At 37.7% G+C, this 496869-nt stretch overlaps 2 protein-coding genes and 1 long non-coding RNA gene across 6 annotated transcripts; 1 reads left to right on the top strand and 2 right to left on the bottom strand.

The window, feature by feature from the left end:
- Nucleotides 1–43174: 43174 nt before the first annotated feature.
- On the bottom strand, nucleotides 43175–354880 carry POU6F2 (POU class 6 homeobox 2). 3 transcript variants are annotated; one of them, XM_086844510.1, is made up of 10 exons: nucleotides 354764–354880; nucleotides 293502–293673; nucleotides 219321–219412; nucleotides 218152–218380; nucleotides 137294–137610; nucleotides 96198–96344; nucleotides 67265–67471; nucleotides 55495–55663; nucleotides 46948–47116; nucleotides 43175–43739 (listed from the first exon to the last, which is right to left on the bottom strand). In XM_086844510.1, exons 1-10 carry the CDS (start codon nucleotides 354866–354868, stop codon nucleotides 43235–43237), a joined length of 2112 nt encoding a protein of 703 aa, XP_086700636.1. In that variant the 5' UTR covers nucleotides 354869–354880; the 3' UTR covers nucleotides 43175–43234. The 3 variants fall into 3 exon arrangements, with proteins under 3 accessions (XP_086700636.1, XP_023775309.2, XP_023775307.2); XM_023919541.2 differs by having other exon boundaries at nucleotides 43175–43631; XM_023919539.2 differs by lacking the exon at nucleotides 354764–354880 and adding an exon at nucleotides 354015–354100.
- Nucleotides 173980–174706, bottom strand: LOC147655766 (uncharacterized). Its single transcript, XR_015274653.1, has 2 exons — nucleotides 174507–174706; nucleotides 173980–174266 (listed from the first exon to the last, which is right to left on the bottom strand). It is a non-coding gene; the product is annotated as an uncharacterized LOC147655766 (long non-coding RNA).
- Nucleotides 354881–388608: 33728 nt separating the features above from the next.
- Nucleotides 388609–494874, top strand: VPS41 (VPS41 subunit of HOPS complex). 2 transcript variants are annotated; one of them, XM_023919542.2, is made up of 30 exons: nucleotides 389106–389181; nucleotides 393012–393050; nucleotides 396130–396175; nucleotides 408918–409025; nucleotides 412095–412172; nucleotides 431489–431563; nucleotides 437055–437117; nucleotides 438249–438314; nucleotides 447541–447660; nucleotides 451068–451214; nucleotides 452419–452485; nucleotides 459067–459164; nucleotides 461571–461700; nucleotides 463359–463474; nucleotides 464875–464931; nucleotides 467151–467212; nucleotides 468061–468142; nucleotides 472000–472092; nucleotides 472578–472705; nucleotides 473618–473762; nucleotides 475009–475050; nucleotides 475158–475208; nucleotides 476480–476617; nucleotides 479471–479525; nucleotides 480536–480676; nucleotides 482160–482296; nucleotides 489437–489536; nucleotides 490295–490339; nucleotides 491758–491837; nucleotides 493409–494874. In XM_023919542.2, exons 2-30 carry the CDS (start codon nucleotides 393025–393027, stop codon nucleotides 493487–493489), a joined length of 2577 nt encoding a protein of 858 aa, XP_023775310.1. In that variant the 5' UTR covers nucleotides 389106–389181; nucleotides 393012–393024; the 3' UTR covers nucleotides 493490–494874. The 2 variants fall into 2 exon arrangements, with proteins under 2 accessions (XP_023775311.1, XP_023775310.1); XM_023919543.2 differs by lacking the exon at nucleotides 396130–396175 and having other exon boundaries at nucleotides 388609–389181.
- The last annotated feature ends 1995 nt before the right edge of the window (nucleotides 494875–496869 follow it).

Here is a 496869-nt window from a genome sequence, read left to right as displayed (position 1 = left end):
AGCAAACAAGCAAAAAATAAAAAAAAAAAATCACCAAAGTCTACTTATGAAATTGAAACTTAAAATGGACAAGAATTAGACATTTCTTGCCTTAAAATCTGGTGAAAAATAAAAGGTAATTTTGATCTCCATGTCTCCTGCACTAACTCTTACATTCTGTATCCATGGTACATAGCAGAATAACAAATCAATCATGAAAAGTATTGCTGTTTCACCACTATTAGCACAGTCTTTATCTGCTGTCTCTTCAGGAACCTGATTTCTAGTGTAATACAAAGTATGGTTTTGCACTTTACTCAGTTTCATGAAACAGTGTAACACTGAGTTTTAATTTGTGTGACCTCATTAAAAATCAGGTTTTAATTTGCCCTTCAGAAGTCCTTATGTCAAGCTCCTCACCAAATTCCCATGGATTGAATCCCTCAGCCTTTAGATGGGGTGGAATAATGTTCTGTTACATTTTAAAAGACAGAGATTATTTCTGTGGACTACTGTGTAGAAAAACCTCAGTAATAAACAGTGCAGCTTTTAGTAATGTTAAAGATGTAATGCATAATGTAGACATGCATAAGAATAGCTTCATATACTAAAATTGGTGTACCTATAACCAAAACATTAGGATGAGGGTCTTTATAAAGACAAACAGTGGAAGAGACAAAACCACTCAGCTGTCCCCTGTTATATCATAGTAACTTAAAATAAATAAGTCAATTAAAAGTCAATAGTTTTCCTCTTCTGCTGGTAGCACCCAATAGATCATTGACATAGGCAATGACAAGGAAAGGCATGAAACCTTGTGTTTAACTTGAATAATTCAGAAATGCATTCAGTTAGTACAGCAGTTACACGGCTTTATCTTCCATTTATTTGCCTATAGGAGCAGAACTGTAAAACACAGACCGAGCTATTAACAGTGTTAATAGATTACAGTTATTTAACATCTGTAGACTCCAACAAAAGTAATCCATAGGTTGTTTTAGTGGTGATTGGGGTGGTTTTTGCCTTTTTTTAAAATCTGTATTGAAAAAGTAAATCAAAACAGAGTTACAGCAGTTTTTTCACTGCTTTTGCCCTGAGAACTATTTGTAATTCTCTTCTGAAACAAAATCACTCACAGAAATTTCAATGTCTATTTTACAAACTCAAAATTAAAAAATTCTTTCAGATAAATATTGACTTAGAGACGAAACAGAAAAGTTTGAATTTCACAAACTTCTTAACTAGAGAACAATCACACAGGGAAATCTCACAAACAAAACCTACCAATATCATTCTTTCACCAAGTTTTGCTGTTTATGATAACAGGCTGAATCAACTAATGATTTAGAGAAATATGAACAGGTTTTCTCATCAGATGAAAATTCCTGTGCCCTATGTTGATGCAACAGTATTGTATGTAATCAGTCAAATACATTCCTACATTAGAAACAAACTAGAAAATATTTATTTTGGCATTCATTGAGGTTTTTCACATGGCTTTGAAGTAAACCTCATGTAAAATTTCTTAATTGGAAGAGCAGTCTATCTGGCTGACTGCTTTTAATTACATGTCATAGGAAACTTCCTTGTAGACTCCTATTAGCAGAAAATTATGTGTTTAAATGCAGAATTCCACTGCTACTACGTGTGCTGTTATTTCTGGTTGCTCTGTAACTAAATGTTCACATGTGATATTTGAAATGAGAAGTATAATTTTCTTCCTTTCTTGCACAAGTTAATTTTATATTAACTGTTTGTGACTTCTCCCTGCTGGGCAAACACGCATCCCAGCAGGAGCCTTACACAGGACAATGTTCCAAGTAAAGTCTCTACTGTGACATCATTCCCCACTTCATTTAGGAGAAACTGTTACATATTATGTGTCTTTCCTCTCAGTGGATCTCAGCTGTTAGCATGGCTTCTGCAGATGCTGTTACATTAGGGACAGCAGCCTGCTTTCTTCCCTTTCTGTGCATGTAGAGTGAGATTTGACAGTCTCCTCTAGTGACTTCAGAATACAGTTTTGGATTTGCAAAAGTTTTCACAGAACTTCTCCTGCCTTTCTGATTGCCTTGAATAAGCCCTCTGCTAATTTGAATTTTTGTTGTATCTCAGTTCAATACATGTCATCTGGGACATGATTTAGCTGAACGTGTTTAGGACATATTCCCCTTCAATATAATGGAGGGAAAGTACAGGCCAGCCAGTCTGGCTCTGGGTCACTTAATGTGACAAGTTTAAATCTTTTTATTGAAAAAGCACAGATGAAAATTTGCATTGTATTGCTTCTGCATAGATCCAGAGTAAATAAAGTCATGTAGTAAGAGATAAAACTCTTTTCATTGACTTAACCTGTACAATTTATGCCTGTCTCATCAGGAGCTTTCGTGTTGTAAGGTTGCTCTTCTCTGCAGGGAGAGAAGAGATTTTACCTGTTGGGGAGCACCTTGACAGGAGCCAAGCCAGGAGCAATGTCTGACCCCAGAGCAGGGCAGCATCTCACTGGCAGGGTACCCTTCCACAGGATCCCAAAGGCGCAAAGCTGGAGGTTTGAAACAGGGTTTATCAACAGCCTCTGGCATAGTGAGGAAACCATGTCCAGGGTCTGACTGGAGAAGGGCTGTAAAGAAGGCTGCACTGAGGGTCCCAGTTCCATCCAGAACACGGATCTAGATGGCACCCACCTACAACCCAAATCCTAGGTTCATCCAGGAAACAAGGCCAGACTCAAGAGTAGAGACAGGCACTCCTGTGACTCAGCCTAAGCAAGAAGTGGGTGTGCTGAGCTGAACTGAACTACGACTCCTGGACCAGTGGTCAGAGGGTGTGGGGAGTGGCTGATCAGGGCTTTTAGAGCCCACAGAACCCTGCTGGTAGCAGCTGAATGTCTGGCTCTTTTGGGACTGACGAGAGCATGAACTGCAAATCGTGTCTCTCAGATAAGAGACTATCTGATGTATATGAAGCAAGAGACACCAAGACCTCTGTTTAGTGATTTGAGGGAATGTGTCAGAGCCAGGCTGAACACCTGCCCTCTCCCTTGCCCACAGAGAGCTGCCATTCCTTGCTTGCTTCCTTTCAGAGTTCACAGTAAATTTTGTCACCTCTTCCTTCATGCCAGTAGTTGTGCGTTCTTTCATGGCATATGGTAAGAGTCCTTGCTTCTTTGCTCCTCCTGTGCACAAAGCAGCTGGCAAGAGCAATCAAATAAAGCAGAGGTCTAGTGGGAATGGTAGGCTCTGAATGATTGCTGATCACCTCCTGGTCTTTGTAAAGTGGAACAAGAAAAGAGCTGGAGTGAAAGAATAAAGTAACTAAAAGCTTCATTGGAGCCAAAGCTCTCTGGAGACTTGGAAAACTCACAGGAAGTTTTAAATAGCCTGTCACGCTGTGCTTGCAAGCATCTGTATTAGGATGCCAGCAACAGAGGAAATAATTTAGAAGGTTGCCCTATTTCTAGAATAGCTGTCTTTGAAGTGCTCTATGTGCCTAATAATTCCAATATAATTCAGACAAAAGGAAAGAAATGCTGTAACAGTTAAGGAAATTTGAAGAGTGTGGTAGTACATAGCTGCAAACAATGAGAAATATAAACTGAAGATGAAACCAGAGAATAGTCTGTGACAGAACTGAGACCTAAAAGCGATTTTTAAAGACTAGATGTGTTCCCAGCAGGAGGTGAGTCTGTGAGCAGAATAAAAAATTCTCTGAGCTACTACAGAAAAAAAAAAAATCAGAATTAAATCCTCATGAAACATTTTGAGTTCACCAGGCAAAGAAAATCAACCAGTCCACAACAATACTATGGAGGATGGTCAGTGCTCTGAACTTGAAGACACAAGAAAATCCAAATCACTAAGAGCCACCTGAGGCAGAAAGTTATGCAGAGCTCAAAGTTTCAGTCCAGCAAAAACAGCAAGTGGAACTGGCATGTATTCAGCTCCCAGGGTGTTTTCTGGGAAAATTCATCAATATTTTGATGGGATGGAAGGCATGAAGGTTTAATGGAATGACGTTTTGATCTGGGAAAAACACAAGCTGAACATTGCTGGAGGCATAGAGAGAATCAGAACTAACATAAAGAAAACAAATCCTGTATGGTGGAAGAAATGTACATGTAGATCACAACAAAGCTGAAGGTATCACTAACATCTCTCTGAGAGATAAATAAGAAGGTGAAAAGATTCCTTGAAATGCTGAATAATGGAGGAAGAATTGTGTCTAATCTCCAAGATATGCAGAGCCCTAAGTAAGGGTTAGAAAAGTGAAGTCAGCAGCAGTTCATAAATAGATCCTGCAAGATGAGATTGTGACTTTCAGCACAGGGAAGCCACAGGAGTGCATTCCCAATCCATCTTGCTAGTCATAGAAGAGCTCTCAGTTGTCATCATGTCAATGGCAAACTAAAGCACATTTAATATGTGTAATGCTATCACATAACTTCATAAGCAGAAACAGAGGAGAAAGGGTAGGAAAATGGCTAGGGAACAGTTCCAGTATGTTTTTTATCAACCTCTGTATGTATAACCATAAGCATCCAGTTCAGTCCAAAGCTTCCAGATAGTCTATTTTGGTGGCTTGTCTGCTTGTTTACCACATAATCATTTTCTTTCATCATCTAGGAGAGGACTGACCTGAAGAAAACCTTGGAATTTTATTGCTTCTGATTTTCTTTGGGTCCAATTCCCTACTGACAACAGTGTTGCTTAAGGAACTACAATGTTAAATTGTGGGAATGGCAGGAAATCTCTTAAGAATTCAGTGAATAATAATAATAAATATATTTTTAGAAGTCTTGAAAAGGGCACAATTTCAAGTCTTCTTTCATCTGGCAGCCCTACAGAAAGATTCAAGAATTTGGGAAGCCATGGCACCTCTATATGTTTTGTTCCTAGCTCAACACAGAAATGGTTCATGATCTTTCAGTAGCTCTTGATAGGCTACTGGGGAAGAGGGACATGCCAATTTATGGACAGTGTTCTGATATGTCCTTAACATTGTAGAAATTATAAAGCCTTTGATTTGGAAAGTCTTAAATGTATGGAGAAATTATGATGCTTAGCAAGTTGAATCAGTTGGCTTCTGTTTCTTTTTTCATTTTTTTTGATAGAAAACTGCCTCAGAAGGAACTGGAATCTGTCAGATCCTTTCACGGCTACCAAATGAGCGGTCAGAAATCCAGCTATGCCTTAAGACCTTGTTATGAAAATTTGCATGGCACAGTTGTATATCTAGTTGGACATGACAATAATTTGCTTATTATGCTGTAATTTATTTCAATATCAAGTTTAAAAGGAAAATAAAGGTATGCTTGTATTCACTGTTCTGAATTCTATCTCATTGCTTTATTGGTACATTTTTCAAATGACTTTCCCTATCAATGACAAATTTAAACTTCTGCATTTTGCTGCTAAAAAACTTTTTTTGCCCTCTAACTTTGATTTTAAACTGCACTAGACTTACATTAGATATGAATCAATTTATATATATATTGATCAGCATTAGGTCATGATCTTTCCATTAATATGTACTCAAGAATAAAGCTGAAGTATAGAATCAGCCAAGAGTATAAATATATCAATCTTACATCATATTAAGGTGATAGTGCTCCAGTTCAAAAGAATATCTGCAATACAGTTTTAATTTTCAGTTTTTCACAAAAAATTTCACCAGATCTTGTGGGAAGTGTACTGAGAATATTCCTCTTAATGACCTGTGTTCATGTCAGGTACATTAGTCTGCTCATTTTCTATACAATGATATTTTCTGGGTTTGTTTTTTTTTTGGTTTTTTTTTTTTTGTTTTTGTTTTTTTTTTTTGTGAGAGGTGAAAAGGGGATCTTCCAGTTATAAGCTACTGAGATAGCCTATGTTTCATGAGAAGAGCTGGAAACATCCATTTATTTGCAGCACTAGTAGCCAACTTTAACTATGGATAACATGACATTAAGTGTAGCAAGCATAGACACTTGCACCCCTACATTTTTGTTTTGGTTTGAAAGACAGGAGTCTGCTAAGGAAGGCGGGCGGCTCCCTTGGAAAGGAAAATGGAAACACCCTCCCTCTGAATTATTATAATTTTAAATTATAATTTATAATTTAATTATAAATTAAAATTAAGGGGCTCTGAGGCAAAGATATGAGAATAGGAATAACGGTTCTTTACTAGTATGTATAAATAAAAAAAACTCCATAAACCTACAACTTAATAGGAAAATTACAATAAAATGCAGTAATACAAAAACCACTGATAGAGTCAGAATACAACCTGACACCTTGTTGGTCAGGGTGCTGGTAGCAGACCAATTAAATAGTGGCTGCAGTCCTGGGGTGACAGATGTGGTTCTGTTGAAGCAATGATCCTGTAGAAGGGTGTAGTTTTCCTCTGAAGATCCAGTGGTGGTGTAGATGGGTCAGGTCTTCCTCTGGGAATCCAGTGGTAAAAGAGCTGACTGTGGTGTTCTGGTCTCGTATTATATCCAAGTAGGAATGCTTGGCTCCTCCCCCTGGGTGGAGCATCTCACAATGGGATGATGTCATTTTATCAGTCATGCAGTGAGATTTGATGGCCCATTAACAGAAGATCTCCCCCTGGAGTTAAGAGGACTGGGTGATGGAAGAGATAAAGATTATCACTTACCACAAAGATTACCACTACTCCAGATGGTAATAGAATACATACTTTGGTTACATCTTGCATTGCAACCTAAGACAATTTTATTTTAAAAATGCCCCTTGCAACTTTCCCAATCAACAGGTTCTGCAAAGAACAAGTACTGATTGAACAGCTTCCCCCTTCCAATATTCTATAGCATAGGCAGAACAAACCCCACCTGATGTGATCCAGTGTGTTTCTTATTACTGCTTAATCTGCCCAGATACACAGTGTGATAGTTCAATTGAAGTCATATTGATATTCTTGTCATACTGGATATCAGTGGATGGCAAAAGTGACAGCGAGACCCTCTAATTGGGACAGTACCAGTCATTTTCCTTTTTTTTCATGAGCCAAAGTGCATTATTCTGCACAGAGAACTGAAGAATGCTGTGGGTGGTGGGTGATTTTGAAAAAATTACCTGAGTCCACTGAGGTCTTTCTGTGAACTAGAACAGCTAGGGCATCACATAATCCTGAGTTGTTTAAATTCTCCTCCAGTAATCGCAGTCCCCTCCTGTTATAATGCTGGTGTACTGCTGTGACTCTATTAGTTGTTCTCCCTGGAATTTCACTACAAATGATTACTGGAACAAGGAGCATCAGTGGGTGGGGGGCAAAGATTTATATTGTAACAAGATGATGTACTCTGTATGGCTTCTGATGCTACCAGTATCTGCTTGGAAATTAGGTGTGCAGTTTCTCCTTTTTGTGGTCAAGCAAATCCTTCTGTGGTATTCATGCAAGCCTATTTGCAAAATATATGATAGAGTGTATCATAAGTTTTAAATAATCCGCAGAAGTTTTTTTTTTCCCTTGTCATTTAACATAGAGGTGTCTATTCAATTCCACTCCTGCAAGCTCTACTTTCTTTGAGCCATAGAAGCTAGTGCTAGAAAATAAGGCAGCTGTCTCAGCAACTTTGATAAAGAAACTATCACACAAATTAATGTTTTTACCTTCCTAAAAGTATACAATGTTTTTGCAAGCCTTGTTCAGACAACTCCTCCTTTTTAATCAGTCTCTTAAATCCTTGATATTTTCCCCATTTTTCATCTCACTGATGTCTTTTTAATTGTGAGCCCAGCACTCAATAGGAGCTAGCTTTTGCTAATAGTCACTCAGGTTTCCTCATGGCCAAATCCCAGAACTTTTAGTCTATTTTTTAATCTAAAATATTTTGGCTGCTTTTGGTAGGGAGTACTGGGGTTTTCTTCTGGTCTGTCCTAATTTTCCTCTAGCTATTTCCATCATACTTGTAAGGTGTCTCTCACTGTCTGCTACATGTCTCTTATCTGTTACCAGTGTCCCTGAAGACTTTGCCTCTGGTTTTATCTTTTCCTGGATTTATTATCAAGAACTTCTGATACCTTCTAGCCTTGTCTTCTGAAATAACTTCCCTGAAATTAACAAGCTACATGCTATATTCCTAAAAGGTTGGAGACTTAATATTTTTCTATCTTGTTTATTTCCATTTTTTTTGGGCTGAGAGACTGTGGCAAGGGAAACAAGGAGTGACAATACGGTCAATACCATTTGACCTATAGCCCATGCACTGTAACAGCTGAAACCACCGCTACTAGCTCAGTTATCTACAAAACCTTAGGATAAAAGTCAGAGGAAAACAAAAATATGAAATAAAAAGTATATGCTATAACAATAAATATATAGTTGTACAGTTACCATAATGAGAAGATCCTTAGATTTTACTTTTTTTTGCCTTTTTTATTTATTTAATTTTATTTATTTATTTAAAACTAAAGTCAGGAGGATGGAGACAAAAAGAGAACCAGACTGTGCAATAATAAATTACGGACAAAAATTATTCTCCAGCATGTATATATTTCTAAAAATGCCACAAAATAGTGTATACTTTGCTTCTTAAAGTTCGAAACTGTCCTTTGGGGATGTGCAGAGTGATTGAACCAGATTACCTCCTTTCAAAGTTATGATATTGTTCTAAATGTCAAAATAAACCTACTTTTTTAGAAAAGTAGCACTGGCACTTTAATTGAAAGTCTCTTAAAAGTGTTTTACTAGTTTCCTAAATAATTTATTTGACAGAAAATTTTTACTTAGCACGTGCTTTACCTTCTTATTCAACCCAGTGTTATAAGAAACCATCTTAGACATATCTAAGTGTATCCTCACAGATACACTGCTTCCCAGACTGACAATGATCTGACATTTCTGATTTCCACCACTTACAAGATGAAATTTACACCTCAACTAGACCTATCCTGTGAAAACCAGTCTAAAGCAGACATAAAACATGACTATGATTTGATCCCCTCAGTTTAACTTCCCTTAGCAATTTTCATGAATGTACATGGAAGACAAACTTATATGCTACACATTTTACTTTCCTACAAGAAACACATCTAAGGGAATGGTTATAGTTTTTTCCATTTTTCAAACTTACTTGGTTCTCATTTCTTAGTGAATTTGACAAACATTGCCCATATACTTACCTGAGAGAGGTGGATTAGTCACAGACACCTGTAAAATATAGCACATACTTTTGGCAGTGAGCAAGACCAAATATTTTATGATGTTTTCTTTAGTAACACAGCCATACTGAAATCCTTCATTCTCAGCTTTTGTCCATATTTTTTATTTTTTTTATTTTTTTTATTTTTTTTTGCTAAAAGTGGATGCCTAACATATGTAGATGGGCAAAGTTGTTTAGTCAATGTGTAGAATTTTTCTCATGGATTCAGCTTTACCTGTTCAAATCAGGCCATTGCTGAGATTCCTGGAAATATATTTTGCCTGTGAAGAGAAAGATAATTTCCTCTCTTTGGAAAAAAAAAATCTGTAAGTGTGAAAGGTAATACCTCTTCTCCAAGAGGACCTCATAAACCCTAACAAATTCACTACTTAAAACCTCTAATTTTCTGTATTTCTTCCCCTTCCCCCCACCTCCTGGCATCCATATTGGTAAAACAAGCAAACAAAAGAAAACATTTCCCCCAAACCCAATCCTATATCAAAATGAATTCCCTGTTATAGCCACAGAATTTTTTTACAGCAGGGAAGGGTTTTGAAACATTACATGAAAATATGCCTTATTAATAAGGTAAAGACTTTTCTTAAAAAAACCCAACACATTAAAAGCAGAAGAATTAAAATTTCTTCTGACTCTGCTTAGATTTCTAAATCTTAATAATAGTTCTGACTTCTTCCTGAGAGTGTTTCATGATGATGAGTTGGTATTAGCACACTACTAAAACTGAACTCTGCTGTGACAAACATCGAGACTTAAATTAGCCTATTGGAAAAACACAAATCTAAGAAATACTGCCTCTGTCTTATCCCTGTTAAGCTGTAGAGTCACTACATATTTTAATTCTCCAGCCTATAAGGCTGAGACCACAATGTCTTATTGAAACATGGACACTCAGCTATTCCAAGTTACCAGCCAGAGGTGGAATATAAGAAAGGTTTAGAAACTGTTGTCTCAGAGATACCCTGCCGGCTTTCGCTGACTCCAGTAATCTGCTGCAAATTCTCAATTGTCTTAAAATAATGCTTTTTTTTTTTTGCAGTGGGCAATTACAGGCATCACAGATCACAGGAAAAACAGATGTGCTGCTGACCAGTTAACTTAGTCTTGCAGAAAACTGTCTAGAGCCAAACTGTAGCAGATGGCAACTTACTCTGGTTCCACTTCATTACCTCGGTAAGGTAATTTGTACCACTTAGACACTATTGTTTCTAAGCCTAGGGAACTTCTTTATTTTTTAAAAAGAAATAGTAACATCTAACACATCTTCACTTCCATGACAGTTGGTCAGAACAGCTAAAGACATGAACAGAAGAAATACAAATATGTGAGCTTTCAACAGTAGAGCTTCACAGGTTGCCTGGGTTTCCTACAGTATGTAGGGAAAGACTCCCAGCTCTTGACATGAGTAGAAAAGTAATTTCATTACTGTGTGTACTGGTTTTGGCTGGGTAGAGCTAATTTTCTTCACAGTGGCTAGTGTAACACTGCTTTGGATTTGTGCTGAAGACAAGGTTGACAATACAGGGATGTTTTTGTTATTGCTGGGAAGGGCTTACACAGAGCCAAGGCCTTTTTTGCTTCTCTTACTGCCACCCTGGTGAGGAAGCTGGGGGTGCATGGGAGGCTGGGAGGAGACACAGCTGGGGCAAGTGACCACAAATGACCAAAGTGATATTCCAGACCATATGCCATCATTCTCAGTGTATAAACTGGGAGCAAGTAGGAAGAAGGAGGAATGTTTGGAGTGATTGCATTTGTCTATGCATCTAGCTACTGCATGTGATGTGGTCCTGCTCTCCTGGAGGTGACTGAACACCTGCCTCCAGTGAATTAATTCCTTGTTTCAGTTTGCTTGTGTGCATGGCTTTTGCTTTCCCGATTACTGCCTTTATCTCAACCTATGAGTTTTCCAGCTTTTACCCTTCAAATTCTCTCCCTTATCCTAATAGTAGGAAGTGATTGAGTGGCAGTGTGGGGCTTGGCTGCTGGCTGGGGTTAAACCACAACACTGTGGTATTAAAATCAATTGCATTACAATGGAAAAAAAAAATCTGGTGAAATTGAGAGCAGGAAAGAACTGAGTTCTTGCTCTATCCTTTCCCACTCTGAGCAAGTACTAATTCTTTGAATTTCCTACTAGCGTCTCTGCAGAGTAGATAACCAGTTCTTTTCAGAGATTGCTTAGAAATAATCTCTAGGAAAATAATTAGTGTAACCAGTCAAGATCCTCAAAGGCACTTGAGTGTCAAATTTTATGAAGAAAGTTGCTCAAATATTTTTCAGTGATTGAACTTCAAGCCAGAGACTGGAAGGCTTTAGCTATGACATTAATTTCTCATCTACTGACCAGCTTCTAGTAAAACAGGTTCATTGACCAGAAAAAAAATTAAAAATCTACATGTACTAAACAAAATGAAACAGAAGATATGGAATGATGAGAATGAAAATGAATAATTTCCAAGTGAATAGTTCAATTATAGAATCATAGAATCATTTAGGCTGGGCAAAACCTTTAAGATCATGGAGTCCAGCCATTAACCCAGCACTGCCAAGTCCATCACTAAGCCCCATCTCTAAGCACCACATACACATGTCTTTTAAATAGCTCCAGGGAAGGTAAATCATCTGCACATAGTTTTCCAGCTGTATTTCCAGCTCCTGGATTTTACCCATGCTCCATGAATTGTTGTAGATACAGTCTGGTTGGGCTATTGAGCTCACTGCCTCTTTTGTGGGAGAAACTCTAACTCCTGTGTGACAACTCAGATGTGTTTCTGTGGTTTCTAATGCATCAATGACCCTTGTGACTTTGCTATTACATGAATCACCACACCCTACCTCCACTGATACAGCAGACTGAAGGACCTTGCTAGCATACCATCCTTCAAACTTTGCTGTGCTGTCCACAGGCTTATCTCTAGTGCTCCTGGATTTATCCCTTTCCCCCTTCAGATCCAGTTAAAAGCTCTTTCAAGGAGCTCTTCTAATCCTCCACAAAGATCCTTTTCCCCCATTGAGATCCATCTGTCATCAGGTGTTGTGTAGACAGAGTCATGATCTAAAATTCCAGAATTCTGTCAGTGACACTGGGCTCAGAGCCAGGTATTGATCTACTGGATCATCCCATTCCTCCCCTCATCATACCCTGAAATTGAGAATTTTACTTGTGGTCCTGATCCCCTAACCAGATGTCCCAAGGCCCTGAAACCTCTTTTGATTTCCCTTGGGCTTCTTGTGGCAACTTCACTGCTGCCTACCTGAAAAGTCAGTAATGAATAATAACCTGAGTGCTGTAACAAGCTGTGTAATTTTCTCTTTGTGTCTGTAACCCTGGGTGCCTGGGGAGGCAACAAACTCCCCTAAGAAATCTGCTCTGCATGTTGGGCATTCTCTTCCCTTCAGAAGGGCATCTACTATGATGGTGACCCAGCTGCTTTTCTTTACAGAAGCAAACTTCATGCAGGACATAGTCCAGTTTAACCCCCATGCCAGGTGAATCACTGTCCTCGTCATTGTTTGGTTGCACTTGCAGCCTCTGGGATGGTGGGGCAGTCAGAGGAGATGTGCCTGCTGTGCTGGGTAGCAGCTTGTTGCCATTGCCCCTATACCTTCCATCACCAGGTGTTTGGGCAGGTGGAAAGAGGATGGACAGGTAATGCTCTGTGTCATGCATCCTGTCTGCTGTCAAGCCTGTCTCAGGGAAGGTAAGGTGTGATTCCAGTGGTCTGTCTCTCTGTCATTCCCAGATACTCCTCACCTTACTGATTTCCTCTCAGAGCTCTTGCACTAAGTGAAGGAGTCCCTCTACCTGTCCCACAGAGGTGCTCACTGCTGCTGGCCAGTACTGCTGTCAGGGCAGCTGACACCTGGGTGGCAGCCTGTTCTCGCTGAGGTCTGTCTGGGAGGCTGGGTGTGGTGGATGCTGAGCTTAGAGAGACCATGGCTTTCTGCTGGGTGGATAGCAGGGCTCAGCTCCCTGGCTGAGCTCTGTGGAGGCTTGGCTGCCATTGTTCCTGGCCCCACTCAGGTAATTTCTGCTGCTGTCATTTAAGCTGTGGGCTCCTGGTGACTGTCTCATCTTCTCCTGAGTTTTCCCCAGTTTGGGTACATGCCCTATGCACCACATGAGAGCGTTCCATTACAGATTGTGTCAGCACCAGAGCTGCTCTTCTTGGCAGTTTTGGAGCCCATACCATATGTACTTCAGCAGCATCTCTTTCCCTGGAGGAAGAAATATAGACTTACTGGGAATCATCAACTCAGTCACAGACACCTTGGTTAAAGTCTAGTCTCTAATCCAGTTCTCTTCCTGGAGGTTTTTGCAAAAATAAGTAAGGGCAATATATCAAACATTTGTCCAACATAACTGATGAGCCTTCTGAGCAAATCTGCCTAACTCATTTACACAAGTCTTTTCACTGAAACACCTACCATTTGTGCAATTAGACAATGGTATTCAATTTCCCTTGCTGTTTGCTTAGAATGAACAGTCACCCAAAATGAAAGGAGGTGCTAATCCTTCAGTATTGTCAGTGGGACTCAGCTGAATTAATCTAAATCTTATGTTTTTCTTTCTTGAAAGAAGAACCCCACACGAACCACTCTCACTTAATTATCAGGTATTGCTTCATAATGGAATTCCTCCTTCATTTTTTTGAGAATGTGGAACTTACATTTCCATGTTACAGGTGTTTTTAATGCATACTGATACCAGTATTTCAGCTTCTTTGTCTGAAGAAGACAGGTCTATGAAACAATGTACATGTTTTTCTTATAAAGATTTTTAAAAGCATCATTTGCTGCATTATTTAAAACTGTCTTTTTCAAGCTGCTTGGAAAACTACTTTTAGCTATTTTAAACTCTTGTAATTTCTCCTTCAAATTCTAATTTTTTCAATATCTTCATAGAAATAGGCATGTAAACTTAATACATTATTATATGATGCCTGAAAATGCATACCCCCACCTGTATGAATTCTACCCACATTTCATTAATCCTCTGCATGACTCCCTCTCTATTTTTGTCAGAGAATGTTGTTAGCTATTAAAAATGAGAAGGTTGAACTATCAAGCTACGCTATTTCCTAGACTGGTAAGAACTGACATGAAAATAATTTAAAAATATAATTACTAATGCAACAAAAAGTTTTAAAAGCTGTCAGCTAATAGTATGTCCCTCAAAGTATCCCTGGAATTAAGTATTTTTGTCAATTATTTAGTAAGTGCCTAATTTGCTGCTACTGGGGAAGAAAATTACATGGTTGCTTCTAAATTATTAAACAATATTTTGATGGCATTGACAGAGCAAATAGTAAGATATTGACCACAGTCATCATGCTATAGACAAATCCTTGCAGCTTTCCTTTTTATCTTTTTATGTGAAATTGAAGAGAAGAAAAATGTCATTAACTGTTATGAACTATATGTGCAAACAGTGATTGGGAGCCATACCAAGAGTTCACCTTCCTCTAGATTTTCTTGTAAAGTGACTAATATATGGGGATTTTTCTAAGAAAGCATTTAGAACCTCACAAAGAAATTTGATTGCAACATACAGTCAATTTTTTGGCTTTACAGGTTTTTTACTTTTCTGCTGATCATTGGCATCAAGGTCTTCTTTTCAGTCTTTTGGAAGAAATGTCTGCATTTTAAACAGTATTTTAATAAGATGACACCTAGATGAGCTTAATCAAACTTTACCTCCCTGTTTAGCCATATTCATTAGAAAAGTTTAATTTCTTTCCCCCTATATTTCCTGTGATTGAAAGATCACTGTGTCACATATTCACCTGTACTTGTCCAGGGATGTCAAGATTTCATGGTCAGGCACAGGGCAGACACATGGGTGGAGGAAGATGGAAGGGCTACTCATGGTGCCTGGTGGGGATGAGTTTTTATTTTGGACTGAATGCAGGTGGTTATCACATCTCTAATACGGACAGGGATTGTCCTAAGGGAAGGTTACCCCTGTGTTGTGGAAAAGATGCCAGATCCAGGTGAGAACAAGAAACAAAGGTTCACAGTGGAAGAACAAGAGTGTTTCTTTGAATTTGTACATATCTTGATTCTGGCCAAGAGTTAATTTTTGCAGTAGCCAGGATGGGCCTGGATAGGACACAAAGGTTATTTTATACCACCTCACCATTGCCAGGGTGGGAGGAGGGGAGTCTTCCAGGGAGAAAGGGTTCTTTCTGGATGGGGTAGCTTGTTAGAGGGAGTGGTGGGGTGGTGCTGCTTCCAGTAAATTGTTCTTATCTCAGTTAATCATTTTTCACCTTTTGTGCCTCCAGTTCTCCTCTCCAGCCCTCAGGAAGGGGTCGGAGGGGAAGCGAGTGAGAGGCACATGGTTTGAAGAGTCTCAATATTGGCATTAAATTGGGAGTACCATTCCTAAAGCATGACAGTACATCACAAAATTTGGGTTGATGATCATGCTTATGAGTATATAGCTGTGGCCATATAGAGGAATGATCAGAAGATGGACCTTAAGCCATTACCAATATTTAGGGTACATGGGAAAATGAGGTAGTTCAGAGTTCTTTAGAGTATGTACTTAAATGTTGTAGGTCTAGGAGACCTACAGGGCTATATTTACAGAATTTGCTGTACTAATTAAATAATAAATCAAGGCCAATTTAGACTCATAATTTGAATGTATTTTTCCATGCTCTCAGGAACAATTTTTATTCTTAGTTTGAAGGACAAGTTCCACCAAGAGCCTTAGAATAATTTGTCAGTTTATCTCAAGTTCTAGATCCTTTAAGTCTGAAACTTGGCTAACAACAGTTGAAAATAGGAGGAGCTGCTCTGCTGACACATTAACAAGAGATGAATACAGGCAGACACAGAACTGCATAGGCAAGTCTTTTATTCCCTTCTTATTTCATGTAAAACCTAATTATGGTCCCCTTCTTGTAAGGAAAAATGAAAACCCTAGCTCATTGGGCTCAAATTATGTTTTGTCCACTGAAGAATAGTTCAAAAGAACTTGAAAATGTTTGGGCAAAGCTTCTCACTCCTGCAATCTTTCATTCACATAATAGTTTATGAAGATTAGCTGATTATCATCCTATATCAGATGTCCTTAGAGTTGAGACTGGATGCCCAAAGTGTCCAAAATACAAAAACCTTCAGGCAATACAGATGGGAAAACTGAGACGTGGAAATGAGTGAGAAAACAGGAATGGCTTCAGAGAAAAGAAGAGAATAGGAATTAAGAGCCTGGAGCATAAGCAGATGCCTGGAAATGTACATCTACAATGTAGTAACATCCTAAAAGTTATGCTTCATAACATCTGACAAGTTGTGCTACTGAAACTCGTAATCATCTTGCACACCTTCTATGCCTGCAATAATACATTTCCTGCAATGATAAATTTCTAGATGACACCCCCACTCCCCCAATGAAAAAGAGATAGTATCAAAACTGTGACAGATTTATAAAGAATCAATTCTAATTTGGAAACAAAATCATATGCATTGAAATAATTCCTGGTTGCTCAGGTAAGCTCTTATACATGGACGTCCATGTGCCTTTCCCTGAAAGTATTTTTTTCCCCACAACATCCAATCTAATCTGTTTGCTTCAGGTTAAGCCTGCTACCGAATTTTCTCCAAGCATTTTTAACCTGCATCCACTGGGCTCAAAGCACTTCATGGACTGCTCCTGTTTTCACTGAAATCAGTTTTGATACTGAGCAGAGGATGATGTCTTTATTTGGGAAAATCTCTCAATGTCTTATCTAAGAGATGGTAATTTTTGTATTTCTTTTGCAGGTGTGTGGGTACGGGCTTGAATAATGGGATTAATTTTATCTGATATTAGCTCTTTGGCATCTGGTTTAAGATAATCTTGTAAGATCCCTCCTGAAACTAATAGGTAGAGGAAGGGAACTTTGGAGAACAGTGCACTGCTCCTGTCTTAGCATGGTATGACTGTTTCTGTGAGGTTGCTATCTCTCTGAGACAAGGAAACATGACACCTTGCTGTGAAAAGAAGAAAAAGGGAGGAGAAACAGATTCTATTATTTTCTCAAATGAAATGGTGTCTGCATTGACTTTTGGATTAAAGACAAGGCTCTGCTTGTGTGATTGGGACAGATTCTAGGGGGAACAATTGGTCTTATTCTATAATATTAATGTAAGTCATTATTCTCTTCTGTTGTTTTGATGGTTTTAGATCTCCAGGGTTCCCACCAAATAGAAATAACTATTAATTCTATGTAACAGGGTCCACTATGCTTGACCAGAAGGTTACATATTAGTCTGGTGCACACTTATAATAGAAAAGTGAGGATCATCATAATCTGGGGAGAGAAATGTCTCCTGCTGATTTTAAACTCAGTTTGGGCATTTGAAATAGTTTTCTTTGAAGATGTTTAGACTGTGAAATCATTAGAGAAATAAAAATTAGTTGGGCATTACAGGTACTGTCATCCCTAGCCACTCCTGTGGCACTGCTTGGAAAGGAGTTTTCCCCCTGTAGATATCAATGGCCATGTTGAAAAGCATAGATTGGCCTCATGTAGAAGAATTACCTACTCACTAACTCCAAGTAACCACACATGGACCATCAACGACTTATCATTTATACAACATGTTGTATTCAAGGTTTGTATGAAGGAAATAACTGGAACTAGACAGAAAAATTACAGCTTTTTTAAGTACAACTCTTATTGTGAGATCTTGATGAGAAAGTTAAGAGGTACTGATTCACAATTAAAATGGAAAACAGTAGGTGCAGAATTTGGAGTCCAAAATTCTCAAAAATTACTTCAGAGACTTTTTTGGTGGGGGATTACAGACAAAGAGGGTCCATATTTTGAGAATCAGTTCTGTGGCATGTCAGCAGTTGGAAGTTTGATGAATTAGGCTGCTAATGAGTATTCAGTCGATAACATGTTTTTTAGTGGTTTTGTTTGTTGCTTCCATTCTACTCAGGCAATCATTTTCTCCTGATATATGGTTCTCCAGATTTTCAATCAAAATTCCAGATCACTTGAATCCTAGTAAAATGTACATGCTGGTAATGTTTTTTGGAGTGGTTACAAAAATAAAATTCTGGTGGTGTCTTCTTTCTGAAATAGCTCCATCTCCATGGAAATTTTGCTTTCATTAAGATGTTTGGGAGTAACTTCTCCAATCTCAGTGCACTCCAGTCAGGTCACCAAGAGGGATAGAGTGCCTCCAAGTACACGGTCTAATGATGCTACCCATAACTTCTCTCTCCACTGGAAACTCCCTGTCTATCAAGAGGTTAGATTCACCTTGACAATTCCACACAAGATAAATAAACTCAAATATCTCATGTCATGACCTTTCTGTTCCGCATATTCAGCAAGTTTCAACAGTATAAGCAGACATAGTTCAGGCTCTGAATGTATAAATACAAGGATTAAAATGCCCTTTTGTCCTAGAGCTCGGGACCTTGTGAGACAAGGAAGCACAGTGGCTGCATAGCACCAGGAAGCCAGCACAGGGGCCACAGCCCTGGCTGAATGCTGTGACTGCCACTGGGACTGCTCAAGGGGCACGAACACAGATCAGCCAGTGCAGCTCAGGCACTGGGCTTGCCTCATGAAAGTTTTCGTGGAAGAAACTGCTAGGCAAAGGAAGGGGGGTGGAATGTTACTTTCTATATGGCAAACAATTTACGCTGCCATTAATATTGTAAGCCCTTTTTTTAGAAGAAAAAAAAATCCCTGCTTTATTTTAAGATTTTTTGTATGGTTTATTCTGAGATTTAGAAAACACAAGAGAGTCAGGCCTTCCAGACAAATGCATTTACCTTGACGGAATGCATTTGCAATAGCTTTACAACAATGGCCTAGAGAATACTTGCAATTCACATTGGACTATTTTTTCTCTGGTTTTTTTTTTTACTACTTGGAAAATGGACCTGGTTTGGGGGCCTAATTCACAGCTACCACACCTACTCTCTCTGCCCAGAGAGCGGAGAGAATGAATAGGTCAATCACCTGACATATTTCCATCCAATTTCAAGGGTAGAATGTGTTCATTTTCTGACTAATGGCATGTCATTTTGCAGAAGCCTTTGGTCGCGAATTAATCCTGGAATCAAAACAGATTTTCCGGGGAGCAATCTTCCATCAAGTATTGATTTTTTTACACTCATGGAGTCTGTACTCCCTAATTTAACCTGACAATGATTCTGCACAATGGGCTGGGAGCACCTTGGCAACTCACAGAAGGAACTTTTAGTGTCTTTTCTTTCTGCAAAGTAGTGGAGGGTGGGGGGAGTGAGGAGTGGGGGAAAGAAAAGACCCAAACAACAGTTAGTCACTGGGGGAGTGTTTACTGTCTGATGTTTTATTTCTGATTATTTCAAATGGAGAAATAATGCTAACTTTAGAAGTAATGTAAGTGGAGATGTCTCTGAAAGACGCATGACTGTGAAATCCTGTTTATGGCAACAGTCCCCTGCTGCTCTCGCACCTTTTTCTCACCCCCAGCACTCTTGGATGCTAATAACACAAAAACTATAATAGCATCTCTAGTTTCACCCTATGCTTTTATGAGTTGACATTTTACTCTACAGAAAAAAAAAAAAAAAAAGAAAAGAAGAAATGCTTGCACACATAGAAGCACAAAAATGCATCCTTTTCCAAAGAGGCGTTTTTTGACTCTGGCCTCAGAAATCTAGCTGCCAATAGCTAAGCTTTGCTGTTTAGTTCTCCTACAAGACAAACTTCTTTGTATCTGCTTCTCTACATGCCCTGTACTAAACTCTTTTCTAGCTGTTTGTTCTATTTATTTGACTACTTACACCAACAAGAAAAAATGAAAAAATCTATCATTATGAAACAATAATACACAACCCAGTGAAAAGTGAGAAATCATTTAGAGACAGGAGTATTGATGGGACAAGCGGTGAAGAAGCCATAAGATGCTGTTTTTTTAACAGAAAACAAAGATGGGCCATTTTTGTTCTTGAAGGTACCACTGCAGAAGTGAAATAATGCAGTGTAATCATCGTTCTCAGGCTAAAATTTCTTTCTCAGAGATGAGAAGCAATATATATATTTAAGAGATGGTGGGTAAGAAGCCCATCCTTTTGCTTTATTCTGAAACTGAAATGAAGGGATTTTAAACATCTTGAACAGAGATCTTTACAGAAAAATAACAGCATCTCTACTGATGATTTCTCCATTAGGAATGCTTCATTACTGAACACATTGCTATATGACCTGAAGAATAATACTTTCTTTCTTTGCCATTTCAGAGACAATCACAATTTGAGAGGTATTTTGTTGGAAATACTTTTTTTCCCTTTATAAAATTGCCTTTCAGCTTTAATTTGAATAAAATAATATAAAATCCTTTCTTGGCCTAACAGGGAAAAGTTTGGAAAAAAACACATTCGTTTTTCTTTCAGTCTGGCTACCAAAACCATAATATAATAATTGCATTTTTAGACATTTCATTCCAGTAATCTGTTGCAGATCTAACTGTGCAAATTTCTGATTGATGGATCACTCTCATTGTCCGTTCTAAATTCAAAAGAGGACAAAAAGTGTAGAAGAGGAAAATGTCTTTAGAAGAGACTGTGCCTGGCTGAATCAGGACCTAAATTCCTGAAAACTGCAATTCCATAATTTCCTGCATAATCCAGGAAATGTTTTTGGAAAATAAATAAGCTGAGGTACACAGAAATAAGAGGTCCATATACAATTTCAATAATGATATTAAGTAATAAATCAGTAATAGTTGCTCCTGAACACTAACAATAGCATATTATTTCTCCATTGTACTATTTCAGGAATACCTTGGAAACCACAAGATAAGTGTTTTCTGGCCTCATCAAAAAGGTTAGGGTGAAGAACCCTTGTGTGAAAAGTTTTGAGTGATAGAATATGTTTAAATTGTTACAAATGTTTATAAAAGTGCTTCTAGGCATAAAGATGATGACTGAAATCATACACAGGAACAGGTGAAGATAGCTCTCGCATTGTTAAAGAACTCTTTTCTTGCAAGTTTTTTTTCGACTTTCATCTCATTTTCCAGAGACATTTTGAAAGAGGACTGCTTCTTTTCTTCCTTGTTTTATTAAAGTGCCTTTGTACATTAGCGAAGTGCTTTAATAACACACACTTTGTAAAAGTCAAAAGTGCTCTATTATCCATAAGTATAGAAGTAAATAGCACTTGTTTTAATTGAAAACATCAAACTTTTGTAGCTCTAAACACATCAAAGACACATCCATTTGTGCATCTCTTCCAAAAGGTGAATTCTAGTGCTTTTAGACAGACTGAAAAAGAATCAAGCTTATTAGAGCCATGAGAAATTTTCAAATTGAAATGCCTTTCAACCTTCAAGTGGTTAAAATATGGAAATGGTTAATGCACTTATCATGTGAAGCCACTTTGAAAGAGTGAGGGGTTTAACCAATTATCCCTATCAGCTGAGAAGTGCCAGCTGACCACAGACAGTCTCAGGTCAGTTTGACTTCAATGTAATACATACTTGTTTACATTTTAAAGAAACAGTTTAATCTCCAGGTTAACTAGCAAAGGGAGATTTAAGCCGTTGTATTTTACTTTACAGGAGCATGCACTCAGCCTGTTGCTGTGGCTTGATTGAAGGACAATACAATTTTGAACCACTATAACTTGACAGTTCTTCAAGTGTACTTAAACTTTATATACACAGAAAAGTGTAGTGATTTGCTTAGTGTCAGTGTAACAAAACTATTTCTAAACTAATTTATCTTTCATCCTTCAAGACAAAACTTAAATGGCTTAAGGAGTGCCATTTAGTTGGTCAGTTATTAACTTAACCTGAAAGAAGATGATGTCTCACCGTGGGGGTAAAGAACTGGCCAGAATGATTTCTGAGACAAATTGAGTTACATTAATAAAGCTTTTGAGACCAGATGAGGGCTACTGGCTCTGGTACAGACTGGGGCAAATGATGAACACAATCACACGACCGTGCCTTAACAAGTTACCATCTGTCAGCCGAGCTCTGGCAACTGACTGTGATTAGATTTCATTTTGATAAAAAGCTAATGGAAAGAGGACAAATAAAATCAAAAATCAATCATATCCCCAACCATCAAAATACTAATAGAATTTTAAATATCTGCCAGGACTTGACCTCCTTTTTTCTTCAGGTTTCTTGTCCCTTAAAGGGTGAGTCTTCTTTTTCAGAAGCCTCCTGTCCACTATTATTTATTTGTATTATCATTTGCTTAGAGACCTATGTCAGGACTCCAGCTATGTGGTACCAACATATTCTAGTTATTGTCTTGCTTTGATTGACAAGGGTAGCAATAGTGCTTGAAGCCTTCACAGAGAAACATCTTATACATGAGCTCCTGATGTAATTTCCACAGTAGGGCTGTACTGTGGCCTTAATGGTGTATGGATGCTTCCATGTGGACAAAATATGCTCCACATAAACTAGGAAGGAACTGTATGAGGGTCTGTGTCACTGACAGAGAAGGGATACTGCAGGTACAGGCAGAGATAATATAAAAATTGAAGTCTCACAGTTCTCAAAATATGACTACTGATAACGATTCCTTGACCTCTATACCATCAATGGAAAGAAAGATCTCCTCTGACTTTCTAAAATTAACAGAGCTTAACAGGAAAAATATATTTCTTGTTCAACAGAATGACTATCTCTGTAAATTTCTTAGCCTCCTGCCACTGCACTTTGAAGTGCAGGCACTATTAGGTATTATGTGAAGAGTTCTTACTTGTTTTCATATTTGAATCTAGAACTGCATCTGTGAAGAGTACAGACACTTTGAAAAAAATTCTGACACATCAGAGTCAGTAGTCTAATATTCTTTACTTCAAGCATCTGTGTGTTTATTCAGGGTATTGCACACAGCACCTAGAATGTTCAACTATCTTTATGATAAGGGGAGCAAGGTGTTGCTAAAAAAGTTAAATCACATTTAGGACCCTTACTTTAAACTAATTTAAAAGCAGGTTGAGTCCCCAACAGCTCCTCTTGAAATAGCGAAGTATCAACTGTTTTCCAGTTTCACATAGAAGCTGCAGTAAGACACCTGCATTTGGACTTCAGAGCTTAATTGAAGATACTCTGCTTGATAAACTATTATTAATTATTATCAATCACCCCTATGTAAGGATTCAAAGACCATAAGATATACCATGTGGCATATCCCATACAGTAGGCAGTTAGGGAAAAAAAGAAGAAAAAAAGAATAGAGTACACTTTTTTGTATGCATCCTTTCAATTTTCTTTCCTTGCTTTGTGTCACACTGAAAGTGAGTAATTTATTTTGAAAAATACCTATTTAATGAATTTAGGTCAACTTGCAGCTAAAAGGCAGTCTGAATTGCACTGCAGTGTTTTATTATTGCTGAAGAATTGTGGCACAGCATTATATCTGAAAGAAATAGTTGCAATGGAATAATTATGACATAACACATGTAAAGAAAATATTGTGGAAAGATGAAGTGGTCATGGCCAGTTTAGTAAAGGTGTGGTGTGGTAAAAGTCTACAATTATCTTACAATTTATCCTAACTCATAAGTACTCCAGCAATTCAAGATAACTTATTAGTAACTCTGACTGCTAATTAACATTACTAACCTGTAACTAAAGTCCTCAAAGTGTGAGCAAAACAAAGAATTTCAAAAATAGGCTGCCAAATAGCTCCAAATGTTTACTCTCCCTTCTGTCTTCTCCTGCTATTCTCTTTCTACCTTACATTTCATTCTTTTATTGGCCCAGTTAATTGTCATTCCCTTGTCTCAAGGACTCCTTTCTGCAGAGTAAGAATTACTGCTTCTCATGACTCAATACACCACAGCTGTGGGCTCAGGAGTGCAGGTACAAATCCTGGTATGTCATCAGCACTGCCGACTTGGGACTGGCATTGAGTTGGTAGCGAAGGTGGAATAAAACACATTAGTTTTATCCTAGCATGATTGAAAGGTCAGAGTACACTAAAATTCTGTGAGGTTGGTTGGGGTATTTTAATAGTTAATTGCACAAAGCTGCCAATTTTCCATCTCCTATGTTGGAGGCCCTTAGAAGTGTATAATATGAACTCACACATTAGTCATACCAGTGATAGGTCTGGCATCTTCATGTGCAATGCATTGCAGCTTATCCAGAAGTTTGCAGTAAGAAAAAGAGAGTAGTCCCATTTCCCCTGTGCTTTGTTTTGGCTGTGATACTTTGGTAGCATAGTTAGCCAAATTCAATTTACTAATTCAGTGGGAAACTGACTGAGCTACCCTTGATCCATTGTATTTTCTCCTGGATCAGTGAGCTGGGTGAGTCTGGAGTGCAGACTTAGATGAGGATCAGAGCTGGTAGCAGAGTGAAGGACTGAACAGGCGAGGAAAGGTACTGCAGGCAGTGGAGGTGGGAGCAGAAGTGAGCCCTTTTCAGAAACTATAAGCTCTCAGAGCTCAGCTTGTGTTGCTTTACCATACATTTAAACCCAGAGTCATGGGCTATGTGACTGCTGAAACACTTTTTTCTTTCCTTTGGTGGTGGTGTGGTGGGTGCAACACAAAAGAGAAAGCAACCAAAAAAGGTGGTATGAATCAGCTCTTGGGCAATCAAGATCTTAAGCTCATGCAATTCTTTCTTCTGGGGGTCTGCCCATAACCTCTACAACAGAGGGCTGTACTAATGATCTTGATTTCATATTTGCAGTAGACTGGGAATATGCACTCCAAAGTTACTGTTCTGTCAGTGTGTGGTGAGCTACTAAGCCTTCTTGCTCAGTCCCATTTCTGGGTATAACAATGCAAGCATTTTTGAGTATACAGCCATGACAAGCCTGTGAACGCAAAGGTTTCTTTTTCTGACTGTAAAATGAGGGCCTCAGAGCATTCAGGTGGTTTCAGTCTCCAAGATCCAGGTGAAACATTGGTGGACTGCTTCTCTCTAAGGGAGAGAAAAAACCAAAGCTCCCAAAGTAAAGCTAACATTGCACAGCAGCTGTCAGGGGGCAGCCACAGAAGATTTTTAAGAGCTGGAAAGGGGAATTTGCTGGCCAGGAACTGGTCCCATCATCCCTTGGAGGCATGAGCAGGGCAGGCTTGGGAGGCTGGGAAGCTGGGTTAATACCAGATTGTCTGGCAGGCTCATGATGATGATATGAGGCCATGCCAGGACATTGCCCAGCTCAGTGCCAAGGCAGCTCTGTGGGGAGCTTCATGTCAGCACTCCTGAGAGAGGGACTGATGGCTCCAGCTGGGCTGAAGTGGGCTTGTAGGCAGGGACAGGGACAGTAGGGTCTGTTGGTGCCCTTGGGGCATTAGCTATACTGGTCTTTGCACAAGTCCACATCCTTGAGAAAATAATTCCCAAATAAAACTGATCAATCCTGATTTTTCCCCCCCTTGAAGGAAGAAAGCCCAGTGAGGCCTAAACCCCACCTGTCATCTTGCCAGCCCTAGGTTTTCTCCAAGATGGTCCATCTGTGAGAAACAATTTTCACTTTAAAAAATTTTAAAGGTTTATTAAACACCTTAACAAAATAAAACAAAGGACAGAATAAGGAAAAAGGACAGTGTGCTGGGAGTTGATGACCCTGGCAGACATGAGCTCGTGTACAAAATGGATGCTGCACCTTTTATACCCCTGACCCATCCCAAAGTTTTTCGGTCAACTTCTCCTTCACCATCCATTGGTGGGGATCACTTTTTTGCAACTTGATAGGAGGCCAGGTGTTGTCCTGCCGTGCCTCCTAGTAACAAACCTTCCCCCCTCATGTCCCCAGATAAAACTGTGCAGTGGCAGCAATGCAGGGGTGAAAGGGGCTCTGGGGAGAACAGAGAACATCCTAACAATGAACCACAGTAATGTAACGATACAGCGATGAAACGTTAACTAACTTTAATTAATTATACACAATAATCAACCCGTAATTGCAACAGCCCATCATCACATGACCTATCTATAACACATCCTTGCTCCACCTCCTGAGACAGCTACTAGTTTTCAAAGCTCTTTGTTGCTCAGAAATTGTAGCAAAGTGACTTTAAAATTGGTTCTTCAGTTTTCTGTGTGTGCACACATACATGTTACTTACTGAGGCAAATGCTAATTACATTCAGAGCAATTGTCAGCAGTGTGGAACCTAATTTTCTACTATGTAGACATCTATGTTGGTTGCATATATTAGAGTTGTCATGCTTTAAATATCAGCATCATTTTAACATCTATGGAAGTCTGTAGAATTAATGATGAGAGAGATTCTTACTGTAAATGTATTGGAAATGGCAGCGTTCAGTTACCTGTAAATGTTAAAACATTGTCTACTGAGAGCTGACAAAGACAATCAGCAGATGCATGCTTTGGTTTGTCAGACATTCAGCCCCTGAAGACCGATTTCAGCTCACTTTGTGTTCACCTGAATGTTATTCATGGTGCCAAGAGGAGCCATCTGGCCCAAAATTATAGTGACTTCTGCCTTTGGGAAGAGAGGGGGGAAACTGTAAATGACTCAAGAGGATCTGAGGGGGCTGCAGTCACTGGTGCTCTGGGTGGAGATTGGTGTGAGAGTGCTGCAGAGGTGTGCCCTGTACTGCTCTGTTCAGACAGGTGGCAAGGAAGCTGTTGTAAAGGCTTTTGAGGAAAGATAACTGGTCAATCCGCCCTTCATAGAATCAAAGGCAGAGCACGTACATGAGCTTTTCTCCAGGACTGTCCTGCCCAAATGCAAACAAAAAGAGTTTTAATGCTTCTGTACAACCTCCCAAATGGCTGTTTGGATGAAAAATGTCAATGTTCCTAGAGCTAAGTAATTTATGGACTTCCATGTAAGTAGCTTTATTGTTTTAGATTGTATTGGGTAGTGGAGAATAGCCATCAGTCTGTATCATTCAGAACGAGGGCAGATTTCTTTAACTAATTTCCAGTAGTTGCAGATTGTCTTGACAGGATAATTTATGTTTGAATTTTATCCATTTCATATCATAACTTGAAGTTCACTACTGAACTGGGCTCTTCCACTACATCTGAAAGTAACCCTGACCCCTCCTGAATTCGAAGTCTGAATATGCACCTGGCTTGTTTTATATCCCAGAAAGATGCTTCCACTAATTATCTTATTTGTGCTTTATGTAACATCTTTCAAAGTAGCTAGTGAAGATAGTGCATCTGCCACTTGAAGACTTAGTGTGAGTGATTGAGTTTTAGACTTGAACAATAAAGATGGCACTGCAGCAAAAATCCCCAAATGTCCTTAGAAAGCAAACCCAGAAAGGTCACTAAACAAAATTCACTAACGAGTTCCAACACATATGGAAAGAAATATTTTTCCTAGTCTTCATTTAAGTCTCTCTCATTGTTTCCTACATTGAAGATACTTACAGTCTATTCTCACAGAACATATGAAATTTTATTAATTTAAAACTCTTCTGAATCTAGGCACCTAGGCAGGTGTACAATTGTGCACCTAGGCAGGTATACAAATATCCTATCCCTTCTCTTTCAACATCCCACACACCTCTGACAACAAATCTCTGTGATTTTTCTTCCAGGAGGATGTGTAAGAAAATGCTTTGAAAAAAGTTGTTAGACTTTTTTATGGTTATTTTATGTGTGCATTTCACTTTGCTGCAGGCAATGGCAGAAGAAAAAAAATCAATCCATATTTGTGCAGAATGAAAAGATGAAAAGGAAAAAAAAAACCTCTTCCAAAATAATTAGCTGTGTGGTATAAAGAATGGAATCATCAAAAATACTTGAATTTTTTTCCTGCTGCTGCTGCTGCTGAGCCCTTAAAATACCCAGATGCATTAAGAAAAATAGTTAGGAAGGTTTATTTTGGGGTACAGGCAGTTCTTGTTCTGAAGACAAGTAAATGGTAGCCTTTTATGAAGCCTGAAGCCTCCTCAGTTCTAATTTTGGGCCTTAAAATGCAACTGAAACCAAAAATAACATAGCAAGATATTTCTTTAGACAAAGATTAAATAGGTCAACCATTCATTCAGCAATGGCTTCAAGTGTGTCTACAATAGCTACAGATGTAAAGTTCTATGCACCTATCTCTATATCTATGGCATATGTTTGTGTGCATATATAAATACAGAAATACATATATTCACATAAACATAAGCATTTGTGTGACTATGTATTCACATGAACATACAGAGTAAATGTGGTTAATCTTGTATCTCTTCCAAAAGGCTCTAGAAGATGCAGAAAGCAAAACTACATGCATTTGGTTTGCTCAGAAAAATAGTTTATTAAAAATGTCAGGACTTCTGAATGACTTAAACATACAACCTTACTACAAAAGTGCATTAACAGTGGGTAACTCCAGCAGGAAAGATTAATATTGTTTATAAAAAGCCTGGTGTAGAATGTTTGTTGTGCTGCCAACAACACTGTATAGGAGGTGATTTTTTTGGTGCCTGGCAATGATTTTTGCACAATGTACTGTGTAATCATTGTCTACAATGCACTTTTTTCTATCATAAAACTTGTAGTAGGAATAATATGGCCCTCATTTTTTCTCTAGCTTCTAAGGAGAACTCTAAAATATATACCTCATGCCAGTAGTCCATAAACTCCAGTTGTGCTAAGGGACTGTGCAATCTGAGGCTACCAAGATCAATAAAATCATTGAACCCACAAATATTTCTACAGCTATAGTTCTGTGAAAAGTTAGGGAAGCATATATATCTATATGTAGGAAAAATAGACAAAGAGGCTGTTGTTGGTAGGAGGAGCAAAATCTGCTGGATTTAGACTGCAAGAGAGTGAACTGCAGAAATGTGTTGTTCATGGTTTCATGACAGAGCAGTATAAATTCAAGAGATGCAATACATTCAGGAAATGGATTTAAGTGGAATGGATGACTGGCTCTGGCAATTGCTAATAAGACATAGAATGTTTCCTGCCAAGGTCACTGATTTTACTCCATTTTATTATCAATTATTAAATATCTCTTCCTCTTATTATTAGTTTACAAGTTGTTTTCACATGAGGGATGCCATTTGGTGTCCTGTGTGAGGTGAATAGTTGATGATGAATCAGGCTCAAAGCAGAGTGGTATCTGTCACAGGAAAATTGTTGTTACATCAGTAGTAGCTTGCACTCTGTCCTGACGCTGTCAGGAGTCTCAAGAGGAAGGACAAGGTCTATGTAGGGGTATAGAGCTTATTATTATTTTTTTTTTCTCTCTTGTTGTATGTGATATACTGCATCAATGAGAAAGATGGGTCTAGATTTTTCCACCAGTCTGATACTTCTCACATGCAATAAACCTCTTCCCAGCATGGTAGCAGGGAGTGTACTGGGTGGTCAGCAGTTGGCTCTTTACTCAGACATGCTTGTATCTTGGACCACCTTACCTTATGAAATAAGAATTATTAATTTTAATTTTTCCTCATCATCACAATGGCAGCTTAAATTGGAATTTAAGAAATTGAGAGACAAAGAAAGGATTTGATCATGTAAAAAACAATATTAAAAAAATAAAAAGCCTAAGCTACTTCAACACCGATATGAAAAAAAACCCAAAACCAACCAAACAAACAACAAAAACAAAGAAACATGTTTCAGTTCCTCTTTTCCTCACAGAATTCCTTATCTAAGGGAAAATCTCTGAGGTTCATTAACAAAACTACAGATATTTCCATCAAGTCAGTCACCAAATGAATAGTTTTCCTTCCGAACAGACATATTCTTCATGTTGCTAAAGGAGGAAAAAAATTAAATATTACTGAGATGATGTGAGCAGGGGGAAAATTCAAAGCACAGTCATAAGGTCCCTCTCTAAAGGACCTGATGGAACTCTGAGGCAGTGAAAAGTTATCTGCTATTTGTGGATGAGGGTGGGCTGGGGGTTTGGATACACCTGTGCTCATGAATGATATTTCTGTGCTCAGCCTTTTCCTTGTTCCATTCCTCTTGCACCTTTTCCATTGGAGCAGCTTGTGTGATTGCCTTTTGACCGGTTGCAGTCATAGAGAAATGAGTTGGTTTAAAAAATTTGAAAACTAGATGTTTCTTAAGGTTGTCCCAACTAAAATGAGATAATGAATTATAAGAAGAGATTATCTGCTGGAAGATACAAAGGGACAGTTTACAGCCCTTGTGGGTAGGGAAGAGAAAGGGGCATAGCAGACAATCCTGCTGTTTGCAGAGCACACTTGTCTATGCCAAGAGAAAATTATGGATGATCATCTTCTGAAATTTGCTGCTAGTGGATCTGGATATGAGGATTTTGGGGAAGACTGTAAATTGCATGTGACAGTTATATTTATAGTTTTAAACTCTGTTTAGATTGTGATGTAAACATCAAAGGCAAAGAAAAGCAATGGTTGAAACAGTGGAAAGCCTGAAAGAAAGTTTCTAGGACTGACCAAAGAAAGGGAAAATAAACACATGTTGATTATCTGGACTATACTTAAAAATTGCTATATGTAAGAAAAGGTCTTCAGGATTACATTTTATCCCAATTAACTGCATTACTGGCTAAACTCTGTATTTCATCAGCTTTTCCATTTTGGAGACAGGTAGGTCACCTATGGTTTCCAGCTCCTCAGTGTCTGTGGCTGGGCAATGACTTCACTTCCTTATTCATATGTGCCATGGTGGCATAGTGAAGTGTTCTCAGGCCTCAGGAGCCAGGCACCACATGTCCTACCCACCCACAGCATTTATCACCAGACAGCCCCTGAAGATGCAGCCCCAGTGCAGAGAGATGGCTCTAAGCTTGGTATGGGTTAGCCTTGCAGAACTTCTGGCTTGCACAGTGCTTTGTAGTAGGATGTGTCTTTTTCTCCTTGGAGGGGTGTTTTCTGAGAGAAATAAGCCTCATTGCCAAGCATGAACAACCTTCATCCCAACAAACTGAACTGGGTATAGACTTTTCTGGGCTCCTCTAACCTATTTCATGGAACAGGTGCTGCAGTGAGTCTTGGGATTTCTTTGAAAGCAGATGAGCATTTGAAAAAGAGGTAAGTTTTGAACAAAAAAAACCAAATCGTTTACACTTCTGGAATCAACACTCCAGCAGGTAAGCAACAAAGCTACTTAAGGTAAACCTATATTCTTGTACATTTGCACGTCTGCACCCAGTTTAAATAGGCTGCTTGATGATAATAGCAACCACAAATAGCCTTAAACCTGCTGCAGATATTTTTTTGGAGTAATGAGTGAAAACTCGTGTTTATTTCTCTCCTATGTTCAGGAGTAGATTATTTTATTGTGTTTTACCCACAAGAATAGAATTTCTAATACAGTACCTCGTAACCAGTATCTACAGGGATGTTATTTTCCTTTCTCCCTTTCTTTTAATCACCTTCCCAGTACAAGAGGAATGGAGTGCTTTTTTCAGCTAGAGATTTTCTTCATCCTAAATTCTAATATTATATTTTTTTGTATTGGAAATTGAAGTGACAGACTTCTTTCTTTTAAAGACAGTACCTCTCCACAGTAAGGAACAGTTTTACAGGAAGTCAAGGCCTATATACGTGTTCTGCTGGGAAAAGCTATGTACCCATTTACTGCAATTTTAATGCACCCCCGCAAAGTTAACTTCTCTGAAAAATTTAGGAGAGGGCTTTGTGAAAGGAAGGATGTGGGACCAACACTGGTCTTATCTGGTATGCCTGTTCCAAGCCATCAGTTGCTGGTCTTGTGAATTACATGAAAATTATGAAGAACTTCAAGCACCAAGACAAATGAAATCTGCCTTCCCAGGATGGGCATCTCTTGGTGGCTTGTGAGCTCAGTGATATTTCTTCCTACAGCTGGGGTTTTTAGAAGGACTATTTTTGTCCTTGTCCAAGTTGATTCTCTCTGGTGTTCAGAAAGGTTTACTTATTCAAGTTCATAATGTGCAGAACTTTATTTGCCCAGATAGTGTTAGTGATGCTTTGATGCTGCCTTCATAGATACATTTAGTGACATGTAAGCCTTCACAGGATTGGACCTACCCTCAGCATTTGTGAATCAATATTCTTATTTATCACTTTTTCTGGCTCATTCATCAGTAAATCTTGATGTGCTCTTTATTATTTTTGAAACACAAACTCAGAAGGGACTGTATCTCAACAGGAAAGGTATGAGCATGTCTCTTCTAAAATGAATACATCTGTTTCTGACTTGTCAGTTGAGTGCCAAAAATACTACTGAAGGTAATCTGGAGGGGAGCTTACTTGCAAGTACTTACTGTGGCCTTTTTCTCACCTGGGAGTCCAATCTACCTCTTTTTTCTCTAGGCTATTTTCATTAAACCTGTAGTTATCTATCTCCCTTATGTCAGATTTGTTTGAAACTGGCCAATCTTTTAAAGCACCGAGGCTAAAACTGTATGAAACCTAAGTAGGTAAAGAAATAAGCACACAATGTGTTGTTCCTATATGATACCAAGGCAATGTGGATATGTGAACATTTAAATACATCTGGGTTGCTGAGACATGATTGGACTAAATGGGAGATGCTGGCTTTGCATATAGGCACATTCATTTTTATGTATTAAGTAATTACATATAATATTAATTAATTAAATAATATAATTAAAAAAAGAAAAAAACAAATCTGCACATAAACAATTAATAGGTACACTGTGAGATTTTTTGAAAATGTACATTACCTTCCTGCCCTCAAAAAACCAAGAATGATTACATATCAAATATTTAAAATTAACTTTAAGGAAATTATTTCTATTACTCCAGTAAAATGATCTTAGGCTTAATATTTATCTTTTAAAAAATGTAACTTTTTTAGGACAGTCAGGTTTCAATTTAAGTCTGAAATTCAACCTGTTTCCAGACATAAAAATAACTTGTAATATTCTCATCGTCAGCTGATATCTGAGGCCACCTGACTGCTTTTGATATCACACCTTTAGCCACAGCAGAGGCAAGTATGTTGTAAATAATACAGACTTCTCAGAACCTTGATGTACAGTGAGTGCGTGCTCAGCTGGTACCGAGCGATTGATCGGCTTTTACTGCAGTGTAGGGCTGCTCCAACACATCTCTAGGAAGAGATGTGGTCTGTCAGTTCTGCCTTTCAGTCTTTCAGTTTCTTTTTTTAACAAATGAATTTGTGTTTTTTTCCTGTTCAGATGTGGCCTTTATTACATATTGCCTATTGAATTATTTCTTTGAAGGTATCATGACCTGCAAAGTGCTTATGTCAATGCGGATTTTGGATCCCTGCTCTTTGTGCTCCTCACTCTGGATGAACAGACCACCTGGTGAGTTTTGATCCCCAGATGAGCTGATAAGTCTTAGGGTCAGGTTGCTGGTTCACATGCCTGAGATTAGTTATACCACAGACACAAAATGATGCTTCTGTAAATTCTTCTTATTAGTAGTCAGTATGGAAATTTGTTAGGGTACCTTCAGAAGGAAGGATCTTAAATGAAGTGAAACAATAGAGAGTATTTTAAGAATAACTAATGGCTCATGCTCTTGCATTTATTCCTCTCAATGTTTCCCTCAATATTTCCCTCATGTTGCCCTCCAGATTATCTTCAGCACTGTTTTTGACAGTCAAGTACTGAGCTAGAAAGAGCTGAATTAATTTTAGAAGAGACATGCTCATACCTTTCCTGTTGAGATGCAGTCCCTTCTGAGTTGTTTCTGTTTTAAAAATAATAAAGACCCTGTCAAGATTTACTGATGAATGAGCCAGAAAAAGTGATAAATAAGAATATTGATTCACAAATGCTGAGGGTAGGTCCAATCCCGTGAAGACTTACACATGTCACTAAATATATCTATGAAGGCAGCATCAAAGCATCACTAACACTAGCTGGGCAAATAAGGTTCTGTACATTATGAACTTGCAAGATCAGTCTCTTTAGATTCCACAGCTAGTAACTGAAAATAGCTGCTGCTTTTCAAGAGATAGCCACTTCTCTTCAGCTGCTTTCAACCTGAATGAATTGAAGGGTAATTTTGGAGAAAGTTTCATGCTTCTCTGTTTAAGAACATATAATTGAGCTGAAAATGTCAAAAGGACAGAGGCAGAATGGTAAAAAACACCATAGTGCCTTCTTTGCAAAAATAAAAGGATCTTCAGAGTTTTGTCTTCTTTTCTTTCAGTTAATAGTTAAAAGACAATATATTTTAGAGAAAGGTATCAACAGTTCACAAGGACACGAGGTGTTAAAAATTAATAGCATTACTTGGAACTGGCTGATGTAGTTCCCAAGCCATTCTCCATGATATCTCCATGATATTTGAAAAGTCATGGCAGCCAGAGAAATCCCAGGTGACTGGAAAAGGGGAAATATTGTACCCATCTTTAAAAAGGGTAGAAAGGAGGAGGCTGGGAATTATCAACATAGCAGCCTTACCTCTGGGCTTGGGAAGATCATGGAACAGGTCCAGCTGGAAGATGTGTTAAGGCACATGGAGGACAGGGAGGTGATTCAGGACAGCCAGCACAGCTTCAACAAGGGCAAGTCCTGCCTGACCAACCTAGTGACCTTCTAGGATAGAGTGACCACATCAGTAGATGAGGAAAGGTTAGAGATGTCACCTATCTGGACTTCTATAAAGCCTTTGATACTGCCACAACACCTTCTCCCTAAATTGGAGAGAGATGTTTTGATTAATGTACTATTATATAAATAAGAAATTTCTTGGATGGTCACATCCAGAGGGTAGTGGTCAATGGCTCAGAGTCCTAATGGACATCAGTGACAAGTGGTGTCATTGTGATACCCTCAGCAGGTATTGGGACTACTGTTATTTGATATCTTCATTAAAGACATGGACAAAGAGATCAAGAGCACCCTTAGCAAATTTGCAGATGACACCAATGCAGATGAGTGGTGCAGCTGCCATACCTGAAGGATAGGATGCCCTCCAGAGGGACCTGGGCAAGCTTGAGTTTAACAAGACAAAGGGCAAGGTGCTACACCTGGTTGGGACAACCCCCAGTACTGACACAGGCTGGGGGATGAACAGATGGAGAGCAGCCCTGGGAAAAGGACCTGGGGGTGCTGGTGTTTGGGAGGCTGGACATGACCCAGCCATGGGCACTCACAGCCAGAGAGACAACCATAAAAATCAGCGTGGCCAGAAGGAGGTGGACTCTGCTCCTCTCTGCTGAGACACCACCTGGAGTGCTGCATACAGCTCTGAGGTCCCTGCACAGAAAGGACATGGAACTGCTGGAACAAGTCCAGAGGAGGCCAACAGGCCAAGCTGATCAGAGGGATGGAACACCTCTCCTATGAGGAAGGGTTAAAAGGACTGAGGTTGTTCAGCCTGGAAAAGAGAAGGCTTTTGGGTGACTTAATTGCTCCCTTCCAGTACTTGAATGGAGCATAAAAACTTTGGAGAGGGATCTTTTACAAGAGCATGTGGTGACAGGACAAGGGAGGATGGATTTAGATTGAAAGAGAGTAGGGTCAAATTAGACATTAGGAAGAAACTCTTTCCTGTGAAGGTAGTAAGGTACTGGAACAAAGAGCCCAGAGAAGCTGTGGATGCCACATCCCTGGAAATGTACAAGACCCAGACTGGATGAGGCTCCGAGCAAGCTGGTCAAGTGAAATGTGTCCTTCCCATGGCAAGGAATTGGAACTAGATGAACTTTAAGGTCTCTTCCAGCCCAAACCATTCTATGATTCTATGGCTAAAATCTAACCAAAATGACTGAATGTAAGCACAAGTTCTTCAGTGAATTTTAAAAATAATTGAGGCAGAGGTTACATGCTGCCTCCAGGAAATCCATGCTTCTGGGAAAATTCTGGCTCTGACAGGATTGATTGCAAATAGCCACACAATTCAGATTTGTGCAGTGTCATCATACTGTCTTCTAAGACCATTATTCTGGGACTATTTGAAGAACTTTTCTGGAGCCATCAGTGACAGAGAACATACAGGGTTGGATACCACCAACCTAATGGTGGTACTAATGGAAAAATTGGGTGGAGCATGGTCTTCACTGAAAGCCAGGGTGTCATTAGCTGAACATCAGCATTATGTGATGTCTGAAAAGAAGGGAGTGACTCCATCCCTGACAAGGTGATTGATGCTGTGATGGTGGAGGCTGGATTTTAAGCCACACCACAAAACTATAATCTTGTGGTCTTTTGGAACTGGCCCTAAAACGGCCTTAAAACTAAAACTCATCTAGTCCCTACCACAGTTTTATTACCACCATTTTTTGCTGACCCTTGATTTGTGTATGAGCCTGTGGTCTGACCCAAGACCCACCCACACTGAGTGTGCCTGTGATCACACACACAGCTCTTGGTCTGAGAAATGTTTTGACATGAGGCCACTGATTATACAAGAAGTCCAGTGTCCAATAAAATGAAAGACTCATTATTACCTGAGCTGCTACATGCCCTCCCTGCAGCTGCTGTGGTAGATTATACAAGGATGAAGGCATTTTAGAGAAACCAGGACTATTGGGGTCTGGATTGTAAACCACAGTAATGGCTGGTGGGTTACCTGGTGACATTTCTCAGTCCAGACCACAGTTGTCTGTCCATAGTGTGGCAAAGTGCAACAGTAAACGACTGTGAGTGAGAGAAACAACAAACATCCATCTGTAGAGCAGATGGAGATAGAAGGAAAAAAAAAGCTTTTCAAGTCTTTAGTTATCAAATTTTTTCAAGATTAACAATCTGGATTCTCAGATTAAAAAACAAACTCTCTTGGAACCTTCCCTCTTGATAAGTCTGTTTTGTTTCCTGAGTGCTTCTTTGATTGAAATTTAAGCCAGTAGAAGAGAATCTTTGCTTATCAAAGCACTGCTAGTACTGAAAGGTTTTTTAACAGGTATAGATGTAGGCTGTGATCAGTCCAAAAGCAGCAACACAGGGGAAGAGAGTGTATAAAAACATATTCTACAAATTCTGTGTAGTTCTTTGACCTTACTGCCAACTTTCCTCCCATCACACCAGTCTTAAAGGACAGGACACAGACAGAGTTCCTTGTTTATCAAGAGTACCACAAATATGTTGGGGTTTTTGTGGTTTAGGGGTTTTGTTGTTCTTTTGCCTTTTCTTTTTTTTTTAAATTTTCTTTTTAATTTTTCTGTTTTTAATTTTTAAATTTTTTTTTCTGGAAGTACAAGAGAAGCATGGAAAGCAATCTGTTTCTAAAACTCCTTGTCCTTTATGATGCAGTTAAGGAGCTCTGAAGTCCTGTCATAGTCAATTTCTAGAAATCTGATTTTTGAGCAGTCAGTAAGGAGTGTGAAGTCCTATAGTCAGTATTCAATAGCTTTAAGTTGGATCTATTTTGAGATTTCAGTGATCAATAGGAACTTAATTGATTCAATTTGCAAAGTCACCATTTCTTGCAGCTTGATAGATCCAGGTTATTTGGATTGTAATGGCTAGGTAGGGTCTATGAGGCAGCTAAAATACCTACAGTATGATGGAAAGAGGAAGTTTTGCATTTTTAAATAGACGTGGGGGAAAAACACTCTAATCAATGTTTGCTTGCTGCTCTATCACAATGGAATGAAAAAAATACGTGTTCAGCTTTTAGTAGCTGAAATGAAAGCACAAAGAGCCATTCTCCACACTTTGGTATTGTGTAAGTAGATGAATGACATGTGCTTGAAGTGGCTGTTAGACCATGGTATGGAGACATGATGCCTAGAGGACCTGATGCAATCTTTGCCTTGTTTATGTAGCTTCTATCATTATGTCTACAAATAAAGCTGCTTTTTTTGTTCTCTTTCTTATGTACCTCATAAAATAGAGGAAAAAATGCATATAAAAGGGAAATTCTGGTCTGGAAAAAATTCACGATAAATAAATATACCGAATGCTCTCTGTTTTTCTATGCAAATAAAACTAAAATAGAACAAAACTTTGTTCTAGTTTTGACTATCTAACATATGATATTGGAAAAGTAAAACAATATTAAACAAAATCAAAGAAAAAATTATTTGTAAAAATTTTGTTCTCAAGACTCAAACACAATATTCTGAGACTGTCAGAACTTTGATTTCAAGGTTTGTTTTTTTTTTTCCCCCAAAAACCCTTTATAATACAACTAATTAATTTCTCAAGTATGCTGATCTTTTAGACTCCTGTATTTTAACAAAACTCAACGTGACTCAAGAGAAGTGGCCTGGAAAACAGGTATTTCTGTGACTTAATATCATAATTACAGAAATAATTGAGTAATGAACCCCATGAGCTCTGCAAAAATGCAAGAGAAATAATTGAAATGGCTGACCCAGCCTCTCTAACACACTCCTATCACTTACCAGGGCTTTGTTACGGGGCTGGGGATGGAGGCATGGGGGGATACACTGGCCTTCATGTCCATCTGTACCTTGCTCCATTTGGCCTGGGGGACAACACACACTCACCTGGGGGGTTCCAGAGTACTCCTGAGGGAGATCCTCTACTCTGCAATACCTGTAGAGAAAATAAGACATCGCCAATTCATGTACCCACTCTGGGTACAGAAACAGTGTTTAGTTTTGCAGATAAAGTCATGCTCCACGGTGCAAATGGATTTTCACTCTTTTTTTCAAGCATTTAGCTATTTTTGTATTGAACTGATGTGAAATTACATGAGCTTGGACAATGTGAATAATGCATGAGATTTAAGACAAACACATGAAAGGATCTTATTTTTCATGTCAAACAATTTTTTATTTTTTATGGTACAAATTAAAAGTGACAGATCTGAAGCTGTTAAGAAATACACAAAGTGCAGCTTTACTGACCATACAGATATTGCTCTAGATTAAGTACAGTTTTTGTCAGTTTTTTTTATTTTTTATTCTTTTTCATGTTAAGCAACCTGTGCAGATAAATCAGCTTTGGTTTCAAAGTCAGAGTAGTAAGGAGCTTTTAAATATCCAGTTTGTTTTCTTGGTCACAAGTCCACCATATCCACTCCTTTTTTATTTATTAATATTTTTTAACAACACAATACAGTCCATTTTGTACTGCCATCTTTCCCCCTGCATGCTCCATGCATGGAAAAACAGATCTCTTCGCAGTGCTTCATAAGTGACCCTGGTGACCATTCTGTAGATTATAGCACATAGGACAAAAATAATAATAATAGTAATAATAATAATTAATAATAATAATAATAATAGTAATAATATCACCTTTTAACAATAAATAAACGAATGTGCCCCACATAGTCTCAAGTTGGAAACAAGCAAACCACGTGACAAAAAGCTCATTACAAAATGTTTTCCAAACAGATTTTACAGTCAAACATTGACATGGAAATCAATTTCCTCTCTTATCTTCTTATTTGAATGTTGGTCAATAACTGGGTACAAGTAGAGTGCTGAGGTAAAACACTGATGAACAGTTTTATTTTTGTATTTTTTTAAAATAGTAACAGTTTAGTATTGCGAGATTGTCAGCAACATTTAGCCATATCTATACAATGTGCATATACCTACATACATTGAGCTTTGGTCCAGCATTGAGAAGACGAGCAAAGGCATTTTACATATTTCTTTTTGGTTATAGCTTGAGTTCTTTGATACGCCTCTACTTGTTCCTTCCTAGCTCCTTTTTGCTTCCTCGTTCTTTCTCTTTTTTCTTTTTTTTTTTTTTTTTTTTTTTTTTGGCTTTTTTCTTTTTTTTTCAGTAATAATGTAAAGAAATTGGAACCATTTGAATGCATTTGAATTCTTCAACTGTCCAAAATAGCTTTTTAGTGAAAAACATAAAAAGACAAAATCAGAAGAGTAAGTGAACCCTTGGCTCATTATTCAAATAATATTTTTTATATATATATATATATATTTAAAAAAAAATCAATTATCAACAAAGTGGCAAACCATTAAACCTTTACATATGACCAAAGAGACTTTTGTTTCATTTGCTGGTAGCAATCTATCTTTTAGTCACATGCAAAATTAAAATGTATTCAAATGTTATCAATACATAAAATTGTTTACAAATGGGAACCAGAAATGTTGCCAGTAACAGAACAAAACAAAACATTTATGGCCCTCCCAATGATGTATGACTCACACATAATTTATCTTCCTAAGAATCTGTTCAGGCACCATTTATGCCTCATAGCAAAAATTTGTGTATAAAAAAATTAATATGAGAAGCATTACAACACTTTATAAATAATTTACAAAACATAATACAAAATTAGAAAACTGTAAAAAAAATCACTGCACATGAATGATTTTAAGACCGTGGGATGAACATTATTTTTTCTTCCATGCTGGCAATTTATATTTATTTTACATTTTCACTGTCCTAGTTATATCCTTCCGATATGTACTTTGGAACAGAAGAGAGCTTATATAACTGCTGCCAGCATATTTTTAAACATTTAGCATCTTTCATACAGTGTTTAGTTAACCTTTTTTCTTGGGGGATTTTTCTTCACAGAATTTGGAGCAGTCCCTGGGAGAATTGGAAATTTAGTTTTGAGGCAAAGAATGGTTGATGGTTTTGTTCCCAGGCTGTTGATGGTGAGGATGGAGTGGGGGAGGGTATGGCCCTAAGGATGACTGAACATGTAATTGTGTATGTGGCATTAATGACTGGGCAATCAGGAGTGTTCTGGAGACATGGGCAGGATTTCAGGAGTGACTGCTTCCAAATATGATTTGTTCATTCTTACTTTCCTGTTGGCTTCTGGACGGTGGTCTGATCATTATGTAGATTGAACTGTGGCAACAACTTTAGGGCTGTTTGGTATAGACAAGGTAGATATTTCTGAGGATATAGGTATCTATGGAGAGAGAGGGTAAAAAGGAAACCCAGAGGTGCAGATGTTGCTGTGAGACTCTAATTTACATCTTGGATTAAGAGTCAGCTTGGATTAAGAGTCTTTTTTGTCCCTCACAATCTGAGGTGTTTTCCCTCCTAGCAGTTATTTATATACCAACAGCTGAAAAAGAGTCAATAACAATTTTCACTCTCCTCCTCATAAAAGCAAGACTGAAAATATCCTTAAACATGCCCTGGTAAAGCTTAAAGTCTTAAATGCATTTGCTGGACATGAGCCCATCCTGGAGTACTGGATCCTCAGTGTGCTCCAACACTGACCTTTGAGAGTGCTCACATTTAGAAGCAGCTTCTGGTCCAGATGATGGTCTCTGAAATCTTAAAGCTCCACCAACCATGCAATATATACCCCACTTTACAAGGCAAATCCCATTAATAAAATACTGAGGGCCAGATTCCAAGCCTAGTGAAATCATTGAAAGTCTATTTCTTTCACTAAGTTTTGGATATAACCTGGAGTTTTTGAAAACTCTTTAGTAAGAGAGGTGTTATTTGAAGACTCCAGCACTTCAGGAACTTCTTTCCACATCCCAAGGTAGACTACTAAAAATCCAGCACAAGCATTTTGAGGTCAAGGAATGCAATCAGGAGTTGTACCAGCAGAATTTTACCATCTCTACAGTGAGCTGAACCAATTATCTAATGCTATCCTTTGGGAAGACCTGATGAAGATGCAGCTTCTACCCTAAGGGTGAGCTTAATCCCAAAGCTTTGAGTCAAACTGAGCAGAGGATGAAGATTGCAGATGACCTTCACAGGTCAGACCACACCTCGTCAAGAACCTGCAACACCTTTCTCTGCCTCTGAGCCTTGGTCTGCTTGTAGGTCCAACGACCACAGTATTTTAGCAGATGCTTGTCCAATCAGAAAGGAAGCCACAGAGATGAACTGTCTTTAAAGAGAAATCAGTTCACCTGAATCATATTGCAGGAGACCCACCTTATATTATCGAGGGACATTCAGTGGTTTTCCCTGTGTCCCAACTGTTTAGTCTAGCCAGTGGCCACAGCAAACATCTGCAGAAGCACATCTTCCTACTAAAGAAGTCAACAGGGCAAGCATCAATATGACATAAAAAAAAAGCCAGAAGGAACAAAGCACTATCGTTCGAATTGTCCACAGTGAAGTGATGATCAAAACATCCTCATCACTTCTCAGCCTGTCCATCTGTTTTCATCAGAACCTCAAGAAATTTCTTTGGCTAGCAGACTTTGGAGAGAAATTGCTTCAAATGGAACCATAATATAGATGCAGTACTGTACCAAGTGTGCAGTTTATATTTATACTACAAAATGAGTTTTGGTAACCTCTCCAGGTTCACAGCTAAAGGACAGAGAAATCTCAAGCTACACATTCGACAAAAAGCACAATGTTCAGCGTGGGTTTGACAGTCCATCAGACATAATCCTAATCCTTCTTTGTCCTCATTGCATTTCAGCATATAAAAGTGTTCAGATTTCACTTTTCTTTTTAAAACTCTTCAAACAGTACTGGGTTTGGGGGGGCTTGAGGCAGGGGTGGAGAATGAACTGGATGGGAGGAGGCAGCAAATAGAATCAAGAAAAAAACCAGAAAAATAAATGCAAACCAAGACATACACCCTTATAAGAGAAATATCAAACCCCACAAATCACAATAAAAAGTAATTATTTTTGGCACCCAAACATTAGAAGATTGCAAAACTGTTGACTGAAAGAAAAGAAAATGAGGTGACTACTACGGAATGGCTTTGTACACACCTGCAGGGGGTACAAACAAGGATGAGAGAAATTAATCCTGTATTCCTCTTTGCAAAATACTAATGCAAAAATTCATAACACAATTTTACACTCATAAAAGAGTACACTAACAATCTAGTTTGCAATGCCATGTTTCTGACTTTGGTTAATAGTTTTCATAGTGAATCAGCACTTGATACCTGAAAGGCTACAATCACTCCTCCAGGTGGCAGGCTTGTATTCTCTTTTAAACAGATAAAAGTTTTTTTTTTTTCTTTTTTTTTTCTTTTTTTTTTCCTTTTGTTGTTTGTTTTGTTTTTCCTTAAAATGTGTTCATATTTTCATAATATACAGAAAAAATTAAGCAGTTATTTGGTTTACTTTAAGTCCATTTAAAAAAACTGGCTTTTTCGGGATTTTTTGGGAACTAATTCTACCACACACACTCTAAGTGTTGTGTATTTTTTTTTTTTTGTTTTGTTTTGTTTTTTTTTTTAAATAGGAAAACCCACGGACATTTAGAAACTGTTCTGTCCTTCTTGTAGTTTTCTCAGTCTTTTACTTACAAGGGTGATGAATAGGAATTTTCACAGAGTTCAAACGGACACGTTTCGGTTGGTGTGGGGTTTTTTTTTTTTCTGTGTGATTTGGCTTTGTTTTGTTTTGCGTTTAGGAGTTTTCTTCCAGAGAGTCTGTTAAAGGCTCCATAGGAACTGCTGTCGCGGGCTCGTGCTGTTTCAAACGTTTAATTGTGTTCTTCAGTGCTTGCCTCTTATTGCAGAACCAAACTCTAACTACTTCCCGGTCATAGTTCAGTTTCTCTGCAATCTCTGTCATTTCTTGCCCAGAGGGATGCGTGTTCTTCTCAAAGTGGGCATTCAAGATTTCAAGGGCTTGTGGCGTGAATGAGGTACGCCTCTTGCGCTTTTTGGATGGTTCGCTCCCAATAAACTCGGTAAGGTTCTGCATCCCTGCTCGATGGCGGGCCTCAGCCTCAGCCATCCACCGCTCAAGCACCGGCTTTATCTTCTGGGCACTTTTAGGGGTGATGTCCAGCTTTTCAAACCTGGCAGGATACAAAAGGCCAGGGTTCAGTTTGGCTGTCAGACTGCTAGCTATAGTGTTCTCTTGGGCTTCCTGTGGTAGGAAAAAGTGGCTTCTCAGGATGGTGTGTCTGAGGGAAAATTGAGAAAGAAGAGTCTTACACTGATGCTCTGCCAGGGTGGGACTTCCTGCCTGCCTGACTAATTGACTGGCAGAGGTAATTTACAGTAGATTATGAAAACTGTCAGGTATATCTATACATAGATATAGATATATATATATAGCTAGAGATTTAAGCTAACACAAAATGAGCACTACAACAAAATTATAAGTACACTAAATAATACAGGTTAAGAATTACATTTTCATATTTCTGATGATCTTCAAAACCCTGGAGACTAAGTCTAATTACAGGAAATGATATCAAAGGCATTGCTTTTATCATCTTGTCTTTGTGCTTAATCCTTTTGTTATCCCTCCCATCCCATGTTATCCAAACACCACAGCTTTAATAATAAAAAACAATGGCAAATACTAGCCTCTGAATATCAGGTTTCCTTTTCCATTTTTCAGCAATTTTCACTGTTTGTAAGTTAATGCTATATCCCTTTTCTGGGCTGGAAAAAAAAAATTCCCCAAACCACGGTGGTGTTCAGCTGAAACAGCTGGACACTTTACAATTATCTTGCTGTCCCCACAATGTGCAAAGACAGACTCATGTTTTCCAGATGAAAACCAGCATAACAGTCTACTAATATGCTGTGGCACCAAGCTGAGTTTATTGTGGGATTTCTGCAAACTGTACCAGAATGATATCATTTCCTGTAAATGAGGTCTTCTATATATCATTTTACCATCAAAAGTCTTTTGCCAAACCAGATTTCACAAGTATTATAAAACATCTGGAAAAGCAGCCACACAAAGCTTTAATCCTTTCAAAAACAAGCAGAAGAGCAGAGTTCATGTTTCAAGTCTTATAAGTATTTGTTTCTTTCACTTACTGAGTTTATCCTCTTTTGCTACACATTTAAAAAGTCTTAACCCAAGTCCTTTGATGCCATCCATTTGTATTTTCCCACTTTGCTCTGTCCACTCTGCACGTTGTGGTATTTAATGCTGCAGAAAGGCTACAATTACTGGATGTTGCTGCTGTGCTTTCCAGCCCAGGTGGTGCTGAAGCACCACCACCACCACTAATCACAGAGTGCTCTGGAGATGAGAGGAACTGAATCAATCCCTTTATGCAAATAAAGTTGGTGGCTGGAGCTGGCCATTTTTAGTGTCTCCATTCAGCATGTGGAGGCAGCAAAAAATATTCCAGCAAGAAACAAAGCACTTCTCACAAACAAAGAAAAAGACAAAGAATAATTTCAGATAATAATACTCCAAAGAATTTGCAACTGGTGCCTGACGTCTTAATGTGGTGTTGACTGCAAGGTTTCATTCCTTGGTGTCCAGTGATATTTCAGGCTGAATGAAATATTTTAGAATGTATTGTCTCGAGTTAAAGAAAATGCTGCTATTTGCATGCAGAACATATCAAGGTGGTATATTGCTCATATGACCTGCATAGGCCACCAGGAGATTCCACTTTTCTTTTCTAGTTGGTTGCTCAAATTGCTTTCCTTACTGCCCCTTCCATTGACCTGGAGTTTATACTGAAACTCCTTTGTTACAACTGAAAAAAACAGTTAAATCTGTTTCTGAGGAGCACATGTTTCCATTGATGCACCTTAAAAAAAGTGCACAGGCATGTAATTACACCCCAAAATAGTGCCCATCTGAGGTGGGCAAAGGAAATTAAAAAAACTATAACCTTGCATTTATTTGGGACAAGCTCTTGCACCCAATCTCATGTTCTGAGCAACTTGCCCCTCCGAGGAGCCCTCTGTAAAAGGTCTCACCATCCCCAGTGCTTTCTCAAAGTGTAAGGTAGGTGGAGGAAATGAGATGACAGCAAACTAGGCAAAAGTAAAGGAAACCACAATGTTTCCCTTTAAAGTATAGCATGATAAACAGCAACCGAAGGCTACAAAAAATTGTCAGTTGCTAAAAACTTCACCCATTTTAGGCATTCTTTACCAAATGACAACAAAGGAATAAAAAAACCCAAACCAAAACAAAAAACTAATCCTTAGCAATAGGGAACAATAGCATTCATATCATTGGCATTGTTTGTTAGTGTAGCTACTGCAGGACATGTTTGGTGTAACGACATACAAGTCTTGAAACAAATTTCCCAGCAGTAGTATCCTTGTATAGACTGAATAAAGGTTATTTTCTACAGGGAGGTATCTTATAAGAAAAAACAGTAGGGGAGACCATAGAAGTGAGAGGATCCTATGGAGCTTTTTGTATTTAACAACAATCAATGGGTTTTATGGAAAATCATTGAGCAAAATGTGAGCTGCAAGCACACTACCCCATACTGATGTTATTTATAACCTTAGTCTTTAACTGCAGGAAAAGTACGCTTCCATTCTATGGGGAATACATTAAAAGTATAAAGAGCAGATAAAAAGACAGAGAATTTCATGGATCACCAAGAACAAAATCCACTTAAATGAGCTTAGAGTTGGTTTCTTGGCTTTCACTGATGGAGAAGGACTATAAGGCATTGCCCAAGAGGAAAAAGCTGTTACCTAAGTGTGTTTGTTACTTCATGCATAAACATGGGATTACTGTAACACACATACATGCATATGAGGTGTTTGCTTCTACTTTAACTCTGTCAAGACTGTATTTTTATTTCTTATGATTAGGACAGACTTCTGCTTCTGCTTTGCATACATGGGTTTGTCTGGTTTTTCTCCATAAATATTTGTGTGATAAAAGATGAATAGCTGCTGGTTTGCAAGATAGCAGGAAGGCTATTTTTTTCCCTTCTGTGTTGCCTAGGTAAATCATCATTAACATCCTCTATGTGAAGTGCTAACCACAGTAATACAGGTTTTAACTTAGCAGGGATGCAGCCATGAAATATTTGTTCAGTAACCCTATCTGTAGAAAATGGCACAGTATGAAGAGGGTCAGCTGGTGCTTATCCAGCATCAGCAGGATCTCCAGCTCATCTACAGAATTAAATCTCTATGCCAGGAACATTGTTTCTCACTTGTTTAGAAAAGGAGAAAAAAAAAAAAACAAAACCAAAATCACTCTAAATATACACAATAAGAACAATTTATATGATAGACAACAATATTATTAGCTAATTTAAATATCAGGTTAAATAATACACTCTAAAATTATGAGACACAAACACAAGCATGCTCTTCACAATAAACTGGATCATTACTAAGGACAAAGAGAGAAGAGGAGTTTATGATGTAACTTGTTACCTGCAGATGGCAGACTGGCTATAGGCTGGGCCTTCGGTGGCGCTTAGGGCTTGGCCAACTTGAGTCTGTGTCAGGCCAAGGGACAGGCGCCGGATTTTAAAAGCTTTGGCAAATTCTCGTATTTCTTCCAGATTTACCCCATCCACTTCTCCAGTGGCTGTCTGAGGATCTGTTGAGATATTTTTTCAGTCATGTCAATTCTTTGCATCACATATCAGTGGGACAGGCTTACAGCCATTTTCATTGTCAAGACTTTCAAGTTCAAATTTTTTAATACTGACCCCTTTCTCCTCTTCCCCAAAAAGGAACAGACTTGGCTTGTCAGGTGTGCTCAGATTGCTAAGATGCTGATGGGGCTGCAGTTGTCTGCAGGTGGAAGATTTTCAAAGCTATGCCTTTGCTGAACTTTGCTAATAAAGGCCAGCTCACCTTAGAGGGAGCATGTGCCTGGGCTCTTCGCTGCCATTTATGCCTTGCAGTCTTCTCTGGACTGAGCAGTCATGTTCCCTGTTTCTCCATTTAATCACATAGCATGATGGTTGGTGTTAATGTATACGTATTTCCAGTCTGTGGGGAGGGCTCATATATGTATGAGCTACTTGGATTTTTAACTTGAAATCAAGTCTTTGTGCTTTATATAAAGTTAGTGCCAAATAAGGAGATTCACAACTGTTTCTTCCCTTTTAGACAATACTCAACCTAAACTGCTACATGAATATCCAAAATAACCTGGCAAATTAAAAAACCCCAAAAAATTCTGCCTTTAAAACCACCTTAATTTAAAAACTGTCTTTTAAAATACGCCCTTATGAGAAGCAGCCTTTAAAGCTTTTTATTCTGCCTCCCATCAGGTCGATAATCAAGGAGCAGCAACACTGGTTTTGGATGGTAATGCTGCACAGTTTTTTTTACTTTTACATTAGCCCCTCAGAAGATAATGCTTATGATGCTGTGAGAATAAATCTGTCCTTCCTCTCTATAGCAGTTTAGTGACACAGAAGCCTTTGTCCCTGAAAGGGCACATAATAAAGCATGTCTACCACAGAAAAGCTCCTTTGGAGCTGGATAACTCGGTCAATTTAGGACTTATCAAGGGAAATGACACAACAGCTGGAGAATGGAACTTCCCCCCCCCCTCTCAAGCTACTGATCCCTGACTAAATGAAAGTGTTTGCCAAGTCAGAGACAGCATGGGACTGGGATGGTAGAAGATTTCAAAGTATTGTGCAATCCTGCATGTAGTGAAGCCATTCTCCCAGTGAGACATCTCTATTGTTCTTCACCTCATTCCTCAGACTCCGAGGTGAAAAGTTTGCAGCACAATAACCCCTGAATTTCTGTAAATGCAAGCAGTTGTCCAAGGACAGTGCTAGACTACATTACCATTCTGAACCCTATATGAGAATGGCTCCTGCTAGTATGGCTCTAGTGAGGGCTTATCAGCATTACAGTAGCAAAGCTTTTATTTTCAGGGGTTTATAAGCCTAGAGTAAAATTTCCTTGTGATGGAAACATCCTATGAAAAAACTTTTTGTCCAATAATAATAAACAGAGGGAAAAGGGTTTTCTGATATAGAAATTTACTCAGTTGCTTGAGAGTAAGAAGCAGAAATGGCAATAATATTTTTAAAACTCTTGTGTATGCAACCAGGGACCACATGAACTATGCATACAAATAAACATGCACACAGGCTGAACCTTGTTTCAATGATATTCCACTCTCAGAGTCATCTCTGCTGTTCTCACTGCTGTACACAAGTACAGCACACCCACACACTCATTCAGTACAAAGCTAGGGTGCATATTGTTTGCTTTAGGAGTAAGTGCTGTGACATTGGCCACTGAGGTTTATAAAGTAATTGCGTTTAGGAGCGTGAAATTTTCCTGCTTACACCGTATAGTCTATCTAGCGTACCGATTCTGAATTTCAGAGACACAGAATGGAGCTGCAGACTTATCTGCCCTTTAGGTCTCTGTACTAAATATCAAAAATGATACTGGCCTCAAAAAGTTCCCTAAGTAAAGTGCACTAAAATGGTGACTTTCCTCACCTCTTTCCTTCTGTTACTTTAAGGCCTCTGACTAAGGCTGTTAGGAATGTAACAAAGGACAATTCAGGTTTTCCCAGAGAACTTCCAAAGTAGCAAACTATGGCACCTGGCACCTGTAATCATCCCCAACTCCTGTTAGGAATAAAAAGGGAAGTGAGAAAACTAATTGTAGAGAAATCATAGAGAAATTCTGCCAAGTTCTGCAGGATCTAGAATGATCTGGCACTGTTGCAACAGTGAGCATAGTGGAAAGATCATTCCTGCCTGGGGCACTTGGATGAGGGAAATATTAGGCTGAGCTCTCCTTGAGATGAGAAAAAACCTGTGATGCCCTTCAGTAATATGGGAGTAGAATGTAGTATACAGTGGAATATCTGTTGAGAAAAAGGCTTCATTCTTTCATAGAATCTTTGGCAACAGGGAAGTACTAACAGATGGACTGAAACACTGAAATGTCTTATCTTGAACTCCAGGGAAAATAGCATTTGTGTGAAATGGGAACCACTTCTAGTTTGGGTGTGATTCAAAGCCCTTTGAAATCCACAGATCCTGTCTTCTGTCACTTCCCTAAAACACAAATAGTGCTATGAAGACCAGTCTTTTGACATCATTGGTCTCTTTTACTCTATTGCATTAAAATGCCATCAATACAGTCTTAGACTGTGTGGTTTAAATATGCACATATATAAACATATTCAAAGAGATTATGGACTTTAACAAGTTCTGAGCTTTCAGAACAGTTGAACATATAGTGCACTTCACATTTTAGGAAGACTAGCTTATTGAAGACAGTAAATAAGCTGGTTCTTTTTCAATTAAGAGGATATCCCAGGGAAGGCCACCCAGTGCCAACAGGAAAATAGAGAATGCCAAACCGATTGCGTGTTTGGGATCTAGAGTGATGTATTTCAAGACTCCAAGTTTACATTATTGCATGAGAAAACAGTGGCTGCCTATGAAGCTACTGGGTGGTGGAGGAAGGTCAGGTGGTTTTCTGGGGCCATTTCAGAGGATATGGGTACCTATAACAAAAAGGAAGACAGCTAAAATTCCATCAGCTGTCCTGGTGGATGGTGAAGATAGATGAGTGGTGTGGAAGAAATTAAATCCACAGGCTCTCCTGCATTGAAATCTGTTTTTTCCTACTAAAGGGAATACTTCTCCCACTTTTGAATTCTTCTGAAAATCCTGTGTGAGTTTGTTGTTGAGTGAAAATATGCTGTGATTTTAATAGTTAGGGGAAAGAGCTGCTACAGAGAAATCAGTGCACCCTGAAGGAGAAACCAAATTTCTGTTGCACAGAGTTCTGCCACAGGAGGGATTACAAGGGGATGATTTCCCCAGTCAGACAGGAGGAGAAATAGCTAGCCAATGGAAAGTAAATTGGATAAGAAAGGCAGGACAAAACATTGATAATGGAAAATGGAGTGATGCTCAGGGGAAAAAACTAGAATAATTTGTTTATGGGAGGCATTTTAATTTCATAGTAACAGATGACAGTAAAATGAATTTGGGAGGAAGAAAGGAACTTCTTGGAGACACAAGTCTCAGAGCACAAGGGGAACCAGTGATTTCCACAAAGAGAACATATGGTGGAAAAGTTATAGAAATGAGCAGAGGGATGCATTTCAGAAAAGGAAAATGAAAAGGAAAAAAGGGAGGAATAAAGATGTAGAATTGAATGAAAACGAAACAAAGAAGAGAAAAGAGAATACAAATAGGGTTAGACAATACAAAGAAATCATACAGAAGAGACAGGAATAGCAGAGATGAATCTTGTAGTCCTTGCTTAGACAGAACTTACTTTAAAATATTTTTTATTTCAAAATAACTGTTATGTTTAGTCTCCAAAATAATTAGCATTTGTTGCTGGTTAGGGATGAATGGGTGATGATGAGAGAAAAAGGAAAAGCTATAAGGAAGACAACAACATAAATGAAAAAAGGACATGAAATAAAAAAAAAAAAAAAGAGAAATTAAAAACAAAAAGTAAGGAAACTTTTTTGAAATTAAGAAATGTGTTAAAGAAAAAGAAAGCAAAATCATACAGAAAATATTTCTAGGATGAAAAGTAAAAGTAATAAACCCGAGGAACAAGGAACACTACAGTTAATAGAGTTCTTATGACTTTCTCATTGTACTTTAATAATTTCTTTGATGTGAAACAACATCTTGTAAAAAGTTACTCTTTTTGCAGTCAGTGTGCAGAAGCTTGCCCCAAATAATTATTTGCTGAAGTTAGGATGCTCTGTGCAACTTGATTAACTGAACAAGTGGCTAAATGTGACTAGTTTACATGAACTTAGCTATATTTAGCAACTATTTCTAGAATATAGCAGATCTCTGCCAAGGTATTCAGCTCCAGGACCTCTGCCAGATGTCTGGAACTACAGTTTTGTAAGGAATTAGGGAAAGGAAATAATATTCCTACCTCAGGAAGACTAAAGAAATCAAAGATAGGTTCAGGAAGCCGCAAGTTGTTTCTTCCTGCCCTCATGCCAAAGGACTTCTCTTAGAAACACTGACCCATTGCCCATCTCATCCCACTAAAAGACTTTAAATGGACTTTCAGATACTGGATTTCAACTGTAGGCCTTGCATACAAAGCTCTGCAGCCAGTGTGGGAGCTGGGATGCTAAGAAGGCCATAGGCTTGAAAAAGAGGTACTCCTGCCCTTCAGGGATTTGAGTCTAGAAACAGATTCTGTAAAGAAGTGAAACAAGGATGACTTTCTGTCTACATCCTCATGTGCAGCCACAGTTTTGTGCAAACGTCTTTTCTGTCACATGAAACAATTTTCAGACTCATGAAGGTCATTTCATACTATTTGTCTGAACAGCATCACTGGTTTATCACTGAGAAGGAAAACCTATAAAGGATCCTGTCTGCTTTTTCATGTTTCATTACCCAGGTGGTTTGATCTTTCCTTACTGAACTGACCATATTTTCCTGTTTCTTGTAGAAGTAGGCTCCTTCTGCATTACTAGAAGAGAGTAAGTAGCTCTCTTGTGCCCTGCAACACCGTTCCTGATGTGGCAGCTCAAGCAGGCTTAGGCATGCAGTGTTGGTTCCAGTTTGTGGTGGCCACATTCTCTCAGAAGTATTCTGGACAGCCTTTAAGGATAATTGAGATGACTGGTTTGCTTCTATCTGTGTAAGGTTACTATGTAAATGCAGAAGTGAGTTGATCTGCCCCTCGTGCGATTCTTTCTGTTTGTCTTGAGTAGCAGAGACTGGATGAAGCTGGACTCATAAACTCAAAACAGCTCCACAAGTAATTTATTATGTTTAACATGGATTTTTTTTTCAGGAGATCCCTATCATGAACATTTTTTTTTGGTATGCTCTTAAGATCTGAATTCCAGTGAGTTAACTTCCAAGTGCAATTCCTTCATTGGTCTGATTGTGTGAAAAGTTTCCTATGCCTGTAAGCTCTTTTTGATAGGACTGCAGTAAAGACAGGGAGACCAACTTGACTCTCTTCTTTGTGATCACTTTTCACACTGAAGGCTGCTGGGGAGTGTGGGAGTGGCATCAGCAGGATTTGGATGCAGAGTCGACAAAAATTTAACCTTGAGTCTAAAGAAAAAGATATGATAGAAGAAAAATCCCAAACTTGAAGATTATTAAGGAGCAGAAATTTGGAGTGGAGGGAGAGAGGGCCTGACTGTGCAGAGTAGTACCACCCACTGTGATAGAGGAAAGAAAAAAAGGAAAAAGAGGTGGAACTAATAATAAAACAATATAAAGGAGGACAGAAACTACCTAATAAAAAGGCTGACAAAAGGGTAAATATATGGTCTGGAGACAGTGACTGAGTGGGAACTGAAATGGGAAGAGAAGTTGGGTAATGATGGACTGTGAGGAAAGGACTGCAGGGAGAAAACTAGAGGAACAAGAGCATGGAGGCAGAGTGGATTGTGTGGAGAACAATGTGAAGAATTAATGGGACTAGAACAAGACAAGTAGTGGATGGAGTCAAGCCTGACAGGATCAAGTAAAAGTTCTGTGTTCATTAATGTATATTCCACTTGTGCCCAAATTGATATTCCTGTGCTTTATACTCCTCTAATGTCAGCCAAATCCATAGGCACAACATGCTTATTTTAGAGCAGAACCAACAAGATAACAGAACTATCAGCTTTTCCACCCATTCAACACCTCTCCTATTTCCAACTACGAACATAAAGATTATCTCCCCGTATGACTGATTTATGTTAATATTCTGCTTTTGAAACAACCTTGAAATTTATCCATGGAAAAAATTAAGCTAAAAGAAGGTCCTTAGAGCTGCACAAATTAACATTCAGAAGCTACAAAATGCTGGAGTAACAGCAGCCCACAACACAATCAACCATAGTCTTTGAGCCCTGGAGTTCTTTTTCATGTGCCTCGTTCAGTGCACAGGATGAACTGTCCTTCATTACAGATGAACTGATTGAGGTATTGCCTTTTTACTTGTTCAGTGTGTGGCCCCAGACCTCTATTAAACCTCTTCACTAAAGACATCTCCTCTTGAGCTCTTCTGGTTTCTTTAAAATCTTAATTTATTTTCTTGTGTTTCTACAAGATGAGGGTCTTCCCCTTCTCATTCACAGAGAAGTGGACAGATATTAACGGAAGCAGCATTTTTGGGTACCCAGTCTAGGTCAAGTAGGAAATGATTTTTTAGACTGTCTTTAAATGGTTCTTGATATAGTTCCACAATGAAAGTGCACTTAAAATTGCAACTGTGAGTACTGGGTTCTTCTGTAAATTAAAGTCCAGAGTCTCAAGCTGGATATTGAGGGAGCACTTGTGAAAAATCTCTTTTAAGTGATTTGCCTGCCTTGCACTGGAATTACATAGCAGACAGAAGGCTTGAGCTCCTCAGTTTTCTATTGCCTTAGGGAAGACCATCCTTCACTCCTCTACAGCTTCCTACCTCAAATGTTATGCAAACTGGGGAACAGATTAGTGAATCAGGTAAACCCTGGGACAAGAGCCCACCTTTTGTGTTAGTAATTCTGATACATCCCTAGGACAATTCCACTGGGAATGCACTGAAAGGAGGATGAGAAAAAAAAAAAATCATGATTTCATGACTTTAATCACAACAATATATTGTTAAAATGAAATACATGTTCTAAGAGGACTCACATACAGTTGAACAAACAGCTATTTTTAAAGCATCTCCTAACTTTTGATGGATTTATTCTGTAAACTTAAAAGGGCTTCTTCCATGTTGAATTTATTTTAAATAAGAATATCCAAAAGAGGAGGTATCCTAGGCTAGCTATTGAAAAATAACTTACTCTGCACCAGCTATTTTACTCAATTTGCCCACATGGACTAGTGGTAGATTTTATGTATTTGTAATGTAAAACCTCTTTGTCTTCTCCTACAAGCATGGCTACATGAGAAAATTTACTACTGACAAAACAATAGCTATGTATTTATATCACTGTAATTATATCTGTATCTATATGCAGATATTTTCATTCCAGAACAAAAGTATTCCCACTGGGAGTTATATGGTACATATTACCATATGTAATTTTACCACTATAGATCTACTAGTAATTTTCCCATGTAAACAATCCCTGAAATAATCTAACCAAGATTTTTTTTTATATGTTTCCTTGCATGATGGTTTCTCCAAGCCCTTTGTAATCTTGTATCAGTCACATATTTTATGTTACCAATATGGCATAACTTAGAGTGTTTGTTTACTTAGAATATGTACATAGAGTATCACAGAACAAGATCATCCAAAGCACTTGGATTTTTGCAGTTGTGCAAAAACTGATAGTGCTTCTTATGTATACTGTCAGCCTGTGGTTTTTGCTATGTAAAGACCAAGTTAATGCTGATAAGGTAATAGCAAAGACAGAATTGTGTGATCTGGAAGAAAGTGCTCTTCAGGTCAGCTGTTATAATCCTTACATTGGAACTCAGTTATTTCAGTGCAGTGAGCTTCTTCCTTCTTCCCAACGTGTTCCAGTTCATTCTTGTTTAAACGTTGTAAGCTTTTTCTGGCAAGGAAAGTCTCTTACTCTGGATTTGTGTAGTATTAGGGTTTGTAAAATGGTTTGCTATATCAACCAAGCAAGCAAACAATCAAGCAGCTTAACCAAAAGTAGGACTACCTGTTTTTCCACCAAATTCTGAGAAATGTAATTCATTATACTGACCGATTCAAAAACTTCTAACTTCCAAAAAACAAAACTACATTTCAGTTATAACAATTGCCCTCATGAGTCAATTAATGGCTGCTAGCATTTTTATGATCATTTTCAGCATTGATTAAATTTCTCAAGGCATGTTTACCTTAAGCCCCATCCATGATAGCACTTAGTAATTCTCACTGGAGAGAGTCAACTATTTAGCAATATATAATCTACTGCATTAAAAAAAAAAAAACAAAAACAAAAGGAGGGAAAGAAGATTGGAAAACTCAGTAGTGAGGAGAACAAACAGAAGGGAGAATCAAGGAGAGCCAGGGAGCAATACTTACTGCTGACTAACTGGCCAACACTCAAAGCTGAAGAGGAGGAGGATGAGGAGGAAGAAGAGGAAGCCTGACGCACTGGGCTTTGAGACATAGATGCTTGACTGTGAGCCAAATGCAGGAGATTGGATTGTGAGGCTGCTTGTCCCACTTGCGTCTGGGAGGGCTGATGGAGCTATATGTTAAAATGTAAAAATAGGTATTTAGAAAGTGAAGCAGTAATAGGAAACTTGCAATGCACCATCTCACCCATCTATTTCTGGGGAACAAAATCACATAGGATCATTAAACACCATGGGGCTTTGCTCAGGTGACAGTGTTAGAGCAGGAGCAATCTGAGCTGTTTCGAATATTGTCTTTCCAGTTTTTACCCTGTTTAACTGAATACTTAGTCTAATTAGAAGGTAAATACTTTTTTTTGAAAAATGGGTTATAAGAGACCTATGACATTTACAGCAGGATTCTGATTTATTTAATACATATCCTTACCTGTTTTCTGACTTATGAAAGCAGACTTTTATTCCCTACATGGATTCTCACAGAAATCAGGACTGTTTCACAGAGGTCCTTTCACACTGCAGGACCAGGGCCAAGTGGCCAAGTGGCGAGTGGGAATGGGGAAGAGGACATACACCAAGCCAAAATCCCTTTCCTACAGGAAATCAATGATTTGTTTTATGACATCAGACTTGGCAAACAAACAAAAATCATGAAAATGGATAAATTGTCTTTGGCTAAAACACACATGGAAACTTCTGAGACCCATTCACATCAATATTGTATCCAGTAAGACACACCTAAAAACTCTAGTGAGTATGGTAAATGCAAATGATAAACTGTGATACATGAATTTACTTTTTAATTTTTTTTTTTAAACAAATACAAGAATGTAGTCTTTGTTTGCTTACTAGGGGAATGGAAAGAACCATCAATCCATTTTGCCTATAATATGCTTTCATGTGGGGTTGAAATCTAGGAGCATTTTCTGGTACTGATTTTCACATAAAACTCTCAGAAAAATTTGAAGGGCAGTCTCTCTACAGAATGAAGGCACACAATGCACTTTACAGTTTTGAATTGGATTTTAGTAGTCCAGCACAGTCTTTTCAGAGCATAAGAATACAGTAATACAGGTCTGATACACTCTGGTGACTGCTGCTTATTATACCTTTATTTTATGTTGATTCTTGATATTGATCAAAAAAGATCGTAAAAATATTCTAAAAAGGCTTCACTTCACTGCAGCTGTTATCTGCATTTTCTACAAGGGAAAAGATAAAGGCCTATTTGGCCTTGCTTGATGTCAGTAATTAAAATCTATTTCTTGAATGTTAAGGAGTATGAGGTTTTCTCTTTTGATATCTAACTGAAAAAATGGCTTAAGAAAAGGAGCTACATTCATTAGTAACACTCAGATTATATGTATTGTCCTCCCAGCACACATAGAAATGTCTGATGCTAAGTAGACAACAAATTGTATAAAATTGTAGATAAAGGTATCTGTTCACATTCAAGATGACACTTTCTGTGGAATGTATATGAAATATTTTAATGATGATATTCCTGTTAGAGTCTGTTAAGAATGGAAAAAAATTCAACTTCTTTTTCTACCTTCTACATAGAATAACATAACAGAAAATGAAGGAAGAAACTTTGATTTAACATTTAATAATAATGATTATTTACCTGGCCAGTTTTAGTGTATTCTGACTTCCTTGTGGATTAATAAAAAAAGCGTTTTTTTATATCTAGGATTTTTTTATTTATCAAGTACACTTAAAAAAATACAGCTGGCACTTTATCAAGGGGATAACAGTTGAGAAGTTGATTAAAGAGCTTCCAGTTTTCAGATTCATGCAAGGAGTGAGCACCTTTAAAATGTTCTGTAACGGTTGGATTTTATCTACAGAGAATTCCCAACCCAGAATGTCTAATTTTATAATATCTTCTCTCAGGGAAACATCCCGCTGTAAGGGTTGGCCTCTTCTGAACACTGCAGAAGTGGACTGCCTGCCCATGCATTATATCCACATCACATTCAGACTGCAGCTTTATGAAACAGGCAGGTATTTGGGGTCTGAGTCTGTTGTCTGAGGGAATCTCTGGCAAAACTAAAGATTCCAGCCCAGGCAAGGGAAGATAAGTACTGTATTTAGATGAGTGAGATGCTTTCACACTGTGTGGAACAGTCTAAGAGATGTTAGTGCTTATCTGTGAGGATGGAGGCACAAATGCAGCAGCTATCTTTAAAGAGAAAGATCTGAAAAATTATAGTCCAGTCAACTGAACTTCAACTGTGGAAAAGTACTGAAGAAAATAATCAAACAATTTGTAAGCACCCGCAAGAAAACAAGGTAGCGACAGACAACATGGATTGTTAGAAACAAACTGTGTCAAACCAATCTGATCTCCCTCTAAGACAGGGTAATTGGCCTTGTGGACAAGGAAAAAGCAGTAGGTGGTTTGACTTTACAAGTGTCTCGACACTCCCTCATGTGACATTCTTTATAACCTGAGGAAGCATAGTTTAGGTGAAATTGCTGCAGAATGAATGGCAAAGTATTTGGAAAGCAAAACTGAGGATGAGGTATCAGTGGAAAAAGAAGTGTGCATGCATGGTGTTTCCTCATTCTGCACAACTCAATATTTCCTTAATGACCTGGATGATGGAGCAGAGTATAGCTTCACTAAATTTACGTGCTGATGACATGCTGGGAGGAAATTTTGACAGGCTGGATTACAGGATTAGGAATCAAAATGATCCTGTGCTTTGAGCATGCTGGCTGCAAACCTGTGGTGCTGCAAAAGAGAAGTAAAAGCAGTTCCCATACCAAGCCATGTGAGTGGGAATGATATCTGCAGTGCATGTGAAGTGCATCTTCCTTTCTTCTGAGCCCTGGAAAGACCTCTGCAGAGGGGGATGTCATGTCCACAGCTAGGTGCCAGACTTCATTAAAATCTGGACCAACTAGAATTAAATAATTAGAGTGGCTGAAGCTGAGGCTTATGAAGACACCTGTAATGAACTGGTTATATTTAATCTAAAGGAGGGAAGACCAACCAGGAGGCCTTGTTTGAATATAGATATAGTTAACAAAGAGAGGAGATATTTATTCTGTCTTACATTTTATAATGGAGGCCTAGTTATCTGCAAGGTTCAGATTAGATGTTGGGAAAAGCTATCTAACTTGGCAGTGAAACACTGGCATAGATTACTGGCATAAGTGGAATCTGTGGGTTTCTGTGACAGTGGTTAGGACCAAATTAGCTAAAAACTGGAATAGCTGCTCCACCTGAGAATAACAGGTTGGACTGGATAACCTTTTGAACCTTGACCTTCCCCCCATAACTTTTTAATTTTTCTAAACTATTTCATTGTTTCTAAACTATTTCCAGTTAGTATTTCTCAGTGAAATAGCAAATCAAACATTTTCCAACGATGTTACAACATATTGTCACTGAACAGTTCAACTACTGAGCACATGCATGATAAAACTGAAGCCTCCAGGAAGCTCTAGAATGAGGGGGCGCTCTGCATTTTTCAGCTCTGCATGCAAGACATGCACACAGACAGAGTCACTACATAGCACATGCACAATATGATGGCTGAGTCTAGAAAGTGAGTCTCTGCACATGTTTTGTACTATGTGTATATTTTTAAAGTAACTGGAATACCCAGAAGCTTGGCAACTCTCTTGTTGAAGTCCAGAAATATTTAAACAAATATAAGAAATTCTCAAAATTTAGCTGGGCATAAAGGAATATGGCTAGTGAAGTTTGGATTCACATTAACCTTTGGTATAACAGCAATATATAAGGGATATTTACAGGTTGGTTCCTAAGTCTCTGCTTGTGAGGGAGAAGCGAGCAATGGGGTTGAAAAGACTGAGGAGTCACCTTAAGACCTGACCAGAGACTGAGGGAGGATTCCATCTTTAACTCCCTACATAATTTCCAGCACGCCCTCTGCTTTTCAGACATGATGGTTAAGCTGTAAATGTCCTGCTTAAAAAACAATGATAGTTATCTATGGCATGAAATTGCATTAAAATACTCTCTCTTTTCATCCACTATAATTTCCACTCCAGAAATAGCCTTAAGGAGAGGCAACGATTAGATTATGAATTAGATTCCAGATGACAGAATCAATTTGAACTTGCAATAGCTGACTTTTCCCAATTTTAGACACGTATATATGAAATGAATTATATTTATGACTGTTGTGCATTTTCCATCCAAAGACAGGAGGCACAGAAATCACACAAACAGTTGCTGTAAGTGCCATTCTGTGTAGGTGGATATAGTAGACATGCCAGAATGATGTCTGTATGCAACAGTGATCAGTATCTGGCAGGAATATGTGTATGCACACTACAGCTAGAGGGATGAAGTAAATAAGAGAAGTGAAAAGTGCATTATAATACTTTATAAGAATGAACTGAATACTGCAAAACTGCCTTATTTGTATTTCTTTTACATGAACTTTACATGTTGCTGTCAACAGTGAAGGTAGTATTGACTGATAAATGCAGAGGCAAATTAATTAGGTCTGTAAGACTGAATTTTGTTCTTAAATTATGTATGTAGGGTATTCCTATGCCTGGGATGGTTGACTGGAGCTCTGTGCTAAAGGCCTTATGAGATCAGGGATGTTCTCTGCATCCAGAAAGCTGCATATAAGTGATAGGTATTTAGCATAAAATAAGGAAAGAGAAATAAACTAGGTGGAAATCTAGAAAACTTTGACAGAATATTGCCCTGTATCATAACAGAGCTGCTACTTGGTTTTACAGACAGTCTGGACAAAGGGCAAGGCCAAAATATGGACTTAATGGAAAGGAGAAGAAAATAAAGAGCTTAAACTGCAGTAAGGGAAGGTAGGGTCAGGCATCAGGAAGACCTTTAAAATGCTAAGGAGAGGGGCCTAGGCTGCCTAGGGATGTCAGGGAACCTCCATCACTGAAGATTTTTAAGAACAAGCTAGACAAACATCTGTCAAGAATGATATAGGGACAGCTGATCCTGCCTAGGGGGAGGAGACGGACTACATGACCTCTTCAGGTCCTTTCCAGCCCTATTTTTCTACGATTCAGTGCAAAGGAAATCTGAGAGATGAGGGAACACAACAAATTAGAGAAGACAGAGGTGAAAAAGACAAGTACAACAAAAAGGGCAGAAGAGATGAAACTAAGAGGAGTGGTACAAAGAGCCAGAAATACATCTTAAGCAATCCCCCTTATGTTATAAATAAAGACTTTTAATGTTTTCTAATGTCAGCTAGTTCATCCTGGGAAATACAGACATTAGCTCTTGTAAAGACTAAAGTCCATGGAAGGTCTAAAAATTAATATCTTGATAAAGAAAACCATTCCCAAACACTTAGAAATTCCCTGATAATGCCTTACAGTAGTACTTTAAGTGTTTCATGCTTCTATCTTTCTTGAAAATGGAGTCCTCTGCTCTGTATACATTTCCTAAAATGTTTCCTAAAACACATTTGATTTTGAGAAAGAGTAATGACGTGCTGAGGACACGGCATGATTTAAGAGCACCAGGGCAGATAAAATCTGTTTTTAAACCTACTCATACTGCATGAGCAGGCATGGGCTTCAAAGATATTTCCTTAAATCTTCTAGCAAATGGAAAGAACAATTAATACACATGTCCCCATCCTTCATGCCAAATCCCTTTTAGAGTCAACTGTGCCAGAGTATTTCACAAATACTGTACCCCATCACCCTAATTTAGGCTACTCAAATAAATTCAAGTAACTGCATATATGAATCTGAATATGAAAGGTATTTGATACTTAATAAGCATCCTCTCTCTCAGTACAATGCAATGTAGTATAGTACATACAGTATAAAAGGTGTCTGCACACAGTGCTTAGACTGACAGAACAGCTACATTTGGAAGCTAACATAGGAAATGTCCTTAGGTTCACACTGGCTGTGCGCATACTCTGCCCGAAATGAAGACTGTGCTGTGGAAATAACTGGGGGCAGGACTTTGACAGCATCTGCTGAAGTTCTCTCAAGCCTTTCTATTGAATCACAACTACTTCCAAAGCATGCTGTAACTGAAGGTCTTTCAGCTTCCTAAATGAGGTTGGGAATATAGCTGAACTTCTACAGAAGACTTAATTTTATATGCAAACCAGGTGCATAAGTAATTTTTTTACCCCTATCAAGAAGGATATAATGTCAATATAACAACAATATTATTGACAATACATTAATCACTAATTATAAACTATTTATCACTTAATAGTGTTAATTATTAACACAAATATTACAATAATATTATAGTAACAGTTTTAAATGTGTGAGTGCATAATTGAAAGGTAACCCTCATATTTCTATAGTGAACAGCATTTTATGCTTTCTGTGCCTCAGTTGCTTAGAATGACAGGTAATGTAGTGACATCTTCCTATTCCCAATGGTTTGGTGAAGTTAGAGTGACTGTTCTTGAGATATCCTACTCCTGCAAGTGCTGATGGCACAATAAAAACTGGTCAGGGAAAGATGGAAGTTACAAGTCAAGTGTCATGCCGTGGCATGAAAAGTCTGATGTAGTTCCTCGTAGCAGTAAATAGTCTAGTAATCTTGACTTTCAAAATTCTAGTAATTTATCCATAGATGAAATGGAATTATGAAGTAATGATGATAAAGGAAAAGAGAAAGAAGCAGTAAAAATTGTCACCCTCATCACTGCAAGTCATATAAAAAGCAAAAGAAAAACAAAGTCAGATTGAGACAACACAGTTTAGTGACTATATTGAAACAGAGCAAGAAGAGTGGATTTCTCATAAAACAAGACAGCATCAAAGCTATAGGAGCATTGCAGAGAGGAAATGATTGAGAGCTGGTTAGATTTTAATGGGAGAGAATAACAAGGGATTGCATGGAGTTGTGATAACAAGATGGTAGGGTGTTTGTGGCAGGTTGAGACTGCAGAAAGAGAACATCTAAAGTGAAGTTTGGCAAGCAGATGTACAAGAATCACCACAGTCCCATCTGAGAGATATCTATGTCTTTTTAACAGGTAATCTGGAGCATGATAGCCAATGACAACAAAGATGGGGAACTGAAAATGTAGGAAAATGCTGCCTAGTAGCTCATTTTACTGTGTTAGAATTGACAGAAGCCCAAAGCTGGTCGTGCTCTGAGACAAGATGAAGTATGAAAAATTCTGTCAGGCATTGTAGATAAAAGAAAACTGAGGACAACTGGAACTACAGTCCTGATTTAATGAATCTAGTATGTAGAAAGAAAGAGCCAGGAAAAAGTGAGATAGGAACCTGCTTTATGTGGTACACCAGAGAACAATAAAATGTCCAGAAGTTGCTTCTGTATGGGCTAGAAAATAGTTATGAAAACACCAATTATTTTTAGGATTATTTAGGAAATTCATAGACTAGAATGTGTTTGAACCCCAGTGATCATTGACGGCTGGATTCTTCTCAGTCAATTTTTTTCACCTTGGAATTAATTGAAAATCCTAAGGTAGCTACCCTAGCTCTGTCTCATGTCAAAGGAAAAAATGTATATGTTAAGATACCTATTAGAGATTCAACCTATCCAAATTTTTTTTCTATTTTGACACCTTGAGTTTTCCACTGGACATGCATATGTCTCCTTGTCTATGTCTATACAAGAAATCCAGTTAACTAGCTTACACCAGATACCTAACTCCTCTATGACTAACTTAAGTGAGGTGAATACTTTCCTAAATTTTATAAGACTCCAGTTCATGGTTCAAATTCAGCTGTGCCGGTGTTAAGGTTGTGTTAGTGATATGAACGAACATTTTGAAACAAATTTTTCAAATCTGATAATAAAAGGCAATGCAAACAAGTTTTTACAACAAATTCATCTGTTCTCAAAAACAATGTGCCTTTAGCCATGCAATCTACATTTTGACAAAATTCGTCTTGAGAGGCATGGAGAAACTGCAGAAGTTAAAGTTACAAGGTGGTCTTCTATTATGGGACACAAAGAGCTTATAAAGCAAGAAACATAAAATTAGAGAATAATTTTATTATTTCTTTTTCAAGAAAGGAGACTACAGGTAGAGAACAAAGGATTAATGCCAAATTTTTGAATGATTTTAGCAACCAGCAAGGAAATATGGTGAATAATGGTAAATCTGTAGGACAAACTTTCATTTCTTCACTTAGTACAGAATACCATGAAAAACTTACACATCCTGTTTAGAGCATGCCAGGGGAGCATTTTGACAGGTAGTGGATCAGTGCAAAGTGATTCACAACAAAAGGAACTATTTTAGTGACACACGTGATAATAATCAGGGAAACAAAGATATATTATGGTGGATACATCTGCTTATTAAGTAAAACTGTTCCATGAACAGAGATAGAAAAAAGCAGAATGTTAGGCTGTATTGAGATAAGAGAAGAAAATAATGCTGAAAATAATATCATGTTATGTAAAACAGGAATGCAACCTCCCTGTGACCACAGCATTCAGTTCTGATCAAAAAATCTTGAAGAGATTAGTGAGGAAATGGCTGGGGGGTGAACAGCAAAAAATATTAAAGGCAAAGAAAAACTTGTTTATGAACAGAGATAAAAAAGATACAGAATAAAACAGGAGTGCAAACAGCTGCTTGCTTTAGAAAGCCATTGCAACTTTTAGGAGAATTCTTGGTGTGTGCACAGATATTCGTCAGATTAGCAAAATCTTGGAAAATAGTAGAACACTTGAAGTTTTATCTACTTGGTGTAATTTGAAGAGGAACAATCTCTACTGTGGGTAGTTTAAAGAACATAAATCAAAACCATCTATTTATACTTAAATACAGGAAGAACAGGACTACATCAGACTTGCTTGTGTACACTGAAAAGCAACCTATTTACAGTGCAGAAAAAGAAACATTGCTTTACACTGCATGTGAGTATTCTATGAACTCATTTCCATTAGGAGAGATTGAGGTTTATTCTGTCAAGTCTGAAAAAGCTGTATGAATAAATAACACATATAGTCTACCTAAGTAAAGCTGACTAACAAAATCTGAAGCATTTAAGTCTTCAGTCATCAGGGGAAAAGTAAGTACTAGCATGCATTACTTAGCAACTGGAACAGTTTACAAAGGTTCAATTATTGTGACTCAGCTAACAAGCAGCAGCTCACTATCACTGCTCTTTTTCTCCTGCCATACTTAGTTTCTGAGGAAGTGACAAGTTGAAAGTTAAACTAGGATTATCCCTAACTGGAACATTTTACTACATTATTTATTTCCTGCATTTATTTCTTCAAGACATACTAAAAACTTTCCCAAAACTTATATTGTAATCTTTTCCCCTGCTGAAACTTCCTTCATCAAGTTAGAAGACACCAAATGCTGTGTGACACCATTTTCAAAAACATTTTGAATTCCTGCTGAGCCCTCCGATTTGAAGCACTCTCTCCTTTGGAAATGATATTTTAAACTTTATGACTTAATACGCTATTATTAGCCAAATACTAAGTTAGTCTAAGTATCTACCCAGGCAATAAAATAAATACATGATCTCCTTAAACTTTGAGCAAATCTATTCACTTTCCAAATGATACAACAGTTTGTACAGTAAGTACTAGCTCAATTGTTTTTCGCTGTCCATCAGCATTATTCCTATGAGGAATCTAGCTCTCATACAACTTTCTTGCTCTCACTGAAATTCACGGCAAAATTATCTCTGACTTCTTTCAGTAAAACCAGAAGAGCCAGTAGAGGGAGCACAAATACATAGAAATAATTTTCTGTGTTTCGTATAAAAACGATAACCTGTACTATTTTTTCATATAGTATTTGCACCACATTTTTTCCTCTCCCTGATCAAAAACACTGTCTTGATTAAACTTCAAGAAAGGCTGATTCAAGGTAAGGAGACTGTGTCATTTTGCGGCCCTTCTTGCAACCCCTGGGACCTCAGCACTCCATGAAAGAGGCAGAGGCTGAACCCTGTGAAAATAGTATTGGCAAAATAATATTATCTACCTCCATAGCACTGCTGGGCATACCATCTTTGGCTCTTGGACATAACCAGTTCTCTGCAGACTGATATTTGTGCCAGCTGATCCCTGCACATGAGCACACAGGTTGGGTGAACAAGTACAGGACAGCATGGTGTGGCTAAGCAGTGTTTTCTACCTTGCACCCCTGCTCATTCAGCAAGCTGCAGCTTTCAGATTTTGTCTCTTGATGTGAGACCAGTTCCATGAGCTGTGCAGAATCTGTTACACCTCTGTGCCCTCTCTGCCCACTGACACTACTGGCAGACTTTGCCTGGAAGAGGTTGCTTTGATGCAGGACTCAGAAGGTGGGAATGTCTCAGGCAATAATACAGGTCCTTTATCCTTCTATTTACATCCTATTTAAGTCTAAATACGTAAATTTATGTTTCATGTGTTTCAAATGGGATCTCAGGATTGCTATGATTTTTGAGTGCTTCCCCCATAATGGAGGAAAAGATCTAATCCCTTCAGGGGACTGAATAAAAAAAACAAAAACAACAACAAAAAAAACCAAGCCCATCCCACGCACCCCCAGGAAACCAAATGTGAACTGCTGAGTTTCATATTTCATTGTCAGGCTTTCCCATGGTGGAGAACATGGAGCCTGCCCTCAGATCCATTCAGCTTTGTTTGAAACTGTATATATGCAAACATTGCAAAAGCATTTGCTAGTAGTGCAAGTACACTTCCATTAAAGAAAATAGAATTAGATAAATGACAAGTGCTTTGGAAAATGCCCATGCTAGATATTACAGAGGATAGGATGGGAAAAAAATCAGGTAACCAATGGGATGTGAAATGTTTTCAGAACAAACAAAAAAGTGATGTTAGAGATACATTGTCTCTCTACTTTTAAATTTGGGGGGAAAAAAAAGAAAAAAAAAAAGAAAAAAAAGAAAAATCATCATTTTGGAGTTCAGGTGGCCTGGGATACTTAGCACCGTACAAGAAGCTGCTCCCTGTGCCTGGAGGTGTCAGCAGGAGTGGCAAACTATAGCACTACTATATTGCAGCAGTAGGAATGCTAAGCTGAATATTTAAGTGAGGGATATTTTTGTGAGAATCTCTTTGGTAACCATATTTGATGCATTTTCTGTCCTCAGCTTCCCCTCTTTCAGAGAAAAAAGGTGGTCCTACAATTTCTTGCTCTACAGGTGTAGGCAAAACTAATGGATTTGACTCTAGAGTGCTATAAGAAGAGCTACAGAAGTGTTTTTGCATCTCAGTGTGGTCACCGGATCCACCCTTAAGTCTGTCAACTATCTGCAACCATACACTGGGTAATAATTTCCACAGAATACTTTCTGTCTATGCAATTATAGACAATCATATCTGATTTTCCAGTGAGGAAAAAAAAAATTCCCTTCAAGTTCTAAATCATTTCAAGCCCCAGTCTGCTAGGTGACCACTAACTAAGGAACAGAACTTTATAGACCAGATGGGCCAGATGGGTCTCCTCTGCCTCATATTCCTATTGCATTTTCACTGCAGAAAACATCTCAGTTGGTCCTATACTGACCTTGAAAAGACAAAGAAAAAATGGATAATTTTTGAATTTATAAATAAGTTATATGATATGAAATTATTAATTACTACATAATATAGTATGCAGTAATACACTATGCAGGACAGAACTAATTTTTATTATTAAAAATGGTAAAGAAGTGGGGATTTTTAGAGAGACCACGAGAGTGCCCGTGAGGAGCAGAAAATTTCTCTGTGTCTGCTTTGATAATCATTCAGGCTACAGACAATTTACCTGCTGGCCTGGTTTGAGCGGCGATAGTGTTATTCCCTGGGTATTGATCACTGGGAGTATCTGGTTGCCGATGACAGTGGCGATGATCTGGCCCTGGGCATTGGTCAGTAACTGTGGAGTTATCGGCTGCACCTGAAGTCCCTGAGCTCCACCTGCCGCCTGGCTGGACGGGACTGGATTAGGCATCAGTGGGATTGTTCCAATAATCTGGAAGACACAACACAGGGAGAATGCAGGCATGCCACATACACTTGCCACAAGTAATTCCTTGTATTCTGCATGTTGAATCAAACTTAGGTGATAAAAGCACAGAGAGACTGGTTAAGACAGGCTGAGGGTAGGAAACAGTCATTCCTTTACTGGGGTGATGAGGACTTTCCAATTCATTCGTCATGTCACATATCACCTGCACATTTTACCACTGTCCACTGTCATCTGCAGCAAATCTGCTGTAATTTAAGAGTGTATGAAAAAAATGCTGGGCCGTATATGAAAAAAGTGCTGGGCCACTCTGGGCCCTGGATCACGGTCTGTTTCCACTATTCATTTTAACACTGAGTGAAACAGATAAAATATCAGTCTTTTTATCTTGCTTTTTACATCATCCACATAATATTACTAATGGGGCTTATGTAATTTTACTTGATTTTCTGATACCTGATACTCTAGATGACCACCTATTATTCCCATGTCATCACAGGAAGACACAAAGGGGCACTGGTACCTTTCAGGGCATGCCTTATTAAGATACATTCATAAAAATGCAGCTGGTTTTGGATGACAACTATGAAGTACAACACAACAGGAGGGCTGATGTTAGATAAAATATATTAGCTAACATTTCTGGGGCAAGCAGTTGCAGAAAGAGACACTTGTGACATCTTAGACTTGAGAATACAGTGATTTCCTAAATGTGAATGTGCCTGTAAAACTAATATTAGGATGAGATGTCAAACAGATGTCGAAAGAAAGCTTGTCAGTCAGTAAGCTGCTAGGCTGGAAAAAGTTATGTTGTTGCAAGATTCTTTTTACAAGTATTAGAGAATCTGGAATAAACTTCTGAGGAAACTTGGGCTTAAACCCAAACTTTTTCTTTTTTTTTTTTTTCAAACAGCAACATATGAAGCTGGAGTCACAGGATTGTTGCAAGAGAAAAATAAAAATAAAAAAAGCATAGCACATTTCTATTTCCTTCTCCTTCTCTTCTCTTTTTATCATAGCCTCCCTGGAAACATCTACCCCATTTTAAGACTTCCAGTCTGTCCTTTCCAGAAACTTTGCTTCTTCCTCTTTATCCTCAGCATTCACCACACTGTGTTGCCAATTTTGACTCCCACTGGTATGACCCCAATTGCCCTGTGTACCTGACCACATATTGACCTACTGGGCTGCTGAGAAAGAGGGTTGATTATGACTGAGTTTTCCTTCTTTTTCCTCGGTGGAGATAGAAACGGGGTAGTTTTCCACAGTCTGTCTGCTGGTTTTCATTCCATTTGGGAGCTTAGTCATCTTTTTAGATCTCTTTGTTTCTGAGAAATTTTATAGAAATTAATCAGCTGATTCAAAGCCATTAAGTAGGTAGGGAGAGCTGAATGGACGGAAAGAGAAAGAGAAGTATACATAACACTAGACACAGAGTAGTTTCCTCATGAAAATAGGCTGAAGTGTTCCTAATGAATCTCAAAAGCAAATTTGTCCCCAAACAAATGTATAAAGTGAAACACATAACATTCCTATTGATTTCAACAATTAATTTATATTATATCAATGGAACCTATTCAATACAGTGTAAAATTAGCTCTAAAATAACTGTTTAGTGAAAACATCAGTTACCTTTTTGGGAAGACCACTAAGTTGCTTTGTGTGAGTACAAAAGTAGGACAACACTGAATCTCTTGTTACAGGTACAAAATGAATACAGGTGTGAAATGCATGGTGAAGAGTAACAGGGATATGTGAAGATCTCTGCCTACTGAAATCACCTGAGGTCACATACAACGACCCCAAAAAATCCATTCTTAAAAAAGCATCATGCAAAGATGTCCAAGTAATTCAGACATAGCTGGAGGGGCAGGTGGCTCTCCTCGCCCTCTCCTGTTATTAGGCTAAGATATGACTGCATTGAGTGACAGGGTCCTAATGAGTGACTGCTCCTTCAGCAGTCACACCCAGTGATGTGCCCCCAGGTAGGCACAACCGTGAAGTACTGGGTGACAACCTAAACTGACTCCTGGAGCAAGAGGAGCATGCTTTGCTGTCTGTGGCAGCTCAGGTAACAAGTGGTAGGTGCTGAACTCATCGTTGATTTACCAAACTTGCCCAGTTAGAAACCCTTAGATGGGAAGACCAGAAAACCGTACAGTAAAGCAGGACAGCTCCCCTGTGAGAGAACATGAAAAAATGGCAAACCCAGCTGCTAAGCTGTACTGTAAGAGCTGCATATATCAAGACTGCTCAAAAGACTGTAAAGATACAATTTAAGTTCTTAATGCATTGATAAAAGGTAGACAGATCAATAAAAATTATTACCCCCATTTTACGGAGCATGAAAGTGAAGCACGGTGAAGCATATTCAGAGTTAGCCTTCTAAGCTGAAATTTCCTGAGAGTTTCTCTTTGCAGATCACAATGCTTTTCTTTTATTTTATTTAAGGTGTCCCTAGCTGAATGGCAACTGCTCTCCTGTTCATGTGAGAAGATGGCTGTTCACTGAGGAGAGAGGCTTCTATTTCCATCATTATCGGATTTCAAATTGTTTTCTAAAATCAGACTTTCAGCATGAATGAAATACAACTGCAATGCAGTGCAACACGTAAATATCTCCCAGTTTCTGTGACCTAACTTGTTTATGGAAACAAATATATTCTTTCACTTTTAATACAATCTCACCAAACACAAGAAATAATCCTTCTTAATTTTATCAGCAGAGACATACCAAAGGCCTCCCCTTCCTTTGCCATGTCTGTAAAGGACGCAACCTTGGACTGTCATTACTCCAATGTAACTTTAACTATCAAGGTCCTAATCCCAGCAAAGCAAAAAATGCTGTGTTGGTGTTATCAGTAATAGAAATGTTTGCATTCACATTTAAAATGCATTTCTTGGACTACAGTTGGACATTTCATAGAATGACAATGCTGAAGTGGACAGTTTGTAAGGTCAGAAGCAGAAGGCTATCTATATGTATTAATGTGTGTCACAGACCATACTGTGCATGGCGTGCTGTACATGCACACAGACAGAAATGGAGCAGGAAAAACACAGATGGGAGAAGTGCTCCAGAAGGGCAAATGAGAAAATACCCTCAGGGGTGTTACCGTAGGACCCAAGGGTAAGTCTTAATGGGAAACAGAAACTTACTGGGGCTTCACAAGATTTTATTTCTTTTCTTACCAAAGTAAATTCTTGTCTGGTTAAGAAAAAGATATCCACTTGTCTCTACTTAAACAACAGGGCTACTCATTATTATGTGAAGCTTTGAGATGGCTACAATTGGATTCAGGTTTCCCCTTTCAAGTTCTCCCTTGTCTAAGTACCCTCCCCTAAATATCTTAATTGCTCACTGATTCACACATAAGAAATACAACTGGATCCCTTCCTTAAACCTTGTGTGACTGACGTGATGCTGAGCCAGATCCCTCCTCCTTCCAATTTTGGCATGAAATTTCACCCTGGGCCTTGCTAATCTGTCCTCTTAAATTATTGTAAAAGTTGAAGACAATTTATGGTTTTGATACATTTGAATTTTGTCAAGAAATAAAACAAGGCCATGCCACAGGCTTGAGGCAGTGGCGTGCCACAGTACAGACTATTTAATTGCCAGTGATTTCCCTAGTCGGGAGGCATTGCTCCTTTCTAGGAAATGCTGCTACTTCAGATTATATTCAAAGACGGTTCAGGAGTAACATGTGACAGGGACTCATCCCACAAGATACTTACAGAGTCACACAGAATGTTTTGAGTTGGAAAAGGCCGCTTAAAGACCGTCTAGTTCAATTCTCCAGCCATGGGCAGTGATGTATTTCACTAGACCACGTTGCTTAAAGCCCCATCCAGCCTGGCCTTGAACACTTCCATGGTGAGACATCCACACTGCTATGTCTTCTCTGAGACAAAGCAGAATAGGCTTCTTACTCTGTCAGTGCTTGGACTCAAATTTGTAAACAATCCTGCTTGTCAAAGACATTCTTGAAGGAAAAAAACAACCCTACATTTCTGAAAGTTCTTATGCTACAAAAATATAATTTTAAAAGTTTGGAGTTTTTTGTGTGTCTTTTACAATTCCTTTTGTACACCAAACAATTGAAAGCAAACACTATTCACAAAGGGGCTGCAAAAACAGGTGTCATATACAAAACAGCAATCAGACAGTTTTGAAAGCCCAAGGGTTAATCCAAGGGATCACCTTGTCAGTGCTTTTCTAAGGGAGTCAGGCACAGTAATCTCCATAGAATTGTCAATTAAAATAAATTACACCAGGCTGTATCTTTCTGAGGTACAGGTTCCTCATAGAGGTACAAAATGCAGTGCAAGTGGGACCTTTACCAAGATATTTAATGTAAATTCAGACTTCAACTTTTTTTTTTTTCTTTTTAGAGACAGGGTTTTCATCCTCTTCTACTAATCACAAAGACTGCAAGTCTGGCCCTCTTCAAGTGACAGGGTGTTTCCCTGAGTTCCAGAGTCCTTGGTGGAATCAGATTATCACTTCATGTATTCAGTATGTTTTTTTCTCTTTTGTTCATGGATTAATAGATACATCAATTGTATCAAGCTGCTTAGAAAGCAGTTTTTACAGAAATTAATTTAGCATTTTTCTGCTTCCCATTATTAACTAAATTTTAAAAGTCAGTTATTTGTTTCTAACTTCAAAAGAAATTTGGGGTGATTTTTTAACAGCATCTGAATATTTTCTATTGATTAATCTATTAGTGTGATTTTAGTACCCTAGGATTTCAATATATCTGATCAAAGATCTCTCAAATCTTACAACTTGAACCTACCATTGCCAGGGTGACTTCTGCAATATAATTGTAATGCTTGGCTTGCACAGGAAATTAATTGTCAACCTGCACCTTCATACCAGGTGTGGGCCCAGTGGTCTTTGACTAGATAGTCCTGCAAACTGCAAATTTATCTGTCATGAAAGAATAGCACACAATTAAAGTAAAGGTAAAATCCCAAGTAATGGAGCTGACCATGGAGGGGGAAAATTCCAAATCCTCAGTATATCAATAACTTCTGTGAATATTACTCCCAGTGCCAGGGGAATGTCCTAACACTGATTAGCTCAAATTTAGTCAGTATTGCACCTTTAAACAGATTTCAGACTTCCTCAGTAAAGGTTTATTCTTAAAAATGAAATAGAAACACATGTTCTCTTAAAAATCTAATCCTTTGAACAAATGCTCCTGAAGAAAGAATAACATAAAAAAATTCCATTCTTATCCTTTCTTCCTATTTAATTGCCTTTGTTTACTTTGTTTTACTTTGTTTACTTTGTTGTAGGACGCAGGCTGAAACCGTGGACAGAAGCTGAGTAATTGCTCGTAACTTCTCGGGATAAATGTCTAATTGAAGCTCTGCAGATACAAAACCAGATTTTGCATAATTCTGTGACAGACTAATAGATGATTTCCCAGTATTGAGTCTTTCCTTGCGGCTCCTAATAAACCCGTTGTGTCTTGACATTAGGTGAAGTTACCGTGATATTCTAAAATGAAGCATATAACTTTTTTTAAATTAAGTTCTTCTTCTCCTCTCATCAGAAACAGGGATGGTGCCCTGCTTCATTGTTTTCCCAGCACAACCAAAGGAATATTACAAACTGTGGCCAATTGGATGGTTCAACAGCTCTCTTTGTTTCTGCTCTGAAGTGTAAGTAAAATTGAAGACTATCTACACTAGTTTGTTTCTACTGTGTCAGCCAGTTTGCTGTCATAAAGCAAATGGTGACATTTAATCTGAAAAATTTCTTTGACTATAAAAAGGAAATATTAAAGATTTTTAGTAATATCATCAAAATAAACATCTCTTCAATTTGATCAATGTTACAACTCTTTAAATATTGCAAGTTAATTATTCAGTTTTGAATAACAGAAGAACATAAAAAGAAAACAGAAAAACAGGGGAAAAGTGAAAGAAGCAACAGAAAAATTTCTCACCAAAATGAGACAAATCACCATGTACACATTGACACATGAGGGTGTTGGTGGATGAGACCTGGCAACATGTTCTCACAGCCCTGAAGGCCAGCTGCATCCTGAGCTGTATTAGAAGATTTTGGGGGAAGTGGTTTCTCCCTCTACTCTGCCCCCATCACTGGAGTGCTCCCTCCAGCTTGGTAGCCTTCAGCACCAGAAAGACAGGGACCTCGCAGGTCCAGAGGAGGCCAGAAAGGTTATCAGAGGGCTGGAGCATCTCTCCTATGAAGGCATGCTGAGAGAGCTGGGGCTGTTCAGTCTGGAGAGGAGAATGTTCTGGGGAGAATTTACAGCAGCCTCCCAGTACATAAAGGGGCCCCAAACACTGGATAGGGACTGTATTACAAGGGCATGTAAGACAAGGGATCCATGACAGGAGACTGGCTGGGGAGGGGAGGTTTAGATGAGATGTTAGGAAGAAATTTTTTACTATGAGGGTGGTGAGAACAGATCACCCAGGGAATCTGGGGATGCCCCATCCCAGGAAATGTTCAAGGCAAGGCTGGATGAGGCTTTGAGACACCTGGTCTAGTGAGAGCTGTCTCTGCCCATGGCAGGGGGTTGGAACTAGATGATCTTTAAGGTCTCCTCCAAGCCAAATCATTCTATGATTTTGTACAGTTTTGCAAACTTTATTCAGAAGCTGCTTCTGTTCAGAGATATGTTGCATGGTCACTTTATCAGCATGAGTTATTTAAGGAGACAATCTAAGGAGACAATGACTGAGGAGAAGATAAACAAATGTGAATCTGCATGGGATTCTTTAGTCACTGTGAAGCTGCCCCTTTCTTAATAACATGCATGTTTATACATGTATATACAGTATCTACATAAATTATAAACACATAGACATAGATATTTTAAAAAATAAATATCATTTATTATCTACCAATATCAATAAACCCAGCTATTTGTATGCACCATACTGCATATATACAATCTGCTGCCAATCAAACACGGCCAATCAAACCCTGAAAAACTGGAATAATGAGTACAAGGAATACAATTTGCAGACTTCTTCTGAAAGTAATGCTATTCCATCTTGTTCTTTGGACTATTGAAAACATGATTCTTGAACCTCATACAGGATGAAACTAAGGTTGCCTGTGTCTTTAAAATTAGAACTGGTATTAATTCATGTAAAGCAAAGCTTGCAAATTTTCTTTGCTGCACTGTATTTCCTAATGACATCTCAAAAAGATGACACAACAAAATTCTGCTTTGAGAAGAAGGCATCAAATAGTGATACTGGAACAGGGACTTATGAAACTGTACTCCTGGGTCACCAGTTTTTGTAAGGAATTGTTATTTTCAAGGTTAAGTACTGTTCATATATCATTCAACATATTGGATAGGTTATTGTTTATGAACATCATAATGGAACATTGAGTCCAACATTCTACCTGATTTTCTCAGGGTGGTTTCTTTTAGAAAATAATGTTTGTATATTAACATCAAACTATACAGGAATTTATTTGTCACCACTATAGGAATTATGGGGTGAAATTTTTCTTAAGCAAATACAATTACATTCTGGTAGTAGAAGCATGTGTACTGTCATAAAAAAGAATGTCTTTTTTATCAAACATTCTAAATAATACAACATTCTCTCATTAGAAAAATCTAATTATATATAATTATTAGACTATAAATTATGTTGAGTGTCTGCTGAAAAGTCCCTTTTACGCAATCTGCTTATCAGATTTAACTTGCTTTTGAAAACAAGAATCAAATCAGGCATCAGGACCCTTAGAGGTCATAGCTGAGCAGGTGATTGGAGACCTTAGAGGTCTCCAAGTTGAGCAAAGAAGCTGTAGATTTTAATTAGATTTGCAGGTCCTAAGCATTTCTGAAAATCAGCTAGTGAGATTCTTATGAAAATTCTTATTATTTAAAATTATTTGACAGATGTCTAGTATAAAATATTTTAGCAATATTTTTGTGTGTTATGACAACAAATCTGAGATATGTTATGACAGGACAGCCAATACTATCATATTTGATATCAAAAACCAGCCAGAATTTCTAACAATATTTGATAATCACTAAAAGAATTCATAACTAACTGCTTTTAGCATTTTACTGCTTGTCTCCCAAGACACAAATAGTTTTCCAGATTGCTGTGCAGATCCTTGTAGGGTGTGTACAAGCAAACACACTTCTGTATGTGTGGTTTTGGGGTTTTGTTGGCAAATCCTCTTGATAACCAAAAGTAATGGTATTCATTTTCTCAGGAATTAAACACAGAACAACTGGGCCAGAAGTGTGAATTTCTAGAATTAATTAAAATGAAAATACTTAGTAAATATCCATTCACTCTTAATTTCTTTTCATGCAGGCGGCAATTTTCATAGCCACCTACAGAAGTATCACTGTTTGGCTTTTATGAAGGTTTTAATATCAACTAGGTATCAAACATCTCAGAGACAAGAAATCCCTGCTTTGAAATAAAAATTCTCAAGCTTTTCAAGCTTTGTATCTGGGCTGCAGCTGCTAACCCAAACATCAATTTGTGTCTTTAGATTACAAACTGGATATAGATTCCTTTAGAACAAGGATTGTCTCCTTTGAGCAATAACATTATTTTCTGCTACTTCTCTCTCAGAGCATAAAGAGTGGACTTGTTTCCAGCCACTTCAGAGTCTAAGATTCTGGACACACAGCACAAGAAAATGTAGGCATCCCTACTTAGTAATATGTTCCATGCTGAGCCATTCAAGGATAGCTTGGGAAACAAATTCCCATTTCTCAGCAAGCCCAACTAGGCCCAGCACAATGTGTGCCAGTGCTTCCATGCTATGGTGACATTATCAGCTTGCTTGGAACTACCTTTGTTACTTGGTGCTGTACTTTGCCTGTAATTGCACTGTACTGGCCTCCTACAGAGATGCCATCAAGAGGTGAGGAGCAGGGTTTAGTAATTGCTCTGTGATGCTGTGGTTTTTAAATAAGAGCTGCTATTGAGACATAGCCTTGCACAGATATGAACAAGGTAATGTCCTCCACTGCCAAACAGTTCTAACTGAAGTAGTATGGGTTTAAATTTTCAAATTGTAATCTTACACTTTTTTAAAAGGGATGTGGCACATGACTGGCAAGGTCTGTGTCTGGATGATTTCTGGATTATTTCTGGTATTATACTTTTATTTCTTTCCCTTGATTGTTCCTTTCAACTTGTTTTGCATAGACAGTTGAGGAGATGGCATGCTCTTCACAGAGTTCAGCAAGTGGTCACCACTGTCTCTGGTTTATCTTGTGATGCCATTCCTGAAAAATTATTCCACTAGAAGTACTATGGTCTTGCAAATGTATGCTAAATTTGGCCACTTCAAATACTTAAATTTCTTTCTAATTTTCATTGATGAAATTTTCTGAAGAAACAAAAGTATATTTTGGAAAAATGACTTTGAAAGCTTAATGATGTTTTATTCTGTCCTTGACTTGTTTGTTTAGAATACCAATGGATGTTTTCTTAGGTACTCCATGAGAAACTGGACTGAAATCACTAACCATCAAATAATCTTCAGATGCAATCTTTAGGACCAGAGTTCTTTAATTAGATTACAGGTCAAAGACTTTCTAGGCCATCAATGTATTCTAGAATAATCCTCTCACATCTTCTGACTATTAAATTACCTACACTATATAAAATATTTATCAGAGATCACCAGGTTTTTCAGTCTGTAATTCTTAAAGGTGAAATTAATTGTGCATGCTGATCTATTCCATCACTTCAGATTTAGCAAAAATTCTTTGCAGGAAGGTTAATATATATTGTAATCAATCAGTAGCAGTGATACTCAGCATTGTTGTTAGACAATCACATTTCTCCAAATACTGTTATAAATCTTGAGCTTGCTGCACAGATGCATATATGCTCATATAAGCTCATATGGTAGTTGTCCCTCAATCCATTATTTCAACAGAGCGCCTGTACAGGATGACATTTGTTTAAATGTAAAGTCATGCCCTACTTAGGTGATATTTCTACAATTTTAGATCACCTAGACTTCAGCTAAGTAAAATATAAAACTGTTGGTCTTATTAATTAATGAGTTGTAACTTTTACTGTGATAGTGTATGAAAGCTCAGGTCAAGGCTGAGATGAGTAATGTGAACCAGTGCACAAATGTACTGCTGAAACACTTTCCAGTTTTGCAGGACATGCATTTCTTCCACAACTTTCTGACTCCTGTGAACGAGGCACAGTGTGTCACAGCATGACTGATGGAACAAACCATCCTGGATTATCTGCCTACTATAGTAAATATCACTGTAGAAAACAATATTCCAGCCCATAACCTGGAATTTTGCTATAATGCACCACAATTTTGTGGGAAAAAATAATTTCACTGAAAGAAGGTGAGAAAACTTAGATTACATGTAAATTCTTGAACAGAATATAGTCACGACTCCCAGGTTTCTAGATACAAATGCCTAGGAATAAATCTCCTTCCTGAGATCAAATATAACTTCCTTTTGTCACACATTCATCACAGAGTTGATTGCTCTTTTTAGTACAATTGAAAATTTGCCAACCAAATATGACCCAGACCTTAGTTCTTCTTACCTTGCAAAATTTGCTCTGGCCCCTGTCTCAGCACACTGCTCTGCCAATCAGTTCACCTTAGAAAAGTTTGTTAAATTCCAGGCCTGCATTCAGTCACCTGTAGTATCTCCATATAAACACTTTTTACCTCCCCACCAGTACTCCTATAAGTCTTAATTTATTTTTGTAAGGCTACCTAAGAGTGATGAATAAAAGATATAAAAAAAAGTAGGGTATTTTTATGCTGAAAGTGAAAATACACTCATCTGGTTTTCTTGAATATTAGTAGTGTGCTTCAATGCTTGAAAGCATAGTGACTACATTATTGCATATTATCAAATGCATCATTAATGTTCTTCACCTGATCTGACAGAAGGAAGAGAAAGAAAGGTGCTCTGCTCACATTTTACAGCTTGGCTTAAATTTGTCCACTTTGGACACCACTCTAGAGGAATTACAGTAGCAAATTCTGTAATACAGATATTTAGTATCTACTACAAATGACTAGTTTTAACATCTCTCTCAGAACAAAACATTCTCCTGAAGCTATGGCACTTAACTCAGGAGGGTAGCTGCCTGTGGGTCTGGAGATGAATATCCAGCATTCAGTCATTGCTCCCTTTCCACTGGCCATTTGAGCCATTCTCAGGGCTATCAATTCATTTTTGTACATTCATGATGTTCCTACTGAAACAAATACTTAAAAATTACAGTTAAATCTAACTAAATGATTCTCAGATTTAGGGAAGACATTGCAAGAAACTGTGTTTATGGACCTGTGAGGAGAACATGCAGCTTAATTACCATTTTAATTCAGACATGGTCCATAGGTCTGCTTAAGGAAGAGTTAAGTAACTATGATTTTCATATTAAAAGTAGCAGTGGCCCTGAGGTAACCTCATCTTCAGCACCTACATTGCTACTGTGTGGAAGCAACGTGTGTACAGACAGGCAAACTGAAATTTGTTTATGTATTTTTATATGAATTCAAACTACTTTAAATGTCCCTTCTGCTGTTGGCAGAGCCCACACCCCTGAGGCCTGTTCTGTGGAAGGTAGATCACAGACAGCATTCTCTTCTTGCATGTTGTCTCTGTACCAGTCCTAAAGGATTTCTTTTTCAACCATGTTCTGCAGGGCACCAAAGGTGAGGGGCTCCTTTACTTTTTTTTATATTTTCAGTTATTTTGGGCAGGCCATTGATTTTTTGAATATGTTAGAATAAGACCTTAGCACAGTGTTCCAGTGTGATTATGTATTCCATTCATGATTACGGGGGTGCCGTAGACAACAAATAACAACAATTCCATTTGTCATCAAATAATTAAATTGTGATATTACATAACAGTCTCACATTTCCTTAGTTAAGATGACTGAAGACTGTGATGCACTCTATCAAGATTTTCAGGTGGGATGCTACTGCTGCACTTTCTGATAATTTTTACTGGATTACAGGATCCTGACAAAAGAACATAGGGGGTGCTACTTCATCAGTACAGAAATGCTTCTTTTGCAAAAGGAAAATACATGAATGGAATTTTAAACATGGTGTAAAATGTTGAAAACCATAACCAAAAACTGGGGAAAAAATGCAGTGATAGTCTAAAACTGATCCTTATGCTTATACTTTATTTTAAATGTTTTCCTAGAGCTATTGTTTTCTACATTACTTGCAACTATGGCAGCTGGGGTGTCAGTGAACCTCAATAACTTGCACTGAATAAAGAGGTCCTTAGCAAGTTCAGAAGACATCATTCACAGTTACAGCTACAACCCTCCTGTAGGAGCCTCAGCTGCTCCTCCACAGGATCATTCAGAGCACTTACACAGCTCCATTTTGCAAAACCACACTTGAAGTCACAGAATCATGCTGGTTGGAAAAGACTTTTTAGGATCATCAAATCCAGCCATAAACCTAACACTGCCAAGTCCACTAACCTAATTCAACCTCTCTCTCCTGGTATGTAAAGACTTGATGTGGAAAAGACTGAAATGAAACAAGAAGGTTCCTCATGGAGTGATGTACTATACTCAGTGCTTAAAAGAACCAGAGAATCTAACTGCAGGTATATTTAGCATATGACAGTGTAAGGATCATCAGATGTTACTTCCTTCATTCAAGATTTATCTTAATTTAAGTAGCCTCCCTGTTAACAACCCAAAGAGCAAGATATTAAACAGAATAAAAAAATGATGGACTCTTCTATAAGAAGAACAAAGCAGATGTGTATGAGAGGAAAAAAACAACAGCAAAATGAAACTTAGTTCTAAATATTGTCAAAATGCATATCATAGGTACAAATGTTCTTGTAATATATTTTTTAAAAAACCAACTCAGTCTCAGTAATACGAAACCTCCAAAAGCACTTCTTGTTTACTGTTGGAGCAATAGTGGAGAAGATTTCCTGGCATATGGGAATTACAGCAGAAGAATGAAGAGATGAATGAAGTGAAAATGTCATAGCATAATTCATATATGGAATATTTTAATGGCAGGTAATCACACATTTTCAAATTTATAAGTTAAGGAATTGAGCTCATTTCTGAGAGAGGATTTAATAAATTTACTGCCCTTGAAACAATATCAATACTTGTGGGTCATGTCCATCTCAGCATATTCTCTGATTCTGTGATGATAGTTGAGTTGGTGCATCTATTACCTTCTCCTTCTCCCCTTATTTCCCCCTCCCTGCCATCACCTCACTAAAAAAACAAACCAAGCCAAATCACAACAGCAACAAAAAATATCAACCAAGAAACAAAAAAACCACCCCACACCGAAAAAACCAAACCCAACCAAAAAAATCCCATCCCCTCCCACCACAAACAAAAAAAAACCACCCCAAAACCCAAAATCTGTTTTTCAGATTAAAAAGAAAGTTTATCCAGGCTAAATGTGCACAAGATTTGTCAACCAGGCTGCTTCACTCAGAAATGAAAATGTAAAGATGTGTAAACAACAAATAACCTCAAAAAAGGAATTAGCATCTCAAAAAAAAAAAAAAAAGAAAAAGAAAGTTATCAAATATGCATTTGTTTATCACAGTCAAGTTTTATGATTCAAACCTTATTCATATATATTTTATGAAGAGAATATCCATTGTGGTGGCAAAATTAAATGTATTTTGAAACTTGTATGTGACATTTATCTATCTGCTCTATCAGAAAAAAGTTGTCATATTCATTCAGACATATATTACTTTTTCAATTTCCTGTCAGTAATGTTTTTTTAATGTTCTTTAGGGGGAGACCACAGGATTTATCATTTCTCACAACAAAGACCATAATGCTTTAGAATTATGTTGATGAGTTTATACCTTAAAAGGTTACGCCACCTTTTTTTTTTTTAAGAGATGAACACTTTGTTCTTATCCATGATAACCATGGTTTTTGGGTTGTTGGGAGTTTTTGTTTTGTCTTTGTTTTTTTTTTTAAGATACAGTCAGGTAGAGAGTGGTCTGGTCTTTTTTTTTTCTTCTTTTAAAGAAGTTCCTCATACAAAACACAAACTTCTGGTGCAATTTTATGATGATTCAGGTTCTACTGCAAGCCACAAGAGATAACAAAGAAAAAAAGAAAGCACAAGTATTGAAACTCCTTATCACATATCTTCCCTTCCAAGGGGATGATTTTGATAGGAAGTTCATATAAACCAAATAAACAGTGAACAAACACTGCTGTGCAGCAGGCAAGGCCGAAAAGGTCATAGTTAGAGAAGAAACAGAAACCAATTAAGAGAGTAATTGACAAGATGCTACAGCTGTTATGCAAACCAGTGGCTGGAGAGGTGGAAACTTCCTTCTCTGAGTTTCTATTAAAGTGACACTGTAGTGAAAAACTCATTGTATCCCATAGGTTCAGTGCAAGTCCTAGGAGTGATGCTGAGGTGCAGTGGGTCAAGCCCATAGAAAAGGCACTCGTTTCTTATGGGGTTTCCTTGGTAGTAATGACCCCATCCACAATATAGAATAAGGCACACTCTTTGATGGTAACAAATCAGGAGAATTCTATAAAAAACACTCAGGTTGCATTTGTAAACAAATGCAGAATATTTGAAATCAAATCAGAAGATATGCCTCCCCTCTAAGCATACATAATATCTGGGAGTATAAACAAGTATTTGGTAAGACTGGCAATAATTATGATGGTGTAGTTTAGATTACTTTTTAGGACAGAAATCCTTACATGATAAGACTCTTTCACAGCATTTGTGACCTCTGATGTTTGGAGCTGTGCTGAAAATACATTTATATTGGTCTGTGTTCTGAAGATTTAGTGTATCCCTTTTCTGTTCTAACCAAAACAGCAGGGTTAATGGCCAGAGAAATGTAAAAAGCAATCTGTCAAAAGGAGCTATATCTTCCCCCCTTCTACACATTCAAAGGGGTTTTTTTTATACCTGGAGAACCTCAGAGATGTAAAGTCTTCATTTATGCACAACTGATTTTCAAATAACATCATCCTGCAGATGGAATACTTGATCTTACTTGAAAGAAAAGACACTCAACAGAAAGATCCTCCCCTTCACATTGCAAACCATCACTTAGTTGAAGTATCAGTAAAGTTAAGTACGCTTTAAATAATTCAGATAGATACCATTACCTTGGTCTCTATTTATTTAGGAAACACAAAGAAGCAGGCAAGCAGCACAGGAACAAAGTTTCCACACCAAAAAATGAAGAATTCCTCTAGAGTCATTCAAAAAATAAGGCAGGTCAGCCAGTACTAAGAACTGCATGCCCATCCTCAGCTGCTACCAGGATCTGAGTTAAAACTACTGACTGTGATGGTGAGCTTAAGGATAACATTACTAAAAGGACTCAAGTATCATTATCAAGTATCAAATAACCACTGTGTGATATTGTAAGCATGGAATTGATGCAATGTTAGGCATCTAGCATTAGAAATCCAGTTGTAGACTGTAATTCCTGACTCTGTTCAATGTAGAGAACAAAAAATCCCTGTAAGATAATTCATCAAAGCTTAGAATGTCTGTTTTAGATTGGTCCTATGTTTTATTTTTTGAGAGTGTCTATTTATTTCAGTGATGACAGAAAACACTAAACAACTAGCTTAGATTGGATGCAGCCTAAGTTGCCTTTCATATGGTTAAAATTAGGGAAAAATAATTCAAATCAGGAATCTAAAGAGATGTAGGACTCCGCTGAGCAGTCAATTCTAAAACTGACCTACAGTCCCTGGGTCATTTGGAAAACAAGTTACCTTTTTACTGACCATCTGAATCTCAGCTGTACATAAAAGAAGGGTAAAATAACTTAAAAAAAAAAATCCCTAAAATTAAGATAAAATCATAGAGACTTTTTCTGGTAATGAGACTCAACTTTATTTTTTCTTTTATGAGTTACTATTAAAATAAGACAAGGCTTTGAGAAGACCTCAGTGGTTGAAAAGATGTTCAACACATGCACAAAATGAAATCTGTTTGACCATTCTTGTCTATTACAAATATAAACACAGAGATAGAGATGATTCACTTAAATTCCTTCAACTTGACTGGTAATATCTTGACACATTTCACTGGGGAGGGTATAACTTACACAGCTCCTAAAAAGTAAGTTTAAAAAAAAGACACAGCAATGACTGTGGACTGAAGATTTATTAGAAAGATTCCCTAACCATCTCTTGGAAGTAAAATTTCCATTCTGTGCAAACTCAGTGAGAAATTGCTTTCTTGACATGGTACTCATTTATCTCCCCTCACTCTGTGTTCTTTGAGGTCTCCTTTTGCATCATTTGTTAGGTAGTATAAGGCCGATTTAAACATTTTTACATTTGTGCTCTTGCCAGAGACCACAGTGATTTAGTGAATCAGGAATGCATCATTCATGTTTGTTCCCTCTTTTCACTGCATATGATTTTAAGGAGAAATAAAAGGCAAGAGGGAGCCAAGGGTACAACTTTCTGCATTAAGTGCTCCTTAGGAGGGGCCCTTTCCATTGATGGATCAGGCTATGAGAATTTGAGCTCAACTTGGTAATATTTAACATATACATTTTTATTTGTATTCAGAAAATAAGTCTTTTGTTGTAGCATTTTTACTTGTGATATTTTGCTCTCAGCACACAGGGTGTAATACATTGCTTGTTAAGGACTTCCATGTAAGCATAGCTCTAAGTATCCATCATCGTACATACAGAAGTAGGAGCCTGTCTGAACAGACAAATGCTTCTTTATATTACTAACAGTATTTTTAGGGTCAGTGGTCTAATATTAAGATTTTAAATAGTTACCTTGAGAAGTTGGCAAAAAAGCTCATCAAGTTTTTGTTTTGTACTAATTTCCAAGACCCCTCTTATACTCTTACAAAAACATAGTTTGTAATTGCAATTTCAGCACATATTCAATCAGCTCTTAGACTTAACAGATGAGATTCAGGGTTTCCTATGCTGTATCTGGTGAACTGAGAATCAGTTAGTTTTGTTCTCTTTGGACCTTTATGAAGTAAAATTTAAATTTAAAATCTTATTTTTTCTAAGAAGCCATTAAATATTTAATCTCAGTCTCCAGGCAGATTTTTATCTTGGCTGTTGTGGAAAAAATTCTCAGATGTGGTAGAGAAGAATGTGGTGCTTTTTGCTAATATAAATTAAATAGTAATCTTATTCAAAGGTGATGATGACCTTATGATTTATCTAACCTATGTTTGCATTGATTTTTAAACTTTCTGCTTTAGCTAAAGGAGTATGTTTCAACAATGAAAACAAACAACAACTGTTTTCAAATTCATGTGTCTACTGGGCATCAAAGACAGGTGGCTGTCTCCTACAGGTGTCTGTACCTAAACAATAGGTGTGACAGCTGGGACATTTTGGTGCATCAGGGAAAGGAGACACATTCTCCTGGGTATAAATAGACTAGCCAAGAGAGCAACATGTACATTTAGACATACAGAGTGGTGCACTGCAGTTGCTAATAATAATTTTAAGAGACTGTAAATATAAAACCCATACATCAGGATCTGTACAATTAAAATTAAGAGATCTATAATGCAGATCCCAGAAGATGTGGTTTAAATCCTTAAAGATGGAAGCCACCTCCCAGGGCTTTGGAGGGGTCTGTAGAGGCAATGTTCATGATAGATGTCAGGAAACACGCAGACCGTGCCATCCTGTGGCCATATGTTGGGAAATATTTCCCCTGCAATTCCACTAATAAACCTCAATTTTCTTGAACTTCTAATTACTTCACTCTGATCTCCTGGGCAGAGCTATCAATTGTACCAGTCTTAATAGTACCTGCTAGTAGTGAAAGGGTAGAGTGTTAACATCCAATATCTTTTAACTCTCACGTTGCAGTTACTCAAGAGTACTTACATTTTTTGTGGGAAATCAAACCCCTAGGAAAATACAGGCCTAGTTTTCTTCCTCATATATTTATATGGGGATTAAATTAATAGAATGCAGACAATTATGGCCTGTGTACAGTCATGATTACACACATCTAAAATTACACTCGAGACATATCTGAGCTAAAACAGAGCAGCACATCATTTTCCATGCCAAGATGAGAATGTTTAGTTTATTTCCATTTGTCACCAGAATAAAAAGTCAAATGACTCCAAAGACAGAAGCATGACTCAAGAGGTAATTAAAATATTTAGAATCTTGTTTCCCTGTGGGTGCTTGTATCTGTTCTGAGGAGATATGCATGAATTTCCAGGTAAGCATACATTCACCTGAGTATGTGTGTATATCTATACATATGTGTGTTCATGTAAGTGGGAAGCAATTCAGTTGAAAAGAATGTTGATATCTTCTCCATTTGAAATGTTTGAGGATTTTGTTGGAACATGGCACTAAGACACAGAGGGAAGAACATTTTTCCAGACTGGCTATGGGATGCCTAAAGGAGTATTGTGCCATGTCTGAAATGGGACTAAAGATCTATGTTTAACTAACTGAATGCCAGATACACAAGTGAGGCAAAGAACTATTGCTACAAAAAGAAAATGGTAGAGACAGGGGAAGCAGAACAGAAACTAGAGAGCTGAGTACCTTGGGGTGTATGAGGATGTGTCACTGATGTAGACCAGACACCTGTTCACCCATACTCTTGTTTTCATGGGTTTATGCTTCCACTTATGGAAGAAATCAGAAGAGCAAAACCAGAACAAATGAGAACAAATTAAGGCTAATAAGAAGAACTGAGAAGGAAAGAAGAAGGAAATTTTAGCATGGCAAGTGGTGCTGATTCCTCCTTAAAACTAGTACATTGCAAGAGCCTGATACCATGTTTTTTCTTTGAGTCTGTCTATTTGTGCTATCAAATAAGACATAGCTAAATGAACAGCCCTCAAAGAAGGGAGTGGATTAGGCCTCTGGAGATGACAACTAACAAGTTAAAATTAAACTTCTTTTCAGTTGGGCTGCAGTGACCTATTTATACAATTTCTTTCTTGCCATCTAGCTAGCTTTTTTTAACATTACAAGGTGTACCTGGCCTCTCTCATCTCTCTCTAAACTGTCTCCCTGATGTCCTGATCACTCTCTGATCTATCTCTCTATCTGCTGGGTGAATGCTAATATGACATATCCAACCTCTAAAACAAACCATTTATTTTGAAACTTGGCTATGTCAGAGCATTTGATGCGTCAAACATGAAAATGAATGTATATTTGGATATTGGGTACATCATGTCTTGATATTAAATTATCCCCTGAAAAGAGGATTGATTTTTAAACTGGCAGGATATATGTATTGCTTCCTTGAATCTCAAGCATGAAGCCAGACATGAGGGGAGCCTAGCAAAGGTTCTCTACGAAGCAGAAACAGAGTTGCTCAAGGGCTCTGAGTGTTTTCTTTATATTAATAAATCCTTTGAGCTTACGGAAAGAGATACTGTCATTCTCTTCCATTATTATGTGACAATAATACATTAGTCTTCTATGAGAGATACTTATCCTAGAGATAATATTTAATTAATGTGCAAAGAAGGAAGTTTAAGTGAAAAAGGTACTTTTAAAATCATATATATTTAATACACTGACATAGATATTTCAAAGTCCTTTTTTTTCCCCCTTTTGATATGTGGGCCATTTGCATACATACACACTGAAGCCTACCACTGTCAGCATCTGAAAAAAAATGACAAACTGAAATATACTTCAGGAAAAATAGATCCAGTATCCATGCATGGTTAGGTGACTTTTTTTTCTGCTTGAACTTTCCCTGTCACTGTTCACAGTTCAACACATAGGAGAAGGCATAACACAATTCTTCAGAATAATCTAGATGCAAATCAGAAGACAGAGAAAACTTTCTCTTACAGGACAATTCCAGTTCATTGTGCTATTTGGAAGCTTGTGGATTTGCATGCAAAAGTCATGGGTCTGCATCTGGCTGGTTATTACTATGAATACTGCATGAATATATTTCAGTGGTTGGCTTACTACCAAATCAGTCAATCAAGTATTTCTGTAATATTCTCCTCATTATGTGAACACTACTTGGGGAAGATATATTTCTTCCTTTTCAAATTCTTCAGATATTGGTAATCTGTACTCTTCATCCTTTCAAACATATAATGATGAAACAGCAAACATTGGAGTATAAAATCTTTCCTCATTTGTTTATTTAAGGCATACAAATGTTAAAACTGAAGCACAATAAGAAAGACAACGGCCTTCATTTATGCATGAAGACTTGTAACTTTTAAGACATTCCAAACCTCACCAAAACAGCAGGAGTGCTTTATCAGTGCAAAAAGGACCAAAAATATTTAGCATTTTGGATTAAATTTCACTTTTGACAGAGCAATCTGGCTTCTTTTCATCTTTGTCCAGACAAGCACTTTTGCTTTTGTTTATTCTGATTATCAAAGCAAATTGAGCAGATTGTAAAATTCTGACACAAGGATAAGGCATATACATATACAGGATAATTTAGGTAAAATCTAAATAAGACTAAGCACCATGTTAAACGAAGAACTACAATTTGGGTTTTCTCAGAAATAATGAGGCACATTTAGAAAGATAACTCAAATTCTCAGGTTTGGTCCTCTATTGTCTCTGGTTTCCTACAGCCTCTCTATAATCCACCCTGCATAGCATTCCCTCAAAAGAAGAAATCCAAAATTAAGAATCGTCTTAGCTTCCACTCTGATGCAAGTCTCATAGAGGAGGATTTCCATCATCTCTGTTCAGACACTGATGTGACCTCAAATTTTTCTCAGCTTCGTCAACTCCTGAAGTGGTGCAATATTCCTGAGCACTTCCACTGTTTGGGAAACATCAGTAACATAGAAAGCCCTTTTCTTGGTACCACCTACATGCATCAACTCTGTTCACTACTTTGATTATGTCATGTTAAAGAGTTTTCAATGTACTTAGGTAAACTTCAGTCTTTGACCTCAAGTTCTTCTGTGATCTGCTTCCCAGGAATCTAAATGGCTAGCTAAAACTCGTGGATGAAATCTATAATTACCAAATTCAGTCTTCCAGGGTAACAACAGTCAAACCTCTGCACACAGCAAAGTTTGCTCTAAGAGGAAGGTCAAGGACTTGGAATAGATTCCAACAGCAATTAAGGAGCATTCCTGTGTTTATTATCTTTGGCTTCACCACATTCTGCTGCAAAAGCTAATACATTTCTTGTTATCTGCCTTTCTCTGATGCAAATATAAGCAATATACATCTCTAAGAAATCCCTTCATAAAGATTTTAAAATCTAAACAAAACAAAAACTTTAAAAGTCAAACAAAAAAAAATTCTAACAAAGACATACAAAGCCAAATGTCCTTATCAAACATGCAATGCGCTATTCTACAAGTTTCTGCTGAGAGGAAGACCAATTTGTGACTATCACTAGTCATGTTTCTTAATGCTTTACTGGAAGGTGATAAGATATGATGATAAGGAGAGCAGTGTAAGAACCTCTGTAGAGCAGAAAGATTTCATTGACTGTGATGTATGTCACTGGTGATAACAACGAAAATTTTTCATGCTTATAACCACCTCATGATGCTAAGATGAACAGATTATAGGAATGGTAGGTTCTTTTTTTTATTGGTTAGCTTTCATGAAAATGGTATTAAGGTTGAACTAGTAGTAAGTTTGGTTTTCTCCTCCATGCAAAAGTAATTAAGAAGGCAATGACAAAAGGACAGTTACGTCCAGTACTTCTGACTTGAAATAATTAATATAGAATAGTAACACTTTCAAAAGTGCCTAAATGCTTCAGGCTTTTAAGGGTCTCTTCAAAGTATATTTACTCCACATAATACAGTGTGTTAGCAAGACCCCAGAGCTATTAACTAATGAACTAGATCCTGTGTCACCTTGTTGAGAAGCAGAATTAATTAGTCCAGCCACAACAACGTACTGCCGAGAGTTTTGGCTTCTTCAATCCGTGCTAGTACAGCACTGAGACATGCACATATAAATGAACTGTCTCTGGCAATTTGCTTGCAATGCTGTGTTACAGTGCATAGACGTGCCTTCAAGCACTCAGACTCGTAACTCTGATCGAAGGAAACTCAGGCTTTTACAGGTATGAAAGCTGCTTTTGAAAATAAGACTTGGGCACCTCTGAAAAGATCTATGTCCAAGACACAGTACCTTAGGCAGAAATCCAGGCAAGAGGCTACAATCTGAAGTGTGAAATTTAGTACAAAAAATAGAGTTTGTTGCAAGTTAGCTAAAACACATTAGAGTGGCTCTTCTGCATAGATGTGGATCATTTCCAAGACTGATAGAAGTTTCATTACACAATTATCCTTTCCATTTTTCAGTGATCACTGCCTAAAATAGACAAAAAAGGCTAGTCAGCTCTTGGTTTAAGTTAGACTCACTCTGCCTCAGTCCATTTCCACTTCATGAAAATACAAATTTGCATGACCGGAGAGCTTGGTCCTGCATTTTTTACATTTATGCCACTGTGGATACAACTGATATTAGAGAAATAGTACAGCAAAATAAAGACACAGTCAGCAAAAAATATGTTAAAAGAATTATTTGTCTTTTGATTCAAATTCATATGGGAGGTAATTAAACAAACATCCTTCTCCATGTATAGCTGTGGGGAGAAAAACCAATTGAAAAAAAAATCATAAAAAAAAATCTTCCCTTACAACTGACCTTTTATTTTTTTGCTTTTCTTCCTGCAAACGGCAAAACCTCATGTATTCAGCACAGTGAAACTTTGAGGGGGAAAAGAGTCAGACTCCACCCAGCAGAAATCCCATACATTAATGAGGGTCTGTCAAAACAGAATCTCCTGGTAAAGGGTGTTCCAAGGAATGTTCTTAAATGCTGGTTTTATTAGATTGTTACAATCCCTCCCTCTAGCATCTCCCTCAAAATGTGTCTCTTTTAATTTCTCAGGTTTCTAATGAAATATTCTTAATATATGCCATTATGATACCACCATCTCAGATTTCTGTAGGTCTTAGCCCAAGGAAGATATTAGCAGTCACTACTTAAGCAATTATTGTTAAGAATTTTGTGAACATTTGGATGTTGTTTGGGCTAAAATATTAGCAGTTACCATATATTAAAGCTGCATAGCTGAAAAAGATATTGAAGTGATAACAAGAAAGAGAGAAGATTAAGGCTAATGGACATTGAACACCTGAAGAACAGTATGAATTGCATATATTCAGGAGGACTCTAAGAGTCTTACACATTTCAGGACTTTGAACCTCCTAGAGCTCCTGGAAGAATTAAAAAACCCCAAACAACATAAAACCCCAACAAACAATCAACATCCTCCTTTTAAGTGTGTGAGGAGTCACAACTTGCTGTCTGTCCCAGTGGTAGCTGCCAATTTTCTTGGCTAGTGTTGGAAAGAAAACTAGGTCACATAGCAGTCTCTACACATTTCTTGGTTGCTAATTCCACAGTACTAACTCTGAACTTTAAACTCCAGATATTGAAAAGTTCTTACATCTGTGGTTCTAGAGAATTGAAAGTCTTACAAGCAGCTTTGCATATACATACTCATTTGCCCACCATAGCATACTTAACCAGAAAGAAAACAGGAAAAATTTTGGAGTTGAACAAGGCCAACAGAAAAAAACTTGCAAAAATCGCCCAAAATCCCAGAAAAAACCTCAACAAAAAGAACCCAAAAAACCCAATGACAAGAAAACGCCACTCAATTATTAGTATTAGTCCCTTTGGTTTTATCTATGCACAAAATTATACCATTGTCACTTAATACATACTACAGGGATTTAAGAGAAATGGTTTAAATCCCTGTAAAGGTATACATTTCAGTATTGGAATATCATTATTTCTATTTAGTTGAAACAAAACTGAAAAAAGAAAGTCAGTAACTAACCAACTAACTAACAAATTCAGGCTTTCCACTATATTTTTTCTCACCTGTTTAAATTGCATTAAAATGTGACTTAGATTTAAAAAGAGTATTTTCTTTTGGAATGGGGATAGCCCAAACTGAACTTCATCAGACCAGAAAGAAAATGCTACAAACACTTTTCCACACCATTTTATAATTACCTCACTCCCCAAAAGAAGGTAATGCCCTTGTCTATGGGAACAATGATGTCTTAGTACTGTGGCCTATTGCATATTTTCCAGACTGTGGCCTTGGCCACTTAAACTGAGACAAGACAGCTGCTCTGCTTAGAATCATAAACTTAGTTTGCAAATAACTGTCCTCACTTCAGAAAGAAAGTAGTTACACAAAACAGTGAGAATAACAGTACCTTCATGTAGACATGTAATAGTTGGGAAGACAGAAATTTCCTTCACCAAAAAATATACTTTAGCACATTCCAAGCCAGTCCACAATGAGGACAATGTTAGTTTTTAAAATCCTCTCCCTGTTGTTATTGCACATGGCATTACATTGTACTGTACAGTGTGTGGTGATGAGAAATTCCCTGCTTATTTAATTGTGATCCTTCAATGAATTTGAAAGGGAGCACTTTATTTCCATTTCTTTAATTTACTAGTTCTTTAGCTGATGATTTTATTAACTCTTGTATTTGAGAACTGATGCTTAACAAAAAAAGGGGAAGGAAAAAAGGCCCTTGGCAGTATTGTGAAGGCCTGGAACTGAATAATGCACTTTAATAATGAGGAATAGAGCTATGGCTTTTGCTGATGGCTGTGACCGGCTCTGTGACCTGATTATGTCGCAGAGTGTCAGCAGCTGAGACACTACAAAAGGGAGCGCATCCCATCAAATCTATCTCCATTGTAATCACTCGCACTGCTGAGAGCCTTGTTAGGAGCAGGGAATCCATCAGGCCTCATTAGCACCGTTTACCATCAAGAAGCTCAAAGAGCAAATGTGTATCCTCTCATCAGAATAATGAGAACCAAAGTACTCCTATTATCTAATTGGATCAACAATGCCTCTCTCTCTAGTTTCCTGAGCTACTTGTGGACTACAACACTCAAAAATTAGTTATTTTTTTGTTAAGTACCAGGGTGGACATGTGCTTAAGATTTTTCTTATACAGGAGATTTTCATATCTAAAGAGAAAGGCATGGGCACAACGAAGCCTGAGTTTCTTCAGGAACATTCTTAGATTATAATGAAACAAACCCAATTAATTCACTGTTCAATTAAACTGTGGACAATACAATTATACCATATAAACTTAGATTTTCCTTTTAATCTCCCAGGAAACAGACTATTGCCCTCTTTATCCACAAGGCAGTTCATCATGCCAACTGTTATCATGCTACTCTTTTCTTTTATGGTAAAATGTTATTTTGCAACTGCTGAATTTAGTGCCATTTTTTTCCTGTTAGACAACTCCCATCTTTCCAAAAGAGAAACTAAACTTACTCAGTACCCACAGTTATAATGCATTTGATCCTGCTGAAGTCAAGAGACATATATGAATGCAACTGATAATTAAGAAACCATATTAATCAACCTTACTTTCATATTTCTGTGGCTTATTTCCTGACAAATATTATGACAAGAGCCAAAGCACACATTTCACATACTTGATAAACATAGTAAAAACCAACACAAAACTCCTGATTTTTTCTTTCATTTGCAAAACCAACATAAAAAAGAGATATGTTGTGTTATTACCAGAAGAATCCAAGGGCAGCAATGGCACTAGGTTCCTACTGTAAGGGCAGGCTGAAGCTGAATAGGTAGACAATCTCTTTGAAATCTACTGACAGGGTGCAATCTGGCAAACCTGCTGCCCTGGCCCTTAAATTTAAGAAATGAAAGCCCAGTGCTGCAAACACTTCCTGGAAAGTGCTGAGGGCAAACAGAATGTAAGCAGTGTTACATGGGCCAATAGCTCTTCATAATATGCCTCTGAAAATGAAAATTTGATTTAGAGTCCTCTACCTGTACTATATCAAATTAATCAGGTGATCTAATCATATTGTTTCAATGGATTAAATCTCTTGGCTTGGTCTTGGGAAGCTCTGGTATTGCAGTTCATATTGCCATCCAAAGCAAAGGAAGAAAAATAAATAAACATGCCATAACAGTGAATTCAATAATTAAGGAAATAACAAATATGTTATAAAAAAAATTGTTAATATATATGATTTTGTTACTGTAATTGTAAGAACTCCTAGACTACTGGAAATTAAGGCCATGCCATATGTCATTTAAAGGATCATTTCCCTTAAATTTGCCATAGGATCTTGGATTTGACCTAGAGCTTAATGTCTCCAGGGATTACTGATCACCATATATTTAGCTAGACAGATGGACATTTACAAGCCCTGAATTTCTGCAGCAGAAACAATGTGTCATTACAAAGATTGCACGTACCAACATTCTAGTAACTCATTCAGCTTTATGTTTTTGGGAGTGAGTTTTGGGTATCACACTTGTGATTCCTTGAAGGGGTGATTGACAAAGGTCAGATTCTTAACATATGGTGCAAATCTGGCTCTTTTGTGACTCCAAGCAGATTATTCAGAAATGGAGCATTTCAAATTACTATTCATTTATGCTCCCAATTTTGAACAAACATCTTTTCGTTCTTGGTTAGGTGCTGTAATTCTATAAATTTGAAGGGAATGTTGTTTAATTTCTGGAATGCAGATAAATTATACTGACTAGTCCTGTTTTAAGGCAGAATGTTCTCTAAGTAAGATGAGTTTATGCCAAATATTATAAAACTGTGTGTTATATTACACACTTACTATCAATATTTATCCATATCATGGCAAAGTCTGCAGTACTGATTACAAACCAAGGAACATTTGCAAAAACAAGTAATAAAATTCAACCCTTATTTAAAAGACCAAGGCAGATAGCTAGGTGCTGTAATTTTATTCCAACAACTGGGAAGATTGTTCCTTTCCTTTCTCTGCAACCTGTGGAATTATTGGACTATTCCATTATGTCTGGAATAAACAAGACTCAGCCTGAGTGAAACTTCCATCCAGCAATATCTTCTTAGTAGTATTTTTTTAAGGATACAATGGATAAGGATACACACAGATTATGTTTTCTGTGGAGAACATGTAAAGGAAAAGCTATAAAAAAATTAGTCTACATTCATAACTTCTGCTCTTACAGTGAACATCTTTGTCGAGTGCCTCATATGTGAGTGGCGAATGTGAACCATTTCTGGAGCACAGAGGAGATAAAAACAAGCAGGCTTCTAGGTTGGAGCTGATCTGACTATGAGTTATAGGTATTATAACCAACTTTTCTCCCAAACCAATACCCCATCCCTCCAGAAATCTTAATAGGCTTTTGAGAGCCTCCATTTAAAGCTGGCTGCATAAAATGATCCTTTGATGAAAAGGGATTGAAACAAGGGTTAAAGTAGACATTGAAAGGTTATTGTAGAGGGCACATTGTTCATACAATCCTCCTTTAATATGTGTGGTGTGCACCTGCGATAAGATGATTCATTAGATAAGGCCTCACTTTGACAAGCTCCATCGTTCAACCCTCGGGGTAGTGATGGAACAATTCTGCACCCACCCAGTAAATATAACAAGGTCAGCATTTTTTTTTCCTGGGACTTGGATGGTGATAGTGAAGCTCAGGAAGCATCCTTGTTTATGTGTCCTGTTAAAAAAACCGGGGGGATGTGGGGTCCTATAAAGTGTTGACTTCTATTTTTTAATGGGCCAAAATAAAAAACCTTACTCTTGTTCCAATTAACTAGCAGAAAATTACCAGGAGAAAAGCGGCTCTTCCTTTTTTTTCCCTCCTCACTAGTAAACAGTAGGAATAGAAACTAAACTTTAGATTCACATATCATCCAAGCTGCATTATTTCAATAAATATTTTTCAAGACCTAACATCCACATAAACACTGTGGATATCAGTCCATGTCCAATTTGTAGAATTTAGAATGACATGCAAATGACTCAGTCACCAGTTATATTGAGAGATTTTTTTGCAGAGAAAGAAGACATTGTGTTAATTTTAGCCTTAATAAATGCAATAAAGAATGAAAGTGGTCACAATCTGAAAGTCACTTAAATACGCTGTATCAAAGGAATTATTTTTGTATATATAGATTCAGATGTGTATCTTTCTGCATAATACTAATACTGAAACGGAAATGGTTTGAACAAATAAACAGCTTCAAAATGTAGGTAATGCGTAATCTCTCTCTTAGACACAGTAACTCTTAAACAATGCTCAAGTTAGTGTTTGGAAATTTTTTAAAAAATCAAAATAATCTTCCAAATTTGCATACAGGCTGGCATATTCATTGCAAATTGCTTAACATAGCTAATAAGCAAATGAGTAAGCCGCTCAGATAAGTCCAACCCTGATACTTCATTACAATTTATTTTCCTTTACTAGAAACATTTAATGGCTTTTAAGAAATTATGTAATACAGAAATTCCATAGAAATGCAAAAAAGTGAAACACATTACTGCTTCAGTAAAGGTGTCTACTATTAGGCATATATAAATGGAAGAAGTATGTGTGTTAAGAATCAGTCCAGATTCTGCTGGACTTTTAAAATACCATGGTATTGCACTACTGCGATATTTTTAAAGAGCTGAAACAAAATAAAAGAAACCCTTAGCCTCTTCTAGCTTGAAAACACTCTTAAAGAGTGCCTAACTTCCCTCCGTTTCTCAGACTTTCCATTTCTTACCTTGTCTGGCAAATCAATATTTATTTATCTTCAACATGTGCACTTTTAAATTGCTGTCATACAAGCGGAACTCATTTTTGTCCCAAGATCAGCCTGCCATCAGAATTCACTGTTTGCTCCATCTTCTACTCACCTGTCCTTGTGCATTAGTGACGAGCTGGCCTGTGACCCCCTGAAGACTGGAGAGGGCGTTTCCAAAGGCCTGGGAGTTTGCTATTGAGCCCATGGCTGCTGCTGCAGCTGCTGCTGCTGCTTGACTTGCTAGTGGATTATTAACCAGCTGGAAAAAAAAAAAAGGAAATATCATTATAAAACCCATGATAAACATATAATGCTAAGTGGATAATATAAAAGTGACAGCACAGTAACGTTTATATTATTTTAATATTTTTTACCCAGTTAATTGTGTGCAAAAAACCTGCCTGCTCCAAGAGCTCAAGTTGGAGAAGTTCTTACTTCTGGGGCTTTGAAAAGAAATAGTTTTAAAAAAGGAAGAGGAAATTCCATGTTGATGTTGAAGAATAAAATTCCCCTTTTTAGCCCTATATTCTCTTCCTTTTTTTTTTTTTTTTTTTAAATTGAGTTATGCTTGATGTGTTTCTTTAGGCTCAAGTTGCCTATGCCACAGGTGTAGCAGCTTAGTACTGCTGTAAAGAGCAATCAGTGAAAGATGAGCACTTGATTTGACTGGGAGTGGAATGTTTACTTGGGGATATTCAGAACAGAAACTATTTTACTGATGACCCCAAACCCAAGAAAAGTCTGCAAATCCTTTTAATTTTTACCATTAAATAATTTGTCTCCATATCTAGGTAAATCACAATAGAAGGCTCAACCTTGTGAGGTCAATAGATATCAACTAAAAATTCAAAATTCATTTGCAAAATAAGCAACATGTTGCTTCTGAAATATGAATGATTAGTCCCAGGACTCATAAATTTGAATATTTAGGATTCATAATAATAGGAAATAATTTGTATTGCCTGCTTTAGTCAATCCTACCACAATGCTCCATAGAAAGCACAGAGCATGGTCATGGCTTTCATCTTAGGAGACTAGGGGAATCCCACAGAGGAACACTCCTATCAACTCCTGTGCTTATCAAGCATACAAAATATGTGTTCCTATGTCATGGACATGGCTTTGGACATGGCTTTTCCACTGGATTATTGTGACGTTTCTTATCCTTTTCGGAGAAAGGACAAACTTTGAGCCAAACACACAGGGATGACAGTAAAAAAATAAATGTTGGGAACCATCATCACTTGGACAGCTGTCTTGAGAGCAATCAAATTGAGTTCAAGAGGCTGAAAATACATTTTAGAGTGGCTTTGCCTCCTAAGAATCATTGCATTATAGCAGAACTTGCAAAATACACATTAGCAGGGTAGAGCAGCCGGAAGTCTGAGGGACAAAACAGTCTAGGGACATTTTTTCTTAGACTGAGATGAAAATGCTAGAGATAACTTGGAAAAGCTTTATGTTTGAGCTGAAATTAGTAGGAGTTCTAAGTCCTTAGATGACAAGTGAATTATCAATCTTTTAGAAATGGAGACTCACAAGCAGCAGGAAGGGATATACTCCATAGACAGGCTCTGCTTCAAAATAGGTTATAAAAAATTAATCAGTGATTAGTAGATGTTTTAAGCATGTTACAGATATGAGTAGTGTGTATGTTATAGACGTTTAGAAGCCCATCAATAGAAGATGTCAGATATGGTTATAATCTATGCTTATAAGAAACCTACTTGTCTGTTGGACATTGCAAAATCTACAATTGATTGGTCATACATTAAAACATCTATTAATCATTCATTAGCCTCTCATGAAGTATTTATAAATGCAACCTTGATATAAAGTGTTGCTTAAAGGGGTGTCTTGAGCACATCCAATCCCTCTAGAAATTGTAAAGTAAATAAGTAAATAAAGATTAGTAGCAATGCCAGACAGAAAAGATGACATTGTTTGGAGGAAATATTTTGGTTTGGAAGAAACTGTTATATGAATCTCTAAAAGCAGTTTAGAGCATCCCATGGCAAGAAAATTAAGCAGGAATAAAACACAAAAGGGGAAAATTGCAATGCGTGCTTGATTAACAGTCTCGATGAGCTGTCAGCTCAGTACAATGACCAATGTGAAACTCAGTCCCTGAATGCAGACTGAAAGAAATTCCACTGACTGCACAAAGGTGTGAGTGCAAAAGTAGCTGATGCACTTTTCAGTGTGGTGGTGCCTGAGCACAGCAGTCTAATTCCAGAGAACAATATAAACAAACTGGCTTGTTTTCTGCTCAAAACAGTGGCATTTTTTTTTATTGTCCCAAACAGAAGTTGGCAAACCCTGTTTTTTTTAATTTCACAGAACTTTGCTGACAGTACTGGTACTTGAAGAAATTTTCTTATAGCAGTAAATACTTGGAGAAGAAAGGGGCAGCAGCATGAGTGTAAGACTTTCAGAAAAGGCCTTCTACAATTGTATTAGCAACCCACAAATTACTGTACCTCTGATCCTACAGCATCTGACTACAGGTATAAATGATAATCTTTGGACAGTTACCCAACATCAGCTAATAAACTGCACTATCTGCTATATTCAGGGCTCCAGAGGCGTACAAGAACAGCTGCTTGGGAAGCATAAATAAGCTTGTAAATCTGGAAACTACAAAGGGTTAAAACCTTCTAAAAATCAGACTATCACCTTCTAGAATCTCTTTTCCATTTTTCTTGCACCAGCTTTCAAAAAATGTACATTTTCAAATACAACAATAAAATTTAATTACAACAAACCCTGGAGACACTCAGGATTGCTTTTAGTTGCATCACAGAGATAAGCTACTTATTAAAAATGATGGCAAAGGCTGTGATATGCATAGGTACCCTGCATAGTACCATGTTCCAGGAAAAAATACAGGGAATGGGCCAAATCACAGGGTAAGAGACTTCAAAGTGCATATGAAAACACCCCTATCTATTCATAAGTCTGATTAAAAAGGAGAGGATGCATTTTATTTTGAGTGCATTGGGGAGCTGTTGACTGCAAGTTACGCTCTATTCAATTGACCCCTTTTATATTGTGTGCAAACTGGGGATGAAGAAATACATCTCATTTCATTATGTTTGGACACCAAGATAACACATTGAATCTTCCTTTTATTTAAAAAATAAGATCTTTAACTTGAGAGGTTTATGCAATTTCTCAGTGAAGGTTGGATCCCCAAGAATACATGTTGGAAATATTGGAAATATATTGTGAAAAATACCACAAAAGGCTCTACCCATTTTGTTTCTGTATTTAAACAATTTTAATTTGGAAGGCTGAAATATTTGGAGCTGTCGATTCCAGTGTCCAAATCTCTTCTCCAACTCAAAACACCAGCCATAACACTTAGTAATAGTAATCTTTGTTTAAAGTAACAAGCCAGCCCTCTCAATGATGCCTCTGCTAATGACATGGTTTTATGAGGAAGAAAATTTTATGTGGAAGAATCTTCAATAACTGAGTAGACATAGTAAATTTTTCTGAATTCCCAAAGCTGAACTTTTAAAGGTAAAGCATATGAAAATTGTCTACTTTAAGCCAGTAAAAGCAGAAGACATTCCAGTGCAGCACACAGAATTCACACAAATAAAACTTATCTGAGAAATTCAGGTGGATGAAAGAGGCACTACTTACAAGATGCAAAAACTTTGCCATGCAAAGCCAGAGTTTCTTTGGTTAAGAGATGGTCTTCAAAAAACCCAATTTGAAGAAAAGTGTGTTAGACTCAATGCTGCAAGCAGCTTTCTTGAGAGCCAAAAATAATTTTTACTTTTGGAATAATAACATCTTCCTCTTTATATTGAAAACTAACTTACTATTTCATTAAACTTGCTGTGAGAAAGTGATCTAGCATTCATATATGTGTTGTTGAATACAAGGTCAGATTTGATAACCCACACAGTAATTTTACCTTGTAAAAGGCATGTCCTACTGAACTTTCAGTCTCCTGGTCTGGAAATCAAAGAGTAAGTTTTACTCATTACAGTATCAGCCAGTCAAATACAAAGAAAAAAACCCGAAGAGTTTTACTAGTGAAAAGTCAAGACATTCCAGGATGCCAGAGCATCACAGGAAAAAATGGGCATGTAACTTGAAGGGTAAAGACACTTTACACACTGCTAGTATATAGATCTTGTGTGTTTTCTACAGCACTTGTGGGGGAGGCTGAGTAAGGACATGCTGCTATCTGAATGCAGCAATGGAGAATATGAAGGACATATTGCAGAGTAACTTCAGGCATAACTTCATTTTACAAAATAGTATTAGTGTTTTTCAGGAAGACTGTTAAAAATCACATTTCTGGATATCTCCCAGAGATGGAATTAGTGTAGAAAAGTATTACATTTGATTAGGGACCAACAGATCCTCAGTCTCTTATGTTCTCTGACAAACTCTTCTGTAGGGAGCATCACACTACTAGATTAGCTGCTGAGATTATTTGCTTAAACCAATGTTTTTCAAGGGAAAACAAATATCTCTAACAGATGAGGAGAATTCAGCAACAACTCTCTGTCCAAAACACATGACATTTTTCTTTTCTACCCATAATGAGGGAAAATTTTATTGACAGAAATTAATTTTTTATCACCATGGCATGTGCTTTTGTAGGAATTTTTAGACAAGAATCTAAAATCCGAATTTTATTGTATTTAGCTGATGAGAGAATTACAGGTTAAAATACAGTGGGATTTATTCCCAGCTTTTCTCAATGGCTTGTGAGACAGATTCTGGGTAGTAGTCACTGGACCTTAAGGAAACAGACAGTTTCATACTCAGCACAGGCTCCTGAGGATATTGATACTTTCTTTGTTACAGTGACTATCATTATCATTTTGGGTATAGATGGAAAGGTTCTGGTAGTGGAGCAGCTGCAGAGGAGGAGGATAAAAAAACCCAGAGGAAACAGCAAAACAAAGGGAGCAGCAAGGTTAGAGAAAGAAGGAGTTGTCCCACATCTGTGAAAGTGTCCCCACTCTAGTCCTTGGAGGACACTAGAGAAGGCAAATGGGTATTTCCTGATGAGAACTGTGATCTGTGGAGTGGCCATGCAGGAGCAGGGGAAAAGTGTAAAGAGAAAGGAGCAAGAGAGGGGAACTATTAAGGACTGACTGTAGCTCCACATTGAGAGTGGGTAGAGAAGTCAGGAGTGAAGGACTGAAGTCTGGGAGAGTGGGGAGAAAAGCTGTTTTAATACTTGTCTTTGTTTCTCACTTAATTGTTACTGTTTTTGAGTTAATTACACCCAAGTTGAATCTGTTTTGCCCTCAGCACTGATTGGTAAGCAGTCCATCTTGTCCCATGAGATTTCTCACCCTGCTTCCTGCCCCATCCCACCGAGGCAGTGACTGAGTGTCTGGGTGGGCATTGCTAACCCACTGCACCCCTACATGACAGTAACTGGAAACTATACCTAGCAACAGCAAGACTCAAGTGTTTTCCATACCTTGATGACACAGAATTCCAACCCAGATATCCATATACTTGGTTTCTAAACATGAGTGAATTGAGACAGAAGTGCAGTTTCCCCAAAAGTCACCATTAGCTCTTCTGGAAAATTCTTTGTATTAATGCTTATCTTCCTAATTGTTTTCTATACATATATATACCTAGTATCAGTTGATACCTCCCTGAACTTACTTAAAATCTCATGGTCCCTGAACAAATTTAAAAGAAGACACTGGAAAGACTGCTTCAATTGAATCCTGGGTAAGCACCTAGATACTACAGCAATAAGTACCAAATAAATGATCATAATAATCAGCAAGATCACCACTTAGCACTTATATAGAATTGTGGGTGACTGAGCTCTGTCAGTTTAATTTATTGTTAGGATTTTAAGTAAAATTAAGTCAAATTTTGAAAAATCCTGTGACCATGCAGATCCCAAGAGGAAATATATAGGCAACATAAACCAAAATGTTGTTAATTGCATCCAAAGAGGTGTTATGAGCAAACATTTTGGAAACCGTCTGGTTTTATGCTTCTAGTTAGTTTTGGGTTTTTTTTAATGTTAATCTTCCCCTCCCTCCCTCCTTCCTTCCCTCCCTTCTTTTTTGTTTACATAATTGGATAATTACAACATTTAACTTTTGTAAATGAACATCAGGGTAAAATGTCTAATAAAATGGCTGTCACAGAGCCTAGTCATGCATAACTATTTGAAAACATGCCCAGCAGGCAAATCTCAAATTATGGAAAAAAAAAAATTAATCTGTCAACATTTAGTTTTTGTACACTGTTGTGGTATGATCAACCTCCAAAGTGTACAATGTAGTTATAATATCCAGACCTATCCAAAAATGTCTGCTAATTTTAAAAATGGTTTTAGATGGTTAGAGTTCCAAATAGGCTGCTTAGACAGACATTTTAGTATATGCACATGTATCAGAAATTTATGTGCAGCGTACAGTGTAGAGACAAGTATATTGAAATATCTGAAAGCACCGACTTGACAGAGACACTTAAAATATCTGGTTCTCACAGATACTTAGTCCGCTCATTATATGCATTATTGTGGTTGAGCTATTTGCTGTCTAAATCTATGCTGAATTTTCTATCAGAAATAAGTACTGATAGTGGTATCACTGATGCGACATGACTTGACTCAATGCAAAGCGACGCGACCTGAGGTGATTGGAAGTACGCAGTGCTCATGTGAGCCTTGACATGACATGGATAGAAGAGGATGCACAAAATTTCTCGCAGTAGCTTTGTAAACAAGGTGCTGCTGGTCAAATTCGAACCAGTCTGAAAAACTACAATAACAATTTGCAAAATAAAAAGGGTACATTTCTTATAGAGCCATGGCAAAGCAAATAAGGAGCGGACATCACTTCCAGGTCTCTCTGACCAAACTAATGGAGACATGAATAATGAAGAATACATCAGGGCACAGGGTAAGAGGGAGCAGACACCACCCTAGCCACTATAATTTCTGCTCTGTTAGTGACAGATAGAAAAGAGAGGAGACGACACTAGAAGAAAGGGATCCTCATCGTGTCTAAACCTACAAGATAAACTAAACTGAAGGTGTCAGCATGTCTGAGGCTGGGTCTTATATGTTTATGCAAAGAGTGAATTTAAATATTTTTAGTATCTTCAAATGCAAATAACTACAAAATGTAGATGACTGACTTCTTTAGCAGCAGGTCAGTACTTAAAGACTGACCCTAGACTCCTGTCTTGTAGGTTCCTGACTGTCCACATTTATAACTTAAAAGTTTGAAATATTCCAGGTCTATTTAAGCTGCTATACACTGAACAAGATTTCAGTTAAACAGAGACATCTTGGTTTTGTCTGATTTACTTGGTTTTGTCTGATTTTTTTCTGAGCTATTTTTGTGTTTACATAGTCTTTAAAATATCTAAAACTGTTTATTTCATGCATGATGCATATGTACTGTGAACAAACAATATCTGAATTAAATTTGGAATCACTAATAATCATAAATTGTATTGATACTTAGAGGAATGTGTGCTGAAAAAATTATCTCTAATCTCTAGTTTTCTGACGTAGTTCCCATGTGTTGCAAGAATGAAAGCAAAAAAAGCACACTCTAAACTTTTTTAAAGGGGCTGCAACACACTTCATTTCACATTGATTAGTTTCTTGGTTCCTGTGTTTGTCTATTTTAAAATGATTTATCTGGCTTCTGAAAGATGCTTTCCCTACAAGAAAAATGGTTACTTCAGGGTTCCCTTGCTGCTAAAAACCCAGAATCTTATCAAAAGGAAATTGCCATCTGTCTTTTTGGATAACAGCCCAACACTTGGGTCTCAGTGATCTCTGTAGAAATTGTGTCAACGGTGAGACACACAAGATTAATCTCTTTAATCTAAAACATTTATTTGCCTTTAATTTGAATTTGTGAATGGCATGTGCACACGTAAATATGACCATTTGCATATATAAATGTTAAAAATGCAATGTGAGGTCACACCATGTTAATATGACACTTCCTGTTAAGAATTTGTGAAAAATATTTCTGAAAGTCTTGTCTTGCAATACAATATTCAGTCTTAGTATGTATGCCTGGAACTGTTTATTCAAATATTCATATTAAAAAACAAACTTCGAGGTACAGATCCTGTCTTTTGCCCTTTGAAGAATAAATCCTACTTAATACTTAGGGACACATTGTTAACTGAGAATATATATAAAGCTTCTTTTAAAATTCTGTGTCAGCTGCTCTGCAAAGATCATAATTTTTGAAGCTGGAAATAAATCGGGATACTTTGGTTTATTTGTAATGTAATAGCATCACCAAATAGTTTTGCTTTTATGTAAGCTAAGTGCTTACCTTGAATTTTGGTTGACCTGAATGTGCACAAGATCAGATCTAAAACTGTAACTGCGTGGAATATTTTTCTTTTCACTACTTTTGGCTCCAAACTGGACCTTACTCGATGCACTGATATATGATATAAAGTTGAAGGACAATACAAATTGCTCCTTAGTGCAGTAGGCAGATTGCTGTCAAAGATACAAGTCAATCCAACATCAGAATCTGGTTCTTTATACAGGTATCTAGAAAGATGGAAGGATTTAATTATCTGTGTTTGCATCAGTTCACCCCAAAGTCAAAGTGACATAAACAGCATAATTGAAATGATGTTTTTGGGAAGTACTCTGTTTTCCAGGTTTTGTGAAGAATATATGAGATACAAAATCATTTGAGACACTGATTTTTAATTAGACATTTGAGTTTTCCTGAAATCTCGGTACATAAAATGAAATTTGAGAAGTATGAATAAAGTTGAAGAAAATACTCAGTTTGAAAACCTTGATATCAAACAACATTTCCAATAAAATAAATATGAGACGTGAATGATAGCCACTGAAACAAGTAAGCTGAGTCAAGCTTACAAAAGGGAAGAAAGCATGCAAAAAAGGATGTTTGGGGTCCCTCAGCAGGATATTGTTAATATTTTCTGTGGGTACTCTTTTTTTACTTTAGTACGGTTCTGAATGCCCAGTGGTGGACTGGAAGTGTGATTTTGTTTGACTCTTTTCTGTCTGTCAATGGGAATGGTACTGCTGCTACTCCTTTTTAAAAGATAGAGCAACACTTCTGAGCCTCCTTGCACGACCACTGTGTGAGCATATTGTATTTCAGATGGTAGCAACCCTCTGCCACATTCATATTTGGATTGCTCACTTTGAGGATAAACATACTGGAAGACATTAGATTGCACAAGACTGACTACTGCAATTTGAAGCCCCTGTTTATAATACATATGTACAGCCAGTGTTGTCTTTTTCACCAGCAGTCCTGCTCTGTAGATAAAGACACATGTAAATTGGTAATAGGTGTGTATTTAACTTGCCAAAAATTGTGCCCTCAATGCAGCTTCTATAGGAGAAAGACAGAAGGGTTAATATGCAGCCATGTAGGGAACATATGTTACATTTGCAGCCACACGTGTAACTTTTCCACAGAGAACTTCTCTCCTCCCGGGCCCTCTGTCCCATTTGCTGCTATCAGGAAATGTGCTCCCAAAAATGAAGTGTAAATCCTGTCCCAGAAGCAGCACATGCCTGCAGTGTGGGGCTGGGCTGTGCTCAGCAGCAGCTGGGCAATTCCAGATTTAATTTTGTTAATGTTCTTCTAAGAGGTATAGAGAATGTTTTAAATGTACCAATGGCTTTGAAAGCCTTTTTAATTTGCTTGGTTGGCTTTTGGTTTTTGGGTTTTTTTCTTTTTTTTCATAATCCACCCACATCTCACCTTTTGTGTGATTACTTCCTGGGTTTTCCTTTTTTGGAGTGTATTTTTTTGGGTATATTTCTTTTTGCTGAGATAGAACCCCTTTCTGCTTTTACCTATTTGACTCCTTTTCTCTGATGTCTTATCTCCAGTATCAGCTACTTTTCTCATGTCACTCTGAATATGGTCACAATAGGTTTTCCATATGGGAGTTCACACTGAGCTGCAAAAGAAGCAGTAAATCTACTGTATCTGTAATGCTGCCATATTAATTCCTAATCAATTTAAAAGCTGTATTTGAAACTCATATATTTCACCTCAGCAAAATCAAAATAATGTCAAGTTGCCAACAGCAAGTGAAACTTGAAAATATAATTAAAAACATAGGCTAGGAATGTATTGTTTCTGAGGTCTTTGCAATTGTCACTGTGCTAGGCACTATAAATTGATGGCAAGAGCGTATATGAAACTGAGACCCTCTTATAACAAAAGCATAGCTCCATATTGCTTGAGGTAACAGAAGAACTCTCAGATGAATGTGAGTGATGACTTCAAGGATAAACTGTATAATTTTTTTTTTTTTCTGCAGGAATCAGCTCTAAATTTGTAAAAATCTGATGCTGAAATCCTGCAAAAACTTAGCTAGCCTGCATGTAATCCTAATGCAGTCCTGTATAAATTCAAGAGTTTGTGCTAGTGTGTTCTTGTGAAAGTAATTTTTCTGTTTCACAGATAAAGTTGCAGTGTGACCTTATACTCCATGTTATACATAAAATCACACACCAATATTAATTTATGCCTATGGTGATATTACTGCATCTTAAACAAAAGACATAGCAAAGTTTAGCTCCTACCATCCTCTCTCTTTTTTATTTTATTTTATTTTTTTTTTATGGAGACAGAATGTCAAAACTAATGCCTATGTTATTACTCAATATCTGTTACTGGCTGGATGCATAGCCTGGGGAAAGTCTAATTACCATTTACAATAAATAATTTCCTCCATATTTATTATCAATGGAAATCTACTCATAGAAATTCAGCCAAGGAATTCTGCTATACAGGCAAAAATATGTACTATCTTTCAACAGCAGCTCAGCTTACAACATGAATGTCTGTAGCTTTTTCATTAAATTCATTATTGCCTTATTGTACCTAGACTCTTGTTCTTCCATAAGGCACTGTCAATAGACAGACAGATGAATTTCTTCATGTTCTAAGTATTTTTCACTTTTATCTGTTGACCAGATTCACAAAATATTTATGGGCCCTGTAGCGATTCTTGTGCTTTACAAAACAAGGGATTATTTGGGTGCTAAAAATAACATAAGTTCCAAGTTCTTGGTCTGGTTCTGATTTCTTTCTACTAGAATATATATCTGATCAATTTTAATGAGGTCAGCAGAGTTGCAATTAGTTAAAACAGAGAAATTACTGTTAGAATCAGTCCCTTCAATTTCTTATGGGATTCAAATCTGCAATAAGGGGGAGGAAGAATGATTCTTTCACTTGAAATGCTAGAGTTAGTTAGCTAATTACACTGATATTTTGTTTACATCGAATAGTCTCACCAAAGATCTGTTTTTTTTGTTGTTTTTCTGTTGTTTGTTGTTTTGGGGTTTTTTTGTTTCCATTTATACCTCTATAAACTGTTTGTTGTTTTTGTTTTTGTTTTTGTTTTTCCATTTATGCCTCTATAAACTAGAGAAGCATTAAAGTCAGAAGTCAAAACATTGACACCTGCAGCTGTGGAACTAATGGATTTTTTTGTTTGTGGACGAAAAATTTCCTTGAAACACCCTATTCACCCCCTTAAAAACAAGCAAACAAAAATCCCAGCAACAAAAAACAGTCCAGGCAGACCTGGAGTGGGAAAAAATTGAAAATAAATAAATTTCAGGTCACTTGAAACATTCAGTTCAGACCAAAATGGTTTCTTGAAAGGAAATATAAAATGGATCACCCTCACAGATGGGTGTCATATATAAATTAAGTGGAAAAAAATAATTCTTATATGCCTTTTCTTAATTTCATCTATTTTGGGTTGGGAGCAACATATACATCTAACTATTTGCCGAAATATACCTTTGGAAATGGTGAAGTATGCAGACCTCTTTGCAGTCACTGGTATTGGAGGGTGCTGCTGGTAATTGTGTCAGTAAAAGGGATAAGCCAAGGGTCAGAAATGTTTTTGCAGACAAGCTAGTCAGACAGTGCTGCTGTTCTAATGCACCTCCAACATGTTAGAAGCTGCGATGAACTCAGCCCGAATGCAATTAAGGCAGAGTCTTTTACTGTGTCTATCACATTTGTAATACTTGTACAGGAAATAAACCTCTAAAATATGAGGTATGTTCTGTTTGCTTTCCAAACTTAAAGCTGAATATATTCCCCTGAAAAAGAAATTTCACAGAAGGCACTCACCTATTAGAAACCATGTCAGGAGAAGAAAGATGAGCAGAAAAGGGATAGCCTAGTTTTAAGTATGTATTAACTGAACACAAAACAAGGGTGCAGTTATTCTGTGTTGAATTGTGTCCTCTTTCAACAATGGGAATCAGGAGGCAGGTAACAATCCTAGTTTCACCTCAAAGAGGCAGACAAGGACTATGACCTGCAGAAGACCTGGTGATCATCAGCCAGCTAGAAGAGAAAAACAAGCTCAATAGTCTAAACTAAGCCAGAAATTGCTATTTTTGCATGGGTCAAGGAACCAGTATTTTAGTTGTATGAGCAAGAAAGCAACCTGAGTGTGCTGAAAGGGGATTTCCTTTCTTTTTCCTGAAGAGTAGGAGACTGCTGAGCATTGCAGGTTGCCAAGCCATCTGAACCAAGATCTTCACAGAGACAGAGAGAGAGACAAAGGTCCGTTTACCACGTTCACCTATACTAAAGGTTTCCCTGGCATTTCCAGTTGTGAATCCCATACTAAGGAATATCAGAAAGCTTCTTTTCCCCACTGTTCTGACAAAGACCTAATTTAAAACACATTAACCTGATATACAGCTAGAACACCAAAATATTTCCTTTGATTTCAATTACATTCCTTATTTAAATCAATGCCCATGAAATCAGACCTCTCTCTCTCTCTGTTCCTAATATTCACCAAAAAATAACATTGCTCTTTAGAGCCATCAATGCAACAGGTGGAGTCCTACAGAGGTCAGTGTAATTGCACCAGTTTAGACCAATGCAGAATTTAGTGCATTGATGCTGGCATGTGAAAAATAAATCAGAAATTTTATGGATATTAAAAACAGTGTTAAACCAGGGTGTTTTATACAGTGATTATAAGGTTATTTCTCAGTAATTCAATCTACCAAGAGCAAAAATATATCTTTTATTGCTGCCTATGATGGTAATAATTCTCCCTGGCATCTGTAAAACCAACAATAGCTTTTCATTGATTTTGCTTAAAAGGAAAGTTCAGGGTTAGAAAATAAGTATTTCATGTGGAAACAAGAAAAACTTTCCAAAGTATATGTGATGGAAATAATAATAATTATGTTTGAGAAGGAAGGAAGTCCTGTGATTAGGGTCACTGGGTAGAGATCTAAAAACCTCACCAGGGGTCCAATTCTTCCATGTATTTCCATTTCTTTAATTTCCTGTCTGAAAAATAAAATAAATAATAAAATTCTCTTTCTTTCTCATTGTTTGCTTGTTTTCTCATTAGATAATACATCTGCAAGCCCATCAAGACTGGGTTACATATGTCCACACACCAAACTACGGCAAGATCAAAGATAAAGCACATCTTCTTATTTCAGGTTAAATCTGTATATGGAATACATTTTTCTGTTTACTACAAAGTACACATTGATTTATGTATTTACCTAGTGTTTTTAGCCACTGCCATAATATATCCAGGTAATATTAATGGAGACAAAGAATTTCTCTGAGGTACAGAAATGAATGAACATCTAAGTCACTAGCAAAGCTGTTCACAAAATGTAAGTTTTTAGCTAAGAAGCAGGAAAATGGTAAAAAACAGGAGGCTTTGTCAACATGAGGACTGACTTTACATAGGGAACTGGTAAATCCAGGAGAGCCTTCTACATAAGTCTGGATTTGCTGCTGTTTTTAAATTAACTGGTTAAAGTTTGCTGGTTTACATTATCAGATCACCCTGCATTAAAGAAAGCCTTGTCTTAGCTCTGAAGTTGTAATCTGATAACGTATGCATTATTTAGCAAACACTAATTTTAATCATTAATGTTCTAGAAACTTTTCCTAAGATAAACCAATTATACAGCTTATCACTGCAGTTGTGGGAAAATTCCCAATGCTTCCTAGCATTCCTTCTGGTTTTCTATTGGTTTTCACACTCCTGCAGCAATGTCACATACGATACTTAGTTTTTATTTTTATTTATTAGTTTCTATTTTAAAATGAAGGTCAGGAACTCAAACAATGGTAATCTGATCTCTAGACCTAACAATCTATTTTATTATGCAGAAAAGATGACTTGTGTGTATAAATTACCTTCATTTGTAGCTGTTAACCAGAACAAAACTGGGGAAGAAAACTGTATGTTGAACTATGAGAGCTGTACCAGAGTACTACAGGCTCCTTGTTTATGATTAGCACTACCTGGCCCCCAGGTGGTGGATGGAGATGAGTGGCCATGGATGCAAGGCCTCATCGACTCATCTCTGCAAGTGGCTGTTGAGGAAGAGAAGGATTGATGATACGGTGAGCAGCACTATGGAGCTCTATCCCACATCTCCTTTGGGACACAAAGTTTTACCTTCAGTTGGAGCTGCCTCCATGGTAGCCAGCTCCTTAAATCACTGCCAGTGTCATGGGGATGGCTCTTGTCCCAGGAAGGATGGCCCTAATTGGCCTAATTTGTTTCTTGTTTGAGGTTTGGTTTTGGTAGGGTTTTTGTGCATCTTCTTAGCAGATACTACAATCTGCAATCCTACACCCCTTCAGGGTACTCTCACTACTCAAGATCTAGTTTTGCTTTCTTGCCACAACTCGTTCTTTGCTCAGGGAAAGAAGCTGGAGAGTCAATAGAAACTATATACTACTGCATGCTGTTCCATACTCTGAGTACAGGATGCCTTTGAATCTTCAAAATGTATTACTTAGTCAGGACCAAAACTGGAGTGGTGCCTTATTCAGGGGAACACAACAGATGATGTAAGGGCAGCTCAAGTTAAGAATCTTCTCTCACAGCTGAGATTAATGTCTAGTGCTTACTATCTATTCTTTAAAATTGTCCTGCATTGGTTGACCAAAAATAAAAGTGGTGGGAAAAATGTCCATAATCAAATTATTCTTGGGCTGCCCTACACCTCAAAAATGACATAAAAGTTTGGAAAAACCTGGCAGAGCTGGAGGTCTGGTCTTTGCTTACACCAATGTAAGAAATGTAGAAGTCAAGCACGAACGCTGCAAATTTGGACACTTAAAGTAAAAATAGATGGACAAATAATCAAATTACAACATTACAGAACAAAAATGCAGTAATAAAAAGAAAGGAATGCCAGGCAGCGTGGTACATGGAATAACTCTATTTGCCAAACCTGTATGAAAACCCTCCCTAAAGTTAAATTATGAAAGAAAACAGGCATAAAAGAAGAAAAAAAAAAAAGAAAGTACAAAAGAAATTGAAAAGTAATCACAATTATGTTGGTTGCCTTCAGTATGCTTTTCAGAGACCTGGAAGTCTGTGACTGAATGTGTGTGCATGCTGTATATATAGAAATATATGCTGCGTATAAGAAATACGCAAGAGAAAATGCATGAAACACAGGACTGCTCTGTAAATTTTAATGAACAAATAGCAGTCTATTATGGACTACTTGCTACTTAAGGTGATAGGCTATATCAAAAGAAAACCAAGAAATATGCCGTGTATATGTTCTGGAATGTTCTCATTGCCCAAGCAGAGCACTATTAAAAAAAATGTGTATAGAGGTCTCACATACAAATCTCACCAAAGATAAAGAAAATTAAGGGTCTTTAATTTTATTTATGGAAGCAAAGCGCTGTTGAGGTAATAAAAGAACTAACTAATTCTAATATATCAACATGATTCTGAAACATAAAAATTGGAATCACAAGAATGACTATAGAAATAATTATATTAAATTAGACACATGACATACAACAAATCATAAATCCACTGAATTCTAGATTAGGAATAGAAGAGAAAAGACTATAGGTAAATCAAAACACTTATGTATTTCTGTCATCTTTTCTGCATCTCATGAAGCCTATACAGCAGTCCTGCTGTGCAGAAGATCGAGGAGAAGGGATGATAGGCATATATAAGTCACTGCATGAGAGATGAGACTTTAATCTACTTGTGACGATCTTCAAAACACGCAGTCTTTTTGACTAGTGTTCTTTTTAGTTTACAAAACAGTGTGCACAACTATTCTGATATAACTTACTTTAGGAGAATGAGACTTGCAGTAATGCTCCTCTCAAGCCCATATTCTGACACAATGCTGTGAAAATAGCCTGTGCCAAAATACAGTTTGCCCATGCTCCAGCCACACTTTTGTCTTCCTGTCTGTTTGGGGAATATACAAATGCCTACAATCTGACACTGAACTTACCAAGCCTTAACCATCTCTATGGAATGGTCTTGGGGGTAATCCAGACTTTACAAGAGAAGACCCTCTTCTGAGCAGTCTTACAAGTGAAGATGCTTTTTTCACTGACCATGGGAGGCATCTAAACATAAGTGGCTTGGTTGGGTGTCATGTTCCAAAGGCAGGTAACAAAGGCATGCATCTTATATGAGGACACATTGCCAATGGAGTTTTGCAGCTTTCCTAGATTTTGGACACACTACACACCAAATCCCACTGCCTGTCGAGGTATGTGTATGCATTACTTAGTGATTTAAATTTGAGTAGAGAGAGGTGAGAAACCTCCATTAAGGTCTTTCCTCTAAATGCTGACTCTATGGGACTGTACAGTCTGGGTCCCAAGTGACACATTTAAAATAAGTGATCATTAAGTTAAATGACAGCATAACTATCTCTGAAGCAAATATATAAATATATAAATATCTGAAGCAAAATGATAGATTCAGGACCTTGCAGCTCTTATCTTTGGGTAAACCTGTGACAAGTCTCTGAGCATGTAGACTGACTTCTTGTAATGAAAGCAAACTGTGAAGAGCATCAACGTAGAAATGCTTTCCCAGGCTACAAAAACGATTGGCTGTGCTAACATTGTATTCCCCCTCTCCCTAGTTTTAATTCAGTCTAGTTATCCTGAGTACAGCCATAAGGAACACAGACCTCTGCCCAGATTCAGTACTGCCACACAATTCTGTATCACACAGGGCAAGCCCAAGAGCTAAGGTACAGAAAAACTACTGTTCTCCTTAAATTATGCTTCCCTTTAACCACATACTCACTTCACATGAACTATACAGGTGCTGTCCCAAAAGTAATGCATTTAAAGGGAAAGTGTTAGTAATTTTAACAAAATTTTAATTGTTTTTAGCAAAACAGTACACCAGCCTCTAACAAAATAATTAAAAATTTACCCTTAGATTATACCTTGGTCATTATTCTTCATTGAGTATCCCCTGTTGGTTGTGATCCTGTCTGTGAATTTTGTCTAGGGTGAAGTTAATTTCCTTTACAGTAGATAGCATGGGACTGTGTTTTGGATTTGTGCTGAAAACAGTGTTAATAACACAGGGATGTTTTAGTTTTTGCTGAGCAGTTCTTGCACAGAACCAAGCCCTTCTGTGTGTCTCATACTTCCTCACCAGGGAGGAGACTGGGGGTGCATGAGAAGTTGGGAGGGCACACAGCTGGGACTGCTATTCACCAAAGGGATATCCCAGTACCCTATGGCATCATGCTTAACAATAAAAGGTGTGGGAAAAGAGAGGAAGAAGGAATATTCAGAGTGATGATGTTTGTCTTCCCAAGACTCTCTGTTACATGTGATGGAGCCCTGCTTTCCTGGGGATGGCTGAACACCTCCCTGTCCATGGGAAGCAGTGAAATAATTGATTTCCTTTGCTGGTGCTCATAGCTTTTTGCTTTACCGATTTAAGTATCTTTATTTCAACACACAAGCTTTTTCACCTTTACTCTTCATTTATTTCCCCCATTCCACTGCGGGGTTTGAGTGAGAGGCTGTGTGGGGCTGGGGTTAAATCACAACATCTTGATTTCATCAACTGTTGTACTTTACAATACAACACTGCAAGGGAAATCACAAAAAAGTTCTGATGTGCACACCACCTAACTCACTTTGCCTTTGCTTTTAAGTTTTACTTAAAAATATATATATTAAAAAAAATATATATAACTTTAAATATATATATATATATATATATATATATATATAAAATAAACTTTTAAGTGAGGGTCAATAATCCCTCTGTGATTTGATTAAATGCTCAAAAACAAACCAACAAAATAATTCATATAAATCAGCTGATGAAGATCAAATCACCTTCCATTTCAGAGAGAATACAAAATAATCCTACAATCTTTTGAACACTGCTTTAATGTAGGCTCCTTCCAAGAACTTCATAAACTAGCATTCAATCCCTAATAGTCTGTAGAACATGGTAAACAGCTTATTTTAGACACAAATTACATCACTTCTAAAATAGTGTTCATGTACTGACCAGCAATTAAATAGAGTGAACCAACTGAGTAACACAGTGGAAGTTTTCCCCTAAGTTTTCAGCTTTTCTTAGATGATTAAGGTCCAGAAACTCAAGTTTTAAAACTAATATTATTATTATCTATAAAGGGTGGTCTCTTGCTAGTTGGCTTATCATTGTGCCAAATCCTAGCACTTTAAAGTACATCTATTTGATAGCTAGAAATTATTGGCCAGAAAAGAAGAGAAAACAACATACAACTGCAATTAATCAAAAAAGGGGATATTTTTTCCCCATCATTACTTTCTTACAAAAAAAAAAAAAAAAGAAGATTCAAATACTCTATATTAGAAAAGGAATTTGCTTTATTGTAGTGCTGTGAAAAATCCATTAATCAAACTGAAAGGTAAAGAAATTGCATTTTTACTTTTGTAATGTTTTAATATGAGATTCTTCTATTAAGAAACATAGCTTAGGACACCATTTCTCAGAGATTGATCCTTCCTTAAGAACTTAGAAAATCTTGGTCCTAGTTCTGTGCCTATCAGGCTCTCTAAGTGACCTTGGACAAGCTAGTTAATCTCTTAGTAACTCATTTCTCCATCTGTAGAGTGGAGATAATTGTAATTCCTTTGTCTTGCTTGTCTGCTAAGACAATGTGTTTGGGAATAGGAAATGTTACAAACTGTGCTCATACTTCATGCAGCCCAGTGGCCTTAGCTTGTCTTTCTAGATCGTTTCCTAACACCCACTCCTACTCTGCATCTTTTTTTATCAATTTCATCTTTGTTTTGCAGGAGCAGAGGGAGCTCTGAACTGTTCTAGGAGGGTAGAAATGAACAGCCAGTCTGACTGCTGATCATTGTGATTTGATTCTGAGACTCCAGTAAAGCACTGTGTCTTGGGGGGTAGGTAAAATTACTGTGCTAAAATACAGACTGACTAAGGTGCAAGAGAAGCCTGAATAAGGAAACATCTTTGAAAAAGATAGTTTGTAAAGCTGTGCTTTCCTTAGGTTTTTTAACCAATATTACTTGAAAGCATACTCAGCCAAGTTGGAAAAATAATTCATGCTTAATAGATTTATTTGGTGTATTTTTATTTTCAGTGTTGTTTATATTGGTAAAAAGGAGCTATGCATATTTCAAAAAGATTAAATTAATGGCAGAATGGAAAAGGCAGCAAACAATAAAGCTTTCTTGACAGCTGGAAGAGGAATAAGTGATGTTGGTTTCATTAGAGATTCAGAAATCTCCAAACACTGTTATAAGTAGAGTGGGGAACTGAGAGCAAGTCCAGCTGTTGATGAACAGTGGCAAGTAATGCTACCCCATGCTTTATACTTTACTCCTTTTCACCAAAGCTAAGGGCCCTATAAATCCCCATTTCAGCAGACTAGTATCCTGTTGTTTTCTGGAAAGACTTTCTCTCTTCTTGCTGCACAGGGCCAGTGCCTTCAGGGTCCTGAGCTCTCTGGAAGGAATTCATGAAGAAAAAGCAAGGAGAATTACTGGTATAGCAGCTAGGCCCACTATGAGAGTCCAGAGAGTGGAGGACAGGACCTCCACCCTCCTTGGGCGAGACGTAAAGGAAATTGAGGTGGAGAAAATGTACTGAGAATGGGACCCTCTTAACAAAAAGGTGAGGGGTCAGGTTTAGCTGAAGCATTCTGCTTGCAAAATTATGGCATGGGGAGGTAAGAGCTGGCCTTTACATCTATGGCGCACAGGCCTGGGCACTTCTCTGCAGCACTTACTTGTTCCACTGCTGTGTGATTAATTCTGGCCAGCAGCAGGAGGGAGAAAAACAAACTTAAAATAATTGTTATGAACATCATTTACATTTATAAGATCACATGACAAAGGCTATGCTGGGGTTTTCTGTAGACATGTAGAGCAAAAGTGATAAAGTCTTGGCTCTCCACAGTTACTGTCAGTGCTCAACTGCTTCCTGTAGGCTAGAACAGGGAATGAGCACTGTTTTCAATATTTATATAATGCTTTTATTTCTTCTATGTTTAGCTTCTAGTTATAACTTCACTAACTGCTCCTGCACAAAATTTCTAGAATTTGAATTAATTCCTGACAGCCACAGGGAGTGTGTGGACTCAGTCTGTGGGGCCTGATGGGATGCAGGATACAATACTCCTCATCCTCATTTTGGCAGCCTGGTGAGCCTTTCCAGTGGCAGACAGGACAACCACAGTCCCTTTGCGCCGTTCATGTATTTGGGACCCTACATACACACTTTTCATTACAGCCTCCCATCCATAAGCTTTTCTATTTTGAAGAAGATGGCCCCAAGTTGACCGTGACATCTATAACTAATGTACCTTAGTACCTAGTACCTGCAGGCAATTTCTCCACACATCTTAGTTGCTTTTTTCCCTTTCTTAGTAAGCTCACTGCTTTGAGACTGGTTGATCAGTTTTCACACATTTAGACTGTTACATACAGAAGTACCAATGTTCCTTCATAATACATCAGGGAGAGACATCAGGAGGTAGAATGGCTTTTATTCTTGGGTGTGTTCACCCAGTGATTTGTCACTGCTACCTAGGAGAGAAGAACAAATATAAAACTGCCACGTGTATAATCCAAGTCCCAAAGCTTGGTATGGAGACACTAATGCTATTTTTAAAGTTGGAGTGTATCTCAATTTAATACAAGCACACACTTTCCTTCTCTGGTCAAATAAGAATTGTTTTATGGAGTGCCTCTCAGTAAGTCTGCCAGTGCCAGACACTGTTTTACCAGTCATGCAAACAGACTAATGCTTTTGTGTTTCTAGGGTCAAATATTGCCTTACTCTGTGAAAGGCTTCTCAGTGTCACCTGGCAGGGAAGGCTCTGAATATGATGCTGTGCCAAGAGATCTGCTGATGTTTCTCATGTGCAGAGTGTTTAAGAGAAACTCATGGATAAAAACAAGTCACAGTCATAAAGTTCTAGTTATGCTATGAAGACAAACTTCCCAAAATTCACAGTCACTAAGATCAATCTCACACCACTTTCATACTATGTATTGCACTTGACCTCCTACAGAGTGGGATCTGATTTACCCTAGCACTTAGTGTTTGATTCTGGACTAGACAAAATCATGTCTAATGTTACCAGTAGAAAAAGGAAGATCATGTTTGCGATCACTTTGAAATGAATACTGATGAATATTGAACATATTTAATTAATGTACTGTCCTTTTTTGAGGCCTTCATGAAAGTTAGGTATAAATGGATGTATGAATCAAATACCAGGACACTACAAATAGTGAAAAAAGCAGGACATTGCTAATTATTACAAAAGGAAAGAAGTGTTTCAGACTATCAATCTATTTCCAGCAACTAATTTAAGCAAAGGCATTATCTGAGTTCTGTTTTATCAAGCACCCTGGTTTTCACCCCTGTTTTTCCCTAGCATAACACTATATAACCTCATTGTTGATCTTATAGTGTTCCTAGGATATAAAATATTTGTCTAGTCTTATATGAAGACTAAGAAAGAGGGTTTCCCGAAAATGTTAAATCCAAGTGTGCAGACAGTCTTGACACTTGCTCCTTCCTCTTCTGTGCTCTCCTTTTCTAGAAAGTAAGAGACAGCACATCTGTCTGGATCCACTCAGATTTTGCTTTAGTTCTGTTCATTTTAGGGGCCACATGAATCCAATCTTTCTTACTCATGATAATCATGTACAGAGCCAAGGGTGTACACAGAGAAAGCACCACTGGCTAAGAAATACTCTTTTGAGAGCTTCAAGAAATATCTGTCTTAAAAGAAGAGAAATGCAAGCATGAGTACCAAATAGTTTAATATAAAATTAGGAAAAAAGCATCTAAATTAAGCTTACTGTAATGCCCTGTATCAATACAAAGGAAATGTTCCTCACAATTTCAAGGATTTTCCAGCTATTGACCTGATTCATGATCGATGAACAGCAGACATACAGGTATTTCTGAGTGATGGAGAAGATCAGAAAAAAAAAAGATCCTGTTAGTATCATAGCATGCCACTAACATTGATGGCTTAAAAAAATTCAAGTGGAGGCCTTCTGGTGGCCCCACTAGTTGCAATCAATGACAAATTGCACTCATAGTGTTAAAACATGATCATGGAATTTAATATTTCTTGACTTTGCTCCCCATATTATGGGCTGTTAACAGGGAATCAAAGCAATGTCCTAACTTCATGGCTATAACACACAAATATTACCTAGGAACATGGCACTCTGGCCTAATGGAATATAGTCACCATTTCAGGCCTTTCAGATACAGTAAGAGTGGAGGAGTACAGTCAAACACTTGAAAGTTTACAGAGTATTATGTAATCCTCTTCTAGAAATACCATGAAACCATTTATTCCTCCACAGCAAAAGGAGATAAAAACCTGTCTCCTCCATGATATTTTGATATTTCCATAGCTCATTCTAGCTATAATAAAGCCAGAATTAAGGTGAAACCCTTGAAATGTATGAATTCCGAGAAACTACCCCATAGCTTTCATATGTGAGTGATTTGCAGCCAGAGATTTGATTCAATTTGTCTTTTGTTTGAAATGCTTTCACTCTGCCCATTTCCAGGAATTCTAGATATTTTACTAGCACAGTTGCCGATGGTGGAGAGGTCTACGCTGTAATCAGGAGCAGGTGTAGTCCTATCCAAGCCCATCTAGCACATGCTGATGCCACCATGAGGATGCAGCAGTATGGACTTCATTGTAAGCTCTGCCTGGGATTCTGTATGTTTATTTGAGTGACTAATTGCCCTGTCACAGTGCCTTCCCTCTTCCTGGCACTGAATCTTGTTTCATGAATCCTTGCCTCGTTATATTGTATATTATATACACCTCTGCAGTTCTACTTCTGCATCTGCAGGGCAGACTTAGCCTGGATCACCATGCATTGCTAGAGGTCTCAGATTCCACACATTCCACAGTTAGAGAACAAGGAAGCAACTCATATTTCTAGACAATTGTGCTGCTGTTAAAGACTCTTCAAATACAGCACTTACTTGCTTTGTACATAGCTGCAGAGTTTTCTTATCCCATCCCCAGGAGATGATCAGCATTGTAGTGCTATAGCACCAGACTCACAAGGAAAATACTCTGCAGATGCAGGTTCACTTTGAGAATTCCCTATCTACCTGGCTGGTAATGAATCTTAAATTTTTGCGAGATCATTGCTCATCACCTGAACAAGTACTGAAGAGTAAATGAAAATAGCCATCCATTGAAAAAAAAAAATCATTTAATGGCTGAAACAAAATGCCATCACTGCTGTGATAACAGAAGGTTTAAAGTGCATTACTGTCACTTCTCTATACACTTGAGGGCTGGCTACTGGGTCAGATGGTGCAGCAGTCCATGTAATCTCCTGAATGGAAAAAAATTAGGCTCAAAGTGCCAAATAGACGCCCACAACATAATATCAGGTAAAACAAACACATACCTCCTATCCCCCCTCACCAAATGCTAGAGAAATAGAGAGAAATTCCAGTCATTTCTCATTACTGTGAAGGTCAGCCTAGCTGGGAAAATTGTTTCTGCTTTACAATTCCCCAAACTGTAGAAAGCAGTTAGAGTTCTGGACAAAAACTAATGTTGCATTCAAAGGGAAAAGAGGCTGATATGGCATTGCTGCAGTAATAAGAGAATTTTTTACTCTTTCCACTTCCCTGTGAACCTAATCAACTGTGACATGAGAAAATATACTGGGCTCACCCAGCCAGAATCTGACTGCCACCTGAAAATGTCCTCAATATTCCACTGTTTGGGAGTTTACAATGATCCTTCCGACATCAATTTTGTACGTGTACATCAAAATGCCATTAGAAATGCTTACAAACACGTCCTGCTCACAGGCCTCCACTCAGACTCCAATCGAAGTCAGGCTGTAAAGACTCCCTAGTGGTTGACTAAAGGTTTCTTTCGATTACTCATATGAAAGCATTTGGCTATGGAAAGGCATCTTGGGGGAGCCTGGGGGATCTAAAGATCTCCCCCCTGACCTCCCTTGCAAGCGCTCTTGAATGTCATTAGAGGCAAAATATATTGAAGGTACTTTAAAACCTGCCTTTAACATTTAATTAATATCTGTTGACTCATCATGTTTCCTCATTCTCCTTGAGGTTCAACAAATAAGCCACACCTTCCAAAGGTTGCAAGTATGTGGCAGGGGGTGGGAAGGTGAGAATGAGAACCCATGGTCTGTTTTTACTCTCACACTCACTTATGTGGATGGGCACGTGCCAGCCTTCATATACATGAACTATTGCGTGCAAACACCACATGCATGATGCAGATGGAAATTAATTTAGCTTTGATAAATGCTTGGCATATTTAGCATATTATTTAGTGCCACTTTTATTATTTCTCAGTGATGAAAAGCTGAAATCTAATGCAACTGAACAAAATATTATCACGTTCTTCTTTTGTTCTAATATTTACAGGAAATATTACAAGTGTTTGACATATAAATTGAGCATCTGACTGACTTTAATAACCATGTGATCAATAAGAAGTGATATTTTTACAGCCTAAGTTCAATTTTTAAAGGGCCAGGGGTCACAGAGCTTTATCAAAACAATAAGGCTAAAACTTTATTTTTAGAATCTGTAATTCAAATTATTTTAAAATCTGTATTTATTTACCTAATATCATTAAAAGTCATATTTTGCTCATAAAGTTTAAATTGTACTGGAGCTAAGATTTTGTTATTTAGGGATTTATTTTAGGTGTATGTTCTGAAAGAATTTCAACATTTTCTTATATTAGAATTAGTACTGGGTGATAGAAAGTCACTTACTACTTACATTGATTATTCCTTTTGCTTGGACGATACCATCTACTTAAAAAAAATTCTGATCAATCTGAATCAGATATATATGATCCCTATGTATCTCATCTTTCTGAATCAATCATTTTTCCCCTTTAAAGTAGCTTAGGATATATATTTTCAGTTTTAATGGTTATAGGATGAAAATCAGCCAGATGCAGTCCAAACACCAGGCAGCCATCACAGGAAAAGTAGCGCTTATGTTATGCTAAAGTGGCAGCTCTCTCACCCAAACAACTGGTAAAATATCATGTAACCTATACAATCAGACCCTCTTCTCCCAGAGAGAACAAAGACAAACCAGTCCTAGTTTTCATCTGGAGTATTTACACAGCTCCTTGTGGGCTTGCCTAGCACTTTGAGAAATTTTTTCATTAAAATTCACAGCAGATGGTTCTCAAACAGAAAAGATGTACTTATCCATAGTAAGTTACAGTCTCCTAAAGTTTCTCTGCCGTTGTTTAGAATGGTTTCCTAAGTAAAAGTTACCATGCACACTGGGACAAATAGGAGGATAAGTTCTCTTTCTGGCCTGATGAACAGTGAACTATTTATATTTCAAGATGGAAAAATAAAAGCCCTCAAGCATGTATTATTCTGCCAAATCAGGGCATTCACAAGCATGTGGAGAAACAGGTTGAAGCCTCATATCTGAATCAGGTGCGGTGAAAAGCTTGAACCTGAGGCTAAGACACTATTTTATGAGATGATTTAACTAGATGCCATGAATAGATTTGCTTTTCAGTGGTTCTACAGTTCCGAACAAAAATTAATGAGGTCTTGAGTTGTCCAGCTGCTAAAAGAATGCTAGGAATTTTGTAAACGAACAGGTAATAGGAAAATGAGAATGGTTATTTCCCTGATGATTGTAAACCTCATCTCTTTAGGTAAATGCTCAGTTCTGGACCATTTTACTGGTATGACTGACTTTATTTCATAGTGAAAAACCCATATCTGTCAAGTGGGAAGTGTACTGACCTCTTCTTTCTCCTCTTCAGGTCATTATGCCATTTCTTGAAGTGCTGAAGCACCCCATGGAAATTTAAAAACAGCACTCTAATGTGAACTCTACGTTCTATACTTGGATTAATTTTCAATATTTTCTTACTTTTTTTAAAAATTTTTTTTCCAAACAGGCTTTAAAATATGTGGCAGAAAAATTTATTGCACTCCACTGAAATTGAAACTTTTTGGGCATTTTGATTGTGTTTAGTAAGTCTCTCCTTCCACAAGTTCACAAAGAAAATGTTTTTGTAGGGTTGCAATTTCCCAGTTTTAAGAGCTTTATTTTGAATCAAACTTCGCAAATGGCACAGGGTTCATGTGCATATGAGGAAGTAAAGTGAAGGAAATCAGATTTAACAGTTTTACTTCATCCATGCACAGTTTTGTCAGTTGCCCTGTTTTTATTGTTTTCTTTTTCTGGTTTGAAGTCAAGTATTTGTAGAGATAATGGAATATCCTTGGGTCTGATTTTTTGCCTAATCCTTGTATAAAGACTTTTTCTTGTGAAAAAATTACAAAATCAAATTGAGCATGTCCAGATAAACCATCCAAAAATTTCAGTATCTCTTGCTCAGATGAGGGGTAGATTCTCTTTGAAAAGATGGAAACTTTTTTGGACACTCCTGGGAACCAAACCAGCATCATGGTGGTTGACCTTCAAGCTTCCAAGTGAGGCTATACCCTGGACTGTGATCCTACACTTTATGGCTTGGAGTAAAGGATATTGTTAGCCTACAGAATCAGATTAAGGCTTTCAAAACCACGCACTGAAGATGAGGCTTGCTTGTCCTTATTGATTCATGGAGGTAAATGGAGATGATGTACACTAGTGTTGAGCATTTTTAAGCCTTGTTTAGGTTGATGGCTGTCCAGGAATATAAAGCCAGAGAGCTGGGAGACATGCTACATGTCACTAGGTGGTTTGAGGTTTCTTTGTAGGTTTCCCATATATATGAATGCTATATGAGTCATGGTTACAATGAAAAAAATATGTGGTACTTAGTGTAAAATGGCAGTCATAACTTTTTCATAACTAATAGCCACAATAAAGGCATTTCAAATATATATGCTGATATTTATAACCATTAACCTAATTTTTATTTTGTGAATAATTGCTCTTTCTGTATGGCACTGTTTCTCTTTCTGCAGACTCCATTCCCCTTTCAACCTGCAGAGCCCCCAGTAAATATCCCAGGAATATCCTCTCCAAGACACAAGGTAGTTTAATGATTTGTGAAAGTTTCTGTTTCAGCCTTTAAATAATTTACACCATTCTATGTTTTCTACAGAAAACTGTGGTAAATGTAGAAATATCTTCTGGAAATATCAGGTAAACTGTTCTTATAACTTGGACTTTATGCTACACTACATTTGAAAATAAACAAACAAACACAAAAGGAATTATCACTTGCTTTACATGATCACTAATCTTTGGGAGACACAGTTATTTCTGAGAAGAAACGAATCAGGCTGTTTTGCTAGCAGGCAAACTAAAACTTGCTACTATGGTTCAGTCAGCTATGTATGAAAAACAAACAAACAAACAAATATCCAAAGGCAGATTTTTCACCTGCCCACCTCTCTTAGGTATTTGGGCTGCTCTCATGACCCACAAGAAATCACATACACCAGGGTAAAGCAAATGTGCAATTGCCTTCAGAGTATTTTATTTTTCTTTTATTTGCCCACTTGGTATCTTGATAGAAACTTCCTATGGGTCAGACCTTGCTCCTAGACCATCAGTTGCATAGCTTTGATCTAAATGTGCTTTCCTACCTCTGCTACTTTCCTCGTGTTGGACCAAGACTGACTACACACAAAGTTTTCTACTTTTCCTACTATTTTCCTTAGTGTTTTTTTTTACCAACATAATCCTTTGTATCATTAAACTAATGTAAATATGAATTGCTTAGAGGACTTACAAAGTACTTATTATAAAGTTCCTTAATGCCAATATATTCATATGCCCATCTGTGAAGTTATACATTAAGAAATCGGTAATTCAGATAAACATAGAATACTGTATGGGCCAGGCTGGCTTGGGCTGACCTCAGTCTGAATTTTGGCATTTGCAAATTGTCACTTTCTTGTGATAAAACCTATAGATACAAGGAAGGCTTTTCTAAGAAATGCAGAGGTTGAAATCTGTATCTTTATTCCTTTGAAGGCTAAATAATAATTTCTACAGTTCATCTCAATTGTAGTGACTCAGCCCTTCTGAAAATTTGATCAATGCTTATTCAAGAGACTAGCATTAGACTTTTTCACAGTATTATTTAATTTTAACTTGTCTACACTCCTTTAGTCCAAAGGCAAATAGATATAATTACACTAGGATAAGGAAAATTAGATAAGGTTTTAGGCAGCCTTACATTCAAGAATCCCTTTTGTCACTTTCCCTCAATAACTCTGTCTGTGACATACTATTGTATGTCTCAGTCATAATCAAGTGAGATGAATATTATTCCAAAAAGTAAATTTGTGAGGAAACAACAGGAGGTATGCATCAACACAAAGGATGCAATGGCCCACCATGTGTATACTAAAGCGAAGGCATTCACTGTCTCACTATCATAACCACTGGGTTTTGCCTCTTTTCAGAGATTTCAAAGGATGTTTTAAATTAGCTTAAACTGTTGTATGATCAGGCTTTATTAAGAGATGGTTTCTGTTGGACCTCATCAAGCTGAGCAGTGCCAACTTTGGGAACAGTGTAATGAAAAGAAAATGAATGGGAACACATTCGATGTCCTATCATTTCCTCATTCTTCTGAACCCCTTTTGTAGCCAAACATCTTTATATCCACTTCTAAACAAGATTAAGGCTGCAATAACATAGCACAAAGGTGTATGATGAGCATATTTAACCAGTGCAATGGTTTTCCACAAACTTAAAACACCTTCCCAAGATGATACGGACCTTTAATTAAATCAGTCCTCTACAACAAAGCAGTGGTTATGTTGGGTTAATTTCTGTATATATATATATACATACAGAAAATAACATTATCCATAAATACTTTATTAAATATTTGTTTCATGCATGGATTTAAGCATCAGAAGCTTGCCTCTGTTTTTGAAAAATTAAAGAGAACATTTTGGAAAAAAGAAAAAGACTGTAAAACACACTCAGGCCACTAGAATTCTGACTATCTAGCCCCAGGAGTTGTTCTTATACATCTATAGTTAACTGTGTTAGCATCTCTTAGTCGTTTTCCATTGCCTACACATTTCTGATGCTGCTACAGATTAAGACTGAGTTTTAAAGCTGTTTCTATCACTAGTCAGTGCTTGTTATCAACATTTTAAAGTGAAGATGTGAACAAACCTTTGAAAAGTGACTGAATACTTCAATGCCAATATATTTTGCATGTAAAATATAAAAATCTCTGTGTGTTTCATTTGAAATCTGATAAATATTTATTATCAATGCTGTTTGCTTTTAATCTGTTCAGGATATCATTCCTCCAGCTCCTTAGTACTTAAACAAAAATGGCATTTACATTACAATATTGCTTGCCAACAATCTCATTTTCTGGTTTAGTCAGCAGCCTTCATGCTTGATTAGTCTTTAATTATACAAATACCTACATATTAAAAAAGTTTTCTTTTTTCCATACTTTGAGCATGTAATTATTTTCTCTTGCATGCAATAACCTTTAATTTTAGGATTAAGCAACTGATTCTCTTTAGTATGGATGGATTTTTTCAAGTGTTAAAGCAAATTTGGGTATTGTATTACGAGCAGGAAAATTAACTTTAGGAAAACCTTTCATTAGTGCATTTGACAGCACACTGAGCAGCTGACAGAAACTTCAAAATATTCAATATACTTGAAAACAAAATGGATACCAATTCTACGTACTCTGAAGTGAACAGTAATAGTCTGAATTCACCACTCTCAGCGAGAGAGTGATGGGTGCTATGTGTTTCCTCCTTTGAATATTCCTTGCTTTTGTAGTATTAGTGTGTTGCAGCAGTACTTAGAAGCCCAATGCAAGATCAAGGCCTCATTGCATGATACCAAAAACTGTAAAGGTTTTCAGTATAAAGTGGTGATCAAACAATGGTGGGAGAATCAACAAAGCAACAGAAAGGCAGAGTGACATCCCAGACAGTGGCAGACCTGGGACTGCAGTCTCATGCTCCTGACTCAAACAGCATATTTACTATTATTACTTTCCTTCCTGATGCAAATTATTTGTCAGAAGTGAATTCAGTAAGAAAAGGCATAATTTGATAATGAGATTAGAGCTAAATATGCAGATTTAATACGGCAGTAAAAGAATTCTCTCCTTCTCCTGTAGTTTTCACTCATGAGAGTGTGGACTGCCAAGTTTGGGTCTTCAGGACTGACATATGTTATCTCTATACCTGCTTTTACATTTGAAGTGCCAGTGATTTCCCCCTAGACATACTCTTTGAACGTCTATGGGGAAAACATCAAGGATTTTTAGAATGGCTTGGTTTTCTCAAGATCTGTTTATTTTTATATTTGTTTTACATGAACTGAAAATTCTGTCAGACACATTTTGATTGCATGGAGAACATGTTTCAGAGTCAGAAGACAGCTAAAAAAACCCAAACAAGGCAGCTGCAGTTCTATCAAGTTGGGGAGGGAGAAGAGCAGGAATCCTCCACAGTAGCATGTTGAGCTTGCACCTATCTCATTTGAGTGCTGTGAGAAACCTTCTGCCTTCTTCCCTCATAGTGAAGTTTGGTCTTGTTATACAAGTAAAAAGTTGCAGACACAGAGGTAGGATGGAAATGCATAAAGCATCTTATTCCAGAAGATCCATTGTGATCTGTGATAAAATTTCAGTCTTTTACAATACCAATACTGTTTTTTTGCCCTTTATCTTTCCCAGTAGAATATGCCAGTAGGAATAAAAGCACTTTGAGTAATAAAGGCATTTTTTTTCTCCCTTCTCCTCCTCCCAACATTTTCCTTTTCTTCCCTAAGATCAGGCCCTGTCCTTGAGGAATTCTACTTTGATGGAAACTGAACCCTCAGATGAATTCTGGGAATGAGACTGACTTCTCCCTACTTGCCCCTTCCTATATCTTGATCCCACTACAACCCTAGTCCTCACCTGCCTATGGAGCATCCTCACTGGCAGGTCTACTTGTCACTCCGTGAGGTATCCCCAAGTTCCTGGGAAAAGGCAGAGAGAAGACCTGCCCTGTATCATTTTCTGTCCTGTTCCAGCTGAAGCCACCAGTCCACAAGGATTGTGGACTCTTGTCCCAAACTGGGACAAAAGTAGTAAGAGACAAAGACAGCATTCCAGCTGGATTTGGCTCTCTAGAAGGCTGAAGAGTTATAGAGTTAATATGATGAAAATCATGAACACATTGAAAACTAACAATTTTTATACCACTTATTATCACATTCATTCCAAATCATCTTTTGATACCAATTTACTTGCCATCTCTAGCAAAGATCACCCTTCTGTAATGTAGCTGGGCCTATATTTTAGGGTTTTCTTTGTAGTATCAGTATTTTTACGCAAAGACTAGGATCCTCCCAAATCTGAGTGCTTCCTCAATGCTTTTTACAAGCATGTAAATATTTATTAATATACAAAGACATTTCAGAGGTGATTGCTACTTTAAAAAAATCTCATCACCTTTAAGAACCAGAATGCACCATCATGATTCCTTTAGTAAAATGATAATCCTAGCAATACATGAGGTACTGCTTCCATATGTCAAGTTTTGTCTTCTGGAAGCTCAGCTTTGCCTTCCAGTTTCTTTCACAAATATAACCTAACCTGGTTCTCCAGCTGGATTCCAAACAGGATATTAGGTCATGTCTAAGCTATCCAACATAAGTCAAGTTCCTGTCTTGTGGGAAATTATCTGAAATTTTCCTAATTTATCATGAAATTTCTGATGCAAAAATGGAGCATTGAAATGTCTCAGTAAAAAGACTTGCATTTGAAAATTATGAAGTAGTCCAGCAGATTTGAAATCATCACCATGAATTAAAATATTTTCAATTTATTTTGCTAAGACAATATTTTTTAGGCAATTAAGTATAATATTTTTTTATAAACATATTAAACTGATTTTAAACAAAAGGTATACTTAGTTATTTCAATTAACCAGGCCTAAACCAGAAAATTAAAAGGAAATTTTGGGCAAGGGAGAAACCAACTTTATAGAATTGCATCATTGTTGGAAAGAAAAAACACTTAGAAAATTCATGAGTAATCTAAGTTATGACACTATCATAATAAAAATGGTGTGCATTTCAGAGATAAGAATTTTTATTTTTTTTCTGAGACTCATAGTGCCCATCTATCCTTTCTTGCTCTCTTTCCTTTACTTCATTTCCTTTCTCAGCTGGTGGCAAACTTCTTTATTTCTTGACTTTGTCCTGAATCAGCAGCAAAAATTACAGTGGTGCTACAAGACAAGCTGTCCTAAAAACCTTTCAAACCTTGCTGGTGGAACAAGTACTAGGAGAATTGTAGAAGGTTTGTTCTCCAGATGTAAATATTATGCTGGGGCCCCTTAATACCCACAGCCCATCTCCTATCAACATGGATTCAATTGGTAATTTGTATATTAAAAACCAAAGGTTATAATACATAGTAGAATATATGATAAGTATAAAATTTAAAAATATTTTTTAGGAGCATTGTATCTACAACTTTATCAAGACTCATTTTTGATTTCCTACTTACTAAAAGGTGTGTTGGTTTTGCACAGCCTGGTGAAAACCTAGCAAAGGTAGCAAAGGGGCCCCAGAGGCGGCTTCAGTGAGAAGCTGCTGGAAGCTTCCACCATGTCTGGCTGAGCCAATCTCTGATGGGTCTGAAGATGGACATACCAATGGCCAAAACTGGGCTAGTTAAAGATGTTGGTGATGCCTCTGTGATAACATATTTAAGAAGAAAATCAAAACAAAGTGGGGCACAGTTTCAATTCCAGCCAGAGAAGGTGGTGAGAACATGTGAGAGAAACAACATGGAGACACCAAGGTCAGTGGAGAAGGAGAGGGAGGAGCTGCTCCAGGCACCAGAGCTGAGATTCCCCTGCAGGCCATGGTGATGACCATGGTGCAGCAGCTGTGCCCCTCCAGCCCATGGGGATCCATGGGGGATGCAGAGATCCACCCACAGCCCATGGGGGAGGTGCTCATGCTGGAGCAGGTGGATGCCTGGAGGAGGCTGTTATCCAGTGGGAGACCTGGTGGAGGGAGACAGGGGGTCCCTGCTTCCAGGCTGGAACAGCCTGTCCTTGGAAGACTGCAGCCCATGGAAGAGTGACCCACACTGCAGCTGGGAGGACTGTGTGCCTATGGGAGGAACTCACACTGCAGCAGTTTTGGGAGGACTGCTGCTTGTGAGATTGGAACTACACTGGAGAAGTTCACTGAGAACTATTTCCCATGGGAAGGGACCCCACAGTGTAGCAGGGGAAGAACTTCTCTCCCTGAGCATCAGAACAAAACTTCAGGCAATGAATTGAGCAAAACGCTCACCTTCTGTCTCCCTGTGCTGTCGGTAGGAAGGAGGGAGGGGCTGGGTAAAAAAGGGCTTATTTTAGTTCTCATTATCCACCTCTGACATTATTAATAACTAAAATTCACTTTGTACTTCTAAGCTGAACCAATTTTTCCCATGTAGTATTTTCTCCTGGTCCACAGCTCAACTAAACTCATTAACCCTTTGTTGATTTTTTTTTTTTTTCTCCTCTGCCCAGCTGTGGCAAGGGAGGGTGAGTGAGTGGCTTTCATGGGTGCCTGGAGTTTGGCCAGTGTCAAACCATGACAGAAGGAAATATGCTGCTAAATGCCCATTTGTTTAAATTATCCTAGTTTCCTCAAGTCCTAACCCACAAGGAGTTCTTGAACACATTTTCTGAGTCTGTCTGTGGTGGTAACCTCTGACTTACTAGTTTTCCAGTTTTCACATAATTGTTAATTACTTCTAACAAAAGTAGATGGCTGGTGGAGAAGGGCAAAAAATGGAACAAGAAAGATTTGGAAAGCTCATGTTTCCAGTCTAACCCCTTCGATAAAAGGATATTTTTTCTTTTGCCTAAATTGTTTCTAGTTGCACCTCTAAGGTCAGAATAAGCCAAGAGAATGAAAGGAACAAGCATCCTGATGGGCTGCCTGAAGCTGCCTGGTGTTACGGATCAGCGTAAAACCAGCTCTCTTTCCTCTGCCTGGGCCGATGTAACTCACTGGAGTGGCAAATTACATCAGACCTACAGCTGTAACCCGACATTATGATTAATTTGATCAGTAATTTCTCCTGTTTTTCATTTTAATCGGTGTGACTATTCTGCTGTGGCAGGTCTTTCAGATCTAATTAAGATAAATTTCAGAGTAAAAGACTTGGCAGAATTTTCGAGTCAAATCCGAGCATCAAGTGTGAAGACCTGCAGCACTAGTCAATCAATTTCCAGTAAAGACGGCAGACTGTAACTCAGCAATCAACCCATTAACACTTAAGCAAATTTCATAATCTCCAGGCCTGTGCTTAGTTACTCTCTCAAAACGTTCTGGCTACCAATAAAAAGGAGAAAGTATTACTCTTCCTAAACACCTGCATCTGCTAAAACCACAAACAGTATCCAGCAGTGGACAGTCTGATAGATCTCAGCAACACTGCCAAAAAAAAGGCTTAATTTTAAAGTTTAAAACACAGTCTAGAGTGTTTGTTTTGTTTTTTTTTCCTCCATAGCAGTATCTAGGAGCACTCTTTTAGGTGCTTTTTTGCACAATGAGCTTTAATGATATAACATCAGGGCTATACCACTTACAAAATTTTACTCCATAGATTCAGTAAGACCCAAGCCCACCAGGTTCTCAATGTTCACTCAGTCCACTTGTTTCCAAGTAGAAAATTACTTTCCTGAAAAACTAGAAACCTGTGATGACTTGCATTTTTTTAAATACAGAGAGATGGGGAATATGAAAAATAGGGGAAAATATTCTTTTGAATATTCTCTACTTTCTTTAAAATATTTTGGAAATACGAGTGAAAAAATAAATTAAGATAAATGAATGCTAGCAGAAAAGATTGATTTATGAGTATCTGAGGGGCTGTGCCAACTTTTTCTGTCCTTAAGATCCCCAAGGGCCCCACCTTCTACCTAGAGAGGCTTTGGAAATAGAAGACCTTATGGGATATGTATCCTTTTCCAAATTTGTTCTGGGAGGATGTTATTTATTTATTTATTTATTTATTTTCCCCTTTATTAAATACTTCAGTTGCTTTAGGGACTTTATTAAATGCTCCCATTTCAGAAGCCAGAGCAAGCTGTTTGCTGGGCAAACAGCTCTCCTCTCCTCTCCTTCAGAGAATTCTCTAGCAAATGATTTCCGTTATTAGCCTCAGCATCTGCCCCTTGGGTGCTAATAATGCCAGTTGTTTTGCTCAAAGATTAATTTCCTTTGCTTTAAATGTGAGTCAGACACCAGTCTTCCTTGTGCTTCCAAAATAGCAACAGCAGCAGAGTATATTTGGATGGACCAGTCAGCCAGTGCTCCACTTGAGAGGTTTCCTCAGGAAATGAGAAGATGTGCTTATAAAGTCTGTTTGAGACTGTTTGACATCTCTGCTCTGTTTAAATGCAGTACTAAACAGCTTTACAGGGGGAAGTACCAATGCCTTAAAGTCTCCAAAATGCAATGAACTACTGGGAGAAGGAAGACTGTTAATGAGAAGGACTGGAATTCTTCATACACACTGTGTGGATGGACATGAGTCTTACACACAGCTGAAATGAGCTTTTCTGTGGAAATGACACCCATGAATCTCCAGGGAGACATGAATAATAGCAGCCCTCAAACAAGCTAGCCATAACAGGAAACCATTGGCATGTCTCTGCACTGTGCACCAGAGCCAGGGTACAGCATAGTGCAGAGGCTCCCCAGTGTCCAGCCAGGATAAATTGCCATATTGTCCTACCAGAGCAGCCCAGCTGGTGGAAGACCCAGAAAGGATGAGTATGACCATGGAAGTACCAGAGGAGGTAAGAGAAAAAGAAGAAAGGAGGCCCTGGTGGCACTGAAACTCAAACCTGACAATTTCTCAAGCAAAGTTCAAGTTTGTGAACAGCAATGTCTGTGTGGTTCACGTAGCTACTGCAGTGGCAAAAAGAGCACAAAACCAAAAGGAAAGTGTTTGAATCACAACAGCATTTGCAGTGGGTAATAACCACGTTTGTGTGTGCCCAAAGCAGTGCATTTACTCACCATTTATAAAATATTTCTTTGTCAAATTGATTACTAAGCAACTTGGGAACAGATTCAATCAGTCATACATTGCACAGTATCTTATGCAGAAGAGGTTAGATAATTTTAGCAAAACAAAGCAACCCACCAAACTCAGTGGGATTACTGGTGTCATAATCAAGTTTTCTTAATCTCAGGATTCAATAAGCATGAGAAAAATATGACAAGTCTTGGATACTAACACAATCATAAAGACAGACCCCGAGCACAATCCTTGAAAATCTGGCCTTTATCAAGCTGAAAGAGACTTGGTTGTGACTTCTGTATCTTAAAGATATGTAAATATGTCCAAGTCTCAGAAAACATTGAGATTTCTTCAAAGCTGATTCTTCCTTAATGAGAAGCTAACCAGTGAATGAGGCTGGGTGGAAAGGGAAGGGGCAGTTTGTTTTGTGTGACTACTGGAGCCTCAGACATGTGTGTACATATTCTTCCTCATTTACAGCTGAGTATTTCAGCCTTTCTGCTTTTCTTTGTTCCTTTGTTATAAAAGTGTTGAGTATCCAAATACATTATTTAAGATTAGTATGAAAATTTAATCTGAAGGAGGTTTTGGTTTTGGTATCCTAGAGTTTGCTATTACTTGGAAGATTTTTGTGCTGTTGTCATCTCCTCACTTCCCTTCTTCCCTATTTTTATTGTTATTTTTTTTCTCACTCATCATCTTCCATCAGCTGCAGTTATTGTAGGTAGACTTCTGTGACAAAAGAGACTCTTCAGGAAAGAGTTCTGAAAACGGTCAGAATAATTTTACAGTAAGAAAATCTCTGGGGGATTTCCTGTTTGTCTGTTCCTATTCACACACAAACAACAGTAGAAATCATTGACAATTCGTCTATTCCTATAGTGTAGCTTTCCCTTTGCAGGTCTGGCTATGTGTACATTCATCTTCTCCCTATCTCTAAAATATACAGTGAGTGTCAGCACCAGAAGCTAACCTTTTTTTTGGAGCCAGCTAAATATATTTTTCTGGTAGAAAGTGCCTTATTCTGGTAGTCAAGCAGAATAATTAGCTACTTAGTACTATGCTCATCTGATTTTATACTGCATATAATGAAATTCTTACGACTTCAAAATTTGAATTACATGGAAACTCTGTAAGATGTGGTAACTATCCTTTCAAGTTGCAGCATGCTGACCATTCAAGAACCCATATGTGTTGCATATAATAACACAAAACATTCACAGGATAAGGATATTTGGAGAAGTATATTTTCCCAGAGGTAAAGGTTTTGAAGTCCTCAACTTGTGACACGAGACAGGTTGTTTTTCACCTCTGGATTCCTTTGTTTTAGTCAATTGAGACAATGAAAAAAAAAAAATCAGACTATGATTATCTTTATGAGAAATTTCACCATTTTTGAAGGGAGGGATGAAAGTCTTCTCTCATCTGCCTGACCCACCACTTCCTGAGAGTTTAGCTTTTAAAAATTCTTCTCTGGTTGTTGTCTCTTGCAAATCAACAGTGACCTTGGTTCTGCAGTGTTTGGCTTTTACCAGTGTAAATCTGGAGCATCTTCATTAATGTTAGCAAAAAAATTCATATCCTGGAACCAAAAGGGAGGTTTTACGTCTTTCTACACAATCATTAAAAGATCCCATAAAAAGTAGTTTTGTAACTACAATCCAGCCCACTGAATCATATAAAGAATACTGATAAAATTAAAGCAGAGTATTACAGAATAATCTGACAAGAATAATTCTGAGACTTTTAGCTGGTGTATACTGCACCAGCATTATTAATTTCCGATCAGCTAGCAAAGTACCTCACCCAGGTATACCTAAGCAAGTGACTTTCATTTAATTTGCCTTCTGAAGGACATGACAGCATCTGTACATTTTGAGATGTAATTGCTGTTATCCTTCAGTTTTTTGAAACAAACACAATCATCCTCCTGAATTACTGACTTTCCGTGACAATTTTTTGAGGTTGTGTTTTTTTAAACTAATATCTTTCAGACAGATCCTGAATAATGTAAGAGGATAAAGCCCACATGAAAAAAGTCAAGAATTCAGAAATAAAATTTTAGCTGTCAAACTTTAACTTAGTTGTTCTTTATTCCCTTAATATTCTTCAAACAAAATCCATTTCACTCTAGTTCATAAAGAACATTACCCTAGAGGACATAATACCTCTGACTTTTGTTTTAGGTTGATTTTTAAGTTGGAACATTGGACATTTAAAAAATCCACATTCTAAGCTGTTATTATGAGGAACTGCTGCCAAACATGTGCTCCCATCTTTTGTTTTGTTTTTTTTTTTAACTGCCTGTGTGAAAGGAAATAATTTCACATCCAACCCTCAGGATGGATGTACAAGGGTAAAGCAGCCTTTCTCTGTGGGATTTAGAATGGAAAGACAAGTTTCATGGAGGAGATCTTACCACTGCTCTGATTTAGAAAAGTACCCAGACAACCATATACAAAATACAGCATCAGTTCCTCTGGAAATAAATCTGTGTGTCATTTATTTGTATATAAATGTGTCTCAGAATTCCTGGTAATATGACAGAGCATGCTTCAAGATTTAATTACTTTTAGGGAAGCTTGAGCAATACTACACTTGCTGTAGAAATGCTGTAGAGATGGCTTAGAAGGCCAAAGTAATGATCCTACACACAACACTTAAGGCAAAGGCTGAAGTAGTGTGGTCAGTTCTGGCTTCTCTCCTGATTGTCAGTACATAGCATATTTCTATCTGTGAACAAGCTTTGGGATTTCATGGCAATTTAAATGGTGGGGGTCAGAGAGGAAAGACCATTAAAACTACTTATCCCACAATTTATTAGCAAGTTTTTAATGCTGAGCCAGAGTTAATACCTAATGACTTCTAATTCCTTCACTACTGTTCTGAAAGTATCCCAGTCATGCAACTGGCTGAGCTCAGCCCAGGGGAAATGCCAGACCTCTCACACTGGTGTATTTCATTGAATGTAATCCCAATTCCTAAAATGCTCAAGGGATAGTGTATGAACTAAAAACACCTCAGAGCACTTGGCTCCCTTCTGTCACTTCTGTTGAGTCTGCCACATCCAGACTGCCTTCAGATGGGTAGTTGTGAGCACAAGGATGCCAAAGAGAGAGATATGCCAAGGTATCTGTGTGGAAGTACTGTCACTGGCAGTAAAACCAGGAAAGGTTTTACTTACTATTATTGTACTTCTGAAAATTAGGGAAGCAAATAGTTGAAAGCACCTGTAGATCACAGATGAGACTGGAAATACTCACATTCATCTGATTTACTTTGGGACCAAAGGCTATATAAGAGTTAAGACCTCAGGTTCAGTGTTAGTACAACCCTCTTGAGCTATCTTGTCTGAGATAACCCCAATTCTTCCCTACTCCAACTCTAATTTTTATGTTTGCATTTCCTTTGTTTGTAGAACTTAATGACTTTTGGAGCACAATATGTAGCAGTCAGTTTTAGGAAAATATATACAGTTTGTGTGTATATATTACAGCTGTACCAAAACAATAAAATATAACAGAAGCTCCCCTGAAAATATCTGTGTCTCTGTATGTCAATAATCTGCATACAAAAAAGCCCCAAAGCACCCAAAGCATGATAGATTGGGCATTAAGTGATGCATATGTAGTCCTTAAGACAATACAGGGAAGCTTTGGAAACATTATTTTCTACTCTAAGAAAAAATTCAGCAAGCAAGGACACATCTCTTGCAGACTTTTAAATCTATTATCTAAATAATTTAAAAAATCAGATTTGATGCAATTTAGTTGAAGCTCAGATTAATGCAGGTTTAACTGACCACATGCAAGAAAAGCTTCTTATAAACCAATTCCCTTAATTGTCTAAAAAAGGATTGTTTAATTATTAAGCTAATACAGTTTTATTTCTGCATGAAATGGATCCAAATCCATCAGTGTGGGTAAAACATTTTAAGTAGTGTCTCAAAATTTAGAGACTGAAGTTGAGAGAGACTTTTCTGCTTTCTAAGTTCATTTTCACTGACTATGAGTGAATGGAGAATGAGACTTCAGTGACTCCACAGCCTACCCTGGTGTTTGGAATCGCACTACCTATGGGTACAGTCAGAGCTGTTCTTGCACAATGTGAATGTAGCATGACACATGTAGTGCAAGAATACCTAACTCTAAGAACATAGGACCACTGGACCAGAGCTCTCCTCTTTCTGCCCAGGACTTCTAAGATGGGCAGGGCTGAGCATCAGTATGGATGAGGTAGCTGTTGGTCCATTAAAAAATAACTATGTAATTGGAGGGAGCGTCTATGAACGGCATTAACTAGCATCCTTAGCTTTGGATTCTATACTAAGAAGAATTATTTGATTATTAGCAGGATAAAAATTAGGACTGTGATTTCAAGAGGAGAGGTAACTCATCCATCCCTTGCACATGTCTATCAACAGAAGCTGACAGTCAGGATCATCTCCTAATGAAATGTTAATATAGTTATCCTCTTAAGTTATGATAAAGGGTGACTGCTGGGCAATTGCAATTTGCGAATGTCACATGATGAATCTGTGGGAAAAAAATTAGAGTTTTCTATGGGTTTTACAATATTGACTTTAAAAGCAAAAGACCTTTACTCTTCAGGAAGCAGCATCCTAGAACCATCATTAGGTATGTTTTTATGGTTTATCAGGCCTTTTAGATGTTTTAAGCTGAATGCCCATAAGGATTGAGTAATACAAGGTGGAATTTCCCCGCCTGTGTGGTCAGAAGGCAAAACCTTCCCTTGGTTTCCCCTTGCAGTGAAAGAGAGAATGCACATGCTGGTTTTAGACCTTTAGGGGTTTGTATGTAGCGTCCTACCTGCAGTGGATTTGGTGAAGTAAGAGGAGATGGAAGGCCATGCCCTGGTGACTGGCTGGGTTTCTGAGGGGAGCTGGAGGACTGTGAGGCTGGAGGTGGTTGGCTCTGGCTCTGGGACTGTGTTTGGGTCTGCTGTGGTGGTGCTGATGGCTGTGGCTGTGATTGCTGAGTCTGCTGGGTTGGCTGTGGAGTCTGTGCCTGCTGAGCTTGCTGCTGCTGCTGCTGGCTTTGCTGCTGCTGCTGCTGCTGCTGTTGATGATGCTGGAGCTGCTGAAGATGCTGAAGCTGTTGAAGCTGGGAGTTCAGGGATGAGGTAGCTGTGAATTGAAGAGAGGGAAGGGAGTTATACAAGTTTCAGTAATACCTACTATGTTAAAGGTATTCTGGATAAAATTCTGGTTCTGTTACATTGAGGGGCACACTGGTTTCTGAGGACAGCCGGCCCTAGATTTCAGGATGTGGGAAGAAATTGTCTCAGTCAATAGTAGCCTGTGGTTCTGCCTGTATAATTCTGTGATAAAGAGCCAGACTTCCCTGGAGGCAATGAAAGCAAACCTTTGAAAGGGCTAGGGGATGCCCCTAGGATCCCCACAGGATGGGGCTCAGAGCTGACCAGGATTCATTGCTCAGACAAGATTACCAGTGAAGAAAATGGGAATTTTATCTGCCTAGAGAAGAGAGGAACAGATTGTCACTGTACTTGTAAGTATAGCAAGATCTCATAACATGAACCAGTGCTTTTATATAAAGGAGGAGAGAGCCATAGTCATAAAATAAAGGATACTCTGAAAAGAACTTTGTCGTGTCATTATGCAGTAGGTATCGGGAAATAAAACATTCAGCTGTGAAATTTCTTGTGCAATGCCTAGGGAGCAAAAAATACCTAATAAAATGTGTGTGTCTCTGAAATAAGAACTGCTCCTTATAATTCACATCTAAAAGCTATAAATTCCTTCTTGTAACTTGCACTGCTCACTTGCTCCTGATAGTTAAGGTCTGTTGTGTTTGCTAGCATATGCTTCAAACGTGATGTTTGGAAGTGCGTGGCTTACATCAACCTGCTGGTACAAAGGAGCAAACTTTATTTCCCAGAGACACTTTCAAACTGACTAGGACATTCATTAAATTCAGGAACACAGGAAGTGTGTCATAGGGATGTCACTAAAGAACAGCTTTAAGCAGCAGCAAGAGCATCACAGAAGACTGATGCTTTCTGTGATTATGTCCAGAATAAGTCACCTCTGTCTCCAGCCATACCCATGTTAATCAACGTCTTAGGAGTTGAATTAGTTAGCTATAAGATCCCAAGGGAAACAGCTTGTAAGGTCATTATGATATTTTTCGCTCTGTATACTGCTTTGCCAGCATCACCCTGTATTATAATTTCCATCCACAAAAGCAAAAGTAAACCGGGAATGAATTAAATTTTTTATTTTTAAAATGGCACTCAGATTTAATGGCCAGAAACTCTGTTGACCAAGTTATTTGTGGACTGGCAGATAAAGCCAAGTTATCTCCACTTTCTTTTCATGCTGATGTCCCTATTTCAGCTTTCTAGATGTCTATGCCTGAGGCTGAACCTCAGGTCTTGGTGCAACTTCTGAAATCAATGAGCCATAAACTGGAATAAGAAAAAGAAAAAGAAAAGAAAATGGAGAAAGATGAGGCAGAAAGGGTAAGCCAGAAAAGGATGTAAGAGGGAAAGTATAAGACTTGATAAGAAGAGCTGTTGGCTCTCAATTCCCATGCTCATAGCTGCTCTAAATTTTCTTTCAACAGATGCAGGAATCAAACTAGAAATACGCCTTGACAAGAATTATACCCACGTGTATGTGACTTCAACAAAGAATCCTAATAACACAAAGGAGGACTGATAACACCAATATGTTTCTATCAAGAAAGCTACTCAAAGAAATTTTGTGTTTTAACACAAAGCAGAGTAACAGTCAAATTAAGAACATACATAGTATCTCATGCACAAGAGTATCACCCTAGAGAAGTAAGGGAACACTCCCATCAGTTCCCTAATGAGAATTCGTACCTAAATGTCCCAAAGTCAACAGGGCAGTGAGTGGCAATATAATCCAAGGCATATGAGAACAAAGAAGATGTGTATACAAGAAAGCAACTGCACAGATGAATTAATGATTCATAGCATGAATCATCTCAGATGGCAAGGAAAACCATTCACCAATTCTATCTGTAGGGATGTACGTAGAGGCAGAAAGACCGGTACCATTCCCATGAGGAAAAAAGAAATCTAGACCAGCTCCTTCTATAATGTGGGCCATTTCTTCACCTGTGATAGCTTAGCAGACTGCATGATCCACTGATAACCAGAACCAAGACTTCAAACTGACCCTTACTGCATCCACAGACTCCAGTACAGAAATTAATTAAATGACATCCCACAGAAGCATAACTTCTAATCCACATGGCTCATGGGGAGGAATGAGGGACTGTTTTATGTTGTATGTACACAATTGGACAGGAGGAGACAAAACCTTCTCTAGGACTAGAAAAGCTTTGCTTTCAGTACTGCTCAGTGTCTCACTACAACTTAAATGTTGGTGAATTCAGGAAGATTGATATCTCTACCATTCACTTCTGTACTGGAAATGAAAACATTTTTTCCTGGGGTAGAAGATATTCCCTGAAGGATAATCTGATTAATGGAGAGTAGTTACTTCATGGAAAATTTTCTGAGTTTTTTGCTAGCAACTGCAGAGAATTATTCAAGTAACTTGTGTTTTCAAGTAATTCCTTTAAAAAGCCCCTCTGAAGCCCATCATCATGCTGAGCTATAAATTGCATTGAAGTGTCTTAGAGAGGTATGATTGTTTAACATGCTGTTGCTAAACAAACAGATAGGGAATTGGAAGAAGGACTGTTAGATCAGACAAGGTGTTCTGAAAACCACACAGTAGGTGTACAGTTAAGGTGGGTTTAGGGCTCAGGATCATGCCTGCAGTCTGTTGCTTGTGCTGCCAGGTTGTACTGCCTCTCAATGTGTGTACCATCCACAGCAGGGGTTGTGTCATATTATTGTTTGCAATCAAATCCAATCCAACTCCCAGAGCTTGCTTGCATAGCTCATCCATTATAAATCGTATACCTGTCTAGCATTTGTCACTTTCTGCAGAGCTCGGAGCCTGATGGAATTTCAGGTGGTACAACAGTGCTATGTCTGCATGTATAAAAGATAACATGCACTGCCTACCTCACAGGAATCTTTTTTATGATTTACTGGCTAACAGCTGGGTAAAACTTTGACATATTTTAGTAAAAAGTGCTACTTTCACAATTGCATTCAAGAATTAAAAAGGCTTGCAAAGAATTGCAGAAAGTTCTCTCTATGGTTAAAAAGGTCAACACAAAGTACATCGCTTTAAAAGAGACACACAACTTAAAATGTATGCCAGCTATGAAAAACTGAGGAAAATCCACAAAAGCTGTGTGACATTTCAACTCTCCCTAAAAAATACATGTTGAATATATGCCAGGTATCCAAGAAGATGGCAAATATAACTAATATCTATGAAGAAACAATGGCGTGAGGGGTTTTAAACCCTATGGTTCAACAGGCATCTCTTTCCATAAGATCACCCCACGGTTTATGATCCTACTTTAAGCAGATTATACTTACTCATAGTGTCAAAGCATTTACATTAGAATACAAGGCATGGAGTTAAGTGGTGCAAATCAATGGTCAAGAGGCAGTGAAAGCAAACTTTCTGATCTCCTAGGTCATCTCCTGCAATACTTGTCACAGATCTCAGGCTACTTTGTGGATTAGAGAAAGTTATGACCTAAGGTACATACTCCTCCTTGATTTTCTTTGGGGGTACCTTAGGCATAGTGTTGCCATGCATTTACAATATTCACACAAAATATGTCATTTCATATTCTATTCCTCTGCTGGTTACTTGCACAGGAAACTGAAATGAAATGAAAATGCCCTTCTGCCAAGTAGAGTGTTACAATGGGGAAAATTCACCTCTGAGGCAGCCATGCTGAAAGAAGCAGTCTGATCCATGACAGGGGGATGACTGAAGCTTTGTCATAGTGGGCAAACTGAAGAGGCTTTATTTCCCAAGCCTGATTAACAGAAAATAGTAGCAATTGTCTGATGCCCCTGACTAACATATTGTGACATAAGTAGGGGAATATCCCTGGTTATGCTTTATGTTAAAACATACATTTTAATGTTTAATCGTGATTCTCCAAAAAGCAAGGAAGATAAGTATGCTCACAAATGTTTATATAATGAAAACAATTTAAAATTAGGACTCCTTTTTCACCTTTCCTTCACAATGTAAACTCAGATTCTTAAGACCTCTACAGTGCTTGGCAGAAGATCAAATTAATATTCAGGGATTCAAATTGTATCTAGAATCTGCTCTTGTGGATAAGCTTCACATAATGTCTGATTTATTTTATTAATGTTTTGTGCATGTTTGTTTCTGTGTAAAGAGGAAGGAGGGGTAGGAGGAATAAGACACAATTTTAGCTTACAAACCATTGTGCTACTCTAGCTTCTCTCCTCCTATTTACGTAATTGCACAGTTGTTCTTCAGTGCCTTGATACAATGTACAATGGACTAAAAAGAAGAAAATCATACATTAAACCTTTTCCTATTTGACTGAGCACAGAATTTGACTCTTGCCATTTCAAGGGCTTAATGCCTTTTTCCACTTCCCCAGTAATGGAGAATGGATTTGCATTGCCTTAAACTGAAAAGTGTAACTAACTTAAGCATCTGGGCTTGAGTTTGAGCTGACATGGCTCGCTTTTTTTTCCACCCTGTTGTTTCTCTTTTAATGAGGCTTATGCCTTTCTTTTCTTTGAAACAGATTTCTAAAGATTGAATACACACACTGAACAATCTAATGCAAGCCCGTGTTTACATTCTCTCCCTCCTGGGTAATGAGGGGTAGGTTAGCCAAATACCCGTGTTTTTCCATATGCTCAGATTTTCTTTTTGAGAGTGAAATGCGAGTTCTGTTAAATATGTTAGCATCCTCTTTGTGAAAAAAAAAATCCCTGAAGGGCTGGACTTGTGGCTGAAGAGATTAGTAATGGGATACAGAGCATGTTATTTCTAAACCACTGGTTCAAACTCAGCCTAGGTCAATATAGGGAACAAAAGTCATTGCACTTTAATGGTGCTTTTGCATGTTTTCTACCATACAGAATATGTATAAATGTATAGAAGTCATATTCACACACAGATATCCACAGAGAGCCTGTCTGCATTGGAAGAAAATTGCTACACAGTCAAGGTAATAAATTGTGTAATTTAATAAGTGATGGTTTCAAAACATCTAATGAGGAAGATCAAAAAGACTATGGTCTTGGATGGTTTCAATTGACATCTTTATTTGCACTTTCAGCAGAGAGGCTAAGAATGGAAAGAGTACACATTTCAAGTCATCTCCTTGTTCCTAAAGGTGATGCCTCAAAGTTACAGCTGCAAAACACAGATGGGGTTATGGGGAGAAACTTGCATTGCCAATAGTCCTCTGCACCAATTGTCCAGATAAACAGAGGACTTCACTTTCTAGCGTTGTCACATCCAGCATCATTCATGAGCACTAAATGCACTTTAAAGAATGTAGGCAATAAAAAGGGAGTATTAAGAATAAAGCCATCATAAGTTATATGGTGCCTGTGGTGTCTACATTTTGATGAGTACTGGAGCTTCCCTGAAAAATGATCCACTGCATTAAATAAATCTGACATTTTGTTTTCCTTACCAAACTTTAAAATGTAGAATAATCCACTAAAATCTTAAGAAATAAAAAAGAAAAAAAAAAAAAAGAAAGAAGAAAAGTTCTAAGGTGGAGAGCTTGACTAAGTATCAGGATAAGTATATTTAGAATAATTCCCATTTTAAGATAACGTAGGGGCTATTTTCCTCTAGTTTATGACAACACTGTAAAGTGAATAAAGGTCCCTGAGTGTATTGTAAAAATTACATTAACCTATTTAAAATGTCCAAAGGCAAGAACATGCTGGAGAAATTAGACTTTAATAAGCCATTTGCTTTCTCAGTTCAAATGGGACCTTAGGTATCATATTGTACAAATGATTGAAATGTAACTGGAGTTGGGGTATCATCAAGACACAGGGGATCAATCAGGATGACTTGTCTTGGGATTCTCCTTCAAAGACAGGCAATTAAGCATAGCATGACAAGACTGTAATTGTTTGAATGCCAAAGTCTGTGCCAAACAAGTAATATAGATACGGTAAATTCTTAAATTTTACCAGCTTTTTTTTTTTTTTTTTTTTTTTTGCCAAACATGACTCACAGATCAAGTGTAGGACCTTACAATTACGTTTTTATGCCAGATAAAAGCAGTTTTCTGATTACAGAGTGCAGAGCCAGTCCCAGATTGTCTAAGAATAGAACAGAACATGAATTTGAGTAGCATGGTACTCCTACAGAGTGGATCTCCAAACCATATTGAGCCTACAACTATGTTGCTGTGGACCAGAATTTAAGATTACCTCCTAATTTGTGGGGAAAATTCTTCAGGACTCATTAGCAAGAAACTAATTGACAGTGAAAAGATTATCATTTAAAGGCCAACAGAACCCAGTGTAAGATTTCACAGCTGAAAGGATATGACAGGGAATGGATGAATGACACAAAGAAATTAACTTTGAAACAACAGTCTGCTGACTCAGAGAACAATGACCATGATTTATAATGGACATAAGAGAAAATCTGTGCATTCTCTGCACATACAACCTTTAATGAGAGGAACTGCAGCTTATCTTTTCTCTCCTTTACTCTTTCAGATGCTCTATCATTGATGGGGACCATAATTTCAACGTCACTTATGCAGACTGTTTGACATACTCAATGTAGCAATACTTGTAGAGAAAGCAGTGCAACGACATACAGCCCCAGAAGCCTTGGAAAAGGTTGTGCAGAATCCTGTCTTACAGTTCAGAGAGTCCCAGTCCACCAGGTATCCTGCCATTTCTCCTGACAGCCTATGTGAGGCTTTGGGGCAGAGTCTCATAGAGAGGAGCTTGTTGAACTGCTTGGTGGTTTCAGAGTGATTTTGCATTCTTTCAGATAATAGATCTGCAGCTGCATCTTCTATAACTGTTTATGTTATATGGATCTTTGGACAAAGAAATATGCATCCAGTTGTAGCTTCTGGAATTGTTCTTTGAAGATTGGGAAGTATAACTAAAAGTGAAATAACTGTAAGTGAAATGTACTGGGTATTTTGTACACGTGTGTGGTTTTGGTTTTGGTTTTTTTTTATTAATAACACAATCAAATAGCAGATCAAAATGTTTGTGGTTTAAAAGGTTGGTCTGTAGGCTGAGTTTGTGAAAGTGTCCTGGGAATGGCATAGGAAAATGTCACATTCTCCCAGCCTCAGGCTACAGTGTCCAGCAGGTGACTTTGTATGAGTGTTAGCTTTCACGTCTCAGATGCTCATTGTAACCATGTTTCTATCAATCTTCACTTCCAGTCTTTTCTGAAAGAAAAAGACTTGAAACTCTGTATTCTTTTAAGAACTCTAAGAGTCAAGCACCTGTAAATTCTGTTCTTTGTGTATGAATTCCAGCCAAAGAAGTTAGCTGAACAGCAGTGAGAAGAGGCCATGGAATGACTCAGAAAACAGCAACATATACACTGTAAGGAGAAAGGGAAAAAAAATGCAGTGCAATCCACTTCTTCTCTTTACAATCAATAAAACTACAACAGCAACTACAAGAACCAGGTGCAAAAATGGCAGTTCTACCTTGCTGCACACAAATTCTCTGCTGGAGCTGTGACTTGAGCTTCAACCTTGTTAACAGGCCCTGTTTTTCTCAATACAGCCTTGAACTTCTGCTTTTCCCTAGACATGAAAAATTAAAAATAGCAGTAACCGGATAAAAAAACATGGGGGAGAATACAAAGCAAAACAAAACACATGGCTGCAATGCTCCCAGTCCCTGAAGTAGGTAGGGACTGAATGCCCCTCCTCACCAGTGGGCACACAGATGCTGTACCATGTTGAATGTGGTATTCTTCACCAGAAGAATAAAATAGACTAAAAAGCTTTGTCTGAGTCACAAGGGGCATTGCTTTAATAGCTGTGGTCCAGAAACAATCTTGAGCACAGGTTGGTGAGGAGATGCTGTGCTAGGTACTGTAACATCACTGTGTGAGCAGAAGATAGAGGTGCTCTTTCTTTAGATGAAGGATCAGTGTTTCTCTAAACTATGCAACTACCTCCACACCAGAAATTACAGGAGAGCTGGGAGGAGAACTTTAATTTGGTGATATGTCATTTAACAAGCTATTCCTGAAGGTAAGTACCACCACCAAGGTACCCAATATTTGCCTACAGTTGACTCACAGTAGCAATATTTTGCCATCTTTAAGAATCTTCCATGATTTTTATCATATGCCCTGCATAATTAATAACACTGCATTTAGTTATGTGCATTTCAAAACATACCTTAGTATCTATAGCTGTTTTCTTTTTGCAATATTTAAGCTGACTACAGGTCAGTTTGAGGCAATCTGCCTATATCCTTTCTTCTAGTTTATTTTACTTGTGGAGAGATTCAAAACAAAGTTAAACAATAGGGAAGAAATGGTTTTAGACTGAGCAGTTGGTTTTGGCACAGATGGACTGACTGCTCAGTTTTAGTTCACAGTAAGATGAGAGTGTCTGAACATGAGATTTCTTTCCTGTCTCTACAGTTCATCAGCCAAACATCTTGCTGCTTCAGATGCAACTCCTAGTTTGGCTGTGCTTGGTATCTATCACCTTTGTTCAGCAACAGTGAATTAGCTGCTCTTTGGGTGCTGACATGCTCCCATCCTCCTAATTTCCTGCTCACCAAATAAATAAACAAACAACCTGGTTATTCACATACTGCTGCATATTCAATTGTTCATCAGTAAAGAATTTGGGTGGGAGACTTAGGGAGAAGATTTTATAGTCAGTCCTCATTCACAGGCTGTGAAGCCAGTTACATTTCTGTTAGGATGAGCCCCATGCACAGGTGAAGAGAGCCCAGAAGATCAGCTGCGTTGCACCGCCCAGTCAATGCACTGTACACTTCATGACTTCCAAAAGCACATAGAAAACCCCATGCTGTTTGTTAATTTGTACGTTTTTGTACACTGAAAAGTAGCAGTTAATAGCAGTCCTTTAAACAAACTCCATCTAGATCTTACTTTGGCTCTTAAGTTGCTTCTTCATGATTATTAATTATTTTTAATTTGAAAGGAACATACAGACATTAATAAAAGAACTCTCACTTGAATAATGTATTTATTTTCATGGACCTGGAGTACCCAGTTATAGAAAGGAGAACAAAATCCAAAGGATGTAAAGGAAGACTTTTCAATTGGCAAAAAAAATACTCAAAAATGAGTCACTATTTATGTACACATACTCATTCTGAACAGAATATTGGCAGCCTTTTGATGCAGTAACTAACTAATACCTTATTACCCTTATCAATGAAAATACTTGTTTATCCAGACCAGCTAATGGAAGAAAAGCTGAATTTGGTTGCTAATCTGTGATTCTCCAAAAAAATTAACATGAAGCTAGTCTTTGCCTTCCTTAAAACATCACTGCCCTAATTTTAACATTCAGAATAATGAAATATTTTAAATAAGAGTTTGAGTCTCATCAGCTGCATTAGCTATACCAAATATCAATAATACTACAAAACATTACCAACACATTAAGGCTGTTATACATATTAACTACACCTGCTGTTAATGGTACTCTTTTTAGAATTATAGAAGAATCCTCCAGAATTTGCTCTAAATATATAGAAAATTCATAAGAGAATGTGTCCTAACAGGTATATTTTGTTCATCCTATAAAAACATACTGGCAGTGATGTATCTGGGTTGTGTGAAGTTTCCAAGCAACAACTACAATTTTCTTTTAAAATTTCCTTCTGTTATATTTCATATTTTCATAAAATAATGCAAAAGCTACTTTAAACTGTAGAGAATTAAGAAAATTTCGATGCTAATGAAAAGACTGGTCATAATGTGAATTTGATTGCTAATGTATAGCCACAGATAATGATGTTTGGGGGTGGAGGGCAAGAGGAGAGAATTTGCTGTTCACAAATTCCCTTGTTTTTGCAATTAGTGAATTTCTCATCCTCTTGCAAAAGCCCACTGACTAGTGTAGGTAGAATTTCCATACCATTACTGGGCACTAACTTCAATACCAGTTAAATACAGATGAGCTTGTTTAAAAAAGGTGTAATTTCATGAAAAGCCTGGACCATTCAACAGCACAAAACAAAGAAATACATGTCAGTGCCTACACAAGATCTAGCTTTTTGCTTAAATTAACTTCTAATTTAAAAAGTTAGTGGAAAAGCACTGAGCAAGTGGGATGAACTTTCTGTCATGGCAACCCTGAGAACAAAAGTTGGCACAGTTAGTGCACACGGAAATCTGAAACCACTACTTTAGATTTGTTTTGCCAAGTTTTAACTAAGTAGATACAAAGACTGTTCCTTTCATTTTCAGTGCCAGGGATTTTGTCTTTACTCTGTTGATTTTAATAGCTCGCTCAGAAGCTTGGAAATGAATGTTTCTTCCATCATCAATTTAAAACTTTTCCATTTGCCAACTATGAGTGTTTTTCCTACTGTGTGTTTTCAATGAAGCTGAAATTAATATGGGTCCCTTTGATTTTCCATCCAAGTGCCAGGGAGCATGGGACAAACAATTTTTCCATCTCCATCCTTGAGGCAGAGCCAGGTCCAGCATCACATAACCACAACACTACTCCTTTTCTCCCCTCTTCCCACAGTCTTCAAAAATATGACTCATTTTGGACTCATATTTATCTAAAGTCCGCCTGGAAAGACCAGCTCTACAGAGGTCCTCCAGCCTTCTATAGGTTAGGGCAACTCCTATGGCCATCATCTCCAGTGGCTCAACCACTGTTCTTCTCATGCAGAACCTTCTCTTTGTGCACATATGGCCCCAAAATCTTCACTTCTCTACCAGATATAGACACATTTACTTCTTTAGACACATTTACTTCTTTATTGCTTATGGAATCCAGCAATCCTCACCTTTGAACAGGGAACTGAAGCAAATGCAAATCTGGCTAAACATTGTCAGAAAATAATACTATATATGTAATTGTGAAAAAAAGCTGCACAAAAGTTGTGTAAATTCTTGCATTTATTTTTTCAGGAATGTATAGGGATTTTTTTTGCCAATAGATACTTAATCATTAGAGCTTTTGAGAACTGTATGAGGAAATAGATAAAAAAGGTAAGAACCATAAGTGAAGGCTAGTGTTCTGTAAGCAATCATCCAGTACAAAAGATTTCATTAAGAGGTTTGCAGCATACACTGGTGACTGTTTTATGTATTCGAATTATGTATCACATGGATTTTCAACTCATAAAGAAACTAATGCCAGGAAAGCATCTTACGTTTCAAAGTTTTACACTGGAAAATTAAGAGTGGAAGCTAAGAACATAAAACCTCTGATATCTGTGAATCAACACCATTCCACAGACGAGTACAGACAAAACCAGAAATAATTTCCTTTCTATATTTTTAATGCAGCAGTATTCTTAAATAGATTAATTCTAGAACCTCTTAATCATCTCTCACAGTGAAATGACATCTGACCTCATGCAAAATATCTTCAGCTAAGAACTTTGCTGGTTTAACTGATGCCACAATGATTTTCAGACTTGATCACAATATATCTGCAAAATAGAAAAGCTTTAGATGTCTGCATGATTCTGTCACTTTTATTCAGCTGCAATTGGGAGTGGCCTTTCTGCTGTGTACTGTCTAATGTGTGTCTTGCAGACCTGCATGTCACTTGACTGAGAGGACTCAGAGTTCCCCCTGTCAACAGCCCTGAGAAGACCACAGGGAAAATGTGAGAGGCACCACCTGCATCTTGTGCCAGCATGGGTATGAATACAGAGCACATGCCACAGAGCAGCTCTCTCCTGCTGAAATTCAGAAGAATGCCATTGGCTTATGTACTGATATGCAACTTTAATTTTCCCACAGAACACTTTAATCAGAAACCACTTTCATAATTTGTAAACACTGCCAAATGTTTGATTCTAGGCTGTTTAAGAGATCAGACCTTTGGGTAGAAAAATAAAATAAATAACAATCATACCATCAAACAAAGAAAGCAGTTATAAATAATTAAATGTGCAGCACTGACACATACTATTCCCATCTGGATGCTGTGCTTCCACAATATAAAGCACAGCTTTCCTAATTAGGAAAAAAAAAATAATTTAAAAACATCCTGTATGACAGAACAAGTCAGATCAGAAAAATGGACTTATGACTGACTGTCATACACGTGAAAATCAGCACCTGAGAATCCACTTCCTACTTCTGAACCTATCAGACCTACACCACCTTGGGCACAGGAGTTAATCTCACTGCCTCACTTTCCTGTTCTATAAAGGAAAAAGAGGGATAATAAACTTCACTTCCCTAACCACAGGAAGCTAATTTAGTGAAACGCAGCAATGTGTGCTAAAATCCTCAAAAAGAAGGGGGTCAAAGATACACGAAATTTTATTTCCCCATGGAGAAAATTGTAACACCTACATGGTGTTAATGAGAGATAGATGATTTAAAAGCAGCCATTGTTTGGTCTTAATTTTTGATAATATCTGGGTAATGCTTTTATTCCCAGCAGCTCATAGAAGTTTTTGAGATCTGCAACAAGCAGGATGTCTTTTAAGACAAACTCTCAGCTGAAGCACATTTTAGGCCCTTATCTCACACTGGATTGAAAGGATGCCTCAGAACGAACACCAGCCCCAGATTTTCTGGAAGATTAATACTTAAATTTCACTGCACACCTCTGTGATCACCTCTATAATCAGAGACACACCAATGGACCTAGATAAACTAAACTAGGCAATGATAATAATAAAAAAAAATCCAAAAGAAAATCCCACCAACAAAGCATCAAAGAAAATAAAGTGCAGGAAGCTAGGCCACAGAAACAAGAGGTTGACAAAAGACAATAAAGAAAGGAAAACAAATTCAAGGGTGATAACTATAGGATCCCAGTGGGCTTGTTATATGAATAGTCTGCAGGCAACCACATCCTGCTGCTGCGATGCTTCATAAATTCTATCATCTTGTTAAGAAGCTGAAGACTACTGACCTCACTTCCTCTGCTAATAAGACTTTGTGCTGCTTTGTGCCTAGACTTTTATGATGCTTATGAAATTTGAGCCATTGTGTGAGCCTCCTTCATTCTTACACCAATGATCAACAAATCTTACCAATGATTAACGCCTCCAAAATTACAGAAGGACAGATGGGAAATGAAGACTCCTCTCCCTCTTTTGTGCAACATTCCCTTCTTTCCCTCTTCCTATACCCTTGCAAAATATTTTTCAGACTCTCAGGACCAGTGATGCTGAGACTTGCTTGGTTTCTGAATATAGTAAAATTAATCATACAATAAAACAAATCTGAGTAGATTTCAAGATGTTCACATATAGGGATGACATTTATACATGCCTGAAAGACCTTCATGCATTATAAAGCCTGTACAGGCAATATTCAGCCATTTTGTCCTGAGAGAACACATAACAAGTGTCGAAAGGCCAAAAAGAGAGCAGTCACAAAGGTGTTTTGGAAATACTCTCCAAACACAAAACCTACATGGGCTGTGTACGTAAAAGCTCTCCTTATTGGAGCTCAAAATAGGAGAAAACAACTACTCTTCTTAGCACTTATTTTTGAAGAGCAAAATATACAAAGACAGCTGAGACAAGGTCTGCCCCAGCTGGCTACAGCTGCTCATGATCATGAAAAATCCAGAGAAAGGCAAGCCTGAGACTTGCCCTGTTCATATTTTGTATCATTTTCTTCCCAGTCTAAAAAGGGACAAGACAAATCAAGGCAGTCCTTTTGTCTTTACACGACAGGGCAAAAATGCATTCACACCATAAAAAATAGGGAAGGCTTGTCTGTCAGCTGCCTACAGCTTTGAGAGTTCAGTAATACAAGTATGTGGCAAGGATGTGCCTTTAAAATTTTACAGAATGCAACTTAAAAAAAATGATCAGCCATTATTTCCTTCTAGTATCTCCACAGAAATCACTGGCACAGGGAAAAAGAAAAGTACCAAAACCCAAACCCTCATAGATGCCTTTTTTTCCCACAGACATCCTCTTAGCCTTAAAAGTTAAAACCCCCAATGGTCACCTCTTGCAGCTGGTGGATTACATCACAGATGTCCTTGCTGAGTAAGCTTACCTTTAGTATCTCAAAACAAAATTGCTGCAAATAAAAATATACAAATCAACACAGCTGACAAAGGCAGTAAGACCAAACTCTTCTTCAGGTTTCACAGAGCAATGAGGACAGTCATGGAATTTGCATTTCTGAAACAATGAGGAAAATACAGCCTTTAGTTACATAGTTCTAAGAGCTCTATGTCTTTTGGATATGAATTTCTCTTTGCTTCTGTTGTGCCGCTAATGTTGCTCAGTGCTTGCTTTGCCACCCTTAATAGACAACACAGCACACATCCACTGTCTAGACTTCCTGTTCTCTCCAATCAGGAAGGTATGCAAATTCTTAGTAGAGTACACCGCAATAAAACTTCAAATAAAACAGTCAAAACCAAACCAAAATTAAATACAAGTCCAAATATCTTAGTTTATTCCTGCCTTTTTCATAGCTCCTACATGGGATCAAATATCATCTTTATTGTGTTGTCACTCTTACATGTAAAAAAATATATTCAAAGTCAGCTTATATGTAACAATTTCATTATTTTCTTCTCTACAGGACATAAGATGACATTAGGAGCCTGCTGAGTGTTCTCAGACAGATCCAATCTGTTCTACCTTGCACAGACCAGTGACCAACTTGAATGACATTCCAGAATGGCCCTGTGGAGCATTAGGTGCCACCACCAGCTGTTCCACGTGTCTCTGTTCCAGGGACACTGCAGAGTGTACACAACACTTACAGTGTGGGAGGGAGGGCGGGAGGGCGGGAGGGCGGGAGGAAGGAAGGAAGGAAGGAAGGAAGGAAGGAAGGAAGGAAGGAAGGAAGGAAGGAAGGAAGGAAGGAAGGAAGGAAGGAAGGAAGGAAGGAAGGAAGGAAGGAAGGAAGGAAGGAAGGAAGGAAGGAAGGAAGGAAGGAAGGAAGGAAGGAAGGAAGGAAGGAAGGAAGGAAGGAAGGAAGGAAGGAAGGAAGGAAGGAAGGAAGGAAGGAAGGAAGGAAGGAAGGAAGGAAGGAAGGAAGGAAGGAAGGAAGGAAGGAAGGAAGGAAGGAAGGAAGGAAGGAAGGAAGGAAGGAAGGAAGGAAGGAAGGAAGGAAGGAAGGAAGGAAGGAAGGAAGGAAGGAAGGAAGGAAGGAAGGAAGGAAGGAAGGAAGGAAGGAAGGAAGGAAGGAAGGAAGGAAGGAAGGAAGGAAGGAAGGAAGGAAGGAAGGAAGGAAGGAAGGAAGGAAGGAAGGAAGGAAGGAAGGAAGGAAGGAAGGAAGGAAGTGGCGGAAGGAAGTGGCGGAAGGAAGTGGCGGAAGGAAGGAAGTGGCGGAAGGAAGGAAGTGGCGGAAGGAAGGAAGTGGCGGAAGGAAGGAAGTGGCGGAAGGAAGGAAGTGGCGGAAGGAAGGAAGTGGCGGAAGGAAGGAAGTGGCGGAAGTGGCGGAAGTGGCGGAAGTGGCGGAAGTGGCGGAAGGAAGGAAGGAAGGAAGGAAGGAAGGAAGGAAGGAAGGAAGGAAGGAAGGAAGGAAGGAAGGAAGGAAGGAAGGAAGGAAGGAAGGAAGGAAGGAAGGAAGGAAGGAAGGAAGGAAGTGGCGGAAGGAAGTGGCGGAAGGAAGTGGCGGAAGGAAGGAAGTGGCGGAAGGAAGGAAGTGGCGGAAGGAAGGAAGTGGCGGAAGGAAGGAAGTGGCGGAAGGAAGGAAGTGGCGGAAGGAAGGAAGTGGCGGAAGGAAGGAAGTGGCGGAAGGAAGGAAGTGGCGGAAGGAAGGAAGTGGCGGAAGGAAGGAAGGAAGGAAGTGGCGGAAGGAAGGAAGGAAGGAAGGAAGGAAGGAAGGAAGGAAGGAAGGAAGGAAGGAAGGAAGGAAGGAAGGAAGGAAGGAAGGAAGGAAGGAAGGAAGGAAGGAAGGAAGGAAGGAAGGAAGGAAGGAAGGAAGGAAGGAAGGAAGGAAGGAAGGAAGGAAGGAAGGAAGGAAGGAAGGAAGGAAGGAAGGAAGGAAGGAAGGAAGGAAGGAAGGAAGGATAGTAAAGATCCAGAGTCAAATGTGAGTGGCACAGCTATAATTCTTTATGAAGGAGCAGGTAAGATTGATTGTCAAGGGTCAAAAGGCTAGGTCAAACTCTGCTCATTTGTCAGCAGAATGTCATTTTTGTTTTCCCTGTCACCAGATAGCTTTAAAAAAATTGCAACTCCTTCCTCATTATCTAGGACTTGGGTCCCTTCCTGCCATCCAGTATTAATGAAATCTGCTTCAAGCCTGGCCTTCATTTTTGAGGTTCTTCTTCATGTAATTCTTCCCTTTCTTAAGTACTAGAGACTGAGGACAATTTTAAAGATTGCTTTCTCACACAGAGTAGTTGGAAAATTGCTGCTACAGTGAGAATGGTTTGAAAACATTCATGCAGTATAAATGTCTGAATGAACAAAAGTGTAACTAAATCATAGCAAGTCCAAAGCCTACACAATGATGGTATTGAATCATGGTTAGATCTCTGCAACTGATATGGAATTGTTAAAAAACAACATGATAAAATATTTTGAAATAATTTATGAAAACCCCACCACCACACTTTTTTGTTATAATTACTGGCTATGCACCACTGGAATAACATTAACACTGAAATTATCCATCAATTTACTGTGAATATGATTTATATGTGCCTGATTCAGGTAAAAATATGGCAAATAATTACCTTTAAAAAATTAAACATCTAAATTAATTGAAGTTAAATGACACCTCTATTGTAATATTTCACCTGGGTTGTAATGGGATGTCATCCAAAGGATGATTCCTTAAATAAAACCATTTTGTGTCAAAGGTAAGTTTAGGTGGAGTTATCCTCTTTTGAATTTAGATAAAGACAATACCTAGGTGTTTATTCAGTGCTTTTCACAAAGGGATCTCAGGGTAAATGACACCAATAATTAAACCTCTTATAAAGACTATCCTTATGAGAACTATCTCTGTGTTTACAGGAACAGGAACCATATGGTGACAGAATGAGATGATTTTCTAAATTAATTTTCCATAAACACATTGCTGAAAAGGGTGGCTTAAGTATGTTAACTGATTGACATAATACATCTTTTTATCTATACAAATGACCTTTTGAAATATTTATAATCGCTCTTAGGCAAAAAACATCCTGAAATTCTGTCCTAAATTGGCATAGAGTAACATTTCACACAAGTCTAATTTCCCTGCATAAGCAAATGTGATGACTTCCGTGAAACTATCTGCACTAATGGCATCTCAGACAGGAAATTCAAAATGTTTCATGGAAATGATCAGTTTTAACTGTGAAAAACAGATAAAAAGAAATGATAGCTCAATAAAAAAGGTTTCAAAATGTTTTGTTTACTCTCCATTTGCAGCTTGGGAGAGCTGTTTCCAGGCCTGGCTGCTCCAGAAACACAAGCTAGTGTCTGTTTGCTTCCAGCCACAGACAGAGAATAATACCCATTTTAAGTGTACAGAATTCAACTCACAGAGAAGTGATACACAAAATTATTTAAAATAGGCACAAGAGGCACACGGTGAAAATAATTAGTTAATCCAAACCCTGAAAGCACCTGGCTCTCCTGTGATATTCAAAAGCCAATGGTGATGTTTGAAACTGAACGATTTTTATAAACTTCTGGTATTTTCTGAGCTGACTGGGTTTTCAGGGCATACAAAATGATGTATTTTCAAAATGTTAGCCAGGAAAACTCAGTTTTGATAAAATTATAGGAAATTTCAACAAGATAAAAGAAGAACAGCGAAGGGAAATAAAGAGAAAAAAAACCATTCTTATACAAAGCTAAGTTTTCCTTCAGGATGATTTTTCACTCCAAGGTTCCAGTAGCAACAAAGTTTGACTTTTGAAGTTTGAGGTCAGATGAGAATGACAATAATTAGAATTTGAATAGAGGGCTTGTCCTTAAAATAATTTTGTTTAGAGCACTGTGTTTGACTGTACATTACTTGTCTAGCCATATGGCAATGTGGACATTCTTCTGCATGTGTGCTGCTGTGTATCAGCTTAAAACATGGAGTACTCTACATCACTAATGTGGGAAACAGAAGTAAGAGATCAGTCCCAGTATGCAGATAAAAGTAATTGTAAAACAGAGTGGGCTGTGTCTAGGAGAGCCTGTGTTTATTATGTAAAATGACTGATTATATTAAGCCAGCTGGGTTTTGCATGGGACCTTGTTTGCTGAAATATTAATAGATGACATTTAGCTAAACAGTACAACAGAACCCTGACAGTGTGCTGAGAACTGTCACCGTAAACACACTTTACTTCCTGCAATTAATATTAATTTGGTAGTTGTTACCAAACTGCCATGCTTTCACCTGAGAAGTAACAGACTTCTCTACTACCTGCAGCTCTTAGAAATTACACAATTTTTTTTTGTTTGTTTTCTTTTTGCTACATCCAGCAGAGAACCTGAGGAGGCAGCAAGTCCTTTATAACTCAGGCAGGAGCAGAGAGCATGGTTAGGTCCCTGTGGATATAACACAGGCAGCTGCTCTCTTCAATAGTCTGGAAACAACACAGATTGTCAAGCACTACTTCCAGGTGTGGTGAAACACAAAATTTCAGCTCCATAAGTGCATTGTTTCCCTCAATGAGCTGAGGAGCATTTGTTAATTGCACAGAACACAATAACAAATGCTGCATATTTTGTGAAGAAGACAAGATGTTACATGAGCCTTCACACCTGCTGAAAGTCAGTTCACCTATAACACTTTCACTTACTTTTTTCTTCATACATTAAACTTTCCCCTTTGCTCCTTCCTTTCAAAAAAAAATACCTTTTTAATTTTCTTTTATTTATATTTTTTCTCCCTCTGTTTCCTTTTATTCTAAGGTTCTTCAGGGACCCCCTGTGTGGATTTTCTGGTGGCCATCGGACAGCACCTTTACAACTCTCTTTGCATGAAACAAAACTATATAAGTGAAAAGCAGTCAAACTTCTCTCAATTTTGGCAACAGCACTTTGAAAGCTGCCCACTGAGTTGATTTTTTTAAAAATAAAAAATCTATGCTCTTTTCCATGTTATTCAATGTGTCAGTTTTATAAGGAGACAATGAGCTAAATTTTATTCTCATTTGCTTACGGACTCTTCCATGGTTTTTAGTCTTTCAGTTGTTATAGACTGAAGGAGAAAACAGTAGTAAGCTGCTCTATCCTTGTCCAGGATATTAGAAAACCTTCTCACTATTGCTTTAATCAGACACTAATGGCACTTCTCCTATGGCCTTCTCTGCCTGCCTGGTTCTTACATGTAATTTTTAATACTGATGTTCATGTAACTTAAACCCATTTCTAAGCCAACTTTTCCTCACAGAAATTTGTCCTCTCACCTCCAATTTCTTTCTTTTGCTGTTTCCTGCAGTATTATGATCATGATAACAGCTTTGCTATTGTGACATGAACAACATTTCTCTGACGGAATTCGTTCTTCTGCTTAGCTGTGTGTCAATTCTACAGTTTGCAGATCCATGTAACACAAAATATCATCACTTTTCCCTGTCATTAGAGTCTTATGCCAAGCCTGTTTCCTAAGTGGTTTGGTACATTTTCCCCCGTCTGCATATGCCATCTCATCTGATCCCCAATTCTGCTTCATATCTCACACATGATGTGGATTTCTACTTTAAGAATTTTTTGAGGTTTTGAACCTTAATATATTGACTGAACTGAACTGTATTCAGTTGCTTAAGGCTAACATTGTCTTCATGAAATTTATATTAACCTGCCACTCTGGCAATCTTATAGCTCCCTCCAATCATTACCTGGTCCTGATACTACCTCTATGTCCCCCTCTAAACTCCTATGATGAACTCCAGGTTTATGGAAAACAGATGAAATTACATATATGTTCTGGTCATGATGATTTATCTTTTTCAAACCTCCCTTCCTTCTGTGGCCGTGCTTTAGGAGTCCTCAAGATAATCCTAAAACTCTACACCATGAATTATGCAAATAAACCCCAAACTGGATTTTCTAAAGAATCAAGGAACCAACAAGCATGGACTTTGCAAGATAGAAGGGTCTAGAAGGCTATAGTGAGAGCCATTAAAATAAACATGTGCTGTGAGCAACAAGCAATATAGGGATATTATTTATTTGACATCAAAAGAGGCCAGGGTTAGGCAAACCCAGCAAAATGAAAATATTGTCCCTGAAAATGAGGTGTTTAACAATTTGTTCTAAAATTGACTTTGAAAAAACTCTATGTTTATAATCAACAACTGGTGAACTCAAGAGTTCTTCCACCTGCTTCAGAGTGAAAATCAGCATATAAAAATTAAAAGATCACAAGGGGTATTCCCACTTCAATTTATTGCTGCCCCTAGGATTTTTTTCAGTCATTAAGTGACTACTACCTATGTGTGAGAGAACAAGCAGAATGAAAGGTAGTGAACAACAGGACAAAAGACCATGAATATCGCTTAATTGCATTCTAACATAATTTCTAGCCCTGAATTTAAAGGAGAGCCAGATGATGCAATTATCACTTGAGCATAATTCCTATTCACTGAAAGAAATTTGCCTGAGTAAGGACTGTAAGAACTTAGAGGCTTCCCCTGTTACAAGATTATTCTTTATGCCTCACATGTATCATGAGTAGATGGGGCAGACAGCTACATAAAAAATCATTTAAAGAAAGATCATGGACAGATACAATTTCTTAGCATTGGGACATAGGGCTTTATAAGAACTTTAATCAGAGAGTTGTGCATTGTATGATTTTGTTGCTTTCATTTTCACACTAAATGGAGATTTAATATGACTACTTCCATTTGTCACAAATGCACATAAGCGAGGCTGAAGGATTAATATGCAGAGACCTGATATAGATTTCTTCAACAGGAAACTTTGCATTTCTGTGGCAGTAGCAATACTGCTCTTTTAAGAAATGAGGGTCAAATTAAATATTTAGTCCTGTAACAGTGTTGCCAACAATGTCAGTAAATTTATGAACAGTTTATAATTTTAACTGTCCTTTAGACAATAGGTCATATGTGCACTAAAGTGGTCATACTAACCTGTCAGTAAACATCTCCTATAGCCCATTCATAGGAAAAAAAAATGTTTTCAAGTTCAGCAACTCACTTATGTACTAGCAGAACAGTTTCTCCCGTGAAGTGGTACAGCCCACCCCTCCAGAAGACAATTTCGTTTTGACCTGATGCACTAACTGAGATTTTAAGGCTTCTTTCTTTCTTTTAATTTCCAGAATTCCTTTTCAGAATTCACCAAATACCACTCTAAACATACAGTCATTGAGTAGAAAATTGCCTGCTCTTGCCCTTAGATCTCTCCCCTAGAGAAATAAACAGCTACTCATCTTTGACATAGAAGTCTTAGTCTCCTAAGTCATAGGAGACTAAACTCAGTAGTGTGCAGAAAGTGAGAGGCTTTCCAAATACTTTTGGAGACAGGATTCAACAACCTAAAGCCTACTAGTCAGTGCATTAGCTACAACTTCTTCAGGATTTGCACATCTTCATGCTCTCTTCTCTCCTTCAGTTCTGCTCTCCCTCCTGCTGCAGTAAGCTACTTTTTGTACGATCAGGCCCACGACACTGCTCCTGCGTTTGATCTCAGCAAGCAGAATAGTTTTCAGGCCTGAGCCCTCCCATGACATCACCTAGCAGAGTATTGAAATCTCAAATATTATCCATCAGTCAGTTATTCCTAGTGCTACTTGTCCCTCCTGGCAGGGTCACAGCACCAGCAAGGTCAGCAACAATCTAAAGTACAATGTTCACTCACCAAAGCAGAGCCTTCCCCTCTTACTGGCTTAAGAAATACAGCAAATGGGAGTGAAAGCATTCAGCTTTGAACACTTTGAACGTTCTGCAGTGAGATGTCACTTGCTGAGACATTAGAAAAGAATACTTTTCTCACACACAGGCACACCAGCTAATTCATGAGACTTACGTTTACCTTTGAGAAGAAGAATTGCCTACATTTACCCAGACCATTACACAAAGTGGATTAAAACAAACACACAGCAGGTCTGCTGATGCCTTATTTCAAAGGCAGTATTCATGCTGTGGTCAAGGCAAACCCAAAGAAGGTGACCCCAGTATCCCTGCCTAACAAGCATTCTCTCTCATGCCAGCAAATTAAAGATTACTTGCTTCCAATTCAACAAAAATGAGGTGAACTTAATTTTGCCTAGGCAGTGCCTCTGCAAGCGTCGTCGAGTATTTAAACTGAACATTTAGACATTTAAGGCTGAGTGCTTTCCTTTCTTTAAAAATCCCAAACAAATCCAACTTGAAACAGCCACTGATGGAGACCCATTGAAGACAACCAGAACCAGCTAAATATGCATGGACAGTTACATAAAGCCAAGTTCAGGTGAGGATCCTTCTCTCTAACTCCAGATGGACAGTTACATAAAGCCAAGTTCAGGTGAGGATCCTTCTCTCTAACTCCAGATGGAAGTTTATAATGTTGGGGGAAAAAAAGACTGCTCTTGATTCCACTCCCCATATTTAATGCCTCCAGAATTAAGACCTGTGTTTTCTTAAGACTTCAGCTATTCAATCCACATTGGCAGTACAAATTTGTCTACTCTGTCTCTAATTTACTAAGTTTATTGGTAAAGTCATTATGCACATAGCCTGGATATAAAAACATTCAAATCCCCCACATCTCTACTACGTTTAACCAGACTACTTCTAAATTATGGATGTTAAGCAACATTCTGGATGGATCCCTAAAGACTTTGATTATGAAGAAAAAAGAACCCTTAATTCTACTGAAGCTAAACTTCATGTTCCTGTTCCTTTGGTTAAATGCTCCTTTTATTTTTTTATTTTTTTTTTCTGTAGTGTGCTTTAAGTACATATTCTTTAAGTTACCTGGGGTGATTTCTAAACATTTTCATGTTACATTTAATTTAGAACGTTTTTTCATTTGTATATGGTTTAGAGTCTTTAATCCTATTATCTTGTATTTAACTACAACAAATTTTATCCTCCAGTGAAGTGCTCAGTAATACAGTTCTGGATAGGGATGGGGAAAGGAGTAAGATAAATAATCTCTTGTAACAATTACTTGCTTTGAGTGAACTCTAAATGCAAACCTCTGTATTGTATACCTGTTATTTTTATTATTTTGTATCAATCAACTATTAATTATAAATTATTAATTATTTTTATTATAAATTATGTAAATATAAACTCCTTAGCATATTCAGTAAGACAAGAAAAACACTTGATTAAACATTAGCAAAAAATAGGTTTTAATGTAACATTTTAAAAAAATTTTAATATTGTTTAGGTTTGGTTTTTCTTTTCAGAACTGACTTATTCAATACAAAACTTTTAATTAAGGGTGCTCTCCAGCTAGATATTGTTGGCACACAGACTTCTGCACGGCATATATCTGTTGATCAGAACTATATCTATATGTGCAAGACAGCTATCAGAACAATTATAGACAGGCCATGGCAAGAGACAGTGAAATAAAATGTTTTCATAATTAAAAAGAAGAATTATCAATAGTTCCTCTATAATCAGGACAAAGTGGAGTGTTAATAATTATTCTGGGAGACTACAGAGCACTTGGTATTGATGAGCTTTCTGGCCTTCTCATGTTATAGTATTCACTGCATTGCATATCTATTATCCAAACCATAAACTCATTTACCCTGCTGCTACTCTAGACAGAATGGCAGGCATCAAACCTTCATAAAATAATTGTTTTGTTTTGCTTTTTAATTTTTTTTTGTTCTTCTTGTTGTAGCCACTGGATTAAATGGAAAGCTCACTTATCTAAACTTAGTGAAAAGAACTGCCCACTCCTGTGGCAGCTGGTGCTGGGTAGAGGGTTACAGCCCACAAAACAGTTTAAAAAGATGTTGCAAATTATTGCAAAGCAACTGATGCTTCTACTTAAACACTGGCCTTGGGGCAGCAAGGCCCCAAGCATCTGATATTGCTGTCTGCATATGGGAGCAACAGTCTTGTGTATCTCAGATGTTTATTTTTGTCTCACTTCTGTTCTTTCTGTTTATAGCACTTATTGGTTCCTGTGACTTTTCCTTGGTCTCTTCTCTGTACCCTCAGCCGGGCAACTGGCTTTGCTATGAAACCTATCCCTGATTCTGCCTTTGCAGCATTCCTCCATTATTGGATGTTCTGGGTTGTTGTTGTATATCAGCAACACAAAGAATTCACTAATAAAGATACATCTTGAAGTAAAACCTGTCCACTTATGACGACAAGACATCCTTGAGCAACTCCACTATTTTTCTCCGTTACATCCATTTACATGGTTTCATTCATTTGTACATTCTGTGTTTAGGGCCTTATCCAGCAGTCAGTTCTTGCATGAAAAATTTATCAGTGAGATTACTGTCAGACATCATTTTCTGAAGGAGGTCAGTGCTGGAGAGTGGACATTAAGGTAGATGGATTCCTGATCCAATGCAATATGGCAATTTCTGTATCCTCAGACCCACAAAATGACTCACTTTTCAGCTGGAATGGTGCCTTACTGCCAAGCAGTCTGCCTGACAGAACTTATGGAAGTTGCATTTTTGTGTGTGACTGAAATTACTTCAGCATACCACATACCTAACACTCTATGGTGTGCTCTTAAATTATGGTAGGCCTGGTCCCTGCCTCATCAGTCCCAGTCCTCATCAGGACCCTGCCTGGTCCCTGCCTCAATCAGCAGCTTGGCTGCTGGTATAAAAATGATGGCCAGGAAGGTGTCCCAGATGGGAATCTGTGACTTCTTTCTCTTTTATCCCGGAATATACCCTATGGTTCTGACAATTCAAACAATTAAGAATTATGGAGATAATATGTAGGCACAGTTATGGTATATTGACTTGGTCAGCTACATAGCCATTAAAAGGCTTTATGACTCCCTTTTCAGCACAGAACAACTTCAGGTTAAGGAGCAATCAGTTTAGTTATCCTTTTGTAGCTTAAAAGTAACAACAGTACATTTCTAGCATATTGGAAGATAGTTATATTCCAAGAAAAGCCCAGTAACATACAGTAAATAGATACTTCCTTTCCTTTTGGCATTAGTGAAAATCATTTCATGGGAAAATTATTCCCCATGTGAACACTTCCCAGTGCAGTATTGTTCTTGCTAAGAACACGATATTATATTGACAGGAATGCTTCTCAGCAAGAAAAGAGCCCAGTGATCATGCAGCTGTGATAATTCAGAGTCACCTATGGAGCTGCACCTGTAGTATTCACTTTGCTGGCAGAATATTAAGAACTGCTGCTTTTCATGTAATTTCATGGCTATGAAATCATTTCCATTTCATATAGGAAAATATTCACGGCACTATCTGAACACAAAGCAAATGATCCTAGCTCTTCAATCCAGGTGGGTGCATTCCCCCTGACCTGTCTGTACAGACTAACACAAAAGATCCATCATGTGGCTAGCACTGAGACACATTAGGTTCTTGGCAGGTGCCAACCTAGTAATGAAATAATGACTTTTGGTAGCAGTTGATACGTTAATCATGTTTTTGTGTGGTAACAGATGCTGGATGCCTGATGGCTGCTCTGTTGTGGCTCAGACTGGTATCAAAGTAAAAACGCAGAGATCTTGATCTACTACACCCACTTGACAAAGCTGCTAATTTTCTCTTTTTCCACACAACCTTCTTTGTCTTTCCATCACTTTCTGTTTCCAGTAACCTTCCTAGGCAGAAGTCAGAGATGTAGTTGGGGATCTGTGTTAATATTCCAGCATTAAAATACTGCATTCTTGCATTGTAGCACAGAGATATCTTCATTGCTTGCTGCTTTCCATACATTCTCTTTTTTTTTTTTCCTTTCTTCTCCTAACTCTTTTTTTCTTTTTTTCTTTTTAATCAAGCCCTTTCAGGTTATTTGCATTTGCTGTTATACCTTCAGCTGTATAGTCCCAAAGAAGTTTTTCCTACCTCAGTGTCCCATTCAATCTGTTTCATCTTCCCTCCTTTTTAGACTGTGTTTGCAACTAAATACTTGCTGTCCACAGAACATGATTGATTCGGAGTCATAAACATGCAAGATGTTTTGCAGAAAAATAAAATAAACAGATTTCTGCCATGAGGAATTTATATTGTAAAAATTACTTTATTCTCTTTTCTAATTCTCCTCTTTTTCTGTCAAGATTGACAATATCACCTCAATCCCTTCTCCGCTGACCTCCAAGGTAATATCTAATTGATATTTTGCTTTGGCAAGAAGACTTTGTTTATGACTGACCTTCATAATTTGCTTTGTTCCTCACTAGGCATAACCACCTTTCTCATCTTTGCCTTTCTGACTATTCATAGCTCTTTGTGGGACTGCTTCAGCCTCTTTCTTTTCCCTGCATTGCAGAAGGATGCTCCAAAATCAGCAGCTATTATTCTCCACTTACATGAATAATCTCACCTCACCTGTCTACTTCTACACCAAGAATATATTGCTCATTATTTTCCAAATCTTATTGTGCTTGTCTATAATATAAAAATTAATTTTCTCCAATATCCTCCATTCAACTCTTGCCATCTAAAAATCTCTCCTTTTTTAGCCCTTTTCCCATCCTAGTTCTGGCTTCTCATCTTCTGGTCGCCTACCCTGGTATTGGATCAGTTACCCAGTGATGTCCACCAAGTTTCCTGCTCTCAGTCTGGAACTCCTAAGTACTGCTCACTCAGATGGTCCACATCTCACTCAGGATCCTTCCTTTGATTCTTTGCAAAGGTCAACCTTTTACTGCAACTGCCATATGAATTGTACTGTACCCATTTGTGGGCTTTTTTTCTGAGGCTGCTAAAGTTGCTATGGTTTCAAAACAGTTAGGATGCTTCTTCCTTTCAGTTTATGGAATCTCAATCCCTGCTCTTTGGTGCAGTGTAAGGTTGTATAGTGTTTTACATAACAATGCAGTGTAACACAACTAATAATGACAAGCAAAAGGTAAGCAATGAACTCAGACTTGGGGAAAAAATCACTGTGGAAGCTTCATATTTAAATAGTAGCAGTCTTCATTACAACTGTGCTGTTATTAGAGAAACGCATAGTTAAATACATAGTCAAACATCAGGAAATTCTGAATTACACCAGAGGATGCAACATAAATTGTAAAATGCTTCAGACAGTCATCAATTTCAATGGCAATTTCCTTGTACCTTTAATTTCTGTAAAATGTGGATTATCTGCTGATTATAAAAGCCTGAGTAGGAGTCTGTTAAAAACTAACCAGTCAGGGCAGGATGTTTTTTTGTATTTGCATTTAACATACGGAGTTGGGGAGGGGACAGATGCAAGACGTGACAAATTATGAGATAAATTTTTATAGTTAAGTAGTGAAAAAAACCGCAATCCACAACAAAACAATCAATTGATCAGAGTTTTTAAAACATGCTGACAATTCTTTAAAACTAAAGGTATATTGTTTATAAAAAGCAGTTACCCTAATTTGGACATCCTATTAACTGGTGAAAATGAATTAACATCTGAACATTATGCTGGTGAGTGATGAGGAACCAGAGGTCATGACCAGATTAGGTTCATCAGGTTCCTGATGTCATATAAAGAACTGAACTCTTACTATAATATCTGCCTCTGAGGATCCAAAAGAGAAATTACAAAAGCTGGAATAAGAACAAAACCTGACTAAGAGAGAAAAACATATAGGAAAAAATATGAGGAGAATCATAATTTGTTAGCAAAAAGGCATAATTAAGAATTGTTCTGTAAATAAGACACTAAACAGACTTCAGTCCCAACAAAAGCAATGAAAAACATGATATTGGATTCTCTTAATTAAGAATCAGGAAAATAAACAGCGCCAATCAATGTGGCTTTATGAAAAACAGACTTAGATGGACAAATCTGACTACAGTCTGAGAGCTACCAGTTTGTTGTACAAAGAAATTGTAATGACATGAACTCCTCAGATTTCTTTTTAGAAAATCAGGCATATACCATAACAATATAGTACACGTCTGTGGATGCTAAATCTGAACCAGAGTGCCTGTAGTTATTGCAGGCCACATAGCTCTCAGGCCTGACTGAAGCCTAGCCTGGGAAATTCATGAGAAGGAATTAAAACAATTCTCAGAGATACTAAAACAGCCTTGCAGGTGTTGTTTTGCAACCTGTTGTTTCTCCTTGCAAGAGACAGTCAAGGGGGGCAGAGTGCCCCTGACCAATGATAGTGGTATAGTACTTTGTTAACCAATAAGAGTTTCCTTTCTGTACTTTTCCACGTATCTGTCTATAAGACAGAGCTGAAGCAATAAACTAGGGAATTCTCCTGTCTGACTCCCATGAGAGTCCATGGTCGTTCCTTCAAGCCGTTCCCAATCGGAGCGACATCTGGTGACCCCGACGTGATGGTACACCGACCCCTGAGGTCCGGTAACCCAAGATAAACTGCAGCCGACCCCCGAGGTCAGAAGGCAACCGACGTGATCTGCTAATCCCCTGAGGGTAAGCAGCGAGCGGGAAAAAGCCAGCCCTTCCCCCTAGAGGGGTAAGTGGAATTCTCCCGGGCTTTCCAAGAGGAAGCTGGTTCTGGAAACCAACAGGATAGTGGAGCCTGCCGGTGAGTGGGTTTGGAACGGTCGTCTTGGCGAAGCAGAGCTCAAAATCCCCGGGTCTGAGCCGTTAGCGTCTGCATTACTGCATTCGCAGAGCCGCCAAGATAAAGTCCTCATAATGAAGGACTGCACTTCAGCTGATGAACAGCTGGCCTACCTTGCATGGCAGGATGCCCTGCCCCGCATGGGACTCAGTGTTTCTGAAGATGCCATGCGTGCTTTATTCCAGTGGGTTAAAGAGCAAGGTTTTAATATAACTATGGACAATGCCTTTAATCTCGAACTTTGGCTGTCAATAGAGAACCATTTACGGTCAAAATTCATGAACGGAGATATCAGCGTGTGTAGCCTAGCAGCCACCTGGGGAGTGCTTTTTAAAGCGCTGAAACGGAGCCAGTCTGAGGACAGTGAAACCGGGAGGAAAAACTTAGATGCCGGGAGTGCCTCCTTTGTACAAGATAAGGGACCGGGAGATGAAACCGTGGATGAGCTGCATAGTGCTCTTTTAGCTCTGCCCAGACCCTCGGAGGACTTTAGCGGCGAGCGAGAGCAACCCGCAGCCCAGAGATCTCCCTCTCCAGAGCAGTCTGAGCGGCCGCCATCCGCGGAGCTGGGCGCGCGGGCTTTGCCAGCGGGAGACTGCCCGCCTCCGCCTGTGCCACCCGCAGAGCCTCCGCCGGCGCCAAAAGCGCCACCGCCGGCCGCCGCAGAACCTGCTTTCTCCAGCGCCTCCGCGCTGTCCCAGCTTCTTCCTTCTGTGCCGCGAACAAAAGCACAGACATCCCCGCTGCGGCCCGTCAGCGCGGCGGGGGAGGGAGAGAGAGTCAGCGCTTAGCTCCCCCGTGCCCGGCGCGCGGGCCGCCGCCGCCGGAGAGGCCGAGCGCAGCTCCGAAACACGGCGGGCCGCCGCCACCGAGGGAGGGGGCGGGCCTGCCCACGCAAACCCCCCGTGTACCAACGCGGCGGGGCACGCGGCTCCCCCCGGCAGAGGAGCGGCGGGGGGAGGGGAAACAGCAACCGCGTTCCCCCTGCGCCTGCCCGCCGCCACCAGCCGGAGTCCGGCCGGCCGCCGGCCGACCGCGGGCGGAGGAGCGGCGGGGAGAAGAAAAGCAGCAGCCTCGCCTTCCCCCTGTGCCTGCCCGCCGCCGCCGGCCGCGAAAACCCCGAAAAACCCGAACTCAAACCCAAATCTGGGGCCGGGGCCAGGCCCGTGGCAAAGATCGCCCCCCCCTCGCGTCCGAAACACCGGCGAGAAAGCGCAGGCGGGGGGGGGCGGCGAACCTCGCTCTCCCCGCGCGTGCGCGGGACGGCTCGCCCTCACGGTCCCCCCGCGCTCCAGCAGGGAGGTGCGGGAGGGAAAGAGAGCGCTTGCCGTGCTCCGCTCCCGACCTGAACTCTAGCAGCGGCCCCCCCGCACCCATAAAGGTGGCGGGGGGAGAGAAAGACAGCGGCGGGCCGCTCCACCGGGACTTTCTGCATCGACCCGAGGAGATGCCTCGACGAAGTCTGTCAACTCCAGCGGCCTGAGCCGTGCCAGCGTCCTGCGGGACCCAAATTTACTCACTCATTTTGTATCTTTTTGAATTTTGTGTTTACAAAACTGACAAACAGCCGTGAAGAGATAGTAACTTCAAATTCCCTAAACCTTCCTGGAATTCATGAACTACTGTTCAAACCCGATGAACAATAACAGGAACAACCATGAAAACTTTATAAATCCCTCAAAAATCCTTCAATTGTATGTGAAAAAAAAAAAAAAAAAAAAAAAAAAAAAGCGGGATAAGAAGAGGGGATCAAATTGCATATAAATTGCATTGTGCATTGTTTTTATCACTTTGGTGTTCTTTCAAACTACTCTATTGACATGTTAGACTGTCAATTCGAACAGACTAACAATGTTGTATATAGTTTTGTATAGTGTGTGTATTAATTCACTGAATTAGAAATATTAGACTCAACCATCAAATCCTTGCAAGGAGAACAAATCCTAAATACCAAAATATAAACCAAAATTCTAAATTAATTCTAAATCAGCATCCATTCCAATTTCTAGTAAAAGAAACCTCTTGTGCTGTGTTTGTTCCTTTTCTGAAGGGCCCAACAGAAAATTACAAACACAGTACATTTTTATTTTTTTTTCCTAAGCGAAAAAGGTGAATTGTGGATGCTAAATCTGAACCAGAGTGCCTGTAGTTATTGCAGGCCACATAGCTCTCAGGCCTGACTGAAGCCTAGCCTGGGAAATTCATGAGAAGGAATTAAAACAATTCTCAGAGATACTAAAACAGCCTTGCAGGTGTTGTTTTGCAACCTGTTGTTTCTCCTTGCAAGAGACAGTCAAGGGGGGCAGAGTGCCCCTGACCAATGATAGTGGTATAGTACTTTGTTAACCAATAAGAGTTTCCTTTCTGTACTTTTCCACGTATCTGTCTATAAGACAGAGCTGAAGCAATAAACTAGGGAATTCTCCTGTCTGACTCCCATGAGAGTCCATGGTCGTTCCTTCAAGCCGTTCCCAATCGGAGCGACACACGTCAAATGGCTTAAGAACTAGCCAGCTGACAGTTTGACACTTGGGCATAATTCTCTGAAAGGGGTATTTTTAACAGTCTCTGCTTGGATCAAAAGTAGACACAGAGGAATACGACCACTGCAATGCCCAAAGAGGTTTACATTTTCTCTCATAATTCATATTGTTATCTAACAAGAAAATATATAAGCACAACACCATAGGGGCAAATATTGGGCAGTAATAAAAGGTGACCTGACTCACCAGTAAGCTAGGTCTAAATGCATTTTAACATGGCACAAAATATACAGTGATATACCAATGAACAAGAGGGCCTGTCTCCAAAAGAACAACTGCCCCTTGCAGGCTAAAGCTGCTTATTATGCTGCATCACAGAGCTTCCAGGGTGTTGCAGATAGGTAAAACTTAACAAAATGAAGGCCTTGGTACCCTTGTAAATTCATGGCTCACTTCTGTTACTTTGTCTAAGTAGGAAAGGACTCTGGGAATGACTCTGCCAAATTAGAGGTAGGAAAAACAAGTTACATAACCATTGCATGCTCATGTTGTGTTGTATGGTGGTTGGTTATGTTTGTTGTATTTTAAAAGCATGTAGCTGATAAAAGCCTAACTGCTTAAAAAGGCCAGGTTTTTGCAATAAAGGAGCTCTCTTTTGCACCTGTCTGGGGAGTCAGCATTGCTCTGCTTCAGAGCAAAGCTTCCCAAAGAACTGCTGGAAGCAGAAACATCGTGTGCAAGAGGAGAAGGGTAACATTTTTGTTGTGTTGAAGCCACTGATGAGACAGGTACTGGAGCACTGTATTTAAAGTTCCAGCGACCAAAGAAAAGAAGTTTAAAAAAAGTTCTTGAAAATTTAAAGAAATGTGAGAAAGAACTTTTAAAATTGTTAGAGAAAGCGCACTTTGATTTTAGTATGAAGCAAAACCATGTAAATAGTGAGTGTGGTCATTGTACTTCACTAAAAAAATTCCTTGAAGTAGGCATAATTCTATGTATAGTAGGCCAAATTCTATGTATATGCAGACAGGAAATAAAGAAGATTGTAAGTAATGAAGTTACTCCAACGCCCTTCAAAATATCACTGAAAAACAGTGGGTTTTCCATTGTTCTGGATTCAAGTGCATGATTTTCCACCTTTCTGGAAGAAATATGCCACCTTAAGTCCAGAGTCTGCTAGATGAGAAATAATAGTTTGGACAAAAAAATGGCTCAACTGTTCTAAACAGCTGAAATTATAAAACAAACCAGAGTATAAATACACTTTGTGGATAAGAAATATATGTTGTACAGACAATGACAAAATGCAATACAAGCAAAACTTTAGAGTAGAAAAAACAAATATCCCCAAACTCTAACCTTAGGTATTTTCTCTTTGCTGCATAGATTTTGTGGAAGAAGTTGAATACAAGGGGAGAATATTTATGTCAGTCTGTGAAATTCAAGGTGTTGAGGCTGTTTTGCAGTTCTTGTTGCTGAATCACTGTATTCACTTCATAGGAAAGAGGTTTTTCTAGTGATTTCAGAGTAACCATCATGTTATCATATGCCTAATTTGCCATGCTTATAAAGTGCTTTGAAAATTGCTGAAACCTAGCACATCACTTCTTTTTCTCTGAACTCCTAGAGTTGCAGTTATTGGATAGAGGAAGAAAGGACTGCTTGTATTGCTTATTCCTATTCTAAACACTGCTAAACAGTTTAGGAGCTGTTTAGCATCTTCCCTTCTTTGTGAAGATATCTTCTTCTCTATAGGCTCATGATAATTATGTGTTCTTTTGCATTCCTTGCTCTCCTGCTTGACAGCACCCCCATTACCCTCCTAATGTACTGTAAAGGTGAAAGCATTGCAGGATTTTATTGTTGCAGTTTTGTGGGGGAAAAAACCCCAAGAATGGAGTAGTCACTGAAGATAAAAACAAGGAGCATACTCTTTAAAGCTTTGAGTAATACAAAAGCATGGAGAGAGAATGAATTTAATTCAGGCAGTTACCATTACAGTCTGCTAATGTGGTTCACAGGCTGGAGGCATGTCTTTATGCTGTCTGGTCCAAATATGTGTGCATTTCTAAAAGAACCAGTCTCTTTCCAGCTGTACATGTCTACTCAGCCTCGGCAGAGAAACCTAAGAGAAGTGTTCCAAGGGGCTGGATTCAGCAGAGGGCAAGCCAGATGTTTGGGGGACTGGAGCATCTCTCTCACAAGGACAGGCTGGGGAAGCTGAGGCTGCTCAGGCTTGAGAAGAGTCAGCTGAGAGGGGACCTCATCAATACCTATAAGTTTCTGAAAGGAGGGTGCCAAGAGGATGTTTCCAGGCTCTTAGTGGTGCCTAGCAGCAGAAAAAGAGGCAATGTGCAGAGAATGGTGCACAGGATATTCCACCTGAATATGAGGAAGAAGCTGATCACCGTGCAGGTGACTGAGCACTAGAACAGATTGCCAAGACATGGTCGCAGTCTCCCTCACCGCAGATAATCAAGATAATCTGGATGCAATTCTGTGGAATGTGCTCTAGGATGACCCTGCTTGAGCAGGCAGGCTGGACCAGGTGCCTTCCAACCTCATCATTCTGTGATTTTGTGAATCCAGTGCCCTGGCCAGCTCTGGTGACACTTTGGGCTTGTCTGCCCCTCACAAAGAGTGCTGACTTTACAGGTCTACAAAGTGACATGTTTGCTGTACCTGGTGTGAGGATAAGAAGTGAAAGGAGATTGTCTCTGAGAAGATGGAAGTTTTGATCAATGCCCATACACACTTCTTCAGTTATGACTTGCTTTTTTTTTTTTTTTTTTTTAATAACTTTGTTATCTATTTTCTCAGAACTTTATCAGTTTATTTTGTCACAAACTAGTGTGACTTCCTGGCCTCATAAGTGTACCAGGATAGCCTTGTATTAAACCACTAGTTTTATTCTTAATCTGCTTATCACTTAATTCAGTAATCACATCTTCTTTGGCATTATAAGATCAAATAAAATTATGTAGAAAATAATAGGAGGAGGAGGAGGAGGAATAGTATATAGTATAGTAGTATATAACATATATATACTAATATATAGTAGTAGTATATAACAATAATAAGTGCAAAAAATCAGAGGGAACTTAGTGGCCTAATCTTAGATTTTTATCCAAAATATGAACCTATCATCTCAAAAGTTTCTATATTAGCATGCAGAGAAAATGCTATGTAATAACTTTGTTATAATCACAGTATGATATTAGCATTCATCTTTCATTAAAATTTCCTCAATTAAACAGTGAGTTAAAAAAATAAAATTGGGATTTGCAGGAAAATTGAGCACTGTCACTTCTTGCAGTAGTTGCATGCCACCTGAGAAATGCCAAGCTGACTCACTCCATTGTCTTATTAGGAATTAGCAAATAACTTGTAGAAAATCTCTATTTGGTACCTGAAGAGTTAATCAAACCTTAGCTGATATGAGGGACTTCTTCCCTGCACGTCCTCAGAGACAGTTGTAATTAATTTGATCTTCTCCAGTCATTAACTCAGATTCATAGTGAGCTCTCCACACACTGCTCTATTAATTCACTGGAGATCAGTTCTCAGGATTCATTTAGTTAAGCAGCACTGCTGGATTACATTTTAAAACCCTTTAAACTGGTTGTAATTGATGTCTGTTTATAGAAGCTTACTTTAATGGAGTCAACGTGAGATGAAAATCTACCATACTAGTCTAAGATAGTGCCTTGCTTTTTAAAGCACGTCTCCAGAGGCATCCAGTTAAATAAGAGACACTGCAAAATAATATAAATTCCTCATTAATCACCAACCTAGTCTTGGCATTTTAAAAATAGTTTGCGGTCCTCCTGACTGCCGGGGCCCTGGAAACAAATCTAAAGTAGATTTCACTATGCAGAAACACACATATTTTTTAGGTGTTAGGACTTGATCCTGAATTCAGTCAACAAATCTCCTGTTGGCTTCAATGTCAAGTCAACAAGAATGAATGCAAAGAGCAATGCTTTCCTCCATTAAAATCTCGATGCAGCCAGCACAGTAGCTGTACTTCTCATTGTCAAAGGGCAATATACTCGCTAGAAGGTAGTCCCAAAATACTGGAGCAGCTGGATATGGACTGCATTCTTCAATTGCTGTTCAGCAATTAAAGCATCAGTAAGATAATGGTGTTACTGCTGCTTAAATAGCATGACTTTTATGTCTGTCTTCTGCATACAAACTGTTATAATAATGACATTTAAAACAAAATACAGTCTGGTCAAAAATATACAGCTTGGAAGCCATGTAAGAGGAAAGAGTGCTATTTATTATATTTCCAGCAGAAGACTGGAAATTCAACCAATCCTCTGCAGGCCATTTAACTTTATCCATTCTGCTTCCACACTTGGACTGTCTCATACCTGGTCACTTTGAAGCAAAAACAGAGGAGCTTGAGTCTGTCTTATCTATGTAGCTAGACACAAAATGTGTACATGAGACAAAATACCTCAGGTAATGTTTTCTGAAGCAGCTCATTGACCACAGAGTCCCTGTTTATGGGAAAATAATTTGAGACTACACAGACTTGACTTTCTCTCTCTAAGCACTCAGAATTTTAGCTGAAATGAAGAGCAATTTCAGAAGTTCACTTTCTCTGAACATGAAACCTAAAGTCTCTTAGTTTGCCATTCAAAAACCACAAGCATAACAAACTAATATTCATATAGAACATAAAACAGGGCTTTGTGTTGGTCTCTGTGACCACAGAAGAAAGATAAACCTATTATTAAGTTATCTACTATTACATCTACTGTTATCTACTGTTCATTTGTAACTTCTTTACAGGGATGTTGTGAGGCTAAATTAATAGCTTTAAAAACTTGCAAGATCTTGGGTGAAAGATGTTATTTAAATGCAAAATCAAACCACTGCATGCCATGGGGAAGAGATTCCTATCTTGCAGCACCCTTTTCTATGTGTTTCAGACCTCCCTGTGCTGTGCACAAAATACAAAGAAAAATGAGTTTTACTAGGTTACTTTAGAAATGACAGTCTTAATATTTACAAGGCCAGATTCTCTTTTGTTTTACAGGCAGCAGTTGCTCTGCAGGTAAACAGTACAGGAAACAGCTCTCAAGATGATAAAATTTTCCAGGCTATTTTATCTGCTAAATACTGTGGGTATAGGGGAAAGATCGTGTATATCTTTTATACACAAATGGTAAAGGAGTGGAAAATACTGGATGCACCTTTTTTTTTTTTTTGTTCTCAAACCCTAATTGCAGCAACATATTTACTCAGCATTCCTTAGGTCCACTCAATCATTCATACTTAAAGTATGGCTTGAGTGCATAGGGACAGCATGTGCTTTCACAAGATGAGACAAATTGCAACAATCTTCTTTAATGTGATCTCATACCACATGAGCTGAACAATACTAGAGGAAGCCAATGACAAACTCGACTGTTTGCTGCCAAATAAAAGTGAGGTGGAAATGGAGGTCGGTGATTTTCTTGGTGATGGTGTTCTTGTCAGGAGTGAAAAGGAACTGGGGTGCTGCTCACAGAAAATGCAGTGTGTAATTTTGTTAAGTATATGTTATTCACTGCAGCTTATAATGCACAAAAAAAAACCTCTCAAGAAAGCTGTTTGATTCTCCAAGACAGGAAAGAATCTACAAGAAAGACACAAACAAGAAGTTGCAAAATGTAGGAAGGACATCACTTGCACTTTCTATATTTACCTTTTTTATATTTGTAAGATATGCCACCATATCTAATATTTATATCAGGAACTTGATCCATATTTTCATCTGCTGACATGAAATGGAAATTCCTCAGAAGGTCAAACAGGTGTCTGGACAGTTGCTTATTGATAATTTTCTCTGCTTGTTGAATTTGGTGTAATTACTCACTGTGCTCTACTGGCAACACTGAAGATCACACAACTTCTGTCCGATCCATTTGGGGCTTTACCGTAACCAGCAGGCTTCTCTTCCACTGGTGTGGAACTATTTTAAGGATGCATGAACATTTTGAATATCAAAACCGATTTGAATTCCAAGAAAAGAGACAGTTTTAGTGGCCCCAGTTTCCATCATGTCAGATGATTGGTGCAGTTTCCCCCTGCTCTATTCCCCTGTACTGTGGGCAATGCCAATGCAGTTCCCACATTGTTGCATCACAGGACCAGGGCGAGATGCTGGAAAATCCAAGCCTCTGTGAGGAAGGAGCTTTCAAAGGCAGCAGATGGCACATGGACCTTAGCCCATCTTGCAGCAGGACCACTGAGGGAGCATTGATATCTTCTGTTTATGAAGCACTCCAAGAGCTCCACATTCACCTGGCCATTGGTTGGCTCCCAGGGTCACAAACATTTTCTGCCAGCCTGTACCAAAGAACACTCTGAGACTGAAGTTTTTCATAACCTTTCAGTAAACAATATATTGTTGCATTCAGTTACTGTACACATGCTCCCCTCAAAGGACTCCTATTGGAAGCATTCCAGGTACACACATCCATGTTCAGGATAAAAAGTCTATTTCTCTACATTGATCAGTGTTACCAGTGTGTCCAGTTTGCATCTATACTGGAAATTTGTTCCTAAATTCTGAGATCCCTGAATGTCTGGTCTGGCAGCTCTAAGCATATTAGCTAAGTGAAATCCCTGCTTGTCATCCTCAGGACACTTGTAAGAAAATAGAAAAGCTGCTAACTTCAGTGAATTAACCTGCATTTATTTAGGGAGTCTTTTGGGATTGAATCCTGTTGTATCACACTCTCACTCTATTTCTGTATCTGTATTTGTGCTGAATATGTTAGTTTATATCCAAATTTACTCAGAGAACTTACATTCATGTGAAATAAGGTGACATTTTTTGCATGAGAGTGAAAGCCACTGATACCTAATAGAAAATGTACTTCTTCTTCCCAATGTGACAGGTTTGTGATACAATGCAAGCTCCAGTTATAACTACAGAGAGGCCATCCCATCACTGAAATAAGTGCAAAAAATCTTTATTTTTTATTTCAGAGAACAAGGGGAGTTATGGACTGCAAGAGAGTTTCCCTTTTCAGAAGATGTAACAGTGTTATATTGAAGTGAATATATCTTTTATGTTTCAAATGTGAAAAGCAGTGGCATTTACTGCCCACAAGCCAGAAAGCTCAGTGAGTGATACCAAATAGCTCTGTCTTCATCAATCCATAGTCTTCTCAACAATCCTGCTCAAAGCTCCTTGTGGGTGATCATCAGATTTTGATAAAGTGATTATTAGATAATGGTATCAAATAACTATGATGATTAAAAAACCTTCATGAGTCTTGAAGCACTTTATGTGAGGAATGTTTCCCCTTCAACACAATGAAAATATATAAAACAAATTGGGGTTTGACAGCATGTTGGAATTAGGTCAAGAAGAAATTAGTTTGCATTTTCTGAATAGCTACAAATACTACAAATTACTTTCCTATGAATAATGATATTGTTTTAAGTGGCAGAACTGTTTTTCTTTGGTATGTTTTTTCATGATGTGCGTGAAATCCATAGCAAAGTTGTTACACCTGTCCCTGTGGCTTTCAGCACACCTGGGCTATTTTATGACAATAAAGATTTCTTCTTCTCTACCCAAAGTAGAGAAGACAACATCTACACAAATCATCTAGGAAAAAAATGTACAGCTATTCATGACTTTTACATCCAAAATGTCAAAAGCTATTAAACATAATTTGAGCTCAGGGCCTCCTTGTAATCCTAAAGTTGAGATGAAAAAATTAACAATCAGTCAGAGTGCTACTGATTCGGATTATGTGGGAATTCAGAGTGGCCTATGATACAAAACACTTCCAGCAGCTGAAAGGACCACTAAATAAATTGATGGTGGTGCTTATGATGTACAATTCATAAATGGAAGGCAAAATATTTACTCTAGTACAAGCATGATTATTCTGGAGAGAGGAAGTACTTGAAATAAATTCAGACAACCAAGATCCCAGGTCATCAAGGAAATCATAAATATAAATTTTTGATGGCTAGTCCCTCTCCAGCTATCTCTTGATACTATTCATATGAGGCTATTTAAGATCTTTTTTGTCAACTTCCTCTACAAAACAGATTAAAGATTGGGAATCTTCTACCAGGAGAGACTTGTTCTTGCCTTCTCCTGTTGGACACGAAATGATTCACACAGACACAGCTCAATGTGTGATAGGAAAAAGAGTGTGATTTATTCTGTGTTTTCAGTATTTATAGATTCTCAACAATGACCAGGGATTGGATAGTCAGGTTAGCACCTTCCCAACCACACTGGTCATGAGAAACGTCCATCAAATGACATTTCTTTAATGGAATGTATAAACACCTATGTTTATAGCTACTTTCCTGGGAAAGTGGCTAGAAACTATGAAAACAAGATCAGAAGGTTTACTTCTCAGGGCAACATTCTCCTCTCCACTGAATTTAGCAATTTGTGGTTCTCTCATGCTTGTTTCAAGTTTAAGCAAGTTCCTTCACTTTCAGGTTCTGTATAATTTGTCCATGAGGCAATTCACATCTTAATTCTTGTTACTCTGTGGCACTTTGTCCTTTTAATCCTCTGACTTCTGCTCCCTAACTTTCTACATCCTGTCCCCAACACGTCATCTGTTGTTCAAGCCTCAGTTACCTCATCTTCATCCCAGCCCATTCCCCAGATCCATGCTCTTGGACTCAAGCATCAAAATATTCCTGAAACAGTAATGCACTATTTCTGAACAACAGCCAGTACCAACACCCAAGCTATTACTCCTTTCTTCCTTCCACACAGTAAGTCCTACCAGGCATGGACTCCCTTTATATTTATGTCTTGTACAGCCCCAAGCACACTGTAAGCATTTAATGCATAAAATAAATAACAAGAGACATGCAGCTCTGCTGGAGACAAGAGGAAACATTGAAGAAGCTAATCAAACTTGTACTGTGCGAGGTGGGGCCTCAACTTGCAAAACACAAAAGATAACTTGGGCAGGGAGGAGAAGACATACAGCTCTTAATATTTACCCAGCAAATATCCTGACATGTCTTTAATTGAAAGGCCTTAAATAACTTGTGAGAACAAAGGCACTACCCATATGTACACAACAGGCATTTTGTTACTCACCTCTAGCAGCCCAATTTCCAGATGCATGAGATAACCCTTTAAGTGTCAGAGTATTTTTTTAAAAGACTTCAGAGAAGTTTACCATTCAATGGTTATTGATCATTCAGTGGTTAATTTCCATGGCCTTTATCTAAATGCATCTTTTCACCACGTAACCTCAGCTATGCGTCATCCAAAGCTATAGGTGTGTCTGTTAGACTGATTTACTGTAAGCACAAAATTTTTCCTCATTAGGCAGTTCTAGGCTGTGGTAAAATTTCCCTTTTTACAGCTAGGAACTTTCAGACTTTTAAAGTTTCCAGATGTAAAGCAAACTTTTCAGCTCTCCATCGATTTTTCAACCACTTTCCCACATATTTTCCAATGAAACCATTTCTGATGATGTCTACCAGAAGTGTGAAACTGTTTTTGTAAGGATCCTAGTAGTGCTACAAACAATGATACAAACTCTCTTCTTCTGTCTGCACATAGAAATAATTCCACTCATCAGTTTTAAGGCAGTAAAAATGGTTTACATTAATTTAGCAGTTCCCAGTAAGCTTTTAGGTCACTTTTCACCATTCAGTATGACACATGCTCAGCTTTAATCTTGGGCAATATTAATCATTTAAACATTAATGTTGCACAATGAAGACTTAAATGCTACAACACAAATGTGAAACTGTTGTTTTGTTCTTAGGTATTTTGTTCTGGGTTTTTTGGGATGGGGGATGTTGTTTATTAATTTGTTTGTGTGTTTCTTTTACTGTTAGAGCACTAGCTCTAACAGTATTAGCAACTCCATTTTTGTGCAGACAGGGGAAGACAGCCTTTATTGTGCTGACAGCAAGTCAGCCCAGTATTCCCAGCCATGTATGACCTGGCTTAGGGAGGTGACATAACACACAGAGTCTGTGTCCACCAGGACACTGCAGAGCATCAGCCTCTGCATCTTTGTGGTCTCACTAATGAAAATGCACCTTTTCCAGCAAGACATCAAAACCACACCTATGCCACTGACATATTCTTTCTGTTGACTAAAGTTCATTAAAAGTACCAGAGATTTATCTTCCGCTAAAAAAGTGCTGGCTAAAAAAAAAAGTAGTTCTTGTGCTTCAATTGTTTACAGTATTGACTTTCTATTATTTTATCTATGATAACATCTGATGGATAAATAGGACAATTTAGTCCCACAGTAAGCCTCAGGCTCTGGAGTTTTCCCAAAGACATCAATTATTATGTCTTAAAATCCAAACAAATTTTAAAAAATCCCCCAAAACCAAGCAAAATCAAGCCCCAACAAAATATTACTGTTTATTCATGTATGTATCTTTTTTTACACAAAGTTACCAGAAATCCAAGTAAGAGATATGCTTTATTAATCAAAAAGTTCTTTCTTAGATCTATTTTTACACCTTTCCCATTTGAATAATGTGCCTCAGCTTTTTTTTTTTTTTTTTTATAATTATTACTTATACATCATCACAGGTGAACCTGGTGCTTTACAGAGACTTAGAATGACAAAACCCTGCCCTGAGGTGCTTGTAGTCTAAATTAAATGTACACATATTTATATCACTATAGCTGATACAAAATTGCCTCTCTAAGATGTGGAACTGAACCTGGGTCCCTCCAGAAATTCATGTAAGGAATAAACCCTGTGTGGATGGGGGTCAGGAAAAAGCAGTTAGGGTCTTTGTTTCACAGGAACTCAAGTTTTACTGTATGGCATCAGACCTATTAAACATGCCATACAGTCTCCAACTGTGGCTCTTGCCAGACTTTTGCAATGCTTAAAGGCACTGTTAGAGTGATCCTTCCCTCAGTGCATCATCCCAGGATTCAGAAATCAGCAGACGAGAGACTCCCTCAGCCTGAGGTCCCATGTAAACCACTGAATTTAATTATTATTAAATAATTCTAAGCCAATTCTTAAATTAATTTGTCTAGTCCTGTTTTGAACTCATTTATGCTTTTTGCTTCCAAGCTCCCCTGTGGCTACAAGTTTTTGGAATTACAAGTTAAATAACACACTATGAGAAAAAGTATGTTCTTTTGCTTGTTTTGAACCTATTCTCTAACAATTTCAAGGGCAAGTCTATGTAACTTGTTTTGTTGCTCTGTGCAATTCATGACTTACAAACTTCAACATCATACTCTTTGTTCTTTTAAAAACAAAAAAGACTTATCTGTTATATTTGTCCTTGTCTAAAGCCTGACATTCATTTGTGAATATCTTGATCACATTTTGCTGAGTCTTCCTAGTTCTATTACATCCTGTGTCTGCATTAGTAACCAAAACTGGGGAAGCCCAGCCTGTGAGCAAGCTACATATGTGAAAAGTAGCAACATGATGCTTTTTGCTTTTTCTCTCTTCATTTCTTTGTAATAATTGATAACATTTTAATGGTCATTCCCAACAAACTGATTCTGATGTCCCATCTCACTGCAAAACTCATCTTGGCCATAGCAAATCTTCTCTTCTACTTATTTGACTTTTACATGCCCTGGGATGTGGTGAGATGAAGGACTACTTGAGCCATTGAGGTAATTCTGGATGTCTTTGTCATCTCCAAAAATGCTATGAACAGATAATCATGGTTCCTACTCAGGGCTGAAACCTATAAATCTCTTTCCTGAGATTTCTTCTTGCTCCTCACATGATAGTGGCTTCATGACAGAGAAATGAAGGAGTAAAATAAGGAAAAAATAAAGTTGTGTTTGCAGATACTGTGCTCTTGTCTACTTTTTTTTTTTTCTGTTAGTGCTACAGCAGCATAATATGTTTTCTTTCTCCTTTCTTTTTTTTTTTTTACCAACAAAGTAACAGATTCAGAACCAAACATGACCTATTCTTCAGTACAAATTGCTGTCTTAATCTGATGAGCTGAATCTTTAATTTCACAAACAAAAATTGAGTTCAGTAAATTTCTTCAAAGCTTACTTTTGATATATTAAGTTCTGTGATGCTTACTAAAGTTATGTAGTTTCTTATCCTGAAAATACTTCATTGATAGCAATGAATTTAGAAAGTAAAAATTGTTCAAGATAGGTAACTATGCAAGAAATAAACTTGGAGTCTTTGAGAAGTGTATCTACTTTACATTAGATCCTTCTTCCTGAGAATATTCTCAATTTTCAAACTTGAATTAAAAATAATCAAACACCTACCTTTCTGAGAACAAAGTTGTAAGAAATGTTTAGCAAGCCCACACACATTCAATTATTTTAATCTTCAGTCATAAGTCAATACTTGTAGCACTTAATCATTTTTGATTCCCTTCCCTGAACTGCCTTCAATTTATCAATGCCTTTTTAAATACAGATTCTGTAAGATGTAGTGGAGTAATTTTTTATGAAAAAAATGAGTGGTCATTAACAACGTGCTCAAGTGAAAATAAATGTTAAAGATTAAACATACTTTTGAATAAAGAATAACTATTATTTCATGCTGATGAAAATCATCTTTTCCCCCTTCCTGAAAACCAAATAAATTTTTCATTAAAATTGCTAGACTTCTTGAGGCATTCATATGCATGTGAGATTGGGCTTTTTTCCATGTATGTGGCTGGATATATTTTAATCAGATGATCAGATTTCAATTATGTTACACCTCTGCTGAAGAGTCAAAAAACCCCAGTATCAACAGGCTTTTGGATGGTGTATGATTTTCTGCATTATTTACAGGCTGGCTGGTGATCAAATTAAGTATGAGAAATTAAAAGATTGGAAGCAGTCAAGGAAATTATTGTTGTACCTACTGGTCTATGCACATTAAGGCAGTCCTGTACCATTCATTTTCTGCTTAGGGATATCTTGCTATTTTGGTGTGTGAAACAGTGATGTTTTTCCTCTCCAAGAAGACACATTGAACAAAGCTAACTCATGGATACTGCTGTGAAGCAGCAGGTGGCTGAGGTAAGCAGGAGATAAAAATAAGAATCAGCAATAAGTACAGACACCTCTGCACAGTTGCCCAAAGTGACACTGACAAAAACCAAGCCTTAGTTAAGATCTGTGAAGGCAGCTCAGTACCTTTGTCGAGGAGACACAAACTTATGGTGCTACAGGACCCTATACAGCAACATCTAATTCCTTGAGAAGTCAGGCTCCAGTGGTGAAACTAACCCAATCACATTACTGCTTATGGGATGACTATTCTTCTGGGCTTCCAAGCACTCAGAAAGATATATGTGTAAATACATACACAGTTCACTTGTATAGCTCTCCATGCTGCTTACTTAGAATAGTAAAATAAAATAAGTACCAGTGGTTCAGACTAGTGCACAGAATTTGGAACTGAAATTATACTCTCAAGGAGAGTTTACATCTATGACCGCAGATATTTTAGATGAACTTTCAAATTGAGGCACATCAAAGACTGGTCACCTAAACTGGACACATTTGGAACCAGTGACTTTCACTTCAGCATCTTTGTTTTCCTATATCCAAAGACCTCTGAGAGTTCTGGGAGGAAAATCTTTTGCATGAAAGGAGTGGCCATCTTTATACTCAGTAAAAGCATTTCTAAAATATATGTTGACACTTGAAGCCAAATTCACCCATCTAAATCTCTGCACCTCAATTCATCTTAGACACCATTGGTAGCCAGTGGGAAATGACAGGCACTTCTTGCAAGAGGCTCACACCTCAGTCAGCTTACGCTGTTGCTGTGGGTGTCTCTCCTTGTGTACTAGCTCCAAATGGCACTGGCACTTAGGAGAACTGTGTTCCCAAAGTAAATGTCTCAGGTAAGTTAATTGGGAAGAACTGAGGTGTTGTGTCCTGTAAACTCACTTGGAAATTCCACCTCTTTTTCAACACACAATTCAAGGCTGCTACACTTTTCAACCCAGGAGCTGGCTGCAGTGACGCCAGCTTGGGGCTGTGAGTCTTTCTGGAGGAGCTGTCTCCAGGAATCCTGAGTTAAGGTTTTACTAGAGACCAAACGTAATGCTCACCTCCAGTTTTAGATCTGGCATTTCCCTGTCCTGAGAACTCCTAACAAATGAGAAAAGCTCCACGAGAATTCACCCTTGCACCTCAGTCAGGCATTCCCCCTCATGTGAGGTGAGAAGATGAATTTTAAACCTGGCACAAGGGAAAGAGGCTCTGTCTGAGCATATAACTACTCACCCAGATATTGCTAAAGCCACTCATGCTTTCTGGAAAAGACTTATTTCTTTGAAGGTAGACTATGCTGATCTGAAATTGGACATGTCTATATTACTTCCTGCAAAACTGCATATCCTTTCTGAGGGGCATAAATTTCTTTTTTATGACTATGACGATGCAAAGCAATTTTAAATGCCCGGAGGAGAGAACAAGAAAAGACGAATGAAAGGAATTGAATGATTCATTAGACTCAGAAGAAGATTTGATGAGGAATTCTATAATTCTAGACTTTTAATTTAATTGCATCTCTCTCTATTACTTTTTACCCTTCTTTACTTTCATAGAGCTTCATAAAAAACATAATTCTAGAGAGGTCCTTATCTTACAGCACCTAGTAAGAAATATAACACTGTTTATTCTGTTTTGACAGTACATTTGAGTTTTGAGGTTGGTGATTTATTAGACTTCTCAGGTACTAGCCATACCTGGAATGTCCTGATTCCTGTTTCGGTAAAATTATGCCTTTGACATAAATTCCTGACTATTTGTGAACTTTATAACATTTTCTGTGGCTAGGAGATGAGTGCTATGACCTCTCTACTTATTTGCTCAGGTATTGGCTAAAATCTCTCATTCACATTGCTCCAAGGCACAGCAGTGCTGCTGAAATCAATGGAGCTGCTGAGGATTTACATTCTTGAGCACAGTTGTGCCTATATCTGTATATAGGTATTCTTGAGGATATTGTTATGGTTTGGATCAAACTATGAAATTCATCATACATAAATTAATCTATAGACTTTTCTTCATACTAAATATCTACATATGAGACTTTCAGTTGTTATAAAGAAACAATTTATATAGATGAGGTTCTACCCTCCAAATTACAAATCTGATTTAATTTATCTTTGATTCAATAAGCTCTGATTCAGTCCTACTGCATTCCTCCAACCTACCTTTTCTGAAACCTGTTTCCTCTACTCTTGTTTCAAAGATTTGGTTGCTTTCTGTGTTCACCACCATTCTAAGGATCACCTTTAAACTAGCTATTCAAACAGAAGCAGCCAAATGTTAAAAGAGACTTTTTTAGCATTGGACAAAATGAATTAATAAATTAGGTATCCTAATTTCATGTTTCTAAACTGCAAACAGTTGAGCAGAAGTACAAATTATTCACATGTTCAAACATATGCATAAATTATACCAAAGTACTCTGCCATATCTGCCACCACTTCCGTGGAGCAAGATTGGAAAGATCTTTCTTCAGAGAAATGCAGAGCGGGATAATGGTATATATAGGTGCACTTCAACTTGAACTACTTCCTTAAAAGTGATTTTTGCTGCTCCATGCTGTGTCTAAAACACGTAACAATTGTGTTTTTTTCCTCATTGCCATCTTACCCCTACACATTTTTCCTTCATTATTTCTCAAGCAGCTTTTCATTTCATATGGAGTATTTTACTGACAAAATTTATTACTGAAAATCATTAGATTTTTTTTTCACAAGTCCTATCACCTATATTTTCAGAGAACCCATGCCACTTGTTACTCCTCAGAGGGACAATTTTACATGGTATTTTTTTTTTTTTTCCGTTTTACAAGTAGTATGGCCAAGATTTAATTTCCAAGAATCATCTCCTTTGAGGGCTGCAGCCTACTTCCACTACATCAAAATGAAAAGTTTATAAAAATTAATAATGCCCAAAATCACACGGCACATATAAAGTTCCTGTAAATTCATTAGTAATATCATATCAGGAGAATAAAAGGCACAAATAATTACAATACTTCAACAATGACCTTTTGTTTCTGAAACAGTTCAATAGACTTGGGGTTTTCTGACTATTCTAATGTCAATCATTAATATGTAATTCTCTGTCCTCCAATTACTACTTAACTGTATTTAGGTAATTCAGAAAACCATTGCCTTGACAATTTTATCCCAGAACCTGTAAATATGTTTTCTCAGCATGACTCAATAGAAATGTCTCTGTCATTATTATTAGGTATACTTGTGGAAGTGTATGCATCATTAAGAGTGCATGAGGACATCTATGCAGAGAGACATAACTCTCTGAGTAAAGGTATAGGAATAGATGTAGCTATAAATATTATTAAATCATTCAAATATTTGTGTGGAATGAGGAAGTTGCTCTTATGTTTACCTATTTTAGCTAGTGATTAATGTTACAAATTTAAAAATGTATCTGCAGTTGCTCACTACTTTGCAGCAGATGAATTTTTATTGCTGATGTCTGTAGTGAAGTCTATGTATGCAAGTGTCATTGCCTTTCTAGAAAAAAAACTCATTTCAAAGAAAAAAAAAATTGCTGTGGTACTGTAACTCCTCTGATTGAGAAACAAACAAACTAACTAAAAAACAAAAACCCAAACCAATACACAACCCAAGACAAAAGCTCTTGCCTCCCTCTTATTCTAAGTTATGCTCAACTTGGAATAAAATTTCACAACTCTGTGAGGGAAAGGTAGCACTTAGACAGTCACTGCATTCAGATCAATACATTATTATATCCTCAAGAGAGGAGACAGGCAAATTTGGGTGAGGAAGAAGAAAACAAATCTAAAATTCTCCCTTGACCAGGAAGGTCAGAGCTCTTTTATCCTCAGCAGAGCATTTTCAAATGAAAAAATGCAAGTCTCTTCTCTTAATGCACTGAACACCAACCTCCCTGTACAACAGACTAGCTCCTTCTATATAAACGTTAAACATTTATTTGTAGCCTGCATAAATAGAAACAGAAGCAGTGCTTCTAACATCTGTCATTGCTGGAATAATCTTGCTGCTGTTTGCTGATTTGCTTGCTGCAATTATGATGTTGGGATTCTTTTACAAAATGAAAACAGCATTCATTCGCAATTATTCATTACAGTAAGGGTTGCTCTCTTCCTGTGATTGTTATTTAAGACAAAACAGCTCTCTTGTTTTCACTTACTAAAACTGGCTTATCAGTGAGCTTTTTGCTTACAGATACATTTTCCTCTGGGTCAGTCCAACTTAATTTTAAGAGGTTGCATTGCATTATATTATAAATAAATTACATCAACTGCCTGCAGTTTAATGCACTTTAAGGAATAGTTAATGCACTGCTGCAGGTCTTAGTGACAAATTACTCCTTGTGCTATTATTTCAGATTCACATGGGTTAGGAATACTCCTCTGTCTCCTCCCATTGACATGATCCCATAACAGCATGAATGCATTTTACACTAAACATTTAAACAATAAACGGAGAGGGAGAGAGAGAGAGAGAGAGAGAAAGAAAGAGAGAGAAAGTGTGTGGGAATATTAATGAGCAGAGGAACTTCACGAGGACTGCAATGAGATGAAAGCAGCGCTGCTATTAAGGAATGTTTTCACTCCTGCCTGTCTATCACAAGGCCAAATCTTTAGATAAGGGTTTTTCAGCATGATACAAGATGTTATCAAAGGCTGTTGTACAATATTTAGTCTCAAGGGCTGACTTAAAAGAAATGGCATCAACTATAAAACAACACACCGCCACCAAAGAAAAGTGGAAAGCAAGTGCAGCAAAGGGTTCAAGTTTGATGCACAGTTATTATCACAGCTCTGCTTTCCCATAGAGCTGATTGTTATCTGTACTGGATATCACTGATAAGTATACTTTATGTCTATACATGTTTGTGTGTGAGTGTGCATTTCCTCCATAAAAGGGGACTGTGGAAGTGTGGGGGGGTGGAGGGTGGGGAGAGAGGGTATAAGATTGAATGCAGACTGCCAAGATGGAAATGATATTTGTTTTCTATCACACCAGAGATGCACCATTCCAGCTTTTGTCCTTCAAAGCTGTGAGAGACCACGCTTTAATGCCTGCAGGTTGACCATGCATTGTTATTATACAGTCTTCATGTTCACATCATGTGTCATCTGACCAAAGGAGAGTCTACAAAGTGAAAGCCTCATGCAAAATTTATGCTTATATGGCTGTTTCAGTCAGTGGAAAAATCAATACTGCAGGCTTGATGCACAGAAATGACTGAGTGCTCTCTGACTGACACTAAAAGCACTGGGAGATTGAGGGGCTGCATTTGCTGTTCAAGGAATTGAGTGTATTAGAGCTCTTATAATAGTCTGCTCACCTTATATTAGCCTTTCCTTGGGATTATTTTTTGATAACAATTATGATTGTGGGGTTTAAGGCAATTACACTATTACAAAGAAAAAGCTGCTTTTTATGTCCTGTAAAGCTGTCATATATTTCACACCACAACTGCCTTCCAATTATTTTGTTACAATGCACTTTGGAAGCAAAATGTCCTAACTGATATATATTAGTCCTTTATGTTTTATAAATAAAAATCAAAGCTGTAATGTAATCCTTCAAAAGAAGCTTCACAGTTTCCCTGATGTTATTTTAAAAAGAGTAAAATGCAATGTGTGTTGTAAGTCTTAAAAAAGACATACACAGGAGCTGTTTTTATATGGAAGAGCAACACAAACCAGGGATATCGCACAGATTGTGCAGACTGTTGTAGCTCAAAATGCTAATACTGCCTATTAAACAAAGATGTAGTATGATAAAAGAAAAGAAACAAAATCTATCCACTCAGAGGCTTTTCAGAAAATTATTTTCAAGATGTAGTTTAGTGTTAGAGTGAGCATCCTACATAATGACTCAAGGAATTAGACACAGAAGTGAGTATCAGAAAATGGACAAAATTGATGTTTGAAATAAAAAACAAACTCTTGAAATCTACTTAAATTATATTTGTTCCCCCAGTAAAAATTACCTCTGGTCAGAACAGGACAGAACTACAATTTTATTACTGTAAACACACAGAAGTATTTTATTAGATGGCATTACAATCTGGTCAGCAATGTCTTCTACTTTTATTGTAACTCATAAATAATGAGCAAAATTATTAATACAGATTATAATAAAGGATTAAGAAATACATTGCTAGTAGGTTTAGAAATCCCTGAGTTCCATAGCAATGGCAATTATATTATTACAAAATACACCACTCCCATATTAAGCTTTTTGACATCTGTGCACAGAGGTGGGTAAAAAATATGGCCCTTTGTGGTAATAAACAAAAGAAAAATTGATGAAAATAAAACAAGCCAGCTGTCTTGCAATGCACTGGTGTTTTTATGCTATAGAAATACAGTTTATAGTATCTAGATGAATTCTTCCAAATTGAAAATTACTACCTCTGCAGCTCCTGTAGCAGAGATAATGCCAGTTGCAAGCATCTAAGTACAGACTATATCCACCCCAAAAAGTTTCCCAAAGTTGTGTCTAATAGCTAAACAGTGCCATTTATCCTGATTACCCCTCTTCTAAAGCAAAAATTTCTGCTACTAGAGCTTGTGAATTTAATATAAAAGTTGCCATCAAGTTCTGCATTTTTGTCTGGGTATGTGGTTAGAGTACATGACCCTTTTGAGTTCAGAAGCCCTAAGAAACATCCTAAGAACCCATCCAAAGGAGCTGGACTGGCACAGCTATAAACCAGTTCTGAAACCCCACTCAATATGTGCCATCCAGGCACCACTTCCAGGACATGAGGCAATCTTCTTTCAGTGACTTCATTAAAAATGCTGAAGTGGCCAGCTTCCATCAGATCAAGGTTCCCCCATTCTGTTTTCTTGGTCACTAATTCTCTACCTGAAATGAGCAGAAGGTTTGTCTGTGGAATGACTGCACTGATTTGGGCCCTCCTGGAGCACAGAAGGGACAGGTACTGGCCTGATCATGTAACTGCAATAAACCTACATAGGCACTGGAGAGGAGAGTCATTTTGGTGAGAGGATGAATTTTCCTCTGCTTGCTGTGAGAAGATGGAAGGAAGAAGGAAGGCTGACTCCGAGGGTAGATAGCTGATTGACACCTGGTAGGAATTAGTCAGCGTAGAGTCACATTGTAGCTCTATGGGAGACTGTCAAGCCTACAGTGTCTCTGAACAAATGCTGTAACCAACTTCTTCCTGCTGACGGGGGAAAAAACCCATACAGGGAACACAGACACTGACAATACACCTTAGAGTATGGATGTTGTCATATAAATCCCTAGCTTGCCCATTTTTTCTACCACCATGAGAAGAGGTTATGTACACACCTAGCAGGACAGAAATATGTGGGGCAATGCTTTTCCTACCTACAAAAGTTGTAACCAACAGTACAGAAAAAAGGCCACAGAAGGTGAACGTGTCCCACCATCAGACAGATGCTGAGATGAAAATCAACAGCTCTGTTTTCACCCTCTCCTATAGAAACTACTCCTCTGGCTGAAGTTTCTTCACCTATAGACTCCTTAACAATTTACAAGATTTAAATTAAGAAAGATAACAAAACCGAACTAGCAAAAAGTCCCCTAGAGGGAGTCCAAACTTCTGGGTCCAAGGTAACTGAGGAGAAGACATGGCTGGCTGTTTCTACAGCATGGTCATTTCTTCACTTGTCCCATATTAAAACCCATTCACTATACCCATCAAAGAAACAGCTACGATTATCTCTGCTCAAACCCAGAAGTCCTCTCGCCTAGACTTTCTCTTCCCAAAATAAATGATCTTACAAAAAATGACACATTAAAAACATATTACAATAAATGTTTTAGCACTTGAATACTGAAAAGTAACAGAAACTAGGTAAAGGTTACTTTTTAAGTACTAATGTTTTGAATACATCGCAAGATACATTTTTCTTCAAGCATCTTACAGTTAACTAAGAAACTATCCATGGACACGGAAGACGTCTTTGTCATCCACAAACCTATTCTGTTATCCTCACATTTATAATGTTTTGCTTGCAAACTTTGACCATGTAGACAGTGAACTGAGAACTTGGCTTATTACACAGCAGCTTGCTTTTCTTCCATTGTGAGCTGCTCTCATGCACACAGCTAGAGCTGGGAGCTGCCCAAGACAAGAACAATTGTTTTAATGTGCATTTGTGAAGGTTCTAGCATGTGAGGTCTTTGATCAGTGCCAGTAAGTGCTAGTGGGGTACAAATAAACCCTAGTGCTATCAGATCTACTCAAACAGCTAAACATTGCCTAATGTAAAAAGTACTATAAAAATGCAGAGAAAAAATCAAAACCTATAAGCTGTGGAAGTGTGGAACTACAGCAGGAAGACAGCATATAGAAACAAAACAAGAAATAACATACATTTACGTAACAGCTGTATTTCAGCCTGTTAAATCAAAACCTTTAAAATTTTGCAAAATATTTAAATGTATGCATATACACCCAAGAAATTTAAAGATAGCTGAGGGTAATATGTATATCTGCCACTATCAATAATCATTGCTAATAGGCCCCTAGAATAGATATGAGTGGGTGACCTGAGAGTGAGGGCAAGAATAGTACATCCATGCATAAGTGACTGCTAATTCAGAAGATGCTCAATACTTTATTTTTCATGTTTGTGACTACTTTGCCTGGTAAATAGACAGGTCTTTTTCCACTTCTCTTGAAGATTTTTCTCCCAAACAGGTTGGGGGATGGACAGCTTAAATTTGTTTTCTAGAGGAGACCACTTCAGAAGGTTTCCTCCCAAAGTTTGCCCTAAACCAGGACACTATGTCAAAGATATGTTGAAGTCAGCACAGCTTTCAAATAAATAAATAAATAAATAAATAAATAAATAAATAAATTGGAGTATTTTGTGTTATCTGTGTAAGAACAATAGTTCTCATTACCTCAAAGAAGCACAGTTTTAGTGCTTGATATTTTTCCCAGAAAAAAAAATGTAGTATATTTACTGTTTATAACATCAGGCTTGAAGGAAATTCAGTGAGAAACAGTTGAACAGGCCACGGCACTATAAGTAAAAACTAATTTTGCACAGTTAAAAAGGGATGTGTATGGGGGGAAGGACTAATCAGAGATGTGAAAGAGGTCTCCTTATAAGTTTTTCATCTATTTACCTATTCCCTATGCTATAATTCTGTTTCTATGAAGTGAATGCAACCACCTTATTATTCTGCATGAGTTTAACCATGGGTTTATTTTGTCTTGTTCTCCTGCTTAAGAACTTCATTGAAAAAAAAGGTTATTTGACAATAGCCACTGACAAAGTACTCAGCTGGAAAATATATCTTCCAATGTGGTTCCCTCACGTAAATTTCTTGTGTGGAGTCCTATTAGACTGGCAGCCTTAATTATGCTGAGCAGTACCACACAAAATCAAGGGGATAATAATATTATACACTGAAATACAACTTGGTAAATACAATGTATTCTAGAGCAGGAATACTCAACAGGCATTAAAAGCCTCCCTACATCAATACCTGTGAACTAATATAATCTAATATGCTACCCCATGACACAAGGTTAACTAAAAAAGGACAAAAACATACTGTTTATACTGTTATAAAGAATCTTGCAGCTAGAGGATAAGTTGGATCCCCCCCTAATTTAAGGACATCAACTTCTGAATGATCCACCCATGCATCTGAAAACATTGTAGAACATTCACAAAACAAATGGCATTTTTTCTGTTAAATACATAATTCTGAAGTATGATACACATATTTACAGGGATATCTATTCATTGATCTAATGGATTGAGCATGAACAAATGGAAACAAGTTTGAATGGCTGTACAATAAAATGCACTGATAATTAGTTGAATCAAGAATTTAAATAAGTCAAGAGATGTGAAAAGTCATTATCCCTGTAACTTTCATTTATTTTGTAGTTGGAAAGAGACAGAGGCAGCAGAATTGAGCTACTGTGATACTCCTGAAAATCCGTTTGCTTTTGAAAATCAATATATCTCAACAAGTTTGAAAGACTTCTAGAGATAAGTTACAAATAAGAGGGAGGGTGGCAAAAAACCCTAAAGCTATATATATTTTTTTTTTCAGATTTGCATTCAGCAGTACAGTAATTTCTTAATTTAATGCTGAGCATTTCTTCAGAGGCATAATTCTAAGTACAACATTTCAGAGAGAAAATTAAAGTGATTATTATCTTTGCCCTCCCCTCTTCAACACTTTCTGGAATATATAGGGCATTTCTGAGGTGATCAGAAGGATTTGTGATTTGTTGGAATTTGGGTGCTGCTGTACTACTGCCACTTTGAAAACTATCCCACATGGAAGTCTCTCCTATCCCATTACTGCCTAACTCAATTTTGCTTATGAGCAAAACAGGGTACTTCAAATCACTGCACCATTTTTAGCTCGTGCTTTTCCTTTCAACAGCCCTGTATCTTAGTCTTCTCTCCCTTCTACTGTACTGTTGATGTATCACACTATCCCAAATACTTCTTTATGAGGAAGCTGCCAACTTCCTCTTCATATTTCTCTTTCTTGGCTCCTTTTTACACATAGTATTGCTCTGGTGTACTCCAAGGGAAAGCTGACAAAATATAATACAGTTACAATTTTCTCTCTTTCTAACCATCAGTTTCTCATTTGTTGTGCCACTTGTTCCATTAGCTCGATCTCCTCTCCTCATTGCAGATATCTTCATTGCCATTTGTTCATCACTTTTCATGTTCTGATAGCTTTTCATCTCTAAAATACTCATTTGCTTTATTTTTAGAAAAATAAACATAGATATAGATATATCAGCCTTAACTTAATCTTTGTCCTCACATGGCACTATAGTTACTGCTCCAGCTGTCTTCTTCAGTTAATTAAACACATACTCACAATCACAGTCTAAAGTTGTTTACTAATTCACCATATACCTTTACAACCCATCATTTGCATTCAACAGAATTTGCTCAGATTCAGCGCTCAGATCCCACAAGCACTTCAAGTCTAACATTTCTAAATGCTTCATTGACATGCCTTGCAGAAGATCCTCCTAATTCCTCTTCCAGCTTTCTGTAACAGTTTCTTCAGATCCCATTCCTGGCCCTCATAATATTTTATCTGATTAATCTCAAAGACATCAATTCTCTCTATATGCTGACAGCAAACAAATCTGCATGTCAGTCAGTTTCTTTACACATAGCCTATTTTAAGATTCTCCCTAATTACTTTCACAACCAAAATGCTTGTCCAGACTCTTATGACAACATCCTTTATTTTGCCCACAAGAAAAGAACTTGCTCTTCTTTTATTCTTTTGGAGTTGTTGCTGGTTCTCCAAGGCTATTTGAGATATCTCTTCATATCATTTAATTCACTTATCCTTTTTTTCATCACATCAAATAGAAGCGACTTCTTTTCACTTTCAAGGATTTGTATTGCCCACCTCTGCCCTTCCTCTTCTCCCATTATTTCTCATTTACTCTTCAAGGACAGACAGCATATATTAAGGCTACACTGACCACTACTGCTTTACTGGTTTTTGTATTCCCTATCTGACCACATTAATCTTTGGTCTTCTGCATTACAAGCAGCTTTGGGAAGCCTTCTAGCTCTGCATTTTTTGTGAACAATGGGATGGGATACCAAGAATGATGGGATCTCAGTTTGTTCATTAGGCATCGATAAAACAAATTATAAATGAACAAGCAAACAAAAATAACCATATTTTTTTTGCAGAGATGCTCCTATCTAGGAAGTCTACTTTGACTAAGGACAAGTTGAGGGCAAGCTCTGCCTCACTGCTTTGTGGAAACAGAATAATAAAGAGATTAATAGCTACCTTTTAAGACAGTTTCTTAACAAGAAAGTTTAATACCTCTGCTCTGCTTTTGCCAGGGAGCTCTGCAGTAAGAGTATGACAGAGTACTTTCTGTCCTCCTCCCTGTTTAGAACTTCACCTGAACTTTAAGTACTTCAAATCTAGGGCATCAACACATAACATTCATCTCCATAAACATAAATCAAGGGTACAGCAACTACAATTAAGGTGGTGCTAAGGAATATGTGACACAGAATGAGAGGTCCATGTCTTCTTTAATGGATGTTTATTTTTTTTAAGAAACAACTGCTGATCCTATTATCTCTATTCTTTCTCAAGAGGTTTCCTTTCTTTGAGTGTTTTTAGACTCTGAGTGTGAAAGAAAATATTGTGTGGAAAGGTAGGGGATCACTTCAGAGGCAAAGGTTTGGAGGCAGACCTTGCTCCCTGACTTCTCAGCATCTTAATTTCTTCAGTATTGAAATACATATAACATTATGTAATACTAATATTATTGGTGTTAGTGCATGTTTAGATAACAAGACACAAATCTTGGCCATTATTTCTACACAATAAAGCCATGGTTGCCTGGTTTCTTTTGCTTTTTTTTTTTTTTTCTTAATGCAGCTATGCACAGATTTTCTTCAAGGATTATCTTTAAATCTACAGACCCACCAAAATAAAATCAACTGCTCTATTAACTAGGCTTGGATATCCTTCAGGAGAACATCAGTAACTAAAGTATCTCACCAGTCCTTCCCTATAAAACATGGATTTCTTTCTGTCTTCTATATCCATACTAAATATGATGTGTTTTATCAGCAACTTGAAAAAAGCAAAGTAAATGAACATCTTTTTCCACTCTAACAGTATATGAAAAAATCTGGCAAGGCAAAGAAAGTGAGGCATGCTCAACGTGAGCAGAAATTATTTCTATTCCCTGTTGATCCCTCACTGTGCCGAGCTCATCTGTTCGGTATTGGAAAAGCCATGGCAGTTTCCATTTCACATAATCCTAAAGCAGCACATATGTCCTTCACTGTAGTTGGTTGCAGCATGAACTTTTTTTATTAATCACTTTGCATCACATGTCTTCCTGAAAACTAAATGCAGTGAATACTTGTCTTCTTGCATTGACCTGCAAGCACTTGGTCATGAAGAAACCCAAGTGATATTTTTTAATTGTGAAACTATCTTTTCTTGTGCAAAGCTCTTGTATATTATGGATTCCACCTCAAAATTCCAGAATTAAAACACTAGAGAAGTACATCATAAAACTCTAGAGACATACAACCAATATATAATGACCCCTTTATCCAGCATTTTTTTCATCCGTGAGCTGAAATAAAATGTAATCATAAACAACAGCTAACATAGTATATGCAGCCTGCTTATAGAGATAAGCATAAACTACTTAAAAAGTTTTGATTCCAGCATTCCATTGAAGCTCAGCAAATCATCCAGTTCTATACCAGAAACTTCAGTGTCTGCCCCCGCAGTATCCTGGCAAGTGTAAATGGTTCTAAATGTACAATTCTAAAGAGCAAATTGCAAGTCCTAGCTCTGAGTTTCAATCTCTTTATCACTGAGTTTTAAATAGGAAAAAAACCTGGTATGTTTTTAAATAAACATTGCAAACTTCTTAAAAACCAATCACAGCTATTAGTTTCAAAAGTAGAGCTGGTGGGTCATACTGAAATTGTGACCTATTTGCTCCTTGGAAGAGATATAGATGTAAATGACAGTACAAACCATCTTGACATGAAGTTTTTGAGCAGCTACATCATTTGTGCAGCACCAGTTTTACGTACTTCCTTTTCCATCCGTTGTTTACAGTATGTGCTGACTATATGAGGAAATTGGTTTCAGAAGTTTTAATTCTCATCACCTAGGTGAATTATGAGTGCAACACAAACACACATTTTCTATTCAGATCACTTATGTATCAACATTTTGTATTTCATACACCATGATGAAGAGTTCACATGGGGACTCTCAGTTGAAGGAAACCTGTTTTGGACATTCCATTCTATCACTTTTCCTGGCATCTTTTCTAAAGATGATGTTCTCAAAAGTACAAAATACCCTAACCCTCTATGCAGATTTCCTCCCTAGCCCCAAGAGATGGTATGACATCTGGGTTTCCTCTACTTTTTCATTCTTCTCCAGCTCCCTCCTCTGTTCTCCCCAGACAGATCTCTCTCAGCTCTGGTGATCTAGTCAAATTACAGATTATGTAATTAAACTCTGTTTAACAAATCCTTCTTCAGTTGTAATTCATAGATAGAACACAATGTCACTGTGAGCCATTAAATGCTTCTACCCCTCCCTAGAAATGTATATACATGACAGGTGGTTGAAGTGACTCTTCTATGTCCACTTGTTAAAAGACATAAAAGGTTCTATATAAATGTAAGATATATTTTTTCATAGTCCGATATTTTAGTGAAAGGTTGTAATTAGCGTAAGCATGGCTTAACATAAAAAAGAGCTTTCATTCAACATTTTACATGCAACATTTTGACAAGATGCAGATTATTTTATGTTGAAATAAAAAGATGCTTGTAGTGAAATATTGTGATGGTGGTTTGAAGAAGCTTTGAAATCAATAGCTGACACATTACTAAAATTAGGGAGGCTTGACGTGCTCTTCTAGGAACAGTTAATACATCAGATAGACTTGGTTTTATTTGACCTTAAAATTCTTGTAATTGTTTTCTTTCTGGTAATTTCTAAATTCCTTAAATGTTAGAGGATTTTATTGGTGCTGCTGTTCTGGTTGTTTTTTAAATCGAATTTTGTTTTATACAAGATATGATGAAAGTTTAAAACGGAGAGAATTGTTAGAAGAGCAGAAGGTTCTTAACAATGCTGGATCTTTCAAGCCTATGATTTATTTGCAGTGTAATGCAATTATTAAAAATAGACAGTATTTTTATATCTTTCAATTCTGCAATACACAAAATCACAAAAGCCAGATATTTTCTATTAGTGTTTGATAGCATGTGGTTACTGAGGCCATAAAAAAAAATAAAGGGCACTTACAGTCTTAGTATAAACTGTGATTAATTTTTATTAGGATGATACATTTATATATTATAAACTGATGATTTATTTGTAGATTTTTTTTTCCCTGCAAGTTTAGTATTTTCCCTTGGTGCAGAATGCAGAATTGTATATGAGATATTTGAGTGTCTAAAACGATGTATGATAAATGAAGTAGCATGCTACTTATACGCTTATCATGTTCCTTGACTAGCAACAGGTTCAGCAAAGGGCACAGCCAGTAAATGAAATTTTCCACCAGGACAATATATCATCACAAGAAATGTATGCGCTGGAAACTTACAAGCTTGCTCCAGATGCGGACAAGGTGTGAAATGGCAAAAAATGAAAAGCAGAAACAGCATATAGTAAATTTCAAATTCAGCTGTATTTCCATATTGGCTGAGCATGGGGCTTTAACTGTTTGAAGTCATGTATTTTAGAAAATAATAAAAACATACATGTAAACTTAGCTCATTTTTAAGGCTAGGATAAATTTCCTTCATTAGATATCCTATAACTTCTTTTGAGAAAAGAAACTGTAAAGAGAGTAATCTACTGAGAGTATTTTTTTAATCCCCTTCAGAGTCAAAATATAAAACAACATCTTTAAATGCATATTTCTTCCTCAGAGTTACAGGCTGAAAATATGCTCCAGGAAACGTTTATCATAACCTTCAACACTCTGTGGAGAGCACTAATTAAAAATAATAATAAAAAACCCAGGAAAAAAGCACAACAATGTCTGTATATTTCCCAGTGGAATTTAGTTTGTTTACAAAAACATTTCATAATAAGAATTTCTGACATATAACCATTGAATCCTAACAAACTATAAATACCCCTGTCTTCTTGCAAAAAGGTACACCAAATACTGAGGAGAAACTTCTTGGCATTCAGGTGGTAGGTGGAAACATGGCTAAAAATATATTGAAAGTGTCTGTTTTTATGGTTACCAGATGTACAGCCTCACTGAAGAGAGATGAGCCTTGGAAAATGTGGTCAGGTTCTGCAGTTCTGTCTTAAAGAGGCTTCTGAAATGTCTTGAAATGTAATTGCTGCACTGCAAGAAATCTAGCATAATGACATTGCTTGTGTCTATGTATTATGGTAGTGGCTGTATTTATATGCTGAAACAATTTTGTAAACTGAGTTGTAGATCCCGCTCTTTATGCCCTTACCAGATAAAGAACACCTCTGGAGAGATTTGGCTGATTTAGTTTTACTGTGCACCATAATTTTAAAACCAGCAGAACATAGTTTGGGCCATAATGTCTTTCTATTGCTCTTTTTTTTTAACCAGGAAAGTCCCTCTCTCTTTTATCTTTCTCCATCTTGCTTCCAATTAGCAACCATTCTCCAGCACCCCACTGAAAACAATAGTAAAATACATTTATAGTTACACTAAAATATTTATTTCATAAATATTCTATTCCTTGACAATTCATTTTGGGGTGGATGTCTTGTTTCCACAAGTTGAACTATCCCCACCCTATTCCAAAGATGTTAGTGACGAAAAGTCACAAAGAGAAACACAAAAAGAAATTATATTTCTTTAACAAACAGGAATTATCCCCTCTTCTGGACATAAATTTTCTGTGTTCAGTCTCTAAGCTATACAGCCTTTCCTAGTGGCAGACTGATGCCATTTAACCACGGATTTTAACTGGAGAACAAAACACACTCTATGATACACCATGCCTCCAGAGACAATATGTCTCACATTCCCAGACTGGCTTCATTTTTCACTCCCTGTGTTTAGCCCTTCTGTTTTATCACCATAATGGCAAAATTTTGGCCAGACTATCAAAGGAAAGGTATCAAAGGAAATTCTATTCTATTCAACAGGTCCAGGACAGGTCTTCACATTTTTGCTTAATTCGAGCCTTTAATCATTTATGTTCTTTGTCTTTATGATTAATATTTTTTGTGCCTCACTGACTATTGAGCCTCAGACCCTATTGGATTTCATGTTTCTCTGTTCATCTCAAATCCAGATTTAGTTTTCCTTTTGTGATTTTTCTCTAACCTTTTATCTTTATAATACTAACTCAGAATCAAAATTTTCCTGCTTAGACAGACTGCTATTTTGTGAAGCACAGTGAATCAGTCTGAAAACACACATATAAAAGGCCATGAGAGCTATTTGTGGTTTAAATAGGCAGAATTCAATGAAGTCCATGCTCTTTCTAGTATAGAAGACTAAAGTCTGTCTAGCCATAGACCTCTGGAAATGTAGCACCAAATTACCAGTTTCATCAACAGCAGTCTAAATCTCAAAGTAAAATTAATTAGTTTTGCAACTCAGACAAAAATGAGACCACTTGCTGCCTCCAGTTTGTATCCTTTGCTCTGTCTCACAGGTCTCATGATCTTTGCAATGTCTGGAACAAAAGACCTAATTTGCATGGTTGATATCAAATGACAAGGGTTTATGCACTGTCTGGTTAACTTTGTAAGTAGACAATGACTGTTGTCTTCCAGGGGCAGGCTCATTGTCATCACTGACACAGGGAGACCCCATGGGCTCTGTGACTATTTTCAGAGTGATGATATTCCCTGTGCCAGCTGGTTTTGCCACCATCCAAGTTAAAAAACTGAGACACTGTAGTGCCTGAAAGCCACTCTCTAGATCTGAAAGCCAGGTCCTCACATTTATTCAAAGAGTAGTTTCTTTACCATTATTTCTCTGTTCATTTCTTGCTGTATCTGGTATCTGCTTTTTGGACAACTGGCATATTTTCAGTGCCATTTGTTTCTCCTTGCCTTGTTGGATGGATTGCAGCTTCCGTGAATGCAATCTTCCATGCGATTTCTGTTCTTTACTCCTTTTCTCATTATTTTTTTCTTGTTCCATAACATTCTGGTATTTGGTTTAACTTACAAAATTGACGTTAGCATCCTTGATATATTCTGTATTAATATAGGAAAATATAGATCTCATTCACTTTCTTTTTGTTTTACAGAGCATAAGCAGACCAGCAGTTAACCTAATATCTCTCTACTTGCCACCCTTCTCAGGTGTGTGAATGAAAATAAAGACAATTGAACTTCATTGGTGAGCCATGGCAAAACGCAACATGAACTACTTAAAATATTTCAATTTCTTTAACATAATTTCAGGTATCAAGTCTTTTGTAAGAATTGTAAGGTCTGTTGAGGATAGTTGACAAACTTTGTTTCATACCATTTTGCTCTGCTACTTCAAGGCCTTTCTAACAAATTGTTCCTTCTGAGACAAATAATATACTTATCACTATAAAACATACTATTTCATAAATGGTCATGTGGAGAAAGAAAGGATCTTAATTAAGGGAGATAGCAATGATTTAACTTCTATATCTGGTTTCAAAAGCTTGGGGACACTTTCCTCTTAGTCTACATGGCACCGTGGTCTCTAAAGGAGACACTTAGTACTTATGTGGCTCCTAAAATTCCTACTGTATTCTTCCTTAAAAACATCACCATTCTTATCTCACTTCGGGACTACGTACACTTATCTTATGGGCATAACCAGTAAAAAACCCAAGCAAATAAAAAATGCCACATGCATATAAGTGCTGAAGAACAAGTTAACAAAACAATTCTCTGTTGCAGACTAGAAATTAATAAACTGCCCATACAACTGCCATATTTAATCCTGCTTCTACATGCTGTACAGATACTAGGTTTATATTCTAGGTTCTATGTTCAAACTGAAGCACCAACATTTCCAACTTTTTTAAACTTTCATAGATTTTTTCTATAAGCAGTTCTTCTCTTCTACAGAACAAAAGATGGCCAGGATCTTTGTCAACTAGCAGCTTTATGACTCAGGACAGGACAACTCACACTGACCCTAAGGAGCTCTCTTGTCTGTGTGTAGAGACATGGGAAAACATCAGAAGCAGCAAATGCAGTTAAGAAAAGATCTATTTTTATGATACCTTCTAACTCCCTGAAGATGTTACGAGGAATCATCAACTAAGTACTACTGTAAGTAACCTGGACTTATGATATTGTAGTATTACACAGTTGTTTCTTTGTTTAAACCAAAACAGGCTCCAACATGGGGCAGCACTCAATCTCCTTTATCATTCCATCTGATCAAAGACCATGGACTATTTTCCAAAAGTATATTAATAACCCTTTCATTCACAGACTGTGAGACCAAGATAAATATAACGCTCTACATTTTCCCTTGTGTTTGATGAACATACTCTTTATTTTACTGGAATTCTTGTCTTGCCATCGTGACATCAGTCAACCATTGATTTTAACAATACAAAATTATCCCTAATATTCACCCTTAGAAGACAGCTAGATTATATGTCCCAATGGATATAACAGGACTTGTATAGTTATTTGTTGAGGAATAGGAGAGATGAAAGAAAGGGAGAAAGAGAACAGAATAGTAAAAGGATTTAGACACACTTGCCTCTGTAAAATAAGCTTCCCAGTCTTTAAAAGCCTACAGAAATTAAATTTTGGCAATAAAGATTTGGTAGCACTTTAAATTAATTTCAGGAGAAATAGAGTCCACATAAATAGGGTCAAGAGGAAAGATAATGGAAAAAATTGGGGTTTGTGGTTTATTTAAACACAGCCTCAAAAGTAAAGCCTTCTGATGTCAAGAGCTATGGATCTGAGGTTACATGAACTTAATATTAACTTTACAAATCAGGAACTTTATAATGAAATGGATCTATTCATTAGACAATCTCCAACTACTTTGTGGTCTGTGGAGATGCTATCTGATCATTCAGAGATGTACTTGTGGTTTGTAAAAATGGGAACCCTAAAGATCATCAGAGTCAGTCTCTCCCCTGGGGCCTTTTTACTCTACTGACACTTAGTGAAAATCTACCAGCAATACAGTCTCAAAAGTAGAAATCATTAACTCATTCAAAGTCACAGACACAAGGGTCTGGGGTTAGCAACTATTAATTAGTGTAATTATTCCCAGGATGACAATTACCAGCTGCAGAATACACTTAATATCTATTTCTCAGAATTTGTCATTTTGCAATGCTAATATTTCTAATAGGTTCATTTGCCTCCATTAACTGATTACATTCACTATGGTATATTGTTTCAGATGGATAGGATGGAAAGCCAATACCTAATATTGACCTCCATGGTATCCTGTGATTAGAAAGTCTGCTACTACCATGATTAACCACATCATTCTCTTGAAAATATATACTATTTGCGAAGGATTTGTGATATTTCTCCTCTTTAGAATATGCTCATAAAATAAATTTCCTGGAGAAATAACATTTCAAATTATACTCTTCCATAATGCAAGTGTTTGAGCTAAAAACACTGCATATATTAGTTGTACAATCTGACTTTATTTCTACTTCAGCCAACAGTAGTATGGACTTGGTATAATTTCAAGCCTGTCCCTCCAGAGGGACAAGTTTACAGCCTGTGTTTGCTCAAGAGTGTCCAAACCCTACATGCTGCTGAAATATGTTGAAAACCTGTGCAGTGCAAAGAAATTAGAATGCTTAGTATGCATTCTAATGACACCTGTGTATTTCTCAAAGGAATTAAGAGAAAGAAGTGGCATAAAGGTATTTTCACCTCTCTTATGAAAAGGAAGATTAGATGCCCTCAACAAACCTTGGATGGGACACAGAAATAATTCATTTAATAACAGAAGGAAGCAAGCCTTTGATGGGAAGATTTTTCTCTAGATTTTGAAAATTTGAGAATTTTGACAGAGGCATTAATCTTACTAATTCCTAAGAATATTAATCTTCTGCCAAGTTAGAGTCCTATATTTCAAAGTGCAAAAAGTATGATAAACTAGTGGTTGCCATACATGGAATCTATAGGAGAAGATTATCTGGTAGAAAGTAGTACAAGAGTTCTTATTTCCATTACCAGTTAAGTCTGGATTGTTGAAGCAGGAGAAAGGTTTTCTAGTACAAAAGCAGGAGAAGAATGCAGCAAGTATGGCATCATGTTATTCTGACATGTCTCTCTTTCTTCATTCTCCAAGAAACTGACAGCAAGAGCAATCAAGGATGTCATACAGTGAATAACTGAGTTCAAAATGAAGAGAGGAACAGAAGTAGGGCAGTATGTTTTCTGGAAAAGCTTTAATTCTTTACTCTTGCTATGCTGATGAATCATAAATTGAAAGAGAATGTATTTTTAAATCTGTGTTAATAGCCTGTGTTTAAGCGTGATAAAGTGCAATTTTAGCATATATTTTAAAGGGTCTCCTAGATAGTGCCTCAACTATGCAGGAGTAGTGGAAGCAGCCGTGTTGATTTTTAATGTGCTGCTAGATTGTTTTTGTGTGCATTTGATGTTCTTCTTTAATAACCTCAAGTAAAAGGCTGAATGAATTCAACAACAGTAGCTGAAAAAAGTGCAATGAGTCATATTACAGGAAAATGGAGAAAAGGATACAGGACTCTCCACTGAACACAATCCTATATTGTAGGCAATCTGTGATAACACCCTTTTCATTTCAGTTCAGTCCCATAAAATTACCACTAACATTACAACTCATGCAGAACACAGATAAATGTAAAAATGTCACAGAATTCTTCCAGATGGGACTTTTAGTTCCACTAGATCACCATCTACTTTTTTTACTTGTCTAATATTTCATTACAACCTTCCATAAGTTAATTTTCTTTCCACTGACCATGTAAATCACAAATCAATTTTCATTTAAAATGCCTGACTACAGATTGCTCCTGAAAGCTCAAAGTATATGCTTCAGTGAGCTCTCCAACATTCTTAATACACATTAGAAAAATGTTGTGGTTTTTTTAAAATCTTTTTAAAGGAATTAATTTTACATTAAAGTCTGGCATGAAACTCAAGTAGTGGTATTCCTCCCTTCCCTCTCCTCCTCTCCGCCTCTAAAATACAGGTATATTTTTGAAACGTAACTGTATGTAGAGAAAAAAGTCTTTCATGACAATGACATTTGATCTTAAAATAAAAACTTAGACAAAACCATCAACTGCTCTAGATTTGCAGAAAGCAGAGATGATTACTTAATCCCAAACCATTACTGTGTACTTCTCTAGGGGAAAGAAGAGAGAAAAGGATGAAACCATCCACAGTGCAGATATTGGCTGTATTTTATTCGAGCCATTCTTTTTTCTCTTTTTTCTCTTTGTTCAGACTAAAATATGCAACTCAATGCTGTTAATTTTACTCGTGGAAGCAGCCACCCTAAAACCAATGGGATATACCTGTGAGACAACCAGGATTCAGCCTTTAAAATAATCTATATAAAAATGTTTAATTGGAACACCCAGAAAATATCATGTAACAGTATTCTGTTTAAATACTCTCTTCTTACACTAATTTAAAATTACAAATTTGTAAATATACATTTGCTGACTGGACTTTAGAAACATGCTTTCTATGGCTGGTTTTTCTATTGCTCTGCTGAGAAACACTGGGCAGTCGCTTCATTACTCTGTGCCTTAGTTTCAGAAGTAAGAGAGGATCATTAAAATTACTTTCTTTTTCCATATTAAACAGGACCACTTCAGTGAGCTGGCACATGCATTAGCATTTGCTTAATATTAGAAAACAGGAGTGATCTAGCAGCCACTTAACTCTTTTTTTTACAGATAGACAATATTTCCTCTGGAGGAACAGAGCCTGAGTATTTCCACACTTAACGTTCCATGCTTAATGTTCCAATCCATGTTTAATCTCAGATTGTTTACACATGCTCTTGGTACTTGAGCAACCTGCTGTGGTGGGAGAAGGAAGCTCTTGGAACACAAAGGAAGTGTAACCCTTTCTAATGCATGACCCCAGAAATTTAATGAATTGAGTAAGAGCAAAGGACCAGAGAAGTGTGGGTCCTCCAGGTCTCTTTCCTGATCTGAACCCACAGGCAAGCCTTACATTCACTCTCCTTTCCTTTGCTTACCTAGCATATCCACATTTACCATGTCTCCCTTCACCTTTGGGATAATCCTTCCATCTCAGAAGTTCACTTCTTTGCAGTTTTGAACCACTCTATCACAGCTCTTTGCCAGACAGTATGGCTTTGAATCTGAAGTTCTTGAAGCACTCTGACATTGGGATTCTAGCTTGGGGGTGATGGAGAGGGTGTCAGTTTAAATAAGGCTGAGTACTCATGACAATTGAAAGTAGTTCTGTGTAAAGTGGGGCTTTCTCATAATGGAGTATGTCAGTGCTGACCACTCAAATGGGGGAAGGGAGAGGCTCTTGAGCAGTCTCTGTAAATAGGGTCCTGTCAAACCATTTGCGGGTTATAGTCAACCAAACCTTGAGGGTTTTCATATAGGGTTTTTTAAAACCCAAATCCCCAAATGTCAACAGGGCCTCAAGCATCACATCTAAAATGAATCTGCCTCACTAAAACTGAGAGTTGAAGGCCTCTGAATTTGGCTCTGTGCTGTCATATCACAATTACCACTTAGAGCTGACCACTTACTTGTAACAATGATGGGGAATCACTTCAGAAGAAGAGATGAGAGGGAAAATGTTTACTTCCTGATTAGCAAAAACCCATCACCTAAGAAGGAAACTTCACAATGCTGAAGTCTGCAAAATCCCATTTATTAACAGTCATTGGAATCGTTGTGGAGTAGGGATTACTACGAAGATAACCTGTCTGGTCGTTTAACTTTCAAAGCTAACTACTTTACCTTCAACTAAATAAACAAGCAGTTGTTTGGGTTGTGTGACCAATGAGTAAAAGGTCCACAAAAACATGTGGGAAATGCTTGCATGTTTGGATCATTTGGGTGGTTAGCTTACTTTTTTTTCTCTTTTCCATTTCCCTGGCCAGCCAAGGGCCAGAAGGATGTGCTTTTAGTGTTTAACCTCACTTGTCTCTTTTTTTTGCATTTTTCACTCCTGTTTCCATCAGTGACTTCTTGCTCCACCAGCAACGGATTGGCAAATGCCTCCAATAGTCAAGATGTGAACAACCAAAGAAGAACCCCAATTACAGTGACCAAGAAACAAGCAGACACTTGAGGATCTTTCTATTAACTAGGTCTTCTACCTCTATACACTGCTTTGTGATCTTAGGAAGAATTTGTACTCCCCAACCTAATGCACAGAGGCTCCTGGATGAAGGAGCTAGATGAAGCCTGAAAGGAAAGGTAGAATATATATATATACTCATTCGTACAAGCTGGTCATGGAAAAGAAAATATTTGAAGAGGCGGGGCAAGGCAAGGCAAGGCAAGGCTAAGGAGACTTTTCATAAGTACTGTGCACTCTCCTGACAGTCTTTTTACCCATCCATGTTTTTATGTAGTCCTGTAGTACTTCTGGATGAGGAGACTAATATCTGCACAGAAAATATGCCACTTGGAAAACCTATGCTTTCATTGTTCCCATTTCAATGCCTATCAATAGATTTATGCACACACAAACATTCAGGCATTCCACATTCAGCGTTCTGTCTTCAGTTACTGAAGAGAACATTATAGCAGCTGCTGGCTAAAATCAGATTTACCAAGCTAATTTTAACTGCAGGTACTGATGGCAGAGATCTAGTTATTACATAAGCCACACAGTCCTGCAACCCGGGCACTCAGTACTCTAAGAGAAGCCTCTACCTAAGTTACATTGCTCTGAATCATAAGCAATGAGGATTTGTTTTCATTGTATGTCTACATGAATGTTAGCAAGTAATTTCCTGCAGTATGAGAAGATGACTAGATGGAAGCAGTTGGTTCTAGGTCACTCTCACTCCTTTAACTTGCAATTCAGAGTTTCTTCTTTGGACAGAATTTACTCTGGTTTGCACTGAATGTATGGGTCTTGAAGCTGTCCTAAGGGCCAGCTGTTGGTTTGGTCATTTGTATCTCCACTTGGTTCTGGAATGTAGTAGGTATGAAATTGTAGTGGAATTTTGAGTTTAGTTTTCTCCAGAAGAAATCTTGCCTGCACAGATCATACATGAGGAAAATGGTGAAAACACAGGGGTTAATTTAAAGTCTGCGGTACCTGTTTTAAACAAAATACTTCAGTATATACTGCCGGCTCTACAGTAAGATGTATTTTATATCTTTTTATAGATATAAAATATTTCCTGACTTCCTATACCACTTCAATGAAAGCTTTTCCTGTATTAATAACAGTAGGTCTAGGTTTCTCAGCCTTGGGTTCTAATCTCCACCATGCCATTTATGGAATTACCAGATCAGGAGACAGAAAGAATACAAGTGGAATAGGACTGTGTATAAATTGATCTGTATTGGAAATCTCATCCCATTCTGTTATTTACTTTTTTTCAAGTAAAATAATTATATTTGTATAGGTATAGGTATAGATATAGATTAGATGTTACATTACAAAGCCACAAGGGTTCCTGATCTTGTTAACATGATGGTTGTCATAGTTTGTTTTGTTTTGCATGAGCAACAGCTCATTACTGAGAACCCTTGTCATTCACATCAGATTGTGTCTTCTTAATGGAGCATTTCTGAAATGAAGGGCAGGGTATATAAGTTTCAATTCAGACTGTACCTTGGAGCCTGGCTCCCACTGAAATCAATTGCACTTCAGGAAAAAGAAAACTTTACAGCTTGGGTTTTTACAAGCATGCCGTAGACTCTTGTTCTATGTCCTTTTAAGAAAGCCCAAAAGTGATTTTCACTTTCAAAAGTGATTCTCCACTTGGTTCTGGAATGTAGTAGGCATGTACTTTTAGTGGAATTTTGAGGGTTTTTTTAATGCAACGTGTTCAGGCATTATTTCAGCTGGTCTATTTGGCTACCTTCTATGATAGGTTACTTGTACACTTGCAATCTCCTAGACTCCAAAGATGCATATGATTCTTTGTACTCCTTGCAGTGCAGTTGGATGCCATGATGCAAACATACAAGCCATACCCTGTCTCAGTCAGCCAGAAAGTGTATAGTTGTACAATCTGAGGTGCAGAAGAGGTGAACTAAAACAAAGTTTCACTGGGGAGGGTAATGGCATCACTATTTTTGCAGCAATCCCCTGCCAGGCAATCCACAGACTGGCTGGTCTGGAGGGAATCACTTACCCTCCAAGCTAGATCTAAGATGCCAGATAAGCAGTAGCCTGCAAAAAGTGCTTAAAAGAAGAGAGGAAACTAGTGGGAATTATTAAAATAATTTACTCTTGTATATTGTATCCATCATAAATCCCATTGTCAGTATCTATTGCTCAAGTACCTGACAAACTTCTGTTCCTATCCTCTCCATAAAAGCCTCCATCATGCGTAAAGTTGCGTACCTTTCATGGTTTTATAATAAGCTGGAAGTGAGTAACAGTGCGATATCAAAGGAAATAAAAATCCAGTTGCTATTGCTGCTGGGGTTGCCTTCTGAATGTGGCTTATACAATATTTCATCTGTGCTGACACCTTTCACTCTCAATTATTTGGCTGCTGTCAAAACAAATCAATCATATTATAGCACTGTGTCTTATGTTACCATTCCACTGAAAGTAAGCTGCATTAGCTTTGAGATATATGGAAGTATAAAATTTATCTGTATTATTTATTTAATACAACTTTCTCCCTTGTGAAACACAATCTTACAAACACAGGAAACTCAAATTATCTGATGTTAAACATTGAATATATATAAATATCACCAAAAAAAAATTTAAATAATGCCACTCATGGGAATATAAATGCATAAAGATACACGTAATAAGTCTTACACTTAGAACCAATTATATTATTTTTATAAATTGAGAAAATAGTATAGGTTTGTAATTTTGTTTACAACTGGCCAAGGTGCTCAGATAAATGTAACATGAACAACCACTCTTGCTGAAGCAGAGTAAAACAAATATTCAAAGAACTGATTTGGTTACCAGTAAAATGAAAGGTGTGGGGTTGGGGAACTGAATATTTTTTTAAAATGCTGCAGTGCTGGGGTGGGGGGTGGGGAAGCGGGGACCACAGTCTTTTTTTTATAATTCACAAGCACTGCTTTGGGAAAAGAAAAGCTAGAATCTTGAACAAAGATTCTGAAAGTGATTGTTCTGTTCAGATGTTAGACTTAACAGTTTTCAGAAAACAGGTTCAAAATTTGTTATTGAGAGTTTTTATCCTTTTAAAAATAAGAAAGATAAAAGAAACAACTTTTATGGTGACAAAGAGTGAATTTCCTCAAAATGTTCTACTATAATTTCTTTGCTTTTTAGACAGGATTCATGTCCTGTTACAACCACATCTTCTAAAATACAGGAGCCAAATATAACGGTAAAATTACAACAGTTTTATCACCTCTTCTGCAGTTATTACTGCTGACGCAATAGGAAATCAGCTACACAGCACAGAATACATTCAGGAATACTTGGGCTGTGAATAGCTTAAGAAACCCAGCTGAAACATAAAGCATGGACAGAGCCAGCTCTGGATGAGGTAAGGCACAAGAGACTGAAATGGGATCTGAGAAACAGAAAGGAAAAGACATTGTAAATCTGAAGCATCACCGTTTAGTTGAATAGAATAAATAATTGGAAATTATTTATTCTATTCTTTACGATGAAGATTTCTTTTTAACCTTGCATGATTTATCATATTATAACACAATTAAGTTAAAAATTAGCTTCTAAGATATGTCAAATCTACAGATTATTAAGTTTAAAAGCAATATTTTTGTAAAAACAAACAAAGAAAAAACAAACAAAAAACCCCTAAAAACCCAGACAAACAAACAACAAACAAACAAAAAACCCAGAAAAAACACCCTATAGCAGGCAATCATCTAAGAGCCCGTATAGTGCTGGAGCTTATTGACCTTGGTGGAAATCTCCAGTCCTTCTGTGAGCTGGAAAACATGACTGTAGATCCAAAAAAATGAGGAAAATTAGCCTTATTTTTACAGCTACTGAAAAAAGAGCTTTTATATCTATGGACCAAGACTTAGAAGTTGGAACAAGACTTAGGAGTTCGGAACATTTAGATCTAGCTCTGTGTGAGGAACTCCAGGCACCAGACAGCAGTGATTTAAGCCACTCTGTAGGAAGGCATAACCACTAACTGTCTACACATTTGTTTACAGGTGGGAGGACTTGCAAAAAATGTGTATGAATTGTCCTTCATCACATGGAACCGGTGGGCCAAAGTGCAGAGCAAGGATACAGATCTCAGGTCTGTGCTTTCTGCTACATCTGTCAGAGTAACAAGCTCGCAAAGATGGAATATTCAAGGAATAAAGGCAGCTCCAGGAAAATGAAATGGAGGCCTGAAGATTTCCATGAGTACAACCTTGGATGTAAAGGACATAAGATTGCATAGAAGTCTGGGGATGAGAAAACTGAAGGAAGTTTCACTTTTATAATTTCTGATGTTATCAGGCTGATTCTGTTCCCATTTATGAGGCAATCTCAGTGGCAGACAGATTCCACCCCCCCCCAACCCCAAAAAAGCGAAAAGAAAAAAGAATAAAAAAAAAGAAAAAAGAAAAAAAAAGTGTAAAATGCTTCAAGATGCATGAACTTTAAGATTTAATGAGAAAGTCATAAGATACCCTCAGAACTTTCCATGACAAAAAAATAATCGGAGGTCGCCATAAAGAGGAAGTCCCACAGAACCATACAGACATTAAAGGAATTTCATTTTAAAAAATTGGCTCTCAGGCATTTAATTTGTATGCTCCATGCATTCAAAATTCACACTACCCAGTTGGTCAATAAAGACTTTGTTGTTTTTATGAGTCCTTAAATATATATGTCCTTGATTAGAATCTCACTGGTGAATCAGGAACACAAACCTGTGTCCAGGGAGTTTCTAAAACATGAATCATAGGGATTTTATTAATATAAAACCGTGGAAAAACAAAGGAAATTAAACCACAAGTACTATAAATGTCTGACTTAAATCCACTAAGGCAAGGAAATTAAGAGTGAAGGCTGAAAATCCATCCTGGTAATCCTTCTACAACTCTCTTTCTATTGAAGTAGAGAGTCTTGGACCAGCATGAGAATCATATGTGCATAGATCATATAGATATGCCCACCTGTTTTTATGCGATCTAGATGTACCTACCTATTTGCATGTGATCCACTACTGCATATACAAGTGCAAAAATGCAAAGGTGACAAACATTAGCTAGGTTTTTCACTAGCATTTGAAATTTCTTGACTTTTGTAGGATTACAGTAAATTGAGTGCTTCATATTATTGGAATGAGTTTTTTCTACATTAATTTAAATTGTCACGGTCTAAATTCAAGAAGAAGATTAAAAGCTTCTCAAAACAGGTGCAAAGATATACTTTAGACGCAGCATTAAAATGCACACATGTTCTGGTTGATGGAAATTTCATTTATAATCCTGCATGCAGAATATTCCTGCCAGGAGTATCAGTCTGAGTCAGGGCTCAGTAAGGGTGTACATTCCCCAGAATGACCAGGTCTTGCATACGAATCACACCACAGCTCCTGGCTTAGTGGTCATGCCTGCCAAAGGATAGTTAACCAACAGCTTTTTGCTGGAAACTTCAGGGAGGTTGGGGAGGTGCAGACTACTTCCATCTTTCTCATCTGCTTCTTGCCTTAAAAGTCTGGAAATTTAGACTTTTCCAGTACTTGGCCTGCAATGTTTTAGCAGGTGCGAACACTTTGATTTCAGAATTTGATCTACGTCACATCATTACTTCTCACCAATGTTCCACAGCCTTCAGTAGCAGAACACAAAAGGAATGTCTGTGATCTCTTTTGGGTGGAGGTCACCAATGGAGTACAGAAGCATTAAGACTACTGCATTTTAATGCCTCTAGTGGTAGGCCTTTAACTTGTGGGGCAGAGAAACCAAACAACAAATAGCTAACACTCTAGGACTGATCAATAAACACTAGTAACTAATAAAGACCTGAACCTTTCACATTCCCTTTGTGAAGGTAGCAATTTGCCACTGAACAAGATAAGCAATTAACATGGGGGCAATGCATTCGCACAGGAAAAGCCTTGTACTATGGGGAAAAACCCCAAACAAATAAACAATCAACCCAGCGAGATTCTTGCTATACTACCTTCAGAAAAGCAGATTTTTCCCTTTCTTCCAAAAGCAAATATTAGGCCTTCTAAAACAAGTATATTTCCTGAGAGACCCGACAGAGACAACTCATCCCATCTTCAGGGATCTCTGCATATTAGTTCAGTTATCCTACAACAGTTTGGATGGGATACAGCTGATAGCCTGAGGAAACCTGCTGTAGCAGCTGCTAATCCACAGACCCTCTGTGCATGCCACAGTGTGCTTACGGATGCTCACATCTCACTTATTTCTTTCCATGTACTAAACTGGGGAGGTTTGTCTTGAGGGTTGGCTATCCCCTTCTTTGTGTAAGTGAGCCCTTCACAGTGACTGCATTTTGTGCAGCATTTTATACAGTGATAGGGGAGTATATTTGGTTTGAGGGCTTCACAGAAATTGCTATGAGTGCAGCACTTCTTCCTGGTTTCTTGTCATTCTTGTTCTGGTTATGTTAGTACACTGCAAAAGTACCTGGGAATAAACTATTCCTCTAAGTGAAACATCATTTTGATTATTACTGACATTGGTGCTCATTAAAATACATAAGTGAAACACTGCCTTTCTGTAGACTCTGAAAGCTATTTCATGTTACTTGAAGGGGAATACAAATGAATAGGGACTGCATCACTTTAGTTAAAAGGGAAAAATGTTCTAAGAAACTGGAATTTGGACTCTAGATCAGTAAGCAATTGAGGTTTGTAGTTTATTTCTTTTCTGTCTCTTTTTTTCATCTCTCTCTGATTTCTGATTTTTAAGGTGTGTATACATGGAGGAATGGAGACAGAACATGTTTACTTTATCTGTTATACAATTAATAATACAAATCTCTGTTCAGAGGAAACAAGATCTAATAAATGTAAACAATAGAGTTTTTTCTTTTTTGGTACTGTTGTCTTCACCTAACATTCTTTTTGACTGATCTCCATATTAAAAAGCTGCCTTTTTTTTTTTTTAACATTATCTGTGTCAACTGTAACCCATATCAGTGCATCTTAATGGCTGCCTCCTATCTCTCAAGGTGTTTAATACATTTCCCCTTCCATTGTGCTGCTGCTAAAATATGACCTCCTGCTGTTTAAATAATGTAATTTAATGATTTCACATTTTCAGCTATGTGAGACTTCCTTTCAGCACTGAAGCCTTTCACTAGTGATTTAGAGAGATAGTTTGTTCTCATTTATTTCATGACTCAAGACTGAGAAAGTTTGACTTGTAAATAAATTATTGACATCCACTTAAGGAGCAGTACAATGGGTAGTGGAAATAAAATACACAAAGTTTCAGTGCCATGAGGCTACAGTCTCCAGCTTGTTGATTTCTTTCAAGGTTCCAGGGTCATTCTCTCTCCATATTGGCACATATATCTAAAGCACTGGTGTGCCATTGCTATGTGATAAAATATATTTGGACCAACCCTTCTCAGAGACACTCCCAGGTTGTTATCCATGGTGAGTGAGTGTCCAGCAGTGAGCTGACAGAAAACACTGTCATTTTCTAATTTCAAACACATATGCTATACTAAAAGAATAGCTAAAATACGTTAACTTTCTAGTTAAAACTGCTTTGGTTGTCATGGAAAAGAGGCTAAAAAGAGAGGACAGCTGTTAACAACTCCCCAGGACTGGAATGCCTTCTCATTTTTTAGTTATTTCAACAGGAAATTCACAGGGTTAAAATAACATAAAGAAAACATGTCAGAACAAACTCAGCCCCCCACCCAAAAGGTTTCTTGGTCAGCTAGACAGAAATATTACAACGAGACATAAAAATCAGATGGGCTTAAGGAAAGAATGTCTTTTCATGAATATCAGCTCCCAGGCATTACTAAATATTCTGAGATTAAGCAACTACTAGTTTCTTCGAGAGTCTCTTGAGAAGGATAACTAAATTTACAAAAAAGAGCATAGTCCTCCCAAAACTGAAAGAAATCTGACCTGGCAAAAGGGATGCAAAACTGAAACTATTCAGCCCATAGAAAAGTTTCCTAAAGGCAGAAAGATGAGTACTTACAATCACCAGTTTGGATGATTAAGAGGGAGCTGTCAGGCTACTTTTTGCATTTAGTCAATAAAGAGAGGCCAGGAAGCAATGGACTAAGAGCAGAAGACAGAAAACACACTCTATTGTAGGGTACCTCCCTCACTTTGTCCCTTTTCACAAACTCACCATTGTTATTGTGACACCTGCAAAAGTTTAGGAAAGCATGGCGGTGTTCCACCTGTATTTCTATGAACGGGTGAGGGGAAAACAGGAGTGTAAGTTTCTTGGGACAACATCTTCCATGGATATTTTTTAAACTTTTATCTGCAGTGCTTTTAGCTGGTTACACTGAAAAGTTATTGTTGCTGATTTTACTGTTTTCTTCAAAGAACTGTTGGTGGAAAGTTAAAATTCCACAGGTGTTATGTTCAGGGATTTCTGTTTTCACTAAGGTAGATAGTTTTATTCTGCCACTTTCTTCCATCTCAGAAAACTGTATTATTTGCAAACTAGTTGTGCATATGAAATTTGCTTACTTGAAGCGAGGGAAAACATATTTCCCTAAGTTTCACAGCAAGAACTTAAACATTCACCTCCATTCCTTCTGTTTGCATACATTTGATGTATTTGCTCAGGGAACAGATACAGTATAGCAGTGTATATGGCAAATGACAGGGTGCAACGAACAGAAAATAATCATGTGTGAAGAAAAGATGTTTTGGAAGAAGTTTGGTCTAAACCTCTTTTTTACTTACAGCAATGAAATTCCTATCAACTTAGTGGTGGATCTGGACCATATAACAACTGAACAATTTAACACAAACACATTTGGGGGAAAAAAATTTTCTGTATAGGTAATTGGCAAGTGAAGAATAGGCAATATCACTAAGTTATACTGTGTGAGCAATCAATTGCTCCATTTTAAAATAAATTATTGTTTTCTCCTTTTATGTACTTAATGAATCTCTTTTGTGATTCCTATCACTGAGTGCTCTTTTCTCTTTTCATGCACAAGAATTTTCATTATTTTATCTAGACACTCTGAGGTCTCATCACCCTGAACCAGACCTGAAAATTCCTGAGAAGAAAATAATTTAAACATGTATGTGGAGCACAAAAAAGATAGTGGAATTACTCCCTTGATCAACATTCAGTAAGAATGTATTCAAGTACTCTGTCAGATCAGAACTTTTCTGAATTCATACATTATTAAAAAAAATTTCGGGGTGTCTTTTGGGTTACATAGCTGGGGAAGTTTGCAATGAAGAGTTTTAGAAGCTCACTTAGAAGAGAGGAAAGAAAGGAGAAGACCCAACTCACAGGAGCTGTGGACATCTATGCTTGATCTCACTGAAGATTCAGGGACAGCAGATGTGACAATGGGAATATTAAGAAAGGTTGGAAAACAGCATGAAAACATATCATCCCATTATCTAAGCTGACCATGCTACAGTGAGGTTAAGAGATGGAAGCTGATGATTATGGTCTGATTTCACCAAAAGAGCAGGAATTACCAAACTGTGTTCAAGCATGGGCTTTTATGAGCATACCTATAAAAATGTTGCCTACGGAAGAGGACGCACATTGTATAATTATTTTTAACCAGCCACAAAATAAATACCAGGGACCAGAAGTCGTTCAGGTTCAATGGAACTGATGATTCCACACCACACACTCTCACCTGATTCCTATCTTCATTCACACACACATTGGAGAGTGGGCTAGAGAGCAAGCAATGGCAGTTTACAGCTGTGATTCAGGATGGTAGGAGCTAAATTGACCAGGTTACTTTGCTGCCTTGTGTGTCAGTTTCACTTCCAAAACCTGAGGGCAGGCAGCAGCGCTTGCTTAGAAGATCAGGAAGGAAGGGTAGAGAAGACAACAAACAGCAACACAACTAAATAAATTCATGAGATCTGTTCCTTTCAGATACATTATGGAAGGTGTGATTGTGTTCACAGACAGGGAACTGAACCTGCTGCTCCTGCAAGTCCCTATTTGATCCCAGGCTCCTATCTACCAGTAAAGATTATAAAGGAAACCTTTTCATCTCGTAAGGTCATTGCTTGCAAAATTTATTTGGCAGCAAAGTTACGTCTTTTAGCTAGCAATTAGACATCCATGGCTAAACTAAAGAGCAAAGGTTGCCTGGCTTAATCCCTACCCTCCAGCTTTGCAACACGGGGTGAATAAATGACGTAAGAACTGCACAAGCTTATGTTTATTTATAATACTACATACCCAGCAACTCTAACCTGGAGCACTCCGGAGTGGAAGGATACGTTTTTATAATGCCTGTTTCTTCATTAAGATTTCATCATCCACCTACGCTAAAAAGCTACTTCCCCTTCACTTTGTTATATCTGCTTTTACCCACTCCTGTTCTTGCATTATTTTTTTAATCTCCCGTTCCTACTTTACATGCACTCTCAAATTTTAAACAAGCAAAATTTGTGCATTAGTGTGTCCTTTTCATCTATCATTTATGAATGACAGGTTCTTTGGTGCAGCTTAATGGTATGAGAGAGACATTATTTTAAACATTAAAGTGAAAACCATTTACAACTATGATAAGAGACGTCTGTTGACATTAAACTTTAAAACATGCACAAGGTAAAGGCAAGTAGTTGCTCCAACAGGTGAGAGTACTGTGCATGCACTTTGTAAAGGAGTTTGTTCAACACAAAAGCTGTCTTTTTGTTTTCTCTATTTGACAACCTGTAGGATCTGGTGCTTCAAACAATGCATCCGGTAATCAGAAGCCACCACTGTTTGATGACTAAAAGATATTTAGGGCACAGTGCAGAGGATCAATTTTTTTAAAATTACCATTTTGTTGGAGGAAAATATTTCATACCATTTACATTGGAAAGAGATAACAATAAATAAATAAATAAATAAATCTAAAGAGTTAAAGGTTTTTTTTTACACTTCCTGCTCACACCTTTATCACTTTTCACACTGGAAGTGATAACTTCCTTTAATGTCCTCTTCCATTAAAACAATGCTCTTCTGTTGTAAGATATTGGCTAACACTTGTCCTGCTATATTTTGTTCTGTTCAGCAGCAACTGCATTCTGAGAAGCATCAACATAGTTAGGAATAGTAAATAAATACATCTGTAATAATACTTTATATGTAATAACATGTAAATAAATACATTTCATATAATATGTACTTGGATCGAGTACTGTTCTTAACAGCGTTAGGCACATTGATTGAACAGGGAATAAAAGGGATCTTGCTCTCAGTCTGATTTTAGACCACAAGGAAAATGTAGCAGATCCTCAGGGTAGAACCCTTGCAAACATGATACAGCTCAGACATCCCTCAGAGAGGATACATACAGAGATTAATTTTTTGCTAGTTACTTTGGTGTCATGCAACTCTCAACAACTTGAAAGGGGATGGCAGAACCTTATTGATAAAGCAGACCTCCCACAGCAAGAAGGAAAACATGTATCTGGGGCATGAATGACAGATAAGAAAACTCTGATTTTATTGTAAATTTTTTTTAAAAAATGTTATTTTCATGCAGTACTGTATTTTTAGTTTTCTCTATTTATACAGCTGCTTTAATCAGCAGCGATGAAACAAGTTGTATGTTAGCCAAATTGTTAGGAGAGAAGGGATAGTGGCATCCAGAGGAACCTTGACAGACTTGAGATGTGGGCTGAAGGAAAACTCATGAAGTTCAACAAGGCAAAGCACAACGTCCTACACCTCAGTCACTGCAATCCCAGACACACCAATGGGTTGGGCAGAGACGTGATTGAGAGTAGCTCTGCTAAGAAAGACTTGGAGGTGACAGGTGATGAAAAACGCCACATGAGCCAGCTGTGTGTGCTCACAGCCCAGAAAGCAAATCAAATCCTGGGCTGCATGGAATGTGGCCAGAGGGTCAAGGGAGGTGATTCTGCCCCAACACTCTGCTCATGTGAGATCCCACCCAGAGTGCTGTGTGGAGTTCTAGTGTCCCCAACATGAGAAGGACATGAAACTGTTGGAGCAAGTCCAGAGGAGGGCCATGAAGTTTGTAAGAGGACTGGAGCACCTTCCCTAAAACACAGGCTGAGAAAGTGGGGGCTTTCTGGAGAGGAGATCGCATGGAGACCTGATGGCAAACTTCCAGTATCTGAAGGGATTCTACAGGAAAGCTGGAGAGGGACTCTCATCAGAAGCTATAGTGATAGGACAAGGAATAATAGGTACAAATTGAAAGAGGGAACATTTAGGTTAGATATCGGGAAGAAATTATATACTGTGAGTGTGGTGAGACACTGAACAGGTTTCCAGGGAGGTTGGGGATGTCCCAACCTTGGCAGGTAATTGAGTAACCTGGTCTAGGGGTAGGGTCTCTGCCCATAGCAGATGGGGTTGGGACTAGATGATCTTTAAAGTCCATTCCAAATCCTTGATATTCTATGATTCTATTATTCTATGGTTTGAAATTTTAAAGTGATCTGTGAGTAGAGAATATTGATCAGTGATGACAGAAAAACCTAACTAGACATTCAAGTGGTTTATATTACTGACCCATAGAATGTAAGAGCCAACCTCCAATATGTTTTTATAAGATGGTAAATAGCTCTTAAGTATCACTCAAGCATTCAAAAACAATACAGGCATTACTTTTCAATATCTATGGAGAGCAACATTTAATTTGAAAAAGAGACCTCTCCGTTTAAAAGAAAGCAATTAAAAGGCATAAAACAGGTGAAAAACCCTGTTAGAAAAATTATGAACATGACTTACCTTGTAGATTTTGCAATGGCAAAGTCATGATGCCTCCTGCTGCAGCTGCTGCTACCAGTCCTTGGATGTTGGTGAGATTTGCTGTAGGTAGAGTTAGGACGAGTCCTTGTTGGCCCCCCAGCTGCCCAGCCATGTTGAAAGGAATAAGGATTGGCTGATTCAGGGCTGGAGTGCCTCCTGGCATCACCCCTGCTACTGCTGAGGCTAACTGTTGGGCTGTCAGTAGTGGCTGCAAGAAACCACAGACACAAACCTATTTTACTGTGTACAGTTCAGCATTACACACTTACAACCCTTCTGGCTTGAGATGTTTTCATGTTCCATTACAGACATGCACTGCTTCCAGTATCTTAAAGCATACATTTTCACCAACACCCAAAAGTTTGATAAACATGACAGTCTGAAACTGTAAGCCTCTGTAAGTCAAACAGCATAGTAGCAATCCCAGCTGAATCTAGAGTGGAAAATTCATTACATATACACAAAAAATGAAAAAAAGACCTAACTCAACTTAGTCTGCAAGTACCTAAATGCCAACATTTCCCAAAAATTCTTGGCTGTATATGGATTGATAACAGCAGAAAATACTTCAGTGAAAACTATCAGAAGCTTTGTGGACTAAGACTGTCCTGGGAAGTAGAAGAATATTGAGTATTTTCTTTGAGTATAGCTGACCTTGGATAAAATTGTCAAGTGAGATGGGATATATTTTAAAATCCTATGAAGTGCCCTATTACTGTGTCTACACTCTGCTCAAAAGAAAATAAATATCTGGCATAAAAGATAATGAAATACCTTTACTAATTCAGGAGCTCTGTGTGACAGATGTAACTGTCAGAGACAATAATTCTGCATTAAAATTGCACAAGCTTTTTAATATTAAATTATTATATTAACTTCAGAAGTAATTTACATAAGAAATTAAAATATTTTAACTTCCTGAATATGTAAAACTTCTTAGGTTTTATTTTAGAAAAGCATGCAAATCTAATCTTGCCAAACTTGACTTTTAAAATGTACACGATACATACATGCTCCCTTTTTGTAACACTGAATTCAGCCAAAGAGAATCTAATTTTCTACATTACACAGATCAAAGATGATCAATCACAGTTATTTATTTTTCATCAAATTGCACATCTTGATTAGTTAAAAGGAAAGATACTGACCTGAGGCCCAACAGGGAATGCAGGATGGGACTGACTGGGTTGGTGCTGGTCTGCTGGGCTTGTATCAGGCAGCACTGTGTTTCCTCTGGCCTCTGAAATCCAGAGAACAGATTGACTTTAATATCAAGCCTGGGGACTGCCACATTACCTTCTACTCTGATGTCACATAACATGAAGCTGAAAATGATATGTTAAAGTGCTTTATCAATAACTCAAGCACTCAAATCGCTTATCAGCTGCATAAATTATGCTAACGTTCATTCAGACCAGCCAACTCATTCAAAGAGTTACAGAAATCTGACAGCAGTGAAACTGAAGCTATCATCAACCCAGCTAATGTGGGTTGCATTATACATCAATTTACATACAGTACATGAGCACTCCGTGTGTGTGGGAACTGAATTTTTTTACGCTTAGGTGAGCATCAGCCAATGCAATTTCTGAAAGCAGAAATTATCTGAAAAACAATCAAGTCACATCTACTTTCTATCTTAATAAAATATTTTCTTTTGTCAGTTACTGAGGCAGCAAAGGCTCTACTATGCACAATAAAAAGGCACTGTGAAAACTGAAAACTGGTATGCTTCCATATGACAGATTGTTTTTTAAATTGAGTGTGGAGGATGAGCAAAATTCTGCAAAACCAAGGATTTCCAGCATTTATTGAGATAATCAATACCCAACAATCAAACTATATGCTGGGCACTAATGACTTGCTAAGCATAGAACACAGTCCAGCCCTACTAGATTTTGCTGAAGTCTGCAATAGAGATTTGAAAGGGATGAAGAAAATAAGAGCATCCTATCAGTTGTAAGAAAGTACCAAGATGTTTTCAAAACTACATCCCAATCCTCCATTTCCTCTGGGTGAAGGGCTCAACTCATTCCCAGTTTTTTAGTGCTGATGGCATGATCAGGCCCACATTGATTTTTGAGGTTGTAAGAATGACAGCAAGTATCAAATGTAGCTGCAAGAGTACTGTGGTGTCTTATAAAGAAAATCCTGGAAATGGCACCAGGTTTCCTGGCTGGCATGATATCTCCTGTTTTGATATTTTTTTTCTGATGAGTGTTTGAAATTCCATTCTAAGTAAAACTTAACAAGATGCTCTTTTCTAATGTTTGTCCTGTGAATTGCAAGATAATTCAGAAACAGTTTCTTGGCAAACCCTGGTGCTGTAAGGAAAAAGGATATGATTCTGTCATAAATTTTAAAGAGGGTATTATCAGCTCATTTAAAACAAATTCTTTTATATATTCTCCAAGGGGAACAACTTATAAATAATGGAAATGTGAAAAAAAACCTCCTTCACCACATTAAGGTTCAAATAAAATTGACTGCTACATATTATTCAATTGACTTCCATCTCTACAGCAAGTTGTCAATCATAACAGCATTTTAGAATTGGATTAAACAATAAATGTGCAGAGTTATTACGCAGAAATCTGAAAATCTGATTAATTTGTAATATCTTTGTGTGGTCTCAAAAATTCAGAAATGGACATTGCTCTGGGAATACTTACAAATGGTCTATTGAAATATCTGATTTGGAACTAATAAAAACAAACAAATTTGCTGACATTTTATAAAGTGAATTCTACAGAAATATGTTTGCCATTTTAATGACCATTGTCATTTAATAATGAGAATAAGCTGACCTACTATAATCAGTGAGGATTCCAACAATTGACTAGTAACATGCAAAAAGAGACGCAGTCACTACATTTTTTATCTGAAATTTACTCATTGAAGTTAAATGAAAAGAGAAAAACGTATCTAGATATACAAGATTCAGTGAAAGCTGTTTCTTTCAAATGCATAACAATCCTAGTGTTGATGCCATCCCTAAGACCAAATACAGGGTTTTCCCAGTATGATTTCCTCCTATGCAGAATAAAGCACTATGTTACTAAACGTAATTTTTCCTTTGATAATTTCCACATACTGTTGTGGTCTTTTTTATTTAATCTTCACGGCTGTATGTATAAAGTGATATTGGATCAAAGGTTCAATACTAATGAAGATATCACTCCTCATTAAGATCAAATCTTATAAGTCAATTTTGTTTATGTAATTTTAAGGGCTGTGAATTTTGTCTTTGTGTGTGATGTAATCAATATTAAAACAAGCTCCTGATAATCTGTCATATCATTAAATCATCCTATGAAACCTTTGGGAAAAGAAAAAAAACAAAGCCATTAGAATTAGATTTTATTGCAATTTTTATATCTTGAGGTCTCAGAAAATATGTAAGAAGTTCTGAAGTAATATGCCTGTGTTTTAGTATTCTTTTTTCCATAGTGCCCATCCAAAGAACTACTGATTTCCATTACCTGTACTGTAAAAATTTTTCAATATTTGATCAAACAATATTTATGTAAGACAAGTTAGTTATATCAGACCATCAAGCCAAAATTAATTATACTGCTTTTCTTTTTCATTGTACTAAGTGGAATCACTTAGGATTACATTCCTGTCACAGAATTACTCACCACAGATGATTTTTTTTTTTTTTTTTTAATTTCAGGACTTAAATGCTCTGTCTGCTGCCTCTAATTTAGTTCCCATAGGATGCAGTCATCTCAGGAAAACAGAACCCACTTTCATGTGGTCTTACATGGCATCTTATATGAAATTATCAATCCTGTATTCTCTGACTGAAATTCTCAGATCTCTCCTGCCCCTTCAAGTCTACCTGCTCTAACAGACATTCAAGAGTCAAGAAAATGTACAGGAAAATCTGCCTGCTGGGCTGGCACTAAATACAGTGAAGCAAGAATTTCAGGGTTAAGGTTTGTTGCATCACACAGTGACAGCATTTCTTTCTTGCTGTACACTGACACACATAGGTCAACACTCTGAAGAAGGCAAGCCAGAACACAAAACATTGCTAGAAGGCTTCTTTTTCTTTTCTGCCTTATAATAATATATTTCTGGCTGGGGGGGATTCCTCTGATTTCAGAGGAGTCAGGGAGCTCTGTCTATTTCTGATTTCTCTACTATTTTTGCTTCAGAGATTCATTGCCAGGAATTTGGAAAAATGCCTTCATTAAGACCAACTGCCCTAAACTGGCAGCACACACAGTGTTCCCCTACACTGTTTCTCGCTCTGTTTTACTGGGCTTATTTGGGAAGTTGATTAGTTCCAGATGCTGGAATGACCTCTGCAGATAAATTATTCCCTTGTCCAAATTCCAGTCCTCACTAATAAAAATGGACTGTCAAAATCCAGCCTAGATTTTCCACTTGTTCAGATCCAGGCCTCCTGTTAGGTTATTCTCCAACTCCACTCAGTGCTCTTTCAGAGAGGGGTCTGTCAGCAAGGAACCAGGACTTAAAACAATCCCTATGGAGTTGAAGGTACCAAGCAGTACCTTCTCTGTTTGCAACTGCGTTTTGCAGTGATTCTACTCTTGTTACAGCCCCAAGTGCCGGTGCACAAGGGGCAGGGGGAAGGCAGTAGCAGGGCTACTACTCTGAAAAGAGACCCAATTCTCCCTAACACTGTTTGCCTACGCAGGGCACTTATAACTGAGTGCTGACAACACAGCCTAAGTCAATGAGTTTGCTCAATAGTACCATATGAAGAGACAGGAGTGCCACTGCCATAATACTGCCACGACTGTAGACGAGGCTTTAATATTTAATAAGCAGTATTCATCATATGTGGTTCATCATAAATTAATTATAAATTATATAATACATACGTTCACCTCTCATCCCACCAAGGGACTGGAAGGGCATGACACAATAAAAAATTGAAGTGCACTGTAAACACTGTAAAATAGCCTTCTTAAAATAAAATATTATTTTAAATAAAGCTAAATAAAACAAAGGCAACCTTTTTCTCTCCTTATCAAAAAGAGAAAAAAAAAATTACACAAACCAAGTAAAAAGCCATACAGCACAGAATCTGGTTTAGAAAAGAGAAAACAGCAAGAGAAACATCAGAAGAAAAAAAGAAATTCCACATCTCAAGGCCACCAAGCTTCATACAAAATTACAACTGTAAATATACTCGCTATAAAAGGCTTTCCATAGTTTGCTTCCATTTTGTTTCTTACACATTTTCAGCTACACAACAGCTGAGGTGACTCAGTTCTTAGTGTCTCCCAGTGCCCTGTGAAGGTGAGAATGCTCCAATCCCCAGCTTTAGAGCTCATGGGGCAAAGAGACTCCAATATGGATTCTCACATAAGCATGATTTACCTGATCTCCCCAGCTCTAGATCCACTGTTCAGGAAGGCGTGGGTCAAAACACAAAACTGCTCTGGGACTCCTGGGCTGCTGCAGGGGCACAGCAGTTCTGACAAGGTGGACCTGCACATGCCTCCCAGCACCCTCACTTGGTGAATTGCCTGTCCCAGCTGCCCTCGTCCCACCTGCTCTGATGCTTGTGAGGAACCTGCAGCTAAGAGGGAAATGGCACAGAACAGCATCACAGGATGGAGTGCACTAAACTTGTACCCTTCTGTGTGTGCTTGTGCCTGACATCTCAAACTCTGCACCAAAGCTCACTCAAAGCCAATGCTCAAACCAAAGCATAGGACTAATCTCAGCAGATGACCTGGATGTGAACAACTTCCTCATGGTCTTCATAAATGAATTCAATATATCTCACATTTGTATCAAAACCAGGGAGATGCTGGACCACCTCTCCTTAGCACTCAATGCTTTGAAAAATAAGCTGGATCAAATTCAGTAACAATAACTGAAATCAATAGATTTTCAGTAATCAAAAGAATATATAAGTACTCCTGAGATTTAAGAAAATATTTCAAATGCATTAACATTAATGCAACAGTTCATATTAAATCTTTAGCTATTTCCACAATGTGACATTAAATTACTTGTATTTATCTCTCAGTAACCATAATAATAAGAAATCAAAAGTAGACTTTTTTTCTTACATTCTTATTCACACAGAGACAACTCACATTAAAGGTACAGCTTTGAGAATTAAATCATTAAAGTAAAAATACTGCCTGTGAGAAAAAAGTGTTAAATTTTTAAACTAATAAACTAAACAATCTGAGCAAAATATAGTTACATTTAGATCATAATCAAGAGGAAAAAAAACTTTTTAAGGAAATTAAATAGGCCAGCTAATAATATTCAAATTATCAGGTATGGTATGTGAAAGTCCATCATCTCTGATTAAAGTAACTCAGCTCTTCACTAAATGAATCCTTAAGTCTCAGCAATTTTACCAAGAGCAACCTTTCTGAACAAAATTTAATATCTGAAAGAAAAATATTCAACTAACAATGAAAAAAATATAACGTTCCCTCCAAACAATCTTCATTCTGCCATAAACCACCACATTTTGGCTCTTAATGTCACCATTTACATTTCCCTATTGGATCAGAGTTTGGACATGTCAGGATGAAGCATGCATAAATTACCACATTGTAAAACCTTAGTAATCAGATTGTTACACAAAATTTCACAAACACACCTAAATGTTACAATACTTTCAGGGGACAAAACTGAGATTTTATGCTGATTTCATTTTACATTGGTATTGTCCTATAGTTATCAGAGGAGATATTCCTGTTACCTCAGCAAAGAAAAATCAATCTCATAAATTATATTAGAATAATGGATACTGAAAGGTACGAATTTAAGCTTAGACCTTCCATATTTAGTTTGTTAGACAGTTCCTTCCAGACCATGACTAAGATGTGGCACACAATTCACTCCTTTGGATTGTATACAGTTTCCCTAGGTATCAGGTTATCACACAGATGATTAAGCAATTCACCCTTTTCTGCTGACCTGTACTTCAGATTTTAAGTTTTTATTTTTAGGCAGTAATTGCACCCTCACGAAGAGCCACAAACAAGTGTGTAGAATTCTGGATGTCTGCAGAATTACTACTAGCACCTGTTAACTCTGAAACCTAATAAAATTGCAATGTTGATGCTATGATTTTACTGTTCAATCATTTCAGCACAATATACAAATGCTGTGCACATCTTCTACAGTGTCAGATTGTGTCATCTTACATAGCTCTCATTCTTAATTTTCTCCTACCTATGTACAAAGCCCTTCTAGTCTACTTTTGAAAATGTTTGTGGTGTGATAAGGAAATGGTATATTGATTCACCATATTGACATACATGTCAATGCAATATCCTATACAGAAGAGCCAAAAATCCTGCATTGAAAATGCATTGAATTAGACAGCAGTATGAATAGAGCAGATTTGCTTTACTGAGTGTATCATTCAGTACTTAAGTAAGTAAAACATCACAGTTTTATACTTATCTGAAATTGCCTCACAGTTGCTACTGCAAAGCTACTAAAATCATCTGGAGAGCCCAAAGTCATTCTGCCAACAGAGTATAGAATGTTGTCTTTGCCTGGTCCCAGGGGATATTTCCTCCTAAAGAATCTTTTCCCACAAGGCACATGCAGTAGCAGAAATCACTGTCCTCATTACCCCATGCACAGAGCTTGGTTTGTATTTATGCACCTGGATCCTTCTGGATTAGGATTGGATTAGAACATTAAAACTCCTTCACCCTTTATAATGAAAATCAGACTATTAAAGTGCTTCATGTTACATGGGACTTCTTCTGGGCAACCATGAGTTATAATTACCACCTAACAAAAATCTACCATACCAAGGCACAAAATCACAAATAACTCCCAAAGGCCTTAAATTTTCTTCTTTCTCTTCTTTATTTTTGCTCCTCTTTCATTGTCTCATCTTTTCCTTTTTCCCTTTTCCATAAGTGAAATTTTCTTCTTGTTGGTGCCTATATGAATATTCTTCCACTTCAAATACCTCATGTGAGAAAAGAAGTGTTGCTACTGCAGAAAAGGTGAAGGGATATAATTGCAAAAGTATGTTCTTTATTCAAAATAGACTCATTCTACTTTTCTTCACCCACTAAGTACAGTGCATAAAAATCCCTTGTTAGTGGTACATACATTTTTTATGAGATAGGCCCTTCATATTGAGAGTTCTAGTTCCTTTTGTACTGTATGCATTAACACAAATATTAAGGCCACAAAGACCCTATCAGTCTCCTCTGAATTCACACAACATTTCATACTCATTGTTTGCTGTTAGTGCTGGTGAATGCAATGAGGATAAAGGTTACTTACCAGAAGATGGACAGTTGAATGCATTATTATTTCGTGTTGTTGGGCAACTGATCCCTAGCTAAGAAGGGTAGGAGGCCTCTCAAACTTTCCTTTCTTTCCATCCCTGGAAGTTTACTAGATGCCAAAGAGTAATCACATTAAAGAACATCTATTTTGGAACAACTGTTGCAGTTTGCCATCTTTAAAGCTCAGTTTTCTTTAGGATTTTTTACAGTGTTTACCTATGCATATTGATTTCATTCCTGATAGGGAAGAGGGCAAGCTTTCCATCAAAAGCCCAACTTGCCAACACTCACCCTCCCCACCCAGCTTCTGTACCCTCCCCCCAAATAAGCCAGACTATGAAGATATCTTGTAATGATAAATACTGCTGTTTGTCTGGGGAGCCCTGCACAGTTACTTAATATGTGTTTGGCTGCTGGCACTACAGTGTACTGAAGCCAGGTAATACATGTGGATGATGCCTGGTGCACAGCCATTGAGGCTGCTGGGTGGAAGGAAAGTGTAGTATGTCTGACATATTTGGCTTTTACAGCTTATGTTGGTAGACTAATTTCAACAGAGAGGACACAGGTAGGTGGCCAGTGACAGAAATTTAACTCACAACTTTGACAAGGGATTGGAAAGAAAAAGCTGTATGGTGGGAAGCAGATGAACCTAGTATTCTATCAGTCCTAAGAGAGCCTGTTTAAAAATTCAAATCACCTAGTTTGGTGAGTGGAGAATATCAAGTTAAGGAAGGAAGTATTCAATTAAAGCTAGTTAAAATCATCTCACAGCAAAGTCAGTGCTCAGCAAAGTGCACCCCATAATAAATGCTGACTCTTACAGGAGCAATCTGACCAGCAAGTATGGTAAAGCAACAGTGGTTTAATCACTGTTGCTACTGAGTTCACTGGTTTCATCCCTGCAGTGTTTTTAACAATTTTACACTCTCTGCTGTGGTCTTTACACAGCCCTGTGGGGCAGCTCTATAAAGCGTCTCATTATAGGTAGTTCAGCTGTTCAGACTTTATTGAGATTCTTGAAAGAGCTGTCCCACAGAGTGGGATAGTGTAGGAGTCCAGTTGAGATCTAGGAGGAAACCTTAACAGTGCCAGCAACTCTGTACGCAGGAGATCACACTCCTAAATCCAACTACATCACAAAACTGGTAAGTCTTCATTATAAATCTATCTAGCTGCACATGAATCTTCAGAAAGATTCCCAGCTACAATAATACAACAGCCTTTCAAGAACAACTGGTGCCATTTGATATCTGCAGCAAGTTCTGCTGATGTGGCTCAGCAGGGTGAGACATTATTTCAAATCAAAGTGATGGCTGCAGAAACTTGTGGTTTGCATGCCTCCAGATCTCATAAATCCCAAACTGAATTAACTTCCTTCTCTTTATTATTGTCTGAAATTTGTTGTAGTGGCTGTTTGCAATTTTGCCAGGAGCTTTTGCCACCTCATATTTATATTTTTAAAGAACATTCAGTCTTACAACCAGGTCTTCCAAAGTATGTCAAGCCTTACCATCACTTAAACAAGTTCAAACCACACACCAAGAGCTTTTGGCTTGCATTCCTCCCCACCCCTTCAATCCTTCAATCCTCCAATCCTTCCCTCCTCCATAGATCAAAAGCTAAAAATACAAAAAGTAGCAAAAAGACTAGTAGCCAACATCATCATAGTGTCTGCTTTTGAGGAGCTATTTGCCAGTCAATGATAATAAACCACTCTGCAGCAGCCACTAAAATAGCTTCTTCTACACAGAAAATACCCCAAAATAGATCTCCATAGAAATAACCAATTGGTTGACAAACAGTTGGACACTGTCACTATTACATGTTTATCTTGCTTTTATGTGAGTCAAACTCCCACAGGATTATAAATGTGTTGGATTAGTTTCCTAGGAAGGGTTTAAGAATGCAGTACAGGTTAAAAAAGCTTTACATGTAAGATGCATACATTCCAGCACAGCTGAACTTCATGAAAGGTTCTCTTGGTTAGAAATCTCTTGTCATGGCAAGACCTCTTTGTAACAACATGCCATGAAGGAAGCAAAAAAGCAAAAAGAAGCCATACGACTTAGCTTTGCCAAAATAGCACAAGCAAGTGGAAGGCAACTTGCTTCAAATAGAGCACTGAGATACATCCTAACAGGATTAAATCTTCTGGAATAAAATGCTTCTAATCCACACAAATGGTTGTCTTCATATATGTACATATGCCTCTCTGCATGTAGATAGATAATTTAAACAAATCAGTTTCCTCCATTACTTTCATTTCTATATTACTGTTCTGTTTATTTTCTTCAGCATTACAGTAACTGAAAAATAACTACTGGTAAAAGATGCTATTAATTTAAGTGCATTCATAGTGTGTTATGTCATTAATAGACTTGGGTAACACTATTTCTTTATCCTTTTTAAAAGGATTATTTTATTGTCCTCCTAATTTCCATGATTTTACTTCCACTTAAAGTCGAGTGAGGGCTTTGCAGAATTCTATTATATTATTGTCCTGTCATTATTCTAACTCCATTACACAACAACACAAAACCAGCATCAGCTTCCATTTGTCATATTACTTACTTTGAGGATTATGTCAGATCTCACATTATGTGTTCATGCCTACTAAATGTAATTTGGAGTTGGGCAAAAAGTAATCATTGATTGCTTCTAAAAATGCTTTTAAAGGAAATATTCTGTAAGAGCTCTGACATCTGACTTAGACCCACCCAGCCCTCTAGAAGAACCTAACTATATTTACAAAATATAAAGATAACATTTAAAGGTGCCTATAGACAAACAGATTTGAACTTCTTTATCCGTGCTCCCAACTGAGCTGACAGAAGCCAGTCTTGGTGTGAAAGCCACAAGTTATGCTCACACGGTGCTCTACAAGTGCACGCCATGCACCTCTCTAACACAGCTGTGTTCCTTCTCTGCCCAGAGAAGCTGTCTTATGTCTGGCTACAAATGGAGCACAGAGAAGCTGGAGCAAAGAGAACCCTGGGTCTACCTTTCCTACAAGTCAGATCCTTCAGTAGCCAAAAGATTGTTTAGCACACCTGATGTGCTTTATGAATTGGATTGCTGTTGCCTTCCTAATATCTTTTAGTGTGCCCAGCTTTGAGGGTATGCAAAAAATAGCCAGGGCTGATTTGAAATAGCCAACATATCCACTGTCTGTTCCTTACAGCTGTCATAAAGGGAAAAAAAAATCAGGTGTTAATCTGGCAAAATGAAGACTTAGGCTCATGCCCAACCATGAAGGTCCCTATGGGACCTTCACCAGCTCTTTTCATCTCACATGCAGAGTGTTGTTGGGCTGTCAGAGCATAGAGAAATCCTGGACCAAAGGAACATATCAATTGGAGTGGCAAGTATTGCCAACATGCTGCTTCCTCCAATCACAGAAAGCAGGATGCAATAATTTATATTTCAGTCATGGTGAAGAACACAGCTTGTATGCACTGACGTGTACCTTGGACATGTATTGTTACAATGGCAGGGTTTTACTTAACGTTATTCTAATGACTTTCCTCCAAAGAGCATTTGTGGATACCACAACTCCCTAAGTGGTAACAATGAATAAACATTGTCTTGAGAAATGCAGGTGTATATTATTTATGAAACTGCAATTCTCCTGTAAATAACTCAGTTGTTTAAATAATATGTATCTGTGTAATTGAGTCTTCTGTATACAAATAAATAAGGCTTTATTGCAATGTCAAAAGTTAACAAACCAGTCAATAAAATCAATGACTCACTTTTTCTTGCTTATATATCTAACTTTTCTCCACGTTTCCTATGTTCTCTGTTTGTTCTGGTTACATATTAACACTGAAGGATATATAGCTCTTGTGATACTGTTCAGTAAATAGTGATCGGAAGGCTGAAGAAACACCACATTAGTGATTTGATATTCTTCCTATTTATTGTGTACTGTAACATATATCTGGTATAAATCAGGGAGAAAGAAACTGTCTTGATCTGTACATCAGAGTACTATAGATTTTTAATGTGAATGATTATATTTATGTCCAAGTAAATTAGGTTCATATTGATACATTTAGCTAAAAGTTCTCCAGGCCTGGATTACATTATCTTATAACCATTTCCAAAATAGCACTGCCAGATTACAACACTGAGCTGCTTATGCCTGTGTGGTTAAGGTTCTGTCAGCATTTCCATTATGCTTCAAATTTTTCAAATATTTATAACTTGGCAGTAAAATTTGCTTTGGCCTGAAACTTGGTGAACCAGAAGTACAATTCTACAAATCTTTACTCAAGAAAGTTGTCCATTCTATTTCAGTCAGTGTTTCCATTAGCTGGGTTCTGCCAGATTACAAGTCAAGGTCAAGGTTTATGCGTCTGGTTGTTTTATGTTCTTAATGAAAAGCAGATTGGGTCCTTTAAAAAAAAAAACTCTTTAAAGAAAAAAATTATACAGAAGGAGTGCTAAACAAGGCTTGATTTTGTAATGTGATTAGGCCCTCAACTCAAAAATCCCTTGTTTTTAGTACTTCAAAGAAGAAGAAAAATTAACAGCAAAAACTGCTGCAATGTAAAAAGTAGCCATGGGGCAAATGCACTAAATTTTGTTCCACTAATTACATTTTCTTGTGGGTTTTCATCTGGGATCTAGCACATCTACTAAACAGTGTAAAATTGGGAGGGCTCCAAATGAGCCATTCTCATCTATCAGGAATACAAACATGCTCACAAAAGTTATCTTATTGTGTATGCTCCATACAGGCTCCTTATTCAAAAATATTTTAACAGATGTCATGCTGGATAAATATAATGGCTCATCTGAGGCTTAGAAACACTTTACACACAGTAGAAACAAATTTGGGCAGCATTTTTCAAATTGAGTTAAGTCCTTAATGCACACCCACAGGCTTACTTAGACTTATAGATACAATATCTTTTTCTTTCATTCTCCTTAGCTAGCTGAGCACATGATCTGTTATCAACAAAAATTTTCCTGGTCTGATGCTGCTCTCTTGGTTCACTGCTGAAATATATCCTAACTCTTCATTTGGCTTCTGGATGAGATCTCTGTGAAGCACAGAATGCAGGACAAATACAAACCCTTTCTGCACAGCTCCAGCAGCCGATGGACTACCTGCAGAGGAGCACAGGAGGTGCATGTTTTACAACAGCATCCTCTGAATCCTTTTTGAAAAATGAACACAGACAAGGTTTGCCCAAAACAGCAGAGAGTAGCAATACATTCCTACTCTTTGTTAACCTACACTTGTGAGCAGTCTACTGAAGTAAACTTGAGCATGAAGCAGTCATGATGCTTCTTTATGCTCCTGGGTAAGACACCCCTGTGGATAGTCTTGTGGTACTCCTCAGGTCTTAGAGAGGTTACAAGACTTTGCAAGGCTTTTCAAGGCTTCATAAGAATTTAAATATTTTCTTTCAGTTTACACAATTTTGTTTGGTATTGAGAAACCCAGCTTGGCAGCTGCACAGGTGCAAGTAGATAGTTGTATCTATAGTGAACAGCATGAAAATTCCTTCCATGGAAGTTACTTTGTTCTCCATAAGTTTCATTTGATGTCATATAGCAACACTGAGACAAATTGTGGCAGTAAGATTGTGGCCTGCTGCTTTGTATTAAAGAAGGCTTTCTTAAAGTATGCTGACTTTTACAAAGTTAGAGATCTTAAGCACTGGGTTATATGACAATGCATGTGTCCTGACCTTTCAGAATGGCAGCTGGGGCTGGAGGTTATCTCAGTTGTCTGCTGGCAGGAATGCTGTGCCTTCTCAGGGGAGCCTGCACTGCAGCTGGGGTCTCAAAGCACAGTCCTTACCTATACTTCCATGCTGGGACACCTTAGCAGCAGCTCTGGCAGTTCAGCTGTTCTGAAATACCAGTGAGCTAAGCAGGAGAGTGCTGCAGTGCTGCTCTGCAGCTGCAAAGTGCCAGGCGAGGGATCAAGCAGCACAAATATCAGCTCTCCTAAGCCGCAAGCAGCAGACTTACAAGTCAGGTGGAGAACAGCATGGTGAATGTGAGTTCAATCTTGCAGCTTGTCAGTCAGTGCTTGCTGGTTTTAGTAGGCATTGATGATTCTGCATCAAGCTTTCTGGGGATAGCTCCCAAAAATATTAGGCCACCATCAAGTAAGGCAGAGTCACTGATGACTTGCTTGGGCACTGTACCCGCAGAAGCAGGGCTCACCCTTCAGAGAGTGAAGGCATGGCACAGGCAGCCTACAACATCGGGCAGCATGAGGAGTGTGGCCCTCTTCTAGAGCTCCAGGCATTGAAATAATTTCATTTCAGAACTTCAGGCTGACCCACTATGGGAGACACAACTCAGGGAGTAAAAAAAAGAAGTGGTTTAGTCACTGCAAAGAATATTGACACTTGTGTCTCTTATCTAGGTAAAGGGGGTGCTGTTTTAACTTCCATTCATTTCCTTTTGAAGTACAGAGTTCTAAAGGGTTAGCTTCTCTTTTCTGCTGTTTCTCCATTTTCTGTGCTGTTTTCCTCCTCTTTGGGAGGATCCTTGGACAAAACCCTTGAAACAGCGGCTTCAAGAATATTAAAATATATGGGTTAATTGTTTATGTTTTTAAAGGCAGGGTGGCTCTTAGGAAAAAAATCTCAAATGCAGAATATAAGACAATTTAAAACATGAATTTTTTCTGATAATTACTTTGTGTTTGGAATAAAAAAATATTTTGCATTAAAATGGGAACAATGGAGGAAGTCAGAATAGATGGTGACACATCCTGCTAATAACCCAAGGGGTTAAAACACGTCAGCCTTTATCCTGCAGGCTGAAGGCCCTATACAATTCAACCTCTCTTGCTGGAACAGCAAGTAGAATTTCCCCATTAGGAGCAGCTCATCTTCCATGAGTCCTTTCCTACCCTGCAAAGCCAAATATTTTCAAACCCAGTATCATTTTCATACTCTACTCTTCTACTAACCAATGACATTAATACCTAAATATTTCAGAACTACAATATAATGCAATAAGATTCAGCATAATCACATCCATCAGAAAGGATAACTTAAAAGAAAAGTATTGCATTTACTGTATGAAAAGATATATAATGATCATTGCCGAGGAATGGATCAATCTTGCTCCAGTGGAGCAACTGCATAAGCATTCAAAACAACAATAACTACAAGCTCTGGTAAGGTACTTTTCTTCCCAGTGTCATCTCATTTTATTGCCTCTGAGCAAGGCTGAAAGTCATGCTAAAAAAAAAATTCCAGAGACAGCTTTCTCTCTGCCCCAATCCCTGAAATTTTTGATTTTACTAACAGTTCTCTATCGACTAGCAAATTTCATTTGTAACACATTGAGTCCAATTACAACCAATAAAAATCCTGGGTTTTATGGGTTTACAGTGTTTGGGGATTAGGCGCAAACCCTGGGACAAAACAAGTACATAATTTGTATTTTAAAAGAAAAGCTTTTTGTGTCAAAATCCTTTTGCCATTTAAATTTTATACAATTGATGTGAATAATGCAGATAATTAAAAGGAGAAGAGAAGAGAAGAGAAGAGAAGAGAAGAGAAGAGAAGAGAAGAGAAGAGAAGAGAAGAGAAGAGAAGAGAAGAGAAGAGAAGAGAAGAGAAGAGAAGAGAAGAGAAGAGAAGAGAAGAGAAGAGAAGAGAAGAGAAGAGAAGAGAAGAGAAGAGAAGAGAAGAGAAGAGAAGAGAAGAGAAGAGGACAAAACTGAGGGCTCGTATTTGGAAGCCAGAGCTCACTGAATTGTTCTCCACCAAGAACCAAATAGAGTTTTCCACCATATTTCTACCCCACAGTTTAACAGACAATTTGATTCCAAACCAATACCTGAATTCAAACAACTCTCTGTTTCTTTAATATGTATCAGTTTGGTGCTATTCTCAAGGGGTATGTTTGAAAGTGGCAAAACTTCAGGACAGCAGTGCCATATACCAAGACATATATCAAAGCCTGCTTAATCAGCTATCAGTCCTCATGTACCACAGGCTCTTAGTTTCTGAATCCCCAGACTTTTCTGGAGCAGATGTGGATTAATTTATAGAATCTCAGGCTAAGTATAATGACTTGTTTTTCATGGGTCCTCAGACTCACAAATTAGAGGCTAACACCCCTTTCCTATCTCCTTTAGAAAATTCACAGGTTCTGGATCTATCCATTTTCCTGAACTTATTTGATAGATTTTACTGGAACACAAAACCACAGAGCATTACTACTGTAATTCCAATGAACATCAAGAAATCATCACTCTCTTTTAATAAATGACAAGAAATACTAATGATGTGGTAATAGCGACTGACAGCATTATTAGCATGAATTTTTTTCTTCTCTATTACCTTGAGGAACAATTTCCCAGAGATGATAATGGCCAGGAGTGAATTCACATCCCAAACTAAGTAGTCAAATACAACCCACATTCTGGATTTTTTAAGAGGACTCATTTATCTGACAGACCTTTACAGTCTTCTCCTTCCCATGTGCTACTGCAAACACCTGAGAACACCCCAGAAAGTGACAGCCATCATCTTTCCATCTAACAAGGACTGTTTTAAACAACCCAGCTCCTCAGCCAATTTTGTATCAAACTCCTATCCTCTACAGATTAGACAAGAGCAGTGAGTACTGAACAGGGGGATGCACCACAGCAAGCCTTCTGGCAAGGATATTCCACAGTCCACGCCCTCATCTGGCAGGGCTGTAGCAATGCTCCCAGGTGATACTGGGACTTTTTAGATCTCATTGTCATCACAGTAAGTACACTTCAACAGTGCAAAATGCTTAGGCATCACTGCCATCCCTCAGGCTCAAAAGCTTCTACAAAACTACTTTGCATGGCCTTTTCCCTAAATTCATTTCTTTGGCATCCACTACTATTTATACAGATTCACAACTGTTTCAGCCAATCCCCGTGTCACCAGGCACCCATCTACTTTTACCAGGAAGTTCATTGCTTTGTCAAACTTTAAGGGCCCATTTGCACAGCAGACCCAAGACTGTGTGGGTCTGGCTACCTTTAGAGTTATTGGTTTGAATTATTTTCTGCCCAATAAGCCATGAATTAAAATGACAAAACCCAGCATTTATTAGAACAAATATGGTAAGGAAAATATGATTATAGCTGTTAGTCATTTCAGCAGCAAAGATGGTGCTCAGCAAAGACTTTCCAGTCATTTACTTACTATGATCTAAATTCTTGGAGAACTTTATGTTGCTGTTTCATTTGTGAACAATACATAATTATTACCTGACTATATTAACCTGTATTATAAAATAGGCAAAAACCCCTGCAACTGGTTTTTCTCTCATTGAAGTTCTCAATAGATATTTGGAGTTTTAATTTTTTTTTACTTTTTACAGACCAAGTCCAGGGATAGTAGATTTCTTTCCAAATTTACAACCACATGGCCAGATTCTGCCCTCTGACATTCATGAAGTTCAGCTGAATACAAGAGAGTTCCAGTGGATCACTCAAAAATATGAGTCCTTTGAAGATCTAGCTGTCCTCCAGCCCTGCTGGGAGTTTATAGATGTCATCTTGACATGTTATATCAGGCAGGCATGAATCAACATCTTTTAGATCAATTTTAAGCGTTCACATTTCTGTTTAATTTCAGTAGAACCTGTCACACTGCCAACATGTATAGGAACAGGGATTAAGCTAACAAAACCCTTTCTACATGCAGATTTTGTGCTTAAACATCATGTTCTCTGCAAAGAGCATGAAGATACAACAGTATATATTTCTGCATGTGTTTGTGCATCTACTACATCGTGATGTGCTGGCATCCCTTTCATTGCACCTGTGCAATTAAATGCCTCAGATGGGGTGAGCATTAACAACTGGTAGGAAGAACACAAGAAAAATATTCTTATAAGCAGGACGGGCACCCTGATTTGGGTTACCAGATGAGTTCAGTGCAAAGGGCAGAGCAGGGTCAGTGTAGAGTGAGGGGAGATTAAACAGCTCAACTTCAGCTTGAACTGAAGGTGTTAATGGCTGCTTCAGAAAGCATTTATCTTTGGGCATCTACTCCTGTGAACGGTTCAAACACATAAAGTAACTTCTGGTATATTGGACCAGTCATTCCTATGGTCCTGACCCCAAAACTCAATCCTATGAGACTGTGCCTGGTAGAAAAAACTGGAAAAAATGTCAAGCAGCAAACCATATTGAAGACATTGTTTTCAAATTTTTGGACAGGCACAATATAATACAGTTGAAACACCATTGTCCAAAACCTTTGGTTTTTCATATATTTATTCCAGAAAGTAGGACAGCTTGACAGCATATGTGTTACACAAAAACACCTTTTCTCATGGACGATTGTTTGCTTCCAAATCACACAGCAATTTGTGCAGAGGGGTTGTCTGGCTTCTCACACAGAGGAAAGCGTGCCTTGCACCAACAGCAAGCAGAGCTGGTATATCCAGACACACAAAAATATGGATTACTCAGGCTGGCAGCATGAAACAGTGAGCTTGGAAATTAACCTGGCAGCAGGCCAGGAGATAAGATCCAGGGCAGCACTTTGTATACTAAAATATGTCTGAATCAATGTTGAAAATCACAGACTCCCTGCAGTACTTCCTGGCCCTCTGTTTGTTGACATGTTGCTCAACTCCATGTTGGCCAACACATTCATTGTTCTCAGTGGGGATTCTCAGGGGAGTTTTCCTGATTCAGAGAGCTTAACAATTTTTAGACTCTTCAAACTGGACTCTGCTGATAAAAAATGAATGAATGAATGAATGAATGAATGAATGAATTAATTAATTAATTAATTAATACAAAAGTATCTAGATGATTGAATGCACGCCTGTTTGGTCAAAATGCAGTTTTGATCCTGAATTAGATACATCTATTCTGCAAAGGGAAATTGCCCTCTCTAGAGATTTGCTTTATCCTGGTAGCCAGTGATACTCTATATGGGCAGTGAGCTTTACTTTTGCATGGTAAAAAGAAATCAATTGATTTCTGTAGGTTTGATACAGCATGTCAGTATCATGACACCTCCTAATAAAGACCAGGAGGAACATTTGAAAACACTGCTGTTTGCCAAGATCCCAGAAAATGCTGAATCTTCCCTTTGTTTCCCTCAAGAGGAATCCCACATCAGACTTAAATATTTCTTTAGGCATGGTCTCACCATCTTTGGAACCCAGAAAATCCCTCTTATCATAAATTTATCATGGATTTAAAAGTGTCTTTTTTGTCAGATCTGTACCAGGCACTAGCAGACAATTCAAACGAGAGACACCACCACAGTTTACATGCAATCAACCTAACATGAAGAAGATAATGAATGTAATTCCCCACCACCATTAGCTACAGTGATAATCACTCAACAAAGTAACTCAAGTGATTTGCATTATCAAACTATACATATACCTTTTGCTATGCTGGCATATGTACAACAACATTCTGTTACATTCTGTTTGGAAAATTTATTGTGATTTCTGTTGCATGTCTGAGCTGGTGGGAGTTGGTACTTATGTCTTCTGAAGGCAAAAATCAATGTCTGTCTTTCTCCCTCTCTGTCTTCTTCCCCAAATCTCCCTCAAGAGTCTTGCTAACAGGAGGGGGCATTTGTTGTTTGTGAAGTTTTCAGGGACACTTAATCTCGCAAATCTAGTTAATCACTGAAAACCCAATTCCTGAATGTTGAAAGTCTTCCTGTTAGATAGTAATAACCCAATGCTAGCTATGATCAGGGAAAGAAAAGGACACAAAACCTTATTTATTTTTTTTTTGTCTGTGTAAGAACTGTGGAAATTCCTCGTGGATCTCTAGTGGCCCTCATATTTAAACTCATCCATTTGTCTTATTCCCAAGAGAAGCCAGGTAAATTTTGAACAGAAAAAAAGTTAAGAACATATAGCAGAACTATTTCCTCTCTTTTATCTTTCATATATATGTTTCTCCCACCCTGTAATCTACATTAAAAAAAGAGGGAAAAAAAGAAAGCAAGAAAAGGGGGTTCACAAAAATTTTGGAAGTCTAGAAGTTCTGCAGCCAGGCAGAGTAAGATACAGTTCATATCCAACTTATTTTCCAAAAACTTAGTTCTAGCAACCCGAAACAACAGAAAAATTTCTCTCCCTGCATCTAATTGTTTAGACCAGTAAAAATGAGAAGAAAAGATGTCCACCACATACTTCCATGATGGAGAAACTCAGGAACAGGTAGTAGATTGACAGTGATCTTACCCAGGATAGACCTGTCCAAGATGATACTACGAATCCATGCTAGAATTGGAACTGACCTTTCCCCTGGAGCTGTTTTGTGCCCAGACCTGGGCTCAAATGAAAGGATATATCAACCACAAAACAACAATAAATGTATTTGGTGTCTGGACAGGTAGAAAACTATGGGGACAAAAAGCTGCACATGAGATAAATGCAAGCATTCTTCCCAAGAACCTAAAGAATTTCAAGCTGCAAAAACTCAAACATTCCACAGAAAACGATGAGAAACTGTAAACAAGATATTTTTAGGCTTTTCAAAAGAGATTATTTTAATAGTGTATTCCAAAAGGGCTAAGTGTAACCTGTAGTAAAAGACAGCAATCTTCAGAAGTTTTTGAATCCTCCCTGTGTTGCCCCTGTTTCTCTCCTCAGAAGATGTGAGATGCCTCTCTTCTTGAGCCAAAGAGCATTGATTGGATTCACACTCTTTTCACTTTATCCTCTCTCTGTCTCATCCAGTGAAGTACATGAAGCACTCTGATCAGTATACAAGATCATTCTATCATCCAAGGTATTTTTTAAGGTTCTGTATTTAAATGTGCATTGTTTGAAACAAAGAAATAAAGCAATGAGAGGTTACTAGAAAATTAAATGCAGCTATAAATTAATTTCTGCAATTACTATTCATTAATATTTAATATATTTATATAAAGGATAAATCTTCTTGATTCCCAAGGCATTCTGCATTTAATAATGTGGAAACAGCTTATCTCCTTCCTGTTGTTGAAACTGGAGTTGCAATAACTGGTAATGTTAAATGTATTTTTTAGATCAATAATAAATAAATACATAAACACTTCCCTCCAGAATGCTCCTGATGTTATTCACAAAATTAAAAAAAAATAACTACAGAATGCCAAGGGACTTCATAACCATTTCATTACTACCATCCTAATTGCATGTGGTGGAACTGCATAATCAGTTTATTGAAATTGAAATCTTTGGAACTGATTCTCCCTACAGACACTAACAATAAGCATCCTGTGCAATAACACAGTACTTAATGTAATATAAACATTATATGCACCAAGCTTTAAACATCCCTTGGCTTCACCTGCTGGAATTGGACATTTTTAACACTCTTGTGTTCTGCCACTGCATTGAATCAAATATCTAATTTACAGACTGCAAAATACAATATTCCCATATTACAATAAAGAAAGCAAGATACATTCAGAAAACAGACACACACACACACAATTGGTATAAGGATAAGCAAGACTACATTTAATAAAGTGGAAATAAAGCAGACCCTTCTAGAAATCTGAATGGATTTTCATACACAATATAAAAGAAATTGCTTCTGCTTCCCACTGTGCCTCTGCAAATAACTAGGTTGATACCACAGCCCCCATCCAACCTACTCCTACTTTACAAGGGGACATTACTCTTGTGAGTAGGTTCATTCATACAAACAAAAGTATTTTTCATCCAGTGCATACCCAGATATCAATAGGATTTCTCTCTAAAAAAGAGGTTCATATTTTAGTTTGCAGGATTAACATGGTAGCAATTAATGATATGATTAATAAATATTCGCCTGCACATTTTCAAGTCAATATTCCATCAACCCAAAGAAATCAAAACCAAGAAAAACGTGCATCTTTATTTGCTTTCATTTTCAACAACAAATCTAAAAAATTGTAAGGTATTATTATTAACAATAAATTTTTATTAATAGTATTTCAAAGTTTTTTGTCCTTTTTAAAAATCAAGAAAAGTTTGGGGTGGTGGGAGAGGGGAAACCCTGGTTGAAGGGTTTTGAAAAGATCTTTGTTTAGGGGCTTCAAACAGCATATTTGCTGATGGAAAAGTCTTTACCAAACATGAGTTCAGTATCTCAATTAAAGAGGACTTGAAATAATTTCTAGTATCAAAAAAGGAATGGAGAAATTGGAGGAAATGTTTCTTCTTCTCTATAATTCTATCACCATGTGCCAGCAATGGTATATTCATGTCTTAAAAAGTGGCTCTCAGTCACCTCGTCTTCATAAAGCTTCATAAGACACCGAAAACAAAAATTAAGACTAGGGCTATTAGATATTGGGATTTTTCAGTTCCCTTGTAGCCTTCCCCTACATTCAGCACTGATGGTGCATAATACTGTGGTGTCAAACCTATTACAGGACCTCCCAGCCAAAGCCAGCCGTCAGAAGTACCAGCTCTGCTTCAGGAGAGGGGACTCCAGAGTTGAGCACAGCATTTTGCAACATTGATTTAAACTTTTAAAGAACATAACAGCTTGGCCAAGGTGTGCTAAGCATCAAAGACGTCATCTGGAGTCAGCTTCATCCTTGAACAAAGCCTCACAGTAACACTTCTACCAAGAGGACATCCCATCAAAGGCCAAGAAGTCTGATTAGTATCCTAAGTACTGCAATGACAGAATAAATTGAAGATAATTTCAAACATAGGAAGACAAATCCTACATCATTCAGTATTTTCTGGTGTCAGCACAACCCATGAGATATAGCATGATAATTATGGGAAGATCAGGAGGAGACAAACTTGGCAAGAGTGGCTGCAGAGGGCGAGAGATGGCACAATGTCTTGCCCTTGGTGTGCTTCTTTGATTGCTTCAACCTCAGACCAGCAAAGCACTGGGAACACAGAAACCCCCCAATGGCAGAAGAGCTTGGCATGGAGAGCAGAAAGACTCCCATTGGTTTGAAAGATGATTTCTGGACAAGGACCTTTTGGTTATATGTGAAGTACTGGTTCATAACAGAAATATTTACCTGCCACCTCTAAAACTTTAGCATGTTAAAAAAATAATCAGAAATGGAAAATAAGGGGAAAATGCAGTCAACCGAATTTAACTATACTTTCTCCTCAATAGGTACATACCCAGCTGAAAAATGAGCAGTGGGGAAGCCCTGCACATTTGCACCAGCTGAAAGCCCACTCAAAACAACCAGAGAAAGAAGCAAACTAAAATGGATGTGACAATCAAAATTTCAGAAGAAAACAACACATTAATGCAATCTTAATGCAAAAGGAATACGATTTATTTTGTTGCTCAATACTGTCTTTCTGTATATAGCACAAACCATTGGAAGAAGTTGTGTGCTTTTAACAAGTCTTAATAAATATTTTATTATTCAATATTTTTTAAAAATAACTTATTGCACTACATATGTGAGTATACATATATATTTACCCCCTCCTTTTTGTGTAGAACTATCCTCAGATCACCTCACATAAATACAAGCAGTCTGATGCCTACACAAGTAAAAATACAATTTCCCCCCTTCTTCCTTTAGTGTTATTCTTAAGCATCATTCTGAATGATAAAGAACTACCAAATAAATATTCCTCTGAAAGTCAGTCCCCTCTGCTCTCTCATCTTTAAGCAAAAATTTGCATCTGAAATTTGCAGTAGTTATACATACCAGGAGTAAAGGTAAGTTGAAGAACTTAAAATACATAAATAGTTTGTCTTAAATACCTATTTACATTCTTTTTACATTCATTTACATCAATCACCTCAAGAATATGAAACATTTGCAGGATCAAAACAGATTCAAGAAATAAATTGATGATGGAGTTGCAGGTATATTACATGAATGATTTTTTTCTACCATCTGATAAATATGGAAAAGGCCTGAGTAGCAACTCTGCCTCCTTTTATTTTAGTGTATCCATCATTTTCCACCCCATCTTTAAAATCTGATACTAAAATAGATCTGTATCTGGGGTGGGAAGAGAAAAGATTTTCAGAATTTTACCACAAATCAATATATTTTCAATATACATGTTCTGGATGGATGAGGTGCAGAGAAAGAATATTTAGGATAAGAGGCATCACATCTATCACTAACATAAAGAGGTGAAATGCACATAGGTTGATTTTGCCATGGCATGGAAAGCCTGTAAAAAAAATTAAATTCTTGTCAAATAGGGCTGCATTCTCTTTTGTCGTTGAAAAATTAGCATTTAGTATTATACACAGCTTTCAGGAGAGCTTCTACAATATTTTTCTGCACATATGTAATACACCCTGGTTGCAAGTATGGGCTCACAGAGCTTGGGGAAGAGGCCAGCAAGCAGACACATAGCCCTGGTTCAGGGCCATGATGAGTTGTGTATTCAGCTGCAGACTGAAAGCACACAAACCTGAGCCTGAAAAAGAAAGTCTTTGACCTATTTGCTATGAAACAAACAAGCAATTGGCTCCTGTTGAGGAATACCAGCTTGTCATGGAGGCAGCCACAGAAGGAAGTCACCCTCAAAAGAGTATCTGTTCAGCTGATGGAAGAAAATCAAATCAGAACCCAATACAAAAAGGCAAAAGAGCTTCTTCTCTTCAGCTCCTCTTTTCCCAGGAGCACAATGAAGCAGGTAGTAATGCTTTCTGACTCACCACAGATTCAGTAAATGCAACTCCCAAGGGAAGCTTGAACTAGATTGGGTTTGGAGCTTGGCAGCAGAGTTGCTAAATAGAACCAACAGCATGCTTTAAATAAAAGCAGTGGTGTGTTAAAAATCCCTGTGCAAAGCCTGTTTACCTGTCTGATTTCTTCATATTTCTTTCTCTCTCACTTCCTCCTACCTCCAAATAAAGAAAAAAGGATATTTGAAGGTAGAAGGCAAACCTGAGACTACTTCAGGATCTCATAAAACATGTAAGGGTTCTGTGGCTACTTTGACTTACAATAGCATAAATTTCTATCAAGGCTTGTTCAAGCCCCATGCTAGCACAGACCTGGGTCTTTAGTGATGGATCAGTACCCAAAAATGGTAATTAGCAGGGCAAGTGGGCTATTCATAATACCATAAGAAGATTTTAAGTGAGAATACAAAAGCAAACAGGTCCTTCCCATTACTACCATGCTTGAACTAATTTCCAGGTAAGAGAAGCTCTAACGTCACTAGGAACAGTATCAAACCCCATATCCTATAAATTTAAAAGCATACTTTACTTGAGAAGCACTTTCTTGACACTAATGTAGTCCAGACATGACAAGGAAAACTATAGCTTTTCAGAGCTGTAAAGCAAAGCTGGTTCACAAAACATTTTCCTCTGGAAGACTCTAATCTAAATTTCTTTCAGTATGGTACACTCTGTATTTCCTTTGTACAGGCTCAGTTCTCCTTTGCATCTTTCTTAGTCAGCATGCCCAAATTATCAGAGAGAGTGCCAGCACTAAGGCAGGAAAGGCCACTAAAACTTCTTGCTATTATCTATTGTCATGACATGCAGCTACAAGTCTTGTTTTTCCTATCACTCTCTCTGCTACAGAAAACACAAGGAAGGAGAGAGGAAACTTGGAGCAGGACTTGATACTTGGGAAACACCATTTTCCTAAGGAACTGATTCCTTCTATTATTATTTCCATTACTGTCTTCAATAAGATACATCACCAGAAGTGTCTCTCAGATCTCTGAGATGCAGAGACGCACAGCAAGCTCTGAATGAGAGGGCACTCACTTGGCAGAGAGGAAGAGGGCACAAGGCTGGCTGCCTCGGTGAGGAGAAGGAGGCATAAGGGGTCTGGGGATGTGACAGGAGCCACCTGCAAACAGTGGCACCTAGGCCCAATGTGCAGAGCAGACACCACAGGCACTGGTGCCTGTGACATCCTTATGCAGTGTCTGAAACAACGCTCAGCTTTGGCCTCCAGCTACCACAATGGTACAAATACTACAAAGCAAAAAAAAATGTGACAATCTGAAAGGGATACTCATGGACCAGAATAACAGGGACAGCAGATTTTTTTGCACATACAGAATTTTAAAACCACTCAAATTGTCCAGTAAGTACATGACATCAAATGTGTAATACGGGTAAAGTACAAAGTATCTCTCTGGTTACAGGATCAGGTAGGGAAAGCAAGAAAAGAAAGTCAGGAGTGCTTTGTCCATCTCTTGAATCGGGATTTCTGACTACCAGTCCCTATGCTCCAATCACTAATCCTTGCATCCAATAGCTAAGGAAGCTCCATGCATGTAACACTAATCTTATCTTGATGTTAGAAGAAAAACAGATCGATACAGTACCCCTAAGCTGATGTATGACTAAAATATTGATACAATATTTCTCATGTATATCAATGCCTTGCTATTTCTATTTTGTTTTTCTATGTATGCAAAACACATGCTGTGTTTCTTGCTGATTTATACTCTGCTTTTTTCTTTTTATTTATTCTTATAGAAATGAGAAAAGGATTCAACAACTCTTCTGCTCATCCATATGAGGGTTGCTTCAGCATTCTAGGGTTCCATCCCACCAGACACAGAGCTATATTGCAGCTTATGAAAATTGGGAGCATTTTGGTACATCTTGGAATTAATTAGGGTCTAGTGGAAACAATGCCCAAAATTCTTTACATTTAATTTCCACTTTTTAATTTAATATTCTCAGCTTCCTTATATTTTCCCTATTTTCCAAAAATTCTCTAATTTCTGGGCATAGCTCCATCCTTTTGTCCTGTATTTTTACAGCACCTAATGCCATGAAATCCCTTGAACAAAACATGGAATTACAAAGAGATAATACAACAATCAACATTCCAATTTGGCTAAAAGGAGTAAACTAGCAGTATGTAATTGTTTTTCTATTAAAGAAAAAAGTCACCCTTTTATGTTATTTAATTCCCAATACTGTATAAATTAATTAAATTTACAAATTTATTTACTTTTTTAAGACAACAGAATTTTGCTTATTTAATTTTCCCCACTTGGCAAAAGGGACTGCTGAAAAGCCTGTGTCTCAAGATGGGAATAATTTTATCTGTAGACCCAGGTAGAAAGCTTCTGATTCTATGCTATTCTGTTTGTTAGAAAAACAAAAATATCAAACTAGCTAAAACCAGTTAATTGAATTTCACCAAAATTCTGTTTTCTGAAGAGTACACCTAATTTATAGCAGAACACTCATTCTTCATTTCTAACATCAGGAATAGAGTTTCAGACTGCAACCAGAACTGGAGGTAGAAAGAAAGGGACCAGGCTTCCTAAGAACAGACAGCACCCCGGTGCTTTCCACACTTGATTGAGTCTGGGGGCAGTAAGATCTGATTCAGGACACAAAGCTGAGTCTCTCCCAAGATAACATCCCATGGCACTGCACCCCTGTGCTCTCTAAGACACGTGTTTCTCTCCATCTTGTTTTAGTGAAATAGCTCCGTTGCTTTTCCACAACTGGAAAAAAAGCCAGGCACAAACATTTGTTGTTTTAGTGAAGCAGGATTCACATCTGGGTCAGCCAGTAGCCTTCAGCCCTCCCAGAGCCTAGTGCCAGCCCATACAGGCTTGATCTCTCTATGCTTCAGCATCTTGAATACAGTGTCAGTGCACAAGGCATGTACTTGCAGAACTCAGAAATTCAGATCCAGTTTTCAGCTGCAATGGAAAGGAGTGGCTTGCTAGGTCTCTTGTGAGGCTAGATGTGGTTCACATGCAGACAAAACAGGAGCAGGATGAACCAGGACCACCTTCTTATATTTACTTCTATTTAAAAAAAATCCACCCAAGCAATAAAAACTTAGCATCTAATTGTGAAAATTAATTGATGTTAGTTTTACTCAGAAAATGCAAGAAATTGAGAAATATGTGTGTTTTCAACACTGTTAATATTGTCAAACAATACTAGGAACATGGTAGTTCTTCAAAACTGATTGATTTCATACCATGCATAAAAAAAAATGAGTAGATGTGTAACTATTTTAGAGACATATAATTTTTACATAAGGTAATTTCTTTCATCATCAGTTATCTAGTTCTGTGAAATTTTTATTTCAAGAAAGGGATCTTTCCCGTGTCTTCAGCAGAAGGAAACCTAATTCTTTGTCCACTGCCTCACAAGCTCTGCAGAGAGGGCAGCACAGAGATGCCTGATCATGTGGCCTCTAGGACTGACCCAGTGGCATCATCCCTGCTCTTAAAACTGGACATAAGTGCCTTGCTGGTACACAGCCAGGGAACACTGTATTGTGTAGGGTTCTGAACATTTTCTGGAGGAACAGTGTACTGTGGTTACCTATTTGATTAAACCTTGGAACTTGGGTAACAGTTCCTCTGTATGTTAGCAAAATTAATAATTTGATGCTGAAGGTTGCCTTCCCCTCCAAAGAGATTTCAACCAAAAGGAAAGACTAGCACTAATATTAATCACGGGGCAGACTGACTCCTGGACATACACCAAAATATCTTTATTCAGGACATGAATTCTCTCTTTAAGGCTGCATGTGCAGACATAGCTGCTGCCACTCCTATTTGAAGTCACACATGTCTCATGGATAGACCATGCACAACATATCACCTGCCAACAAACATTTCCCTAAGTTTGCTTTCCTTACTCTTTCCTCGGATTTATTAAAGTCATTGTGATACATATTTTCTTCACTCTTCTGACCAGATTTCCAGTGCTTATAAACACACTGTAAAACAACAAGCCATCCTTCTTGAGTTTTTTAGAAAACATTTCATTGGAAATAATACAGAACTACAAAATCTAGGTGGATACTTTATCTGTATGATATTGCAAGGCATGACATGCATCTGTCATTCAAACCTTACCATGCCACATAGAAATATCTCATTAATGCATCTCACATGGATTTTTTTTAACCTTTACTTCCCTGATTAGCTGACTGACTCAATGGGTAATTATTTGATTCCAGTCTCTCAGCTGCAGCAACATGTTCTGTTTTATCACTCTGCAAAACATGAAGCTTCTATCAGAAGTTAAATTAGCTCAGGATATAGAAATGAGTATCTTGATTTAATGGTAGGCTTAAGGTGAAAGCCTTTCACCACACTCTTATATAAAAAATTATAAAATGTTACTCCAAGAGGGAAAGTCTTGGCTTCCCAAAGCAGCACATTTTCTACACTAGAAATTCTCCACTGAAAACACTTCAATGTCATTACAATTTTATGTAGTGAAAAGATATTTTAAGTGGCTTTCTTATTTTTTTCCAGAAGATTTTATGGATCTCTCTAAGCCTTGTTCAGTTCAGCTTGATCCGAATACACCTGATAATCAAAAAAACAACTGCAGCAAAACAAATGCTGAGTAGCCACCAGTTCTGATTCTGCAGGTACGTTTGCATGTACTCTCTTTTATCCTGGAACTGATACAGTGGATGGAGGCATTGCACAGTGGTAAGGAGGCACCAGGCCCAATTAGGGATTGGTCACACCTTACATGATGCAAGTGCCAGGAAAACCTCACTTCCCACGTCCACTCTGTCCCTGCACTTCCATGAACCAGGGAAGGGGAGCTCTCTTCCTGTCAGTGAATCACATCAGTAAGGTTATGGACACACAGAAATATTTATCAAACCAAGAAGCCATGGCACAAACATGCATATTCACTGTACAAACACTGTGGCACATGGATAATTAAAAGTTGCCCAGTCGAACTGGGCCATCCATATTTCACCATGTCAATAGATTTAAAGACAGGTTGGACAAAGAACAATATGAGTGAGATATACAGCCGAGGCCATTAAGTACAATATTTCTAAATTAGTCTTGGCAGATCATCACAGCTTTATCTTATACAGTCTGTCATGCCAAGTTCCTCAGACTTCCACTTGAAGGATTAAGACTTTTCCCTTAGACACGTCAAGCTAGGCTCCCATGAATTCCAATTGCATGCTAGGGTCTGTATTGGACTTAGCTTAATTTATTATGAAACTGGCTTCACAGGTCTTTGATAATTTATTACAGACACCTCAGCCCCACTTAAAGAGCTGTCCTTGACCAGCCACTTGTCTAAGTTAAGGGAAAAAAATTCAATCCTAGGTTGCATAAGTAAGCTGTAATAAGAGCTGAACACTTCATGGACACAAAGAGATAAAGACAGCACAGAAACCTCATGCAGCTGGCTGCACTGTTTAAAATGTCTCCAGTGACCACAAAACATCACTGCAATTCTATTGAGGATACTTAGTTTTGATGCTCTGTTAAAGTGTTAAACAATAATGAAAGTCGTGAATTAATGTGAAGGTTACATGTAGTTATTTAACTAGCTCCTCATTTAAAATTAAGTACTATGTTCAGGTGAATAGGAACACATTCAGGGTATAGTTTGCCATTGTTTCTGCATCCTATGAAGCCTAAACAAAGTTAATTGACACAAATTTTGGGCAGCTGTTAGAGAGAATTTCTATTTACTGATGATTAAAATTTCAAAGTGAAGCACGGCAAATAAAGACTTGTGGTTCTAAGGGCTAGATCTGGGGATTTCAACAAAAATCTCTGCTCCTTTGGAATTTAGAAGATAAAAGATAACTGGAGCCCTTAAACTTTGTCTTCTAAACACAAAGGAGTGTAAAGCAAACATGAAGAGATTCATACTTTTTTATCCACTTTACTTGCAATGAATGATGAAATAACATAAGCATTTCTGAGTTTTCTCTAATAAGGCAGTTTGAAAATTATACTGAGACGAATACATATGGATGCTAACTGTGAAGCAGGGAGCACGGTGCCTGTGGAATAGCAGGCCACATAACTTTCTCAGGCAAGACTGAGAAAGTGGCCTGGGAAATCATAAGGAGGAATTAAAACAATCCTCAGAGATAGAAAACAGCCTTGCAGGTGCTGTTTGTCTGTTCCTTGTTTTCTTGCAAGAGAAGGTCGAGGGGTGGTGTACCCCACTGACCAATGATGGTGATGAGTTAGTTTACTAACCAATAAGAGTTTTCTTTTCTGTACTTTTCACATATCTGTCTATAAAAAAGATCTGAGGGAGATCTGCAATAAACCAGGAGAAATTCTCCAGTTCGACTCCACGAGAGAGTCTGTATCGTTCTTCTGGCCATTCCCAATAGAGCGACAAATACATGTAGTCTACTCACCTTAAATAGTTTTTAATTTCTTTTGGTTACAAATCATATTAGAGGTAAGACTTCTTAAAAAAAAAATGCAACTCAATGTCTGATAAAAACACCTCAAATTCCCTACTTTGAGTAAATACAGTCTCTCCAAAATGATGGGCACTATTCAGATGTGGATCCAGTCTGAAATGACGGAAATTCGTTTCACATACTTTATTCTTGTTTCAACAGATTTTGAAGGCCCTATAAGCATCCAAACCAACTATGCACAATTGCTGAAGAACTTTTATAAAAGTTATTCAAACCACTGCCTAGAAAGATGAGAGGAAGAAAGCCTTTGTGTGTGCACTCTCTTTATGCTGCCATCATAGTGCAGTATGATGTTTGACATTGACACATTCTTTACATCCTTCATCATGGCTTTTCATGAAACTATCACCAAACCGTAGGTCTTTTACATTGCTTTTAAGAAAAGGGAAGGGGTACAACTTACAGAGAAGGATGAAGACAGCGTTTGTATGAAGGAAGGCCACATCACATTGCTGCCTTCTTGGTAGTGTGATCTTTCTTGATAGAGTTCAAAGATCTAGCCACAGCTATTTCTTTCAAGATGCAGGAGCTGTGTCCTATTCTTTTCCCAAGATGTACAGGTTACCACTTCTGTAGTGCAATTATGTCTCCCTCCTGACATCCCATCTGTCAGTAGGGTTCTTTAACCCCTGGAATGAGCTTTTAGTGTTCACACCAAGACTTCAAATGTATGAGTCTAATAGGAATTGTCATGATGGGCAATTAGCTTTCGACTTCAGTACAGGGTAATATTTTCCAAGCATTTCACATTTCCAGTTCCAATGTGTGTACTACTGATATATGCACTAGTGCTTCATGATTAGGATGTGGAGAAGGTCGGCTAGCACCACCACCACATTTCACAGAGCTTCAGACTGCGAGAATGCAAATCCTGTGCACAAGTATCTTTGCTTCTTTTCTTCTGGGGGGAATATCTTTCTCCTAATAATCTTGGAAAAAATTGCATTCTGCTCAGAAGAAACCTGTCTGCTTCTGTAATGCTGCAAGAAGTGCAAGTAAGCGGCCCAAGTCCTTTCTGACTCTCTCCCCGCTGTGACTATGTTACTGTGTACATTAAAGTTTTTTCCCCCTCCCTCCCTCACTACATCTTTGTAAGGCTTGTGAATTAAAGGAAGGAGCCGTGGAGGTGTGATAACCTGCCTCAGAGTCCCTAGGCTGCATACAGCACAGCAAATCTTGCCATCGCAGCTGCCACAGGCAACAACAATCCACCAGCAATATCTACACCGAACTTGGCTGGAAAGCTTTATTATACAATTGTAACATCAGAAAAAAAAGGGAACAAAAGCCCAACAAAAACAGCTACTCCTTCCTCTCCTCCAGAATCGAGATGTGAGGCAGCCTTTTGCTGCTGGTCACCCTGGGGTGCTTGGGCTGTCCAGGAACACTGCACACCAGGACGGTGTGTGCAGGAGCGCAGCCTGCCAACACCATTGCCAGCGAAACATGGGCTCAGCAGCCGCCAGATAAACAAAGAAGCAATACCCACTATCAAAGTGTCAAGTATCTATAACCTCTAGCACAGCACAAAGATTACAGCAAAAAAAAAAACAACCCAGACGTCTGAGAGGCAAGGAGCTGTAGGAGAGGAGGAGAGAAGTGATTGTGAGAATGGAGCAGGTGAGAATGCCTATCCTGACACTGCGAATGGTGCAGAAACACAGGGCTGACATGTTGTGACTACGAGTTACCATTAAGACATGCTTTTTACAAAGCCAGGCTCCTTCCTCTTGAGGTACTTTAGAAAACATTATCAGGTTTGCAATCAGCCTAAAAGCAAAGCATGACTGTGGGTCAGATCGGAGAACTGGGGAGCATTATAAGAACATATTTCCCCTGCAAATATTCTGGAGCAATTTGCTCAGATCTTTCAGGCACTCATTAGAAATTTGTTTCCAGCATATATGGCAATTATTCCAGCTAGCTGAAGATTTCCTAATGCAAAATCTTCTGGTTTCTGACACACCAAGAAAAGGCCAACAGCTAAACTACAGATGCAAACTTGAGCTAAATAAAACTGATTCCTGAAATGCAGACTAGTTCCAAGTGATTTTAGCAAAAAACCTCCTCTTAATTGCTGTCTTTATTGGTATTTTTACCCTCTGAACCACTACCCGGATACAGGTTATACCCTGCACAATCCAGATATGTTGTTCACCAGAAGAGATGGATCTAATTCTGCTTTCCAGATACATGCCCTGTTTTAAAAGCAGTAATGTTCTGTATTCCACCATTTGTGTCTGCCTGCTGGCAACACTGCCTGCAGCTGATCCAGATGACCATGTCCCCGACCTGTGGAAGCTTCCCAGTTCTTGGGGTAACTTTTGTAAACATTCCCTTGTGTACAGATTGGAAAAAGAGACTCAGTGGTCTGATCCAAGAGAGAATTGTCATGGTGGGTGAGGCTATGTGTGTGTCTATGTGTCAGGTTTCTGACAATGAAGAGGTTAAAGTTCTGCAAGTGTTTTGTAGAGTGAAGAGTATTGTGAGCAAAAATAAAAAAAATAAAAAATGTTAGAAGCAGATGGAGCGAAAAATTTCCCAACCTTTGCTATGTAAACACACTCAAAAGGCTTCAGGCGACTTTTACCCCGGACTCTGTTTTTGTCAGATCAATGACAAGTCACGTTAACAGCGGTGTTTAATTCTATCAATATGTGACCAATTGTGTTAGATTGTTTGGCCATTGATTTCACTCAGTGCTACAGTTGAGCTCTGAAAGGAACTGCTTTCCCCTGCATTACCACACACGGTGACAAATGCCCAGTGCTGACTTTCAGTACGGCATGCACAGAAGCTCTGACCACTTAAATGCTGGGGGAATACAGCAGGATAGGCATATAAGTGTTATTCTTTATTTATTTTCCAAATTGCCAGGCCATGCCATGCAATTCTATTTAGATTTGAAAGAGGTTGTTTACAGAAACAGCTGAGTAGACAATAAGACAGATGACAATTTGTCCACACGAAAATGATAAGGCAGACCTGGAAAGCTGCACAGTGAAGGAAAATAAAACTGAAAAGACTAATTCCTTTCATATTTACTGTGACTGGGCCACACCCTGAAATGCCTGCCTCAGTTTCTAGAAATATTTGCAAAGGCAAATGCACACCATGCATGAGAGTTTTGAACAGCAGTGATCTAACAACAGTGGTCTTCAGTGTACCATGCTTGCAATGAAAACCCTCTGCACCAAATTTCTAGCAGGGATTTTATACAGGGTTCATACATCCACAACAGATGCAGCTGTCAGACTGTGGTTTAAAGAAGAAATTCAGGATTGGCTATCCTTTCTCTTGACAATGAATAAGTTATTTATAAAATACTCATTAAGCTAAGTTTATTTGCAAAAAAAAAATATAAAAATCACTAAAAATCATAAAAATCTCATATTTTGAAGTGTTATTTGAAGTCGTATTTTGAAATGTCTGAAACTACAGAGATTTCAAATGACAAATAACCCAGAAATCCTCAGGTTCTCACTAGCAACAGGGTAAACCACTACATGTAAGGTAAGACAATTCCTAAGTTATTTTGATAAACCCCTATTATTTAAAGCAAATGACATAATAGAAAAATTATATTCCACATGATTAATGTTTATGCTTCTTAAACAAATATTCCTCCTTTCAAGAAAAAGTGATGTTGCCTCTAGGTACTCAGGCTATAATTTCATGGCAGCCTACCCAAACCTGTTCCTGTGATCAGCACGCTTTTAAGAAGGAACTGTGTAAGAGAAAGCCTTGCCCTTCATAGGAACATAGTGACAATGCTTAATTTTAAACAATCCCATCTGCAACACTCTCCTGAGTTATCTTAGTGATTAACAAAACTGCTTTGAACACATAAACCCTAATACCTATATTTTTATTTAACCATTTTTCTTTTTTCATCTAGAGATAAAATAATTTAAATGGCTTTTATAACTTCCACATGCCCATTCACCATCCTCAGAGGTATTCCTGGTACAAGGAATGCAAGTGATGGGACATGCTGAGGCTCCCTGAGGAGCTCACAGGGCTTTGCACAGGGATTTCAGCCAGGCAGGGTGCTGGGCTGAGGGCTGCTCTGTAACTGCTGACCGTGTTTTGATGGTATTCTGCTTAGGGAATGCCGCCAAGTGTGTGATATACAAATCCATTAACTGTTCTCTTGATTTACAGCTTTGCACGCGCCTGGCGCATCTTAGAGCTGCCACCAAGACGGTTGAAACAGATGTTCCCAAAGACCAGGAGTTAGGTTGGAAGTCTTGGAGAGATAAAAAATTACACAGTTTACATGAAAATACTAAGAGTTCAATTCTTTTATTTTTTTTCACGTAATTTAGTCACTGTTTTCTGTCATGTCTCCCCAGAAATAGAAACATACTGTAATATTCCTTGTGAAATTCATTCTGAGGAATGCTGCTACACAGCAAAAACAAAAGGAAAGCAAACCCCAGTTAAGATCTGCAATAATGTCTCTCATATCACTCTAAGTACTGTATCTTGCTCTGTCTAAAACTGTGCTACGGAACACTTATATGGCATTTACTGGCCACCTTGAGGAAGAAATATTTGCCTGGATAACAGTAACTGTGCCAGAAAAATCAACACAATAGAAATTCATCGGGGTTTTGGGCTCTGGGCTTAGGTTTGTATATTTTTGGTTTGTGCAGAACAAACTAAAATTATTTATTTCAATCATCTATTATTTGTTGCAGTCCTGCTCCAAATAAGATTATGCCAAACACTCTAAAAACTGAAGCTGAAGATAGAGTAGATTTATAAACCACAGAAGTCACATAGAGAGGTTTTTCACTTATCTCAGAACTCCAGGATCAATCCCAAAGAACAGGCATGCACTTAAAACACAGTGCAGGTGCCTTAATTGAAAACAAAATACAAATACATATGATTCCAAAAGGGCTCTGCTCTCTCACTGACCTGCATGCTATTGTTAACAGCAGGGCAAACAGCCCTCCAACCTTACCCTCCTTACTCCAATGAGTTGGCAGGGAAAGTTTTCATTTATTTTAACCTTGTTTAACAAGTTTCTGATGTAACAGTGTCTGTTTTTAAATCTAAAAGGGAAAAAAAGTGCACTTATTCACATCCATTGCACCACTGCCATGAGAGAGATACATTGGGGAGTTTGAGTGTGTTTCCCATCCTCTCCCTCCTCCTGAACCACTCTGTTAAAGGAGGCTGGAGGACAGCACCTACTGTCCACTCTTAATTAAGATGGTCAAGAGGTGTGTGCATATTAAAATAGCACAGTCAGTGGGCTGTTTTGAGCAGCTTCCTAAAGCCTTTAGCCCTTGTGCGCCTTTACAGCATTCAACTTATCAATTTACTTGCAAATGGCTCCCTGAAGTATTAACCCGGGTTAATTATTCGTCAAATATGATTATGCAGTGGTAATGTAAAAAATCGGAAATGCAGGATGGAATTTTTCACTCCAGCGGTTTGGCAATTGTGGCAGCTGGTGGAGAAGCCGGAGTAATTACCAGCCCATTCCAGCTGGTGGATCAGCACTCTGGTTCAGGGCGGGTGGGGGGAAGAAAAAAGCAATAAAGAACCAGAGGAGCGGGAATATGAGCCGTGCCAATCGACGTGGGGAAAATTTCACAGCTGCTGGTGGTGATAAATGAGAGACTGTGGCCCTACTTCTAATCAATACATGTAAATGCTACTCATTACAGCTTTTATACACACTTCTCAATTAGCCTTTCCTCCCACTGGTAACAAGGAATGTCATGCTTTCTGGACTGTGAAAGTGGTTCGGCAGTAAGTTCACCTGCATCGGTGAGACGCAGGAACAACGCTTGCATCTCAGCCTGGCAGCAGGTGGTAGCAGTGGAAGTCTAAATTCCTCCTGTAATGTGAATTAAATGAAATCCCAAGTGCTGTCATTTAATTAAATGGGTTTTTTAAATACCATTTCCTCTTTCTTCCAGCTAGAATAACCTGTTCCCAGACACACGCACTCCGTTGCCTATACCCAAGTTCTTCAAATATGGGGTGGGGGATACCTGCTGAGCTAAAGATTTAGACTTGTAAAACCAACTAAGTTCACCCTCTGAAAAACAGACAAATGTAAAGAGGAAAAAGCAGCACCTTAATAAAGAAATTATCCTTCTATTCAGAGTTGAAATGCTCTCTGTTTCATTTACTCTCTGTCAAAAAAGGTTTTTTACCCCCGTTCCCCTGTGCTGTTTCTAAAAGGAAACCAAGTAGGATGAGCCCATGCAGCAACACCTCCTTTCTTTGCAGGGTTAAAAATTGTCACCATCCACTATTTCCTGGGAGTCCTGCCCAGCAGAAGCACATTCACTCCACAGGTTCACCACAGGCTTCCTCCTGCAGTTCCTGGTGCCAGGCTAAATAACTCGCCAAAGCTCACCTTGTATCTGTATTGGCTGCCAGGACAGCAAAGAACTCAACTCTAAATGGAAATACACCACTATGTCCCATTCCAGGATACACCTTTCATCACAAGCCTTACACTTTTTGAAGACTCACAAAGTCTGCTTCTTTATTAATCCTAGTTAAAGCCCCAATAACAAAAAAGGAACCAACACATCTGAAAATCTTTTGCAAGGTCCTCTGTTTAGCATGTAGTCACTTTGTTTGTCTGAGGCTTTAGGTATTTAATGCTTTTCTAAAGGTCTGGTTGTGGGAGCCAAGTGAATACAGACTGTTTTTCTCTCTTCCCCAACCTTCATCCACACCAAACAAAAAGAAAAAAAAAGCCAAAAAACAAACCTTATCTTTTCATGGTTTTCAAGAACAGAAACAGGAATACAAGGACCATGAAGTCTCAAAACCCAACCAATGCACCAAGAAGCAGGAAAATACAGTTTTAAAAAACCAAAATTATTTTTATATTCATTATTTTGGGAGCCGATGTTCCCAAAGTGATTCAACTGTAAACACCCTGCTCATGAGAATGAATACAGTTATTTCAGAATATTTTCTTAAGGGTGTGTCGTCACTATGCATCTCTGAAAATGTGGCCACACATTTTCTAGTTCAGCTTAAGGAGCAAAATACCCCAATTTCACCACCTAAGGCCTGATTCATTTATCATCATCAACTGGATTCTTCATGCACATCCAAAAGCAGTATCTGATCCTGCAATTTAACTCATACATGTAACCTTTCCACTTGAAAAACTACCATTACACTTCAGGGGGAAAATATAGAAAAAAAGGTTACAGGACAGGGGTTTTGATAGGTTCTTAGTAGTCAGTTAATTTTTCCACTTTACAGAGAAGCTGGAGGTGAAAATAAAATTTTCTAAGCATTATTAAATAATATAAACCCATAGTTTTAATTAATTTTGAGACATCTGATTTGTAGATTTTTTTCTGAGGGGCACAGACAGCATAACGTGATGTTCAGAGCTTAAGTACTCAGGCTGCCTATGCACTCCATCAGAGATGCAAGACACGTGGCTGAGTGCTTTCTTGCCTTACCTTTGAGCACAACGTACTGTATAAACACCATGCAGCTGTGTAAAACCGAGTTTTTCCAACCAAACAGTGGAAAATTATGATTAGAGGTATATCACAAAATACAGTGCTTGTGTGCTTCTACTACTAGAGATGTGCCTGATTGAATCAACATGTGATGGGTGGGGAGTATATGTGATACCAGCTGCATTTTAAAATGCATACAAATGCACTCTGCATACTTATATAATTCCAACTTCTTTAATCATAACTGACTCAGCTGTCTTATTTAAATTTAGTTTACATTTTCCTCCTTTGCTGATGGGTGAATACGGTCAAATAATGCTGAATTACCCCTTCTCAAAGGGTTAATTTGGCCCTTTGCACTAGTTCAGCTACAGAGACTTTTCAAAGCTGTGCTAGAAGTGGGACATGCACAGCCCTGCACTCAGGCAAGCCCTGAGGCAACTTGCTATTAGGAGGCAGCAGCTCCCTGGCAAGAGGTCAGTGACTGCAATGAGGACACTTTCTCAAAGCAGGGAGTCTCGATAAGCCATCGGTGTCAAGTTGTTATCTAGAGAAGGTGCTAGCTACTCTGGAGCTCTGTAAAATAGCTGCCTCAGCTAATGCTGAGCCCTTCTCCTACTCCACCCATTACTGTTTTCAGAGGGATCATTATGTTTAGTGTAACATTTTTACAAGGTGAAGACACTAATTCTTTCTGGCAAAGCTTAATCCAAATCTATGTACTCACACTAGCAGCTTGCCCCCTTTAGAAACACACACTTTTACTAAGATTCAGCCTTTCAAAGTGTTTGGATTGATGAGGATCCACCATAACTTCTGTCCATTGAATGCATCAATATTTACCTACTAGTATTCCATCTTAACATATTTCTGGTACACACACATTTAATGAAATTATACACACATTTGATGCAAAATTCTTCTTAAACCACACTGTTACTGATACTCTAGTTTATATGTAGTCAATAATTTTTTTACATAATTACAAATGTGATCATATTTATAATTATATATAATATTATCTGTTTCCCTAAGCATATTATCATGGACCTATATCCACTTATCCACCTTAGTTCTATAAACAATGCTCCCATTATTTGTTAAATATATATATTTGTACTCTTTTTACATGTTGATATGTTCCATAATGATAGAAAAATCAGTGAGGAGCAAGAGATGTCAAAAGAGCACTGCAAATAGAAACAACAAGGTGTTTTGCATAATGTTTTACATGTTTCTAAATACAGTTTTCTTCTAAAATACATTGCTATATTGACAATATATTGGCTCTTCTTACTGAACACTAAACCATATATTTGCTATGTGAATAGGAGAACCCCCACACAGTTCAACATTTCCTCAGTGATTCCATTCTGTACTGCTCTAAACCCACAAAGTCCTGTGTTTGTCTCTGCCTACTATACACTACTTCTTGTCACTACAAGTCACCCAGCTTTGTGCTGCTAAACTGTCAGTGACATTGATTCAACTCATCTACTTTAAAGGCACAGGATTTGCACTCAACTTCCATATTAAAAAGAGAAAAAAAAGTAAAAAGTTCATCAAAATTGAAGCCTGCATCTTAAAATAACTGTGTTACATCTTGTAGCTTTTCATTAACACATGCACTTAGACTGGAAGCTTCTAAAAATAAATTTATCACAGTTTTTCTCATTATGTCACCCATATCTGATGCTATTTCCTTCATGCACTAATAAGAACTTCTCATGGCAATTGCACTCCAATGAGTCTCACAAATAGTCAGAAGCAAAATTAGGGAAAGAATGTAAATGACAACTACTTGCAACTTAGCTGCCTTTACTGTGAAAGGCACACTTAACACTCCATCTCTGAGGTTTTGATTCTTTCAGAATCGGGACTTTATACTGAAGGGAAATCTGTTTCCTATTGGACTTTCCAAACTTTTCATTCTGCCTACAGCAAATAGCCACAGAATATAAAGAAATATATATATAATATATAATAATATATATTATATCATTAATATATATGTAATATATTTTTAATATATATTATATATTTTATATAAATATATATTTAATAATATATATTCTTTATATTAATATATAATATAAAGAAAGCCTCTTCTTTATAACCACTGAAGGTGTTGAATAGTTTCAGTTTCACTGAGCTAAAGGGGGGTGGATAAGACCACCCCTACAAATTACTCAGGGCCTACTGTTACAGTGTCATTCTGTTAGTCTTTGAACCTGCCCTGATATGCTGAAATCCAAGATGAAAGATATGGAAGAGATGGAAGCACCACAGATATGTTCCCATGAACTCATCACAACACAGACATCAGCATTGCTTCTGATTTGGGACACCCTTCCAGGTTCGTCAACTATGTTAGACTTACTAGACCACACTTGGACAGTTCTGGTTCTTGCCCCTCTCAAAGGTTTGAGTGATGAGAAACACATGCAGATGCTCTGGACCTCTTCTACTATTCTGCTATTCAACACAAAAAAAAATGCTCCATCTCGAAATGGAAAATCCATGCTTTTCTTTCTTTTTCAGTGGATTTGTTTTTATAACAAAAATAACTAAAAAAAAAAGAAAAAAAAAAAAAGTCCGGCTTTCAGGACAGCTGTAAATAAATACACCTGTAAAAATTAAAGGAAGACTGTTCCACTGATTTTGAGGATACCACAGCTGGCTACAATTTACTAGTGTTTACAAAACTACATATACACAAACCCAACCTAACACAACTAAAGTTATTCTAGTTTTGTTGCCTGTGTTTGATAGACATAACTGTTCTTGTTGTTCCATCTGTTTTAAAGAAGTTGAGAACTTTCCCTTAATTTTCCAACTATTTTCTTGAATTGTCACCTTTCTGTTCCTCCCCCATTAGCAATCCTGATATTTCCTAAATTTCCTGGGAAACTTTCCTTGTTATGTGCTTCCTGCTCTTGAATAAATTATTGCTGGACTTTCACAAAGCAAATAAATCCTTGAGTTTTCTCAAGTTATTCTGAAATATGGACATGAATCATCCTGCCCCAAGGTAAGTTTAAATATACTGTCTGTTTTCCCCAGGTATCTAAGACACTGCATTTATTATGCCTGCAACTATTTTATTTTATAACTTCTCCAAAGGCTGAATTCTAGCTAGCATGAACACAGATTGTGGCAATATAGCAGACGTGAAGCCATGGTGCATGCTGGCTCTTGCACAAGCTGTTAATGAGCTGTACCAAAATGGTAGCTGTCACTTTGCATTGGATCAGGGCAATCTGTACAATGTAAGGAAATTAAAAGCTCCCAGTGGCAATGGATCCTGTTTCAGTCATTAGCTACTAGGGAGTGACAGAGACCATTCAGAGGACCAGCCCCCTGTGAGGTTCTTTGGTCCTCAGGGGATTCTCTGCTAATGCTGTTTTATGCCCCACTTCTTTGTGATGCAGAGTGAGCACAAATGAATTACTATTTAATTTATTTATTTAGGTGCAGCTAACATTGCAGGGGAAACAAAAAAACATTGAGGGGAGGAAAAGCCCACAAAACATGGATGCATTGATCTAACAATCAAGATGACCACACAAATGATTTGGTGGAGGCCTATAGAGTATCTATGTAGATGTGTATGCAGTAGATACATTATAATACAATGAATACCAAATATGTATTTCCCAGTCCTTTACTATTTTCCTTTGAAGTAGGTCCACTGAGACTAAATTAGAAAAGCAAAACCTCCATTAAGTCTTATTTCAGTATAAGACATAGGAGAGAAATATCTATCCAGCTATCTATCTATATTTTAACAGAGTCTGAGAATATTTGCTTCAATCTTTGTGTTTCAAAAGAGAACGAATCAGGCAGAAGGACAGAAGGTTACAGATTAGTCCTGGTCATTGCTCAAAGAGTGTGGGTTATAAATAATAAAGGAGAAAAGGGTGAAGGACACTAAAATATAACTTGAGACCCACAATGGAATAATCAAAGCAATGAATCTAATTTCAGCTTAAAAATACCAAGCAACTTCTGATTGAATGTCTCTGTGGTACTCTCTTCTGAAATACAGGAATTGATACACTAACACACATTTTTAACAAGTTCCATCAGGAGAACAAACTCAAATTTCTTGCTTTTTAATGCACCATAGATAATGGGAATGTTTGTGAGCATGCATCTATAAGTATGCATGCATGTCTGAATATATACTTACAGTCTGTATGCATTCTTTGAAAGTTTCATGCTAAGCAGAAAACAGTAAATTGTATTGCTATCTAATATAAAATAGATGGCAGTCAGCCTGCACATACCTGGCTTGTGTTTATGTATGTATATATGCATATATTACCTACATACACATGACATGTGTATATATGCAAATATATGTGTATAGATATAAATATTACATATATACACACCTATGCATACATGCACAAACTGCTGTCATTGCTAGAGAACTGGTTTTAAAGTGCAAAAGTTGGGGCTAATCCTGCACACATGCTTCATGACAGTGACAGATCTGACATACTTGCAAGATGGGGCATATTAGGTGAAATTCAGTAAGGTGCTGAGAGGCAAATATCTTCAATACACAACCCTTTTCCCTGATGGTGAGAGCACTCTGCACTGCCCAAGAAGCAGATACCCTCTGGCAGGATCACCATTGGAAGGGTCTTTTCCAAGACTGGTTTTTAGCCAGATAACTCAGTGCCAAAATGAGGTAAGGAAGAAGTGAATCATTCAGTAAGCACCTTTAAAATTATGAAAAGGTCTGAAAGACAATTTTCTCCAGTCTCTTACCTCAGATGTTTCTAGACCTGTCCCCTGTGTCTCAGTAATGGAAAATTCCACTATTCCATCAGAGACAGGATCAGGCCATCTGTTTATCCAAAGTATAGACTTTCCTAAAGACAACCACTGACTACCAGAGATGAAATGATGAAATTTACAGACAACCCCATGGCTAAGGTGATTTTCCCTCTTCATACATCTCATGAAAATATGTTTAGTGTTTCATGTGCTCAAGCAATGTGAAGAGCCACAATCTCACTCAGATCACTAGGTCAAAAGAAAAATGAGATTGTAGTCAAGCATATGGAAAATAAGGGCTTAATAACATTAAGTTTTTCTCGGTCTTAGGGGTGCCACCTCATAACCTTGAAATGATCAAAGCTGGAATTTTAATGTCCTAACACAAAAAACCCAACTAAAATAGACTAAGGTAGTGGAGTTGAAGTCACACAGCACAGCCATGGCTCCCAAAAGGGCCCAAAAGTGAGACTGGGACTTCTTACACATGCAGGGAAAGGGAGAAGGCAGCAGGGATCCTCTGAGCAGACAGTCATTACCATGTGGGTATGATATATTTTCACAGTGGATTTTGAAATTCTTTATTCCTCAGAGTAGTTCCTGAACCGAAAGAAGTCATTTTGTTCAGTGGTGTCCTGGGAGCGGGGAAAGGGCGAAGGGAAGGGGCAGAGCTTAGAGACACATGGGCATGGTTACGCTGCTATTCCAAAGCACTGGTGGCTTTGGCAGCAAGAGGAGGGGAGTACATCCAAAAAGTGTGCCATTTTTTGTTTCCCTCTCTTCCACTGAGAGGCTGCAGGGGCCGTGCCTTCTTTTGCTTCTGCTTATCCCTTCTCATCCCTTGGGACAGCGTGGCTCTGGGCAGAGAACAGAGCTGAACGCAGTGGAGGGGAGTGGACTGGTCAAAAGGAGTGACTCTGTAGGGAACCAAGCCCCAGTGCAGTGGACTGGTCACCAGCAGCAGCACCAGTGCAGGAAGCAGACATGGGGAACAAAGTGGCAGCATGCACAACACTGACAATCCAGCTTTTGGGAGTTGTTCCATCATTGTCTCGGGCTTGGGGACAGGGAGAGCACTGTGGGGAGCACCTGCCATCTTGTCTTTATCCCAGTGGCCACACAGAACTAAGTTAAGGTGGTGAACACATTTTTGTGTCTAAAGCACCTTCTCTTTTTATATACCCTGGTTATTATTATTGCTGCTGTTACTGCGCGTTTCTTTTTCTGTTACTTTTGGTTCAGTAACTTCTTGTCTCAACCCATATTGCTCTCCAAACTTGCTCTTTAGACACAGCACTTTTTTACAAAAGACTAGTTCCAGAATCGTGGGTGAGCAGTGCCAATTGTCCTGTTCAATTTTGGTACATCTGAAATGAGTCCCACGAGTTGGTACAAGCTGGACTCCTCCACTAATTTAGCTGCCAGCAATTAACAAGGCTAAGCGTGAAAAAGGTGATTTTTTAATAATGATAGAAGACCCGCATTTGGAGGCTTTGAAAAACATCACCCTGTCAAATTTTGTTCCAGTATATGCAAGACAAAGCATAAATAAAATAATAATGCTGGGCAATAAGTATTTCCCTACTGTTACTTCAGGAAATCATTGAGTCATCACTGTTGCAGGCAAAACTTACCCTCAGAAATCATATAGCACAAAAAAATTTTAGTTTGAAGTTTAAAAACCTAAGACTGGAGCTTAATAAAATCATGCATTTATGCAAACACACTGGAAAATATGAGGCAAGCCTAGTAATATGACTTTCTTCCAGCTCTTATGACATAAAAAATGTTTCAGGATGTATCTTAGGAAATTTTTTTAGATCAAATGCAAGGGTACCTCTACATCCATTACTTTAACAATAAGAATTTTGTATTCATGCTGCAACTTCTAATTGCATGCCATAGTAGTTAACAGGAGGCTAATTTCATATATGCACCCGCACTCACAATTTAAAACAAAGTCTGAAAGAGAAAATTGTCAGATTTCTGTCTTTGACAAATGTGAAATTGTACAAATGTCAGTACATGTAACTGTAAATAAAATAGAGAAGAAGAAAGCTCAAAATAAAGGTCAGGGAAAGCTGAAAGTCTCCCTTCTAGACATAATACAGAATATAAAGTTATTACCAGGCCTTCCAGGCCTTGCACAACTTTGTCCCCTTCTACATCTCATCTCTAGTTGCTCATGATCTCTGCTTTGCCACTTCAACTTCCCTTTTGACTATCTAAGATGTTTATATAACCCCCATTACATTACTGGGAAAAAATCCTACAATCTTTTAATGTTTTTATCACTCTGAGACAGGGACAAGGTATTATCCCTACTCTATACAGAGAGAACCTGGGTGAAGAAAAGGTAAGGCAGATTTTTTAGGTGCTTAGAGTCTAGCATTAAGTTAAGGTGCTTGGAAACTCTTAGGAGAAAGTCCATATAAACACATCAAACTGCGTTAATTTATGTCCTTCCTCTTTTATTTGATCCTCCTGATCTATTTTGAGAGTCCCTTGTTCTATATCCATTTGAAAAAGTCACTACCATAGACAGTGCCTGTAAGAGTGGAAATTAAGGCAGGCTAATCTTTAAAATTCCATGGACCAGATTTTTAAAGATGTTTAAATGCCTAGCTCTCATCCTTAAATAAGAATAATAATAAGACCTAAGGCACTCCCAAAAAAACACCTGAGATCTTACCATGCCCAAAAGGTCACTCTTTTAATAACTTTAAAATTTGGGCTGTACCCAGTGGTGTCACAAGAAATATGAAAAATGAGGAGAAGCTGCAGCTTGAACCACCCTTTCTTGAATCCTTCACAAAGACCTTCTTTGAGGTACCATCTCTTTTCTGTTATCTGACACAAATTAATTCTCTTCACCAAAGCAACTCCCAAAATCTAGGAGCTCACACATTCATTCCTCTGCCAAAACCACCCTATATACTAATTTCTGGTTAGCTGACTCCTACTGTCTCAGGAACTTTCACATTCAAGTGAAGTCATTATTTTTTCCTATATTAAAAATTGGAGGATGTATGCTAATTAGTAACTTATATCTTGTCTATGTAAAGAACTTGCTGTTTTACCATAGATAATATGGCTTCCTCCCTAGCTGAGCCTGCTTGGTCCAAGTTCTGAATCAGGAGTCTCAACTCTGCTGTAATCCCAAGGAAATGCCAAAAATCCCCAAAAATATTCTTGCTGGTTCTATTGTAATTTCAGTATCATCATCAAGATTTGAAGATTATCTAAAAGTGAGCCAATTCCACAGCCTCTAGTTGAGGCTATGCAGATTCACAGACCTGAGGTAGATGTCAGTGCATTGCTTTATTCTCTGTTTAGATTAAAGGTTTGCTTTGTGTATAGAAGAGGTTAAGGTCTTTCACTTTTTAATATTTTATAGAAGCTCAGACCTGTTATTTACTGAGAAAAACACTAATAGGAGGCCAAATGCTCCTAACAACATGGCAGGTTTAGTAGTAAGTATTAAAAGTCAAGAAAAAAACCCTAAGCCCCTCCTCAGTGCTTACTGTAGCATTTGCAAATGTAAAAGCACAGAATTTTACATGTAAATTTTCCATTAGTTTCTTAACATAGGGAAGAAATAATGCTTTTCTTTCTAATGACAGAACAAGGAAATGTGATAAGAAAATTTTCCTTGTATTTACAGTTTCAACTAAAATCCCTTTCCACTTTTAACTAACCATGATGATTTTCAGTCCTTGTCCTGAGCTAGTTTCTAAAATTGTAAGCTTCTGAGCACAGTGAGTGTTGCAGATGTAAATCAGGCAAGAAAAGTGTTCAGCCTACATGAATGTTGCACATGTATAGCAATTGTACTTCATGGTGAAAAATTCGATGTCTGTAAAATATGACGGATATTGAAAATATGAAACACTAAATTAAGATCTCACTTTATGCTTATATGGCTTGCAAATTTTAAAGTAAAACATTCTGCACACAATTCATATATTAATGAAATTGAGATTAAATGAGGAGGCAGCAATAAAAGGATATAAAAAAGGTTGCTTTTAGGATGCTCCTAGAATGCTGTCTCAAAACAAAATGCCTTCTGGTTAGCCTGTTAAGAATATCTAGTTCCCAATAAAGGATTTAAATGAAATATTGCCATTAATCTATTCTGTATCAAAGTCCACATCACTCCAAACGTATGGGAGATGTTATGCCTGAAACACAGCTGATTAGGAAATGTAGCCTGCTGCTTGGTTTATTTTTATAAAAAAGAAGCATGAAATACTAATACAGTATATTGTGTGTAGAGAGGCTTTATTAGAATAATCTCTCCCTAAAGATGCTTTAAGACTAACCCATCCACTGACCCATGAAGGGTAAATGCTAAATTCTTACAGTCAAATATATTCATTGTAACTCTTAGAAAAAGATGGATGAGCTGTGACTCCTCTTTAAATTACTGTGAGATGGATAAGTACTCACGATCACCTGGAAGGTGATCACCATCACTAGAAGCATCACCTCCTAGCTGTTAAAGATGACTGAATTCTGACAAAGGTGGTTTGTTTACATAGCCATAAAGCTGCTGTAGTATTTCACTTTCTCTGTGTCTCCCTGCACATTTTTATAACATTGCTCTCATAGGAAGGTAAATTTCAGATGCTGCAAAGGCAACTGGAAAGTAGGCTTTTATTAAATAGTCTCATTTTCTAAGAAGGCAGCATAATCTAATAATTAATTTACAAACCCTTAATCTTAAATCAGAAAATAATTTATTAAAGCAGCAAGTGTGCACAGTTTGCAGCATGAGGCTTTTTGCAGACTCACTGAAGGCTAAACAGTGAGTTTCTGTAAGCTCAGCCAGTGACAGTTCTGTAGCACGTGGTATCATCACTTGGCCCCAGCAGCATGTGGCTAAATATCTGTAGGTATCACAGAACACCAGCGAGAATTTTGATCTCAGGACCTAGCCCAGGGACTTGAACTCCACAAACTGAGAGTCCTCACAACACTTGGAGTTTCATTTGAACCTGAAGGAGTTCAGAGACTAATCCTTATTGCATTGTAACTTTGCCATAGGGGTTATCAGTGTTTAGGATACAGAACCCACCAGGACAGAGGAAAACACAGGGTCCAGTTCTCCTGCATTCATGCTCAGAGGGAAACTGGGAGCCAAAAGCTAATTCCTCTCAGAAGCACAAGATCCAGGCAAAATTGCATGTTAGCCTCTGGCTCCATCTGCCAGCTGTCTACAAAAAGGTCAGATGCTGAAACTGAATTTGACTGGAACCAAGAATCATGTGTCTACCCTATCTGAAAAAAATAAAAATATATTACCTTCTTACCATGGCTTCCTAAGAAGCACAGAATAGAGCAGAATAGAGTTACTTGATGAATATTTACCAAACTTGTGGGTTATAGTCCATGAGCTGTACTGCTCTGGCCCAACACTGCATTCATTCTTGGAGGCTTGGAACCGCACATGCTCTCTGAACCAATGACAACACTAGGTACAAAGGATCTTCCTCAGACATGGGAGAAGTATCCCACAGAAAACTTATCTAAACAAATGTACTCTTGCTCCAGAGGCTATCATTTCCTAAGTCTATCATTTCAGTGTGATTGGTACTGTGGAGTGCACTAGTCATAGGACTCTCCCTCTCTTGCTGCCTTGAACACTAGGCATCTTTCAGGGGTTGACAGCCTCAAATTTCTAGCTCCTGGGACCACTGCTTCAACAGGCTGCCCTGACATCATGGACCACATTTCTCTAGTAAGGCATCCTGCATCTTAAAAAACTGGGAAACTATGATGGTTTGGATTGGAGAGGGGTGTGGGGGATGTTTGTGGGTTTGTGTGCATTGTGGTTTTGTTTGGTTGGATTTTTAAGGTTTTGAGACAGATTTAAACCATACAACTGTGGTGCTTAAGTGTCCGTATTAAAAGTTGATACCCTATTAGAAATATAGGCCATATCATGCTTCTACTGTGGTACACCAAAAAATTATCAACTACATTAATGATAGACAGTTGTCTTTAATGGATGAGCACATGAACACAAGAACCAGAATGAAAACCACAGTTGTTTGATAAATCCATGCCTGCTCCTGGTACATATTCCAAAGGAACCAAGTTCATAAACAGCATAAAGAAGAAACTATAATCTAATGAGTCAGAGCAGGCAACTCCCAGACACATCCTTTTTCAAGTCCTGCCTGCTCTCTGCAAGGCATGCAATATCTCCCAAAGTCACCAAAATGGTTTAAATCTAGCTTAATTAGAGCAAGTAATACTAGGAGAATTGCTTGTAAAGTATGATAAAAATAATCAGAGTAATTAAATCTCATACTCAAGCAACAGGGGTATGAACATACTCAAGCAATGTGTGAAAACCTTTTACTAGTTTTCTTGGTCTTCAAGGCCCATCTGTCTAACTATGTAAAGTAAAATGATACTCAGTGATGTTCTGAAGCTTATTTTTTAAAAAGAACTTCAAAATTTCAAAATAGGATATGCTACAAATAAGAAAATGTTTACATTATTAAAATCTAAAATACTGGTGCAAGTCCAGAGCGATTCAGAATGAGCACAGTATCAAGTAAATTCAAATAAAATTAAAGAATAAAAAATGAACTGTTTTAAAATTGAAAATGCTCGAGTTTCATAGGCTCTTCCCCATATCACAATCCCCTCAATTAAGAAAAAAAGACGGGTAGTAGTCACTGGTTATTCCATTTTAAAAGGAATGGAGGGCCAACTGGACCTGACCTGCAGGGAGATGTGTTCCTTCTGTGTGACCTGGGTCAGGGACATCACCAATAAACTTCCCAGCCTGGTACTCCCCACTGATTATTACCCACTGCTGGTTTCCCAAGTGGATGCTGATGAAGTCCCAATGAGAAGGCTGTGGATGATCAAGAAGGACCCCCGGACCTAGGGACAACTGGTTAAGGGATTAGGAACACAACTTGTATTCTGTTCTGCCCTGCCAGTTGCAGGGAATGTTGGGGCAAGAAACACAAAAATCATGCAGACGAACACTTGGCTTTGAGACTGGTGTTCCCAGCAGAATTATGGGGGTTTTGATTGTGGATCAGTTTATATGACAGAGAGCCCACTGGTAACAAACAGGGTCCACCTGTCTCAAAGAGGGAAAAGAATCTTAGCTTGGGATTTAGTAAGGCTTTTTTGAGGGAATTTTGCACTAGAGTTGAAGAGGGATATGGATGTTGCCAGGGTTGACAAAGGCAAGGTGTGGTATAGGGAGGACTATTGCAACCAACCAAATAGCTAAAGAAGGCTCAAAAAGGGATACCTCCAACAAGAACAAACATCCAAAGAAATGACCCAAGACAGGACTATTGGGCAGTCCTTCTCATCCCCACTTGGATATTGACTCAATCATAAAATGCCTGCACATCAACACATGCAGTATGGGGAATAAATGTGCACTCACAGGGCTTTGATCTCATTGCAGTTAAAGACATGTTAGGATAGTTCACATGACTGGCATCATAGAATTATAGAATATCCTGTGTTGGAAGGGATCCACAAGGGTCATCATAGTTATGACTGTTTCGCTATTGATGGCTAAAGGCTGTTCAGAAGACAGAGGGGAGAAAGGAGAGGTAGAGGCATCCACCACAAGAGGTAGATTGAGTGTAAAGAGCTGGTCTTTGAAGAACAGCCACAAGCAGGTCAAAACCCTGTGGGTAAGAATCAAAAATAGAGGAAACAAAGGGAACCTTGTGGTTAGTGTCTATTACAGCCTGCCTGATCAAGGGGATCCTATTGATGGAGCCTTCTTGCTCCAGCTATAGGAAGCATCACACTAGCAAGCTCTTACCCTTCTGGAAGACTTCAGCCACCCTGACATCTGGTGAAAAAGTACCATGGCAAGCTGTAGGCAATCCGGGAGACTTCTAGAAAGCATGAAGGGTAGATTCTTTACCCAGATAATAGAAAGCCCTATGAGAAGAGATTTGTTAGTGGATCTGTTGGTCACCAACACAAGTGAGCTTATTGGGGATGTCAAAATTTGAATAAGCCTGGGCTGCAGTGATCATGCACTGGTGGAATTCACAGTCCTGAGGAATATGGGTCAGGTAAGGTGTAAGAGTAAGCTCCAGAATTTTAGGAAAGCAGACTTCCAGACTTTCAGGTGGGATACCGTGGAAGACTGCCACAGGAACAAACGGGTGGAACAGAGCTGGCATATCTTTAAGGAAGTCTTCCATAGAATGCAAGAGCTAGGAATCACCAGGAGCAAGAAATCAGGCAAAGAAGGCAAGAAACTGCTGGTCAAACTAAAGGGAAAGAAGCAAATACATGGACAGTTAAGGCTAGGACAGGTGACCCAGGGAGAGCATAGAGACAAAGTATAATTGTGTAGTGACGGGAGGAGAAAGCCAAGGTGAAGGTAGAACTGAACCTGTCAAGGGATGCAAAGAATAACAGGAAGGGCTTCTATGGGTATGTTAACCAGAACAGGAAGGTCAAAGAGGGTGTACATCCTCTGATAAACAGTGCTGAAAAACTGGTAACAAAGGATGAGGAGAAAGTTGAGATACTCAACAACTTTTTTGTCTCATTCTTTAATAACAACCTCTCTTTCCCTGCCTCTCTAGAGGATGGAGAGCAGGATGGAGACTGGGGGAGTGAAGTTTCTTTTAAAGCAAGAACTATGGAAGATGTGATTGCTCAGCCCAATATTTTTTTCCCCTGATAATTGGGGATGGTAATGAAACAAAACCAGATGGGTATAAAACTGGACATGAATGTTTCTAGCTGATAATTAGAAGGGTTCCTAAGTACCACAGTACAAAGTTAGGAATGAGGTTTCCAATAGGATTAACAAGTAAACCAATATGTATATACACATGTGACAGCACAAAAGTTTAAAAAACCAAAACATTTTGCCTCAAGATGAGATAGTTCTAAAGGGCTACATAGTGTAAGAAAGATAGACCAGGAAAGTGCAGTGGTAGAGTTGCTCTCTATGTGAGGCAACACTTGGAATGTATTAGGCTCTTTTCTTGGGGTAGAGGACAAGTAAGTCAAGAGCTTATGGGTTAGGATAAAACAGCAGACATTGCTGTAAGGGTGACATTGTAGTGGGTGTTTGCTACAGGTAGCCTGAGCAGGAGGAGTAAGTGTAACCTACAGGCAGGTTGAAGCAGTCTTGAAGTCACAGGCGCTGGTTCCTGTGGGGCCCTTTAACTACCCTGGCATCTGCTGGAGAAACAACACAGTGAAGTACAAACAGCCAAGAAGGTTCTTGGAAAGCACTGATGACAACTTCCTGACACAGGTAGTGAGAACCCCAGAAGGAATGATGTGCTTCCTGACCTCATACTAACAATCAGGGAAGGCCTTGCTGGAGATGTGAAGGTTGGGAGCAGCCTTGGCTCAAGTGACTAGAGACTGTGGAGAATCAAGGAAGGAGGCAAGGAGGGATCAGGGCAGCAAATAAGATTGCAACCATGGACTTCAGGAGACCTAATTTTAGCCTCTTTAGGGATCTTCTTGGAAGAATCCAATGGGAACAGGTTCTGAGAGAAGAGAAATCCAAGAGCTGGTTGATAGTCAAGGATCACATCCTCCAGTCTCAAAAACAGAAATTGGGCAAAGTGGTCAAAGAGAGATCTTCATGTATGAATAAAGAAGTACTGTCAATACCCAAGCAGAAGCAGAAAATACACAAGAGATGGAGACAGGGTCAGGTCACTTGGTCTGAATATAGAGAGGCTGTCAGTCTAAGTAGAAATGAGACAAGGAAGGTCAAAGACCATCTGGAATTAAATCTGGTCAAGGACAACAAGAAGGGCTTCTTCAAATACATCAATAACAAAAGAAAAATGAAGGAAAATGTGGGCCCATTACCAGATGGAGAGGTCACCCTGGTAAAAAATGGAGGCAGAGAAGGCAGAGTAACTGAATGCTTTCATTGCATAAGTCTTCACTGACATGGCCAGCTCTTGGGAATCTTTAACCCAGGGTACCAGGGTCAAGGAACATTGATTGGAAGGAAGACTTTCCCTCGTTCAGGGAGGATTGGTTTAGAGGACACATAGGCAGTTTTGATGTCTGCAGGTCCATGGGTTGTGGGATGCACCCACTAGTGCTGAGAGAGCTGGTGGACATCACAGCAGGACCATTAATGATCATCTTTTAAATGTTGCAGAGATCAGGAGAGGTGCCTGAGCACTGAGGGAGAGTAAATGTCACCTCAGTCTTCAAAAGGGGCAAGGAGGACCCAGGGAATACCAGCCAGCCAGCCAAACTCAATCGCTGGAAATGTGACAGAGTGCCTCAAGCTGGAGGCCAGCTCTATCCACATGGATGACAAGAAGGGGATCAGGAGTAGTCGGCATGGATTCACAAAGGTAAATCTTGCTTGACCTGATGGCCTTCCATGATGAGCAAACTACCTGGATGGATGAGGTGAGCAGTGTGTATTGTCTACCTCAACTTTAACAAGGCTTTTAACACTGCCTCTCACAATGTCCTCATAGCTAAACTCAGGAAGTGTGGACTGGATGAGTGGACAGCAAGGTGGATTGAGAACTGGCTGAATGGCACATCCAGAGGGACAAAATCCACAGAAGAGTGTCTAGCTGGAGGCTTGTCTCTAGTGGTGTCTGCCAAGGGTCACTATTGGGTCCAGAATTGTTTCACTTGTTCATCAGTGACTTGGGGGGAAGGGAGGATGTCTCCTCAGCAAGTTCACTGACAGCTCAAAGCTGGGAGGAGAGGCAGATACCACAGAGGGCTATGCAGCCCTTCAGAAGGACCTCAGCAGGTTGGAGAGATGGGCAGAAAGAGCTGTCCAAAGTCCAACAAAGGCAATTGCAGAGTCCTGTGCCTGGGGAAGAAAGGCTGGAGGCCAAACTGCTGGAAAGCAGCTCTGTGGAGAAGGACCTGGGGGTCCTGGTGAACAACAAGCTGTCCATGAACCAGCAGTGAGCCCCTGTGGCCAAGAAGGCAAATGGTCTCCTCGGGTGCTTTAGGAAGAGCATTGCCAGTGGGTGGAGGGAGGTGATCCTGACCCTCTACTCAGCCCTGGTGAGGCACATCTGGAGTGCTGTGTGCAGTTCTGGGCTCCTCAGGACATGAGAGACATGGAGCTCCTGGAGTGGGTTCAGCAGAGGACAACAAAGGTGATCGGAGGACTGGAGTATCTCTTACACGGAAAGAGAGAGCTGGGCCTGTTCAGCCTTAAGAAGAGACAACTGAGAGGTGACCTCACTAATGTGTATAAATATCTAAAGCAGGGTGCCAAGAGGAGGGAGCCAGGCTCTTTTCAATGGTGCCAAGCAATAGGACAAGGGGCAACAGGCAGAGAGACTGATGCAAGAAAGTTCCACCTGAATATAAGAAAGAACTTCTTTCTGTCAGGGTGACTGAGCACTGGAGAAGTTGTGGAGTCTTCCTTGCTGGAGATAATCAAGAACCATCTGGACACAATCCTGTGCCAGGATTGTGCCCTAGGTGCTCTAGGATGACTCTGCACAGGGAGGTTGGACCTGATAACCCTCTGTGATAACCTCAGCTAGTACATTTACAGCTGCACTTTCAACCACAAGTCTTTTTTCTCTGCTTTTGTCTTCTGAGTACTACCTTGATTTGACCTCCGTGCTGTGTAACACTTCTTGTTTTACTTTATTTAAATATAGAAAATCTAGGGTACATTACTGCTTTACCCTTACCATCTCATTTTGTTCTCTCTTCCATATGACCCATGAGTGTGCATGTTATAATAACTCTGTTTCAACTCCTATCACCCTTAGTGCAGCTGTGGGAATCTAGCAGTCAACACCCATGATATCAACACCTACTGCAATTCTTAATCAGAAGGATGAAGCCCAAGGAGATCAGTACCTGAGGAGACTAGAATACTCTACTACCTCCATCTTAATAAATAAAGGCAACTTTTCTCTCTCATCACAAAGTGAGAAGAGCCAGACATGCACAAGGAAAACAGTGCACTCTTCTTTAAAACCTAAGCATGTGAGTCATAAGCTGTCTTTTGGGAATGACCTCAGAGATCAAATTTAACTTTGCCCATGGAAAATGTAATGAATTCCCTTATTCTTCTGTAAATATTGTATGATAGTTACAGTTTAATAAATTTCATTCATCAGTTTATACCATTGATCTTATTCATTCACAATTGATTAAAATAGGAGGTGTTTCACAAGTAGCAAAAGAGATGCAACTACTAAAGATATATCACTGCTTTAGTTTATATTTCCCTCAGCACGGCTCACTAGGTCTATAATGTATTTTTCACTCTCTGGTGTTTGCTCAAAGACTCTCAAACACAATATAAATTCCTCTGTTAAACCACACAATTATTTTTACTAATCCATTGAGAATGGCAAAGCTGAAGTGTTTGAACTGAGGCAGCCTGGTACAATAATCTAACAGTTCATTCAAGCAGGTGCAGGAACTATTATGCAAATTTCTACTAACTTCTTTTTTTATGCATGAGCACCTCACATTAATATTCCTCAGGCATAAAATCCATTCCTTTGACAGTTACCACTAACTCACTATAGTCAGTTATCACCAGGGTGGTATCAACCTGTACATACTGCAAATGGAACATGTTTTCCTAACTACCTTACTTTAAAGGACAGTAGCTGTACAAGGCAACCTGGGTTTAATGCACAGAAGCAATCAAAAGTGGTAGAGTGGTGTTCCACAGCCATCACCAGCAGAGATTCGTGGAGAGCTGGACCTGAATTTGAAAGCTGCACATTGAAAGTTTTTTACTAAGATAAGCTTGAATGGCCTTCCAAAAAAACTCCACAGAGTTAGTATGAAGATCTACTTCGTAGAGTATGAAGATCGTAATTAAATTTTGTGAGGGAAAGTGTGCTTCCTGTTTGCAGTTCATTCTTATTTCATTGAAAATAAACATTAGAAAGAATTTCCAGGCTAATTACAGAAGCTAGGAAGTCTTCATTTAAATCTACAAGACCTGTTTTTTAGAAAAGATTCCAGCACATATAATGCAATCAGTCTTCCCAGGCTCATAAAGCTGAAGAAACAGGGTCTGAGAAGATGGCTTTCCCCACTGCTTAAGGTTGAAAAACCCTCCCACTCATCAAATTTCATAGAATCAACCAGTATGGAGAAGTTCACAGAGCATCTTCCCTTAAATCTTGGTCACACATATCATGAAAATATAATCACCCATGGCTGGAATAAACCTTATATATACCTAACCACTGAGCATCACTGGTCTGAGTAGACCAACCTGCCACACTAGTGTCTTATCCACCTACCACATACACTTAATTACAGGGCTCCTGTTAAGCTGCTCTTTGCTGAGTTACAAATACACTTCAGAATCCAGCTCTAGCTGCCAACAAGAATTTGGTGCTGTATAGAGGCATGAGTGTACCAACAGGTCTTAGCATCCTGAATCTGATGATCTGGGGCTTTCTCCTATGTGCTCTGCCCATGGGACAGGGAGTCCTTAGCATTCAACCCTTACTGAACTTACATTTCAGTCACACCAGCCTTCATCCCCTGTCTCTTGCCCTGCCTCCTGATGTGCTTTGATTTATACTGTACACAGCTTGCCTCCTGTGCCAAACTCTTTTATGTATGTTGTAGGCCTGTCTCTAGTCCTGTCTTTGACAACATTTTCAGATATTCCCATCTGAAATCCCTGTGTAGGCGTTGGATCTGGTTTCAGACCGCTTTGTAACCCCCTTTCCATCACCGTGGGTCATCTTCCACGTCTGGCTCATGTCCTCTTAGGAAACAGTAAGCTCACTGCTCCCCGACAGGAACACAGGCACTGGATAGTCCTGAGACAGATCTTTTGTCCTCACAAATGGTTCTTTCTAGCATGTTTACAGTAGAAGACTCCAGCAGGAAGCCTAAAATTCATCTCAATACTGAGCTAACAGCTGCACTCCACTGTGGTACATCAACCAAACTTTCCACCATCATAGATATCACATACACAGGCACTCCAAATATGAGACCATTCATTCACAATAGAGGCTTTTCTCATCCAGCAGATACCCAGAAAAGTGGAGGACAGAACCTTTCACTGCTCTGCACTGGACTGAACATAACCAGCAGAGTCATGCCACTGTCTGGGCTAACAAAAAGTCTTATAATGCTCACCAAATACGCACAAATTGCCTACTTATGCTCCAGAGACAAAAAACAAGTAGAATAATGGCATCTACTGCACTCTACTTCCCCAAGCAGCCCCCACTCCAATATAGCCCCCACTGCCCTAGACTCCAATATAGCTCCTAGAGACCAGGCTAATATCACAACATATGCTTTTTACCTCTTAGTTATGCATTTCATACTTCTTGAAGCATACAAATTAAATCCAAACTCAGAAATACATTCTTTAAAAGGTGACTTGGAAGATGAATCAGAGAAAATTTTCTGTGCTGAGTAGCACGTAATATGAAAGTATATCTGTGAACAAATATCAATGTGTTTATTATTAAGACATTGTGAACAATTTTTAATTTACTAAACCATGGTTTTTATTTCAGCAGTGAATATAATGAGCTGTACTAAACTCAACAGTAGCAAGAGCAAAGGTTTATTAGCTAGTTTACAAAAACTCACAAAACAGGTCAATAGAGACTAAAGATTGTCAGCTGAAACTGTGACTTACAGCAATACATCATTACAAAAAATAAATGGGTTTGTGGGTTTTATATTTCTGTGCTGCATTTGAGATAAAAATATAATCCAAAAGTAGAAAAGTCTTTCCTGCCTTGCACCATGGGTAGATCTGTGTTATACAGGCATATTCCCATTCTACCAAGATAGCATTTTATGTATACTGAGTTTGGGTGTAAATGACCTTAATTAGGTTAGGTAGAAATCAGGTCTTGTGTCATAGGAATACAGACCATATATACATGATCTTTATTAAATTAATAAAAGAAATATTCCTTCTGGCAATAGGAACTAATTCTAGCCTATATGAGTAAATGAGTGAACAGCAGAGAGGGATCACCCCCCAGGTATACATTGGAATCCTCTCCATCCCAGTCCTCCCCAAGGAGAGAAGGATCATATCCCAAAGAACAGAATGCCTTTAAAAGTTGTAAATACTTCTTAAGTACTGCTTTACTAGACATACAGTCTCCAGATATGCAAACCCTTGTGTGGGTTCCATTCAGCTCTGTCATTCCAGCATATCTGAAGGGGCTGCTTGGTGCCCAGATCAGGGCCTGAAAGGATTATCACAACTTGTCTCCTGGAGTCATTACATATTGCCATAGTCCTAGGCAAGCTTCCCTTAATTTCCCTTGACAGTTCATCATATCATGTCAGCAAAACTCCTCTCTATCAACTTGGAGGCATTTTGTCCTCATCATACAGCCTGGACTAGAAGTTTTCAGGATTGAAATGCAAGTGTTCTAGCATTTCATGTTACTTAGGTTTGATTTTATTGCTTAAGATTCTCTTTAGTATTTTATGTAATGCAGCATGGCATTGGTATGACAATTGAGATATTTTGATGGCGTTTTTTGCTCTTTGCTTTGTCTAAAATGAATGAACATTATTTCAATTAAAATTACATTGTAGAAAAATAAAGCATAAATAAAGTATGGTTCATGCAAAGCATCATGCTTCTTCTGGTCAAAATATGCAACATTTGCAGCAGCTAAGGTGCATCTCAGAAGTCTCCTCTTTGGACAATTGCATTCCAGTAAAAAATTACAAAAACTATTAATAAATGACCACTGATTGTTTTAGAGTACTACATTTATAAGTTAGATATGTTCTATCATACTCCACTGTCATTTGTCACATCTCATTAAACTAGCAGATTTGGTTCTTATCTGAACTTACACAACAATTGTCTCTAAGAAAAGGCAGGTTTGACTAAAAAAGATTGGAAAGTTATTAGAGAACCAATATAACATGTGAATATTATATGTGAATATAACATGTGAATAAGAAAGAGTACTGCACGTGTTTCCAGTGTTGCAACAGATTTCCCCACATATTCTGTGTATTTTATGACATACCAAGTAGTTCAAACAATTTGTCTTTCTGGACAACTGACAAACAGCCAGTCTGTTGTTTCTGCCTTTATACACAATTTATTTTGCAATTAAAGGAATAAAACAGACCAGTACTAAAACCTCCTCCTCCCTACGTTTGCCTTGAGAAACACCTACATTCAAAAAGCCACAAATTCCATTATCCTGTTATTTTATACCAGCACCTAAGCTTCACTGCAAGTGAGAGACAGCAAGTCTCTACACTATCATGTCTCACTCTAATGCATGCTGGAACCAAAAAGACTAATCAAAACCAGTCGGAGAAACAGTTGTAACCATGTTAAAAAACTTTGTTTTGTCTGACCAATTCCAGCTAATAAGCCTTTACTGCCTAGAGACTGACTTTTTTAAAGCTCTACTCAGTGTTCCTTGTTTTTACTGAATTTTAACTGACTTCATTTTAACATGTTGTGAAACATTTAAGGGGGTAGGATGCTCTCTGAAGTCACTTCTATATTGGATTACACAAATCTGTAGGCTCTATTATACTGAACATAGAGAACATGGACTGGTCATCACCAAAAAAACATCTTTCCCATCTTCTAGAAATTGTGATATGACTTTCTGCACATGGGAGTGTAGAAGAAATGTAATATTATTAAGTAATTCCAGCATTCACTGAAATTATTCACAATTTGCATTTTGCCTGACTAATATCAGCAATTTTTCCTACACTTAGAGCTGTCAAACTTCCTCAGGGAAACTAAGCAGTCCAGTACCTGTGTTTTCAAGGATTTTATGGCTTAAATTCTGGTGTCAGAGTCTGAGTTTCAGCAAGAAAAGGATGCAATGGTAGAAGGATTTGCAAAAATAACTCCTCTTTCTTTTTAAGCTTATTGCTGTGTGTTATTGCCTTTGAGAGAAGAGTCGGTGAAAATCTTTTTGGGGGAGAGAGTGAGATACACTTAAGAAATATGGTAATAATTTCTAAAAATGCAAAAAAAAATTATTTCATAGCTACAGGTTTCATTATTTATTTAGTAGCTCATCCAATAATTCTTCTAGCCCTGAACAACAGCTCCACTTCAAAAGAAAAACCACAAAAGCATTAAAAAAAACCAGTAAGTGCAACATTCTGTGCATGTGCTTGTCAGGGACTGATATCTTGTGTTATTCAGTGTTTGTTTAACAGAATCTTATCAATGATTTAATGAGCTGTTTGTTGGGTAGGAATTTTCTAAGAGGAAATGCCACAGTCAAAGACACAGTTTAAAAGAAAAACTGTTGAATGGTAACACAAAAAGGTTGAATAGTATCTTCAGAAACACATTTATACATGCTTGTTCACTTCCACTTACCCATGAAACAGTGCACAGCCAACTCATGTAAGTGTTAACCCCGAAGCATACAGAATTACTCAGTGACATTGTGCAAGAGCCTGAGTAGAACTTGCTTTACCTAAATGCATGCTCCTCCCTGCCTCTCTGCATATTAGTGCAAGCTTTGGGGAAGAGCTTTCAGGTACATTGAAAATGTACAACTGATGTCAAATTTGCTTTTTCAGTTTGTTTTTGAAACAAACAAAACTTCCGTTTGTAATACTTGTGCTTTGGAAACAGTATAATCATGCACAGCAAATTCAGTCCTGCTTTTCACAACTTTACATGTAGACTTTTTTTCACAATGACACTTTCTCTAAAGCACCAGGCAATTCTTGCCAGAACAGCTTAGATAGTGGTACAGAAAGCAGCTGGGTGTGCAGCACAGAGAAAATCAATATATTAACTTTAGCAGAAGCTACTACCTATCCCTGTTACTTGCAGGAGGATAGGTAGAAAGATAAAACACATCCATAATGCCTTAAATATAGTGGCTCTTCTATCTTCATTTATGGGTATTCATTTTCATTTCCAGGATCCTACTGTGAATGCTTCCAGTGGACTGCACAATGGCTACGGTTTAAATATTTCTTAATCAGAGTTTTTGCTCAGTGTGGGGACACTTGGTTTATTCCCTGGCACTTAGCACCTGCATTAGCTTCCCTGCACATATCCCTACACCTTCCACAGTTTGGGACCTAAGAGTGGATGGAAAACAGTTTACAGACCTGCACTTGCTATTAGTGTCTCTCTTCTATACACTCATCCTTGAGAAGTGGACTGCCAGGAGACCATTCCCAGGCACAGGGAAGAAAGTCTCCTAGAGCACCTTGGAAGGGTCTGAGTAATGAAGATAGACAAGAAAGCTAGGACTGATTCAACATAGCTGAATTTCTATTTGCACTTCTCTCCCCTCCCCATGTACTAAAGCATTTCAGGATCTGACCTTCAATGAATATAATATACTGGAGAACAACTTCACTAAGACAGTGATACACACATAGCAACCACAGTTGATACAAGCCCATATGCTTCTATTGAAAAAAGATGATAATGAAACAGCCCTGAGCTGGTCAACAGGCATGATAAAAACTTATCAAATATATCCTGTCCTATTAGAAACCAAATTCTGTTCAGAATACAAGCCCTTTAGAATGACCACTTGCTCTCTCTGGTGGTACTGTGGATCTTGCACAACTACATTCATTCTGCCTTTTGGTCATATTTGCCCTTCAATCTTAGTCACTCCTTGATATTTTGAGAGTGTCTCCTTGTCTTCCTGCACAGTCTCAGAGGATGCTGGTTTTCCACTGGACAGTATGGAACAGACCAAAACTGGATGCACAGAGAATCACACTGATGTGGAAACAGCCACAAGCTCTCCTCCAGAATAATTCAGCAGAAAGAATACCAATTTCTGAATATAGATAGACCTTATAAATAAAGCAGGAAAGCATTTTCAGTGAGAGAAAAAAAAATGCTTTTTATTCTGGCCAAAACAGTCAGTTTAAGCATCCACAGCTGTTTAAATGCACCTTATACTTTCCCTAGAAATACTGCACACTACATTGATATATACATGAAGGCATTTACATGTGTAGAAGAGCAAATTCTTTTGAGAAGTCACTCTCCATTGCAGCATAAATACTGTACCACTGAGGTGGAAGTTGTTAGTGTTTCTTACCAGTAGGTCAGTCAGCAATTCCATCTGTCTTTTTGACAATTTGTTCACAGCTTCCCAATTCCCTTGTGGTTTCTTGTCCAGTGAAAACCCCTTGGAATGCACCGTGATTGCAGGTTTCTTTTTTTTTTTTTTTTTGTGTGTTGTGCAAAGGCAAGCTACAGAGCAGAGGGTTTTTTTCCAAAAGGCCAAATGCACATTCCTTCACAGTTCCTTCCTATCACAGCTGATAAATTCCTGATTCAAGATTCAGATCAGCTCCAGCCAAGTCCCTCAGCTGTGGCTCCGTTTTAAGAGGGGTTAAACTGGCTCACATCCCATTGGTTTCAATGGGAGACAGAGAGGCCTGGCTCCTCCATGTTACATGGTCCATGTATGGTTTGTATATTGGAGCCAGTTTCTTGTAAAAGATACACTGACAGAGCTATCCAGTCCTTTTATTTTTAATGCTTAAATCAAAGAATTCAGGAATGAGGAAAACAGTTTTACTCCATCCTCCATTTCTGTACCCTGTCAGATCCTTCCATTCCTTGTTAGCAAAAAGAAGTGTACACTGCTAAAACGAGAGGAGCCGAGATCCAGGTGTTTAAATTATTCCCTTTATATTGATATGCTGAATTCAGCATCCTAAATCTTTATCCAAATAAAAATTCCAAGAATGAAATGACTAGTGAGTGAAATCCTAATAAGTGTGAGTGGGCCAAGGTTTTACCCCTAGAGCTTCTGAATATTCCATTCTCAAAGAGAAAAGGGGAGGTGGATGCATTTTAAGGTATATTTTTAAAATGCTATTTAGGATAGATCCCTGTTCAAAATATTTGCTAAATAATAGAGTGTGTGTTGTTTTAAGCAAACCTCCTTTTCTTGCTTTAAAAAATATTTTTAATGCTTCAACAGTGTATTACTAAATAAACTGACAAAACATCTCAGAACTAACATAAACGTGCAATTTTAATGCCTTCTAATCACACAAATCAGCGCAAGATTTTTGTACTTGTGCATGACCTTCTTCAAATTATTCCTCCATTTTGGCTGAATGAGAATGAGCATGGGCTATTTGATAAAAAACACTAAGTGTGTGAAATGAGGGGCCCTCATCGTTTCTGCCAGACTCCTCTTGACAGAATGATGATAGAAGCATCACATCCCTGGGAGAGTAAATGCAAACTGACAGGAGATGAGCCTTTAGATGTTGAATATAATCTTGAATTGTGCTTGAAGTGTCTTATTATCTTGTCTTTTGATGTCTGAAGGGGTGGCTCATTGTTAGAAAAAGGAAAGCCCTTGCACATCTTTGCCATCTTTAAAAATTGTTTGGCCTTTAACAACTGCTTTTCCAACTAATGTCCATTTCTCCTGACAATAAATATGGCAGGTCGTCAGCAAGTGACAAACAATTTACTTTACATGCCAAGCTTTTATATCTTTTGAGAGCTCATGTGGAAGCATATTTTAAAAAGCCAGGAAATTAGCACCATTACAAATGTTAAAATGGCTGCATGTGTGTAGCTTGCTGCGTGATTATTCATTACTGGTACGTTTCTGTTTTAAAGTCCTGTCTTTCCTGTAATCAGACTGCTGTTAAAGTTCTTTATTTATCATTGACTAAAAATAAGTCAATGAAAAATAAAGAGCAAGAAGCAATTTTCTTCTGCTCTAAAAAAAGAAGTATTATAGATAAAGTACACGGGTAATGCATAAAATCATATTTATTAATCATAACAAATCAATATTAGTAGCAGTATGGCACAGTTTACCTGTATTGCAGATCCTCACAATCACATCACTGTTTTTCCACCTTCAAGCAGCTTGACTTTTTTCTTTCTTTTTTTTTTTTCCAACTTAAAAGTTTAATGACGAATCAGATCAATATGATTCCTTAGCAACTAAATCACAGGCACACTAGTTTTTCCTGTCACAGCACCAGTTTTGCGAAAGCAGTCAAGTTCTTTTTTCAGGTCTCCGTCACTCTGAGAATCCATAAGAATTCTCAAATGGATCATAAACTGTTACAGGGTTCAGGTTATTGTATCATTATAAAAACGTATTGATATAGTACAGATGACAAGACATGCAGCTCTTGTGCTAGTAGTCTATTACAACCATCTGAATACCATAAGAAATATCAGATATAAACAAAATAAAACAGTCAGCAGTACACTGTCTTTAAGGGAACCCATTTTTATTTTTTTTAAAACTGTTTTAAGCTGGTTTGAAATACCGCAGTTATATGAGCCCGCAGAAAAGAGAATACAAAACCAGAAGAATGTTTTATTAAAAATAAATAACGAAAAACCTGACCAGAGCCTAGAGATTGTTTTTTTCTTTTTTTGCAAGAAAGGGCCTGATTTTTCTCCTTATGATGAATGTTTCACGCCTGAGTTTTCAGACAGAGTATAAAGCAAAACTCTCCTTCATCTCCCTTCCAATAGAACCCCAGACAGCCCAACTACCACTGCTGGGAGAATGCACCCTGTATTCTAGCCTTTACACCAGCCTTTACACCAGGCAGGGTCTGCTGACACATGCCAGCCTGAAATTTGTAAAGTGCTATTCAAAATGCACCAGCATCATTTTACACAAATGAGACAATGGTAATGTGAGAAAGGCCTGACCCCCAAACTCCCCAACCCCTTTGAAGTCCACAAGCCAGAGTCCCACAAATCCAAAGTTGTTCACTGACTAGCACATCTCGTCTGAGTAAACCTTTGCATCATCTGGTCTCTCTTTTATTCATTGCTTCATAAAAGCAAAGAGGTGTGGGGGCTGGGGAGAGCGGGAGCAAAGCCAGACCAGCTGATTGAAAGATTTTTTTTTTTTTCTTGTCAGCAACTGTTATGAGAAGGTTCACTGTGCTACATCCACACAGTTAAAATGAGAAGACTCTGAAAACAATGCATCAAATCCCAGCAAGAGAGCCAGGCAAGAGTTTTCCCTCACACTTTTTATACCAGAAAAAAAAAACAACACATCAACTCAACATATGAGATGCTTTTCTTGCTGGGTATTAAGTTTACTGTGCTTATGACAGTAAAGTATATTCAATTAGTAGCAAAAATAATTTTTATGTTTTCATTTCCTGTCTTCTTTTAGCTGTAAATTCCATTTTTCTTTCAGAAATATTTGTGTCTCACAGTCCAAAAATTTATGATTTCAGGCAAGGAAGTACAAGAAAGGAGGAGAAATATAAAACCTTTACCTTTACAATCACAGCTGAGCCTAAATATATCTGCCTAATTTCCTTCCCCTCCCTTTAATCTCTGCTAATTTATCTAGTTGTTTTTGTTTTAGTAATAATTACCATTTCTGTTCCTTTTTTTTTTTTTTTTTAATTATGATAATCTGCTCTACTTAAAAACTTTCCCACCTTAATGGAAGCTTTACTCACATTACAGCACTGACCTCCCTATGACAGCAGAGGCGGAGTTGAAGAACCTTAGCAATACTCATGGAATACACCTGCACAGCAAAGCAGAGACCTAAAGTAACCCCAGGATTGGTTCCATAATTCATCATTTGTTAAATATGAATGCTGCATAATTATAGAGCGCTTGCTCTTTCCTGTCGGTATGTTTCCTTGGCTGATTTTAGCTCCACAGCATAAGAAACTGCTGTAGAGGAGTGACTGAGACAGTCTGGGAGGCCCCAAACTGGCTTGCAAGTACCAATAAGATGAATATCCTATTGAAATCCATGGGCTTCTGTGTATGTGATGGTCACCCAAGACCTGTCAGAATCCGGCCTCATGTTTATTCAAACCACTGGGGAAACATAACATCTCTACACCATGTGAATAAATCCTAATTGTATGCAAAAGAAAATACAAAAACTACCTCATATAGTATTTGCTCAAGAGATTAGACTGAATGCAAATGATTTTTCTTCCTCTCCAGTTAATACTGTGCTATCTCAAGAAATAATTACACACATTTAATAGTACAATATATTAAAGTATGCCTTAAGGTATGTTAACTGAAAAGCAATTCTGGCTTCTTGATTAAACACAGGTTTTTGATCATCCTCTTCAAGGAACAAACTCCCCTAAACATTAAGCTTCAGACAAATCACAGAAGCCTAAAGACCTTGACAGATGGAAGCAAAATGCATTTTGCAACTGCCCATAACACAGCTGTATGTGTTTCCAGCTGTGTGCACACACCAAGGAGCAGAAGAGAGGGGAACAGCTCCAAGCCTGGCTGTAAGGAAGAAGGGAAGACAGGAAAGACGGCACTTTTTGCTTTTACCCATGCTCTGCTTTGCAAGCCTTGGTGGTGGTGAGAATAGCAGGCTAGGCTGCCTGTCCAATGTGCTGCAGGAGAGGACTTCCTTTATAGCCTTCTGGAAGGCAACTGACTGCTAGTGATTCTTTATTCAACAACTTAAAACCAAGATTTTAAAATGTGGGACTATGTCAGATAGGAGACTGAGCAAGAAAATGAAAATTATTTAATAGATTCTTTAATGGTCACCAAACCATACAGCCACCATCTGAACTGAAAAACACAAGGATGTTCCTAAAAGCCAATATTATAAAAGTTAGGGTTACTGCCATTCTGTTAAAGCCATGCTAGTTTTGAAAGAAGGAATCTTATGATAGACTGCTGTAGAAAATTCTGTTCTTAATGCAAAATAGTCTTTATTACTTATTTGTGTGACATTCAGATCTTCAGTGTAACATGAAATTGTTTTAGGACTCTGAGATTTTTCTTACTGTATTAAAATAATGGATGTCATATTTCAGTCACACTGGCTGTTAATTTATATATATTTCAAATATATATATTTAATTTTTGTAATCACTTTCAAGTAGCGTGATTACTCTGGTTTGTAAAACATAACATTTCCTTAAGATGACTTCAAACTATTCAGAAATTAAAATGATGGTTTACCTTTCTGAAAAAAAAAAAAAAAAATCTGAGAAGAAAAACAAAATTCCCACTTTCCTAATAGCCTTTTTGTATATTCTAAAATAAAATCAGAAATCCAAATTTCTTTTAGGCATAGACAGGCAGTAGTTTAGTGTTAAAAAACATGCTTTATAGTGCAGGGGTGTGCATTGTTCATTGATTTGGAAGATATAGATATCCCTGAAATCTAGAGAACAAACCCAATTTTAGTCTCTCTGAAAACAGCAGATTCTGCTTAGCCAGACAGGATGAGGTACTAGTCTTCTCTAGATTACCTCTGCTTTCAAAGTAAAAGGGCTTCTGAGAGCTTCAAAGCAGTATCACAATATAAAGCAGGACATGTCACAATACAAATCTTTCTTTGTTTCATACTGATATTGATTTTGATTTTTAGATGGTGGAAAAGAGAAAAGCAAGACTTTATGTTTAAAAACACCAAGCCGTTTACACGGAAAAATAATATTCCTGTTGAAACCTGCAAATCATGAGACATTTAATTTTATACTGGTTTTGTCCCTGTTTAGCATTAATTTTCTCATTTCATCATTTGAATGTAGCTGCTACCTGTGAGTTTGCCAGAAATTATTTTGCAACTCATAAAATAATGTTACTTTGTTAATACTAATGGCAGTACTAGTGGTAGTCATGTAAAAAGACAGAAAATAAACCATTTGTGGAAGAAATCTTAATATATTTAATATGCAATTAAATAAAAGTACAAAAACTCATAAAGCTGATGCTCCCATCTTTTGACCATCTCTCCCAAAAAAAAAAGGGATCACAGATGATGGATCCAACAGAAGAAGCAGTTTCACAAGGAAAAAGAATTAAAACAAAGAAGAACGTACAAATGACAGAAGGAAAAAAAAAACCCTAGGAAGACAACACAAGGAAAACCAAGTGCTACACAGGATATTAAAGAGAAAAATGATCCACAGGAGAATGGCAACTGTTACTATGAGCTACCTACAGCTACCTCTGCCTTTGGATATTTTTAAAAAATTTATTAACCTGACAGCAGGAAACTTTATACATATTGCCCCCGACAGGGTGCCAGTTTGGTATAAGCACTTGCCACCTCTTTGTATAGCATAAAGAAATCAAGAGAGGTGTTAAGTGGTGCCATGTGTACATTTGGGCAAATATAACTTGGCCTCCATCTGCCTCACCTGCACATTCTTACAAACAGCTTGATTAATCATGTGAAGTCCAATAGAAACATACCATTACCCTTCCTTTTCTTTTCACATTTGCTTCCTTCTCAAATGTGCAAGTGTCTGATCTATTATTAATCTCAAAACACAAACTGGCAAGGATCTCAATCAAAGAATCTAACAGTTATTTCACAAATTACCTGTTTACTGTCTAGTAGCCAGCAAGTCCCCTTTGAAACAGCCAGCCATTTACGTTGCTTTTAAACAAGTTTGTTGCTATTTTTATGGCTTCAAAGACAGAGAGAAGAAAGATTAATTAAAAACAAACCCTTTGTCATTCAGTCATACCAATTACATGCTAGGATTTAATTATTTTTTCCTTCCCTCTCTAAAATGTTAGTTGTTCTGTATATAAATACAGAGAATCAGACTTCAAGTCTCATTTAAGAAACATATAGCATAACACTTAAAAAAAACCAAAACCATAATTAATTTTTACTCAAACCAACTTTTGTTTTTTCTTTGCTGTTTTAAAAAAATTGTCTCTTTGTCACAATTTAGGAACAGCTACAAGAGTCTTCTTTATTTCCATGCAAGCAAGAGGATTTATTAGTGTGGCTCCAATACCTGTCTTTCATCAGCCCAATATTGCTTTCATCAAAGGTTAAGGGACCAAAACTCTGGTCTCCTCAGAGCTGGAATATATGTGCTAGCACCAGGACTACCACGGCCTGAGCTACCTGCAATACCTAAGCACAGCAAGAAAGCTGAGCTGAGGATGGATATTCTATCTTATCATTGCATCATGTTTTGTGTTTAAATAGTCATAACGTCTGTTTAGGTTTAAATGGGCATTTACTCCCCATTCACAAGTACATGCCCCACTGACAGAGTAAGAATTCTGCCAAGAAATCAAACAACAGCATTATTCAGAGTAATTCAAGCCCCTGTTTGCAAATACCTATTTAAAAATGCTCATGTCAAATATATCCTTCAGAAATAACAATCACATAGCCAGATCTCTGGGTTCTTTAAGAACTTACTCATTACTTAAGCAAGACATCACTACATTTTTGAAAATGGATTTACAAGCCTGTATGATGACTCAGTCCTATAAACGTTCCACTCATTAATGTTTCTCACTGACACAGTCTTTGTAATTAAATAGGGTTCCTAATCCACAGATTATTTGCTTTAAGGAAAGTATCACATTCAAGCACTAGCTTGATCAGTCCTATGGCATGGATGACCGATAGAGTCTTAGAACAAAGCATCCACAACGTGGAAGTTACTGAATAAAATTATGTGAAGAGAGAAGAATCTTTGTATGCAAACATATCTCAGATGTTATGGCTGCAGCATCTAAAAGAAGGCTCTGATTTCAATATAGAGACCATTTGGGCCATGAACCTTCCTATCAGAACAGAAATATTCACTAGAGCTTTAAAATGCATCAAGAGCAACAAATACACATTGCTTTCTTCCACAGAAAATTACCAAACCTCAGCAAAGTGTTCCTGATGGGCAGAGATCTTACAGGCCTTTAAAATTTGAGGATATAACCAAACCACTGAGAGTCATCCTTAAATACACTGATGAAAGGAAAGCTTGTGGTCTGAAGGCCCCCACAGGCTAGATATACTGTTAAGGATGATAATGTGAGCTTCCTCACAGCAACCTGGCAATGACCTCTGCTCTGACCTGCAGAGACCACTGTCTCAAGAGGTAAAAGACAATTTAGTCCTTTATTCTTTGTAACTGAAATTATTCCAGTGCCATAAATTCTAATCAAGGCCACTCCAATTTAAAATATATATATATATATATATATATATATATATAATGTATGTTTCTTTAAAGTGTAATACAAGGGATCTACTAGCAAAACATAATCAACCAGAAACAACTTCTGTCTTGTTTCTTTCTCTGCAGCATGTACATGAACACACTGTTCTGAAACATGGGAAACAATGTGGGAAAGGAAAATAAAATCCCAAAGCCAATGCAGAGGTTTGAAAATAAAAACTTGTTTATTTAAATGTGCGCAAATCCATTTAACTCCCATATCTTCATCCATATTTCAAGCATACATGGTATTATGAAAAGATCAAAAGCCCACTAATGAGCCAAAGAAAACCACAGTCATCAGATCCAGCACAAGAAACTTAGGATTTAATTTCACTGGAACAAAACCTTGCCAGCAAGAAAAAAAAAAAAAAAAAAAAAGGTTAGCAGTCAATATTTTTCCTGTCCTGCAATAATTAAATAGGAAACACTTTTGCTCCAAAATTAGAGGCTTGGTATTGCCCTCACTATATACTTACAGCTTTATTTATTTTTTGATTTGTAGAACTACAGAGTGAATCTCAAAGAAAAATTTTTTATCATACAGTAAAATTAACTTAATATGCAAGTGCATGAACTCCCAGGTTTTTTTTCCATCATCTAATTATGTCACAAATTGCCTTCAATTAAGCATTAATTAAGGACTGGATCTAACTCCAGGAAAGTCAGCCTCAGTCCACAGGGGGTTTTGATGCTTGGATCAGCAACTTCATTCTTTGGATTTTTACCATACTGAGAATTTTATATGTGACATAGCCTTGGTGTCTATACCAACTTTTGAATCTCAACAGTTTATTATACAGCTAAACATGATGGGTGCTTTTTTTCTTCTAAGATGTTGGTTTTTTTCAGAACAATACTTCATCATTTATATTAGAATTGTTTGAAAATGTAGTAAAGAATGACAACCAGGATTAGTTAAGTTAGGATCAAATCCCAATGTGTTTATTCAAGTGAAATGACTACTTAACATTAAAAAAAGCTTTCTCTAGTAAGACCGATGGCATTTGGCCTGGGCTACTATTTTGAAGGATATTGCAGAGTAAGACAAGTTGATCTGAAAATGACACCGCCAGAAAAGTCAAGAGCCATACTCCGTTTCTATGTTATTTAATCACATTCTATGGATAAAATAGGAGATATTACTTCACAAATAATTTTAAAAATAAATAACTCACCACAAGATCTCTTACAAAGCACCTTCACCTCATACTGTACAGCAAGACTGTAACCAAAACATTGTAGCTGTGCTAACCCACATTTCAAAACTATATTTTTGAGGTAATGTGTTCCATGACAGATTCCTTTACCAACATTTTGCATCTCATTTTCGACCACTTTTTCTACTCTTTTCTAGTTTCATACAACCTTAGTATCAAAAGTCTTTTGCATGCAGGTATGCAAATTCAAAAGAATCCACTGGTATAAAAGCACAAGTAGAGGATTACAGACTCCTGGACCATGGTACAGCATTTTCTTTCAAAAGAAAAAAAAATTAAAAATTAAAAAAAAAAGAGAAAAATAAAATTACCACCAGGAGAAAGCAATCCAGCAAACAACAGTAAGGTGCAACCCCTCTAATCACAGCTGCTCCTGTCATCACTCACAGGGAACAGCTGCACCACAGTGACAAAGTGCATCTTCTCAGACACCTGTACACCAGCTTTAGGTGGAAGCTATTTCTGATCCTCAGGAAGTCATACTTAATGCTGGTATTTGTGAGACTTAAGATGCTGCAGCATTCATCTGTTTTATCACTGATAGCAAAGCACCCATAAGAGAAACAAAAGTTTAGTGCATCTCTTAAAAAATAAGTACAATTAATTGTGCTCCTGCCCTTTCCTCACTGGCAGCAGGGGCTGTTACTGAAGAGGTACCACTTTGACAGGTAACAAAAAACCAGATACCCACTGTTTCTATGGCATGCAGTGAAATACCAAAACAAGGAAATTTGAGAACAAGTAGGCAAATTTTAGGAAAAGGTGAGAAAAGCAGGACTGTGCAGAAATAAACTCATCCATCAGAAGAAGCTAAGCAGAATGTGTCTGGTAAAAGAAAATAAAGCTCTTCGCATCTCATCATTCAGCTCTGTTCACCTATATGAAAATGTGACTCATGACAACAAGACACACAAATGCTGGTCACTCATTCCAACTAAATCAGTACATGATTTTCACAAATCCTTAAAAAAAATGAAAAGCAGTAGTGTAGAAAAACTTTGTTCTCTAGGACTTGTCTCCTCTCAAATTTCTAAAATACTCCTTCCTCACCTACTTACGAGATTTGGGGAAAATTTTCACACAGCGTGTGTTAAATGTTATATTTGAAAAAGATATTTATTATCTCTGATTACATGAAAGAAGGTTGAAGGAGAAAGTTGTCATTCTCTAAGCCAACACCTATCAATATGTTCACAATTATTCAACTTCAGACACTGCAAAGAAAAGTACAAAGTATGCATTCCTAGCATGCTATTCATAACATTAAACAAAGAGAAAAACTATAGGGTGGTGATGTTCCATATTTACGTTATCACAGCTTCAAACACAACTACACTTTATAATTTTTAGTCTTTACTTCAAATCTATCTTAAGGGATCAACCTGTGATATAAAATCTAATCATCGTTATTTTACATTTGCTCAATTTGATCCTCAAATGAATCTAAATTGCCCCACTACCCTCTATATTTTTGCTATAAAAGTTACTATAATTAATTGACAAGGGCTGTTGTTAATAGATCTGTAGCATCTGTCATAATTTCAGCAAAACCGCAATAAATGGTACATAAGTTCATACTTGAGGCTGTTTGACTATTTCACTTACTTTTGTTTACTTGGGAACATCTTTTTAGCAGAATAAGGATCAGACTAACAAACATCTTACATTCACCAATAGAAAAAGCACAATATATGAATTTTTAGCTTTTTCACTAGTGCTTTTAGTGAGATAAATTATATTTTCAGCCCAGAAGGAGACAAGATATGGTTACACATCATTTCTATATCACACACGACAACTCTAATGAAAGTGTCTGTGTATATTTCACTACCACTGTAGAACATCCAAATGACAAGGGCTCAAAAAATATCCTGTCTTTTATTAGAAGACTTGCCTGGTCTAAAAACAAACAGACACTTCACTATCTTTAAATTAAAAGCTCATTTTTTGCTTTGTATATGCCTTGCTGTGTTTAATAGATCCTAAACATTTGAGCAAATAAAACATATAAACATAGCTGAAGATGTTTATATTACTCTAGATAACTGGTAGCCTTTGAATTTTAGGCATTATAATTCTTTCCTGGATGAAATGGGCTAAAATAATTATTATATGCTTTTTGAACATTCAAACTGCTAATGGAAATTATGCTTTCCATGGAAACAAAGATTACTAAGAGGGTGCTTAAAAATGGATGTGATATTCAGTAATGGTCATTACTGCAATCCAGAAATTAAATTTTGGGGGGGTTTAATTATTATTTTTCCCACATCTGTAGCAAAGTTATTTAGTAAAACGTTTTGTGCTGTATCTTTCAGTAATGTGTAAAGAATATTATAATATAAAATCACATGTGTTCTTTTGTTTTAAAAAAATAATCTTGCAGCTCTTATTGTAGGTGGAATACTGAAATCTGAACAGTGCTACAGATTTCCTTGCAGATTATGAAATCAAAAGTTGAATCTTAGAAAATGGGCTCTCACCCTCTCTCCCTTAAAGCTGCATTCCCTTTAAACAAGATCTTTTTCCCTTTGACTTCCACCTATAGAATAATGAAAAATAAGTAAATGCTCTATTTTTACTAAGGTTTGTCTCAGGTCACAAATAGAAATAATTAAAAGGGATTTCTTCAGGGGTGCAGCCCCTCTAAACCCAAAATGTCACAATCTACCACAGAGTGCTGCTACAGCTCAGACACCTATCAACATCTATCACTCAAGCACGCGCCTCAACAGCTCTGCTCCCTTTTCTGATTAGAGATCAGAGTTGCTTGAGTTGGCTTACAGGGTGTCATCCGTTTGAATGACAGATGTCTGTGTTGGAGTGCCACTCTCACTGCTTTTGTTTTGATTGTGAAATGTTACATTTATCTGGCACAATTTAGACTATTACAAAAAGAATAAAAATTCAAAAGGTAATTTCTCTCTCCACAGGCTCGAGAAGAAATATTTCATTTCTAATTTAAATTCCAAAAACATTAGCTCCACGTGCAATACCCTTGCTAGGCTTTGTTTACTCAGTATGAAGTGTTTTCCACAAGAATCTTTCAGCTCTCTTCAGCCAGATTTATTTTTACCATAAAAAATTATAACTTTTCAGTTTAATCAAGCCTCAGAGAAAGCTGCTAGCATGTTAAGACACCAGCACCTACCACAATAATTATTAAAGTATTCCAAGAATATCCCACACACACACACACACACACATTATTTTACGCTAGAGTCCATGGTTCGAAAAAAATCAGAAAACATCTGCAACTTGCACGAAATACGTCCATTGTTCACAAAAGTTTTCAGGACTGATGCTGTCATTCTGGTAACCAGTTGCAATAGGAAGGAGCAGAGGACTGTGTGCCTGCATGCTCCAAGTACTCTTTCCCACTTACAAGAAAATTGAGCGAACAAAAAAAAAAAAAAAAAAAAAAAAAAAAGAAAAGGGGGAAAAAAAGGAAAAAAAAAAAAGAACAGGGGGAGATTGCTCTTCCGGACAACATGGTAGCAGTGAAATGAAATACCTAGACAGACTTACCGAAGAGCTTGCTGGGAGTGTCCTCGCTGTCATTTGATTCCACAGGCGCAAGCAAGGGCTCATTCAGCTCGTTGTCTGAAGTAGCTGCCTTGTCCTCACCTCTCAACTCTGCATTCATTTCACTCCGCAGTGACAGCGAGGGCTTACTGACTTGTCCAGCTATCATTGGATCCTAGGATGGGGGGGAAAAAAGAGTGAGGGGGGAAAAAAAGTGGCAGCTTTGGTGTGCGTATACTCTCTCTTCCACTCCCTCTCTCTCTCACACACACACATACACACACACACTCTCTCTCTCTCTTATCTCTGGCTGCTCCTGCTGTTATTGCTGGCTGCAGTCAAGTGAAGAGCTATTACAGATCCAATGAGTTTTCCATTACTCCCCACCCTATTAAAGCTCAACTAGCATGTGAGAGATTCAGGATGCTTTGGAGAAAAACTTCTATGAAAGCAACATAACCAACACAGCTTTAATTGTGGGATGTGCTTTTTTTGTGTGTATGTTTTTACACCTCACCCTGTCCTTAGCATAGTAAGAGAAGAAATTCCTATATGCTCCGATACCACAGAAGAGGAGCCCCCTGTGAGTGCTCCATAGTGATTTAAAGAGGTATCCTCAGCTGTATAACATAAACAAAATCAAATACACAGTTTCTAGCATTCCAGCATTGCTACGAAAACACACAGCATCAAATAGCCATTTCATTGCATACTTTTAACAGAAATACAGTTTTCTTCTAACTGTTCCTGTCGTTGGGATACTATGCTCCAAAAGTCCATAAAGACACAAACACGCATTTTTCTTTTAAAAATAAAAAAACACAGAAACCGTTTTCTAAAAGATAAAATTAGTGAAGATACTTACACATACAGTTTGCAATTATTCTTGTGTTCGCAACATTATATCCCCCATAAAACATTACACATATATATATACACATCTAAATTTTTCCTTGATGATCAGAATCTGTTTCATCTTCTGCTCATTGAGGACGTTTGGGGGTCAGGCACTATTTCCAAGCACACTCGGTTATTCCGTATGCAAAACAATAAGCATAATATCATGACAGCACAGAGAGCAGAGTAAAAAAAAAAACTAAAAAAAATAAAAAGAACAAGTGACCTTGTTGCTCTCTCTAGCAGCTATTTATTGCAAAGTTCATGCCTAAATGGTTCTTATGCAGAGAACAGGTGACCAGCGAGCATGTAGGTTGGCTAGCATGTTCCCTCTGTCCCGTCCTCACATTGGTCGATGTTTGCCTGTGGGTTTTTTAATGTATTCATGTCTGAAAAGTGAATTTGATATGACACATGATAATCTATGAAAATGTTAATCAATACAAATAGTTTAAGCTGTCATCAAATGCACTTCTTTAGTCAATACTCATATTGCCGAAAACAATGTCACTGTCACCAGGGCTTAATTTGCACAGCACTTAAATATTGGACTCTGTGCATCAATGCACTCCTCTTCAAATACTGTAGGTAAACACATTTTCTCCCTATTTAAGGCTGAAGCACTCAGCACGCATTTAGTTGAGCCGAATCCTCCCTTTTGAATACCTTGATAGGTCCACTGGAGGGCAAAATTAATACTTAATTGAATCTCACAGTCATCAAAATAATCAATACTTTTTTATTATTTATTCTTTACAGTCTGTTGACTGTTTCAAACCTCTGAGGGAATGGTGGAAAGGATTCATGGCTTTGAAACACTGTCATTTAACAAGGTAATTTTCAGTGGGGCATTAGGGGTTGTGAAACATATAATAAAACAAAAATGGTGGCTTATAATAGGAAGAAAGAAAAGAATTATATTTCTGCCATCTAACAAAACAGGATAAATAAAAAAAGCAAGTGCAAGCAGGAGAGGGAGAAAGGAGGGGGAGAGGGAAAGAAAGACTGGCTTTTGAAGGGTTTTATCATATCAAGAGCAGAGCTGAGCTTTCATAATGCTGACATTTCTCATTCTGACAATCCTAAACAAGTGGAAAGGATGAGATCGCAGATATCATCTTTCATCACATTCCCCAGCTTAAGAACCAACATGACAGCTTCTCTTCCCTTTACACTGTTAATTACTAAATAAAATACTGCTCTCTGTCAGCATTAGATTATTGCAGATAGCAACCACAAACATTACTCCATTGTTTTGTTTTGCCTTTTTTAAAACCAGTGATACCTACCTTGAACTCTTCAGAAAATAAATTAGGCTTGTGTCTACATATTGTAAATATATGAAACATAATCAATTTAATCAATTTGGTCAATCCATGTTATTGTCAGGCTAAATTGCTGGCAATTTATTAACATTTCATTTACTGTATTTATTAGGCAGCAACAATCCAAACATTTCTTAGGTGTTTCTTCAGAGGAAACAAAAAACAACAGATTTCTTTTGCAGACACTGTAAAAAAACTCTGAGTTGTTTTGACTCATACTCATAGTGCACTATGGACAGTCATTTACTGAGGCAAAAAATTTGTTTGCTTTCATATACTAAATAATGTATTTTAGCAGGTTTTGCAGCTAAAGGTCATTGTGAACACAAACAGCATTGTTTCATTCTGTGCTGCTGCTCTCAATTTCAGCTATTCCAAACTAACATCAAGATTTGTTACTAACATCCCTAACAAATATGAATCAAGACCAAATTTGACCCTTTTGATCAAAATAGTTTGGGGATGAAACTAAACATGTCCACAGAGAAAAACTCCTGATTTGAGGATTAACAGAAATTTAATGGATTTAATGGAATCTGTTGGATTCTAGATTAAGTCTAAGTTGCCAAATTCTGAAGTTGAATATATGAAAAATGGGAGGAAGAATAATGTGGGGAATGTGACAGCACTGGGAGAAACCTCAGCCCTTCGATGACAGTGAATTCACAGCAACTACAACAGAGCCAGGATTTTACTTTGTTATGTATATCAATAATTTGGCCTCATCTAGAGTACTTTGTTCTGTTCTGGTTAGCCCATCTAAGAAAGATACATCACAAAAAGATGCTGTAAGAATGATAAACTGATTGAAAGGACAGTGCTTCCAGAAAAGTGTGACTAAGAATGAGCATGATCAAAGGATACAAGAAAATAAACAACAGAAAGAAAATGTAGATCAGAAACTATTCACCCTAACTCATCTGAGGAGAAAAGGTGTCTCCACTGAAATGGGAAAAAATCATAAATCTAATAATAATAAATTATATTTTTCCAAACAGTAGGTGGTGGAAAACCTGTGGAACTCATTGCTGCAAGGTATTACTGAGACCTGCACTGCAGTAAACATCAACATAGTCACTCACATGGCTGGGCATAGTCTTAGCAGTGAATTTAAAACAATTTTTCAAACACACAGGCAAGGACTATAAAAAGTGAAATAACATAAACTGCTGCCCCCTCCCTCAGGTAACACAGAACCTGTAGTTAACCCCCAGGGTAGTTCTCTCTGTCAGGTGGTAAATGAACAACAACTTTCTCTATAAGCAGACGGATCAGATACTGTCCAAATTTCTAGTCTACATGAAGACTAAATAAATCATTTAAACAATGACTTAAGGAAAGGTATGTTTCCTTGAAAAACATATTAAAAATTGGACATTTTTAAACTTCAGATTATCTCCAGGCCTTCAATTGCTTTCTGTGCTTAAAAACATGTCTGTTCTGCAGTGAATTATGCATGATTAAAAACTATTGTTTTTGCAAAACACATAATAAATTGTAATTCTAGTGCACAGCAAGTGGCCTAGCCTCCAAAATCCCTTAGTGATCAAAGGGATTTTTCCTATATCCCTAATGGCCTCCCTAAAGAAAATTCTGGAGTAGTTGCTACAACAGCTGCAGGCCCAGCAGCCCTCTCCTCCTCTTCTGCCCACCTGCAAGTCCATCCCAGGGAGGACCCACAGCTCTGGAGAGGATGCATTGAGGCAAGGAATTGCATATGCATCCTTAGTAGCTAATGCTGTCAGGATCTGTTCTTCTGCACTGGATGTCTGTGGGCTTGACACTCAGCATTTGCTTTTTGGAAGGTGCTGTAGGTCAGATTACACTTTGCACTGTAACACAGGCTCTTCTGTTCCCTGACAGCCACACAAAAGTTTCAGCTTTTCATATGCAAAACTGAAAAGTCTAAGAATGCATAAAACCAGCAAGATGACCTTTGTCAAAAGTGTTTATATGCTTTAAGTAAGAGGCAAGGGCACATAATGCTTCAGAAATTCAGGGTTCAATTTATGGGAGAACTAAGGAATCACCATCTCCTTATTCAAAATAGAACTGTATATACCACACATGTAGTGACAAATTATACACACATCTCTTGCAGATACTCCTATAACTTGTCATCTATTTCTTGTCCAACTAGCACTTGTACTTCCAGACTTGCCTGTTTCCTATGAGATTTCCCTGACAGCTTTGTGCTGCAAGTGGTCCTCCCTGCTGTGTGTCTCCCTTAAGGGGTGGCTTATACCTCCCGTAATTCGTAATTCGTTTACAGTATCTGCTACACCGCTCTTCAGCTCTACCACTCCCTGATGGTTTCAACTGGCTGTTGGGCTTAATTTAATAGTAAGAATCCTGTGGGTTTGCAAATGCAAATTACAGCTCTGGTAACACACCCTCTTCTAAAAGCTAAAACCTTTACTTTTTTCCTGATCTGAAGGACGGTACAAAGTACAGGAGAACATTTATCACTGTGTTAAAAGCTTTGCCTTAGCACTTTAAGGGTAAAGGTGCAGTTTCTAAGCAAAACTATTTAGTAATCAAAGACAGCTTTTAAAAGAAACTGTATAGGGTTTGTGTCAAACATGCCCTAGGCAGAAGTCTAAAAATGAATTACTTTCTTCCTTAATGTAGGACTTGGGTGATAATAGAGCTTTATAAAGGCTTCATGTACTGATTTAGCCACTGGTCTAAATTTTGTACTTACTGCACCATAAACATTGTTGCTCTGAATGTAATTACTTTCTAAATTCTAGTTCAGAGAAAAAGTAAGACCCTCTGTTTGCTTTTTATTTTGCCCTTAGTTTGAAGTTAATTTGCACAGACTTTCCCCCCCCCCCACCTTAGAAGTATTAGAAATCAATTTTCTGCTTTTCTTCAAAACATGAAATAAATCCTGCCCAAACCCCCACCCCCAATCATGATATTGCACTGACTTCTCTTTGGGACATACACATTGAATTTGTTTGAGAGCAAACACAAAAATTCTACTTATAAACATAAAATTTACATTGTTTAATTACTTATTATTCCAATGACTGCACTAAAAATTTATTCAAATTGTAGCTTTTTAAATTTTTTGATCAAGACAGAACACAATCACAAACTTGGATAAAGCTGTTCTAAGATGTGCCTTAGCTTAGTTTTTGTGTGAGGAATACATTAAAAAGACTCTACTGGAAAAGGATTTTTTTATTTTTTTTTAAATACCAGTGAAATTTAGGATTGCCTTCTCCCTTGTTCTTCTTATGAAAAAGTTTTCTTCCTTCATCTTATTGCTTCTAGAGATATCATTTTTTTTTCTATAAATATAGATCTCTTATAGACAACCTTCTTTGATTCTTTCTTCTTTTAACATTGTTTTATCTGCTGTCACTAATGTTCTGATATTTCCATCCCAGTCTATCCAGAGACTGGTTTATGCAAACTACTTTGAATCAACCTTTTGTCCCCTGCTAGCCTCTGACCATTTCTACCTGCTGGCTCTTATTTCCCTGGAAAAGTTACAGGGAAAAATCTCATTTTCTTCACAGCCACTTGAACCACCACCTTTGGTTGGATGTTTATAAGCAAAACAAACAAGCTGATACATGACCATTGATCTCTCATGGCTACTTTGATCTTGAACTTCTACTTACATATTTATGTCTCTTAGCTGTATTACTCATATTCAATTTACTAAAATCTTCTGTATTACTTCTCCTTTCTCTTACAGCAAAAAGCTGATATATTATCAACTCATCTCACTTACTATGAATATTATGACCCAAAACAGTCTCTGCTTTTCTTCATCTAGAATTGTTTATATTTTCCTCATTAAATTCTCTGTAGCAGAAAAAAAAAGTTCTTATTTTCTCCCTTTTCTAAAGACTAATATGGCTTTGGACATTTTGTCTTACCAGTGGTATTCATTTTCACACATAGCATTCAGGTTTCAGTTAAAAAAGAGTTTTCTAGTTAAAAAATAATGTGGCTCATTTACGAATCAGTGCTTAGTTATACACATTTTATTAATAGTACTGAAATATAACAATTTAGTTTGGAAAGTCAGGAGAATTATCACTGCTCATGGTGCTTTGTTTCACAGATACTTTCTTCTCCAGTTAAGCAGTAATGTTAGGATTGTCACCTTCATTTATTTACTTAATTTTAAGTTCTGAGGAAATTGAAGTGGTTGCTGCTAATTAGAATAGCATAGCACTGACTGAAAAAATAAGGTTTACAGAAATTTATGGTGATTTTAATTGTTGCTTCAGGAACCTTAAAATATAATTAATTTTATTTCTTTTTTAAACTTAATTTTCAGTGGCAATGACCCTTGAATTGCTGTGCCTTGAGATTGAGGTACTACAATGTGTTTTCAAATCATACCCGAAAATCCCTCACTAAACATTTTTTTCCCCCTATTTCACTACTTTCCCTAATGAAACTATTGCACATATTTCTGGCACCTATTGATATCAAGCTGAAAGGTTCACAAGAGAATTTCAATTTTCTAATCAGACTAGATAGAGGCTACAGGGAATAGGCACACAGAAGCTGCCCCATAGTAAATAGCTAGATTTATTAGATTTATTAATTTAATAATTGCATTTATTTTGCAATCAGTTTGGGTTTATTGCTCTAAATGTAGACACCAGCAGTCATGCTGCAATCTTCAAAAAGGAAACAAAGGCAAAGAATGCTGGTTTCACCATAGAAAAAGTTAGGAACAATAATTCATTGTAGGAGACATCTGCACTCCTGGTCCAGAAAAGCCAGTTCTTAATCCTGCTGGCAAAGAAATATGTGCACTAATGAATCCATACTTTGTGTTTTTCCTGACACACACGACACTTAGAGATCACTAATGCCAGAGCACACAGCACAGAAGCTTTACTCTAAATGTTGCTTTAAAGTCTTAAAAGTTGACCTTAATGCTTCTGATACAATTATTAGTCTGATTTAAAGATCATACTGCTCTTCTTGTTACAAGAACTCTTGTTAAGAGTGTTGTACCAAATCCAGGGTGAAGGTATTCAAAACTGTCCTCTATTAATTTGATAGCAAGAGTTTTAATTTTGGCTTTGGCATAATTATAATGATTCCACACTTAAATAACAGACTGCCTTACTAGAACAGAGCCTGTCTATCAGTGGGCATGTAGGAAAAGTTTGTATGCATACACAGGTCAAGAGACAAGAGAAGCTACTATTCTGGGAAGCTGCCACACTCCTCAAAACACACGATAGACAATAGCACATGGCCACTAGTAGAAATAACAAGTCCTGAGAGTGGTGAAAGAAATCAGCCTTCTTCTAGTTAAAGATTCTTGGAGTTACACAAAACCTGACCCATTTTTCTGAAAGCAGACAATCAGGCCCTAGAGATCAGGATAGGGCAAAGGCAAAACAGGTAATTTTGACTAGTGGAGTAAGCCTTCAACAAACTTTTTCACTCATTTCATAGAATCATTTAAGTTGGAAAAGACCCTTAAGATCATCAAACCAAGAGATTTCCTACTCTTCTTTCATCTGGTTTCCTGAAAGAAGGAGATGCTGTAGGAGAGCAATTTAACCTGAAATTAGAAGATGGTCCTATCTGGAGTAAGATTTTGACTCTTCATATGAGTAATGGATGATTCCCAATGCTCTGCCAGTTCTATTCTGAAGGAGCTATGTCAAGCATAAGAAAACATCCAGAAAATTTCAAGCCTGAAAGAATAACTAAAATTTTTATAGTGTGGGGCCAACTTACCAGAAGACTTGGAAATAATCCAGTATGAAGAGGAAAGCATTGTCTTCCATTAATGAAAAAACAAAACAAAACAACAAAACAAAAGTTCTATAGAGGTATTTGTTCATTAGTCTTATGGAAAAAATACCATTCTATCCTAATGTAATAAATTAGGTATGTCTAACTGATCTCTGCTCTAGAAAACCCCAACCTTCTTGTTCACCCCAAAAATTATTTCATGTGGTGATGTTTTAGTCTCCACGCTGACCACCTGAGAAGACATGAACCTGCTTACCAAATCACAAGTGCTCTTTCATAAGCCTGCCAGTTTCATAACTTGTCTTTTGTCTTGTTCCTTATTTGCTCAATTTCTATTCTGAATAGCCCTTAAACACAAGGCCTCTCTTTCCAGATGATTATGCTACATGTGTTAAAAGGCTCTTCTAGAACCTACAGTATGCTCTTATCAGCATAATCTTTCTGCTCTCCAAGAGAAGAGGCCATAAACAACCTCTTTGAAATTAAGAAACACAATAAAGTTCTCTATAGTATACTGGAATTAGTCTTTCCAAGGTGTTAGATTTCTTACTAGGATTTCTACCACAAAACAGTTAATTGGTTAATTTGGCCTAACCAGAAATTTAAGTACAGTATTATATGCAGTTTGTCTATACTTTCATTTTTTCAGGCTTAGTCAACCATGCACACACTAGAAATTACTTTGGGTGAAAAAATATCAAAGCCAAAATTCAGCTAAAATTGCTTTCTTTTAAAAATCAGTACATCCAGGATCACATCAAAATCAAACTTACAATAGCTTTTGAATGTTGATCGGGCATGAGAAAGAAACTTGACCAGGCTGCATAGAAGGGACTCAGAGTGATTTAAAGAAGCCCTCCTCTTAGTTAAACAAGAACTTAATTTTACATAACATGTCAGGATTTTCATGATGTAAAACAAAGAAACCATTAACTTGAATTTTTAATGTTCGGAGCACGGATTAAATAGTAACCCAGGTGAGTGGTTAATGCAATTACTTGCATTTGGTCTAGGAAGACCCAAATCAAGATCCACCTGTAGTCAGCTGTAAACTCAGCTACCTGAGGAAAGACATTTCCTATTTCAGTATGGATCTCTTCCCTAGCTCTCACCAGAAATTCTATCGAACACCCACAATGTAACACCTTCAAAAGAAACCTTGTTGAGGTACAAAACCCTTACAGTGCAATGAAGCAATGTTTTATAGCGAAAACTCTTTTTTCCTGAAGATTTTTAAAGTAATATTACTTTAGCTCAAATTTCATCCAGATTTTTAGTTGAATGCCACTTTTAAAATGGTTATAATTTGTAATACAATACATGGTAATAACCTAGACCAGTTTGGATGTTCAGTATCAATTTTTTGCAGATCTTTTAAAATCTTTCATAAATACGGTTAAAGCACTTAAACAAATCACATCAGGCAAAACATTATTTCACCAGAATATCACAATCAAAAACTGATGAAATGTCTTCAATCCAAAATTGTTCTTTTTTATCTTGAAGCAAGTAATAAAGTCTGCTTTAACTTCCTCTTGTTAAACAAGGCCAAAGTCTTCCCAAATCTGAATCCAAACTTAGGATAGCTCAACCTTAATTTTATGTATTATGTGGTTAGTAAGTTAGTTTGCTCTCCATAGTCTGCACTTCATAATACAACACACTTGAATTTCAGTGACAAGTATGGGAAATTATTTCTTTTCTAGCATTTCTACTCATATCATATTTTCTAGGGGGTGGACGTTTCAGATTTCTTTTTATCTACTCTAACCATAGAATAGAAAACCAATAATGCCCATCTGTTGAAGAAACTGAAAGCCTCTCCTGATCTGAGGCTCACAGACTAAAATGTTATTTTCTTTTTTCCAGATACTAGAAGATGCACTGCAGCTTCCAGGTTAAGAGGAAGAATCCCAAATAGTTTTCCTATCATGCTTGTATGTTGAGATAATCTGACAACAAAACCTGCTGCTACAGCTGCTAAACATACTTAATAATGCCACAAATACTGCAGATCAATAATGCAATGCTTTTTATATTTCCCAAGCCTTTCTCATTGATGAATGAGTGCAATTGTTTTTTTAATCATTACAAAAGATCTTCAGGGTTACTTTTCTTCATACCAGGTCTTCATCAACACCTGGGTACCACATCTTTCTTCTCATATTGTTGATCAAAACATATTAATATCTAATTAAATGTTTTCAATTCAACATGCCTTCAATTATCACACAGCTTCATATTTCTAATGCAATTTGCATAAGGACTTAAAGAACTTGAAGCCCAAAGGGTGCTTCATCTTTTTGTCAATAGCCTTAATCTGCTGGAAGTTGCAGATGTACTTATAAAGTCACAATGTTTTGTTCATTATGCTAGGGTAGGATGTATCACACACCACACACAACAGTATTATGTGTTGGACATGCAGGAGGATCTCTTCAATACAAAGCAGTTTTTTCTGTTTAATGCTTTACCACAGGAAAACAGCAGAACATTTACCAATCATTTTAGCAGCAATTACAGTAACTGGATTATCAATAAACAATGAATGAAACATTTCTCAGATCTGCTGATATTTTCCTACATGAACAGCCCAATTCTTTACTAGATACTGTTTGACAGGGGGATCTTTGGAGGGTTTGTCGTTCTTTTAACAAAAAATTTGCCACACAATGATTTACCATTGGCTCCCTATTGCTTCTCGAGGACACTCCTTCAAACCAAAACAATATTTTAAGGAAGGAAAAACCAGAGAGTAAACCAAAACATGCAAATATAACCACATGCTGATTTTTGCAAACTGGCTGACATCACTGGGCTGCTCAGTTTCACCCTAGAAGACCAACTATCACTGCTCTGCTCAGAGAACAGCCACAAGTGCTGTTGATTTCCTTCTGGTTTAGCATGAGAAAAATATTTTCAAAGATCCTATTATTGTCTATGACATTTATATTTAATGTTTACACATATATGCATGTAAATATTACATATGTAAAAGAATTTTTAGCAGACCTGACTCCTTACCAGTTAGGCCTTTTGAATTGCTGCCATCTGCTTCAACAGGGACAAACACATACTCAATTCTCCTCGTGAAAAATCACTGAGATCTTTGTAAGGGCCCTGATTTTCTTGTCATTGAAATCAATAACAAGATATCAGCAGGTATCCCTAAGTGTAGTTTAATTATTTATAAAAGAAATTGGTCAACATAATCTCATAATACTATTTGTCTCAAATTACTTTTTAACCTACTTTTGAACCTATTACAAAATTTATGTTATTTTTTAAAACAACTAATAAGTATAATTTTTGAAAATAAAGTTTCCTTCAAATTATTAATATTATCTAAAAACTATTATTAAAAATGACATAATTTGCTCTTTTTTTTCTTTTTCTTTTGCTTGTAAATGCACAAATATGCAGGTCATTACTATAACTGCTTTGGTAACATTAGCATCCCAAAAATTAATATTAAAAATCCATTATAATTTCAGAGTGATTAAAAAATACAAAGATAGAGCAATAAAATGCAGAATATGAGTTTTGATCACAGTCTCACAGTTTTTGTTCATTGTAAGTTATTTTCATATGTCAGCCCAAATGGAAATGGTTACTGTATGTTTGGCATATATATTTGAAGGAAGCATCCTCTCTTTGTACTTAAAGGAAAAGCTCATTCCTATGTCCATATTTATCATTAGTTTTCTGAACCTAGAGACTACATGTATTTATAGTTTGCATATGCAAAACCAAAGAGCCACTTGGGTTTCCTGCAGCAAGCCTGAGTGTATTAGCACAGCTGCAAGATCATACAGTGTTCAAACCACCCTTGACCTTTCTGTTAGTTCTCTTATAATAAAAAATAACCTTTCTTTTGTGGGAGCGTAAGTTTGCCACTGGATGCTTATAATAGGAGGGCTGGCATCTTGGAGGCTCAGTTTTGCCACTGAAGCTGTACACATTGCCAGACAAGTCGCCTAAGCCCTACAGACTGTTTAACCAATTTGCGAAGGAGAGAGCAGGGCAAGGGTGTCTGTTTTGACTTCTAAGCCTTCCTGTGAAAATTTGCATCCCTATCCTCACAGAGTCTTTGCTGAACTCTTTCTTGCTCTATGCTTTTCTAAGGTTTAATCATATCTAACTTAGAGTTTCATAAAAACTAACTTTCCTCAAACTACACTCACAAAATTTTAATTGTATTTACTGCTAGGACAATTTCCATTATATTTAAATGGACCATTAATAATTTTATCCATTTATTCCTTCTGTTAACCTACTCCTTTAATGATTTACCTGCTTTCTATACCTACAGATACCCATTTTCTCATGTGTTGAGCAAGTAATCTAGCAATGCATACTTAACCAATTTATTCCTTACATCAAGAAAAATCCATCTCTCATTTCTTAACCTGATGGCACTTCTGATACATTTCACAGAGCTTCTGCAGGTCTTGATTGTACCTGTCAAACTCATCACTGGGACAACTTCAAAGGGTCTTCTAGGAGTAAAAGATGCTTTCTCCTTGCTCTCTTGGTACCCAGACTGCTACATTGCGTGCCCTCCATTCTCCCAGCCTAAGGAGCTCAAGAAGAATAGGAAAGCACATCTTCACTGCAGAGAAGGAAGGCAAGAAAATAAAACACTGTAAGACAGGAGCTCATGTCTGCTGTTATCAGGCCCTCTCCTGTTACGTTACTTTTTCTTTTCTTCCTACCACTCACTGCACTTTCCTTAGGGATATTCCCTTTCCAAGCAGTTATCAATATGACTACCCTTAAAGTCCCAGTAGGTGGTTCTTATTTTTTAATCCTAATGAAATGTTCCCCCAGCCCATTTACTCCTGCTTGTGGTTACAGCAGGTGCTTCCTCTTGAAGATTTGCACTGTTTTGGTGAGCTATTATGTCTAGCGGCCAAGCACCCACACTCACTCACTGCCCTCTCCCACAGGATGAGGAGAAAACTAAGAGAGGGAGACATGGCTTGTGGATCAGTATAAACAAGTTTGTGCATAACAGCTACCTGAGAAGATAAACACCATAGACACAAATAATTCCTCTTTCTTTCTCCCTGCTTTTAATGTTGAACACTACATCATATATATGGAACATCCCTTTGGTCAGTTGGGGTCAGACATTCCAACTGAATGAACTGAACTGAACAATTTGGGTTTGAAGGCCATCTAAGACCACACTAAGATCATCTAGACCAGGTTGCTCAGAGGTCCAGCTAACCTCTTCCTAAATATTTCTAGATATGGGGTATCCACAACTTCTCTGTGCAACCTGTTCTGATGCCTCACCACTCCCATGGTAAAGAATTTTTTCCTACTATCTGATCTAAGCCTATTCTCTTTCCATTTGAAGCCATTCCCCTCTTGTCCCATGTCTTGGGTTGCAATGCAAGATGCATTGTATAGATGTATTCTATTACCATCTGTTGAGACCAGGTGCTGCAGTGCTTTTTTATATTTATATTTATATTTATGACCCATAACTCCAGGGGGATATCTTCTGTTAATGGGTCAGCTGTTAAAACCAGGTGTCGCAGTGTTCTTTATCTTCCACAGCCCATCCTCCCTCCAGGGGGCTATCTCTGTTAATGGGCCATCAAGTCTCACTGCATGACTGATAAAATTGCATCATCCCACTGTGAGCTGCTCCACCCAGGGGGAGGAGCCAAGCATTCCTACCTGGATATAATCTGAGGCTTGGAACACAGCAGTTAGCCTTTCTCCACTGGATTCCCAGAGAAAAGACTGGATCTATCTACACCACCAGGCCTTCAGAAGAAAACTACTACAAACCTTCTACAGAATCACTGCTTCAACAGAACCACGTCTGTCACTCCAGGAAGACTGCAGCCACCATTTAATCAGACTGCTGCCAACACCCTGACCAACAGGGTGTCATGTCGTGTTCTGACTCTGTCAGTAGGTTGTTTCTTATTGTTTTTAGTGATTGGTTTTTTTTGTAATACTGCATTCTTATTTTAATTTCCCTAGCGAAGAACTGTTATTCCTATTCCCATATCTTTGCCTGAGAGCACCTTGATTTCAACATTATAATAATTCAAAAAAGGAGGGGGTAGTTTACATTTTTCATTTCAAAGACAGTTTCTGCCTTCCTTAGCAGACACCTGTCTTTTCAAACCAAAACATCCTATCACTGCAAACTCTTGTAAACAGACTTTCTCCAGGGAGGCTTTAGAGAGACACTGTCCTTTCCCAGCTTCTTGTCTGTCTCTAACACAGACACCATGCACTGTTCTGTGATTGCCAAAACACTGGGGTGTCATCAGTATTGTTTTAGTCACAAATCCAAAACACAGCATCATATGTGCTGCTATGAAGCAATTTGCCTCTGACCAGCCAGACAGAGTACTGTGATTCAGATCTACAACTTAGGAAAATGAGTGGAGGACCCACACATCTGTGACATTGTTCGAACTCAACTCACAGGCCTGACCCAGTTCATGGGCTTCTTCTGCATTCAAACACAGGATCCTTTTGATAATCTGATTCCAGCCTAAAACATTACTGTGAAGACTTCTGAAGAGAAATCTTGGCAAAATAAAAGCATAAGTGAAGAGATTTAGGCAAGCACCAAACAAATACAAGTGGCTACAAGTGGGGTAAGAAAAATTAAACAATCTCCTTTTTTTGCCTTTTTCTTTTTTGGTTTTAAACCATACTCCTATTCATAGATTAAAATCAGCTTTCTTATTTACTTTTACCCACATTTACTTCATCAGTTTATTTGTTGGGTTATTTAAGTATTTCTCAGCACTACGGTATCTGAATGCTTAATCACATACTTTGATCTCTGTGATTTCATGCAAGCTGGAGTGTCCTCAGAATTCGTGTGGATATTAAAATGTTATCTTTTGCCATAAAATCAAGTTGGTGGGTGATTACTTCAATGTGACACCTTATATAAGCTTACCATCATGCCTTCACTTTAAACATTGTAAGTCAATGAAATTATATTGCAGACATTGACAACACATACAATTTTGCCTGTTTGATATCCCATTACTGCAATAGCAGCAGCAATGGTTTCAGAAAAAGCTTTTTTTCCCCAATAAGGATGTGCTACCAATTTTGCACTCACAAGTAGGGCATCTTCGTAGGGAGCACAATAAGGCCACTTAAGTGACTATCACAAAGCATTTGCTTGTTTCCAGGAGAATGTAAAGTAGTACACCCACAGGCCTACATAGAGAATTACTAGTAAAAGATAACCAGCAACTCCTACGTGGAATCAAAACACTTCTACACAAAATTGATTCACTTGTGCAGTCAAAATAGCAAAAGCATTAAATGTTCTCAGACTTTATACTTAGCTAAGATGTGAGATCAGTTTTTCAGCACCAAGATGCATGCACAGGTATTCCCTACGTAACTCACCAAAGTGCAGCAGAAAAGAGAAACTGTAGTCTCCATGTAGGTAACCCTACTTGTACAATTCTACCAGCTGTTTCCAACCTTTCCTCTGCTCACCTTTCATCTTCAGATCCTAACACACCCAAAAAAAATTCTGTTAGCCTCTTCATGTGGGAAACCTAGAAATTCATGAGCTTTGAACTCCAAGGGGAATACTTTGGGGGGCAAGGGGAAAGGGGAGAGCAGGAGGGGCAGGAAAGGGGAAGAATTCCAGTTTTAGAGGACTGTGAATTCTATCTCGTTCTATTTCAAGTCCATTTGTTGTATGGAACAGAAGTTAATATAGGAAGGAAAAAACTAAAACCACAATAACAAAAAGCAAACCAGATGGACTCCTTTTTGGTTTTCTAAGGTCACACATTCAGTGTGAAGAAACATTGAATTCTGTTCCATGTATCAGTTAAAGAAAAGCTACTGAGAGGCTATGCTATAACCCACTTAGATTAATCAGCAACTCACCAGGGATCAGGGTGCATTAACATGAATTGCATGCTTAAGCAGCAATTCCCTGGACTTCATCACATCAAAATCTGCCTTATCTAGTAGTTTAAAGCATTTATAATTTTAGAAGTCTCAGATGGCCAGATGCACAAAGCTTCACTCAGGGAACTGGTCCCAACTCTACATCATTTCCCAACCTGTCTGATTTCAGCAGAGCAACTGAGTAATAGAAGGAGTACAGAGAATCTAACTGTAGAAACAGTTGAACAAATTGTTCAGCTGGGCTGGCTTGCTGAAGATATGTTCTAGCTGCAGACTTACACTATTTTTTATTATGTTTTTACAAACATCAGAAAAGAAAAATAAAAGTTAATGAATGTGCACTTATGAAGAGAAATTGTTAAATGAAAATGCATTAGGTTCCACCTCTCTCTCACAACTACTATCACAAGTAAGGTAAAGCTTTGGAAAGACACACATTGCCTTTAATAGCAAAGGGATCTGTAAGACCACAAAGAGCAGTCATCACGTGGAGAAGTGACAACACAACTTCAAAAATTTCCTGGGTTTCCTTCTAAATGTCTCTACAGACTCAACCTAGGCTCTCACTATCAAAGGGGGTTCTCTTTTGCCTTGTATATTACATTAACATCATTAATAAGTTATAATCTCAGTAATACCTGTTTTAAACCTTTTACCTTCACTAGGGTTCTTCAAGTGTAATTCAGCACTTCATTTAAGACAATGAGATTGGAAAGGCAGACTAGAAAGTGGAACACAGTGTGTAACACTGTTGATGACAATGCACAGCTGAGCCCCTTTTAGTATCCCAGTTGGTGTCATAGATACAATAGTAAAATCTGACTTTGCATACTATGCACAATCTGCACAGACTTACACCAGTATGATACTTTTAACAAAGAACAATAGTGTGCATAGATATTACCTAGAAAACAATTTCAATTTGGAGCACAAAAATCATAACTTTACAGCAAAGTCACATTTTTATCTCCCTGTACTGCTCCAAATCCCATTGCTTTGGATTGCACCATTTATTTGCAAGGAAAAAAAAAAAAAAGAAAATATGAAAAAACCAGATACATTCTAAATACCAAAGAGAAAAACTTACACTAAACTTGGGGAAAATTTGTCAGGCAATTCCTGTTTGTGACTAACAAGGGCAGGGGTAAAACGTATGTACTCTGAATTTTTTCACTTATGACTAATATGCCTCCAGTTTCCTTGTATCTCAAGAAAGCTTATTACCAACACTGAATATCCTTATATAATGTGAAAATATTTAACATGCTAGAGCTTCAGTCTACCAAAAGAAAAAACTGTGACCAAATAGCATTATAACTGAGTATAGCTAGTCTGAGAGGAGTTCCTACTTTATATTCTCAACAGCTTTTGGGGAGCATTCAGGTCAGGCACCATAATAAAACCCAACTAAAAAGAAACTTCTCAAAATGCTGAGCAACTATAACTGATAAGTCACTTGGAGGAATGGACAGAAAACCTTGAAAACAATGCACTCCAGCCTAAAGACTTCACTTCTTATGTCAAATTTTGAAAGCTTGAGGTAAAGGCAAATGACACCAACAGCATGAGTGAAGACTAAACAAATTTGCCAGAAAGGTACTTGCCAAGAGAAAACTGGAGGAGCTCTGACCTGTTCACAGTGACCGTACTGCCATCCAGAGGAAGACTGCAGCTTAAAATCAAGTGAAGTTGTCTTGAATTGGCATGAAACAAAGACCTCCCTTTAGTCAACACTGCAGACTCCAGTTCTCAGGGAGCCATACAAGTGATGTGGCAGCTGAAGTCTGCAAAGGCCTGAGGTTTGTCCACTGTTCCAAGCATGTATTTGTGGCAGAATAGCCTCCAAGTGTGTTTTTTTAGTTTAGACTGTCAAAAAAGAAAATTAACTCTGTGCCAGCAGTCTCGTTCTTCAAGATGGTTAAAGGCATGTACACAAAGCTTTGTGTGAGAGAATTATTGTTGGTCTAAAAAAAACCCCACACCAACTAATAGCATGGAAATAAGTGGGGACGCAGCTTTTATTAAAGTGTTCAAGACAGACTGAGATTTTTTTTTATGGTAACCTGTGAGATATGAGCAACTTACTGAGTCTAACCAAGAGAACTGGTTAATGAAGAATGCCAGGAAATAAGATTGGCATTCATACCTTTCCTTTTCAGGCTTCTGTGGTGAACATTTCAGCTTGAAGACAAAAGATGGAGGACTGCATCCCTTTCTTAATATCTCACTCAGCAAGTAGAAGGAACTTAGAGATAAAATGTGAGATCATTTAGACCATAGGAAGAGGTAGAAATTAGACACCATAAGAAAGTGAGTTGATGTCAAGTCCTTGACTGTGGTCCAAAAACCTGACCTGTATAATATATTTGGTGTTTGCATCTGTCACCAGTAAGTCAGGGACAGATATATAGGTTATTTATCCACCTGAATACAAGTGCATTCTTACCTCTTGACCTCAACTGTGAATAGAATCATTGCAATAAACATCTGGTGTTGAAATATACAGCAGGGTATCTTACACTTTTACATTAAAAATCAAGAAATACAAGGTATTTAATAATTTTCCTACCTTCTTAATATAGATTTGCATGCATAGAATTCCTAAAACCGAAATATTCAATTTAAAAGGTAATAGGGGATGAATATTTGTCTGATGAAACAAACAACACAAGTCACAGAAGACATTCCTACTCCATGCAGTGCATTAGTTTCAATCATCTTGTTGCATAGAATGGAGGATTGATATATCTATACTACTACCAATAGTTTATAGACTCTTAGCATAAATGGTGTATCAAGTTTCTCAAATGGAAAAAGCAAAGGGCATTGAACAATTTTTTGGAATTCAAACATGATAATACATGTATAGAAGTACATCCTTTCCTCATAAAGAAATCTTTTGTCTGCTTGTTATCCACAGCCAATGCCACTGAAGAGTCTAGAGAGATGGAGAAAGAATTCAGTCTAGATGAGGACAATCAATCAAAATCTTCTCTGGAACTAGGTATGCCTTAAGAACAGATCAATAAATGCTACATGTCGATCTACATCAGTAGAATCATGAAAACAGCATCAAAATGATACATCTATACATATTAACTACATATGTATTTATTTAAATAGTAGCTCTACATAAAACTGAGTTTTGTTTTTATTGATGCATGCCCATACATAAGCTGACATTGACCAAGACCTTCTTACTGCTCTATCAACCTGAAATTCTGCAAGAGAAAGAAACAGAGAAGTGAAATATTAATGGAAAGTGGGATTTTCCTCAAAATAGCCTCAATAAATATGTCGGTCAGGAGAAAAAATAGGTCAAAAATAGAAAGCTTATATCTCCAATATCAAAGAAAAGAATGTTTGTGTCAAATCTATTGGAGAAATTGCCATGAATGGTTCATCTGTGGGAAAATATGATCCTTGTAATGCTGCTAAGATCAGCGAGACCTAGGATGATATGTTGAATAAGCAGGTTGCAGAAGTTAAAAATGTCCATGGGAAGCATTAATTTACATGTCTGTTTTCCAGTATTTTAAAATGGGTAGGAAAGAAAAGTATAAAAAATTGCTTTTTAGGACCGCTCATTAGTTAGTATAAAAAGGAAAGTATATTAAATGTGAATATTAAGGTGAAGTCCTTATAAATGACATTAAATATTTTCCCAGTGTGCAAAATTTTTCATTTGAATTTATCTGTTACCTCAGTTTTGTATCATTTGTATTTCTTTTCCTTGTGGTCCATATGCTCCTGCTGCTCTATGTGCAGTTCATCTTCCAACCCTTTCTAAATCACTCAAAAAGATAAAGTAAAATGAAATACAGTACATTTAAACCAGAGAATTGAAAAACCATCTTTTTATTAGCCTCATATGTAAGGACTTATCAGGGAAGCATGTCCTAATTCACCACCTAATTCTGCAAAAATCTTTGCATAGAAACCCTGTTGCCTCTGCTCCTTCTTTTGCAAGCAGGAATTTTACTATAAACCTCAAAAACATTTTCATGAGTGAACACTTGAGAACTTAACCCTGTTTGGGGTAGCTGGAAAAATCAGCTGACGTCTCTGAGGAGGTCAGAAGAGGCTGCATTGGCTTAACTCAAAGAAAGTACTCTAAAGAGCAGCAGTCATTGGGTCTATTGCAAAACACATAACTGAACTCTCAGTGACTCATCAGTGATAATCATGCCAGACCTGATGTCCAAAAAAGGTACACACCTCAATATTGGCTAAGTAAAGGTAGTTGTTCTACAAATTAACAATTGAATTTGTATGTGCCATGGTTTATGACCTTCCTATATTTGCAGCCAAAGCAAAGAGAGAAATACTGTACTCAGGTGTGCTCAGAGAAAAATATTAGAGATGTTGTGGTATTTTCATTCTGCCCCTTTTCCATACAACCTTCCAATATCACAGGTTGTGCTATTGTTTGAGTTTTATATAAGCTACCTGCCATTGTTTACTCTTTCCATTAACTGCTAGAGACCTGTTTTCCTGTGCAATGTGCTTACTGCAATGGGCTTTTATTGTCAATATTTTAATTTTAAAAATTCAACTAATTCATTAACTTCTATGTTTTATCAAAAAGGCTAAGCTAGAAAACATTTAACACATCCTAAAATGCAACACTAAAGACCATTAAGAGAAGAAGCTGAGGTGGAGGATGTTTTTCTTTTAATTTTAATGAGAATAATAGAAGCTGAAGTGTCCTTACTCAGGGCATACATGAAAATACAAAAAAAATCATTTCAGGTAAACATAAATTCTGCTTGAATTGTAAATGACCCTCCTAGCAGAAATCAGATTAAGGTAGAAGCTTAAGTTCTCTTCTGTACACCTACTCTTCTTTGCAGCATTTTTCAGAATCTAGCAAAGAAAATTAGACATGACTTGTAGAAAAACTACAATTTCTAATGATCTTCTTACAAAAGTGAAATTACTCTGTATTTAAGATTTTTATGTGAAAAAATCTGTCAAGGCCTTGGTTTGTTTCTTTGGTTTGGGATTGTTTGGGGATTATGTTGATGGAATAAATTTGATGTGTTAACTGTCATTAAAAGGACATTTTAAATAATAGATTGAAAAATGCTGTGGCTTGGGTTTGCTGCTTCCCCTTTTCCTCCCTCATAGCCACTGGTGGACATTTACTTATGCAGCAATGTGGGATAAACAGTCTTTAATATCTGAACAACTTCAATTTGTGAAATAGAATCTCAGAAAACACAAGATACTTTATTTCTCTGAAACCTACTGAAAGAGAACAGCTGTGGGAGGGGGGGAGAAAAGTATTTTGCTTTTTTAGCTATTTTAAAACCATACAATCAGATCATTCAAATCCCAGATTCAAGTGGCTTCCTCATTTACAAAGTGCAGTCTGATAGGTGACTTGCTTTGAAATTGAAAACAGTGTCAGGACATGGATCTGTTAGGGCTGTGTAAATTTGGAACAACTCCATCAACAGCAAAGTAGTTAAAATCACATACATCGGTGATTAGAAATTGGCCTATAATTTTCTTTAATTCTTTAACTATTTCAAGACAGAGATAAACCTCCTCTATATCAGTCAATTATTTGCTGTCACCAATGTTACAGCTATGTCAGACTCAGTGATCACATTCTTCCTGATTGCTTCCCTCTTCCTACAGAGATAACTGTTTACAATAAAGGCAAAACAACGTATGATCTTTCACCTGCCTGGAAACTTTAAGGAGAAAATTATCAAAGCAATCCTGTACCAAGTATCCATTTGCTACTCAGAAGAATGAAGCTTCTTAACCAAAGGCTGATAAGAACTTGTTTTAATCTGTGGAAATGTGAACAATTTCTAAAGAAATTAAGGAATTGCCTATAATGAGTATAGAGGACTAGAAATTAATAGTAGAAAGTATTTTGTATAGAACAGATAAATCCCACATGATTTTGAACCAAATTACTTAGTAGTTCTATAATCATATTTTAAGGGTTATCTAAATGCCAGGCAATTATAACTCTACAGAAACAGAATAAAAACTCAGTGTAATTAACATTCAAATATCTTCTAATTTGTCCATTTATTCGCAGCTCATGCAACTTCATAATAGGGTTCATCAGACTAAACTATTTAGATATGCAGTCCTTGTGCCAGCAGTTATTAAAACAAACAACACATTTATAGTACATCTTTCTCTCAATCTGCTCGAGCTGAGCAAAAGCACATTTGAAGCTCCGAGACTCACACACAGTGTCCACTTTAAATAGAAAAATCTCATTGATTGCATGAAACTCGGGTCTCATTTTTGTCCATCGATCCCCTTGGTGACCTTCTACAGCATCAAAGCCCAGAGCGAACCCAATCTGACCCCGACTTTATGTGCATTATTATATTGAGAGACAGGAGCTACTTACAGTCCATGCCATTGTCTCCGTAGATATGTAATAAAGTATTCTAGAACTGCTCCTGCAGAGAACACTTCATGCACTCGGCATTTCCTTTTCTCTGTCTCTGTCTCTCTCTCCCCTCCAATCTTAAAATTCTTCTCTTTGCTGTGCTGAATGTTTTTTGGGGTTTTCTTCCCCCCCCTCCAGTGGACAGCTCAAATGAGCAACTTCAGACTTTGACTAATACTCACATAACTCTCAGTAAACAACATCCTTCACACAGATCTATAACTAATAATAATGCTCTTTATTAAGCTCTCCTGTGAAACAATATGTCTAATAAAAGCTGCTCTCCATGCTGTTTTAATTATAATAAATCACCTTCATTATGATGCATACTTCAATATAACATGCCTAATGCTTAGCTACCTGGGATACTACAATAATGAGGACAGAGAGTAGACATCTTGAAGAAAGTTATTTACACACACTGAAAAATTCTACAGTACCGTATTGCTTTGCAACATGAATTTCAACAACTTTTATCTTACCTTACTGTTCATAACATCCGAGCTGAGAAGAACCACCCCCCCCAGAAAAATGCTGTTTACACAAATAACAGGACCTTGAATACATCCACTACAATACATCCATCCATGGAAAAATAAGTCCTTGCAGTGCAATCATTTCTCTATAAATGTATAAAAGTATTTTACCACCCTGTGCAACAAATCAGTGATGAGACTATAGGCTGTTGTGTGCTGGTACCTAGGGATTTCATGTCAAAGTCAACTTCCTTGGCAATCCCTAGAGAACTGCGCTGTGCACATTCTCGTGAAAGGTGTGAAAATCTGATTTTCTAAAATGGATCAGTAATTCTCTATGAAGGGGAAAAGGATCAATAAATCTTTGCTAAGTAGATTGTAAAGGAAAAATTATTCTTTCAGTGACAGTACATTAGGATCCTCCAAACAATCTCAATAAACTAAAGACATAGCATTTCTCCAGCAGCTACTTTTGACTTCTGATATATTTTTGTAATCTCTGATCATTCTGCAATGCACATACATTTATATTTGCTAAGCAATGTTCCATGTTGATGTTGATTTATGAGTGTATGCCATTATGCCCGGCTGTGAGTAAAAGAAGAAAATTATTAGCTGCTTGTAACCTGATAGATGTGATACAAGGAAATGTCATTACAACCATGCACACATATTTGTTTGTTGCTATATCTCTCTATACCTACACAAATATTCTGTACTCTGTATGTATATATCTGCACATACACACTAATGTGTATTACATTGTGTATATTAATATGATTTTTTTGCACCTGTGCAAATGTATACATGCAACATATATAGGTATAATTTCAGGCACTGAGAGTCATTTATAACATATATAGCAACTGAAACTCTACTAGGTGCTTCACAGACCTGAGAGGTGTCCATCCAGTTACTGCAGTAGCACATGCCATCTGGCATTTGCACTTTCAAATTGTATAGTCATGTTGCACCTAAATATGTGATTTTTACATAGAAGCAAAAGTAGCATTCACCTGAAGACAGCATGATAATACAGTTTACAGCTAGCAGTCAAAATATATTGCCAAGTCAGAAGTGGGCTCTGCACGCAAGCAGAAGAATTTATTTGTCCTTTTTACACAATCTCTTTTTCCTGCTGCAGAGAGTAAGAGGATCCTGCCAGAAGTGTCTGTAGTGTTGTTTCTGCAGCAGTGGTAATATGCACAGTGTGGGCACTTAAATGTCCATTCCAATTCTAAATGCCAGTGCCAGTATGAAACTTAACGTGCTGGGTTGCATTTCTATTCCTGGTGCTCCAAGCACACAAGTATTCTGGGTGGTAATCTTTGAGGGGATGCATGCTGAGGAGAGGAAAAAAGAGCTTTGTCCCTCTCCCTAATGCTGTGAAACCTGAAAGGACAGGAGGCAGCCTCTGCTGCCCAGAGAAATCTACATTCTGGAGACCAGGCTGTCTCTTACAAGTAGGCTTTGGTACAAACACAGAAGATCAAGTCTAAAAAACCAGGCACAGGCAGAAAAAAATTTTGAGTTTATCACTCTGAAACTGCCTCATGTTTGACAGAGCACCCCCAAATGACAGAGCATTTCAAGCCTATTTGTAGTTCTGAATGCTTTAAGATGTAGAACGAACAAAGCTAGTGACATCCTGAAAACCAAAGTTTCTCTGGCCTTTTTCAGATGGTGGAATGAGGGCAGAAGTCATCAATTTTATAGCCAAAAGATGCAATGCTTTGTATACTTCCATAGTTCAAGGAACCTGCTTTTAAAGGATTTCCTAAATCCTATAAGCTCGTTTTGTTTTTTGTGGGTTATTTTGTTTTTATAAACAGGACAACATAAACAAGAGTGCTTGAGAACAGGTCCTAGGTCCCGAGGTTCTCGCTGAGGAGAAGCTCATCAGAGCACACTTAAACATTGACTTGTTGTCAGTGTCAACAATGACACTGTTTCATGGGAGAACATGAAGCACGGGAAAACAGTTAAAAGTCGTGTCTTTCCCTCCCCATTATCTCTACTATCCTTGAGTCCCGCAGAACAAATGAGACTAGAGTAACCAGACTTACAGTGACAAAAAGACATAAAGGAGAGCAACAAATGTGATAAAATCAATTCCCAGAAAAGTCATCTCATATCATTGCCATGAGGGATGAAAGGATAAAATTAAGTAGTGTTGGACTGGCAAATCTCATATCTACCCTAGGACACTGTAGTAAAGTATCACCAGGAGTTTGCTTGCAGCTTCTCCTCAAACCTGTGTATTTTGGACCATTTCAGACAAGCGTTGCAAAGTACTTGGCAAGTTCAGATGATGAACCCATCATCACAACACCCCCTTGCTGCATGACAAAGAAAAGAAATAAAGCCCATACACATGCACATATGCTTGTGCACACACACTGGGGTATCACAGTGAGGCAGCATCAACATTTTATAGCTGGGTGCCTTATCTGCGCTAGTCTGAACATTTGACCTAGGTGAAAACAATCCAGGAAACTAGATTAGTCATATTAGTCCTTCTTCCCTCATATTGGGAACTCACAGAAACACTAGAAAGACATAGCTAGTCAGTGGCAGCCCACAGCCAGTATCCATTAAAGGAGAACTCTGACCCATATAGATAAAATTATATACACAGACAATACTATACATGCTCCCTTCTATCACAAAATCCCCAAACAATTTTGGGTATTTCAGAGAAATATGCAGTTGTCTTCTTTTACCATAGATTTTGGAAAAGGTTATCTTAACTGAAACAAAATTATGGGATATTCAATATCCCTGCAGCAACATAAGTAAGAAACAAAAATTGCTAAGGACTGATACTACTTGCAAATAAACATGCTTTTGCCACATCCAAAAAAGAAGAATATGTCTTGCTTAGACACGTGCCCATGATCTGCCACACCAGGTTTTACATGATACTGCATAAACCCCATGCCCTCTTATACCGTTAAGTATCTTGCATTACACTTCTGAGGACAGCCCCTCCTGAAGTCATATTTCTTACTTGTGTGCAGCAATCAACTAAGCCAGAGCAGCACAAATAATCTGGTTTACTATGTAAGCATTTATTCAGACCCTTCTCTAGCCTGCACATCCAGCACCTCTAGGTGTTTGGCTCCCTCTGTTATTTACATAAAGGTTGCTTTCTTTTGTTTTGTTCAGTGACATGATTCTCCTGGACTGTAGGTAATATCATTTGCTGAGGAAAAATAAAACCAAAAACCAATCAATCAAACTGAAAACAAACAAACAAACAAGCAAACACAGTTTTTATTTCCTAATATTTTCTAATATCACAGATTAGGAGAACACTGAATTTAGGATTAAGTACTATATCTGAAATTTGAGAATAGTTCCCTCGCAAAGGAAACAACACATACAGCTCACTGTCTGCCTACCCAAGCTGGATTTGTTGTTGCTGGACAAGAGCTATTTGGGTCAGGAAAGGGATTAATAAATTTTTGGTAGGTTGGTTGGTTGGTCTGGTTTGCTTTGTTTTTCATCTCCTTTATTGTTCTCATATTCAGACATGAATACAAAATCCCTGTGTCTGCTCCTGGAATGGATGCTGCCCACGATTTGTCTGCATGTTTGCATGAATACAAGCAGGACAAATACTCACCCATCTGAGACTACCTATCTGTTTCTGACCCACACTAAGAAAAACAGATGTTTAATAGTATGGGCCTCTGTTTTTTGAGGTATTGGCTAAAATGCCTAAACACTAAAGGACATATACATCTTCAAAGACCAATGTTTGTAATTTTCACAAAGGATCAAATCCTGCATCCACCAAAATATAAAATTCTCAGTGTTTTCAAAGAAGGGAGACCCCATCCAGGAACTCCAGATGGACTTTCATCAAGGAGAAGCCCATGAAAGCATTGCATCTGAGGGTCAGGCTTTTTTTATATGTTCAAATGCCCAGAACAAATTACACCAGTGATGCAACACAATAAAATTAATCTTACCCTGTGTGCTTTAAGATGTGCTTTTCAGAATATGGAAAAGTTTCTTCCAACTACATTTTAAAGTAGTATTTTTTGACTCATTGTCCTCACAAAAGAGATTAATTAATTGAATTATACTTTCTGGAGCCTTATATGAATGTTATATGCACACATATCTACAAAGTGTGCAGCATGTGCAAAATTCCAGAATACAATTCTATAACATACTGTTAGAAAATTTCAGAAAGGAGCTCTTCTATGCCACAAACTAAAATATGCATTTCTATTCAAAAGCACATCACTCTCATACAACTAGACAATGTGAATTTTCAAATTAAGTTATGGAATGACTCTGAAGAAAAGGCTGAAAATTACTTCTTCTCTTACTACCATAAAATTTCACCCAATTTCACAAAGAAACACAGCTCATCACAGAGTAAAAAGCTTTTTCTGAGATAATTAAAAAAATAAAATAAAAATTGTTTTGAAAATGAACTTATTCTGACCTGTTTTTTCTGCCCTTTAGAAAAAGTGATCCAGAGAAACCTGGGCAAGATGGAGAGATGGGCTGACTCATGAAGTTCAACAAGGAGAAGTGCAATGTCTTGCACCTGGGAAGTAACAATGACTATTTGCTGGTGGACAGTCATCTGGAAAGTAAGTTGGCAGAAAAGGACTTGGAGTTCTGATGGACATCAATTTGAATGTAAGCAAGCAATGTGTCCTTGCAGCAAAGAAGGCAGAGCCAGGCTCATTTCAGCAGGATCAAGTGACTGGGCAAGGACCATGGACTGAAATACAGGAGGTTCTGTCTGAACATCAGGAAATATTTTTTCAATGAACAAGCACTGTCACAGATTGACCAAAAAAGCTGTGCAAACTCTTTCCTACTCAATAGCCATCTGGACATGGTCCTAGGCAACCAGGCCAGGGTAATCCTCCTCGAGCAGGAGGTATGGACTAGATGGCCTCCAGAGGCCCCTTCTAGCCTCAGCCCCTCTGATTTTGTGAATTTTTAATATTTTTCTTCCCCATGGGACAGTAGCAAGGAAAGGAAAGGAAAGAACCGTAAAAAGAACCACCCTCATCTACATAAAATTTAGTAAAGAAAATTTACCTTGTTTTGTTTGGCTTCAAGTTTTCCTGTGCCTTATCTAATAGAAGAGGAAACTATAAATACTGCATGGGGGAAGAAAAAAGGGCAGCAGATGAGGAAAATAAGCTTCACACAGCTAAAATGTGTTTAGGAGGGCACAGAAGGAAGAACAGAGGAAAAGAGAGGACCTGTCTTAGAGACAACTAATTTCAGCTGCAAGCACAGTGAAGCAGAGTAAGAATGAAGAAATGCCATTTCCATGTTCTTTCATTATACGTTTTGCAAATGGACATCTTGAAATCCACAGGACAAAGTCTGCTTTGGATGACCTAGTAAGCCTTTCATTCTTTCATTCAGTCAAGAAAAAAATTAAAATTACCAAACAGTTTCCACTGAAGTGTTACTGTCACCCTGAAACACTGCAGTAATTTCTGTAAATGTGAAGAACAATTTTAAAGTGAAGAGTCTGGGAAGGAGACTTAGGTTTCCATAAGTTTCTGGCAATTCTGCACTGTTACATGCTACTGTCACTTGTTTATATCATCTGATTGGTTAACTAACCATTAACATAGTAAACCAGTAACCATACCAAGAAAATGTCATAATCAAGAAGGCCATATATGTTTTCAGATCTATATACAACTTTTAAGTGGATGCACTGTGCCCTTCTCTCAGTTGCTTACACAGGTGATCTGGTTTAGAAATACCAGAAATGTAAAAATTTAAGAAATAGCACAGGAGGCAGGTCCTCTGGCAAAACACCTTTAAAAATCCCTTGAAAATGTAGATGCCAGTGCATTTTTGCAAAGCAGGCCGCAACACTGTAAAGCACAAAAGCTATTTATATTAATTTCAGTAGACTTCTGCATAAACGTACTCAGATCTTGTGTGGACTGCATGTGAACATCTAGGTCACGATCCAGGTCACTGACATAAGTAGAAGCAATATTACTGTACCCTGTATGCAGATTTGGACAGCATCCTTAGGATTCTTTCACAAGAAGTAACATTTTTATTTTAGTAAAAATACTGACAGAGCTTCCACAACACTTCACAATAAGGTGACTCACTAGTCACATTTGTGAAAGACTAATATCATGGTAAATTAATACCATATTCATAAGCATTTTTTACTGGAAGTCACCATCTTTGGCTTGTTCAGTCGATTATCCAAATTATCTTCAAAACACAGAAAGAGTTACCTAGTCTCTTCTTCCCCCATCTCCCTTCCTTTCTTTCTTAGTCTTCTAGAATTATAACCAAAATCTTCAGAAAGTGTTTGTAATTATGTCACCAGCTCTACTCTCCCTGCCAAAAAGCCACTGAAAACCCTTGTGGGAAAAAGCAGTCATTCCCAGGTAAAGATGAAGAATTTCAAGAGCCATGACAGAGGAAGAGCAAGAGGTTGGTGAGAGAGTCTTTATGGGAAGACAAAGAAATCACCTTTGCAGCTGGCTCTCTAAGAAGAAAGCTTTAATCTACCAAAGCCATCTGTGATAATTTGGTGACCCTAATGAGCTGCACTCCTAACAAAATAAGCATGACGTGCACTTGAAATAGGAATTAGAGTGATGGTGAACTCTTTTTGGTAACACAAATAATTTAACTTTCTTTAGCTACCTTGCATACCAGCACTGCATTAGAGCAAGGTACCCAAGAACAAACAGAGAATGAAAGATTAGGCATTTTCACAAACACTACAAAGAATGTATAGGTCACTGGAAGTGGCTTCTCTGTTAAGATTTTTCTTTCCTCCTCCTCCTTCAGAGGCAAAATCAGGAAACAAGCCTGTTTGTGAACTACACTGAAAGACATCAAGTATATTTTATTGACCAAGCAAAACAGTTAGATCGCATCAAAAGGGAACTGCATGTTTTAAAATATTTTTAGAAAGGGAAAAAGTTATGTAAAGCTGGTGCTATCAGCCCTCCAGTTCATGCAAATATCTTTAAAAGGCAGGGGATGTGTAAGGAGAATGGCCTTTGCAGAGCAAAGCAGCATCACAACACACCTCCAGATTACTTCATGCACATCGTTGACAAGTCTTTTAAATATTAAGGGCTACGTTCTACTCTAGTTCTACACATGGGACTCCCATTAATGTCAGTGGGTGTTTCACACCAAGTACAAGAACAGAAACAGCCCTTGGCATCTTTTAGTGTTAAAGAAAAAAGATTTCAATAAGTTTACTTAATCCATCAAACTGGCAGTCTCTAGCATTAGCTCCTGTGATAGCGCTGTCAATGCTTGGTCAAGCCTAAAAAAACCTTCAAGCTTAAGCAAGTCTTGACACAGCAGAGAAACAGAAGCTCAAGATGGCCAACTGTAGGAAGTAAATAAACTTTCAAAAGCAAAGAGAATAAAGGATTAAAGGATAAAGAAAATTATTTTCCCCCTTCATATCAACTTTTTTCAAAGAAATATATGTTTCAGAAAAAGAAACCTGCAGCTTGGCAGGCTGGGTGGCAAAAGAAAAGCAAAGACAAATTGGGGGTTGGGAGGAGTGGGAAGTAAAGTGTAGCTGCTAATCCTGCTAAGGCAGTTTTGCAGTATTGACTCTAGTGTATTGGGGGCATACAAACGTTTTGGCCATGCACTAACTAGTTTGCTCCATAGCCTGGAGTCACTGGAGTTAAAGGTCTCAGTATATATCTTAAGTCCATGGGAAGAGTGGATTTTTGCCTGAGAGTATTTTGCTGTCAGACACCCAAGTCAGAGCTTATCAATTGGTGTCTGCATGGGTGGAAAGTATAAAACAACTCTACTAATGCCTTCCTTTCCATTTCTCTACTACCCTCACATTCACAATTGGAACAGCCTCTTAACCACAGGTGCCTGTCACATTTTTAATTTTTTGTTTAGAGACCACAGAAGCCACATGCACTTGTTAGCCTAGGGTATTGAAGGATGGGTAACTACCATTTTGGGTGCAATGTCCTTGACTGGTGTATTAGCCCTCATCCTAGTTGCAAGCAAACTATTTAAATCTGAAAACTAGCAGAGCCAAATCTAAAATAAAAGGTACTCTTCTCATTTAATACCCATCTGGTTCAATTATCACTCAGGGCTACACTGTGGAATTTCTGTAATGGAGAAACTGACACACGTACATGGTCTGGCTGAAAATGTAGCTAAACAACTCTTTTGAAATCATTTAAGATTTATGAGATACATGTCATTAGTATTTTGACCTTGGTACATAAAAGATTTGAAGCCATTTATATTGTATTACCATCACATAAAGTAGAATATTTGAAGGAAAGAAAGAGGGTAGAGGTACAGGTAGCTGCTGGACAGTGATATGCAAGGGGTTTTTTTCTCCCCTGGAAAAATTGATATACTATTTTTATAGTAGTAAAAGCATCTGAACACAAACAGCATTTGAAGACAAAGTTAAAAATATTTCAGAAAGATGTGCCCTACAGCTCACTGTATCTAACAGGTCTGTTCTCTGTTTGCCTCTTTCTTCTGATGCAGTATACAGCTGACTTACTTGAACCTATCAGTTCAGCACATGAGCAGTAACAAAGCATAGCAATTCTCATGTTCCACTCCCTCTTTGTTCAGTTGCTCTTCGGGATGAGCTCCCTCTTACTCACCACTGTCTGTCTTCCCTGTGTAGTTACATCAATCTCTTCTTGGAGTGTTACTGAGGAAAAGCAATTGTCCAGAAACACAAGTCTACAATGTAGCTCTGGATAGGACAGTTTCCCAATGGTCGTTATAATCAATGGAGTCTCTTTCATTGACTTCTGTAAAAGTCAGATCAAAGCAAGACCTTTTCTTTAAGGTCCTTGTGAACAAATTTCACCTGAAAATGACAGAATGCTTCCTGCCAGGAAATCTACAGAGAATTCAGGCAGAACTCTGTTTTCAGTTTCACAACAAACTTAGATTAAGTGAATTGCCTTCTGTAGTTTTCTGGTGTCAATTCCAATTATGGCTAATGCTGTGTAAAACCCTAGGCTTAAAAATCTACATCAAGAAGAGTAAGTTGAAGGTTAGAATGCACATGGGAAACACCACGATTTTGGGTTGCATTCCATTTGGTACAGAGATTCTGAATATTTTTCTTTACAGTTGAGGGAGGATGAAAAGGCTACACTGACAGTGGTTTGAAGAAGTGTTTGTAAGAGGCAGAAGAACAGTAGAATAGATAAAATCATTTTAAAATCACCCTTAACTACTTCCTCACTAATCCACCAAAGAGTGCACCCAAGCAAAAGTTAGTTTATGTTCTCTGAATTCCATGGAGGAATTGAGCATTTCAGCACAATGGCCTCTGCTTGAACAGACCTCACATTTACAAACTGACGCTGTAATGAATTCCTAACCAGTTCCAATGCTATGGGAACCATAACAGCAACTTAAAATTATAAATCCATGCCACTAGAAGGCAATCATTTGGACCACTGAGGACTCTATTAAAACAACTTTCCTCCCTGCTTTCACATATATGGTCCAATGGAACAAGTCCCAAAGGAAGAGTCTATTACTGGAAAGAAACTTTCCATCATTGCTCAGTAGCCATGGTAGATAACACCAGAAGAGTCTGATATAACTACATTTCTGTCTGGTATAAGCTTCTTAAACCAAACTGAAGTTTGTCCTTCTCTAGATTCTACCCATTCCTCTGGGGAAAACAAAATCAATTATCTAATTAAACCATCATCTTGCATACATAAATTAAGCATATATAATTTTTATAAACAGGATTCTTAGTAGTACATTTAAATCATAACTCATACTTTTGCAACACCCCATGGATAATTTTAAAAATTAATGAATGAAAGTATGCCACTATGACTAGAGAATTTCTCACACACACCTCTATACTGGCTTATCTAGTTTTAATGTCTAGGACTTATACAATTGCAAACTACAGTTGCTTAAATGACAACTATTGTTCCCTGCATGATATTGGGTGAAATAAAAGCTGAAGTATGAAATGTATTAGTGCCATATATACTATACACTGCATTTACAAAGGCTCAGTTCAGGGGGGATGGAAATTCCTCTCAACAGATAAATACAGCTTTCAAGGGTTTTTATTATTATTATTATTATTTTTATTTTTTTTCCTTCCAAAATAATATCTATTTTTTTTTTTTGGAGCATCTCTATCTGCTGGTATTCTGAAACTCAATGAAATACCTCAAGGCAAGTACTTGCTCAGTATTTCCTGTTGAAGCAGCACAAAAATGTTCTTTGTGTTATTTGAAGCAAGCAGCAAAGATGGCAACAGCACAGAGGCAGCTTTACTTCCTTGGGGGAAGCAAAATTCCAACATCTATTTAATATGTATTTATATGCTGGATAATTAAAAAGGTATCCCAAAGAGATCAACAGGCACTGATAAGTACTTGTTATTGAAAAGGGCACATAAAATAAGAGGAGTATGCTTGAAAGTGCAATGGAGCAGAATCAGAGGTGAGGTCCTATTGATGGGCTCCCACTCAAAACCACATAACAGCCAGCTCCAAACTGCAGTCCTGTGGTTTTTGCTCAGTTTAACTTCCTATAGACTCTAGTGGCTGCAGAGCATGTGGAAACCAAACCAAAGAGTAAGACAATCTATAGCAAATTCTGGTTTCCTGTGGTTTTTTCCCAGCAAGTTTGGAAACCAATTGTGCCATCATCTGCCGTAGAAAAATGTTGTCCTGGATTGACACCAGTCCTGGAAACTGAATGAATGCTAATTTGGATGAGAATAGTTTCCTTTTGCAATGTTCCATTTGCTATGATCTCGAACCAAGAGAGAATCAGGCCAATTATATTGAAGGCAAACTCATTACAGAGAAACATAATGCTTTAAAGAAGATAAAATATTCTTCATGTGTTTATGAATGAACTGTCATGCCTTTGAAGGAAAATTCAAGTACAGGAGAAAAAAAGTGGTTTAAATAAAGCTATACTCTCATTTGCACTCTATAAAACTATAATTACCTCTTTTTCCTTTCCTGAAATAAACTGGTACTCCTCTGAAGTCAATTTACAAGAGCCTCAGCTTATAAAAAAACGTAACCAACCTCCCCCTCCTGTAAAATCATCCAAATAAAGGCCCGGTTTCCCTACTGCTTTGTGCTAGGGTGGAAGAAAACCTGTTGTCTGCTACATTAGTGAGAAATAACAACTTCAGAGAGTCAACACATGCTGAAATGTTTCAGTTGAAATCAAACTCTGAGAAATTTTTTAAATGTTTTCAACACATCAGCATGAAGCATCGACCTAGTTGGAATCACTTAGATCTAAAGCAAATGCACTGATTGTTTTCACAGCATGATTTTCTTCTTCAAGCTGCAACAGGCAGACTGGCAACTGCTGTTTGGAAAGGTTTTCAGCCCCCTGCCTTAGACTACTGTAGCCTATGACACGATCAATAGCAGGGTTAGAAGGCAGAGGGAGCTAAGGAAAGATTATGAAGATGAGGTGAGTGACAGAATTGCCTTACAGGATTTGTTCTTTCACTCACCTTGAGTCTTTTCTGCACAAACAAAGATGGACAAACATTCCAATTCTTTCTCAGAAAGGGGACAGAAACGATGGAGAGACTGTGTGGCAGCACAGACAGCATTCTGCACTTTGGAACATTCTGCTCAACAGGTAGGACAAGAAAGAAGATCTTGCCAGCAGATATATTTTTCTTTGGAAAAATATATGGAGATACCACTAAAGAATACTTTTCTCTCATTAATGAGTATAATTAGCATGCATGGTGAGAAAAGGTTCATGGTGAAATAAAATTCAAGCATTCTCCTTTAATCATTCATCTCAGCCCTGCCTGTGCTATCTGCAGGCATCCCTGCTCAAGCTCTTCTGATAGCAACCATCATCTTTTGAACAAGCCCTGCTCCTTTTGAACTGGTACATAATGGCAGAGCTCTTCAGACACCAGTCCTGATTAACATGCCACTGCACAGGACACTTTTGCTGCCATGTCATAAAGACCTTAATGGCTTTCAATTGTTTGGGTACCATATTATTGAATTATTTTTATAGTAACCCTCATAATCTTAATACAGTACAGCTCTTGTTAGAGAATTTGTGATAGAAAATGTCATTTAAAGTCTCCTACTGTAGTTACCATGCTGTTCTCCTACTCTGTCCCACCACCAGTTTATGAAGATACTTAGCTTGAACTTACTGCAGTCATGTGAGAAAAGATGGAAAGAAACAGCTCAAAGGGAATAAGAGAAGGCCTAGTTTACTGTCTCTTCAGTTATGCACAGAAGAATCCCAGGAGAAAAGCATATTTGGAAATTAATAGCATGCAGCAGACAGAATATTGTTGGGATCAAGTCATACACATTTATATTTTAATATGATAAAAAGCTAGGAAGTGGACATGAATTTCATACAGTTCCTTAAGTGCTGTACAGCACAAATAAACTATTAACTATAGGTTGCACAGGCTCAAGGTCAGTGCAACACTGACAAGGATAAGGATCCCTAGACCCATGGCATGGGCTGATGTAAACAGCACTATATAGCAATAATAGAATTAACCCCCCTGCAGACCTTTTGTTTACAAATGGCTATAGCATCGTTTTTTGTCCTGTGCTTACATGTATGACTTTCTAAAATTCTTCATGCCCAAAGAGAAAACTCTCCCAGTTCAGATGCAGAAGAAAACACAAGTTACCAGCCAATAAAGGATGAGTCCTCAAGTAATCATCATCATGTTTTAGCCTGGTTCCATCATCTCAAATATGAGAGCCAAAAAATTTGGACACTTTGCCCTCCTAAAGAGCAGCCTAGTGGAAACAAACAGAAGAATTGAAGAGGGCCTTTATTTTTGTTTAAAATTTTTCAATAAAGTGACGATAGGAGAGATGGTATGGGGAACAGTAAGGGGCTGCATCAAGGAATGCATCAGTATGAGAAGGCACAGCCCCAGGGTGACCACAGCAAGCAACCTGCTGGCCCCAGAGATGGCTGGGCCAAGCACCAAGGGTGAACATGTGGCACTACACAGACAAACACAGGGCATCCTATAGCAGCCACATAACCACAGCATGGGCTGGCAGATCTCCCCATCTTGTAGCACTGACTCTTATCCCTTCTTTTCTTCTGCAATAACTCAGCAAACAGCATTTCACGTGTCCCTACAGTGTCTTAGATCCACTTTCCAATAGCTTTGCTTAATAAAATGCACTCAGATGTCCCCCTTCCCAGACCTGAACACTATCTGCTCCCAAGCTGTGGAACTTCAACTGCCCCAGCCTACGTACTATGTAGGTAGCAAGTTCACAAAAATAATTACAGGAAAACACTCTGCAAGTTTGCTTTGTTTTTTTCCAAATATGAGACTTTGAGCAACATTTGGCCACAAGGGGCCATCTCTACCCAAAGATCCCAACAGGAGACAAAAATATGTATGCATTCAGATCCATGTTGAAGGCTTTCTTTCTTGGTAAGGGAACTCCCTTCAGATGAGTCTATCACTTGGCAGTATCCTTCCTAATCAAACAATATGTTTGTTACTGGTTTCATACTGACATCCAAGGTTTTAATTGATCTCACCTCAGGTCAAGATGGAAGTTCCTTACGTGAACTGAGTTGCTTGGGCTTTGGACAGAAGGGTCCATCTGGTTTTTTGTGTTCATCTCTGCAGCAACCATCTTTTAAACATATAATGTAACATGTGGGCAACAGACTTGAACTTAACCTCTTGGTTAGATGGATTTTTGTTAGGCTTTGAAGAACTTTGGGAACAAATATATAGCATCAATACTGTAAAAATCACCAAGATCTCGTAATCATTATCAGTTGACAAATAACAGGGGTGCACTTACTTCAACTTTATCCTGCTAAGCACCAGACTTGAACACATCTCTCACAAAAAGACATGGAATTTAACTCATTCTCATGTGAAGGATGACTACAAAGTCTGCATGGACTGGGTATTCCACTTAACCCTGCAAATTGACATAAGGAGGTATTTAACCAGAGAGAAGACTCTTTTGTACACCAATTAGTTTCAGCTTCAAAACTACCTACCAATTTCCAGGTAAATGCAGCTACTTCACAGCAGATACAAGTTAGACCCTAACTTTTGCTTGTAGCTAGGCCATTAGAAATAACATAGCAAAATAACAGATTTCTAACAGCTGCATTTTTGTCATTTATTGAAAACCCCCATTATTTATCGAGAAGATAAACACTAGAGATATACCCCAAAAAGTAACACCAGTGTGAGTAGCACTGGGGTGAGTGAATGAAGGGAGGAGGATGGCAAGCATCTTTCTCCACACAGCATATCACCTCCTCCTGTGGAACCTGGTTTGGAGGCATGCTTCCAACATGAGGTCACTTATACAGGCACAACTTTCATAGGCATCTCATGGAAATTGATATTGGAACCACTGCTCAGAGTCCCAGCTGGGTACACATTGGCTTTCCTATGAGCTTCCAAGTCCTCTGGCATAGCACTGATGCTACATTGGTTCCCTTTGCATCTCATGGTTTCTCTGGCTATTTAATTTGTGGCACTGGACAGCCAGTGGAGAGCAAAGAGGGTAGCTGTAAGTGATCAGAGCTATGTGCAAACATATCAGCACATCCAGGCCTTCTTCATGGTAAATTTTTCATGGACAATATCTGGAAAGGTAAAGAATAACACATAGAGAATTAAAACTTGTTACTGTGAAGTTTGTCAATCTGTCTAAAAAAACCCCAAAGCTATTTAGGGTTCAAAATTTTTAACCTGAAGAATTTTTATCTTTTGTTCCTTGTCACTCTATTGGGAACGGTGAGAAGAACGACACAGACTCTCTTGGAGTCAAAACTGGAGAAGTTTTTCTCGGTTTATTACCTCAGATCTTTGTTATAGACCGATATGTGAAAGTACAGAAAAGAAAACCCTTATTGGTTAGTAAACTAACTCATCACCATCATTGGTTAGTGGGGTACAACTCCTCTCGACCTTCTCTTGCAAGAAAACAAGGAAGAGACAAACAGCACCTGCAAGGCTGTTTTCTATCTCTGAGGATTGTTTTAATTCCTCCTTATGATTTCCCAGGCCACTTTCTCAGTCAAGACTGAGAAGGTTATGCGGCCTGCTATTCCACAGGCACTGTGCTCCCTGCTTCATAGTTAGCATCCATAGTTCCTCTGTGGCTTCTGGAGGGGGCTGCTTCAGACTGGTTTCCATGTGGTAACAGTAGCAACCTGAGAAGTTGAATTTCAGAATTCAAACCAGTTTCAGAGTGAATTTTGCAGCACCTGTCCACAGTGTGATGTCAGAGCCGGTCAAGGTTGGGCCACCACTCTTCAGTGCTCAAGAGTTTGTCTTTCTTCCTCACTGGAAAAGGGACATGAGACAGCAGCACCAACACCAATGGCTTGGAGGCTTGAGAGCTCACACATCTGGAACCAGACAGATGAAGTTTAGCATATTCTTCAGTTTCCAAGTTCCAGCCGCCAGAATGTGTCAGCTGCCTTTGTTGTCAGAGCTGCCACTGACAGGGAGATTGAGGGGGCATGTGACTGAGTTTGGACTCCAAGCTTTCTTTTTGTTTTGTCCTTGTTTCCTGCTGGTTGTTCCATGGGGAACAGGGAGTTTTTGTAATCAAGGAGTTTTGGTTTCCGTGTTGTTGCTTTTCTTTTTGTTCTCTCCCTCCACATGTAGCTGAGAGAGGTGGAAAACCTGCTGCCGCCTTTCCCTTTGTCTGCCCAAACACAGTTGTCGGCAATCTCAGGGGTGGGGTTCTCTGCAGTTTTAGTTTTCTCTTTGTTCCTGGGGACTCTGAGAGATTTAGCAATTTTGTAGCTAGTGATAATTAACTGGGGTTTTTGACTGTTGCTGTTTCATTTTTTAGTAAACTGCTATTTTTTCGCTTCTATCTACTCATATCTCTCCTTATTGGTGGAAAGGGATTGGTTAAAATTAATGGGGAGATAACCCATTTTAGAGATAACCCACCCCTTAAATTTTATTAAATCAAGACAAACATGTTATATATTATTATGAAATAATATCTTAGGGCAAAAGATCTATAAAAGTGAAGATTTTTTTGCAAGATGATTTTTTCTTCCCAATTGTTATTCAACTCACATAAGAATTACATGAGTGTCAGTATTTGTTCTAATTTAATGGTATTTTTAAAAAACCATTAGGAAAACACATATCCTCACATACCAGATGATCTGAGGGAAAAAATCAAGATATTTCATATGCAGAAAAAAACCTCCTTTGACTATTTAATAGAAATTAGCTGAACTGTTAGACACATCCTCCTCCTCTTCCTCTGGAGGACAGTTGGAGCATTTCCAACCCACATCCTTGGTACATTGCTTAGAACACTTTTTTTAGCAAGCAAAAATTGCAGACTTTTTCATTTGCAATTTACAATTCATTTTCCAGGGTTAATCTCCAGCAAGAATTTTAAAAAAGCTTTTTCAAGAAATTATTTGCTTTTAATTGCTGTATAATGAAATGCACAGTTCATATTTCCTTACTTAATAATTATTTACAAGAGTTTAGTAAGACTTTCCTGTGTAGCTCACAGTACTTGCCTTCTTTTATAGAAGTTAGAGAGAAAATAGGCTTTAGAGTGGCTGCCTCAGACTTCGACATATAATTTTTAAATGCCCAAGTCAGAGAAAGTATATGTCAAATGAGAAATTAGAAATTAGAAGACACACAGACAAGTTTTAAAAGTCTAACCAGAAGGAAGAAACCCACAGACTGACAATTACAAGATTTATAAAATATGCAAGTATATCTGAAAAACTGAAAATTCTTTACAAGTTCCCTAAATTATGTAAATGGAGGTGTGCCAGGAAATTCTTCCATTAAAATATATAATTGTACAAGGTAAAAGATCCCTCCAGTTACCAAACACAGTTTTGCATTGCTCTCCAAATCCAAGAATCTAGAAGTTAATTTAGTTTCTCATTATTGTAGTTTGAAAGATAGGTGTCTGCCAAGGAAGGTGGGAACCTCCTTTGGAACAGAGAATATGACCCCCTTCCCTCTGGATTATAATAATTTTGAAATTACGGGGCTTTCAGGCAAAGATATGGGAAAAGGAATAACAGTTCTTTACTAGTATGTGTATGTATAACAAGGCAAACAAGCAACAAGAATGGCAGCAACAACAAACAAGAACAGAAAACCCAATAAAATCTCTTCCCACTCTTTAATGTCCCCTCCGGTGCAGTTCCGGGCACAGCCGGCAGGGGGCGCTGGTGGCTCCCAGCCAGGCAGGGCGGGTGCGATGATTCCCCCGGGCCAGCAGGGGGCGCTGTGACGCGGGCCCAGAGACCACGCGGTGATGGCGGCTTGGCCGGGACGGGGAGTCAGGGGCGGCAGCTGGTCTCGATTGCTGGGCTACCGCGCAGAGGTGGCCCATACAGGGACACCCCTCTTCCCCTCCCAGAGTGTCTGGGAAACAAAGTAAAGGAATTAAGCAGACTTGCAGGCAATCACAGCAGAACGGGATCTCGGGGTCCAATGCACAGGAGTTGCTGTGGCAACACGCTGTGGGCAGAGGGTCTGCAGGGAGCTGATCCCAATGTTTCAGCACCACATGCGCTGGTTCTGAGCTCCAAGTGGTCAGGAGGCAGGGAAAATAGCAAGCAGCTCTTTCCTCCCCCACACCCTTCTGGGGTAAACCTGACGGAACAAAAACCCAGCCCCACACCTCTGGGGTAATCCCCTCACCTTTTCTCTCCATCATCACTTGCAACCCGCTCCCAGTCAGGGCCATGTCAACGGAATGTTGTAACACCCAGCTACAACTTTTGCTTTCTTAAGTATCAGTAGTTACTGTTTCCTAGCAATATATGGGAAAAAATTCCAAGAGGGAAAGAAATAAAAAGAAAAATCCTAACCCCCAACTCACGTTTATGAGATACTTGTAACAATTTAAATGTAGGAAATATTTGTAAAAATTTTAAATCCTTTCAGATAACATTAAGTCTAATTCCTAAAAATTTGGATAAGCAATAATTCCCATTTGTACAGCAACAATATTTTATGAGATGAAAATGGCAAACTTCTGAGGAGAAAAAAACCAAAATGCATTAAATAGTTCCCTTCATAGGAACTGAATCAATATATTAATGTCCAATTATGTTATACGTAAGCAAGGATTGTAAACATCCTGAAATCCACATGTCTGACTGGAGGCTTATATACAGCCAGCATCTTATATGAAGACATAGCTTTTAGATTGCATAGGTTGTATAACAGAAACAGATAAAAAGAAGCAAATCTCTTGGATATTCTTCAGAAATAATTACATCACTTGTGCATATTCCTATATGATATTTCTGTAAAAGCTAATCAGATGATATTTGGATGACTCAACACTAACTACAAAGGCATATTCAAGTTGAGGACAATTGCATACCCCACAGCCTGAGGAGCAGGAAGAGAAGACTGCTGTGGAAGAATCTCACACTGACCTCATTTACCCATTCAGAGGTTAGGCCATACTCCAGAAAAGGACTGCAGCGTACTCTGGGCTTTAAGGGCATATCTGACTTCAGCAGGGCATTTCCCATACAAGCAGGGCTCAAAACTATTGTGACTAGAACATTACTGAAGTAGATCCATTTGATCCTGACAGCATATAATTTGAAGATTGCTGCCATAGTAATTTTAAAGTATCAGAGGGTCCTAATGGACACATTTCAAGAAAATGTGTGTAGTGATACTAAAAAGTTGCATAAAGCATAAAAATGATGTATTGAATATTGTTGCAAATATTTAATTAATAAGTATCTAGTTTTGAAAGTTCTTGTTGCTCCTGAAGCAACAACAATGTAACAAAATGTATTACCAGAAAGCAAAAGGGAGCAATAAAAAGATATTCATCCTTGGACGATGGGATTCTTTAAACCACTGAGAATGAGCATGTAGGTTTTGGAGCTGTTGGGGTTTTTTAACTTCCTTAATGGCACATTGGGTATTTATTAGTCAACACATAGCATTTGTAAGTTAGACATTTTTTGTTAACCTCTGTTTGTCAAGATCATTCAGAGCAGTTTTGGAATTGTTCTGTCTCCAGCACAGACTTTCTGTACCTGTCACTACCATAAACTCACTAAGCAATATCAGTTAATAATCAGTTAATGAAAATATCCTTGTTGACTTCAGTAAAGCCAGGATTTTCATCCTTTTTCCACAGACATTTGTAAACAAGAGTAACAGACTTGGAACTTAAAAATATAGTATAGTTGGATAATTGCCTTGTGTTTTATTTGAACGAGTTTCTATTATGGCATTCCTTACGCAGCAAGAGTTTTCTGCTTCTACTTCACTGCACTGCATTCATACTTGTTATGTAAACATTATTTCTACCAAGCTAAAAACAGGAGAGCTTTGGAACATGATAGGATTCAGGTAAACAAACAGTCCCTCATTAGCAAAGAAATTTTCTCAACTGTAGAGGCAGAACCCTACTGAAATAGTGATTATTTCTTTACCTTGGGACATGTTCAAAGCACATTGAATCTTGCCACAAACTTCAATAGATTTTTGGATTAGTCCTTAATTAGTATTTACAGTTGGTCTGACTGTCTTGTGATAAAGGTTTGTTTAGCAATATTGATTATAGCACGTTTAGCAACAAAATCAGAATCATGTGCATGCATACAGCCCATGTTTTGAAAAAGGCTCTGTAATAGTTGACGGGAATATGGCATTCTACATTCTAGGTCTTGTCTCCCTTGTTACAGACTGAAGTATCCTTTAACACACTCCTGGAGAAGTAGGCAGCCCATGGCTTGGACAGGAGCACTCTTTGCTGGGTTAAGAACTGGCTGGATGGCTGGGCCCAGAGAGTGCTGGTGAATGGTGCTGCATCCAGCTGGTGGCCGGTCACCAGTGGTGTCTCCCAGGGATCTGTGTATGGGTCCAGTCCTGTTTAAGATCTTTATTGGTGATCTGGATGACGGGATTGAGTCTACCATTGCCAATTTGCATTCACACCGAGTTGGTTGTGAATACCAATCTGTTGGAGGGTAGGAGAGCTCTGCAGAGGGATCAGGACAGGCTGGATTAATGGGCCAAATCCAACAATATGGGGTTTAACAGATCATGTGCTGGGTCCTGCGCTTTGGCCACAACTCCCTGCAACATTACAGGTTGAGTCCAGAGTGGCTGGACAGAGGCCAGGCAGAAAGGGACCCTGGGGGTACTGACTGGCAGCAGCCTGAACTTGAGCCAGCAGTGTGCCCTGGGGCCCAAGAGGGCCGACAGCATCCTGTATCAGTAATAATATCAGGAATAGTGTGGCCAGCAGGACCAGGGAAGCGATTCTTCCTCTGTTTTCAGCACTGGTGAGGCCACACCTTGAGTTCTGTGTCCAGTTCTGGGCCTTTCAATTTAGGAAGAACGTTGAGATGCTGGAGCATGTCCAGAGAAGAGCAACAAAGCTGGTGAAGGGTCTGGAACACAAGTCCTATGAGGAATGACTGAGAAAGCTGGGGTTGTTTAGTCTGGAGAAAGGAGGCTCAGGAGCCTCCTTAAGGAGGCCTTATCACTGTCTATAACTACCTGAAAGGTGGTTGTAGTCAGGTGGGTGTTAGTGTCTTATCCCCAGGCAACCAGTGGCAGGACAAGTCTTAAACTGTGGAAGGGGAGGTTTAGGCTGGACATTAGGAGGAATTTTTTCACAGGAATGATTTGGCATTGGAATGGGCTGCCCGAGAGGGTGGTGGTGTCACCATCACTGGAGGTGCTTAAGAAAAGATTGGATGTGGCACTTAGTGCCATGTTATAGTTGATAAGGTGGTGTTGGGTCATAAGTTAGACAATCTCAGAGGTCTTTTCCATCCTAGTTAATTCTGTGAAGTGGGCTATTTTACTGGGTTTTGCTGGGAAACAGTAAATACATAATGAATGAATGCCTTGAACTCCATTTCCTGATACTGTTACCCCTGCAAAGGGGTAATATTGGAAAAATACCTGAATGAGGACAATCTTCTAGACTGGAAACAGCACCTGGTAGAAACACAAAAATGCAGAAGAGAATAGGTGTTTCAGAAGCTATGTTTGCAAGCACACATTAATATCTGTGGTCTGTTCTCTAAATGAGAAAAACAGTGAAAAAGCAGCCTGCACACTTGCATCTACAGGGATACATTTTTTTCATCTTTTGGGCTATCAGAGGACAATGGGAGTCTCCGAGTACTGCCAATATCCTGCCCAAGCTCCACACTGGAACTGATGCAATCCTTTAAATTCCACTGGCAACATGTTCTTTACTTCCATATACACACTGCCACGTGAAATTGCTAGGCTCAACTGCATATTTTTCCATTTCATCTTACAGGTAACTGAAGGGCTCAGAAGAGGAAGAATATCGCATTTGTAAAATACTTCCGAATATATCAGTACACTGAAGAGAGGTTCATAAAATCAGATGAGTTGTAATGGATCCCATCAGGATCATCAAGTCCAACTCCTGGCCCTGTACAAAACAGCCCCACGTGTGCCTGAAAGAGTTGTCCAAATGTATTTCGCAGAAAGACTCCACAGCTCATTAAAGTTGTAAAGTAGGTATGCATTTTATTCCGCACCGGACATGTGTGGAATAATTCCCAAAGGCACATGCACTGTTCACAACTCTTTATCTCCCTTTTATCCCCTAAAGTCTTACATATGCATAAGATTACACAATACACTTAATACATATTTATTCCCTAACCCCACCTACCCTCACCTTGTATTATAAATAGTTCCACACCCTTCTGAGTTTGCGAAGTTCCCTCTGGTGGTCATACAGTAGTTGTTAAGGGGATGAAGTCTACCTCAGACTGAACTTTTCACCTTCCCTCTACACGCATGCTCCCTGGCTCCTTGGTCGTAGTCCAAACCACAAGACTAGTCCTGGCCAGTTTTAGGGGTCTAACCAGTCCCTATTATCTGAGTATCCTTGCATTCTTGCCTCCTCTCATTCTGTGTTTAGGGTATAACTCCCTCCTTATCACAAGAGTCTTGTATTCTTTCATGCTGTTTTTGCATGCATGGCAGATGTCCATCCTGCTTTTGAAAGCATAGCAAAGGTTACAGAGACAATATACATTTTCTACCAAGCAGAATACATTTTAAAGGCAATATACATTTCCAAGTTAGCTATCCCTAATCAATTAATCTCTAATTTCTAACTCTCTTGCTTCAACTGCTTCTTGAGATGTGTCAGCCTTGGTGCTGTGACCATTTTCCTGGGGAGCCTGTTCCAGTGCCCAACCACCCTCTGGGTGAAGAACCCTTTCCTGATATCTAACTGAAGCCCCCTCTTGCTTAGATTCCTGTAAATTCCTCAAGTCCTCTCACTGTTCATGAGAGTGAAGAGATCCATTCCTGCCCTTCCACTTCCCCTTGTGAGGATGTTGAAGAGCATAGTGAGGTCTCCCCTCATTCTCCTCCAGGCTGAACAGACCAAGTGACCTTAGCCCCTATTCATATGGCTTTCTCTCAAGGCCCTTCACCATTCTCATGGCCCTCTGTGGTGGGTTGATGCTGGGTGGATGCCAGGCACCCACCAAAGCCACTCTCACTCCCCTCTGCAGCTGGGCAGAGTAGAGAAATATAATGAAGGGTTCATGAGCTGAGACAAGGACTGGGGGAGATCTCTCACTAAATACCACCATGGGCAAAACAGGCTAGAATTAAAGATATAAATTGAATTTATCACTAAGATCAGAGCAGGATAATTGGAAATAAAATCAAACCTTAAAAACACCCTGCTCTAACTCCTCCCCCAGTGGCACAGAGAGACAGGGAATGGGGGTTATGGTCAGTTCCATTGTTTCTTCTGCTACTCAGGGAGAGGAGTCCTCCCACTGCTCCAGCATGGGGTTCCTCCCATGGGAAATAGCTCTCCATTAACTTCCCCAGCATGAGTCCATCTCATGGGCAGCAGGTCCCTGTGAAGTGCTGCAATTTAAGCCCATCCCAGAGGCAACAGTCCTCCCCAAACTGCTGCAGTGTGGGTCACTCTTCCACGGGGTGCAGTTCTTCAAGGACAGGCTGCTCCAGAGTGGGCTTTTCTCTCCATGGGACTCCCATGGGGTCACAGCCTCCTTTCAGGCATCCACCTGCTCTGGCACAGGCTCTTCCATGGGCTGCAGGTGGATCTCTGCTTCCCCTTGGTCCTCCACAGCCTGCAGGGGAATCCCAGCTCCAGTGCCTGGAGCACCTCATCCTCCTCCTTCCCCACTGATCTTGGTGTCTGCAGAGTTGTCTTCCTCACATGTTCTCACTCCACTCTTCTGTGGCTGCAATTACTTCTGCACAGTAACTATTTTTTTTTCCTTTCCACTTAAATCTGTTATCACAGAGGTGTTGTGTGTTCCCATCATCTCTGATTAGCCCAGCCTTAATCAGTGGCACATCCATCTTTGGTGCTCCCAGAGGTTGGCTCTGCCAGACAAGAAAGAAATTTCTGGCAGCTCTTCACAGAAGCCACCCCTGCAGCCCCCCTACAACCAAAACTTGGCCATGTAAGCCCAATACACCCTCCTCTGGGTGCTCTCTAATAGCTTCATGTCTTTTTTATATTGTGGTAATCTAAACTGCACACGCAACTCAAGGCGAGACAACACTGGTGCAGATTCTTTAAGAAAGACACGCTGCCCTAATACTATACAAGCATAAGCCTCTTTGATACAGAAGTCTTCTACAAGTGGAGAGCATTGTAATAAGTCCAACACATATTCTGTTGAGAAGAAAGCTTGTTAGCAATTCTGTAATGCAATACTTGATTAACCACAGCAAAGGGTAGACTCTCAAATTAATCCAGTTTTAGCCTGTGATTTATTTAGACTAAAAGGAATCTCGTAGTATGATGGTGTAGTATGAAAACTGAGGTTTGAGAACGGCTTTCTCATCTTTGCAGCTTAAATGTCAAAACCTTCATCAGGCTGTTGGGAAAAAGAACCCAATATGAAAAAATTACACCCATACTCATATATGTACTGGCAGAGTAATTACTGCTTTGTTCCTCCTTTTAGAAACATCTTTCAAAGCTCTCCATTAATGTCCTACTTTTTCACCTGTTATCTCTTTCCTCTTAGAAGAAAAGTTTTCCACCTATCAAAAACCAGTTGGTTTGTTGCAGGGGAATTGTTGTGGTTGTGGTTCAGTCTTTAAACCGTAATCCATGAGAAAGACACTACCAAAACTAAGAAAAATTAATCACACACTTTTTCCGAGCTTGAACTACACAGAGAACCACAGAATTACAGAATTGTTGAGTTTGGAAGGAACCTCTGTAGATCGTCTAGTCCAGCATTCTGCCAAGACAGCTTACACAGAAATGCATCCAGGTGGGAGAGAGACTCCACAAACTCCCTGGGCAGCCTGTTCCAGGGCTCTGTGACACTCAATATAAATAAGTTCTTCATGTTGAGGTGGAACTTTTTGTGGTTTAGTTTATGGCCATCACTCCTTGTCCTGCACCATGGAAGAGTCTGGCATCATCCTCTTGGCAACTTCCTTTGAGATATTTCTATGCATCAGGCCCAGCTTCCACAGCTCCTCCTCATAAGAGAAATGCTCCAGACCTCTAATTATCTTTGTGGCCTTCTGCTGGGCTTCTCCTTGTCTTTCTTGTACTGAGGAGCCCAGAACTAGACATGGCACTCCAGATGTGGCCTCTCTAGGAGGAGTAGAGAGGAAAGATCACCTCCCTCAACCTACTGGCCACACTCTTCCCACATTCTTACATGCTGGAGAAGAGGCCATCTCATTTTCATGGATCTTTGATCTGTATTTCATAACTCTAATTTAGGAAGCAACTCAGAAAAGAATCACAGTCTTTTAATAGTGGTTACCCAAATATTTTCTGACATGAGACTGCTGCATAAAGTGACTCAGTTATACACCTACACACCTTGGATACCGATGTGAGCTTGCCCGCAAATCCCATTCTTATCATATCACTTGTGAGGGAAAAAAAAGGTATTATTTTAGTAAAACTTAATAAAATAATAATTGTTATTTTCTTTCTCTAGCCTGAAGTGAAGAGATGAAATCATGAAAGGGGGGATGAAATATATACTTTATCCTCCTATGCTTTACCCTTCTATGCTCATGCTGGAGACAGATGCAGATACAGTGTGTGTCCAATGTGGCACTAACCAAGTCAAAGCTGATTCAAAGCAGAAAGACACTGACCAAAAAACCAACTTTTAGAAAAGCAGATTCAAAAAAAGTCATTAAATTACATGGAGGGATGGATTGATACCATGGCCAGCAACACCTCTGGTAACAGAACAGGTCTGGATCTAAGTCATGTCTAGAGACTAGACATGACTAGAACTTCATAGACTCTTTCTTGGTTTTATAATCTATCAGAAACACTGTGGGCCCAGATTTGCCACCAGACAATTCCTGTGCCAATCTACCTTCAGTTAAGGAATAAAAATGGAATTAAGGAGATTAATGTCAGTTTTTCAACGTCTAAAAGCTTCATAATGTACTAATACAGAACAGGAAGGTGATGGAATTGAGCCCTGGTTTTATGCTTTTCTCAGTTCTTGCTGCACCACTGCCACAAGCATGGTTTGCTGGTGCCTTGTAAGATGGGCCCCAAACTTGTATCTGAGCAGATGCTGAATGGATAAAGGTGAAGAGAAAGGATATGACATGGATGTAGTTTTATAGTACTCAGTTTTCTTGTACACAACAGGTTCACACAGCTCTCTGCAACAATGTAATCCTGGTTTCTAGTCCTAATCTTTTGACCTTTTTGAGCCCTTATTAGTTCAATATATAAATCCATAAAAAACTTATTAGAAAAAACCTCAAATTTTCAACCTTACCAAAACACCTCTTCTCTGACTGCCATGCCCTCCTTCCACACTGCATCTCCTGCTTTCTTCTAGTCCCACCTTTTTCACACCCCCATGTTGGCAGTTACTGTTCCCCCTTTACACATCACCCCAGTGTGTACAGGTTACCTATTCCCAGTTCTCCTTCAGCATGGAAACATTCTCTTAAATCATACATGAGATTATATAATTGTAAATAATGCTCAAAAGAAGCTAAATAAGTTTCAGAAAATTATCCCCTCCTGTCAGAGATAAAATTGGTGTAGAATAGGAATTAAAGTGACTTCAAGTTGCCAGTAGTAGTAATTATATCTGTTCAAATGGTAATCCAATGTTCCTTCCCCATAGGAACCTGAAGCTTTTACTTTGCAGTAAAGGGACTGTATTGAACACTTAAAGTGGAAAAAAAGCACTTGGCTTTGCAATGCTTTCATTTTTAACATTGTAAATAGTTGAGGCAGGTGAGACTCAAGAGCCAAGTATCCCCTATTATGGGGGCTTAATGTGTCTTTGTGCAAAGACCAGAGTCTATATATATCAAAAAATCTAGAAGTCGGTCACTGTTCAAGAAAAACTACTGGGTAAGTTGATAGATTTGTCTGTTGGAAATAATAATGGCAAGATCTCTGGCAAATTTTTCATTCAGAATGAAAATTCAGCTGTCTTAGAACCTTTAATCCTACCATTCATATGAAAGAGGAAATAAAAGCCCATATGTCTCAGTCTGACATTTTAAAAGCAGGACAGTTTGAGTACTTTAGTCAAAGTTACTTTTCTTTAAAAATTATCTTTTTTAATTTTTTAAAATCATGCAAAGACAACAAGCCCCACTTTAAAATAGAATAAGACTTTTTTAGAATTTGGCATTTGACACAGAATAAATATATATGTGTATGTATGTATGTACATGTTCATGTGCACATACATAAACTTCCCACAATTTCTAGGAAGCAAAGTAACAGTATATATCAACTATATACCAAATATTGACAAAAAAGTCACACTAAAAGAACCTAATCTGCAAAGCTCTTACATAAACAATATAGCTGTGTCACCTCTGCAATTTCCCATGACAGGCATAGTGGGAAGTTAGTATTTCAAGGGGGACAGAAATAATCTGATACTCCTAAAAGAGGCAAGAATATATGGGCTTTACTTGGTGCAATGAATAGGACAAAGATACTGTGGAACTTGTGCTCATGAACTTTGGAATTGCATGGAGTTTTTCAGGAAGCATTTACAGAAATACCTGTTGGATGTGACTTGATAAGCTGATCCTGTCCATGTGCAAGTGATTTTCTGAGGCTCCTTCACAAGGTTCCTTTTTCTGTGAAATTTTAGGGGATGTAGCTATTTATAGTTCCAAAGTACACGTGCCAACTACATTTCTCAAAGTCTTGGAATATAATCAAGCATGGGTGGCTTGTCACAGGATACCTGAAGACACATGTGAAGTTCAATGCTCCTACTCCTCAACACATTCAGAGTTTTACTCTTAAGTCTGATGTATTTTTAAAATGGGCAAAAATACCACATATTTCCCTATCTTCCTAGGGAACAACTGAAGTATTTTAGCAGAAATTGCCTTCAAAAGTATTCAGGAAGAGTTAGCCAACCAGGTGGAAATACTAAGAGCAGAAGCAAAGGTCTTAAAATAGGAAATACTGGGCTACTTCAATTATAGAAGGTTCTACAAGTTCTGTCAATATTTTTCCCTTAGGCTCTCACAAAATGGGGAAGCAAAGAGAGAAATATCTCACAACTTCACAGAATCCCTTAAGCCTCCTATGTTCCCATTTAAAAGGGATTATGAAATAAAACGGAGTAGGAAGCTTCTCAAAATTTCAAAGGAAACTCTTGTGTCGATGCCAAAAATGCTATTTTAATATTTTTTCCCATGTCTGACTAATTTTTAGGTTTTCCTCATTAGCATAACTGTCATTCTTTGCTTTGCTTTTTTTTTTTTCTTAGCTGTTTTTATTCACTCTTTGACTTGGAGTTGAAGAATGCAACTTTCAATAGAAAGTACAGAAAGAGGGAATTTAATTGATGTTAATTCCTATGGATTTTAATTTGTTTTCTTTTTCCACTAATCCAGGTATACTAACTGAATAATGCTCTGGAAAGATAGATCTTTGTCAAATGTCACAGCAAGCAACATTGCAGCCCACAGGGTAAAAAAAAAAAAGAAAAAAGAAAAGAGAGAACTAGATTAAGCCTTTTGTTTTAAACATACTCATTTTAAAACCAAATTGATTGAGAAAGCAGCCTTGACTAGTGTGGTTTGAGTAGTGCTCTCTTCCCTCCTTTTCATGTTTTCATCACTGCCAACAAAGATATAGATGGAAGCCAATAAAACAGGATTTGGACCTTTCACCTTGTCTGTTAAAGGATATCTATTTGTAACTAAATAAGGCTTTCGCCTTCCTCTTTTCCCCCAATCTGATATCTGCCTATCCCTTTTTCATTTCTATCTGAAAAAAATGAAAATACTAGACCTTTTTTTGGACTCTATCCCTATTTACATCAAGGTGGATTTCTACCATTCATGGATATATAAAAAAACTTCAAAGCACACATAAATGAATTACTCTTACAACCCACTTTACAGCTGGTTTGTACTTCCAGATGGTATAACAAGGTCCCAATATAAAGTAGCATTAAGCTACTATCTCCAGTGGTTGAACTTCTCAAAAAAGATAAATAACCAAACACAAACATTATAAAAATGAAAAAATAACCACCATTTTTTAGTGAATTTTATCTTTTCAGATGCCATTTTCAGTCTTGTTTTTTCCAAAATTAAGGGAAAATATATAAAATATTTTTACAGTTTACCTTGCAGGACTGACTGGCAAAATAAAAAGATCTGTTTGGAGAGGGTATAATTAATATCAGTTAGGATGAAGCACACTGGGTTTAATTTTAGTGTTGTTCTCTTTTCCTTTCTGTGCCTTCTTTCTGGTTATCTCAGGAATCACTAATTATTCAAACATTATAGACTGCACTGGTAAATTTGCTCATGTAAGGGCTTCTGAATTTGACAGAACAAGCTTAAAGGCTGCTACTGATCCTGTTTGTCCAAATACAACCCTGTTTACCTACACAGATTTACTTCTGATGAATCCTGGTAAACATCAGATAGAAAAGAGACCCCCCAGAACTCATCCTGAACATGCTCATGTTAAACATCTGTTTGAGTTTTAGTTTAGCTTTTATTTATATTAAGAAAATATGAAGCTACTTTGCAGCTTTTTTTTTAATTTAAAGTATAACTGAAATTCACCTATATACCTTAATGTTTGTTGTATCAGAAATGAATGGTAGCACAATACCATTGAGGTAAAAAAATTCTCAACACACTGGCCAGATTAAAAGCGCAGATCTTTGTGCAGTTCTTAATTCAATAAAATGCTGTGGTACTTCATGGTCAGAAGGAAATACGCCCTCAGAAGCATCTGTTTCTTGTGTGTCCTTCATGAGAGTCAAAGGGTACTTTACAATCCAATCCAATGCTGGATATAACCTTTTAAATAAATAAACCATGGTTTAAGGATTTAGAAAGCACTAGATCAAAGAATGTAATCTTTGAGATCTAATAACTACAGTGATGGGTCTAACATAAGGACATGAGCAGAGTAGAGCAAAGGTTTGCTGAATATCCATGTGCCTCATGGGTTAATATTCATTACAGAGTCACTCTAAATCCCTAGTTACAGGGCAACCCTAAATTTCTCTTCTTGCTAAAATCCAACATGAACTAGAAAAATAAACAGACAATAAACAGATATTTAGGGAAAGAAACTCCAACCTTCAGCTTCTTTTGTGTTGTTTGACTATTCAAAATCCAGGTCTTACTTTCCAAACACCTGCCAATTTCAGTTTCAGCCTCCAAGATTTTGGCTACACACCCCAATTAACACACACACACACACACACACACACATGCATGGATTTCTACTCTCCAGGATTAACTGAGTGGAGATGAAGAACTGGCTTATTTTTTTCAGCAGTACATGTCTATATCCTCTTGTAACCAAAGGAGATCCAAGCCTTTAGCATTATATTGTCCAATGCACAATGTGCTGCTCATGAGAGCTTTCCCAATAAGTTGTAGGGATGCTTATGGATGTGCTCAAATGGTTCCATGACCACCCTTTAAATAAGCAATAGCACCAAAACAAACAAACAGATAGCTGTGTTCAGAGCTATTGTGAACCCTTCACACGCTGTTTTAGAGCACTCCAAGTTTGTCATCTGTCAGGCTTTGAAACTACAAGTGTTGCTCACCAACTTGCACACACAAAGTTTTCTTGTCTACTTTGGTGACAAGCTGGAGCAGGTGGTGAATACTGCACACAGACTTCTGGAAAAATCTTGTTATCTTTCTTTATTTCCCACCATGGGCATTACGACACACAAACCATCACTTCTGCCTACTGCTCAACCAGCATCTTGTCAAATCTGGCTGCAAGATTAAGCTTCCCCAATTCTGAATTCAATATTGCAACCCTAAGGACATAAGAATCACACTGGAACATTCTGGGTTTTGGAGTTGTTTTTTTCCCTCTTAATGGACAAAATTGTTTCTACTCCAAGATCATAGTTTGCCCTGACTATAATGATAAATCATCATGACTGACACTAAGCAAAATGAATTCGATATTTTCTGCTTTATCCTTCCACGATAGAAGCCACATTTACGTTTGCCACAACTTTCAACCTTTCTTCCAAAAGATTAGAATTATACAAATCTCATATTATTTCTGCTTTGTATAATCCATTTGAAAAAAGGGAAGCACATTTTGTACACAGAAAGGGATGGGTGCAGCAAAGAGAAGGTAAGATTTAAAGGTTGGCAATCTTGCAATAACTGTTGGTTTCCTATAGCAGCACAATTCTTTATTCCAGATTATTTTATTTCATTGGAACAGTGTTCTGCCTAACAAAACTAGGGGGGAATCCAGGACTCCAAATGCATTCAGCACTTGGCAGCATCTGATTCTAGTAGCAAAGGTTATAGACCCAATGACAGTGTCTCAGAAATACCTGACTTAACCATTATCAGAATTATTTTCATCTTTAGCCTTTTTTTTTTTTTTTTTGTATTTTTAAAGGTGGATTCAGTATCAGGCACATTTCTCCATTTTTATAATTAAAAAACCCCTAAACAATGACAGCCTTTAATATGTTATACTATGAAAAATTAAAGCTGATGCTAGTTTGCCACTGATGGGAGACAATGTGATTTTAATTCATAAGCTTGAAGCAAGGATATGAAACATTCTAGTCACTAATATTGTTGTTTCAGTCTTAGTCTGTGCTGCAAATCTATTTTTAGCTATTTATTCCCACACCCCCCGCCCTCAAAAAAAGATATCTTTCAGGAATAGGCTAAAGCCATCAGCTTTTTATTCCAGTAAAACTTCATTGCCCTTGAAACATAAGAAAAGCTCAAGTAAAAACTGCATTAGAGTTCCATAAGTTGGGTTTGTAAGTGAAAAAGCAGTTAGACATGTAAACATTTTAGTGAAAAATAGAACATTCTGATACAGAAGTATCACTTACAATATGTCTAGCAGCAGCTGTGTAATACTATTAACATAACTTTCACTAATCTGCTTTCAAAACACTCATGCTCTGTTATTTTCTGTTGCTTGAAACTTTTTTCCATAGCTAAAAAACACTTTTGTGTAGGGGGTAGCTAAAAAACACTTTTGTCTTTTATTGTTGTTCATGTAATATTTCTTTTTTGGAAGTGCCATTCCATAGATGGATTCTGTCTTCCAAATGCACATGAGTCCATGATCCCTGAAATGAAGTAACTATAAAATAATAGTTACTTCATGGAATCAATGAGAGAAATAGCATTAAGTTCCATTTTAACTTTTATTTTTTTTCTTTTGCTTAAGGTCCTATTTCCCTTTACAATGCCCTTCCCCATTTGTGGATTCAGAACCCCATCCTGGAATGAGTCACCTTTGGGAATAGGTCATATTTAGCAAGTAGTTTAGGTAACACTCACTGGAAATATCACAGGGTCAAAAATTACTCTCTCAAGTGTGATTTTGTAGCACTGCTTGTCAAATTATTTGATTTCTTTAACAGTAAGGTGGCACAGGAAAGTCCGTCAAGACAAGACCTATGTGTTTTGACAAGAACAACTATCAGAGTTCTGCTTTGTAAATCCTCATTCACATGTGCAAAGGACATGGGACAGCTGTACTACAGCAGAGAGCAAGGTGCATTTATGAGGCCCTCATCTCTGAAAATAATTTGTTCATGTTTAAATCATTAAACAGTATCAGTTGCTATTACTCATGTCAGTAAAAGTTTGTTGGATATAGTTTTGCTATATATATTATGGCATATACAAATACTGATAGAAACAAACAGGCTTATTAGTAACCACAAAATCTTTTCTAAACAGCTAAAGAAAATTTTATTTATATAATTTGCTATGTAAGGATTGTTTGAAATAAAGGTATTTGCATCCTCTCTTTCTCCCCCCAACCGTTTTTTTTAATGAAGCTTTCTCCCACTACCTCTTTTAAGAATGGCTAGAAATGCAGGACTGTCCCTTGATCTTCAAAATTTTCTTTTGATCTAACAGTTAGATAAAGCATTACTGTAGTAAAGCACTACCAGTCAACAGAGAACCAGCAGCAAACATCAACTAATATATCTCTTTTGAAGAGAAAGTACTACACATCACAGAGGTTTCGAAGCCAGGTTGAAACAAAACCCCTGAAGTGGTAGTCCGTTTGCTTGTAGCCCTAATATCCTCCAAAATTAAATGTTCAAGACCCTTGAGTTACTATCTTTGTTCCTAATAACCAATTCAAATTGTAAAACAGTTTGTACAACAATTACTCAGTATTTAAGCCAGACCTTGTTATGTTTATTAGAAGTTACAGTAACACAATAGGCTTGTTGGACCAGATACTGCCATTGTTATATATATGAGGAATCCCACTGAATTCAGTATCACTCTGTGCACTTGAAGATTTAGCAGTTGCAGACTTCTTATGGGCTTAAGTGATTTGCTGGCCAACTTTTAGCTACATGTTTTAAGTCTAGTTAAGATTAGTAAGAGATAAATATGCACATGTTCAAAATTGCCTGATCTGAGGTTCTTCCATTTTTAGAATTTCAGAATAAAAAGCTACATAACTAATGTTGCTGAACAATGTAAATCACAGTAAAAAAGAGTATTTTCCCATATCTTCATCTAATGTTGAAAGTGCTGTATACAATTTCTCTCCGATTGTCCTTTTATTTTCTTCCATTTGAGTTGCAGTTAAGATCAGAGAAGAAAAATAAAAGTCTTGTTACAGCTACAGGTCACTGTAAGATAAGAGGCTCAGCAGTCACTTCTATGCACTGTACACACAAAAATGGGCCAGACTGATATTTAGTTTATCAGTCTAGAATCTAGGAAACATAACAGAGGTACTTGAATGTAAATGCATTGCCAAAGATAATAATCTACATCACTGGAGGAGTGTCACTTGTCCAGCAATTTAAAGGTCATCTGACGTACTTCATTTTTCTCTTACAATTAAAATATAGCGAATATACACAGAATACAAATCACAGCTTTTTTTAAAATTTGACGTCTTAATTGGCTGGCCTGACCCACAGATGAGACAGCACAGTAGTACAGAACAGAAAACAATAAAGAAATTCAATAAGAAAAAATTACTAAAGATGTTTTTAGAAAGCCGATTTCAATTAAAATCCAATTTTAGTGTGAAAAGAAGAAAAATCTTTTTAAGTATGAATCAAAATGATAAAAATTCATTTTTTCTGCTGTAAAAACAAAAGTCAACAGAAAAATGCATTCTTTTCCTGGAATCCAGGCCTAGGACCAAAGAATTTACATGTATTAAATTAACAAGATCCAAACTCCTCTACAACAAATATTTATACTGTAAAATATTACAGCCACATTCCTGCATCTCCTTACAATAATAATTCTTAGGGACACAGCATTCTAGAGAGTGTATACAACAGTGGGTTTCTGCAAAGATGGAATGCTTCATTACCAGAGTACCAGCTTGTTCATAAATATTAAAAGTATGGTTTTGAAGTTTTTCAAGCATATTTCTTACTGTTTACATTGTCTCTCTACTACTGAAAAACACAGTCAATGCGTACCTGTCCGTAAGTCTTTCCCTCACAGTCTTGAACTGAAGAAAACCACTGCTGGTGACTGTAAAGGACTACAATGTTTGCTCTGGATATACAGTGAGCAGTCAAGGGGACAAGTAGTCTGGCCTTACTTATGCAAGCGATCATCCTTACAGTGATTCTTACTTGAAAGAACAGGATTTGTCCAAAAACAAAGACAAAAGGGCACAATTCCTTGCTGTCTTATACTTGTGGGTCCTAAATTTACATGTAATATGGTTATTTTCTGTTTGTATATGTTATAGGCATTTCTTTATATTAGATTAGAGCTGGAAACAGATATTCTAAGAGAAAAATAGCTTCTTTACTGATACAAGAAAAATAATGTAGAGATTGCTCAAGACAAAATAACATTATAGATCTGATCTTCATTTGGTCAAAATTAAACTCCTGGATACATATTAGTCTGCAATATAAAAACAACACTGACAACAGATTAAACTTCTGAAAAATAACCAAAAGCTACAAAAGAAATGGCTTCTCTGAAACATGTTCTATTGTGGTTAATCATGAGGAAGAACCCAAAGAAAAAAAAAAAAATTAAAAATGGCAACAAACTGAGACAGAACACAAAGACCCACATTGGCTGCAGCAATGTATCAGCTTCATAAACTGGAGAACGCTCTATGGGAAAAGAGCATGTTTACTCTTGCATAAATACCTTTTACTACATGGTGAGATCATATGGAGGATACCATTGAAATACAGAAATAAACATGCTAAACTTGTGGAAAGAGCACTCAAACATAGCAATAATAACTGCAAACACATGCTTATTTGAAGAAGAGTGTTACCTAATTTGCTTCCTCTAAATATACAGAGATCTAATTTAAGCTGCTCCCCTCCTCTTTCCCACTTTACTATATTTGCAAGAGGCAGTGAACACAGAAATGTGCAGCCAGCCTGGGCCCTCAGGCCGGTAGATCAAGATGGCAGGCTGGCCTGGGCTCCCCTGGCGACAGCAGAGCCAGAAGGGTGATTGGACACAGTGACCTGTCTGCATGAGATGAGACAAAAACAGGAGGGCTGTAATGCTGATGAACTAACCTGTCACTCACAAGCTCAGGTCTGAAGGGAAAAAAAAAAAAAAAAAAAAAAAAAAAGATGGAGAATAAAAAGAATAAGAAAAGGTATAGTAGAGGTTTTAGAAAGCATACAAGGCAAACAAATTGTAACATCACTGGAATAATTAGATGGTACATTTAATTACCTGTTCATTCAGACGAGCTCAGGATATATAGGGAATATGGCATAAAAATCCAGCTAATAGTTTCTATAAGAGCAAAACACAATTGAAGAAATAATGGATCTTGCAGTTTGGCATGCAAGGAAGGATGCTACAGACTATTGCTGGCAGGGATCAGGGTTTCATGCCAAACACTCCAGTTATGAATCAAATTCACTATGAGCAATGAGCTTCTAGATCTTGACACACAAGGCAAGGAGGTTGTTCTTCAGAGTACTTGGCTGTTTTATTGCTTGCTTGGGGGAGGAAAAATCCAGAGGGAAGGTTCACAAGCAATTCTGCACCCTGGATCCAGTACACCCAGGCGCTGCATAATGGTCAGAATTGTAGCACTCTGTCCACCACTGCCATCACCAGTGGGAACCACTGTGGGCTGGTGGTTAGACACAGATGAAATCCAAACTTTTTTTTGAAAAAGGTCAAAAATGCATTTAATGATGAACAAGTACTTGGTGTAGAAAATGCCTTTAAATCAGTATCTTCCTGCTATTCCATTTGTGTCATACACAGACTAATGCTTGAACTACAAAAAACTGCTAGTGTGTCTGATCTCTATAGCATCAGCTATATATGTACAATTTGGATTTTTAATTAGGCAAGCTCAAATTCCATTAGCAGTAAACAATACCAAATTTAGAGCTACATCTGCAGGATTAGTGAAAAAAACCTCATTCTTATGACTGGAAAAAAATACAATGCTGACATAAAAAAGCCAAATTATAAACAATTATCCAATTTTTTGGGTTTGGAGGTTTGAAAGTTAGCAAAGGCGTTTAAGAACTTTTTCGAATAGTGTCAGGAAATAAATTTTTTTTCTAAAAATATGCAACTACTAAATATGCAAACCTTAACTATTTATCAATACAAAATAGAGATTACAGTGTGGAAAGATTTTCTGCCATAAGGCTTGCCTTTTGACAGTTATTTTCTCTTAAAGTTCATACAGAAAGTCTGTGTCTATTTTCAGCAAAGTATGGTAATTATACTGATTGGCCTGAGAGTCCCACATTTTAACTAACTCTTTCATTATACAACCAGAAAACGCATAATTTTTTATCAGAAAAAAATACTTTTAAACTTTTTATTCTATCTTAACACACAGATAATAACAACCAAGCACTGGACAATTAATCAAAATAAAAACAGACTTTTATGAACACCTTTTGATGTGCACACTTACATATATGAAATGGAAATATGCACACATGCTGACCTGAAAAAAATGTTTGCAGCACCAAAGACAGTAAGTTTCAGAAAAATAACATCTATAAAGTCTGATACAGAAAACCCACAGAAGTTAGTCACCTAAAATACCTAAATTTATTTTTCTTTTAAGTACATGTTCTTGCTATTAATTTTAGGAAATTAAATACACATGATATTAACATTTTTCCAGACATTCACTGAACTTTTTTTAATTCATGAAATATGGAATGTTACGCACAGAAAAAAAAAACAAAACCTTCTACCATTTCCAGCTTCAAAACCACTTTCTGAGAGTTGGCAAGCCTTAAACATAAAATAGCTAACTTACACTTTCTTACATGCGAAAACAAAAGTTACATTAAAGAGATATTGCAAGCTTTTCCATTTTAAAAAGATTTTAGGGTACATTTTCTGTCAAGTTTACTTGCTCAAAACCTTGCCATTGTATCTGCCTTACAATCATTAAATATATTTCTGTAAGACTAAGCAGGTGAAACAAAAAGGTAATTAACACAGTGTAAAATACATCTTTTTGCACAATGTAGTACTGTCAAGCATGCCCCACATTTTAGGTATAAGCCAGACTAATAGAAAGCTGTTAATGTTTGGAGGATTTTTAATAAAAAATGTATCTTCTGTTTTTAAAATATTTAAAGCAATAAAAGTCTGTGGTAAACATGGTATTACATATTTGACATTTTTCGCCCAGAAATGCATTACTATGTACGATGGTATTAATAAACCATGTGCTTTGAGGGACTTCAGTGCTTTGGCATAATTTACTTGAAAACAGTGTGTAGAATGCGTATTTTTCTACCATCATATAGAAAACAAATACTATGTCATCAGCTTAGCAGCATGCGTTCACTATACTGGAAACATATGCAAAAAACCACAAACTTTTGAGAGTTCAAAAAATACCCTTTACCAGAGACTGATTTACAAGTCAGTGGTTAATGAGAAAGTGTTGAGCACTTAAAATTTTGTTAGAAAAAGAAAAACAAGCACCCTCAGCTGACTCCGACTGCTTTCACAGGAAAACAGCCCTCCCTGTTCATCAGAACAAAATAATTTCTTTCCCCACTTCAGGTTATTATTTGAAGCAAATGAAAAGACAATGATTCTTCTCTCTTCTAGCTAAAGCTCAAAACAGCATGGTTAAATCACACATATAAAAACTACAGACTTATAAGAAATCACAAAACAGAAAGAGAAGGACTCACTGACCCATTTGGAAGACAAAGACGACAAAACGGAAAAGCTCTAAAAATCAGCTTGTGAGGCCTTTGAGAGATATTCTTCTGGCATTTCATCACAGCAGCCCCAGACCAGTTCACTTCCCTGGATACAGGGAGGGAGAACTAAATAGAGCTGTTTATTAAAGCTGTTGTGCTGGATTGCATTAGGAAGCACGAACAGACCACCTGGACCTTTCAGATTGTGGCAGTGTTTAATTTGCAGGCTGCCCCTCTGCAGCAGCAAAGACTACTACATTTACCAAGCTCAATCACATATTATCAGGATTAGGAGTATAAGAATTAAAAATAAAAATAAAAAATAAAAGCCACAGCATCTAGTACAGGAATACAGTCAATATAAAAATAATGAACAACATTACAAATAGAAAGCAACTCCCCAGCAAACATAACACTTTCACTCCTCGGTTCTTCTACTTCAGCATATTTAAATAAAATAAAACAGCAAATTAATAAATACATTGATTTGGTAAAGCTCAGACTGAATTATAAATGGGGTTTATTAGAAGAAAAGGATGGTGATTTAGGTTTTTCTAGTGATTCCCTAGCCAGATTATTGTGTTTCTTTTGCCTTTCTCACTTTCAGTACTATACTCGCTGGTAGCTGAAGATACAGATAGAAAGATGGTACTGTAAATATGAATTATGTGAATCATATGGTTAGACCCTTGTGAAAAAAAAAAAAATAAAAGGGGAGTTGAGAAATGGCTGACTCCATACCTGACCAATTACAGCTTGCATGGTCCCTGTGTCCTGCTGAGCTGAAAGATCGCAATCCATCATATGTAGTCTTTGAAAAGGAGAATGGGGGTTTCTGGCATGCATCTGTCAATCAACTTCTGCACTCACAACCATCACCAAAAGCAAGGGAAAAAAAGTCAAGCTGCTCCACCAAATAGGATGAAATAGTCATGTGACCTTCAGCACACTCACACACATACATACTTCCATAGAACGTATGAATTTTCTGCAGATATGAAATGACATTGACAAATACCCAATACCAAGTAAATAAAGTGAGACAAACAGCTACTCACCAAAGAGAAAACACTTGCTGTAATCTTCAGCCTAAAGATTTAATATACCTAAAAGGTATTTTAAACTGAGTGTTTTCTTTAGAGCCTAAACTTTTCAGATAAGAAATATATTATATATGCAGACAGTGGTCAGAACTTTAACCCTTTGTGTCCTCTTGCAGCCTCTATTTTTGTTCCCCCCTTTATACTTTTACTTTATGGCTTTTTGAGTTCTTGATATATTTTTTTTTTTCTTTAAGTTTCTCTTGTGTCAAAGTGAAGTGGCTTGTGTTGCCTTCTTTGGATTTGCAGAGATTATGAGAACTCAATAGAAAAAAATTGCTAACAGGAAAAAAAGGAGCAAGGGCTGAGAAACCTGTGTCTGTACTCACAAACCAAAATATCTCACTGCTTTACTCCACCAGAAGTCAAATGTTTTCTTTACTGGAAATATATATTTAAGTATTAGTTTATGCGAGCTGTGATGAGCACTCAAAATATTAAATATTCAGACTATGTAAATCCTACTTACAGAATCCTTTCCATTTTGAAGGTTAGCAGAGTTTAGGTTCATTCACTGCTCCACTGAACTGACATAAAATGTTGTTACTTAGGAAGGCAAACATTACCATTTTTTCGAATGGAAGCAGTTTGTTTCATATATCTCCCCCTCTGAGTTAAGATTTGCAAGAATTTCCAAGACTATTTTTTATTCTTGTCAAAATATATCAGCCACTTGTCTCCAAAAACGGAGTGTCCTGAACAACACGCTGCAGCATTGATTGCTGATACGTTATTGGCCAGTGATTGCTGAAGGGTGACATTAATGTAACCTCGTAGCACTTTAACCCTTTGAAGATCAATACAGTCCTCTGGCAATATAGTAGAATAACAGCACATATACTTTTTGCTGTATTACAGCTTCATATAAATATTAGTGCATCTTTCTGTCCACCTCAAATTGCATTTCAGTTACTAGTGCAAACAACACACTTTCCAAAGGATGTCAGAAGCAAAAATACAGAAAAAAAAAAAAAAGCAGTCTATTCTCTATGCTTAACTTAACACACCCTTTTTATTTCAGTAAATTTCTGGCAATATTTTGACATTATTATTTCATTTTTAAAGGCATTGAAAATGTTGATATTAGCTTTTATGGTCAAAGAATTGTGAGAATATCAACAATATTCTAATTGTAGGCACTTGCCAGTCTAATATTTCCTACCATATAATTCCAAGATTCAACATCCAGAAGTGTTTGGAATGTGATGGAGTGCATGTATATATATATGTGTGTATATATATATATGTGTGTATATATGTGTATGTGTGTATATATGTATATATGTGCATGCACCTGCAAGTATAGAACAAATTAAATGCATATTGAGGGAGTGAGATAGGCAGGGAATATTCAGCTTACTTTGCATTCTTTGAGTTTTTTTAATAAAATTATTGTTTTTAAATATTAAGAAAAACCTAAGAAAGGAAATTTTGATACTTATTTTAAAAATTAGAAATAAGACCTATTCACATGTAGATGCATGGGGACTCAGAAGTATTCTTAGGACAACAAAATACTTTAGCATAACAAATTTTTCAAATCAAGCATTTTTAGAAAGATATACAATATTAACAATGAAACATTGCCTAGGGTAGGAGGAAGCAGTACCTGAAATGTTGTTTCCAACATCTGCTATGCATTTCATTTATAAGCATAATTAAAATGCACCATTTGGGCTGAAATCTTATCTGCTTCTTACTCATGAAAGAAAATACAGTGAACTAATACCTTGGGCTGCCTTCTGGTCAGCTGAGAATTTGCTGCGGTCTCTTCCTCCAGGACAATTCTAGGGAAAAAAACAAGCAGTATTGTGAAGGCCATAATCAACATCCATATCATCACAAGCAATTCAAAATACAACTGGTAAGTGGGTGAGTAAGTAGAGGAGATTGCCTCAGCTGTCTCCAGGAAAACAGACATGCTAAAATACTGCACATGAATTTGAAAGGAAAGTTAAGGATGTCTATTTTATAGTTTTTCTTCAGGACAAGCCTTTCTGCTGTGGACAACCTTTCAAATTCCTTTAACTCCTTTAAGTAACTAAACCTGGCAATTAGCACTGTGAGGTTTTTATTAGCAGAAACACTGACATAGACATTTGTTGCAGAACACAAGCACAGCATTGTATGCACACAAGCCTGCTGCACCCTTACACACCAACAAACCAACCAGTGGCTTGCACACAATACTGGCAGAGCTGCAAGAGCTCCCTCCTCCCTAAGTGAGATATATGCTATCTCTCTTTTTACTACAATTAACTTACACTTCCAGGAAATGCCAATCTACTATCTAAAATGTAAAGCAACATCCCTGCAGCTAATGCCTCTGAATAAATTACAGCACCTTAATCTGAACAGCTGCAAGAGCTTCCTCTGCTACTGCTGGAGCTGCCCTTACCTCTGAGGAGCTGGAGACCTTTCCCTCAGCCAAATCTACCTGATCCTGTCTGTAGGGGCTGCACAACTGGTCCCTGAGCACTGTTTCATCTTTGCTTTTCATCCTTCAGGCCTTCCACTGGCCATCTCCTAAAAGGTGTTGGTCCCATTTTGTCTTTTCACTTACTCTGAGGAGTTATCTCCCTAATATCTCCCACTCCCCCTACTCCCTCCTCTGAAAATACACACTTCTTTGTTACCGGAAAGGTGATTTAGCTCTCCTGTCAGCAGTCAAAAAGGTGAGGGAGCAAGATAGTGCCTAATCTGCCACAAGGCAGACTCAGATGGAGAGCAGGGTGCAAAGGGGAACTTCACTTGCCAGGTTTGCTCTAGCATGAGCATCTTGAAGAAAATTATTGAGGGACAGAATGACAACTACTGCATACCAACCATCTGTGCTGTATCTCCAAAAGAGACCATCTGGTCTCCTTTGAAACTTTTTATTCATGGCTCTTCTTCAGCCTACCTGAGAGGAAAATAGTTATGGAGTCACAGCTTTCTACAGCAGCTATGCCTTCCTGCATGCATGCCCCTTCAGCACTGGTTACAAAGCGCCAGGTTTGCATTGCTGTGCCTAAAATCACTGAGAGGGCTTTCTCAGGGAGGAGGCTGATCAATCACTTAATCTTTGACAGTGAAAATTCAAAGTGGTACAAAGCCTGTGTTTTGAGTTGCACACTGGATTTCTGGCAGCCAAGGATAATGCAACACTGAATACCTTTAACTGCAGTAGACTTTCCCTGTTTAATTGAAACAATAAAAAAAAAAAAAAGGTACTTTTGAATAGAATAATGTGCATGATTTTACCTCACTGATACACAACTAAGAACTTGTGAAAAGAGTATTACTGTATAAAATAAATTCTCTGCTGTCCTCCAAGAGAATATATGTTTCCTGCGTGGCAAAAACTAGTATTTAGAATTATACAGTAATGCAAAACCAATTATTTCATAGCTGAAGTGTGTTAAAACATTTTTAATGCTCATTATTTATGATTATTTATGTTTTCTTCCTTCATGAACTAGAAGCCTTGTGATCAACAGAGCCCAGGGGTTTACTAAAATACCTTTAGGTACGTGTTCATGTGCCATAGCATAACTTCCAGCAGATTTAGTGAACTGAGCAAGACACACTCCTGCTTCTTACAACGTTGGTACACTAGGGGGACTCTTTTCTTCTTTTCTCGAGTGACAGATGCAGGGCACTGTCAGAGCAAGCTGTTGTACCTGACACTACACACCCTTTACTCACCGCTTAAACACACAAAACACAGCCTTGCCCTTTCACAAATTAACAAATCAAATTCTAAACTTTCAATGACTCTTCCTCCCTCTCTCGATCTCTCTATCCCTGTTTGCCAGACAGACACCTTATGGCATTTGGCATCTTGATTTTCATGGATATGTGAGTGGGGTTTCTGTATGAGTAAACTTCTGCTGAATTTTGCTGATTCAAAAATAATTGTTTTGTACTAAGAAACAGTAATGCACTACAGTTCCTGCCACTGCAAGCCCATTTTGGCCAATCTCTTTTACATTTCAGAGGGAAATTTGCTATTAAGAAAACCTCTGACACTTCTAATTTCTCCTCCTCCAGATTTCATTAATGTATAATTTCTGGGTATCTCCCACTACCCCAGAGCTCCATTTTTCAAAAACCAAGCTACTGGGACATACTTGCTCACTTCAAGAATGACACTTCATTCTCTTCCTGTATCATGTAAAGGAAATTCAGGAAAATATGTTTCTGTGCCTAAATTGCCAGAACAAGGCATAATCTACATTATAATCATTTTTGTACAGCCAGTGGGACAGCTTTCTCTGAGTGCTTATTCTGCACCATCTAAAGAAAACATCTGCAAAACACTTTCTTCTTCTTGTTTCTTTTGAGAAAAGGGACTTGTTGTAACACTTTGTATCTTAGGGAAGGTAGAGATAAATTCTCCTCCTTTCCTTCCAATTCTAAGAAGCCAATTTGATTGAAAATTTGTTTTTGTGTTTCAGGAGGGACAATTGTTCAACAGATCTTTCAGTTTCCTGATTCAACTAGAATTTATATAAAATTAAAAATCTAGGAAATGGAAATGGGATTCATTCTCCATAGTAAACTACATAGTGAAGAGAGAGCACCGTCCTCCTCTATTCCTACATTAAGTGATGGGAGATGATTACACCAATGATGATGGAATTTAGTTAATCAGAGGACAAGCAAGTCTCACACCTCTCAGGTGAAATGGAATTGTGGAGGAAAAACACGTTGAGAGTCAGGATGGATTAGCAAGAAAGGGTGATATTGACTGGGTAAGGTTTAAAAATATACTTCCCAGGTACATTCCAAATTCCAGTATTCTAATAAAACCCCATTCTTCATGTCTCATGGTATCTTCTGCAGCATTGGGTGCAATGGGCTTTTTAAGACTTTTTATTGGATATAGCATGGATAATAATGGAAATTATCACCATCTGGATATACCATCTCAAATAATGGAGATTTACACCATGTGAAGAGCAGACCATATTTGGGTGAGCTAACATCACTCAAGTGAAGCAAATAAATCTGAATGGGCAAAAAGAGGATTAGTACTGTGAATGGAATCATCTTGTACCAAAACTTTTCCAAAATCTTTGGCAGGATTTAGAACAAGTCAAAGACAGCAGAAATATAAAAAATAAGGCATATTTTTCAGTTCATTGAGTAATAGTAATTTATTAATGAGTCACATCAGTAACTATGTAACTCTTCAGAGCAGTAATGCTCTTGCCACATTGTCATGGTTATAGAGTGAAGGGGTAGAGTTTCTAGCAATGATTAATTCCATACCACCCACATCACAGCAGGGACATAGTTTCAGCAGGAAGAATTCAGGGCCAGAAATGGAAGGGTTGTCATCTTTCACTGAACTCAGGGGAGGGGATGTGCAGATTTCAGGGTCAGCCTGGCAGGGCTGGGCCCTCTCTGCCACCAGCAGTCCCTTTCCTGTTCCTCTGAGTGGCAGGTTTTTTTGGTTTGGTGCTGAAAGACAGCACCAGCAAGCCTGATATAATGGTCCAGAAAAAAAGAAAAGGGAGAGAGGCACAGAGCGGAGCCCAGCTGAGCACACACTTTTATCAATATTGTTGTGGTTATTGAGATCTTTCAGTAAATTGTGATTTCATCTTAAAGTGTCTCCTAGTGTTTTCTCCAGTGTTGGAATGGGATGGTGAAAAAGGGGCAGCATGAGTGGGTTTAATTTTCCTGCTATTTTTTAAACCAGCACACACACCAACAGGGAAAAGCAGATGGTTTCACAGTATGTGTAGTGATGATTAACTTCTTGTTCACTGGTATATTTGCTTTCATTTACTTGAGCTGTAAATTGCTCATCTTGCATAGGTGCTACTTCCACTTCAACACAACACAATAAAGTGACAATATCATCAGAGACAAAAAAAAATGAGTGGAGGCGGATGTGACAGAAGGGGTGTGTAGTGCCAGTGAAAGCACACATTTCCTACACTCTATATATGCCTCAGATCCCCAGCTCCTAAGCATATGCCTCTCTCCCAAAAAAATAAAAAACCCCAAATAAAATTATGTATCCATATACCTGTGCTTCTCTTGCTCTAAGGACTGTAGATGATGTTTGAATATTTCATGTATCAAATAAAGGTACAGAGATGTACTTCCTGGCATTACATTAAGACATGTGTCAGTAAGAAATGTTTGATCTTCTGATAGTCAGCTCACAAAATCTGGTTACCGACTTTATATCCTGATGTATATTGCACAGGATCAGGAGACGAAATGTGATAGGTTTGGGCTACCGAAAGAGCCGCCATGTAATAATTGTTCCCAAGTTTGTTTCATTTATCAGTAAACTCTGCTATTTGCTTATTCACAGAGGAAAGTCAGTAAGTGATGACATTTATTATAAATGCAGTTAATAGAAAAACCTATATTTAAGTTTTGCTAGTAATTTTTCCTTTAAGATGTTTATGACTCTGCCAGACTTTTATGCTCAGACACCTGCTGAGGATTAGTTTGTGGTCTACAGATTGGCCATATTAACCAGAAGCTTACATAGTGAGGCAGGATAGGTTAATGGAGGGCAATCTGCTGATGGGCTGATAAATACTTTGACACCCTTTGGCTTAGGAAGTGCTTCAGTTGAGATGTTTGATGATGAAGTTATGCAAGACTGTCAGGGAACAGCAAGTGCCTGCTGCTCATTGAAGGCAGGTAAGCCAGGAGCTGCTGATGACTCTGGTACAGGCCATGCCCTCATCAACAGGGCACCATGACATAGGACCTGGTCCAGGCAGGCAGAGCCAGCAGCTAGTAACCTGTTCCAGAAAGACCCTCTGATACAAAGAGTGAATGAGCCAGGTCCAGGTGACAGCCAGGGACACTAGCAAGAGATACAGCTGGAAACAGGCCAGGAGACAGGGCTGTATCATGGGTCCCATGCCCATCCAGGAGTCAGAACTGGAGACAAGCTATGACCTAGGTCTGAGTGGTTCATCCAGGATAGCAGATTTCTGCAGCTATATTTAAAGATTCTTCAAATGAATAGGTATGTTCTAGCAACTTCCTGCACTCATTGCACCAGTTTTGTAAACTCATAACTATATGTATACTAGAAGACTGTTTTTCATATTTTCATCCAATAATTAAAAATAAAAATAAGCTGCTTTGTTTCTGAATGATATCATTAGTCATTTCACCACACTGACAATCACAGGTGGTTTTACATGGGCATATAAAAAGCAAACTCTCCAGTCCTTCTTGGCATCTCTCCTCCAGGCATGTAGGTTGCCTTTAAGTGTTGGATGCCTACTCATACAGCCACCTCCTTACCCGTGTCAGCAATAAACTTCCTTTTCACTAGCTGCAGAATTCATTTAAAAGTTCATCAGCAACATTTATTCACTCTCCTGGAGAGTAAACTGTATCCCCAAGGACAGCAGGGACGTGAACTGCGTCACACTGACCCACCAAGCTTTGGTCTCTTGCAGTGCCTGGACTGGTTGGGAACTTTCTCCCATGAAACTTCCTAATGAAAGCTCACTTAATGCCAGCCATGGATATTTCCTCTTTTATGAGGCAGACACCAGTTCTGAAAGGAGCTGGACTGGCACCACCAGCCCCATGTTCAGAGCCCACCCACACACCTCATCCATGGCTCAGCTGGCCGGCCAAGGCTGGATCTGGGTGTGACTGTGTGGAGCTGGACTCCAGCAGGTTACTCATGGGTGGAGTCCCCTTGACACATCTCTCAGGCTCCACCCTTCACAGCTTGCTGTCATCAAGTGTAGGAAGCAGGGAAGTTCATGGTTAGGTCTTTTGAGCTTAGATTACAAAAAAACATCATTCATGAATGCAGGTTTCCTTGTCCACATCACATTCTGGATTTCATGGCACCCATGAGCAAGAAAAGCTCTGTCTCATGGTATAGGTCTACAGCCCTCATCCTCTCCACCAGTAAAAGCTCTGACAGAAGAGACATCCCCTACATTAACAGAAGTTCCTTGCACGAGGAACTGCAGGGTAGAAATAGGTACCACCATGTCAGGTGAAGTGACACAAGTTTCTGCTCCAGTCTGAAGACATTGGAGGAGACAAATGCTCCTGGAGGCATGAGTAGATCACAGGGTGACAACAAGCCATGAATGAGATACAGGAAAAAGTATTCCTGTGTGTCAGGCAAGAAAAGCAACCATCATGTAAAGCCCTGGTAAGAACTCACCTGTACCACTATGGATATTTCTCATTCCTCGTGTTCTAAAAACACAAATTCCATCTGGAATGAATGCAGACAAAGATTAAGCAGATGATTTATGGACATGGAATGCCTACAGAAGAAAAATGATGACTGGAAGGAGCAGTACAAAGGCAGATAGGGTTGTCACCATCTCCAAGAAAGGGACCAAGAGTGAAGACCAAAGGAGGAGCAGTTATTGAAATGCAAGAAAAAATACAGTAAAGAACATAAAAACATTTGGGACCTCTTTCTAAAAAGACAACCTCACCATAAACAGTGCACTAGCAAGTATCCCTCGATGCATTGGTGAGGAATGGTGGTGAAACCATACATCCCTGCAAAAAGCTCTTTACATCCCTGCAAAGTTCCTGCAGAGGGAACAAAAACTGTCTTTTTCATCTCTGGCATCACCACAACCAAAAGACTGTCTTTGGTAAAAATGCTAGAAAGTCATGTTTGCCTGACTGTGCTTTGGGCAGAGACCCAAATGTTTGAGATCTAAAAATAACTGACCTTTTCATCACACCAGTGTCACCTTTGTTCACTTCTTTTTCAAAGTGTCTGTCTCCTGGTGATTTTACAGCACTGTCCATCTCAGCCTATGGTTCTGGTTTCACTTTGGCTTTTCTCTGGCCCACAGCTGCTGAAATCAGCCCCCTTATGCCCCAGGAAAAGAGTTTGTAACCAGACAGATCATGTCCCTGGTCTTCCTCATGCGGGACTTCAAAAACATTAGCTCTGGCATGGAAAGGGACAGCTGATAGGGGTGGCCTCTGGGCTGTGGGGTTGGGCTCTCCCATGGACTGAGAGAGGAGTGACAGCACAAGGTTGGTCCTTGGGAGCCAAGCAGAGGAGTACCTGGAAGCTATGTCTAGTATATAGCCACCAAGAGCAGGGGCAGACTCACGGACACAGGGACAGCCTCAGGGCCAGCACTCCAAAAGACCTTCCTCTGAAGGTCTAATATTGTGTTCAGTTTTGGGCCTCACTACAAGAAAGATATTGAAGCACTGGAGCAAGTCCAGAGAAGGTCAACAAAGCTAGTGAAGAGTTTGGAGCATAAGTCTTATGCGGAGCAGCTGAGAGAGCTGGGGTTGCCTAGCTTGGAGAAAAGGAGGCTCAGATGGACCTTATGCCTCTCTACAACCAGAAAGGAGGTTATACACAGGTGAGGGTCAATCTCTTCTCCCAGTTAAAAGTAACAGGATGAGAGAAAATCACCTCAAGTTGTACCAGGGTAGGTTTAGATATTAGAAATTAGATATTAGAAAACTTTTTTGCACTGAAAGGGTTTTAAAACATTGGAACAGACTGCCCAAAAGAATGTCACCTGGAAGTCCCTGGAATTGTTAAAAAAAACGTGGATATGACACGAGGACATGGTTTAATGGGGAACATGGTGGTGGTGCTGGGTTGATGGCCAGACTTGATGAACTTAAAGATCTTTTCCAACCTTAAATATTCTACGGTTCAATGATTCCATGAAGGATGTTGGACAGAGATGTAGTGGGCATGGTTGCAGTGAGTGGGGCTGCACATGGGGACTGCTATGTCCCACTCACACAGCTAGCCCAGTGTCAGCTCAAAGACATCCAAGAGAATGTCCTTAAGGAGCTACTGTAATTACTTGGTGGGGGCTGATGGAGGCTGGATGAGGTTGCTGAATGTTTTCTGTGGCAAGCCCAGCTCCTAGTAGGGCCACGCCCATTGGATAGATGGAAATCCTGCTTCAGACTTCAGGGAACAGACACCAGTTTCTCCAATGAGAAGGAGCACCAAGCCAAGTGATAAGACCAAGGAAATGCCTTCTGGAAGAGCACTTGAGGAGCACTGCAGAGCACTCTGTCTTCATCCCTTGTGAAGCCAGGGGCAGGATAAGAAATGAGATGCAGAGATGTTGGCAAGATACCCGTGCTTTGGAATACCCGCTGGTGCCCTGCCAGGCACACAGAGATTTGTGCCCCTGAAGTTGGTCAGACTGGTGGCATGTGGCCAGTCTCAGAAGCCCCTGAGATGACTCCAGGTAGGGCAGAATAGGGTTTGGGCAGGGCCAGCCTTTGGGAAGAGTAGACTGATCTTTCTCACATTCTCTGAGAATAGCTGATGGCCACTGCTGGGGTCAGGGAGGTATTTTCCTCCAAGGCAGTTTTGCATGCCTCTGAAGCATTGAGCATGACCACTGCTGAGGGCTTGTCTGATCCCCTTCTTGTATATCTTTGGTCCCTTTGGCAGTCTCTACTGCTCATTCTACATGAAGACAACATGTCATGCCCTGCATCTGTGGGGAAGAAGCCTTTTTTTTACCCCACCGTGGGCTGCAAGTGTCCCTGGGTTTTTTCCTTTCCTTTGCCACACTGACCACAGCCTCTTGCCAGCCTCATTTAGGCCATTTTGGCCAGATGCCAGGTGCTCTTGCTCCTTGAAGGTGTCCCTCATGACCCTTATCTGAGGAAAGGAAACTTTCCAGACTCCCAGGGTGGGCCCCAAGAGTGGCCTGGGGGTTGCTTCTTGTCCTCCTGTAGCACTGGGCACAGCCCCCTGTCAGGGCTCCTCTGGGCCCCTGTGGCTCCGTTCTTGCCTGCTGCCCTCACACCTCCAAGGCACCATTCATGTCCTGGTTTTCTCTGACTCTCTTGCCCATTGCAAGCTTGGAGTGGGGCTGAGCTCTGCTCTTCCCTTGGCTCCATTTCCCATGGGGTTCTTGCATCCATCCAGAAATGCCATTTTTCTGTTCTCCTGCCTGCAACACAAACACAAGACAGGCACAGGGCAACACAAGCACAGGCCATGCATCCCTGGCCAGGAAGCACAGCACCAAAGGAAGCATTGGAAGGCAAAAATTGTGTTTGTCATCAATAAGTGTTAAAATTTGTAAAATACTCCACAGTACCACATGTTCCTTCTTTTTTTTGTGTGAGGTTGGTACAGATCCTCAGTCTTTGTGTTCTTATGCTTCAGGAAACAAGAGCTGCTGGGCCTGTATTCCTGCTGCTACATTCCGTAGCTCTGTCACTTGCCTTTTCCAGACTACAAAGGATGAGTTTTAAAGCTAAACTGAAGAATATATCAGCCTGCTCCTGTCTACACATGCACATTGTGGTAATGGTTGTGAGCATCAGTTCCAAAACAGAAGGAAAAAAATAAAAATATTATTTTTAATATCCTGCTTCCAGTTATAACTTGTGTGTTATGTGTCCTCAAGTGTGTCTTTGGAGCTGAAAAGCCCCTGACATTTCTGGAAAATAATGATCATTGTTACTTGACTCATTGTGAGCACAGGAAATAGAACAGAGCAGTTATGCCATGTTAAACCCAGAGCTCTGCATGACAAGGTTTGACCCAGGTCTGAGGGCTCCATCCTGGAGAGCAGCTCTCTGCAGTGCAGGTCCCAGGCCCACCCAGGCGACAGGAGCAGAGACAGGCACACCTACAGCAGGGCTCAGACACGGACTGAAGGTGCCAGGATGACCTGGGACACATCCCCTGGGCCCTTGGCAAGAGGTGGAAGAAGTGGATAGAAGCCAATCCCATCCACTAAGGCCTGTGAGCACCCCCAGGACTCTGCCTGGAGTTGTAAATTGGAGTTGTGCTTGTTTGCTACCAGTCAGTGGGCACATCCCCAGACTCCCAAAACTATTGTGTAGATAAATGAGAGGGGTCCTTCTGTGACATCTGCTAGCTCCTTCACTACTATGGGATGAATCTCATCAGGCCCAATGGACTGGACATTAGGAAATATTTCTTACCCAGAGTGGTCAAAGCCTGAAGGTTTCCTGAAGCCTGTCTGTACCCTGCCCTTGTCTGTCAGTGTTGAAGAGGCATTTGGACAATGCCCTCAATACCATGCTTTGGCTTTTGATCAGCCTTTAAATGGAATAGGCAGTTGGACTATCACTGAACAATCATTTTAGATCTATTCCAGATGAACTATTTTAGTCTAGTTTAGTGTAAGCATACATCCGTCCCCTTACAATTTCACTGTCCACAAATGGAAAAATGACTGTTCCTGCAGCTGGAACTCTCAGAAGAGCAGGCAACCCAAGTGATATAAGAGGTAGTTAATAAAAAAATAGGAGCTAGAAAGAGGATGAAGAGTGGAAATAATGTGGTAGCAACTGCAGAGAAACTAGACAGGTACCAATTCTGGGAAAAACAATGGATGAAGGCTTTGGAGAGAGTAGAAAAATAAAATTGTTTCTCCTATAGAGATCTCCTATGCAGGCCTGACCCTAAACTGTTATAAACTTCAGGAGTGAAAGGTGAGTGAATGACAGGGGTCCGATAGAGGACAGTCCTTAGGAGTCTTTGTCCAAAGGAAGCTATTCCCAGTCTCAAAATTCCAAAACTGTTATCTGAAATGAAAATGATTTTTAATTGATTATGACATACTCAAAGCACATTAAATAGGATTTAATATGATGTGAATCATCAGGACAGCTGCTTTGGTGACATAAAATGTACTGAAACCATTTTGATCCTATTTCACAGAATGTGTTCTATGTTGCTTACATGGCGTGATCACAGCTACTCAGGCTGATTTCTTGGGATATCTTTGGGGTTTAATTACCCTGTCAATTAGATTTAGAGGTATTAATGTGGCAGTGAAATGATAAAGATTGCTCATGGGTTCTATTCTCTACTTGCTTGTATTCATCAGTCTGTAAAGAGGAAAACTTTTCACATTGTCTTGACATGGATGCTAATAAGCCTATAATGAGAGATTCACTGCATCAAATAAAATGGGTGCCAGTAGCCATGAAGAGAACAAGTTAAGATAACGGTACAATACAGTCCAGTAATGAAGAGGTGGAGAGTGTAGTCCCCTGGATAGGGAAGAACACTGTTAATTTTCAAGGATGAATGGATTTAGCTAGTGAATGGGTAAAAGCCTTAAAGAAGAGGGAAAAACTGACAAAAACCAGCCACTTCTGAAAAACATGGACCACGATGAAAGTACATTGTATCAACATACGCTCTATGAAGCTATAGAAAGCATTTAAAACTGAATATTGAGTAAATGGAAATAATTTTCAACAAAATCCTGAACTAGGGTGAATCATTAAAGTATTCTTAAAGTATAAAAATCTATGTTGACTTCCATCTCCTGAGACTACAAAGAAACAGACTAAGTCCCATGTTCATGGGACGTGCATGCGCAAAGCATTTTGGATCAACGTTTTTAGTTTCAAATGATCTGGATTAGGTTGGACAGAGTGTAAAAATGAGAAGTATTATTAATATTGTATGCCACAGGCTATATCAACATATCAAATGTAAATGGTTTTGTGCAGGCCAGTACTTGTTTAGTGCTTTCAGCATCTTGAGTTGAGCAAATGCCTATGATGTCCCTGGGTGCTTAAACTACATTGGTTTCCAAGGTAAAGTAAGACATGCATAAAGTCCATACACTTCTAGATTATTTATTTGTGTGACTTGTACAAGCCATATCATGCTGTGATTTTAATGAGTTCTATCTTCACATGTTCCTGCTCCTGGAAGACCTTTATGGCCTTGCTCTGTAACTTATTCCCCCAAACCGCTTTATACACAAAATAGAATTATTTCTGAAAAAGGGGTTCTAATAGGTGGAAACAAAAAAGTATAAGCAGTTGATAGTTGATGCTGTTAGCCATAGCAATAGTAAAATTGTGAGAATCCAAAAATTCAAGATAGTTCTCTTTTTTTTCTGCTTCATTTATAGACCATGATTTTTAAGATACAGTACTCTTATTTTCAGTAAGTTTTTCTTGTCGATTTTAATGCACAGTTTTTCAGTACTTGACATGAAAATACAAAAAGAAGAATAATAAGAATTCACACCATGGAATTATCATTACATAAAATTATTAGGGCTTATAAGAATATAAAATATGTGTGATATAAGAATATAATGCATTCATTCCCTTTCCAAACATTCAGGACCTAAACTACTTCTCAGCAGTCTTACAGTTATTGCAATTTTTCCAATGGCCCTTAATATCAGTACAAATTCCCTCACAGATCAAGGGCAGGAGATCACTTTAAGAGTGTAGATTCCCTGAGCTAGCGTTAACAGCCCTCTGTGTTTATTTCAGGAAGATTTTAGATTTCAGGAAGATTGTTAGTATAAGATAATGCTTCTGTCAGCCATGGTAAAAGCATTATAAGCCTTCAAAGGGACATTTGGGACAATTTCAGACACCGACTGAATACTTAAACTATTATTTATTCCATATGCAACAACTTGAGATTAAGACCAGATTTAACACCCTTGCAGTTAAAAATGTACAAAATTATTTATTTAAATTCCTTGTAGGTTTTTTCTTGGATATCTTCCCCATTCACCTTCCACTTCTCACATGGAAAATATCTAGCATTAACAGCTTCTTTAGGTTCTGGTGGAGAACACTTCGTAGAGCTGAAAAGAGACACCACAAGCTCCACCCTCTAGGAATCTCTGTAAATGGGAAAAAGTGCACTGCTTCAAGGTTTCACAGAGCCATCTTCTGTGCCACACTTTTTCACACAGAGGCTGCCTTCTCACTCATTTCCAGAGATGTTCCCTTAGTAGTATCACATGCTAAGGATTCAGAGCCTTGCCCTTGATCAGCATGTGCCTTTATCTCTATTTTGCCCCAATCCAATAAGCACCTATTATTGAGTCATCAAAGAAAACAATAGTAATTCTTGCATTTGATGCTACAGAACTAAAATCAAATATCTGAAGCAGGATACAGCCACAAGATAAATGTCTTCAAAGTCAGGAAAAAAAATAATGTTATGTCTTTGACCTGTTTACATGGAAGTATTTTCTCTGGTGGGATAATCAAAGTTTCAAAGCTCTTGTCCTATATAATATCAAATCCTATTACTATTCATCAGGGAAGAAGCTATTCCCTTTAAAATCAAGGTACTCTTTAAGAACTTCCAGCATGAAAAAGCTTGTATTGTGTACACAAGCACACACAGAAAGCATCTCAAAGGGAAATGTTAGCCTCAAATTAATTTCCAACAGATTTGATTGAAAAAACTCACACATATCCGTCCATTGAAGGTTTGCTGACCCTGCCTGACTGGGATTTGGTAATCAGATAGAGACTCCTACAATACATGTATCAGTTTTGCTGTAGTCAAGAAATATAGCTGTAAAATGTGCATCATATCAGCAAAATTAGAACAAGCTGATTTTTTGTATGCAGCTTCATTCGTTCATTAACTAAATAACTGCCCACAACTAGAAAAAAAAATACAAATAAAAAATAACTTCTATATGTTATGCTAATAATATTGTACCATGTCTGAACCAGTTTACATGCTTGAATGGATTTTTCTTACAAAGTCAAGATTTCTTGTGCACTTGTTGCTGGCCAATATGGCAGCTACTCTAAAAATAGGCAAGACCTCAAACCTTCCTCATGTGGCAAGACCTGAAAAGTTTATTCTTAATTCAGTTTCTCAAATAACTGCTCAACTTCCTTTTATTTTCTCTCAAATTCTCACTTCTAGAACTTTAATATCTGAAAAAAGAAATAATTAAAAAAGTAAAATAAATCTATTGAGAAAAAGTTCAATTTTTCAACCACATCTCTTAAAAATAAGGTACCCAAATGTAAAGGCAGGAGTCTAACTGCAGTGCCACATGGCTGACATAACCATGCATTCAGCCAGACCCCTAATTGTGCTGGAAGCCTCTAGCAGAACTGCAGAAGCATAGCACTTTTGACACAATAATCCCATACAGAATCTATGTCTGCTGTCAGTCATTGAAAACAGGAATCTTGAATTTTAACATCATTTAGATCAGCACTGCACACAATTTTGAGCTTTGACCTCCTTATATCACTGACTTCATTATCAGACTCAAATTCTGAGACAAAACTTCAGGTCCAGATTGATCATGATTCAACTAAACAGTGGATAAAAGAAAAGACAGTAATCCAAATTAAAATGAGACAGCTGTGAGAATATCCTATTTGCTTCATCTAAAGAAATTTTATTTAGTTTATAACATATTTAATTTAAACTCTCTTTAAATTAAATGTTCTTTAAATTAAAGAGTTTCAGAAGAAAGGCAAGTGGGGATTAGGAAACTGAGGGGAGGGAGAAGAAAAAAATGAAATATAAACTTTGGCATAATGGCATGTAAAAAGTAGGAAAGCAAAGAAGTAGGAGATGGGCAGCTGAACAATTGAAGGAATGTCAGTTGAACGGGAAGAAAAGGGACATCAGCCATCATTGGCAATAAAAGACAAAAGCTTGGAGACTGAGAGAAAATGTCCAATTTCCAGAGCTAAGAAATGACCAAATGATCATCTCAAGAAAATTCCTTGGTTTCTTTCAGAACTTCTGTGCAGAGAATAATGAGTCTGCTGGATCTTATCTCTCTGTAGGTCCAGTTTGGACAAGAGGACCAGCAAGGAACACAAAGGCCTTACTCTTGAAAATTGAATGGTAGATATTTTGGACAGGAATGGAGCTTATTTACTTTATATGATTTCCTCAAAATAATACTCCAAGCTTTTGGGGCCTGATGAGGAGAAAACAAAGTCATTTATACGCTGGAGACCTTGACTGATATAATAGTAACATCACCTCCCTGCTATCTCTGTCTCCACCATGTAGATCTCCCTTAAATTGTCATGTTCAAAACTAGCAGAATTAACTGCTCCTTTCCCCTATCTCTATATAAATTTTTCCAGTCTAAAAAAAATAAAGAGATGAATGAGAGGAAGAATAACATCAGAAGTTCACTTGTAAGCTGAATGAAAACAGAAAAATATTGGAAGAACTGTGGCACCAGCACTGCAGTGAAACATTCAAGCCTCTAACTGCCTGGGACTTGCTGAAAATTTTCAGTTTCATTCCTTATTGCCTCAGTTCATGTGTATTCTTTGAGGCATTTTGATTTCTGTTATATTTTCCATTGTACCTTCCTCTTTTATCTTCTTTATCTACCAACCAGATAACACTGTATTTTTAACAGGCATCTCCATTAGGGTATCGACTAAGTGGCTCCCAAGTCCTCTGTCACAAGTCATTGAGACAAGGAGATAGGTAAAGTAGTTATTGATGTTTTCTGCTGCCTTGGTAGCTGACACTATTTCCAACTATTTTTGGAAGATGAGGAAAAGAGGGAGTATAAAAATAACAGAATAGGGTCACTTCAGAATCTATGTGCAGGCAACTGCAGCCACTTTCTAGTCCCCCCCAAAAATATGTGATGAACAATATAATAGCCAGAAATACAGTTTTCTGGCTACCCTACCTTCACAACTCATCACATTCTTTACAAGGGATTGAAGTTGCAACACCTGTGCTTTTGGGTTGATTGATTTTTTGCAGAATGCTGGATACAGCTGACTACCAATAAACATTAATGCTTTCACAGAGTAAGGGAGTCTTAAGGATCATATTCCAGAGGTATAAGTTAAAGCACAAACTATGAGTTAGGCCTTTCAAAACTAAGACAAAAACCATGGGTAACGGGGACAACTTGAACACAGAGTATATGGGGAGGATTCAGAAATTCACTCACAGCCCTTGAGAAAAGGTGCTCACAGTGGAGTGGGTGAATGCTGTAAAGCTGTAATCTAATGGGAAACTCGAACAGAGAGAGAGAAGACCCTTGCTTCCAGAGATAAAGAGAGACCTTGCTTCCAAACTACAGCGGCTTATCCTTAAAAAATTAACTAAAATGTCCTACACCACTCAGTTTTGGGAAGACTGTTTTGCCCATGGGAGGGACTCATGTTATAACAGGTCAGACGGGACTGCTACTTGTGAAAAATTAAAACCCTGATGGGGAAGTTCACAGAGAACTGTTTCCCATGGGAAAGACCCCACAGCATAGCAGAAGAGACTTCTCTCCCTAAGCAAACTGAAGAAAAATTTCAAGTGAAAACCTGACCAAAACTCCCATGCCCTGCGCTGTTGGTGGGTAAGAGCGAGGGGCTGGAGGGGTTGAAAACTCTGTTCTAAAGGTTTATTTTAGTTCTCATCCTCCTTTTTTAATTCTATTAGTAATTTTTTTCTTTATACCCCTTAAGTTTAAGTCTATTTTGCCTTTAGTGCTTTATCCTATTAGTTATATCAACTCATTTAGCCCTTTTAGCCCTCTGCTCAACTGTGGCAGAGGAGAGTGAGTGAATAGCTTTTTTTGTGGGCATATGGGTTTTAGCCAGTGTCAAACCATGACAGAAGTCAAGAGTATCACTTTACCTTAATTCATTTTACTTTGCTAAACACTCAGGAGCAACCACTTCTGAAAACACCTGTGATGTGAAATAATACAGCATTTATTATATTCTTCAGGAAGGCAGAATGGCCTACAGAGAAAGGTAATTGTAAAGTCTTGCAGTTCTTGCTTTCCTTTCATAATTTCAGTTCCATGATACTTTATTACATCAAAAACTAAAATTTAATCTTAAACTTCAAATACCAGTTTGTGAAGAGAAAGCTAGAAATGATGACCTTAGTGTTCTGTGTGCCCTGAAAAAATGAGAGAAAATAATTATATGGACATAACATTTCTTTAGTTTAAACCAGTCTTATAGTGCTGGCTCATGATTTTGAAAAACACTGTTAGGAGTTGCAGTTTTGATTCTCCTTCAGATTTACCAGTATGATAAATTAATTGCTAAGCAGAACATCATCAGAAAAAAACACAAAAGTCTTTCTAGAAACTGGTTACATAAAATATTGCACCCTTTCTTTTCAAATTTTCAAGTAAGTGCAGTCGAATTCCCTGAGTGCTTGCAAATTCTATTCTATTCTTTCGCATGGTCTATGATCTCTTCACGAAGAGCCTTGTGTAAAACCATCCTTGTATTACTGTGTACATTGAACACCAACAGATATAGGAGGCCAAGAAACACACAGATATTCAGGGTCTGAACAGAAGCACAGAACTGTTAATTTAATACTTGTAATGGTCTGGTGGACTCACAGGTAGGCTGAGGGGCAGGAAGAGGAATCTCTTTCCTTTAGAGGTTCTGTAACCTGTGTTGACAGCACTGCTAATATTAGTCCTCTGAAAGATGGGCTGCTAATGACAGATTTTCAAACATTTCAGCTTCTCCTTGAGTAGAAATTAACTGCACTGGCTCAGAAAAATTGTTGACGGAGGTAAGCTGCATGGTTTTTTGTTTGCAATATTTAATGCTTTGGAAGACAAAGAAGAAAGCATTGGCATCACTTAAGCAACAAGAAGCTGTGGCCCACCTTCAAACCCTTTTATGTGATTTAAAAAATATCCCAGCTTTTGATATTGTAGTAAATAAAAGAGATGATCTTGTCTAAATTTTCTGTTCCAGTACTGTTGTCATCAAAGGGTTAGAAGAAATTGCAGCTATGCAGTCCAAGACACCTGGACTGAAAGATGGTATTTGTGATCACAGTCAGTGTTGAACCAGTTAAAAGTTTTGACTCTAGTCATGTGAGTTTTTTGGAGAAGATTTTGCTAATGCAAAACCACAAGAGAACAAGGACAGTAAAATAATACATCTTTTGAATTTGTATTGCTTTCTTGTGTGCAGTACTTAAGCATTAGCAAAAAGTCAGCTAAAGTAACAATACAAAAGCCAAAAGAAGTAATGAAATTAAAATCACAGAAGTCTTAAAGTGAAAACATTAAATTTTTGTTTTCTAATTCTTACTAGCATTAGTGAAATGTATTAATTTCAGTTGCAAGATTTTAACTTTATTAAGTGTAAAATCTATTTTAGTGCATTTATTTGTTGAACATTTTTTTCTTTTAAGTGTTTTTTTTTTTTTTTGCAATCTGTAAGTGGTAAGCTTCTATGTTTACAAAATAATGTAATTATTTTTATCAAGGAAAAGGTAAATGGCAAAAGAAAAATTTAAATATTCACTTTTTCCAGACAGGAGAACTATTTCATATAATTGCTTCTTATCTCTGCAACAGTTTAACAGCAACTTTCAGACTTATTTTCATTTTTTACACATTCTAGAATCACGTTAGAAGTTGCAGAAATCATCAACACTGCTCCAGTTCTGCAATTAGTATTGAGTACTCAAAGGTGAAAAAAGGATTATAAAATGGATGCCTGAAGTCAAATTACCAATTGTTCAATATTTACTATTGCCTCTTAAGAAAATGAATCTTTTCCATCCTGTGAATAATAACCAAGCTTTAATTCTAAAATGCCTTAGTTTTTAGTGATACCAAGGTTTCTTCCATAACATAACAGTGAATTTGATTTAATCACTTCTCATTTTGAAAATTAGAAATTCTGCTTTACTCTTTTTTTCCACCCATGTGGTCTTCTTGTTCCTATGTCTCATGAAATTCTTGCAGGGAAAGATTATGGATCTCCTGCACTTCTGAAAATAAGAGAAAATATTTCTCTGACTTACGGAAACAGTATTTCCCCACAGTCCTTCTGCTCCCTGAGCAATGTGGTAAGGGCTTCTGTTTCAGCAAAACATACTTTATTCAACATATGATGCCATCATCTCACCAGCTGACAAAAGCCAACAGAGCTGGCTTGATGTAGAGCACAACAGATGGAGCACAGACAGCTCCCTACAGTTGCCAGGACTATGGTCTGGTTTTGTTCTGACTGAATAGGAAAATAGAGTCCTTAGTTTAAGAATCTGTCTATAAATTGCTGAGATCTGTGAGTAAAAAGTTCTGTAGAAATGCCTGTAGATTAATAATAGTGTTATTTTTATTCAATTGCTATTAGCTACCATCTGTTCACATAATTCACCTGCACCACAATGCTACAGTAGTGAGACTCTGTTAGTCATATTGCTGCAGAGCTGTTCCTTCTATCCAATCTAAATTATCAAAAGACCAAAGTGATAAATCACCAGAAAAAAACTTTTATTATAAATTAACTAATGAGGCATACATTTTAAAAGTGTCTGTCTGTAAACTGTGGTACTACTTCTATGCATGAAAGTTTCAAATGCATTGTATAATGGTGGAGAAAATGCAATTCTAAAATTTAATTCTCAAGATTTACCTCATCACACTACATCTGGAATTTTTGAGTAGAAGAGCAGAAGAGAGTCACAAACACAGAAAATTAATTATGATTTAATTGTTTTCAGAGTTTGTTTTACTTGGGTTAAAAACCTAATGAGGCAAAACATCAGTCAGAGTGAAAGTAGATAGGAATTCTTTCTATTGACTACAATGGACTTTATGTCAGACACAAAGAAAAGACCTGTCTTGCCAGTCCTACTTGACTAACAAGTAGAAAAAATAATACTACAGCATAGTACAGAAACAGGGTAGAAATTCTGGTCCTTGATCAGCAAAAGCACAAACTCTCCCAGCCTTTTGCATCTGACTTTCTCTGTGCTCCAGGATATACATGTGGTGCATTTCACTCTGGAGCCTAGTCGTTCCTGCATTTATCAGACCTTAGTTAGAAGTGGGTGGAGGGAAGGGTATGAAGTGTCAGAAGTTCAGGTGAGAAAGAGGCAGACTGAGTGCTCCAGACAACCAGTAGATGGAGGAGCTTTCTGCCTTCAGCTCTGAGCAAGGCAAAGACAAACACATCTGGAAGCCAATTAACCGGTGGATTTGTCTGTATAGTCTTAGGATATTTAAACCAGAACATAAATACTGAAGAATGTGTGGTTGTAGCATGAAGATTTTCTTAAGCTAGAAGGCCTCCCCATCCCCTTTCCTCAACCTCCTCTGCATATACAATTTTGTTCTGGGAATAAAAAGGATATTGGTATAGAGCTTTTTAGAATAGCTACTCCGTAACACTTATTTCAGAAAATACCTAAATATAGAAAAACCATAAGGATGTCTCCCTATGAAGCCTGACTCTGTGAGATGGCAATGTTCCTTAACTGCTCAGCATGTCAAAAGGAGGCTCTTCATATGCGTGTGCATTGCTCAGCCTCTGGTTAATGTACCACCAAGACACAGTAACAGCCTATAATTCCTGAGAAGCTGAAAGAACAGAAGCTTCCTGTGGTCCTGTATTAACGCTTCAGAGGAAAAAGCTGCAGGTGGATGTTCACTCATTGCAGATTCTCATTCTCCAGCATGTGCCTGTATCAGTTATCCTATATACCTCTGTTATCTGGAGATTTCCTGCTATTAAACTTGACCTTGGAAAGTACTTTGTACATTGTTTTGCTTGGAAGAAAGGTCTTAGAAGAAAACAGATGCTAATCTCTGTAAGCTTGTATCTTAGATATTCATTTACTAGCAAACATGATTTTGTGCTTTTAATAAAATTTTCAAAAGATCATACTGGTGTTTATTATGCATTGTTGTGATCAGTTTGATACTAGAACTAGCAGCAGATACTAGAAGGATGCAGCAGAAAAGCAGGAAAAACAGCAATCTTTAAGTTATCTGTTAATCATCATGACTGTAGCTACAATAGAACCACTGTTCAGCTGACTAACATAACCATGTGTATTCAGCAGATGCAGTACAACTGGAAGAGTGTGTAACAGATAATTAAAAGCCAGGACTTGCTGGGGTTGTGCTGCACAGTGCCCTGGAAGCCTTAGATCTTCCTAATGCTAAGGGCCTAATTTTCCATTGCATTACCCAACCCATATTTATTACAAGATCAGAAACCTAGTTTTTGAGTCATTAACCATGATGTGCATAATATGCATTGTCATTATTGCAGAGAAGTGAATCTGGCACATGACATGCAAAGCATGGTAATAGGATTTTGAAATTATCACTGTTTTGTAAATTTTAAGAGGATGAAGTTCACTAAGATACCTGTTGACATCACATTAAGTGTTTTGTCATCCATTTACCTGCCTGGCAGAACCTAATCCACTAGATATTTAGTTATATACTTAGGAAACGAGATCTGTTGTTACCAGTTTTCTTCTGTTCAATCCAGTGAAGTGTTCAACACACCATGAACAAGAATGATACTGTACATTTAGCTAATGAAGTTGTTCTGCCCCTGACATTAACACTAGAGATATTTTCTTCCTCAAGATTATTTACTCAAGCTCTACAAAATTAAGTAACTTATAGGACCTGTAGAATAAAAATTAATCCACCAAAGATTTTATTCTCCTTTGTTCTGATGCAATGTTGGTTGAAATTGATGGGAATGTCTCTAGTACTTTTAACATCATTGGATAATGTTCTTAAACATAGGAAAATGTGCCAAAATCTTAAATAAGAACCATTTGAAACAAGAATTTGAAGTAGAAAGGGTTAGTCCTTAGTCTGAACAGCCTCAACTCATTCAGGAATTTAGATAAAAAATTGAAATGTCACATTCTTCCTTGCAATGCCAATGACTTCCCCCGTCAACTCAGATCTCACAAAAAATGTGTCATTTAGGCATATATTTTAAAGCAAGATTGATCAGTCTGGATAAGTTCCCAAATTCATAAAATATTTTTTAAAATAATTAAACAGGAGAAAAATTGCAGTTTTGCTAGGAAAGGACACTTAGGATCAAGTCCAATCTCATGACATTTCATACTACTAGATCATACATAGTACTTATTTATTCATCTTCATTGTACTACAATCAGTTTTCTGGATTTAGCTTGGTCACTAATTATGCATGCACCCAGTATCTTAGGATACTGTTAAGAACATGACTCCTATTTAAAAGCATTTATGAATGAGATGGGAACTGGGCTTCTTACTACTTTTACATGAGTGGTAAGTTTGTAATATAGGCTCAGTTAAAATTAAAAGTCCTCTGGGATAGAATGTACTGTGTGATAGGACTGAAAGGCAGAGTTCCCAGAGAACTTCTGATAATGTGGGAGTGGGATGAGACAGAACACTGAAATTTTACAGGCATACTAGAATTGAGCGCAATAATCAGGCAACAGTTGTACAAGTTTCTCCCAATAAGACGGGTGACAGACATAGAAAAGGAAGCAATCATGATTTGCCATTTATTATAAAATCTTGCTTTCAGCTTGGTAATCAAGGAAAAAAGATAGCAACATATATTTTATTGTAGGGTTTTTCAATAGCATCAGCAGTTTCAAACACAATGTTCATCATCCTGCTCTGGCCAGATCTCAAGAAATAATAAAATATCTAAGGCTCTATTTTGATGTATGGTCTACATCTGGTTTGAAGGTATACATTCAAACCTGTTGACTCATATTAGATCTTGGCTCCAAAAAAAATAGTGTTGAGCTAATTCTAACAGATATCCAACAGCCAAAATCCTGAGGGAGACAAACTATAGTTTAGGACTCCTGAGAATTTAAGCTGTTTTGTGATACAAAATAATGATCCGGACAGAGAAAAGTCTGGAGAATTACCAGCTGGTATAAAGGTTTTTAGATATAAATCACTTTTTATATTATTTGCATATTTTCTATTCTAAAAATTATAAAAAATTTTAAAAAATGAAAAGTTAAATTATTTTACACCACCTGGAGTTAAATACAAATAAATTTTAAAGTTTCCAGCAATCACCAGGCTTCTGAAGTGTTCAAGAGAGATAGATAAATGCCCCTATGGCTTTAACCTCATTTATCAGGTATCTGAACAGAAGTTTAAAGAAGCCAAGTGACATATACAAGATATAAAATATACAGCATAGCAAGAACAGAATGTGTGTTTCCCGTATCTTTAACCAGGTTGTGGATATTTCTGCTTTGCCAACAGCTAATTCTTTTCACTACCAATTGTATGTATATACACACACACATACATCCCAGGAACCTGATACATCACAAAAAAATGTGCTGAAGACAAGTAATGCCCTATCACAGGTAATAACCTTTGAAAGTTTTAATATGAACAATAGCATGTGTCTGTTCTGCAGATTTTTCATTAAACTACATAGACCAATCTTGAAGAAAAAAAAATATATGTGAGGAGGTAATAACCCAGAGGTTAAAAAAATATTGATTAGGAAAAAACGTTTTCTTCATAAAGGTAATGTTTCTATTTTAGCAAAAAGAAGCTATTTAGTCACCAGAAAAAAAAATAAAACAAAGCATGTTCTTACAGCACACATTTCATTTGTTGTGAGCTTTGTTGAATAATGAGCATTCATCTTACAACCTTCTCTCACCTTACCTATCACACTAAAAGATTTAAAATTCATCTGGAAAGTTTGGGCCATTTCATTTATTATATGGAAAAAAATTAAGTATCCACCTTTTTTTTTTTTTTTTTAATATAACTACCTCCCCTTTGGTATATAATACCTTTTTAGAAGATATGACCTGGTAAATTTAGTATGGATTACCACAGACTTACTTCTAATGAGAACTAGTTTCTCCTGATCTTTTTCATCTACCTTCAGAAAAGAAAGATAAAAAAACCCAGAGCTTGTTTCTGTCAGAGTTCTTTCTTTGGTGTCAGGGAAACATGCTGAGGCTTTTCCTTCTCCATCTTCTAAGTTTTCACCTTGATCTTGTAAAATATTACAAATAATCCAAATGTATATATCACTCTGCTGTTTTCTAAATTCAAACTGAATAGTCAAATAGTCAAAGATAATGAAAATAATTACTTGAGAATATATTTTTTCATCTTTGAGAAATGTATTTGGGGGTACATTTCCAAATTTCAGGAGTCTGGTGGGGGACTTGCAGACTAAGGCAAATGCAAATTAAGATAGCTGAATCAAGGGCCTTCTGAGGACTTCAAAGGGCTTTGGAACAAGCCTCAGATTTTTAGGACATTTCATCATAGATATCAAAATAACTCACAACAATCAGTACATTTCATGACTTCTATTTCATTGACGGGGAAGGTGATGTATAAACAATGAAATAATTATCTTCCTATTTAGTGACTCTGTGGCACATCCCAGGATAATAGTCAGCTCCCATTACTTTCCCATTCTGCCATCTCAATCAAATTTTCTCACGGAAATGGCTTAGAAAAATAATACTTAAGCTCATTACTCCAGTAATTCCACTCCCCAAATGACTAAAGTCTGAATTAACACGTTATGTATCACTTGACAGAGGAGATCTGTATACTGATCCTTCAGAAGTAGTCCTAGATGTATTAGCAAACCTCTAAAATCTCAGTGTGCTGTACCTGCCATCACCTACTCTCATCGTGGCAGTTCACTTGCATCTTTTCCTATAACCCTTTGATCCTCCCCATCTTTTACTAATACCAGCTACTTCAAGGGTTAGACAGAATTCAAATGAGATCTTGTGTTGATTTAGAAGTCTGCTTTTCAGTTAGAAATTGTATCTTCTCAACTATGTTCAAAAATAAGTAGTATGCTGTTGTCATCACCATAATATAAATGACTAATTATAATAAGGAGCTGGATGCTTACAAAATAAATAACAAGAGCTGTGAGTGCTCCTGTCCTGTTTCTTCTAAATCATAAAAAATTGCTTTAAATGTTGAGGGCTGGACTGTCTACATGATATTACATAGTTAAAGGGAATCCTGACACTTTGTCATGGAGGAGCATTCTTAATAGGTGCTGCTTAACACCTGCCATGAGAAAAGACACTTGTGATTGCCCATTAGATAAGCAATAGCAGTTAATTAATAAATTCTATTCACAGGTGATTCATGAACAATGAAACAACCAAAAGGATCCAGGTTAATTTCTAGTCTGCTGGCAAGCAGGAGAACAAAATCAGTATTTACTTAATGAAAAAAGACACATCAAAGGTGGAAAAATTGTCCTATAGCGAGAAAATAACATTGGGAATCAGGAGAAAGATATTTTCTTCTAAAATTGCTTAAATTGCCTCAGTTTTTTCACTTGAAAGTGGGAATTTGGTCCTCATGGATGCTCCATGAACAAAACAGATAACAGTTTTCAAGCACTATGGGCACTTCCTAGCTTGTCAGTGAACACTATGGAGAACACAGTTGCTGGTGACCTGTCACTATCACTACTGACAACAATCCAGACAAAGATGAAACTAAGGCTACTTCTTAGCACTGTACTATAAAAATCTACTTAAATGAAGTGGGAAGATGAGGAATGACATTCTGCTGCTGCAATGAACACTTAGTGTGCAATGGGTACAGAGCCCTTTTGATACCCAACCCAACAGCACATAAAAGTGTTATTACCCACAAAATACCTCCTTGGGAGCTAAAGTATGAGAAGAATAGAAAAAATCTTATTTCAAATTCAAAAACAATGGCTTTTTGGAAGGATATCTTATTATTGCCATGTGGCAGCTGTACTTATCCACATTCACTGCTGAGAGTGATTATCTTATTAACATTTTAGTACTATAACCACATAGTGTAAGACTACTGTGTAGGAACACTGTTAAAAGCTATATGGCCTATTTTTTATGAAATAATCTTTTAAAACTTCTGGAGGTGAATCACTTCTTTAGTAGGACTTTAGCAGTACTGTTAAAATTCATTGGTTTTGTTTCCGTGTCAGAGATTGGTGGATTGTACAGCATTTTTTAAATCCACAACCTTTGGATAACATAATTCAATAGCCTGACATCTGAATTTGCTGAAATATGTAAGTACATTACCAGACAGAGGTCCCCAGCACTACCCCAGAAGGTTTTGTGCCTTTGCATGCTTCTTTGTGTCTCCTTCCTGGACATGAAAAATCTCTGCATAATGCAAGGCACAGACCTGAAAAACAGAACAACTATCTTCACATCATTTCAGATACTTAAAATTGTAAATTCAGAAGAAGGCCATGCCTCAAGACAGTCTGTAGCAATCACCTTGGGAATAGAGATTCTCTTGCTGGGGTGCAACCTGTAACAAGAATATAGATGGAAATGTTTTGATAGTTCCGTAATAACAAGGACTCCATTATACCAGTTGATCTTAATGACCATGAAAAACATTCTACTAATGTTCCCATCATAAGACAGATAATGTATAAGTATTATCTGAACCTAGACTGAAGTTCTAGAAGTTGGAATACTGGATTTTCAATTTCAAATTGCAGAAATGTTAATAAAAATATAAAATCCTAGAGTCAAGATTTGGGGTCCTACCTAATATCTCTTTTCTTTTAAGAACTGGTGTCACTTATAGACAGCAGTTCTCAATACATAGGAAGGAAGTAAAATTGGTAAAAACCAACAAAACTTAATATGAACTTGGAGATTAAATTTAAGACTGCTCTTGAAACTCTTGACCAAACAATATCCTAAGACTGCTCTAATCCTTATGTGTCATTTTTAAATTAGAGAAAATCTGAGTACTTTCTTTGATGAGAATGATAATTACTCAAATTACATTTATGTTTGACTATGGGGTGTGACTCTAACTGAAAAAAAAAATAAATGTTAATGCTGCTTTAAAAGGATGAAAGTAAGGAATAACAGCTGGGAGGAGCATATAAATGGAAAGTGGGAACTCTTAAAAGACTTAAAGGTCTCTACAAGACAACAAAACAAAATATCCTTGAGGAAAACATGCAACCATCCACTTTAGGTTTATATATATCTATAGACTTTCATCTTTATTTTTTGTTTCAAAGAGAAAAAAAATCAGTGGCCGTAACTTAAAATTGAAAATGAAAACCTAGGAATCACAAAAAAAAGAAAAAAAGAATAGAGGGAGCACAAAAAGAAAAAAAAAAAAAAAAAGAAAAAAGTCAATGTTAGAAGAATTGAAGACAAGGACTATTTTAACTATTAGGAAGGAGAAGGAACCCTTTAAGTGGAATGCCAGCTAAAAACAGTAGAGTTGATCACAATTATAACATAAATACAGCAGGAGTGAGTATGTTTCATTAGTTTAAACTAATAGAGCCATGTCCCACCAAGCACAATTTAACAGAGATGGTAACAAATTTGAGGTGTAGCAAACAACAGTTACAAAATATTATTTGTAGTATGTAAAACATCTTTTGTGAAACAATGCATCTTTCTATTTAACTTAAATAACTAAGAAACTATTCCAGGTTAGACTAAAAGTAGTTACATGAGGAATAGAAATCTTTGAATACACAACTTTCAGAACTTGCTGACAGAGGATTCCATGGTGGACACAATGGAGGGGTTCAAAGCTGAGTTAAGAAAAATTTAAATTTGCCAAAGGGATAAGAAAAACTCAGTATGTACCAAGTCCTGCATTATTAGACTGAAAGCATGCTTATCAAAACTGGTAGAGAACCATAGCAGAGCAGTTTAAAACATGAATAAAAAGAAAGAATTTCTTTAAGCAGAAGGCAGACAGCTTTTGGGATTTGTTGTAAGTAAAAATAAAAAAACAAATTCATCAACAGCAGGCTTGTTAACAGATATAAGAAGAAGCAGTCAGGGACATGTCTTCTAACACCCCAATTCCATGCCAGTAGATGCTAGGATAAGACAAGGGAGGTATGTGCTCTCCTGAGGCTGCATCCTATCACCAGTGTTGAAGACCAAGATATATGGACCACTGCTCTATTTCTTGTGTATTCTTGATTTTTCTAGCAGTGTGCATAACTGCTCTTGAAATGACTTATCAGAAGTGCAGGGAGTTTTGTGTAGTTGGAAATGTTATGTCAAGGTATGTTTTCTTTTTACAAAATGGTACAAAGAATTAATTCTGGTAGATCTCGTGGCCCGTGTTAGGAAGGAGCTCAGATTAAATAACAGTAGTATTCCTGTCTGGCTTTATAATCTATAGGTCTATTAAATTTTCTCATAGCATAATAAATTTTCAATTTCAGACTTGATCCTTCTCTACTAGATCCTTTTTATATTTAACTATAAGTTTTTTAGGAGGATTCCTTACTACCTCTCCCTTTATAATAGCCTTTGTTTATCTTTAATAAATGGCCTTATGTTGTTTACTGTGCTTCACATTTTTTCATCTTCTTTGTGTGTTCTACACTGCACAAGTAGGTATCTTTCAATAAAGACTGCCTGAGAGCGAAGACAAAGAAAGTGAGCAAAAAAAACACAGATGGGGAGGGAGGGTCAGAGGAAGAAAGAAAAGACTGAGGAGAATGTTATTCCTGAAGGATTTGAAAAGAATTTAATGTAATTTGAGAAAGTGTTTAAATGTCAGGGAATAAAGAACAACTATTTTAAAGAATTTGTAATAATCTTTCTGATATTGTTACCACACTTATTTTTATAAAAGTAGCTGATCATTTAAACTTAATTTAAATACACTGCAGTAGTGGAACATAGTGATAGTGCATATTTCCATTTTTTACCTTGCCTTCTTGATGATGATGTAAATTATACAGGGGTTATCTTAAGTGCCAGTTGAAGAAGGCAGTTACTGTGATGCCCATATGGTACTACTATGTTTTACATTTATAACTGAATTTCTTTTATAGTCATTGTTCTGATACCTATTTCAGGAAGAAATGTTGCAAATAAATTTTAGATATGGATTAAGAAGAAAACAGTAAGCAACTGCAAAACAATATAATGCTAGCAAGTCAAACAGGATTGTTATTAAACTACAAAGTTCCTGAACAAATTCAAGATTATAATTATGTAAGCTATGGTACAAATTGAAAGTGTCTTACAGAAATATTTTTTTTTATTGCAAAGCTAAAAAGGAAAGTCTCTGCAAGTTTATTTCTACAAACAAACAGAAAGGAAAATCTTTGAACTTCCGTTGTACTGACAACATTATCTATGTTTTATACAGCATAGTGTTTTAAACACTATTAACTTACAGACAACACCACCCTTTATTTTTAAATGAAGAAGTGGTGGTGAGAGTGGTGAGACATAATCCAGCTGAACATTTTATTGGATGAATCAGTCCTACTTGAAAGCAACTGAGAGCTCTTGGAGACTGAAATACAGTAATATACCAAAGGATACTTGCTACTTGTTATGTTTCACAGTAGTCAGAGAGAAAGTGTGTTAAAGCAAGACAGAAAAATTTTAACACTATTTGAACTCTGAAGGTTGGTCAAGGTCCAAGTTTCAATGCTAATTCTGATTTCTGTGGCCAAAAAAAAAAAAAAATTCAAAAAAATCGGAAATTCCTGACAGACTTAAATTTTTAAAATTCAAACTGTCTGGTATGTCATCATCCTGTTAGAAATGTCCTGCAGAATTCCCATCCACTGGAAGCTCTGCATTAAAATACACACTAAGAACATTAAAGGCATTGTGGCACGGCTAAAATATTTATTTAAAGACTTATGAAGAGTTCTATTTTTGGTGAACCAAGTTAAAACTAAGCGATAAAGTACAGCCAACTATCACATGAGATGAATCTGAGCCAAAATGCTCTACCTACACTTCAAAGCATCCATAATCTCACCAGACATCTCAAATCTCTAGCTCTAGTACAACTAATTTAAGCCAGACTTCAATTCTATGTGTGCTGGCAGACAGAGAGTGAGAGCAGGATTCAAGGTCAGGACAGAACTTTTACTTCTCTTAGGCAATGCTATAGTTTGCATTTATGCTGAACAACGCTCAAGCTTTTTATCTCCAAAGGCTGACTGTTCCCAGACCCAAATCAGTAAGATGCTGAGTACTTTGTAGGAGAGGCTGAAAGATTTTAAAACCTATTGATGGCATTGCTTCTAGATGACTTTCAGCTCTTCTGGAGGGTGGGTGTGGACGGGGTGGCAGAATTGGATGCCAACATATTAAATTTTCCTGACACAATAAAAACCTCCTGTCATGGCAGATTGAATTCATACCTTAAGTCTAAACAACAAAAGAATTAGTTTTGCACCTGCTTTGCATTCTGTTGGAAATAAGCAGCACATTGCTTATACCAGTGACTCTGTGTGCAGTGAAAACAAGAGCAGCTGTTCCTTTATGGTTCTGCCATCTTTACCCTTACACTCTGTTTTTCTTGGCACTTAAGAAGTGAGTTACTAATGTTCTTTTCAGTTTAAAGAGTACCACAAAATACCTGTTCATGTAAAAAAAAAAAAGGGAGGGGGGCGGGGTCCAGGGGTGGAGAAAATTCGAAAATAAACCCTGTAGTCCAAACCTATAGCCCAAAACCCCTATTGAGGTAGTTTTTTTTTTCCTCCTGAAAATAGGGAAAAAACTTCACTGGCAAAATTTCCTTCTACAACATATATACAGTTTCAAGTAACTGTGTAAAATATAGCTTGTGCATTACATATTAAAGGACAAATCCTGTCTCCATTGACAGCAATGATATATTTTTTCATTGATCTGAACAGAACTAAGATTCAAAAAGGACTGAATGGGCCTGTAATGAGCAACATTCTGGGTAAGCCACACAGCTGTCAGCAAACACTTCTTACAGTCTCTTATTTAAGTTTATTAAGTTTCACCTTGAAATCATTTAAATTTCTTGCCAGCAAGGTTCTTCTGAGGAGTATGCATGTCTGACACATGGGAATCTACTTCTCATTTCAATCATAAATGCACGGAAAATCGCTGATACGGATTTGATCTCATAACTTTAATAGTTCTTCTTCCTCTTCAGATCTCTTTTATTGCTAGAATGGAGTTGCTAAGCCCTTCTTTTTATCAGTCTTCTCCAACAGATCAGACCCTAAAAGTGGTCTTTTGGTCCCTTCCAGTTTCAATCAATTTTTTTGTAACAAAAGTGACTCTAAATTTACAATTATATCCAGGCGTGGTCTCAACAATAGTTCGTACAATGGCAGCCAAACATCTCTTTCTCTGTAGACATCCCATGACTTATATGGCCTGGACAATATTTACACATTTCTTTGCCATGGCACCTTGATAGTCCATAACAAACCATAAAAAAGATACTTATTTTTATCATTTGCAAATTAAATGTATTCAGGATACCTATTTTCATATGTTCTTGCTCTGAAACTGGTAACTTTGATAGATTTCTCTCAACCCTGTGTACCAGTTTCAGTGTGATTTCTAAGGACAGTTCTAGCTCTTCTCAGTCAAAATTCAAAATTCTGACAATTAGTTTCTAAAGTTATGGCAATGATATACAATTATTTTCATAGTCAAGGTGATACTCTCTTGCAATCAACTTTATGGCCTTAAGGTTTTGCAGTGTGGTATTATAAGATTTGTCTTTTATTGCTGAAGGTGATCTGCACTACACAGTTTTTAATTCATGGCTTTGAACCCAAGGACACCTAACACTGTAGCTGCACCTCAGATTTTAAATCACTCCAAAGGCAAAACCTGAACTGTAAAAAGTTCTGCCTATTGCTTTTTAGCTTTGATTATGTTTTTAACACATAAAGAAAGCCACTTTCGTGCAAGCAAGACATCCAAGTCTTATTTTTGCTTTTAAAAATCAAATTGCAGCAGCTTCTAGAATTGTGGAACGCATTTAGGCTTTCTGAAATCCTTCTCCTGACACTAGTGTGGGCCATTTCCATACCGATGATTAAGTAAAATGTACAAAGGGGACAGAAGCTGCTACATGTCAGATCTAATGGCAGATGGAAGATCGAATGGCAACCGGAGCTGTGCCCGACCAGGTGCTGCTCAGGTGGATGATAATAAAAGGGCCTGGTCCAGGAGCACTGGCAGTGCTCTACACAACATTGGCATTACGGGGGCTGGAAATGGCTCTTGGCTTCAGCTGCACCCGAACCCTCGCTCATCAGGGGCCAGCTCATCAAGAACCGCAGCGCCTATATTGAGTCCCATCACCGCTGGGTGTACCATGGAGCTGGGACATCGTGCTGGTCTCCCTGAGGGAATGGATGGATTTCAGCTTTAAAAAGCGTCTCGCAGCTAAGGAGGGCAGAAAGGTAACTTTGCTGGGTTCTGCTCCCCGTTGGGCCCAGCCTTGCATCTGCCCTCCGTTTTGTACGGCATTGCCACCACACCTCAGCTGGGCTGAGGAAGGAAGAAAGGAGGAGGGGAAACAAAACAAAACAAACAAAAAAAAACCCAGAAAACCAACAAAACAAAACAAAAATTTAATTTAATTAAAAAAAAAAAAAAAAAAAAAGGAAAAAAGAAAAGAAAACCATCCCTTCCTTCCGAAACTACATTTCCCAGAGTGCCTCCGTACAGCCGGCTTCCTGCCCCTCACATGACAGCTGCCTGGCCACGCCATGGCGGAAGCCGGGGAGAAGGTAGAGGCTGTCAGTGCGCTGTGGCCGCAGCGCCGGGAGCGGGGCTTAGAGCGGGACGGCGGAAGCGCGGGGCCGGGCCGGGGGCACACGGGAGTGGAGGGACGGAGGGACAGGGCCTGTGCCAGGGGGCAGGGGCCGGCATTCAGCCCTGTGGGGTGCGGGGCCGGCCGCGACAGCCTCCGGGACAGGCTCGCTGCACCGAGCTGGAGGAGGGAAGATGGAGGCAGCGGAACCTGGGTCTGGCCGGGAGGGTGGGTTTAGAAATGCGTCTGGCGCCGCTGTGGAGCCAAGGTTAATGAGCCGGAGGGTCTCTCTACCGAGTGACATAGGAAACACGACCAAGTTCAACTCAACAAGGGAATTTTTTTTCTGAGACAAAACTTGAGGAGTTTTGTGCTGTTGTTCTCTTAATCGGGTGTTGTACTAAAGCCCCCCGTCCCTAGGTTGCTCTTAACCAAGGGAAAAAAAAAAACAAACAAACAAAAAAAAAAAAAAAAACAAAAAAAAAGCAAAAAGTGCAGTTCCTGGCCCTTTCAGGTACTTTCTAAATGTTTCTTTGCTGAGCCAGGGTTTGGACAGACAGCTGAGCTGTGCAATCTTTGTCAGTCTTGGGTGCCTAAAAGTGAGAGTTTTAAAATTACTTCAAGGTAACCGGCCGAAGTTAGAGGCTGGCATCTGGCTTCCACCTTCCTGCTGACCGAGTTTTTGTTAGGAGGGAGGCTTTTTTTCCCCCCAGGCTTGATGAGTTTTTAACTATAGCAACCTTTGGAAGGATGAAACAAACTTGGAAAGTCTTCTCTAACAATACAAGAGATTAAGATTACAAGAGACTAGTCTGTGTTTTGTTCTCTTTGGACTATGATAGGAGAGTTACCTTACTCATTTCAGTTTAGCTCCTGTTGGTAGCATGCACAGACCTCTACTGAAAGGGATGTGTGTGTTGTGCATGTGTTTCTGTAAAACTCGAGCTTTGTGGCTTTTACCTTCCATCAGGTTCAGGTTATGTGCCTAAACATGTAGTGGATAACATTTGATGTTTGTAAAACCAGGGGAAGGAAAACCCGATACCCATTGCACTTGAAAGCCCACGTAAGAATTTTTTGAGAAGTTATGTTGGATCTATAAAGTGAGAGATTATAATGGTGAGAGATTACTTCACATTTCTATGCCCTCATATGTGTTCCCTTACTTCACTATTAGGCTACTTAAACAACGTTTGTCAGCCGGCTGAAGTGTACTGCTGATTTTCCCTGGAGTCTGAGATTGCTAGAGACTGCTATTCCTACCTGTTTTTGGCTTCTGTTTGTCTACAAATCCCTTTTTTAGGGATTTCCTTTCTGCACTTACAAGGCTATTAAAAAGTGGAAGTGGAGGATAATCCTCTCAGTTCATGCATTTGGAGGGAAGGCAAAGGAGCCTAACAAAACCCAGGGCAATCATAGCTACAGTTTACTGTTCCAGTTTGCCTAAGCAAGTAGGAAAACCCAGGGAAAAAGCTTTTCATAGTAAGTTGCTACCAAAGTGAGTTTGTAGATAAGTATCAATTCTAAGCACCTTCAGCTAAGTTCTTGTCAGGGAACAGATACAATTTCTGCATTGCTTTCCTAAGCCAAGGCTCCCTCTGATTTTTATTTTTTTTTAATGTTATTTTCTGCAGTAAAATATAAATGCCATGAAGCATTTGTATGCCATTTGTGAAATTTAGTATTTGGGGTTGCAGCGCTTTGTGAATACAGTGTGGATGCCAGGTCAGATGTGCTAGGTAAAAATGGATTGATATTTTCTTAGTTCACATGGATTGGTTGTTGGAATCAACTTCTGGCATGCCCTAATGTCAATATTCTCTAGGGATGCCTTTGCACATAACTTGCAGCTCAGTTTAGTGGCCTAGGTGGGTGTGAGGACCAGCTGTTGTCTCCGTAAGTGGGCTGGTAGTGCCAGCCTGCACGTGTGTTGGTCTGACGGCATGGTGTTAGATAGTGAGCTCATCCTGAAAGTAAGTTTCTGTTCCTGGACAGCCAAAACAATGTGGACCTCTGAGGGGCAGATGTAGGTGGTGTAGCTGCACAAAAAAGTCTCATGTATACCAGCAAAAATGTCTCTTGCTGTAATTCCTTTGTCTGGGACAGTTGGTTTTTTTCCACACTATGTGAATTATATCAAAATATAATAACAGTAGTGCTATTAATTTTGATTTATTAAGGAGTTGAGTAGGCAACTCTTGGTGTTCAGGAGAGAAAATCACGTTTTTTTTATGAGGAATTGGATTATACTTTGCATTGTACATTGTGTGTTGTTCTAGCTCATCCAGTCATCTGGCAATATTACACCAAAATGTTTTAGTTCTTTTCTCACTTGGTTATTGTTAAGTAGAGTTTAAGATGCAGAAAAATTGTATGTAACGAAATTGTAATTTCCTGAAAAGTTACAGCAGCTTGTGATTAGAGTGGGAGACTGACAGAGATACAATTGTGTTTGCAAAGTCAAACCTAAACTTCAATGGATGCCAGGATTTTAATCCATCTTCCCTTGATTCCTATATACTTCTTACTTGCAATTTCCCAACTCATGTCACAAGCATGGACTACACTGATAACCCTTTTATGGGATGTATATTTTAGAGGTGGAACTATCTGCAATGAATAAAATGGAGGAAACAGATGTCAGTAACTGTGGTAACACCTTGCAGGAATGTTCCAATCGCAGGTAGAAGTGCTGCTTTGCTTGTCTCCCATCTCCTGTGATGGTCATTATAAGCATCAATGTGAGCCCCACTAATGAGAAGGAAGCCTTTGCTTTTTGGTGTACTAGTCACAATCAGTGCATTATATAAACATAGAAAATAAATAAATATGAGAAACCAAAAAAGTACACTGGTTGTCAGTGCCTTCAATTTTCTTACTTTTCCATTTTTCTCTAAGCTGTTGGTAAGGAATTGTAATTTTTATTTTTCTCTTTTTTGTCTTGTCTGGTGGAATTCTGTACTTATTCATCTTATTCTTCAAAGACTCCCTTCATTAGATTTGAAATGCTGCCTTCTATCTTGCTTGTTCTTTGTTTGTATCATATTTTATTGTTAAAATGCTTTCATTCACTGCTGGTGTATTAGTTGTAATCCTTTATTGCTGTTGATAAAGATAAATACGTTAAGTAAATCTTCGTTTTGCTGACTTCTTTGAGGAGGCATTGCATCAGCAGATTTTCTCAGTGGACAGACGAGGGATGAGAAGGAGTTGACTTAAAAAATTTTTTTTGTAGGGTAGAAAGAATCATCTTGACAGAGAGAGATACTTTAAAGGTACAGTTGTTTCCAAGTCAGGAGAAAGCCACGTCTTGCATTAACATCTAATGCGAAGGAGAAAGTCACTGAATGCTGGATTTCTATGGAAAATGGTTTGAAGTTATTCAGGTTTAAAATAAGCCTATTGACAACTGAATAATTGAATAACAAAGCTGGCTTGTGGATAACTTGAGAATGCTGTTCTGCCTTGGAAGTCAAGATATGGGCAGTTGCTTTGCAGTATTTGCTCCTGCTTCTGGAAGAGAGGAAGATATCACAGGGATAGATTCTCAGATGACCCAATCACGCTCTCTTTTAGGGTAACTGGCAACAGTGTCCCTGCTGCTCCCGAGTATCACCGTGGCACTTGAATGCAAGTGCAAGCACAAATTGAGTATGAATTACAAGGATGGAAACTCTGAACTTTCAGTTGCTTCTGCTCTGTCTTTCATTTCTTAATAAGGGTTTAAAGGTACTTCTTAACAGGAATTACTGCTCAATTATGTATATACTTAGATATTTACCCCTTTGTTTTTTGTGTCATTTTCAGGAAACCAGGTCTAATGAGGAATCAACAGATGAATCTGAGGTAACCTTTCTTAAAATGTTTCACACTCAAATCTGTGTCAGTGCAGTCAGTTCACTGGTTGTTTCTACACGTTTGGCCAGTATTATGTAAAGGATTGTTAATCTGGGTTTAAATTATTAAAGAGAAGCTGTGAATTGCTATTAGAAGGTCCTTTATGTTTAAAAAAACCCCACCATCGCCCCATTATAGTAAAATGAATTATGTTGAGAGATAAGTTCAAATGCATTTGCTTCTGTTTCAATGAAATAAAAATTTGTAAGTATAATTATATATCCAGTAATACTACATTTAGGTAATTACTTTGTTATTTTAATAGCTTCACAGTCTAGACTTAATCATGTTCTGTAGATTCTCCGTTCTTGAGATGATGTTTTGTCAAAAATTGTCTCATTTTCTGGAGAGATCTCTGCACTGCTATAGGTGATGGGAAAAGGTGGCTGGGAGTGAAGAGAGGAAGAAAGCTACAGAGAGTTCAAGAGTTTGTCCCTGAACAATAATGTACTAACTCCAAACCTGCCATCATTGAAGGAACCATAAAAGATAAGAAAGAAATAATTGATATCAGGGATATCCTGTAGCCTGGGATGGCTACAGGAAGGAAGAAATAAAGGTGGCTGAGCAGCTTAAGTTGTGGCCCACCAGCAAGAACAGATGACACAGAGAGGCCTATTACCTTGAGTATTTTCACCCATTACATATCTAAGTCAGAGTGGCTCCTAGACTTAGGAAACTTTAATGGATTTGCTATTAGGAAGATTTTGTTTTTTACCAAGGGACAGATCTCCATGCTTGAGATCTGGGTTTAAGCAGACAGAAAGCCGAATATCTATGACAGTGGAGAGTGCAGACCTTAGTGGTGGCTTCTGAAAAAATATTTCTGCAGTGGAAGGTAAAAAAAAAAAATATTTTTTTTCTTTCTGCCATTGAGTGGTCATCTTCAGTGGAACTGAACAGCAATACTGGTGAGAAGCAGGGTTTTTTTGGCCCTTTAATATTGCTCTGTGGAACAGCTGCCAGGGCCAGTCTTTTTTTGCCCATTGTGAAATGCTTTCATTCTGAATAGTGCTTTGTGATTTGGAGATAAACAATCATTGGGCAAGGACTCAGTACTTAGTAAAATAATAATCTTCTCAAGGCTTGGCATTCACAGGATAGTGAATACAGATACCAACTGAGGTGATTTTTTTTTTTTTCTTCAAGCCTACTGTAATGAAAAAAATGGCACTTCTAATGGCCTTTAAAAGGCTGTAACAAATCAGTATTTACAGCAGAATTAATCATAAATGGGTTGCCAGGTTGGTGGGGATTTGCTGTTTTTTACCTTAAGGAAAAATAGACATCATGCATCTTTCACAAAATTGAAAGTCCTAAAATTTCAGCTAGACTTATGTTAAAGTTGATGTCTATTTTTAATGTTCATTTCATATGCAGAGAGAAGTGAAAAGGAAATTTATGTATTGAGATTGTAGATACTGGATCTAAAGAACAATTGTCATTCTAATGTCTGTGAAAATGCTTTGCATTAGTCATCTTTGAGTATTAAGTCCAGTCGTTATTATCTTGGTCATCATTAGTTAGTTAATGGAATGAAACTGATAAGACTATTTCTAATGGTTGTTCAGGCAAAACCAAATTGGTAAAAGCACAAAGTGTAAATGTTCTCAGTGCTTGCTTATATTATTTGAAGTATGGTCTGAGCTAAGATCAAGCTGATGGCTTCATTCCTAGCTCTTGTGATCATAAAATTGTAATTATTTCTTTTGAATATAGTTTGAATAATCAGGGATGTATTTTATGGTGGTGGTTCTAGAATCAAGGACTAATTCTTGGAGCCTGTGTTTAGTTTTAGCCATTAAAAATATATATTTATGGCATGTACTTCATAGACATCTTTCCATAGTACTAAAACTTTTTACATATACAATTACTCTTGCAATTAATGTAATTTAAATTCTTTGTATAAAATTGAATGTTGAGTTCCTAAGGCTGCCCTGGTGTAAAATACTTCTTACCTACTGAAGTCAGAATGTGTAAAATGCAAAGGTATCAATTAGCAGAGATGGTGCATTTGTTCAGGCATTAAGCAGACCATTCTTTCAATGTAGAGATAGCTGTAGTGACTTGTAAAATTTGTAGAACTTGAAGGAGTGTAATTGATCTCTCCTTGTAACTAGAGTACAGTTGACACTTTACTATCATGTTCTTATATATGATTTGGGGTATTATAAGCTTTTTCTTTTTCTGTAGTCAGACTGCTATATATTATGCCATGGTATGACGAGGAAGCTGTCTCTGTAATAGTCCTCTAATTCTTAGGGGAAAACATCTTTGTTTTGTAAAGTAACTTTACTGTAGTCTTGAAGCAAAAGTATTTTCTTTTTGTATGTTTGGCTTTAGACATTTTTGGTGGGTTGTTTTTTTTTTTTATTTTTTTTTTTTTCCTGAGATATATTTGCATTACTTATGCTAACCTTGTCTAATTATCAAATATGCAGCCAGATTTGAGTCTGGATCTGAGTAGGTTGGTTTGGCTGAAAAGTCCTAGTAAAATATGGTTTTATTGGCTTATTTAATTTCATTTATAGCACCTGAACTAAATGTTTGGACTGTCACATTTGATGAGATCTAAAAAGTATATAGCAAAGTAATCTCATTTTTGGCTATTTGGAAGCTGTGGAGGAAAACAAAAATCTCTGTAAGTTATGTATAGCCTGAATCTGAATTTATTTGCAAATTATTCTTCTTCCTCACAATGCATCTGTTTCTGTAAAATCTTACTTTTCTCACATAAACTGTTTTCTGTCAGGCAGATAGTTATGTTTTGCCAGTTAATTAGCAAAGAATAAAAGTCTTGAAATTTTTTTCCTCCATTCGATTTTCCTACAGGGGTTATGAGCAGATTATGCTGATCCAGCATGTGACTTTTTACAGGAAACACCCTTTCAAGAACAAACGTCCCTGGAATTATAAATGAGTGCTATGTCCCAAGAAATGATCTTTGATTATATAAGGCATGTCACTGTTGTTTTTTGTTATTTTTTTTAATGCTGCACTACAGCAGAAATTTTTTGTTTTGCAGTTGTTTGCTTGTTAAACCAGTGCAGATGTTCATGTTCTGCAAAGAGGTATTAAAGTAGTATTTTTTAAAAAATGTGCATTAATATCTGTATTCCTACATTTTTGTTAGCTACATGTATGTGTTAGTATTATATCAGTATTGCATATATTTTCATTCTAACACTTCTATTTTTATATGTCCCCTTCTTAAGTTTGTTTTACTGTTTCTTTTTACTGTTTTAATCACTGTCACCCTGTGAAAGGGATATGCTTGTTCATTTAGTTTCTTGTTTAGGTATTTAAACACTATATTAATAAATTCCATGAGAGTTTGTAGAGAGGAAGGTATTGTAGAAATTCCTGGTTAATCCAAGGCTCAAACTATATCTGATGGTTTAGAAATATCTGTCTCTGATACACTTTTACCACTGAAATTAGTAGTGGTCTTGTTCTTAAAGGTTTTTAAAACTGAACAGAGCAGGAACACAGTTAAGAAAAAATGTAAGTCTTAAAAAGAGGCAACTAAAAAGCCTTGATATTTTCTTTCTCTTTTCAGTGCACTCCAAGTTTTAGTCTTGTAGGTTGGGTATGGATTAGGTCAAAGCAATTAAATAATTTCAAGTAAATAAAGCATCTGGTGAAAAAGGCTCCTTGTCATACTGTGTTTCCATCAAAATGTTCTCTTAATATGGAGTGTGGAGCACTGGGCTGGAAGAGGTGAGCTGTTCTGTGGATAGTAGCATTTGAAGGGGCATCACCATTGCAAGAAAAATGGATGGTTGAAAAGTAGATGTGGCTCCTGTACCTTAGTCCAAATTGGCTTTTTTGGTCTCCTGTCTGATCTTTTCCAAAGTACTTCTTTTAATCACACCACTTTTCCTTACTATTGAATAGTTGTACGCTAGATTATATTTTAAAATATAAAATGGGAGAAAAATGCTTAAAAAGTATATTCTGTTTCACATGTCTGGAAGTCTGAAGAGAGATTGCTTCCCTCTGCATGGCTTTAAATTAAATTGGCCTTTTGGGGAGAATGGAAGGAAAAGTTAGATAAATTCCAAGTACAAAGTTCTCTTTATTGATGAGGAAATGTATCATGCAAATAATTTATCAATTTGAGTCAGTAGGATGAGCATAGTAAATTATTTATTGAAGTTTAAATGGAATCTTTCCATACATTAATTTGAGAAACAAGTTTGCAGTGACTAGTAACTAACATTATAATAAACATTATTAGAGGATTGACTTGCAGGAAAAAATGGATTATTACAATATTCTTTTAAGATGTTCTGGTTTTGAGTGAAAATTAAATACTTCATTTAATGAGCTATTAATATTAACCAGAAGTGCCTGTTCTATCTGTGTGTTGTGGAATACATAAAAAGTTAAAATGCTGCTGTGCTTCCTCCATAAATTAAATGCAATTGCAAAGCTACTGTGTTAGCAGAGTAGGCAGATGTGGCTTTTCCAAAACACTAAATGTATTTCTCTATGTGGAATAACACTCTTGGCTGCAAAAAGAAAGTAATGGTGAAATTGAGCTCTTCCCCAGTTGTGGGTAGGTGAGCTTCAAAAACTGCTATTCCCAAAACTGCGCTGTCAGCTTTTCATAAGCAGTAGATCACAAGGTGGCAACTGGGTTGCTTGAGTAGTGTTCACAGGGGAAACAAATGTTTGCCCAAGTTCCTTACTCAGCAAAAGGACAGTAAAAGTAGAAATGCATAGCTTCATTGAGATTTGAACTGAGTTTAGATTTTTCTGTGCTGGAATTGGATTTGGACATGGAAGATAAAACAGCCTATCCTGTACTGCCTCTGTATGGTGTACTTGGTGTGGATGGACTTTTCCTTTAAACACTGGACTTAAGTTTTTGAACACTGAAGTGGATTTGGAAGTTTCGGGTGTTCTTTGTAATGCACTAAATTATTGGTAAAATAAATTGAAGTAGTTGAAATGAAACCAAATTGTATTCTAGGGACTTTTTACTACTATTTTTTTTTTAAATGTGCCATTTTATGAGGATTGGTCATGTGCAGTATGTCATCTCTATGTTACTTACACTTCAAAACTTGGCTGGTGCCCAGCTCCTTCAAACCTGTGGGAGTAAATCTTCCACTGCTGTTGTGCAAATATATTCTAATAGTTGGTATGTCACACCAGTTTCACAAAGAAATAAAATGCTCTCTGTTTTGTCTTTCATCTATGTGTCATTTCATACTGTAAATGCAGCCCATTTTGAGACCTATTCACAGGCAGCCATATCATCTTAATTCCGTGCTCTTGCTGTATATCTGCATTTTCCCAGGGTATTAAATAAATCCCTGTGGAAAATGCATGGGGAGAACAGAAAGCTGCTGTGTGAAATTTTACCATCCTAATCCATATTTACCAATTTTACAGCTAGATACTGGAAAAGCATTGGTGATGTGCCTTGTGAACAGTTGTAAAGGAATGAGATCAGAGGTTATGCATGTTTTTACTGTATTTTCACCATAGAATTAGGGGAAATATTTTAAGCAGCATAAGTCACAAACATGCTGTCATAGTTTAGAAATTTCAGTCTTTGTGCCTTTTGTTTTTTTGTGTACCAGTAGTTGCAGAACTGAAATTAATTCTTTTGCAAGCTGGGGACTTTAATGGGTTTCTAGCTTTTGTTCACTATTGCTTTACCTGCTTTTGAACCAGTGACTTCAAGGTGAAATGCTCTTTGCTATTCCCATTCTTTAACCAGTTTTTTTTTTTTCTGCTTTGTTAAAATTTTCCTGTAGGAAAAACTATTTGGTATGAAAGTTATGGAGGAAAAGAGGTTTATGTTCTCTCAGTGAGCTTCCAAAGGGTCTGGTAAAGTGCTCAGGATTTAAATTCAACACAGTAAATAAAACAACAACTTGCAATAAAATTGTATTCCAGTTTTGATACTATCAAGCCACCTGGTTAAAGGCCTTTAGTCTGAGTTTTTCCTGGAATTCCTGTAGTGTTAGAGATTTTATTGCATTGAGAGAAATTGAGTTGAGATCCTAATTCTGAAAATAACATAGGTAGTCCCTTTATCACTGAGGTAGCAGCAGAAATCTGGAAACCATATCCTAGGGATTGAGACACAATAATGATGAAGCTGCTGTTACATAATATTTACACATCCTATTACAATAATTCTCCTTGTTTGCTCTGTGGCACTTGATTCTTCAGCAGAAGTGCATATATCATCCAAAATAGTGGGGGATGGAGTACTTTCTTCTGCTTGCTTCTGGATTTGTTTTCTTTTGAAGGAAGGTCAGGTAAGACTCAGAAATGGCCATCAGGGAAGGTGTGTTTGCATCACTTTAGAACACAGAAGTCTTTTTAAAAAAGAAATACTTTAGGAGCTTGAGTTTGAGGTGTGTAATGGGTTGATGCTGGCCAAACACCAGTGCACCTATGAAAATCACTCATTTTCTTCAGCTATGGTTAAGCAGAGGAGGAGAAAAGAAAACTCATGGGGTAAGATGAGGATTAGGAGAAAATGCTTTAGGGGCAAAACAGGCTCAGAACTTCGAAAGGTATCAAGGAAAAAAAAAAATTAACATAATTAAAAGAGAATAATGAGACATAAAATAAACTTTTAGAACACCTTTCCCTGCCATGCACTTCATGAATTACAGGGAAACTGTTTGTTGTATTATAGTCCTCACCATGGCTTGCAGAAGAATCTCAGCTCCGATGCTTGGAGCACCTCTTCCTCTCCCTCCCTCCATTGCACCAGCCTTAGGGTTGCCATGTTGTTCTCCTCACGTGTCCTCACTTTTTCCTGACTCAGGAGAGAACTGGTGTTCATAGGTTCATGTGTTCCCAAGTTCTATCAATTGGAGTTCTGTCAGTTTTTACGGAGCTCTGCAGAGCTGAAAGGTTAACCTTGTCCAGGCTCTGCAGTCGGGGAATCGCTTGCTGTGCTTCTGCTGGTCACATGGACTGCTCACACCACTGCACCTTTTCTTCAAGCGAGATGCTGGAAAAAGAAAAACTGCTGCTGCTGCTTTTGCCTTTCTGTCTGCAGCATGGCTGGTTAAAAGCACCTAAGTAAATAAAGCCCATTATGAGCCATGCTGAGAGAGCTGCAGCCATGTCAGGGTTGAGCAGCCCTCACTGGGAAAGATGCTTGGCCATCCACCTACTCCTCTGTAGAGAGCAAAAGAGCTTCCCACAGTTTTTTGTTTGTAAATGTGTTATCATAGAGATGTTTCCAGCTTTTCTAATTGGCTTAGCAGTGTGCCAATTTTCCGAGCTTTAGGCAGTGATTGGTTTTGCCAGGCAGAGAGGAAGCCGCTACCAGCTCCTCACAGAGAATTACTTCCATAGCTGACTTTTTCTGTCTTCACCAAAAATCAATTACTGCAAAACCAGCACAAGACACTGTCTTTTTGAGAATCAAATTAGATTCTAAATTATACTTTGTGTTCTTTGATTGTAAAGAATAACAATCCTCTAGAGGTTTTGCAACAATGAAAATAAAAAAATTTAAGTCTGTGTTGTGACTTTCCAGCTATTTTTTCAGAAATAATGATTATTTAAGTTATTTCTAAACTGTAACATGGGTTGCAGTTAGTGTGAGAAGAAGCAGGACCTGGGCTAGGGTTTTTTTCTGACTTCCATGTCAGAATGGCAGGCAGTTTCCTTCAAAAGTGACAGCATCAGAGGCAAACACCAAAGAAGCCTGATGTTACAATGGAAGAACTTCGAGAAAATAGCTGCCTTCTTTACAATGATAGGGTTACATCCTCATTGCCCACCTCAGTAATTTGAGTCTTTTGACAATTTTGACTTCTGAAACTTTCCAAAGACGTACTTTTCTCCTACCCCCATTCTGACCAGAATTTGTCATCATCTTCAAATAAATTTTTTTAAGTGTTGCTGAGGAAGAATAAGACTGATGGTATGCACAGGTAATGCAATTAATAGTGGGTCAGTTTGCTTGAACATATTTGCTCTTAGGGTAGAAGGAAGTGGACAAATGTCCAAAAATATTTCTGGGTTCCTTCTTATATTACATAGGTAATACCTTATAGATTATCACATACATAATTTAACTTGTAGGGTTCAAAACTTCTACCTCTCATCTTTAAAGTACAAACGATATTCTGATGCCTGCAGTCATAAGGCAATAGTAGGATTTATAAAGACCGACTGTTTTGTGACAGTGAAATGGGAATATAAGAAGGAGGAGGGGGAGGAGGCAAATTTACCTCATCACAGGTATAATCCAGTTATTGCACTTAAAGTTGTGAGCAGGGTAAGCCATTTAGTAGATAAAGATTAGGAGTTTTTCTTCATGTTCTCACAAAACAACCTGAATCACCTATTCATTGGTTTTACCAAATAGTACAGAGACTTTGTCTGGGGTGGAAGTCAAAGGGATCTCCCAGTTTTGTTGTGAGATGATGTTTCTTCCTTAAATTTATCAACAGATGTTGGCAATTTGTTGCAGCTTGCTACTTACCCCTCCTGTATGTGTAAAGTCGTGTGTTCCTCCCACATGATATTTTCACTTGAAGCAGGTTTTTTGCTAGATATTTTTATTCATTTGCCATGTTCCCTTGTATTGCAAAGGTTGCATTTGCAATATGTTAGCCATTAATTAGTAAATAAAATTCTTTTTTCCTTACATATATTATAAGAATATCTGTGCTTTAAGATATGGAAAGAGGTCATGGAAATATGGGATGACAATTGTCTGCATTGCCAAATCCATTCAACTCAGTGGTCAGTCTTGGTCTCAGTCCTCTGAATGTCTCTGAGCTGGTGTGGCTGTGCTGCTGGGATGGGAGTTGTGGTCTGCCTTTTCCAAGAATCACCTATAGCATAGTCAGTGAGCTGCTCTTGCTGGATTCTTGTGTCCTGTGAATAGCTGTTTCATGTCAAGCTAGAAGGAGTCATTTAAAACTCTGTATGGGAAAGCTATGCCATGAAGATTGTTTGGCTGGAAATGAGCTTCCAACTGAGGACATGATAGTTTTGAAGAGGAAGAAGATTGGGTTCCTGGCAGGCACACTGAAAAGTGTTGAAACTGGGCTAAGAGGGCTTGATAAAGTGTTAGAGGGAAGTTAGGGTATCAGCAAAGGTCCATCTGAGGGTTACAAGGGGATGGAGAAGAGGAGATTTGTAAGGAGCTGGGCTTGGGGAAGACTTGTGAGCCTTCAAGACTTTGCTGTCTTAAAAGTGGAGGTTAAGTGTTAGAGTGGGAGCCAGCTCCTTTATGTGTTTTGGATAATTGGATTATAGGCAGGTTTGACTGGTACTTCGAAGGCAGTCCTTCAATCCTTTAACCTTCATAATATTATGTTAGGACAGAGTCACTGTTTTCCTTTTCCATTTATGTCCTAAAACTGAGAGTAAACTCTGTCAGCAGACCTAGTCCTGCAGAGCTGTACTAGGGAGCTGCTCTGTCTGCATCTTGCCTTCCTGTCCAGATCAGCAAAGATGGAGACTTGGCTCATTGTCCTAGCTGAGCAAGGGTGTCTAAACTGGAGCATTATTTCCAGGGTGAAGAAAGTGTATGGTTTGTCAAGCTTAATTATTGCCTCTAGATACAAGAAAAGTATGGTAAGTCTCAGTGTTTTAGCATACAGCTATTAAAAAATGTTTTGATGTGAAATATGGTAAAAAAGGAAGTGAGAAATGCTGCACATGGATATTCGTGAGGTTATACTGAGAATATGAAGGCTTCTGTCTGATTATCTGGATTACCAGATTGTCTGAGCCACCTTTAGCCTACATATAATGTGGGTAGAGAAAACTAGAGATGACAGATAAGTGAACCTGCTTGTCTGAGGAACTTGGTGTTGGATATTTTCCCTGTACATTTTGGGGAATGGGGTTCAGCAAGTGTAAAATCAGGTCTGTTTGTAAATCAGTATCTATTTACCTTGAATGAATGAAGATAGTTGGGTCCTAACAAAGATCTGAGAGCTGAACTGGAAAGGATAAAGGCTGAAATAGTCATCATTTCTTTATTGGGCCAAAGGAAGCATTATGACCCTTTTGCTATAGTTCTGAGGTATAGAAATGCTGTGAAGAGTTAAATAAAAAGCTCTATCTGTATCTTTTGTTGGGTAGTATTTGTCATGGAAATCTTGTGGCAGTTAACCTTAAGTTTGTTAGGTGGTTGTTGGGCTCTCTTGTGCAAAGTAAGGTTTGCACAGCTGTTCTGGGTGCAGTCCTGCCCTTCCAAGCAATTCTGGTGATAAAAAGGATTTGCAGACATCTGGGGGTTCATATGGTGGTATAAAACTGACCTGATGATGTGCCTTTCATAGCAGTCTGCCTAGAAGTCATCCATGCCACTTCTCAGCCACACACCAGCCACTCAGCTGAGTACTCTTTGCTCCCATGTCAAATAGGGGATTTATAGATGAAAGATTGTTCCCAGCTAGCCTCACAGGCCCTCAAAACTAAAGCTAAGACAATTAGTCAATGCTCTGATTAAGACACTATTTCCATTAAAAAAAATTAAGAGTTAGAGATGGTTATACCTTAAATCAAGTCAAGATGTCAAAACCAAGAAAGGTAATAAATGATGTTGGCAGTGGAGTTCTACTGGGTATTTTGCTGCACTTTGTGCTTCTGCACATATACAAGAGAAATAAGCAACTATCCCTGGAGACTTCATTTTAAGGCTTGAGGTCTTTTTATGTTGCTTTCTTTTTCTTTCTATATTTGTCATTGAATTTCTGTAAGAGAAGCTGCCCCTGGCAGAGCACTAAGGATGTGTTTATTCATTTTTGCATAACTGAAAATGTTCTGTGAACTTTTATTTTAATTTAAAAATAATTTGAGTTGGTTTCTTTGGTTCTACTGGAGATTTTCATGTAGTGTGTAAACTAGTAATTCTGGAGCTCTAACTAGTTGCTTTAATTTTTTTTTTTTTCCTGTGTGATAATGATGACAATTGGAATAAATAAAAATGCTGATTTCATACTAGGGTTTCTGAAGGTCTGACCTGTATTAAATGTCAAGAAAAGTTAGTCTCACAAATTTCCAAGTAGTTTCTTCTGACTTTTTTTAGTAATATTTTTCAGTAATATAAAGTTACGCTTTGTGCAGCAAAATGGGGTTTTTTGGTTTGGTTTGAGTTACAGCAAGCTAGGGGGTGTTGCAATTTAGGAATGGTGCTTCTCACTTTAATGCTACCACTGAGACTAAAACCACATGCTTCTTGCTTGCTCCCCTCCTCCCCTTCCCTTTCGGTGGGCTGGAGAGTAGGAGGCACAAAAGGGAAGGATGGTGGGTTAAGAACAATTTACTAGAAACAGCAATGAGATAAGAAAATGAACAGTTACAGCGACAGTACTAATAACTAAAGCGTACAAAACAGAGTGATTTACATGCAAAAAATACTCACCCATACTCACCTGCTACTCTGGCTTGAAACCAGCATTACCCAGCCTGTCGTCTGCTCAACCAGAAGAACCCCTTCTCCTCAGAAGGGTCCTCTTCCCTCCACACACCTGGCAATGACATGAAATGGTGTAGGATAGCCCCTATACCAGCCATGTGTCCCCTGGCTACTGCAAAAATTAACCCTGTCCTGGCCAGGAGGAAATGAGGTAAATCAACATTTTTCTTATAATCTCTGAAATCAATGTAAACTTGAAATAAAGCATGTAATAAAAGAAAAAATTACCTGTAGGGTTTTTTGGTTTTGTTTTTTTTCAGATCTAGTCTTTTAAGAAGTCCTGTGACAGTAGGCCTTGTAGGAGTAGGCTGTGATTGTGTCTTTTTTGAAATTGCTTCAGTGATGGACTTCAGCTATCTTTGTATTGGAGTTTAAAGGCTTTACAGGATCAAAACTTGCAGGCATAAACAAGGCTGGAATGGACACTTAGAATAACTGGAATTCTAGCTGGGACTGGACAGACGATGTGCGGCAAAGGGAAAGGACACTTGCCTTATAATGTATACAACATTTATTTCCATAAAGGCTTTGAAAAACTTGGAGGGCAAATTGTGTGGGAAGGATGACACTTTGCTGTCAGTGCCTGTAGCGTAATTAGAGTATCTGTAATCAATAGAGCATGTAGTTCATGTGACAGACTGTCCAGTGGGCAGATCCTCTGCTGCAGGAGCAGATGTGGGCTAATGGAATAACTCTGGGAACTGCCCACAGGTTCCTTCTGGAAATTTTCTTCACAAGGACTGATTTCGGATTTTTTTTTATTTTTTTCTCACTCATGATTCCAGCACAGTAGTTCCTGTAGGCAAAGCTAGGAAAAAATGGGGCAGAATACCTGAAGAAGGTTGTGAACCTGGGTTCAGACAGGCTGGTGAGCATCCCTTGCAGTGGCACTGGCCACTACAAGTAGAGAGCTTGTAACACATTTGAGGCTCTTATTACTTTTGTAAATTGGTTCCAGAAGAAGAGTTGGTATTGAGTAGGCGCTGGGTGAATGAAAAGGAATTTGTTTTCAGTTCAGAAGTGTTCAGCAATGACAACTGGAAGAGCTCTCAGTAGGAAGGGGTTTGTATTAGTCTTAGGGGTAATTTTATTCAGTTGGAAATGTGCTTTCAATGGGAAATGTTTATGGATACCTGTTCTTTACAGCATATTTTAGCAATATGACTGCTAGCTTTAGCTTTAAAAGGCAAGTAGAAAATCAAATGGAGTATGAGTTTCAAGTTAGCATTCATTGTCGTTGAAAAATTGTCATTATTTATTTTACAACATCACAAAGGTACCTTCCTCCTGACAGCTCTGTGGGTCTCCTTCGCTTTCAGAATTTAAGGCTGCCGTGTGTGGAGTGCTTTACACGTTTTGTGCAGTGAATATTTCTTTTTCTCTTAAAACATTTGTCAAGAATCTCAAAATTCAGTATTGTTGTTTCAGATAATTTTAGGCATTAAATATTGAAGTACTATTAAGTAGTGGTACAAAAAGCAGTGTTACAAAATTTTATTTCCAAATGTTTAGAATCCTCTAGGAGGGTTTAATTGAAAGTGCCATACACTTATTAAAAATCCATTTAAGTTCAGCAATTGATTTTTTTATTATTTTTTCCCTTTAAAAAGGAAAGCTGTGAGTTCTCTTGTATGGGGTAAATGTCACTCTGTTTATATCTTAGCTTTGCTGCAAGTCAGGACTGGTACTACTCCTCTGAGTTGTCATAGAAACGCAGCTAACTGACATCTCAACTCAGGCTGCTCACGGTTTAATTTGTGGGTTTTCAAGATTATTAAAATTTAACAAAAATTATTGATTTGCTTTTATTAACACTGGCTTGTGTTTACTTTAGAAGTTCAAACTGCATAAAAGCTTTTCCTTATAGAAAAGTACCTTTAAAATTATTAAACCCTGATACTCTAAATAAGAGATCGTCAAATGCATTTAATATATCAAAGTCTGAAGCTGTAGACAAATTTTGAATTTTTGCAAATCACCTTTTTATTTCATTTTGTTTACAGTAAAGTGCCCCAACCTCATTTCAATTCACCTTTTAGCTTGACTTTTATTTAACATAGAAGATACCTGTCAAGAAAGCGTGAAATAGGTACATCATCATGCCTAATATTTGGGAGTTTTCATTTTATTTACTTACTTTGAAGCCTGGCAGAATGCTTCGGTGCACTGACTTTTGAAAGTATATATTTTTTGTATATGTGTGTGCAGAAAAAATTACTTAGTTTTCACTCATAAATAAGACAGGCAAAACTTATTTACAGTAACTTTATCTAATGGTCCATGGATGAATGATTTTATGCAAACTACTCAAGAGACTAGAATTAACTTTTCATGTTGGTTGCACATTGGATGTCCAGGCCCCAGCAACATGTGGGATCTTATAAAAACTAGATGACTGGAGTTCAATTTTTACTTTTATGAATTTATTCAATGACTGCCCATGCATTTCAAGTGTAATCTTTGTAAGCAATGTATAAAGTGCAGTAATGTATTAATTGTTATAAAATGGGCACATACTTCCTTACGCCCTCCTTCCATCACATGTATGCTTTTACTTTGACTTTACCTCCTCCCTCTACCTTGTAGCCATTTATTAACGATCTGTAGGCATGAGGAATTTGACTGATTTATATACAGACCTGTAATTTGACATTGTCATTCTGTCTAGTAACAACTTTGTTCAGTGTTAGATTTACTGAATAAAATTGTTTCTTGGTGGACATCTTGACACCTCACTTCATCCTCCTACGTCATGTGCTGCTGACATCCCTGTATTAATCTCATTTGTATTCTGTCATAAAACTCTCACGTAACATTTTAAAACTGACTCTCTTTGCAGCATATTTCTGTAAGCATGGGGCTAAGTACTGGATGTTTCTATAGGTATATATGGCTTTTTTTGTGTTTTGTATGAGGTTATGTTCATGTTTCCATGTATGATGGTAGCACACATGGTAAATGGCCGTACTCCTTAACTTGGGAAAGACTGGCTTGAGTACTGAAAAGGCAATTTAAAAAAAATGTATTTTATTAACCTGTTAACATGTCTCTCTTCCAAATTTATTTTTTGCATCATTGACTACAAGAAAGTGTTGCACAAATATTGTTCTGCTGTGGCTGACACTGTGCATTTTTAGGAATTGGAAGGCAGTGGTTAGTGGGAAGTGAGGGCACTTTTAACTAGAGCACTGCACTGGTATATTCTGGTTGCTTAAGAATAAAAGATATGCTTTATGTGGGAGACCTACTCAGTGTTGATATATTCATTACAGTCAATAGCAAGTGTAGGAGAGTATTACTGCAGGTGTACTGTTTTCCAGTGAGGACCAAGGGATATAGAAGGGTTTGTGTATGTCTGTGCATGTGTAAGATTAACTGAGGCTTACTGAAGCCTGTGGAGTCTCTCTGGCATTGTACTTCTGTAGACTGTCTGTTACAGATAGACACCTGTGGCCAAAGAGCTAATTTGCAACTGGGATTTTCTTTTCCTAAAAGATAAACATGTTGGGTCTTCTTCGAGCAATAAATTTACTGCTTGTTTGTTTTTGGTTTTTTTTAGCTTGGTTTCCTTTCTCTTCACTCTTTGCCCCACGATCTTTCCTTGCATTTAAGTAGTGATTGGTGATAGTACCTAATGAGCTTGAAAAGAAAGAGAGGAAAGCTTCAGTATTGACCAGGAAAAGATCCTAACATGCAGAAGATAATGGTGATTCATAGGAATATACTATGTCCTGATCCTTTTCCCAGAAAACATATTTTTAGTATTTTTTTTTTTTTACCATAAGCCCATTGGTGGTTTTGATACAATTAACTTATTCCTAGTGGATTCTTCTTATTTTTATTCGCAGCATTTTGCCTCTATCCTTGCTACAGAGGTGCAGCATCTTGTGAAGGTCGTGAAGTTTCTTGTAATGTGCATGCTTCAGCTTTCAGTTCATTGTGGCTACAGTGGCACACTTTATTTTATCATCATTCAGTATCATATACATTCTTTTTGTATTTTACTTCTAAATTGCAAATTACTAACTTTATGTAACAAAGTACACATGCACATTTTTTCCTGCTTTTTAGATATCAAGTAAGTGCCTCTTACAGCTGAATTGACATGCTGCTATACAGTCTTTGCACCCAGAACTTCGGAGTAAAAAGAAAAACCAGTAACAAAATAGCATAGCCCAAACCCCTTCAGATGATTAAACTGTGAAAGTTTGGCTTTTGATTGTAATGGCTTTTGTGAAGAGATCGCAGTGATCCATCTTCGCCTGTTGCTGTGTGATAGTTTTGGGATATCTTTTAGTTTGTTTTTATCTAAAATAAACTTCTAAATATTTTTGTTGTTTTTTCTCTCTTCTTCCCTTTTTCTTACGCTCCTAAAAATTTAGGAAGATGAGAGTGAAGAAGAACCTAAGCTCAAGTATGAAAGGCTTTCTAATGGAGTGACTGAAATTCTCCAGAAGGACGCAGCCAGCTGCATGACAGTGCATGAAAAGGTATGATGTGACTTTGTGGCTGAGATAGCACTTCTGCCTGGTTTTATGTATCTGCCTGTGCTTATAATGCATCAGTATATTTCTGTGTAGAAGTGATGCCAAATCTAGAGTTGCACTGCAAGGCAACAGTAACGTAAACAAAATTCACCATTAACACAGGTTAATTGAACAATCCATGTTTTCTCAGTGATAAAACAAATAGTTCACATAGTTCAATTAACAGCAGATCTCTCAGAATCAATTGCCTTTTTGTTTGTATCAAGCATTTTTTCAGTGAGAAATGCGTTTTCTCAATGAGATGAGGTGAGAATTCAAGATGCAGTGATTTGTTAGATGAGATGTTTACATAGGCTACTAGAAAACTTCTCACTCAGTTTTAATTATGAGCAGTATTATGAACTGAAATCAGAACACAGCCCTAATTTTTCTTTGTTCAGAAAAGAAGTTGGTATATACTGTGCTCCTTTGTATAGCCTATGTCAGTAAAGACCAACTTGATCATGCCAGGAGCTCAGCATATATTCAGCTGTGGAAAACAAGTGAATACAGTGTAGAAGAAAGTAATTACTGTATTTTTTATTTTCTTACGTTTTTCTTTTGGAGGGTGTCATACTAACACTTTCCTGCCCCCTTCCCTGATTCAGTATGTTAAAAACAAAGAGAGGAACTGCACATGCTAGAGATTTTGATGTACCAGAGAGTGATAGGGGTAAAGTAATAGACAATGCAAACTAAAGAAATTTTAAGAAGAATTAATATTTTATTCTTAAAAGGAATAAACTTCATATTCTTCTTTAGTGACTTAAACAATTGCTTTTGTATTTTATGAGTTTTCTTCTCTTTTATAAATATTGAAGAACATTTTTGAATATTGAGGCATGCTGAAGTGCATCTGAAAGTATGAGTTAATGGTTTGTCAACTATTAGTATGTAAAACATAGTAGCTATTTTCTGAATGTATAATTTTTCATAGCTGGTAATATCTCCTAAACAGTTATTGTTGAGGGATCTATCTTTATTGTTTGGCTATATTTTTAGATTGACTTGTGTTGTGTTTCTTTTCCTCAGAGGACTGTTGCTATGGCTCAGGAGGCTCTTAAGATGAAGCTTGTATTTTAACTGTGTGAATGAAAACAATAAGTCTTTTTAAAATGTTTTTGACAACCTAGAGTTACACAGATATTTGGAAAATTGGCAAGCATTTCCTCTTTGTTTGTAGCCTGTTTCTGTTACCTTTTATTCCTGCATCTCAGGTAAATTTTGAAAGCCAAGAGTTTAACTGGATTTTTCTATAAGGATGTGCACAGATACAGCTTTTACTATAGTGTCACAAAGCATGACAACACAGGAAAACTGTTGAAGTATCCCAGCACTTACAGTTTTCCAGCAAACTAGTTACACTATTTATGAGAAGAATCAATATTGTTAGCCATATTGTTAGCCAGGTACTGCAGTCTTTTAGGAACAGGTCTCTTCCAACAGAGAGCTTGAAAATGAAGCTGGGTTATAGGTTGTGCAAGGGTATTTCTGTTTCATTCTGGTTGGGGTTTTTGGGATTTTTTTCCCTGAACGAACAGGAAAAGCTCTACTAATTGCTGTAATTAGAAAAATTATACAGTAATATGTAAAATATGGCTCAGACTAAAGCAGTTTAACTTTGCTGGGAATCCTGAGATCTGGCTTCTGCATTCAGACTAATTTCTCCCCAGATTTTTTTTTTTTTATTTTTTTTATTTATTTTTATTTTTGCTGCTAAAGCATCATATTTTCACCAGGCTTGCTGTCTACACTGGATGACTAATCGTCATGGCACCTGGTGCATTCAAGCAGGCCTGTGCAGTGGAATAGTCATACCTAGTTATGTCTGCACACCTGATGTTTTATTAACCAGTATTGATTTTTTTACCCGGGGGACTTTTTTCTTCCTGAAAAAAGGCAACCTTGCAGGAGTGAAAGGCATTGCAGGGAATGAATTTCTAATGAACCCCTTCTTTCCCTTTCTTGACTCCTTTTAATGTAGCTTCATATTTTAAGTGCCTGAACTGAAATTTCATTTTAAGCAATTCCATTTTGATAAATCCTTTTAAACCTTGACTTTCTGTAAGGTTATTTTTTAAAGATTGTGCTGCCTGACTGACACGCTTAGCAGTGCCTGTAAATTTGAGCATTTCATTATAGGTTGCAATGAAGCATGCTCACATGCAGTGAAATACAGAGAATTGAGTAGCCTAGACTATTTCAGTAATGCTGAAAGTGGGAGGGTGGGGGAGGGGGCAAATAAAAGAAACCTCTGTCATAAATCAAGTAGTACTGAAATTCTATCTTTTCTGTTTAGGTGTAGTTCACATGGTTCAATTAACAGCAGATCTCTCAGAATCAATTCCCTTCTTGTTTGTATCAAAATAAGTTTGAGATAGTATGGATTTAGGTGGAGATTTATTTATTTAGCTACTAGTTTTTAGAATGAAACTCCAGAGATTTCCAAGGAAGTGTATTTGTCGTGGGAGTATTCTATTTAGGAATGTTACTATGTGAAGGAAAGCAAAGATAACAGGAGCTATCTGTGTGCTTAAATGCACTGTCAGAGACCTTCCATAGTTCAGCTGTATTTTACCAGTGGCTTACAGCTGGCCTTTTGCTATGTTTGAACACTTTGTTTTTATTTTGATAATGGAGAATTAAAAATAAGGCTCACAGGAAACATTAGGATTGAAGCTGCAGAAAGGATCTAGGAACTATTTCAGATCTCTGTTGGTTCCTGCTCTCACGCTGCATTTTTAATTTGCTGCCACAGTCCATCAGCTGGTGTGTACAGACTGCGGACACACCATTAGTTGTCAGTGGATGAGGGTCCTCATGACTCATTCTGACAGCTAACTTGCACTATCACAGTAATATGGGCTTGAAGCCCTCCCTGTTTTATTCTGTGGGTACAGTTAAAATAACCTTTCTCTATAGAAAGTGGTGGGCTTTTTTCATTTCCCCAGTGTTGCTGGTATTCATTTAGCATTGCTGTAGTGTTTCTTGTGGTGTCTTTGTGTTTATGTAATCAATCTCTTTCTTTCACAGTTTTTGGCACTGGGAACACATTATGGCAAAGTTTATTTACTTGATGTCCAGGGGAACATCACGCAGAAGTTTGATGTTGTAAGTATGACATTATTCAGAGCCCATTTACAGGAATGTAAAACTGCTGTGATGTACTGATAAGTCAGTTAACACTCTTGTTACACCTGCAATTGCACTAACACATTCCATAACATAAAACGCAGTGTATGGGCCTTGCGAAAAGAAGTTACTCTGCATGATTTTGTGGTGAGCATATCTCAGTTTATAAATATAAATAAACTTCTTCATGAAGCAGAAGAGAAAATATGTATTTATGATTGCAAGTGGCTATTAAAAATGGAACCCAAAAGCTCATTACTCCCATAAGGCAAGAACCTGTTCATTTGGTGACTACTGTCAATTATTAGTTCATGCGTTATCATCTTATCTAGTTGCCACAAGTAATTGAAAAGTGATTGATTACCTTGCTGGCTCAGTTTGTCAATTACAAGTAAATAATGCTAATATTTTATGTAAATGTTTTGAAGTTTGAATTATTAAGGGATTGTATTGATTGAAGTAAAAGAAGCCCTTTTCCTTATTGTGGTTCATGGTATGACAGGAATAACATGCTAAATTTAAAGCTCTGTTCTAGACTATTAAATGTTCCTTTTTATTGTGGATATTAGTTCATTAGTTTCAAATTCCCTGTTTTTCTTGGGGAGTTGAAGGAAGAGAACTAATGATTTTTTTTTTTCTCCTCAGGTCATTAAAAATTCTAGTAGCCAAGCATTATTTTTTCATAGCAGTATAAGCATTAGCCATAGAAACCACTGCAAGATGTGGACATGTTTTGCAAAGAGAATATACATTCTAAAGCTGACACAGATGCATGGAAGGGGTCAAGTCTTTGTTTATATTTTTGAAAAACCCAATTATGAATTGTGAAAGGGAGTAGGGGAGTATAAACTTAAGGCAAAGCTCTTGAAGGAATTTCTAGATTTAATTTTAGTCAGATTAACAGTGACCTTACTGGCGATTGATTAAAGTCAAGCTAATTATGTGCTTCTATTTCTTTTAATTTTGTATGTTCATCAACCCTGCAGCTGAGAATGCTGACTGCATTTCAAAAGAGGAAAAGCTTTTGGTGTCTCCCTTGCAGTCCTGATTGCTTTACATGCATGCTTCTTGGCAGAGTTTCTCTGGGAAGTAGGATAAACTCTCTATTTGAGGCAGATAAGATTAAATGTCTCTTCCATTGCTGCAGTAGAAGACAAAGTCAGAGACTCACTCAAATGAAGTGCAGATTTTGTATTGAGTCTAGCATTAACTGTCCTAAACTTGTATTTGTTCCATTCAGTGAAAGCAATGTAAGGTGCTTGGAAAATTTTAGTTCTCAAACGATCTTCTTCTGTCTAACACCAATGCCTTGTTCTCTCACACTAGTTCCAAGAGATGAAATCCTCCTTCTGTAGAGACTTAGGGAACTGCCTAGGTGTAGAGCCAGGAACAAGGGGACCTGCTGAAGTCTGTAAAACAAAATCCCTGCATTCCCTTTATACCCACCCTCCCAAATCTGCTGTTATTTTCTTTGCTTTTCATTACTAAAAAGTCCTTCCAGTGCCTGCTGGGAGGGTGGTTTCTTATGAAGTTAGTGTTGGACTATACAGTTATTTTCTGCTCAAAGATGTTACTTTTCCAAACTTGGTCTGCTTCAGGATGATTTTTGTGCTGTGTCTCCTTATAAAGACGGCAATGATTTTTTTTAAAAACTATTGTTAGAATACAAACTGGTTTTGAACAGGATAATAGGAAAAAGAAATGTTTCTTGGATTCTCTTCTTAATGTTTATATCTCTTTTGTAATGTACATGTCTCCAGTGCAATAGATTATATCATGGATTAGGTGGAAATGATGCTTCTTTTTCTTCTTATTCCTCTTTTTTCTGCTTTGAAGAAGAGTGATTTTTCTCTAGTACCACTTGTCTTTAAAAGAGAAGTTTTTCGAGGATCTACTAACTGTTGTAGAACAGAACAGGCTGCCTATGTGAGAAGAAAGCAGCTCTGTGATGTACATGGCTGCTTAAGCTGAGAAGTTTCCTGAATTAATAATGTCAGCTGCAGAACCTATAGAGAGTTTATTCTGAACTGGCTGCTGTGCATCAAAATATTTGCCTTCTAACCTGAATTTCTCAGATGTTGGATTTTGGACTAGAGGTATCACTATCAAAACGTTCAGTGGGGTCTTAATTCAGTTCTCTCCTACTAATGCCTCTTTATTGTCCCTCATGGAGAATTTGAAGTATTAAAGTATTAATTAAAGTATAAAATTAAAGTATTAAAGTAATTAAATGTTGTAAATCCCAAATAATAGCTAACCCTTTCCTGAAAAAAAAGGGAATTACTTCCTGAAGTCATACAAAGGGAAAAAGCATTTATTGTAAATGTGCTGACAAAGGTTGTTTTCACTAGAGGTATTTTTTCAGATTGTTTTTCTCTGATCCAAAAAGAACAAATTCCTTCTCAGAACCTTTTTCATTGGTGGAATGGCATATATAGTTCTATCTTGAAGTTGTTAATAGGAGAAGTATCTGTTGTTACTGATTATTGGAAATTAGAATATAGAATTTTGTATTTATTTTGTACATAGAATTTTCTGTATACAATTTTTTCTGAGTAAAATACTAAAATATTTTAATTGTTTTCAGTAAAGAGTGTACCTGGAGAGTGTCTTTCATGTATTTTTCTTTTTGAAAGGATGTTTCAGCAGATATTTTCTGTCTTGTGACATTGCAGAAATTAATAGTAAGGATAACAATGTGATTCCCTATGTGCAAGAGATCAGTTACATAATTCAAGAAACTGATGCTGAATCCTATGCCAAGTGGACAACTAGTCTCTTCAGGCTTGCAACTCCTTGTCAACAACAGTGGAAATGTGTGCTTTGAAACTGTTGTGAGATTTTTGTGATTTGGGGGGAATCGAGACAGGAATTGGGAGGCTTTGGCCTTTTGTGTTGCTTGGTATCTCAGCAGTTGTGCTTGTGTTCTTATCCCTCTCTCCTCTTTGCCTAGCATTTCTGTAGCTCTTACCAGGGTGGCTTGTCTTTGACAATGTCAGCTGCCTAAGATTAACTGGTATGCATCCTCAGTAACATATGTTTGACAAACTGGTGTTCTCTTGTATTAGGGTTCAGTGCATTGAGTGAAATGAAATGTGTCAAATGCACTGAAAATTATTACTAAAAGGCAACAAGAAGAGGGAAGAAAAGCCTGCTAATTCCACTGACAAAGGATGATGCAGGGCTGATTCACAGCACGTTAATTCCAAATGTCTCTCCATCTTTCTTTCCTTCTTAGACTGTCTACAATTTATTAATATAATTATTGCCTGAACTGACATCCTGTGGATTAAGAATTTGTAGATATGGAGAAAGCTGTACAAACATGTTTAGTTACATAACAAATCAAAAAGCTTTCAAAGGGCGAGAAAACCTGTCCCCATTCTGGTCTTCTAATAGACATCAAGCTTAAAGCAAAAGTGGTAAGAAGTCTTGGATGGTGCCAGTGATAGTCTTTTAGAAGGGGAAAGATTGCCTATTTTATAAGTAACGAGGATTAAAAGGTGAAGGTGTTTCAGTGGTGATGCATGAGTCTAGAAAATGATGTAGTGTTTTAAAGCTTCTCTTAGTACAAAGAAATTTAAGTCTTTTTAACATTCAACATTTGTGAGCTATTTGTGACAGAGTTTCAGAAGGATACGTTCTCACAGCATCTCTTTTTACAATGTTTTTCTTTCCTTGCATCATGTTTTTTTTCTTGATTGTCACACATTGTATAGCACTGTTTGATTATGGGTTTTTAATTGGAGTGATAGTAATCCAAAATCACTACGTCATCTCTGCTACTTTGAAAACCTGAAAGGGAGTTCCTTTTGTGGTGGTATTATTGCCCTTGGGTGTATTGAAGTTACAGCACTCACCAGCCTCTGGAGCAAGACCTTGCTTGAAGGTCATTCTGTGGCCTATTGGTTTTGCTGAAAACTCAGCAGGTTACAAAGAAAACATCAGAGGTCTCAGTTGACTTGATGTCTCTTGGCAAGAGTTTATTTTTTAACAAGAAAAAAATATTTCTAACAAAGAAACAGTTGTTCTTAAGCACTAAGCGCTGATGCTGGTAATGATGCAAAACCTACTAACTGGTGTGGGACATTATGCAACATCTCTCAATGGGCAAGGTAACTTAGTTTTTCATTGTATAATGAAGAAATTGCTTTGGATGGAACTTTGCATGAGAGTTTGAGACTAAGATGATATAAATGTCACTTACTTTGACAGCCTACTTAAAATTCCCTGTTTATTACCTGATCTACATCATTTTAGATGTTGGTGTCAAGCTATGTAAGAAAATTTAGTCAGGAAGTGAAGCAACAGAATTTAAAGATCTGGGTAGCTCTGTGTTAGTATTTGCATGGTGTCACCGTGCCTGTTAAATTTGAAGCTGAAATCCTGTTTTGTTTGTAAAACCAAATGGGATATTTTAAGTGATAGTTCCAAAAACCAAAATAAAGATTAGGGTTTTGATAGAAGTGTCTATGCAAGGGACGGGTTTCCTTCTCCACCTTGAGACCTCTCACCCAAATGGGTGTTACATTTTTATGTCCTAAGTGCTATACACCAAACCCTAGCTCTTTCAAATGAATAAAAATATCATCTTTGGGGATTTTTGTTTTAAGTCTTGAGTGTCTACACCCAATTTAATATCACTTCTGCTTCTATCTGTCTTTTCATTTTAACTGCAGAGGATTTGGAAATCCAAAGGTTTTTACAGTAGTTGTGGGAATAACTCAGATGGCTTTTGAGTCTGGGTTTTTTGGTATAAAGGCTGGGACACTATGTTTTATATGTTTATTCTGGTACTGTGCTTACTAGGTTGCTTATGACCTGATCTATTTCCAATGGGAACTGTGAAGCTATTGAAGATTGAGAACCATCCTTGACAAAAATCTTGGCGTACCTGTGGTATCTTGCCTAGACTGGCAGAAATTGTGGTGTTATGACCATTATTCCATATATGCCATTCCATTTCTTCTCTGAAAGAAGAAAAAAACAATCTCTTATACATGTTTTGCACATTGTCTTTGTACCATTGTATCTGACTTTCCTTTGAAAGGAGTATTGCTAAAATTTTTAGTTAACCATAAAGATCAAAGGGATATGTCAGGCATTTGTTATTAGTAGAAATGTTGCTTGGAGTATGGATGAAATGTGGGAGTTCTAAACAATTTTGGAATCACTTATGATTAATTTTTATAGCTCAAAACTGAGGCAAGTGTGACCGTTTCATTCAATTATTCTTTCAAGCTTGTAGTTTGAATAACTGTCACTTAGTGGAGAATAATGTAAAAAGTTTAGCTGGAGGTATGAGTTCAGCTACAGAAAGTATTGTATGGTCCAGTCATTTATTTCTTGAATGTTGTTAGCTCATACAAGTCAGATGTGTGCTTGTACTGCAGCAAATAGTAACATATATTCTGTAGATCTAAGTCATTTCAATTAAAGTATAAAGCCTATGTACTTTATCGCTGATTCTGGAATAGCAATTGTTTCTGCCTTCTCTTTTGAACTCTTGACTAGCAACTATGTTGCCCATGTGCCTTTTTTGAGAAGGATTACAGCCCCATCTTTAGACCAAATGGTCCTTCTACAACTTCATTATCCTTCAAATGCATATTGGTTTCTTCTTTTTTTTTTTTTAACATAGAAGCACAGGGAGAAGTCTGCTTTTTTGTTCTCCAGTATTACTCACTTTTCTTCAGAGTGGGAATCCTGTTGTTTGTCATTTGCATTTCATGACCAACTCTAAATGTATTACATTTATGGTACCTTAGCAGCCCTCTTTCGTGTCACTGATTTCACCAGAAATTTATTATGTCACCTTTTAATGAGGTAAAGGACTGTGATGTCACAAGCATGTAGACATAGAAAATAGTTCACTCTCTCTTGACTTGGTAGGGTGCTATCATATTCTGCATGCTTTTCCAAAAAAAAAAAAAAAAAAAAAAGGAATGAAGCACTGAATATCCAAAGGGGAGAATGCTAAACATGAAGGATATTAAGGACATTACTGCTGTAGTATTTAATACAGCATTGTTGTTCAATGAAAGGGCAAATTTTCCAGTATGTTTTCTTGTTTTTCAACAGATCTTGTTGCTTCTTATTTCTATGGCAGATCAAATAGAGGATCCTCCTTACTGTAATCCTGCTAAGTGAATTTACATGTGTCACTTTCAAACAGTTTTGAACAAAATTATTTGTGATATTATTAAGATACATCAAAATCATTAAAACAATTTTTTTTTTCCTTCTCACTCTTTTACCACCCAGATCTAGTAACATTTGCTGTTTGAATATGTGTCACATCTCATGACTATTTAGAAAGTGGACCACTGTTCCAAATTGCTCTAGTTTTATTGGCACCAATGAAACAGCTGGTTTCAAGTAGCACTGACAAAGTATTTTCATAGAAGACTGGTAACTCAGATGTGCATTTTCAAAACCTAATAACACTTAAAAGCATAGTGAGGATTTGGAGAGGTTTGATTTTAGGAAGTTAGTGTATTGCTGATTCTTAGGGCTGTTTTCCTTTCAAATGGGGTATTATACCTGGATGGCATTTTTATCCATAGGGAACGCAGGCACTTACGTGCATATATAGAATAATAGTAGTTTGCCTGTCAGAATTATTAAGAGTTCAGGCATTAATAAAATATTATTTACATTAGAAAATGTTTTCCTACTTAGAAAGGCTGAGTTTTGGAGGACAATGTTTTTTATACAAGTTGACATTAATGATAGAGCTACAGCCCTTTGTTTCCATTAACAATAAAAATACAGCACTATTAAAAATAGATAATGACATAACAGGGGCATAATATGATGAGCAAAACATGAAAGCAAAACCAAGTACTTTTTTCTATGGGGAAGATATTAGTTATAATGAATTTAAAAATTCTAATAAAGATTCCTTTCTGAAGTATGAGACTAATTTGTTTTAAGAGTCAGAGTGTATAGCACTTTATTGCACTTGTGATGGAATATTAAACATGTACAGTCCAGATCTGATTCTGGTGTTAATACCCTCAGAGTGGCTGCTGGTAAAAGTATCTACTGTCAAGCTGGCCATCTCCACTGTGGTTCTGCTGGAGAAGTTAGTTTCATTCAGTGTCCTCTGACACAGAGAAATAAAAGCGTAAGAAACATCAGAAATTGGTATTTTGGTGTTGGAAGATTCACCACTGTAATCCTAAACTGGCTGCTAATTGAAGTCTAGTTGCTGAAGATCTTGGCAGTTTTATGGATAGGAGCATTGAAATGTGAGCAGTGTAAAGATGGAGTGAATGAATCTGTTTGCTTTTTTGATCTACTTTAAATAAAGTTTATGATATGCAATCAAATCTACACTTCACTGGTATTGAAATAGAGCCTCTTTGTATGTAAATGCATTGAGGAACTTGCACAGGATCAATTCATCTTCATATTTAGTTTTCCCTATCTTACTGTCACAATGAGGATATGGCATACAATATACTACTTACAGGAAGTTACAGTGCACTTCATAATACACAGTTTCTACTTGTGTGAGTACTCTCTGTCTCCCTCCATCTTTTTGGTTTGCATATATTTTTAGGATCCTGACAAAAATCAGACACCCAACATTGACTGAGTATCTCTGGTGGACTTGCAAGGCTTTTCCAGATGTTTATAATTGCAAATGAAAGTTCCAGAGTTGGTGTCCAAAGAGAATACAATGCTTTCAGTAATCAGAAAATGTATTTATTATTACATGTGGCTCTGAATTATGCCAGTCTGTATCAGTGTTGATAACTGGAAGTTTATGTGGAAAATGACACTGTAGGTGTAGGTGTTGGCTGAGCTTGAACATTGCTTACCCAGTGTAATATTTAAGTATACCGGTAATATGAGTATTTATGTTGTTTTCAGCCAGGAAAGGGAATTCATTGCCTTATAGTATTTCTGCATCTCTCTGATTCCATCAATGGAGATCTTTTCACTGGTTTCAGTAGCCGCTGGGTTTGGATCATTGTCTGTTGCAAAGTGGTTGACAAGCTAAAATAATTGCAGAAAGTGCTTACTGCAGTTTTTCATTGCAGGAGCTTATAGAAAAAAAAAGAGAACTATGAGGAAAATAATGTCTCTGTGTGGAATGTGTGGAGAAACAGGGTTTCTAAGCTCCATGGGGTGATGTCCTCTATCTTGTGTTAAGTCAGAGAGTGGGATGAGCATCATGGCTGTTCAGAAAACCTTCCTGGAAATGATGTTGGCACAACACTGCATGAGCCCTGAGCACTGTATGACCTGCTCAGCCTTTTTCATTAGTCATGTTTCTGAAATATGGCTTATCAAGAAATGGAGTAAAATCTTCAAATAAAATACATAAATACTTTGCACTTCAAGGATGGAATTCTACTATATTCTGTTAAATAAATTAATGACAGTGGTGGTGGTGGTATTCTTTTAGAAACAAGCTGTGAAAGTGCCCCTTAAGTTACATCCTCAGAGTTTTAGCTATGTTTTGGGGATTGTTTTTCAAATCCAATTTTAATAATTCAGTAGCCTCTCTTGAATGTTTATATGTAAAGATAAATTCTCACAAGTTCATTGTGGTTGGCAAACTATTCTGAAAAGAAAGCAGTTACAGAAATTGGCGAGGTGAACCTCCACAATGCCTGGAATAGTCTTTCTCCCCAGGGGCTGTTGGGTTTTCCAAGGAAGGTATATCTATCACCTGCAGACTTTCCTAACCCCTCCCCCTGTACTTCAGCGTTCCCCATGGGTGTGTGATGGGGAATATTGCTTCATATTCTCAGATGGCTTTAATACACAGATAGCAACAAAGAAGTAGAGAGAGGCTTAGGACATAACATCGTTGAAGAGCCCTACAGTTATACAGAGAATGGCAAAGGGGACCTGGGGGGAGAAGGAAATGGGAGTAGTTTGCTTTCCTTGGCACAGAGTTCCCAGGAGGATATCTCCTTACACAGCAGTGTTTTAATAGAAAAGAGATTTTTCTTTGGATCCATCAGTTAGCTAACAGTTCAATTCTGCTAGGAAATAGTCTAGGCTTTCAAATATAGATTTTGTTTTGGTAATAGTTCCATCATTCCTAAACAAGCATTCTGATTATCTAGTAACTGCTAGAGATTTAGGGAGATCCCTTGTTAATATTTTTTTTTCCCTTGAATGTTTTTTTTTTCTTAGTCCCTGCCATTGACAAACAAGGTTAAGGGATTCACTGATGTGGAAAATACTGAAATCACTGTAGGCTTTTTGTTCTTTCTCACTGTCTTAGACTCTATATGAGTGACTTCTTGTCCTCATATTCCCTTAGTTTTAGACAAGCTTTTGAGATCTTTGTTTTTGTAGGTAAGGTCTGCCTTCCTGTAGACAAAATAAAAGTTCATGTTGTTATTGTTCTGAGTCCCAGACCTTGTCACTCTCCTGAGCTTTCCCCCCCTCCCTTTTCTTCTAACCAACGTAATCTCCCATTTTTCATTTGGAGAACGACAGATTCAAGAGTGTTATAGGAAATGCAATGGAGCAAGAATTCTCACTTACCAGAATCTCACTGCTAGTATTGTTGAACTAAACCTCTTAAGTGTGGATATTAGTAAATTTTCAGCAAATGAAACTTCAGGTGTTGTGAATTTAGAGTATGCTACTTTGTTGCAGGCAGTGGTGAACATCTTTTTGTGTAATTCCTACAGCCACCTTTTCAAATTAGACCTTTGTGTTACCATGCTTTTTTTCTCAGCTATGCGTAAATACAGAGGTATGTGTATGCTTCTTTTTATAGGTGAATCATGGTACAGCATCAGAATTTGGGTTTTGAGCTGCTTTTGCCTGTATTGTTTCAAAAAAATTCTACAAATATGCAAAATACATGTGAGTCAGTGACATGCTGAAGCATTTGGGGCAGGAAAAGTGCAGGAGTTTAGTTTCTTTTTAAAGACACCTCCTCAGTACGAGAGATCTCTGGATGTGAGTGTTTTGAAGTCAAAACAGATGGGACACACAACATGTAATACACTTGTGCTTAGCTGTTGCTGAGGATTTGGGGTGCTTTTCAAAGCAAGTTCCTCATCCTATATAAAGCAAGGCTTGTATTTTGTGAGGATCTTAGTTTAGTTATAACAATAACTTACGTGGTTTCTGTTTGCAAATCAGTATTTTAGATTTGGATACCTCCACCATGGTGGAAATAATACAAACCAAATAATGGTAGTCCATACTCCAGTAGGCTAACATATAAAACCATGGTGATTTATCATGTTGCTGTACTTCGGAGTTTTACATACTTGTTTATGTGAATGCCATGCAGATGAATCATGAGTAAATTAAACATAGACACTTTTAGGAGACAGTTTTTTTGTTATAATGCAACTGTATACATATAACTTGCCTTAGCATGGAGAACAGCTACATAATCATTTTGCAGCTCCAGATTGATACTCATGTAGCAGAAAAGACCCTTAGGTGTTTTTCTTCTTTTGGTATATATGTGTTTGTGTATGCACAGTGTTGCCTTCCCCTGAGGGAAACTGAGGAGTTCTTTCAGAAATGGATGGTCAGGAACTAAATTAAGCCAAACGAGGCAAATGTTGTATTTGAGAATGGTTTATTGGTAGCAGGAAAAAAAAAAAAAAAGTCACGAAAGAGGGCTGGAAAAGACAGAAAAGAAGGAAGGAAAATGTAAAAGGACTGGGGGAGAGAGAGAGGGAGAGGAAGCGAGGGCGTTGCCAGCTGCGAGTCGCGGTCAGTGCCGTGGCTGTCCCGCTCTGGGCTGTGCGCGCTGCCTGCCTGTGGATGCGCTGCTCTCAGGGAGCCTGCGCGGCTCTGGAAGAGGCTCCTGCGAGGACGGCGCTGCACACGCTGTGAGCGGCAGCTCCGACCGGACATCCAGGACCCTGGACAGGGCCGCGGCGAGCATCTGGGGACCGGCTGGCTCGGGGCGGCAGCGTGGAACGCGGGTTGCTCAGGCAGGGACACAGGGAGGCAGGATAGGCACGAGGACGGGCAAGAGCCAGCGAGGGCAGGAGAGCCAAAGGGCGGACTGGGGCCAGGGCAAAGGAGGGAGCCACCCAGCCAGGGCACAGCGGTGAGCAGCAGCGAGCCCCTCAGCAGGCTGAAGCCAAAGCTAAAAAGCAAGTCTTAAAAGCCTCTGGCCAAAAGCTAAGTCCCCAAAAAGACAAAAAAAGCATGAAACCCCAAAACAGCCCAAAACAAAAACCCACAGCTCGTGGTGCAGTTACTTTTTATGCCCTCTGTCTCTTCCCAAAGTATGCCTGCTGGCAGGAGACCTTTGGCGCAGTCCAATGTCCCACTGCAGTCCACTGGTGGAGATCTCTCACCATCTGATTGGGGAACCTCTCTGGGGAGTTCATTGTCTCCTACTGATTGTCACATGGGAGGTGTTGCCAGGTGAAGTCCTCCAAGAGACAAGGCTTCTTCTGGTTGCCTCCTGCACATGGCACATGTGCAAACCCTCCCCCATGTGCCTCTGACAACCAGTGCTGAGACAAATCAACGCTGAATTGACTCCTCACACAGAGATAAATAATAATGTTTAAATTAATTTAGGAAAAGTTTTTGAAAATTCTTTGAAAAGAGTGGATGAAAGCACTGATTAAGGGGGTTGTTGAAGTGATGGGAATCTCTTGAAGTGAAATGAGCTTTGCTGTAAGTATGATTGAACACTGCTTTGCTTTTCACACTCCTAATGTGCGTGTGGCTTGCCTGCAAACCATGGCTAAAAGGCGTGAAGTCACAGACAACTATTAAAATGTTTAGATTCCTAGCTTGTAAATATTGCATTTCTCACAGAATTGGAGTGAAATCCAGTCTTACGTTTCATGTTCATCCACTTCATATCCATTGGGATGCAGCATTTGTGAAAGAATCAATTATCCATTTGTTAGTCGGGGGAGCTTTACAAATTATACATTAGCAGATTGATTTCTCAGGTTCACCATTGGGGGACTGATTGTATGAGGTGGGATGATGATGAGTGTCAGGGGAGAAGGAGTTGCCACAAAGAACACAATTAAAAGAAGCTTTCTGAGTGGCCATGAATTTACTCCTAATTGAAGACCTGACTTAATCCATAGTAAGAGCATTTATTTCAAGCACTTTACATTAGGTAATTGATTATCATATGAAGTATATTTGCTGCTGGATATTTGATTTTCCTTTCCTTTAAATTTAGGATTTTGCAAAAGTCTGCATTTAGATCTTTATGTGCAAGGTGTCTGCTAGCTTTCTCTCCTGCTACCGAAACTTCTCTGTCGTCCATTAAAGTAACATTTTTTTTTGTTCTGTGGTGTCAGCTTGACGTTATTGATTTTGAACAGTCAAACTTAGTTATGTTGTCCAGAATTCCAAACATGTCTCCATCAGAAGGAAAACTGCAGCTAATGGAAATTCAGCTGAAGGTATTTCCTCCTTTTTTTCTGGTACTTCAACAGTTTATGAAATTCTGAAGCTGTTCCCAGGTAAATCATATAAGTGTATTTCCATTCCTAACTAACAGGATCCACATTATTTCCAGATTTGGATTATTGCTTGAGAAATTCAGTGTGTGTTATTATCACTTATATAGTACTGAAAGTATCATTCTGATAACAAAGTTGTCATGTATTTTTACTTGATTGGCCTAATGCTAGGGGTCCTGATTAGGTAAAAAAAGATTACCAAATGTAGTGCTAATAAAATAATAGTTTTTTCAACATTTTATATACAGATGCCTCTAGTTTTATGACATGAGGTTTAATATTAGATCATCTCTTAACTGAGTGATATTTACATGGATTATATGTTCTAAATTTTAGATTCTTGTACATGTTACAGTTTTTTTTCTAACACCTTAAGGTATTTAAAATATTTTTAAAACAGTCAAATGACCAAACCCCAGTGCATATCATGGTTCCAACTGTATTAAATAATCAGTCTTTCAAATTATGAGTTAGTGACTTCTTGTGTCTTTTTCTAAACTTGAGTGATTCTTCGTCTTTCATAGCCCTGTAAAGGTAGATCTTGCAGGAGATCTACCATTTATTCCTTTACTGTAAAATCCAAAGCCTGTTTTCTTTTGTCAGACAAATAAACTCTTCAGTGAGTTAGCTAGACAAAGCTTTAAAAAAAAAAAAACACGAGGGAAAGGCAGTTGTAACTTCATGCCTGAGTTTATAACATTTAATAAAAAATTGAAAAATAAAAGCAGGGAAAGAGGGGGTGACCCACAGTATTGTGTTCCTCCTTTCTGAAATATCAAAATTATCCACAGGATGTTGAATGCAATTAAATGCAATTAATTTTGATGCAATTTAATTTAATTAATTTAATGCAAATTAATTTGAAATGGTAAGTAGCTTTGCTGACTGGCACAGAAGTATATTTAAACAAATGATGGTTATGAAAATAAGAATTGGAGCTGATTCTGGAAGAAACACTTTGGTTTAGATAATATATGTACCAATTTGTAATAGATTGACATAAAACCATGACACGATTTTATCAGTGGTCTTTTCTTTCTGATTTCCTGGATAGATTGAGATGTTAATTCTCAAACAGCTTTCCAATGGAACATAGCTCTGGAAATCATAGTCTTGACTGTTATTTAACTCTCAAAAAGAAGAGTCTGGCATTAGATTCTTCCTGAAACTTTATTTTTAAATGCATGTAATATTCAGCCTGGACTATCATAATCTATCATCACTTTCTGAGCTCCACAGAAAGTTCTGACTTCCAAATTCAGCAAACAGGCTGACTTGACATAGTCAATGTGCTAGTTTGACTTGAGTACTGAAAAAAATTTACTCTGCTTTGCCTTGTGTATGTCATTTCCTGTTGAAACTTGGCAGGAGATTTGTGTAAATGAGCAGGTCTCTTTTAGTTGAATTTAGTTGTTTTCCCTGATTGTCATCTGTGTATGGTGCAGACAAAAAGAAAAAAATAATAGGAGAAAGAAAAAGTTAATAGCAGCTGATTGAGGTGTTGGGCGTACAGAAGACTTGTAAAAAATTGCTAGTTATATATGGTGTTGTGAAATACTGTATCATCAAATTTCTTTCTAACAGTAGAACGAGTTTGGAAGTATTGTGTGCTATTTTGAATGTGGGAAAAAAGCAAATACTGTGGAATCACCCTTTTTTCCACTGACAACATTCTAGAATCTTGGAATCACAGAATGTTAAGTGGTTAGAATGTAAAGATTATGTAGTCCTAATCTGCCCTGCCATGGGCAGGGACATCTCCCCCTGGACAAAGTTGCTCAAGGCCTTATTCAGCCTGTCTTTGAACACTATCAGACTTGGGATATCCACAACCTCTCTTGGCAACTTGTTCAGTGTCTCACCACACTCACAGTATATAATTTCTTCCTAATATCTAACCTAAATTTTCCATTTTTTCCAATTTGTACTCATTACTTCTTGTCCTATCATTGCAGTTCCTGATGAAAAGTCTCCAGCTTCCCTATAGGTCCCTTTCAGGTACTGGAAGCTTGCCATGAGGTCTCCATGCAACCTTCTCCAGGCTGAAAAGCCTCGGTTTTCTCAGCCTGTGTTTTAGGGAAGGTGCTCCAGTCCTCTTACAAACTTCATGGCCCTCCTCTGGACTTGCTCCAACAGTTTCATGTCCTTCTCATGTTGGAGACACTAAAACTCCACACAGCACTCTGGGTGGAATCTCACATGAGCAGAGTGTTGGGACAGAATCACCTCCTTTGACCCTCTGGCCACATTCCATGGAGCCCAGGATTTGATTTGCTTTCTGGGCTGTGAGCACACACAGCTGGCTCATGTGGAGTTTTTCATAACCTGTCACCCCCAAGTCTTTCTTAGCAGGGCTACTCTCAATCACGTCTCTCCCCAACCCATTGGTGTGTCTGGGATTGCAGTGACTGAGGTGTAGGACGTTGTACTTTGCCTTGTTGAACTTCATGAGTTTTCCTTCAGCCCACATCTCAAGTCTGTCAAGGTCCCTCTGGATGTCAATATCCCTTCTCTCCATCGTGTCAACTGCACCACACAACCTGGTGCCATCAGTGAACTTGCTGAGGGTTCACTTGGTCCCACTCTCCATGTCACCAACAAAGATGTTGAACAGTATCGGCCCCAGTATGGACCCCTGAGGGACACCACTCATCACAGGTCTCCGTGTGGACAATGAGCCATTGACCAAAACTCTGTATGCATGGCCGTCCAGCCAGTTCTTTATCCACAGAGTGGTCCATCCATCAAATCCCTCTTTCTCCAATCTGTAGACAAGGATGTTTTGCAGGAATGTGAAACATTTTGCATTTAATCCAGCTAGGCAATGTCAGTTGCTCTGCCTCTGTCCACCAGTGCTGTAGCCCTGTCATGGAAGGTCAGCAGATTTGTTGGACATGTTTTCCCCCCTTGTAAAACCATTTTGGCTGTTACCAGTCATCTTTGTTGGCCAGATACCTTAGCATAGTTTCCAGTAGAATCTGCTCCATAACCTTGCCTGGCACAGAGATGAAACTGACTGGTCAGTCATTCCCCAGGTCTTTTGCTTTCCCCTTTCTAAAAATGAGAATTATATTCCCCTTTTTCCAGTCATCAAGGACTTCATCTGACTGACACAATTTTTTAAAAAAGATGGATAGTGGCTCAGCAGTTTTATCTGTCAGTTCCCTCAGGACACACGGTTAACTTCACTGGGTCCCATGACTTGTTCACATTCCGGTTCCTCAGATGGTCTCAAACCTTTTTGTGTCCTACAGTGGGCTCAGGATCTTCTTCCTCCCAGTCCCTGCATCTGCCTTTCATGACTTGGGTGGCGTGGCTGGAGCACTTGCCATTGAAGGCAGAGGCACAGAAGTCATTGAGAACCCTAGCCTTCTCTTTGTCCAGGGTAGCCAGGTCTCCTCTTTTATTCCAGATAGGGCCCATATTATCCCTAGTCTTTCTTTTGCTTTCCACATGCCTGTAGAAGCCCTTCCTGTTATCCTAGTATTCTTCAGGAGAGGTTTTGCCTTGCTGAGCACTATTTCCTGAGCACAACTTCACATTTAATCCCCAAAGTATTGCGATATGGATTTCAGACCACATCACAGTAGATAAATTCCATCATCCTGATCCTCATCTTCAACATTTATGTGAAGATAGCTTATGTAGTCCACTTTGCCTACTTTATACACTTCATTTTTTCAGAGTCAAACTTATCAAAGTAATTTGACAGGAAAATAGGAACAGTGTGGTCTGTAGTATTGAGCCGTCAGCTCCTCTGGTCTGTCCCATTTTGTCCTGTCTTTTTGTCTTGGGTCTTGTTGTGGTAGTGTCTCCAACAAGACTCACCACACTGGAGTGCTGCCAGATCTGCTGCTGCTGTAACGTCAGCCTGATGGTGGATGTATGTCCTGGGGTAATGAGAACATGAGTTCATAAGGTACATACACTGTACCTTAGTGTGTGACCCTGTGCCGTGACGGGACTATTGAAGATGGACGTTTTGTCTTTGCAATTGCAAAGTAACAAATAAAGAGAAGAAACTTAGTGAGAAAGTTGTGGCAGTGGCAACTTAGATGCAGCCCAAAACAAAAAGAAACCCATGCCACTTCCATGATAAACTCAGTTAAATTTTCTATGCTTGTCCTTTCAGAGGGCCAGAGGGTGTTCCTGGTTGTAGAAGGAGTATTGCAGACATGATAGCTTTTCCCCCATGCCCACCTCTAGACAGTGACAAAGTCTGTGAACCTGATTTTTCTGAGTCTGAGAGAGTTCCAGCCTGTCAGTGGCTGATCTGTTCCCAAGGGAAAGTCTCTTGAGAACATCTCTCACTCAAGGACTATTTTTGTAAATAATTTCATTTTCTCAAAACAGTTCTGTACATCTGTGATTAGTATGTTTTTCTCTTGTCCCACCAATGGGACAGAGACGTGATGTTCCCTTTACCAATCATGTTAAACCTGTATCATAATACCCTACAAAAAGCTGAAAAGTTCAGAAAATGAAGCTTTTCCTGAGCATCTTGTTCTGGCTGCTGTGATTGAATTCACACTTCTACTTCATGTCCAACTGCAACAAAAGTCTTCTCTTGCACCTTGATGAGCAAAACAGAAATTCAGAAAGGCATTTTTCAAGGCAAGGCAGGAATAAAAGTACATGCTGGTTATGAAGCTTCTAGAAAGTCGGACTGACAGCTGATACATCTTGCCTTACTCAGCATCCTCTAGTTGTGAAATTACCCAATTCTGTGAGTAATATCTGAGAACAGGGCTTTTAGAAGGATGGTGGTCCCACCATCAGGTTGATGGGCTTGAGCTTAAGCTATACTCCTCTGCTGATCATCCTCTAAATGTGACAGGAGGAACACAGCTGTGGAACGTGCACCCGCTGCCTGCACTGCTAGTCATGCACTTGTGTCTGGTCTTGAAATGTAGAAACTCAGCATAACCAGTCTGTGGCAAACAAAAATACTTCTGGAGCACATAAGTCAAAGAAAATTGGTTTAAATTCCCAGTGAACTTCTTTGCAAACAGCACAGAGTGGAAAGACCACTTTGTGATAGACAGTAATTGCAGTATTTCCAGGTGCCATTTTGTGGTGAGACCAAGAATTATGTATTCCACGCACAAGAAAGAAGGAAAGCAAAAAGGCAGTATATTTTTTCCAACTCATCAGGCAACTATGGATGCTAACTATGAGCAAAAGCAGGGAGCACAGTGCCTGTGGAATAGCAGGCCACATAACTTTCTCAGTCTTGCCTGAGAAAGTGGCCTGGGAAATCATAAGGAGGAATTAAAACAATCCTCAGAGATGGAAGACAGCCTTGCAGGTGCTGTTTGTCTGTTCCTTGTTTTCTTGCACGAGAAGGTCGAGGGGTGGAGTACCCCACTGACCAATGATGGTGATAAGTTAGTTTACTAACCAATAAGAGTTTTACTTTTCTGTACTTTTACCTATCTGTCTATAAAAGAAGATCTGAAGTAATAAACCTAGAGAGGGAGAGAAAGAACTCAACTCACAAGAGAATCTGTGTGGTTCTTGCCATTCCCAATAGAGCGACAGGCAGCTATGGCAGTGCAGTGTTCAGTTGTTCAACCTTGATTATAAAGAAGCTTCTAGAAAATATGATTTGGGCATGTTATTTTCAAAGTGGATGAGAGGAAAGCTTCCTTTCTCTGAATTGGAATTAGTTGTGTATGTGAAAGGTTATGGGGGGAAAAGCTTTCCAAAGGGTGTGAGAACACCTTCATTTATCTCCTTTAGATAGTCCATGTGGACAGTGTGTTTTTATATACTTATTATATACTTTTAATGCAATTCCAACTGCCACAGCATATATAAGAACCTGTGATCCTTCAGACATAGTTGTGTAACATCTAATGTGATCCCACAACTCCAGCGCTTTTCCAGTGACACTTTATTTTTTACACAAACATACAATGGATTTATTTTATCATAGTCAGAATCACAGGAGTGATCTAAGTTCTGGTTCAATCCATTCAATATTTTATATTGAATAAGAAAAGTTGTTCTTAAAAGTGTGAGAGACTTAACTGTGTGAAGATCCTTTAGTGATTCTTGAAATGATTAGCTATTTGTTACAGGGGGTGATATCAGGATCATGATACATAAGAAATTTCTTGGTACTTGAATATAATTGGATTGGGTTTTATATGCAAGAGGATATGCATCAGGTTATCCAAATGATAAGTCCACTGTACTGCAGGTATGAATAGCTATTTAAGTTAAGTAAACAGTAGCAGATGCTGTCGAACCCTGTAGGTCAGAACCAAAAGTATATTTGGATAGGGAAGGGAAAATTTATTAAATTGGGACAGTTTTCTGGTTTTTCTCTATATTTATCTAAGGAAAACCTGTGTTGCACTTCAATACCTTCTAATACTCACTTCTGAGAACAGTATTAGAGACAAAAATGAAAGTAAGAGAAGGAATTTGAAGAAAGAAATAATTACAAGCCTAGCCATCAGACCAAACTAGAGAAGTTTTCAGTTGCCCTGATGCCTTTGTGGTCACCATTATATCCAAAGTTTTGATAGTGGGAACTAAAAGCCATGATGCACAGGCACAGATGCTTAAAGTCTGGGAGCCTGGGACTTCATGAGAATTACAGAGCCCTGAGGCAGGCAACTGTAAAAGGAAAGTTAAAATTTTAGAGCTGGGCAGAAGGCTAGAAAGAAGACTGTCTTTTGGCTTTGTCACAGAAATACCTATTCTGTGTTTTTTGGTTCATGTAACTAAACATTACTTAGTCGCTAACATGTAAATCTTTCATAGTGCAAGGAATGTTAAAGTGTGTAATTTGTGATGTAACTTTAAAAGTATTTCTTGTTTGTTTTCTTTCTCTAGAGCCCAGTAAAGATAAATCAGATCAGCCTGGATGAAAGTGGAGAACACATGGGTGTTTGCTCAGAAGATGGGAAGGTACAACAAATCTATTTATATATTTGCTGAGGTAGCAGGTAGTCCTAGTATTAACACTAGGATAATAGTGATAACGTGTGGATTTGAATCCTGCATTTAGTACCACTATTTTGACCATACATATTGAGAACTGAACTCACCTTTGAATACTTAAAGTCAAATATATTTTGCACAAATATGCTGTAGGAAAAGTAATTACAAGAATGTCAATAATGTGACTGCTATTAAGCTGATTAACAGCTGTGACAGGAGGACATGTCAACTTAATCATTACTGCTGTGCCAGTTATACTTCAGTGACTACTCTGCTGTTCCTGCAAGACAGTAGTTTAATGCCTTTCTGCTATAAATCCACAAAATTGGATTTTGTGGACATGATTTCTGTGGGCTGGTGGTTTTCATTTTCACACACTTTATGAATGTTTCTCTTGAATTACAGAATCTTTTGATAAACAATCATAGTTTATCAGAAGAATAAAGTGTCTTACAACAGCCACGTTAAATAAATGTAAAATCAATATATGTACAGTTTCCTAAAAAACTGACACCTACTTCCTTGACTGAAGACATATATCATTTGTGTAGGGTATAACTAACAATTATCAGTGCTTCTCTGGAATGTTGAGCTGTGACATTTAGTGGTTTTGGTGATTGATTTTCCAGTTATAAGAATGTCTTTTTGTTTTTTCAGTCAGTGACAGTATTTTCTAATGTTCGTTGGCAATGATAAAATTCTAATTCACAGAGTGTATTTAAGCTTCTTTTTTAATATCGTGCCCATATACAAATGCAGTACATTAAAAATCATTTCAATAATTTCTCAATATCCAATTTACTTACTCAGGAGAACATTTCTTACACAGTAGATTTTTGGGAGGAGGAGTGCTGCATTCAGTAGAAGTTCTCTAAACTAAAATACAGCTGAATTTTGCAATAGGAAAAATGGGGAAACAACCCCTTTAGACTGTATACATTTGGTTTTTTTCACTCCAAATACATTTTTCTTTTTCCCTCAACATGCAGGCAGACAGTTTGTGTATCCAGGCCTCTTATTTCTGAGAGATATCTTGATGTCACAATCTCGACACAGTAATTAGGATACTAGTGGCTATCAAAGTGGTTGTAGAATTTTACATCCTGTGTGAAACACCACAAGAGTATCCTATTTGTCTAAGCAAAATAAGGCAAGGGTCAGTAATTGTGCAGGCTAATGAAAACGTTGAGCTAGCATTGTTGGTTTAGGTTTTCCTGTGGTGTTGGGGAGCAAGTCCATGCTGTTGCTGTAAGGGCTCCTCAGATGTGACTGTGGATGACTGTCAGTATCCACTATGCTGCAGTGAGGCAGCAAGCCATACACATTTTATTTTTGTATACTAAGTTAATATTAAATATACTTAATTTTAGAAATGCTAAAAACCCCATAGTCCCTACTCTGGTGTGACTCTGTTTGAAAAGACTTCAATACTTCAAATAGTGACTGTCTTCATTTAGTGAAATAGCTATTGTGGATGTATTGTGTGACATTGCATACAATAAAAGGCAGTCTAAAATATAATCCCATGGCCACAGGGATGGAGTATCACAAGTAAAATATTCTGTATATTTGCTTTCTTAGAGTCCGGGGATATTGATGCTTCACCATATTCTTACATTTGTGGAAACCTCATCTGGAGATTTGAAAGATTTGGGTATTTCAGAAAGACTCATGTCCGTGAAATAATATACTCCTAAAATTGATTAAAATACATACTTGTATGTTGTGCTACTGTATAAGAAAATGGCAGATTCCTGGCTAGATAATGTAGCACTTCTGGGTTCTGGTCATTACAAAAGTGTCACTTTCATTCCTTATAGCTCTTTCCTTACTATAGTGGGAGTGTTGATATTGTAAGAAGTTAAAATAGTTGTACAAGTAGTTACAAAGTCATTATTAACTTGATTCAGTATTGTAAAAGTGGTGAAATACTTTTTAAAAAAAACCAAAAAAACAAGGGGGAAAAACAGTGAAGCAGTAAAGTAAAACAGTTTAATTTTCTTTAATCAGTTTTAAACAAAAAAAGCAGATGTAATGAAGAGGCCTGGGAATTCTGAGTCAGCTGCAAGTATATTCTACCAATTAATGAAAATGTGTTCTCTTTTGTGATAAGCAGAGTGCATTTTCACATATCAAAGTGAGTCAAATAAGGTAAAGATGGAAACCATTTATTTTCTTGAGGGAAGGCCTTACAATGAGGACCTCCTCCTTGTATCTTCTGTTGGCTGATATATTTTATTTTACTACTACTATTTTACTACTATTTTTATTTCTGACCCTCAAACTAGATTTGATCTAGCTGTGTAGACTGCAGGGAGAGCACAGAAGCACAGTACAATTTTCTAACCCTCTTCTTGACAGTCAACATCCAGACCCAATGTCAAAACCTATTGCATGTATGTCATACATGTCCAACCAATGTTTCGAGAACCACTTGCAGATTTTCTGTCCTACACATTTGGTTCTTTGAAAACCATCCTTTCTAATGAAGCCAGCTGTAGCTGATCACCACTAGCATGGAAAGGAGCAGAAATCATAACTAATATTAGCCCTCTAATCTATCTGCTGGGTATTGAAATGTTAGGGTGTAAGACAATTTTGGTGCTCATGTAAACAGAACTGAAAACAGGCTTGCATCTTCAGAATTGTGGAGACTTTTAGATTAGTTTTTTGACTCCTGATTTTGCTAAAGCTCCCATATGATTACATAAGAAGAGTGTAACTGGCACCCTTATGCTGGCTTGTAAGGTTTTTTATATGAAGAAATATAAATTATATTGAAAACCCATGTGCTTGCATGTTTTAGTGTCATCTCTAATGCCTGTAACAGCAGTAATGTTAAGAATATCCGTGAAGTATAACACATTTTTTTAAGAAATATGACTTGTTTTCCTGCCTTTTGAACACTGATGGTTGATTACTTCTTCCACATGTGGAAGCAAAGAAGCATCTAAGTCTGCATGCACTGGAGTGGTGGGTTCTGGGTGTTTAAAATCAGACAGGACTAGCAAAATGTAGTAGAATCATAAAATCCCTATTTCCAGCTGCCTAAGAGCATTGTGAACAGAGTGGGTTTGGAAAGTAGAAATAGATAAATCCAATATAGGTTTGTAATAGCAAAAGAATCACTTTCTTTCTGAAGACTATGAGACATTAAGAAGTAATAAACTGTTAGATGATGTCCCTAGAGTAAACATGATAACATGTATTTTCTGCAGAGTTGTTTTTTCCTCTTAGCCCACTCCATTTTGTTGTCATACTCTAAAAGAAATATCATATTGCCGTATTCAGTGATATATTAGGAAAATGTTAAAGGCACTGTTGCTAATTTTGATTAATTGCTTTTAATTTGAGAAAGCTGTTTTGTAATTTTTGAGGATTCTGTTTTCACAGAATTTCCAGTGTTATGTTTTAGCCATGTAATTTTTTTCTGCTTTCTCTTTTGTGTCTTATTTTCTTATATTCTCTTTCCTCTGTTTCTTACTTTATGTAGGCTGTTGTATTGAATATGATGTGCCAACTGATGAAAACCCAGAAAACAAAATCCTCTAGACATCAGCCCAAAGGTTTTCTAGGCTTACAGCCAGGTCCAATTCAAATACAACCCTTTGGCTGGCTTACATAATCACAGCTTTGTGATACATCTCACAGTCTCCAAATATTGATTTTTCTAATCCTTTGGAGCAGTAGCTCAGCCCGACACAGTGCATGCAGAAGTATTTTTAAAGCATGTTGTTAGGGGCAGTATATTCGCTAATGAGTAATGGACTGAGCTGATAATGCTGCTTAGGAGATGTATCCAGGAGACAAGCTTGAAAGGAGATGGTGGAGATGTTTTTAACTTCACTGAGACTGCTGAATTTGGAGCCACTCTAAGGATGTCCTACTTCCTTGCTGATGGCTTAGTTCTTCTTGTAGTTTCCCTGAAGTTTAATATTTTTACTCTGTCTTCTTGACTGTCTGCAGGAATTTTGAGGGTTCTTGTGCTCTGAATTGATCTTTTTAGAGCAATTAAGCCTCACTTTTTGTGGCCCATTACTGATATTTACTGACTTTATTCTTCAGGTTTCTCTCTAAAGGGATTTATATTTTCTTGTTACTATTTTTTTTTAAATTATTTTTCCCCTGAAGGAATCATGACGGGAAGAAAGAAATAAGGTTAAAAGCATTGAGTACAGTGCTGAACATGCAGAGCAGAGTTACTGAAGGAAATTACCTTTTCCAGAAAATTTTCCAGAAAATAATGGAAGCCTGTCTGAGAGCCTTCTTAAATAGATCTGCTCTCAGATACGTTGCTCCATGAGATGCTCTTTTTTCTCCCTTCCTCCAGTGGTGTCTATCCCTTCTCAGATGAGTTTGTTTCACCAACTTCTGATGGAGGGTGGAAACCTCTTAAAAACATAATGAAAAAGCAAGCCAGTTATTATTTTTTCTGGAAATCATAGCTAGTAAATCAGTTGCTAATTTCTGGCCATAAGTCTTCAGCCCCATTTCATTCCTAAGTTCTTCAGGAATCAGATTGTCAACTGTCTCATCTGAGAGTTAGGAAAGGGAATATTGTGTATTGAATGAGTAGACATGAGTCCAAAAGAGGGCTGTACTTAAAAAAATCTTGAGAGACCTTATGCTCTAGTCATATCATCTGAGTCTAACAATATTTCATAAACATCACTTGATATCTCTGTACTTGTTCTAAACTAGAGACAAGGAAACATTTAAAAAATCTGTTCATTCTCATGACAGTAGAAACTTGTTTTTTTTAAATTCAATGTTGATGCTTCTTCAGATGGATTAATTCTGATAGATACTATGATTGCCTATGGTTGCAACTCTGTTGCTGACTGTTAAATGGTCTGCTACCTCTGTACAAACGAGAAGGGAGGAATCTTCACAGAAAGACATTTCCAGTGATCATGGAATAAAACAAAATAGTACTGTATGCACTTGGGAGGAGGAGAGGATGTCTAGAAATATATGGAACTTGGATTACAGGCTGGTTCTGCTTTATTGTCACGAACTTCTTTTCTTATGTAAACCCTGTATTGCTTGGAGGGAAAAAATCCTACCATTCTTTCTCAGAAAGGAAGAATTTTAAATTTATTTTCTCCTGAGTGTTATTCTGTTGCTTTTACCATAGTTAGGTTCCTATCTGTTAAACAGATTTGATCACCCTAAAGCAAAAGGAACTTATTGTTTTTACTGTGATTGTAACAAAAAAAAGAGGAAAAATATTCATAAAAGTACTTCTGTACTGCTGCAAATTAGAGATATGTCACAGTAGAATACCAGACTATATCAATTAGCTCTGAATTGTTAATTGTGTCTTCTTCTCCTTAAGGAAAAAAATGTTACTGTTAGCATTCAAATTAATCTTCTAGTTGTTAGGTTTTTACTTTCAGTGTTAATTGTTCAGTGTAAATTAGGTAAATAATTTTGGTTTTTCAATATACTTTTTCAGGTTCAAGTGTTTGGATTATATTCAGCAGAAGAGTTTCATGAAACGTTTGACTGTCCTATTAAAGTAAGTGCTTGTTTTAATCTTTAGTAATTGCGGTAGTGTTGTCTTTAATAACAGAAAGGTCACATTCAATCTAAATGAGAGAGAGGAATACCACTTCCTTGCAATGTTATTCAAGTCACTAGAAAATAGTTTTCTGTCTCAATATAAAAGCTTTTGATCTGGTTAGGTAGGAAGAAAGCCAATCTTGGTTTTGTAAGAAGTATTACAGAGTTATTCAAATATAAAAGGGAAAGTGAAAGAGAAATTGTCCTGTTTCAGGTTTACCCATCTCAACATTTCTTTGTAGACTTGTGATACAAATTCTAAGAGTTCTGCTAAATGTGAGGTCAATATTTTGCAACCAGTTCATATCCATTAAACCTGCCTGAAAATAAGGCAATGGGCAGTGATATTGATGTATCCTATTTGAAGGGGAAACTTGAGTTCAACTCTGCTTTAGAGAAGTGTGTTCTCCTGGCTGTTGAAAAAAAAAAAGGACCTCCACTAGGTATATGGGAAAATCTTTTTAACAGCAAACTTATCTTGCAGGAGAAAAGATGATCGGGGCAAATGTTTGCGTTTAGCTGCTTGGGGTCTTCCATGTTGCAGCTGCTCTTTAGGGTGCAGGGGAAAGGAATGGGATCATTAAGTTTTCACACATGCCAGATGTGACTCACTTGCCTCCTAAGGCCTTTACTGCTCATGCAGCTGGATCTCCACACTTGTCATGTAACATGTAAGGCAAAGAGACTTTGTAAGATGCTACATACTGCTGTCCTCTGACAGGGCTGAGGTGTATGTGCCCTTTAGGCAGACCCCAGACCAGATTTAATCGTGGTAACTCTTGCTTGCAAAAGTCCTGTTCTGTTTGGCCCTAATTCTGCAGCCTGCTGTACAGAAAAGTAGCCATTCAGTGTAACATGGCCCTCACTATCACACTTGTCATACAGAATATAATATGAAGAATTATCCTCTCTTCTAGGAAAAGCAAACAAATGTCTGAAACAAATAAGCTTTACTTCAGAGAAGGAGCTCAGCTGTAATTCTTGATAATTGATAAAAGGTTATTTAGTTTAAAAAATGATGTTGCGCTTCATGTAAATTCTTATTAAGTCACAACCCTTTCTTTCCCCCTTCCCCCACCATCTCCAGATTGTTGCTGTTCATCCTCATTTTGTAAGATCCCAGTTCAAGCAATTTGTAACAGGAGGAAAGAAGGTAAGCATTCATAATGAATTTTGGCTACCTATAAATAGCCCTTTGATATAGCTCAGAAGGTTATGTATGTGACTTTTAATACCTAGAACAAAGACTTCTGCTTTTTCCTTCTTTTTATGCATTGTATTCTAAATCATTGTTAATTAAAAGATATTTCAGGGGGAGAGAAAGTGTGCTTTTTATGTTAAAAACATGTTGCAACAAGTTGAGATTCAGAGTAGAGATACCATTTTGTCTACATAGCCTGAAAAACAGGTAATTTATATTTCCTAGGCTAGATTTTTTTCGCTTTAATTTGTTGAAGTGGGAGAAGAGGTTAGACCTTAAAGCTGATCTCTTACAAAGCATGTTGATCTTGGGTTACCTGTGGGTGGTTTTTTGGGGTGGGGTTTTGTTTGTTTGCTTCAGATTTTATTTTAAGGAGATAAATCCAAATATCTTCATCAGCTCTTGTCCATTGTGAGGGGTTTTGTTGGTTTTCTTAAAATTAACTAGGGGGTTCTTGGTATGGTAGAACTTACCCCATTCTAAGCACTTACATCTCTAGGTAGTCTTCTGTTTGGATTCAGTTGGTGTTTTAAATGTGTATTAGTGTAGGATACAATTCTGTCTTCCAGATTGCAGCTGTTTCCAGGTCTTACAAATATCTTATATCACATTGCATATTTTCAGTCAAAACACGAAATTTTATTTGGAACAGTTTCTTGATTTCATGAATTTTCTGTTGCTTTCTGTTACGAGTTAAGGATGAGCAATCCTCACAGATGCATCAAACCAAATGCCATTGCTCTCTCTTACCAGTATGTAAGAGCTACAGGCTTCTAGTGCTGAAAACATCTTAATTTTCATTAACAGTTCAATATGTTTCAAAGCATAGCTGTGCTTTATTTATTTAAGTCGTGCTTGACAGCTCTTTCTGGCTGGTAGAAGTTGGTGTTGTCCTTAAAATAATGCACAGTCAGTGTGTGTCTGTGTCAGCCACCAGTTTGTGAAGCTTTTCAGTGCTGATAAAAGGGGCATGGAAAGAGAGAAGCAAGGAATTAATAGAACAGGGCTCCGTCAGGTGGTAAAAGATCTTGCATTCACCTGATGCCGAACAGAAAAAAACATCAGGGAGTTAACACATTCTCTTTGGTTATCTTTGATTACTTGACAGGTTGTTTTATATTCTGTCCTCTGGGGAATGGTGTACTCATTCTTAATACATTCATGCTTTGCTGAGGAACTTTCCTCCTCAGAAAAACTTTAATTGACGTCTTAACATAAGGTATTTAGCATTGAAACAAATGTCCCTTGACACCTGTAATTTGATTTTATTGGTACAGAAGACCAACAAATAAAACCTCGAGCTTTGTGGTAGAAACCTTTCCCCTTCTTTCCTCCAAAAGGAGTAAACATACTTTCATGAAAGCAACAACAAAATGCTTTCTGAAAATTCAGGAAGCTAAATTCCAACTAAGAAAGCTACTTTTTTTTTTTTTTTCTGAACATTTACACCTCTCCTTAACTGTAAAGCCAAAGTGTAGTATGGAGGCAGCAGGCAACAGGGATCTGAACACAAGAGTGAAGAGAAGCAGGCTGAAGCATACAGCCTCAAGGCTGTGGACCTCACCACTCTCTCCCCATGTCTGGGGATTGTGCCTACTTGAACAAAGTTAAACAACCAAGGGGAGCTCCTTCAGGAGGGAGGACAGGTCCTCCTGTGGCTCCTGAGGTCAGTGCACTTTTAGCCTTTGCGTATGTTTAGTGACTTTATCCCTGATAGCTGGTGGTGAGAGGCATGTTGCTTGTTGTCCTCATCCTCACCAAAGGTAACAGTATCTTCATTTGGGATCAAACTTAAAAGCAAAGCTTTGCTTAAAGCTCTCATGCTATGCTCCTTGCCTGAGGTGCATGGAAAAAACACAGTATGTATCATGTGATCTCTTAATCCAAAGGCTTGCTGGGTCTGTCTGTGTTTCTGCTTTTTGAGAATGATGACATAATGTATATAAGCATTTCTAAAGTTGAGTGGGTTTTCTTGTTTGGTTCTCCTTTATTTTTTTAGAAAAATATTCTTCATAACAATATAAAATGTGTAAAAAATACATTTTTCAGTTCTAAGATCCACTCAGGACATCCTGGAAATAAGTGTTCAAGAGATAGAAAGAGGGGGAAAAACCCTAATGACATGCTTCAGAGATGAACAGTGCAGGTCCTCAGTTCCCTACTCAGGTGGATGTCTGGAACTTGGGTGGATTGCTGTGTAATGCTGGGATTTGCTACGTCTTAGAAGCTCAGCCTGACCTAAAGCTGACTTAAGAGCAGTGCTCCCTGGGGTAACTGGGGTAATCATTGTGAATTGTTGTAAGCTTAACTCTATTGTGCATATGTTTATATGGTTGCTTAACTTTGTTTAAGTAGGCATGCAGAGAAGCTTTTCTCTAAAACGTATTATAAACTCATTAAATCACTTGCTTATTAAAGCACTAGTTTTTAAAAGAAAAGAAATTCTGTTAAGCTTGAGATATTTTGTGTTGGTAAAGCTTATTTCACCCCTTTTCCTAAGTGAATGAATATTATCTGTGCCTAGAAATAAGACAGGTACTGTGGAAATTGACACTATTGCAGTGAGAAGCAATAGGTACCATACTAAAAGGAGATGCTTCCCTATTCCCCTCCTCATCTCTGCAATTAACCACAGCACCATTGTGCTGATTTGGCAGATGATAGTAACCCTGAAATAATAATACTCTATATTGTAAATAACAGGGCATTTCTGTCCAGAGCAGACAATAGAGCTTCAAAGCAAGGAAAAAGACAAATACTGTGCTATTGAAGGCCATAACCTTCTACCTTTTAAAAAAGGGTCTAATCTCAAAAAATAACAGGGTAAAAGCCAACTAAATGAGGGTGGTAAAGCTGAAAACAAGGTGTTCTTTATTTAACTCTTAGAATGCTGGTCTTTGCCAGTACATCAACTAAATGAACATTTTTGTGAAGTCCAAGTATCCATTATGTCATGAGGGTTAAACAGACACACCTAACAAAGAAAGAAGGCTGAAGGTTATTTCAGTTCCAGAGTCAAGGTATCAGCTACTGTGATTTATGTAAAGATAACTTAAGAAGAGCAGGACAAGCTGAGATTCCTCTCTTGGCAGAGACATAATCCCTATTAATATCAATAACTAAACACAAAGGTTTTTTAATGAAACTCTTAGGGGAGTGAGTCCTCTGAAGTAATTGAGTTACAGCTGAATGTCTGCTAATGAAGGGTTTTTTTGAGTCTTCTCTACCTAGCGTGGTAGTGGGGACCCAACACAAATAGAGCAAGTGTATTCTGAAGTATAGAGGTGGAATGTTCCGTATCATACTGGACTGGGACTCCTCAATTTCCTAGGACATACATTTTGTATAATAAGTATTGATTTGCATATCCAGTCTGAAACATTTTAAGGGCTAGAGAACCAAAATAAAACTGCAGATTTACCCTGTGACTTTCTCATCTCTCTATGTCTATCTGTGTCTATATCTACATAATATATTAATGTGTTTTATATAGATATATGTATATAAAAATAAACATTAAAATATAATGCAAATATGTATACAAACATTTTTAACAGTGTCTGTGTTTCTTTTGCTGCAGAAGATACGTTATAAGAACTGGTGTTTAAATACAGATGTGTTTGATCATGTTTGTCCTATTTATCCTCCCAAAATTAACATTTGAACATATCAGTGCTTGTGTTTAAATATTAGACTCTTTTTTTCTTTGTCTTTTATAAAAGCAGAGAGAGCTTTTAATTTACCTGGGGCAAATTTCTCATCTAAGAAAATACCAAACAAACCTATTTCTGTGTCAGAATTCTGGATCCATAGTAACTCTTGCCTGAAAAGCAAAACGAGACATTCTAAATTCTTTTCTACTCCAGGTGGAGCAACATACACAGAGAAAGGATGGTGATTGCAAACAGTGCATAAATGGGAAGAGAAATAGCATTCCTGGGATCTGTGACTGCTGTTAGGGGTAGTGGAATTTGTGCATTAAAGTCAAGTGTGGCAAGGAATGTCTCAGTTTTTTAATCGTTGCTTTTTAGCGTTAGCAGATGCATTTTGCATGGTGAGTAAGTAGATGACCTTACCTCTGAACCCTTACCTCTGATATGTACTTCATAATAATTGAACTACTTTGACAAATTATTAAATTGTCAGGATGCTGTTTGCAGCACAGTCCATTTTTAGAAAGCAGATAGTCAGCTGTTTGGCATTATGTTGGATAGAAGAGTACCAGACAAGAAAGGCAGATTGCTTTGCAAGCTATAAAATGTCAGTAAATACTCAAAGGTCTGATTTAAGTGAAGAAGGAGTAAATACTGTGGCAATTTCTGTACATGCATTGGATAATTTACCATAAGTAGGAAACAAACTGTAGCAGCAAGCAAACCACAATAATACTGGTCTGCCATTTCCTTGCTGCAATATATAATGCCCAGATGTATCCCATATTATTGAGCAGATGAGACATACATAGTATATCCTGCTTGCTTAATAAGCATTTTTTTTTTGCTTACATTTCTTCTTTATGGGTATTTGGATATGCATTTCTTCTTTATCACTAAAACAAAAATTCTCCTTGTGCTTCTACTTATAACTAAAACAAAAATTCTCCTTGTGCTAATAAATTTTGTTTGTGTAAATGGAAATGGATCATAGTCCTATGTGCATGTAATCTAAAGTTGTGTGTTTTACATATGTCTGTGTAGAACCCTTTTTTCCATTGCCTGAGGTGGCAAGCAAAGAGGATCTAAGTGTATGAAATGTGTCTCTCTGCCTGCAAGACTGCAGGATTTGCTTTTCAAGGTGTTAATTCTGTAGCTCTTTGTGAATAGGCAACAGCTGGAATATGGCAGTTGAGTTATTAAAAGTGAAGCCTAAAAAAAGTCTTGTGGCATTTGTTTGTGTTAAACATCTCTAAATTTCTAGCTTCTCTGTCCATGAACTACAGCAGTAGCTCCTTTCACTCTTGCCATTGCATAGCTCCTGATGCTACTGTCTGCCTCTGCCTCCTTGCTTGATTTCCCTTGACTGCACTTACTGCCCTCCTCTCTGTTCACACCCCAGCTCCTTAGACAACATTCTGTGACGAAATCTTGAAAGCTCATCTTCAGCTGAAAGCTTGAGGCTTACATTATTCTCTGCCTTGTTTGAGCTCATCCAGTCCATCGTCTGTTTAAAATACAAAGTATAATTTTTTATTGTTGCTATATGTTTTCTTAGGGATGAGCTATTAAACAGTAAGTCTTCATGCAGCATGCTGTTCTGTGTTACTCCGTAGTATCTGTTAATCTTGTCTGTGCCTGTAAATATTGGTTTTATGCTGAAAACAATAAATAACTGTAGTGATCACTTGTAACCATGGAAATAGTATTTTAGATTTTTGTGGTCTGGCCTAGCTGAGGTGAAAGTGGTGACAGGTATCAAAACACAGGACAAGTGTCATAGGTAGGCTCATCTTCACACTTAGACAAAGAACAGGACAAAAAAATTAGAGAGACTTTTTTCCTGATTTTTATCTTGTGAAATAAAAACTATTCCAACAGTTCTGCAGTAGGGATTGGAAAAGTGGCTCTTCAGTTACAAATTGAAATCTGAAGCCGTTTTTTCTTCACTTCACTAAAACGTCTTCAAATCTTTACACAAAAGACATTGTGTTGAAACAAAGTAGTGATGCTGGGCATCATTAAAAGTGTGTTTCCTTTGAAATTTCTGTGAGAACAGATATCTCTTATTTATGGTATAATATTAATATAATATATAATAATATTAATAGTACTAATATTATTAGTATATTGAAGATAGTAATTGGTAATGAGAATAAATTAAATTTAATTACTTCAACATGTTGATATACCAGAGTTGCAATCATTCACCTTTTTGTTCAGAGGATTGGGAATTCCAGTACATAGCTTAAGACCGGGATTACGTGTAATTAGTGTTAATGCTAATTGCATTACAGGCTCCATTAAGTCCAAGCACTCATCTATTCTCTTTAGTGAATGCATTCTAAAATAGAGTTTTTGGTGTGGGTTAATCTCCTGTTAGAGAAAGGTATGTTAGAGATGTATTTACTAATCCAAGAGAAATATATCCACTTATTTTAAAAAGCAGAAAGTGTCCAGCTCCATCTCATACATCTCATACATTTTTCTTAATGATCTGGTGGACAATTATAAGCAGTTAAGAAGACTCACAAAATAATTAGTAATCTAACAGAAGATTGCAATGTACTATGAAGCAGTGTGGTTGGGGACCTTGAAGCTAAAGGTTATTTTATTTTAGCTGTATTATCAAATTGTGGTGCATGCAAGATGCACTAGAAGAGTGTTCTAAGCACCATTGTATTGTAGTTAACAAAGGACTAGAAAGTTTTATATGAACAAATGAAAAACGGGGGAAAAAAACTCTATTGCAGAGAAGCCAAGAAAGTGGGATTTTGGCTGCTGGTGAAATATAAGTACTGTGAATGCTGACTACCATAATATAGGATTTATGGCAAATAAAGTCCTACAGTATTTTTCCCTACCAAAAAGAGAGGGAGGTGGTAGGAAGAACCCCTAAAGAAACTGTGGATTTCTTCTTACAAGTCTTCTTCTGAAGTTTTTAATTACTTTCTGGTGTGATCAACATTTCAATGTGGACATAAAGGAATACTAAGAAAGAAATGGTGCTGCTTTTTTTGAGAGAGATGCCTTTAGCAGACGACAGTTCCAAAACACACAGGAAAGTTCTGGGTTCACAAATTCAGTTTCCAGGTGTCATTGCTCTAAGAAATAATAAAGAAATCACAGTATGTATATCAATAGCATGCAGATAATTGCACTGATGATAACTTAGTTAAGCATGTTTTGAGATTACATATTATTTTTTTGATGCCACAGTGTGGAGTTTTAGCCTCAGTGTTGGGCCTGTTTCATTTGCTGAACTGTAACGGGGAATGGTGGGGTGATTCAATGATTCAGATTCATTTTCCATCCTTCTTATAGGTGGTGCCAGCCTGTTGCCTTCTACTGCCTTGATCTGAAAGTTTGTGTTCTTAGAGTTGAGCATAGACAGGATTTTTCAAATTATTCTTCTCTCTTCAATAGTTCTTTCTCAGATCACTTACTTTTCCTGGCAGTTTGTTACTCAGAGTCATGAAAAAGCATGATATTGACAAACCGTGAATAACAAAAAACATGCAAAGTGTCATACCAGGTTTGCTCTGGATCTTGAGTATAATAAATTAATTTAAATCATGATTCAGTCCCAAGCAGAAAAAATTACAAGTAAAATTAATATAATTGACATCAGCTAGGTTTGACCTTTCACGTGATCCACATAAGTTTTTGGAGCTTTGTCCAGTAATGCAATATACCATGTGTTTTGCTGCTGCCTTTATTGGATGGTATTGAAAGAAGCATCCAAGCAGCAGTTCTTCTTCTGTCCAGCTTCTCCTTAGGTGTTAGTACACTAGGAAAAAAGTAATTTTCAAGTCTGAATCAGCACAGTACTTAGTTTTTAATGACGTCTTTAGCATCTGAGTGGAGACCATTCATTTGAGCTGAGGGTTGCTATCTATGTACCAGTCTTCTAATGGAAATCCCTCCATGTAGCACTGACTTATGGGCATAGATGTTACACTGTTTTCAGTGGCTTGCCCTGGTAGCTGTAAAATAACATGTTCTGTAAGACTTAGTAGCCTTTTCAAATGCAGGGTGGGGGGTAATCTATACTGTCTAAAAGTTGGGCCTTCGTGTGCCCTATGTAAAGGACACAAAATCACTTTGCTTGAATTAAAAGTTTGATGTCTGCAGTGCAGTTCACAAAAAAGTTTCTCAATAGACTGCCTTACCTACTGCTTGCTTTAAACTCTTCGAGAAAATACTTGTCTTCTGGTGCCATCTGGTGGCTTTAGGAGAGAGCGAGAGAGGTAGTCTGAGAATTGCCATTAAAATCTCATATTTTCCTGGAAGTTCTTATTTTAAACAACTGGTGTCCTAACAGTTGATGTATTTATCCAAATGCAAGTGGCAGGAAACCATATATAAAAGAATTGTATACAGCTGGATCTTAGGAAATATTAGCAAGAAAAGTACTCCATTTGGGCTTTAGCATGGTAGAAATCCTTGCAGGCAGCTATTTCACAACTTCCAGTGAGTGGTGTGAGCTTGGGTCCAGGTTGTGCATATGTTTGTATGTGCGTGTACGCATGCAAAAGTTAGCAGGAGTGGTACCTTAGAGCATGATCTCTGTAGATGCTTCAGCTTCTTATTTAGGTATCCCTCCAATTGCTGCACTTTGCATCTGCCAGAGTGATTGCCTGTAATCCTATTGAATAACTTAATGAGACATACAGAATTAGAATGTTCTGATTTGGAAGGGACCCACAAGGATCATCAAGTCCAACTCTTAGGTGAATTATCCATAAATGAATTGAACCTGCAACATTGACATTATTAGCACCATGCTCCAACCAAGCAGTATGGAATGTCTTTCTGTGCAGACTTTCTACACGTAGTTGGGGTTTTTTTTTGGTGCTGAAAGGCATCTCATAACATCTCCTATGCATTTAGATATTCTAAAATACCTTTCTTAGTTGCAGAACCTGAGATTACCAATCACACAAGTTTTACAATCAGCAGCGCTCGTGGTATAATGCAGTTTGCACAAGTGGGACTAAAACACAGCATCTCTAGGCCCCTGTGGAAAGCTGTGCAGTTCCACATGGAGCCAGGCAAAGGGTCACAACCTTGGGGATGTTTGATAATTTTCACTGACTACCTGCTTTTTTTGGAGGGAAGGAGTCTATGACAAGATTGGTGGATCTTGATATCAGTGCGGTGACCTGGTTTCTTTATCAATTTTCTGAAGTGTTGTCACCAGTGCTGTAGACTTAGGTCCTGAAATACTTGATTTTTTTTATCTTTAAAAGGTAAATAATTATGCTTACTGTTCTTTGGAAAAACTTGATGAAAGGCCTCCTTATTATTAAAATTTAATCGGAATTCTGTAATATGCAAGATGCTCAATGTATATATATACTATGTCAAAATGTTTGATTTTATTTGCTTTTGTTTTGTGATAGGTGTGTATTTTTCATTGTCCTTAAATCCAAACAGAGTAAGGGATAATGAAGAAAAAATAACTTCCATGTCTGCACACAGCACTGTGTCACAGAAATATTTATTGTTGCACTTCTTCATAGTTGCTGTTATATGAAAGAGGCTGGATGAATAGATGGAAGCCTTCGGTTTTACATGAAGGGGAAGGAAATATCAGAAATGTAAAATGGAGAGGGCACTTAATTGCTTGGGCTAATAATATGGTAAGTATTTTTCACCTCCATTAAATGAACAAAAATATCTGTGTTACGCTGAATTTTTCCAATGCTAATTGCCAGAATATTCAGCTAAAGAACTGTGCATTTGTAGAAGTGGGTATAAAGGGTATTGAAAGATAGTGGTTTATATGTCATTTCTTTGTAGAAATTTCTTCTGTTGTTTCCTGCTGGTTAGTCAGGGTTCTCCAATGTGATTGCCACTTCTGAAGAAATTAGGAAAGTAGCTCTACATACCACTGTGGCGGTCACTAATGTACACTATTATTAATTAGAATTTTGATTAGTGCAGTTTATTGAAGCAAACTGAGGAAGGAATGCCAATATAATTCTTCTCTATATAAGTAATAGAACATCTCCACTCCCACCCCCTGAAAAAGAAATAAACTCTGGATTTTTTAATTTGTGGTGAAATGACATTGTCGTATGCACTTTCAATGTTGCAGATTATTAAAAAAATACAATAATACTTTCTCATTTTTTTAGGCCACTAGAAAAAAATAGAAGGAGATAAGTCCCTTTTGTTCTAAGTGTAGTTTTAAAGGAAACCATTGCATTCATTCAGAGTGTTATATTTCACCTATCACTATATATCTGATTGATGGGTCAAGCTCTGTGTTTTGAAGCTCAGCAGTGAGGAATATGTTTTTAAGTATGTATCATGTGTAAATTCCAAAGTATTTTTTTTATGTGGTGAAAGTACTTCTGAAACACTAGCGCTTTTTTCTTCTTTTGTTTTTCCATCCTAAAGGGAGGAATTAATTAACATATTTTAAACCATTGTTCTTTTTTATCTTTCAAAACCAGTTTGATATGAAATTGTTAGAGGTGGACCTTTGTTTGCTTCCCTTTAATAGCTCTATTAAAATGGAAGCTTCATTGAGGACTTAATTGACATAACATAAGGTTTTTTGAAGGTTTTATTCTTTTCAGATCCATACAATTAAAATACATATTCTAGGTATCTGATGGGATGGATAGGACGAGAGCTAGAGACGATGTGCCACATCAGAACACAGAATACTAATAAAACACTGAGAGCCATCTGTCAGAGACAAAAAGCCATGGTCAGGGCCTATCTTTCAAAGAAAAATGAAATGACACTTGGCCTCCAAAAGATTAATATATTTGGTTATTGCCCTTTCCCTTCCCCTTTAACTTTTTAAACTCCATTCTCTAGCAAAGTTTTGTGTTACACTTCTGTTTTCCAAATCAGAGAAAATGTTTACAGCCTTGCTTCTTAGTGTGTGTGCATGGCTACCTAGTTTTTATATTTAGGCGAGGTCTAATTCTGCTTTTAAGATGCGTAGGTAACCCATGTTGGCTGCTATTCTCTTCTCCTTCCTACTTGCTAGTAGTGCAAGTTTTACAAACTGAAACATCTGGGGGACAGATCCTTAGAGGTAGTTTAGTTGGCTGCTGGACTCCAATTTGGACAGGTTTTAGGTCCTTCATAACAGTAAGTTGCGTGCAGAAGTCCTTTCAGTTCATGACGTAAATGGCATGCCGGCTAGAGGAGAAGCCACTGCTCAAGCATTCTCACACCATTCAAGGAGTCACATACACACCACCCCAGGTTTTAACTTCAAGGACTAGGATCCTTTTACAATGGGCAGCTCCAAAGAGCCAACAGAAGTCTTTTTGACTCCTTACTCACTTCTTGTGCACCTGTTGACAGGCAGAGCATAGGAAATTACATAGCAACAACTAAAACATCAGTGAGTCATCAACATTATTCTTACAGTAAATCTATAACTCCGCACTGTACCAGCTACTAAGAAGAAAATGAATTAATAATTAATTACTAGCCAAGAGCATGTCTAGGTATAAGTTCACAGCTTACAGCCTAAGACTTCAAAAAAATCCAGCTACTCATGCTAAGCAAACAGCATACTATATCACACGATATTATAACTCTAAAATAACTTACTCTTGCGTAAAACTTATTATATTAAACAACTGTCTCTCAACACTTAAACCAAATGGATCCTATACTGTTAGTTTGAAAGCCACTTTAAACAGGAGCTGGTGTGTCCCATATAAGATTTGCTGCCATGTAGAAAAACAGAAGGTGTGATATAAGTCACTGAAAATCCTCCTTGGAGACAAAGTAGTAAGATTTATAAAAAGCAACTTTATTAAAATGCAATTCAAGCAAGGTTAAAAATTTGATCAGATGAGCTTAGAAAACACAAAGGATTAGATCCTTGTTTATGTTACCTAGAGATCTGGGATCTGTGCATTGCAGATGTTGTGTGTAAGTTGTTTGTTTGTTTTTGAAACCTTGATGTCTGCTAGCTGATGAGGTGCCAGTAGAAATGTGTTCCATGCTCACAGTTCTTCAGTGGCAAAGATTACTGAAAAAAAATCCCGTCACCCACCCCCATACAACTATCTGTTCCTTGTGATTAAAAAAAAAAATCCTGCAAAACCTGGCCTAGACCATGACCCCCCCAAGACTTTTAAACATTTGTATCTGTCTATTTGTACAGCTGGGGACATAGAAACTCACAGTGCGGGGAGCAGAAATAGGCAGGTAAATCTTTTAAATCAGTTTGGCTACTAGAAATACCAAACATGGCATGGCATGATGGATGCTGACCTTTCAAGGTCTTTTTCATCCCCTTTTCTGTGATTTGAAGACTCACTCTCTAAACAAAGAAGTCCCTACTAAAATATTTTATTTTAGAGACTTTTGTTTTAAATTACCAAGAACAAGTCATTACTTAACGTGAAATTAATCTACATTTTGCTATTGGAAAGTTTATAGCTTACCTTGTCTAAACAACACAGGAAAATCTAATTATTGGTTCTTCTTTTCCTCTGTCTCTTGAACAACTTTAATCTTCCTGGTTTTTAACTTCTTGTTCTATTACTTTAGAGATTTCCCAAAGAGGGAGTGAAAAATCACAGCATAGAAAACCAAGCATTGTTTAAAGATGCTTGCTTTTCTGTTTAAATATAAGAGTAGAAATGCATATCTTGAGATTAATTTATCTTAATAAACTGTTGTTTTTCTTTTTCCAAGGTGGAAATTTCTGTGTCTCTCAGGGACTGTTGTGAAAAAGCTGGGATTCTTTTTATTTCTCCAGGAGTAGCACCAGCCCAATAAGCCAAACTGGTTCATGACTGGAATTACTAGTCTGTCACTCATTCACTTATTATGTCTTTTAATTTGGCATGTGAATTTAAAACATCTAAATTACTCTGATCCCTTTACTCCTTTTGTCACCTCCTGGGTTAGATGGGTTTTTGTATCAGCAGTTTTTTTCTGGTGGCATACTCAACCCTGCTCTGAAATTTATTCTATAAACCACTCTGACTGCCTTAGTGTACAAAATGGGCAGTAGGAGTTTGTCATACTGAATAAAGTTCTCTTGTTTTTAAACTTTCAGGGCGTGAAGATACTTGACATGATCTCCAAGCAAAGAATTACTAATGTGCCTCGAGATGACATAAGCCTTCGCCCAGATATGTATCCCTGCAGCCTTTGCTGGAAGGATAATTTAACGCTGATTATTGGCTGGGGAAATTCAGTAAAGGTGCAATTACCTGTCTTTATAATAAATGCTTGCTGTTATCACAAGACAAACAGAGGTTTTTTTCTGAAAAGTAAAGACAATCGAAAAAAATAGAATTTGGTTTGACCAGTGTTCAGAACTCTCGCTGCCTTAGAAATGTCATTGGACTGACCCTCATGAGGAGGAGGAGTGATAGGCACCCAGCAGCCAGACAGATCTCTGTGTGAGAGCATGCAGTGAATGTAATCCTCAGGGACATTTCATTCCTCTGTGCCTTGGAGAGATTTCGTCTCTTGAAAGCTTTTAGCATACTGTTGAATTCATTTCTTTTGATTAGCATTAAGGAAGAACAACTTACCATGAGGTATTTTTGGAGGGGATTGCTTTGGGGCCTGAGGAGGTTGCAGCTACTAAAACAGCCACATGATTTTGGTCAGAAAAAAAAAAAAAAAAAAGTGTGGGTGGAAGGACAGACTGCTTAGGGTTTTGTTATCTTTCAACAGGAAACTGGCATTTCAAACTTGTGTGGTGCAGACTGATTGTAATTTGCTCAGACCGGCACCTGACATGAGTTTGTTACAAGCCTGTTAGCTGTTTCCTAATAACAGACTACTGCATCACTGCACAGTGGGAAATTAAAAGTGCCTGATAGAAATAGATGGAAAGGGAGGGTAAAGTGAGTTAGGTGACATGTAAAAAGCTTTTGGAGCATTAAGCTTAGAGTTTTATTAATGAGGAGATTTGTCCTAAGGTTGGCATCTGCCTTCCCCTTGCTATTTGTGTGTGCTTCACAACATTTGGTTATTTGCATTTCTTTGTATGTACATACTCTTCTCCTGTAACTGGCAGGAGCAATAGCAAACTTACTGAATAAAAATCAGGTGCCTTGAAAGGTAATGAGATGCAAAGTGTGAGAAGACACCAAAACCAAATTCATATATAAATGCTTCTATGAAGAAACCATAGTGGGCGCATATTTTCACATTTCTCTTATGTGGTCCTTTTCTCTCCCAGCATATTTATAAGGCTGTGAGCTACAGCCACAACTTTTCTGTGTGCTTTTCTTTACTGAGGCACCATTACTGTTTCACAACTTGTGTTTTTCAAAATAAAGAAATCCATGTCCGAGAATTCCCAGAAATTCCTTTTCTTATTGAGGCAAAGCTAGTATTGTCTTAGGAACTACGGTTTCCTTATTGTAACAATTCAAATCTCTGTTTCCTAGATTTGCTCAGTAAAAGAACGTCATGCCAGTGAAATGCGTGACCTACCAAACCGCTACGTGGAAATAGGTATGGTTGTATGAATGCACCCCTTTTCAAAAAGCTCTAAAGGTCTTTTACATCCTAGCCAGAACTAAACTGTTACACTTTGAAGGCAACATGTAGTTGTAACATAAATGTCGCCAGCATTTTTAGCTGCTGAGGTTGTCATAATGCCCTATGCCGTGCATAGGTGTGAGGATTTTTTTTATAGAGAGCGTTAAGTTCTGTGATCATCTAAAATGAGACATACTTGTGTGAACAATGGATGCCTTAACTTTCCCTTCACACAGATTCCTTTAGAGAACTTGAGTTTTCATCTTGCTTAAATGATTGATGGTCAGTGTAGTAGTAAAGAGAAAACAGATATTACTTTATTTGATTACATGTTGTTTGACTACGCTACTCATAACATTTTGCTCTTCCCCCCCCCCCCCATAAAATCTCTGGTGTAGTGCTAAGAAACTGATTTTAATTTATTTTTGTTTCCTTTCTTGACTTCTGAATTTTCTATTTTCATTTGCTTTCTTATTTTTCTATCTAATCTGATATGAATAAATTTTTATTATTGCTGATTAGTGGAAAAGTTCTTGACAAAATGTGTGTATTAAGTAAAGCAGAATTCAAAGAAAATTTGTAAGGGAAGTGGGGATGTAAACAAAAAGTCACAGCTGTCCCCAGAAGTATCTAGTGGAGAAAGGAAGTATCTAGGAATAGATAGTACCAGGAAAATAAACAATCCCTCTTACTCTGCAGACCAGAGTGGGCAACAGTGTGTAAGCTTTGATGCTTCCTTGATTGTAGTAACATGAGATTGTAGATAGGGTGTTCAAGCAAAATCCTGAATCATGTCAGCTTGGAATGGTGCATGGCATAGGTGTGTATGTATGCTCTGTTTTCTGATTTCAGGGAAGGACTGTTCTAAAATAGCTTCTGAAAATCAACTAGGAGACTTGTTAAGCTCTGCAGGAAATCTAGACAATGAGACATTGGTGGTGTGCCTGAGAATTAACTGAGACCTGAAAGCTATTGGTTGTTTAGGATTACACAGTCCAGATAGACTATTTAACTGCAGAATCCTAGGCTATTTGCAATAATTTTATCAAGGAAAAGTTTTGTCATGAGTTTTAGCCTCAGATTTTGTATATAATATTTTCTGTACTGTTAAATAGCTTTTGGAAAATAGCTAAATGGGTTTGGTCACATACTGACAAGTCAACAGAGGTAACTTCTATTTCAGCTGTAATGTCTTTATATGGATGGTACTAGTCTTAGGTGACTGTCGATTGGAACTTGATTTTAAAAACATAAAAAGCTGTCATTGGGCTATTTAGGTGCAGACATGAAGGATAAAGATTTTTGTGGAAGTAACTTTTTCGTCTTAAAATTTCTGGCCTGTGGTTTTCTCTGTATTCTAGAAAACAGGTATTTTATCTCACTTAACCTGTTAATGATGTGCTTGAGGTTTTATTTTCTGGTTTCAGGTCAAAGCACTGAAATTGCTCTGCCAAATGCTGTCCACAATACTTTAGAACTTGGGAGGATTGGGAGGGAAAAGAGAGAGAGACATTGTTTGTTTAAGTCTCAGTATAAATTAATAGTCTTTCATATAGTCACATAGAAGGTCTTCTTGACTTCAGTATGTAATGCCATAACATCTATTTCAATTTTATTTCAGCATTCCTCTTCAAAGGCATAGCTGGAAGGTCTGATTTTATGTAAGACCTGCGACCAGTATAGTTTTTTTGCAAGACCACTAATATCCAAAGTGGATGCATAAGTTGATGTACTTGCATAAAGTAAAGAATTATACAAGGCAAGAATATCATCCTTTAATTCAAGGATAACTGAGTATCCTTCAGATATTTTGACTCAAAATATTTTGTCAACAGATTTACAAAAAATGAAGCCCTTAACACAGTATTACTTTTGTCAGGTTAAGTGGTATGGTGTTTTTAAATTTTTTTCTCCCTGCTTTTACAATTTTTCACTTGGAAAGAAACCAATAGTGTAGCAGGAAACTTCATGGTTGCATCTTTGGTCAGCACAGTAATACATATGGAGTCTATGATAAAACAGTGTTTTGTCATGTGCCAACAGTTTTGGGTTTATGCTGTATTAGAGCCATTCTGAGGTCCCCTAAGTTCCATGGTGGTATCATCACTAATGTGATGGCATTAATAGATAATATATGTTTCTTCAGTACTTTGCAGTACAGTGAATAAGGAAACAGTATTTCCTTCATTGCAAGTTAGGTGCATTAGGATCCTGTTTAACAGTGTACCTCCTCATCTTCTGTTTCTATCCCAAGAATTAGCTATATTTATTCTAAGGTGGGAAATAATTCCAGTATCTGCTGTGATGCTAAACCCCTTCTTGTGAGAAAGTTACACCACTGAACTGTTCTAGTTGTTTTACCTTAATGCTGTGATTACCTGTAAGAGAAAATAGTTGAATTATACAGGTCTCATGCACTGAGATCCATGTGGCATTGCTAATTTTATTTACATCTTCCAGTACATTAGTAGTTCTTTTCTTCAGTAATCTTGCCATTTTTTTTGCTACAGTTCATTACCTCTGTGAGTCTTCATTCAGTGTCAGAGATAAACTCCAAGTGAGTGTTTCTATTTAGGTTTAAATGTATGTTAGCTGAGCAGATCCTATCAGTTTAGCTCTGTTAGCTACTGCTGTGAAACAGTGTATTGATTAGAAAGTATTGGTATTGAATTACAGGCTTAACGTGGACTAAATGCCATTGTGATCTTTCTTAAAGAGTGCTTGACCTCTGTGCTCACTCCTGAAGCATGTACAAAAGATATAATGCTGCACAGCATCTGGTCTGAACAGGGAATCCTTCCTCAGCTGGAACCCATGAGAAGGCTGGTTGCTAAATAATTAGATTTTTCAGTTAATATGATGCCTTTTCAAAGGAAAATAGGTAATCTAGTCTTCCTTGGCCTTGTCAGGATTGCATATACTTTTATGGAGAAGTACCTTATCTCTTCCTCAGTTACACAGCTTGTTAATGATAGCAGAAAATAGAGATTAACACCGGAAGTATGTAAAATACTTCAAGCTGATTAGAGAATTTTTATTTAATTATTTTTTGTCCAGATTTTATCTGAGGAATCTCAGCTTAATTCTGGGTACAAGCCAGGCTCCAATGCTTCTTGAATACTTGTCTCCCTTTGCATTCTACCAAATTTCCAGTAAGGCAGATTTTTGGTTTAAAATTACATGTTTCAACAACAAACACAAATACGTTTGTAACAACACATTGTGTTTTACAAAGGAGTAGCTTCACACCTGCATAGCAAGTTAGCATCATGCATTGAGATTGCACATTTCAATCTGAATACATGGGAATATTTATTTTCTTGTTTGTAAAGTGAAATTAATGGAATCTAGTATACCAACATAATTCTCTTTATATAGATAGAATGTAAGGCTTAATTGATTAATTAATAATTAATTAATTAAGGCTTAATTAATAATGAATATGATGATCAGGAAGTTTACTTCATAAGGTGATTTATGCAAACATTTTATTTAAGCAAGTCTGCTGTACTCGGAGAAGCCAAAAACAAAAGAAAAAACCCAAACCTTGTTACATAGTTGATTCTACTTAGACTTTGGTTTATTTGTTTTGCCACAAGTTAAACCTATAGTTTATAAATTTCTTCATAAAATGATTCAAAGTGCTTCAAGATTTTGACTTCTTTGTCATCAAATCTCAGAGTTGCTAAGCCCCAGAGTTCTTCAAGACTGAATATTTTCCCTATTGATTAACAATGTTTTCTTGATTCAGTGGGAAAAAAGAGTTTTTCAGAAAATCAGCTTTGAAGCTTAACTGATACTTACTTTTCTTGTCCTCTGTAACTGAAATCACATACTGTCAAAAAAAAGTTTATATTTTACATCAAGTGCAACTCCATGCACAAGATAATAGCTAATCATAGCATGCCATTTGTATTCTGTTTTGGTTTGCATAAATTGCCTAGCACATAAAACCATATGCAAAATTTGTATTCACTGTTTTAGGTTACAGTGCAGCAAACTCTTAAGTGTTCTCAAGGTGGTATCTCCACCACCTGTGTTTTTAGTTTAAATCCAAGGTAAAACCTTCTGACTGTAACCGAAGTTTTACTCCTTAAAATCTGCTGTGGTAAAGTAGGGGCTGCTTTTAGAGGTTTCCCTAAACAAAGTAGGCTCATTTTAGTTTTAGTATCACATTATGTGTGGATCTTTAAATCCCAGAGAGAGTGACTTTATACAGTTTAGGTAAATAATGTAGCATATATTGTTTCATTTCTGTAGTTTGGTGTATTTCATACATTTCATTTAATGAGCAGCAAAAAAGATGTACAGGTTTCTTCATTTTGCCTCCTGGTAATTTGTTTGACATCTGTATATAGATGCTGAACATGGAGTAGATCCACTGTCAGCCTCTCTTCTATCTTCTCTTATGACAGGCATAAACATGTATGACACATGGCCATACCTCAGTCATTTCCATTTACTTCAATACCACATTTGTTTTAATTATTTTGGGTGCTTTTTAAATTACCAGCATTTCTCCATTGCCTTTATGTTGGATTTCTTTTCCTCCTTGATCACAACACAGTGTACAGAGAGTAAGTCAAATTAACCTATTATTGTTCTGTGCAGCTATAACTTACATCTTCTTTTTTCAGTAAGACTTTTTTGATTAGCAGCATCAAAGGTTTTTATCAGGTCAAGAAGCACTGTCTATGCCAGTTATTCTTTGTTCAAGGCTGTAGCAGCAGAGCTAGAGCATTGTGTTTCAACAACGCCTCTTGAGAAAGATGAGCTGAGAGAAAGCTGATAGCGAAACCAAGGAAACTAAACTATTCAGAAACAAAACTTGAAGTGATGATTTTTATTTGTTTATTTTTGTTTCAAAGATCAATACTTCTGCTAGATCTGAAACTCACCATTACATTGGGCGTTACAAGCACTTTCACTGGCAAAGGGGCTAAAGTTCTAATGTAAGACAAAGAAACACACATAGATTTTAAAGCCGTCTCTATAATCATTATAAATGATAATTCACCCCATGCTATTTTCCTCTTCAAATACAAACTACAGTATTTTACATGCCTTTAAGAGCCTTCTCTTGGCCCTTCTATGAAGCTGAATTTAAAGTTTCTTTGACAGTATTACGGATTTCACTTAAGGGTTTTTTTTTTATATTTTTCCTCCTGCCTTCCATATTATTTTAAAATGCCAAATACTAAATTGTAAACTGGAAATAAAATATGTAGTTGGTTTTGAACTGATTTGTTTAAAATCATCGCTGAAAGCAGCACATGACACAGTCAAAGTAATCTCATGATTTTTGTAGGTTAGAACAAGATAATTATGTACGTGGTTACAAATGTGAACCTCTTCTCTGTGAATGGATTGAGTGCTCTACTCCTGTGTTGTAGCATGGTCCTTCAATGATGCCAAAGTGTCAGCAGTCATTAAAAGAAAAACAGTGCTTGCTTATTCATTGAGAGACAGGTGTCAAATATATACTCTGTTTCATTGTATTTTTCTCCCTTTGTGGGAGGACAATTATTTCTCCTGTTCTTTCTTATTATCTTAAGCTAAAGAAAATTAGCTTTATTTATAATGTCATGATGCTGTATTTTCTGTTAGCTAAAATAATTAGTAAATTTTAGTAAATATATGTATATTAGTAGTGTAATATGCTAAACAGTAAGGAAGGAAACTCTTTGTTACCTACTTATGCTTAGATTCTCCTAAAACCATGTTTTGGGAGAAAATAATGAAGTATCTGATGCTTTTTTAAAAGTTTGTAGTTACAGGGCTTGCTAATGTAAACACTTGGATGGTTCTTGTTTTGGTCCCCATAAGAGAGGAGCTCTCAAAAAAGAGGTGCACTGTAAATCCACCAGAATAAAAATAAATAGCTGTTTCTGTGTCAGACATCTCATTTATTAAGTCTTTTCCTAAATACAGTTCAGCACTCTGTTTTTCTTTCTCTTTCTTGAAACAATCTCATGTAACTGTCTCGATTTCAAGACCAATTTTAGAAAATTATGTTTTCAGTTTTATGAAGAAGAAAAGATACTATGAATGGTGTTTTCTTTGTAATAAGTGTATCTTTAGATTATTCTGTGATGTTTAAAGTGATGATAAATAATGATCTTTGTGTTTTTCCATATACCAATAGATGTAGCAAGTGTGGGTCTCTTATGGCCACACGAACTTGCTGTGAATATGCAAACCAATGAAGTTGTACTACTTATTGTGTTTTCTTGAGTTTGACTTTTGTTTTGCTTCCTTTTTTAATGTGATTATTGAAAATCAGACTGGCGCCTTCATTTCAAATGTTTAATCTCTAACACATCCAGGAGCACAAACATCTCTTTTTGCTAGCTTTAATGTAATGTAATCTGCTAATGTAGATTTTCATCTGATCCAAGTGGGAAATCTCTGGGTTTGTTATATGTGTTGAGTCTTCAGTTCTCTGAAGGGGTACTGTATGCTGTTGATTGTCTCTGAAAATCAGTGAGTTTTTCTCAGGTGTTAGTTCACACACATTCATGTTTTTAAGTCTATTTTCCTTTCCTGTATTTCAGTTTTCCAATTTGAGACTGAATTCTACATCAGTGGACTTGCACCTATCTGTGACCAGCTTGTTATACTTTCATATGTGAAGGAGATCTCCGAAAAAACGGTAGTTTTTTTAATCTGAGTTTCTTCACATTAATTTGGCCTGTGAGCTGGGCCTTAAACTAGTCATACAAATATGATTATCTGAGAAAAAATTTTTAGTCTGCTGGTAGTGAATAGTGCTTGAAATGTCTCTGATCCATAAAACAAGGTCAGTGGAGGTGATGTTGAAGACTAATGTGCTTACCTTTCAGAAATCATGTTTGGGTTCCTTTTGTTCTTGCAGAACGCAGAGAGGGTCTCTAGCTAGCTCTTCTTGCTCCTTTTTTCTTCCTTTCTTACCCTCCCTGCCTTTTTCTCTCCTATTCTTTCTTTCTTCCTGATGTTTCTGCACCAGAAGAAATAAAGAATCTTGTTTAGCCATAAGAGGAGCTTGCTGACACTGCATCTCAAAAGAAATGAGAGTAGTGAAGTTGATCAACTCAAGCAATAAAAGTCACTGTGGGGTGGAATGAATGATTGTGAGCGAGTGGCATCATTGTCTCCCTTTCTTCTAAGATCTTTAGTTATGTACATCCAGATCCATGTGTAGATAGGTAGAAATTAGAATTCATGTCAGCCGTTTTTACTGTGCATGGACAGACGTCGTGTCTGTCTCCGACATTGATTTCATATTGCCAAATAAAAGGCAAGGCAGTGGAGGAAATCCTTGAAGCTGCAGTGTGAGGACGGCAGATGCTCTTGATCATCTCTTTGATAAGCATGTCTGTGTTAGACAACCATCACCATAGTAACCTTAAGAAACTGGGTGCACAAGTTGCTAGGCAATGAAATGCTGTAGGTTCGAACAAATGCTTGAGCCTTCTGAAATCAGTGGGGTTAGCTCCTAGTTCTGCATCAGGATGCCAGATTATTATTTCTTTATTTATATTAAGGATAAGAATAATGTCACAGCAATGTTTCCCAAAGGAGTCAGCACAGTAGTCCTCCAGTGCAGCAGAGTCAGTGAAAGACAAGAAAGCAAACAAATGTGATAAGGAAGGGGGAGGAAAAGGTGGGTTGAAATGCTAGGGAGCAAGGAAATTGGGAAGCCACTGTTAATGAAAAAGTAGTACTGGAAAGGGGCTAGTGTAAACAAGGTAGTGACTGCTAAAGGTTAAAGTAATTTTAATTGCTTTAGGAAAGAAAGATGAAAAGGGAATTTCAGGTGATACAATGGTAATTGAACATCAAAAAAAGGTTTTTTCATGTATTTGCTTTTAATTAGCCTTTTAAACAAACTCCAAATGCTGGACTTCACTAACTTCTCAATTCTCTGGGTAGCTGTAGAAGGAACAGAAGTACAATCATCCCTGACACTGCACCTGTGTCCTATTGTGATGGGGAACTTCTTTGTTAGTGTTTTGCCTCACTTGTCTTGTTAGTGTGGAGTCCAAACTGCCTGAGCTTGCAGGAGAATTGCTGCTCACTACAAATGTCGTTTAATTGCAAAGAACACTGGTCTTCTTATACTTGGTTTCACAGCTTGCAAATGACAGCTTCTTACTTATTACAAATTAGATCACAATTGAACTTGCTTTGAAAGTTTTTCTGGTTTGGTTGTTTGGGTTTTTTTCATGGAACAGTTAAATTGAGAAAAGACCCAAGTGGTGCTACTTCCAAATGGGTAGGTTAGAGCTGTTTAAATCCACTTTCTATATGTTCTGCTCTTTTATTTTGTATTTTGCTATAATTCACAGCCTGAAGTAGCAAATATAGGATTGTCTTGGACCTTGACTTAATTAAAAATGCAGCTAGTCGAAGACAGCAATTTCATTTGAACAGAAGGTGAAAATCCATGATGTCATCTTACCATAACTACCTACATTCAACTTGAAAGTTCATTTTACTCTAAGTTCATCAGAGCAGCAACGTTTTTGTATTACTATTAGATTAATTTACCCTGCTGCTGCTGGCTGCTTAAAATCAAACACCAGCTTAAAAAAAACAAATTAGTGTTAATACCAGAATATCATTGACTCATGGAGCTCTGTCCTTCAGGGCATGAGCCCAGCTGGCTATGGGTTATAAATTTTTCTGTTGCTTGTTGAATGAAGCAATTGATAGTCGTCTGTGATAGCTCTGAAAATTTCTGTGACCAAGAGCAGAAAAGCAGCGAGCAAGGGGTGGGATTGGACCTATGTCTTGTCTATACCTCCTCCTCCAGACTGATCTCTTCAAGGGAAGCAATCCAAGAGTAATTTTGGATTACTTGGAGTAACTTTCCTTTGAGTTCCAAATGAAATCATTCTGTGCAGTACAGCTTTGCAGCTTGTATGATTTGCAGCTGAGTACAGAGTACTTCAGTGCAGAGTACTGAATCTTTGTGAATGTTTGCAGCTGTTGAATTTCAGCCTTGTTTGTAGATGACCACCAATTGGTATTGCTAAGATAAATCATGTAAAAAGCAACTAAGATGCCATTTTTCTAGGAAGTGGAGTGTTGTGCAAGGCCTAGACTCGATATTGTACAACCCCTACCTGAGTCCTGTGAAGAGATCTCTTCTGATGCACTAACAGTACGAGGATTTCAGGAAAATGAATGTCGTGATTATCATTTAGGTATGTGTTCTCAATATTGTTTTGTTTTGTTTTCATACCTTGCTTTAATAGCCTTCTTTTTCATTTTTGTCATTTTTTTTGTCATCTCCTTGAACAGCTGTAACTGCTTATGACACTGAATTGTAGACTGTAATCCACAAGAACCAGTCACATGAAAGAAAATAAATGTGTGTATTTAAACATCATGATTTTTAACACTGTCTATTAGGTCAGACATACTGGAGAAGTCAGAAATATATATCTCATGTAATGTCCAGTATTGTAGAAGGCAATATTTTTGATGGAGATTTATTCAACATGTGATCCATAGGAATTCTTTTTACACAAAGGGCTTCAGGAATAATGAAATGAGTGGTACAATGTCTGGAAAAGCTGTTTTAGAGGGAAAGATTGAATAGGTTTCATTTCAACAATAGGAGGTACATTGGTCAACATAAGAGGGGCACACTGATATTTAGCTTCTCTGTACTGACAAAGCTGCCAGTTATATTACAGACCTCAAATGGTAAAATGGAATACATAGGAACTGGATTTTGGCAAGTTCCACCTAGAAGATAGGTTTAATTATGTAACAGGAAGGGATATTAAGCCCTGGCACAATATATGCCGTATTTTAAGGATGGGATAGTTTTATGATCTATATGTTGTAGCTCAGAAAAATGTATGGCAAAGCTGATACAGAATTCCTTGGTGAAGATTATGTGGCCTGTGCTATACAGAATCATTTCTCCTGGCTTTTAAAATCCATTAATCTGAATTTTAAGTATCTCCTCTGGCAGCATGCTTCAAATCATAGGCTTGGAAAACCTCTGTGTACATCTATGCCCTTAAGCCACTAGAAATATATCTCCTCCTGACCTCAAAAACATTGGTGCTGCTATCAGTAGAATTGGGGTTTCTTTATACTTCTTCCAAAGCAGAATACAGCTGTCCACAGCTGTACTTTTATGCTGTATGAATATTCTAGTTCACCTGAAAAATCTAAATGTTTTGCATGGCTTTAAGACAAGCATTATTTTGTGAATTGCTTATCACTTCAGGGGTGTATTTGTATGCGTGCATTGAAACTGATCTGGACCTACAAAGTACTGGTGTTTCTTCATGGTTCTGTCCAAATTATAACTATTCAGAATGGTCATCTTCTGCATTTGATTTTATCTTTTAGTAGTTATTTTCTTTGAGCCTACTCAAAAATAAAGGCTTATGGTATAAGAAAATGCATTATACATATAGCCTTAACTTGCAGCATTGCAAATGCATTGCTGTAATGATGTGCTGTGTCCCCAGGGGTTATGGCATCTATCATTTATGCTTTTGATGGCCTTGACCTTGATGGGAAGGATAAGTTTATTGCAGGCTGTGTATTGTTATAGTCCTCTAAAAGTATAATAATGGGTTCTAAACCATCATAAAGTTTACACATAGTGGATGAATCAGAATTTGCAATAAGCTCTGGTGATTTTTTGAAAGATATTTTGCCATTTAAACCAGTTTTAATTTGTTGGAGAATACTGCTTCCAAACTAGTGTGTCCTGCAGGAGTAGCCTTGCTGTCTTCCTTGCATCCCCCCTTTGTAAATTTCCCCCAAGGGTGTACTAAAAAGTAGAACTTTACTTAAAGAAAATATAGTAATAATAAAACTGTGTATGCATTTGCAGAATATTCGGAAGGTGAATCACTTTTTTATATCATCAGCCCAAGAGATGTGGTTGTGGCTAAAGAGCGGGACCAAGATGATCACATTGACTGGCTTCTTGAAAAGAAGAAATACGAAGTAATTTTTATATCATTCTTTCCTTCAGACTTGCTTTGTTTGGGAATTGGAGTAGGATGATGGACTTTGCTAGGTCGTTTGGATTGGACGGTTCCTACAGTCATTGACTAAATGTTTGTAAAGGATGGCAGTTAACTATCTGTCCCCCCATCTCTTACAGAGTTAGTCTCACTACTGAAACTACTAATCAGAATTTCACCCAAGTGAGGTAGCTGAATTAGATGCTGAAAATGTGGCTCTCATCATCAGTTATGAAACGTGTTACCTGACGCTGAAAATTATGAAACTGGGTTTTGGCTTTAGAATAGCAGAAGAGTTAACCAATGAGCTGTGCTTTTAAAAGTAAAATACTATGGGCTTGAACTGTGGTTGTGCATGCTGAAAGTAGTGTTATTCACAAGAAAGCTGATCCAATATTAAAAGACAAGGATATACAGCTTTCTCAGAAAAAGAAACGACTTAGCATTTGATTGTGTAAATATTGGTGTTTGAGTATGTATATCTAAACACCTAAAACAATAATAATAAATTTTACATACCATATCAACATACACACAGTGGTCTGAATCTTAATATCCTGCATTTATTGACTTAGAACATTTGTTATGATGCATAAAGTTAACTTGCAAATTCTTATTTATGTTTGTGGTGTGTCCATTATAAGGAAAAAAAATGTGGAAAAACCATTCAGCATGTATTACTTTTGCTAATATAATCATGATATTTCTCATGCAGATTTGTTTAAATCCATGTGGATGCTTTTGCATTTGAATAGCAAACTTGTGTGATGAGTGCAGTTTTGCAGTGTATGTAAATCACAGCATTTGGTCTCTGAAGATTCCAGTAATTTGCAAGTGACAGCTGTGTGTGTGCCTTTATAAAATCCATTCAAGTTAGTAGACTGGCGTGTTACAATGTATATTAAAGGTTTCATTTTTATTTGTAAAAGTGCCAGCTTTTTTTCTGTACATTCGAAAAACGTAGAAGAACAGCAAATGACACTTAAATATAAATCATTCTGACCAAAGAAGACATTTGGGCTGGGGAACTGGAAGGTAGCCTTTCCCCATTCACCCCTTTTCCTGTTGTTTTTTTTCACAGGTTTTGGTAGTGAAGTGGTCTCATTTGAAAATGATCAAATGTGATTGCATTGTGTGTTTTGTTCTAATCTTGTGATTTGATCCTAATATAATAATGTGGAGTGAACCCAGATGGAATCAAAAGTAGTTTTCTCTTTGCTTGACTGCTTTTGTTTGAGTATGAATTCAAAGCTGTTCATCCAACCATGGCATTAAAAATTTTAACTTCCAATGACCTACTCTGAAAAACAGTTGATTAATACAGTTCTAGAGCTTTCTGAAAGTATTTCTATTTGACTGTTTTCTCCTTTTTGAATATAGGAAGCTTTGATGGCAGCTGAGATCAGTCAGAAAACCATAAAAAAGCACAAGATTTTGGTAAGTCTCAAAACTTCTATCCAAAACAAAATATCTTCTTTCTTTTAGAGTGCTGTAAGATGCCACAAATAAATTCCCTGTTTTTTATAACACCAGGCAATAACTGTTAGGCATAGTCTAACTGGCATCTCATTTCTTGGTTTCAGCTGCAGAACAGGAGTGTTAGTGTGTGAAACAAGAAAGGATCTGCATTTTATGAAGGTTCTATTTGCATTGAAAGGATGAGAATTCCATTTCTCTGATTGCTGATGGGGGTTTTGTTTGCTTTTACTTTTGTATTAAATTTACTGTTGTTTGAGGTAACACGCAGTATTGCACTATTAGGGATGCAGGCAGAAGTGACAAATTTCCCCTTAACTTATACCTTGTACATGTGACAGGGTTTTGTAGGGAGTTTTAAGAGATGCTCCTTTTCTCACATAGAGTTATTTCCCATGTTTACAGTCCCTTTCACAGAGCAACAAAGAGTATTGATGTTTAAAACAAAAGGGGGAATGGTGTAATAGATACAAAAGCAATACTAATTCTAGTTCTTGTTTGTTTGCTTTTGTTTAAATTCACTAATACTGATGTTGCTTTAAATTGAAATTTGTACAAAGTGTTTGAAGATGTGTTTAATTTTTTGCCCAGATAACTGATGTAATAAGCATGCTGTATATCAGTATGTCTGAAAAATCTTTTATTCTTATGTAGTCCAGAAGTTGAATCAAGATTTAAATGGCATGCCGTTACCTATCACAGAGTTTGTATTTAACAAAGCTGCTCTATGACCTTTGCAAAAGATGTGAAGAATAGTTAAAGGGGGTCCTGGCAATGCATTAGGAGGAAAAAAGAAACCCAAACAAGCAAGCAATCACCAAACCAAATAAAAAATACCCCGCAACTTTTCTTTTGCTTTGCAGAAATTTGCTCTGCAATAAATGGTTAAATTCAGTGAAATACAAGCAGTTTTTGAGAATTTGGTCTCTAAAGCAAAAGCCAACAGAATATGCTGAGGAAACAAAATGTTGACATCAAGCCCTAAGTGAAGGATTAGTGGTACACTGATTTAAAACAACTTATGCTCTCACTGTTCAGTGACACCACACTCAGGGTACCTGACAAGTCTGGTAGCCTTGGAGATTTTTTTAGATGGCAGTAATTATCACTGCTCCTCTGCACCTCTTGAACAGAGCACAGAGATCCTAAACAACCAGATCTACATCTTTTCTTTATCCATCTTCTCTGCTCACTGGGAAGCTGGTCCACAGGAGAATGAAGATTTCTCTTGGCCTCTTTCTTGAGAATGATGAAGTTGAAAATATGTAGGTGGTTCCTATAGTGTAATGAAATCCTGAAGTATTGTGTACGTGCAATTTTTTTCTAATTTTGTAGTAAATTGACCAGTTGAAGTTGTTGCATACCCCTGTTCATATTCTGCTATAGTCATTACTGTCCTTGATATTGATCAAAGAAATGTTGTGCCTCAGAAGATGTAAATGTTTATTTTTTCTAAGAAACAAGGACTGCTTTTTCATTGTACAGCTTCATTTTTTCTTTTATTCTCTTTTTTTTTTTTCTTTCAAGAAAGGGTGTGTTTTTTAGTTGTGACACTCTTAGGTTATGCAGTGAGTACACTGGGTTGTGTCAAAATAGACATGAGTGTTGAGATCATTAGGAGGCTCATGCCAGAATTTTAATATGTGTTAAATGCCTACCAGAAACATTTTAAAACTGACCTGTGTGATGAACTTTGAAAAAGGAAATTTAGTATGTAATAAATAATAATCTTGCTAAGTTCTCAGTAATTCCTGTGCTTTATTGAGCAGCACTAGGATTTATATTCTCAACCAACTTTTTGCCATCCTCTTCAGACTTCCTGTTGACAAAGAGCATGTCTTACACAATGACTGGTGATTTTCTTTTTGAACTAATTCAAGTACTGCAAGATCACCTATGTATTTCAAACAATCATTAATAATTAGCGGTGGTAGTCTTCTTAGCATCAGTGAGGTTATGAAATTTATTTAAAAGAGCACCTTCAGTTGAACCTGCAAGCAGTCTATGCAAGTATTTTGTATTGACTGTTCTGTGGGCCCTACTTGTAAAAGTGAATTAGGGCATGCACTTAGAGCTTTGATTTTCCAGCTGTATGCACTGCTGTTTTGGTAGTTCCTGCAGTAGTCAAGTAGTTCACTTCCAAACTTTTATAACTAATTCTCTGTTTTTATTCCCTCTAGGACATTGGCTTAGCCTATATAAATCACCTGGTGGAGAAAGGAGAGTATGACCTTGCTGCTCGGTAACCTCTTATTAAAGATCTTCTTTGCTGGCTAAAGAGTGTCTGTGTGGGGAAAAAGCAAAAAAACAAATTATTGATTCTGAAGTATTTGTGGATGTTGATTTCCTGTGTGTTCTGAAGTTTCTGAAGTTTCCAAACATAGAGGTTGCAGTGCCATATATTTTTTTGTCTATAGTGACTAAAAGTTACTGTAAACTTTAACTGGAATTGAGGCATATCTTTTTGAAAGTAAGCCTTGATTTTTCAGTCACACCAGATTTTCAAAACTAAGGTTTTCTTTGAATTTTGATAAACTCAGTTTATTAGTGTGTCATTGCACATAAGTCCATCAGAAAATAATTTGATTTTGCATAGGTATAAATAAAAATGTCAAATATGGGAGTCTGAAGTAAGGATCAGAAATTACCCAAGGTTTTTGTTTTCATGTACGTGTAAGTGTAAGCACATCTTTTTAAGTGTTCAGTTTTTCTCAGCTGAGATTTAAAAACTTCACTCTTAAAGCTGACCAAGAGAGTGGCATCTCTGCCCATGTTGTGTGGATTTCAACTAGATGATGTTTAAACTCTGTTCCAATCCAACCATTCTGTGGTTCTTTGGAAGCTAATATGGCCCTAATCAGTAAGGGTGAATGCATAATAAGCAGTTGGTCCTCTTGGATGGACAAAATTTTAAGGTTTGAAAGGAGGAAAACCTGGCATACTCTACTTAAAGCGGTGGTTGCCAAAGTCAGACACTTTTGCGAGTGTCATGATAGGGAGAAGAGGAAATGAATCCTTGTAATAATGCTGTCACATTTGTATTACTTTCTGTACCTACTTTTGTTCTCATCTCTTTTATTTTCCTCCCAGAAAGTGCCAGAAAATCCTTGGCAAAAACACAGAACTCTGGGAATTTGAAGTTTACAAGTTTAAAGAAATAGGTCAGCTTAAAGTAAGTTAAATTCTGTGTCTGAACTCAAGTTATTTGTATGTTGTACTTACTGTTTGTATTGACCAAGTAAAGCATCACATTTAATGGCCCTGTTCTAGTATTGCTGCCTCAGATCTCTGTTTGTTCCTAGACAGCTGTCTTTCCAATTGATATATCATAAAACAAGATTGGAGGCATAATGCTACATATTTTACTTGTTGGCAGTCTCCATATGAAGGACCCACCCCCAAGGCTTTTGCTTGCAAAGATGCTCACAGTTAAATACATCTTTCCAATTTACTTCTAATTCATTTCCAGTATGTCCTAAAATTCCTACCCCAATTATTAAGGAAAGTAGACTCTGTGGGTGCCAGTCATTCTGGCAAATCCAGGTCTATTGTAACAGCTACACAACTTTAAGTGTCAAGGAATTGCAAAACAACAATGAAGACCTGTGCTAGAAATGGTGGTGAGGAAGAGGAGCAGTCTGTGCTGTGTGGTGCCTTCCCTAGTCACAAGCCAGCAACAACAGTGCACATTTAATGTGAGAGTCTCAGTTAATAAATTGTGCAGGACATAAAGCCTCGTACTGTCACTGCTAAACCAATTGAAAACATTATGCACACTCCCTTTGGTAACATGTGTACATTTACGTCTGAATTTTATGTCTTCCTATTCAAACTCAATGAGCCAAAAAGGACATACTATTAAGATCTCACAGCATGCAGTCCTTTGCTGGTTTTGAGCTATTTAATTCTGTTCAAAGACCAAAAGTGTTTCAGCATTACAAATTTCAGAAATGTCTGACTTCTTTCAGAGCCACTCCAGTGCAAAAACAGCCTTGCCTTTAGTAAACCTTCTTTGTGGTTTGGTGCACTCTTTACTACTTTGGAAGATGAAATCCTATGTTTCTGTTTCTTTATTTCAGTCCAATAAAGGACTTGGATGCAGGTACAGATGAATTTTTGATAACACTGCTTCTTAGTCCTTCTGGGTTCATTTTGTTCTTTAGCTGCAAATGTCTGGAAGGGATGTTTGTCTTATTTCCACTTACATCATCCAGCAAATTGTAAAATATCAAAATATTTTCAGGTTTGTTGCAGAAACATCTTTGCTCAATTACCACCTTTCTAAATTGTTGGTTGTTTTTGGCTTTAGAATATCTTTTTTCTTCCTATAGCCAAGGCACAGGAATTCTCAGAAATACATGAGATGCACTCCATTACATTATTCAGCTTCAAATTGCAGTTCTAGAAAATGCCTGCCTTATTTCACTATTTCAATTGCATATAACTTTCCCCATATTTCTAAAGATGCCTGAGTGTCATAAAGGATGGACTAAATTAAGCCAGATCTAAATGAAGGGGTCCTTGAAATGCTTGGGATCACTTGTGTGGAATTTTTACCTACTTACATGACTAACAGATATTAAACACCATATTGTTACTGGCCTATAATGGCTGTAAGCCCTGATGAGTAGACTATTTAAGATGTGGAAACAGAGTTCATTTCAAAGCAGAATTGTCTTGGAAGAATTTTCACTGCATGTAAGTAAGTTGTTGCCTGAAATCTGATATCTCAAATCTAGCATAATTTGCCAATAACTAAGGTGACAGTAAACTAAAGGCTTGAAATTTCCTTCCTGCACAGACAAATTAGTGATACCCCAGTGTCAAAGTCTATGGCATGAGTATTGTTTGTTTGCATGTGTTTTTAGGGGGGTTTTGAGTGTTCTGTAGTAAGCAGTCCTGTTTGGCTACCAAAGGTTGCATTTTAATATCTTGACGTCTCTCATCTTCAGTGAATGTCCTCTCGCGAGCCAAGTTGTGGCACCTTCAAGGTTCTAGAGCCTTGTGGTGATCTGTCCCTCTCCTCCTCCAGCAGCAGTGACTTAAGGGAGTTACATGCTTATGTTGCCTTTTGCCCAACCTGGAAATGAAACTTGAGGTAATTTTAGTAAGGAGGTAATATAAAAGAGGATCTTTATTTGAAGGCCTTGAGGTGCAGTTATGGAAAGATAACTGTGAAGTTATGGAAAGATATCTGTGAAGAGAGGTCTAAAATGTAGTGAGATGTTTTTTCTCCTGCTTTATTCAAGCAACTTCAGTATCAAAATGCTATTGTACCATGTGCCAAGAGCAGGCAACAGGCAACATCTCTCAGTGTTTGGAGGAATTTCACTGGTGTTGGTTCCTCAGCTACAAACCCTACAATCCTCAGACAGCTGTTAGCAGTAGGATTTATTTTGGCAGGTGGAAATAATCTTGGCCTCTAGTTGCATGGAATAGTAGTGCTAATTAGATGCTATGCTGAAACTCCAGGGTATGAGCTGATTTATTCTGGCAGCTTCTCATCTCCTGCTTGCTGGAATGCAATTCCTTAACACCTTCTTTACAGATAACAAGCCTTCACCCTTTTCATGGAGAGATACATTTTCAAATTAATTTTCAATTGGGTATGTAAAAATAGCCCTTCATAGAATGTGGTGACCCCAAAGTAAGTCATAATTCAAAATTACACATATATTGTGCTTGTGTGGTCATGTTCTGATATTGGAAGTGCTACAGTAATGGCTTCTGTGAGAAGCTGGCAGAAGCTTCCTCCATGTCCATCAGAGCCAATGCCAGCCAGCTCCAGAATGGACCCACTGCTGGCCAAGACCAGGCCAATCAGGAATGATAGGAACACCTATGTGATAACAGATTTAAAAAGAAAGAAAAAAAGTTACTGCACAGTTGTGATTGTGACCAGAGAAGAATAGAGTCATAATATGAGAGAAGAACAACTCTGTAGACACCAAGGTCAGAGGAGAAAGGAGGAGAAGGAGATGCTCCAGGCACCAGAGCTGAGATTCCTGTGCAGGCCATGGTGCAGAGCATGGTGAGGCAGCAGTGTCCCTGCAGGCCATGGAGGACAGAGGGGATGCAGAGATCTATCTGCAGCCCGTGTAGGAGCCCATGCTGGACTAGGCTGTGCCTGAAGGACTGCATCCAATGGAAGAGTGACCCACATTGCAGCAGTTCATGGAGAACTGTTGCCCATGGGATGGACTCATGTTAAAGAAGTTTGTGGAAAGCTGTCTCCTGTGGGAGAGACCCACACTGGAGAAGGGGAAGGACTCCTCTACCTGAGCAGTGAGAGGAGCAATATGTGATGAACTGACCATAATCCCCATTCCCTGTCTCCCTGTGTTTCTGGAGTGTAGGAGTAGAGCCCAGGAAGGAGGCATGGACGGGGGAAGGTGGTTTTGATATTTATTTTACTTCTTATTATCCTGCTCTGGTTTGGTTATTAATAAATCCAGTTACTGTCCCAAATGTGAGTCTGTTTTGCTGTGATGGTATTTGGTGAGTGATCCCTCCTGGATCTTATCTTAACCCATGAACCCTTCGTTGTATTTTTTTCTCCTCTGTCCAGTTGTGGAAGGAAGCGAGAGAGTGGCTTTGTTGGGTGCCTGGTGTCCAGACACCCACAACAACACATTTTTCAGCTAATGAATCCTTATACCTTTTTACAAGGCTTAGACTTCAAATGGATTTTGAGAACATTGTTTTTTTGAGGCATCTTTCATGGGTTTTGCTTTCTAAATGACTACTGGTACCTTAAGGACAATGGCTGAGTCTCCCATTCTAGTGTCTTGCCATCTGTCTCTCAAATGATAGTTCTTTTAAATGAGTTATAGAATTCCAGTGTGTATAATCCTAAAGTAAATAACTTCTATGTGCTGCTTATGAACTTATAAGACTTCCAGTGATTATCAGGGACTATGTTTTGTGTATAGCTTTGTTCATTTCACAACTTTTTTTTTTTTCCTATCAGTATATCAGGATATTATATGTCATTCCTCATCTGACACTTTGTTCTCTTTGTTCCTATAGGCAATTAGTCGTTACTTGCCAAGACGAGATCCAGTTTTGAAACCTCTGATCTACGAAATGGTCCTGCATGCATTTTTGGAAAGTGACTATGAGGTACTGCAGCCTGATGTGTCCACATAGTTATTGCCAGCCAAAGGCCCTTAGCAGGGAAGAATTCTGCCAGCAAATTCTCTCTGTATTCAAACAGATTATCAGTGGACAGTTCCACAATAATGACGATATTTAAAAGTTGAATTTTAATTTTAAGAGAATAAATGAAAGTTCCTCAGAGCATGCAAATACTGTGAGATTAATTATTCATTAGACTGTTATTTTTAGTTTGTGTAATGTAGCATAAGTGGTTGTAGGTGATGCACAAAGCCTACAGCACCTAAAGAGACTCAGCTTCATAAATCTTAATAACATCGCTCTAAGAAGGAAAAATCTGTGTTCTGCACTACATGTCTGTGGGCATGTAAAAGTTCTTTAAAGGTTAAGGACAGCAGGTATTATCTCAGAGGCTTAGTTGAAGCTTTGATGTTTTGAAATGCTCCTTAGGCCATTCTTTCTATTTCTGTTACAATCTCTTATACTTTTAGGGGTTTGCAACCCTAATAAAAGAGTGGCCTGGAGATCTGTACAACAACACAATCATAGTTCAAGCTGTAGTGGATCACCTGAAGAAAGATCCACAGAACAGGACTCTGCTAAGAACACTTGCAGAACTGTGAGTACAGTTTTAAATTCCTGTTACAAAAAGTACATTTAAAATAGCGTACTGTAGTTTACCCACATTTGCTTAGCTCTCTTAACAGAAATCTTCTTTACTGTAGTCTACAGAGTATTGGCTTTCTCTCCACTCAGCTGATTGCACAGCTTAGCAATTCTTTACCCTTCCTTGTAAAGTTCACATTGACTATGAAAGCAAACTGTTAAGCATGAGATTGGATTTCCTACTCCTCTTTCCAAAGTAAATAGCTAGCATTCCTCTTCATGCTGTCAGAGGAAACATCTTTTCTGAAGTGTGCATTTCAGAATTACCCATGTGAAAATAAAATGGTGGGGGGTTTTGCCCACTATTTAAGAAGTGTATTTAGGTTTACTGCATGGATGGAAATATGTGACTAGAAAATGTGCCAAAACTGATCTGGTTCTTGGTCACTTGGTCACTACAGGGAAAAAGCTCTTTGATTTTCTCAGCTTGAATACTGTTATTTTCAAACTGCACCTTTGAAGAAAGAAGACTTACTGTCTATTGCTATGTTACAATCTGCCTGAAAGTTTTAAGAGTACAATGTTTTTTTAGCTCTGAAGAGTGTTCCAGTTGGTTTCTATGAATTGAAAGGCTAGCATTTTGTGTGTCTTCCCCTGTGAGTTGAAAATGGAAAATGAAAATTCAGAAATTTTCTACAGGTCAGAACACAAATGAAGGCCAGTATAAACAGAGGTGAAATTAATGTTGCCTGATAGTTTCTTCCCTTTTACAAAAATTAATCACAGCTCTATTTAGATATTTATAAAATCAAGTAGTATCCTAACGTGTTTTACGTACTAGAGTATGTTTGTATTTTCTCTCATAAGTGATTTTCCTACACTTAAGTATGTAACATTACATGTATTATAATCCTATTTTTATCAGGTACACTTATGATCAGCGCTATGGCAGAGCCCTAGAAATCTACCTAACTCTGAGGCACAAAGATGTCTTCCAGTTGATCCACAAACACAATCTCTTCAGTTCTATCAGAGACAAAATTGTTCTGCTCATGGATTTTGATTCAGAGGTATGGTGATCTTAATGATTTTATATTCACTTTCCTCTAGATATAATTTAACAGATTAAAAATAAATGAGCTAAAGATGGTGTTGAGGAGAGTGTGTGTTTGCTGCATCTGGATACATTCTGAGGTAAGGAAGATTGTTTGTCTAGATTGCAAAGTAATTGACCCAAGATTATTTTTTCCCTTCATATTTCCATTTGTGTTTCCTTTCCATTTCCATTTGTCACTCTCAATGAGAAAAGTGAGTGTCCACATCATTTGAGATTGTTGTCATTCTCAAGTTACAACATTAAATATCATTTCACACAGAGTATGATTTCACCATGTTACTCTTTCTGTAAGCCAAAGAAAGGAGAGAGTGAATTTATGTAGGCATATATTACATGTACTTACCATTTTCCTTTCACCAGTCAATTAATCTGCTTCTGAAAGTTTGCAAGGTTATTAACCTAAATTCCAAAAATCAGGAAGTGTTAATTCCATGCTGAATTCTATCTTCTTTCTTTCCAGCTGGCTATAAAACCTGAGCAAACAAGTTTTGGTGATAACCAAGTAGATCTCTTTTTTCAGTGCAGTAGTTGTTTAAGCACTGCAGCTAAAATATGGATCACTACTGTTGGTGATCATCTTTAGTATGCCCATCCTAAACTACATGGAGAAAAAAAAGTATAATTTTTTTAATCCAATAGAATAAGTCATACCAGGAATTTTTAGGAATATCAAGCCATATCTTGGTATTTTTTGAAGCAAAAGTTTGCTCTCGAAAGAGGAAGCAGAACCTGAGTTCTGGTGAATGAGTGGCTTACATGGTCTTGTTTGCATGATTAATGTATTGGTGTGCAGGTAGTTTGGAGGAATCCAGTTGTGAGAGAGATTGAATTGTGTGTTTCTTACGTAGTCATCACCCTGTAGTTCCCTTCAGTGATGGAACAAATAGTATTTCTACATTGTTCAGCAGTGGCTTTTTGTGATTGATGATGATTCAGTGGGCATATGTCACCTGCAGTGTCAGTGCACAGCATTTATTGCTATTAGTGAGGAAACTTAGGAGAAGTATTCTGGAAGAATGCAGTGCTGTGCTGTCAAGGTATGCTGCTGTTATGTAAATTGTTCTCTGAATTTCTGTTGCCGAAAAGAGTAGGTCTGCAATATCTATCTGACACCCATCAGTGAACAAGCATAATATTATATAGAGTATGAGAAAATATGTATACCTGTTTCCTATCTGAGTTCTCTTTTTCTGTTGTAGAAAGCGGTAGACATGCTTTTGGATAATGAAGATAAAATTTCTGTGAGTATGACAAGTTCATGGCATGGCAGTCCACTGCTAGCTTTTATTACCTGGTCTCCTTTCAGTCTTGTAAATGTGATGTCTATCACAGGTTTGTTTTCTTTCAGATTGACAGAGTTGTTGAAGAATTAGAAAACAGGCCTGAGTTACAGCATGTGGTAAGTATTCTTGCATTCTGTTGATTTCAAGTTGAGCTGAATAAACTCTTGGCTGGACATACCTTTTACAGGTGTGTTTATTTTTGCAAAGTGCACCTGACACTGAAATGTCATAAATGATCAGAGGCAAAGTGGCTACTTCTGGCAGTTTCCTCTTTAGCATGGCCGTAGCATCTTTACAGTAGTTAAATGATCTTAAAATATGTACCTGTTAGAATTTGATAACATAATACATACTTACTAACATCTCCTTTGCACTGCATTGTAGGCATTTGTCTTTTCTGGTCAATTAATTCTTGCTTTTATTCCTTCTTTTTCCCTACCCAAAAATGCAGTTGGTTGGTGGGTGCAGCTCTAAAATGTTTTGCTGATCCACAGATAAAGTGAATTGCTTGTCTTTCTGGAGCTGTAACTTCCATACACTGTTGAATTGTTCTTCTTTGTACAGAATTACAATATCACTGTAAGGCTGTGGGTCCGCACTGCTATTCCAGAAGTTCCCCTTTGGTATGAACATGCTGTCAGTGGAGTATATAGTGTGACCCCTCATAATGTGTGACAGTGGGCTTGGGCTGTATTAGAGAGGGAAGTTTTAACTTGCTCTTGGTCACAGATAGGGCTCAGGTATTCATCTAGTAGAGATGTGGTTTATGGGTTAGAGATCTGATTATGGGAAGCAGATCTATGGCAAGTGCAGTCCACAGCCCAAGAGCTTTGCAAAGGCAGCTGACAGACTGTCAGTTTACAGAAGGGATGCATGCAGAGGAAGGCAACAAAGGTGGTGAATGGTCTAGAGGGGAAGCTGTACAAAGAGCAGCTGGGGTCACTTGGTTTTGCTCAGCCTGGATAAGAGGAGACTGAGGGGAGTCCTTGTAGCTATTTGCACCTTCTTCACAAGGGAACTGTCAAGGCAGGCACTGATCTCTTCTCTGACAACCTGTGACAGGACCCAAGGACATAGCACAAAGCTGTTTCAGGGGAGGTTTAGGTTAGATATTAGGAAAAGTTTTTCCCACTAGAGTGGCTGGGCACTGAAACAGGTTTCCACTCTGGTGAAGTGGTCACAGCATCAAGGCTGAGTTCAAGAAGCATTTGGACAATGCTTTCTGGAACATGGTGTGATTCCTAGGGCTGTCCTGTGAAGGGCCAGGATTTGGAATTTGATTATCTATGTGGTTCCCTTCCAACTCAGGAGTTTCTATGATTCCATTAATAATATTGAGCAAGTGGGCTTGAATTCTGACTTTTTTTTTTTTCTTTTGGATTCCTAGTATTTACACAAGCTTTTCAAAAGAGACCACCATAAAGGCCAGCGATATCATGAGAAACAGATCAGCCTTTATGCTGAATATGATCGACCAAACTTACTTCCATTTCTCAGAGACAGCACACACTGCCCACTGGAGAAGGTAAGCCCCAAAAATCTAAACACAGGTCCTTGATTATTATGTCTGATCTGTAGCCTGTAGTCTAGTGAATTTCAAACTGTGTCTGGTACTGCCCTCTACTGCCAATATGAGGGATCCTTTGAGTTTGTGGCCATCACCTGCAGTTCGGTTTGCAGAGCTGATGACACCTGAGACTTTCATCTCTCAGCTCACAGGGCAGGAATCAATGGGTATTTTTCATTCAGAAGTTCTGAATTCACATTTGGTGTGTAGCTACAACATATCTACTCATCAGTGCTTGACTGAACAATACATTATGGTTTCAAGAAACTGAAAATCATTTTGCCAAATCTAGCAGTTGTCAGTGTTAGATCTTGAAAAACCAGTAGCTGTAACTGCAGTTATTCTATCTTTTTATTGTAAGGCATAAGTTTCTCTTTAATAATATATATACACAAAATAAGTTACTGAACTAACAGGGCTAAAAGTATTTTTTCTTTGCACTTTGGCTTGGCACTTGGGGTTTTACAGAGTACCAGGTTTCCATCTTCTTATATTTTTGTATTTTTTTCTGTTTTCCTTCCTTGCTCTTTCTTGGCAAATTATAAAATGCATAAAGCTAAAGCCAATCTTGAGTTGTTTCCCCTGCTTGAATTAATGTGAAATTAATGGAATTTCTAAGTTTTCCAATTTAGATGGGTCAGTATTTTATTATTTGTATTTATTGCTGTTAATGGTTGAGCAGAGCAGACCTTGCCTATCCATATGCAGCTATAATGATGACAGTGGAGTAGTTTTCAAGTGTGATATTGAATGTTGTATTTTACATGGTTAACATTCCAAAGCAAACTAATACTGTTCCTGGTACCTCTCTTGTTTTGCATGTTTTTGTCTACTGAAAAATAGGTTATTAGCATTGGAGAATTGGGATTTGTTGGAACCATTACCTCAAACTACATTCACTAGTTTAGGCAGTGAGCCTGAGAGGTTTCCAGCCTGAAACTTTGGTCTACAATATTGTCTTAGTTGTTTTTAACTTTCTGATTCTTCGTTTCTGACTTATGTATTATTCATGTGATCATGGTTTTGTGTATAAAATCTTACCTGCATTTTTTTTTTTTTTAATTTTGAGGCAAATTAGTTATTGCACATCCAGCCTCCTATCTTTAATACAGGTGGTGTAGAAAAGTACTCTGTGAAACTGATGCTCATTGCTGGTACTGCTTTACTGAAGATACGGGCTATGAGCAAGGATAGGTCAGAGACCCACCAGCTTCTGGAAGGTGTGGTGCAGTAGTCACAAAAGTCAACAGAGAAGAATGTCAGAAAAAACGTGTCATTCTAACCTTAATGTTAAAATACTAACATCTTTCAGTAAAAAGCTGAGGAGGAGAGGAAAAGATAATACTGCTAATTCTGTAATTATACTTCTTTCTGTGCATGCCATATAGTAACACTTCTTCTGACATACAGATTTTTGTTCTAAGAAAATCAAAAGGTTACTAAGAATTCCCCAGTAACTACTGTTCTCAGTTCCTGTTAAGCAAGTTCCAACAGGGTGTATAAACTGCAAAAAGCTATTTCTGTTTGAAAAAATCCACTCTTATTATTGCTCTAATGAAATTATAAACTCATCAAGAAGAAATAATTTACACTCTTTAGAAGTAAGCCACTTTTATTCAAGTGCAGTTTAGCAAACATTTTAAAAATCAAAAAAATTAGCTGGAAGAGAAGTCAGAATGTTCCCTGTTTTCCTCTAGAGGGAGCATGACAGTCAGGAAATGGCAGTATCTGGGACTACTGCATACCTGGTGCTTTGTAGTTTACCTTTTAAGTGGAGAGGAAAAACAAGGCTGTCAGCTGTGTATATAACTTAATAGTATTATTCATACCTTCATTCACCTGGAGTATCTGGTTGGTAATTCACTTACTGTAGCCCAAATTTCTAATTTCTTACTGTCCATATTTCTAATCTTCATAGTAACTCTTATGAAATAATAAGAATTGGAAGGAAAAGTTAATTCCTACCTCATTTTTGATTGTAGCTACACTTTTTTTAGTGGAAGTTTTGAACTCCAAGTGTGAAAGTTGGTGAACAGTTGTCTTTAGAGGAATGCTATGAATCTTGAGTTTGCTTTCTGTTTCCAGATTGGAAACAGACATGGCACTGTTTATGCCATACCAGCCCAGCCTATTTCCTGTTACTACAAACTTGTTGGTGATCAGTTTGGTAGTTTTGATAATTATGCTGGTTTCCAACTAGACACAGATTCTTTAGATGCTAAAGATACTTAGCCCTTAGATCTTTAAACCAAATTTACAAGAAATGCTTCGTCCATATTCTTTCATATTTATTATTTCATGTTGTCTTCTTGGTACAAAAATTTGAAGGGCACTCTCTTGAAACCATTCTGGTTACCCTGAGGAGGTTTTCGGCCTTGTGTTATTAATAAATGTCAAGCAGACTTCCATCACTAGAAACCACATAAGTCCACCCACAAGAAGCAAGTTTTCATAGCAGATAACCTTGATGTTTTGTATTAACCAACTTTTGGAGGCAGAATAAAGAAGTTGCTGGTAGAATTACAGGCAGAGATTGACATAGTCCAGACTGAAATACCTGTTCTGTCTCCAGATTTTTTCCGTCTCAGAGAAGAATTTTAAAGAGAGTCGTGGAAGTTATGAAGCTTCTCTTCTTAATTAAGGCCAGAGAACTTGGCAGTGCTTATTAAGGGAGCTGTGTTCCTGTCAAAATGAATATTGTAATTCGGTGGAAAAATCACTTCAAGCTTCTTGCAGCATTTGTGATCAATAAAATTTCATGTTTCATGGTTTCCTGAATTCTCTTCTCTCCTCTCTTCTCTTACATTCAAGGCACTTGAAATCTGCCAGCAGAGGAACTTTGTAGAAGAGACAGTCTATCTTCTGAGTAAGTAATTCAGAACAAATAACTGTGATCAATTACAACACTTTTAAACTTGTAATAAAGTTTATGGTGTGAAAATACATTGTCTAATATCTAAACTAAATAATATGATTTAGAAAATAAATCAAAGCACTGGATGGATATGATGTCTTAATTTCATATATTGTGTTACTGTGTTTTTTACTTGGTGTTCTTCTGGGGTTCTGGAAGTGTTGCAGAGGCTATGGGGAACAAGTTGGGCAGGGAGGTATTTCTGATACAACCTCCAAGAGAAGAGTTATACTGTTGGTTTTTAAAAGAGAGGAGAAATTAAATGTTTTATTCTGAGTACATCTTAGAAGCTTAGTATTATCTTTTGCTGAGATGAAAGATTTGCTTATATTGCTTTCTATAATTTTTTTTCCATAAAATTAGTTGTAAATTAACTCCTTCAGCTGGCCAAGAATTCTACCTCTGAATGAGAGGCACTGGAAGACTTACATATATGTTTATGTATGAATCAGGAACAGAATAGTAAGCCTTTTTCAAAACAATCTCTGGTTCATTCAGAAATTGAATATTTTGTGGGACATTTCAGTGGAGAATAGGATTTACTAATGAGTTTATTTAAAGAATGGTTCATAATTTCTGTTACCTCTTCCTGTTTCTGCTTATTTTTCGTGGGTGTAAGTTGCACTATACTTACTGCAAATTAAGAGGGCTCATGTGGGCCCTTGAAGCTGGTATTTCATGTTATATCCATACACATAAACACACTCCCCCTCATGTTAGATGTTGCTGCAGTTCAGAACCCCAGATATAATGCAGCACATCCTTGAGAAAGCCTCCAGGTCCCAGTCCAGCAAACTGCTCCAAGCACTTGTTCAGATTATACTGATTTGTATTCCTACATCAGAATAGACTAGATTTGGTCTTGGTTGAATTAGTTTGAGTCAACTTCACACTTAAAAAATTCTTATTGAAGGAACACTGATGAGCAATTCACATTTAAGATCCCTTATTTTTCCTTCCAGGCAGAATGGGTAATAGCCGCAGTGCCTTGAAGATGATAATGGAAGAACTGCAAGATGTAGATAAAGCTATTGAATTTGCCAAGGAACAAGATGATGGAGAACTTTGGGAAGATCTCATTCTATATTCTATTGACAAACCACGTAAGTGGGATAGTTTCTGGAAAGCCTTGCATGTGTGGAATTCTATTGCAATTAAAAGATTGAATTATTCACATGTATGTTACAGAAAACGTTTATGTGTGGTCAGGGAGGTGTTCTGGTTTGTGAAACACAGCACAGCTGTCCTACTGTGCATGAAAACTAGCAACAAGGCAGTGTGAGGTTATGCTACACAATGAATACTTGGAGGCTTAACATTGAATAAGCTCTACATAATTATGTCCTTAACAACAAATCAAGGGGACAGTAGTGCTTTTATTTTAGCCGAATGAGATTTTTAGACAGCCTCAAAACACAGTCTACAGCCTTGATGAGGATTTTGCATACTATGTTATTACAACTACTTCCCTTTGAGATTCTGAAAATGAAGAGCCTACACCTTTCCTCCCTTCAGTAAAACAACTAATTTATTTTGTTTCTGTGTTACAAAGGTAATATTGGTAATATTGAGTGCATTTTTCCTTTCATTCATTATATGAGTTAAAAGGTTAGATGGACTCAGAAACATAAGCATCAGTGTTGTCAAGGAGGCAGATTCAAAGAAGTTCAAATGACTAAGAAAACATAGAATTTTCTTAACTATATACTCCATTCGTTTTTGCAGCCTTTTCTGGGGTTTTAAATCACGACTTTAAAGTCTCTCTTGGGACCTGTTTTCTGGGGGATTATGAGTCTTGCAGAATTAGTGTCAGAATACGTATCTTTTCATCCCTTGCTTGCTAATTTCGACAGGAAGAAGTGACCAGAATCTGTTAATCCTCAAGAAGAATGGCATTCTGAAATTACCCATACTTGAATGCATCACTAAAAGTAATACTACAGTCAGTGATATCTTTAGAGCAAAAGGGATTCAAAGCGTACAGAATTCTCTCAGTTCCTCTATGTTACAGTTTCTGCCTATATGCAGAGCAGCTCTAGTGATATTGCTCAGTTGTGGGGGTTGAAGAAAAAATACAGCCTTGAGTCATCATTCTAGTGGGTTTTTTAGCCAGATGCCCTTCAAAAAGCAAAACACTTCTATGGTGTCACTCTCACCAATGTTTAGAAACACACTGAAATTGGGTTAGGTGCTTGAAAATTTGTTTTTAAACCCTGGAACTGAGAATTGAATTGCCACACAACACAGTTAATTTTTTTCACTCTATTTGCTTGAGTGCTCTTTTTATTGAATCAAAATGCATTATTTACTTGTGAGTTTGTGCTGGAGACTCAGTTACCACTTTGCTGAATATTCTGGAAGTTCTGTAAATTGCCAAACTGTATCTTCCTCACTTTCCCAAAGGCTTGTATTCAAGTAAATAACAGCTGCAAGAAACATAAAAAGACTGTAGAATAGACTTAGTACTTTCACTTAGTAGAGAGCTAAGGAATATGCCAAAGCCTGTAGTTTGTTACCAAAGTATCCTTTAATCAGGTATTTTGATGGATTGTTTTTCTTAATTTCTTTACCTCTTGGTTTTCACAGCTTTTATTACTGGTTTGTTGAACAATATTGGAACTCATGTTGATCCTATTCTTTTGATCCACCGCATTAAGGAAGGCATGGAGATTCCTAATTTGAGAGACTCACTAGTAAAAATTCTTCAAGACTACAACTTGCAGGTAGGTATTGCATTCTTCATGGGATACTAATTTTCAGAGATACAGCAAACCCTCTTTGTCACTTAACAGCACAAGAAATTGGTACCGTGATTTGTTCAGTCATTGGTCACGGACACTGGGCCGATACAAAACTATGACAGAAATAGTGGAAATTTGCCAAGATTTCTTGATGGCTTCTAGCCCTTCTAAATGTCTTCCATACTGTTGTAAGCCTGGTGGACAAGTAGAACTGGAAGCACCTTGAGTGATTCAGCCTATTTTACTCTGCTCGACTGTCCAGTATTGGGAAGTTTCATGGCCACTACTTTTCACATCTGTTTCACATGAATGCAGAGGCAGAATGGAGGCAGAATGCAACATTCCCTCGTTGAAACATTCTTCAGGTGTTAGAGCCATATGTTAAGTGTCATACTAACTGAAGGAAGATGAAATTTAAAATCAAGTTCATGCCAATGATGCAGAATCAGCTGATTGAGCATGATTCTAGTAATGCCAAGATCATGGGTTTGATTCCTGTAATATGGACCAAATATTCTGTGCATGTGTTGCAGTTCATGCATTTTTTTAAAAATAGATTGTTCACTGGATTATGGGAGTTCTTATCCCAGTATATTGTACAGGTATGTGCAGTCCCCTACATTGGTTCTTAGATGTGTTTGTAGGAACTTACAAGAAATGCACCTTTCAGTGTCCCCTGAAAGTAGCCAGTAGAGGGTGCTGCACTGTGTATTTTAAATCTCGCTGCTACAAAAGGAGTCCCAAACCTGAATTCTCTGTTATGCTGTTCTGTGTCGCTCTACTGAAAGAAAGATTAAGAGAAGTTTGAATGCATCCAGCGTGACTATGCAGAGTCAAAGAAAACATAGTTCATTAGGTGGTGAAAACTGATTTTCTAAGCCTCAAACATTTCTTCCTCATCTGCTATAAGTCTTTCAACATTTCGAGCAAATAGATGGACTCGATGGGTACATTAAAGTCATGGCTGGTATCTTTCCAGGCCAATAAAAACCCATATCTCCCTTCAGGGCAGGTTTTAAGCCTTTCTAAGGCTTTTCCATTATTTTATTTTTATATGCACTTCAGATTATGATTTTGGCTATTTCAAAGAAGCATTTTACATTTCTTCATCTCCCAACACTTGTTAAGGAACCTCCCCAGATAAATAGATACGTTTGCATATCATGCATGTTGTAACATTGCTTCAGGTTTTGACTTCATCAGGTGCTAGTATCCTTCCAAAACGATACGAGCTAAATACCATGCTGCATTTCAACAGTTGCATGTTAATCTTGCTGCTGTCATTACCACCATTGATCCTCCTATTCCTGCATTCTCATGAAATCAAAATGTAATATTTGTTGTGTTTGCAGGCAGACTGAGAAAGAGCTGTAAGCATAACTTCAGCTTTACACATATACAGAGTACATTGCATGGCTTCAGACAAAGCTGATGACTTCATTTGGTGATATTTTGGGGATGGAAGTATAATTTTTTCTTCAAATACCTTTTAACTGAATTACTTCTGGATTAAAAGCATGTATTTAACCTTGATAATTATGTCTAAAATTATTTACTGTTATCATTATAAGGATTCATGGATTTCAAATTAATTGATTTTGAAGCAGAGTTTGATAGCTCTAGGGCTAGAATTTAGATTTCATAGGGGTAATAGAAATTAGGGAAGCTTAATGTAATTTGTGTTTGTCTTGCTTGTATGATAGAAAAAAGTATAGCCCCAAAAAAGTCAGTATTTCATTAGAGGAATGTAAGTTATAGTTTAAAATAAATCTGTTCCCTAGGTGTTACTGGCAGTGTGAAGTGCACTGTTTATGCACAGATGTTATATCTACATTGAAATTTAAAGATCTTATTTCTATTTTGCATGCTCACCGAAGCAGCCAATTGGCAAGCTCAAATTTTATAGAGGGACTGTTTCTGCATTCAGTGTGTGCTTCAGGACATGGCTGGGACTTTTGGTGAATGTCTAAGCAGCCTCTCCTTGCTGAGGGCAGTTCTGCCCTAGCAGAACTGTTACTGCTGCCTCATTAACTGTTCTGAAGCTAGTCTTTGGTGTGTTTGTATGATGCCTGGCCATACCTCTGCATGTGTTGTGTAGGTTCATGCTGAGAAGTCAATGGCCTTTATTCTGGCCTTGCACAGCTCTGGCTTTTAGTAGAAGCCTCCTGATGTGTAGCATGAAACATTTTGAACTCACTCAGAAATACAAATTTCATTGGCTAGGATTTTCTGTATCTTCATCTTTTTGGATCTCAAGCTCTGTACACATGTAAGTTTTATTGTTCTCATGTTCAAAGGCAAAAACAATCTTGTGCTAAGATCCATGGAGGAGGAGGGCAGGTGAAAAGAGAGCCTGCTGCTTGACTTGCAAGTCACTGCCTAACACAAAAACTGCTGGTCTTTTCATAATGATCTTATGAAAAATTCCCAAAAGATGTTACCAGTGTGCCACTATATTGTTTAATTGTGGGCTTCTTTTGCAAGCCCTAATAAGATTATTTTATGCCTATGTAAGCATGCAAATGAAAATTTCCCATTGTGCTCTTTAGTTTCCATACCAGTAAACTTTACTTACATATGATGTGAAATATGGGTAGGAGTTAAAAGCAGTGCTTTTGACAGACTTTGTCTCTTTGATTAACAGTCCTTTCAATCCCACCAAAACCAAGTAAATCAAACAGAGTGGATGCCAAAGTATTTGTGACTCACAGTATGCCTTACAGAATCCAACAAGAGAGTCTACTAATGCAAATTTTCTTGTAATTTTTTTTAATATGGACACTTCCTTTAATAATTTTTATTAATGTTGGCAGATTGAAGACTGATTGCTTCAATTTAAAAAATTGCCACCCAGTAGATGAGCTGCTTCCACTGTTCTATATGCTACTCTAAGCTCACCTCAGCTTTGTGGTTAACCTTTGAAATCTGATCACTACCAACCAAACAAGCATAGCAATAAAGCAGAATTAGGTACTAAAGAATTAGATATTAAAATAGATATAGCAGAATTAGATACTTTGGGGTTTTTTGGGGGGCAAAAATAAAACAAAGATAATTTACGACCTTTTTCATAGGTTGCTATTTCAAGTAAGTGCTACTAATTTGCTTTTTGCCCTGACATTACAGGTCTGCTTTACAAGTAGGGATCTATTAACCTGCCTTCCAGAACACCCATTTTTATTTTCCAATTTCAGGAAATGCAGTTCTGCCATGAGCTTAAAACTGAGCACACTCCTAACTATTCTCCTAAGCAGGGAAATATTTAAATTATTTTTGAATTGGCATTAAACCTTGAAGGGGTTTTTTTTGTTTGTTTTCATCCCTGAGAATAATTTATTTTGGTGTTTTCTCTTTGTCATCATTTGAGTTAATGTATTAAAACCATAGTACATAATCAAATGACACTGACTGTAGTGATAAAAATTAATTTACTGCTGAAATAATGCTGATTTTAGTGTTTATACACAGTAGCATTCATAAACAGCAAAGTTATGGAGACATAGACAAGGACAAAGTTATAGTTCTTAGAATTTTAATATGAGCATTTATCAAATAAAGTGTTGTCTAAAGCTTTTATACTGCTTGTGAAATCTACTTTGTTGCTGTCATAAATTTATAGATAGATTAGACATGCTGGCTTAAAGAGAAACCTGCATATTAGAAATTACACATTACTAGTGGTTTTTTTAAGTGCAAATAAATCACCATTCTTCAGGTTTCTAAAGCATTCTATCGCAAGTCTGCCAAAGAAGACTGGTAGTAAAATCTCCTTATTTGTAGACTTGTGAGTTAATTATAAGCCTGTTATGCTTTTCAAATGTATTAAATAGGTGTCTTTTCACCTTTGGTTTGTATCTGAATGAAATGTAGGAAATGCTTGTGGTATTGGAAGAGGTTAAAATACCTCCCTTGTTTTAGAAAGAAATGCTTCATTTTTCACCCTTTCTATATAATTTGTTAGAATAAATCTTTGAAAGATGTTGGTGTTCTAAGACTCCTTTTCCCCTTAGCTTTAAGATACAGAAGCAATTTGTTTAGATGTAGTATTTACAGGTTATGTGGATTAGCCATTTTACTCAAATGTTGACTTACTAGTTTGCACTTTGAACCTACAGTAACTCTGATGGGTAACAGACATTGATCCATTCACATAATTCACACCTATCCATTCATAATAGAGTTTATGAACCAGCAGAACCCAATGATAATCCAATGAATGCTGCTTGAAACAGCACCTGGAAAAAATGTTAGGTTATGCTCCTGAACGTAACTAAAAATGCTGTTCAGACACCTTGGAGGCACTAGAGGGCAGGTGGCAGCTTGCACAGGGGGACATGTGCCTTTTGTCTGTAAAGACTAAAAATAATGTTATTTTTTAACATTAAATTTAATTTAAATTAAAATAATTTTAATTGTGGCAGTGATGCTGTTTGAAAGAATTTTGTTAACTGGCCTTGAGAAACTTGGACTTGTTTGTGTGTTAAGATGAATCAAGGCCTGAATTTATTTCCAGAGCTTTGAGTATACCCTTTCAAATTATCTGCATACTGCAGTGCTTTTCTTTAATGTTAGACATTTGTAAATCAAGACTGTTTTAATCAAATAGAATGATTTATGCCTAATATCTTCCCTAATATAGCCAGAAAACAAAGTCTTTTTTTGCAATAATTGTTTTTGTTTTAGCAGTTTTCATTAATTTCATGAAAGGCATTATTTCTGCTTGAAACTTCTTTATGTAGGTACATGATGCTGTCCTGCTTGTGCTCACAATTACATGCTTTTAAAAGACTAACAAAATTCAGTTTCATCCTCAGTTCTGTTTCTTCTTGGAAAGTGGTTTCATCACAGATTTATGTCCAATGTCAGTTTTAACTAGTTCAACTTAACTGTAGGGTGCACAGTTACCTATTTCTCCCCCCTTATAATGAAGCTCCCTCTCTCTTGACTCCAAATTCTCTTTCCTTTGCTTTCTGTAACTTCTAAATTTTCCATTTTTGAGGTCTTCAAATCAATTTCTACAGAAGTGTTGAGATTTATTACCTTGAGAGTAGACATTTTACATTCTGCATTGTGATTTTTCCCTTTATATAATAAAGACTGCCTACTATATTCCATTTCTAGCAAAATAAGGTCTGACAGATAAAGTATGGAAAGATCTTAGTGCTGTTTAAGTAATTGGAGAAAGCATATTTCTTAAAAGATATGTTTTATCAGGTATTTCTGTTACTCCTGGCTTTCAAGGCATCGAACAGTATTGAGGTTTTCCAGTGACCTAGTGATGTCTGTTGTTTCCCTTTTTTTTTTCTTTTTTTTTTTTCCTTATTGGCGCACTACATTTTAATTAAAAAATGCTAGGACACACTTCCATCTTCCCATTGTATCTTAGTTCTGCTCCTTTCATTTAAAATAGTCACAGCACCAAGGCTGTCAAGAGTTCAAGAAACGTTTGGACAATGTTCACAGGCACATGGTGTGATTCTTGGTGCTGTCCCCTGCAGAGCTGGGAGCTGGACTTATGGGTCCCTTCTAGATCAGGATATTCTATGACTCTATGCTTGTTTTACTCCTTTTACTTCAGCATGGGGAGGTTTCATCTGTCTATGCTGAGAGCACTTAGCAGAGACTCTAATATATAGCCAAGACCTCATCCCCTCCAAGTTACTTACTTATTTTTGGAAGACAATTTGCTGATTGAGAATAGTTTGAATCAGGTAGGCACTCTTTCTGAAGCACAGTCTCATTCAGTTGTCCTTGCTAAATGTTTCTTGTATTTTTTTCAAACCTAGCAACAGTTTTCTATATTTAGGACAAAATTTTATATTCCTTCTTCCCTTTGGATAAAGTTGGCAAGAGAAAGACATAGATTGTTCTTGAGATTATCAACAGGTAAAAATCATTAATTTTCTAAGTGTTTTTCTTGTAGATCTGCATTCAGTTGCTGGTGCTCTGAAATGTTGTATAGCTTCATGTCTCTAATACTGGAAAAATATGATTCACCTGTTGATATGTCCAATTTTAAATGCTCATAGTGTTACTCAATATTACATTTTTTAATGTACTTCAGATTTGCACTCTTACCTGCATATCATTCTTAGTAGTGTGTCCTTATTCCTTTAGAATGTGTATGTGAAAAGGCAGAGTTTTGGACAGTGTCCACCTGTCTGTAAAATCTGTTACTGTGTTTCTTCTTAGGTATTTGCATTAGCTGTATCTTTTGCTATCTTAGAATGCTCAATATCTCCTGTAAAACAAATAATCAGAAGAAAGGAATGAACACTGCTTCTTTATACCTCTCTTTTAGTAGGGTTGGTCACATTATAATGTGAATGAAAGCACTTTCCAAAGGAATGGTTTTCTTTGAAAACAAATTTCCAAGCATCAGTTTGGGAAGAGGATGAAAAAATTCCAAAAGACTTACTTGGGTCTGCAATATTTTCATACTTGCTCCATTAATGTGAAATAAGGCTCTGTATAATTTTTATGCTTCTTCTGTGTTTCAAAACCATTTCAGGCAATGACATGTCAATCTAATGAAAAATACCAAATAAATCAAAAAGGAGCCGAGACTTCTGCTAATGAAAAGTTAACTAGGTACCCTTTTGTTAGTTGCATGGACATTTAGTACTGCTTATTAAATGCCACCTCAGCAGGATGTATGTTTGAAGAAAACATGTTTTGAATTGCTGTGTTTATGAAGGTTTTATGATTATTAAATATCTTTTCTGAAGAAGACAGGAAAGATACAGAAAGAAGTTTAGAAATGGTTTGGAAATTAATTCTGAGGGGCACTGTAAAAATTCGTCTCTGTTGTAATTTTTCAACACCATCTCACAGAAAGACATTCATAATTTATAATAATAGTATCTTTGTAAAAATTTTATTTTTTGATGTTGGCTTTTGTTTTGTGGGGCTTTGGTTTTTTTTATTGTGAGCTTTTCATTCAGGTAGATGTGATGGCAACAAAAGATTCCTCCTTTGCCTCCCTTATATATAGCTCCTTGAAAAGTTTTAAACATTCCTTACACTCACTTTGGCAGCAGAAACACAGTGGTGACTTGTCAAGATAGTTGATATGCCCATCTGTTCAACAACCAATGTCTTTTATGTTCTTTGCACCAACAGATCTTGCTGCGGGAAGGTTGCAAAAAGATACTCGTTGCCGATTCCCTTTCTTTATTGAAGAAAATGCATCGAACTCAGATGAAGGGTGTTCTAGTGGATGGTGGGTACAGATAGAACATGATGAATTTCAAGGTTTTAAAGACTACTGCTTGGTTTATATGCCCCCTGACTGTCTGCTTTGGAAGCTGCCCAAAAGCCTGCATTTTTTACCTTATTTGTAGAGTGTAGTAGGATATTAGATGCTTTTCCCCTTTACAAAGGAACTACTTGTGTCTCAAAAACTACAAGACCCAGTATGCAGCTGTTTCTCTTGATCAGTCTCTGCACAGGCAGTAATGCTTTGTGTCCTGCAGTTGGTCTGTGAAGGTGAAAACGCTGTTTAGTGCCAACATGAACAGTCAGATGCTAATAGTCTGCAATAAAGCAAAAGATACAAGAAGGTTGTCAGAACCAGCTGAAAACATGCATGTGGGCAGCGCTGTAATTCACACCAGCTGAGTGTTAATAGCAAGAGACAAAAGCTGACAGGACAGAGGGCCAGGGCTTCTGCTCCAAAATGCTATACACTTAGCAGCCACTCATCCCATGCCCCTTTTTTCAGTTTGCCTTTTTTCTCTTCAGCACTGATCCTAAACAGCCTCAATCCTGCAGCCAGATCTAAATATTTATCATGTTGTTATTAGAAATGCTATTTCAGTATTGCTCTTTAATTTTTAATAGATTCTGTTAGGCATCTTAAGTAAATGCTTTAAGACCAAGCTCCATTTCTGTAATAGCAGTATGTTCATGCCTGTTTTATTAGAAAGCAAACATGGAGTTTGTTAAAAAAGCTTAGTTTTCTTTTGTTTTGTTTTCCAGAGGAGAATATCTGTGAATCATGTCTGTCTCCAATACTTCCTTCAGGTAGGATGCTTTCCTAGAAAAAAAAAAAAGGTTGTAAGTTGTTGGGGTTTCTTGTAATAGTATTTTAAGAGGAACTACTGTTCACTTTTATTCATAAAAACATGTAATCTCCCTTGGTGATCAATGTATAAATTTCAATCTCCTATGCAAAGTTTGCTTTTGAATTCTGACATTGGAGTGGAGTCTTATTGAACATTTTTTGTTGCAATAAACCCAGACATTCTTTCTTATTCAACTTTGACTTCCTTATTTTCTGCTTTTAATATATGGAATTCAAGGCAACTTTTAATTCTATCAACACACATATTCTGAAAGATTATTAGAACCACAAAACTGAGATGCTGCCTCCAAATCTTGTCCCCCTCTGTTGGATTATTCACACTGAACTTGTAGATTATAAATTTTATGGAATGCACTTTTTGTCTGAATGTTCTTGGCTTCAGTCACGGGTGCCATATTTGAAGCATCTTAAAACCAACTAGCTTTAAAACACCTTCTAAAGTTAGTTGTGAAACTAGAAATTCAGGATGTTATTTTGGAGATGTATGTTCTTCAGGGCAACTGTAGTACAGAAATATCAATGTAGTTGTTGGGTGTCTTAAAAAGAAGTCGTTTTGCTAAGAGAGTATCTGTCATGGCCTGTTAAAGCAAGAATACCTAAGACAAAGCATATGTACAGACATTTGTTTGTTTTCTAAGTGTTTATAGCCTGACAGAATCATTTACAGTTTATCTGGCTTCTACCATTTTTCACTTGACTAAATAAATAACTATACTGGGATCACATACAGCACAATACAGACAAGGAAAGTCTTGCAGAGTTGAATGTGCTAGTGCTTTGAGGTATGTGTGTTGAGGGGAAAAGAGCCAAAGTAGAATGTGAATGCTGCTCGTGAGTGAGATTCTTTAGACATGTGGATGTTGTATTTAGGGTTCTAATCTGGCTGAATATTCATGTGGGAATGAAAACCCATGTCATGCCCCTAGGCAGCTTGTGGCCATGGCATGCAGTGCACACTCTAGAACTTCTCAGTGTTCTGGTTCTCTTCACACTAGTGCAAGAATTTTTCTGCTAACTTTTCTTCAAAGCAGCTGAATTATTTGGTGGTAGTTTTACTTTTATCCCTGCTCAAATTTAGCATGTAGCATATATTGAGATGAAAAATTCCTGATGGAAAGGTATCTAACATTTAAGCCACACAATAAAACTGTTTTGTAACTCCATCACTGGCACACATTACCTGAAACCATCACTCTTAATGGTTTCTATGAATGAGCCAGAATAATTTGGAAATTATTTTGAAAGATGTTACTTGAAGTTTCTCTGCGTATAATAGAATGCAGGGATATATTGCTGTAGCCACTAAATAATTTGTTTCATTGTCCTGTTGAAATTAATTTATTTTTCTGTTTCCCAGATGCGTCCAAGTCCTTCAGTGTGGTAGTGTTCCACTGCAGACACATGTTTCACAGAGAGTGCCTACCCGTATCTAACACAGTAAGGAATTAATATGTCTTAATTATCTTTGCCAAAGATAAAGTGACACATTTTCTTTTGTCAGCTGTGAAGAAGGGCATTGGTCTATGAGAAATTGTATGGTGATAGTAATAACTTGTGATGATACTACCTAGTAGTATGTGTCCAAGGAAAGCGAGTTTAAGGATACCACAACTAAATTTCATCCAATGTAGAAGGAAATCCCTGCTGTTTGAACAGTATTTTATAATTTTTTACAATCTGAATGTGTAATGCAGCTCTGAGACACAGAGGGAATACAATCTGTCTAGTTCTTTAATTAATGCTTTTCCAGCTATAACTTTAATTAAACATACTCAAGGACAAGAATAAAGGTATTTTCTCAAGTGAACCATAATAAATGATTCTGACCTGGAAGATAAAACTCAGTCATTTCAGAGTGAATATTTAAATATCTCTGTAATCATCCTTATGGTCAAAACATGTTTTTCTTTATAAATTGTTTTTGGGGTTGGTTTGTTTGTTCAATTAACACAAAGCAAAAAAGTAACTTCTAGATATTACAGGGTTTCAATTTAGGAACAGAAGCATTTGAATGGTAACAAAATCACATAGAAAATTGAACTTAAGTCTTTAAGATTCTGTATCTTTCTCTGAAAATTAGCATGCAATGAAAAAATAGCTTCAGTGAATCACTTCATCTTTAAGTAAACAAACAAAGTGCCTGTAGCCATATGGTACAGCATGAATACTTAAATATGTTATGAAAAGCTTAATGTATTATATCATTTGTACAAGAAAGCCCAACAACTAGTAAATACTTCTTCAATATTTACCACAAATTTTATTTTGAAAAATAATCTAAAATGTGTCTAGCATTCTCCATTTTCTGGGGCAGGTGACTGGTTAGGTGGGATTTTTAAATGTTATATTGCTATTATATGTTATATATTAATATATATAATGTATGTACAAGTACAGGGGTGTCTGCATGTAACAGAACCAAATTCCCCCTGTTACATTGTATTATGTGACCTTAGTGACCAGTCATGTTCCTGATACTTGGTTATTAGTGACCTACTGAAAGGAAAATAGTGTTTGTGCAAAACGCACACAGAACTAAACACAATAAACATACCTTTGATGTCAAATCACAATATTTGGGCGCTGAGCTCAATTGTAGAAAATCTGTGGAGCACTACCCGAAGACAGAGCTGTGACTAAGGCATCCAGTGGTTATTGGAGCTGACCAAATGCCTTTACTCTCATTTTTCTATATGAAGATAAGCAGTGATGCTTTTCACTGTGTACTTTTCATTTTTGGTGTGGTGGAAATTTGACATTACTCTTCTGGCAGGTAGTGGTAATACCCTTGGAGTGAGTGGTGAGTTGTGTCCCCTGACTCCAGAACAGCCTGCCTTACTATGTTATTTTATATTGTCTTCCCTCACCTATCCATGACTATGTTAGTTGGGAACAGCCTGACTGTGAGCAGTAATGTTGAGAAGGGCATTAGCACTTTTCATTCATCTTCACACATTCTGATGTGGCTACATTGCTCCAAGAGATTCCTGTTTTCTTTTTTGATTTAGGTATCTTCTGTCCAGTTCTGCAATATATGCAGTGCCAAACACCGGGGACCAGGAAGTGCAGTCCTGGAGATGAAGAAATAGCAATGGCCTCGTTCTCCATGTCAGTCAGTGACACCAAATCTGTTAGGATCATGCAGAGCCACTGTATTTTACCATTAGACATCATTTCTGTATATAACTTTGATTGTGATTTGAAAGTGGTTCCTGTAATTTATCCTGTTTATTGAATATCTTGGGTAATGAGAAAATGTGAAAATCTTTCTCTGGTAATCTTTGTTATGCAATTCATATGTCATGGTTCCTTTGCTCAGCTTGTTATTTCATTCTGGAACAAAAGAAAAATAAAATGGGAAAGAAAAACCCATGTGATTTAGAGATTTGTGTTTGCTATCAGATAACGTGCTTTACAGTTTGGATCCACATCAGGCTTGGGGTTGGATATTGTAAAGAAAAATGTATTGCCAGGAATTCAGCTCACCAGGCTGCTTCAGTCCTGTTTTAGTCTGTTAGGGACCTGTTTACCTTGAGACCCATAGGAGTCTGACTCCTTTCAGTGGAATTGCTTCAGAACTTGAAGTTGTCTGTGTGCCAACTCATATCTCCAGTTAACAAATTTGTTAACTATGAATTCCATACATTGGCAACTTCCCTTGGTTACACATTCATAGTTTATTAGAAACTGGTAATTACTTAATTCATTTTCACAATGCAATAGTTTAAAGTGAGCTTTTCTCATGTTCAAGACATACAGAAACTTTATTTTTAAATGTCAACAGTAGGTCTTTATGCTTATTTTATGTGAGTTTGAAGTGCATGGTTTCATTTAAGTGCAAGGGGGAAAAAAATGTATCTGAACTTTCAAAGGTGAGCTCTCTAGAAGTTTCTTTATGCCTTAGCAATTTAACAGCTAAGTTAAATAAGTCAATTGAATGTTAACAAATCCATATTTTTCATTTGAACTGTGTTCTGTTTTGTCGATCCAAAGGAAGTGATCTAAGTGATCTTTCAGAATGTCTTCACAGTAATGTAATCTGTTTATAATATATGCTGACTAAATTCAATATAAGCATCTTTTCCTTAAGAAAAATGAACAGAACTCCCAAGTTATTTTTCTGCTTTTTAATAACTTGAGTTTGAAAGTAAAAAATATATTGTTTTGCCATCAAATTGTACTGTTTAAACTAGTTAACATACTAAATTCTAAAACAATGGTATGTACTGCAGTCTATCTGGAAAACTGGAAAATACTGTACCTCTAATACAATACCTTCTTCTTATAGTACCTTATTCCTATGTAAGTACACCTTAAAATAATTTCTGCTGTGGAAACTTGGATTTCTAGTTTATGTATATTCATAATACTCTTAAATCCTCTGAGGAATTGGTCTAGCAATCTGAAGAATTTTTTTTTTTCCCCACTGTACAGATCTGTATAACACTGGAATAAAATTTTATGTGTTTAGAAATGCTAGGACTTACTCTGCATGACTACATATGCAAAACAATCGTAAAAAGAATAGATCTCTCAAAAGCATAGTAATGTGTTAATACAGACAGTTGAGGAAAAAATAAAAACTGGTGCAAATTATTAATGAACATAGAGCAAGTGAAATAACAGAAGGGTAGGTAGTTTGTAGTGCAGAGCATAGTCTGCATACATCATTTCACCTAAAAGAATTAGTGCCTGGCTTTGCAGCTGTTCGTTTTCAGCAGCTAGTACACATTCTCAGGTATATTGTTCCTTTATCCATTCTTCACTACACTGATCAGGAAAGCTGCTTTGATTCCTAGCAAATGAAATGTTCCAGTGAGCTCAAAGGTTGTTTCACCATGATGTTTGAGTTATTGCCATGCCATGCCTGTAATTTTTTTTTTTTAAAACCCCCCTTCTTCATTAGCTTTAAGTAGCTTTTCTATGTTATATGCTAAGAATGCAATAAGCTGTCAGCTTACAGGAGGAAAAAGTCAAATTTCTTAGATACATGTATATGGAAAAGTGACCTGTAGATTAGTTATATGATAATTTCAAGAAGAATTTTTTTTACTTCAGCTTGGCCTTAAATTCCCTAAAGCATTTGAGCATTCTTTGGCTCAGTTTGCTAGCCTGCCATCATCAGCAATCATACTGCATTATACCCTGGCATACTCTTTGCATTATGCAAGTAATTTTAAACCACTGTATGAAAATCTAATCAAAATCTTCTCTAAATCCAAAGCTTCTTTCATTTGGGCTTCAGAGACTACCCTTTTTATGTTCCTGAAGTCTAAATTAGCTCATTAAGATTCACCAAGAAATGTACAGACCTGACTTTGATACACCCTTCTTCCTAAGAAGCCTTTACATCATAGAAAACATCTGATATTAGAGTCTAAAATATTCAGCTACCCAAAAGCTTTTCTCCTGAAGAAGAATTTTGCCTAAGAAGTAACTGTAAAGTTGCAGAGCCTATCAGAAAAGTACAGAGTATCACTTGATCAGTTTCACCTGCACTTACTTCAGATTTCATAGTTTTTGTGCTTCTAAGGTAAACCTAAAATAAACTTAAAAGCTGTTTTTTCTCTGTTACATTCAGTTCTGTGTGAGTTCTTGACCAATAAAGCTAACTGAAAGGATTCATGATGGATTAAGTAAGTACATGTTGGTTTGTCATATCAAAAGAGAGAAAACTATTTTGGCTTCTAGCAGGACATCTCACCCCCTACAAGAACTTCTGTTATTAAACAGTCAGGTAACTCATACAGAACAAGTTGTCTTGTAGAGAGTTATTTCTGTGCCTTGGGGTTAATACTGGTCTGGCATCTCCCAGCTGCCAACATCTGTTGAAGAGATCTGGCAAGATAGGTTGGATTTCTGACTGACAGACACTCACTTTACAAACTACAAAAGCCACACCAAACTTTCACAAAGCAGAAATCTTCTATACATTTTCCTGGATATGTATGGAGCTTTTCCCATTAGTAGGGATGCCTGCTTTGCAGTTACTTCCCAGGAGTTAAGTGAAGGAACCTCTGTACAATATTGTCATTTTGGCAGTAAGTTACATTCAACTCCTAATCAATACTATTTCTTCTGGGATCTTAACTATAGGTACCTTGATATAGTGCAGCATTAAATGTTATACTGTAACCTACTAGTAGTTCTTTAGTTTTATACTGTGTATACTGTGTTATTACCAAGCAATTCTGATTAGGATCTCTTGTCTCTTTAATAAATAATTCATTTTTATAAATAGACCTGATCTGCCATCCTTAGAACTTGCCAAAGTGATTTCTTAAATTTAAACTGTTGTCAAAATCTGAGCCTAAGGCAGGGCTTGTTTAAAGCTCCCACTCATCCTGTGACAGGCTAAAGTGAGTCTTTGGATGATTTTTCCCATCTGTCATTGTTTTATTATTTTAAACCCTCCATGCTATGTGATAGGCCTGGTGAAAATGTTGGGCTGCACTGACAATTTTGGGGG

Source organism: Cyanistes caeruleus, chromosome 1, assembly GCF_971803275.1.
Source record: "Cyanistes caeruleus chromosome 1, bCyaCae1.hap1.1, whole genome shotgun sequence".
Classification (NCBI taxonomy): domain Eukaryota; kingdom Metazoa; phylum Chordata; class Aves; order Passeriformes; family Paridae; genus Cyanistes; species Cyanistes caeruleus.
Note: the sequence above shows the minus strand (reverse complement) of the source record. Positions and strands in the feature narration are given on the sequence as shown.

Excerpts from the sequence above, each read along its gene's own strand:
- POU6F2 (XM_086844510.1), bottom strand. The coding sequence starts at position 354,868 with ATGCATGCCAGAAACCCCCATTCTCCTTTTCAAAGACTACATATGATG. Across the intron at positions 96,345-137,293 it reads CTTCACCAAATCCACTGCAG|CTGGTTAATAATCCACTAGC; the intron begins GTAGGACGCTAC and ends TTTTTTTTCCAG. Across the intron at positions 67,472-96,197 it reads TCACTAATGCACAAGGACAG|ATTATTGGAACAATCCCACT; the intron begins GTGAGTAGAAGA and ends TGTGTCTTCCAG.
- VPS41 (XM_023919542.2), top strand. The coding sequence starts at position 393,025 with ATGAGGAATCAACAGATGAATCTGAG. Across the intron at positions 393,051-396,129 it reads AATCAACAGATGAATCTGAG|TTGTTTGCTTGTTAAACCAG; the intron begins GTAACCTTTCTT and ends TTTGTTTTGCAG. Across the intron at positions 447,661-451,067 it reads TTGCTTGGGCTAATAATATG|GGCGTGAAGATACTTGACAT; the intron begins GTAAGTATTTTT and ends TTAAACTTTCAG.